This window comes from Chaetodon auriga, chromosome 1 (assembly GCF_051107435.1).
Source record: "Chaetodon auriga isolate fChaAug3 chromosome 1, fChaAug3.hap1, whole genome shotgun sequence".
In the NCBI taxonomy this organism is placed as follows: Eukaryota; Metazoa; Chordata; class Actinopteri; order Chaetodontiformes; family Chaetodontidae; genus Chaetodon; species Chaetodon auriga.
In genome coordinates this window covers 15,128,810-15,705,525 of record NC_135074.1, presented here as the reverse complement: position 1 = coordinate 15,705,525, position 576,716 = coordinate 15,128,810, and the positions used below count along the sequence as shown (strand labels likewise).

At 42.0% G+C, this 576,716-nt stretch overlaps 29 protein-coding genes and 1 pseudogene across 44 annotated transcripts in view; 15 read left to right on the top strand and 15 right to left on the bottom strand.

Moving 5' to 3' along the window:
• Nucleotides 1-156,022, bottom strand: part of LOC143318293 (CUB and sushi domain-containing protein 1) — a 375,208-nt gene extending 219,186 nt beyond the window's left edge. For both annotated transcript variants that reach the window (XM_076726460.1, XM_076726469.1), the window contains exons 1-3: nt 155,486-156,022; nt 65,183-65,399; nt 27,449-27,561 (exon numbers count right to left, since the gene is read on the bottom strand). In XM_076726460.1, the coding sequence (XP_076582575.1) occupies nt 27,449-27,561; nt 65,183-65,399; nt 155,486-155,621 (466 nt within the window). In that variant the 5' untranslated portion in view covers nt 155,622-156,022. The remainder of the gene's footprint in view (nt 1-27,448; nt 27,562-65,182; nt 65,400-155,485) is intronic.
• A 10,764-nt stretch (nt 156,023-166,786) lies between these two features.
• LOC143324290 (uncharacterized) lies at nt 166,787-169,109 on the top strand (annotated as a pseudogene).
• Nucleotides 169,110-210,436: 41,327 nt separating this feature from the next.
• ddx21 (DEAD (Asp-Glu-Ala-Asp) box helicase 21) lies at nt 210,437-218,254 on the bottom strand. Its single transcript, XM_076726445.1, has 16 exons — nt 218,103-218,254; nt 216,649-216,873; nt 216,373-216,507; nt 216,194-216,269; nt 215,835-216,013; nt 215,614-215,731; nt 215,229-215,414; nt 214,918-215,063; nt 214,405-214,554; nt 213,995-214,156; nt 213,592-213,711; nt 213,270-213,343; nt 212,854-213,013; nt 212,460-212,594; nt 211,724-211,768; nt 210,437-211,554 (listed from the first exon to the last, which is right to left on the bottom strand). Exons 1-16 carry the CDS (start codon nt 218,184-218,186, stop codon nt 211,297-211,299), a joined length of 2,253 nt encoding a protein of 750 aa, XP_076582560.1. The 5' UTR covers nt 218,187-218,254; the 3' UTR covers nt 210,437-211,296.
• A 436-nt stretch (nt 218,255-218,690) lies between these two features.
• Nucleotides 218,691-239,120, bottom strand: cnsta (consortin, connexin sorting protein a). 4 transcript variants are annotated; one of them, XM_076726414.1, is made up of 14 exons: nt 239,034-239,073; nt 236,419-236,438; nt 235,977-236,054; nt 235,252-235,650; nt 233,417-234,141; nt 231,300-231,330; nt 229,858-229,944; nt 229,236-229,317; nt 227,629-227,650; nt 227,385-227,451; nt 225,585-226,144; nt 224,517-224,696; nt 223,284-223,437; nt 218,691-223,155 (listed from the first exon to the last, which is right to left on the bottom strand). In XM_076726414.1, exons 3-14 carry the CDS (start codon nt 235,987-235,989, stop codon nt 222,947-222,949), a joined length of 2,529 nt encoding a protein of 842 aa, XP_076582529.1. In that variant the 5' UTR covers nt 235,990-236,054; nt 236,419-236,438; nt 239,034-239,073; the 3' UTR covers nt 218,691-222,946. The 4 variants fall into 4 exon arrangements, with proteins under 4 accessions (XP_076582529.1, XP_076582520.1, XP_076582548.1 ...); XM_076726405.1 differs by lacking the exon at nt 236,419-236,438 and having other exon boundaries at nt 239,034-239,120; XM_076726433.1 differs by lacking the exon at nt 239,034-239,073 and having other exon boundaries at nt 235,252-235,488; nt 235,610-235,645; nt 235,973-239,027.
• A 494-nt stretch (nt 239,121-239,614) lies between these two features.
• Nucleotides 239,615-244,178, bottom strand: tfb2m (transcription factor B2, mitochondrial). Its single transcript, XM_076726391.1, has 10 exons — nt 244,019-244,178; nt 243,089-243,454; nt 242,815-242,998; nt 242,481-242,572; nt 242,213-242,366; nt 241,591-241,739; nt 241,226-241,315; nt 241,025-241,063; nt 240,773-240,921; nt 239,615-240,572 (listed from the first exon to the last, which is right to left on the bottom strand). Exons 2-10 carry the CDS (start codon nt 243,374-243,376, stop codon nt 240,383-240,385), a joined length of 1,335 nt encoding a protein of 444 aa, XP_076582506.1. The 5' UTR covers nt 243,377-243,454; nt 244,019-244,178; the 3' UTR covers nt 239,615-240,382.
• Nucleotides 244,179-244,410: 232 nt separating this feature from the next.
• On the top strand, nt 244,411-258,565 carry LOC143318253 (saccharopine dehydrogenase-like oxidoreductase). 2 transcript variants are annotated; one of them, XM_076726369.1, is made up of 12 exons: nt 244,411-244,713; nt 251,364-251,476; nt 252,885-252,965; nt 253,580-253,709; nt 253,892-253,941; nt 254,042-254,172; nt 254,988-255,105; nt 255,615-255,734; nt 255,903-255,959; nt 256,076-256,187; nt 257,159-257,240; nt 257,443-258,565. In XM_076726369.1, the coding sequence occupies exons 1-12, from the start codon at nt 244,515-244,517 to the stop codon at nt 257,531-257,533; spliced, it is 1,284 nt and encodes a 427-aa protein (XP_076582484.1). In that variant the 5' UTR covers nt 244,411-244,514; the 3' UTR covers nt 257,534-258,565. The 2 variants fall into 2 exon arrangements, with proteins under 2 accessions (XP_076582484.1, XP_076582493.1); XM_076726378.1 differs by lacking the exon at nt 244,411-244,713 and adding an exon at nt 249,877-250,137.
• A 2,178-nt stretch (nt 258,566-260,743) lies between these two features.
• On the bottom strand, nt 260,744-268,627 carry gcfc2 (GC-rich sequence DNA-binding factor 2). The gene is made up of 18 exons (XM_076726357.1): nt 268,228-268,627; nt 267,603-267,704; nt 266,778-267,014; nt 265,537-265,785; nt 265,320-265,399; nt 264,888-265,048; nt 264,510-264,693; nt 264,056-264,179; nt 263,918-263,969; nt 263,621-263,718; nt 263,255-263,454; nt 263,033-263,177; nt 262,751-262,872; nt 262,531-262,607; nt 262,170-262,236; nt 261,896-262,042; nt 261,645-261,781; nt 260,744-261,312 (listed from the first exon to the last, which is right to left on the bottom strand). Exons 1-18 carry the CDS (start codon nt 268,538-268,540, stop codon nt 261,180-261,182), a joined length of 2,628 nt encoding a protein of 875 aa, XP_076582472.1. The 5' UTR covers nt 268,541-268,627; the 3' UTR covers nt 260,744-261,179.
• A 521-nt stretch (nt 268,628-269,148) lies between these two features.
• itsn2b (intersectin 2b) lies at nt 269,149-302,639 on the top strand. 4 transcript variants are annotated; one of them, XM_076726502.1, is made up of 41 exons: nt 269,252-269,390; nt 278,233-278,293; nt 279,124-279,216; nt 279,366-279,429; nt 279,529-279,716; nt 279,956-280,216; nt 280,714-280,819; nt 280,969-281,105; nt 282,780-282,843; nt 283,527-283,664; nt 284,505-284,593; nt 285,376-285,638; nt 285,737-285,886; nt 286,055-286,195; nt 286,384-286,471; nt 286,843-286,982; nt 287,945-288,025; nt 288,400-288,581; nt 288,750-289,570; nt 289,691-289,812; nt 289,960-290,217; nt 290,366-290,559; nt 291,805-291,860; nt 292,049-292,215; nt 292,386-292,416; nt 292,527-292,648; nt 293,120-293,216; nt 293,322-293,516; nt 296,318-296,439; nt 296,610-296,716; nt 296,844-297,027; nt 297,313-297,411; nt 297,541-297,624; nt 297,753-297,836; nt 297,987-298,049; nt 298,560-298,709; nt 298,884-299,002; nt 299,105-299,187; nt 299,280-299,363; nt 299,855-300,028; nt 300,935-302,639. In XM_076726502.1, exons 2-41 carry the CDS (start codon nt 278,287-278,289, stop codon nt 301,081-301,083), a joined length of 5,757 nt encoding a protein of 1,918 aa, XP_076582617.1. In that variant the 5' UTR covers nt 269,252-269,390; nt 278,233-278,286; the 3' UTR covers nt 301,084-302,639. The 4 variants fall into 4 exon arrangements, with proteins under 4 accessions (XP_076582635.1, XP_076582626.1, XP_076582617.1 ...); XM_076726492.1 differs by having other exon boundaries at nt 290,363-290,559; XM_076726520.1 differs by lacking the exon at nt 287,945-288,025 and having other exon boundaries at nt 269,149-269,390.
• A 6,906-nt stretch (nt 302,640-309,545) lies between these two features.
• eva1ab (eva-1 homolog A, regulator of programmed cell death b) lies at nt 309,546-319,277 on the top strand. 4 transcript variants are annotated; one of them, XM_076726344.1, is made up of 4 exons: nt 309,546-309,936; nt 316,641-316,804; nt 317,017-317,373; nt 318,250-319,277. In XM_076726344.1, the coding sequence occupies exons 2-4, from the start codon at nt 316,702-316,704 to the stop codon at nt 318,360-318,362; spliced, it is 573 nt and encodes a 190-aa protein (XP_076582459.1). In that variant the 5' UTR covers nt 309,546-309,936; nt 316,641-316,701; the 3' UTR covers nt 318,363-319,277. The 4 variants fall into 4 exon arrangements, with proteins under 4 accessions (XP_076582459.1, XP_076582441.1, XP_076582450.1 ...); XM_076726335.1 differs by lacking the exon at nt 309,546-309,936 and adding an exon at nt 310,077-310,243; XM_076726326.1 differs by lacking the exon at nt 318,250-319,277 and having other exon boundaries at nt 309,823-309,936; nt 317,017-317,635.
• Nucleotides 319,278-320,575: 1,298 nt separating this feature from the next.
• xkr5b (XK related 5b) lies at nt 320,576-332,460 on the top strand. Its single transcript, XM_076726303.1, has 13 exons — nt 320,576-320,792; nt 322,102-322,191; nt 322,318-322,423; nt 322,604-322,770; nt 324,566-324,699; nt 324,854-324,932; nt 325,141-325,310; nt 325,749-325,860; nt 326,716-326,883; nt 326,990-327,180; nt 327,345-327,428; nt 327,763-327,946; nt 328,070-332,460. The coding sequence occupies exons 1-13, from the start codon at nt 320,684-320,686 to the stop codon at nt 328,762-328,764; spliced, it is 2,289 nt and encodes a 762-aa protein (XP_076582418.1). The 5' UTR covers nt 320,576-320,683; the 3' UTR covers nt 328,765-332,460.
• Nucleotides 332,461-333,935: 1,475 nt separating this feature from the next.
• On the top strand, nt 333,936-341,020 carry ctsba (cathepsin Ba). Its single transcript, XM_076726290.1, has 11 exons — nt 333,936-334,263; nt 337,319-337,446; nt 337,561-337,646; nt 337,825-337,939; nt 338,076-338,191; nt 338,540-338,625; nt 338,799-338,945; nt 339,373-339,489; nt 339,611-339,739; nt 339,897-339,978; nt 340,208-341,020. The coding sequence occupies exons 2-10, from the start codon at nt 337,324-337,326 to the stop codon at nt 339,968-339,970; spliced, it is 993 nt and encodes a 330-aa protein (XP_076582405.1). The 5' UTR covers nt 333,936-334,263; nt 337,319-337,323; the 3' UTR covers nt 339,971-339,978; nt 340,208-341,020.
• A 664-nt stretch (nt 341,021-341,684) lies between these two features.
• On the top strand, nt 341,685-350,796 carry adpgk2 (ADP-dependent glucokinase 2). The gene is made up of 7 exons (XM_076726266.1): nt 341,685-341,951; nt 343,929-344,088; nt 345,527-345,717; nt 346,064-346,160; nt 346,249-346,385; nt 346,991-347,127; nt 347,911-350,796. The coding sequence occupies exons 1-7, from the start codon at nt 341,756-341,758 to the stop codon at nt 348,466-348,468; spliced, it is 1,476 nt and encodes a 491-aa protein (XP_076582381.1). The 5' UTR covers nt 341,685-341,755; the 3' UTR covers nt 348,469-350,796.
• Nucleotides 350,231-354,357, bottom strand: drc8 (dynein regulatory complex subunit 8). Its single transcript, XM_076726277.1, has 7 exons — nt 354,324-354,357; nt 354,013-354,097; nt 353,500-353,572; nt 353,057-353,133; nt 352,448-352,490; nt 352,139-352,205; nt 350,231-351,971 (listed from the first exon to the last, which is right to left on the bottom strand). The coding sequence occupies exons 1-7, from the start codon at nt 354,346-354,348 to the stop codon at nt 351,853-351,855; spliced, it is 489 nt and encodes a 162-aa protein (XP_076582392.1). The 5' UTR covers nt 354,349-354,357; the 3' UTR covers nt 350,231-351,852.
• Nucleotides 354,358-354,873: 516 nt separating this feature from the next.
• cgref1 (cell growth regulator with EF-hand domain 1) lies at nt 354,874-361,118 on the bottom strand. 3 transcript variants are annotated; one of them, XM_076726239.1, is made up of 7 exons: nt 360,763-361,118; nt 359,723-359,828; nt 359,220-359,294; nt 357,844-357,917; nt 357,379-357,503; nt 357,020-357,121; nt 354,874-356,340 (listed from the first exon to the last, which is right to left on the bottom strand). In XM_076726239.1, the coding sequence occupies exons 1-7, from the start codon at nt 360,770-360,772 to the stop codon at nt 356,065-356,067; spliced, it is 768 nt and encodes a 255-aa protein (XP_076582354.1). In that variant the 5' UTR covers nt 360,773-361,118; the 3' UTR covers nt 354,874-356,064. The 3 variants fall into 3 exon arrangements, with proteins under 3 accessions (XP_076582354.1, XP_076582362.1, XP_076582370.1); XM_076726247.1 differs by having other exon boundaries at nt 354,874-356,307; nt 360,763-360,881; XM_076726255.1 differs by having other exon boundaries at nt 354,874-356,304; nt 360,763-360,881.
• Nucleotides 361,119-373,590: 12,472 nt separating this feature from the next.
• Nucleotides 373,591-386,249, top strand: LOC143318167 (potassium channel subfamily K member 2-like). The gene is made up of 9 exons (XM_076726226.1): nt 373,591-373,633; nt 375,765-375,871; nt 376,007-376,119; nt 376,918-377,008; nt 377,549-377,666; nt 378,292-378,452; nt 380,438-380,624; nt 380,758-380,897; nt 383,021-386,249. Coding segments are annotated over exons 1-9 (1,257 nt in total). The 5' UTR covers nt 373,591-373,632; the 3' UTR covers nt 383,360-386,249.
• A 5,683-nt stretch (nt 386,250-391,932) lies between these two features.
• On the bottom strand, nt 391,933-409,692 carry cenpf (centromere protein F). Its single transcript, XM_076726200.1, has 38 exons — nt 409,625-409,692; nt 408,690-408,865; nt 408,406-408,531; nt 408,166-408,236; nt 407,829-407,968; nt 407,514-407,605; nt 407,125-407,398; nt 406,736-406,938; nt 406,491-406,616; nt 406,233-406,361; nt 405,619-405,741; nt 405,212-405,347; nt 404,976-405,105; nt 404,586-404,865; nt 404,043-404,249; nt 403,361-403,569; nt 402,913-403,042; nt 402,524-402,802; nt 401,802-402,389; nt 401,497-401,670; nt 400,433-401,325; nt 400,129-400,340; nt 399,912-400,044; nt 399,679-399,814; nt 399,310-399,418; nt 398,766-399,019; nt 398,573-398,681; nt 398,262-398,467; nt 397,870-398,088; nt 397,567-397,710; nt 397,259-397,448; nt 397,074-397,171; nt 396,882-396,923; nt 395,590-396,657; nt 395,167-395,296; nt 394,092-394,781; nt 393,863-393,984; nt 391,933-393,059 (listed from the first exon to the last, which is right to left on the bottom strand). Exons 2-38 carry the CDS (start codon nt 408,849-408,851, stop codon nt 392,886-392,888), a joined length of 8,508 nt encoding a protein of 2,835 aa, XP_076582315.1. The 5' UTR covers nt 408,852-408,865; nt 409,625-409,692; the 3' UTR covers nt 391,933-392,885.
• Nucleotides 409,693-410,164: 472 nt separating this feature from the next.
• smyd2a (SET and MYND domain containing 2a) lies at nt 410,165-422,074 on the bottom strand. The gene is made up of 12 exons (XM_076726186.1): nt 421,780-422,074; nt 420,206-420,269; nt 419,349-419,459; nt 418,499-418,559; nt 416,987-417,114; nt 416,091-416,158; nt 415,664-415,766; nt 415,411-415,521; nt 414,754-414,874; nt 414,395-414,569; nt 413,013-413,121; nt 410,165-412,840 (listed from the first exon to the last, which is right to left on the bottom strand). Exons 1-12 carry the CDS (start codon nt 421,950-421,952, stop codon nt 412,757-412,759), a joined length of 1,308 nt encoding a protein of 435 aa, XP_076582301.1. The 5' UTR covers nt 421,953-422,074; the 3' UTR covers nt 410,165-412,756.
• Nucleotides 422,075-422,732: 658 nt separating this feature from the next.
• galnt2 (UDP-N-acetyl-alpha-D-galactosamine:polypeptide N-acetylgalactosaminyltransferase 2) lies at nt 422,733-474,805 on the bottom strand. The gene is made up of 16 exons (XM_076726213.1): nt 474,307-474,805; nt 446,577-446,664; nt 442,289-442,442; nt 439,282-439,380; nt 439,104-439,171; nt 438,943-439,008; nt 438,657-438,778; nt 436,609-436,696; nt 434,981-435,068; nt 434,746-434,849; nt 433,195-433,321; nt 430,263-430,355; nt 429,430-429,513; nt 428,831-428,957; nt 427,699-427,818; nt 422,733-427,606 (listed from the first exon to the last, which is right to left on the bottom strand). Exons 1-16 carry the CDS (start codon nt 474,400-474,402, stop codon nt 427,451-427,453), a joined length of 1,680 nt encoding a protein of 559 aa, XP_076582328.1. The 5' UTR covers nt 474,403-474,805; the 3' UTR covers nt 422,733-427,450.
• Nucleotides 474,806-479,274: 4,469 nt separating this feature from the next.
• On the bottom strand, nt 479,275-494,280 carry urb2 (URB2 ribosome biogenesis homolog). Its single transcript, XM_076726172.1, has 12 exons — nt 494,254-494,280; nt 493,503-493,658; nt 493,067-493,243; nt 491,722-492,902; nt 491,440-491,578; nt 488,765-491,303; nt 488,245-488,405; nt 487,925-488,035; nt 486,155-486,397; nt 483,698-483,794; nt 482,669-482,802; nt 479,275-479,745 (listed from the first exon to the last, which is right to left on the bottom strand). The coding sequence occupies exons 2-12, from the start codon at nt 493,626-493,628 to the stop codon at nt 479,548-479,550; spliced, it is 5,106 nt and encodes a 1,701-aa protein (XP_076582287.1). The 5' UTR covers nt 493,629-493,658; nt 494,254-494,280; the 3' UTR covers nt 479,275-479,547.
• A 473-nt stretch (nt 494,281-494,753) lies between these two features.
• Nucleotides 494,754-506,102, top strand: abcb10 (ATP-binding cassette, sub-family B (MDR/TAP), member 10). Of its 2 annotated transcripts, XM_076726133.1 has the most exons (15): nt 494,754-495,702; nt 496,373-496,579; nt 497,247-497,449; nt 498,115-498,249; nt 498,652-498,798; nt 499,487-499,622; nt 499,749-499,844; nt 500,048-500,062; nt 500,413-500,622; nt 500,761-500,840; nt 500,933-501,113; nt 501,617-501,660; nt 503,039-503,073; nt 503,244-503,302; nt 503,427-506,102. In XM_076726133.1, the coding sequence occupies exons 1-15, from the start codon at nt 495,267-495,269 to the stop codon at nt 503,618-503,620; spliced, it is 2,178 nt and encodes a 725-aa protein (XP_076582248.1). In that variant the 5' UTR covers nt 494,754-495,266; the 3' UTR covers nt 503,621-506,102. The 2 variants fall into 2 exon arrangements, with proteins under 2 accessions (XP_076582248.1, XP_076582259.1); XM_076726144.1 differs by lacking the exon at nt 500,048-500,062.
• A 5,054-nt stretch (nt 506,103-511,156) lies between these two features.
• acta1b (actin alpha 1, skeletal muscle b) lies at nt 511,157-515,244 on the top strand. The gene is made up of 7 exons (XM_076726119.1): nt 511,157-511,212; nt 512,124-512,260; nt 512,860-513,184; nt 513,602-513,763; nt 514,175-514,366; nt 514,476-514,657; nt 514,816-515,244. The coding sequence occupies exons 2-7, from the start codon at nt 512,132-512,134 to the stop codon at nt 514,957-514,959; spliced, it is 1,134 nt and encodes a 377-aa protein (XP_076582234.1). The 5' UTR covers nt 511,157-511,212; nt 512,124-512,131; the 3' UTR covers nt 514,960-515,244.
• Nucleotides 515,245-516,518: 1,274 nt separating this feature from the next.
• Nucleotides 516,519-521,369, top strand: ccsapb (centriole, cilia and spindle-associated protein b). The gene is made up of 5 exons (XM_076726095.1): nt 516,519-516,614; nt 517,637-518,015; nt 518,111-518,227; nt 518,753-518,958; nt 519,039-521,369. Exons 2-5 carry the CDS (start codon nt 517,646-517,648, stop codon nt 519,219-519,221), a joined length of 876 nt encoding a protein of 291 aa, XP_076582210.1. The 5' UTR covers nt 516,519-516,614; nt 517,637-517,645; the 3' UTR covers nt 519,222-521,369.
• Nucleotides 521,370-521,475: 106 nt separating this feature from the next.
• Nucleotides 521,476-525,871, bottom strand: rab4a (RAB4a, member RAS oncogene family). The gene is made up of 8 exons (XM_076726107.1): nt 525,729-525,871; nt 525,123-525,203; nt 524,775-524,889; nt 524,413-524,475; nt 524,147-524,301; nt 523,828-523,923; nt 523,491-523,636; nt 521,476-523,284 (listed from the first exon to the last, which is right to left on the bottom strand). The coding sequence occupies exons 1-7, from the start codon at nt 525,742-525,744 to the stop codon at nt 523,521-523,523; spliced, it is 642 nt and encodes a 213-aa protein (XP_076582222.1). The 5' UTR covers nt 525,745-525,871; the 3' UTR covers nt 521,476-523,284; nt 523,491-523,520.
• A 321-nt stretch (nt 525,872-526,192) lies between these two features.
• Nucleotides 526,193-536,405, top strand: phf10 (PHD finger protein 10). Its single transcript, XM_076726084.1, has 12 exons — nt 526,193-526,329; nt 527,158-527,267; nt 527,719-527,849; nt 528,069-528,152; nt 528,362-528,486; nt 528,626-528,775; nt 528,969-529,078; nt 529,196-529,343; nt 529,781-529,933; nt 533,900-534,008; nt 534,826-535,014; nt 535,152-536,405. Exons 1-12 carry the CDS (start codon nt 526,258-526,260, stop codon nt 535,247-535,249), a joined length of 1,479 nt encoding a protein of 492 aa, XP_076582199.1. The 5' UTR covers nt 526,193-526,257; the 3' UTR covers nt 535,250-536,405.
• Nucleotides 536,406-536,922: 517 nt separating this feature from the next.
• On the top strand, nt 536,923-539,572 carry psmb1 (proteasome 20S subunit beta 1). Its single transcript, XM_076726071.1, has 6 exons — nt 536,923-537,108; nt 537,512-537,619; nt 537,992-538,073; nt 538,342-538,471; nt 538,786-538,892; nt 538,973-539,572. The coding sequence occupies exons 1-6, from the start codon at nt 537,008-537,010 to the stop codon at nt 539,156-539,158; spliced, it is 714 nt and encodes a 237-aa protein (XP_076582186.1). The 5' UTR covers nt 536,923-537,007; the 3' UTR covers nt 539,159-539,572.
• Nucleotides 539,573-541,016: 1,444 nt separating this feature from the next.
• psmc3 (proteasome 26S subunit, ATPase 3) lies at nt 541,017-542,861 on the bottom strand. Its single transcript, XM_076726058.1, has 2 exons — nt 541,897-542,861; nt 541,017-541,503 (listed from the first exon to the last, which is right to left on the bottom strand). The coding sequence occupies exons 1-2, from the start codon at nt 542,839-542,841 to the stop codon at nt 541,165-541,167; spliced, it is 1,284 nt and encodes a 427-aa protein (XP_076582173.1). The 5' UTR covers nt 542,842-542,861; the 3' UTR covers nt 541,017-541,164.
• Nucleotides 542,862-542,911: 50 nt separating this feature from the next.
• Nucleotides 542,912-549,693, top strand: tbp (TATA box binding protein). Its single transcript, XM_076726044.1, has 9 exons — nt 542,912-543,011; nt 543,515-543,760; nt 544,544-544,715; nt 544,916-545,093; nt 546,209-546,296; nt 546,461-546,552; nt 546,731-546,898; nt 547,105-547,199; nt 547,499-549,693. The coding sequence occupies exons 2-9, from the start codon at nt 543,710-543,712 to the stop codon at nt 547,576-547,578; spliced, it is 924 nt and encodes a 307-aa protein (XP_076582159.1). The 5' UTR covers nt 542,912-543,011; nt 543,515-543,709; the 3' UTR covers nt 547,579-549,693.
• On the bottom strand, nt 549,651-552,351 carry pdcd2 (programmed cell death 2). The gene is made up of 8 exons (XM_076726030.1): nt 552,031-552,351; nt 551,765-551,873; nt 551,540-551,596; nt 551,182-551,370; nt 550,871-551,026; nt 550,634-550,734; nt 550,432-550,545; nt 549,651-550,320 (listed from the first exon to the last, which is right to left on the bottom strand). The coding sequence occupies exons 1-8, from the start codon at nt 552,226-552,228 to the stop codon at nt 550,141-550,143; spliced, it is 1,104 nt and encodes a 367-aa protein (XP_076582145.1). The 5' UTR covers nt 552,229-552,351; the 3' UTR covers nt 549,651-550,140.
• Nucleotides 552,352-553,792: 1,441 nt separating this feature from the next.
• Nucleotides 553,793-562,012, top strand: rhoua (ras homolog family member Ua). The gene is made up of 4 exons (XM_076726157.1): nt 553,793-554,371; nt 554,807-554,865; nt 556,059-556,247; nt 556,978-562,012. The coding sequence occupies exons 1-4, from the start codon at nt 554,080-554,082 to the stop codon at nt 557,260-557,262; spliced, it is 825 nt and encodes a 274-aa protein (XP_076582272.1). The 5' UTR covers nt 553,793-554,079; the 3' UTR covers nt 557,263-562,012.
• Nucleotides 562,013-576,258: 14,246 nt separating this feature from the next.
• ppm1g (protein phosphatase, Mg2+/Mn2+ dependent, 1G) overlaps nt 576,259-576,716 on the bottom strand; it is a 9,086-nt gene continuing 8,628 nt past the window's right edge. For both annotated transcript variants that reach the window (XM_076726016.1, XM_076726006.1), the window contains exon 14: nt 576,259-576,716. This exon is cut by the window's right edge and continues 1,667 nt beyond it. The gene's annotated coding sequence lies outside the window, so the exon portion shown is untranslated.

The window sequence follows — 576,716 nt, the reverse complement described above, 5'->3', positions numbered from 1 at the left end:
GCAGGCTGTGACACGATCAGTGAAATAGATGCGAATGCAATTACCCACAAAATCATTGTTACACATCTTTCTGAAACACGACTGGTGTCCATTTTTGAAAAATACCAGTAGCAACGTTTTTTTAATGCCTTGCAAATGATGAATGTGCTTTTCTCTGCTATGATATTTCACGCTTTGTTTGAAAGAAAACAGGCGAAACAGCAAAAAACAGCAAGCGAGTAGGACATGCCATCTTGCTTTCCAGGTTAAGGGTAAGTGGTGCTGGTAGTATCTGACAAAATGCTCAAATATTCACAAATTCATATCTGCCTTTTAGCAACAATGTTAAGTATAGTGTTATAAAGGTTAACTACTTTCACTGCTGTGACTGTGTGCAGCTCTGGTGTGTTTAAGGATATGTCGCATTTTGACTGTAAAACATAGAAGAAAAGACTGCATTTCACATGTGTATCTAAAGTGACACGCCACGCATTTTACACTTGTAGTTCAGTTTACGACGGTCCACATCCAACGGCGCTGTCGTGTCTTCATGACGAGCAAAAGCACATCACAGCTGCACAGTGTGGGGAAAGAGCATGCTGTCACCACTTGTTGGCAGATTATTTGCCTGGGTGCAGATTTAAAACTTGATATGCAGTACCACCTTCATCCACACCTCAGCATTCAGTCATATTCTCCATCACATTTCCAGCCAGCACCGTCTAACGTCTACTTCTTTTTGTCAAGGTTTAATTTTGTACCGTTTTATTGCGAGTGTGGGCGCGCTCGCATTGGTCCGTCTCCCCGCTTTTTGTGGCTGTGATGACCTAATTTCTCCACACACTTTATTAAAGTTTCATCTTATCTTATCTTGTCCAGTCCGCTCCTGTGAAGGGTATAACACAATAAAGATGTTTAATTTTAATTTTCCCGGCGAGTGTGACCGGCGGACTCATGTATGACACATACACACTCTGTTGAAAGCCACCAGCAAAAAACATCCACAGATGTTTTTCAATTTCTGATCTGATCAAGCCCAGAGCGAGACACACATGCGCGCACACACACATACAAACACACACACACACACACACACACACACACACGTGGTGTTTTCATCACTTGTGGGGACATTACATAGACTTACATTCATTTCCTGGAGACTTACCCTAACCCTAACCATAACCATAACCACTACCTAAAATGTTATGATTTAACTTGTGGGGACCTGTCCCCACAAGTAAGGTGAGTCCCCACATGTGACAGATTTTTGCCCCCACAACATGAGTAATACATGGTCTCACACACACACACACACACACACACACACACACAGTCACACCTGCGAAATAACGGAGTGAAAGAACACCTTCTGTATTCATGAAAAATTTATAACGCTGCTCCTCTTCCAGCTCCACATGTCTGCGTGTTCCTGTGTGTGCGTGTTCATGTGTCATGCACACGGCTCAATCAGATCAATCTAAGTTGAAACAGAGGGAAGAGCTGAAGCGTGACAGTGTTTGTGTGGTTTTGTGTATGGCGGAGGATTTGGAGAAATCCCGGTGCTCTGTTCTTAATAAGAGCAACAGCATCTTTCTGTCTGCCAGAAGCTGCCTCCAGAACCCCAAATAATGGATAACTTTTTTTTCCACATTAATGTTCAAGGTCTGAACGGTAAGGCTGGCGGTGGACAACAACCAAACCAGGGAAGAAAACATGTAACACACAAAAATGGATGAGAGGACGACTGGCTTTGTGCTGCACCAAAGGAGTGTGTCCTTTATTCCACCGGTGTTCTGCTGGCTGCGGCTGATGTAATTGCTCTCCTGATGCTGACCGGAGTGACAGTTCTGCTCATTTGACCGCTCATACCAGAAGACCACCAAAAACAATTATCAGGTGTGTTTGATAACAACTGGGACGTCCCGCTTGAGGTCAGGCGCACAGGAGGGCAATTAAAGAGAGGCATGCTGACACTCACACAGCAGGAATACGATGAGGCTCCATAATTACCCCGCCGACACGCCGATCCGGAAAACTCATCACTTGTTACAGGTGTAAAGATACACTTTGCTGCCAAGCACACAATCCCACAGATTTAGCAGCCTTCTATTGATTCTGACTGCTTTTCTATTGTTGCATCATGTTCCTCTGAGACTTTTAGATTTTTTGGGTGAGAACTGGGGTATTCAGTCTTCATATTGAAACCCCATGTCATGTGCTTTATACACCATTTTGACAGGGAAACAAGACCGCTTCGATTGCAGAGTCAGTGGCCTAACATGAAGCCACCTTTAGGATTAGGCCTGTTAATTGCTGAATTTAAGAGAAAGACAACAGTAAAAATCATTTCACTCCAGCAGAATTTTGTTCTAAACTTAATCTTAATTTAATAGCAACCTTAAAAATAATTGGCTGAAATCATTTTCAGCCCGTTTTGATTTAAAAATCGGCTGAAATGTGCAGTCTGTCGCGGTCGTAAATATCTTTAGCATAGAGAATGTACCACTGGTCATAATGATTGTAACATTACCTGAAGCAAAACTAATAATAATTCTTGGAAACAAGAGTAAAGCTGGCATTGATTTTGTTTGCAGTCATTTTCATCTTGCTCCAGTTTGGTTTCTTATTGGCAATTTCTTCTTTAGAGACAGGAGATTGTACTGAAATGCATTTTTTTTCTTCCCTTTAAGGAAATAACTTTTGCTTTTTTAGACAAATGCTCCTTCTGCGCATTCTTGAGTGTAATTCTTGGAAGTCTGATGAATCTGGGCTCTGATTGAGCCCATTTTGCTGTACACAGCACTATTATTTTTTCAATTCAAATTTGTCACATTATCATCGTATTCTTTTCAGATTGATCCAGCAAACATGGAGAACACCACATCTGAGTGGAACTGAATCACAAATGAGCAGAACATGCAGACGCTTAAAGGAAAAATGTCTGAGGAGTTTTTCTCTAAAGTGGACAATATAACATAAAGAGATTTCCTAGCACACCTGACACACACACACACACACACACACACACACACACACACACACACACACACGTATTTGATCCTACAATGGCCTAGTTTAAACCCTCATACACAAACCTCTCTACAAATTCAAAGGCTTACTGTCTCTCCCTCTTTTTCAAGAACACATACTTAATATTCTTGTTGCCCTCTCTCACACTTTCTTTCCTTCTGCCTTTCACTCTCCTGTCTGTCTGTCTGTCTGTCTGTCTGTCTGTCCGTCTGTCTCTTTTACGCACACAGACTCTCTCTCTCTCACTCTCTCACTTACACATACACACACGCAAAGGTTTGCCCTGTCTTTCAGCTTAAGCAGAGATTGTCATGGAGTCATGCAAAGTTTCAAGTAAAGAACGTCAACCAAGCACGTCAGATTAACACAAGGCTGGCTCCACTAGATAGAGCACACACACACACACAGACACACATCAAACACGAACAGACACGCGCACACACATCAAACACGCATGCACATTCAGAAAGAAACACACACTTTGATTTGCTAAAACCCTGACTGACTGACACATCAGACGTGAGTGGATGGCAGAGGGAGAGAGGGAGAGAGAGAGAGAGAGAGAGAGAGAGGGAGAGAGAGGGAGGAAATGGGATAAACAGCTGGGTTCTCTAAGCTCAGAGAGTGAAAGTTCAGAGTAAAAATGTTCAATTTCGGAGAAAAAGAAATGAAACATGACTATACAGTAATTATGTAATATACCTGAGCTAATTCTACTCTGACTCAAAGACACAAGTGGGAATTCGTACATGCATGTTCGTAAATGGCAGCGATTTGCGGGGTTGTTGAGGTGAGAGAAAAATGCTGGTCCTTTGCTACCTTGCAACTCTGCAGGGTTTGAGAAGGAGAAGAGACCTTGAAACTCTTTCTTATGCAGTTCTGCCATTGAAAACTAGGAGTGCAAAGATCAAAGGTGGGCTGCTTTACATTTTGGACACTGACTCCGGTCTGACCCACACAGCAATCCAACAGCTTTCTAATACCAACACTTCCGCATGTATAAAACATCCAATTGTTTGCACAGGCGTGAAGAGTTTTTTTAAACAAAGAAGTGTGCATAAACGTCCCAGAATTAGTGCTGTAATGATCACTTGATGGAAAACACAGTTAGCATGAAGTGTTATGTAGAGTACAGCTTCACTTTGCGCTGATCGTTGTTCTACACAGCACTTGACCTCTTTCGCCCTCCGCTCCGTCTGTCGCTCTCTGAATATTAAAAAACTGACAGCATCGTGGCCATTAATATTAACACTCTCCATGCATATGAAATAACATTTGGTCATCATGGATTCAGCACTTCCTCTGAAAGGATACCGTGACTTGATGAACAGTGAGAATGTGTCTTATTCACCATGCATTTAGCCATATGAAGCAAAGGTCTCTACAATGACAGTTCATTAGCATCATCAGTTTCATTAGCATCATCAGTGAGTTGATGGTCGTCATTAACTGCAACCCAAGCTCTTTACTTTTGTCTCACCCCTCCTCTCTGTCCCTCGGTCTCGCTCTTCACCTGCCCTGCTTTTCGCAGAGTCGTGCAGTTAAATAATTGAAGTGGCGCAGGCGTCGAGTCTCGGTTAAAATAGAGCCGACGTTTGCAGTGGAGCACTTGATAGCTGACCTCTTCAACCTTCCAGATTCAAGTCTGGATAAATCCTCTGCACTGCTGTGCCACGCCGACGCTACCACACAGTCATTAATATTGCTACCAGCCATTTATGTCATAGCAGGTTGCCTGGTATTCATCAGGGTGGGAGACAATGGCATGAGATAGTGTTTCAACATTTTTATTTTTTTCTGCAAGCTAATTTTCCCATTCTATATCCTTACTCTTATGGTCTCATTTCTGTTCCGTCTCTCTTTCTCCCTGTCTCTCCCAGCCAGTCTCTTTCACACGCTGAAGAGAAATACAGTTGAACAAGTGAAGCACTGCTACAATCAAGTGTACAGACAAGAGCCAACAATGGCAGTGGAGTGGAAAGTAGCGATGAGCAGAGCTCTACTTGGCCTCTGCTGGCTGGTCTGTCTGGACTTTTAAACACTCCACACACGTGCTTCAAAGCTGCTGTTATGTAAAACTGCATACACATGAACAGCAAAGGGGAGGAATACAGTGTCATAATGTATACATACAGCGACTGAAATCACATCTGACGAATCAATGCCGGCTGCCTTTGAGGGTGCTGCTTATGAAGGACACCTGTAAGAACTAGACAAGCAGTTTTCAACCAAAGGAGTTGGGATTTTCTAATATCTGATTTTTTCTTTTCTTTTTTGTTTCTTTTTGTCACTTTGACAACGCATGATGTCAAACACCCTGACAACATGGCTTTAGTCTGGGGGGCTATGGGCCCAGAAGTTTGAGACTGAAAAATCTGAAACTTCTCTGGCCTTGATTTCACCTCTTGAAGCTGTGACACATATGGGGCTTGAGGCATTTTAAGCTCCTGGTGTGTGAATTTATTTGACTTCTTTAAGTTTAAACTCAGCTGTAAAGCAATAAAAGCTAAAGCTTTGCTTACTGGCTAAAATTGTATTTTGGCCTCAGTGGCTCCAGTGGCAAAACTCTTTTAGATAGACATCTCTGGTTTGCTGACTGCCTGGAATTGAATTTGTTGCATGAGCAGGCAGAAAACAACCAAGCGACTTCTGGCAATCTGCTGGTTTGGTTACCACATGCACAGATGCACACACCCACATGCACATGCACACACACACACACACACACACACACACACACACACACACACACACACGAGGCAGAATAATCCTTGACTGATTTCAGTTCTCACAGTGAAAGCTGTCAACACAGGCCACAACTCTACAACCTAACCGGCGGGAGAGTGTTAGGGAATTGTGTGTGTGTGTGTGTGTGTGTGTGTGTGTGTGTTTGCGCGCGCGTGAGCGAGAGAGAGCGAGAGAGAGAGAGAGAGAGAGAGAGAGAGAGAGAGAGAGAGAGAGTCTGTTGTGGTCAGTGATTTTGTTGCACTCCAGTTGTGGGGGGAATTTGACTGCTGATATGCTCATTGCAGCCGTGGGCAAGACAAGAGAAAGTGTGTGTGTGTCTGTGGGTGTGTGTGTGTGTGTGTGTGTGTGTGTGTGTGTGTGTGTATGTGCATGTGTGTGTGAATCATTGGTGGTGAGAGAAAGCGACATTTGGGTAGGCAGGAAGTGACCTGTATCTCAGACGGGAAGCGACACAACTGGTGACCACACACACACACACACACACACACACACACACACACACACAGACGCTGGGTTCTTGTCTCACAACTTGTTTCATAGTGAGTACATGCTTGGATGAACTACAGCAGAATGTCCAAAAACCAGAAAGAGACAGACGAAGAGAGAGAAACAGTAAATATCATCTTATGCTTTAACAGGATGTTCACAGTCTCTCGTTTGCTGTAGAGACATCTATGAAAAAGGTACATCTGAGACTGTATGACAAAAAATAATGTACTTACATACAGTGTTTACTTTATCTTGAAGGTGCAGTGTGTAGGATTTAGTGGGATCTTTGGGCAGAAATGTAATAGAATATTTATAATCATGCTTTTGTTGGTGTATAATAAGCTGAAAATAGGAGTTGTCGTTTCGTTCCATGTCTCTACAGCAGCCCAGATGAGACACGGGCTCTAGAGAGCACTTTTCACAGCTTTTGTTAGTTTCTTGCCACTGATGGACATGAGCTGTGAGGAGCTTGATCAAAGAGGGATTTTTCCATTTCAGTTCAAAATTGAAGAATTTTGTGCAAGAGATATATCTGTTTTTGTTTATTCATCTTGTGACCCCTCAAAATACAACAAGGAGCTGTGTGCAGCCTGCTGTTGTTTCTGATGGTAATTGTGGAATTGACCCTGAGGACTGCATGTAGACTGTTGAAAAAACATGCAGAAGCCCGTTTCAGGATGTGCATACGTGCTTGTGTGGGAACAAAACAAACAAACCAAACAAAAAAAAGACAAAAATTGGAATTGTAACTCTGTCTGTGTTGCACAGTACTGAGTGTAGGTCACCGTGTTTTGGCACTGCAGAGACCAACACACACTCACTGAAGTTACACACATAAAACGGAAGAAAATAGACTTGAAGCACGGAGATGCGCTTCAGACGTGTAGAAATACGCTTCAGGCTGCCGTTACATGCGACTGGAATGTGAGTCATTACACGGTCTGTGTACACAGCTGGACTGATTAAAATAAAAGTGAATGTGTTCTGTCAGACGTGCGACTGAAGAGCGCAGCTGAAAGACTTTCTGTGAAGGCACATCGTTAATGCGAACAAGAACCAGTAGGTCAAAAGAAATCATCCATGTCCTTGTTGAGCCATCTGTCACCTTTAGGTGGTTTTGATGGATCTTCTATTGGAGATGTCAGTACTGTCGTCTGGACTGTCTGCTTTATGAAACAGCTTCAGATTGAAATGAAGGAGACAGAGGGAGAGAGACACCAGGCAAGAGAGCGAAGGAGAAATACTTACGCATGTCTTTGCCGAATACTACCTTGTGTGTATGTGTGAGTGTGTTTTGATCAATGAGCAAGGCGTCCATGCAGTCAGCCTTGTTAATGTGTCTGACTAGGAATGACCCTTAAGGCGTGAGGAAGGACAGACGCATTGGGGGGGGTGGGGATGGGGGTGGGGGGGTGAGAGAGAGAGAGAGAGAGAGAGAGAGCGAGCAGTTTTTCTTCAGGGTGGCTTCATCCTTCCAGAAGAGCTTTTCTCCGACTTTAAACTAAAACTTGAAACTGCTGTGCCAACTGGCTTGTACCCGACCCCGAACAGCCATTTTTATGTTGTCAAACACTCTAATTCACCAGCTGTAGCGACAATTAACAATGCTGATCAAACACCTACTCTTGATGTGACTGGACAATAATACATAATCACATCTTACATCAAACAGTCACATTCAGCTTTCTACTTCAACAGAGGGATCATAGAGAGGTCTGGGACTATTTTCAGCCAGCAGCGTTACTGTTTTAACTTCTAAAACGTCTTTTCTAACACCGAGTACACCCTGACAGAGCGCTAGTCTAGCTCCTGTTCATTTATTCAGAGCATCACACCCCCGGCGCATTCTGGCCAAGGAGCAGAGTTCAAATTTCACTGTAGTGAATTCTATTAAGGTAATCAGATAAACTGGCTGGGAGGAGAGGTGCGACTCCTCAACAGTGAAAACGCCATGTCTGTCCACAGAGCGCGCAGCCGTGGGAGGGAATGTCAACTTTAAGCTTATAGTATCAAAAGATTGTTTTCGTCACATAACTGAAAAGTTCGTTCAGTGCCACTGGTTAAACACCCGCAAGAAACTGCGATAAGGAAATCTGATCTTAAAGAAACAGCTCAACATTTTGGGAAACATATTTATTTGAGTTCTTGCCAAGAATTAGAGGAAAAGGTTGATACCACTTGCACGGCTGTATAATAAATATCAGGCTAAAGCCAGGAGAGGTTAGCTTAGCTTAGCAAAAAGACCGCAAACAGGGAGAAACAGCTGGCCTACACCAAGCACCTCTGAAAGCAACAAGTTGTGTTTTGGTCACACATGCACACGCGCGCGCACACACACACGCACACACACATATACACACTGTATATATGAATGCGTGTATGACACACATATGAACCTTAATCTATTCAGGAGAATTATAAAGTGGGCCAGTTTCAAAAGGTTAAATGATGATACTGCTTATGGTTTTATAACTACATGCACAGAGATTTGGCACTAGAGATGCTAATAATACTTATAGAGGATGCCGGGCCAAAAATCCAGAAATTGCTCAATGTCCAACTCTGTCTGGAGCTGGCAGCGTTTGCCAAATCCATCCGTGTTATGGCTCCAGCTCTGATTGGTAAATGACAGGACACAGTGAGAGCTGGATGTGACTCCTGGCTGACTGGCTGGCTGGGTGTCCAAAGCTGCTCTAAAGGGGATTGTTCAAATGTAACAAGGGGATGATGGCTGGGGAAGCATTGTATTGCTTTTTTTTTTTTTTTTTTTTTTTTTGTGCTTTTTCTGAAAAGAGAAGCATACTGTCTATAATCTGTGTTAATGCCATGATCCAGGATTTATTTGGTAATTTAATAGAAAAGCTTCTGCAAATATTAGACTTTTTGAATTAAACTGATTTGGCATGACTAACACAAGTGATTGTTTTCTCCTTGATGCAGTCTAGAAGATGATTTCAGAAATTTAGTTTTATATAAATATGAGTGTTTCAAAACAAAGACATAAACAAGGTGGGAGTTTTTTAATCCTCTACTAACAAAACCCCTTCCAACGTCTTTGTTTTAGGTCCATACCACCTGTTTCACTGAAAAGTAGCACAAAATATGCTTTGTCCTAGACTGAACTCAGAGATGTTATGAAAATGACACATCTGTGTAAGAAAGGTTTAATATGGCACATCCTCAATTCATTAAATGCCACTGTCAGTACAGCAAAGTCAACTTTTGTTACAACATGTCAGCTTGTCATAATGCGCCATAACAGGAATGCCAGGTTTTAAAATTACAAAGACAAGGTTACGGCAACTTTTCAAAACTCATCTGTCCTTAATATCAGCTGCAGTGTAGAGAACGGCCCACTGGCAGTGACAGAGATAAAAATGCCCGCCTGGTAAATAGCAGAATTTGCTGACATTGAAAGGGCAACCTCCCAGCAGTACAAAAAAAATATCCAAAATCAAGTGTAATGCTGAGAAAGTTGACAACAGCACACTTAGATGTTAGAGGTTCGACAGCAGAGATTCAGTTATCTTCCACATCAGGACTACCTGCACTGACAGGGTTAGGGCAACTTCTCAGCGATGCAAAAATGATCCATCTTTATTTATTTTTTAACTCAGCTAATTTCAAACATACATTGTCTCATTACAAAAACTAACACGTCTTATGCCATAACATTTTATTTTGACATGGTGCGAGGCAGGGAGAGCTGCATGAGGCTGCTTACTTTATCTCATAATGTATGCATTTAAGTCCAGACTAAAATATCTAAACTCTAAGCTATTGAATGGACTGCTGTCAAGTTTGGTACAGCTGTGGTCAAGAATGAATACAAGTCACTCTGGTTGTTACCTGAATTTTCATCTGGCACGATCATTAGGTTAAATATTGAATGTGTCAAAAACTAAACACATGCCCATCAGCCTCAGTTCAGTACTATGTTTTAATAAGCAAATGTTGGCATGCTAAAAGAAAATTAAGATGGTGAACATGGTAAACATCACATTTTGAGTATGTTTGCATGCCTTGCATGCCGGTGTAGCTTCACAGAGTGAACATGGCTGTAGACTCTCACATTTTTAAAACACCATCCAAAGTGCAGGGTGTTTTTAAAACCCCAGTTTCTGTTTTATGCTTGTTTGGGTGTTTGGAATCATTTTTTGCCTTCCCATGTGGACAGAGATGTTTTAAAGACAAAAAATGTAGTTTTAAAGGGGGGTGGGGTCACGGCCTTAGTCTTGTTTTGATGTGTGTTTTGTACACTGACAGAATTGAAAATGTCACTGTCTATTGAACTGCATGTGGGACAAGTGATAAAACTTGAACCTAAGCTGTACTCACTTATTCCCAATTTCTGCCTCTGACATCAAATTCAAACAAAAAATCATGATGTATTTTCTTCCCTGTACATACCCCTATCAACAGTACAGTAAGTTATAGTACGTATGAGAAGAGGAGAAGAATGATTACAATAAGCCTGTGCAGCTGATCAAAGTAGTTGAAAAGGATTTAAAGTCTGAGGAGGGTCTACTTTATGCCCGTGTGTTGTATGTGATTTCATGTATGTTCACTTTATTAATGCTACATAAATACTCCAGATTAGTTTTGGTTACTCTTTTAAACGGCTCTGGTGTTTTCACCCTGAAACCTTCACATTGCAACCGAGGCAAGAGCATTAGCACAGTGGCTACTGTATGGTGTTAAAATATAAATATTCTGTAATTAGTGACTTCATAATTAAATAAAAGCTAATCCAGTTTCTCAGGGGTGGAGACGTGTTCTTACTCTGTATCTACCTACACACCCTACCTTCCCTCCTACCTTCGCACTGTACATGCAGTTCATGAGCTGAGTCATGATTTGTTAAAGTAAATAACCCATGGACTGACAGCATGAAGACAGACTGGTCATAAAGCAAGCCAGTTATCTTCACCCCATAAGACCCTCCCGTGAAAAGAAAGATGGAGGAGAGTGAAAGAGAGGATGAAGGAATAGAGTCATAGAAAGATGATGAGGTGCTTCTGGAAGGTAAAAGAACGAGCTGAAAGGCTGCAGGCGGACAGAAGTGGACCTTCTCTGCTCTATTCTTCTCACTCTCATTACCTCTCATGCGCAATCATGTGGCTATTATTAATCAGACGATGAGTGCAATTAAGCCATTTCCATGGCTCTAGAAAGCAAAGCCTCCTGCTACAACGAAAGACTACATGTGACGTGTGATTGTGGCAAAAATGAGAAAGAAATACAGTTGTTTCTGACACAGCAACATGAGCTACACAGAGTCCAGATAACACACACACATGTGATTATGATTGGTGTTTGAGCTGTGATCACAGTACCTAAATGGCCTGATTGGTGTGTGTTTGGCTGTGATCACATGCAACACTTTCTTCTTTTGTATTTGTACTTTTTCACTAACACACGCAGCAGGAGCTCAAAGGGCATAAGGTTGCCTTGCAGCTACAGCAGTACAGGCCAGCTAACCTGAAATAACAAAGTGGATAATATTGTTTGGGGGGAAAAAACAGAACAAAAAGAGCACAGAGGATTTTCGCGGTTGTTCGAGAGCTTCGTCATGATGGTGTCTATTTCAGGGCATTTCCCTCAATAACATAACGTACTAGAAGCTTAACAAGTACGACAGCACAACATTGAGCATCATTTAATACTCTATGTCTACAATGTGAAGCACATGGGTAGGAGATGTAGCTATGCCATAATCAAACTACCGAAAATACCTGAGAAAAGAAGCAGGTGTTAAGAGGTGTCAGTGACAGCCTTGATTAAAAAATTACATGCACAAACCACTGTGATTGTACTGTGATTAACACAAGAAGCTGGACCCGTGGAAATGCCATGCAGTGATTATGCTGCAAAATTAAGCTTTTCTTTGGAGTAAACATAATCACAGTACGATATCACTGCTGTCTGGTGAAACTCATGTTTCTCTTAAATGTCAGCTTTTGAGCAGTTTCAGAAAAACACCCTTCCTTTAACCTAGAAGACAGTGAAGTTTTGGCAAAATGCAAAAGGTTTTACACACCTGAGGGCCTGGAAATGTGTCTCAACTCATGGAGGAGAACGTAATCATTCTGTTCATTTGAAAGCACAACACCCCCCACCCACCCACCCAAAAAAACAAACAAACAAGATTTTAATTCGACAACAACAATATGCTAAGTACTTTGCATGAATTGCTCGAGACCAGTCAGATGATTACCGTGAGTGTGATCATGATGCGTCTCATTTTGTTCATGTACTCCACACATGATCCTGCACATATGCCGCTTTGTTTTTGAGGGTGCAGCCTCGCTGTTATTTCAGCAGTCATTACAGAGCATATCTCATTACTGAGAGTCCATATGGCCCCTGTCTGTCTCTTTCTTTACCTTTCTTCGCTCTCACTGCTTCTCTTTCCTGCTCTTTCTCTCTCTGCATGAGAATGTTAACAACTTGTGGCGGGCAGTTAAGGTGAGACAACATGATGTCTTGAGTCTGTATCTGTGTGTGTCTGCAGCTTGTCTGCAGTGTATACGTCTCAGTGTGCACCCCAGGGAGAGGTGTGTGTGTGTGTGTGTGTGTGTGTGTGTGTGTGTGTGCGTGTGCGCGCGTGTGTGTGTGCATTCGTGTGCGTGTGTGTGTATGTGTATGTTCTATTTTTAGGCACATCTCAAACAGAATGCATCTTGGGAAAAGGTATGAGTTCAGCCAAGTGAGCATGATTCTTCGAGTCAGTTCTCTCTCTTTTCCTCTTCCTCTTTTTACTATCATCTCTCTTTTCGTGTATTTCCCCTTCTCATTCATCGTCTCATCCCCTCTTCTTCCTCTCCTTAAGTCTCTTCTTTTGCTATTCCACAACTGTGACATTTATGAATACTACTACTTGTAAAAACACATATTTGATTTGTTATAGGCAGAATGAGTAGGATTTGTTGGTTGGTCACTACATTTTTATAGAATCCTGCTCTCACACCCTGCTGGCTGCCCACAGATTGACACCCACAAACATCCCAAACAGCAAAATAAAAAAAATATATATGCAAAGGACAGGGACTCTGCAGATACACACAACTCTGGTGATGACTGAGTGGGATTGTTTCTGTATGTCTCTATAAACCCTGCTCAAACTGCCTTAAAGTACTTGGTACTAGTAATGTCATCAAAACAAGTAATCACAGAAAACCAGTTACTACAACAACGTACCACTAACTAAACTCAAGTATAGCTGTCTATTTTTAACTGGAGAGTTTGGAATTAATGTGAAAATGACTTGAAAAGCCTCCTAGCATTTATTCTCTCTTTGGTATTCTCTGGATGCTCTCCATCTTTCACTGCAACCCCTCCTCTCCTCTCTTCTTTCTCTCTCGGCCAGAGAAGTGCTTGGTATTCTAGGGATTGTCTGCTCTTCTTTCCTCTCCAGTCTACTCTCCTGCTCTTCACTTTTTTTTCTCACTCCTCTTCTCTCCACTCTCTCTTCACCTCCCTTCTCTTGCTTCTTGATGCACCTTCCTTGTTTCTCTCTTCTGGTCCCCTCTTCCAGGTATTTACATCCTCTCCACTCTCCTGTCCTCATTTCTCTTTAAAATATTTTGGGGGGGCTTTTTTCTCTACTATTTCTGTCAGTGACTTGTCATTGGCCTGTGATTATTATTCTACCATGTGGGCATCACATATAACTACTAAAATCAAATTCAGGCTCACATACAAATAAGCGAAACGCACACACACACAAACACAGTTTGAGGTGGGCTCGCCCCAACACACAGAATAACTTCAAGGCCAACAGGCAAGATCTGGATTTGGACCACAAGAACAGGCGTACCATTTGGTTTGAACATTATCAAATATGAGAGAGAGACTGGAACTGTGACTGTGGAACGTGACCAGTGGTAATTGGGACAAAAATACCTGAAGAAAACATACAGAAAGTCTCCCGAAAAGGGCTGAAATTATCAGGGATGAAACTTTAAGGTCTAGGGTTTTTAGCTTTAATATTTATGGTAAATGTCTTTTTATTTATTTGATGGTTTTATTGTTTGTGTGCTGTGTTCAGTGTTGTCCTGTCTGTCCTGAACCATGAGTTCACCAAGGCCAGTTCCTAAAGGTGTGTTCACACACACACAGCAAATTTTTTGCCTCCCGTCATCCGTATGAATTTGACCGCTGGACCGTTTGTGTTTATTCACCCCTAACAGCCCATGTACCAACTGTACAGACGATAGCTGTAAGCTAGCTAACAACGGACACATCGACCATGTCAGTGCTCCTGTGTGTTTGTGTTCAGCTCAGCCTCTGACTGACCTCAAACTCACCAGAAACTCAAATCTTTCTGTTATCTCCCTCCAGTCCCTCTCTTTTCCTCTCATCTTTTCATTTATGAATCCCACTCACGAAGCCAGGCACACATGTTTTAAAACATTTTCAACTGGCGCATCACACATCAATTAGCACAACATTCACATGTCATTTTCAGCAGACTCTGACTTCCACTTGTATATTTCTTGAACAATGAAACCATGCTTTTTCCTGAACCTACACAACTAACATTTTTTAAATCTTGGGGATTAATTTGTGCAGATCGTCAATGAGGCCAATGCAGGTTTGCAGACACACACTGGGCATGAAGAAATCAAGTTTTCCTCTTTGTTTCTGTTCGACTATCTGCAGGATAAATAGTAGATGAAGTGGAAATAGAAGACCTGCGATCGGCTGGCGACCGGTTCAGAGTGTACCCCGCCTCTCGCCCATTGCTAGCTGGGATAGGCTCCAGCCCCCCGCAACCCCGAAATGGGATGCGCGGGTAAAGAAGATGAATGAATGAATGAATGGAAATAGAAGATGGTTAGTTCACTAGTTGGTACTACAACGGAAGTAAAATGTTATTCCTGTGTGGTAGGGATGAAACTGTCTTATAACTCATGCATGTATAGAGAGGCACAAGCACAAAAAACAAACATCAGAGTCCAACAAAAGCACAAAAAAGTTTGGACAGATGTCCAGTTCAGCTTCAGGTGAGAGCTGCATTTAATCTTAATAAAATATGCAGACTTTGAAATGTAGGATTCAGAAACCTCTCTGAACTCCACTCAGGATTCCATTCTGCAGGAAGGAGAACGTGCTATTTGGAACCTCATTTTAACATACTCACTTTTGCATTTTCCCGTGAGGCCGACATGACTTTGTAATTCGTACAACAATACAGTCATCACAGGCTGAAAATGATCACCACAGTTTTACCAGTACCACCAGCGTTGCTCTTTCATCACCATTTTCACAAAAGCTGGTTTTGAGGTTGAAAAGGAGAACTGCGCCCTTTCAAAATGTCTTCCTTTCTTCTGGAGGAGAACACAGCCTTTTAGTGAAATGCTCTATGTGTGTTCTCCTCGTACATCTTTGAGGAACTGTACTCCCCAAAACAGAGCAAGGCTTTCCTTAAAGAATGGAGCCGTACAATCATGTTCTCTGTGGCAATATACTCATTTGCCAGGTTTATTGGCTTTATTATTAGGTATACCCAGCTAAAATTAATGTGGTCTAATACAGTAAATCCTCCATGAAGGTTATACTGTTTAGTTTTTACTGAAACTTTAGAAAGATGCTGATTCAACTGTACGGTCATCTTGGATCCTGCAGGTTGTGGTGTTGTTGAATTGTATTGCATTATACAGAGAGGGTGTTTCTATTATTTATATCAATGAAGGCAGGCCAAATAACAGAACACCTCTCTGTATAATGCAATACAATCCAACAACACCACAAAATAACATCCTACAAAATGACCATACAGTTGAATCAACACCTCTCTAAAATATTAACATTACAACCTTCATGATGGGGGGTTTATTGCAGAACTGTTGTATTAGACTGCATTAGTTTTAGTTCGGTGTGTTTAATAAATATATAAAGTGTACTCACAATGCACAGAAATGGAGATTTTCACTAACTCGGAATCTAAATAATTCTTCATAATGATACTGAATGTGTATCTGGTGCTGGAAAAAAAAATCAGAAATGTAGCAGGTAACTATGTTTGTTTGTACGGGAAGTGCAGTTCTCTTTTCCCCTGCTGCCTCCACTCCTTAAAACAAGCCAAAAAACACACACAAAGAACAAGACAGAGCGGATGCCACTGCCAGTACTGCAGGATTCTGCTATAATGGCAGAAAATAACTGAACGTACTGCAGTTATAACAGCTGTTATTTACAGGATTGATATATTTCTGATTATGAAAAATTCATGCAACATGAACTCCTGGGAAGGGTAAATGTTGAAAAACATTTGGCGAAAAAAAAAGTACTTTTTGTCATTGTAGCAGTCAGTGGTCTGGATGTTGGCTTGTAAGCTTTATACCTTTTTCATGTCCAAACTTGATTTGTAGTCAAAATTACAAAGACTTGGGTTTTTTTAATGGATATTAAAAAGGCTATCACATCTAAATTACAGGTATTATACTTGATTGTAGGTAGAAAAGAAAATCTCTAGTGAATATCACTCATCTGTGACCCCCTATTTGGCCTTGACTGAGAGTTTCACTCATCTGTGACCCGTCCTTATAGGTCTTGACTCACACTTTGAAAAAAAAGTACTGTGACACAGGAAAAGTGTCTTTTGCCAAGACAGCGGAGTCTAAGTCACAAAAATCTTATAAATAGTGACTGGAACCATGTTACAAGCCACAACCAGAATTTGATCATAATAACCTGCCTCTTTGCTTTGGGTGGCACTGATGTGTTAAAGATTTAAGGTGTGAGACTGAACCAGAGGAGAAAAGTCAGACAGCGAAAGCCAGAGAGAATCTGAAAGCATGACTGAGAGTCAGAGAGAGCGTAGCTTAAATGACGGTTAGCGAGCAGTTTCTGTTTCGAAGATTTTCACACAGATTTTCTAAGCTCTGCTTATCATTGGAGAGAGACACACAGAGGATAAAACGGGTGCACAGAGAAATGAAAATGCTACAGAGATCTTTCGTATCACACAATCTCTTTCCTGAATCATCAACTTAAGTGTTTAATTGCAGGCATGTTATGTCACCTGTCTGAGTGGGACGCCCCCCCAGGATCAGTACTTCAGTGACATCAGTGGTGAACCTGCTTCAAACCTGAATGGTGGGCCGTGAATGAAACACACTGAGTGTTCAAACACTGGTTCTTTTGACAGATGTGGACTATGAAAGTGAGTGCTTCAGAGGTTGTGAACACAAGCATGAACCAGTTCCACCACTATAGACAAGTCTAATAACCTCCCAGAGACAAAGCTAATGTTGCATTTGGGTCAAGTATTTCATGACATCACCTTTGTCCAATAAATTGTAAATACCTCTGAAAGGCTGGGGAAAGTACAGGAACACCTGAGTTTAATATAAAAGTTCTGAAATTCCTTACCAGGTTAATGATATCCACCTCCATAAGTTCAAATTGCACACTGTGCCCTTTGGTCAACAAGATATTCAATCATTCATTCATTCATCTTCTTTACCCGTGCATCCCATTTCGGGGTTGCGGGGGGCTGGAGCCTATCCCAGCTAGCTAGCAATGGGCGAGAGGCGGGGTACACCCTGAACCGGTCGCCAGCCGATCGCAGGGCAACATACACAGACACACAGACAGACAACTCACACACTCACACTTACGGACAATTTAGAAACCAATTAACCTAACGAGCATGTTTTTGGTCTGTGGGAGGAAGCCGGAGTGCCCGGAGAGAACCCACGCATGCACGGGAAGAACATGCAAACTTCACACAGAAGTTTGCATGTTCGAACCAGCAACCTTCTTGCTGTGAGGCACGCGCACTACCTGCTGCGCCACCGTGCCGCCCCTCAACAAGATATTATTAAAGAATAAATATGGAATTTAAGCCTGGCGTGCATTGCTCACACACTGCAGTGGCCTAACCCTAACATACAGGGATAGATGACCACCAGAACATTAATACCAGGAAAACACTATATGGTCACATGATGTCTCGAGAAGTATTAACTTGAACATTTCCATCAAACGTCTCTCAAACACATTAAGAGAATCCTTTCAAATGCATTACTAATGTGCATTTTTACCACAAATGCATTGTAATGCAAAGGATAATCCCCTCGTCATATTAAAATACACATATTAAACTCTTGAAATATAGATGATAATAGTGGTTGACAACCTTTTCCTTATGTTTTTGGTAGTTATCAGTGTCAAAAATAAATCAGTTGGTTCCAGTCAATTTTGTGAAACACATATAAATTTCCTTTTGCACAAGAAGTGTTCTTGTAAAGCTAAACTGTGAAGCAGTTGCATATGTTCCCACTCCACCAACAAAAAAAGGGAAAAAGTAGAGATCAAGGCTTTCTTCTTAAGTCTGAATGGAGTAATAATTGCAAGGAGACATCCTTTCAACACTGGACACTGTGTGGAAAAGAACACCAATGGATGGCTCCATCTTGAATGAGAGCACAACAGGTACGTGTTAGACGATTGTAGGTTGTATATACGGCCAATTTTCACTTTGTAAATGTTATTTTATTCGTGTCGTCCCTCTCTCTCTGCCCCCTTTCCTGTTGTACCTTCAGTTGTTGCTATCATAAAGGTTAAAAAAAAGCCCCCCCAAAAAAATTAAAAAAAAGTTACACATTTTGGGAGTCCCTGGAAATTGATCACTCAGTTGTTTCAGTATGAGGTATTTTGGGCTTAGTCAGTGGTGCAGAACTTAAGACAGACTTTTCCAAGAACGGATTTTGTACAGAGGAAAAGCACAAAGGTTCCATGTCAGATTAGCTGCCTGAGTCCTCAGATAAGTCTGAGGTGTGAATGCCGATGTACACAGCTTTGGCAGGGACCGGTCATTGTGCACGCCAAACTCTGAGTATGGACCAACACGTTTAGCTGCTCAAATAGACACGTCCTGTAGCCAACAAAACAACACTGTGGATGTGCTAAATATTTCCCAGGTGTGCCTGTAAGCATTTATCTCACCTTCTGCGCTTAGTGACTGTGCTGAGAGTCCAGTTAGCCCAAAGAGACTGCAGATAGCACATAAAGGGTCCTAAGTTCAAACCACTTAGATGTCATATTGACTTTACTACATGGTGGGAAGTTGATTACACACTCACCACAACACTCACTGCAAGCATGTGTGTGTGTGTGTGAGAGAGAGAGAGAGAGAGAGAGAGAGAGAGAGAGAGAGAGAGAGAGAGAGAGTGCATTTCTTGGCTTTGACAACACACTCTGATGATGGTGGTATCACCCTTGAACACTCCTCTGCTACCACACCATGGGAGCATGCACACACACAAACACACACACACAGCAGGATAGTTGACATTGCCGCTTAGATCGATGTAGCTGACTACTGCTGGCGTCAGTAACAACAGCGTTATATGACACACTCCCACAGTGAAGAGCTTCCTATGGCGTTCCAGTCAATATGGGTTAATGGTGTAACGGACTGCTTCTCCCTTTCCTCTCTGTCTTCCACTCCTGCTCTTTCACTCTCTTTATCTCTCCAGCATACACACACACACACACACACACACACACACACACATAAATGCAAAAAAATATGTAGCAGCACCTGACTATCCCAGTCAACAAATCCACCAGTAGTCCTTCCTTCCTTTAATGATTTGTTGTGTTTGCTCTAAGAAGCTTCCCTGCTGAATCCATTGGCTTTGACTAAACTCGCCAACCTATTATTCTCAATGAAGGGCACACAGATACTGATAGGAGCAGGGGATAACAGGTCGATAGTGGGCTAAAATAGGCTATGCAATGGTAACGGAGAAATGCAGTAAATGTCAGTCATAATCATAATCATTGATATCCTGCTGCAAAAACACACTTTGCAGACAGGTAGGAAATGACATTTTCTATGTTTTATGTATTGTTTGTCTCAGTGAGTTGCAGAATCGTTTTCACTTAAGATATGAAAGGATATTGCACAGTTATATTTTTACCAAATCAAGTCTGCATACACAAAACACCTGAAATAAGAGCCTTTGTGTGTGTGTGTGTGTGTGTGTGTGTGTGTGTGTGTGTGTGTGTGTGTTTTCCTATGTGTTTTCATTTACATGTATGCATGCATGTGTGCTCTACTTTAAGACATCCTATTATATACATCAAAGCCATTTCCATAAACATAATATGTTTACACCAAGCCCATTAATTTCAGTCATCTCAACCGTTTCCACTTCAAACAGCTAATATCTTATATGTATATATAGCCTGTTTCATCAGTATACATGCAACGCATTTCCTCAATGAGCTAATCAAAAGGAAATCCAAATGAATTTATTTTCCTTTGGAATGACTGAGACTTGTTTACCTCTTAGTTTCACCCAGATAAATGGAGTCTGTGTTGCCCTTGCCAAATCAACAAGCTCAATAATTCTCTGACCTAATGAAAGCAGTTATTGTGAATCTATAAATGCTTAACAAAGAACACAGGCCTTTTCCTACATCAGCAGCTACAGTGTGCGTTCAGAGGAAACGTATGCTCGTAAAATTGGAGCTGATCGTTACTGTTTATTAAACTGCTCACATGGATTCAACAGTGGAATGATGAGCGTGATGTGTGATAACAAGTTTAGGAAACAACGAGGGGAAAAATGTCTTATGCAAGTCGACGCTGCTTGAATTTGTCCTGATAACTGAACCCCTTGAAGCTCTGTGTTGATTTTTCTTCATTGAGCAGGTTGGCCAACTGGATTTAACTTTGGAACCCTGTCGTTCAAACAGGCAAATTATAAAAGCCAAGACTTAAGTACAAAGTGCATCATGTGATGAAAAACGGATTTAGAGATGGGATGGAGCACACAGCTAGACATTACTTCAGGTTGTCATTTAAGACACAATAATTCAAAACATTAGAGGACAATCCACACAGAAAGTCCCTTGTCCATCTCATTGAACAGATGCTCCTCATCTAATGTAACAATCCACACAGAAGCCTCAGTAACACGCAGGGGGAGAGCCCATGAGCTTTTTTATGCTCAGTGTCTGAGATTAAGGCTTTCCCCACAGGGGGTCCTTTCAATCACAAAGGATCTCCAGCTCTCTACTGCAAATTGTTATTAAAGGTATCTGTAATGACTGATCAAGCCCTCCAGTTTGTCTTTCAGCTTTCTGAAAAATTTTGATTCTGCATACCCTTCACTATTACTATTTCAAAACTATTTTTGTCAGGTAAATTTCTGATGTCGCACAGCATGGTGAAGACAGTTTGACCTGTCAGCGTCCTGTCAGCTCCTCAGGAGCGGCTGCTGACAGGACAGCTGCTTCTGAGGACAGCAACGGACAAACATTCACTGGAGTCTGTGGACTGAGCAGATGGATGCTTACAAGGCATTCGTTGCTTTGGAATTTCCAGTAAGAGGCCTCAGTGCGGGAATAATATGTAAATTTAACCAACCAGCCAGCTAACCAGCCCACCAGCCAAGTAACTAAATACCTAACAAACCTATTAACAAAACTAAATGATTTATTCAGTGAGTGAATTTGTTATTAAAAGTACTACATAATGAATAAATACAACTATACAGTAATTACTTTAGTAGTGGCTAAATTGACCTTGTATCTATGATTAGCAATGTAGCTGTTCATCGTGATTTTATCAAAAACTTGAATTTAAAAATCACTCCTCCAAATACTATTTTTAGTCTGCCAACATCCCATAGTTTATATCCATATTATGTCACAACTCCCATCTACAGTTGTGCAATTTTCTGCAATGGCTATTTGCAGCCCTCTGAGATTCAGCAAGGCGAAACTCTGTGAAATAAAAGCACCACTAAGAAAACTATCTGGCTAGCGGCATCGGAAAAAACTCCAGATGAATAAATCTTTCTTATGTGTAACATCATGTCTAAGGACCCAAAATCCCCGAGCAGGAGGCTGCGATCTTTTTGCATCTCGTCCAATGGTTGGTGGCTACAGGGCTCTCGCCACAGTCTGTGCAAAGCCTTGCATCAAGTCAGCAAGATTTGGAAGCTCCTAGAAGTGTTCCTAATGGATTCTACACCAGTCTACACAGCAGAGAGGGGGAGAGAGGGAGCGGGGGAGAGACAGAGGGGGAGAGAGGGAGAGAGAGAGAGACACGGTGGAAATGCCAACACCAAAGGGGATGAACTTCCTGCAATTTTACAGATACACACACATTCAGGCACAGGCACTCATACATTACATGTTGTAATGCAGTGTAAAAGTGATACCCCATAATAACCCATACATGATGACATGGTGAGCATTGCCCTAACAACAAGAAATGAGAAAAACAAAAATACCCGTGACTTGCAACACATGCACTGGAACACACACACACACACACACCCACACACACACACACACACACACACACACACACACACACACACACACACACACACACACACAGGCCTGCCTCGATCTTCCCTCTTCTACATTATCACCTTCTTATCTTTATTCTCCCTCTACTGCTTTTCCTCAGTGGTTTCTATGTAATCTCCAACAGTCATGTATGCATGTGTGCACATATTTTGTCTTTTGTGTATGTGTGCACCTGTGTGTATGTGTGTGTGTGTGTCTGTGTTGTGCGTGTGCACTTGTGTTTAATGTGCAGAGTCCCTTTAAAGGGTTTCCAAGTCGTGTTTTTCACAGAAGTCCCTCAACTGGAGAGGAAACTCTGCAGCTAGCCTAGGGACTGAAAAACGCACACTTGGCCTCTTTCTCTCAAAGTAAGTGTGTGTGTGTGTGTGTGTGTGTGTGTGTGTGTGTGTGTGTGTGTGTGTGTGTGTGTGTGGGTGGGTGTGCTTGGAGAGAGTGGGTGTGAGAGGTTGAGACTTTGAAGATGATGTTTCAACTTTGTCTTAGCGTTAAAGGTGGTGCTGGGAGTCAATAATCTCACTTTCTCTCACTCTCTCTCTCTCTAACACAGACACACATGCAAACACACTGTTCAGCTGTTGCAGTGTATATTGTACAGAATCATCAACAGTTTATAATGAATAGGCTTTGTTAATTAGAGCAGTTCTGTTATATTTTCTGTCAAGATGTTAAATGAGAATTGTTAAAACATCTTTTCTCCTGAAAATAATTAGTTTTATGGTCATTTGTCGACTTAAGCAGCAGTTACCCATTAAAAATACATTAGTTAATGAAATGAGATGCACCAGTTCTTCATTTGGTACATATTTAATCTTCATCATCATGTAGTATTTATATTGTATTATATATCCAGAATAGTTTTCAACTATGAGATGTGTCATTAAGGTTGAACCTGTGAACCCAGTTAACATATACTCTATATTTTATACCATGACAGCCATAAGCCCCACAGCTGCACTGACACAAGTTTCCCAACTAGCCATATTAATTCATTAACGTGAGGTAAATCTGAGAAAAGCCAGCAAGGAGACCACCACTCAGAGCTGTTTCATGCCATTTTTTTTTTTTTTTTTATGTTCAGGACAGTCGTATCCACCGGGCTCCTTCTTTTTACAGGTAGCAGCACTTAACGAATGCTCAAGGGAAGTGCTGCTAGTGCTCCTTGTTGCTAAGCGACAATGGCAAACTCATTTGAGGCAAAGGCAATCTTTCACTAAAAGTTTTAATATTTATAACTTTTAGCATTTGGCGCCGTGACTGCTAAACACATGCTAAGCTCCCAGCTCCAGCAGGGCTGTTCACCAGGGCATCTTTTCCATCTGACAACCTCCACCATCATGGTGAGAGGGTCCGAGTGGACGCACGACTCCGGGCTCCATCTATACTGTCTCCAACAAATCCACAGCTATGGCTGCAGGTCTGACTCCTGACAATGCAGCTGTAAAAGCTCACTGACTGATTCCTGAACACAGACGCAACAGATTTGAAGACAAAAAGGACAACAAGAGGTCCTCCATCCGATGCATCTGAATACAAAACACAATCAAAACACCATCTCTCTCTTAGAAGATGAGTGGAGCACTTCAGATTCTTTCTTTTTAAGATGGTGATGGTGACGATACATCAGATGTTTGTCCTCTTGAATAATGTCGTGGTGGTGGAGACAACAAAGTAGAAATATAGACTGATACAAAACTCCTTCTCTGTGTATTTACCCCTTCCTCATCTTCCTCGCCAGCTGTGTCTACACCTCTCTCTCTCTATCTATCTATCTGTCTGTCTGTCTCTCTCTCTGCTTCAGGGGAAATTAATTGATCATTATCTTGTCTCACTGAGCTGGTTTGCAAACTTGCATTTTTATCAGCAAGGCTTTGCTTTCCACCACTTACAGCTTCATTTGACTCCCCTCCCTCTCTCTTTCTGTCTCTCCACACATCCCTCTCTCAGGCAACTGGGGTCTTATCAGTTAGCTATGTGTTCAGACTTATAGTTCAATTTGGTTTCCTTTAATAAAAGGATAGAACAGAGAAAGATTTGTTAACAGACCTGGCTATGTGAACAGAAAGAAGCTGACAGACAGATAGGGGGGACGGGTTGTTAAGGCCAATAAAAGAGACGGGGCCAAATAGATTCTTTGTTAGTGCGAATTACTTTAAATGAACAGGAGCAGAGAAATAGTAGGGGGGGAGGATGACAAGGAGGAAGAGAAAAAAGGTGTGGAGAGAAACAGAAAAGGTAACCATGGGGGGAGAACATGTAGAGATTTTCTAATGATTTTGAAATCATATTTTCTTCATTGCAAAACTGCTACATGTCTAAATCAGCTCACGTAGAGCTCGGTGAAGTGCTTTTATTACATCATCTGGAAATTAGTTTGCAGCATGAAGTCACAGCATTGACGGAGACAACAGCTGAAATACAAGGACCCAAACGTTAACAATAGTGACAGAAAAACATCAACAGTAAGCTACAGTAGGAAGCGCTTTTCAGGGGACGGTTTTAAACGCTGTAACAGAAGCAGACAACGTGTCTTCAGGGAAAAGTCCTTATCAAAAACAGCAATAAAAACACTAAAAGAGCTGAGATGTTTGTTCAGTTTGAAACAGGGAGAACAAAACTATGAACAACAGATTTCTTTGAAGATGACAGACACTGAGGGAACGTGTCACTTCAGTGATTAGTTGACAACAACATTGCTCGACTGAATGGAAATGTCCACCTCTGGGACCAGTGGAGAGAGCCCACGTGGACTCAGTCATGCACCCTGATGTGTTCACCATTATCTTGTCAAGTCTGTGAGGGCGCTGAAAGTAAACGTTTGCCTGTCGAACTCTGAGGATTATATCAAGCATTCAAAATTTGAATAGTGGATCTGCGTTGGATTCAGTCTGACTAATTGAAGTCACAGAGGTACATCTCATAGTGCTTAAAATCTTTTTTGCACTCCCTAAAATCTCTCAGAAATGGTCTGGCAATTTGAGATGTGCAACTGATTAATATCTGATCTCTATTACACATGCAATTACCTTTTCAATACACAATGACTTTGTCTTACAGGTGTCAAGGATATGGTGTGTCATTTGAGTGACACAATCCTTTGAACAATGCAACTAAATTGACTTTGTAGCAGGACCATAGTGCCACAGTGTCACAGTGTATCTTGCCTCTCATACTGTGGGACTACATCTATATTGAATTAAATCAGTGGTATACATCTATTTTTATTCACCGTTTCATCTTTCTTTCTTTCACCTTCTATTTGCCAGTATTGTCACCAATGTTCACTCTCTTATATTTGTTTTAGCTTTCAATAAACTGCAGTAACACAGGCGTAAAGATAAAGCAGACAGCTAACCAGTTTGCTGGAGCTTGCACATATCAGGACTGATCACATAACTGATGACAGATCTTACATACGCAACAAACCAAAGCATTTAATAAATAATGCCTTGTTTTGATATGTGAATGCTATTTTCCCTTTACACACACGCCGTCATTCAGCCCAACAAACACATACGTTGTCATTTAATACAGAAGCACACAGTCGAGGACATCAATGCAAAACAAAGCAACATAGACAAAAAATACATTAGCAGAAAGACCTGTCAGTTATACACACGCGTGCGCACACACACACACACACACACACACACACAGATACAATCACTCCTGAGGCAACAAATACACTTAAGGGTCCCCACAGAACAATGGAAACGAAAAAAACATAGAGACAAAGTACTTCCTGGAAAAAGGTTTAATGGCTGTCAGGTTTGCTTTCAACATAACAAACACACAATTGTCACACATCCAGCGATGTACACACGCAGCAATATACAGTATACACAGACAGAGTAAGATAAAGGTGAAACAAACAAGCACACAAGCATCCACGCTTACACACAAACACACACACAGACACACACACACACACACACACACACACACACACAGGGGAGTAAGTGTGTGTATCTGGTCTCTTGAGTTTGTCTTTGATATTTAGAGTTCATGATTCATAGATGAACTCTTATGCAAGCCTAATGGAACATTCTGTGTGTGTGTGTGTGTGTGTGTATCTTCAAAAGGTCAGGCTAAGCATTTGTGTCACATCTCAACAGGCACGCAGACATGAAAAAGTCTTGTATACCACGTTCATGCACATGTAAGACACACAGCGAAACAACAAGCAGCCAGGAAGCGAACACAACAAGCAGTGACGTGACCGTGGAGCTCTCAACGTAGAAATAAGCATCTCGAACAACAGCTCTGGGCTGCAAGTCAAGTCACCCACACACAGCTATTAACATGAACAGTTCATTACTTAAATCAGAGCAGGGCTCAGCCATTCAGTTTCACCCCGAGTCCAGAAAAACTGTCTGCATGTGTATCACTGCTCGTTCATTTTGATCAAAAGAAGAACAAATGCACACAAACACACACACACACACACACACACACACACACAGACACACAGTCCTTAAAAAACTAACTTCTTTGTCACTTCTGACCCCAAACAATCACCATCTGATCCACATGAGAGTGAAGAATGATGATTTAAAAAGTTAGGCGATGATACGATGCCTAGCCTGAATTATGTACCTTCTAATCAACCATGTCATCATCCTGTCGATTGGTTACTTTCTCATAAATTAAATATTATTTCTGAATGCAGTGCTTGTTGTGAAGACTTTATATGCTATGGTTTATGTCTATTATGTAGTTTATGTAAAGTTGACTATTATTCGCAAAACATTTTCCAAAACATTCCAGTCACAAACTTTGTCATCAGTATTGACTCACAATTTGTCAGTGTATCGTGGCCAGCATTCAGACATCACCATGCACACTCACACTGTCTTACCTTCGTATACAGCTTTGAAGCCCTGTGCACTGACGGCAAAGTCTGTGGTAAACCACAAGGCCAATATAGATCCACTGCTGACTATAGGCGAAGGCAGCATGAATCCTGACAACCTGAGAAACAGAAAGAAATGTTCTAAAAAAAAATACATCTCTGAAACACAGCAAGACAGTTTACTGTTGACGTCTGAAAGCAAACAATACGGCAACATCAAACCTGAGAGCTTGAAACACGGAAAAATAAATGTGACAAAAAATACAATTAGTGTGTTCAGTGTTGATCCTGCTGATGTTGTGGTTAAGACCCCCAGCCCTGAAGCCATGAAGACCCCTGCAGGAGGGCAAATCCCTCAAAGATCTTCTTGTTTGTGTTTTCCTGGCTCCTCAGGTTTCCTGCTGTCTACTTCACTGAATAAAAAGGAGAGTGAAGGGAGGGATTTTTCCCCTCTCTAAAAATGAGTTGGATGAATGTGATACATCATTGAGCTACAGTGCACAAGATCCACACTTCATGATAAGAAAATAAAAACATACAGAATGACAGGAAAAGCCAGGTGTTGTTTGACTGATACAGTGAGGTGAGCTCTTAATTACACGAGGCTGTGCTGAAACAGCCCCTCGAGACTGAAATGTGAGGTGACGGTTAAACGATTAGGGGAGGATTCGGAAGGAACAAATCACACAGAACGGAAAGAGCTGGCAATGAAAGAGGTGAACAGTGTATTGACTTGTCTAAATAATGCAGATGAAAACCGTTTATATAATGAAGAAACATTTATACAACAGAGAAACTAATATCAAATAATCAAATCATTTTGAAGGTGAGCTCAATAACTAAACTTCTGCACTTTTGACAGGGATGCAATCCACAAAGATGCATCTGTAGCTCCACAAAGTCTAACTAGCATAAATACAGTGGAGCTAAAGTTGTGTGCAGCACAAAGTGCAGCCAAAAAGAGGACAGCGTCCAGTTTGATGAACTCAGGACTGCATTTTTGCCATTTACCGATGATACAGTTCTAGTCAGACTATGAACTGCGGTACTTAACAGCTGGTTTTGCAGCCAAGGGTTAATGGTTAAGATGAAGATAATCACCTCCATGACTGTTCCCGCCCCAGATGATGCACTTCAGGTATTTTGGAGTCTTGACAGTAAAGCTCTCAATTTACCAGTTATGTCCCAATCCTTACTGGAGTTCCTGTTGAGCTCTGAGTTCAGTCAGAGGATGAGCTGAATAAAAACACACAGACACACTCCTATCCACATGGTTGGTGCATTCATCGCCAGCTAGCAAAAGTTTTTACAAAATAAAAATATGTGCTTGTGGAATTGAAACTGAATTGCCAACTTTTCAAGTAGGTATATAAACAACTATAAAGTGGTAATGTCCTGTTTCCGTGCATGTTAGACTCGTTATAGCTGTAGTACAGCTTAGCCCTGTCACCTTTTATTTGCTATTTTCGAGAGTAGTAGTTCTAGGTAAAAAGTGTCACTTCTGATGATCTTTTACAGGTGATGGGGCTCTGCTAGCTTCATTAAATCATGACCCCCAGTGCACACTGGGCCGGTTTGCAGCTGAGGGTGAATGGTTGGTACTGTATGAGGATTAGCTTCGCCAAATCTGAGGCCACAGTGCTCTGCTTGATATGGTGGATTGCCCCCTCTGGGTTGGGAGCAAGCTGAGACCCCGAAAGAAGGTAAAGTTCTCACGCTCCCAGCAGATCTACAGTGCAACGTAATCCTCACTCTAAAGCTGTTGGTGGTGAGAGTGAGAATGCACCTGCAATGGGCCAAAATACTTTCATTGGATGTCTGAGCTCTCTCAGGTATGTGAAGAGGAGCTCAGCTATGAGCAGAACCAGTGCTTCTCAGTATTGAAAAGAGCCAGTTGAGGTGATCTGGGAATCTGACTGGAATGGCCGTGGATGCCTACCCCATGTCCAACTGGGAGAAGACCTCGGGGCAGACCAAAAAGACCCTGGAGGGGTATATATTCAATCTGGCCTAGGAAAACACAGATATCCACCACGAAGAGCTGCAGAACGTGGTTGAGGAAAGGGATAACTTGTTTTTCCTACCTGACAAGCAGCAGCAACAATACGAACGGGCAGATATTGTTTTGATTTATTATATGCATAATTGTATATGTAAATTTCATTATGCCTCTGTTCAAGCGGAGCAGGAATTTAATGAGCATTTACTGACACAATTTTACTTTTGTCCATGAAAGCAAGCAAACTGAAGTGCTGAGTAGCCCTTGATATATTCAAATCAAGAGAACAAAGATTGGACAAGTTTGGACACAATCAGTTTTCCTTAGTTCACTATGTACAAACAATGAAAGGGGCTGTGGCCAAAGGGAAAATAAAGGGTGCAAAGGAGAGACATTAAAAAGGATTCAAGTGCGAAGGAAATCAAAGCAGTCTTGACAATGAGTCTGGTTTCTGTATTACTGGCACTCATTTTGCACAATTCACTTTTCATCATTTGAAAAGTCAGCCAGGGTCAACAGAGAGGTGGAGTGGGGAGACACAAAGGAGAGAATGAAAGTGAGGAAGTGGAAAAGAGGCAGACAAAAAAAAAGGTTTGGAGAAAGGGAAAGAAAGGTGGATGGACCAAAAAGAGAGTAAAAGAGTAAGTCATTTAATGACAGAGGACAGTGAAAACAGACAACGGTGAAAAATGAATTATTTTAATTCTCTGGCCTCAAAGCAAGGACACAAAGGACAGGCAAGAACAGATGAAAGGAGAGCATGAAAAGTGACAAACAGAAAGAGGGATGGAGGGAAGAGAGGAGACAGAGGAAATGGAGAAAGGACAGAACGGAGAGGGGCGTGAGGTGTGTGGTGAGATGAGACAAGAGGAGGAAAGAGAAGCGAAAAGGAGGAGAAAGGTTCTGCTTCTTATTACGTGTAAATGAGATTCTTACTTTGCTTTGCCACAGTTGTGTCTGGCACCTCAAATGTATTTTTTTGCTCAGGTCTATGCACTGAGCCAGTCATCAAACTTATTATTTGGGTTTTTAGATGTTTTTGAAACTAAGCTTTCAGGTCCCCGTGGCTAGACCAATCAAATGCCGTGCGCTGGTTATACGATTGAAGTGCGAGTCACGCTAATAGTTTCACAGTGAGCCAACTTAAGAAACCTGCAGTGAAATCTATGGTTGTTATTATTCATTACTCTACATAAAACTTTTAGATTTTCCTTCTGATTTTGCTTGTTTATAAATCCTAATCTTATTTGGCATAGTTCTACTACTATTCAATCACTGTACCTGTTAATTAGATAGCTTAGATACAAGTTTAAAGTACTGTCAAAACGGTGTACATTTGTGAGTTAGCAATTCATTTCATTCAGTACCTTTTTCTAGTTGAAGTGATTTCAGTTGTTGTTCTGTATAATTGCAAATCATTTTAGCTAATTATACACTCAGCTGCCGGTTTATTAGGTACACCTTGCTAAAACTAATGCAGCAAGGTGTTTCTGTTCTACCATCAAAACAAAATCAAATAGAAACACCTGTGACTATAATAACACCTCTCTGAAACAATTTCGACAAAGTCTGAAAGTTTTCACCTAAATGATGGTCGGGGTTGTTGCTGCACTGTTTTATTACACTGCAACCGAGTGCACGTTGTGTTCATGGATGTCATAGCACCACAAAGTCTCTGTTTATCTCTAAAGTCCTATTGGTTATCACATGACGAAGGCCAAAAGGTATGAAGTGACAGTTGTTGACTGCCATAATTTGATTCTGTGGATTGCATGTGACTGGCACTTTTTTTCATTGGTAGTGTGACCGTTGTCTGGTTTTTCAGGCTGTGTGCTGCATTTTCACAGCACCTTCTATTTTTCTCAAACAGTAAGAGAATTGCCTGGTCACAGGCTGTAATAAATCACCTTGGTGGCCCACAGGGGACAGCTGTTGCATTCTCACATGAATATTTCACCAGCAGACAAATAAAATGTGCATAAAGTGAAAATTGGTATAACTAATTATTAGGAGCACACTTTGCTGCTTCATTTTTAATTTCATGGGCATAAGAATGCCCAAAGGCATTTTTGCTTTGGGCCAAGGTTAATTTTTGACACTGGTCAGAGAGTTAGAGAGGGGATGGCTGGGATTCTGATTGATCAAAGAGGTAGTGAGCTACCCTGGCTGCTACTGAAATCTGCAGAGGTAAAACGGTTTGTGAGGGACTTTCAACAAGCTCTGGTATTGACCTGAGATAAATATGATGAATCTTTAGCTTAAATAATCGTACTTATAAATGATATATATATAGTGGAAAACCATGTCAGAGTACAATATTCCATATATAGGCATATTTAAAGTTAGAAATCATCCAAATGTATACCTGAAGCTAAATGGATAGTATAAAACTCATACACAAATGCTATCACTTTCAATTTTTCTGTATGTCTCTGGGAATAAAATGGTGCTGTGATTTGTGTCTCAAATGGAGGATTGACCGAGAGATAGATGAGAATTTATTCACACGTGCGCATGGGCACACACACACACACACACACACACACACACACACACACACACACACACACACACACGCACACACACACAGACTGTCAGTCAGTGAGTCAGTCAGTCAGTTAGTCAGTCAGGTAATGAGCAGTAATCGTCTAGCTGTCACTGTGCTGATGGGCCAACATGATTCTATATCCCTGTCTATTTCTCCGTCTGTCTGTCTGTCTGTCTGTCTGTCTGTCTGTCTCTCCTCCTCACTTCCCTGCTCTCTTTCCATCTCGCTCTCCCTCCCAATCACACTGATCCTGCGGCTGTTTGACATTTATGCAAAAATAAGCGAGCCGATTTAAGACTATGTGACCGTTTATCCAGTCGGTCAACTGTCCAACCAGTCAATCAGCTTATGTAATCAGACAGCCACTCAGAGGTTCCAGCCAGCCGGTCTTTACAGTCAACCGACCAACCAGCCAGCTTGCCTGTGTGCCTTTCTGTTGCTCCGTCCATCTGTCTGACTGCCCATCTGTATCTGCCTGTTTAACAGTCTATCTCTTGCTCGGCCTGCCAGTCTATCGCACTGCTGGCATGTCTGATGTTGACAGACTCTTATAATGCTGGGATTACTGTTTAGATTGGATGGCCGTACAGTAGGAAGGCATACCACAGTGCTGGAAAATGGCATCAGTGTATTGTCATTTCCATCACTTTAGTGTAAACAAGGTTGTTACTCTAAATAATGCATTTGATGCAGTTTGGCAGCATTTCAGATTTGTACCAAATGAAAAGGGAGAACCATCAAAATGTATGACCTGTATGACTCTCTATGGTATGATAACAAACATGTGTTTATTGTTTATATGCCACCACAGGTCTGCATAGGGTGTTATATTTTGAAGATTTACCGGCTTTCTATGCCTTTCCTGCCTGACTTCCTGTCTGTCTCGATTTGCTCTTAGCAGCTTGACACAGCTTCTGTCAAAAATAGTCTATGCATGCATTTTCAGCAGAGTAGAGCAAAGCCGCTTCTGATGTGCTTCCGTAGCGCACTTTGGCACACCTGGTGGAATCACAAGCATGGTCTGGAATGAATGTGATCAGCTCTGGAGGAATCTGCGGTTGACAATGCAGCCGCCCTCCTGTGGCACGATACTGTAAACTCATTCAACAGTAATATTCTCCCCTCCGTCCAACCACTGTATGTATGTATGTATGTATCAATGTCAATAGCAGGTGCCATTTTGTACTGTTTGCTGGCTGATTAAAATAGGGCCCAGATTCCAGATACAGCCTTATTATTGGGATTCACAGATGAAATTGTGAAGGAAAGTTGAATCTGTCTATTTGTCTATTCATTGTCAAATATAGTGTCAGTTTGCTTCACAACTCTGCTCATCTACTAATTTCAACAGAAGATATTTAAAGCAATCAAATTTGCTGTTGTCTTTCTTATCTGCAAATGTATACATCTATTCCAAAGCCTGATGACTTTTAGCATGTCCTTGCCTTCCATGTCTTCTGGTAAATTTGGCTTACAAGTGGTCCACCAAGCAGAAAATTTCAATAACTCAGCTCTTAAGAGTCAGTTTAGACAGCTTTCTGCAGCTCACTGTATTTCAGTCTGTCAACTCGTGTGGAATAGTTGATATATGAATGTAGAATATGTACAGCATTGATGTTTGAGGTGTAGGCTCTGACCTCATCGCTCCCAACAGGGAGGGAGTGGGAAACGACGATACTAATTTCCCCTCTGGCGAAAGATAGACTCTGAGCCTACAGTTGGATGCTGGGGTGCAAGTGGGGCTTTTGAAATACTACATGAACATCAGTAGTGGCGGTGACAGCAGTAGCAGCTAGTGACAGCATACAGTAGCTTTCAGGTGAGTGATGTGGCAGCAGGCATGAAGCAAAAGCGTGAGCGGAGCACCGGCGGCTTACGCACATGCCATGATTAAAAAGGTGCGATTGATATATGTTGCAGTGAGAGGCGTATGCCATGTGTGTGAAGCGGTGGACTTGAGTCGGCTGCCTGAACTAGCTCGCAGGCTTCTTTTTAGGTGGATGAAGAGGAAATAGCAGATGAACCAGTTTCACAAACATAAATGCATGCTTGGTAAGTTTCTTCATACTCTCCAGACTGCACACAAGAATAAAAGACCCCGCCATCAAATTTGCAATCACAGAGCCAGAAAGCATCCAGGTTGCCTGTGCAATCGAACCTGCTAAGACACAATCCATGAAAAATGCAACATTAAAGGGCCTGCAGAGGCTGCTGGTCTTCATGTCGGTGGTCTCATTTGTTTATGTTAAGTATACGACTGTCTCTAAATTTAAGTGGTATTGACCTATTGATGTTGATCTCTCCTCTCTTCGCTTTAAGGATTTATGTTGATATAGACCAGTGCTGACTGAATGTATTTTGAAACACTTGTTCTGTGGGTCTCATGCACTGTTTTCTAGCGATGGCTGTGACAACCTGTATCAATCACACCAAACAAGGCCAAATTAAGAGTGATGCTGGCAGTCTGGGGATTTTAACACCTCACAGGTAAAAAGACTGCCTATGAACAGGCAGTTGTCAGTTGATATCCACTGGCCAAAAGGGGAAATCCTGACAGGGGAAGTAAAGAACAGACTTATTCACTGACAATTATAATGTGCTTGACCTCCGACTGATCTGATATAGGCGGAACAACAGCTGGTTGTGATGACACTATCATATAGGTGTGCAATGACTTGGAAAGAAATAGACCAGACATCCACTGTCCATGTCAGCGTAAGACTTTCCAGTGACTCATTATATCCCAGGCTCCCAAAACCTAAAAATGACATTCTTTCATGGTTTGCTGTTTTCCTACAGGTGTGAGCAGTCAACCTTCCACTAAAGGTGTTACTGCAAAAAATATGAAGGAAAGCACTTTCAAACGCAATTCTGATGGTTTAAAGCTAGTTATGAGTCTCGCTAGATTTATTTGCAAAATTAATTCGAATTTCCCCAGAAAAACAGTCAGACATACTAAACCACCTGGGTTTCCCAGGTATTTGACTACTGTACCCAAAAAAATAATCAAATTCAGTTACTCTGCCTGCTGAAAGACCTTCACTGCACTGGGCTACCGTTGCAAAACGTGAATTTCACATAACACGGGCCCAGTAAAACCCATGACCATGAAAACCTTACGTCCATGACAAGTATAAATAAACCATTAAAAAATTATACAACATTGCCTTCAACTTACTTCTTCCCAGAAAAGCTGACTTTTTGAGAGATAACAACCATTTATATCTTTGGTTCTTCATATATCTACTGGCTCTGACATCTAGAAAAACAATCTGTCTCACACAAACCAGAGACATGCCCAATGTGGGCTCATAAAACAAATATTACAATTCTCCATCTTTCAGAGCATTGAGCTTCTTCCAACACCAGATACACCTCATACTTTTACAGTAGATGTATGTTTCTGGCTGAAACTATTTGTTTCAACCTGTCATTGTGGGAGTGTAATCCATTTTTTCAGTCTGGTCTGGTGGAACACTAGTCTATCAGTGACACAACACAGCTCAGAGTAAATGGATAGACAAGAAGCTCTTGTTGTGGAGAAGACAGAGACGAAGAGAGAAAGAAAAGATGGTGAGCGGATGATGGAAGAATTCTTGAAAAGAAGTGAATGTGCTGAAAACAACGCACCTAATTTTTTCAGTCGGAAGATTTTTGTGAACATTTAAAAGAGAAATGGCAGAAAACAGGATAAGGACATGGACAGTGTTATGTAAAGTAGATTTGTTTTAAATCATAGACCTAGTTGGCAGTGGTTCCTGTACAAACTGTAGACAATATGTTGGGAAAAATTGTGTGGTATAATCTGTAAACACTGGTGGTATAAATCTCTGGTTTCACAGGGCTCTGAATTTTTTTTGGAATTTGTGAAGCTGGATAGAGATACACTAAACATTCAGAGGTTCTTTTCTCTCTATGTGCTGCTGAAGTACAAAAAAGAAGAGAATGGCCTTAGGCAAGATGGGCATTTTTCCTTTTTTGGTTTCCCTCTGTGTTAACACTTAATACATATTATAACAGTGATTTGAAATCCTTGTAACTATAACTTAAAGCCATAGGCCTACTGGATGATTTTTTTATTTTTATTTTTTATTTTTTGTATGGGGTCAAAACTAAATCCAAAGAAGGTGGTGTTTTGGAGATATGAGATTTAAATCCAATACGAAAACAAAATAATGTGGTAAATGTCTCATTTTCCAACCACTTGTTAAGTGCAACGCTTTAAGAAGATGTTAAGTTGTATTTATGGTTAATTAGTTCTCTAGCTAATTGTAGACCCCTGGCTATGAAACAATTTGACTGTCTACCCAGGGCTAGCGTCTGTAGCCTTAAGCTAACTTTTTTAAACAACACTTTTAAAGACTCGATTCAAAAGTATTATTGAGATGTTTAATGTGGTTTCTTTCATCTGCTTTGAGGAGGAGAGGAGAGGAGGGGAGAGGAGACAGAGTTCCAGACTAATTTTTTTCACCAGAGTCCAGGAACATCCCCAGAAAACTATTTTAACCATCCTGAAGTGAATGTGAAACCGTCACAAAGTCAAAACGTTTCTTTACTTTGTTATTATCGTCTACAGTTAGTCACATAGTTTCTGTAAAGCTCTGTGTAAACTGTATGCACTTTTTGCTATCAAAGTACAAGCACCCGCAGTGTACTTCAGTCCAGTTATTTTCATCGTCAGACTCAAAGTACTTTTATCACCAAACTGTACTCAGCTGAAGTACTTCAGTACATCTATTTACTTTAAATTATTATGTTGTCACATTAAACTGTAGCTCACAATTTAATGCTTTGTGGTCCTCTGAACAGAAAGTCTCAGTTTCGCTGTGTGTATAGCTGTTAGCTGTGTTAGCTTTATTTACTTCATTAGCTGATAGCTCCGTTAGCACAATTAATTCTGTTAGCTTTTAGCTCAATTAGCCAAACACACTACAGGACTCTGGTGCAGCTAACAGCTAACAGCTAACTCTAGCTCTCCTGACGATTTCAACACAGGTATGTTGTTGACAACATAGTATTATCAGGGAAAAATGGGGTGTTTCCTCCATCAAGAGGGAGCTTACTGTGTCCTTTCGAATTTTAATGCATCAGAGATGCAGGACACCTACCTAATGTCACCCCAAACAAAATGAAAATCATAGAATGAACTGCAAAAACATGTCATAGTAACTACAATAAAAGCATGAGAAGACGCGCTCCTTTGTAGTTAGCACTTGGTACACTTACTTATACATACATATATACATATATACAAAAATCCCAGGACAACAGAACACTGTTACTCTCGAGCCCTGAGAGAGGAGCAGAAGTAGGAAGAAGAAGTAGGATTTTAAGAGAGATTTGTTTTCACAGGTTTGAGCACATTTCATGCAGACAAAAAGAGAGACAGACAGACAACAAGATCTAATTCTAAAGAGGAATTACAGTCCTTTTGCCTCTGGGAGTTCATGTTACCCACTGAGATACATAAACCTATCCACACACACACACACACACACACACACACACACACACACACACACACACACACACAAACAGGAAAAACACAGGAAGCGAGTACACAGGATCACACAGATCTACATGGCTGTACAGCTGCAGTGTTGTGAGGAGTTGAGTGCCTTGCTCAAGGGCACTCTGACAGTGGGTGGCATTTGATTTGTGCGATAAGAGGGTAAGAACCCCGCTGAGTCTCTGGTGTCCCCAAGCAACAACCTGCTGTGCAATCACCTTATATTTACACCGGGAACCCCACCCACCCCCACAGAGTCTGTCAAGCTGCCTGTCTATCAGAGCAGGATTGTCTACGGAGGTCTGTGTGTGTGTGTGTGTGTGTGTGTGTGTGTGTGTGTGTACACACATTTGCGTATTTTTCCACATGAAATCACTAAATTAACAGAGAAAATGTACTGTTTTTTAGTGCTGATCTGACTGCTTCGAAGCTCTTGCTGTTACCATGGTAATCAACGTCCAAGTCAAATGCTACAGGGTTGTTTGTTGTTTTGTTTTATTTTTGTTTTGATTTCAAGAGAAAGGACACATTGCATTGGATGCACTGAAAATGAGGCAAAAGACTGATGAAAAGCAAGAAATGAAGCTCCTCTATGGCGTTTAATCTGTTTCAAAAGACGCACACATGAAAAACAGGCACCTGCACGTGACACGAGCGTGCAGAACAGAGTCTGTGAGTGGAAAAGCATCCTCGCAGGGGAGTGTTTCTGCTCCGTGTGCACAAATCCAGGGGCTCCACCCTCCTTATGCGCTTGCTCAACACTCATCTAGATGACTTTGGAGAAGTTGGAGGCAGGGATGGAACAGACAGTAGCTGATGTCTCTCCTCCTGTCCTCGTCTCTCATTTGACTCATAGTTACAATATTAGCAAAGTACATCCGTAACCACTGACCGCAACTTTGAGGAAAGTAATGACAGCTTGTGCGCTCACCCCACCTCACCACCACCCCAAAGCTTCGAACTTGATGGCTAATTCTCCCTGAAGTGGACAGCCTTGTTATTTTTACGCTTATTGACATATCTACTTGCATCTTTTACAACAATCCCATTTGAAAGTGAAGCTTTTAAAAAGGAGGCATTTGGGGCTGGTTAAAAGGACAATGAGCTTTATATTGATGTGAGTTTCATTCAACACAATGCAAATGAGGGAATTAGGGGATGTCGTGTTTCATCTAAATGGCATTATTGTACTTCATTAATCATAAGCCTTGAATGGTATTCAGAAGAATGCAAAGCCAAGGTCAAAATAAATGTGGATATTGTACATCAACAATATGCTTCAAAATCTTGAAAATGGTTGCAAAATAAGCATTTGGTGTTTGTTGTGCTGACACTGTGATGAAGGTATATTTATTAAGACTGGAGCCTAAAAGAAAAAAGAAAAAAAGCCGTATTTCTTTTGCTTTGAACTTTCTTGTCAGGATTTCCAGTAGCTTTCCGTGATTTGCAGGATGCTAATTATCACAGGAAAGTATTATATACATCTCTTTCTCAATGACACATGGCTACAGTGTGAGCACACATCATACTTCTGCTGAATGAAATAAATGGTGCCTCAGTATCTTTCAGTCTCCTGACTTTGCAATTTGTACCAATTATTACAATTATATTGTAAAAATAGCCTGCATTAAAATTGCAAATTGCTTTGCAATTTTTGAGAAAAGTCAACTTAATTTTAGGTCACAATAGGTACAAAAAAGCTCCACAAAATCCCAGAGGGACCAATTTGTCTGAGCTGTGGTAAGGAACAGGAGCAGGGCGGCTGGATATTGTGAGTAGGCAGCTGGCACAGAGCCACATCTCACTGGGTCGTAGACCAGTGTTTTTCGATCTGTGAATCTGGCCCTAAACATGGGTCACTGGTTGCTTCAAGTGGGCCCTCACAAGATGATGTTTTATTGAATGGGGATCTCAGGTTGAAAGAATGAGGTTGCAAAAGGGGGTCCCATGTGATACTGTAAAAGCACTGATTTGCTCCTAGATGGCAAGATAAGGGAGTACATTTAGTCACTAGACCATAAAGAAAGCAGCGGTGTGTCTTATATGAAGCCGTGCGGTTGAGAAAGACATTTTGTCCAGTTACCACAACAGAAAACATGTCACTTGATCTAAAAGTCAGCTTTGTCCTTTACCTGCAGTGCAACATCTCTGTGCCTGGTTCCATGGCAAACACTACAAAAACTAAAAAGTGTAGAATTTCGACTAACCATGACCTGGAGGCATACAAGTTCAAGAGTGGCAACAGCGGTTTAACTGCTCTTTCTGCCTAGCAGCAGCAGCGTCAGCAAAGGTTTGTGGGTATCCAGACTGCTGGCTGTCAGCCAAGACTCGGCCCTTCAGACTAAAGCACTGTGTGTCTCTGTTTCTCACACAAACACAAACTCTTTGTGTGCTTTTGTTTTCAAGTCTATCGAGGCGTCATGCACGTCACACACTCACCACCTCCCGAACCTCATATTCTGTAGCGTTGCACTGTCGCAAACAACGAGATTACATAAGATGCATCTGTCAGTCAGCAGTGTCTGATTGCTAAATAACAGCACCCAGCAACAGTTTTTTTTTTCAAAAGTAATAGAAAATAACCTAAAAATCCCAATTAAGAAAAACGAAGTGTTTTCAGACAACAACACTCACCACAGAAAGATCTGAATGCACCAGCATGTGCTAACATTGTGTTGCCTTCACATCACCATTTCATAAGTTGCCACATAAAGACAAAAGACAACTAGGAGCCCAAAAAACATGCTACGAAAACATCTAACTGGATCAAATACAATATACGATATATGCACCGAATTAACCCCATTTCAGAAACTTTCAAGTTTGAGTTTTTGCTCAAGCCATACAGCATTTTATTAGCATGCCCTGGGGACCAGTGTTGACATCAGTCGTTGCAATAACATTGTCCCTGGTTCAAGTGCGGCCATAGACCTTTGTTGCATACCCTCTCTTGCTCTCCCATCATTTTCTGTCAGCTCTCTACTGTATGCTTTCTAATAAAGTCCAAAACAGAGAAACATCTACAGTCTCTGCATGTCTTGCACAAAGACTCCGTCTCTCTCACACTCCAGCTCACACAGAGTATTTACACAAATCACTGGTGCACAGTGGTAGAAAACTGAACTGAAAACTGGCCCAAAGCCTGACATTGGCTCTTTTCCATCAATAATGTGGGACATTTGGAACAAAAACAAACAAACAAACAAAAAAAAAGAAGCTAAAAGTTGTGAATGTGAGTTATGGATATGTGCCAAACACAGGGGCTCTTGGCAAATCTGCTTATCGGTTTGAAAAAAAAACAAAAAAACAAAACAAAACAAAAAAAATCAAGAGATGACGGTTCACAGACAAAATCAACACACTATTCAGTTCAGTACTTCTCAAAATGTGGTGAAAATTAGTGCCCTCATTCATTTAACTGAATCAATCTGCTGACACTGTACGAAGGCTCCAGTTTAAAACAAACAAAAAACACAGCATTGTCCAACAAAGATGTGGCTCAATGCTTGAAGCATCATCTGCTGTCACCTTGTAACAGGAACGGTGTCATTTTACCTCCCCACCATTATGACAGAGGATAAAATGACGGTTGCCAGGAAAACGATGAAAACCTCTGTCATAGTGCTGTAAACCGCTGTGCAGGGTTTTGCTGTGTGATGAGCTTTCAAACCCACGGATGTCTTCCTGAGTCCTCCCTTTCTATACTCTTTTTTGCAATGCATTTCACTGACCCACTGGTACCTGTAGCAGCAGGGCCAGACATCATCACAGCCCTGTGAATAGATCTAAAAATGAAAGGCCCTTGAAAATGACCTGCAACCTAAAACAGACCTAATCAGTCGGATGGAACTGAAACATGGCTTTCTTCAGCTTTTGGGAATTTTGGACTAAATACAGTCAGTTAGAAAAAAGCATCAACAAAGTGATATTTTGCTTTTCTTTTTTTTTGCTCTTTGTTTTCTCCTCTCTGTCTGTCCTCTTTTATTTTTCTTTCCTTCTGTCGCTCTGTGTCTCTACCTCCACCATGCTCTGTCTAGCTCTCTCATTTTGTAGCACAGCACAGTCGGGCCATAAGGAGCCATCCGTCAAAGGGCTTACAGGCGACCCAACCATTACTGTTACCATACTCACACACACACACACACACAAACAGCACATATAAAACACACATATAGCTGCTATACTTGCGATATATTGCCATATCCATCACGCACGCATGCACCCCCCCACACACACACACACAGACTGTAAGGTGCTTCAACCTTTACTCTACGCACACACCACTACATCAATTTCACACACTTAGCCTCACACAGACATTGGTCATAACTTGCCTCGACAGCCAAGTAGATAAAATGTACACACATGCATACACGCACACACATATACAGAATAACAATATACAGACAGCGAGAACATGGCTCAGGAGACGCAGGTTCTGACATAAGGAACATAAGGAACCCAGACATACACGCCACACAAACTGTGCAGCTTATAATAAAAATTAGGTAAGCGGCTGTGTTACTCACTTGAGACACACACACAGACATACACACACGGTAACTCAAAGGCAACAATTAAAATGGTACTAGTAAGAAGACATTGACGTATACGTAATGAGCGCCATGACTCGCTGTAGGGCTTGTGTGTATATTCATGTGATCTGTGTCTGTTCTGTGTGTACTTCTACACTACCTATGTACATATATTTATTCTTCCTGGTGTGTGTATGTGCACGTTTTGCGTGTTTGCATTGTTTTCTGAGTGTGTGCATTGTGTGTGTGTGTGCGCACGAGCATGTATGTGTGTGTGTGTTTGACCACATTGAAAAGCGTATAATCCGGCGCTATGGGCAATATCAACAGAGAAAACCACTGGGCTAAAGTAGGGCAAGCTTCCCTTTAAAACACACACATACATGCACACATACACAGATAGACGCGCACACAGCTAACACAAACACTGCATCACCAATCCACTGTGGGGGAGAAAAGCATTATTTGACAAACCATTAAAACTGATTCTCTATGCTTCTGAGAGACAGTGAGGGAGAGAGAGGAAGAAAAGGAGGGAAGGAGCGGATTAGAGAGAGGAAGCGAGAATTAGGAGACCACCCCACCCCCACCCCCCCATCCGCCTCCACTTCCTCCTCTCACTCTCCCTCTCTCTCTCCCTTCCCATCTCATTCCCCCCCCTGTCAGGTTTTGTTTAGAAGCTCATGACATGTGTCCTCTACATGTCTGTGTGTGTGTGTGTGTGTGTGTGTGTGTGTGTGTGTGTGTGTGTGTGTGTGTGTATGTGTGTGTGTGTGTGTGTGTGTGTGTGTGTCAGTGCTGTAACTGAAAGACTTCTGACAAGGTGTGAACATTAAAAGCTTTTACAGTCTCTTAGACCCATAGGCTGGAGAGAAGGGCACCTTCACACATACACACACACACGTACATATACACATACCTCATATCCAAACACATGCATATACACTCACATACACTGAAGTACACACACACATGAACACGTGTGCGCACACACACACAAATACAACACAGATGTATCAAAAGACCAATTACAGTGCGGCTCATCATCTAACCAAACTCAGCAGTCACACAGCTACACAGATGAGCACAAAGAGACGAATCAACGCCCATTTAGCTGGAATGAGACCACTTGAAGCTGACCGGTGGAACTTCAGTGAATGCCTCACTGAAGTGACTCTTACGTATGCACTCTGACTAGGATCATCTGTTCACTTACAAACTGACTCTTCAAGGCTGCCTGTTGTTTTTTGTTGCCTTGTTTTTCCACAGCTTAATGGGTGCTATTACTTTTCACCACCAACACTTCTTCTCACATGGCAACAGCAGAAGCACCAACTTGTGCTTTCCTGGTATCTGTTAAGGCTGGTGATCCTATATTCTTCCTGTTGTCAACAAATAGGAAAAATAAGCCACAACAAACAATGAATTGATCCTACGAAGAGGCCTCTGTAGCCAAGCCTGTTATATCTTATTCCTCAGTGCCAAAGATTTCAGCTGCTGTCCAAAAACTGTTAAAAACACGTCAGTGAGTGACACCACCGCACAATCAATCAATTTGCTTTGTTAATACAACCCCAATTCCAAAAACATACACATTTACAGACAACAGTTTTACAAGTGTTCCTGAGCTCATGTACTACCATCCTTTCTACAATCATGTGCTCACAAAGTGGTGAACCTCTCTCCATCCTTGCTTGAGGATGCCCCTTTCACTGAGGTAAAACATGAACATTAGGTCTTTGTACTGTATTCGGTTCAGTATATGTCAAAAGGATTAGCAAATTGTCACATTGTTAAAAAAACCTTCATCCTGGTGGAACTATTTTCTCCCTGATCATCTCCACAGTGAACCACAGTGACTTCTTCCCTCACTGTGGCTACAGTCTCCCTGTCCCCCATGCCTGACCTTGTCTCAACATCTTTTCTACAGCATCAGGAAATTAAACTGAAATGATTTAATTAGTAATTAGCAACAAAAGAAAAAAATAACCACAACTGATAATAGCCTAACAAAGGTTCAGAAATTTGGCTCCAATTATAACTCAGCATTCAGAACAGAGCTCTTAATCCTTAATTAGAGCAATGTTTACACCATTGCGTAATTGTTGCCTTTATACTTGCCTTTACAGTTGTATGCAGTCATTTATGTCATTTGCAGAGGAAAGCTCAGTTAATGTGTCTGCATGCAATCCTGCAGACTAGCATTATTGATTACATTCATACATCCCTGCAGATCCTCCCTTCACGTACAGTCAGCTGTGTTGCATTTAGCAATTTATTGTACTGCTGGTCAGAATTTGAAGGTTCAATGTAAGTGAAGACAGGGAGCAATAAAACAAAAAAGTTAAATTAACTGTGAAATAAAACATGCAGTTACTTGCTGAAATTCATTCTCTGGTGTATAAAACATGACTGACATGCGACAATCCCCCCACCCCCAAAACCCTTACTCATCCTTGTGTGATTGATTGCCACCCTTCTGTTGCGGCTGTAATCCATCACTGTGCTTTCCACAAAAAAAAAAAAAAAAAAGAGAGAGAGAGAGTGCAAAGCTGGACTGACAGGATTCCTGTGTCTTGTGGGGCTTTAAGTCCTTGTCACTGGAGACTTGGAGTGCTAAAGTCATTTGCATCTTAGGATATAAAGTAATTATTGTGTAATGTGTATTTTTGTAGCATGTTTTGCTTGTGCAGCAGTGTCAGGCAGCGGCAGACACAGGCTACTTTAAAGTCCCCCTCCACTCAAAAATGTGTTCTCCACTTGGATGTTTGCGCTTCACTGTGCAGAATGATGTGCAGAGTTTGACACAAGAAGGCTGTTTTCACATCCGTCTGCTGGAGGGGGAAAGCTTCTCAGAGTTCACTTTAAATCTGAGGTAAAGACGTGTTATGAGCAGGGTTTTGTGACATCACAACTAGCTTGGGAGCCAATCACGGTCCATTATGAAAGTGTGACACTGTCTTTATTTATTTATTAATTTTAGTTCTTCAATAGTTTGTTACTTATTGAAGTTGTCAGGTCCATTGAGATCCCGTACATTGTGTGTGTGTGTGTGTGTGTGTGTGTGTATATATATATACTAAAAAACTTGCAGCACACACGGCCAGAGTGGGCTTTTCAGTGAAGAAGGAGACATCTTGTGTCTAGTGGTTAAACTTTTGAAAGGAACAACATTTGCATATTTATAGAGTGTGGATTCTTCAATGAGGGCGAATAAGAAGATGTAATTTTGAATGTTTAATAAGGTAACTGAACTTTCATTTTAATACTGTATGCCTTGAAACATGTCTGGAGAGGATCACTCACAAGTAAGAGTTAATGTGAGTAATGGGTGGAGGTGGCTGAAGGCACAGATGGCGAAAGTCTGCCTGGAGTTTTTGTGCTAAAACAAAGACAGGGCAGCAAGGCGGCACCTGGCAAAGTACGCAATTGCTCATTTTTTATGTTATTGGGCTGAAAAAGGCTTACTTATTGCCCTTTTAAAGTATTCAAAGTAAACCAGTGCTAAAAATGACAAAATGCCAAAGACACAAAAGACTCCGGTAAAATGACTGTTTCTCAGGCTGTGACAATGGCTGCAATGAGAAATCTGCTCTGCTTGGAGTATAACAACGATTCAACATTAGTCAGTGTTACTGTGATTCAGGCGTTCAGACCTTAAAAATGACTCAGACAGTCAGATCCTACAGATCCTACGCACAGAGTGTCTAACATGTAACACCGGTAGATAACAGAACCAAGGAAAAAGCCCTGGCATGGAATCACACCTTTGAATATGAAAGATTAACCTGAAGCAAGCAATTAAGCCACCATCTATCAATCCATCCGTCTATCGTTACCCAGTGTGTGAATCTGTGTTTTTAGCAGCAGAAGCCACCGGATTATGTTATGTTCGGATTTGGTGACATTCTATCAGAAAAGCTATTAGGATTCATAAGATCAAACAGTCTTTTCCTGTTTTCTCTGCTCTCTGCAGCTCTTACATCTCCTAAAATCATCTGCACTTGCTTCACCTTCATTCGACTTCATGCATACCTGCTCCCCCTTAGTTTGTCTCGCCCCTTGTATTGTCTCTCCTGCCCTCTTCTCCTCCTCTCTGCATTCTCTATTCTTGTCCCACTCCTGTCAAACACTACCCTGCCATTTTTCTTTCTCCTCTCAGTCTTCTCTGACATTCGGCGGCATCCTTTTTTTTATGTATACATGAGCACAGGGACAGGTTGAGGCAGAGAGATGAAGGAGATAGAGAAAGAGAGATGCGGAGAAAGTGACGAATCATTTTTGGCAATCACCCAAAACAAGGGACAGGAAATGGCATATTCACACACACTTCTCTTGGGTTGAGTGAGAAGAGTGAAGTGATCATTTGTGTCTACACATTAAACGATTCTTGTCCGGCAGATGTGACCAGGCTCAAACACACAACTTTGCACTGACCTATGGGAGCTATCATTGGTGCTAGCAAGCTAATCTGCTATGTTTACTGCTGGCTGAGTCTTTATTCAAAGAATGTGACAATGACCACTGAAAATGATGACACTGATCTGTGAAAGCCATTTTTGGGCCCACACACTAGAGCTATAATACTGAAAAGAGGGGAAGTCACTTATATTGAAGGGATCACTGAGTGGGGTTTCCAAAATCTGATTAACTAGACGATTTGTTACATGAATATTCATGAAGGGTCTCAGTTTGGATGGATTTTTCTTATTTTCTCTCCCAATCATCATTCGCTAGCAAAGCACAACCTACTGACGCCTTCAGCTCTCTCTGGCCATCATGTGAGCCTTGCAGGTCATAATGGTAAATCCAGAGTCGGGTTCATCTGGCATCCAGTGAAATAAGATATTCCTCTTGTTCAAGATGCTGCCATTCTTTCAAGTCTATCTAGTGAATTAATAAACTAGTTAATCACACATCAAAGGCAAACCTGCAGGAGGAGAAGTCATCCTTATTTGGAAACCTTCCCTCTCTGTTGGCAAAGGCAAAATTACAAATCAAATTGCACAAATAGCAAAATTGTGTTGATGAGGATATTTGTATGAGTGGATGTCAAGGCTACTGACACAAGTGATAAATGCAAATCCAACATTTACACACCTTTACTCCATCCTAATCTTAATCCCAGTCTAAATCTAAATTTAAATACTTAACGTAAAATGTATGTACACGCTCAGTTATGAAGCAGTGTGCTCCAAAAGAAGATCAATCATGTAAAGCATGGTAATTAACTTGTCTCTTGACTTATCATTTAGTATATTCTGTCTTTATTTGTCCTATTTTGGGTCATTCTTGCTGTCAAAAAGACATGTTCTGTAAGAGCAAACATGCCGTAGGGACACTGAAGCTTGGCTAACTCAATAGTTAATAACTCACAATATCACAGTTTGAGACAAACTATAAGAAAGAGAAACAGATTTTCTCTTTACGTCACTATAATTGACAATATCCTCCTTCCATCAATCATTTCTCGTTGCCATTTCTCTACTGCCGTCTGCCCTTCATTTCAGTCTGCACTCACACACATACACTTGTGTTTTCATCACTTATGGGGACATTAGATAGACTTACATTCATATCCTGGAGACTTACTCTCACCATAAGCATAATCATTATTTGCCTAACCCTAACCCTCACCTTAACCCAAGTACCCATGTAAGGAAGGTGAGTCCCCACAGTGTGACTGTAAACAGATTTATGTCCCAACATGAGTAATACACACACACACCCACACATACAGGAAAAAAAATGATTCAGAAAAGTGCCTGAAGGGAATACTGATTTCTAGTTTATGAATATGGAAAAGTTTCTCATAATATTCTATATATGCCTGCCTATTCCTGCATGGCAGTACTGCAGGTGTGTGTGTGCGCGCATGTATGTGCATTTATGTGACACCTTGCCTTTTTTTTAAAAAAAGCCTCAGTGTTACTCTCTCTTTTCACCTCTTCATCTCTTCTCCTCTGTCATCTCTTCTGAATCCCCCAGTCTTCTTATTTTCATTCTCCTACTCACTTCTCCATTCCCCTTCCTGACTGGCCCAAATTTCTTTGAAATTTAAATCGGATTGAAACATAAACATTCGTTCTATAAACTCCAAAGTCAGTTCCATGATATGAATTTTGTGCTACCAGAGAGTAGACGAGGCAGAGAGAGAGAGAGAGAGAGAGAGAGAGAGAGAGAGAGAGAGAGAGAGAGAGCTGAATAGACGAAAAGCGTGGGGAAACTGTGATTCTAGGTGTGTCTTTGTGTGACATTCTGACGCTAATCTGTCAGCTGTCAATCACCCATCACAAGTCATCTCCAGTTGCTATAGCAATCTTGTGGTCCTGCACAGAAAGACAAACTCATTATAGATTCAAAGTCAGGCCAGGTGCTGTGCTGCAATTGGCCACAGGGCTAAAAATATGCAAAGCATGCTGACTCATTGGCTGATATGAGACTTAGTTCAGTTTTTGGGGAACTGGACTTTTTTTTTTTTATTTTTGCTTACACAAAGAGACAAATTCATGGATGCCTTTTCATGGCTCTGTGAGCAGTTTGAAGGTACGTCCACCGGTGAAATGAGTTCGCTCAGTTCATGGAAGTCAATATGAAGTCCGCTCAAAGGTAAATGCACTTTCTCCAGCACTGAGATTTTCCACAAACACAGGCAAAATCCTGACATTGGTATTTGCAGGGTATGTGTCTTTTTGTGGTGTTGTCGTTTTTAAGCTAATACTGTGTATATACTCTGCCAGCACAACAGGAACTTTGAGTGACTTAAGTGTACGTTTATTGGTCGAACACATGATCCAATGTTGCACCGAAAAAACATTGTTAAAAATCCATGCAAAATGTTAAGTGTGTAAACAACAGCTGATAATAGTGGCTTACTTTCAGGTTGAATGGTACGCAGAAGTGAAACTGTTATTCCAACCACCTGGTCTGATAAAGAGTAAATTCACCAAATTCAGTGCCTCATAATCACTAATTTTGCCAAAATGAGCGTATAAAGTTACACAGCTGTGTTTTACTACAGTGCCATGTGATTTTCTGTCAACTGTGGAGGCGCCTCTTGCACATGCTCTTATACACCGAGTTAAGTAGGCTTGGAATTGTTTGGGCGCCTTATGTGTTCCATGTGTATGTACCTCGTTACATTTTGCACACATACGGTCAAGATAGTAATGATCGAAAATCTCACAAATTGAGAGAGAAAAAGACCAATTTCAACACCTACTCACACCCATGTGTGGACACATACAACAGTACCAACCACAGAATTGAATGTTCCAATTATCCATAATACTGGCAGCCCACACAAGCAAATGTGGCATTTAAATACTCCCACCATACTGTCTTTCATGGTCCCCAAACATTCATAAATACGATACAATACAATATCTAAAAATTAAACCTTTATTGAAAACAAAAACTTGAAAGTCAAAGAATCAAAACTTTGTTCTCAAACATTTCTTTTTGTTTGTGCACCCTGTTGAGGGGGATAAAAGGAAGATCACTTGTGAGCATCATGCCAGATGGGTGAGAACTGGCTCATGTGAAACAAGACCTCCACTGAGCTGCTCTGAATGGAAGCCCTGAGGAGCCACATGATGAAAAGCTAAAGTTGAAACTACTAATATTATACAAGTAGTCTATTCTGAGATTGGAAGACAATATGCTGCACAGTTACATGCAGCCACAAGCACAAAAAAAAAAAAAAGGAAGAAAGTTTGACACGTCACAAAAAGAAAAGCAAGTGTATAGAATGAAATCAATAATGGATGAACTCCATTTAGCTGCTTCAGTTTCAGGGTCAGGGTATTGTGCATGCTGGCTCACTGTCATGACTTACTGGAACATTTCAACAGCACAGAGGCAAGATATTATGGCTTAACTTGCAGCCAGCCTACACACTGAACCTATTCACTGACCATCAACGCTGCACACAGCGACCCAGAAGTCCCATATTGACAGTGAGGCTACAGTTTTCACACATATTCCCAACTCTGAGCAAATGAAAGGTGACTTTCTGAAACGGGTTGGTTTAGGACCTCATTGCAGTACCACCAGAACATGGAAGTCACTTTCACTGACTATGATCTCAGGTGTGTCACAGATGGAGCTGCAGTACAAATCAATGTCCCATTGGGAACTATTGACAGTCTCTTGAAATGTTTGCTGAACTCAACATTCAACAGTTACTGACAGGCAGAGATGCAGGAAGTGCAGGTCGAAACACTGAGTCAGAGACTGAAAGCAGAGGTGTTTACCAGAGAACAGAAGATCAGGCGAAGTCAAAGGCAGGCAGGTCTGGTAATGAGAGATCAGTCCAAATATGAATGCTGGAGAGCACATGTACTTCTGGCGAAGAGTGAGTGTGGGGGGAGCAGCTTAAATACTGGACTGATTGGTCATGGGAATCAGGTGAGGATCAGGTGATGGGCAGGTGGGCGTGGCTGGCAGGGGAGTGCGGGAAATGATGAGAGGAAATGGCAGCAGGTAAGAGACTGAGAGCTACTGCAACACTTTCAGATGTACGGAGGGCTAACAAATGATCTAGTTTAGCAGAATCCAGTTTGCCTCTCTGGTCTTTTCACTGTAACACAGCTTATGTGAGCTTTCTGTTGGAAAAGTTAGTTTGAGAGCATGTGTGGGAAGTTTTAAAACACAACAGAGATGGTTTTTCTTCCACCATGGGACTTTAAACCCTCTATTATCTTCCATTGCTGAACTTGCTAGTTGTTTCTGTTGTTTTCGGAGTTCTCCCTCTAAAAACCTCTTTCCTTTCCTTCCCAGTAGCCCAGCCGCACTGGGTGCCAACACTTGTTTGTCTGCATGTTTATCTGTGTATGCTCAAACCACCGTATAAAAAAGAAACAAGAAAATGTTCCCAATCAGGGGGAAATCTGCTGGTAAAGAGACATATCTGGAGAGAGAAAATGATGGAGACAGAAACCGAGCAAATGACAGAAATGGAGACAACTGGTTGAAATATGGCAAGAGTTAAACTGAAAGTATGGTAGTGTTTTTTTCTCTGGTAAACCCACAGGCAGAAAAAGCTACAGTAAGGCAGAGGAGAGGTTCACAGGAGGGATGGATGTAAGGAAACAAACACGGTTCCATCTTATCATATTCTTTTCTGTCTCTCCTGTCAGCAACATATGAATAACACCGTCAACCATTTCCCTATTATAAATCCAGTGTTCCAGGAGAAAAATATCACAAACACCCTCTCTGCAAAGTTTTTAATGAATAAAAGAGTAAGGAACTAAAGAAAGCTTTAAAAATTGACCATGCTGAAAAGAAGCTTCCTTAGCCCACATTTTCATATTTGAAGAGTGCAAAAAAATCGTTCTCCATTTTAAGATGAAGTGAACTTTTGGTAGGCCATTTAGCTGGAAGTTTTTTAAGTGGGAAGCATGAAAAGAACTGTTTTTTTTTCCTGATGTATGAATAAAACGGAAAGCTAGAAAAGTGGAGAGCATCATTTGGTTTTCGCCTCTGAAATCAAAGTGCTTTCCTCTCTGTACTTTGATGTATCTGCAGAAAAAAAAGAGAAAAAAAACGATTCTTTTGGAGGCATTTCAAACTCTGGCTTTTTACCAGGCAGCCTTTCCACCTTGATGTGGCTGAAACAAACATTTTTTTTCTGTATTTTCAGGAAGTGTAGATTCCATATTACCACTCAGCAAACACCCAAAGGGAACAAAAACAACAGTAGATTTTCTGGATAAATGCCAGCTCAGATGTTCTACGTACAGATGACAGCCAGCCATTCAGCCAGCCGGTTAGTCAGTCAGTTACCCAGTGTGGAAAGGAGTGCCAGGGGCCTCATGTCTAAATGCCTATGCACATTACATCCTATGATGTATGATGTTTTAAAATGCAAAATTTAAATCAAGTGCTATGCCTAAGGGATAGAGCCAAAAAAGAGAGAGTTCGAAATGGCTGTTAGTATAGATCTGACTGTGTTCCTTGTAAACTCGTGTGTAAGTGTCACAATTTACACATATCTGAAGCATAATTCAGCCATGTCTAGTAGAAATATTGATAATGTGATCATCTAGTTATCCCTGCAAGTTGGCTGACTGCAGTACAGGTAAATCAGACTGCAGGCTACAAAACAGCAGCCACATGAATGTGACGATGAGGATGAAGACGATGGTTGTGATGAGCAGCAGAACTAATTAGCTTGTTTTGGATTTTAATGTACTTTTCTATTTAACATTCATTTTTGTTTATTTTCTACTTCAATGTACGGTTTTCTTTTTTTTTTTTACTCATTTGTTGGGATTTGCTTTCTATTTTGATTCTATCCTAACATTGCACAATTAGAGCATAGATGCAAGGCCAGCATGTGCATGTGCAAATCTGAATTAAATTAGAGGATTACTTGACATTTTTTGAACTTTGACAACAGCTGCGACATTAAAAATGAATGTGGTGACAGTCCATTAAAAGTAGTACTGTCAAAAAAAGTTAGGTCCAACAAACTGAAGAGCAGCATTGAAACATTTAACAGTCATTAATATTGACGTGCATTTCATGACAGAAAGTCACAGCGTGTGATTGTAATGAAGGAGTGGGGCTCATTATTTCTGGTTTCATTTCTTTTTATTAGAAGTGGGGGAAAAAAAAGATAACAATGTAAAAAAAATCCTGGTGAAAGGAAACAATATGATCACAGCATAGGTGAGGTGCACCAGAGTGTTTCTGTGACCGTGCAGCGCTAATTCCCAATCACACTAAAGCATTTTGACTGTCAGCGGCATTAAAGCTACAGCTAGAAAATATAACAAATATAAAAGAACCTACCTGAAACTCCTAGGGTCCACTAATACTTCTCCACAAAGCCTGATGGGCTTTTCTTTTTTGTTTATTTTGTGTTGTTTTCTGTCTGTGAGCTTTGGGTGGTCAGCAACAAGAACTACGCCTCATTGCAGGATCTTGTTTACCTTGTTTCAGCCTCTGTTTGCAGCACAAAAGACAGAAACACCTTTTGGGTGTGTGGAGACATGAAATCCAGCTAAAAGACCAACTTAGCAGAAGCTAAAACTCTTGTTTTTGCTGACCTCCGGTGGTGTAACCCTTCACCATGTACTTTAGCATCACTGCTGGGTGTTGGTGGTGGTCATTAGTGTGACCACAACCAGGATTTTAGGTAATGTGTTGTTCCTGCGCATTCGCGTTTGTCTGGAAGTCATTTCCTGCCAGCAGCACAACATCGTACGTGTAGAAGAAGCCGACACAGGGATGGCTGCATTGTATTTTCTAAAAGGGTGAACGACATCACGATGGGGGGTCAATACCCATGGCGAACTATTCATGAGTGCACATGTCATTTAGATTGCCTGATCCAGCAGTGCTGTGTTTTGAATTGTCATGTTGAATTGTTGTTGTTTTTCTTGTTTTGTGTATTTTGTTTGGGGTGAGATCTTTTTTGGGAACCCCTGGAGTTTTATTCTTTTTTGTTCTTTACTTTTTTTTTTTTTTTTTTTTTTTTAGTCTTTCTTGTCACCGTGTCTTTTAGTTACTTTTTTTTTTGGATGTTCTGTCACTGTGTAAACAAACTAAACAAGTAAGTCAGATAATTCACTGAAGTGAAACTTCGGTGACATGCAGCAATCTGGGTTCACTGTAAATTAAACTTTTACTGCAGATGTCTGGATGAATGTGACTGGAATTCGTGTTGGCAGCAGTATTACAGGCACGATCATACAAGATGTGTGTGTGTGTGTGTGTGTGTGTTTTTCACTCTCTCTCTCTTCCTCATATGGTGTCACTCTGCTCTACCCCGTCACTGTTTCTATCTCCTTGTCGACATGTAGCTTTCTCTTTCTATTGCTCCATCTCCTCTTATGAATCCCCTCGCCCCCTGCGGTGTCTCAGCAGTAACAGGTGTTCGCTGAGGCAGGAGGCCTGTGGATCTAAATGTTCTCATCAGTCCCACCGACCAGCCCAACAGCTGAACTCGGCATCAGTCCACAGCCTGCTTCACCGACCGTCACTCCTCTCGGTCACTTTCATTCTTGACAACAATACACATTCTTTTTCTTGCTGACAAAATACTCACAGCTTCTTTGGAATTGGGGGTATAAACTGGAGTTTGTAAAATCCTATAGTGGATACCGAAGGGTCACTGAGCTCACAACTGGCTTAGTTAAGGTTTTGATTGACTGAACTCCATATATTTTTAAGAGCCTCACCTGGCCACAACATGTCAGTAGAATGCCAGTCATAATGAAGTAAAAAACAAAAATAAAAACCAGTATATACGAGTAAAACGTTAAATATTCATTCTGAATAAAACTGAAGTGCTGAAACAATTAGCCGATTACTTGATGCCTGTCAGCGACAAGGGATCGATTAATGATTTAGCGCATTTGTTTTAATTTACTGGATTCAGCTTCAGGATTTTTTGCTTTTCTCTGTTTTTAATATTGTTGTAAATTCAACATATTTGGGTTTTGGACTGTTGATCACAGAAAAAAAGCAATTTGAAGACACCACCTTGGGAACACACTATGATAACCGTTTTTAACTATTGTCTAACTGACTTATTTCTGAGCTGTGTAACTGACTGATTGATCCTAAAAATAATGGAAAGATTACACAATTACAATAATCATTACCTGTGGCCCTATAAAACACCACAAAGCTTGCGAAAAACACAAACACCTTCTCCCCAACTGATAAACGGTGGTGCATATTCACTCACATTTAGGCATATTTTAGTACAAATGTGAATGTCAGGATCACACTGAGCATTGAGACAAACAGCAGAGAGGTGGATTATGCTACACAAGTAGTGTGGGAAGCTTCTATGTATGTCATTATTTTTTCCACTGCAACGCAGGTTGGAATTTATTGCAACTGCTGTGACTCCATGCTGATTGCAGCTGCTATCCTCCCAAAAGGAGAAAGCTACAGACTTTTTAAAGCCACTTTTAAAACCTACAGGATGGAGGGTGGTTGTAGAAGTCCCATAATCAAAACAAACGTCTTCAGTGGAGTATTCCCTAAAGTCTACAGGGACAAATACCAGTGGAGTTGTAGCTTTGCTCAATGCTGGACCAAACACAGGAAGAAGAGGGCGAGAAACAAAAAAATCTGAATGCTTATTTGGCAGAAATTGTGTATGTTCTTTTAGTTTCCATCTCCGTTCAACTCTTATCGTAATGTGAAAACTGCACTCAACTTTCTGATGTGCTGGTGACAAGTCGAAGCAGCTTAGAGAATTATCAGGAATACAATAAGACACAGACAGACGGACAGAACTACCAACCGCAGAGGGACTTAGTTCTACTAGCTTTAGCATCCTGTGAGTCCTCCTCTGGTCCTATGTCTCTTTCTCTGTATCCTTCTGTCTCTCTCTCCTTCCCTCCCCCAGCAGCCCTACCTTCTCTCTCTCTCCACTCGCTCCACTCCTCTCCTTCCTTCCCTAGCGGTAGTCCTGGATTAGTTCCATTGCCTGGTTATCTAGTGTTGGCCTATTTTTCTCAGAAAAGTGTGGCTTTTTTTTTACTCTGCAGTTACTGGGGGTAGTCTAAGTTTGTGTGGATGTATGTGTGTGTACATGTTTGTGTGTGTGTATTCACAAGATGCTGCCTGGAAATGTGCTTTTATAACAAGAGTTGTGATGGTTACTTAATGTGTATCTCATTAGATATTCCTTATTAGGCTCAATTGGAGTCAGTATCCAAACTCCACTGGGCTTTATTGTTAGTTGGACAGTTACACTATACTATGTATATAAAGATCTAGCGTAGCGGCTGTATGTCTAGAAATAGCCAGGAACCTTTGTATATCTGCATTAAGTCTGGTATGCAAAAAAACAACAGTAAACATATTACAGAATTACTAACAGGGAGTTTATACGTAACAATCATTATAAATTACCACATTTAATTAAGTTTCAAATTAAGAAACTCATAAGATCGCATCTACCTTGATAAAGTCATTCCTTCTCTAACTTTACATTTTCATTCTTTTTCACTTCAATTTGAGCAGCACATCAGCAGTAAATTTACACTGAGAGACAAGTACTGTGGACCTACCCTAAAAAATACTGTAGTGAAATATCTCAAAGGCCTGGTAACAGATTGACAATCCAAAACATGAACAAGCAGAACTGAGCTGAGAAGAGAGGAGCACAAAAGAGGGAGAGGAAGTGTAGAAGAGTGCAGCAGAGAACAGTGTGAACCTTGCCCTTTTGCCTCTTCATTTGGTCTTATTGTCTCTATTTACTCTCTGTATTGCTCTCTTCATTTTGCTCTGTCTCCATCGCTCTGCAACAAAGACACAATACTTCACCGATAACCTTTCTCTGCGCCCTCCTCCTCATTCTGTCATGTCAGGACAACAGAGCTCTCCTCTACTGCCTTCTCTACCCACATACTCAAACCAGCTGACAGATTGTTTTAGTTGATTGATTGCATGTTTTTTAATACATTTACCTAAAAAAATATCCATATATTAAATGTTTTGGGAGGTCACCTACATCACAGTGGAGGTCATGTATAACAATAATAAGGATGATGCAGGAGGGGCCAGGAAAAGACACTGTGAGGAAAATTGTGTCTGTACATGTGGGAATGGTTTGAAGAGATCCTCTGGCAGACTGGACAGGTGTCTCGGTGAGTGACTAGCATTGGCTATCGTTTGCTACCAGACCATTAAATCAGGAATTTCTGGTTGCACTGAGTTACCAAAAACATTCCATATATTCTTTCCAGCTGAATTTCTGCTGGTCTATGACTAATATCACTGCTGGCACTGGTGGAAGCAGAGGCTGCAGACGAGGACACATGTGTCCTGTAGCTGCTAACCCTTCTAAAATAATTTCATTAGTATGCATTTTAGTGCAGTTTGGGTCTCATCGCATGGTCTCAATGCCATCTCGGTGACTGTTTGCTGAACAATGAAAGTGGATTACCACTGTGGAAACACCACTTTTACCAAATACAGGTAAAAAACTATTGCTGCTGAACAGAAGCCAATATAATACTGTCTTTAGCAAAACATCTCTTCACACCTGAGACACATCCAAGACACATTATTGGAGACTTAGACAAGGTGATTCTTTAACTAAAACTCAGCGGATATGTCATATATTGCAGCAGCTCCATCCATGCTCTTACTCAGATTACCATAGCCCATAATGACATTGATAGAGCAATTGGCTGCTGTAAGCATTTTCCATAGTGGCTATGAAGCACATCACCAATGTAAGGGGAGGGGACAGTCCTCATTTAGCATGTTCTGTGATCCTTCAGTTAGCCTGAGCCTGAGTTAGTCAAATTCAGTTAACAGTCTTCTTAGGAAGATGTTCTCTCTTTGTGAGAGCCACAGCAGAGGTATTGTAACACAGACAGGCCTCTCTCGAACATCATGCCTCCTGACAATCAGCCGCAGTATTAAGGCAAGTGTGTTTGTGCTGGCATTAACGGTTTTGTGGTGTGTTATAAGGGTGCATCCATGTGTACATTTTTATGGCTGCATAGCTTTTCCTTAATTACTTTGATTAAATATAGCGATACTTAGTGCAATAATCACTGTATTTCATAATTAACTGTGTCATCTAATGCAGGTGCATGGTTGCACATGCATAAACATGCACACAATCAGAAGCTAATAGACAAGTGTGTGTAGCATCCCTTCGAGTGAACACACAGCTTAATTTGCAGACATGCACCTAATACACTCAAACCTATGTACGCACAGCAAACACACTGGAGCATGTCCTCAGAGGACTGAAATAATGATATAAGATGCATATTTCTACACATATGTAGTTCATTAGATACACTGAGCAAAACCTACTACAATGCAATACAACAGCGTTGCATTAAGAGTGCAAAAGTGTTGACAATCTTCTGTCCACCCCCACTGACATGAAAAGGGATTGAATGCTACTGTTGACTTCTGAAGAAAGACCTGTTAACAGTGCAACAATAAACCAATTTCTACAGCCACCATAAGTGCTACAACAATTGTGATGAAAATTAGCTCATCAAGTGGAAGTGGCAATTACTTTTCATTTATAAACTTAATGAACAGTTGAAATATGTTTTGGGCTCAAATCTTCCCTCTAACCAACAACAAACAAAGCAGTTTCTCTTGCATTGACATAAGCTTGTCTACATACAGTATGTCAGATACTCTGCCTCAGGAATTGAAGTTCATTGATATTGTTAGGAATTTATTAATCTATTTAGGAAGTAATGGGATGTTTCTGTGCTACTTTATTAGGGTGCAAATGCCTAGATGGTAGATGTACAAATGTTTTATTAAAAGGGATAAGTTTACAGTTTTAAAACCTATCCTTTAATGTAATCCTAGACATGGAAGAGTTCCACAAAAATATGTTGCTATTAGTTAAGTTAAAGCCCATATGTGCAGAATTTTAAAAGAAAAAGTTTGGTAACCACTTGATTGCATGCTCTTCTAAATAGATTTGATGGCAAGAAGTTTGTGATCTTCTGAGGAACTCATTAATCTTCTGGAGTCACATACAGGGTCACGTACAGAGTAATAAATCTCCCTACAGGGATAAAAAAAGTAACACTTAACTTGTGAAATTGCAGGTCCAAGTTCAGCCTGACAAACCACTTCTGCAAACAGCTCGTGTGCTACAGCCGCCGTGGTTACACGGTGAGCTGCTGACACAAGACCCACAGGGTACATGACAGTAAGAATGTCAATGGTTTGCCCGGTTATCCCCTCTGACCTGACTCCATTAAGGCTCTCTGTCTGGTTCTGAGAAACTAACTAAAGTATGACAAGTAGGTTCAGCAGCACCTCAAGACAGAACATCTTTTCTATCTGTAATAGTGGGAAGGCTGGACAAAAAGCTCTCCAAATTAAATGACAAAATGCATTATTTGTTCATGCCTCTAGAACGACATCTACAGTAAAAACATGTTCTCATCTTCTGATTGCTAGAAGCTGTGGTAAAAGTAAAGAAGGGACAGTAATAATACTGCAATTTAAAATACATACACTTTTACAGCTGCTAGTAAATTACCATAACATGTCCAGCAAACTTTTCACAGTGTATGCTTTTAGCAAACTTTCAGCTGCATGCCACTTACAGTGACCTTCCTGCTGAAAATTGCATCTAGCACGCCCTCCTAATGACCAGCAGCATGGCCCTGTACCTCCACCCAACCAATCGATGGGATTGTAGGAGGAGCAGAATTTGTCAGACGTTAAACAAGGTCGACTCCCACCACGGCATCCACTAAAACCCCACCAAGACAGCCATTTCTTACCTCTGACACCAGACAATAAAACTTCTTAACTTGAGTTCTACACCAAAATCCAACACTCCTTTTGATCACCATAATCCTGTCCAACCAATCACAATCTTTCCCAGTGGTACCTGGATGTGACATATGCTCAGACAGTATGATAGTGATAGAGGATTTTCAAAATGTAGAACAGTCAATCCTACTACCCTTAAGACTGCGTTAGACCAGAAACTGAGCAGAACATGACTCCATGACACTTGACACAAGCAAGACATCAGAATTTTTCTGCAATTAACTTTATGTGCCAGCGAGACCTGTCCATCATGAAAGTCACAAACTGGAAGTGATACAACACTACAAGTCTATCTTTTGAGTATCCACTCACATCCTGTAGGCTTGAATGATGGCTGTACAAAGTTTACTTTTCTGACTGATATATAACAGTGTTGGTGGTCGGCTAGAATTCAGGCAGCTGCAGTGGATTCCAATGGGGACAGGTTGTCACAGTGGAAAAAGTCTTAAAAAATTACAAAAAAAAAACAAAAAAACAAAAAAAAAAACAACTGTAAAGCAACAGTCAAGGACTTCAGGAAGTGTGGCTTTCTTATACACAATAAGACACAGGCAGAGAGCAAGCAGTGGCTGATGTATGAGAGAAGTTTTAAAGTATCAGAAATAAATATTTTCACAGTATTGACATCAGTCAACAGAGTGAGTGGGATGGAGTGGAGTTAATGCTGCTGACGCACAGCTGGGGCTGGTGAGAAGAGGCCACAGATGCCGGGTCAGCCTTTTTCTATATATGAGATTGCAGCATTCCCCACACACAAGGTCTGAAAATATATCCTGCCTCTTCTGTGGCCCTCTTTGTGAACAAAGAGAGGGCAATCACCTCCTTTTGGCTTCAATCCACTGTCTATGTGGCCAGCCTGATGGGGTCATATCGACAAGTCTTGCACCATTCAGCTAGAAGCGAAGAGGAGGAGAGAGTTTTAGGTCAGCTGACCACTGCCCTTGTGGAGCTCAGACTGAGAACAGGCAGCAGCAGGATAATTGGAATCAGCGCTTACATTTATGTGAAAAGCTAATACGTTAAAAACATACGTTCATAACAGGCAAATAGTGTGATTCAGTAGCTACCACAGCTAAGCTGGAGCTGGAGGAAGCCTTACAAGCGAGGTGAAGCTTAGCCTGCAGTGACACACACCAGGGAGACCCCAAAGGCACAATAGAAGTCTGGCGAGTGGTCTCATTTCAGCACTATGTTGCCTGTCCTCAGTAATGTCCACACCATTCAGAGAAGTGCTAACATCAACAGAGGAGCTGAGTTAAGAAGAGAGTGAGGCACACCTCCCTGCTTAGTCACTTGATCTCAGTGACATTGGGAATGGCTGCACTGTAAAAGCTCACTGCATTACAGCTCTTGAAACAACTAATGCACCACTATCCCACTGATGTTTTACATCAGAGAGTAGACAGAACAGTTGAAATACACCTTGTATGTTTGGCTGTCTACAATGAGGGTACAAATAACTCCAGGGCCGAGCCACCAAGTTCGCGAAGGGTTTTTGCCACTGCAGTTATCCACATCAACTTTTTCTCTTTAATCAATGGATTAGTAGTCCTGTAATAAGCTGACATCAGAATGGTTCAAAAGGACCGGGGACAGGTGAGCTGTACACTTGCCTGTCACCAAGCCAGAGTTGTAGTTTAGGACAGCACTGAAAATGTTTGGTGCAGCTGCCATTTCACCCTGTGTAGGGTCTGCTGACTGGACACTGGTGGTTTCAATATCCCAGCAGAAGCATGCTTCAGGCCAACAACTTCCAAGGTGCAGTCTATGACAAGCTAGCCTTGGTTATGCTGTCTGCTGCAGAGCATGGAGTAAGCCCTGTACTGTACGGTCAGATAGACACATTTTGAATTTCTCACCGCTTACTTGCCAATTGTTCTTGGTGAACGCATGAAAGCGATAAGCTAAACCAAGAAATCCTGGCAAGAAGCCATAACTATTTGTAAGAGAATCGTTGCATATTCTGTGAGGACATGCAGCTCGAATAACTTGTCTGATGTTAAACTGACCACCACAGAAGCAGCAAGTTGAATAAGGATGAATTCTGAAAATTGAAAGGCAGAAGAAAAAAAACAAGAAAAGAGGAAAAAAGGAAGAGGATCAATTAAAAGGAGAAGTTAAAAAAAATCTAAAGATCAGTTATAGTTTTTAATGTATTTGGGAATTTTAATTAGATTTTCCTATTTTATATATTTTATCACTTTCTTCTGATTCTTTTCAGTATACTTTGTAGCCATTCAAGCTCATTTCACAGACGTATTAGGACTTGACTTTTTCAAAGACATTTTGGAAATTAACACAGTAAAGGATCTATTTAATGTGTGTTTTGAAGCAGTCTCTTGAGGCAGTCTACCTTATGATACAATATATCACACCACAGTTCAGTGAAGCCAATCATAACGTAAGCCTTAAGTACAACTCTGTCTCCAGGAAAGTTGGGATGCTGTGCAAAACAGAATGAAGACAGAGTGCAATTATTTCTAATCAAACTGCGTTTACCAACAACGGTTTTACAAAGTGTCCCTGAGTCCATGTACTAATATCCTTTATATAATCATGTATTCACCAAGTGGTGAACGTTACTCCATCCTTTCTTGTGAACAGCTGAGCCTTTCAAGGATACCTCATTCATACCCAATCATGATACTATCACCTGTTACCAATGAACCTGTTTACCTGTGGAATGTTCCAAACAGGTTTTGGAACAACTTTTTTGCAAAATGGGGCTGTAAACTCCCTTCATCCAATTAGCTTGTTGTGGATCTTAAACAGGAGGAGAATGATCACAAACTACAATGTTGATAAAGCTCTCCCAGAGAGCTGCTACAATAACACCTACATTAATTAAATACGGGCTAATACAACCAGCATCTGTCCTACAAGACATTCACGCTGAAGTTTTTGGATTTTATTTAACACAAAATCCTGATGTGCTGTATTCTTACATCAAATTAATCTTTGAAAATCAAGAGTCAAAACAGTCTGAAACACTTGCCTCTGAATTTCCATAATGATTTTTCTAAAGAAATTCTGTTCTTACAGCTGCTAAAAAGCACACGGCCCATTTTATTTATGAATACTGCACTTACTTTCTTCCCTCTACACTGATTAAGCTCATCATTTGACACCGGCATCCTTATATATATAACTGTGTTTACTGCAGCCTTGACTTTGTAAAGAAGCAAACAACTAGAGACAAAAACCTGATGGCAAAACTTTGTGCTTAAAAAGAAGCTGTACTGGCTGTAAGCCTCCACACAAACACACCACTCAGGATAGTCTGTAGTCTACACTATTCTCCTCCAGCTAGTCAAATAAAAAAAAGTATTCTATTCAAACACTGACACATAATACAGCTATATAATGTTTTCAAGAAAAACCCACTGTTATCCCTAACAGCACCACCAACCTCAAACACTACTTGGTGCATTCCCAGCTCATCCCTCCTACACACATGCAGAGCACTATGAATAAGCTTCCTACAGTTTGCCCGCTCTGTAGATCTGTCCTCCCTGCAACAATATTACAGTCCTACAACTCACCGAATACTGATGCTGGCAATTCATCAATGACATTTTTTTCTGCACATTTGTGTTGATCAACAGGATAAATACAGATTCAAATGATCCACTAGATAGTGCTGTTTAACCCAGCCAGATTGGTTATATCTGGAGGCGCTGCCTTGTTCACAACAAAATCAAAATGCACATTCAAAATTGCAGTGAGGTTTTCCTCATCTGAGGAATGTAGATGTTACATTCAGGCCACCACAATGGTTAGTCTATGAATCAATTAGTCAGAAAGTGGGAAAAATTTGGTTAATTGATGGATTGATTTGAGTTCCAGCTTCTAAAATGGAAATGTTTTCCTGTGATTGTAGACTGACAGTCACACAAAATAAGACATTTAAAGACATCACCTTGGGATTTAAGAAACTGAGATGAGCATGTTTCACCATTTCTTGACATTATATAGACCAAATGATTCATCTTTTATTAAAGAATATAATGAAAAAGTATGAGTTGCAGCTCTGTATCTTTGATTTCTTTGGGTCATGTTTCTAATAAATGCGTAAAAAGCAAATGCTTCTGCTCTCCCTGTGAATTTCAGCTACAATGTAAAGAAAATTACTAAATATAAATTGTATTAACATGCAGCACAATGCAGTCTGAACTTGAAAATAATAGTAAAAACTGCATAGTGTGCAGCTAATGCTTCTTCTTTTCGAGGAGATTATAAAGTCAGTGAAAATCCTTTCAGTGAAAGAAGGATCCAATCCTTGCCTTTTCTTCCTCTGTAGCATCATTGTAGCTGTTATGCTAACTGCAACATTTTTTAATATGCAAGAATCAATTGTGCATTGTAAAAGATGAGAATAATTCTTCTTTTGGCGTATGCACAGACCTATAAGTACTTTCTTTTCTGATATTCTTTATTGTTACGTTGTCAGTCACACTCTTCCATTTGTGGGGAGGATGTCCCTGAACAGCTTCGACACTACCTGAGAATGACAACTCCGTTTGGAATGCACTACATCTAATACACAAACCAATTTATGTTCTGCTGTTGTTCCATCTGCACCTTAATGTTTGACAAAGCAAAGCTTTTGGAGACATAAAGGCTGCTCCACAGTTTATCAAAAGCTACTGTAGTCTAAATTAGAGTATTGAACGTTGCTATATTGCCTTGGGCTTATCAAGAAAAGAAATTTAACCTAATTTCTGTTGAAGATAAGACTAAATATTCCATGTTCTAAATTAAAATAATATATCCAACAGCACATCCCCTAATGTCAATTATATTCCAGTAGTGATAAAGCCATAATTCCAATGTATCGAGGCTAATATGAGAAATACATTTGACATATTATATGGTTAGAATACATTATACATAATACAAAAGAACACATACAGAAACAAGCAATCGATCAATCAATCTGCTTTATTTTAGCCAATCCATCAAACATACTCAGATTGGCCCTGATACGGATCCTTTGGAATGAGCTCGAGACATCCTTAATTTGGAGTTGACTTCTGCAGAGACACTGCAAGAGTTTTAAAACCTAATTATCAGGATTTCGCAGGGACTGATCATTACTCAGCCCTTTTCCCATCGTTACACTTGCCATTCAATATGTACCCCTACACAAAGTCAAAGCCATACGAGTGTTGTGCCCTAATAGGACACGACTAATATACAGTAGATCTTTGCATCTATGCCAATTTAAAGTAAGCAGCTATGCAGGGTAAATGCAAAGTAGGAATATCAATGCTTTCAAATGTAGAACTTAAATATATACTGTTTTTTTCAATATCAAACAAAAGTGGTGCCTTTTCACCAAAAAAATCACAGCAAAACTTCTTATCCAAACTTTACTAAGTACGCTGTGTTCCTGTGGATTGTGTTACTGATTAAGTTTTTAGAAGACAAGAAAACCGCCTTCCCAGCCATCGCAGTGTCAAAGTGTCTGCTTTGTCAAATTCCAATTTATTTTGTCCAACTGCTTTTGTCACTGTGGAAAAGAATGTACCATGCACCAAAATGGATGTCCTTTTTTGAACTATTTAGCCAATATGACAGAAAACCCACTCAAATTAAAGCTGACACTCACTGTTCTTTGACACTGTGTCATTTCCCATTTAGGGGAAATAAGTATTCAAAGAAATATGCTGCTGTCCAAATGTCAACTTTTTGTTCAGAGGAGGTAGATGAGCTGCATAAGAGGGCAGGCTACACTCAGACTGTGAGTCAGAGAGGTTTGGAGAGAGCGAGAGAGAAAAGAAAGAGTAACAGAGGAGCAGAAAAAAAGATCAGACTGAATGAGAGAATCATTTCTTACCTCATTTTTAAGTTGCCAGGTGACGGCTGTCCATCGTAAACTGACACAATGTCAAAGTCTTCCTCCAGCGCCAGTGTGACGAAGGTTAGCTGGATTCGGTTCCTCTCCCCTGTTATTATCAGCCAAGTACAGTTGGCGTAGTTGGGATAGCCGTGGGGGAAACCAGGCGACTCTATGGTACCATTCAGTCCTTGGACTACACCACCACAAGATTCAGCTGGGAGAGAGAGAGAGATGGTACAAAATCATATTAGAGCATTAGAATATCAAACTTGGATGCTGCATTGAGTTATATCATTTAGACGTAAGAGCGTGCCTTTCATTCCTGCCTCGCAGACTTCAGATTGCAAAGATAATGTCTTTGTCACTTTTAGCCTGTAGCCTTGTAACGTTTGTCAAGTTCTGTGCAGAGCTCAGGATAAGAAAATAAAGAGTGAAAGTAGATTCATTCGCTGTGATTAAAGTGAATCATGCATTTTTTTACAATATTTCCTCTAAAACCTTTAGAAATAATGCCATGGCTTGTGTATTTGAACTAAAGCACTGAGCACAGTTTAAATATGCGCTATATACCAAGCCAAGTGTCACAAGAGTTACAAGGCCCAGTCCTTACATGCATCTCCAACATAATGCAACACATGCCTCACAGCCTCCCATGACACTACAGCATATGGCATGTGAAGCTTTCATGCAAATCGCCTGAATATGACCACTTACTGCATATATTCAGATTTCATGTCTGTAACCCTTTAATCCTGACAGTGCTGGTGCTGCAATCTACTGATCTCAGACCAGAAATAGCCTCCCATTACGTGCACTCTTATGCACACTTAACTATGCACTGTACTATACTGTACGTTGCTGTTTTAACAGCATGTACCGTGTGATCCCATGGCTCACTCATTAGTAAACAAAGACAGAAATGCAGTGCTCATACATTAGACCATGCAGACTTGAGACCTTGTACAACCCTTACACTTTCAGCCCACCAATCACAATGAATTGAACATAGAGCTTATATATACATTAACTACATGGACCCCTACACAAAAATACATGCATACACACAATCAAAAACCCTATCCTGCTACTAAGCCAGCTCATAACAGCTATTTTTAACTAGCAAAGCACATTTCAACCTATTTTCAACATTTGGGGATATGCTGCACAGCACTCCATACAATCTCAATTCTTCAGTGTGTCACACAGAAGGTTATTGTTAAGTATTCCTTCAAAATCCACATGTACCTGCTGAACTAAACTATAATCATTTGTTTCAGCTTGTTTCACAGATTGAAAACCGTAACATAATATCCACCACCTTCAGTTTTTTCTCTGCTATTTGAGCAGTGCTTCCGGCACTCAGCATTCCCACTGCGAGTCAGTTGCTGTTGAACACTTGCATGTATGAGCACAGGAGGCAGAGCTGCACAGACACATGCACAGAAGAACAGACTATAGCTGGCTAAGTTGTGAAGAATTCATGAACAGCTTTTACGTGTGAAATTCAGTGAGAGAAAAAAGAGGCAGTAAATTAATAATAAAGCACCAGTAATAAAGCTGCCAGCAACAAAGCTGATGTGTAACAAATCGGGTGAGACCCAGACATGTAACTGTAGTGGACAAAAACACACAGAGTTAACCAAAGTCAGCCAGAACTACACGAAAGCAGGCCCAATGTTATAACTAGGGCCGGAACGGTTCGTGGATGATGTGGAAAAGACAAAGATGGTATGTTGGTGTTGCTGTTTGTCAGGTGTGTGAATGGAAACACATCCAACACATTTGACAGCATCACCCTCATGAAAAGAAACACCAACCACCAAAGCAGCTTTAATTAACAAGATCACCAGATCATGCAAAATGATAAACAAAAGGACGTTATGGAAGAAACAGAACAAACATTTAGTTTAGGTGCACCAAAGGCACCAAAGAAAATGAAAAAAAAAAAAAAATCAAGGTCTAAAGATCCTCCAAAACGGCATGCTACGTCTCAACCCTCTGTGTATCCTCTCCCCTGCTCTCCCCCTCTCCTCTTTTGTCATTTACAAACTCTCCTCTCCTCTCTCCTCCATCTTTCATCTTCTGCTGCCCTCTCCTCGAGAAACACTTGACACATTTTACTCCTAAAACTACTTGAATATACAGAGCACGTTGCACAGTATGTGTGTGTGTGTGTGTGTGTGTGTGTGTGTGTGTGTGTGTGTGTGTGTATGCGTGTGTGTGTGTGGCCAACATATAAGCCAGCAGTAATTGTTTCTCAGATAGCGATGGCTATTGATTTATTAACCTTATATCACTGAGAACACACTCTCTCTTTCACACACACAAACACGCACACACACTTCTATCACTTCAGGGGACATTACATAGGCTTACATTAATTTCCTGGAGATGTAGCCTAACCTGAACCACTACTTCCCAAACCCTAACCCTTACCCAGCCTTACCGTAACCTTAACCTGAGTCTTCACCGTAAAATTGAATGATTCACATTACAGGGACTTGTGTTTTGTCCCCATAAGGAAGCCAAGTCCCCACAATGTGAGTGTGTAAACAGATTTATGTCCCCACAGCGTGAGTAATTCACATCCACACACACACACACACACAGAAATGTGTTGTACACCCCAGAGACAACTATCTACTAGGTCACAAACCAGTCAACCAAATGCTAACAAAATATGTATGCGTCTGTTTGTGTGTGTGTTTTTGTTTTTTTCCAACAAAATGAGATCAGAACTTCCACACTGTGCAGATGTTTCTCTTTATCTGGAGTCACACAGGACTCACACACATATGGAAATACCTATACACAGGACCATAATGGATAAACTGGCAGCCACAGAGATGAGCACATGTATACACACACACACACACACACACACACACACACACACACGCACACACACACACACACACACACAGAAACTTCAAACCATCTGGAGTGTCCAGATTAATTTCAGATTGTTCTCTACTGTCTTTCCAACCCAGTTCACCTCTCCCCCTCAGCCGTCTTTATGTCTGTCTCTCATTCTGTCTCCAGTTGTCTCTCTTTTTCTCTACATGGTTTCTCCTGCTGACAGATCCCCCTCTGCCCCCTTTGAGCAGATGGGGTAAGTAGAATTAAGCAGATACTTGCATCAAGTTAGATACCATATTGTGGCGCCATACTTGGGGCATTTCAGTAAAAAGTACTTTGACTTGCCTCTTTGTTAATGTTGCATTGAGTTCTCCCCGCTCTGTTTTTTGTGCTTAGATTTTGTTAGTTTTGTGCAGCTTTTCTGCTAGAGAGACTGTCCAGTAACTGACAAGCATATGTTCAGTCCTTCCAACAGCTGTCCATGTGTGCAAGACAACAAACGCTGTCTCGTTGACAGAGGAGAAAAAGAGTCTAGATGTACTTAGGCACACTGGTGAGCTCAATGCTGATTTCAGCTTGCTAACATGCTGGCGTTGAACAGTTCTGATGTTTGCCATGATGATCAGCTTAATTTAGTATGCCGCCATGCTAACATTTGCTAATTAGTTTGGCAGGTACAGAAAAAAAGTATTGAACAAGTCAAAATGGCACTGGCCCAAGGTTGCAGAGATTCACCAAAGCTGTTCACAATTCATCAGACCAAAAATGGTTGTTGAGATATTTTCATCTGGACCACAGTGGTAGACCCTGATCCCTAACCCTAATCCAGCCCACAATGTCATCCCTAGGGCAACGGCAATAAAATCATTATAATGTCTGAAATACTTACAAAAACTTTAGTTTTATGGTAATATAAACACCTTCTGGGGACAATTTCGTGGATGCAAACATCAAACACCTGTGGAGGCTACCAGTCAGCTAATGAGAGGCGACCTTCATCATGTGCCTTGAAACACAAAGCACTGTTTTCAGCTGCCAGGCTCAAAACAGGTACTGTCTATTGTTTTAACTTGACAATGGGTTTGATTGGAAAGGGTTAGGCACATTCACACCTGTGTTATTCTGGTCTGTGGGCCTGTTTTATCATCGCCATGATAACAGATTTGAAATAGTGTAGCTATTCATAAAAACACAGCAGGAGTAATTATCTTTTTCCCCATGTTTTCCTCTCTCTCTCTGTATCCCTCCTCTTCACCCAGTATGTGCTTCTTCTAACTTCTCGTGTCTTTGAAGATCTAACAAATATATTTACTTATATTAGCTTTGATTTTTGTTTTTACTTTCTTCGCTTGATAGGGTGAAATGTGCTGACAGACCCATCGGCATTTAGCTGTATGTAAGAAAGAGAGAAAAGGGAAAATAATGAGAGTGAAAGTGTATGTTACATAAATTAGTCTGTGATACACTCTGTGTATAAGTAGCATGTTAAATAGCAGCTCCACACACATGCAGGTAAACGCATGCTGTCATGTGCACATGTGCGCTGTGCACTCAGATACAGACATGAAAACACACACAGTGTCGGTCTTGATTAAAACATAGGCTAAATCCTACAGGAATGTTTTGTTGGATTTATATCCCAAAGGTTTTGATGCTTTTCTCTTGTTATTTTCCATATGTCCCAGGTTAAAATACACATTGATACTTACACATTTTGCCCTCTAACAAGCTTTCCCAATAGCTGTGTGCCACATGCAACTCCATCCTCTGCCTCGTCCGCTCGGCAACAGAGAGAGAGAGAGAGTTCGATATTCTAATGCAGAAAAACAAATTATTCCTCAAGCATTTTTGCCCAAACAAAGTCTGCATTGTTCAGGGGAGGATTTGGCCGGTGCACAGATCTACATGGCAATCAGACAGATTGTTAAAGTTTAGGCACTGAGAAGTGGCAGGGAGGTGGAGGGATCTAGTCGAACCTGACCAGAAGGTCCCTGGCTCATAAATCAAGCGCTGGCCTCCTCTTTCCACGGCTTGCTGGGCCACAAATCAAATGCATCTTTCTAAGTTACGCTGTGTAGAACTATTGACTGCAGCAATTCAATACTGGCTATGAAAAAGTGCAGAGGAGAGGAAAGGAGGGGACAGAAATCTGTTGTCTATCTTTCTGGTATCCTTATTTACTTTCTGTCTTCGCCGCCTCCCCACCTCTTCTCATGTACCACCCCCTCCCTCTTTTTCATTATCTCAGTGTCACAATCATTGTGTCTCTCCCACATTATGTTTGTCTCTCTGCAACTGTCGATCTCTCTCCATCTTCTCCCTCTATCTCTTTCCCTCTTTAACCTCTTGTCCATCCTTGCTCTCTTTATAACACCAGTGTTATCTCCATCCATGTACGTCCCTCCATGCATGTCTTCCTTCCTCGGGCCTCTGTCATCACCTCCATCCTCCCATCCCTCCATCTACCTCTGTCCTGCTCTCTCATCCCTTCCTCCCTCTCCCTTCTCTCCTTCCCTCTTTCACCACAATTATCTCTGTATTAGAATCGTTGCATCTCTCTCTAAGTGTCATTACATCTCTTCCTCCTTTTTCGCTATTATTATCGCTATGTCATACTGTCTCTCTCCTGGTGTCATTATATCTATCTCTCTGTGTTTCCTCTCTTATCCTGCTAGAGTGTTAGGTTGTTTTTATTCCACCCACTCGCCTCCTATATTTATCACACAAAGAACAAATACCACAACCTCTCTCTGTCTGTCTTTCTCTCTATCGCCATTTCTCGCACTCCCTGTCAGCCCACTGTCAAACAGTTTAAGGAAATGGGAGTGCAGTTAGATTCAAGCGTTTAGGCCATTTAGCTGGTGCTCAGTGGGGATAAAAGCAGGTCTGTGGAAAATAATAAGAAAATCCATCTATGCAGTTAACTATGCTGAAAACAGTTTTGTAAAAGAGTGTGTTCTCCTGAGAAAGCAGGTACTATTAACACTTATTCACCAGCTTTTTCTTTTTTACAGCCATCATGACATTCACTCTGAATTGTTACAGGAAGTATGTGAATTGCATTTCCCTCAATGCAACTTGTTCCAAGAATTTTTATTGTAAATGAACGTGTCCAGAAAAGAAACTGATTTTGAAGGAAAATCCGGCTTAACTTACAAACTGGCCACAGTTTCACCCTTTGTGTGTTTGCTTTCCTGGCCTCAAATTATACTGTGCAAAGGTTGCTGGCCAGTAAACACAGTGTGAAAATCATTAAAGCGCAAACTAATAAACATTGAACAAACGGTGTTGAAAATTCTACCACGACTCTCGTTAAACCTCAATAAATTGATCAAAGAGCCCATTTGTTAAACACAAGACTAATATACAAGTACTTGTCCTATGTAAATTAGATGCACATTAAAATGAGTAAAACCAGTAAATTCAATATAAAGTAAAGGTGATGAGCTAAACGAATGGTGATGTAAGGGACATGACATGCCCAGTCACCGGTCACCATGACAACCATAGAGTGGAGCACAGACATGTATCATACCTCATGTGAGACACACACACACAGGCAAACACACAGAGACACACAGGGAGAATCAAGGCTACGTCTTGAGTAAATCCCAAACATTGTCAGCAAGGAATAGGGGTTGCTGTCTGAAGATAGCAGAGATAGGTAGGATGAATGGTGTATGTGCGTGTGTGTGTGTGTGTGTGTGTGTGTGTGTGTGTGTGTGTGTGTGTGTGTGTGTGTGTGTGTGTGTGTGTGTGTGTGTGTGTGTGTGTGTGCATGACAGAGAGAGAGAGAGAGAGAGAGAGAGAGAGAGAGAGAGAGAGAGAGAGAGAGAGACACGCTCAAAAAGAGAAGGAGACTGAATAGTGACATAGTGAGGAAAGCAGGGAGATGCACAGGAGAGAATTGCATGTGATTGCATGTGTACCTGTATTTGCATGTGCGTGTGTGCATGCATCATAGAACATTATCTTAATTTTTCATCATTCTCGCTTTAAAAAACAAACCAATTTACTTTCTGAGGGAAGCCACCACTTTACATCTGTAATCAATCGTTCTTCAACCTGCAGCCCAGCAGCTTTATGTTCTGAATGGAATTAATGGAGATGATTGTCAGGGATTCCAATCAAAGCGAAGCTCAGAGAGCAAATACACAACAAACTTATGAAAACAATAATTTGAGAGGACGTACTTGGGCTCACTACTGTTCTTGTTTCTGACTGAGATATCTCTGAAGCCAAACATAATACACCTTTCAAAATCTTTCACAAATGATTTCATGATTGATGGATTTTTCAGTGCAGATATTCCCATCTCCGCAGACCTCACAGGCATCGGCTGAAAATCTGCCATTCCATTATTTGTATTTGCCTCTACAGTCTCAGTAGAGCAGCCCAAACTGTTTGTTTGGTGGTTTGGGAGCTGCTGTCAGTCCGTCGATGCCAAAGCACTGGGGGCAGTTTTATGAAGTGATGGCAAATGCAAAGCATATCACTGCCATAACGACAGCTCATTACCAAATGTGTCTCCAGTCATGAAATGCAGTCTATAGTCTTGCAGATTGTCCATTTTAGGGTTGAATGGAAAATGCTTTTTTTTTAAATAGCAGCCGTTTCTAGGACAAGGAGGTGAGTGAGACGCTGCAGCTGTTCTGCTTCTGTGTGTTCACCAGCTAGCCACTAGCTTCCCGCAGGTGGAAATGACACTATGAACGGTAAGAGTGAAGCTAAGCTGCTGGATTTGAAACCAAAACAATGAGCTGCAAGATATGATAAAGCTTCATAGAGTTGAGGGGACCTGTAGAGCCCAGTGGTGATTGATTGTTATGAGAAAAACACTGATTATAGCTGCTTTAATCATCAACATAGCTATGACTTTTCACCGAAGGAAACTTCTGTGCATTCCCTTCAGAGTTGGAGTTAACTGCAGTTTAAACTGTCAAACTCTCCGGGCCTGAGTTTTCCTCGACACCGTGGAGCCGTGCCTCTGAGTCAATGAAGGGGAAACACAGATATACACAGAGCCATCTAAGTAGAAAAGATGTGACAATGAAAATCACTGATGCCCCACTAGCTTGCAGTGTTATTGCTGAAAAAGAGGCAGCGTGCTCAATATTTAACTTACCCGAGGGACAAGCTGAAAAACAAAAAAAGCTTATGAATTCTTTTGCATTCCCGAAAAGTCAACCTGTGAATGTGATACAGAGAGCAAAGAGTCAGCACACACACACACACACACACACACACACACACACACACACACACACACACACGGATATTCCTGCAGAAACACACAGTCCGATCTTCTGCGGTCAAGGCGAGGTAGGAATATCAAATCCATGAACTCAGCAATCTGCTGAACGTGTGTTTGAGCACAGCAAAGCAAAACGGGAGCTGAGAGAGAGCAACGGTAAGCAGCTCTGGATGCATGTTTGTGAGTGTGCTTGTGCTTGTGTGCATGGCCTTGGGTGGAGTTGGACTGTATGTGGCTAACTGTGCTATTTATGCTGAGATGTTGTAATACAAACTGCAGTGAGCGGTCAGGACAGGGTCACTCATTCATTGCGGACAAAACATACACATACACACACACACACACACACACACACACACACACACACACACACACACACACACACACACACACTCAAAGCACCTGAGAGTCCCCTCATTTTTCTTTGAAACGTTTTCTTCCATTTGCTATTTTCCCGCTTCCTCTCCCTCTTGGCTTCTCTGTCTCTAATTTTCTCCCCTTCTCAATAAAGATATTTTTGCCCGACTGTGAAAATCATTTGCTTGTTTCATCTGACAATAATGCTGTTTTTACTGCAAACGGAAAACAAATGAAAGCAGTCCTGTAGCCCAATTTATATGACAGGTAGCAGCGGTTACCTTTGGATTGTTTTTCTTTGTGAATATACCAAAATGCTGCTCTTTTTTCCTCTCTAATCCTTCACAGTTAACAGCTTTATTCTTTACAGACACCTTAATTGGCCTTGTCAAAGTTTTTGTTTTGGTTTGTTTTGTGATTTTATTGAGACCACGCCGAGCAGTTTCACATCAACGCATATTAAGCTATGCTTTGCTTACCGGTAATAATCCGACAGGGAGACATATAAGTCTCCAGGTACATGTCACAGTGCATACTTTAATGTCAAAAAAGAGCCGCTGATTTCAAACTCTGTCCAACAGTCCAACAGTTTAATGTTAAAAAACATGGATATATATTAAGAAATCATAAAATCCGCAGAGGTAGAAAAACATACAGTGTTTTAACTCGAGTAAATGGGCGATTTCATCAAAAGACACAGATGTTTTCCTTCAAGATGTTAAGCAATGCGGCATGTGGTTTTGTTTGTGCCCGCATGTGTTCTTGCATATTTATGTGCGTGTGTGTGTGTGTGTGCATGCAGAAAAAGAAAAGCCAAACTGTACCTTCACGAGCAATCACAGACTTACTCGTTGAGGTGTGTCTCTTATAATGTTGTGATTACTTCTATTCTGCCCCCGCTGTGAAAAGGATTCGCTTACCTTCCCACCCTTCTCGTTCATTCTCATGGTATTTTTTTTTCCCTTCAACAATGGAGCAACCGTTTTTTCCATGTGCATCTTTCAGTGTGTGATTTAGACTATTTATTTAGGCATGCATGTATTTCTTCTCAACTTGTTCATGACAAGTGGAGCAGGTCATGGTGAGATTATGGCAGCGTGAGCTCTGTCTGCCTGTTAACCTCCTGTAGCTGCAAGATATTTCAAACCTCATTTAAACCATAAAATTGATGTGAAATTTCCACAGTAAATTATTCTTTCCAGTCTAATTAAGATCTGGTAGCAGGCTTTCCTTTTTCTGCACTTCCATCCATCCTTCTTTCCATCCCTCTATTCCTTTTCTTATCTCGGGATATTCAATACGATTTAATTTTAGTGTTCACACATTCATTCGACAATAATCAGGACTTTGCAAGTGAATCTGGCTATACATGCTGTGTGTTTGTTGCGTTGGTACAGGTGTGAAATGTTTCCTCACATGATTCATTTGTTTAGTTGCTTTTAATTATTTTACTGAAACATGATCAAGGTCACTCCATCATGTTTTACAAGCACACTTTAATTACATAGCCACTGCATCACAAGATGTCAGCATATTAAGATGCATAATGAAGGCAGAAGGTGTTAAGCAGGTTATGATGATGCAGGTGATGCAGTGCCTTTACATTAAAAAAGCAAAAACCTCCAGAATTCACATAAAATTGGGCTGTTCTTACAACGTGCACAACTAAATTTGGGCCACTGCTGAGAGAAGCCTTCAGGATGAGAACATTATTGTTTAACTTGATGAGTTATACAGTGGCTGTTTTATGAGAGAAATTATTTGGTAAAATTAGGCCTTTAAGCCTGAGCTGTTACCATCTTAAACCACAGCACGTGGTTTTTAAACTGATGGCCAAAGATGGATTGAAGTAATTCACTTGTAAATAATTCAGCTTCCTTTCTCTGGTGAAATTAATTGGGTTCTGTCAATTCTGTGATTTACCTAATTAGTTATACCTGCAAGTATTTTACAGTTCTAACCAGTCTTTCACTGGAGCTAAGGAGGAGTTAGCAGCAGAGGAAAGTATATCCCTGAAAATTCACTTTGTCAGGGCTTCTCTGTGTACGTCTTTCTTCCTGTTTTTTCCTGTGTGCCTGTCTCTTGAGTTTATTAGTCCCTGTGGATTTTTTGTGTCTCCTGTGTATACGACAGAGGAAGAGACAAGAGGTGAGGGAGATGGAGAGAGACAGACAGAGATGCTCTGCTGGGCGATTTGTGTAATAACTGTATGTGTGTCACAGCGCACATTAAAATGCAAGCCCCGCGCCACCCACACACACACACACACACATGCATTTCCATCACTTCTGGCAACATTAAATAGACTTACATTAATTTCCTGGAATGTGAGAAATGAGTATTAAACGTACACACACACACACACACACACACAGCACCATAAGAGCTGCTGTCTCGTGATTGGGATTCCAAAAAGGTGCATAAGATGGTCAACCACAGGTATGAACAAATGGCTCTAAAGGTGAAAATAAGATCAAAAGAAGGATATTTCTCAGAATGACCTGTAACTTTTAATTGGCATAGACACATAATGAAGGAGAGAGGTGGAAATGCATACACACAATGAACAGGGAGACAGGTAAAGGGTGTGAAAGAGAGAGCAAGCAAGAGAGAGAGATAGAGCTCTTTGCATTTCTATATTTGCCCTTGGGGCTCTAATACTCTATGTGCTGCAGTATGCTTTGTTATTCATCTGTAAGGGCATTGATGTTTCACATAAGCTCGCTGGTTGTGCATGTGTGTACAATGAGCTTGCTTGTTGTGTGTGTGTGTGTGTGTGTGTGTGTGTGTGTGTGTTTGTGTGTACAAGAGAGACAGAGGCACACACACACAGAGAAGAAATGAAATAGAGAATGCATATGTTAAAATGGAAATGGCAAGGATGCGAGAAAAGAGGAAACAGGGTTAAAACTGCATGTGGAAAAACAGAGAGGGATGGAGGCACTGTGCGTTCTGTCACTGGAAGACACAGGAGACAAGCAGAGGCAGAGGGGAGCAGGAGGTCAGCAGGAGGGACAGGAAGAGTTAAGATTGGGAAAATACTGCAGATGTAGCAACACAGACAGACAAAATGAAGGGATGGGAGGGAGAGAAAGAAGAGCTGATGCATCCAAGAAAGGCTGACAGAGGGAATAAAGGACAACGTGATAACAGAGGAAAGTCTGCTTCATCCAGGCAGAGTGAAAGTTTTTCATCCTAACATCACTGTCTCTGTTATTCAAGTGAGAGCAAAAGGTTTTTAGAAAACAGTAAAAAAAAAAAAAAAAAAAAAGTTGAGGTAAAGAATGAGAGACAGAAAGTTGAAAGGTTTGGTCTAATATGAACACCCTTTACAAAAGTGACAGCTCTCTCAAAATAACCCACGCTGCATTACAGAGTTAAAGTATACCATGTGACTTATATGGATTAGCGGCTTCTTTCTTTGCTTGTCCAAATAGTAATTAGGAATATAAGATGTTGAGAGGACATGTGGGCCACTAGCCTACCATACTGTACATTATCATGAACAACAGTAATGAGGCATCACAGCCTGTAAATGAAACATCAAGCAAGAAGAGAAAAAACACTCTCAGTAATCCCTAAAGCACAATTGTGTCAATTAATTTACATGTAATTCTGTATATTGATAACTCAGTTAAGTGTATAGTTTTGTGATTCTAGGAGGCACATAATGTTCTGGCAGAAATATTCAATGTTGGAGGAATAGAAATGTGCAACTACATTTTCAGGGGTTTCACGCAGGATACTTGCTTGCAGTAATGAATATATGCTACTTCAAAGTTTGAAAACTGTGGCAAATTTCTTATCATAGCCAAATGTGTGCTACCATATTGGGGAAATGTATAATGTGTCACATATAAGGTACTGGCAGACATAATGTCACGCAGGAGCAGATTACTAACAGCAATCTTACACTGGTGCTGTGGTAAATTTGCTTGCTGCAAGTGGATAATTTCCTGCCTGCATGAGTTCAATAATGTCGTTGCTTGGAATGACATTACCGGAGCAACATTAGGGAGAGGGCACACCAGAGGACGATGTCAACACAAATTACGTGGGTCACTGTTGTCTGGTATCAAAAATTGAAATTATGACTCTGCCTGCTCAGACCACAGCTTAACTCAGAAAATGCATTGTTTTCGTGTATTTGAGGGTGTTATCAACAGCAGACTACAAGCACAAAGTGATTACTGCCGCTACCCTGTCATTTTCTCCTGTACACATGACATCTATTGCACGTCTGTCCATCCTGGGAGATGAACTCCTCCTCTGGCGCTCTTCCTGAGGTTTCTTCTATTGCTTTTCAAAGTTAAAAGGGTTTTTGTTGGGAGGGGTGGGGGTGGGGGGTTCCCTATTCAAACTGAGGGTCTAAGGTGCTTCACGTTGTATAGATTGCCAAGCTCCTTGAGGGAAATTGTGATTTGTGATATGGGGTTATATAAATGAAACTGATTTGACTTGACAATTCACAAAAGGGGATGTACCAGTCTATGTCATCTACAGCTGCTTGTATAATGTATGAGGGGCTTTCCTTTTCTGTTGATAAAATTCTCTAGCTATCTAAAGGCAGCAAAAAGAGGTATGTGTGCTTCATCTGCAGGCTATAATCTGAAGGATAGTGCGCATTTTCAAAGCAGCACACACTTCTCATCCTTGAAAAAAATCTTGCTGAACTAAGCGCCCAAACTGTTACACACCTGTTGCTTATTTGCGAGCAGTGTGTGTTTGTGCTTCGAGGCTCTGCACCTCCTGATAAAGCGTATCAGTTTCCTCATGGGAGAGTTCTGGGCACTTTTCTCCATTACAAAATGTCAGCGTGCGGTGGAAGCACACTGCTGTTAAATGGGATGAGAGGAGCTGATCTGATTGTTCATGATTGATACCAATAATTTATTCCGCCTAATCCAGCCTCTTGTACATTAGCGCTGCAGGTGCACGGTCGGAGCGCTACAGCCTCTGGTCATGAAATTACCAAAAATCTGTCAGTCACGGCCAAGTGCACTAGTGCAGAGAATTTGACTCGCAGAAATAAGGCCCCCCAAGGAAGTCGAAGGGGAGTCTGAAAGGAGGAGGAGAGGGAGTGAGAAATGGAATGAAAGTGGAACATGGAGAGAGAAGAGGGAGAAACTGTTGTCTCCTTTCAAAGGAAGGGGGGGTGGGGGTGGGGGTGGGGGGGGAACGCAAAGAGTGAAACCCCCTTTCCCATCTCACAGGAAGAAATGAAAACTTGTGTCATTACCAGGGAGGGTGCTTTTATTCTGGTGTTTCTATAGCAACAGTTTCTATGTGCCCATTTTACCGACCTGCAGAGTTATTATTATGCAACGTGTGGAAAAAAAAACACACACACACACAAATGCCAGAAACAATATGATTATTAGTAATCAGGCAGAGACAGACACCATTGTTTAACTCACTGCACTGCATACATATAGCACGGGCTGACACATAAGCACGCACGCACACACACACACATACACACTGGTGCATGGGACACGATTAACATGACATGATATGATGGGCCTCCTCGAAAAACAAGGTGAATAAGTCTTTAACAGGTCGCCCTAGAAATGAAGAGAAATGGCCTCTGGGTCTTAATTTGGACATGTAGCTCCCTATTCATGTGTTAGTAAATTTTCATTTCTGTCACTTAAGCTCTTCATCCCTGGGTCTTTGTGTCTCTGTGTGTCCAACTCTGTATCTGTACCTTTGTGTGTATCTGTTTGTGTATGTGTGTGTAGCTATATATCCTGTATGATCGTGGCACGTTGTCATTTTCAGGAAGACAGATTGATACGGAGAGACATTACCCAGAACCTAGAACATCCATCTTCTACACTCTGTGTGTGTGTGTGTGTGTGTGTGTGTGTGTGTGCCCCCACAGCTCTTTAACAAACCACGTCATATTCATGCATGATTTAGCGAAGGATTTTAAACATACACACATGCGCGCAGCATCATTAAACTCAGCGGATGGTGCTTTTTGCCTCCAGCACTTCCCATGACAACAGAATCCCATCAACACTCTCACCTAACCTTTTGTTGCTGCAGTAATCACCGATTAACAATCTGCTTGAAAGACAAGAAAAAGGTGAGCAGGGAGACAGAGAGAGAGTGATGGGGTGAGGAGGTGATAAAGGAAGGACAGGAAAATAAATAAGGAAATAAATAAATAAATACAGTACGTGAGAGGAGGGAGAGGAGACACACACACACACACACACACACATACGCTCAGTCACAGGTCAAATGCATCGCGCCTACTCAGCATAAATCGTTCTACATGACAGGCTATTGTAATTAGCCTATTATAGGGACAGTAATCATATTACCATGAAAGGGCTGCTATTGAGATTAAACAGAATACATTTAAGAGCTGCTACAAGGATCAAGGGATTGAGGCTCACACTATGGCTTTGACATTACGTTTTAATCAATAAACTCCAGCAAATCCAGAATCAAGAAATGTCAAATTGTCTCAAACTGCAAACTCGCAGCAGCCTCAAACAGCGATAGCAAAGAAAAAAAAGAATCAAGCAAAGTTGAAGCAGCCTGCTTCAGTCTTCCTGTGAGTTTGGTCTCAGAGGGGTCTGACTCCTGGGGAGCATGACATCCTGTCACCATCACCATCCTCAGCATTATGCATGAGCCTCTCTCTCTTTCCGTCTTCTATTTACATACACACACACACACACACACACACACACACACACACATTCGCAGAAACTCTGGCATGGGTGGATGTTATTTCCCACAGTTGAGTTTCCAGGCAACTTTATCTGAATGGTACAACAGTGCTAGAGCCCCACCCAAGAAAACAACTAAGAAAAACAAACCAAAAGTCAGAAGGGTCCTCTACACCAAAAGGTAAGCAAATTGTGACCTTAATATGTTGATGTATAGTCACAACTCTCTCCTATTTAGTGTTAGCAGGCATGAAAAGACACAATCAGTGACCGTAGAGGTTAGAGATGACTGAGAGCACAATTTTAATTCACTGGAGCGTGATGTGTATAACCGTGTGTACACAATTTATATGCTGCAGGTGACTGTAAACATTGTTAGCAACTGACTGAAACTCTTTGTCTGTGATGGATTCGCTCAGCTCAAAGACCGTCCGCAGCTGGAAACTGCAAGCTTTGCTCCATCAATAGTCCAAAAACAAAACAAGACCAAAAAAACCTTCATCAAACAACTCCTGCTGCTTATTATCAACCGCAGAAAGAGAAAATGAAACACTGTGGTTTTGGGAGCCGTCAGCTGACTGTCAGCACTGAAGCTAACAACAGCCCAATGAAGCGTATTCACTCCGCTCAGAACCATCAAAGCCCTGTCCTCATGGTAAAGTTTGACTCACTGTTGGTGACACCTGGTTGCATCAGTGTTTGGTTTATTAGTTGTCGATAAAACATGGATGTTTTGGAGTTGCTGGGATGCACTTTTTTTCCCCTGACATTTAACCCTGCTTCCAGGCGTTGAGCTGTGCTAGGCTAAACGTGTCCCTGACCTCGCCGTATCTCTCTACTGGTGATGAAATTGATATTGATTTTCTCTTCTGACCCTATATTTGACCGGAAACAAGCATCCATCTGTGTGTTCTTCAGTGGTCCTTACTCGAGACCCCCAAAGCCTTGCTTAGGGGCAGACTGGTGACCCTCACTCAGTCCGCAGCAACACTTTAGTTACAGTACCAAAACACACCAGGTGTCCATGTCCTTCCTTCACTTCTGTCTGTTAGTATTCAGTACATCAGACTGGTGTTAATGATGGCTGTACCTGCTTGTTACTGTCCAAGATGGCACATCAACATCACCTCCTTAACCACAGAGCAAGTTGGTGTTAACACACTGCATGTAAATGAAAATGCTTGAGATTATGTATATTTTGTATGTGTGTCAGGTGGCATAAACACAGCCAGAGGAGCAGAGTGACATGCACTGAATTCCAAAGAAGACCATTTAACTGATTATAGTTCTAGGAATATAAAGCCATTGTATTTCTTAATGATTATTGATAGTTGGGGGGGGGGGGGGGGGGGGGGAGCGCAGGCAGGGGGGGTAGAAGGAGGGAGGTGGAATGGATCCACGGAAGAAAGATTGGTACTTAGAGAAATGAAAAAAACTGATCATAGATGAGTAATGAACTGACGGATTTCTCATTAATGAGCGAAAGGACCAAGAGCGATGGATGCTTAGAAAGACAAGGAAAAGAGAGCTCTGAGGGGGTCACTTCATCCAAATTATCCCCATGATGTTTGTATCCGCAAGCAGTGGAACTCCTCAACCTGAATTTAAAGCCTGGTGAAACGTAATGAGTTAAAAGATGAAAAATATCTGTTCTTAGTTAATTTAATGCCTGTGAAAAAAGTTGTTTTATTATTGTAGTTATTAAAGCAACAGCAACAAAAGCATACAATCTGACAAATCTGAAATAAAGGGCAATCCTGCTCCACGAAAAATCCCATGAGAAAAGTTGAAAAGTCAGTCGAATAATGTCAGTAAGTCATACCTTAATGGTTGCTAATTATAAGCAATGTTTCAGAAGTTATTTCATGGTGCAACATTTCATTTGGCTTAATGAAAAAATCCCACATCTTGACATTTAAATTCTTCCTACACTCCCGCCTCCATGAAAATGGGAAAGAAATGGTCTTTTTAAAGTTTTAGAAGCCTTGAATTTTATCTCGTAATTGATTCAGGGGATTTAACCTCTATGTATAATTGATTCCGATATTTAATTTTCCTCAGGGAAATTAATTCATTTTTTTTACTGTGGTCAAATGAAAGAAAGCCTATCTCATCCAATCATACTGCAATGGCGTAATAATTGTAATACTGCTGTACTTGTGGGCCGTGTGTTGGAATAACATCGCTGTGGGAACTCTGTGGTGATTCCCACTGCGAAATTACATGACTGAGTTTCTCAGTGTTAATGTTTCCTTACTGTGTACTCTTTATTTGGATGCCCAATAGATGCTAACTCACCGTCAACATCTCCTCTAATAATCGGTCTTTGCTCAGTTGTTTGGCTTGAGGTCAGTGTTCAAAAGTGTTTTGGTTCATAATTATTTTCTTTAAGCTCTTGGAGTCCAAATAATGACAATTCCAATCTACTGTGCTGGAGCACAAACAGTGTTATTTAATGAAACAATCTGGGAAATTGTTTTTATCCTGTCACACTGCACATTAGAGAGGAACGTGTCAAAGAATTTTACAAAACACAAAAAAAGAGTATCTACAAGAGGTTCTTCACAGGTTCAGCTGAGCACATCTTAGCATTTCTTTGGACGCAGTAAATGGGAAGTGAAAAATAGCCTCAAGCTGTGTTTTGTTTGTTTATTCGGGGTTTCAGTACAGCCTGTAACTGTTTTAACTGTTCAGACAGGTGATTTATGGCAGTGTTCTTATTATTTTAGGTACTGTACTCAGTTTAGCAAGCTGTTTTGATGTTCTATTCTCCAAAAGAGGGGAAAAAAGACCAAAGCCCCAAGAGTAAAGGTCTGGCAGAAGAGCATCTAAGTTTGCTGAAGGAAAACAAACTTGCTTTTTATTGAGGTAAAAAGCAGTTATGTCTACCTCCCGGGCCACTACTGTGAAAGTTTTACCATTCACTAAGCACTGATACCTGCTTCTACTTTTTATTTGCTGCCTAGAAATCTTTATTGAGTCTTAAACAGAATTTAATAGTTCATCAAGATTGTTATTGCAGAGTCTCACAGCCAATCTGAGACCTTTAATAACATTTTAAATAATGCACATCAAAGCAGGTCTAATCATCTGTTATTAATGATACAACAAAGAATTAATTAATTCTCAATTAACAGCAGAAAACAAGAACATTTTGCTATACTGCTAAGGGACTAAAAAAATATATAAAATAGTTGCAAGTAATCAGTCATTTATTAAAGGATATAGTGCTATCATGCTAGGTCTTTTGGAGAATTTTATTCCAAGTGTAACAAACATGTTAATCCAGCTTGATCCCACGTTTGGTGCCAAAGCAGACTTTTTAATCCACTGCACTGCAGGGCATAAAACAGTACAGCCAAATATCAACATATTTGTCAGTGAAATTAAAATGAAAGACAACTTACTCTCCTGAAAAAGGTCCAAACTCGTTTTTATCTCTTCTTCCCAACTCGTGGCGGCTTACAGGTCTCAAACCTAACTTTAAAAACACGTGAGCGTATCTGTGCGTATTGATAATCTCACCCCAGGATCCTGCTGTTGCTGCTGCTGCTGCTCTATTGGCTGTGAGTTGTGAGCCTGCATTATGCTCAGCCACGCAGCCAGTCAGTCACACAGTGAGCAATTCCATCAACCAGCCGGCCAATCAGTCAACCAGCACTAAGTCTGTCAGCCAGTTATCTGGTCAGTTAGTCAACCGACCTCGGAGACAATCAGCCAGTGAACCAGTCAGTCAGTCTGACAGGAGGGCAGCCAATTAGCAAAACCTCCAGCAGGTCACTGGCTGGAGAAGATGGCCACCCAAGTATGGTAAATCGTGACCTTCAAACTGATATCTGAGAGAATTAACATGATTATATCGTGCTTTTGTGATAATAAATAGATCATTAGTCCATCATCCTGCTTGTTTGCCTTAATCCCAACATCCATCCTTCAGTGGTGAAACATAAAGCAAAACAGAAACACAACCACAGTCATCATTCACGTGTGTGTGTGTTTTCCAGGGATTGATATACAGGCAGCAGTGCAGACCAGGAGTCACTCCCGATAACAGCATAAAGAAAAGAGAGAGAAAGAAGGAGTGTCAGCATCAGTGTTTGTTTTATTTAGTTTGACAGCTTGTTGACAGCGCTGGCTTGTTTTTGATGCCGTCAGCCGATTATTCATTTAGAGCTGAATGCAGTTTGGACCACAAGGCTTATTAAATTATACACATTGAACAGAATTGTTTCAGCACCACAAAAACTGCTGAAACTGTACGGGTGTGTGAGACAGGAGTTAGTTTCAGCTTAAGCTCACAGTTATGGGAGGTGTGAGGGTGTATGCTACAGCTGCTGAGGACACCTTAAATCATAGATGGCCTCAACTGTTCTCACTGGCCTCGAAGAGCAGATTTACTATGCAGCCTGTCAAAAGTGCGACCCATTAAAATCCCAAATTGACTCCAGGAATTTCCGCTGCTAGTGTGAAGTGACAGAGAGAAAGTAAAGGGAATAACACGTTGTTTCTTTCTGTATTATGTGTAAAGCAGCAAGAGAAAAAGAAAAAAATGATTAGAATCCCGTGTTCACCGGTGGACTTGTTAGTATGAACTGACAAATGGTTTGGAGTACGGTGAGACCAAAGGAGTCCTTGATGCAGTGGGAGTGTCCTGACATGAGGTCACAGAGCGAGGAAGCACAAAGACTCTTTGTTGTCAGTGTCAGTTACCAAAATGGTTTCTATTGCGCTGTTGTTAAGTAACTCAGTCCACTAAAATAGTTAGTATAATAATAGAATAGAACAGACTAATAGAAAAGAATTATTTCATTTATTACACTATTACCTGAAATATTCTATTCATAAGACAAATTCCTCTGTGCAGGATCAAATATCTTCATATAAGGATTCAGATTTATTTTTCACTGTTTATTCAATATCTCTGTTCATAGCTGCCTTTAAGTCAAGTGATTTCTCTTTTGCAAACAAGCCACCACTTTTCCACCCCACTCATTGCTGTTCCATTTTGTGTCCAGTTAGACATCAAAGAGGCGAGTCCATGGGTGATTTGAGGAGAGATCAGACATGTCTGTAATAACAGCAGGAAAGGGAGGACTGGATAAGCACAGATTACAGCCAAACAACTGGATAAATGACTTCAGAAAAGCGCATTGGTGGATATCATGGAGATGATATGATGAAAGTGTTGTGTCGATAATGGGAGCCATAGGTTTTTCGTTGTTTGACTGTTTAAATCACAAAGATTTTCAATTCTATTCTAGAGAATGGGCCATAAACTCCAGGAAAAGACTGATGAAAGGAATTATAAATCGTATTGAGTTAGAAAAGTTAGTGGAACAGAGGCTCGCCCGGAGGTGACATCAGGACTCTCCATCAACTTAACTCAAAGTTTCTCTGTGTATTTTTAGGTGACTCAAAGGTACGATAAGCTTTGCTCTGGGACAAATATAACTGGCATGCGAGATGTTTATCATCAGTGTCTAGCCACATGACAGGAGCCTCTGTTTCATCACTGTCAACCCGGCCAAGTGATTGATAACGCCCTGAAAAAGGTCAAAACGCAAGCAAGGACGCTGAGAGGAAAGTCCACATGATTTCTGCCGTGCGTTTAGGATGTTCGAAAAGCAAACAGTCAAACTCTTACAGTAAATGAGCAGCTGAATACATTCAGTTCACTCCAACTTTCTAATCCCCGTGGAAGTGACTGATTTTAGGGCAAATCATGCTCAGACAACAAACCTGGCAAGACATATGAGAAGCAGAGAGTGAGGGAACGAGAGAGAGCGAGAACAGGGCATCAGTCCAAAGGGCAATTCAGCACAGCAGCCTAATACTGTGTTGTCCAGATGGTCTGTCCTTATTATGGGGTGTATATGTTTCCGTAATGAGCGTCACGACCATAAGTCCTGCTTGTGACCCAAAAATATTGAAGACGCTCTCCTCACCTGCAGATCAGGCGCTCCATCACACGCTCAGTATACTGTAGTTAATGTGCACCCTAAATTCTGCTTTTCCATCGGACCCTTGAGAAACGCCTCTTCTCTGTTTAAACAGAGCTTGTGCAAATTTGCTAAATAAAAAAAAATAAGGAAATCCCAAGACACCTGACTGTAAAATACTGTAAAAATAACCTGAATTGATGTGTAAGAAGCCAGCCTACCCTTCTTTTACCCTCTCTGCCTCTTCCTCTCAGCCTCCTCTCTTTCTGCCTCTCTTGCCTTCTCGTTACTGACATGCTGAATCCAAGTCTACTTCACTCTTATGTGAGCTGCACATGTAAGCTGCCCTCTGGCTATAATAAAGCCCTTAAACACTCAAGTGAATGTATGTATTTTCACTAGTGGTGGCTGCAGAAATGATAACATTTATTTATAACCTGACAATAAACACACACACACACACACACACACACACACACTAATGCCAGCTACTTGCATTCACACTCTCAGCCACTTACATCAAAGCCAAGCTACTGTCGTGCCATCACACTCTGCAAAGCGAGTTTCAGTGATTTAATTTAAGAGATGTACTGTATCTCAGATGATGGATGGTTTGAGAGGATATTTTAATTTGGTAGTGCACGTAGTTTCATAAGAGTTTAGAAACGGTCAGACTCCAAAATCTGCTCTGGGGACATATAGTCAAACTTTAAAAATGTCTTTCTCAAGCATCGCAAAATAATTGCTCCTAAAACACTTTGACACAAAGGAGACGTTGATCCAGGTTATATTACTCCACCTACCTTGGGGATTTTTGTTTATTGAGGTATTTTACCTGTTTGCAATTATTGATATTGAGCGGTATAAAAGAGCCAGAGTGCCAGTTGTCAAAGTGGATCCCCGAGGCAGCGACTGTAACACTGGAAGTTGATTGCCCTTGAACTCCAATCATCACAAATACAAATTGGAGACACTTTCTTTGCTCAGCACTTTAAGTATATAGGGATTTATCTTAGAGAGAGAAGGTGCAGATGCCACAAAGTGAATGTGTCAAATTGAGGAGAAATCAGTTAAGGAATACTTAATGTGGATAAGTCTAGAGTTGGGAGTCACGGGGGAGCCTCATGTGGTTTCCTGTACAAACTGAGACCCTTTAAGTTCTCTACTTTAGAAGAGTGAGGAGCCACATTGTAACAGTTAGTCTAAAGTAGGAGCGCAGGTCGCTGTGGGGAATCTAATCTCTCTCACACACACACACAAACATGTACATGTGTGAACACCGCTGAACAGCACACACAGAGGACAGAAACACTGGTGTGTGTGTGTGTGTGTGTGTGTGTGTGCGCGCGCGCACGTCTGCACATGTGCACATGGGGGGGGGGCAATCCAGTGTTATCCACCTAATTCAGTCTCCAGCAAGACTCCCCACACACTGGATTAGCCAGTGGGCTTTGTCAATACACTGTAGACAGGAAGGCAGGAAGAGACCAAGACTGTGACTATGAGGGTGTGTGTGCGTGTGTGTGTGAGAGAGAGAGAGAGAGAGAGTGTGTGTGTGTGAGAAGGATGAAGAGGGGGAGTTTGTGCGTGTGTGTGAGAGACAGAGAAGAGGTGAATATGGGAGAGGAAAGTTTGTATTGAGATTGCGTGTGTATGTCTGTTGCGCGTGTATGTGTGTGTGTGTGTGTGTGTTTGTATATGTGTGTGCTAGTTTTTGATTTCATTTGTATAATTTCATGGAGTCACTGCAGATAAATGCAACACTCAAAGGGACGTTGAGAAATGTCTGTAGATGTGCCAGTGTGTGTGTGTGTGTGTGTGTGTGTGTGTGTGTGTGCATGTGTCTGCGCATGTGCGTGGACTTTCCAGTCATTGTTTCTGAGAGCATTGCAACGCGTTGGGTGTAGGAGGGGTTGGAGAATAGTATGTTATTTATCAATATCTTCCATATGCTCGGAGCATTGACTAGACTCACTCTAAATTACTGAGCCAATATTCACTGTAAAACAGCAGACAAGCTCTCCAAATGACTGAATCATTTGCTCTACTCTAACTTACAGAAAGAGAGAAAAATAAGAGGAGGAAAAAAAGGAAAGGCAGAGGAGGACACATACTGTTTATTGTGGGGGAGGAGAGAGAGGGAGGAGGTAACGTAAATGAAACCTAGCTTCATGTATTTCCAGTCCTTCCCACCAACAATTGTGTTGGTGTTCCTCGCTGGTAAATGCCAGGTGAAATTGTATAAAATGCCATGCAGGCTTTTCTCGAGGTTTGCAGAAACACTGCGAGTATGGTGGATTTGCAACGGAAATGTGTTTTGGTTGTTTACATTTAAATGGTTACCTCTTCAAAAGCCCGTCTCATTTTGATGTGGAGATGTTACATAAAGTGCACTTTGCTTTCCAAACATCTTAAAGAGACTCTGCAACTGATCAGTATCAGCTGAAAGACAGTGTAGACGAGAAACACAAGAGAAAAAATAAAATAAAAGAGCAGAATGATAGGATAGGAGGTAATGGGGGTATGGGAGTGTGTTTGTTTGCATTTTCAAAAAGCTTTTCCTCGCATAAGTTTGTGTGGGCTTTAACTGAACAAAAGAAGAAAGTGTCTCCCCTCAAAAGTAGGACAAACTCCAACTTCAAATAGGTCCATAGTTACTTTCCAAATCCTGTTTAAAAACACAGCAATCAAGATTTTTTTTTAAGATGGAGATGTACTGTCACAGTGGTTTCTGAATGTTTCTGTTTGGCATTGAGGATACTGTTTGTCAGATTCATCACCTGCATCGCTGACACAACAGATGAGGCATAAAAAGGGTTCAACTTTCATTTTAAGTGTGTTTAAGGAGTGTGCAGGCCATAGTGTATTACTGAAAACTGTGACACAGCAAATACTGGCATCTGTTCATCTGGTCATTCATTCTGTGATCTGCTAGTTCCTGATTGAAATAATAATTTTGCCATTTTTTTAAAGACTTTTATTTATGTGGCTGCTTGTGTCATTAATAATATTGACTTCTTTTGTTGAAAAGGGGGATTTGCATCAGCAAATACTTTCAAAGGATACCCAGCTCTACGTACATGGAGACAGTCCTCTTAATATCATGTCGTGGGTGAGTTTAGTTACAGTTGTAACTCATAACTCAACACACTAGACACACACATGAATGTACCACTGTCCTCATTTACCCCTTTCAGAAGTCAGACTCATTAATATTTTTTCCAGAACGGTCTTTTGCAGACATTTAGGTCGCTGCTATCTCAGCCCTGGAAAGCACAAATACAAACTGTAGGACAGACACTGAGGAACCCCAGGGGTTCAGAGGATCCAGAAAGACACATCCAACAGAGGAAAATGTGAACTGTGGTTTGTGAAGACCCCCTATAGACACTGACATTTGTCACAAAAATGAATAGTAAAAATCACTCACTGACACTGCCATGCACCATATAGTCCATCACCTGAGCTGCATTAACTATGACCACTCCACGAAAGGTTTCAAAGGTCAGTAATAGTCTTATCAAGTTCTATTACAGGAACAAAACTTTTAAAATCTACTCCATGTGCACAACAGAGTGGTGATGAAACACACAGACGTCTAACAGCTAAATGCGGCCACACACACACACACGCACTCAGCCGAACATCTGTCCACCAGTACTGAAGTGGCAAAGGATGCTTGTTGACAAGGTGATTGATGCTACTGTTGTCATCTTCTGACTCTTCCTCTGTCTCTGTCTCTCTCTGTCGCAGCTTCCTAAACAGAACCATCAGCAATAATGAACACTGGTCCAGATGCCCAGTAAATTTCACAACAGTTGGCCTGTCAGTCCATCAGCTCCAAACCACACATGCACACACGTGAATACGCAGACGAGCCACGCACGTGCAAATTTAAATAATGGAAACATCACATGGAAGATGATTAAATCACTCATGAATAGGTAGGATAGCTGTTAGGTGACATAAAGCAGATGTTAAGAAAAGAGTGAGTGGTTTGTGAGGCATTTCTGGCTCTTACAGATTTTCAGAGATCTGGGGAATCAAGGAGATCAGTTTAACACCAAGTTTCAGCAGGATTTTGTGTCCCTACCCATCTAAAATGAGTTGTTTTTGACAACAAGATGACATTAATTAACGCAGTTCTGTGTCCTCTTGTGGCGAGCACAGTTCAGAAGATGCTTGAGGTCCCAAAAAATGGGATGAAATTGAAAAGGACGTGCAGTTTATCCTCCTCTTAAGTAAAAAACAGCATTTTTAAAAGGCTTTTTCAGAAACCCAATTATTACCTTCAACCCTGCTCTTTGTATTGTGGATTTGTTTAAGATCTACTTTTCACAAACAAAATAAACAAAGACAAAATAAACAAAGACAAGTATAAGACAATAATAAGACAAATCCCCTGATTTCCTTAAAAAGGAAAAATTAAAAAAAAAAAAAAAAAAAAAACACTTTTCCAAAATGTGACCAAAAGAACTTGAACTGTCAAGTCACAATTACAAAGGCATCTACCCACAAGACTGAATGCTAATTTGCAGCATTCATCCGTTTTAAGAGGCCTGACAATCGTCATGTTTTTCAAAGTGAAACGAGGCCTTGAAAAACATGACGATGGATTTCCAAACAAGATAAATGGTCAGTATCTGAATAGATGCAGAAATCTTGTGCAGATGACATTATTACCACAGGAGGTCTGAAGATTACTGCTTATTAACTCAGAACAGTTTGAACATCACATGCTGCATGTTGTGTGGTTTAAAGCTCTTACTGTATTTGCAGCTAAATATGTGGTCAGATACACAGCTAATTCATGCATTTACCAACTTGTGAACGCCCCATTCAGATTAAAAGAGCCATGTAACCAGGGCTGAGGCTTCACAAAAGACACACAGTCCACTCGAAATGGGTTTTCCCTTTTTTTCTGCACTCTGGGTGACGTTGTTTAATGTGTTACTGTGGTTACCACAGGGCCACAGTAAATCATTTTAGCATTTCAAGGAGTGAGTGACATTACCAGCGTGCACAGGCCCAATCAAATTGCTGACCTCTTCTGGTAATACTGATGCCCTCTGGAAATGGCTGAAACCCGGAAACTTATTTAATGGAGCAAAGCGAGCGGCCTGAAAAATCACAACAACGTATTCCAAACACGAGGCGGGTTAGCAGCAAAAAGACAGATGAAACACGGGAAGGGAAGGAAGTGAGAGTGAAAGAGAAAGTAAAAGAGAAAGGAGTAGCCATGTGGGAAAAGCTTTGATTATAATTGGAAGGATAATTAGAGAATAATGATAATGATAACAATAATGATACCATTTTGTTTGAGGCCAAGGCAATCAGCAGCATTAGCTTTAGCTTTTCTTTTTGCATTTGAGTGATTTCATTTCAATACTTCCTATCAGAGGCTAAATTCCTAATAATTTTGAGTGATTCAGTGATCTGTAACACATATAGATAATTGCCAGGAGAGCCTGAGCTTGGCACCACAGGAGGCGCTAATCACGAAGCCGTCGCAGATTGCTGTAGGTCTTTCTCAGCTAGTCACAGGAGACTTTCCACTCGTCATTTATTTGACAAATCTGCAAAATGGCTTCTTATCGAATCTCCCATAATTGTGATCTTGACACCACAGGGGGTGCTAAAGCATGCAGCACTTTTAAAATCCAGGGAGGAACAGTTTCTTTGTGACTCATAACATTCACAGATTCCAAACGCTGATGTGTGTGTGTACCTGCTTGTGTGTAGAGAAAGAGGGACGGAGGACTGAGAGACGAGAGGAGATGAGAGGGTCAAGAGAGGAGAGGAGGAGGTTTTTCCCAAAATGCCACGGGAATATTGTGCAGCTCTTATCTGCGGCAGTCACACAAACCTCACGCTGGAGCGAGGGGCTAATAGGTTGACTACCTGACTGAGCGTCTGAATGGGTGAGCGGCTTGCTGACTAGCATAGTGACTTCCCATCTATCCACCCGCCTCTCTCTCGCTGTCCCTCACTCTGTGTGTGTCTGTCTGGTTGTCAGGCCCATTAGCTCATTAGGCAGTGTGTGTGATTGGAATAAGAACGAAGTTAGCACAAATCTCTAGACTGTGACACACACACATACATACACCAATCTATTCTTTGTCTTCGCTTGCCCTTTCTGAGTCTTTTTACTGCCTGTTCTTCTTGTTGTCTGCTCTTCGTTCAGTCTTTCTCTCACTATGTCTCTGTCTTTCCCTCTGTCTTGCTATGTCCTTACAACAACCATTTAAATACCACCATTATGGCTAATAAAATCTATAATAAAGATCATGAAAGTGGACAAAGGCTATATTGAGATATTAAACATAGCATGAGGTGCACTATTTTATCCAGAGTGCCAGACTGCAGCAGCAGAGTACGACGTACAGATCACACTGGACAGATTCATGATCGGCGCTGTGTTGGAGAAAACTTCTATGAAGTCACTGTAATTTTCTCGCAGGGCAGAAATGCTCACACGAATCACATTAGGATGTTGTTCCTATAAGTGGATGCAGCTGGCAAAATTTGGGGCTCCAGCTTAATGCTAAGTAGGCATAAGTATCCAAATATACATTATGAACATCAGGCAACAGGCTACAATGCACCATGAATTTTTAAAAGGGCTGCAAATGACTATGAACAGCTGCCAGTAGGCATCATACTGAAAGCTGCACAGAGATGCTGCTCCTTTCCTTTCCTTCATGCATCAAAAAGTTACTTTCATTCGTGCGTGACAGTTGCTTAAGAAGTTATTATATTGATGGATTAATAGCCATAAATATTGTACAGAAGTAGTAGACAATGACAAGCAAAGCTGGATGCAGCCTGCAGCAGGTCCTTTTAAAGCTCAATTGAAAGCTCTGAGTTGATCTCTCCATGCAAACCAACAGGAACAGCTGGAGTCACTAAATTACTTTTTACCGTAGCATTACTCAGGCAGCTAGCCTCAATGCTGCGATTCAAAGGTCACTGTTCTGAAAACACTGACCAAGCAGTAATGTTCTGTGAGTAATGCTACCATTGTGCTGCCCTTGAGAGAGGGTGAAACATTTTGCATAATCTCACTGGAGAGCTACAAAGTGTGGAGTTCCAGTTTGGGGAGTAAGGTTACAAGTTTATCACTTTCAGGCCGGCTGACGTGTGAGCTGTGCACATGCTGGATGTCACCGTAGCAGATGCTGCCAACATGTTGCTTTGCACATGCTGTATGGGGTACAGTGGATACAGTCATACCTCTGCGAGCTGCCTCATCTCCCTCCTCCTCCTCCTTCTCTGTCTTCGTGACTTTGATTGCGGCTCCCTTTCCCTCTATTGCTCACTTTTCCTGTTTCCACCTCCCTACTCTGCATCTCTGTCGTATTTGACTCTGTCTTCTGTTTACATGTCTCTTGTCCTTCTGTCTTCCTGTGTCTCTCCCTCTCTCTCTCTCTCTGGCTATTGGTTCCTATGGTGACAGGTCTCTGGTGCGTTCTGTTCTGTTGCTATGGTAACTGACCTACAGTTGGAATCCTGCTCTCTGATCTTTGTGTCCCGTCATTAATGTGTGTATGTGTGTGTGTGTGTGTGTGTGTGTGTGTGTGTGTGTGGTGAGGCCTGTCACAATTATTACATAATCGCCTGATCGTGATTCTATGAACTTTTAATGAGGTCATCTTGCTGCGCCCCCTCTTCTGCTATTGTTTAACGACACCTGAGGGGAGAATTAGCGCCACCAACTGTTTATCTTGAAGCACTTGTAATATTTGCATATCGATGGTGGATTTTTCTTTTGATGATTTTCTGAAAATTCCCTAAAAACTTGCTGCAAACGGAAGGAGAATTAGGTGTGTTTCCCTCAAACGGTTGAGACAAATAAACTGTGCGGCTGAGCACAAGGTTCCAGTGCTCTGGTCTGGTTTCCAACAGCTCCTAAAGGTAATATCTGCTTCTTAGCTGCTCAGTACTTCACTTTTCCGCTGGTTGCTAACTTTGCCTGTCTGCTGTGGCTCCGGACAGGCAGTGCACAGTTTATCTATTGTTTCTTGATGAAAACCGCTGCTTACTGTGGCTCAGCAGTCAAGCTGTTACAAGGTTTGGCTGTAAAACCAAAACAATGAGCTGAAAGACACAAAAATACACCGTAGAACGGAGAGTAACTGCAATCCTCTGTGGGTCTGTCAGTACGAGTAACTGCGCTAACATGACACATATTCATTTGACCCATTGTTAGTTTAGCATCATGCTTCCTGCTTTCTTACAGTGCTGACGCTTTGCTACTTGTTCTTCGCTCTGCTTACGTTCTTTTGCTGATATTCTCGTTTTTTATGGGAGAAACTGTGGCCAGCGGGTCCTGAATATTTAGAAATCAGTGGGATTTTAATTCCTGAAAGACACAGTAGGTATAACCATATATTTCAACACTTTCATTATGTATTCAGTACTATACAAGCGTGATCAACCAGCAGCACCAGCCTTTTGTGATAGAAAACCTGGAACTGAGCTGAAGCCAGTTAGCAGCAACATGCAAAACTGCACTGTTTGAAACCAAAATCCACCGATTTGAAGTGAACATGGAGCTGAACGGACTGTGTGAGAATGACACCACTTTACTATGGATCCAAAACAGTGGCAAGCCTACTAAGAAACAGGAGGGCTGCCTGTCAGGCAGTAATTCTGCAAGTAGTAGTCGTCTCTGGAATGCTCTTGGTGCAAAGCCTAAGAATAAATCATTTCCCTGGGAAATGGGACGATGAGTGATAGCCAGAGCCAAGCACCCTGAGATTTGCGACGCCACTGGCTGGCCTGCACTACTATCCAGGCAGAGTGCCTGATCAACCCCGGTGCTTAGTAGGACACAGCCGTGGATAGCTGCGAAAGAGAGAACTAGCAACAAACCTCCCGAACCACCATGTGTACAACTTGAGCTTGACAGATTTGCACTGCTGCTGCTGCAAGACCCCAAAGCATGATTGTGATTTTGCTGTAAAAGAAGTAAAATACACTGCTTTCCCAAGGAGAATCCCCCATACTCTGGCTGCACAGCCAACAATGAAAAACATGATACTGTGAAACAATCAGACAATCAGACTCACTGAAACAAGACTTGACTGACCAATTGAACAGCTCCTTGACTACATCAGTGTTTATCAGCGGCCCTCTAACAGTCACAAGAGGAGTTGAGAGATTCAGCAGATTGCAGGCTCTGGACACTAGGCTTTCAACTGCATGCACCCTCCATTCAGTGCACTTGATTGACAATTTTGACTTTTGCTGGGACCGCAGGCATTTTATCATTTTTACAACAAGGGAGAGGTTCTCCTCTCTCTCCTCTTCTTCACCCCTCCAACTCGATCCAGTTGCTATCTTCAGTTGAATTCTTCTTGCAGACCTGTATTTTTAAGGATCTAAATACAGGAGAGACTATGCGATGGCTTTGCTGAACTGCTGTCTATCATTTGTATTGGCTTTGACTGACTGTAGTTATTGTTGGTTTTTTAATTTTCATGTTGACAAGCCCCAGGACAGCAGCACTGAAGAACTGTGTTGCATCCTGTATAACTAACGACTGACTCAGCATGTGACGAAGCCCACACACAGCATCTCCAAGGCTCTGAAGATTTCTGTGGTTGAAGTGACTGATGTCCCTGTGTTTTCTTGGAGATGACTGACTATCTCTGTGCACACAAATGTTCAATCAGAGGTATCCACAAAAGGGTGCATCGATGAAAACACCAGGGAATTATTCATTCAGGCCTTCTGTTTCAAACCTGGCCCCACTTGGGTCTCAGTCAGTGATCTTATAGATCATTTTATCATACATTGATGCAAAGGCAATCAAGAGCACCATGGAGAAATGCCATGTTGGTAAAAGTTGAAAAACAGAAAAGCTGAACGCAGGTGGCGAAAAACAAAACTCAAGGTTCATTATGAGACTCATCAAGAGAGACTGAGATATGCTGTGCAGTCCCTCTTCTTGGACATCTAAGCCAAAAACAATAAATATTTCCACACCTTTTCTTCAAATACTGAACACTTTCTTCTCTCAGGGTATTTCCCAAGAGACCTTAAAACTGCAGTTATAAAGCCACTCTTAAAAAAAGAATCTTTTTAATTCACTAATGAACAATTGTAGCTCCACATCAAACTCCCCATTTCAAAGTAAAATAATTGAAAAGGCACTTTTTCAACAACCGAGCACCTTCTTGGCCTTATACAGTTAATTTGCTGTTTTCCAGTCAGGAGTTCGACCACACCGCAGCACAGATTGCTCTTGTTAAGGTCTTGAATGTCACCCACTTGAACACAGACAGTGGAAGTTTCAGTCTTGGTTTTATTGGATCTCAGTGCTGCATTCGACAAGGTCAACCACAACACACAGTATTACGAAACAGTCTGGAAAACTGGATGGCTTTCTGGCACAGTGATAAACTGGTTTACATCCTAACTGCTGAACGGGGACTACTTTGTGTCAGTCGGTGATCTGAGCGTACAAAAATGACACGAGGATTTCCCTCTGTTCTCGGGCCTCTTATGTACAACATCTACATCCTTGCACTAGCTCACATTATGGGAAACAACAAATATATTTCCATAATTATGCAGATGACACAGAGATTTATATAATGATTTCACCAGGGGACAATGGTGCATTGAACAAATCAGTGATTGGTAATTGTTTTTGGAGTCAAAGACAAATGATTAAAAGTCTGTGCTCACCTCCAAACACTAATGGAAATGTAGACCTAAATTTCAAAAGCCATAATACAAAATAAGCCTGCTATTACCTGAAGAATATATCAGGAAATAGAGGACTAACATCTCAGCAGGATTTAGAAAAACCCGTCCTTGCAAAAATAATAATTTAATAATATGATTCAAACTGCAATCATAAATAAGCTTTTCCCTCAGGCCGTTTCTGACCTGCTGCTCCATTATGGACCAGACCTCTGGTCTGATTACTGTCCCCAACATCAAAACCACACAGAAGCAACACTCAGAAAATCTACTCATCCTCCGCAGTACTGGAGATGGAACAGTCTCTGACATTTACTGTATCTCATTATCTTATGGAAATGTGATATTTACATCTAATTTTGTTTATGTTGATGTTAGAAGTATAGTTGCTCTTGCCTATTGCTGTTGATTTTTTTAAGGGCATTAGTATGGGGGAATGTGAACCTGTTGGATTCTCCAACAATCAGCACCTGATCACTTAAAAGCACACCTGATGGCAGTCAAACACAGAGTGAATCTGATGAAGCAACATGCCAAACACATGGTTCGCTCCTTTTTTTATGTAATAGTGTGAATCCTAGCATCCCTGTCGGCACTGGCATATTGGTATTTTGGTTCACTGTGGTTTACCGTGCACCAGCTGGCACTCAGGAGAGAAGCACTGCTGGACATGAGGGATCTTCAGTTTCACTTCCATTTTAAGAAAACGTGAGATCTGCTCCAACTCTCACTTCTCCTAAATCAAGGCGTAATACTGATCACCAGCTTTTATCAAATGAAATTTCAGACTATTTATTCATATCTAGCACTGCGCTGCATTTCTTATTCCCCCCCCCTTTTTTTTTTTTTTTTACCATTTTTATTCTATTTTAGCCTTTTTTAAACTTTATTTTACGCTTTCCAATGCTTTTTAAAAGTGTCTTCTCATCTTCATGCCTTTTTAAAGCATTTTCAGTTGCCTTGTTGCTGAAATAAACGTGCACACAAACACAAAATCACCATATCACCATGCTTGAATGGTCTTAAAACATCTTTTAAAAGAATCTGCTGATGTCCAATCTGATTTCTGCCATGTTTAAGGTGCACTTCTGAATCAGGGCTCTCCTCTCTGTGGTGAGGTACCTTGAATGCCTTATTCTGCATACCCCGCTTCCACATATAAGCACACAGACATTTCTTCACAGAGCTCAGCGTTGGCAGCGATGCAACACCCCTGGAGGAATTTGGAATTCAGTGCCTTGTTCAAGGGCACTTTAGAATTGTTTTGCGAGCAGCCACCTTTCATTGCAGAATACATCGTCCTTTCACAAACTTTTCTTCAGAAGGGATGGAGCAGAGGGCTGGCAGTGAGTGCAGCATCACCAGACCAGTTTGTGATTCAGTGCCTTGTTCAAGGGCACGTTATAATAGGCAACCACCAACTGGCCCTATCACACAGAGACCAGTCCTTACTCAGCTGCTGTATCTTGAGGGTTGCCCTTTGTATCTATGAAGTGTGCAGTGCTGTATTAAAGCTCAACTCCATAGTAATGAAGTTATTCGGTTCACAGAACAGTCAGTGTATCTTGAAAGTAGTGATCTTGCTAAAATATCAAGGGATTAAAATAAAAGGGTGCAAGTGATTTCCCTAATTTCACAGCAATGAGCTTGCCATTTCTAAGCCCTTATTGGATCATCTCACATGATGAAGATGTTTGAATGCCACAGAACAGCTACTAAAATGGACCTTGTGGTGAGGTCCTTCAATCACCTGAATATCGTTCTGTGATGATTACCGTACCTGGATGTATACAGTTTAGACAAAGTACATTACATAATTTGTAAGTAAGCACCTTCAAGTTAGTAACAACTTCACCAATACTTCATCATGAAATCTGCCAGCATTTTGGCAAAGAGTCACATTTTTGAAACAGAAACGGGTCCATTTAGTAAGTTAACATGCGGTGAAGCAAAGGCAGGTGTTGATGATTGACTTCTCTCTTCTCTCTAGTTTAGTCCTCACTGACTCAGAAGTTAATTGGTTAACAAGGCACTGAGGGCTGTGGAGGCGGGGTTAATGTCTGATATGCTAATTATCACCATGGAAACACAGTCACAGCAGGAAGCAAGAAGGCAGTGACTAATGGCTCACTCATCTGATATTCCATTCAATTTCTTCCTCTCGTCTTTCTTTCTTTCCACAGTCTCTCTCATCTGAAATCCCACTCATCTCTCCGTGCTTCCATTCTTCCTGCTGTCGCTCATTTCTGCCCTCTGTCTCTCCTCGGCCACTCTTAGCCTCTCTCCTTCCTCCTCCTCTCTCTCTCTCGTGTGAGGACTACACAATGGCAATAACAACTGAAGTAACAGTGAGGCGAGCGCTGTGCTAAACAAACCTGGACAACACATAACAATGACACACGCAACAATAAATAATGTAGCAATTCAATCTCTAAGCAACCGCTAATCGCTCTCTCTCTTCCTCCATTACTTACGTGTATGACTCATGTGTTCAGACACATTTTCATGTCTCTGTCAACATGAAGTGACAAGAGCCTCACAGAGGACCCTTTAAAGTATTAATAACAACACACAGAATTTCTTCCCATGTCCCTGCATGTAACTGTATCTGCCCGCGTCTCCCTCCGACTTTCCCTGACTGTCTATGTGATGCATAGCTTTTTTTTGACGACTCTGTCAACATGAGAAGATAAGAGACCACTAGTTAATTACTAGTCTGTTAAACGCAGAGACGGGAGACACACCCTCTTCCATATCAAGAGGATTTTGAAAAAAAAAAAAAAGAAGAAGAAAAAACTACGAGACAGACAGTGTTTGATGTTGATGGCACACAATGCTCAACAAAGTCTTAATGAGCAGTGTAGATAACTTAGTTATTAACCGCGGATCCATCACGACAGATGAGGCTAATTGGGAAAATCACGCCAGCAGGGAACACACACTCTCTGCCTATTCCCTTCCATGTGTTTTAAGATTCACTATGAGCTAGTGGTGTTTTTGTTGGTCTGCTGCAATTCGTGGACTCCTGGCTCTCACGCCTGTCAACAGGCTGAGGAGCTATCATCAATTTTCCAAACTCCTGTGATATATTCATTATGTGACAGACGTGTTTGGCTGACATCCATTCTTATTGCCAGCTTACACAACGAACTTCCCTAGAAGGCAGAACAACAGGAGTAAAGCAGGGGACAGAGGTACAGGGACACAATTTAAGATACCTTCAAAGTGACAGGGTGAGCGAATTTGATATTGAATTTACTGATTGACGTTAGCTGTGTGATTCTAAATACATACAGCCATCTGACTACTCTGCAGGGTCGAGACAACCTCACTGTGAACAGCCACATCAAATCCATCAAACAGTCATGTGTTTTTCAACTCAGGAAGATTTCTAAAATTAAGGCATTTATGTCTACCAAGAACTCTGAAACAGTCATTCATGCTTTTATTTCATGGCGGCGTTTATTTCCACCCCCTTTTGTCTGTCTGCAGCACAAAGTCTCTCTCCTCTCCACAACTAATCCAAAAAGCAGCCACCAGGATTTTAACAGGTACCAGAAAACGGGACCACTTTCCTTTCATCTCTGCACTGGCTACCTGTTAGTTTTAGAGTAGATTTTGAAATTCTACTTAATGCTTTTAAAGGCCTGAACAGTTTGGCCCTGAGCTACATTTCTGACCTTTTAACTCCCCATGTACCATCACGGGCCCTGAGGTTCTCAAACGCTGCTCTCTTGGTGGTTCCTGAATCCAGACTGAATCCAAAAAACAAAGGTGACAGAGCGTTTGCCGTCGGGGCCCTCAGACTTTGAAACAACCTTCCAGAGGAGATCAGGATGGTTAAGTCTGTCTCTTTGTTTAAGTCTCTTAATATGCACTTTCATAGCCTAGCCTTCCTGTGATCTTCTGTCTTACCCTCCCACACTATTTGTGTTATTGTTTCAATTTTCAATTGTTATGTTTTGCTGCCATGTTTTATGTCTATTTGCTTTTTTGCCATTATTGTTTATCGAGGGTGCTAGTGTTCTTATTTTTTATGATTAGCATTTTAATGATTCCTATTGTTTGCATTTTTTATCCTGTAAAGCACTATGCAAAACTTATTTTTGAAAGGTGCTATATAAAAACAGTGTGTAATGATAGTTATTATTAGGATAATTATTGTTTTTACGAATGGTAAATTCCTTTATGTGTTTCTGACTGTGCTTCTCAGATGTTAAGCAGCACTTAAAAGCTCTGTTGATTCTTCTGTGTTGTTCTGCATTTTCAACTGCAGACAGATGGTCTCCTTCAGCTCTGTTATGGAGCAGATGTCGAGAGCAGCGGCAGTCACAGAGACAATGTGACCTACCTTTTGATCCACAGATGCCCCACACTGCACATGCCACTGCACTGACCTGTCAGAAGTCTTGTGGTTTGTACAAGGCCTGTGTTAAATTAACCCCTAACCAAGTTGAGAAGAAGAAATAGTGCATCAGAGTAGCAGCATGATCCAGGGAAGTTTGCAACTGACTGTGCAAAAAAGTCCCCAAAAAGGAAACAACCCAGAAAAGTTTCTTAATCAACATTTATGAATGAACCCAATTTTTTATGGCAACGCTGCCACTATGGCCACAGGAATGAGGACAAAGCAATTCAGGCTATGAGGGTATGTTGAGGAGGATGCTGGTATATCCTTGATTGCAGCTGCTGGAGGTCAAGTGTCCTCCAAGGAGCTCCACACAGCTTCTGAGTCAGCCTCATAGTCACAACAGGTTTTTGAAAGCTGGGCAGTTTCCTTCTCTGCCTGCTAGGTAATGAAGCACAGATACTGACAACATCAGTATTTGTGATATTTACAGTGTCAGATGTGCACATTGCATTGCGCACAATGTGCATAAACTGGGTCTGCACCAAACACTTTGGGTATAGTACCCTCAGAACCAGAACATAACCTGTACTTAAATACAACTAAACCATAGATCTGTTTTACATTTCCATTACAGACAGCACTCCTGAGTCCTGAGTGTGGGAAATCCTACATCAGAGCACAGAGGGCAAGGCGACTCTGGTTCCTTTGAATCCCTCCGACCAATCAGTGGTCTAGTGTTCCTAGTTGACTGTACAATTAACCTGGCGAGTTCACGTTTGGGGTTTCTTCCATACAGTCTCAAAAGAATCTAGCTAAAGAGATGCCACTCTATTTTACATTCTGTCGCAAAATGACCTTGAGCAAAGAAACAATATCTTTGGTATACTTGGCCAAAACGTCAGCCTGAGTGGTCAAATTAACCATGACAAAGGTTTATTTCAGTTCCATCAGGCTTATTACATTTTGGTAAACAACATGCACTGACAGTAAAGGAGAGGCAAAGAGGAATTCATCCAGATCCTGTCTGCATCAGAAAATCTGCAGCAGGCTTTGACATTTTAGTGGATGACGTGGACATCATCATGCTGCATGCAATATTGACTGTGGTCCTCCATCACTCAGTCTGTGTTTGGGCATCAGAGCAGAGCTTTGGTGAAAGGGACCATCAGCATTTCCATTCCTCCACCATCTGTCACTGCAAGAAAGACTGAAATCTCTAGCTCCATGTCTGTTGGAACAATGGTGCCCTCTGTCTGCTTTGGTTGTAAAGCAGTTTTATTCCTTTTGTGCCACAAAGCAATTCAACGGATTTCTGGATTGTTTGAGATATGTTTTGAACTATTAGCTCAAAATAATATAAAGACTCAAAGCAAAGACAGCTGGTCCAGTTGATGAGGATACTTCCAATATACACAAAAAGCACATGCATATTAAGCTCTATATGCACGCACGCACACACAACCATACACACACACACACACACACACACACACACACACACACACACACACACAGTTGGTCATAGAGCAGTACTTCTCAAGCCCAAAGGAGAAAAAAAGATTATTCTCTCTCTTTCTCCCTGTTCTTTCTCTGTTGTTCACTGGTTATCTTTCTCTTCTTTCCTTCAATCTTTGCCTCTCCTTCACTCACTCTCTCTCCTTCACTCACTCTCTCTCTTTCACTCACTCTCTCCTTCTCTCTCTCTCTGCCCTTGGCAATATCATGATAATAAAAGCTAAAGAATACCTTTGAGTTTCGACTCCCTCTATTTCTCTCTGCCCCCTTTGGCCTGCCATTATATCACACACCCACACACATGCACAGACACAAACACACGCACGCTGATACATACAGTATGCACACAAACACACACACACACACACACACACACACACACACACACACACACACACATACACACACACACACACATACACACACACACACAGACTAGTATATCAAGTTGTGACTGAATTACATTTTGACTGATAGTGCTCTTGAGGGCAAAGCAATGATAACTCACCTGCATGCGTGTGTGGGTGGGTGGGAGTGTACCTTTAGTTAGGTTGGTACAAGGTTGCAGGATTTACTTGTGTGTGTGTGCGCATGCATGTGTGTGTGTGTGTGCGTGTGTCCATTGCTCAGGGCTACAATAATGAAGGGGATTGCTAACCTGAAAGAGTTGGCCTTTACTGCAATGCTAAGGCTGCCAAGCTCTGCTAGCACAGCCAATACAGACTCAAATCTGACAGTGCAGAGATAAAGTTTACTTTGGTTCGCTCCGATTTTTCCTCCTCTCTCTCTCTCCCTCTCTCTCTCTCTCTCTCTCTCTCTCTCTCTCTCTCTCTAACACAGACACACGCATACACACAGACCTACCAGAAAGCAGGTATGAATGCATCTGGAAAATTTCAAACTGATCAGTATCAAACCTTCACAAGATGACCTTTAGAACAAATTCGTTGTGTTGTACATTGAGATACCCCATTACGTTTTTATTCCATGGAAAAAAGTGGTGTGTTACTTCAATTTCAGAGGACCACAAATCTAAATTCTATTGACCTATATCAGGTGTCTCCAGATATTATACATGCATGGTGATACAGCAAGATAACTACAGTGTCTACACATTATTTAGACAGTTCTAATATCTAATGCATTATTGAAAACATACAGCCAACTTCTGCTTATTTTTATGCGTTGTCAAAGCGAATCCTCAGCTTGAAACCCTTTGCAGACCTTAAGATGTATTGGTCTGCTAATACACACGATTGGACTACTTATTGTTACTACGTGAATGATGTAAAAGTATGATCCAGGCTCATCTTTTCCAGTTTTCACAGATTTCCACAAAAGAAAAAGTTAATTATTTAAAATGAGCAGATCACTTTAAACAGATTTTCCCAGATTTTGTGTCTCTAGTCATCCAAAAGATGTTGTGTTTCCTGCTCCAAGATGACAGTAAACAAGGTCTACTTGTGGTGAGCACCGCTCAGAATATGCTTTCAGTTAGTGCTTGAATTAAATCTGAGGCAGCAGCCAGCACAGCATGTACATGCAGCTTTTATGGGGAAGCTTTGTTTTGTCTGGTTTTATAAGACAAAGAACAAACTATTGTCTTATGTTTATAGAAGCAGATCATTTTCAGTAAACTCAAATGAAGAAAATAAAAATTTTATGTCTCAGCACTTTTTAATTTATAGCAGCATCTTTTTTGTGTAAAAGATGCTTTGTGGGTTTAAAAGAACACTTAAAAGTTTTTTTTCCCTTAAAAATATTGTTATGCTATACATCAGCAAACCTCTTTTAATTATCTGATGAGATTATTTAGGACAACTTTAAAAAGTCTAAGTTAAAAAAGAACAACTGCAGGATCTGAATAAACTCATTTCAAAGTATAAATTCATACATGTATTCATGTATGAATTTTGTATCCTGGCTGGTGAGTAAAAGTTTCTTAAGTCTTGTTCATGTGATGCTTAATTTTATTGATTTTTAGCTGTAAATGGTGTTGACTTACAGCCAGCAGTACACCCCGAGTCTCCCTACTTCAGTATCAACATGTTGTTTCAGGGACTTTTGTCTGTTTCAACAAATAAAATTCTAATGGTTTCATTGTAAATTCTTTTGTTTTTGGACCAAAATATGGCAACACTTAAAGATAATGGATCTACAGCCCAAAATCCGCCTTCAATGTGTCAAAACCATAACAGGCTGTGACTTTATGTCGAAGATTTATGGGACGGGTTCAGACTATTTTCCACTTCATCCCTGAACGGAGGCACCTCATCCATGAAAACTGCCTACAAGTGAGCAGACTGGCCCACGCCCCCTCTGAGTGGCCCGGTCAGCTCTCTGCACACCAGACCATTTACAGACACAAAATTTCAGAAGTGAGAGCAAAAGTCGAAGCTTTTATCCAGCAGCTGCACCTCAGACATGCCCGCCTCCTCTCAGGATTGTTTGGCCACAAAAAGAGGTAATCTTGCCCAAAACCTGCAGCACGTAAGTATATTCATTAAGAAAGAAGAAGCTATACACAGTATGTAGAGGGTCAACAATCAAAGGCATCCCCACTCTGTGCTGTGAGTACAGCCAGGTTCACACACGGCTCACACTAACAGAACGCAGAGACTGAAGTCCTTCAAAATTTAATTAGTGCTTAAGGATAAGTTGGTCAAGAAATGGCATTTTTATACTCCAATTCTAACTTTTTTCTTCAAAAATTCTAAATAAGAACAGCTGATTTCTTAAAATAAAAAAGAACAATACAACAGTGAGCCCCAAATGAGATTAATCATTTTCAAGTGCACAGTGTGCAGTTTACATATTGATGAGTACCAAGTCAAGTTACGATCCAGCTTCCAACACAAGGTCTCTCTACACTCCAAACACACACACACACGCACTTACTTGTGTGCGTTAATATGAGTGTCATTATGTCACAGTAAATCATTCTGTCACTAAGCCTCATATCTCCATTCCTTCAGATATACGGAGAGAGAGATTTAATTACCACACATAGATACAGCCACAGGTAGAAACATGGACCTAGATTTAATCATCTCTCTGTCTCTCATGCATGTGCAGGCACGCACACACGCACGCACGCGCGCACGCACACACACACACACACACACACACACACACACATCAAGGGAGTGGTGGACCTTAATTGCAGCAACATGACGTTGGACAGAAAATAAACAGCGACCCACACCTTAGGAGGTAGAGTGTGTACACAAACACACACATATACACACACACAAACAAACATGTTTTTGGGTATTGTACTACATACTGTATTCACGCAAAGGTTTTAAGTCTTTGCTGATCCTTTAATCCTGATCTCAACTCGGGCAAAGGCACCTGAAATTTATTGATTTCAGACAAAAGCATTAATGTCAAAGTAATAAAAGCTTTATTCCATGTGTGCTGTGTGTGCAAAGAGACATCAGCAACATGTATGCACACAAACACAAGCAAACACACGGTGTATAAACAGATCCGCACTGACACACGCCCACACTTGTGCCCTTTGCCATTTTCTTTTAACATTATAACAGCCGCTCTAAAGCATCCTCGACACAGCACATACAGACACGGGTGCAGGCTGGCCGCAGGACACGCTGTCCTAGAGTCCTTCAAATTTAATCATTTGTCTTGTTATTCAATGGCTAATTTTAAGCCAGCAGGAAACAAACACAGATGCACCAACACAGAGACTGTTGAGACATCACAAAGGAGTATGATTGATTGGAAAAATGATTAGCTGAAATTGATTTGAGAGTTAATAAAGTGGCTTCATCTCTGATGATTATTAGTGACTGTGACCTTTTGTTCTACTTCAATACAGAGTTTAAGTATGACCTTAAAACACGATAACAGCAGCATTGATTCTGAAACTTCAGCATGAACCAGTTTGATGTAGGGCAACAAACAACAAGGCTGATAATTGTAAGTTTGCTGATGCAAAGACGCAGCTAAAGCAAGTTCGACAGCACAATGTCATTCATCATTTAGGATTCTGTCACAGGTGTAATTCCCGGAATCAGGTGCTGTTCTGTTTGCGAAGCATGAATTCAGTTTAAATGCTGGTTACAATGGTGCAAAAACGAGATACCAACTTGTGGGATGTTTGGACAAACAAAGTCAATTTAGGGAACGAAAAGCGATGCCAAGTCTGTCCAGCCAATAGTATTTGTATTATTTGAGAGGCTGGAGCAGTCACACAGATCTGGAAGTCCAAAATCACTGTATTCTACCTAAAATGCACTTAATGTGAGTGATGCAAAACAGTGTAGGTAGTGATCTCCTGTGCATAGAAAATCATATGGTCAGCTGTGTCATCATTCACATGGTGCTCAACAAGCAGACAAGCGTTTACGTCTGCAGCTCTCATGTGGGATGTTTCGTCATGACGCGGTTGCGCTTCAGTGGACGTCTTTGACAGCACGTTAAATGTCGTCAAAGTGAGTGAATACGTTCAGTCTTCCTGGAGGATAATAGCTGCATCCACAGGGAACGATAGGAAATTGGTTTGATAAGCCTTAAAACGATTGAAACCGAATCCCACAGCAGCCTCAGAGACTAAATGTCAATCTAACTAAACTCAATGGGAGATTCAGAGGTGCCAAAGACATGATTTTTCCACCATTGAAACACTGAATAATGGAACTTCTTGTAAAAGAGCCGTGCTGTATCCATGCCCCCACATAAAATCCAGACACTTGTGGAATTATTGCCAAGGCTCACTGAAGGTGCTCTGGTGGCACGACATCCTATAAAAGCGCTTTATGCAGGAATTTCCTTTGTTTTAGTACTTACTTTATTAAAAGCAAGCGCTACAAGAGAACTGGTTGGCAGGTTTGTTGTTTTCTACACACATTTTTCCCCACAAACCACATCATTAAAAAGTCAGCTAAATTTGATCAAAGTTTAGTTAAAGTGCATGCAACAGGGTCATAATAAATATTGCACAGAGCTTGTTGTTTCCCCACTTATTCACTCCCTGAAATATATACTTAAACAAGAAGTGTAAGCGTTAACATCGGCACTAACAAGCCGAGTAGCTAGTACTCAGGTAAATTGCTATTTCTTCTCTTTAGATTGTGCCTGAAAACAGACAGTTCAAGGGAGCAGGAAAGAGAAAAATAAGGCAAATGAGCGCAGTGGTGGGCAGGAAACAAACTGTATTTTCTTTATAAAAGCGTCTGTTAGAGGAGGGAGGGTACATGAGGATATGTGCTAACAAGGGGAAAAGAGGGCAGGTGAGCTGATCTACGAGCTGAGCAGAGATGTGTGCTATCAGCATGGGCATCCTCCCCTCTCATAAGCCCTCAAAATCACCCTGAGCACTGAAATAGCGAGAAAGGCAAAGCCACAGAGAGAGAAAGACAAAGAGACAATCCTGTGTTCCAGTAATTAGTCTGTAGAAAGTGAGCTGGACTATAATTCGGTCAGTCAGATGGATGTCTGCCCTCCAGACATTAGGTTTAGCCATTATCTACACTCATCCCTCCGCTGTCCATCTATCCATCTCTCCCTCTCCACCACATTCATCCTTGTACCCTGTCCGACCATCCATCCATTCTCCCCCTTTTCCTCCCCTGTGTCCCCTCGCAACTCCTCCACACATTAGACCTTTCTCATCATTTATGCAGCTCTTCCATCCCTCTATCCACTCCTGACTGTCTACAGCACTGTCCTCCTCTCTGTCTCCAGACATCACATCTAACCATATTTTAAACTCATCCCTCCAGTCCTCTCTATCAACACATCAATCTCTTCCTGTCTCCTCTCCTCTCCTCTCCTGCAGATATTAGATCAAGTCCATTACCTGCACTACATACAGTACACTCACAGGAATCAGTTTATTTGTCACGGACAGGACATGTGCAGGAATCTGTCTCAGTGACACTGATGGAGAGACGTTCAGAAGTCACATTCAATAGGTAACTACAGGACGCACAACAGACAGCCTATCCATACTATCACTTAACAAGCACACAGTCACCATCAATGTGTGTTCAAGCTGCATGGCACACACGTCTGAATATAGAGCCGTCTTCTAGTCCTGTCCATTCATGTCTCTATCCCTGCTTTTTCTCTCTGCAACCTCTCCTCCCTCCAGACATTAGATGGAGCCCATTATCTATACTCATCGCTTCTCTCCTGCACGCATAACCATCCCTACCTCCCTGTCTCTGGTTATCCTCCTTCCAGACATTAGATTGAGCCCATTATCTGCACTCATTCCTCTACCCATGTCCTTCCACCCTTTCTACCCATCCATCCATCCCTCCATGCTCGCTTTGCCTCACTTTGCCTGTTGTCTCTCCCTCTCTTCTCGCCTCTCTGCACCTCTTCCCCCCTCTCTCTGCCGGATATTATGTCTAGCCATTATCTACACTCATCCCACTGCTCCAGTCCATCCATCTATCCTCTTTCACTTCCCTCTCCACCTCTACGTCTCTCACCTCCAAATAGAGTCACCTATCATCTGCACCAGTCCCTCCATCCATCCTTTTACTCACACATGCACAGTCAGCAGTGCAACAAGGGTATAACACAGTTTAAAAAGGTGGGAAATGTGTGGTCTCGAAAACAAGACATTAATTTAAACCTCAGATATTAGGTTTTGGGTTTTGTTTTGTTTTTTGGTTGGCAAAGGGATTAATTACTGCCTACTCTGTAAGACATTATTTTCACATATTTTATACAACACCAATTCCAAAAAAGTTGGGACACTGTAAAATGCAAATAAAAACAAAATGCAATCATTTGCAAAGTAACTCAGATTTTTATAAAGGGTTCCAAAGCCCATGAAGTAATATCCTTTATGCAGTCATGTGTTTCACAAAACGGTGAACCTTTTTTTCGTCTCTCCCCTTCTGTTAATCGTCACACACCCAAACAGATTTATCTTGTGACCATTTCGAGGGACTCGACCCCTAGGTTGAATTAGCTGACTGTGTGTGAATTAGTAGAAACTGCCTCCACCTCAACCGGGTATGACAGAAGAATGCTGAATACACACTGTTGCATCAGTATTAACAACCCCAATGTCATAAAATAACATCACTCACAGGGATGAAATTGACTTTTACTTTTAATACATTTTACTGTTAATACCTCTGTATTTTCACTTTCTGAAGATAATTCATGCAGGCCTTTTCCTTGCGATGGAGTATTTTTACATTGCTGTATTGGTACTTCAACTTAAGTAAAGGATGTGAATACTTCTTCCCCCACTGCGATATATACAGTAAGTTTTCAATGTACTTACTATTATGACTGCTGTGAATTAGGATTTGAATAACTAGCACACCAGTTATTCAAATCCTGGAAACTTCTAACTTTAAAGAGAAAGTCCTGGATTCATAATCTTCCTGAACAATAAATAACAATTTACTGCAAAATGCCCTCAAAGAATAACGGAAAAAGCACTGAAGAAAGATGTGAATAAGGACTGAGCAGATCATAGTTTTGCCTGTTCAACCTTATTTTGTTTCTCTGTGCTGACAGTTTTCAAAATTGAGCCATGTGTATCGGAGTGATCTTCTGACAGTTTTTGCTTTCATTTTATCTCAATGGGCTATGAAAATAATCTCACAGAGACTTCAAACTTGCTTGAGATAGGTAATCCATCATATTGAACAATCCAGTAGCTTTGTCTGTCAATGTGACATTACAGTTACATGACCTCTCCAATTTCAGTCAGTTTCTAAGCAGCAACAATTCCAAAGCAAGAAAAGACAAATCTGACATTATCCCTTTCATACCATCAGTGTTGTGCTTTGCAGCAGACATTGAACCGGTCACTGAAGCATTGCTGAATGCACCTTCAAGGAGTTTTCAAACAGTTCCTGCTTGCAACTGGATTACCATAAAATAAAAATGTAACTTTGACAAAATAAATAAATAAACAAAGGAGCTGTTCACTGTGATGGATTATGTATATTAAGCAACTTTCAAGTCTAAGTCAAGTTTAATTGCATCCCAAGATTAAATTAAACCAGTGGCTGCGTGAAAGTTTGGAAATCAATTTAAAAAGTTGTGGCATGTTTAGGGAAATAGATCAGTGTAATGTAAAATATACATAATTTGTAGTCAATGAGCTAAAACATGTATGTTAATGTTGTGGGTGGACCACTTGGTCCAATTACTTGTATACTGATTTAACAAGTGGTTCTGATGTTTGTTTTATTTGTACAGTCTCAATCTGTGAAGTAAGTAGGGGACTAGTGATAAATGGGTAGAGACAATGTTTAGCTATAAATACAAACGGAGGGCAGGTTGAGTCTTGATGGACTCATGCTTCACTGCAGCCCTCTGTTCATCTCTCCTTTACCCTCCTCCCCTCATTTGCTGCAGCATCGTCTTTGCTTCCCTCCATCACTGCCATGTATCTCCGGCTCTATTCCTTCCCTTCATCCTCCTCTCTCGACTCTGTCCTCTACTACTACTGTCCTCTCCTTCCTTCTCTTTTGACCCTGCTGTAGATCTCCACCTCATCCTTTCATTCTTCATGTCCATCAATCTTGCTGCCTGCCTCCTTTCTCTCCTTGTGTCTTTCATCCTCCTTTCTGCTGTCCTACATGCATCTGCTCCATTCTCCCCGCATTCACTCTGCCCTCATCCTTGAAGTCTATCCCTCTTTCCCCTTCCAGCCCCTTCCTGTTTTCCACTCCTCCCTCTCTTTTGTCTTCTCCTCTCCTCTCTCTCTTTTTCTCCTCCGGGTCTCCTCCGAGCTTGACGAGCCACCTCTCTGCTTGCTCTGCTCCTCTCCTCCTTATCTCATGTTCCCCATCCTCCTCCGCCACTAAGTCTCTCGTCGCTGCTATCGTTATCACCCCCCACCACCACCACCACCAACTCCCTTCGCAGGTTACTGTTAACAGTTTTGCTACAAGATTTTGGTCATATAAATCTGATTCATTTTCATGAAATATTTTAGATATTGTGATCACAATTTTATGATCATCATCTACTGACAATACTGAATGATCATAGTCATACATGTACACAGCAATACATACTTGTACCTACTAAGCAACAAAGTGGGTCACTGCCTTCCAAAATGACCGTATGAGCTTTATAAACATGATTCATATGAGAGTTTTCTGATCTGCCACTTCCAACACTAATGTTTGTTTAAATTTGGGCAACTGAACCTCGCTTAATGTTAGGAAAAGATCATGGTCACAGTGAGAAACCACAGAACACAAGATTTGCCAGATTGCCAACATCTCAGTTTTCCTTCTGAGAGAAAACAGTCATCTGTTGCACCACTGCTTGTCAAGAAAAACTTTTAAATATGTGTATATCTTGTAACTTCAACGCATTCTCACACCTAAACCATTGAATAGGTTGACTGCCAATGACAACCAAAACGACATACAGTATGACCATGGTAGAGAGCCAGCATTAGGCGTCCCAGACCATCATCATCACATAGTTAACGTTGTGAAAAGCTGCGGTTTTCCTAGGTATAGGCAACAAAACCACTTGGATAGGTTTAGAAAAAGATCACGGTTTGGGTTAAAAGTGTTACTGTTACATACGTTACATAACGAAGTACATTATGCAAAAAAAATGAGTCAACACTGACCTTTGGCTTCACAGTAGACATGAACATCGGCCTCCTGGGTGAAAGTCCTGTGTTTGTTTGACCCATTCGATCACCCCACCTCCTCCACATGCAGACTTGCTTGCTTTTTATACGATGTCACCTGGCTTCCTCCTTTGCTCCCATCATAATTACTAAAGTTAAATGTAAATATGTATTATAATAACCTCCTTGAACAGACAACCAAAACTAATCATATGCTCCCCACCATAACACCAACGTAAATAATCATATCGATCTTAATATCCATGCTAACATTGTTACCACTGTTCTGGAATCTGTTAAATGACAAAACTGGAAATAAACAGGAAGCTGACGTTTACATTAGGACACTTCCACAGAAATAAATGTGTGAATTGGTGGTGAGCTGCTGACTGTCCAGACAACACTCTTTATTAGTATTCGACTGCTCTAATGTGATTTGCATGGATGCAGCAGCCCCATACTCTCAGGCCCCTTGACGCTGTTTATCACGGTGCGCTTAGATTCATTATTAGGTGACAGTTTTAGAGCACATCATTGTATCCTCTGTGAGAAGAGAAAACATGGCCTCTTGTTTACTGACAAAGCCGCATCTCGCAAACTACATTTAAACATTTCATCACTTTTAAAATTCTGAATGATAGTACACTGTATTTAATCAAAGGAGATACGCAGCATGTGAAGACTGAAGTCGGACTGTCGCCTTGTTTTACGCAACCGACTGTCCTAATGTGGACACACTTTGCATGGTCACACATACTAGGTGGTTTCACTGTAATGAATTACTATATTATTTAACATAATCAAACACAACCTCTATAGTATGCTCTGTGTACTATAAATAAATAGACCACATGCTGGGCAGAGGTGTTGGAGGTGTGACTCTGTGTGTGTGAGTGCAATTGTGTGCATGCAGACATCTGCCATACTAAACATGCATGTTTGGTTTCCTGAAAGCAAGAAAGATCACAGAAGAGCGAGAAACATCATTGGTGCTTTCGATTTGCAGAAAGAGGTGAAGACTAACACTAGAATGATTGCAATCTGACATAGAGAAATCATTTCAAGTGCTCCTCATCAGCTTTCATAATGTTTCGCATTACAAAAAAGTTTTTTATGTAAATACTTTGCGGATGTTTCTCCTGTTCCACATGAGTTAAGTCTGTGGTAAAAGCTGAGCATCTAGTTAGTGGTATTGTTCTATTCCATTAAGTTACATCATACATGTAGTCTACTTTTTTTCCCTACAGTAGTATACACAGTGCCAGTGTTCCATAGTGTGTCTTTATCTGCGTGCATGTCTGGGTTGATACCATCCACCATCTTCAACCTGAACAGCAAAAAAGGAGGTATGGATAGAAGTATAGAAAGTTGATGGATGGAAGTTTTACCTGTTTTGATCTCTTCACTGTGGACAGACTGTATAATGATAAAAACTGATAGCTCGTGCAGCAAGACACATAAAGAAAGCTTTCTGGTGCCAGTGAACAGCTGGCTTTGCCCTTCAATTGCCAGGAAGAGCCCTTATGGAACAATATTTCCTTTTACTTTGTATCTGAATGCTCACTGGATTTTTATTTATTACATATTAGTAAGTAGGAGGCCTTGACGATCTTGCAAAGCAGAACACCTTGTCTCCTCTTCTTGAATTTCTCTGTGCGAATCTTCTCCTCTCACTGTCCCTCTGCTGCCTCAAGATCACCTGTCATATCTACTATCTGGTTCCCCTGGATACAATGGACATAAAGTTTCAGTGATAAGAGTTTTTTACTCATTGAGACAGAACTAAGTGCTTAGACGATGCAACATAAGTGATTAGGTGATTAGTGCTAACGTGTGTGTGTATGTGTGTGCATGTGTGTGTATGTGTGCGTGTGTGTGTGTGTGTGTGTGTGTGTGTGTGTGTGTGTGTGTTCCATCAAACTGATTCAGGATGGCAGATAGCAGCTGGCAGGACTGACTGTGATGAACACTCATGCACACACACACACGCGCGCGCACGCACACAAAAACACACACGGGTTGGGTTCCAGTGAACAAAAATGGTCTGCAGGAAGCAAATACCACATATCAACACAGTTAGTACAGTGCAAATCCATTTGGAGCTGATGTTATGGAGAATATGCTGTAAATAACAGATGCTATATTAGCTATTAGCCATTACTGTGTGAGAATTGTTCTTCAGCAGTGTCCATTATGAAACGCCATCTGTAAGCGTCATGAAAAAACAGGAATTATCTATTATATTAAGATGGTCACAGTACAAAGTGTTTCGTACTGTTGCTTGGGTCCCCTACGAAGACCCACAAACGAACTTCTGCATAACACAGTGGGCACATACAAAAAAAGCTCCCCCTTTCCAACCTACCAGGAAATTACCATAGATATACAGTATGAAAAATAAACATCAGATTGGACTTGGTATCAGAAGATCTATCGGGCCCCATGACCTCTTATGGCCTGTTAGGTAATCCATTTATGGAGACACCGCCAATAATATAATACTGATACTGAATGTCACTAAAATGCTCAATGCTTACTTGTAACAGCATGAATATACTTTTTTCTGGTTAGGTTTAGGCACTGGCAGATTTAGCTTAACTTTAGGGAAAGATCATGGCCTGCTTTAACACAGAAAAAGTCTGCAGTACATAAGTGTAGCGCTTCATTCATTCAAAAACGTTTCCTCTGAACATAATCCAGGCAGCGATTGCACATTCTATCACAACAGAATTGGGAAAACAATTTGGAAGTATAGAAAGGGAATTTTGAGGAGACAGGGTTCATGGTGAACCTTTGTTTCAGGCTTGACAGTGCCTATTTTCTCCAAAGCACAGAAAATGTTGAATGTAGAGCAAGTCAACACTACCTGCCTTGAATTGGGATACACAAACACATATTCACTTTTCTTTTCTTTTCTTTTCTCTTCTTTGTGATGTTGATGGAAACACAGTTGGCCTAGAGCAGCAGAGGCCAAACTTCTTCCCTCTGATGGTCTAGACTAAAACTTAACAGTGGGCCATAGGTCAAAAGCAAACACCTACTGTTTTGTGTTGTATAGTTAAGATGCAAGATGGTGCTAGGATCCCAAGTTCCTTTGACTGACTAACTTCCTGCGTGTCTCCTCCATACCAAAGTGCTCCAGGTTGATTGTCGTTTTGTTTTTTCAAGGGTGGGTATAGCTTGTATTGTCCTGTGGATTAACCTGGGAGCAAACATTCAGCACTGCGGTGCCAAATGTTGATGTTTACATTACACTTATTAGCTCGGCTCACAAAGATGAAACGCCACTAAAAGCGTAGATCGTCGCATAACAAAACGTTATTTATGTTCAGCTGTCTTACATGAAACTGTTAGCTCTGATTTAACAAGTGTTAGTCATGTTGCTCGTAGCCATTACTTTAAATCTATCACCATAGATTTAAAATAATAGCTAATGTTACACCATTTCCACCATTATCCATCTCAGCTCCTCCCGCCTGCAGACGTTTAACAAGACATTTTCCTGCCATTTTTTGCTCAATTCCTTGCATTTTTTACCCTTATGAACAACTTTTGATACTTGATAAAAGCAATACAGTCTGTATCTGAAGCTGATAAATGTATGTAAATGTGATGTTATTTAGCATCGTGTCAATATATTTCAAAGAGATAACATGTTTTTGAAGTTTACTGTTTTAAGACAAGTTGCTAAGTTGCAATTGAACAGGATATTATGTAGTGTCTGAAAAAGTGTTAACGACATCTTTGCTTCATTAAGTGTAGAGGTCCTGAGTCAGATTCAGACAAGTGCAAAACAATAATACTGATGATTAATTTCATGCTTTAATTTGGTAAATTTGCTTCTCATTTGGTCACACTAAACACCCACAGACAGGCCCACACACAAATTCTGTTTTCCACAGGCACTGCTTAATCATGTACATGCACGCACGCGCGCGCACACACACACACACACACACACACACACACACACACACACACACACACACACACACACACACACACACACACACACATAAAGGCAGGTTTGAGGCATAAGAGCCAAAACACGTTACCATGTTGCACTGGTTCTGCTTATGAATGACAACTTACAGTCATTATTCAAATAAGTGTAGCTGAGGTCAGAGATAGAAACAGAGGAGTGAAAATAGGCAGAGTGTGAGAGAAGGTGTGAACAAGGAAGAGAGGAGGAGTTTAGAGAACAGAGATGAAGTGGGCAGACAGGCAACAACATCGTCTTCGGTGTGTCTATTCAACCTGTTTATGTCAATAATCTTAAAAGTACATAGGTGTGTGTGTGTGTGTGTGTGTGTGTGTGTGTGTGTGTGTGTGTGGATTATGTGTGCATTCTCCTCTGATGGCAGCAGCTGGAGAGGAGACAAAGCCCTTTGAACCTCCTCAAGAACAAGCCTTTGAAATGGGTCTCTGATTTATCTTTAAACTCTTTCTTTCACTTCTTTTTCCCTCTGTGCTTTTCTGTCCCTCACATCCGCTGGTCTCCTGCCATACTGTTTCTATTTCTCTCTGTGTCTCTCTCTGTGGGTTGACAACCAGAGGGCTGTGCGAGAGCTTGATGAAATCTGGTGGTAAATAAATTAGAATGACTGATACTATTTAAAGTATTGATTCCACTGCTTTGCTCAGATTCATTTACAGTTACAAACTACAGGTTTTACCAGATCATCTTGGAAATATCTGCTATTAATACCATATTCAAAGGGGTAGCTCCACATTGTGAGAAAAACACTTACTTGCAAGAGCTAGACGAGGAGATCAATGCGACTGTCATGCCTGTCGATTAAATATGCCGCAACAGCAAAGAGTTGGTTAGCTTAGCTTAGCATAAAGACAGAAAGTGACTATGCCAAGCCAAGAAATAAACCGGCACATAACACCACAAATAGCTGTTTTTACACTGTTTTTTTTTTTCACAGACAAGATGCTGGTAGGTAGATTTTGACAAACATGAGAGTGGTATCAATCTCCTCATCCATCTGTCAGCAAGAAAGTGAAATAGTTATGTAATACTTCTGCAAGTGTTGGACGTCACCCTTAACTATCAATAATCAGTCAGTCAAATAACCAAATAAGCCAAATAACATCGCTGCCACAGGGCTTACCTGCTGCCATTTCCTTGTCATCTGTTCACCTGCTCAGCCGGTATTTTTTCCACCCTCACTCTCCTGACCAGCCACGCCCACCTGCCAACTCACCTGATCCTCATTCCAAATCAGCCCAGTATCTAAGATGTTCTCCCACACTCACTCAGAGGCAGATTACCTCTTGTTACCGAACCTTGTTTGCTCCACCAAACAAAACACCAAGAGACTTTGAATCCACCTAAAAGGACTGAACTGTGTGGCGACTTACTGTCTCTGCCAAGTCTGAGATTAAAGTTGTTAAAAGCTATCTTGTGTACTGATGGTACTGCATTTGGGTCCCAAACACACCCGTGACAAACGCCTGACAGTTTTGACTAAATAAGCTGGCTGCTTGATTATCATGACTTGGTTTCTAATTAGAGCGAGTCGCTAAATAAAACCTTTGAACTCTGGTAGTATTCTCAAAAATATAACATTAAGTCAATATCTCTGGAACAGATTGAAATCAGGCTGCATTTAGGGGAAGAAATGCTTCCTGCAATACAAAATGTGGGCAAAATCAGTCAATGTTTCCTCAACCCTCCACATGCAAGTCTTTTCTTTTCTGTGCATTCACAGCTTCCACTCAGCATGTGTTAGAACTGTCAGCTGCATAATGTTTGGAGAGCCCCAGTTGGGTTTTACTCTATTTATAGGGTTTTGTTCTGTTATGTCTCGCTGTACTCTACTTCTGCTGATGCAACAGCTAAACTATTTTCATCTAAGGTCATACTTCACTTTATGAGGGGCAATTAACCACACAGTTTGAAAGGCATGTAATGCATATGTTTTAACACAATCAGCATGATATATTGTATGTACAGTGTGTGCTGGAGGGGAGGAGAAAGAAAGCAACGGAGGATTGAAGGTAAGGATGAAAGAAATGGTAAAATATGCAGCAATAAAACGAAGAGTGTTCCTTTTTTTTTCTTAGAATGACGTGGAGATGAACTTCTGGCAAAGAGCCAGACAATCTCTGCCAGCTCTGTATCTCTACAGCTTCTCAGAGTGCTATAGTCAAGGTCAGAGAAAATGGGTGAACTCCCCCTTTAATACCAGGTACATTAGGGGGAATTAGAGCTAATACAAGGACGAGAACATTGGTTATCTCTCCTTTTCTCTCCGCTCCTCTTGTCCCCTATCTTTTCCTCCATTCTTGTGTCACTTCCTTTATTCTCATTCTTTTCTGTTCTTTGCCTCTCTAGTCTTCCACTTTAGTAGCCCCCATCTCTCTCACTCTCGCATGCAGGCACGCATACACACACACACACACACACACACACACACACACACACACACACACACGCACACACACACACACACACCTCTCTCTGGGTTTCTTTTGCAGTTCTATATGGATGACGGATGCACAGTATGCTCTTTCCTCAAAATGTGCATGCTTGTGTGTGTGTGTGTGTGTGTGTGTGTGTGTGTGTGTGTGTGTGTGTGTGTGTGTGTGTGCATGTATGTGTGAAGTTGCCAAGACAGTTAACAGCAGCAGACTAAGAATAGTTCTGTCTGCTCATCTCTCCATCTATCCCACTTTCTCCACTCAATGTTCTCCCACAGATTTGAATCTTTGACTCATTTTCACTCTGAACCCCCATGAGTTCATGTGAGGAAGTCAAAGTTTTCCTTTGAAAAGCAACTTGCAGGCTGTACAGTATATATGGCCTTCAAACTGCTCCATTCAGCAGTGCTCCTGAACACATGTGCATTCATATGCATTTGAATCGAATGCAACCTTGTGCTTTTGTGTGTACAGCCTTGGGCTATTTGTTAGTGAACAGTAAAGCTGAGCCTGCTGTCACACATTACAGCAATAAATACTCTCCTCTGCTACATGCAGCTACTCTGCAGAGTGTGTGTGTGTGTGTGTGTGTGTGTGTGTGTGTGTGTGTGTGTGTGTGTGCCTCAGTAGATGTTATCAAGGCTTCACACTAAATAAGTGTAGAAAAAATCAGGAGCACAACAAGAAAAGTCTCTTTCCCCTCCACTTACCTTTTCGCCTCTCCAATTTTCTCCTTCGCCCTATTCTCTTCCCTCCCTGTCTCCGTCTATGCTACAATCTGTCCATCTCCCTCTCTTCCTTCCTCTGTGTCTCCCCCTCTCTCTCCACGTCTCTCTATTTAAAACACACATGACACTGTGCCAGATTTTGATCCTTGATCTTGGAGCCTCTTGCGTATTTTTTCCTCATGCTTTTCCCCTTTTTATTCCAGCTTGAGAATCACATCTAATAAACACAAGCACACAGTCTCACACAGAGCAGGCACTTCATATACACACTGACTGCACTCTGTGTATGTGTGTGTAGATATAAGCGCATGCTTATAGTTCTTTTAATATTCTCTTTTATTCTCTCTGCTCTTCTTTCATGTCAAGAGGCTGTCAGTTTGTGCATCTATAAGTCTCTGTTTTTATCTGCCTGCACTGTTCTTCAACACCCCCCCTTCTGTGTCTCCATCTCTCATACCATTTTCCCAAAGCCTTTCTGTCTTTGACCGTTTCTTTTTCTCTCTCTATCAGTCTCTCCCTTGCCATGAGTGTATTCTCTCTCTGTTTATCAATCCTCACAATCACACTGCCCAACTATAATATACGGTAAAAGCCATTTGAAAAGTAAAAATCCATATAATAATGATATGCCATATCATGATATAAAAGGATTCATTTTGATGCTGTTAATATGTGAATAGATTACCAGTATTTGAAAGACTGAAACAAGAACACACATTTCTCTAGTGAAAAGAAAAGCCAAAGGATCAGCTCACCCAATAGTTCCCATTTAGCCCTGAATGGTATCTACCCATGCAAATAGTTTTTATTTACTGAAGATTTCATATATCTACTGTCGCCACCCCAATACAATGGAGGTCAATGGGATTTTCTTTGTGGTGCTCAAAATACTGAAAAATGACAAACTCAGCTACTGTGTGCCTGTCCAAGCACGATGTCCTGGTTACTCTAGATAATGTATAGACTTCGCTGTCAACTGTCTCATCGTGAAGAAGTAGTCCCCTGTAATAGTGCTGACAGTTTGATCAAGTCAAAATAATTTAGATAGCATATACATATGTCCTTAAGTGCTTTAAATGCGGTAAGCTCGTCCTGGACAACACACATTCACATTTATTTTGCCTGGTTGTTAACGCGATCCTTTTTATTTTTGTATAGACTGAATTTTCTTGACAATGTGACCAGTGAAATGTCATGAGTTGAACTGCTTGCCTCCTATTGCAAGGCTGAAAGAAACAAGACTGAAAGGCTGGAATCACCACCTGCCCTTTGAGGCAGTAATGTCTTTATAAAAACATACACTAGAGCTAGAGAAAGCTCATCTGAATGTGCAAATGTGTCACATTTGCCTTTTTTAATAAGGAAGTTTAGGCTGTCAGTTCTGGGCATGATAAAGGTAACTTTGTGGTGCTAATGGGATAGGAAGTAATGTTTAACAGTTTCCTGTGACTGAAAATATCCAAGGCCGTGAAGTCTACAGTACACTGTTCAGCCCGACTGAACATCTATCTTTCAGATCATGAGCTCTTTGTGTAACATGCCATTTTGTGAGCGAAAACAGACCTTGAGATTTTCCTAATGTTGTCAACAAAATCAAAATATTAAAGTATCCAATAAGATCTAATTAAAGCAGCTCTTTTCACCAGCAGCTTTCCACGTTTTGTTTGGTTACAAAATGAGTTATCAGACTTTTGAAAACACTGACACTGTGGAGATTGTTGGCACGACAGTCAAACACACAGGGGACAACAGAGGTCACAGTCACTTTCAGATGCCAGTGGTTCAAGGTCAGCACTGAGCTGTATTAATACACTTCTGTTTGGCCCCATGGTGGTCTGATAATCAGCCAAAATGTTTAAAAAGGGGTTTGAATTTCAGACACACTGATGAATGAGCGCATCTCCTGATGTGAAGCTTGCTGGTAATGGAGCATGGAGGAAATAATTAGCTTTCAGTGAGATTCTGACATGTGGAACAAACACCTTGACAATTACATGGTGGTAGCGGGGGACGTACAATACTGAGAGGCATCGACTTGTGATAGGATGCAGGCCTGAATTTTGAGTCAGCTTTCATGTATTTCATTTCAGCAAGTTCTACAACAGTTTTATTAATAGCACAGTTAATTCAGTGATGTCAAGAATATAAGCAAATAAGAGTTTGATGGTCAAATATTTGTCAAGGTGTATTATTTAAGTCAGAAAAGTGTAATACTTCACATTTAGCATTTACAATCACCCCCTGATTGGATTCATTTCAAAGGGGTTACAAAATTCAAATTACGGGTATTTAAATGCAATCACAATCATTTCAAATTCAAATGCAGCTCTACTGAGATTTTTTAGAGAAACCTTTTGAATTCATAGCTGGCATGCAGGGTTTGGTATGTTTTAATTGCACATTACAGCTCTAATGATAAAAAAGGAGACACGACAGTGCTGATAAATGAGATACTTATGCATTAATTATTGGGAATATGACTTGAGCAGGGATTTTTCTAGTATAGACTGATCAAAGAGCCAGGACAATGTAAGTCATGAATTTATACACACACACCTCAAATGAAACACACAAATACATACTGTAAATGCACATGCGTATATATACACGCACACAGCAGTGCTCACTGATACTGTAACAGCAGGATGCAGAATTGTGCAATTAATCACTTCTCATGCACACACACACACACGCGCGCGCACACAGACACACAGACAAACACACACACACACACACACACACACACACACACACACACAAAACACACATCCAGAGGAGCCGTGTGCATTTTAACAACTCCATTGTTACACTTCCACACTTGCATATTCCTCTGAGAATCACAGGGAAGGTTTCAGTTTCTCTCTCTTTCTCACACACACACACACACACACACACACACACACACACACACAGATTCAGAGAAACACTGGTTGTGGGTTGCAGAGTTTAAACAGAATGCAATTTAAGTGCTCGGAGCGTTACAATGGTTGGAACATGGTTCTTGAATAACATGCCACACTCTGAATCCTTGGAGAGTTACAGAATCTGCGTGTCTCTCTCAGGAAACCAAACTGTGACTCTAACTCCGATTTTAACTGAATTCCTTCATGTCAGGGTTAAATCATCCCTTTTTCTCAGTCAGTGTTCTTGTAAAGAAGCTTGACAGGCAACAAAAATTACAGGAGGAGGAAAGGAAAGTAGTAAAGGTCACAAGTCACATCTCTGAAGCATCAGTGATGTTAATCCTCCTCCTTCCCCCATCAACACAACATCCTTCCCTGCTGGATTTCTGCCTCCAGTCTCAACCTTCATCAGGGAGTTTAACAAAACTACTCCCATAGCGGTGGGTGATTTCATAATATGTATCATGAGAAGATAAAAATGTGTCCATGTAGCTACATAACTTATCACCAGGAAGCTGTGTCTTTATATTTCTGGATTTATTAGACGATTGCTGTGAATGTTGTCAATATTGGACTTCAAAGATAGGACACAAGTTTCAAAAAACAATGCTCACATGTCCATATGTATACTGACAGGGTTATTGGTAATGTAATTCTTCCTCCTGTCCATACAACATATATACATACGTATATATATGTGTGTGTGTACACAGCAGATATTAGTGATGTAACGATATCAAAAACTGACGGTACGATAATACCTAGATACAAAGTCCACGTTGCAAAATTTATTGCGATATTATTAAAAAAAAGAAAAATTATTTGCCTTTTATTAATAAATAAATGTATACAGCATTTTTTATTCATATAAAATGTATTTTTTAACTTAAAGTGCTTCTGCTTTCCTTCTTTCATACAATAAAAGTAGTGGGCCATGAGCTAAGCATGTGCAAAAAATCATGTTTGGCAACGAATGATTGGACCATGTTCAATCATAAATAAAAACAATGCAGCAGTCAGTTGCAGTCCCTTTGTAAAATAATTAAAAGAGCTGATCCATCAGGTGACCACATCAATGATCAGTTTATGCACAGGTTTAACAGTCTACCTGGTGGTCAGCTCAGCTGTGGTAGAGCTGCCGTGAAAAGCTGCTCCCACCTCACTTGACCAAGCAGACGGTGGGGCGGTGTACCTTCAAACGACAAGCGAGGTTTAAAGTGTGTGTAAAACACTTTATGTGTGGAGACAATCCCGCCTCTCTCACCACTACATCCACATTTCATGCATTGTCTGTAACGACAGCAATACCGTGATGATTGTTGTTGTTCTTCAAGTCAAGCTCCCACTCCAAAACAGCACATTTCAAAACCTCAGCTATGTTGAGTCTAGTGTGTGATTGGGAAAGAGGCTGTGTGTGTCGGACAAAACTTTTCATTTCCCATTCGCTGCTGCCACACATCAGCTCTAAAAGTCGATGGAGCATCCTCAGTCTCTTTCGTTATCAGCACATTCATCCGTCATTTTCTCGTTGGGTTTATTTTTAGCAGTGCTTGGCTTGCATGCAAAAGATGATGGAAGGCTGTCTGCTTGACTACTATGATCGTGCCCTCTGTTGTTCAGACAAAAACAATACAATTTTCGACAACGAGACATAGCAAACAACCATGTGAGATTTAGTGTACTCTCGTGGCAGTAAGAACACAAGAGTAGATCAACCCAGAACCAGCGGATCTAAGATTAATACATGACTGGGGTCCGGAAGGGAATTGGTGGCAAAACCAGGGGAGCCAAGCACCAGCTGCTGGTCGATAGAGCAGTCACCCAAGACTGCAAGACCAGACAAACCAACCCGTGCACGACCTGGATTGACTACAAGAAAGCCTATGACTCAACACCACACATATAGATCCTGGAGCACTTGGAATTGGACAACATCAACAGGACACTAAGAACCTTCATCAAGAACTCAGTGGGCCTGTGGAAAATAACTCTGGAGGCCAACTCAAAGTCACCATCAAGTGCAGCATATACCAAGGTGATGCACTATCACCACTGCTGTTCTGGATAGGCCCGAACCCGATAATGCAGAAGAGGAGGACCAACCACCATGGATGGACAAGCCCCTTCACGGCACATACCACCGCCAGATAGAGGAAGTGGCTGATACCAAAAAATCCTACCAGTGGCTGGCAAAGGCTGGACTGAAAGACAGCACAGAAGCACCAATCATGGCTGCACAAGAACAGCCCCTCAGTACAAGATCAATAGAGGCAGGGGTGTACCACACAAGATAGGACCCCAAGAGCAGACTGTGCAAAGCACTTAGTGGCAGGGTGTAAGATGCTGGCAGGAAAATGGAACGCACATGGAACGCCATAACTAAGTGGCAGGCATAGCGTACAGGAACATCTGTACTGAGTATAGGATGGAAGCCCCAAGGTCAAAATGGAAGACACCTCCTAAAGTGGTTGAGCATGGCTGATCCAAGATCCTGTGGGACTTCCAGATCTAGACTGACAAGATGGTGGTTGCTAACCAACTAGACATTGTGTTGATAGACAAACAACAGAAAGAAGGCAGTAGTGATTGACATAGTGATCCAGAGCGACAGCAACATCAAGAAGAAGGAACACAAGAAGCTCAAAAAAAAAAAACAAGGGGTGCAAAAGGAGCTAGAGAAGATGTGGGGAGTAAAGGCATCAGTGGTAGCAGTGGTAACTGAAAGCAGTGGGGGCAATGAACCACAAACTGGGAGAGTGGCTTCAGTAGATTCCAGGAACAACATCTGAAGTCTCTGTCCAGAAGAGTGCAGGAACAGCTAAGATAATGTGAGGAACCCCTCAAAACCCCCAGGCCTCTGGCCGAGGAAAAGACATCACCATATATATATATATAAATTATAAAAAGGTTGTTATTCATATTACCCTACATAATCACATAACAGATAATTATGTCTACAATGCAACTATACACAGTGTACTTAGCTCAGGAATATCACTTAATTACAAATGATGTCACTGTAAAAAAAGAAACATAAGAACAACTTTACGTTATGTGAACTCACTAAAACTCAGTAAAAAACACAGATATATCATACATTTCTACAGTTAGGCACAAATATCTAAAATGTGGTAAAATGTGAGTGCTGGCACCTCTTTTACATACATTTCAGCATCATCTGATAAACAGCAGATGCACACTACGAAGGGACAACAGTAAATCTGACAAAATTTGAGATTAATGTCTCAAAACAAGACTAATGGCCATTGAAAAACTCTATACTTTATTGTTTTCCTCTTATTTCCACATTCATTTTTCAACAATGGCTCCCGTGTTTATAACCCAGGGATCCAGTCAAGGTATAGAGGAACACTGGCTAAATTCCCAGAATATATTTAGAGAAACATAATGTTCTGAATAATTTCTCATCTGTTTCAGTTCAACCGCACCACGTTAGCATACAACCAGCACATCTCTCCATCTTTTCTCTCATCTGTATCAGACACTGCGCTGAGCTACTTTCAGGTCATAATGTGCTCTCTCTCACTCTCTCCTCTCTCACACACACTTACACACAGAAATAAATAGATAAAGTTTTACAGAATACAGACTCTTTATATTTGAGCTGCAACAGTCTGTCAAGTCACATAAAAGATTTTGATTTTGCACACGCACACGCACACATACGCTCACAATTTTTCCGTCTGTGACATAATGGCAGAAAATAACCAACACCAGCAGAAAATCTATGAAAAAAACTTTTTCTTCATCCTCTTCTGCCTCTCTCTCTGTCTCTATAATTGTGTCTCTATTGTCTGTTCTCTTCTCCCTCTCTCTGCCTTGCTATCTGTCCTTCCCTGATTCCTTGTCATTTTCTTCATCCATCCGTCTGTGCCACCCTCTTCCTCCTCACCCTGTCCCAGAGTGTTGAGTCACTCCTTTGGGGTGAGGCAGTGAGTGCAGAACAATCCCTCTGTCTCTGGCCTATCAGCTGTCCTTTGATAGAGCAGCGGTTATTGATTAAAATGTCTGAGAGCTCGGCCTTCTGGGGCCCGGAAGCTTTATTCAACCCTCTCCGTTTGCTCTTCACACTCACTCTTCCTCTCCATCCTCTCTCTCTCTGAGCTTTTCTCTTTGCCTAACCCCCCTCATTGCCTTTGACTTCCTCCACCCCCATTTCCTCTTTCTCTCACTTTTCTCATTTGCTTAAGGCAACAGTGCAGCCAAACCGGACCTGCCTGGCAAGTAATAAATGCTGCCATTCCCTCTTTCTGTCTGTCATTAAATGCGTGTGTGTGTGTGTGTGTGTGTGTGTGTGTGTGTGTGTGTGTGTCATGCTGCACTGCAATGTCTTTTAAATTAACTTATCATTAAATCCTCAATCAGCAGACTGTTTAGTGTTAAATATTAAGCACACAAATTACAATGTCAAGACTTTGAGATGAGCATATCTTGTGTTTGTAAATGCTTATTATACAGCTTGCTGCTGCTTGTTTGACTACTGGATCATGTGGCTGTACTGTTGACAATACTGTATTTTCAGTCAGCTTTTGTGAATGTTCATAATCCTCAGGTCACTTCTGATTAAGTGAGACAACAAGAAAATTAGAAATGGGTGCACAGGGGTGTGCACTATATCTGTGAAAGTGCTTGAATTAGAGAATATTGTCAGTGTTATACAATGTGTTATAATCAAGCAGCTGTATCTTTCAATTAAGCTTATTTAGATCATTTTGGCCAGATATACAGTATATAATACAATCAGTTGCCAGTTTATCAGGTACACCTAGATAAAACTAATGCAGTCTAATACAACAAAACACAGCAGTGCTGCAGCGCAGAGCCTACGGTTTATTCATCTGAATATGCCAGTGAAAATTAGAGTGTGTCAACGCGGAAAATTTTTTGGACACACCAGTGAGAGTGAGAGCTGTACAGCGGTGCAGTGGTTAGTACTGTCTCCTCACATCAAGAAGGTTCTGGGTTTGAACCTGCCGGCCAGCAATTCCTCCCAAAGTCCAAAGACATGCAGGTTAGGTTAATTGCCCATATGTGAAAATGTCTCTACATATCAGCCATGACTGACTGGCTCCAGCCCCTCTATGATAAGTGTGTACAGCTGATGGATGGACAGGCCAGTAAGAGTGACTCTGAATTCCATGTTGGGAAAGCTCCAACTCTAACTCTCTCTTTCTCAATGGGAAGGAGTAGCACGGTACAAAACATTCAGGTAGCAGCCTCTCACATTTAGCTGACGCTGACTGTTTTCGCTGCTTAAAATCCATCACCACATACTTCAAAACCTCTGGTGACGCTGCCATACCCTCACTACTCAACAGCAATAACTCTACTACAGTTTTCTCACTTCACACAATGATGCACCGATAACTGCCTGCAGCTGAAATAGGACAAAACAAAAGAAGTGGTCATTAGCACATCAAACACATCCCACACTCGACTGAACCCCACCTCCAACCATAGCAAGACAGTTGAACAGGTGGACGTTTTCAAATATCTTGGACTCATTTAAGACCCAGGCTACTGGTACCAACACCTCGCCTTCACTACAGACAGAGCTGGAGAAACTGTTTTTACCCTGTGTACTTTACTCATCCTGAATAACTGGACTAAAATGAAGAAACTGTCAGATTATCTCGACAGTATTGGACTACATGAAAATATAAATAACTGTCCAAAGGAAAATGAATACTGGTACTTGGAAAACATGGCAGAGTGAGACCTCTTACTTTCTCTGTGCTAAAGAGCAGCTAGCCCAGGTCTGACAGTCTGTAAGCAACATCATGTTTGCCATCAAAAACACTCTCTGGCTCAGCTCCAGGTTATCCATTCGCATAGTGGTGAGGAGAGAGGAAGCGCTGAGAATGATGCAGAGAACAGACTCACTGATGAGCAGATACAGGTCAGCAGCACTGATTAGCTAACATGCAGCACAAAGCTAGTTATCTGTGCAGATAAGCAGCTGGCCAAAAAAAAAAAAAAACAGTGAGCCCCGTCTCTGGATGTAATGTAATGTTTTTTCTGCATTCCTCTATGATGCGTAACATTAGACAGCCAATCACTAACATTATTAGATTTTGGTTTAGTGGCATTGATGAGATTTAATCCCTAGGTATTGAGATTTGGCACTGAATGACAAGGCTTTTTTTGATACTTGATTGGATCAGAGCAATGTCATCTGTCCTAAAAGCATCAAAGTTTGTTAACCAGTCCTAATTTAGACAATAAACCCAGTTTGGAGAACACACACTTCTACGCAGAAACGATCCCATCAAAGACTGCATGTCATCTGTAATCTCAGAGGACTGTCTGTTGCCCTCCACCTCCTGTTGTTGCTTTACAAAAGCATAATTCAACCAATCATGCTGTCCTACTCTCCCTGCATCTTTACCACAATGGCCATCTCCAACAACTCGAATTACCGTCTCGTGGTTGTATGCCTCCGCCAACCAGTCCAGTTGCAGTTTACCGATCACACTCATACAGATAGTGAAGATTTTGAAGGAGTTTAATAAAATGTAATGAGTGTTTTTTGTTTTTGTTTTTTTGTGAAATGGAAGTTATCATTATATTGACATGTATGATTGCAGCGAATAATGGCCACTCATTTTATCCTATCAGACATTTGTATGAAATTTTGTCTTAAGTATCATATAAATTCTTGAGTTATGGCCAAAAGCATGTTTGACAAGGTCACAATGACCTTTGACCACTGACCATCAAAATCTACTCAGTACATCCTTGAGTCCAAGTGAACGTTTGGACCAAATTTGAAGAAAGTCCCCCATATGTCTTTCCTGAGATATCACAGAACGTGACAAATGGATGGACAACTCGAAAACATAATGCCTTCGGCCACAGCTGTTGCTGGCGTAGAGACATAAAAACAAGCTTACCAGCATCATACACACTGCCTCCAAAATCATTTGCCTCCCACACCTAATCTCTCAGACATGAACCACAGAGCCACCGCACGCCTAGCACTCACAATAGCAAATGACACTGATCACCCCCTCAATCAACACTTCACATTACTACCATCTGGTCGGAGATACAGGACTTCGAAATGAAGAAGAGCTTGCTTCAGCAGGAGTATTGTCCCTTTTTGCGATCAGCAGCCTTCAACAAACTGCCTCTGTTTTGTGCTGAGAGACTGGGGGAGCATGGCTGTTTACATTTTATGTATTGTCTATATCTGTATGTTGCTACATACATGTGTGTGTTGTCTGGCTGGGAAGACATATCTCCCTCTGGGACAATAAATCTAGATAAAATGTAACATGACACATGTAGCCATTGACGGGTCATATCAGCTGTCTCTAATCAGTGTTAATTCTGTGAGTAACTTGATGGCAGGCCAAAATTAAACTTGTCTGCTGTGTGGTTGAAGTGCTCTCTCTACAGCTGGTGTCGGTACTCAGCCAAAGACCCTTTGTGAGGGAAAAACCTCCATTCTGCAACACCACTGGCAGCGCTGTAAAAATTCCAACAGTGATACGTCTTTCTCTTTAAAGCCAGCTGCCTTCTTCCCGTTAGGCCACCATTTATAGAATATCAATCATTTACAATGACCAACTGAATAGTTTTGTAGCAGAAGATTCTGTATTTTGGCAGCTGAAAGTAACAAGTGCCAAAATCAGTTGGTTAGACCTGTTACTTCAATGTGCGAGATACACATTTAATCAAATATGCAAATCCTCCATGGCTATGTAAATAGGTATTGGAGTACACTTAATTAGCAGATACCCAATATTGAAGAACTCAGACCAAAAAAGACTTTATTTGGATATCTGTTGATAGGTGTATCTAACAAACTCACACTTGTACGTATTTTCAAGAGCAACGATTACTAGGGCGCTTCTTCTTATTTTTAAAGACATTAGATCATTTCTAACAGAACTACCAGAATTCTGTATATATCCAGACAATAGCTAAAGAGTGGCATGTGGTGAGTCATGCAGACAGATTGTGTTGATATGCCTCCATTATAAGCTCTTGTATTTATAGCACACGGATCAGTAATGAACTTAAAGACACTGTAAGTTAGCTATGGGCTATGAATCCCTCTCTCGTCTTCTGGTTCAGGCTTTCTCTTCCTTCATTAGCTAAATGCTACCTCTTGAAGCAAAAGACGTGACAAAACAGGCAGATACCAAATGATCTTCTGTATAGAGAGAGACGGGTTAATAAATTAAGACACATGTAAGTGAGCTAAGATGTCTAATATGTTATGTTGCCAGGCAATGGGTTGAGGCATCTAGTAATTGAGGTGCACTGTGTTATATTTAAGCTAGTAGTAAATGGGCTGAGACACATACTAAAGTGCTGGCTAAATGCCCACTATTCCTCCCATGTTGAAAAAAGACATTAGGGAAAATGATTGCCATTCTGTTAAATGTGGATACAATGCAGCAATTACCTGCAGAATGGACAAAGACTCTTACAGAGGTGGACAAACATAAAAATACACACATGTATGCAGACACACAAACACATCAAAGTCATGTTAACCCATTCATGTCCATACAAGCCAGCAGACATATTTAAGCGAACAGACCCACGGTGAGCAAAGGGTGGTCTCACAGGTTTTCCCTCACTTTATGCAGATTTAGCAGCCATGACAACAGTTTGAATAATCTCTCCCAAACTACAGGAATGACAGGATTTCTGTCCATGCAGTATGATGATGGGTTTAAGAACTGATCTCTTGTCAGTATAATATTTCTGGTAATATCGATTCAGCTGCTGCCTGCCTGTATTTCTGGCTTGAAAAAGAGACATCCTCAGCAAATGAAAGCAGAGGTTGTTTTTTCATTCATTTTTTAGACTTCCATGTTTCTTAGACTTCTTCATTCTGCTGCGTTTGGTCTTGTTTCTGTCAAAGTCACTAATCAACTTCACTGTCTGTCTCTTTTGCTCTCTCTTTTCTTTGGCTGTCTGTCTAGGTCTTGCTCTGTTTTCTATGCTACAACATATATTTTCAAATAAATTTTTGTCACTGATTTGTGGGTTGTTGTGATTCGAACCAAGTCACCACATTGCTGAAAGACAGCTAAATGTGTTCCTCCTCTTCTTTCTCTGCTGGCCACCATGCAAAGACACACACAAACAAACACACACACAATCTCAAAGTAGCCCTCCTCTCCTCTTTGATAGTCTTGTTGCTATGTTGGCAATTAGTAGTTCATTATGCCGTGAAGCAGATCCTGATATATGACAGTGCAGTTCAGATTTTTCAGACCAACACTCTGTTGAGGTGACAATCATCAGAACAAAGCATTCAAAAGACAATATGGTTGCCAAATCAGGACACCACGCAATGCAACGGCGACCAAGTATACAGTTGAAGCTTTTGCATTTAAGGAGTACATACAGTGTCGACTTACTCAGTCAGCACCTACCACAGTATTGGTTCCTGCCATTAAAAATTGTAGTGGGTACAGGAACAAATTAGTTTTTATATCTGTTCAGTCTCCTCACAGGTCCCTCAATCTTCCACCGCAGGGAAAGAGCTGGTAGTCAGAGCGGAGACGGAGTGTGTTGTCTGACAGACTATTTTCTGGCCTGCCTAATGTCCTACTCATAAAAGCCCTGGATGGATGAGTTTAACTTGATACTCATGACCCCCTGAGCTGTTGGTAAAATACTAATGATTTGTGATTGAAGTTGCACGGTCACAAAGGACTGGCTCTGCATCTGTACAATGCCTTTCGCATACAGGATGCACATGCAAGATGGCTGCTTGTGTATTTCTTTATATAACCTAACCAAGCCTATAATGAAGAGCTATTCCTCATTTAGGACAGATGTTTTCTCTCAATTCAAGACACAGCTTTACATTTTACCAGTTTGAAAATCTATGGGCAGATAAATCAGTCACATAAAACCATGTACCAGCAGGCTTAATTAAACCAAACACAGACAACATTGAAGTTATTACATGAGGAATTGGTTGCGTTCGTTGTCGCGCCCCTTGTCTTCCTAACAGGTGAATGGATGGCTGCAGTGAATACCACAAAGGTAACTGCTACACATACGAGTTATTATAAAAACATTATCAGAATACAGTCCTGGACTGTCTTCAGGAATCCAAAACAAATCATTGTATTTTGAGATACTGTATGATAATAAAGCACACGTTTTTTAACTCGTTCCCACAGCATTAAGTGGGCCCATTTAAGTGAGTCAGAGGAATGACAATGTGAGCTTAAGTTCATCGCAAAAAAAAAGGCCTTTGATCACCTCACATCCTTGGACCAAACGCCACGTCTTTAGGCATGTCATTTGTCATGTCTACAACTCACCAGTGCATGGACATCACACTTCATATATACCACTATGCATTAGATCAAGATAGCCATGTCATCACACACTGTTCTCCTGTGGCTCAGGTTCAAAGGCTGTGCTACACCAAAAAGAACAAAACTGCTAAAGAACTCCAGGAGAAACATTTCATTTCATTGTCACTTCACGGTTTGGTTTGTTTTATACACTGATTTAACCAATTAAAGAGGTTTTCATTCCCAAAATGGTTGACAGAGATTTTGTCACAAATCTAAACATGGTAGCTAAATGTGGAGGTTATGTAAGATGAAGATGTAAAAGGTTCGTTTAATCATAATGTTTGCCAACAGCGACTTATCTCGATTTTGAGTTATGATGCAATATGACAGCTGCAAAAAGGATTTCAGTGTTCAGTATAAGTCAAAATCTTGCATCAATCTGTTCATGGGAAATGTAAGTGACTAGCTGAATTATGGAGTAGGGCATCAACACTTCGGTGACACCAGTCACTCGTACAGTCATGAGGCAAGACACACTCCACATACTGTATGTGTAAAATGCTACACTCTTCCAGGTCAGAGCCCATGGCACGACTGAGCATCCTCTTTTTAAATGACTACATATCACATAGCAACTGTGGTCATAAAGTTGTGATGGAACGATGCACAGGCGCCAAACAAACAGAAGATATTCCTTCAGTCATCACTATAGAGCAATGGATTTCAATCCATGTCATAACTGTATTAGTCCTATCATCTGTCCAAGCGCTTAGCTCTGCCTCAACAAGCATTATCACAATACATAATTTAGCATTCACCAGAGAGGGAAGGAGAGGAGAGAAGAGGACAGGAGAAGAGAAGAGAGAAGCATGAAATCAGATCACTAATCTTATGATGTGAGGATTCACCAGAAGTAGGCTAGCAACATGACACTCTTGCCAGCTGTATTAGCATCGCTTTACATCCAAGTGAGCTTTTTATCATGGTGCTGCTGTGGCCATACTGTGGAAAAACATCCTGGGCGCTGTCACAGTCACCTTTCATGATAGGATAACGGTCCTCTTGTTAGAAAAAAGGAATACACACAATTTCCTGTCTAAAATTGTAATCAGTTACTTAAACCATTCAATTAAGTACACTAATGTAATCTCTCAGATTGAATTACCCCCGTAATCAATTTACTCCATTACACTAAGGCAAAAATTTAAACTTACTTAAATTTGAATTATCATCACCTTCCAGAGTGGCAAAGCTCTTGCTCTCCTGTCTAAAACATCATCCTGTGTACTGCCACACTTAAATCCATTTACAAACAGAGGAGAGAGGCAATGTTGATTCTTTACTATTCAGAGCTGTACTTGCTTTCTCAACGAGTTGCTTGAAGGCCGTCATATGTTAATGTGCATATTAATCAAGTCAGCACACATTCAATGAGATTTTCTTAGATACACCAGAAAAGTAGCTTGATTTGTTGCTTGTCACTTTTCGCAATTAAGGGCAGTGAGCAAATGTGTTTAGAGTCAGTTAATCACCGACAAGGACGGCAAGTTGACTGTTTGAAGAGATCATGAAAATATATGACCTTATCACTTGGGCACAACACAAGACGGATAATATCTCCCTACTGAATGCCCATTGTTAACTTCCAAGGTATCTGGTATTATTATGCTAAAGCTATCATATACAAACCAGGAGGTGGACCCTTAATCCCACAGATATGGAGCAGCACATTTGTGAAACCACTACTGATGCTGTCATGCGTGGGCCCAGGAGATAGAACATGTCAGCTGCATAGCTATAACACTACATTCAGGTATAGCATCCTGGGTGGAACCCACTACCTAGCTGTTTGCTGTAAAAGTGAGGTCCTCAGAGGACAAATCACTTCACAGAGGGTGAAACAGTTTAAACTGAGTTACAGGTGACATCCTGGTCATGCAGTGGTGAGAACGACAGTGGACATCAGTCCTATGGATACCACAGACTCCTGTTGAACTTGTGCCTTGTGATTCCACCTCTTTTTTTCATTCTTCAGAGAACTTCTTCAACACCATTGAGGAGAGGCTGTCCGAAGGTGTCTGTATCCCCCACTTTTTATTGCACTGAATGTACTAAGGCATGCAAAAGAGACAGAACTGAGGAGGCAGTGACTGGGGAGGCGATATGATTCCCAGGTTGGAGACTGGCCAAGCGCGATGAACATGAGAAGACTTGCGTTAGTCAAGTGTTACCACTATAGCTATAGTGCTGATTGGCTGGTATTCACTGGATCTAACAGTTCCAGGACTGGCAACTGGATGTTAAGTCACACAGCATGTCAATCATTACTTCAAGATAAAAAAAAAAAAGAAGTGTTTAATGTGTTTATGCTCTTCTTGTTCTGTTTTCCTCTATGTTCTCCCAGTAGCAGTGAGTCATTACAGTAAAATGCTGCCAATACAAGCAGAGACATGACTAGACCAGACTTCATGAGAAAATGTTCAACTTATTAATACCTTACCTTACCCAACTACAGTGCATTTGAAATGCTGTTGAGCAAGGACTTCTGTGGTTAGCTCTTGTTTGTGCAGAAGTATATAAATGAAAGGACTGCTGAAAGGGTCTGCATGCACAAGGAATACTCTATACCGAAACAGGAAAGCAACTATCTCTGCAGCCATCGCTAAGAAAACAACACAAAGGAAACTGATATGTTGAAATATTCACAAGCTCTCACTGCCCATTAGGTTTAGCAGATAAGCTCAAGATCAATGCCATTCTAGGCAGCAAACGCCGTATGAATCTGGTGCGTGTGTAATTGTTTTGAATTATGCAACAGTGGTCATTTCTTGATTATGTCATTGGTGTTGTGAGTGCAGTGACTTTACAGCTCACAGATATGCTCTGTGAGTGACATACTGTATCTACTGGTGCATGTTTTCATGTAACTGACTGACTCATACTTTTAGAAAAGGAAGGCTTTGAATGCACTACTTGTAGTGGAGTATTTTCACAGCATGGTATTCCTACTTTTACTTAAGTAAAGGACCTCAATTAGTTCTTGAACACTGACAGTTGGATTCTGGGTAATAGTGCAGCTGGTCAGAGGTCTTCAACTCCTGTCTCATTGTAATATCTTGATGGAGTAGAAGAAAAAAGAGGAAACAAGTGGATGTGGATGACAACACTGGAGTCCACAGTTCTGTTCTGTGAGCCTTGCAGAGAGCAGACTCTCAGACCTGTCATATGTGCTGATGTTGCTTCTTCACCTTGACCCAGACGTGCCAAGTTTGAAAACCTGGTGTTGATTTACAACCTCAAAGACAATGAATGGAAAAAGATGCAAGAACTGACTGTGAGGATCTCTATGATGGATTTTCAAATGTATAGTTTCAGCAGTGCTGTTTTCATGGAAGATGATGCCTATTGCTACTGACCTTGATCTGGTGGGTCCAGACATGAAAATGTATACCAACATTATAATGAAAAAATTAATAAATAAAACCCAGCTTTGAGTCAGGTTTAATTTATTTCACTTAAGCTGAAATTAAGTGCATATTGCAGTAAGTATAGTGAGCAAGGATGCAAAAATGAAGAGGAAACAGAGGGGTGGCCTCCTGGGATATGACATTTAAGAACGAGAGCTGTGTTAACAACTGTATTAATCTTCTATTTTATGGTAAAATTTATTATCAGATGTATAAAATGCCAAATTCAGTGGAACAACTGGACTGAGAAAAGACCATAGAATATCTACTAATACTTCAGTTTTATATCCTTTCACACTGCAAGGAGGAGATAGTAACACAGTAGGTGGAGTTTGTGAGCTGGTCACTGATGGCCGCTCTGGTTTAAGGGTCCACTTACTGTATGTTTTGATGTTATGTTTACTATGACTCAGAGCTTTTTGGTATCATAGTATTTCCATGGTGTTATTTTCTCGGGTCATTTTCTCACAAAATTTGATAATTGAGGGACATTAGAGGTAAAAGGAGAGAAGAAATGGCATGCAACACAGATGCATGTTTCTGACTTGAAGTGTATTTTATCAGATGCACTCAAGCCCACTGGCTGTTGCTCAGACAGGCTAATGCAGGTTGATTGTGAGGAAATAAGTTACTAAAGTCCACTAAACTTTCTCGGAAGGGTTGTCAATGAGTATTTTAAGTTCAAATATATATTTGAATTGTAAAATAAAAGCAGATATTCAATTATGAAAATTAATATTTGATCATGGGAAAAAAAGGCAGCTGCACTGAAGGCACTGCATGACGGACAGGGGTCACAAAACCAGAGTTTCTGTTGTCCAGCTATTACTGTTTAGGTTTTTGTTTTTTTTTTAGGTTAATGAGAAAATCTGTTGACATATTTAAATCTCTCCAGTCATAATGTCCAGTGAATTCCCAAGACATGAAAATAAAATTGATTGAAAATTTTCCAGCTCTACACGCTGTTTTCCTCTGTGGTCCTCCATCTCTCTTGCTCCTCTCCTGATGAATTAAGTGTTTATTTCAGGCAAACCAGACTCGGTGGTGACTGCTGGAACAGTGAAAGATGAACAAAGGTTTTGGTAAGTTTCATTTGGTTTCTGGCGAGTTTGAATGAAATGTGTTTTACGATGATAAAATTACTGTTTCTGTAAATGGAGTCTGGCGGCTTTGATGAGAGTGATATAATGGCCGTTTCTGGCTAAACAAAAAACGATCTTACTCTTTAACAAAATGGTCTCTCTCAGTAGGGATCTTTTCCATAATGCTTTCAGACACTTATTGTAACAATCTAAGCTTGTCAGTGGCAAAAATAAACACTTTTAGTGGATGTGCATTGACAGTGAGCAAACGCCAGGAGGGATTACATTGTAGCCCGTTTCATGGCTGCTGGCTGCAGCGCTCTCACTCAGTACTGGAAAAACAGATAAGTGAAGAGGACATTTGTTTATTTTGTAACATTTAGGTATGTAGATCTTTTAAAAGACATATTTATGTTGAAATAACATACAAGTAGCATGTCTCTTGTTGTATATAATGCGAAAAAATAGATATTCGAATGGTTCGAACCCATGAGTTAGTTTTAGAAGGAATAATCAAACATCATTTTTGGCCAATTTTGAGAGCCTCACTTTGCAGAAATCTTGAGTGTTTCAAGCATTACCTGTAAAGAAAATTATTATTGCTATGATTTTGAAATTACAAAGTTACAGGATCGTACCGTGGAGGCAACATTGTACTGTATCATGTAATTCACAACAAATTCAAATTCTATAATTTTCTATTGGAAAGCAAGACGCCTAATCGCGGTCATCATTAACAGTGATTACATAGCATCCAATATGGAACAACATAGGTTTTTATGCAGTTTCATTTTAACAAGTCTGCAGATTACACATTTTGCATGACATTCTAGATAACCAATGATTTCCACATTCAACCATAAATAATGCTCCCATTAATATATCAGTCATGTTGACAGAGCAGACTGTGGATATAGAAAATAACCTGCTGAGCCAGGGTTTGCTGATTGATTCCCTTGTGAGCCAGTAAGGCTTACTGTATGTAACTGATGTATAAATCAGCCTGCGTACGCAAGTAATATATACAGTGTCTTTGCAGCTTCCATTTATTTCACAGAATTGTTATTTTCACTCATCTTTTACAACTATGGAAAGCAAAGTAGCGTTGACAGTGAGATCTGAACCAGAAACGCGTTTTCTCCAGCACAAAAAATGTACCTGTATTTTCTTTGGTATCTGAAGAATAGTTTGATATGCAGAAGGGGTTTTAAATAAAAAAAAATACTTGATGGTTTGGTTATGTTCAATATGAAAACAGGACTGATTAGAGGGAACTCTGTCTTAACGCAAATGATGGAAGTTATTGGAAAGTGGTATGATTTGTCCTTGTAAGTTTCAAAGGAGCAGTAAAGGAGTTTTGTCATCACTGTGAGGGGCCAGGCAACCAGTGGAGACTCCAGGAAGTCACCACGGCCAGCTGCTGTATTACAAGTGATAGCTGCAGAAAGCAACTCCCTGTAAAAACCACAATTTCAACTTGGTCAATACATTTCTGTTCACGTACGGGTTCAACAAAGAAGATGGAGCATGTTAATTAGTGAGCTTTTGAGGCGCTGGTCGGTGGACAGGGTAGTTGTTTCATACTGCTTACAATCTTTATGCTAAGCTGAGCTAACCATCCTCTGGCTACATGTGTAGCATGTAGCATGTGACTCTGGCAACAAAGCAAATAAGCGTATTTCCTAAAGCCTTTTTTATTTATACTTTTCTTAAGAGTCAAGTTATGGATTCAGTATATTCTGTTTCACAAAGGTTGTTAATATTATTATTCATTACATCACAAAATGTAAGCATGGTGGAAATGATGGCTCACACATAATGGCAGTGTGACAAGCTGCAGCACACATGATAAAAAGGTAAGTGAGGCCGATACAATGGGCAGCAGTGTTACTGTGTGCTGTTAGCCAGCTGTGTGATAAGCTTCAGTACTACACATGTATTTCTAATGTGTGAGGGGAATACTGAGATTAGGACGGGCAACATATTGGTTCAGACGATGTTAAAATATCACATCATATTACACTACATTATATTACATTACATTATACTGTATTACATTACCGAAACAGAATAATTTATACTTCATTTCTGTGGCTCACATGGTCGATAAAATAATAATACATTTAACTAAATTAGACTTCTGATGCGTAATTACAGCACCTTGTGGCATTATAATATGTGAAACAGTATCGATATATAAATCACAAACTTATAAATACGGTAATTGGATACCACAGATTAGGAAATATAAATTACGGCTTCAACATAACATTATATTAGATTACATTATGACACAATTATATGGTAACATAATATACATGGTAATCTAATGAGTGATATACTTTATACATATAAATTAGGTCATTAGGCGGTACTGTGGAGAGGTTGTTAGTGGATGAATAGAGTACCACAAAGGCAGGCTGGTTGGCTAGCTGAGTCACCATTGACTGCTGATCTACAAGCAATTATCCTTTTCCAATTTTCTGACTATAATTCTCAGGTAAAAGATCTATCCTCTAATTAGTGGCTGCTCCCAGTCAAAGGCACATTATTGCAGACAGCAGACAGAAACAGGGACAAAGTGGATCGATCAGACAGACAGACAGACATCTGCCAGCTGACTTATCTAATATGTTAAAAGAAAATTCCTCAAACACTTCCTTACTAAGGCTTCAGAAAGAGAAAAGATTCAGACAGAGAACAGACAACAGAACGACCCTTTTATGCAAGTAGAAAGTAGACAAAACAAAACGATTAGCAGAAAAGAAGCGAGAGGATGAGGAGGGAGTGGTTGGAGCAGGGGACAGAGTGAGATGAAAAAGGTAAATAGGCAGGAGAGGGAGGGGGTAGTTGGAGGGGAGATTGAGAAATAGAAGTCACACTTCAGGACACAGAGAGAGAGAGAGAGAGAGAGAGAGAGAGAGAGAGAGAGAGAGAGAGAGGAAGGAGGTGAAAAAGGACAACAGCTAAAAAGGATGAGGCAGTGAGAGAAAGATCCAGAGAGAGTAGAGGAGCAGGGGAGAACATTATATCAGATCTGAGTGGAGGAAGTCATTTAGTTAAATTTAGCCATCATTTAGAAAGCTCTTCATGTCCCCTAAACAGCTCCACACCAGCAGGCTACTGGATGCCACAAAATGCCTGCTAAAATCAAAATTAGGAGAGGAGAGGAGAGAAGAAAAGAGACAGAGAGGAGAGGAGAGGAGAGGAGAGGAGAGGAGAGGAGAGGAGGAGAAAGCTTGCTATGTGACACCTCTCTCTGTTCACTGTCTTAGTCAGTGCAGTGACGTCAGCTTTTTAACAGCATTGGTGTCAAATCTGGCCTCCCTCCTGTTTCTAGCGCCAGGAAGACAGCCTGAAAGAGATTATTAGACAGTAAATGTGGATTTCTCATGTTTATTTATGACACATTTTCCTTTTTGATCACTGTAGAGCGTAGTGCATCCTACAGAGGGTGGACACAATATCAAGAACACCTGTGCCATTTAATGCCAACGCTATGAAGCCTAAAATGTTCCATTCCTCTGTTAAATACTACTTGCCCTGCGTGCTCACCACTCTGCACTCCCACTTACAGAAAAAAATGGCTATATCAGAGCAACAAACAAAATGATGGAAATGATGGCAAAGCTTTTTTAACAGCAATTTACAGTGAATACGAGTAAGGGCATAAGGGTCAAAACCTAACAACACAGGCAACTGGTGTAACTCCATATTTCTGAGAGCCTGGCAACAACATTTGTACAATGCCAGTGTTCCTGGCTCATTTATACAAATGAAAAAGGGACAGCAGTAGTGTGATCTATTATATTATCTGAATCAACGAGGACAGCATGTCAGAAATGAAAAGAACCAAACTAATGTTGAGGGGGTTTTTTTATATGTTCTTTTAAAAAAAGCAAAAGGGCTCAACAGATATCTAAAGAGGCAAGTGTCTCCACACGGCGCCATTTAATTGAAAAACAACAGAAATATAACCACCATAGGAAGTACATTAACTTTTTAATCATTCACTTTTAACTGCATATGGAGGTGCATCAGGTTCATGATGAAATATTAATTAGAATACAGGGAAAACTGTAAGCTTTACAGCTCTTGATGCACAACATTAAGTACATTAAAGCCTAATGTGCAACATCAATGGAAAACTGTATTAATTTTTCCATCTAGATGCTATTTTCCGACCTTCTTGACTGGCACAAAGGAACTATACAGCATGTCTATTTCCAGTCTGAGTTTGTTTGCACCCAGTCAGACTATCCATCCGCCCAGCTCTGTAGAATCCTCCTCTCTGCTTCTAGATTCTTCTACACATTCTTAAATGATAAATAAATAAATCCAAAAACTCAAATTAAGAACTACAGCTACAATCTCACTCCACTGAAAAGGATTTAACTCTTCCAGAAAGTCTGCATATTGCATATACTAATTTGTTTTGCAATGCTGCCTGGATTTATAATCAGCAGTAATTGCTTTTGAGTGTAAGACATGCTACTTTTGTACCACATGCAAGTCACAGGGAGGTGGTGGACGTACAAAGAGCAGGACAGCAATAAATTGTGGGGACAACGGAAATATGTTGTTATTCTATGCTTTGCAGATGCATTCATTAACAATGTTTCCTCATTATGCCATACTGTATTGGCCCGAATAAAAACAATATTTTTGGGGGGAAATTATGTTAAGCAACGCTCGTACTTTATTTGAGGATTAGACGATTACACGTTCACAAATCCGATATCTTTTTGAGTGTAGAGAATAATGATGTAACAGCTGCTCCTACAGAGACGGCTGTCTTATGGATTGTTTAGAGGTTGTTTGTATCCTTAATGTTGCTGGGTCAGCAAATTACTTCAAGTCTGTTTATAACGAGTAAAGACTAAAAGTCTTTAGTTATCAGTTTAGTTAACAGCTCATGAACATGAGTTTGCTGCCATGGAAGAAATAAACTCCTGACGAATGAAAAGCAGGAAAAAGTCTGTGATGTGTTCTTCATCGCAGATGGAAACTCCACACTTGGCTTTGATCCCTCACATGTTGGATTTTCATGTCGGATTCGATTATTATCATTAAGCTGTGTATGTATATTGGTATCTTCTCATCTTCTTTATTTAAACTCTGTCTTCATATGCCAGCCTGTTCCTGTATGGGTGTCAGTTGATCCTGGGTACATAACTGTGCTGTAAGCTGCTTTGGCACTAGCAGTATGCAGTGCCATACTGCTGCAGCTAAAGCTAAGTCTTAGAGAGATAATGGCTTATTGTCTGCTTCCCCTCAACCATCAACAGATTAGAGGCATGTAGACACGCAGGCTCTCCCTCTCCCTTTCTCTTTATTTCTCTCCTTCTCCTCCCCTGGTTTTTTCTTCTCGCCCTTCTCCCTCTCCTCTCCCTCCACTCTTCTTATCTTATTTTTCTTCTCCATAAGCCGACTCACTCTCTCCCTCCTTTTACACCCACCCCACAGCCCATATCATTTTTAAACGTGTTCTCTCTATTTTCAGACATCATCTTCTTTCTCTTCACTGCCAGAAACACAAGAAAACTGCAGCGTCAGCCCAGGCCCCACCACCACCACCACCACCACCACCACACACTCACCCCACCTCACTCTCTCTCCCTGTGTCTCTCTATCTGTGGTACCAACCAGAAAGCTGTTTATAATACCAACAGTGGCTGATGTGGCCATCTGACATTTAGACAAACGATCTACGGAAGCAGCCGGGGAAATAGAGAAGGAAAAATGAGAGCAGAAAGGCATAAAGAACAAAACTGCAGACAAAAACAAGAAAGAGGGGAATATGATAGTGAAGCAGAGGTGCAGAAGATAGTCAGAGATACTGCGAGAGGAGAAACTGAGAGGAATATTGGCAGAAAAGCAAGAGAGATGCACAGGAAGAGGATAAAATGGAGCAAGAAAATAAAAGGGTGGTGAAGAGAGGAGGAGTGCTGAGGAGTAGACAGAGCAGAGGAAGTAGATAGAGGGCAGATGAGACTGTGACAGGAGAGTTATTTCAGTGGTCATATAGACATCTCAATGAAAATGCCAACAACCTAATCAAAGGACTCGAAAGGGCAGAGAGAGAACGAGAAAGAGACATCGAAGAAAAGTGGGGAGGAGAATGAGAAGGAGTGAGGTGGAAGATGTTGATGAGGGGGGAAGGACAGAAAGGGACAGAGGGAATGAAAGATGGAGAGACACGGAGAAAAGGGAGAGAGCTATAGAAGGGGAAGAAAAAAGGAAGAGGACTGAGAAGAAGTAAAAGATGGAGCATGGGAATGATGCATAACAAAATGCAGAGAACGGAATCAGAGTCATGGATGAAAAGAGGGGAAAAGACATGAGGCAAGAGAAAAAGGGCAGAGGGATGAAAGAGGAGAGATGAGTGGAGCGCCAAGGAAGGAAAATGGGGTGAGTGAGAAAGGAGAGAGAATTGCTTGCTTTTTGACATTCAAGAAGCACTACTTGAAACTCCTCATGGAAGCAGCTTATTGTCTAATGTGCTGAAGATGAGCTAAAGGGAGCTGATACTGTCTTCGCAGGCAAAATGTGGCAGAATTAGAACAAATTTGAGTCGAGAACATTGTTCAAAAAACCCTTAACTTGTCTGAAAAACATATTCAGACTAACACATGCTCACATCTCAGAGCAGAACATGAGACAGGTGGGAAGACAGACAGAAATGCTGTGTTATTTAGCCGTCATTTGTCAGACAGAAGTAAGCGATTGCCGTTGTTCAGATTTAATGGCCTGTAAAGGACACTGCAACATCAGTTTTCATACAGCTGTGTATGTGTGTTTGTGTATATGTTTGAGGAAAAAAAGATGGGCAATGTGTGTAGAAGTGTGTCTGTGTGTGTGTGTCTGTGTGTGTGTGTGTGTGTGTGTGTGTGTGTGTGTGTGTGTGTGTGTGTGTGTGAGAGAGAGAGAGAGAGAGAGAGTGTAGCTGATATTGCTACGGCTGGAGTCTTGGAGCCTTTTACAACCTTTCCTTTATTATTTCCTTATCACACTGCTTAAGGCCTTCCCTCCCTCCTCTTCTTTCCCTCTCCTCCCTCCACCATCTCCTCCTCCTCCTACTTAACCCCCTCCCCGCATCCCTCACTCACTCCTCCTTTACGACTCCTCACTATTTTTCTCAGTCTCTCCATCCATCTCTCTGCCTCTGCTCTCCAGCTGACAGGGAGATATTGCTCAGTTTACACATTGAGATGTCATGGTGGCATGAAAACCTCAGAGCTTCAGTTTTAAAACTTATTAATCTCTCTCTCTTTTTTTTTTACCTCAACTGATGAATTGTTCCAAATGTTTTCATTTCCCTATTTTATTTAATTGAGTTCAATACAATTCAATTTGATTTGATTTACTTTGATTTGATTGTACTGAATTTTGGGTGGATAAAATCCTGTTATTTCCCCCAAGGATGGCTCAAGGAAGCATTGGTAATAAAGCACATTGTGGTCTTTAATGGAAACAAATAAAACCTAAATTTAACAAGAAACAATTTAACAGCCATTATGTGCTCAGTACATTTCTCGGCCATTGGACTTTGGGAACTCATTCCAAACCCTTTTGCGGATTTTAAACACAGTTTAGAGGCATTGCTTTTCATCTATCTCTCCATCTGCTCTCTCTCTCCTCTCCTCCTTTCCTCGCCTGCTCTGCTATTACGAAGCTACCTTGTAAAAAGCCTTCAACAAATCAGCAACTGCCTCAGTCAGTCACTTAGCCAGCCTGTAACATAACCAATCAGCCAGCAAGTCAGTCAATCAACTTAACAACCAGTCCATCATTTAGTCAGTAAATAAAACTGACAGTCAGTCAGTCAGCCAGCCTGCTGGCCAGTTTCTCACCTCCTCCCTCCCTCTTCCTCTCCCACTGTCTTCCCTGTAGGGCTGTGCTGCAGTGGCACAGAGTACCACGGGACCTTTTCAGCGCCGCTCCTATGATGTTGGTTCCCACAAGCTAACATCTATTAACACTCTCCAAGTTGCTCCTCTGCCTCTTTCCAAATCTGTTTTCCATCCTCCCTTCCTCTGTCTCCTCTGTCTTCCTTGCTTTGTGCACAACAGGACCGTATTTTTTTACTTGTCCTTACAATGTAGGTTCAACACTGCTAGCGACCATTACCGATCATTAAAAATGGATGGAATAAGAACGATGCTACTGGAGCAACGATAGCCTGTGGCTAATCCATTTATACTCAGACGTACACACACACGCTCAGTTCAAAATGCATAAACACAAATTTACACACAAACATGCCGGCTGCTAATGTGGAAGCACATAAAAATCTTCAAAATACCATGCAGGCAAGTGCACACACACTCACACATACACACACACAGAGCTTCAACAATAACCACCCGCTCACTGACAGCCACATGTTTTATATGTTTGTACACCATGTTATGGTCTGTGCTCATTTGTGCATAGAAACTTCCAGACTTAAGAGAAATACACAGTTTAAATTCCTTCACATGGACACACTCATACAAGCAGATACACCCACTCATGCAGATGTGTGCAAACAAGCAAACACTAATACACATACATAAACAAAACTAACACATTCACTTTCAACTTGGAGCATTACATTAATATGACACACAGCTTGTACAGCTTTCGCATGGTTGCACTCAGAAAAGCTGCGTACACACACGATGCCTACATACAGTGACGTGCACACACACACACACACACACACACACACACACACTTTTAGCTTACGCATGGACATTTACACACAAAAGGGCACTCAAGCACAAAATAATCCCCTTACTACTTGCCCCCTAACACACATACAGATCTAACCCTAAGCATTTTTCTCTTGAAGGCAGAGAAAGAGAGAGAAAGGCAGAGACACTCGCAGACTGTTTATTCTTTAAAACCGTTCAGTTTCTGCAGACTTTTTAACTTCTTAAAGACACAGTGAAACAACAAAACTCACACTTTACAGAGCAGTGAACCCGTTAATGTGAGTGACAGCTGCATTAAAACACTGGACTACTCAGCAGACAAGTGGAGTACACATAATTTGACTAAAAACACAAGGAAAGAGAGAGGGTGATGGGAGGTGGTTGTCAATGAGAGAGGAACACAGAGACAGAGACACTAATAAACAATCTGAACCCTTTGCCAAGCAGGAGAGTAATTATTACTGTGGTTCTATGTATTTCTTTCTGCGTGTGTCTCACTGTCTCGCTCTCGCCCTTAAAATCACATTAATGGATGAAAGTAGCTTCTGCTGCTGCTGACTCGTCGCTTTGAAATGGAAATGTAACTCATTGGCTCCATATGTAGAGCGCACATACACACACACTCAGCATAGTACACGACATACATACACACATACAGTGTAGGTGTGCTGTAACAGTGTCTCTCCCACACACACACACACACACACACACACACACACACACACACACACACACACTGCCCTTAAACCATGGAACTAAGTGAGAGAAAGACTGAAATAACACTAATGTAACATTAACAGACACATTAGCCTGCTTAATGCTAGCCCGCTAGCCAGCCATTAGCCTACAGCTTATAGAAAATGTCATGCTAACAGAGAGGCAAAGCAGAAATAATAACATAGTTAAAGTGCTACATTAACAGATACATTAGTCGCTATGTTCCATGGACAGTCGCAGCAACCAACAGATACTCAGGTTTAAAGCCGCTGGGTGGTACAGCAGACGGACACTATCATACAGGATCTTTATTCAAGCTAAAAAATCTCCATCCTGCTTCAGTGTCTTTTAGCAAAACACTGAATCCCTACCAGCTCCTACCAGCTGACCCTGCACCCTCATCAGAAAGTGATTTTCTATACCTGGATCAGTAATTACCATATTACTTTCATCTGTGTTATTTTAGCTTGCTAGCCCTGGGATACGCCATATTAAGGTATAGTTTTACATTCAGACCGACAATGGCAACAAAGCAGCATCCTCATTCACTTCAATGAGACCAATGTGCTGACGAAGTGAGGCCACCACTGCAGAGGGCTCAAAAAAAAAAAAAAAAAAATTGGTCCAGAGAGAAGTTGCTGACATATGTACTGATCACGAGGATGATGTACTTAAGTGCATTTGAATGTGATGAGATGGCTTAGCTTAGAAAAACTGCTAACTACATACAAATCTTGTAACTGGACAAAACAATTTGAATCAGCAAAGCATTTCCACCTGAATTGTAAACCCCTTCCACAAAGCCTCCCTGTAGATCCCTGGACAGTGTTTATTTCTGACAAGCCTTCAACACTCACTGAGTTTCTCTAATGTAGCAAAAAAAAAAAAAAAGCATAAAATTGCCCTGAATATTTCTGCTTTGATAGATGTTTGCACAAGAGGTAACAGGTGTAGTTTGTTCACAAGGTTGGGAAGTTCTGAGAGGTACATCAAGTGATGTCTGGCACCTGAAATCTGAATTAATAGACGACAACTGATTTTTATGCAAACAGTGAACGGTCAATGTGCAGCACCACTTATGGAACCCATTAATGCTGCTACCAGAATGCACTGCACTGCCGTTAACATGGCAAACGAATGGAAAACGGTGGAAATGATGTACTGCACTGGAATTGGTAAAAATGTACCAAAGCTGTTGATGTTCTGAGTAATTTGTCAAATTAAATTTGGATATTGGTTTTCATGGATGTCTTGTAGCCACACCGACTGATCTTTCATTATGAACTCCAGTTGAGAGGTTCATTTCATGCTTATTTTTAGAGCTGGCAGGCTGAGTAATCCTGTGTTATGAAATAACCCTCAGCTCCCACCACAGCGAGGCGTCTGCACCACAAGGTACAGAAAAACAGCAACAAACTGCTGTGCCAAAGTGGCCGCATTAAAAGCTCTGTACCAGCCAAATCAAACTTTTAACCCATGATATAAATCAGAATTCTTTATGGCCTATACAGTAGCTCATCAGGCATATAGCTGGAGTTTTAACAGCATACAGGAGATCTTTATTTAGATGCTGGATGTAGCAGACAATGCTCACAGTAAAAAAGAGTAATGTAGTGGTCTCTATTAGTTGGGTTTAAGTATTTCAGAAAAAAACATTAGCATGATGGTTCAGAAAAAGAGCCTGACTATTAAACTAGACATGGCATTTACTCATGCTTACTAATGGGTGTTAAAACACAATTGGACCAGCAACGCAACAGCACTTTTATGATGCTCATAATTTCAAGCTCTGTCATGCTATTTCATATGATATATACATGCTCTTTAAATTCCCTTTTTCATGGCGTCTTTTCTGATCTCAGATGACAGATGGATGTAAGATTCTGCTGTGTGTGATGCAGTATTTACTGCAGGCATGAAATATTCCAGTCCAGTCATTAATATCATCAGATTTTAGAGCCCTGTTTGCTCATGCCTTTGGGTCAGCTCGGTGGATTTCCCTCCATATCTAAGGTATAAATTCAAGGTGGACAGGGTTATGATGTCATTACTTAATGCCAGACATTACTAGCTGAGCAGCACAAGATGGAAAAGTCATTCCTGATTAATCACGTCTGCTGGGGAATACATTTTCATTTTCTCTTTCACTTAGTCTCCCAGTGCAGAGCAGTGCCTCTCCTTCCTCTCTGTCCCAATGTCTCTTTAACACACTTGCTCTGATCTCTGCCTCTATCTCAATCTCTCTCTCTCGCTCTCTGTGTGTCTTCACACATATTCTCCTCAGCTCTCTCTGTCTCTCTAACTGCCCTCTCCCCCTGCATTAGTCTACCGTATGTAGGCCATGGCTCTTTCAAAAGTTCTACCATTTGAACACTATAAAGGCAGATTACTCGCTGGTTTTCAAGTCAGCATGGACGGCTGAAAAAGCCTTTCTCTTGACAGCATCACAAGCATAATGACCCATGTATATATGTACTCTGTGTGTCCTTTAATAGTTAGCTCTACTCTGTGCGACCAACAGTAGCACCGTTTCACTTCACGTGTTCTGCACATACATTCATATATATGTATCTAAATTTCAGAACTTGTGAAAATGGAAAAACAAGAGGTTCGTTGCTTCTCTCTATCTCTATCGTATCTCTCTTACGCACACATTCACACACTGCCTCTTTGCTCTCCATTGAACTGTGTACTCTGCAGTAGTTAACTGTATTGAAGTGTGTGTGTTCTCCAGTCTCACTGGACTACGAGGAGGACCCTCAAGTACCTGAAAATCATCAGCACTCAATGAGATGTCTCGCTCTTTCTGTTGCAGGTGTGCACGCAGACACGCATACAGAGTCTCCCTGGCGTTTTTCTCAAGCTCAGATTGTTTGAACTGTGTGTGGTCTTTGGTGTGACTGAGGGGATTCAATTATTACACAAACACCTGAAAACAATGAAGAAAATTTCTCTGTTTCTGTGTGTGTGTGTGTGTGTGTGTGTGTGTGTGTGTGTGTGTGTGTGTGTGTGTGCCTTTTAGTATGTCTCTCCCACGTAGAGGTGAAAGCTATAAGTGCTCCCATGCTTCTCATACAGAGGAAGCAGAAAATTATTAAAACACACACACACATGGAAACGAACACAAATGTGCGCACAGACACATGCCTCACTGAACTTAAAGTAAAAAGTGCATCATTAACACAAAAGCACAAGCAACAGAGAGACAACCGCAAATATGCACATGCACACACATGTGGTTCTACATATGCATGGGCAATGTGCTACACTCATGATAATTGAGACAAATCGCAACATCTGGTGAGTTACAATATCAATAACAATCAGAGCATGCCCGATTACTGAGTTTCGAAACAGATCCTATAATCACCTGATGTTTTTTGTTTTGAGACTGAGACCTTGATCTTTGTTGAATACAGGGTGAGCTGAAGTTCAACAAATTCTCAAACACTTGAAGTCCCCCAGTTTAGCATTTCTAAGCAGTACATTCACATTTAGTCAATGGTTTATAAGACACCATAATGTAGTTGTAAACAGATATAGAGACAGTTTCTAGTGTTTATTAATGTACAATATTTTTCAACAATTACAACGCCTCCTCCGAGCAAATATGTTTTATCATTACAACTTTTATTACTATATTGTTATTCATGATCTGTTTGTACAGCGGCCTCCACTATATGGGTGCCCACAGTTGGAGATATAGCTGTTAACAATACATGTTTAAAACCACATTATGCTGTTAGAAATCATTGTGCATGTGTTATAAAACCATATGCAGTCATTTTTATAAATAAAAAAACCACTTACTTAACCATTCACATAGCTTTCCGCCTTATCCCAAGGTCTTCCTCAATGAATGAAACTTACCTCACTAAGTAAAAGGATCTTAGTCATGAGATAACAGCAGTTCCATTCACTGAAGAGGGCCATAGAATATCGTCAAAATTTGCTGGAATAGTTAAGTAAGTGGTCCTTACATACTGTACAGCATGTGTCACCAAGATCAAGAAGAATACTCCCTGTTCAAATAATCTGTATACTTATAATCAGTGCCTGACTTATAAACTAATTTCTTTCTCTCACATTTCATTATGCTTTCTAAATTTTCACAAGTTTTATACACATGCTTCACACTTCTTCTGTACATCTAAACCCCTCCGTTTTGTGTACCTACAGTGAATTTGAATTGGCCGGATAGCTCTGTTTTAATTAGCCATCGTCTCATCGACAGGAACAGAGAGTGTGTGTGTGTGTGTGTGTGTGTGTGTGTGTGTGTGTGTGAGTGAGTGAGTTTGTCTCTTTCCCATGTGAGTGATATTAGTATGCCAGGCAGGAGGACAGACAGCTAGTTCCAATATCTTCTTGTTTGGCATTGATTCAATGTCAGCTAATTGTCACCGTGCGCATGTTGCACTTTGTGTGTGTGTGTGTGTGTGTGTGTGAGTGTGTGTGCTTTCAGGTTTTAATGTCCTCATCAGGGGCGTCACTAGGTTCTGAGGACAGGGGGGGCTTAGCCCCCTGGAGATGCACAGGATATGAATGAATGTAGTAGACATTAGGAAATCCAAAAAACAAATAACGAACAAGAACCGGGATATAACTTTCCCACTTTTGGACAGATTTAGTAGATACTCAATTGTTTTAGGCCACCATTAAATTTTAATGAAAACACATGCCGAATTTTTTTTTTTGATCACATTAAAACACCATCAACAAGAAAAACACAACAGATTTAACAGACATACTCTACTGCAACAACAAAAATAAACAATAAACTCAGGAAGTCTGTCAACAAAAAATACCTATAATCATTATTATATTATTAATTAGCCTATTATTATTACTATCATCATTATTCTTCTTCTGATTATTACTACTACTAGTAGTAGTAGTAGTACTAGTAGTAGGCTAGTATTAGCCTGCTTATTATTACTATTATTATCATTATTATTATCATCCACTCACGATAATGATAAATTAATCATAGTGGAATCAGCTCAACTCAGTAACCCGCAGTGTGCATCCATAATGTGAGAGAAACACAACTGATGCTGTGCCCCCAAAGGCTGAAGAGAGCGCAGGGCACACTTGACACTACAACCAGGACCATGATATTAGCTACTGGCTAGCTAATTAGCATATGCAGTGTTCCTTTATGGCTGGAATCTACCTCTTGGCCGCAAAACAACAGAGGTAAAAGACGTGAGCCGAGATCGCCTATACGTCTTTTTTTTCATTTAATTTATTTATATTTTTTCTTTTCTTGTAAAATGGGAAATGCTTGGTTCATGGTTCAATCTGCTGTTAACTGTGGGCTGGAGCTAACTAATTGCTACCAGCAGTGATGAATACTTACTTTTTTGAAAAACCTTCGTATATCCATTCTTCTCCTACTGCTGCTCTAGTCAATAGTTGGCTCTGTGTGCTGCAAAGGTAGGTACACACGCTGCAACGCGCTGCAGGGAAAACATGGACTGGATTCTCAGTGATGTGGGCGTACTCTACACGGCCAAGTGGAATGGACTGGGTAATGGCGCAGTGAAGGGGCTCTCTACCTTACACCATGAAATAAAGGGAAATGGACAGATTTATGATTATAAATTAATGACAGGTAATGTGAATATTTATTTTAACTCCTATTCTTGCCCTATTATATAAAATTTGTCAGAGATTTTTTTTGTAAAAAAAAAAAAAAAAATCAATAAAAAAAAAAAATCAATAAAAAATATCAAATTATTTAGGGGGGCTTAAGAACATTTTAGGGGGGCTGAAGCCCCCCTAAAATAGGCCTAATGACGCCACTGGTCCTCATAAGGATAAAAACATTAAAAAGCGTTGAAAAACATGGGCATTCAATCAGTCCTCAATTTGACGAGGGAATGAAAATAAGTCACCAGGATGTCCTATATGTGTGTGTGTGTGTGTGTGTGTGTGTGTGTGTGTATTTCCCTGAATGAATAAGTGAGTGAGTATGTGAGTATGTGTGTGTGTGTGTGTGTGTGTGTGTGTGTGTGTGTGTGTGTGATTAAACAAGTCCTTCATAGGCCCGTGGGAGTCTAAAATGAAGTTCTCAGACATGTTATTCTCGACCATGCGTGCGCATGTGCGTGTGTACGTGCCAAAAATGTCTTTTGTATAGTCCCCTGTAGAGTGTAGTTAACAATATATCAATTATGTAAGCACTCGCTGGGGTTTATGGGAATTATCTTCACAGTTGGACATTTGGACTTTTCTTGGCTGAAACAACCTGTTGATGAATGGGCTGAATTTATTTTTTCTCTCTGTCTCAGCTTTTGATACAGAGGCACAGTCTGCCGGTAAATATATGTAATGATTGTAAATACAGCAGGAGGACAGACCACAATTGTTACATGGGCATCCAATGATTTTTAAATTAGTACCTGGTTGGGTATTTAATTGTGAATTACACTCTTTACATACAGGGTAAATTTTGTTAAGATCCAGCCTCTGATTATTCTTCTTCTTCTTTTTCTAATTATTATAATCATTATGTCCTTACTTCAAGTGGTATTGCAGAAACAATTAATTTGGTGATTATCAAAAGAATTCCTAATGTCATCGTCACAGGAATGGATAAAGATTTTAGCTAACTTTTTGCTAAATTATTGATAAATAATGAAAACTAATTACCAGCACCGTAAAAATCTCACTTAATAAAACCTTTTCCTCCATCTTACTGCGGCCTGTGTTGTTTATTTGCACTTCAGTTCATGTCTGAAGTTACCTGACTTTTTATGACATTTTTAAGTGACATTTTCAGACAATCAATAATTAGTTGTGTGTTGGAATTTAAAGTGCGACATCACATTTAAATGGCTGCCAACCATCTGGGGTTTGAGGTTTGACGAAATAAATTATTGCCACCCTCCGTCTGTCTTTCCAGATGTCTTTCTGCCCTTTAATTTTCTCTTACTCTGTCTTTCTGTGTGTTTAACTCTCTCACTAAAGTGGCTGCTAGTATGCCGTACATCACACTGTAATAATGTGACATGGAAAGGCTTACTATGGTCAGTTTTTTAAACACTTTCTTGGTTTAAGACAGAATCTAATATAGAATCTGCAGCATACTGATGCCATAAAACTGCTTATGATTGTGAAAAAAAAATCAGTCTGAAAAAATGCAGATTTTAAAGTTGATAAAAATGTAGGAAACACACACAAAAACACAGGCACACACATCCACGCACAGACTGGAATGAAAAATACATTGCGGATGATAAGAAGCAGTTGGTTCAATCACAAACAGCTTAAATGCACCATCATCATATTCATCAACATACACAATTTACCCACAATCACGCTTACACTCAAATACCTTGTTTTCCAGGTTGACAGCCTGCATGTGTGGCAGGGGAATACAGATAAAGACAACACCACCAAACATGCAATATAAATGCACAGTGTGGAACAGGCAGAGATAGATAGATCAGTGTGAAGGGAAAAGCATGGGCACCGCTCAAGAACAAAATACCCTTACAACATACAATTATCAGGACTTTAACACTGTTAGAACCCATTTCTTCTTCATTGCAGAGGGGGGGAAATCTGACAGATGTGTGCATGTGTGTGTGAGAGGAGAGACTGAGAGTGAAACACAGAGGGACAAGCACTGAGAAAGAGAGGGAGGAGAAGTGCACACAGAGAAGCTATTGATAAACAGAGTAAGAGTAACTCTTCCACCAAGCGAGGAGAATGTTAACGCTTTCTTCTCTATCCGTCTATCCATCAATCGAAAACACAAGGGACCTCCATGGTCACAAAACCTCCACCAACACAAACCTGCTGGGCTGCAGACACACAGCATCAACCCCCTGTCATACTATCAAACTCTCCACAGCCACTGACACAACTGCTACTCTGTGTGTGTGAGTGTGTGTGTGTGTGTGTGTGTGTGACTCTACAAAATCATGTTATACTATGAGCATGGGATTTCCTCTCTACATGCCCTCCAGATGAAATTTCACCCCATCTCTGTCTCTGTCTGAGTCTCTCTGCTCATTCTGCAGACAGCAACACAGGTTATTGAGTTAGCTGCTCAGATTTGCCTTCTACCAAACCAGATTTTTAACTGTTTCAGCTGTTTCAGGTGTGGTCACCCCAACGCTGTCCTGGATAAACTGCATGAAATCTGGTTGAGGTGATTTGTGATTTATTTTGAACTTGGTAGATTTAATTTGATGAAAATATCTGCACAGCATTGAGGCTGGAAACGAGAATACCTCCACTGTTCCCCAGATGTAATATTATGTACAAGTTGGGCACCGCACTATTTCTCTCACGCACACACACAATAACCCACAGTGCGTGCACATAGGCTCGCTCTCTTTTTCAATCTCCCTGTCGCTATCTCAAAACACGCACGCACAGAAGGACACACGCACGCCATTCCGAGCGGCGAGCACGCGCGCACACACGTAACTCCCTCTCTCTCCCCGTCACACACACACACACACACACACACACACACCAGCGCCGTCCGCAGCAACGAAACGGCACGAATTCCCACCTTTCTTTTCCTCTTACTCTCGCGTGCGCGCTCACACGCAAACATAGCAACCTGCGACTATTCTGATCCCCTCCAACTCACGCGCTCGCACGCACTTATGTGCGCATACAAGCGCGCGGCCACGCATGCAAACACACAGACAAAATCGAAAACCTCCAAAACTCACCCTTGGACGAGGAGAAATCCCCGAAGAGAAGCCCCAGCAGAAGGAGAAGCGGGAGGTCGCGTCTCAGCCTGCCCGTAGTCTTCACATTCAGCCTCCTCCTCATCAGCAGGATCTCCGGCGTTCCTAAATCCGTCATTTTGTTGTTAAATAAATCCAAGCTGGCTTAATTTTAAAGCCTTCTCCCCCACCTTGCCGCTCTGCTTGGCTGAAGGAAGCGGAGGGGGGTAAAAGAGGACGGCCGCCCCCCTCCTCCTTTTTCTTTCGTTTTTATACAAAAAAAAGAAAACAAAAAAAAAAAAAGAATTATACCCGTAGATCAATCACGAAAACCCCAAACACACATGTCCATGTTAACATTTGGACAGGGTAACCGGTGACGGGTTGACGGTCTGAGATCGGGCAACACGCTGCTGGTGTGAGCAGTCATAGCAGAGACCGGAGGACCGGAGGAGAGGGACAGAGAGATGAAGAGATTCAGTGAAGGAGAGCAGAGAGATGGTCGGTAGGTCCGCACAGCATGGCGAGCGAGCGACGACTGAGGGAGAGAGGGGGAGAGAGGGAGAGAGAGAGCGCATGGGAGAGAGAGGCAGACGCAAAGTGAGAGAGAGCTTAGTCGAGAAGTAAAAGAGAGGGAGGAAAAGTGGCGGATAGTGGAGGAGGAGAGGGAGGGAGGAAGCAAAGGGAATAGGGAGGAAAGAGTGGGGAAGAGGGAGGAAAGGAAAGGGATGAGAGGAAGGAAGGAGTGAGGAAAGACGGACAAGAAAAGGGGATTTCAGAGCAAAAAGAATGCGATAGAAGGAGAAAGAAAGGAAAAACTGAAAAGAGGAGGGAGGGAAGACAGGTTTAAGAAAGATATACAAAGAGGGATGAAGGATGGATGGATGAAAGGAAAAGGGAGTGATAAAAGACAGGTATTTCAGGAAATGGGGTGAAAGAAGAGAAGAAGAAAAGAGGGACAGGAAAAAGGAGGAAAGATTTGGAAAAGGGGTGGAAGAGAGAAGTAAGAAAATGGAGAAAGGGGAGACAAAAAAAACAGGGCTGAAGGGAATGAGGGGATGGAATGGATTCAGAAAAGAAAGAAAAGGAGAGGAAGGGAGGGTGAGAAAAGGGATGGAATGATGGGGAGCAAAGACAGATTTCAGGGAGGAGAGGGGACCTAAAAAAGGGTGAAATGAGCAAGATGAAAAGATCAATTTCAGGAAAGACATGAGAGAAGGAAAGTGAGTAAGGGGGAATAAGAGAGGAAAAGGGAAAACAGGGAAGAGCGAAGAGAGAGGGAGGGAGGAGGACAGAAAGGAGGCGATAGAGTCATAAGTGATGGAGAGGAAATGGATAAATGAGAAAACAAGAAGCAGGAGGGGAAAAGGCTGAAGAAGAATGTGAAGAAGCTAAATGAAAAAGTGGCAGGCTGAAGAAAAAAGAAGTAAGGAAGGTGGATGTAAAGGCTACAGAGAAAGGAAAGAAGAGAGGCGACCAACAGAAGTGAGGAAGTGAGGTCGAACTAAAAAGGACAACAGAAAACACTGGATGGAAAGAAAAAAGAAAGGGGAAGAAAAGAGCTGCATGGCAGAGGAAAGGAGATGATACTGTTGGTCTCAGTCAGTGCCATATAGACAGACAGACAGACAGACACACACACACACACACACACACACACACACACACACACACACACACACACACAAAATACACCTTCAAGTACATTTCCAGGGTTCATGATTTCACATGAGGTCACATGATACTAAACACAAAAAAATCACCACTCCCAGTACAACATAAACACCACTCTGATTCTCTCATCTCTTTGTGTGTGTGTGGTGTTGGGGTATGCACCCTAAATGGAGTCACTTATTGATCCCTGGTCCCTGGTGGCATGTGCAGAGGATCACGCTAACAAGATTACAACGCTACCAACCCAACGTGGAGACTTAGCCCTCTGAGCCACCGAGACGACCAACAGCAGCAGCAACGCTTGCAGCCAAATGCAAATTACGTGTCACTCCAAATATGGCCCATCACAGCATTTCACAGCAGGTGTCACCCACTACTTCCACACAATGAAAAGAAAAGCTTGTGAGTGGGTTCCCAAACTATAGACAGTATAGAGATTTTGGAGATGATGATTTGCCACTTGTTGCCATCTTCACAGTTATCTGAGCCAGTCAAGCAAACATCATTCTAATGTATCTTTCCTTTAGTGTTAATAAATAAAAGACACAGAAAACACATGTATCTTAGCACTGTTATAATCACGGATTCCTTATGGGATCCGTGATCCTTTTTTAAGATAGCCTCTAGTGGCCATTAGTGATACTGCATCTAAAGGCATCTCACAGTCCAGGCTGCTTGGCCCAAGTGGATACAAGTCAGCCTGTTAACCCATAAATTAGTCTACTAACATCTCTCTAGATAGCTCTGTATTGCATTTGCGTACCGGAATAATCAGAATACAGTCATGCTGCTAGCTGATGAATTCGGGCTAATCCTCATTTTGCCTCAGACCCTCTAACAGCCCCCCTGGGTCCTTCCACCACATGTTACAGGATTTATAGGCTACAGCAGCTTGATTTTGCTTTAGTTTTCATAATAGATTTGTTGCTAATCTCCCACCATGTTAATCCACACTGATTCTGTTCCACTTGGCAACTTCCTTCCTCCTTCTACAGATAGTTAACCATCCCAACTTTGGTATCACAGCCTGTGTGTGCTTGCGTGTATACGTGCGCCAGTGTGTGCATGCGCCACATGGGTTTATACAGTATGTGTGTGCCCGGGTGTTATGCTGCGTGTTAGTACAAGTGTGTGTCGTGTGTGTTTCAGTGAGTGGCTGTGTGTGTGTGGGTTGAGCCATTTCACAGCATTACTGTGAGTCATCCATCAAGCTGGTAGCTCTCTGTGCATTGGGCTAGTTTAGTCATTTTATATATATTTATAAAAACATTTTTTACATCTACTGGTGGGAGTCTTCATAGCAGCATACGCTCCTAAAAAGACTGTCGTCTTCAACCTAGACAAGAGGGTCGTTTGACATAACACACATCTGCTGCTGCTCTTGTACAGATAGGGAGGCAAGGAGAGAGGATGGGAGGCAGACAGATGGACAGATACTGTAGCAGGTAGACAAACAGGAAGAGAGAGAGAAAGAGCGAGAGAGAGGAGAGGGAGAGAGAAAGAAAGAGGAGGGGCAGAGAGAGAGAGAGAGAAGGAGGGAGAGAGAGAGAGAAGAAGGGGGGAGATAGATAGATAGATAGATAGATAGATAGATAGATAGATAGCTAGACAGACAGACAGATAGATAGATAGATAGATAGATAGATAGATAGATAGATAGATAGATTCTAAAAACATTAGTCATCCAAACACAGTCTGTAAGCCAGCCAGAGAGAAAGAGGGGGAGCATCCATTCAGTACCATGGACAGCTTCGAGAGCTCAGTGTGGTCAGGCTGCCATCTACTGGTCAGAAATAGAATGCAGGACAAAGATCACTTCAGAGAGGATGGAAAAAGAAAGACGGAGAGCAGGAGTGTGATAGTGTAGGGTGAAGCTTAAGTTATGAACATTGCCGATAATGAATCAGAAGAGAATGAATCGGAGTAAAAAATGATTTAACGTTATTTTCCTTTGGAATTGGTGATGTGCATCATGTCTTTGTCCAAAGGAATCACTGTGTGAATAAATTTGAATGTGGCAGTCTTCAGATTATTGTTGAGAAATTCTCCCATTTGGCCGTGAAGCTCAACCAAGCAAAATTTGGCAGAGTGGATCATCAGTGATCTCTGAGGATTTACTGGACAAGCAGCAGCTCAGCAATAGGAAACTGTCCTCATTCACATCTGTGGCAGAAATGACAAGCACAGCAAATGCATCCATGGTTTATACCGTAGCTTGAGGCTGGGCTCTGATGTGTGTACTACTCTGAAGAACACCTCTCAAGAAGTGTAAAGGAGCAATTTCATTGAGTAAAAGCTATTATACCCTTGATGACGGCCTTTGCTGTAATTATGTGGTGACAACAGTAATGTGGTTAGGCATGGGGAGCAGCCAAGAACAGTCCTGCTATACTATCAGATGAAACGAGCAAGAGTTGGAGATCGTACTTTGGATCTGTGCTGCTGTAGAGGTAAAAGATAAAGTCACTAAGGAAACCACACACACGTGCACATTGATATCAATGTGCATGTGTGTGTAAATATGTATATCAATGTGCACGTGTGTGTGTGTCCTGAGAACTAATGAAACAACTTTATTGTGAACAGACAAAAGATAAGAAAAGGAGGCGCTCTCATTCGCCCTCTATTTGCAAGGACCTGCTAACCTTACAGCAGAGAGTGCAGGGGGACACATAAATTGCAATCCAGTGTCTGCACTGACATTAATTGAAAACAGAAGACACTCTTCGAGAAATCAAGGCCTACCTCTGTAGATGTATGTGTTTGCTTTGTTGTTTTTGACCTCATTATGCAAAAACTGAAAGCACATCCAGGCCTAAACTATATTCTTCTTTAATGATTCCTTTGAGAAAAAAAGATCGGTTGCTTTCCTAATGGTGTTTGCAACTTTTTCATATGATTTGTGCCAGTTTTTTGACGGTGTATTCATCTTCTTAAATGGAAAACTTTCTTGCACCTGGAGATTACATAAAGATTTACATCAGATGTCAAAAGTAGCACCTTTATTCAACCCTTGAAAGAAGTAAATATAGAAAGGTATTATATTCTCAGCATTATTTAAGATAACAGGTTCACACTTTCACTCATCATAGAGACCAACAATTACACAGGAATGACAGGGATGAAAATAATTATATCACAACAAAGTACTAAAATTTTAGCATCCAAATTACAGGTGGCTAAATTGGTAATGTGGTAATTGCTGAGTAAAATACACACACCGGAGACATGTTACCTTTAACTATGTTGTGATCATTAATTGTTATCTGAAGCAACATGAAAGCTGCTTATTATGGTAATGGAAGCATAAGTGGTTAATTGCAGCCTGCAATTCAAGGGGTGAGCAATAATCAATCAAAGACATGTTTTTTCCAACAGTCATTTTCTGCAGTGTCCAAAGTTTCCAAAGGCAGAGAGGCTGCATTTCCACTGGAGACCTCTGCTGTCTCCTCTTCTCCTTTTCAGGGAAAAGAACCACTGTTATGTGTCTCCAACAGCTTTAAAGTTTAGCATGTTTTTCGAGCTCAGACCACTGAGGGTTAGAAGTTAAAATATTTCAACTCTTAGTGAAACAGCATTCTGCTTCAAATGGGTTTTCAATAGTCTCTGAGCAACAGCAGGAGCCACAATCAGCACTTGGCCGAACATCTGTTTAGGGCTAGTGGAAGATTCACGAGTAACTGAAGATGAGTCAATAATTGCTGTTTATCCCACATTTCTTTTGCATTTTTGTCCACATTACACCAGAATGAGAGTCAGAATCCGCAAAGCATAAGGTTTCAACCATTCAGACGTTTTCCCAGTGGAGAAATAGGGTTGTAAATTTCATTCAAAATCTCATAGAATTAACATATAGGGATCATATTGCAGTTAAACACATGGTCACTTCATGTCACATTCAAGTTACTTTATTGCAGACTTGCACAGCAACACCCTGACTTCATTTCTATCGTGACGTCCGTTCAGGCATAACATGCAGCCTAAAGTTAATCTCAAGAAAATTTTTCAAAATATTGTCAGAAATGTTAACTTTCTGAGTAGACGTATGCCAGCACCCAGCTTCATTCAGCAAAATAATGGAGGGAAGACAAACTGCACCACTAACTGTAACTGAGTTCTCTGATTCCTCTGTGGAACCTCTGTATCCTCACTGCGCTGCATAATTATAACCTATGATAAACTGGTCATGGGTGACATCTTTAGCCCGCATCCAAGCTCCATCTCTCCCTCTTCATCCCCTTGCAGTCCCCATGCATTTGTTCCACGTTGTTGACTGTGTATTTGCTGTGGCTGCTTTGACCGGCAGTATGCTGGTGTTCACGTTTGTTTTGGGCTAGCACGGAAGTCCACATGGGAGTCCACGCAGACCCTCGCAGACATGGGTGGACGATGATATTTATGTCACATGGACCAAAGTGAACCCTCACAGACATGGAAACTATGAAATGGCCTTAAGGCTGAAAACACTCCAGAGCAAGGATGTCTGTCCACTTACTAAGTTATAGTACAGGGTCTGACGAAGAGTACTTGTGTTTTATAAGTGAAGAAGTGCAAAAGTAAGCAAATGCTTTACAGTGAAGTAGTGAACTACTATTATCTGCTCACAACAATAACAACAATACTGTGGGTTCAAGTCCAGGCTGTACCCATTGTGAACAGGTCTGGTGGACCTAAATAACAAAAGCAGTATTACAGTATGTTGTCTGGGTACCAGGTTCAAAAACCTTTTCTTACTGTGTTTGAATCACCAAGAGAAGTAGCAGACTACACTATAACTTACTAAGCCAGGGTCAATGAAGGACAGCCCTAATTGACTCAACTTGAGTCCCCACAGGTCAAGAAAACCAGCACGTTTTAATGAGCACAGGTCTCAAGGTGAGCCACTCTATTTATTCAACTTGACAGAAAAAGTTTTAAGTAGTCTCATTCGTATGAGAACAGAATGTTGAACTACTTTTTTGTGCTGTACCATACCCAAGTTGTCTTCCAGTGTCTTCACATACAAATACAAGGCCCTCTGTCTGGAGGTGTGTGTATGCAAGTCTATATGTGTGTTTGTCTCATTGTGAACTAATAGAGAACACACCTGTTCTCCTAAGAGAGCTCAAAGTCAAACATGATGCCTTTTAGAGAAAATGACAGAAGAGGGGAGAGAAAACAAAAGACAGGGTGGCAACGAGACAAAAACAGACACAGAATCAGGAAAGAGTCAGGAAAGTGAAAAAGACAAGAGACAGAATTAGAGACAAGGATGAAATAGGATTTTACACTACGACGTGAGAAGAAAGTAAGGAAAGATGCGGTTGGACAAGACAGAGACGAGCAAGACAAGGGAAGGTTAGAGTAGAGGAAGAAGAAAAGGCAGCAGAGGAATTGTGGAAGAAATCAAAGAGGAAAGAAAGAGGGCAAGAGGGAGGAGAAAAGGAGTGTAGAAGATATGTGAAGAAGATGAGGAGAATAGAAAATAAGTCCCTGGTGATTCCAGCAAGTTCTTTACAAAAACATCTGGCTTCCTGATTAAAACTTCAGCTCTCAGTCTCTTTTACTTTCCCTTCTTCTCTCCAGCAATAAAATGAGCCCATAGTGACTTCTCAACCTTGGAGACACCTGCTGATTTTAAATACGACATAAACTCTTTAATTAGCTGAAGGAAAGAATTACTATACCAGGTTTGAACTCCTAGCGCATATTTGGCACTCCCTGTCTAATCACTGTTGCCCTAGAGGTTTTGTACCATCAGGGTTTATAGGCTTGAAAGCTCTAATATTTAATGTCTTAGTTTTAACTGACTGAAAATGATGGCTAGGCATCATTACTTGCATCTTGAGAAAATCGTGATGTCAATCAATTTAATCGCTACAAAAAAACATACTTCCATTAAGAGTTAAAATGCGACATTTACGCAACATCAGTGGAAGAAGAACAGCTCACAACTCACATTATTGACTTGTTCATGCATTACTCCAAACTGCACTAGCCTCATAGTCACACCAATTATATAGGCTTATTTAGCTATTTTTGCTGGTTAACAAATAAAACTAGATGTAACTGCCAGTGATGGATGCTTTGCAGCCATTTTGCCAAAGGTCTGATCGCATTTTTGTGGTTCTTTTCACCAAGCAATATCGTAGCTCTCCGAAAGCCAGACTTACATGACATGAAGACGACATAAAGGGTTACAAGAAAGACAGACAAGAGTCAAAAAAGCAAAAAATGATTAAGGAAGCATTGAGAGATTGCAGTATGGTGGGAAGAGGAGAGAAGAGGAGGGGAGGATATAAAAGGTTAAGTGTAATGGCTCAGATGCAACAGTGAATATGAAATAGGTCAGAGAAGGGGAAGCAGGACACAGGGAGGTTTAGATCAGAGCATATTAAAAAGGAAGAGGAGGAGAGGAATAAACACTAAATTTGTCAACATGTAGAAGTTCCTCCCAAAGCAAGAGACCAAACCCTCTTGATGATGAGAGCAAGAGACGAACACTTAACTGGTTCCACTGAGAATGAATGAGAGACCCACTTTAAAGCAAGCAAAAAAACAGTATTCACTGCAAACTATTCGACTTGACCGACCGCTCTGCTGATGAAGGACAGCAGCGAGACGTTGTGGTGGCATTCGTTGAAAGGACCTTTATTTCCTCTGTCTTTCTGACACTATTGTAGTGAAACTTGAGTTCATATGGACACTTGTGCGCTGACTATTATGACTCACTGCCTACAGCCTGTACTTTATGGTGGTTGCAATAACATGCAAGTACTCTTCAGTCACACACACCAGAGAGATCTACTTCCCACAACACCCAATGATCTATGTCACACCCACACAGGCTAAAAACAAGAGAAATGCTTTTTTTTTCTTTTTTCTTTTTTTTCTTTTTTTTTTAAGACAGACAATAGTCCCATAAACTGTTCCATTTTTCTAATCTAATGACTATTTGAAAATTTGAAAATCATGACCCATCCCTACTTTATAGATGGCACGGAAGCATCCAGAGAGTTTGAGGTTACACTGGCACATTTTCTGGTTCTGAGCCATTTGCACCATCAGTGGGGAGAAAATGGAAAATAGGTGTGGAAAAGCAGGAGAGAAGAACTTGTGAATTAGGATGCCACTGAGTTACTGAGGGAGGGAGTGAGGCGGAAAGGGAGTGGGGGTGGAGAGAGTAAACAGATTGGGAGGAGGTGGTGATGATAATGATGAAAGCTGTGTGAGCGTGAGGGCTGGTGGGAGGGAGAGAAGTACTGTAAAGAGGAAAGGGATGCAGGGGAGTGGGGGGACGTGGTAATGATGATGGTAAGGGATGATGAGATGTGGTTAAATGAGAAATGACTTGCGAGACAAGGAGGGAAGGAGAGGGAGCAATGAGCACTTTCCACAAAGACAAGCTTAAGCACAGAGGAGGAGAGTAGAGAAGGTACTCCACAAAAGAGAAGAGGATAGTGGAGGAATGGAAGGAGGGAGATGGAGGAGGGGAGCTGAGCGAAAGAGGAGTTCAGGGTAGACGATGTGTATGAGCACACACAACGTGCTATTGACTGAAGGCTTTCCCCGTTAATTGCATATTCTCTATGATTGCACTGTGAATTGAGGCGCTGAATGAGAATTACTTTCTCTCACTCTTCTCTTTCCTTCAGACAGAGAAGGAGGCAGAAACAAGTGTAAGTGAGACATGAATGGAAAGAGGCAAGGAGACAGAGCACAAAGAGACAGAGACAAAAATGTTTTTCCAAAAAAAAAAGTATTTTTTAGCAAGAGACATGACTGTGTGGTAATATGGAAAAGAAAGAAAGAAAGAAAGAAAGAAAGAAAGGAATACACCGTTCACATTCATCCTCCAAGATACAAAAAAGACTCTGGCCCCCGAAAAATTATGTTTATAGTAGTACATAGTGGAATTTGCTTTTCCAAATAAGATTTTGAGGAAACCTAGCTTCTGCCCAGATTCTGCTCATTGGCAATGTTTTTTCAATTCCAGGAAGAGTGGCGTTCCTATTCCGCAGAGAGGGAGCATGCAGGAGGTCGGACACAGCTGTCTGCATCTTATGTTTCAGCACTTAGGTTTAAGCTGCTAAAACACTTATGTAAGGTTGGGGAAAAAATGTGATTTTGGTTAAATAATAAAAAAAAAAAGTCAATACAGAGTTGTTTAAGGTGGAATGCAATAACCTTTCCAATGTTTAACCAAAGCCACTTTTCTTGACCATACCCAAGTGCTTTGACTTGCTGAAACAAAACAACATAAATTTTATTTCGGCAGCGAACAGGCTGCAAATATATCACTGCTTTCTTGTTAGACCTAATCGTAGTATTTAGGAGGCAGGGCTAGAAATTACTCTTTGATAGTGAGAATGAGTCAGTTTCAGCTATCAGCTAACTCGATGGTGGAATAGCATTGTCCTCTTTTGAAGTTATTTCATCATAAACTGAAAGAATTGAAAAGTTGAAATTCTGATCATCTGACAGGCTCGTGGCAACAGAGAAATGATCAGGTGATCGACAGAATCATGAGGATCTTCATTTCATTCATCATTTCATTCGATCCATCCAACAGTTTTTTGGACTTTTCAAGATGGACCAAAGTGGTGGACCAACAGTCTGACATTGCCATCCCTAGGGTATGAAGCAACATGGCTAAAACTAAAAGCAGACCTTTTGAAGCCAACCCTGAATCTGTATCCTCAGTACTTTTTGTTTTGCTACTCACTGCAACACTAATATCTTAAGTTGAAGTTTCTACTAAAGTAGAAAATATCACAGCAAACCGGCTCTCTAACATATGCAAAGAAAAGAATTGTTTATATCCCCTACAAAGATGTCTGGTTGATTTGAATATTCTGCAGTCATTAAAAATACATTTCAGAAACAGAAAGAAAACAGTTTTGTAATTCAAGCCCTTTTTTGGGGGGGGGGGGATTTGAATAAAACAAGCTATATTATGGTGATGAAAAGATAAGTTGTGGGGTATAAAATGTACTGCATGGTTTAAGGGCAGGTATTACCTCTGCACAGTACATATGATTTTGGTTAACTATGTATGACATATTAAACGGAGAAATTACATTCATGTTTGCTGTTTGCAAGACTTGATTCAGTTTATTGTATCCATTCTGAGTAGAGTTCTGTGTCTGAAGACAGGGAGCAGTCAAGGAAAGAGTGGACAGATTAACAGTGTCCCTGTGTTCCCTCTGATAAGGGAAACAAATCATACTGTGATTAACTGTGTGCACAGAATGCTGAAGATACCACTTGTGATCAACGTATCTTTTGTACAGGTCTGAAAGGATCCTGGCATCCCGAGGGAAATGATAATTCACAAGTCATCAGTAGTAACACACTGACAGGAGCGATTAATATCCTGCTCTTCATGTATGTCAAGACAGTTTGCATGCTTATAAGGTGAAGCAAATAGCATTGAGTAGTTCTACAGACCAAAGACCAATTCCAGTTTATTTTCCAATTAGACAAAATACACAAAGCTTAACAGTAGGGTCATTTTGTGTATAGTTATATACTGCTTTATGTCCTGTGTAATAAAGTGTCTTGCCCTGTGTAAAGTGCATTTACAACAGCTATAAACTGCAATTATACATGACCTCTGTAAAAATTAAACCACAGCATAGCAATGGGACCATGATTTCAGAGGAGGGTATGGGGGTGCAGGGGTGTTGGACTAAGTCTGCCAAGTCAGGTCAAAATACAGACCACCATACAAACTATTACAGATAACCATCTGTGTGCATGTGTGGTATGACAACAGCGTAAAGGAACAAAACAAAAAATGAGACCTAGTACGAGATCTTGGATTTTCAATAGAGTAAATCAGTATTGCTGACAAGAAGTCTAGTTTAGTGAGGGGAGATGTGGTGATTTGCTATCAAGCAAAACATCTAACCTTGTTAAACATGATGTTTGAGTCAAGAAAAAAATTATTTCAAGTTTAGTATACAAAAACGATGGAATGTTTGCAACAGTATCTCAGGAAAGCATACCAAATGCGTATTAATAAAAGGACATTTGTATAATGTATGCATTGTGAATAAGTACAATGAAGTATGTAAAAACAGAGGCCAAAGTCAAGCATGAAAGCATTCATTCCGTATGGGAATTGTAGAACGTGCTGTATGCTTAGGTTGCCTTATTACCAGCTGCAACAGCATAGCCGATAGGGTTGTCAACATTTAACCACTGAGAATATTTTTGACTGGTTGCGCAAGTCAATCTATGGGTCAAACTGCATACAGTGCACATACATACGGTGTGTTGCACATGATGAGGCCATCATCCAGTTTCCGTTGAGTTTGAATGAAGCTTGTTTGATGATAAAATTATTGTTTCTGTGAATGGAGTCTGGTGGCATTGGCGGAGCGACTCTCTTCTCTTCAGGTTGAGAGTCACTTCTGGGTCTGTAACATCCAACTGGCATCGGCTAGAAAAGGGCATCATAACAGGCTGCACCATCTCTGTTACCTTTTTCGCACTGGGCATGAAAATGGTTGTCAAACGTGCAGGGGTGGAGTGTAGAAGTCTCAAGACTACGTCTGGTGAGAGACAACCTTAAATCAGAGCCTTCATGGATGATCTCAATATAATGACACCATCAGTACTAATCACATGGGCAAGGACCTGCTTCAAACCCAGAAAGTATAGGTCAATGGAGCTGAAGAAGGTGTGAGTGGTGGACAAGTTCCACTTCACTCTATCTGGTGTGATCTTTCCATCCATCACTGAGCAGCCATTGAAGAGAGGGGAAAATCTTTGACGTCAGACTTAAAGACTCTGCTTTCATTAAAAAGCCCATTGACAACCTCAAAGAATAGTTCATGAAGGTGGACAATTGAGGCCAACCAGGAAGATTCAAATCCTGGGTTTACCAACATGCCATCCTGCCCAGAATCCTGTGGCCTCTGCTGGTGTATGAGGTCCCTATGTCAACTGTTAAGTCAATGGAGAGGAACATCAGCAGCTACCTTCGGAGATGGCTCAGTCTTGCCCAGAGCAGTAAGTAAGTATTATAGCACTGCATGGCAACAGCAACATATTGCAGCTTCCCTTTCAGTGTTCTGAAAGAGGAGTTTTTGGTGTCACGGACGAGAGAGGCGCTTCAGTACAGAGACCAAAGGGACGGGGCAGCAGTGGCCATCGAGGTTAGGACAGGCAGGAAGTGGAAAGCATCAGATGCACTGCAGGTGGCGGAGTCTTGGCTGAGCCAGGGAAAGCTAATGGGGGACACGGCCACAGGCCGAGCTGAACTCGGTTGCTTGCCCAGGAGCCAAATCTGTAAAGCAATGCACAAAGTGCAGGAGTGGAGGAAGAAAGAGCAAGCAGGATGGTAGGTCTGAGACAGTAAGGAGCATGGACAAAGTGGGAATCTGTCAAGCAGCGAAGGGTCACCTGGGATAACATTCTGCGGACAGACTACTACAGGGTCCGTTCCTTGATGCAGGTGGTGTACAATGGCCTACCAAGTCCTGAAAACCTCCTTATCTGGGGCAAGAGCGAAACACCATCCTGTGCCCTCTGCTCTGGGAGAGGATCTCTCAAACACATCCCCAGCAGCTGCCCGAAGGCCCTGGCAGAAGGCTGCTATTGCAGGAGACATGATCAGGTTCTGAAAGGAGCTGCAGAGACAGTCGCGTCAGCCATCAGCACCAGGAAAAACCACTGTCTAATGTCCCAACAACATTTAGATATAATGCCCAGATATGATGATCTTTTCCAACACTACAAAGCAGGTGATCATGTTGGAGCCCACTGTACTCTGGGAGGAGTGCATGAAGCACATGAGCACAACTGTGCCAAGCACCAGGAGCTCATACAGCAACGTTGGAGACAGGGCTGGAAGACCTCCTGCGAACCTATTGAGGTAGGATGCCAGGGCTTTGCAGGTCGGTCACTGTGCAAAGCCTTGACCAAACTGGGGCTAGTGGGACTGGCAAAGAGGGAGGCCCCATAGTCAACTGCTGCTGGGATGCAAGCCAGGAACTGATCACCCCAGCTGGGTCGCCCACGCTAGAGTGTCTGATGTTGAAAGACCCGAAACACTTGATGACCTTAGGTTACATCACTGATGATGCATCCCAGCACATCCTCAGGATGTATTTCTAAAGTGAACACAGGCATTTCAGAGTTTATCACACACACACACACACACACACACACACACACACAGAATCAATCACACAGAATCAATCACACAACTTAAACAAAACAATGTCTCCTCAACAGCTCAGAGAAAGGATTAGATTTCAACATACAGACAGAGTAACAGATCAACTTCTTATCCGTAACCTATGCTTTGAAGACACTTAAAAAGAAATCTCAGCCAGAGTTTAGAGGGTTTGACCTTGCAGTTGAAGTGTATGAAAGTCAATCAAACAGTATGTGACCCAGCAGTAAAAGCTATCTGAAAATATTTGACCCTGGTTAAACAGTATCTGACCAAAGTCCAGGTGTGTGTGCTGTTCTGTCTCCGCATGTTTCAGTCAATCAGGATCATGACTCTCCCTCTTTCATATGCCTGCAAGAACACACACAGACACACACACACAACATTGTTCAAAGTTCATACAGGTGCACACAAACGTGCACTGATAAGCTTGTATACACACTTCTGACATGTCAGCCACTGACACACACACACACACACACACACACACACACACACACACACACACACACACACACACACACACTTGTCTCTCAGATCAATTTCAATTCTTCGGTTAGGGAACAAGTCAGCAGACAGCCTTTCATCTCTTCAGCCTCTCCCACTCTTCTTCTACACTGCCCACTTCTCTCTATTGATCTCTGTCACTCTCTTGTTGTCTTGGTTTCCGTCTCCCTCTCTCACTCTTCCTCCATCCTGTCTTTCAGTATTCCTCATTTTGTCTGTTTTCTGTCCATCTCTCATTCTTCCTCTTCATCGTGGTTTCTCTTGCTACCCTATATCTGTCCTTTCTGTTTGTTTTCTCTCTAGGTGCCTCTAACTGTCTGTAATACCCACCCATCCCCAGCCCCAACATACACACATCTCATTAAATGAAGTTAATTTCCAATCCATGAAAAGCTATTGACCCTCTGTGGAGGTTGCACACATTGTCAAGTTGTATTGAACTGGGCATATCTGTATGCCTGTCTGAATGTCTCTTTCACTCCATTTGCACCTGGTATTAAAATGGGATCTAGATCTGGATGCATTCAGATAATAAATGGTCCGATCTTGCCTCTGCATTTACATCTGTTTTTTTAAATTATTCTTGTTATCCTCATTAAGATAAGTTCTCTGTCCTCCAGAGCAAACTCAGCACACAAGGTGCTGGCAAATTTGGCCTAGACTCCCTTCAAAAATCATGGAGCATTGTGAGTTATTTAGTTCAGGTAAACAAAAACTTTGTGAAATGCCATCTATAACAAATTCTTATTTATTTGTAGCAGCTTGTAGGCTGCTCTGTGACTAGACAAATTATATGCCTTGTTAACTGGAGATCAGCTGCACAGATGAGGGCAGCACACACCATCACACACAGTTATTTCTTACTGTATATCATTCATTTCATACCTGTATTGCTTTCATTTTCACAGTTCTGCTGAATAACACATCTTTTGGCGCTTTCATGGCACAGAAATAGACGTATAATCGCTAATTAAACGCGTGTATCTGTATTAATGTTATGTTGTCTACTGATACCAGCATGTTAAATGGATTGCATTTACACATACCTCAGATTTGAACACAATGCAGGTCAGGCTACCTCCAGATGTAGTCAGGCAGACCCCATCACACTGCACCTTGCACATGTTTTTTTCCTCATTCAGATAACTTCTCTAAATTCAGATTGCACTTTAATGGCAGATGTAAATGGGGTCATTGATCATCAGTCTACCTGTCTTGCAGCATGTCTCCCTGACATATGTGTGCATTTCAAGAGAGTTTATTCCTAATGATTGAAGTGGAATATATTTACCTAAGCGTGGTAATCCCGACTCTTTTGGCATAATATTTGGCGATAAGCTGTCACTGCTGTGATGTTTGTGCTCTGCAAATCCTTTAGATCACCTGTTACACAGAATGGGTATTGTACAGTAATGTTGTTTTCTGTTTATTTTCAGTTGATCTTGTTCAAATTTCTGTGGTTGCTCATGCTAACTACAACTTCTTCTTTTTCTCTGAATGTCATAAACAAAACCCTCAAATAAGAATCTAATGTTTCGGAGGAAGGGACTGTCAGAGTCTGTCAGGCCTCCTTTAATGAACACAGACCTTCATATAAAAGTGACACAACATCTGAACGTGGAATGAAAGACATATCAGTTGCTTGAAGTCATTCTCAAAAAATAATAACTCTGAATGGCCATGCTTTGTTTTTGGAAGATAAGGAAATGCAGCCAAAGACGTGTGTTTGTGGAAGTGTGTGCACATGCATGTGTCTATGACTGACACAGTGAGACAGAGACAGAGAGAAGTGACAAGAGAGAATAACTAAGAAAAGCTCTGACGGAAACACTGATGGAAAGAGAGTTATGGTAATGTGCTGCTGACCCTTTGAAAGACTTGTTGATGAGACACTGAAACGAAAAACAAAACTCTGGTATGTGGTGACGCTTTCAGCTTCGATAATATCACTATCAAAGGTTGCTGGAGTAATTAACAGTTATCTTTCTGCCTACACACTCTGCTAACACTGCAATCAGAAGCAAACTAACATCAACCAAATACTGTGACACAATGCAACAAGGAGCAGGGTTCGACATTAAACACGGGCCACAAAAAATAACTCTGTGGCCCCCAAATATCCTGCATAGGTGGCCCTGTGTGGCCACCAGTTTCTGTCAGGTCTCTCTTAAGAATGAGACGGCACACCTCAATGAAATTACTGGTTTGAGTAAAGGTTAAATTATGTTACAATTCCACAAACAGACTGATTCACTCGCACCTTTCAGTTCAACATTCTATGAAAACAGGGAACAGCACTCATCGCCCGCCAGCTCCCGACATGTGAAGGCTGCTGAAGTATGTCTTTACCGAGCCTCGTCAAACTGCCAACGCTATCCTTAGAGAAGAGCCAGAAACACGTATGTATGAGGCAGAGGCATGGCACTGAAATCCAGCATTCAACAGGGCCCGGGGATAAATTATTTAAGACGGTAGTAGTATTGATAAGGTCTGACATTGCCATTTCTTTTTTCTGTAATTTTTAACGTTTATGTATAATTTATTGTCACGCTGCAGCATCTCCTGTGTTCTCTGTGTCAGGGCTGAGCTCCTCCAACTGTGCTCATTACTGTAAGTGCAATAAAACCTTTGTGAGTGAAAAGCCAATCAATACACCTGTTCAACAAGCAAAAACGTGTAGATAAACAATATTTCAATCTGCTCTGAAGTCCGAAATCTCTCATCATCGCCACTAATGCTTTACACAAGCACAACGCGCTAGCTCAGCTAATAGCGAATTGTTACAAAGCAGTCAGTTTGTTTATCTGTAAAAAAAAAGTTGTGCGTATGTAGTCGAACTGTTTGGCATAGTTTTCCACATACCTTAAAATCTAGCAAATACTGCTGGCTGAGACAAAGCAGCCCCTTCTCCCTCTACCAACACTACCTGCAAGCAATGATTCACATCAGCAGAGGGAGGAGAACAGAAGACAGGATGAATGACTGATGCAGACTGATGTCTTCTTCCTTCTTTCTAAACTTCAATACACATTAAGAAATTACTGTGTGCAACGGTGTGTGTTGCACTCATCTGGTCACAGTATCTGTAGCCTACACGCCACTACTGCAACACGCAGAGACAAACTGACAATAGTTTTTAGGCAAAGAACGGAATAGCTTCATGTATTACATTAGCAAATTTTATGAGAGGACAAATAATTAAGAATTTGTCACAGACAGCATTACCCTAACTTACAAAGCTCCTTGATTTTTGAAGGGGATTTGCAACGCTGCTGCAGTGAAGGAGATGGAACTGTGGCTGATATTAAAAAGAAGTGGTCTGACCTGAAACTACCAGGAATGTGCATACATAACCACAGCATTAAAATTAAACACTAAAAATAATGACTGGAGGTCTACTAAATCCTCACACCTTTAATTGATAATCCTATCACACTGTTCATAAATCTAATGCAAAGTTCACCACAGGCTTGGGCACATGTGTGCCCCTAAACCAAAGTCTAGACTTTGCTTAGAGATAAGATCATTTCCACGTCAAAGCAAGGCTTTAAAAATTACTACCTGTACGAGGTTTTCTTCTTAAGTCATACATCAGATCAAAGTTGATAAATGGGGCCGTGGTGTAAATGGTGTGTGAGTCTCTGCGCTAAGATAATGTAATTTTGAGAAAAACATCACCAGCTGAATTCAACACGTGACTAAATAACAAAGAATTGAAACAGCTGTGCATGTTTTTCATTATTCTAGCATTGTAATTCAAACACAATATATTCAGCTTGATCGTTTTTACAAAGAAATGTTCCTGCAACCCTTGGCTAAAATACAACTTGCAGGGCTGGATGAGGAGACCTGGGTCACAAAGGAACTGAAAACAGTCTTTTAGTAGATTAAAAAGTATAATCTAACATGGGTCAATACACTATCATAGTGATCAATATGAGACACAGCAAACTAACCACCACAATCATGTTCCTATCTGATCTTGTCCTATTCATTAGAAAGCAATTTACACTCTTATATGAATCGGCAAGAGGTCACTAGTGTAATGATGCACAAGGTCATACAAAGTGGCTTTCAGTGGGAAGAGACGTGTTTTCATAATATGGAAAAGAGGAGTCTCCAAGGCATTTGTGAGAAGGTTTGTAATACTATATTGAATTTTTTACAGGCTCCAACTGAGCTGAGTGGAAAGAAATAATCAGGATCAGAGTTTGTGTTTGTGTGTTAGCAGTGGTCGGGTTACAGGAGGTTGGAAGCACATGAAGCCAGCAGGCTGACATGGAGGGAGTTGACATTCACTTGAATGAATCCTCCACAGGCAGCAAAACAGTTGAAAAACAAAATAATCGAAATAATCACTGAATCTTCTTTTCATGGATTTTTTGATGAGATAACCCTAACCCTAATCCACAGCAATCCCCCTTTACTCGAAAGTATTTCAAAACATCAGGTCTGTCGTTTTCTCTGTGTATCTTTCATATGCCCTCAACTAACCATCAAACATTTAGAAAGGGCTTGTTAAGGTCCCTGCTGGGTTGGACTTAATGGCCGTGTGCATGAAGTATGACAGCCTTCTAAATTAAACAATTTCTTCAAAGCAGTTCAGCCCCAGAGTTAACGATGTGCCTAAACATGACTGGTGTGTCTCTGCCTTCACGGCACAAAAGCTCTACATTTGATACCGTAAACGACCATTTAAACAATATTATCACCTCTGTATTGAATGAGATGCTGCTTAAAAGTACGTACATTTGCCAAGAAATTATAACCACAATATATGTGGCCTTAGCTATGTGACTTTTTTCTGCTTTCCCTCACACCATGGCCTAAACACAGTCAACACATGATGTCTAGTTCAGACGTTGGAGGAAAAGGAGGGCTGAGAGTTTACCCAGTTGGCATTTCCTCACAGATATTAAAACTAATCTTAACACTTTGTCTATGAAAAGTGAGAGAAATGCATTGGTGGTGAATAAACTAGGGTCAGTGTGTGGGATTCAGTGGCATCTAACAGTGAGGTTGTAGACTACAACTAACCAAATACCTCTTGACTCACCCCTCCCTTGCCAAGCGTGTAGGAGAACCTACGGTGGCCATGAAACTTGCAAAAGGCACTCCTCTAGAGCCAGTTTAAAATCTCTGGCACTGAATGTGACAAAACATTGGCATTGACTGTATTTCAGGTTTTTGCAGAATTGTCCAGTGTCAATGTTGTTGTCTGTCAATAGTTAGAAATTTAATATGTAATGAGTGTTGTATGTCACCGTCCGGAGGTTCACTGGTAGCTCCAACTCCTATATCTGTGCCTCTCCAACACAGATAACAAAGCTCAGTTGGCAACAAAGTTAATGAAAAGTAATGGCGCACAGCACAGATATTTACAGGCACTTCAATATCTTTTTAAACCAGTCTCATTTTGGCACATGTACAAGTCACACTGTCCCCCCCCCCCTTTTTTTCTTCTCCCTACTTCCTCTATATCCCCCAATCTCAAATGTGTACATAATATTTAAAAATAAATCACTAAAATAATACATATAATCTAAGATAATAAAAAGCCACCCTTTGAATGTTGACTGAGTCATGATTGGATGCTGCGGCTCCATGACTTAGATGAAGCTCAAACAACGAAATCAAATGTTGTAAATTAATCTTTGCAGACACTCTGCCGCTCTCATTTTCTCCATCTCCCCCCCCCCCTCCCCACTTCCTCTCTCTCCCTCCTGGTGGTTAAGGCATATATGTTGAGAGATGGTGAAATATGCTATGTTGTTTTATGTGTGTATGTTTTATGATGGGGAGGATTGCTCCACTCATACGTATTAACGTATGCTGAGACATAAATTTTAACCCTCACTTCATGGTCCCAGGTAAGGATGTTCTCAAAGATTACATGATCCCATTTAAAGTTGTTGTTTGTAGACTCATAAGAAAAACAGTGTATCCAGTTGGTTAGAGTTTTATATTCATGATGCAGATTTTTATGAAAAGGCTCATTTTAAAATGTCACGTTTAAATGCCACAGTTGGATTTAATATCAAAATACCAAGTGTTACTGACGAAACAGATGACTGTAGAAAAAATCTGCTTCAGCACGATACTCGTCTCATTTGGATTGAGAAGTTTTACTCTGTTTCTTGAAGCTCTGTGATCAATTCTGCTTCAATGCACTCAGTCCTTCTGGATCTTATTTAATATACATTTTATATTGTAACTCATCTGTAGTCGGTTCCATCGTCATTCAGATTTCATTTATTGTAATTCTCTCTGTCTTACCAAGCTCTGTTTGCTCACTGCTAACTTGCTTTATTGTGTTAAACTTTGCTCTATTTTTACTGCTTCACTCTGCTGCACTAAATGTATTGGTTAATAACCTTCCAATGTTGGCTAGTCTGACAATTTTCTTGATTCAGTGATCAAGAAAATCTGTAGTGGAAAATGCCCCAGATGGCATATTACCACAACGTGTTTTGTCCAACCAAGTCACAAAAATATATATAGGTATTCAGTTTACGGTCATAATAGTCTAGGAAACCAGCAAATATGAATATTTGAGAAGCTGGAACCAGAGAATTTTGGGAATTTTGCTTTAAAAAAATCAGTCGCATTTCAATTTCAATTCCCTAATATGTTGTTTGCTTAATGTATTACTTGCCAAAGTATTACTAGTTTGTAATTTGTCAGCAATTCTGTATATCATATCAGGTCAACAGTCAAGTAAAGCTAGATAAGCACATTCACCACCAGCAGTTTTGTTGTTTGTAAAAGCACAGCAAGTTTGTTAGAGCTAAGTTTACTGTTGACCTTGGAAAGAAACAAAAACCAAATATCTAAATTCAAGGACGATTTAGTAGGTGTTCTTGAGCTCTCACTCATACGGAATCTTCCCCAGCAGATGGAGTTTTGAGAGAAAGCTTGTGATTAGTGAAATGTTTCAAGGCAGCAAAAGCAACACTCAGTGTATTTGTTCATTAATAAAATTCCATGCAAGCAAGCCTACAGGGGGTACGCAGTGGACATCTAGCATCCTATCACCTCCACTTGGACCCCCAGGAAGAGACCAACTCCCCCGCTGAGTGAGACAGAGGACAGTGGGAGTTGCAGTGGAGACAATGGGACAGGAAATTACAAGTGAGACAGAGAAAAATGGGGGTAGGCTGAGGACAGAAATACAGAGAGAGAACAGCAGAAGAGAGTGGAGGAGAAGTAGGAAGGTAAATTGACTTTGAGGAGGTTAAACTCTGAGTCTATGCCCAGAAGAGAATGATTATGATAAGGAGAAGAAAGGAGAGAGAGGAGACACATATTTCATTAAGGAATGAGGGAGGCATAGGGGAGGGGTGAACGGTGCCATTTTTCTCTTTCTTTTTTTTTTTTACCTGTGTTGTTAGACAAGCTAATTAGGTTAGCAGCTAATTAGCTTGTTTTGATTCACTAAGTCACCTTGACCCAAGCTTTGACCTATTGGCTACTAACTGAATAGACACACACTGTCAGGCAGACAAACAAAGACACACACACAAAGACAAACAATACAGGCTTACACAGACATGCACACACACACACACACACACACCATTGGGATTGCTGTATAAGTAGCTAGCAGACAGTTATATTGGATTTGTTTGGGAGGTCAGGACCAATGAAATTAATCAAGTTCTCTGCCACAAGTACAGAAACTCTCTGACTGTCTGTCTGTCTGTCTGCATGCCTCTCTGTATACACATCTCTCTCTCTCTCTTAAGGCCTGTCTCTCTGTTTATTAGTCTAATGTCCTTTACCTGTCTCATTCTCTCTCTCTCTCTAACACACACACACACAAACACACACACAGAGGCTTTCCAGGTGTTGCATTACTGTAGTAACAAGTTTATAACACCCAAAGTGTAATCAAATCATGTCTTAGTGTAACTGAAATCAGGTTACACATTATTTTAATTGGACGGCACAGATTGAATTACACTGAAAGAGAGTTAGCAGACCACAGCTAAATTATTTTACGTCTATCCCAGAAAAGTCAGAGGAGGGGAGGCAACAAGTGGAGAGGTGGTGAGAAATATCAGAGTATCATGGAGTAACATTCTTTCCCCATTTTTGTATCCTTCATTACCTTAAGACAGTGGTCAGAAAAGAGGTCTTTTCTAAGACTGGGCCATCTAATAATATCTACAATGAGTCAACCATAGCGAGATCCAACAATTAGTCAATTAATTGATTAACTGATAGACCGAAAATTAACAGGCAAATATGATAATCAATTCACTGTTTGAGTCGTTTGTCAAGAAAAAATACCCAACATTCTCTAGTTACAACATCTCCTAATTGAGGACATGTTGTTTTTTTGTGTGTGTTTAATAGTACTGTAAACTGCATATCTTTGGGTTTTGGACTGTTGGTCAATCTTCTGAAATTTTAGAGACCAAACAGTTAGTCAAGAAAATAATGGCCCGAGTTATCTTGAGTTTCCCCTCGTGGGACAAATAAAGGAATATTGAATCAATTATGAAATATTGAATTAATTTAGTTATATAGACCACGTTCACTTCTATAAACAAGAAAATGAATCTCTCAATAAGATTTGAATTTCCCAAAACCAAATGGCACACAGTGAATCTGGGGATTTTGGGGCTCGTAGGGGTCTGGGTTCCAGGGGCGGTTGTTGGTAATCCACCCTGTAAGAAATGTCGCCATACTATTTCTACCGTAGTATCTTTCTCTTTCATACATTGAGGCACATATACACACTTTACGAGTACAATCACAGTCTCCTGCTGCTGACCACTGCACAGCACTGGTTTTGGAAAGGTAAGGTTTTTGTCCGGGTTATAAACCTCAACCTTGAGAATATAAGGTCAAGCCTCTTATCACTCACAACTTCACCAGCTGAAAAAATAAGAAAGCTGGGGATGACATTTTTAGAAAGGCCATTCGGTTTACCATTTCACAGAACAAGTCTGTTTACAGGCTGACTGTAGCAGATTCCAATCCTGAACATTTTGGTGCCTCCAATCATTAAGGCACAGAGCTGCATCAGCTGCCACACAAAATACTAACATGAGAGGGAATGAGTCTGACATTTGTAAAACTGAAAGTGACACATGCATACACTCACTCATCACACCCTCGCCCTTTTTCCCCTTTTTATGTCCTGTCACACATATACACACAAACAAACAGAATGTAAATTTTCACAAAATGATCTGCTCTTGTCTGGTTTTCATTTCACAGTTTGTAACATATGCAATGTAATGGCACATGCTGTAAAAATGGAGGCTAGCTTGACAATTCAGAGGAACAGCAAAGATGAAGATGTCAGGGTTGTTGAGTACAGGGTTTTGTGTGTGTGTGTGTGTGTGTGTGTGAGAGAGAGAGAGAGAGAGAGAGAGAGAGAGAGAGAGAGAGAGAAAGCTGGGGACTGATGCTTTTCACCACTGAACTAAAGCAGATCATTACATAGCTTCATAGCAGCATGAACAAAAAAAACAACCAAAAACTAAAAATACGGATGGGCAAAACACAGCAGTATTTTACAGGGAAAATGGCAGAAAATGTCTGAAACTAATCGAGCAGCTCTGACGGAGTATACCAGCGCCTTGAAGCCATGCTCAGACAGACAACAGCACTGCATGAAAAAAGAAGCCTCCTCACTCACTTCAATGGGACTGCTTTGACCAGGCAGGGGAGCTGGTACAGAGAGCTCCAGGGAAAAACACGTTGTCCAGTGAAAAAAACTGGCTCAACTTTTGCTGCAACCCAATGCATCATCTGGCAAAGCGATATGGTAGCCATTCAAATACAAACAAGCACAGATTCCAAGTATATTACTTTGCAATCTACATCGCACAGTTTATCTCGCAATCTGTGCAAAAGACGATAATCGGAGTGCCACCATGATCAAGAGTTTGCAGAGATGTAACATCCTGCCTGATAGCATTGTAAGCCACTGCACAATGTTTTTGTTTTTCTAATAAGCTTTCAAAGCTAATGACTTAAAGTGGACTTCCTGGATCCTGGGGCTATGACTTATATTGTTCACAAAAAGTATGTAATAATATCGAGATGATGGCAATATTCTGATGTGTTGACATAATGACATCATACAGTTGCACACAGCAACAACAAGCATGGCTGACAGTGAAAGTGACATTGGCTCCAGCACCACAGTGAGAGAGAGAGAGACGCACAGCTGCAAAACTAATCAATCAACTTGTATGTTCTTGAAAGTAATAATAAAATATCTTTCAGCATTTGTCATATTGTCAAGACCATCGCTATAGCAGAAATACCCTGAAATATCATGAATTATTTGAGAGTCATATCGCACACCCCTACCGGATCCTATGTCTCACCAGTACTTCAAACAACTCGCCTTCACCATCTCAAGCCGTTGTGTTGTTTTAATGCGTAACTGTTTTCAGTGTGAACACCCACTAATCCACCAGGACCCCACATAAGAACTGTTTGAAGAAGCAGAAATGAAAAGGGAAGGTCATTCACAATCATTTACAATGCCTCACATATTTCCTTACATGGTGTGGTTATTACAAGTATGGCAGATTACCATGACCCCATCTATTCCTGTTATTTACCTATGACCAGAACATTTGGTTGTACTCTTGGGTGTCCTGTTACCAGTTCAATATCCTGTTGCAAAGGTCATCGTGACTTTCCAAAAATTGTTGGGGGGTACTGCACTAACAAATTCTACCACACTCTCTGAAGCCAGTGAGTTCAAGCTCACTAGAGATCATTCAGGTGATTGGCAGGTAACAACAGTAAAGGTGCTCTGGCCCACAGAGTGACGGACCCTGCGGTGCCCCTGGTGGCTAGTCCGACCACTTACCTATTGATTAAGTTGACTTTTTCACAGAAGGATTCAGTTGTTTGTAAATTGCCCCCTCATGGTGCTAATTTCCAACCCTTATTATAGGCCTGGCCAAGTATCGGAGCCGATATTCAGTATTTTTACAGTTATCAGGATTTTATTTTTTATTTTTTCATTCGACTGCCAGCAAAATAAATTAACTTACAATGTCTTCTTTTGGCTCTGATGCAAGCGCCTCTGTCTGTAGTCACAACCCAGAGGTCTTACTCAATGTCTCGCCCACTGCACATCTGTTTGGTTACACGTCACAAGCAATAGCCTATCAATACTGAAGGCTACTGTGCCACAGAAAGACAAAGAGATTGGTTTGTTAAAAGTGGAGGCAGCCAATATTGCTAAAGTTGCAATAAACAACACAATCTTATGATCTGTTTCTATTACAACAACCATGCCCAGCTCCCCAGTCACACCACCGAAAACGAAAAGCCCCAGCCTTGCTTTATTTTAAATGAGTCATTCTTCCGCCAGAGTCCCAGAATAATACACTCTGTTACAGTGACAGAGGCTACAGTGAACTATAACAACCCTAGTTAAAGCAGAAAAGCACTATTATCAAAATACATTTAAACCACCTAAAGTAAAAATGCAGAGTGGCCCCTTTTAGAATAATGTATATTCCTGAATTCTTAATAGTGAAGCATTAATGTGTTCATCACTTAATGCTGCAGCTGTTGAAGCTGGAGCTCATTTTAATTACTGTGTATAATGCTGGGTAGCTTCATCTATAACAATAATCTTCAGTAATTGAATTTTTTCTAACTCACTTCTTTAAATTGTATTAAGGCTTAAAGTTACACATAATTATGGACATGGCAACTTTGAGTGACAGCTAGCAACAACGTTTAAAACAACCAGGCTTCATTCAGCCCGCTCCAGCTCCACCTCTTTGCCCAAGACAGGAACAGCCAGAGCGACTGTCACTGAGCTTCACAATGGCTCTTCAGCAACCTATGGCTGACGTCACAGAGACTACATCCATGCTTTATACAGCCTATGGATGGCTTCCTACCTGGCTTTGGCAAGAATTGTGCTCTCATACCATCACAAGATTTATGGTTCATTGATCTGATATAGTTATCATGGTTACCCTATGATTGACGGTGATACACAGATGGTTCATCCAATCATCTGCCAAGTATTTTTGTGAAAGTGCCTGCCCTCTTCCAAACACTTTCCATAGACAACTTCCCAGATGGTTCTGTGTGACAAACCATCTGGCACGTCAGGTTAATTCCTGACTGTAGCTGGTCTGGGTACCTAAAAATATTGAAATTGCAGCAAAATGATCCTTAATCTATTATTATGAAAGCCTCCTATTGGAAAACCATTTCTGAGCTTTCTCAGTGTTCACTCACAGCATCACTGTCTCTAATCTGTTCTGAAAAAAAGGTGCATGCTGTAATTTTGGTCCAAAGAAGACTAGCCCGCTCAGAGTGGTGCAACCTAAAGCACAGTCACAGTCTTTGGTCTGGTTTATTTAGCTGTGGCAAAAGCATCCACTACCACCACACAAAAACCACACAAAGCCTTTTTATGTATGATTTATATATGTTACACTTGCCTTTTCAGTTTGATCATAAATTCTTCAGGAGAAGTGAAATTTCGTAAAAAAAAAAAAAAAGAAGAAAAAAAAGACACTCTTCCCCCTGCCAGTCCCTACAGGTACACCCCCCACTGACAAAGTTCTTCCTCAAAATCCCACTTAGTTTTTAACTGCATCACAGGTGAACCATATGCCTCTGGCCTCAGAAATACCAGACATAGTCACCATGCCCTGTGTGATCTCTGCGGTTGACTGCACTTTGCACCTGTGCCATTGCTTCCCAAAAATATCACAAAAGACCTTGACCGGACTTACCCTTAAGCCATATGTCATCCGTCTGTCATCTGCATCATCCAGTCATCGTCATCGTTCATCGTGTCTTCATCACTTCACAATGACTTCTTATCTTGGAGAGTAAAAATGGAAGAAAAACCGGGATGAAGTCTGTTATAGAGTGAATGCTCACTGTTAGCCGTGGAGTCCTAATGTTAAATAATATCTTTTGTTAGTTTAATCTATTTTTTGAAGCTGGAGAAACTGGTTTTATTTGCACACTTTACTCAACCTGGATAACTGGACAACAAAAAAAGAAACCGATGGAATATCTGCGCAGTATTCAACAATATAAAGAATATAAATAACGGTCAAAAGGAATATTAATACTGGTACTGGGAAATCATGGCAGAGTGAGATCTCTTACTATGTCTGTGCTAAAGAACAGCTAGGCCGGGTCTGAATGAATTACTATCTTAATAACCCTAACCCTTAATAAGCCTAAAGCCCAGAATAAGGCATTAATACTGCTAAATATGCTACTTAAATACATGCGAATAAGTAACAACTTAGTGGTGAATATGAGTACCTTAATATCATGTGTTACCCAAATTGGATATGTTACAATATTGCACTGTGAAACATCTATTGTAAATCTGGTTACAATCACTTCCATCTGGTTTCTTTGTGAGCTCTCATTGCTTAAATAAATTGGATCATGAGTCTGAAACCTGTCATCGTACATCTAGCCTTACAGAGGTGCTGTGCCCAAGAAACAATACTCTTGAGTGGACATCTGTGCCTTTGCACGGTGAATGGTCTCCTGTCTCACCATCAGCTACAAACCCCTATTGTGTGGTTGCTGTGTCTGGCAGGGAGGCCAGCCTTTGAATAGTGGACCTGTGCCCTATCCGATACATCATTCTCTGACACCTCATTGTGCTTTTCTGTGAGAATCATTATGACAGATGAGATCATTTGCAAATAAAAGTGCCGTATCAGGTGACTGCAAGTGGTCAGAAATGAATTATGTGATACACAGAGGTCCTCAAATAATTAAAGCTGCAACAGAGCACAAACGTCCCCTACATTCAGTCCTTCCACATTTCATCATCTGACTACTGCAGCTGATACAGTACTCTTACAGTAGAAGTATATTTGCTTTTGACTTGATTTCTATGTAAATATTCTATCCAAACAGACTTGTTTTTGTCAGTAAAGAACATATAAACATACATTTAAGATTTAGGCCAAAAATATGTGAATTTGGATGCACTCCGGTGAAGTACAAGGTAGAATGATGTGAACATATGGTATGATGCCTTTGTTCCTGTATCACTGCCTAATGAAATACACACACACACACACACACACACACACACACACACACACACACACATACCAGACGTGGTTATCTGAAGCCAGAAGCTTGTAAACTGTGATTCAACTTTCAGCCTGGATGAACAAGAGAGGCATTTCCATCTGATTTCACTCTTTCATTCTGTCACTCTTTCAGCCTCCCATTCCTTTTTGCCCTCCACTCTTAATTTGTTTTGCTACCCTATCTCCCTCTTGCACAGCCTCTTTGTCTCTCAAACACCTTTTCCACTAACCCAAGTCCATACTTTTCTCCCTCACTTGCTTTCAATTAGTCCTCTTGTCCATTTCTTATCACCTGCCCTTAATTCCTTCGTCCTTTCAATTCTTGCTTCCTTTTTAATTTTCCCCATTTGATTTTCCCTGTTTGCTGGTACAACTCCTTTCTCTCATCTCTCTCCCTTTGCCTCATTATCTCTCTTTCTCTCCTTCTCATCTGTCAGTCTATCTCGCTACCTTCCTCCCTCTGTTTTTCATTCCTCTCTGCTTTTGTCCACCTCCCAGTCTTGATTTACTATGCGCACATCATTGCTCTGTCATCCAGACATCCATTTCTTCATTCCTTCTTTTGTTAATTCTCTGCTGAGTAAGTTTGGTTTTCTAAAATAAAGCAAACCCCGAGTGGAATTAAAAAAAATTGAAAAGTCCTTTTCTTTAATCCAATATTGCTGCCAGCTAGCACAGTGGCTCGATGGTTATCTCTGTCACCTGACTCACCTCAAAGCGAGAGGGTCCAGGGACCTTTCTTTTTGGAGTTTCCATGTTCTCTGCATGAGTCTCCCTGCAGGTGGTCTACTTTCTTTCAAGAGTCTAAGAACATGGAGCTTAGTGTGGGTGAACTGTACAGTCTTCATTGTGTGAATGTGGTTATCATCTAAATATATGTGTGACGTAGTGACCAGTCCTGTACCACTTTCCCAATGCATCTTTGCATTGATGTCTGCCTTCTTTGGCACTGCGTAGTTCATGTGGGTCATAGAAAATGGATGAATGGATAGATACTGCTTCCTAAGCTTTGTGGTTACATGCATTACTACACATCAGCATTTGATTATGCAGGTGTACCTATAAAGAATGTGGTAATTCAGTGTATAGTCACGTTGTGTGATTGGATTAACCACCTCGTGAAAAGTCGACAAGACTTTTCTCATAATTTGTTATAAACCCTTGAATATTGCAAGCATTTGCAGCAGTTGTAGATTTCTAAAAGCGGAATAATCAAGTACTCAGTACACACCATCAGCGATCAGCTGTCAATGTCAGCTGACTGGGACAAAAAAAATATCTTGTGGTGTCAGTGGCACAGCCATTTTGGAATTTGGACAGTTTTGTAGTTTGCACTTAGCTTAAAGAATACCAGCTGTCTTTATAGGTTTGAATTACTGCTTTTGCCTGTCAGTGTGGTCTCTGCTTTAGAGCACAGTGTCATTCAGTTGAAAGAAAACCACAAGTACAGCTGAAGATAGCAAGGAAAATGCTGAGAAAAGTCCAGAACTAAATGATAAAGAAAATGACATCCTACAGTCAGCACTTACAAGTAGTTGTTTTTTTTTACGTGACTGCAGCAGGTAACTGGTGCAGTGACGAAAGTCAGAGTTTAATTGTTTGCTTATGAAACTGACAAAGACAAACTGAGTTAAGTAACGGTCAAAGAAAACAAAGGGAAAGGGAAGGGAAAACTGTGTTCTTGGTGTATTTCTATGACTTCAATGGAAGTATGAAAAGTTGTGGAATAACAGGAAAAGCGAGACAGTGGGCAACCAATGCATTTATAGTACAATGAAAACTGACATGTGACATTTCTTTACTCTGGTAATGATTCTGTATTATGTCACATAAAATCAAAATCTGTTGACCTCTGTAACATATTGTGCTGACTATCTGTAGTCTCATAACACATCTTGAGATTGTTCCACATAATTCTTCATTTTCTGGGAGTTAGGAGTGTGACAGCCAACCAACCAAAACCATCAAAGTGAAACAACTCGTTTTTTCCACCACAGTGCACACCGATCTCGTATTATTCTGATACAGACATAATTTTTTCAAAATGTTTCATTATTTCATGGAATTTCATTTTTCTCTGGGAAAATAAATGTTCTGACTCTCGCTATGACTGATTTGATCTGAGTTTGACTGACATCAAAGTAATGAAATCTTTATGGGAAAAGGGTTTGGGGGGTCTTTTTGAACAAAATGTACCTACCTCCTAAATTGAAATGAAAATGAATTTACCCAATTTCATTTACCTTGTTGCGTATTTGTCACAAAGACAAAGGAGAGAAAGAGATAAAGAGCAATACCGGAAGATACCAAGAACAAGAAGAGATCAGGATGTGGAACATGAATAACCTATTTGTGCACATCACAAGTCCAACAATGTCATTCATCAAAATTCTTCTCAAACAGCACACAACTTCATTTCAGCGTATACTGGAAACAAAAGCCTGATTTCAACCACAAAGTCAGGTAGAGAGAAGGAAAGACAGACAGACACAGAGGTGAGCGAACAAGAAAACAAAGCAGAACAAAGAAGCTGATGCCATCTGGCTTGTTGTTCTTCATTACAGCTGTTACAAACACAAGCACACCCTCTGAGCACACCCTCACCTCCAGCATCTCTCTCTGCAGGACATCAACAATATTTTAATGTGATTCTGCCCTGAGGTGAACAGAAAGTGGGATGTGTCACTTTGGGATTTGATAGAATTGCAAATGAAAGTGAGAGTAGACAGAAAAAGGCCAGGGCTGTGTTCAGAGCCTGTTCATGACTCGATCAGTCGAGTTCACTGTAGACACAGTGTAGTGCTGGGCGGTATGACCAAAAATGTATATCACGGTATTTTTCAAAATTGTAACGGTTTCACGGTATATGATGGGGGGGGGGGGGTTTTCATCTGGAAGACAAATGTTTTAACACAGGTATGTCCAGGCGCATCTGGAGTACCGTTATCTCATCCAAGCATACGGTGAAACTCCTCTGTTGAAAACAGTTTTTCAGCCTTTTATTCTGCTTGCTATTGTTCTTATCTCTCAGAAAAGGACTAAATGCAAATAAAACAGTAAAATAACACTGTGGGCTGCTCAGCAGAGTCCTCTGTGAGCGCTCTGCCCATGTGTAAACGTGACAGAGCGGCGAAACTAACTGCATACTTACACCAGTCAATAGCTCAGTGACCCACTGGTCTATTTTGATGATCGACACCTCTATCAACCAGTAAGAGTCAAGAGATTCGAGGGGCAGTGTCCACATTCACCATAGTAACACCAATGACGATCCAGGAGGAAGTAACCCCAGAGATAGTATATCGCATGAAGAGCGCTCCTTTCACTCTAGAAACCCCCTCCTCTTTATGTAAACAACCAGGATCTTCATGATTGATCTCAAACCAACGCACAAGTATTTTCTGCTCGGTATTTCATACCTGGGATCCACTGTCTTGATCATCTGCCTGAAGCCTTCTTTTCCTGCAGTGTTAAGCGGGGCCATGTCTTCGGCTAGGTGGATAGTGATAGAGTTTGTAATCTCGATCCATTGTTTTCTTTTTCTGTCGTAGGGAGTCCCTCTAGTAAACGCGCCTTGAATTGACATTTTGGCTAAATTTTTCTTTTGCTTTTTCCTTGTTACCTGCTGATGTGGAGGGCGCTGATCTTAACTTCATACATTCTTGATATTCCAAGACATGCTTGTGGCTAAGGTGGTGGAGCAAATTGCTCGTGTTGCCGCCTCCAGCAACAACTTCCCAACAACACTTGCTCTTTTTTTTAAACCAAAAAAACAACAGACATGGCTCCTCTTTTTGGCACAAGTTCTTCTGTTTCATCATGGTCTACTAGTTCTGCAGCTTCGATTTCAGAACTTTCAATGTCTATCCCATCCATCTTCACTGTAACATAACACCAGAGCACTACAGTTTGCCCTCACCACGCCCCACACCGTGCATGTTTAGAAGCGCAACATTGAAAACGGTCCCATCTGAAACAGTGTCGTGCAGCGCCAAAGGGTTGGAATCAGCCAATGTGGAGTTGCCCTTATCATTTAAAAAGTACTTGAAGAGCGATACTGTTTGGTAGAGGAGTTGCCATGGAATAATATGAAACTATTTGACAAGAGAAGCTGTAGTTCCCTGTGAGCTCCTTTATTATCAGCATTTCTTCCAGAAGCTTGATCGCAATAACAATAACTAACCCACACACACACACACACACACACACACACACACACATACAGTTCTCCTTTTAGAAGCCATGGGGTGGATAATTGTTTAATCGTACCACAGTATGAAAAGAACAATGTAAAAGTACATAGTAAATCTCAGTGTTATGTAACACTACTTCCATCCATCCTTCAATGAAGGATACACACAGTTTCCATCTTTCTACCATGTTAGCCTTATTTCAGTCTATCTCCTCCCTTCTTTTCCTTCCAAGGTCTTTCATTTAATGTGAAATATTTTTCTTTCTGTCCAAGCTCTCCTGCATTTCCCTTTTGTTTGATCAGCAAGAAAACATGTCCACTGTTCAGAACTACATCTGTTACATAGCAGCAGGTCTGCCCTTAATCTATGCCATTAACTTTAACATTAGGCACTTCTCACTACATGTTACCAGGATCACATTTTGCCATGATCTCACACAAACACACACACACACACACACACACACACACACACACACACACACACACACACACACCCAGACTAACATCTCATCACTAAGTGTAACATGTGGTTCCTATTCGGCCAACATGACGCAACTTTTAGCTTTTTCCTCATTCTTATTATGTCACAGGAATCATTTTGTGATAACATTTTCAACACACACGTACATTAAGTGCATACAAGAAATTTCTCTCACCAGACGCGCTGTGCCGATCCTTGTATGGAAATCATTCATTTGCTGTAATCTCATTGCATGAAATTCTACTCCCGAGCCTGCAACCTATATCAAATACATTGCACAGAAGCATTCTGTAATGAAGATTTCACAGCACCTCTTCATTGCTATTCTATTATTAGGATTGTGCCAATTATATTCTGTCAATCTGTCAGTTTCTCTCCTATATTTTGGATTTTATGTGCTTCAAGTAACAAGTGTCATGTTAAGTGAAGGAAAGCCATGCCAGATCAAAGGCATTTCTTTTTTTAAAGCACGCTGGCCTGATCCTCATTTTGTTTCAGACAACATACAGCCACATCTGCAGAATGCGGTTCTAAAACACTTTGATGAATTTGATGTTTCTGAACATTTACCCTAATAGCACTCATCCTTTTTTCAGGTGCTGTTGAGCACAACTTCTTTGTGTCCTATAGTAATGTGTCTATATATAGTTGCTCTGAAATTGTTTTGGCAGGCTTCAGACATCAAACTGTATATTGTTCCATTTTCAGTGAGAGATGGTTGTTGTGTACATCAACTGAAAGGTCAGAAACAAAACTGGATTAAACAGTTCAAACTATTTTTGTACAAACCAGATGTGGAGGGATGCAAAATCTCACCTTGCAATTAGTGGTACAGTTTTTAAGAACAGTTCTACTGCATGTGACTTGCCTTTAAATTAGTCACAGGGGTGGCCAATGGATGCATCAACAGTGTGTGTGTGTGTGTGTGTGTGTGTGTGTGTGTGTGTGTGTGTGTGTGTGTGTGTGTGTGCGCGCGTGCACACATTTGACTGGAGGGGGCCTTATCTCAATTGATTCTGACCTAAATATATTCTTCCTGCACAATCAGAGCAGATCACTGCCCTCAGGCCTGTGTAGAGCTCTTGATGGCCATACTTCTCAAAATCTCTGTTTCTTTATTTTTCCTTAATGTAGCAATCAGCAAAATTCCCTTTCACATTCATCCTGTTCAGTGGCATTACAATTGTCTTTGGAATCTGAATGCATCTGCTGAAACTTTTGGAAGCTAAATGTTTTTCTCAAGTACACATCAATGGTAGTTTCAAAGTTAGAATCTCTGAGTGCTGAAGGGAAGAAAGCAGAGTTCAAAGCAAACTCACAACAAAACAGCAACGAACCCTGGTATGTCCATGTATAAGGTTCTTAGGGATAATGTACCAAATTATTGCCTGATATTAGTTACACATCAAACAGAAACAGAGCAATGTGGACATTCAACTCAGGTCCTCTGTCTCACTTCCTTTCAAATGTACTACAAGTCTTAAATGAAACAGAATTTTAGCCTTGTTTGGTCTACTGACTGCTGAGAAAAATATCGAGGTGCCCTAAGCTTGTTGGAGAGCTGCAGAAAGTTAAGAGATGGTACAACAAAAAAAAAGTTTAATGTCTACAATTTCACTCTGGACAGGTATTGTACAGCCAGCCAGTGAGAGCTTGAGCCCTGCACAGGTCTTATATAAGGGGGACTCAACCATACACACCAGAAACAATAAGCTGAAAGTGGCTTACAGCTATATATAGCTGCAGAATAGCCAGTGACAGCGGCTGAGAAGCAGTACCAGAAACCCTTTCACATTAAACAGAGCCACTGGATTCTTAGTTAAAATTAAAATTCAAAGTTAATTAAACAGTAATATCTTAAAGAGAATTAATATCATAGTGGTTCCCACCAGATATCCCCTGCCAATCTTGGGAGTTTAGTTTCATTTCAACATTTCATTCACAACTCTACTCCTCCCCTGCCATTGTACAGGCTCCGAGCAGCCAATTGAGAGTGTCACCATAACCTCTCCATGTGTATCTACAGCGGGTAGTTATTCTCAACACACAGTCCATATGGCTACTAATTATAGTTTGGCATTGAACATTTGAGTGTCTAAATCAGAGCCAGGGATGGGTACCTTGCTGCTGACCTTTCTGTAGATCTGAGAGGCATCAGCTGTGAATAGCAGTAACAATGCCCTCGGTGACATTACCATTGTGATGTGAAAAACATTTCACAGATCATGGAGCAGGACTGTCGAGCTGGGATCACTGCTACTGAGAAATGACAGACACCAAACTCTTGTCTGACACAACTTCTTGTGGTCTGCAAAGCCATGCCAACTCCCTTTTACGAACAATGAGAGATATTTTTAGGAATGTTTTAGCTTGCAAATTATCTAGCTTCTCCAAATGAAACCCATAAAATCTGCTCTCTCTCCTGCCTGGCTCTCTGGTTGCTGTGTGTTATTATTGCAGGACTGTTCTCAAACTCATCCACCTGAAGGTGGGGGGAGATACCACCACCATGTTGACCATATGGCCAGCTTATTATGCACTGGCAGAGCATCTTAATGAGAGTCCACAACCTGACAGAGACATTCTTTTGAATGCACACACACACACACACACACACACACACACACTCACACACACACACACACACACACACACACACACACACATTAATATGCAGGCACATGGCTTCATAGGTGCAAACACAGACTAGTGTAAATGTACACACACCCATTAAGACACACCTGAAGTGAGTACATACACAAAAAAAAACTCTTGGGCATTGTCTGTTTCCTTTCACACACACTTCTAAAAACTGAAAAATCATTCAAGCATGGGCATAGGCAAAAAACACAGCTCTGTACTGACACCCAGTGGTAACTGTCAAACACTAAAGCTGCTTTGGCCAACAAGGTCAGCAAATGACACAAACTGATGAAAGCTTTGTGCTGTTTTTGTGTTGGAACAATTGCTAATGCTTTTGACATACAGCCAAAATTATGTGTTACATGTGAGAATAGTAAATAGCCCAGAAAAAGAATACAAAACCTGACCATGTTTACAAACGGTGACATCACCGTTTGTAAACATTCTGGAATTTCCCCTCACGGGACAAATATAAAAGGAAATATTGAATTGAATCACACTATGGCAAGCTTGCACATTTACAGTGAGTATGGACCCACTGCAGTTATGTTAGATTATAATATGACAACAGAGTTCTGGTTCCCGAGATGCTGGATGAGCTTTAGATCAGATGTAAGCTTTACAGTCAGACTGAGATTAGAGAGGAGACAAAACCTGGCATTTCATGCTTCTGTTGGTTGATATGAAACTATTTCATATCAATCCATTCACTCTACTGGACATCTTGGAGTCATACATAATAATGGAATTATGTCAAAAGCCATTTCTGGTATATAAGTCCATTTTATTTATATAGCCCAATATCACAACTCACAAAGCTGCCTCAAAAGGTTTTATGATCTGTGCAGCATATGACACTCTCTATCCATAGACCCTCTGATGTAGTTGCACAATAAAAAGGTGGCAGCATATATATGAGACCCCCAAAAACAACACCAGTGCATCTTCTCCACAGTATTTTCATTGCTCAAGGTTATCTTCAGTACAGAACACAAAGCTTAGAGTTGACCTAAGTTAATTAGAAAGAGAGAGAGTGAGAGTGTGTGTGTGAGAGAGAGAGAGAGAGAGAGAGAGAGAGAGAGAGAGAGAGAGAGAGAGAGAGAGAGAGTGCACAAATGTGTGTGTGCGCATGCAAAGTGAGATAAAAGCTGCCGTGTGAATTACTGGAAACAGGCTGGAGTCGAGGTTTGTATGCTTCTCAGTGTAAATTCTCCTTGTACTTTTTTATTGCCCCTCCATAAAAACTTGATAGATAACTTGATATTTTTTTTGTGTCACTATCAACCGTCACACACATTCAAACACACACACACATACAGAAATCACTTGACTTACTCATGTTATCTTTCAATATCTGTCAAGCTCACATACTTTCGAGTCTGGATTGCTTTCATAAACTATGATCATCAGAATACGACACTCTCTACCTTTTGTGACCTCCTTTCCTCTTCCCCCTCCCCTCCCCTCTCTCTCTCTGTCTCTCTCTCTCTCTCTCTCTCACACACACACACACACACACACACACACACACACGATCTATACAGGTGTCTCTTTCATAAGATAATGATACACAAACAGATGAACAAAGGACAAGCTATGATTTGACGTGTTGGTGTTTGACTTGAAAATATATATATTACATTGCATTGTATACAGAAAAAATGACTAATTTCAGCTCCCTGTTGTAACATTTTTCCTCTTTGATATACAGACTCTAGATAGGCCACCATATGGAGTGCAGCAGTCAAGCAATAGGGAGGAAAGAAAAGACAGGGAAGATGCAGGTATAAACTAATGAACAGTATGCATGGCCTTCTGAAGGTCATCACATTTCATATCTGCTGTATTTAAGGTGGTGACTGATGTCACACATGAGAAACATATGTGACATGAGATTAATCTAAATACATATCACATTTCTGTGGACGGCAGCCCACTGAGCCAAGTTACCACCGTTTGATCTTAATTAGACAGCCTGTTCAAATACATATGGGGGGGGGACTTGTTCAGCAAAATAGGTTCTGTACTGTGGAGGCATGATAGCTCTGTAGAAATAACCTGTGGAAATATTCCTAAAAAATAAACTTACCTTTAGGGGTGTAATGCAATGCTACAATCTATATATGTTTATGTCAAAATGATAACATAATAAAAAACTGTTTTGTATTTGAACCCCACTTTTAAAAAAAGACAAAAGCAGGTCTACACTGGGTCGAAATAAAAGCTGTAAAATTATTAATGATCCAGGTGGAAATTAAAAGTAAAATAGAAGTAGAAATGGAAAAGGAAGGGTTTTTTTACTGAGGAAAAGTCACAACTGCATTACACCATATTGCAGGGTGTGCAGGGAGGAGGAGGTGTGTAAAGTTTGTCTCAAGTGTGATAAAGTTAATAATAAAAAATGGCCATATTAGCTCACTGGGTCATAATGCGCAATTGTAGAAAAATAAGTAAATATGTTTATGTAATGGATGGAAGCACAGATGAAAATTAAGTGGTATGTACTTTTGCTTGTCATTTTTACTCTACTGTTAAGTCGCACAAAGGGCTTGGCTTCAATTACTGATTGAATTTAGATTTACTATCACTGAAGACGAAGAAAAGCTTGACGCTCTTTCTCACATAAGTTGGGTCAAGAGACTGTTATGTATTCTTGCTGGATTAATGACTTGAAAGATTCATCAGTTATCAGAATTGGAAGTCAAAGAATGACAGTGAGTGAATTTACAGTGCAGGTTATCATTTAACCAACTAAGTTACAGAGGTTAAATTTGCCATATCTGCGTCTGATTGACTGTTTTAGTGACACAGACCATGCAGCTTTAAACAGGGCACTTACTCCACTTCCTGTCCATAGACACACAATCAAAGTTTACTGACTGCTTCATCATTGTTAGGTTAATTGTTAGCAAGACACTGGTAATGGATATTATGAGATACCATAAAGTACTGTATTACCACATTTCTATTTGGAATAATTTACAGGACGAGGAAACCGTTGATTTCCCTCGTGCAGTGCTGCACCTCTCTTTATTGCTGTGGCTAATATCCTTCCTGCAGACAATGACTGCTGTTAGGGGAGTGCTGCTCCATTTGAAATGTTAAATACATACATGAGCTTTAATCACATTCTCCTTACTGCTCCATCTCCAAACCTTCTCTGGAGTCAAAAGAATTAGGTTGTGTCTGGATTGTTTTTTTTTTTGTTTTTTTTTTTTTAATACACTTCATTTATGTTCTGTGTAGCGTGGATCAACACAGATGCTGATGAACATTTGGTATCTGTTGTAATTAAAACAATTAACCCTCCGTGACATTGTTGTCCACATGGCCTCTGAGTCAAGGAACAGGCCTGCAAGATTCACAGATGATGAACACGGGGGGGCAAAGCCAGTTTATTAATTCATGACCTGTTTTGACGGAGTGTTCCCGGCACCGATTTGCAACTGACCCCTTTAAGACCCAGTATTCCATGATCTGGACTCATACAAGGAAAAAGAAGACCACAGAAGACTATAGCCAGTCGAAGCAAAACTTTCTGCAGTTTGTGCCTCATCTGAACTTCAGGTCAGTCTATTGACTTCAAAGCTCTTCAGCCTCATCCCTGGAGATTAGGCTGCTGATCTCTTCACCCACAGACCAGCTCACTTCCACCCCACAGAGATCAGATGAATCCCAAGCCACACCAAGCATGCTGAAGACTTCGAGCTAACCTGAGAGGAAGAAACCTTCTTCGAGGCCTCTGCTCCGGTCTGCTCAATGTCTTCAGAAGTGTAACAAATTCTATCAAAGCTGCCACAAGTAGGTGTGCTGTGAAGAGGTTACCACCCTGCCACCTGTTGAGAGACAGCCAACTAATGCCGCAGTTGCCATGTGTGATCCAAGATGCCCCAAAATATCTGAGAGCTCCAGGAAGCTCCAGCAGGTCAAGCTACTTATTGGGACCAGACACACCCAAGAATGCCGAGAGCAGTCCACTTAAGAGGCAGCATTGCTTCCCCTCTCCTCCCTCAACAGCAACCTCTTCCTCAGGCCGTCTAGCGAAACAGTACTTATTCTGTGATATTGGACTGATGCTATAGATTAATAGGAATATGTAAAAAGCATTATAACAAAAATTAGGATTTCCCATCTATCAATATAAATATGATATCTAATTACTTGAGATAATTTCATTTGGCTTCCCATCCCTCTCAGCTGCTGAACAGTGCCTTAATCCTTATTTTAATGTTTGGTCTTAACGATTTTATCCTCTTGTTCTTTTGTGTTGCCACTAAAAGATGCATCTGATTAAGATATCATGCTTGATATGATCTGATGGTACTCATTCACAAATCTGGTATGCTGCTTCATTCTAGACTGCAGTCATTGAATCATCTATTCGTTAATTTGGTATCATTTTATTCTTTGTTTTTATTGATGGTAGTATTTAGCTTATAAATGGACACATTTATTTGTTCATTCATTTAAGATAAGATAGATAAGATAGACTTTATTGATCCCAGACTGGGGAAATTTAGTCATTACAGCCAGCAAGTATTTCGAAGAGCAAGCACAGTGGCATAAAGAGGTCAAAATAAAAAAGTATACAGGGTACAGAATAGAAAAACAACTATGTATATGTACATTTGTACAGATTATATAAAAAAAAATTACAGGCATATATGTATAGTTAGCAGTTATTTTGTGTAGTGTTTAATTTGCAGTAATTGTGTGTAATTTGTGGTAATAAACCTTTAATTTATAAAGAACCTGGTTATGAAGCATTATGGTCACTGAATACGTGTCAAAACTAAATTAATTAATTGACTTTCAATTTTTACCATGTGTCAAGTGGTGTCTGAAAATACTAATGCAAATAATCTTGCATACGACTGTATCAGTCAGCATATTTATGCGTGTATGCTCAAGGACCTCTCATGGTTGCGGTGATTTACAGTTTCTGAAAAACCTATTGTACTGACTGCTCTGTTTAACAATATATGGCCAATGAGTGCTGACTCCTTACTCCTCTAGACGGCCAGTAAGGGCCACAAGTAATCAACAGCTACTTCAGTTTGAAATCTTGTTTGAACTCTTCACACCCACCCCTCTCCCTCTGATACTCAGCCATCTCGCTTTACGGCAGTAAACTAGCACATTCAGTAAACTACACAGCAAAGTGTTTCCTCTGAGTTTCACATAGATACAAACTCCTGTAATCAGCAATAATTCAATGTTTCTCACAGGTGTTCTGCCATCTTGCTCAAGTGAGTTAGGGTTGACTCCGGCCTCAGCACAAAGGATAACTGTGATGATAGCTAAAGCCATTCAGTGTATGTGTTTTCATGTGTGTCTCGGTGATAGATGGGATCCACTGCAGCTGGAACAAATAGGTGCTGAGAAGGAAAATAAGAGACAATGTTTCCAGCTGGCCCAGTACCTGGTGGCTGTTGCTGTGTCAAGCAGTGCCATTATCTCTAAGTAGGATTATTGATCTGTGTGTCTGTCTGTCTTTCCATCAGTCCATCTATTCATACAGCTATTCATCTATTTATCTTTGGTGTTGAGGCACAGAGGGAGAAGCATCACTATAGGGTCCCTGGCACTAAATGTGAGGCCTCAAGCTAAATATCTCATTTTGATTCAGATTTGATTTTTGATGTTCATAGTGGAAACACCACCAAAAGTGACTTTAATCACCTTTGATAAAAGTGTACATATGCCTTCTCTCCCACAAAACAACTCAGAAAAGCTTACATATATGCCTCCATCACAACTAAGTCCATTTACTGTTGTCTTTTTGTTTTTGTTCTACACAAGAAAGCTTTTCAAAAAAAATTATTCCAATTTTATTTTTGATGTCTGTATGTGTGATGCAATACATAAAGCATAATTTTGCATGAAAGTCCTTTGATTTGATTTGATTTGATTTGATTTGATTTGATTTGATTTGATTTGATTAATTGTCCATCAAACAGTGTTGTCAGTTGCGTGATTTCTTTGTTTTATGAAGTTGGCGTTTTTGTAGGCGCTGCTTATTTCCTTCTTTTGGTCAGTCACAGTGTCGGCTGGTGCATATTTTCTTCTCTTTGAGAGGAAAATATGCACACAGTATATCAAAGCAGCAGAATAGGACCTTGTTCAAACTGTGTATGTCTCTTACTGGCATCAGTGTTGGAAGTTATTCCATAATGAAACAACATGTTGAAAGCATCTACCTTCTGTATTGTGATGTATTTCCGAGTGATGGATGGACGGGACATAACGTTACGCGGAATTTGATTTGAACCGATCTTCTGGAAACAGCATCATCAGAAATATCTCACCAACTGTTACATACTGTTGTCAGTGTATATGACCTGCATATGACATGAGTCTTAAACACCAAAAACACATTATTTATATGAAAATTTAAATTCAAAATTAATTTTTGGTCCAGTGATTGTAATTCAAACTTTTTTTTCCATCAAGAACTTCAACACTTGACACAAAAATGTGTGTCTTATCTGTCTCTGCCTGCCTGTCCACAAAGAAGCATAAACACTATTTCTATCTTCTTCTATGTATTTTAGGCCAGGGCTTAGAATACTTGATCCCTTTGTACCAAACTCCCTCTTTGCAGATGTTATTTTCATCTTGTCTCTATCAATCTTCAACTCTGCATGTGCACATGTATTTGCATTTTCTGCCAGTCTGCTTCTGCCTCTATTCCCTTTCAATTTCTCATCTTCCTCCTTTCAATACTTCATTGCCTTCGTCTTTCTCTCTCTTTCTTGATGATGAATCACAGGACTATGCTCAAATATAAAACAATGCTTTCCCTAAATATCACTGTCTGTTTCCCTATGTTTTCAAAGAAAACTGATTTTAGTTCAACCTGTTGAACTGTGAGGGTAAATGAGGACAATAAAGCAATGAGATGTCTTAAGTAGTAAGTCGTCCGCACAAATACCTGGAAGCAGGGAGGGGTTGCCTTGAAACCCCAGTCTTCTGTTTATTTACAGTATATGCAAGTGCGGCTACACACAGGACAGTACTGCACTAAAAACAAATGACAGCGTCAAATGCACTCTTTTACGGTCTCTCTATAAAAGACAGAGAGATCTTGACCATAGTACGCCAATGGGTCAATCAGCTGTATTTCTTGTATGACAGGTGTTCAAATAAGTTAGCATCTTGAATAAATTGAAATTCATGCTTCTTGCAGTTTTCAAAATCACTGCACACTGGAAACATCTACATTCAGCAAACCACATACATAGGAAAAGCAACAAGTAGTTTGACTTCCTGATTGTTAAGCCAATCCTTGAAAAAAAGTGCATTTATAAAACCACCACAGTGTCAGTATGGTTTAAAAAAATGATGAATGTGAGTCCCAGTTAACTGTGATGCTTATATTTGATGCTTTCACCCACTTGCAGTCCGTAGAAATATTGTCTGCAAATGTAACGGTGTGCACCCTTGTATCGTGTCCAGATTAGCCATTGAGTGTTTGGTGTCTCTTGACACCTCAACCCTGGTGCTCATAGTTATGCCTCAGTTTGATGTACTGACTGATCTCTTCACCAACGGAGGAGCCTGTACTGCATCTGTCATTCTGCAGATAAAATACAGACTACAGAGTGAAACATGGAAAATCCTTTTCCCAATCTACCTTCTCATTCTCACAGTTGCCGGTAACTTTCTTAAAAATTTACTTTCAATCTGCAACACTGTCTGTCTGCCTCTCTCTTTTATGACTAATACCATCCTAAACAAGTATGCACTCAAAAAGTAGATCTCCATCATCAATTCAAAATTCACAGGCTCAAGATTAAGGCTGGGGAAAAAAAACATTTATTTGATGCATTGCAATTCTGTCTTGAAAGATCATGGCTTCATGCAGAAAAGTCAATAATCAGACATTTTAAACCCAATTCTGGACATTTTATCACCAATTTTCTAAGATGGTTCATTGTACGGCTGTACATTCCTTATGACTGAACATAATGGATGGTGAAACATAACAAACATAAACATGCGTCGTGTTCACTTTCTAAACCCAACCAAGTAGATTTGGTGCTTAAATCTGTGACCAAAAACTGATAATAATATGTCATCGAAGTCAGCATTGACCTTTGGTTTCAAATGGGACTCGAATCCTTGTCTCTCGGTTAAAGTCCTGTGTCTGACCCAGCCATCAACCACACCTCCACCCTATGCAGACATTGTAGCTCTTTATACTACGTCATCTGGAGACAGGAGTAAACAGTCAAATAGCTGCCATGTGACTATTTTCACGTAGGTGCACATAGATAAAAAAGAAATCGTGGAAAGAAATCAAACTTTTTGATGCATGAAGATGCATCAAAGTGAATGTAGCATCAAGATTCTTCAATTATCATTTCATAATCGCATCATAGCACTCACTTTCCGCCCCCTATAGATGGTGCTGCTGAGTGTCACAGTTCTTTACACCATGAACAACAAAACACTGCTTCACTGATTAACAAAAACATAGAAAATGTACCTTTCAAAGTCTGTCAGCTCAAAGGAGCTCATTTGTTTAATACCCATGCTGAAATGTCTTCGCAAATTAGAAATAGGAAGCGGGTGAAGCAGAAAGAGAATGCTGTGATGCTCTTCCTCCTACAGAACATATGCAATAATAATGGATGTCATACCGATTGTTATGCTCAGTTTCAGTTTGTGTCTTCAGGTTGTGACTAAACAGAGGTGTCTCTCTAATTATTTGTCATGTCAGCTCTTTCACTTTCTTTCCATTGTTCAGTTGTGTTTTTCCATGCAATTTCTGGCTCTGTAAATCTGCCACCCTAATTATGACAACTGTCTCAGACAAATGATTTAAGATTTACCATCTGTCATAACAACAATGACGCGTTCTGATTTGAGTACTCAAACACAAGCTGTATGTAGGTTGCAAGCTCCAGGTTCCATGTTGGAGAAAAACACCTCGACAGCTCACATTGTTTGGAAAAGGTGTTTGAGTACTGACAAACTTTTAGCTGGAATGTGAATGCAGCCTAATGGGAGGGAAGGATGTCAACATCCAGTGTATACAGAAAGTTTTCAGACACTTTTAAGTTTTCCACATCTTATCATGTTTCAGGCTCATCTTAAAATGGATTCAGTTATTTTTTGCTCATCAACCTACACACAATACTCCACATTGAAAAAGCAAAAGCGGCCAGCCCACCCATGGTTCCCGCCCATCTCCACCTTCTCATCTAGTGGTGGCTTTGTGCTTTCCATGTCGTCCGATACACACTTTGAAACAAAAATAAGGAAAATGTGCATCAGGAGTTGGTCTTAAAGTTATCAGACACTCTTAATAGAGTGGAGTCTGAGCATGTTCTGTCTGAAAGTAAGCTGGAGGAGTAATAGTCAATAAGATATTAATAACAGTACAGTAGCACATAAGCAGTTGATTTGGTTAAAAAATAGTAATAATGTGTTGTTCTTGAAATAATATGTGAAACGTTTGCAGCAATAGCTTAGCTATTTCAGTTTTCTTTTCGTTAACATTGCTTTTCTATACCAACATATCCATGAAGTAAAATGTAGATGTCAATGTTTTTAGCTTTGCTTGTCAATGATTATGTTAATGAAGGCATATCAATAAAAAAGTAATCATCCTGGAACATTATTTCATGATCTCAGTGAATCAAAATTTGCAAAATGGAGCTACTGAATTGATTTGACCCATTTCGTTCAAACGCCAAAACATATGTGTGCTTGCATCTCTGTGTGTGTAAGGTGAACAACACTTCTAGAACAAGCTAATCGAATGCTACTTGAAGCTTGTTGTTGATACTAAAACACATCTGGGGGAAGTCACCAAGTCAATGGGTCTGAGTCTTTACTGTTTGTGCAAATGAGTCAGGTTCTTTGTGCTTGTGGCATGAATTCTGTACAGTTTGTTTTCATTTATCCATTAGAAATCAGTCTGTATTGGAGCGAGCCTACTGAGGGAACTACTCCAGAAAAAGAAAGGCCAAAGACAAAAGACAAACAGAAAATGACATGTATGTACATTCCTCTTGTGATTGGTGTGTTGTTTACTCTGATCACTGTCAAGCCACTCGCAGCCCCTGTGTTCCTGAAGTGCACATGCCATGACATTAGAGAAAGTGAAGGAAAAGATTTCCTCCAACTAAGTATGAGATAAAAAGTCATTTCAATCCAAACTGTGCTCTAAACAAGTTTGAGGTAACCCTCAAAATAAGGACTTTGTTTATTTCATGTGTAGCTCTTTTGCTTTCCTATGTTTTACGTCAACCTATTGAGGATATATATTACAATTAGAGCCAAATACTACATTTGGAAAGGTAGGTCAAAATCAATATTTGAGAGTTTAAAAATGAAAAAAAAATTGACAATGCAGCACGCTCACCAATATTACCTTTTCGTTAACACTTAAGATAAACATTTAGGATAAATTCTGGTGAACAGGACATTTCACATTTGAAAAATAATTTGTAAGTCATGTCTGGTGGACCAACTACGGTATTTCTGACATACATCTAGTTTTGTTTGGAATGGGAATGTCAATGAGCAATAAACCATGGGACATTTTAGATCTTTCTGGAGCCTTGACATGACTGACAAAATTTCTGTCCATTTTGTAAGCACACTCAAACATTTCGATACTTTTTCCCCACTAACATTACAGGCACTAAAGTTGACATGTTATTAATATTTCTTATGATGAAAACTTCAGAAAAGACAGAAAAAAGACAGAAAAGCTAAAGACTGACATATTTTTGAATGTCTGTCAGTACTGCTGTAACTCCTGCATAAAGTAATCACCATTACTGTCATTTTGTGTTGAGAAACAGAGCCTCTCTGATTGATGTTCCTGTTGTCTTTTGCTATTCTACTCGTTATCTAGTTTCTGCCAATGTTATATCACAGGTACGTACACACACACAAACACACACGAACGTTTGTACTTCTATCCTTGTGAGGATCCTCTTATCTAGGTCCTTACCCTAACCTTAACCATCACAAATAAATGTCTAATCCTTACCTAGTTCTAACCTGACCCTTAAAAGGTATAATCTGTAGAAACTGGCCACCTGTCAAAGGTTGCTCCGAACAAACACGGGGCAGCAGAGTAACCACTAACTGCTGCTTTTTGCTGTAGCTACTGTTGGCTGTAGCTACAAGCTGCACCTAGTCAGCTCGTAGCCCTATTAGGTGACTGGACTGTGCCCTGACTGAGAGCCCAGAGCACTGGGAGACTGTTGGTGAGAACACAGCAGGCTGAGGCAGAAGAGCCGTGAACCAGGAGAGCAGCGAGAGGAAGGTCATCCACCATCAGTGTGGAAAAGCAGCGTCTAGAGCCAGAATATGTTCTCAGAGAATATCTAACTCTGAGAACCAAACCACACATTGCACCTTTGAAATCAAGTCTTAACCTTCAAACAGCCCTTTGAAGTTGAGAGCAAGCCGAAATCTCCTCACTTTCCAAACATGTCTTCACACTGTTGATTAAAAACTTGTCCTCGCCATGGAGCAATTACAACTACACACACAGACAAACACTAGGGGTGCGTGGTATACTGGTTTCGTCAACGGGGTCACGACCTGCCACAACATGGATTTTGCAATATTGTCAATGTTGAAAGTAACATTACAAGCAATGCACACCAATTTCTCTGTTGTTGGCTGCAAGAACCAATGCAAAAAGTCTTCATCTACTCCCACTGTCCAAGGAAGTCGAGGACCCAGTGGATTAACTTGATGGAAACGTCTCCACAGCTACAACTGGAAAACTCTTAGGCCATATGTGTGCACTAACCATTGTCATCATTACTTAAAACTGCTTTGAGGGCCAGTACAAAGGAGGATTTGCTTCAAAACTGAAGCTCAAGAATGGATCAATACTGACTTCACACTTAGAAACTATAAATTTTGCCTTTTTTTTGTTGCTTTACTGTTTGGTGGTTAATCTGTTGAATTTTCCGTGTGCATGTTCCATGGCTAATGTGGCTAGTTACTTCTACTGTAGACCCACACACTGGAGTAGTGTTGGAGTATTTAATATTGAGGGACAGTCAAGATAAACTGTGGAATCATTAGGCCTCACTTGAAGCCAATTAAATAACCAGAGTAGTCGGCGTTGCGTCGTCTGACATAGCCAGACCTAACAATATCTCCACACTTCATACTGCAATGCAAGCTTGGCTGGTTTTGTTGGCACAGGAAAGCTTCCTCTGCTGCGTGCCGCATCAGTATGTGGGTCTGTTGGTGCCACATGTACATGTACTTGATAGACATGTCACATGGTGCACTGACTTTAGTTGTAATCCTACCCCTCAACTAACTCTTGACTTTGACAGCTTCACAGCAAACTCACAGACTGACCTTGAAAACTAAGCAGAAATCTAACTTTCAGATACTGGAAGTTTAATTCAGTGACACAGAATTAATACCAAAGATTTTAAAATACTGAATATTTTCCTCCCACCATGAGCAGGGAAATGTTGCATTAATACATTCCTGCTTTTATGGAGGATTATAATGACATCTCCTGCTGTTCTTGGTATTACTGTTCTTCTATTTGTTCATTTTCATTTTCCCATATTTTTTCTACTTGTGTTTCATCTTGGTGTCTCTCTGTTTGCAGGCTGTACACTCTGATCCATGTGGTGCCCTGTCACAGCACAGAAAAACACTACAAACAGAGAGAAGATGTAAGTAACAACAGTCGCACATATAGACACATAAAACTGCTGGGAATTAATTGGAATCGTTGTCAGGTACAAGACTTGCAGAGACTTGATTATTTTAAGTCACTATGTCACTTGGGCCCCCCAACATAACACTGTGAATGAAAGAGAATCAAATTGGCAACAGACTTGTCATCTTGAAAACAGAACAAGTAATGTAGAATTAACAAGAGCAGCTATGCACAAATCTCAACCTGACTATCAAATACCAAATCATAATGACAGCTAGCACAGACACACAAACATCATGACACTGCAGTAAAGTGGCTTTTGCGTCAAAACCAAAAACACAAAGCTGCCACGCAAATGCTCTATGGTCTCTGAAAGGAATCACATACATTATGGTGTATAGAATCTAAATTAAAATAAGAGTTTTAATATAGGAAATTGTGTCAATAAAAGGCATTCAAAAACATTTAATCATTACAAAAAATATAGAAAGCACAATAATGGGATTCAAAAAGAAAGCATATACAGTATAGTGTGAGGTGTCAGTATGAGGAAAAAAACATAAGGCAGCCAAGAGGCACATACCCTCTTAAAAACAGGCACTGAGTATGAACATGTCTACATTGTGTATTTGAGGTACTGTACTGAGCTTTTTCAAGACAACCAAATTGTTTCCATAAAATTACAATCATGCAAGTATTATATAGATACATGACTTACATGTTTATTCATACGTATTACTTTCACATGAACACTGAGGCTGAAATGCTTATCTAGCTGCAAACAGATCAGTCTTGAGTAGCATCTGAATAATGACAGACCAACTCTGGCAGTGTGCCACCTAGAAAATTAAATGAGCAGCAGGAGAGCTGAAGTTGGCATGAAGTTGGATATTCGACGGATATTCACTCATGGTTGCTGTTTTTTTTTTCAATAGCTTCCATGTCTTGTGATTTAATGACTCAAAATCCATATCAGACATTAGTACTACACTGGACAAATAAGACACACCTCATCATTGTGTATTTCCAAGCTATTTTATCAGGAATTTCTGAAAAAGAATCCATGCTGTACACTTACTTTCAAATGCCAGCATGTTAAGATGAGTGACAGTCGTATGAAAGATTCTCCCTTTCTGTGCCTCAGCACACTGCACATTTGATGAATGCAAGGCTGCCCACAGGTTATCCAAAAAAAGTATGCCAACATCAATGGATAAAAAAATATGTTCTAAAGTCGTGCACTTTGGTGAAGTTACACACCATAAAAATCAAAAACGATTTAGACTTGCAAAATATCTACGGAGAGAAAAGATTGCCAAAGCTGTATCTAATGGTGTCAGCAATTATTATTACCCTAGATTGAGAGAAATGCCTGTCACAGAGTTAATGGCTGGTAACAGAACATGAGGCCTCACCAAAGATGTTCTGAAGAAAGTAAGTGTGCACAGCTCCATAATGTCGTGTTGCTTGAACTCATGTTGACACAAAAAGTGATCAAAGAGAGTAGCAGCCATCCATCATCCAAAGGCTATCTTCAGCACCTACAGATATATCCTTTTGCTGTGCATTTACACACAGACACTGGAATAAAGATTTTAGCTGAACACTGAACATCACCCGTCACCCTCTACCTTGATGCTACAGATGGTATGGTACAGGAAATCCCTGATCAAAATAAACAAGTATTATATTATGCTCTAGTTTTGCCAGGCATGGGAAAGGATAAGCCTTGCCTGTCACAGAAATGATCTCCAACAGGCATTCTATTCCAGCCATTTCCCACTGGCTCGTGGAATTTAAGAGGAAGCTGTCTTACACAGCAAAAAGACAAATAGCTCAGTTTGAGACAAATTATAGTTGGGCTTTGTTTAACAGTGTGCTTATAGCATTGAACAAGGACAACATTACAGTGTACCTTTCCAGGGTTTGAAATAGTGTCTGGACAAACTGAACTGATTCCCAGCTTCACTGTGCTGCATCTGTGCTCGGCCCATATCATGAAGGCGGCCTCACAAGCATTTGGCAAAAAAAATGGAGATAGTATCCCGCAGGCCCTTACAGTTTTTTATCATGTATGTGTCCTTTTTGATGCAGGGGAGTACAATGACTTAGTTAAAAAGAGTAAAACATACCTTGACAAATGCGTATTACAAACACAGCACATGAAGATGATAGAAAGTGGGCATGTAATGGGAGAGGAGGAAAACACTAGTTTGAGAACTGCCAAGAGCATTGTTGGAAAGTCACCTTTCACACGTGTTTTTCAAATCAGACAGGACCAGGCAGAGTGTGACATCCTGTCAGAAGATGCGGCTGACACAGAAAACCATTACCACTGTGCTGGTGTCATTGAGGTGCTGCTGAATAACTATATGGGGATGTTCCCATTGTGGAGTGGTTTGCTGCTTGGGGATCTGTCACAGCATGGAAAAAGCTGTGAAAGAAGAGACAAAACAGACAAAACTGGGGATACCAACTGCCATGTAGAGCTCTGGTTTGGCTTGGTGAAAAACTACATCCTGCAGAGGAAGAAGCGCCTGCAACCAGTGGAGTTTGTTTCTAAAATGTTTGGCTCCATAGAAGGGACTGAACACATTGAGCAACATATTCTGCCAATGCAGATTCTGAATATAAACGTTCCAACATTCAGTTCAAGCAGACCAGATGATGACCACGAAGAACAGTGGAATAACAGAGACAGTGCTGCTGGTCAGTACAAGATGAAGTCCACCAAAAACACTACCAAAACCCAAAAGTCCACATGCCAAAAAAGTTAACACAAGACAAGTGGATCAGGAGCAACAGGATAAAGATGCACAGATAAGTGTCATTTTGTCTGTGAGGCACTCTGTGTGTAAACAGTTCTTCAGAATTTGAATAGAAACAGATTGTGATGACAGTGAGAGGTGGTTCCATGCCCAGTGTGTGCAAATGGACATGACAGCATTGGAAAAGGCCAAAAAAGGAAACTGGAAATATCCCGTTTGTAAATAAAGTGACTTTAAAATGGAGTGTGTCTTGTTTGTCTAGAGTAGTAAAACAATCATGCATTGGTTTGGAGTGGCTAGGTCACATGATATGGAAGCTACTGGAAGAAAAAAAAAAATAATGCTGATTTTTCCATAAAAATATTAATATGAAATAAGAGAGGCATTAAAATACACCATGATGGGGTGTGTCTTATTTGTCCAGTGTCTGACTAATATCTTTTATGGATTTTGGAAGCTATTCTAAAACTGACCCGGAGTAAATTTCCGACTTCACCGCTCAATGCATGACAGCTGGCTTAATATACATGCACTATTCCTCAGCAAGGTAGTTATCAAAGCTAATTACTCATCATATCGCACAAATTAAAAGACAAGGAAGCGTGATAACAATCAACAAGCAACTACCAGATTCATGCGTTGGCTACCAACGGTCAAAAATAACACACAGCAAAACCCTGTGACCCATTCGCTGATCATTTACAATAAGGAACGCAACAGAGTGAGAGGGGGGGCTGTGTTTGACTCACCGAAGTTACCGCCGACACCACCGCCGTCCTCCGTTGTGACAAAGCGTTAGATAACCGCGTCACCTATCTTCAAACTGTGCCTACTGCTTGTCCAATGCGTTTTCAGTTTCCAGGTGTTAGCCAGGCGCAGGTCCAGTCGGGGAGTAATAGTATATTCCTCTTTTTTGGCGGTTAGATTGTAACTGACGCTAGCTAACGTTAGCTAGCTAAACAACTTAGCCTCGAAAAAAAAAAAAAAACGTTATCTGATGTCATTAGCTCTGCTGGAAAACTTGTTTACTCCCCAGTTTGTTTCAGTTGAACAACCTCGCTAATTTTCCAGGGTTTAATTTATTAATAGTAATTTAGTTTAATAATTTTATAGTAAAAGAGGCCACAGTCGTTTCCCTTCCCAAATTTTTCACAGTCTTGACCGCTTACTTTGCCGGTGTAATGAAGTTACCAAGCAACGTCGACTTGACCTGTGTTCGCATCAGCGCAATACCACCTGTCACCACACGAGCTGATTGAGAGTTACCATATTTGGACTCTAGGGGGAGCTGTGTCCCCGACAGAAGACATCATTGTTTATATGTTAAAATCTTTGACCAGAAACTGAAGCTAGGACCATAAATATAAACATTAATAATCCCTAGTAATACACTGTGCAATGGTGATTCAAGTCTACTATGCACAGTGCACTATTGATGACACAATAGCCACAGCAAAATGATTACAACAAAGAAAAGGGTAGATCATTTTTTAACAGGATGACAATAGTAGCTTGCATATTAGGATACACCTGGTTTCTCTAGACATCTGTGAGATTTTACTGACGACTGATTTACAGTTCGGCTGCTACCTAATTGTGGGTGATGTGAATTTGGGTGTCAGCTGTTGAAATCCACCTATGACTAACATGGAGTTCTCCGTCCAAGCACATCAAAAATGTTAATTATTTTATGTCACGCAGTGGTGGAAGAAGCTCAGATTCTGATTATGTTCTTTATTCGGATCCACATTAGCCTGGCATTACCAGCCAGCAGGTCTCTTACCATTAAAGGGCTGGCATTCAAATACTTCTTTTTCCAGCTTTCACAATGCATTTAAATGAGGCACATTCAATGAACAAACAGCAGAGGGTAGCCTGTATGCCAGTCTTTATAGACAGGCCATGTCTTAATCTTGATGTCACAGAAAATCAAGTAGTCCTCAGATATTCTGCAGCAGCTGTTTTGCCTCTCAGCTTGTGAGATTTGACTATTATCCAGTTGGGGAGGCAAAATGGAACAAGGGAAATCAGTTAGAACAGAGCCACCAGGCTTTGTTTGACAATATCAAATGAGGAATTATTAAGATGTGAGCTCAGGTTTTCACACAGTGGGATATCAGGTAGGGGTGCCTTTAATGACTCAGTGTTTTATTTGTATGCATTAACTTTTTAGACTTGTCTTTATTTTATTTGATGTCTGGTTGAATACATCAGGTCCACAGTTTGAGTGTCCTTATCCAAACTGACAGTCTAAGATAGAGGGTATTATACATTGTCCAGATTAGATTAATTTAGGAGGCTTGAAACTTTTTGCTTGTGTGTCTGCATCAAAATCCTTTTTGATGAGTCTGAATGAAGATGGAAGCAAATTATTTTAATTTGCTAAAAAATACCTGAATGAAGGTGAGAAGGTGTACCCCGCTTGTCGCCCTATGTCAGCTGGGATCGGCTCCAGTCTCTCAGGACCAGTGTTGCCAGACAACTTTTCAATATGTCATAATAACAAAACAAGTCAAGTGTTCACAAGTGTGCTAAAATTCAGATTGGAGACTGTATCATACACTGCAACTATAAAACTATTTTTCATTTCTGCCCCCTTCTTTAAAGACAATGAAAAACAAGTGATCAGTTGTGCTGTGTAACTGGATGTGCTCACATAACTAAGCAATAAAATTTCTGAACACATTTTAAATGCTGTAATTTTGAATGTAGTTAAAAACAGGCCAACTCACGGTAAACCAGAACAAATCACCCAGTCTGACAACACCGGCCTGACCCTGCAAAGGATAAGCAGTTATAGCTGGATGGATGTGTTGCTCTCATTGCCAGTCCTTCAAAGATTAAGTGCAATATTTGCACATGAAATAATGTGAGGAAAACTTTAAACAATTATTCAACCTATGCTCTAGTTTCTACTGTAATTTACTCTGTGTTGCCTCTTTGATATTGTATAAAGATGGTATCGGCATAATTGTTTACCATTTATGTTATACCACTTGTAACAAAACACATCAATCTTCAACTTTCTTCTTTGATTCAGGTAAACTGCCTGGAAAACCACTGATTTGATTAAGATAAATGTCAAAAATAAAGTCTTTTATGTATGAGCTGCATTTAAACACATCTAAATTAAGCTGACAAGATCTGACTCACTATCAGCAGCTCATATCCATCAAAGAATATTCTCTGTCTTTTGACTGGAAATGGTTTTCTATTGTTTATTCAAGTCTATGATCAAAAGGGAAAAGAAAAAATGGCGGAGCAGGGAGCAGACAACATTGTAAGTTTCATTCACTTTTTAATCATTGAAACTTTTTATACTAACTGTAACCACAGCTTATATTTGTATCATTTCTGTACATAATGCAGGGATATGTTGGGATAACGCTACACTTTTTTCCCTGGTTTGTACGGGTGGAGTCAGAGAAGCTGAGTGCACTGCAGCCAGCACCCCTGTACTGCAGGGGGTTTAGTGAGGAGGGTAAATGAAGAGAGGGTAGTGGGACCTCTTGTGACCTTATTATAATTCATTCTCTGTGCAGTAGTTTCTCCTCAGTCTGCTGTGCTCTCCTGGCAGTCCCAGCTTAACAACATATAATTTTATAGATTAACTAAATTTATTGGTTCACGGTCTTATGACTATCTTCTTTAAGGCCCTCTGGAGTGAAAAGTGTCAGGTTCCAAAAAGCTGTTAACTTTGAAAATTACACTTGTACTAATACAGTATATATGCTTATTTCACACCCCTTTAAAAAGACAAAACACAACCTGAATTGACCTTTTTTTAATGAATAAGTCATTTCATTCAAATGAATGGAAGAAGTAGACACAGTTATTAAATAGAGGCAATTGCAAAGCAATCATCCAATATATATATTTGGGGAGAGCGTATAAGCTGAGGGTAAGGCAGCAACCCAACACTGAGCACAACACTAAAGGTTAACACCCATTTTATCACTGTTCTCTACAGCACAGTGCATGGTACCACACACTCACAGTCATCTGGTGTGATCATCAAAAGTAGTGTGTTGACAAGTCGTTAGGTCAGACTTGTGGACAAAGGCTCAGGTTTGACTGCTGTCACCGTTCCCCAAACACCAAGTATAAAAAGAGCAACACCTGACCTCAGTGGAAGACGCATTCAGGCTTTCATTTCATATCATCACATAATGCTGAACATTTACTGTGAGGGTGATTAGGCTGTGTTTTAAACCCTATGCCACTCAAGATAATGAAGCTGGTAAGAACATGTCATTTCATGAGATTCAACTAGGTGTCTGTCACCTAAAAGATGCACACATTATCACATGGTCATTAAAAAAATGGCTGCCAACGGTACAGTGTTAATATACCGTACACAGAAAATATGATCTGACTGCGTGGCAATAAATCTGATTCATCAGATAACATGGGATGTTCACTTTGTTTTCAGGAAGTGGAAACTGGTGATTTTAAGTATGTAATGAATATCTGAAAGCTTTGAATGGAGATTGTTGGAGAACTCCACCAGCCATACATGATCTCTCTTGCTGACAGCCAATAAAAATCAGCGGGGGCCCGAACGAGGGTCAGTCTAGTCTCATTGGTCATTGGTCAAAGGTGTGCACCAGGTCTCCACAGGTCGGCTCTTCAGTAATCAAACGCTTGGCTGAAGCTGCGTTTGTGGCCTCCTCTGTTGTTGCCAGAGCCACCGCCGCTCCGGAAGCTGTTACCACGGCCACCGCTTCCGCCAAAATTACGCCTCCCACCTCTGAACCCTCCTCTTCTGTCACCGCGGTTACCACCGCCAAAGCCTCGGTCGCCACGGTTACTGAACTGCTTCTCCTCCAGCTCCGGGAGCTCTGTGGCTACAGTCAGCTGCCAACGGCGGCCATCCTTCCAGTTCTCCTGTTTAGGGGTCATGAGAGGTGAAAAAGGACATTAGCAGGACAAGCAGAGTCTGTCAACTACTACAAGAGATGCTGTCAAAATATTTACTTTTCATTCTCACTCTTTTCATCTTGAGGAGAATATAAACAGTGTTGAACAGATGGGGAGTTTACACTGTTGTTCTCACCTGAATCTCCTTGACTTTGTCAACTGGGACATCAAAACAAACTCCCTGTGACAGACACAAAAAGGGTGAGATGGTGAGTGTTTCTGTGGCGAGAGGAGTCACTCCGTGTACCTGCTGTGCTAACAGGCATGGTCACACCTGCAGAAACGTTTCACACGTTTACTTCTTGCTAATAGAGGTTTTGCTGTTTCCTTGCTGTTAATTTCTACATCTTTACTGATTCGTCTTCATTGTTAGTTTTATTATATCATACATTATTTTATCGATTTAAATGTTTTTTATTTAAACACACTTTAAGTGTTAACGTTCAGCGCACAGAGCTGGATTTGAAGCACTGGTTCTTATCTCATTTTTATTAACCACCAGGTTTCCCCATTTACTTTTTCATTTGCCAAGTGTATTACTTTCATGTATGACTGTGGGGACACCGTGGGGGGCATTTTTGACAAGTCAGTACTGAGTGCGATCAAACCAGAGCACTCATTGGCTATGATCTGGACCCAATTTTTTGCAGCCAACATCCATGCTCAATTTTATTCGCGCATACACCAAATCAAACATGCTGCTAACAGAATAGAGATCACAACCTTCAGCTAATGAAAATAGAATCTGACAAGCTGAAGCTCAAAACATCCCACAGTGGCTCTAATATTAAAATACAATGTGATGTAAAATAGAAAAACATGTGTCCTCAAAGCATACAGTATTTAACATGCACGTTTGTTTGTGTACATACTGTTCTGCCTTTGAGGAAGGTCATCCTGTGAATGTGGTTCTCGATCTGTTCTCCAAGCTGTTCTTTGATGGTTCTCCAGGCGTAACCCAGATTGTGCATCTCCTGAGAACACACCAACTGCACAGTGGTGTAACCCTGCAGAAACACACAGAAACAAGTTAGGTTGAGAATGTAACGGTCAGGTGGGCATGTGTGTGTCCAAGGCCTGTTACAGTTTGAATCATGCTGCAGTTGTTGTGTAACCTTGGTAGGCTGAAGGGTAGAGCTGCTAGTGTTTCACTAACAGTTTTGTTATTCAGTAGTATATTCAGATCTTTTGTTCTGTGTGAATATATCTGCGTGTATAAGTGTGTTATGTGTCGGTTGTTTGTGACAACAAAAAAAACAAACTCACAGCATCAGAGTTGAGCAGTGACCTCTGCTCGAGACTTGTGGCTCCAGAAATATGAGCCAGGGCAGCAGCTAGTGCATCAACTGCTCCTCTTTCCTCAATCAGCTTCTCAGCTGACGCTCTGAAGTACCCGATAGCTGTGAATGGAACAGAGTCCAGAAACCTGGACACAATAAAGACAAAGTCAGAACAATGTGACTGTTTTCTGTCACCAAATTTGTTTCTTGGCTTCTTGGGGCCACTGTTACGTAATGTCAGTGAACACACCAGGCCAATACGTTCCCAAGTAATGATCATAGTCCTCATCATTAACCAAATGATGAGGCTGCCGGAGGCCAAGGTTTCAAATAGCCATCAATGACAGCAGTTTCATACTTCCAAAACACAATATATACAGTTTGACTTGTCTCTCACTCTACCTGACAGCATCTTTGCTTGATGACTTGATGATATCATTGGCAGTGGGAACCCCAACTCGTCTGAATGTGATGCCCTGAAAGAATCCCACACAAAATGTATTTAGTTTGATTCTCAATATAGAAACATCTGAACTAAGTAGTAAAATGCAATTTTACACACTGTTTCTGACAAGAGGGAACTGTCCATTTCCGTCCCATGTGTAGCACAGAAGTGACTGAAGGCATCGTTTTATATTTTCACACTGCTGCTCGAACAACTTAACATGTCGTTCTCTGCTCCTCTGTGGTTTTCTACTTTGACTGAATTTAAAGGGAGACGTACTGCTTTGTTTTCTACATAGCGCAGCTGGTCCTCTTCTTTCCTCTGGTAGAAACAGATGCAGACTCCGGTCCTGCCTGCTCGGCCTGTACGCCCTGAGCGGTGGATGTATGACTCCACATCCTGACACCAAACACAGAGACAGAAACATTTTCAGAGAAAGGTGACAGGCGCTTATGGGTCGTAATTTATTCTATACGGTTACTAAGAAAGTGTGCAGTTATTATTCATCTTATGAGTTTTTTCCAATTTTCAATGCAACAACTGAGTGGAATCTGCACCTTAACATCAGAACATATTTACGAATGTAAATTATCACGTCTACAAAGCAAAGAAATGGCACATCCAATACATGCAATGATACACTCGTGTTAGAAAATACTTGATTACTGGCAGCACATCATACCTTGGGTGGAGAACACTGGATCACCAGATCAACTTCAGGGATGTCTAGCCCACGAGCTGCAACGTTGGTGGCAACCAGAACCTCAAAAGCTCCGTTCCTGAAGCCCTTCAGTGTCAGCTCTCTCTGTTTCTGAGGAATATCACCATGGAGGGACTGGGCACTCTGAAAACACACAAAAATAAACAAAATGAGAAACGAACGCCAGAGAATTGCCAACACTCCATTTCTAATGATATCGATATGGCGGAACTGACACATCAAAGTGCTAAAAGCTAAGCCAAAGTTCCAGCTAATGAATGAATCTGTCACAACTCCCAAATTATTCTTCTCACATTATGTGATAGACAAAAGTCAGTTGATCATGCTACAAATCGTCAAGTGTGTGTATGCGTCTGTAAGTGTGTGTCTACCTGCTTGATGGACGCGTTCATGGAGAGTTCGTTGGCCTCTTTCTTTGTCTCACAGAACACGATGGTTCTGCCGTGGCTGCCGCTGTAAACCTGGATCACGTCGCCGAGCACGGCTGCACGCTGTGACCAGTGGCACGTGATGGCCAGATGCTACAGAGGAAGAGAGAGAGGGAGAGCAGGAGGGAGGGCGAGAGAGGGAGAGAGAGACATTTTCATTAATCCAGCTGGCAGACTTAAACTTGTACTTCATTACGATTCCACTGGTGTTGACGATGATAAATACACCAATTTTTACTGCAAATGAACTTGCTGGGCTGTCTTGATGGAGATATATGTGAGCATATTTTACAGTCTCGGGGACTTTAACTGTCTGTGCTTACAGGCAACTTTGAGAAACCGAGGCCTAAGAGCTAAAACTGCTGTAATGCTTGTGAGATTGCACCCATCACACACCCTTCACCTCTTTGACCTCTGCTAACACGCACACACTCACGAACACAAACACACACTTACTTCCACAGTTGTTGCAGCTTTCTGTGTTTTCTTGCCAATCAGGTCAATGTGTTTGCACCCTGGCTTCATGTATTTCTTGGCCACCTCGTAGACCCAAGGGGGGCAGGTAGCCGAAAACAGAAGAGTCTGTGGGTTGGAGCCGTTTTCTGGAGAGGAGCAGAAACGTTTTGTTTTACATACATAACCACACTACACCGAACATACAACCCTGACTACCAAGTAAGTAGTTCCAACACTCTACACACTGAAGACAATACACACACACCTTTGTATTCTATGCATGAGGACAAACACACGCAGATTTACTTTACCTTTCCCATACGATGATGCCAAAATCTCTTCAACCTGTTCTGCAAAGCCCATGTCCAACATTTGGTCCACTTCATCCAGAACAACATGTTTCAGTTTAGAGAGGTCCAGTTTATGGTTCTGGATGTGGTCTTTGATGCGACCAGGGGTTCCAACCAAAATATCAATGCCATTACGAATAGCATCGACTAAACAGGAGGAGGAGAGTGAAGAAGAGTTAGTGTTAATATAAATATGGAAAGTTTGCTGTTAAAACAGGGGACAGAAAATAAGCTGTAAAAAGACATTCAAATCTGACAAGAACTTTCTAACAACATTAAGTATAAAGAAGCCATCACTATACATAAATTGACTCTTTTAATGATTTTCCACAAGAATAAGACTTACTCTGTGGGTTGTACGAACTTCCACCATAGAAACAGGTGATAGAGAGTCTCTTGATAATGTCTTTGAAGTCCTTAGCCACCTGGATAGCTAACTCTCTGGTTGGCGTTAACACCAGGACCTACAGACAGATGGAGAAGAGACTCAGTCACACACAAACATACTCAGAGAGCAACTGATATTGGGACTCTATTTTCAGCTAATGGTGGTGTCTGTGTAAGCACCTTGGGAGCCCGGCCTCTGGTGAACTCTATTGACTCCTTCTGGAGCTTCTCCACTAAAGGGATGGCAAAGGAGAAAGTCTTTCCTGTTCCTGTTCGGGCTTGGGCAATTACATCCTCTCCATCATATACAGGATTAAATGCCTTCACTTGAATGTCAAACAGGTAAGAGACTCCCCGAGCTGAGAAAGTGGCAGAGAAAGAGAGGTGACAGAGGGTGAGGAGAGGGTAGAACGTGTGGTGACAGGACAGAAAAAAAAAAAAAAACGGTCCATGGCAATTTGTTATTCAGCGCACACCAAAAACACACATCTGCTCGAGCCACAGAGGTACACGATAAAGTCTGTAAATATGGTGTTTACCTTTTAGTTTGTTGATGGTGACTTGGGAGATCCTGAAGTTGGAGAAGGCCCCTTCCCTCTGCTCCGGTGTCTCCTCCTGAACAAACAAACAGAGTCGGTCTGTGTGACTGTTACCTCACACTGCAGCTGACTGTTCATGTCTCTCTCAGAACAGTACACTATGAGCCTTCCAGTCCTACCGTTTCTTTATCGCTGTCGCTGGCTGACTCTTCACTTGACGGGGACGGTGTCTGGGTGGGCGTCTGCACGGGGGTGTTCGGGGTGGAATGTCCATTGGCTGCTCCCTCTGCTTTGTTTTGCTTCATCTTTTTTTTCTACACCGCAAAATAAAAGTGCAGACAGTGTTATACAGGGAGCAGAGAGAATGGATTTATGTTTCACCATTTGAACAACTCAATGAATAATAAATACAGTTTGAGATAAATTCAAATTCAAACTAACAACACCGCTCTCACCTCTGTGTCTCCGTCCTTGTTCTTCTTCGTTTTTTGCTTTGGTGTTTCAACACCATTACTGTTACCGTTCATGTCTGTGGCCTCAGGTACGTGTTCGTCCACTTGGTCCGCTGCCAGTTTGTCTTTTTTCTTTTTCTTCTTTGGTGCTGGAGGTTCACAGTCAGGTTCCTCCTGTTCCTCCAACTGCTTCTTCTTCTTCAGCTTCTTGCCCTCATTGGTCTTATTCTTTATTGGTTTTTTTTAAAAACAGAAACAATAAAAGCAAAGAGGTTTTATTTAAACCAAACAATGCGCAGAGATTCAAAGTTCAACGTCAGTGAGTCATTTCTAATTCATGCTTTCATTTCATTGTACTACAATTTCACTGACAAACATCTTTTAATTTTGCATGTCTGGTATAATATACTGTGGTGAAAGAACACATTTTATCTGTCACATATTATCTGAAAAATTGCAGCACATTTCTGAATTGAATCCAAATGATTTTGGGTTTATGAGTAAAGCACTGTCAATTCAACATCACATAATGATTTAGTGATTATTATAATTACGATTGAATGACTCTGGAATTAGTTCATCAGTGAAACACTAACAGAACTGTGTATGCTTCGATGTACATTTTGGTTATTAAGTACAAATATTATTTCGTATGAACTAACAGTTTTCCACATTTCTTTGTAAAAAACAAGCACCTACATTCCTAGAGAGGGTCTTACTTTCTATCAGATCCTAATCATATTTTTTGTGTCCACATGAAGTGTACTGCTCATACCACCTTCTAAAACCCCTTTAGTCATTTTTGGACTGTTGCTCCAATTTAATTTGGCTTTAGAGACTTCTTATACATACTTCTCATATCTATTGACACTCTATAGAGTGTACAGTAAACCAAAATAAATATCAGGTAAGCGGTAACCCTCATTCACGACCTCTGAAATTGGAAGTTTGAATGAAGCGAAATAGTGTATTTTCCTGTTGAGCATGTTGTTTCCTATCCTGAAACAGCTGAGGACCTCAGCTGTATAGCACGTCATCACGTCGCGCCCACAGCGCAGATAACACAGATGTGTGAGCAGCATGCTTCAAACCTCCACACTGTGAACCCGTAAATCCACGTGATGTACACATCGGCTCACTCACACGCGGGCGTGCCACGTGACCTTCCAGCTCGATTAAATGGCTACGTTGACAATGTTGCTAACATTACCTTAGCAGTGGATCACATTCGCTTTTTTAATTCACATCACTGTCGTCACATATCTCTGTGTAAAGGCTATGTGACTACTCGTGTCGCTACATAAACCTAGCTTAGCTTAGCTTGGCTTCCGAGCAGTTAGCTGTCCGGTTAGCACGCTCAGCCACGTGTTGTCAAACACGAAGCAGCCAGGCAGGACGACACATTAGCAACACGGTTTATTTAGTCTGTTTAGAGCGACAAGACCCACTCTGCCCACCTTTAGAGGTTTACCCTCCGCGACAGTGTCCACAGCTTCCTCCATGACTTGATCTTCCTTTTCAAAGATGATTTTTGTCGGCATTTCTCCTCCTAGGTGGAAACCCTCTGCGTAGACACACAGGCTAACCTACGGGCACGCGGACGGAAAGGAACGCGCAACGCTGCGCGAGGACGGGTGTTCACGAGCCAGACATAGAAATAGAAGTGATAGATAGATAAGATAGACAGACAGACAGACAGGCCATTAGCTCGCACAAGCAAGAACATTAAATACCTCCAGACGCTACTGTCCACCGTAGATTACTGTGAATTCTACCCTCAAAGGAAGAACTTAAAGACAAGCTGTGATTTTTATAATGAAATCTTTTTTTTTATTATTTCACATAAATGAATTCTACTGCGCCTCAACGCAATAATTACTGCAAAAACAAAGTGTCGTGCAATAAAGAGTGTGTGACAGAAGGACTGAGAAAAGCTCAACCAAACGAGGTTAAAAAGCAGAAATTCCACCGGCCTGTCAACACAATGGAAAACATATGAAATGTGAAAACAGATAACAATGGTCACCTGCCGGCAGATGGCGCAGTGTGTCCTGTTCTGTGAGGCGATGTTTACAGTTTGAGAGCGCTTACCTGCGTGACAGGTGAGAAGCCGTTTGATGATCTCTTTCCACAAAATGCAGTCACACAGTTGCTACAATAAGTTTACTTAAAATCCACCTGAAATTCAACTGCATGTTTTTTTCTGCTTCAGCATACATGTCCTTATGTCAGCTGAGGTCAGTAACTGAACTTGATGTTTTTACATAACCTTTTTAACTTTACTGTAAAAAGCCATATCCATTACTTCGTTTTGCTCCTTAAACCATGTTCACTGAAACTTTCAAAAGCTTACCCAAATGATTAATCCAAATGAACAAGGTAGTTCCAGCATTTCTTCCTCTGATGTCAGGCTCACAATTCTCCTAAGATTCCTCCATTTTCATGCAGTTTAAGTAAAAGCAAATTAAAATAAAAGTCAGTACCAGAATACTTAACTTGATTTCAATTTATCTAAATCGCTGAAGCTACTACGGCAATAAAAGTGTCTCTGTGGTACAATGATAATATCCTGTCATTTTAAATTAAAGTCTTAAATTTGAGTACTGAATCAGTCACGAATACAAACATCCTCTCTCATCCTCAAAGTGCAGAGCTGGGAATGAGCCATTGTCTTTGAAGACAAGCTTTGTGCTTGTCTCTTATATGTCTGGCCTTCCCTTATTTTAATAATTTCTCACCAAGATTCAAACATTTGTCATGATCAGTCCCATTATGCATGCTGCTTTCCAGGAGAGGACGAATCTCCAAAAATATGACTGTAAAGGGATTTTTTTATGCTCGGTCCAAAGACATCTTTGCTTCTACAGATTGCAATTTGGCAACGATCCCTCTTGTTAAAGGGTCCATTTTCTCTCAACACAAAGACTTTCCTTCAGTCAATATGAACAGTAAATTCTAATGAAGTTGAAATATTTTCACTTAAAGCTGTCATCTTAATATTAAGTGCAACCTTTAGCGGTCAATAATAAAGCACTGTGAGTAGTCTACAGTAGGTGACTAGCAGCATTAGAGGAAGACCCAACAAACACTTGGTTTACAGTTCACTTGACATGGAAAGAGACTGCAGGACTTTTGTGACCATAGTCCTTTTAAGTTTTAGTCTATTCATTATGTCCTCCACATGTTGTTGTCAGTGAAGCAGCTGTACACAAGCGCCTTTTACACTAAAGGCCTTACAGACGGCCCACTTCAACTCATCTTGCACCAGTAGATTTTTAAGCTCTGCCAATTGAAACTGGGAAAGTTTTTACATCAGCTTCAAAATCTGAAAATACCAAGTTTGGCTCTTTAACGTAACACTGGTCAGCCTTGTCACCGAAGAGACAGAATGGAGGCTCACAAACAACTTTTTTCAAAGGCTTTAACACGAGACAGAACAGGAAAGAGGTGTTTTTAACAAGAAAAAATAAAAACCTCTTCTCATTACAATCTGTAAGAACAAAGTGGAAGAGTTCATCAGACAATTCATAAAATGCCGTTCATCAGTTACTGATCCACACACACAAAAAACATGACTTCTCATTCATTCATTTCTAATGTTCTATTAAAACCCAGTTGGTTAAAACACGTGAAAATATATCTTGTGCTGACAGATGGGAGAAACATGAAGCTTTTAACAATCCTGTGTGAAGACGATGATGAGAGCGGCAGCACAAACTCGCCAATTTCAGATCATCTTCAGGAACTGATGAAGGAAAATGAAGGAAAATAAACCACATTTCATCATGACCCAGATGGAGTCATAAAAAAAGAAAATCAATCCTCTGTCAAAACCTCCTTAAGAACAAATGGTGATTTAAGAGATGAAAAACCTGCCTGATGTACGCAGACAACAATCAAGTGAAGAAAACAAACAAAAAGAAGAAGCATCTCTTTTTCCTCAACAACCTGCACTTGACATCCCTCGCATCATAAATAATTCAAATCATCCAGAAGATTAAATAAGAGGTTTTCTGAGTGATCGTCATCTGAACCAGCCAGACGACATGTGCAAATAAACACAAGAATCAATCTACAATTACTTCTGTCCTGGGAAAACCTCATATCTCAAACAAATGTTCAGGATTTTGTGAGTGACACACGATGAGAGACAGATAATATGGGTTTATCTTAATTTGTTCTAAATGCATAGATGAGACTCTTGGATCTCTCCTCGTTCATAGATGTTTTTTTTCTTCTTTATATCATGACAATTAAGACCTTTGTGAGATATGTGGTTTTTCTAGGGCATTTCTTATGGCATCATCCACTTCTACAGCAAATTAAAAGAAACAAAATGAACACTGCAACATGTCGAAATGAAACATAAAAACAACCGAAGCCTGCCCAGAGAAACTGTGAGATTAAGGACTAAACTGATCCCAGAAGACAAACATTCACTTTCAAAGGATGAGAAGTGAGAGTTAAAACACTGGTGTGAGAGGAAAGGCTGAGTTTCATGGACAAGGTGGAAGCCGTTTCCCAAAACACATTCGATGCATTTCACAAAAAAGGCAAATGTTAAGCAGACACGTCTTGAAGAAGGCCAAAAATTGCACAAAATTATTTAGGAAAAAACTGACTGGAAACATTGACAATCGCACCCTGATGGCCAGAATCTGTAAGAACAGCAAACGCACAGGCAGGCAGAGCTGAACTGACACAGTGCTTCACATGATCCCACCAACAAGGCCCACATGCTAAAGTACACTGAGTAACTGTATTCAGCATTCATTCAACAAATCTTATTGAGCAGTGTTTTTAGACAGACCAGTGCCGAGTCTGTTCTGTTCAAATCATCTGCGTAACTAAAGTTTACTGGCATGTACTTTTCACACTGACCCTGAAAACAGTGGATATGGATATTGTTTGTTTCTTCTTTAAATCAAAGCCAGCATTTAGTCTAGAACCAACACAATAATGCAATGAAGAAATATTGCAATGTACTAAAAAAAAAAAAAAAAAAAAAAAAAAAGTACCAGTCTTATGTGCAACATGTCACACATTCATATGACAATACATACAGAGGTGCACTGTGTGGCTTTACATGTTGCATATGCTACACAAAGCTGAATCTAGCTCATTAAAACCCATAAACGGATAGTTTGGACTTAAGTCTCCAGTGGCAGCCAAACACCAAATGTGTGCAGGGGGGAAAAAGTACACATGGAGTACAACTATGCAGCTGATGTTCTCCAGCAACTGCTCGTTGCAAATGCAATGTTAAGATCACAGTTGTTGCATGCAGTGAAAGTGTGTAATTTTCCCCCATGGGACACATTTGATGTCCCTGTTGTCCAGTAGCAGCTCAGCGTTGATAAATACCAAAATAACCGTTTCAGTCTTTTTTCTGAACACATATAAATGCCCCGCAGATGACACAAAGCCAACGTTAAACTGCAAATATTCATTCAAAGGTTGATTAAGACATGATTAAGACATAATGATTCCATTCCAATTAGTAGACTATAGAAGAGCTTGCTCATTTTAAAATTTCATCTGTGATTTAAAAAAAAGTCAACAATAAAAGCAACACTAGTGGTTGCAGCAGATTGTAAAATGCCCACCGGGGCGCTTCCCATTTGTGCAGTGTGTATGGAGAGCACCTCTGTGCCCCCCCAGTTAACAAACTATACATCATATATACTTTTTTACATCTCAGTGGGTCACAGATGACTTTGTTCTTTTTCTTAACTGAGGGAACTGAGTCTTTGAGTCCAGTGTGAGTTAGTGAAAGTTTGTATCCAGCCATGATTGATTTATCTACCAGTGACTTTAGAAGCTGAGCGTCACTAGCTGACAGTCAACTAGGTTCAATAGGACTCCTAATTCACATAAACCTATGTTGTGAATTCATAACATATTTAATGTGGTCAGGGTTGAGAGGGGTGTAGGTCAGTTCTTCCTCTTCTGTTATGAAGTCTCCATCCTCCAGTTATCCTCCTCCTCTCTCCTCTGCTTTGCCTTTCATGTGTTGTAAAGGGACATCTGACCTACGACTTTTTAATCTCAGTCAACCCTGGGATTGTATTCAAAGAGCATTAAAAATGCAGTAGAGCAGGCTTTCAAATGCCAAATGCATCTGATAGAATCGTTTAGCCAATTAGGCAGCATAATAGCCACTTGCTCCACATGGGGACAGAGGCTGTAGCAGCTGCCAGGCACCATTAGCTCAGAAAACAGTAAGTAGCAGGAACTGCTGGAACCTACAGTGAAAACCAGTAAGGCCAGTGGTTCCACAACGTTTACAAACTGTTTGCTGCTATGACCCATGGCTGAACCAGTGTTGAATGTGAGATATCCCGCGCTGTATCTGCCCAACGTAGAAGTCCGCATTTCTGGAGAAGTCCTGACAGACTGATGAGTGGGAGTCACCCAGAGCACAGTACAGGGCAGTGCCACCCACACTGATCACTACTGTGACCAGACAAAGCAGGAAGAGAAGGAGGCAGGAGTCCCCACCGCCAACATCTACAGAGAAAGGGAGGCACAGGGGGAGATACGGAGTGTTGGAGGAGAGTTAGAAAGCAGCAGATTAATAATATTCACGTGTAGCAAGGCAATTCACTGTTTACGGCCAGATAAACACACAAACTAACCATGCTCATAGCCATCATCAGGGACTCTGAAGTGCACACGTCTTCTGGCGGGGGGTCTGTCAGGTCGGGGTTCTGAGCTGGCAGACACACTCTCACTGTCCACACAAACACTCCGCTTCTTCAATATGGAGACCAAGCCTGAGGCGGGAGATGTCTGACAAGCAGAAAAACAAAACGAAGCACAGATGCATATATTAACATAAAAATGATTTCTATTTCCACTTAGGATCTTCATACTATAATAACATTGTGCATGAGGATGAACTTGTCTTACAAAGGGCCTTCTTCACCAGTTATGTCCACTAGATGTCAGTACATCACTCAATCAGCAGTAATGAACTTAGAACCCATGAAAGAAGCCCCCCTCCCACAGATTTACAGTCATACAGTACAAGACACTGCTTTCCTGTGAGAGAAGTTATGCACATTATACCCTGAACGTTCATCCGCGGCTCAATGCAAAAGTGTTTAAAAAATATATGACTGCAAATGAACTTTGGCCAAGTGGTGGTAAAAAAAAAAACAGAGCTTCCAATAAGATAAGATTCAGTCAAGTACCATCTCTACCACTGCTTTCACACTGTCTCCATGGCTGCTCTACATCCTGTAGTATCTGATAAAAGGAGGTCACTCCTCTTGTTACCATTGTGGCTCAGTTCTAGCTGTCTGCTCCATCTACTAGGTGTCTCTCTGCATCTACCTGTGTTATTTTTGCCGCTCCCTGTTCTTCTCTTGCAAGTAAGTCAGTAATCAGCACTTGAGTCTAAAGGCAAGTAACGACATAACCTATGTTGAATAAATATAATATAAAAGCTTTTTTCTCAATACACTGGACACAGATACAAAACCAAATTCAGATAGCCATCCACTCTGAACTAATTATATCAGATAAGATGCTGACAAATGCATGACACACTGCATGACATTTCCAGTTCTCCTACCTTTCTCTCAATGTCTAATTCTCTCAGTGTAAAAGAGTTAAATATAAAATTGTATATCTGTAAAACAAATCCATTGCCTGGGTATCATGGTAATGGATATGTAATACCATTAGGGCTCAACAGAGCTCTGTTCCAGCCATTATGAAAGGGCCTAAATGGGCACATACAGAAATCTGAAAATAGTTGTCAACTCGCCAATCATCAACAAAAAGCCATGAATAATAAAAACAAATCAAACATCAGTTGCTTTTCCTTATGCACAGAAAGCATGATGACACAATGATGTACACACCTCTTCAACAGTGATGAGTTTAGCCATGTCATCCAGTGAGGCAGCTTCTCTGATGATGTCAGCCTGCTCTACTTCATAGTCATACTCCTCCTCTTCCTCCTCCTCACCCTGCTCCTGCAGCTTCATATGAACCTCATGAGGAAGGTGGACCTCCTGGTAGTGGCAGGTTTCAGCACTCTCCTGCAGTGATCATGGAACACATTCATAACTATCTCACATATCAATAGCTCTACCCTCTGGACTGCTATCACTCAATTCTGGTTAAAGTCATTAAAAATGTATATAAATTAGAGTCCGCTGTCCTCAGGAATTAATAATCTCAAATAGAGGAAGTGGTCTGTTTTATATTTCCAGCAATAGCAACAATGATTTGTCAGGATAAATAGAGGAACTGAGTAATTACCATGAGCTGCAATCACCGCCATGACTTAAAAAAACGAGCAGCTCAAACCTCATCAACAGAAGAAAACACCTATGATACTGGCCCTGGTACTAGGGACACAGATTAACTGGTAAGTCATTTCAGGGACAGAGTGGAAAATGACTGCAAAAACAAACTACGAACAAACAGATTCATAGCGAAATGACACACCTTATATTTGCTTCAATTTGTTTTTCTAAATATATTTGGTAAAACTATCTTCAAAGCTAAATTCAGAGTACTTTAAACCTGTAGCGCGGTACATTTGTTTCACCCTTCTGGCAGTGAGAGCAGTTACACAAACACTGTTGATGTGCCTATGACGTGTTAGGCTTCGCCGTGTTCCCAGTGGCTGTAGCCTACTCCATCAAAACGGTTGCTCCACTCTTCAGCTCGGGTAAACAAATCATTGGTGGTTGATGTACTGCACATCACTACTAGAGCGTCAACACTGGACTGTTGCCACAGACACCAGATTTAAAAACTCTGGTAAAGTTGAGAAATACAGAGATTTACCGAGCAGTGATTGAGGCTTAATCAGCATTGTGTGAGCTCATTTGACAAGGGGTTTGAATGTAACACAGGTTCATTTATATGTAAAAGTGCCGCACTCCAGGTTCAAGCATCCAACGAATTCTGATGTATACCTGGGTCTCCTCATGTAGCTTCTCCTCAGCCAGGGCTTCCTGGTGCAGCTGTTGTAGCTCCACCTCTGCCCCACTGACCAAAGTCTCCACTGGGAGAGCTTTCTGAAAAAAAGGCAAGTCTCCTTTCTTCTGCTTCTCCTCCTCTTCATCCTCTCCCTCTTCTTCCATCTCCAAAGCCTCAGCTGCCTCCTCCACGTCCCTCTCCTCTTCTTCCCTTTTTGCCCCCTTTTCCTGTGCTAGACCTAAATCTCCTCCCTGCAGCTCTGCGGGCTTGGACTGATCCATTTCTCCAGCTGTAGAGGGGTGCAGTTCATTTCCTACGACTGGAATGGTGTATCCTCCCCCTCCTTCCGCCTCTCTTCCCTCTCTGTCACTGCCCTGCCTGTCAGTCAGCTGAGATCCATGGAAACCTTCCCTCCCCTCTAATTCCCTGCCTGGGTCTTCCCTGTCCTTTGCTGAGATCTCAGGGGAACTGAGCCCATCAGCTAAATTAATGGAGGGTATGACTGGATAGCTGCCCAGAGAACGGGAAGAGTCTTCAGCTCGGTCAACCTGATGGGCTGCATGAAAAAGAGACGGAGATCGGGATTAATGTCACTAGAATCATAATAAATGCTCTACAATGACAGTGATTTGTTTTACTATATGCAGGGAGAACTACTCTAAAATACAAACCCAAGGTCCTCCACAGACAGACATGAAACCTCTTAAAATTCATCTTTTCAACACAGTGTAGTTGTTGCTCTCTACAACTGGAAAAAAACACACCAATCTCTCCTGTGTATAAAAGTTTTTGCAAGCTGATATAATCACAGAGTATACTGAAGCATGTAAAAGCTGTTTGAGTGCTGCTGCATTGACAGAAGATGTTCATTCTGTCTTTTAAGGTGAGACTCCTGACTGCACTGACCCTTACGCAGCACCACCAGTCGATCTGAGAACAAAATCCTTATCCTTGCAGTCCATCACATCACTCTACTCAACATTAACATGCTCCAAAGCTACTGAGTGCATGCGTTTCACACCTTGTACCACTTTAACTCCCCTGTGGTTCAACCATTACCAAAGGACCAAACCACAGTATGAAATAAAAATATCACGTATATATCACACACAACTTTGCAGTAATGTCAGTAAAACATTTCACTAAGGACATGAAATTTGTCAGAACATTCAAATTCTCATGACTTCAATAGCAGCTTTTGGCAACATATCATTGGTTTTGTATGTCTTCCTAAAAATCAAATATGAATCACATATAACCAACCACTCTACAACACATTTCATAACATGAGCGTGAAAGCTCACTGTTGACTTATGGCTGTGTGATATCCCAAATTCTAAATACCAAAACCTCATATCTAGATATAGGTCATTTCATATCCAGACAAAAATACACATCACGATAAAGCAATTTTTTTTTTGTAAATAAATAGTTTTGTCTTCATACAAATTTCCTGCCTCCATCCATGCTGTGTGAAAGAACGCAAATTGTCAAATAATGGCAAATATTGCTGTAAAGATTGTGATTTGCAACACACAATATACTATAGAGCATCATATAAAACTATGAATGTATGTCCGTAATATTGCATTGAAGTGGACCTTGAGTTCAAACATTTCTACCTTTCAAGAAACCACTGGTTTATGTATTTCAATATGGTATGAAATCTTCCAGCTTGGTTGGCGGCACTGTTAAGTACTTGTGTCTTGTAGTTGATGGTCTAAAACGCGCAAAAAACAACCATCAGTATTCACACACACTGACAAATACACCCACTCTGTCACCTATTCGCTCACCTGAGGTGCATGGAGGCAGCGCACCACCTTCTTCTAATGGAGTCTTCAAAAGGTCCAGAGATGCACACTGTACACACACAAATAAATAAATAAACATGGTGATACACTATATTTACATACACTGCCCAGTTTAGTAATGTGCATGCTTTGATATCTAAGCCATGGATACACGCACACTTAAATTAACACTATGCACACTTAATAGATATTTTACAGGAGTCACTTAAAATGCAAAATGTCTTACCACAGCATCTTTAGCTCTTGGTCTATGAACAGAAGAGAGAAAGGGAGGCAGAGTGAGATGGTGAGAGTATTGAAGGTCCGTTCTCGGTTTTAGTAAATGAAGACATGAAAGATGGTTGACCCTCCTCTACTCTCCTGATCTAATATTAGCCCAAACACATTTCCCTGGCTATTACAACGTTTGTGTGTGTGTGTGTGTGTGTGTGTGTGTGTGTGTGTGTGTGTGTGCGTGCACGGGCGGGAGTTAAGCGAAGTGAAACCCAAGTAGTGTGATGGCTCAAATGTCTGAAAGTGCAGCAGCAGCAGCAGCAGAGGGCCATATGTTTAAACTATCACTGCAGTGCTCACCACACACAAAGATATCCAGTACATACATGCAGAGTCACACAAACAGACACACGCACACATGCTTCACCTGCCTGGGAGCATAGAGAAAGTGCAGGTGTGTATAGTGTGAATGGGTGTGTGTCTGGCAGGTATCGGACACTGAGGACTTCCTATTAAATATTGAAAAATGCCAAGGTGGGCTTCACCTGACTAATTTGTTACACTTGCATGGGCACACACCACAACAGACACACGTCACACACTCCTCACCAAACGACGCAACCACATACACACACAAACACTAACTCTGTATTACAAAGCACAACAGATAACAGTAACATGTAACTCTGCACACAGCTGATTATCGTATTGTAAAATCAACATTTTCTAGAATATTGCAACTGTTTAGAGAAAGAATAAAAAGTAAAAACAAAACAAAAACGACCATGCTCAAGTGAAAGAATTCATTCCTTTAATTCCAATACTACTTTATTTACTCTTATTTGTTTAAGTCACAAAGAAGCAGAGTTATGAGTATGTCTTGAACACAAGTTGCTAAGTGGAGTGACTGTGTGCAGCATCTCAGAGTGGAACTGTCAAATTTGTTCACCATCATAGTTTTGTATAAAACCCTTGAACTCTTGCATGTACTTAGAAACTAGTTTGCTCATTAACAAGTCATAACCTTGACCTAAAACACGTATCTTGCTAGCTGGAGTAAATGGAAGTTGTATTTTCAAACTTTTGATGGAGCGGGGCTAACTGATTCCCACCTCTTCTGATATAAGCCAAACGCCTCCCAAACCTATTTCTGCAATAACACTGTTATTGGTATTCTTGTCTGACTCTAGTTGAAACAGTAACAAATTATATTTCCAAAAACGTTGGACTGATTTCTGGTTGAAAATACCCTCAAACTACAACTCTGATTCAAAAAAAGTTGGGACGCTGTGTAAAATTAAAAAATAAGCTGCATGACTGCATGAGCTGCGTTTATTGCAAATAGTTGTGTGACATGTTCCTGAGCCGATGCATTAATATTCTTTAACAATCATGTGTTCACAAAGTGGTGAACCTCGTTCCATCCTTGCTCGTGAACGACTGAGCCTTTCCAGGATGCCCCTTTCATACCCAATCATGATACTCTCACCTGTTACCAATCAACCTGTTTACCTGTGGACTGTTCCAAACAGGTGTTTTTGAATACAAAAAAAATGGACTTGCAAAGAAGACACACACGGATGCATGCATGAACACACACACGCACACATGCAGACTGACCGACTGTGCGTCTGGCAGATGTGTTTAAGAGTGTCCAGATGTTGGGTTGCCAGGTTGGGGGAAGTCCCTCTACATTGACTCTCTAACAGAAGTGGAGAGACACAGACAGATACAGATAACTACAAGGTTACAACCATGAGGACGTCTCTAAGAGCTGAGTTCTACTGTAAGCAACACAAACATAAATCTGGGTTTAATCTGGGTGAATAATCCTAAATGTTTTCTGATGGAATCCGTATGTATAGTCTTGTACTCCATAGCCATTCATATGGGCACATACTATGAGGAGGATGATATTCAGTGATATGTTAAGTAACCCGGGTGTGTAGTCTGCCTAAAATTCTTAACTGAACTGCATTGACACATTTTATTCTTTGCATATGAATATCACTGATTCCTTGATATATGACTCCTACTTCTGTAGCTTCTATTTTTAGAGACGCTCAAAAGCTGATTCAGAGTTTAAACCCTGCTGCTTCAGACAGTATACGGAGAAAGAGAAAGAACACGTTCAACATATTAAATCTACATTATTACATTAAGTATTTTGTTACACAGACAAAAACGTGCACTACGTTTGTGTATGCATGCATCTGATGTGTGGTGTGTGTGCATGTTTTACCCCACTGCTCTTGTAGTGCGTTCAGGTTGTCCAATACTCTCTGGTGATAGAGTCTCTCTAGTTGGATGCACCATAATGCCCGCTGGTCTGAACATCACACGTTAAGAAACACAAATACACACTGTTCACGAACCACTGCAGCCGACAGAGGTAAAGAAAGTCAGACTGAAAAAAAAAAAAAAAAAAAAAATAGGCACACAAACAGAGACAGACAGAGGAAACAGAGTGAGGCCAGAGGAGATCCAGGATTCAGTGTCTCATGTTTATGGATATAAGCAGCCAACAGACAATCCTTCTTTGATTTGGTTCAATGCTTTCTCTCTTTCGCTCTCTCTCTCTCTAACTAACCCTCTATACATGCTTGACATAGCTAAGCTAGCTTTCCCTACTCTTTAACCCTTTCATTTCTTCCCTCCCACTGTGTCTCTTCGTTTGGATTGAACCTCTGTCAAAAAATCCATTTCTGTCTCAAGCTCAGTGTCCTGTCTTTCTTCTTCCCTTCTATGCATCCCCATCCCGTCGTCCTACTCTGCTTCATACTTTGTCTTTATTGACTGTAAGGGTTTGAGTGCATTTGTATGAGGGTGTCTCTTCCTGCAAGTGTGTCTACAAAGTATTCAGGTTGTGTGTATGTGCTGTGCAGTGACAACCAACGCTTCAGTCTCAGAACAGAAGGTTCTTTGGGTGAGGTTGCGGGTTTATATGATGAACCATCAGTGATCATAATGATACAAAGGACTTTTTGACTTGTAAACAGCTAAAAAGTTCAGCTGATTAGCATGATTTTATTTCACTAAATGGGATCTTTGTATTATCAAGTGTTGATAATCATTATTTACTCACAAATTCTGTAAAGGATGAAATCTTTGCTCACCTGACAAGTGTAGTGTTTTGGCAGCATACATTAGTTTTACTTCCTGTCATGTCACAAAGGTTTGAGTTTTAATCTGTCTATATTCCCTCTGTGTGTGCCTTCTTTCTCTCAGCCTCTGGACATTCTGCATAAGCCAACACAGCTATTGCTGCTTTTCCTCTCTCTGATTCACCTTCTATAATTACCCCTCTTCATGACTGTCTTATCTTGCTTCCTTTTCTCTTTCTGTTCAGTGTTTGTTCTTATCCCCTTCTCTTCTCACACTCTTTCTCTCACTGTCTTTTTAATCTCACTGTGTGTAAAGTAAGCGAGGCACCAAGTAATCCACTTTAACTTTACAATGACAAGTTCATCCAAAGTCTTAAGATTTAAGTTCAGCATGTCAAATAATACAGATTTAAAACACAGTAGTGATTCAAGAAGAAATAAAGACATAAATAAAAACACATGTATGGACAAACACGCAAGCAGCAAGGTAAGCATGCAGGAGATACATGTATGACCTGCTTATAAATTATAAAAAAAGCTGCACCCCACCACCCAGCCCCTATAGACATGATAAGGATACAGTCTTCATGGAGGACAAAGGCCTCAGCAATCTGCAGGAAAAGAGAGAGAGAGAGAGAGAGAGAGAGAGAGAGAGAGATTACAATTTTTAATCAAGTACATGCTTTTTTCAAGCTTTTATCTCATCAGTTACGTGCAGAATGTACCAGGGAAACCGGTTGAATAGGGATTTGTAACCAGACTAAAACTAATCATCGTGTTGGCTCCTGAACACGGCAAAGATCCAAAATGTGATCTGACCAATACAATAAACAGGTACAAAATCCACATATGTGGAACACAGAACCACTACACAGAGCTGTGACTGTACTCCTACCGCTGCACTGACTTCTACAATCATTAACTGTGACAGCAAAAAACAGAAACTGATCTCAGAACCAAATTAAATAGTTAAGCGGGTCAGCAAGAGTGAAAAAGAGAGTGAGAGAGTGAGAGTGAAAAGCAAGACAGAAAAACAAGAGACCATGGTAGACACTCTACCTTTCTTCAGCAAGTGTCGCTTTCAAACTGCTCAGCTGATCACAGAACAAGAGAAGTGTGTGTGAGTGTGTGTGTGTGGGTGTTTGTGAGAGAGAGAGAGAGAGAGAGAGAGAGAGAGAGAGGAAAGGCGGGCACAAAAGGTTCTTGCATTTCTAATGAAGTGAGGGGCGTGACGGCTGAATGACCTCTACAGGTAACTGTACTGAAGCTGAATATAATGCAAATCTTGCAATTTTTCTGGCCATGGTTTCAATAAAGTCTGAACAATTTGTCCGTTTTCTGTTGGTTCTCCAACAATTCATATTTATGCTAATTGGGCTGCCTTCCAAAGCTCTCTTCTCTCTCTCTCTCTAAAAACCAGTGTGCAGTTTATTTTTTCATTAGGGTAGCGTACTGTTTTATCTTGCTTTGATTAGTAGCAACCACTGGACATGTTAAGTTACTGTAAGTTCCTAAATCATTCCAAGACACATCTAAAATTTCAAAGAGTTCCACATTGTGGAAATGCCCATGAGTGGCCTGCAGGAACCTTCACAATGCAGCAGGGCTGCAGCAGCATATGGCTTCACAGATACCATGGTATGAAAACTGACATTATCACATCGTGCACATTTAACTGTATGAGTATTATTAAAACAATATTTCATGGCTCTGATGACATAATATTTTGTGAGATTAAAACAAAGCCTTTGTTCAATCACAAAAAAGCCTTCTGTTGTCATCCTTTTAGGGGTCATTGTAACTAATAATGAATAATAATTGTATAGTACCATATAACACTGCAACACCACCATATTTTCAGAGACAGTCATCATTCCTTGATGTCTCAGACGGTGGCAACTCTACAATGCAGTCCAAAAGGACCAAGCAAATAGAGTCCAAATGCATTTTCCAACAACAAAAAACTTTTGCAACATTTACACTGTCGACATGACCTTTCATTTTATGACTTTTCAGTCAAGTTAGTTAGTCATGTCATGTCCCAGTGTCACACTTTGGACTTATAACAAGAGGCTGTGCTTTGCATGTTGCTTAAAGCTATGTTTACTGCCATAGTGCTAATTTGATTAAAGGTAGAAACTTTGTTCCATACACTGCCAACGCCTTGATTCAGTAATTAAGATATTACATTTGACTTGTGAGTTTCCATAACAGTCCCCTCAATCAACTCACACACACACACACCTGTTTGCCTGGCAGTAAGCATAGCTCAGGTGTGCCTGGTGACATTTGTAAATCAAACTGACAGAAACATTCACACACCCCATTACATACTTGTCCAGTCATGCAGGTCTGTGTGTGAGAGAGTAACAAGCAGAGATAGACTGAGAGTGTATGCTTTCCGTTTAATGTGGTTTATGTGCATACTTGTGTGCACGTCTGCATTTGTGTGTGTATAGACACTGACGACACCCATGCCTCAGGGTACAAAGTGCCATTCCGATTATGGGGTTGAGTGGATAACAGTCATTTAATCACTAGTGTGAGAGCAAGAGTGTAAATAGCCTAAAATGACAGAAGTACAGCAAGAACGTCTTTTAAGAAACCATTTAAGAGAAGAGTGTCTTACAAATCACTGACTGCTGATGCACAGTTCTCAGTATCTGACTTAATCCAGAAATAAGACCAATATATTACCTGGTGAAGGTAATGTGGAAGGTGAGTGTCATCTCCTCTTTGTGCCAATTGCTCTAGAGACTCCAGCAGAACAGGGTTTGGGATAGGCTTTATGGCGCAGGTGGAGACAGAGAAACAAGTGGGCACTGGAGCGGAGATAATTTGTTCCCAAATTGAGATTTGAGGTCCTGTGGTGGAAGTGGATTCTGTACCAGTAGTCGTAGGCCCTGTGGTAAAGACGAGGGGTCCTGTTGTTGCACTCATAGGAGAGGAAGCAATGGAAGTATTGAGCCTTGTGGTGCAAGCAGTTACTGTAAAAGTCTCTGCAGTTGAGGTGATGGGTGCTGTATATGAAGTGGCAAACCCTCTGCCACACGTGAGCCCATGGTCTTCTCTGGATGAGGTAAGATGTTCTGCAGTGAAGTTAGTATTTTTTGCTATCCAGTCTGTAGCTTCTGTGATACGTGCAGGCCCAGGTGGGCTGGTAGGCCTGGCATCTGAGGTCATAGCTAGTGCAGCAGAATCTATAGGCCCCGTGGTGAATGGGGGTCCCAGTGTAATGGAACCTGAGTTGGAGGCAACTGATTCATTGTTGGAGGTATGAGACTCCACTTTGACATCTCTCTGGCTCAGTGTCATTTGACAGATGGGATATGCAGTTTCTGAACTGACCACTGGAATGACAGGGGATGTAGGCTCTGGACTGGTCCCAGGGCTGAAAGGATATGGACCCTCCAACAGACTGCCTACAGAGGGGAAGAAAGACAGTGACAAACAGAAAGAGAAATAAGTGAAAGACAGAATAACCAGGGCATAGAGAAGGTGCTGAAACAAGGTGATTCACCAACATCCTGAGAACACAGGTGCATAACAGATTGTGAGAGTTAAGCACTGTCTCAATACAATACTGATTTGGGACAAAATTCAGATTTGACCAGTTGAAAAGAATCAACCACCTTGACTTATTAGTACCATAGGACTTGTTTAAGTACAAGTGAATTAAGGAAGGATTGTAATCCATAAACAAACGTACTGCTTCAGATTTTTGACAGTCACTCATCCTTTTATCCTTTTCTTTATTCCCCCCCGAAACACAATTTCAGTTTCTCTCTCTCACTCTACACATAGCCTCCTTACAATTTATTTGTCCTGTTTCAGTCTCACGATCTGTCAGTCATGTGATCGTTATGACATGACTACTCCGAGTCAGCCTGGCCTCAATCCAAAATGATGACCACTTAGAAACATACAAAAGGCATTACAACAGTGAGTAAGACAGACCCTGACCTTCACTAGACGGTTGCTTCTTGATCACAGTTAAGCAGTGAAAGCCAATACTCAATGACTCATAGCAAGAGTCTATCTTAAAACAAAGTTGCTAGATTAATATTCAGTGCATATTTCTCTGGATATTACTGGTCTTCCATAGTTAAAAGCACCTAATCTTGCACTGTCAGACATAATATTTCCACACCACATTTGCTGGTGTTTAATCTTGGCTCCAACATAAGATGCTTTGATCATATTAAAGAGTACACTGTCGGCTGTTGTTTGTAGCTTTAATTTGCACAAATATGGCCCAAGTGCCAAATGAATACTAATGTGGATGTGAGAAAACATAATCCTGTCCCAGAACATAAGCCATAAGAACTTCATAAGGTAATATGTTCTCAGCTGTCTGTTAGCTTGTTGTTTTGTTCTACTGCCCCCAAATGGCTGAAAAAAAGTACTACTTAGATCCAAAAAATTAAGAACAGCAATGGTGTGTGATCAGCAAAAATTAAACAGCACTGGTGTGTGAAACTGTACGTCCAAGTGTGTATATAATATGATTTTCATGTGTGTGTGTTCCCTACCGGTTTCTGAATAGGAGGAATCGGTCATGGGAGTGCCGGGAGACTGACAGCGGATTAGAGAACTTGAACCCTCTGATACTTCCTCTTCTTCTTCCTTCATCACCTCATCAATGTCTTCTTCCTCATCCTCTTCTCTCCCTCCTCTTGTGTATCCCTCCTCTTCCCGTCCTTCCTCCATGTCCCTTCCATTGTTGCTGAGAGAGGCTTTTTGGATGAGCCCACGCCCACCTGTGTCTTCTTTTTGTGAAGGAGAGAGGCTTTGAGTCTGTGTGAGCGTGTTTGTCTCGTTGAGATTTCGAGTTTGGGCAGTGAGAGGCTCAGGGGTGTGTAGGTTATCACAGTGGTCAACCCCACCCACCTGAATTTGGGACATCCCTCTGTCCTCCCTCTCAAACTGACCTGGAGATAAAATAAAGGATCAGTTGTAAGTAAAATAATATTGATGATGTAAGAAACCTAAACAACATCTGAAGTTCCTATACAGTATGAATGTCAGTTGATTTTAACTCCATAATTACAGGTCAGCTGTAACTTAAGGCAAAGCAGCCACAGTACAGAAAATAAACTGCACTCAACCACCCTAATTCTCTATAGCCTTTAGATGACATTATTTTGACTGTGGATCACATCCAATTAATATCCATGTGGTGGTTTTGTGGTTGTTGCACTTACGTTTGTTGATATTATATTTCCACGTTACGCTTTTGTGAAATTTAAACACTCACCACCATGATCCATCTGGCACCACCCTCACAATGCTTGACCTTTCAGCCTGAAGGTCAGTGACAAACCTTTCTTCAAGCCTGTAGAGATTAGGAGAACGAGACAAAACACAGGCCACTATGAATGACAGAAAATATGAGAAACATGGATAAGGACAGACTCCACTCAGAGGCGACAGTGAGAGTGAGAGAGGGAGAGATACAAAACAAGTTCAGCATCATTCCTGAGTTCTCAAATAAACCCTCGGGCTTAAAGAGATTTTAAAAAAGGCTTGAGAGTGCAACGGTCCTGCCAACGTCTTGTGCTGCAGCAGAATATGTAGACAATTTAAAAACATTTCACTAACTCTTAAGATACAAACTGGATGAGGTGTAACAAAGAAAAGAAACAGAACAAACAACTGAAAACTCTGTCCAAGTCCTAGGCCTGTCAGAAACCACTTACCAGAGTATCCTGCAATTTGTCTGTAAATAAAAACACCAGTCAACACCTCCTTTCCCACAAGCAGAAAGCTCAAAGAGCAATTCAAATGTCAAATTATTAGGATTTAAATTGAACATTTCAATGAGAACAGCTTTTGCAAAACCAACATTAGGTACAGAGAGAAAGACAGAGCAAAGAAGAGAGAGAGAGAGAGAGAGAAACACTAAGATATTTATTTGCTATGGTGGTGTTAATTTATTGTGGAAGGATTTATGACATGGGGGAGAGCGGGGAGCGTGAGAATTTACAACGTGAACTGAGTAGAATAGAAAATACACTGAGATACAATAAATAGTAGGCAGACATAATACTATACAACACAATACAATGCGAAACAGCAACACACAACAAAATACATCCTAAAATGAAAATAGTGTTAAGAGTCCAAGCTTTAAAAAGATATTATTTGTTGCTAGGCAGCTACACTGGATTGTGCAATTATACAAACTGGTAAATGAGTGTACATTGCAAATCAGGATTGTGCAATAGCACGCTTTTTAATTTTACTGCCTTATGTTTGAAGTTGACTCAGCAACAAACTGAGTATCAACACTGACAGACCAGTGTCAACACACGCACTCTGGTGTGTGACACAACAGTTACTAGGGGCACATACTGTAAAACTAGCATTAAAGCTAGCATAAAACTGGCATTGAAACAATTTTGAGTTTTCCAGACTCTTGTACAAAGCACTACCAACTTTCAACAAATGCACATGGAACAGACATTCCATTATCAAACTGAAAATTGATAATACCTTAAAGTGTCTCCCACAAACACACAAATGACTGCTCTAAGGCTTTGCTCTAAGTTTGTCCCCTATCCTCGGCTACAATATGCATGACTGTATCCTACGCTGACAGTCTGTTTAACATCCAAAAATGTTTCACTAATTTTGGTAATATCTTTACCCAAAATCTCCACAAATACACACATCCAGGCTAATGAAAGCCTATCTCAGAGGAATAAGGCTGTCCTAGTTTCCTGCAGCACCAAGCTAATTGTTCTTCCTATAACCCTGTTTGGCCCCTTAGCCTGTAAGACTTCACAACATCTAAAAAGAAAGTCAGGAAAACTTTGGGTCTCTGTGTCCATATTCTTATTAAAAGTCGAATTCACAATTGTACAAGCATCACAAAGAAATACCGTGGAAGATAAGGCCATAAACAAATCAGAACTGAGGACTGCTGTCTCCAAAGGGAGGTACAAACCTATGGGATGACACCTGCCTTTAGGTGGCATGAGCTTTATATATGTTAATAAGACACAACACCTTCTGGGACATGTGTATACCCCAATGGACAGACATTTAACATGGCTTTGAGCTACAAATAGAACTGAATACAAGATGAGAGACTGGTTTGGAGTCTAATTACTCCAAGTTCTGAATGTCCCTCTGGAAGATAAAACAGACCATGACAAACAACTGTGACATTAAGGCTTATGCAACAACAACCTCAGATTACTCATGGTGTCCCTGTACCTGTCATATGTCTTTCTTCTTATATCTATCTACAGTACCCTTTAGTGCCCCTCTCCCAAAGAGCCATCTGTCCATACAACCATCCATCCTCTCCTCTTTTTGTCTGTGTCCTTCTCCACAGGGGACCATAAATAATAAAAGACATAGGAAGGGACAAACGGAGGGAATTCAGCCAATAGGATCTGTGGGAGGCCAGCGTGAGGACTAGAACAGCCAGAAGAGCTAACGTTACAGAGAGGAACATTGCCTTTTATTAAAAAAAAAAAAAAAAAAAAAAAAGTTCAATCAACTGACACTGACTATCAGGTTTTGTTCACATAATAAATTAGCTAAACTCAGGAAAAATGTAGAGAGTTAGCAAATGAAACGTAAAATATTTGCAGTGACTGCAACCTGGTCATTCAAAGAGGTGGGGCACTGCTGTTGCTAGTCAGCAACTTAGGCTAACAACCAGAGATGTGTAACCAAGCTAGCTGGAAGTTTGACTACGCGTTGTGTCCATAGCGTCATGTATTTATCGTTAGCTAATGTTAGATAAATTGATGAACTCTAGTAAACACATGCTCGTGACAGGCAGTGACATAAAACACACACGCACAATGACAGCAGACAGGGACTGTCATAGCTGACACTAGTTTCTGTCAACGTTATGGTTAGTATCAAGTCGACTAATTAACCTAGTTATTATAGGTTTGCTTAAAAAAAAGCTAGCTAGCATAATGTTAACAGTTAAAACATTAAACGGGAGATTAGCTTGGTCGCTATCGTTACGTTTCTTGACAGTCTTCTACCTTTTCATCAAGTTGGTGGAAAACGTCTGAGTAAAACTAATGGCTATTATCAAAACTAGCTTTGCTAAATTGCACTACCTAGCATTTCAGCGATAAATGGGTTAGCGGTAACATACGTAACATTACAGTTAATGGAATGCTGCTGCTAGCTAAGGTGAGCTAGCGATTATAGACACATCTGGGCACCACACCGCGGACAAAACCTTCGAAATAAACATCAAACCCTTTACATTAAAGCACTGGCTTTCAGATTGTTAGACTTTTACAGCTGCTGCGACACAAAACAGTCAAATAGTACTTACGGCTGATAAGGTTGCCTGAATGGTAGGAGCTCGGGCATCAGACACTTTGCGTGGATGTTGTTGTAATGACTGTAGGTGTCACCGACACCAACAGTCGAGCTGTCATCAGGCCTTTAGAGAGAAGCCACTGGCGCATGATGCACTGTCGCCATCTTCTGTTTCTCCACTGTCAGTACGTGGATTTCTTTCCACTGGGGCGTTTCTCAGCAATACTGCAAATTGACTCCAGTGCTTTTTTCAAGATTACCTATTTTCACTTATGGCGTTGGCAAAGCCAGCTGTTCACAGTGCTTTGGGAATAAATATTGAGAGTTGAGATACTAGAGGCCCCTGTCGAGTGTGGACCCCTCCAAGCTCACCTTTGAATCCAAAACCCATCCTTAAGAGAGGGACACTGTCAGATCTAAAGACCTAAATGGTCTTTACAATAAGATAATTTATTTCAGAGATAAATTTTTCTGCAGATGCATCAGTATTTTGCATGTTCAGTCTGGCCAAAACACAAAGACTCATCCAAATAAGAGCACTGAGGGTACACTTACTAAAACAGGGTGGAAATCAATTTCTCCCCCACACTAAATACCAAAATTCTGATTTAATCAGTTGTTTATAAATTATCTTAGCTACACAGCTTACACCTTTCATAAAACAAGACATTTCAGACGTTTAGACCAGTTTATGCACTCACAGTGAATATACAAAAACATACAAGCCAGGACACTATACAGTAAAAAAAACCTTTCTCCCTTGAAGATGTTCAACAAGACACATGCAGGGCTGTGTTCTGTGACACAGCTGTCACAGTATACTGCATCAGCAAAACTGCAGTCGTACCAGCCAGTCATTGCAGTACATGTACACTTCTGAATTATGACATAATTTATATGCCCTGGTGCATCCATGACACTTCGTCATCTCAATTCAGGGATTTTTCTTTCTTTTTTCTTTTGTTATAAGTAATCATGATATCTTTATTAAGCAACAATTTTGAATCGTTTCATTGCAGAAAAACCCAGGTTTTCACCAAGTGGCAAGCAAACAAATCTTAAATGAGGGCCAAAAAGGAACCACTTCTGCTACTGAGTATTTGTCTTAAATTTTAACTCCTCCCAGTTCAGGACAACACTCCCTATGGCTCAGGTAACATAAATGTCATTTATTCGGCTTTTACATTCGACCATTTGTTGTGTTACTGTATGTATGAACAGATCTTCTGTGTGTCCTAAATCCATTAGAGCACACATTATTATTACTTACATTAAATTAGAATTATATTATACATATTTGGTTTTGTTGACTTTTATATTTAATTTCTAAAAATCTATACACATGACCTGTATGTCTATATTTTAGGCCCAACCCTCCCGCTGTGTGTTCTCCAGAATCTCCTCATAAAGCCAGCTCTGTGTGAACTCCTGACTCTTGTCCATCAGCTGGAACAGTCGAAGATACTCCTCTGGATACACATGGCCCGTCAGTATGTCCTCCTGCATGCCCATTTCCGATAACAGCTTACTCCCACTGTCTGGAGACCAGAGACTATAAGGGGAAAAAATACAGAGGGGACACAATAAACAAGATGAAACTAAGGTCAGGAGATGTAACTGCTGGAACAACTTATAATACCATTATCATGTGGATGCACTCGGTGTGTCTAAGCCTTCCACTAACAGCACTTCTTTGATCCTACATGTGCAATGTGTTGGCAGTCTCAGTAACTTTGTGAGGGCACTACTTACTTTAGTCTGTCAATGAGCTTGGCCTTCCTCTTTGCCAGACACTGTTTGACCATCATGAGCAGAGTTGAAGAATTAGAAGGGGTGAGGCCTGCGGAGAACAGGTCGGCCCGTGGGCGCAGGCGTACCAGGCACAGGTTGTCATTGGGGATCTGAGGGAAGAAAGAGGCAGAGGCAGAGGATGAGGGGAGATGTTATATTAAACCAATAGTACCAACTTCACATTGCTGTTATTGAGTCTGCTCTCTTCCTTACGCTGCTCTTAGAAGACATCACAAATGACTCCCAGGGCTCCTGCAGAGAAAAAATGAAGAACGTGACAACTAGGACACTCTTTCCATCAGAGTCTTTGGAAGTTTTAATGGTGTGATAAAACAAAACATTGAAACATCTTTTCTTTTCTCTGTTTTTGTTGATTGCAATACATTTGCATGATCACCCTCCCTCATTCTGTACCTTGTGTAGTAATTCGATATCACAGGCCATCTGCCAGAGGACACTGAAGGCTCTGTAGTGCATCATTTCTCCTGGACATGACACCATTTTCTGATGGGAGGAACAGATTATCATTTTGTTATCAGACACAAGTCTTCCTTAGCATCAACTTGTGATTGTGCTGCCAGCATGCATGCAATGTTCAGGGCAGGGTACACTGTGCAGCAGTAACTAAGGATAGATCTGAGCTTGTTTAAAGCTCTGTGAGAATGGGTGTAACCTTCTCCATACTCATGCACACACACACACACAGGTTATCTGCGATCAATAGATTAACTACTTTCTACAGATCGAATGCACTGGTCAAAATGCTCTTGCTCTTTTACCAGGTATTCTTTTTCGCTCATGAAGATGTTGAGCTCTATTCTTCCATATCTGTAGACAGACAGCCGTTCAAACAAAGCGTAAACCATCTTCAGCAGAAATCCACGCTCATTACGCTGGGGCAGGATACCCACCACCTTCACTGGGACGTCTGGAAAGACACGGACACACACGCAAATACATTACCAAACACACACTTGAGAGGGATGGTACACTACACAAAGCACAATTCAGTGCAATGTGTTCCTTCAGTCATGAAAGATACAAATCAAGTAACCACACTGATGAAATGTGATTTTATCTTCCTGAGACATTACTGATTCTAAGAAAGTCTAAATGATTGAAAGCTGTTTTTAAAAAAGTTCCACCAATCAAATTCTTTTCAGTAAACATGTTCAAAGTTAGGATTGATTGCTTTGCTAAATGTTAGGATAATACTAACTGTATGAAGGAGGTGGGATTTGCCAAAGAGGCTCAACTAAAGGAACAAAACCCCCTTTATCTGTTTGTGTGTGTGTGTGTGTGTGTGTGTGTGTGTGTGTGTGTGAGAGAGAGAGAGAATAGGCAACACAGCTGTGTCTTAGGATTGTGGGAGTGTATGTCTTTTTTTTTTCTTTCCCTCACCATCAGTCCAGCTAGCCTCTGATATTCCCAGGTCTGTGAACAGTTTGTCAGTAAACATGACAGGAGGTTTAAGGCTTCCACTGCCAATGGGGTCTAGTTTAAAGTAGTCACAGTGAACCACTTCCAGCTGACCGTCAAGGCGACCTTCCAACTCCTACAACATGAAAACACAATATATTTAACTGTTACCCAAAGGGAAAAAAAGATTTATTGAAATAACCACTGATAATTAACATGAGTGAGGTTAAAGATGTGATGTCTGTGTTACCTGTAGCTCCTGTAAGAAGGATTTATCCCCTTCAAGAGCTACAACTCTCTGAGCTCCAGCATTTAGCAGTGTCCTCGTCAACACCCCAGGACCTAATAAAGACATCCAATTAATTTACTGTTGTTTCATGAACAGGAACATACAAAATACCAATTATAAAAACACACACTAGTCTTTATGACAACCCAGTCACAAAAATAATTGTTTAGTTTGCCAATGCTTGTGCCACATTAGATGAAAGTAACACACCAAAACACCTCTCTGCAGAAACAAAATTATACATAAAGTCTGCATCTGTGCTTTTCTTTGACTTAAACATTGTACAAATACATACCTGGGTTACATTCGAAGATAACAGTTTTAGCATCCTCAGGGCCCAGATGCTGTGTTACCAGTTTAGCTAGGTCTGGATCCACTATGAAGCGTCTTCTTTTTTTACAAGCCTGAGCTCGCCGTACATTCTCCTCTACCTCACCGAGATCCAGGAAGTCATACAGGCACAAAGGACGACGCTGGCCCTGGAGAAGGACAGAAGTGCACATAGAGTGAAGACAATCAACAACATATGTGAAAAAGCTCAGTATAAGATATACAAGATAACTGTCTACCTGTACAGCCACAGCAGACAGGTTCCTGTGTGTGAGAGCTGAGGAGGGGGATGTCCTCTCTGCACAGGGCTGTTGGGAGCTTGGACCAAGCACGAGCCGACCGGAACCCGAAGACAGAGAGTCTAAGCTGTAGGCCCTGCTATGAAGCACAGGAACCCCAGGGCCACAGAGGCCAGAGGGAGCCACAGGGGCTAACAATGCCTTCCGCAAACAGGATCTACTTCTGATGGTCCGGCAGCAAGCAGAGCGCATCACCAGCTGCACCACTCTATAAATCTGCGTGGACATGGTGGGACCAGTGGGCCTGTAACTACACAGAAAGAAGACGGGAGGGGGACTGGTGGACCTTTTTCAAGAGGCCAGTGCCTAGAGGGAATGGGGAGGAGAAAGGACAAGGGAGATGAATAACAGACAGTTAAGTTACATGAGCTTACATTTGAAGATGTGTTACTGTTCTTAGATGACACCTGAACAACTTAATGGAGTCCAACAATTCTGACTCGTACACTGCTACAGTAGCTAACTCGGTGTTTAACTAACGCACCTAAAGGGTCGAAAAAGTGGATAGCATTATAAATGACAAACTTTAAATGATCTATGTGATTATCATCTTTTTAACACACACGTGCCAAAATACGTACAAGATGTTCTCCTCGTGTGTGAGGAGGTAAACATCTAATGGCTTTCCTTGATCGGTCTCACTGGAGAGGTTATCACTGTCCTTCACCTTGCGAGTTCACGCACATTGGTCATCAGATCGATGACCACGCAAAAAATAGCCTTACAGGTAATCTGTTAACACGAAGGCGTTGGACAGTTTGATGATACTGAAAATATCATAGGTGTTCGCCGACTAGCTAGCCATACGCTAAAATGTCTTACAACTAACATGCATTTAACGTAATTTCATCGGGAGAAATACCGAAATACCTTGTTGCAGATTATCTCGACGTTATATATCCAAATCTGACTACATCAGTTTTTTAAAGGTGTCTCGTTTCCGCTGGTAAAACTGCGTGACATTGAGCACCCCGCATCCCGACCCCGACATGTTTTGCAACTCGTGGTATCGCGGGCGCATCTGATTAACGTCATTGACAGACGACTACTCCGAGGACCAATCAGTAGCCGGAGGAAGTTGTCACGCTTACACGTGAAAGTACAAATAAGAAATTTTGTGTAGATCACGCATTACTAGAAAATTAAAAGTTAAATTGCACAAAAATTCGCACGTAACGGAACACACTTGCATACATTTGTTTATGTAGCTAAAAACTACCACTGTTGTCAATATGTTAGCATAATGTTGCTACGGAAGTAGACAAGACAGTGCTGTCAACAGAGCGCACAGTACTGCTCTCCCCTGTCAGTCGGTCTGAGAGGTGAAGGTGTGGTAGTCAGCTCCCCCAGTCTGTTCGTTGTCACTATGGCGCATGTTGAAACAACCTCAAGCAGGCCGTACCACCTGGTTATCTTTGGAGCCTCTGGGTTCACGGGACAATTTGTGGTGGAAGAAGTGGCCCGGACTCTGTCCGAGGGTCCGAAAGGGAGCCTGAAGTGGGCCGTGGCCGGCAGGAGCAAGCAGAAGCTAGAAAAAGTTCTGGAGCAGGCCGCCAGAGTTCTCAGTATGTATCTGAATAATCCCATTAGTTGTTCCTGCTGAAGCAGATTGTTTCTCAAACAATGAGTTCAGCTGAAATAGTGTCAAATGCAAGTCTGTTGTAGCTGATGAGCTGCATGTTTTTTCCATGAATTAAACGTTGCGTTTCTTAGGCAAAGGGAAATGGCGAAATTGCTCAACGTTATCACTGACTCGGAATGACTTGCTGAAACGGAGCAGGGAAGGGTTGATATTTCTACTTGATAACTTGCTGTTAATGATTAATCAGTCGAACTTTAAGTCAGCATATTGTGAAAATAGCTGATAGTGTCTAGAAGTGACAGTCCTTCAACAGGGCTAGCTTCTCAAATAATGAGTTCAGCAGAAGTAATGTCAAATGCAAGTCTGTTGTAGCTGATGAGCTGCACGTTTTTCCTTGAATTCAACGTTGTGTTTCTTAGGCAAAGGGAAATGGCTCAACGTTTGTCTGTGAAGATCCTCATTCATCCAGGTCATAGTACTTCTAAGTGCTTTATGAAGGCAACTGGACTTGCTTGAGGTTGTAGAGGATATTTCACCTCTCATCCAAGAGGCTTCTTCAGTTCTAACTGACTGAGGGGTCTCAGGCATTTATCCTCTTGCAGGATCATTCCCATCTTGGGGATCATTGAGGTCACCATGACTCGTGACCCTAACGACTCACGTTATGGCCAGGTGGGTTAACAACTCACATGTGACCTCAACAACTGAGGAAGCCTCTTGGATGAGAAGCAAAATGTCTTCTAGAACCTCAAGCAAGTTCAGTTGACTTCATAAAGCACTTGGACACTCAGCATTATCACTGACTCGGGATGACTTGCTGAAACTGAGAGCAGGGAAGGGTTGATATTTCTACTTGACCCTGTAAATGATTAGTTAGTTGAACTTTAGGTCAGCATATTTTGTCATGATCAGTTTTGTTTTAGCAGTGATAATTACTCCAAAGACAGAAATGAGAGATGCAACTAATTTTTACTTTCATTATCCATAATATTTTTTTTGATCAATTTATTGATTTATCTATTGAAATTTTCCCTTTTGAGAAACTGTATCCAGCAAACTTGTCACCTTCTGCTAGATAAACAACTTAAATGATTGATCAATTATGAAAACACTTTGTGGTTAATTTTCTGCTGACTGACGAATAGACTGATTAACCATTTCAGCTCTGAGATAAATAGAAATATAATTCACCTTAATAACTCTAACATATATGTACTGAATATATTATGCATGTTTGTAATTTCATAGATTGACCATTTGTATCTGTGCAACACTCCAAACATGAAACATTACATCCATCACGAGATTAAGACCAAGGAGCTATCCTGCTGTCATGACAGTAAAGTTGAGTGTCCAGAGGATTCAATAGTTATTCTGTTGCCCCCTCCTCTTCGGCTCTTTGTGCACAACAGCTGGTGCAACATACCTGCTCACTGTGCAATGAGCATCCATGACAGCACAACACACTTGCGTTCAATTGTTTAGGTACCTAAAAACTACCACTGCTGTTAAGTTGCTGCAGAAGTAGACAAAGCAGTGCTGTCAAACATGCACACAGTCCTGCTCTCCCCTGTCATTCAGTCTGTAAAACCTCAAGCAAATCCAGTTGTCTTTGTAAGGCACTTGGTAACTCGTTAATACTGACTCAGGGTGACTTGCTGAAACTGAGAGCAGGGAAGGGTTGATATTTTTACTTGACAGTGTAAATGTCAAGCTTTTAGTCAGTATATTTCATCATGATCAGCTTTGTTTGAACAGTGATGGTTGTTGGCTATTTGCCATAGAAGTGGGCAAGGCAGCGCTGTCAAAAGAGCCCGCAGACCTGCTCTCCCGTCAGTCGGTCTGAGAAGTGAAGTTGTGCCATTCATCTCCTCCAGTCTGTTCGCTGTCACCATGGTGCATGTAGAAACAACCTCAAGCAGGCCGTACCACCTGGTTATCTTCGGAGCTTCTGGGTTCACGGGACAGTATTTGGTCGAGGAAGTGGCTCAGGCTGTATCCAAGGGTCCGCAAGGGAGCCTGAAGTGGGCCGTGGCAGGCAGGAGCAAGCTGAAGCTAGAAAAAGTTCTGGAGCAGGCTGCCAGAGTTCTCTGTATGTATCGGAACGATCCCATTCATTACTCATACTGAAGCAGATTGTTTCTAGAAGTGACAGTCCTGCAACAGGGGTAGCTTCTCAAATAATGAGTTCAGTAGAAGTAATGTCGAACGCAAGTGTGTTGTAGCTGATGAGCTGCACGTTTTTCCATGAATTCAACTTTGTGTTTCTTAGGCAAAGGGAAATGGCTCAACGTTTGTCTGTGAAGATCCTCAATCATCCAGGTCATAGTACTTCTAAGTGTTTTATGAAGGCAACTGGACTTGCTTGAGGTTGTAGAGGATATTTCACCTCTCATCCAAGAGGCTTCTTCAGTTCTAACTGATTGAGGGGTCGCAGGCATTTATCCTCTTGTAGGATCATTCCCATCTTGGGCATCATTGAGGTCACCATGACTCGTGACCCTCTTGGATGAGAAGCAAAATGTCTTCTAGAGCCTCAAGCAAGTTCAGTTGACTTCATAAAGCACTTAGAAACTGTGTTATCACTGACTCTGGGTGACTTGCTGAAACTGAGAGCAGGGAAGGGTTGATATTTCTACTTGACACTGTAAATGATTAATCAGTCGAACTTTCAGTCAACATATTTTGTCGTGATCAGCATTGTTTTAGCAATGATAATTACTGCAAAGACAGAAATGAGGGATGCAACTAATTATTACTTTCATTATCCATAATATTTTTTGATCAATTTATTGATTTATCTATTGAAATTTTCCCTTTTGAAAAACTGTATCCAGCAAACTTGTTACCTTCTGCCAGATAAACAACTTAATTACAATTACAACAACAATTTGTCATTTGGCAGACGCCTTTATCCCAAGCAACGTATATATGAAACTTTCATACATCACAAGTAAGGTTCTAGATAGGAGAGAACAATAAGAGTAAGTGCCCTAATGCAACATTCTGGTCCAACTGGACATAGGTGCTACGAGACAGTGCTACAAAATAATGCATCGAGTCAACAGAGAGGTTTTTTTTGTTTATTTGTTTTTTTTTTTTAGGAAAGAAGGTGTTCAGTAAAGAGCTTGGTCTTTAGTGTTTTTCTAAACATCCAGAGGTACTCTGCAGAACGAATGGAGTTTGGTAACTCGTTCCACCACCGGGGAACCACGGAAGAAAAGAGTCTAGCTAGAAATTTAGGGCCTTTTGGAGGTGGCAACACCAGGCGCCATTCCTTGGCAGAGCGTAGTGAGTTGGAGGGAGAATAAACCTGAATGAGGGAGTTCAGGTAGGCCGGAGTGGTTTTGGTGGCAATTTTGTAGGAAAGCATCAAGGACTTTACTTGATGCGGGCAGCAACTGGGAGCCAGTGGAGGGATATGAACAGCGGAGTGACGTGCTCGTTTGGGCTGGTTAAAGACCAGGCGAGCCACTGCATTCTGGATCATCTGCAAAGGTTTTAACGAGCCTGCTGGGAGCCCTGCCAGTAAGGAATTACTGAGACAGTGGGGTCATCTGGTGGGAACGAAAGGAGGAGTTGGGTATCGTCAGCATATGAATGGTACGAGAACCCATGTGAGCAGATGATTGCACCAAGTGCAGTGGTGCATATTGAAAAGAGAAGGGGTCCAAGCACGGACCCTTGAGGTACCCCTGTGGACAAGCAGTGGGATTTAGACACTTCTCCCCTCCAAGATACTGCAAAGGATCTTCCTGAGAAGTAGGACTCAAACCAGCGGAGGGCAAATCCTGAAAAGCAGAGCTCAGCGAGTGTGGAGAGGAGGATTTGGTGGTTAACCGTGTCAAAGGCAGCCGAGCAGCAACAGTAGAACAGAGAATTGACCAGTAGCCCTGACTTAAGTAATTGATCAATTATGAAAATACTTAACAAATAATTTTCTGGTGATTGATGAATAGATTGACAAATCTTTCATCTTGAAAATAAATAGAAATGTAATTCACTGTAATTACTGTAACAAATATTTACTGAATATATTATGCATGTTGGTAATTTCGTAGATTGACCATTTGTATCTGTGCAACATGACTTTAAACATGAAAAATTCTGTCCATCGCTAGATTAAGACCAAGGAGCTATCCTGCTGTCATGACAGTAATGTGAGTGTCCAGGGGATTCAATAGTTATTCTGTTGCCCCCTCATCTTCGGCTCTTTGTGCACAACAGCTGGTGCAACATACCTGCTCACTGTGCAATGAGCATCCATGACAGCACAACACACTTGCGTTCAATTGTTTAGGTACCTAAAAACTACCACTGCTGTTAAGTTGCTACAGAAATAGACAAAGCAGTGCTGTCAAACATGCACACAGTCCTGCTCTCCCCTGTCATTTGGTCTGAGAAACCTCAAGCAAATCCAGTTGTCTTTGTAAAGTACTTGGAAACTCGTTAATACTGACTCAGGGTGACTTGCTGAAATTGAGAGCAGGGAAGGGTTGATATTTCTACTTGGCACTGCAAATGATTCATTAATCAAACTATAAGTCGGTATATTTCATCATGATCAGCTTTGTTTGAACAGTGATGGTTGTAGGCTATTTGCCGTAGAAGTGGGCAAGGCAGCGCTGTCAAAAGAGCCCGCAGACCTGCTCTCCCGTCAGTCGGTCTGAGAGGTGAAGGTGTGCCATTCAGCTCCTCCAGTCTGTTCACTGTTACCATGGTGCGTGTTGAAACAACCTCAAGCAGGCCGTACCACCTGGTTGTCTTCGGAGCTTCTGGACCACCATGACTCGTGACCCTAACAACTCATGTTATGGCCAGGTGGGTCAACAACTCACATGTGACCTCAACAACTGAGAGAGCCTCTTGGATGAGAAGCAAAATGTCTTCTAGAGCCTCAAGCAAGTTCACTTGACTTCATAAAGCACTTAGAAACTCAGCGTTATTACTGACTTGGGATGACTTGCTGAAACTGAGAGCAGGGAAGGGTTGATATTTCTACTTGACACTGTAAATGATTAATCAATCAAACTACAAGTCAGTATATGTCATCATGATCAGCAACCAACAGTGATGGTTGTTGGCTATTTGCCATGGAAGTGGGCAAGGCAGTGCTGTCAAAAGAGCACGCAGTCCTGCTCTCCCCTATGTGTCAGTCTGAGAGGTGAAGTCGTGGCATTCAGCTCCTCCAGTCTGTTCGCTGTCACCATGGTGCGTGTAGAAACAACCTCAAGCAGGCCGTACCACCTGGTTATCTTTGGAGCCTCTGGGTTCACGGGGCAGCATTTGGTGGAGGAAGTGGCCCGGACTGTATCCAAGTGTCCGCAAGGGAGCCTGAAGTGGGCCGTGGCAGGCAGGAGCAAGCAGAAGCTAGAAAAAGTTCTGGAGCAGGCCGCCAGAGTTCTCTGTATGTATCGGAACGATCCCATTAGTTGTTCCTGCTGAAGCAGATTGTTTCTGCAACAATGAGTTCAGCTGAAATAGTGCCAAATGCAAGTCTGTTGTAGCTGATGAGCTGCATGTTTTTTCATGAATTAAACTTTGCGTTTCTTAGGCAAAGGGAAATGGCAAAATTGCTCAACGTTATCACTGACTCGGAATTACTTGCTGAAACTGAGAGACGGGAATGCTTGATATTTCTACTTGATAACTTACTGTAAATGAGTAATCAGTCGAACTTTCAGTCAGCATATTTTGTCACGATCAGTTTTGTTTTAACAGTGATAATTACTCCAAAGACAGAAATGAGGGATGCAACTAATTATTACTTCCATTATCCATAATATTTTTTTTTGATCAATTTATTGATTTAACTATTACAATTTAATTTAGCCTTTTGAGAAACTGTATCCAGCAAACTTGTTGCCTTCTGCTAGATAAACAACTCAGATTTTTGATCAATTATGAAAACACTTTTCAGTTAATTTTCTGCTGATTGATGAATAGACTGACTAACCATTGCAGCTTTAAGATAAATGGAAATATGATTCACCTTAATAACTCTAACAAATATGTACTGTGTATATTATCCATGTTGGTAATTTCATAGATTGACCATTTGTATCTGTGCAACACTCCAAACATAAAACATTACATCCATCACTAGATTAAGACCAAGGAGCTATCCTGCTGTCATGACAGTAAAGTTGAGTGTCCAGAGGATTCAGTAGTTATTCTGTTGCCCCCTCCTCTTCGGCTCTCTCTTTAGGCAGTGTACAACGGCTGGTGGAACATACCTGCTCACTGTGTGATGAGCATCCATGACAGCACACATGTTTGTTGCTTCAGTCATTCAGCGAACACTGAAACTGAATTCTGTCTGTTTAAACAGAAATATGTCCCTTCTCCCACAGGCCCCAAACAGTTACAGTGGCACATTTAAAATCAGCTTGTATAGTTTTTGTAAGTTTTGGGTCACTCTGCATGTCTTGTGTTGTGTTCCTCCTCCTCCTCTGTCATTTACAATATATGCATTTGCACACAGGTATACAGTAGTTATATATTCATATACACCTGCAAAACATGATTTTTTTTTTTGAGCTAGGAAGACTGATCTCTGAAAACTGTATCAAAAACACTTGGTTCAAAATATACTATAACACCTATGCTTACTGTGTGTGCGTGTGTGTGCAGGTAAGCCTGAGCTGAGGACAGAGGTGGACATAATCGTGGCAGATGTAGGATCACCAGACTCCCTGGCAGCCATGTGCAAACAGGCAGTGATTGTTCTCAACTGTGTGGGGCCTGTAAGTAGACGATTGCATAGAAATGTGTGCTCTTCTGTTCATTTTTCTGTAACACACAGAACTTACTCTCACATGACACAAACTCATTTTTCCTCACATCCTCTCACAACATTGGAATTTTGGTTTCTCCCTTTGGCATCAGTGTAGGTCAACTTAACTCCGGCTATCTCTTCTCTGCCTCTCTCTTTCTCTGTTTGCTTTCTCTCTTCACGCACACACAGAGCAGCCTTCATTTACACAATGAAGGCTGCTGACTTACAGCACACAATAAGTGTTATTGTGTTTAAGTCAGAATGGAAAGTAGGTTTCCACCACTGCTTTGCACGCTTTGCATTATTCAGGTTCTTGCACTGCAGTTACCACTACTGCTGCACACAGTAACACTTTGCCAGCTTGGTTAGTAGTCTGGCCTGTTAAACCACTCGTCTTTTGAGGATTGTTTTGAAAGTTGCTCTGTGTAGTACAACTTGAGTTTACTGACAATCAACTAAATGAAGATTTGTTTTAAAGACCACAAACAGAAAGCCAACCGCAAAGAAGTATGTGACTAAAGCTTGGTTTAGGCTTCGGCGTCGCGGCGACGCCGTACCTACGGCGTACACCCTACGCCGTCACTGAGCATTCGTAGTTCTGCGTCGAGGGAACGCGTTGCTCCGCAATTCACCGCCAAGCCGCTAGGGGGGTGCGGCTGTGTCTTTGTATGATTTCGGGGGGCTCTTGCTGCCCCGAAGAGGAGTTGTAGAGGTGGTCGTACTTGCGTACCTCCTTGATAATTCTTTCTTCAGCTTGGTCCAGTTTTTCTTGTAGCTCTCACCACAGAAACTTTGAAAATGGCGGTGTTGTTGTGCTGCGACCATAGGGCTGCGACTGAACCGAAAATTACGTTCTGAACGGACCAATCACAGTCCTCGACGTTCACGTCACTACGCGTCGACGCGACGCGTAGTCAGGATTTTTTGGAGGTGCGCGTCAGGCTACGGCGTAGGGTCCGCGTAGGGGTCTGCGTCGACGGCGTAGGTACGGCGTCGCCGCGACGCAGAAGCCTAAACCAAGCTTTACATGTAATATTGAATATGTATCTATAAAACACGACACACGACGCAGCACAATGATCGAGTTTCACAAGATTCACCTTGAGAGCTGAATTGTGCAGCTGCAGTGTGCATCATCAAACACTTGAGCAGTGTTTCTGCGTGGAAACCAGTGAGGGATCGTGTCTTGTTGCTGCAGTAACAACACTGGGGGGGCCTGTGCAAATCAAGATCGGATCTATGTTGGGGGGGCATGTGACCATTGATATCAGAGGTTGGGATGGGGTGAGAACTATAGTTGTTGGGGAATTAGGAGAGAAAGGAGGAAAAACTGAAAGAGTGCATTAAATAATTTGTGTGTGTGTTTGTGTGTATAGTACAGGTTCTTTGGCGAGCCAGTGGTCAAAGCCTCTGTGGAGAATGGAGCCCACCATATTGACATCAGTGGAGAGCCTCAGGTATGTCTGCACCCACTGCTGCATTTCTTTATCATAGTGTGTGCTATTAATCAGCATATTCATTATGTCAGAGCATTAAAGGGCAGTACTGGATTTTTCCTCATCCTTTTGGTGTGACCTAAATCTTACACCAAGAACAATAGATTCTTTTGAAATCAATAACTGAATTTAAGAAACGCTAACACAGTTTGCCTCTCTACACTATTCATTTTGCATAATATCTCTGACTTTAATGAAATTGCTAAGTAAGAATTGTAATCATCTTTCTCCTCCTGCATGTTGTCAGGGGACATTGCATGGATGTTGTCGTCCAGATGTCTTGGCATTTGGCTTTGCTGTTGTTTGTGTTTGGATTAAATGGGAGTCGTGCTGACTTTTGTGGTGCGGCCTGTTAGACAAAATGGTCTCTCTTGGCTTATTGACAGCAGTTTTCTCTCACAGTCAGATCCCGGTGTGTGTAATGCAGCATGACTCACTGAAACAAACTCTGTACCTTGATAACCTGACATTAGGTTTATGTGTGTTTTATGGTTTATGCTCATTGTTGATAAAGTGTGTGTGCGTGTGCATGTGCGTGTACGTGTGCGTGTGTGTTTCTGTCTGGCTGTATCAAGTTTCTTGAAGGCATTCAGTTAAACTACCACAGCCAGGCAGCTGACAAAGGTGTGTACATCATAGGGAGCTGTGGATTTGACTCCATACCTGCAGACCTGGGAGTCCTCTTCACCAGGGACCAGTTCAAGGGTATGCACACACTGACCTGCACACGTATTTATACACACAAACACACAGAAGCATTAAGAATTAACGCCTCCTCTGATGCTGATATGCAGTGGTACATTCACGCTCCTTCTGTTGCTGTTAATGAATTATTCAGTGTCATATTAGCCTCTGTTAAATCATGATGTGTGTGTTTTCATCCACAGGTACGCTGACAGCAGTGGAGAGCTTCTTGACTCTTGGTGCAGGATCTGAGGTAAGTAGCTATATTACCTATCAGTCCATTCATTCATGTCCCTTTTTCCTCCATATTTTCTCCCTTTTTACGTGTGTCTCTCTCTGTCTTCCTCCATCAGGGTGGATGTCTCCATGATGGCACCTGGCAGTCGGCAGTCTACGGTTTATCAGACCAACACACGCTCCAGACTCTCAGGAGGAAATTTAATTACAAACCTCTCCCTACTGTCGGCCCAAAGCTTAAACGCAGGTATATAGAGGAGTAATCCCTTTTAGCTTTTTTTCAAAATGAATCATATTCTTTACTTTTCCTCGATAGCACTCACAGAGCCAGTTTGTCAGACTCAGTAAATCAGTATCATACAGTATGTTTACTCTTAAACTTCAGAGTATCCTGTCTTTAAAGGATAAGCTCACAATTGTTCAAGTCTTTCTTAAAACCACAGCAGCACAGAAACACTGTCCTGAGGGAAAAAACCCAATAGCAATAAGAAATGTTTTCTTAAGATCTCTTAAATGCACTTGTTAAAGAGACAGTTGAAAGACAAACATCTACATAAGCTTATGAGGAAACGACCCTACTTCTCTTGAGTTATTACCTCAGTAAACATTTTCTTAACGAGTCTATGTCTCAGTCATCTTCTTCAATACAGCATGATTTTTATTTTGTAAATTATGGTCCCATTTACAGTAAAATAGATGATAAAGCAGGGTTTTGCTTCAGCGTATGGCAACCTTGTGATTGACAAGTCACTACCGTGGCGTGTCCTTGGGTCCTCAGTCAGATCCAATCAGAATAGAGGAAGAGCAAAGCGTATCCTCCCTATCTCCTCCCTCTTGTCCAAATATGATCACGCCAAACTTACCGACGGCCACAATGCCATAAATCACAGTCCACAAGCCAAAGGGTGACATCACAGTGGGTTTACTCTTGGTAAAATCCCACAATCCTTGAGTACACACTAAAGCACACACTACAGTTTGCCCCACCTGTTTTCGCGTCATTGAAAATGTGTTTTCTCAGCATTTGTTTCTTTGTGTGTGTGTGTGTGTGTGCATTTATAGGGGAGCCTTGTTCTTCAGCAATGAGATCCAGCAGTATTCAGTGCCTTTCATGGGCTCTGATGCCGCCGTTGTGAAGAGAAGTCAGCGCTTCCTGATGGAGGAACAGAAGGCCACCCCAGTCAGTCTTTAATTTAGTTTGCCGTTCTTTCTTCACATCCTGTCTTTACTCACACTTTTCCTTGTGTGATTTTTCCTCTTATTCACCTGAAAATGTATTCTTAGTGAGTTTTCTTGTCAAGAATGATCATGGAGACCCTCGTCTGTCTCAGATATGATCTTATGATTGAAGGTTTCTTGGGCAAAGCTGATTTTGATCTTGGCTACGTTAGTCAAGATTTTTTTAAGATGTTTGTGTGGAAGGACTGGAAATTGTGACAAACCATGAAAAATAACTGCACACTGCTTTCATTACAAAGTGTTGTTTCATATCTGTTGGACAGACAGTGTCTGTGACTTTGTTTTCTGATCATACGTCCTTATTACTTTCACTGTTGACAGTAAGAGTCTTTAAGAGTCCTCATGATGTACAGGAACACGCCTCAGCAGCCTTGTTTTCAGGTTAAGATGTGTATTACTGCCTGTGCTGTGTTTGCAGAGTGTTAAATAATCTGTTATTGTTACCTTTAGGTTCAGTATGGAGCGTATGCAGGAGTAGGAGGTCTCTGGAACGTTATCAAGCTGTTGATTGCCGGCATGATGTTCTTTTTCTTAGCCAAGTTCAGTTTTGGACGCAACCTGCTCATCAAGGTAAACACAGCATGCAAGACACTTGACATCATGCAATTTACATGTCACAACTGACTGTAATTGAATATTCTGCCTATTATTGAAACAGAGAGGTCAAAGTACACATACTGCGTGCTGGGAAATGTTCTGCTGCTTATGTCGGTCTGTTGTTTGTACCCACCTTCTCAGTACCCAGAGTTCTTCTCCTTTGGACTCTTCTCCAAGGATGGACCAAGTAGAGAGCAGGTGAAGTGCTGACAACAGAAAATATATCTGGGTTTTCTTTCAGAAATAAAAGAAAAGGAAAATGAGAAGCTGCTCCTTTTTTATATTGGCTTTGTGTTTGCCCATGTGTGTATTAGATGGAGGCTGCATCCTTCCAGTTTGCCTTCTATGGAGAGGGCTACACAGAGGGACAGGACCCGTCCAAGGGAAAACCGAACGCCAAGATCCGCACACTGGTTCGGGGACCAGGTAACTGGAAATTAAAAATCCTAGTATAATAGTCAGTTTTGTCTTTGATTTAACAAAAAGTGAAAACAAAGATGCCTTCCTAAAGTAGTGGCTTTAGGAGAGTAGTTGTCCGTCCATCCCTTTCTCATCAATGCAATGTCTCTGGAACGCCTTGAGGGAATGTCTAAAAGAGCCTCTGAGTGAGGACAGCACGTTTCTCACTGCAAATTATTCACTGGAATCACACATGTCAATGTAGTGAGAACTTCCATTTCCCCACTTTTATCAGTTTCCTTCAAAGTCTTCACGACACATATTACTGAGTCTGGACAGACATGGATATAAACTAGAAGTTGACTGGTTGGCGGAGGCAGACAACCGCAAGGCGGTAATTCAAGTTTAGCAGTGTTGTGGCAAATGGAATCTGTTAATCTGTCTTTTTAGGGAGAGGTGAATAGCAATAAAATACTCAGGCACAATATCTGTCTTTGTCTCTCATTCCAAAGGATTGTTTTTACTTGCAAATGAACTTCCATGTACATCCAGAGAAGGTGCATATGAGACTAAAGAGAGTTCAGTTACATTGCAGCTTGTACTTGAATAATTGGAAATCACTCTTTATTACAAACAGGCGCCTGTTTATCAGCAAGGTCAGACCACTCCAGTCGCTCCATAGTGCTGTTTCTCATAAGACTCTTTTCTGTACCATCCAGTTGATTTGCAAATTGGATACTTTTACACAGAGAGAAGCCTAATACTTCTCCACTACTTCATACATATACGTAAGCACATGAGCATTTTAAGACAATTCCCATAACAGCAGCGTGCATAAAACATAGCTGTGGAGTAAGGGGACCAAAAACTTTGTTCCTTGTGTTAAATGCTGAATTGTTTTGTCTAGGCTGGGTACTGAGGCAGATGAGCCCAGGTAGCCAGTCAGGCCTGTTCAGCTCCTCCCTTGATGCGTCTGTTGCGTCTCTGTTATTTTTCAGAGTGTGCATATGTGGCCACGCCCATTGCCATGGTACAGGTTGCTCTAACAATCCTCAACGAGTCCACAGACATGCCCAAGATGTGAGTAGTCATGCTGTGTTTTTTTAATCATAATTTAAGATGTTTCATGTCTGTGAATACACAAACCAGAAGAATGATTTCTATTTGTACGGTATAGTGGTTTAACATTCATAAATTCCACAAATGTCATTTGATCCTGAGACGTGGGTATGAAATGAATTTTGGTTTGAATTGAATTCGGATTTTTGTCCTTTTTCTCCAGGGGTGGAGTATATACTCCAGCAGCCGCCTTTGCCAAAACCACACTGATCGATCGCCTCAACAAACACGGCATTCACTTCTCTGTCGTCTAGTTTGGCCCCTTCTTGGATGTCATTTCTCCAGGTTTTTCTCAGCACTTACTAAATATGCATAATAACAACTGAGAAGTTTCCAACTTCAGAAGAGAACCTAATTGCAAGAGCCTTGACTAAATATGGAGTCCATGTTCAGATTAAGTTCTAACGCCTCTTTTGTACTTTTGGCATTAATCCTTTTCTTTCGATCAAAAAAGTCTCCCTTTGACTCCAGTGTACTGTTTACCCTCTGCTTGCAATACAAAAATTACATCTGCGGCAGCGTTTTCAAGCCAAGGACAGGAAAAGTGTGTTTAACATGACTGTCCACTAACATGATTGTTGCTAATGTAAGAAGAATTTTGGCCAGAATTCGGTTCAGTTCATATTGTGGAACAGGCATTAAAGAAAATCATGTTATTTGCGTTTATATTGGATTGTTGACCGTTGTAAGAGAAAAAGAAAAAGGACTTGAAAATACCGCCAGCTGTAACAGTGTAGGAAAGTCAACTTCTACAGCCTTTATTAGTGTTGTCCTTGTAATATGCAGTAGCCAAAAATGCACAAAGACATTACACGTGAAGTGGCACTAACATGGTAGATGTCCGTGCGTTGTTCTGGTTGAGTGGAATAAACCTGCTGCGTGCGTGTGTGTGCACGTACATGCTTGTCTTTCCTGGCCAGGCCTGTCAACTAAAACTCCTGATTTCTTTGTTTTTGCCAGTTTAATGGTTGAACTATCACTAAATCCTTCTTTTTTCTTGAGTCTTTGCTTTTTGTCGCTGAACGTTGCAACAATTCGCCAAACCCAACGGTTGCTTTTGAGCCTTGTCGGGAAATGCTTAAAGTTGTTTTGTGCACAAAACGGCATGAGCTCCTGTATGAAACTGAACGGATCCTCTTGGCGTGTGTGAAAAGTGAGGGTTTTCTTTGTAAATCTGTTTCTTTTTGAGCATTATGTGCATGTGATGAGCCATGCCTTGGGGTTTTTTTGGAGGGGGTGTTGTGCTTTGTATGGGCCTCATAAATAAATCCAGCTCTGCTAATGGAAATGCGTCTTGTGTCTTTTTCACAGAGTTTTACAGTCACAACGGCATATTGTGAAAATTAACCACTTATTTTAATTCACAAGGTTAGTTGTGATCCACTACACAACCTGTAGTTGCAAGAAAATCTAAGAGCTTTAGCTTCATTTGCACAGGAAGTGTCTTGTTTTATATTTTCTAAAAACTTTTCTTCTAAAAACAGACATGTTAGTGGCACAATATAAAACACACTGATGTCATTTTTCTAGTATAAATAATAGAGGTTAGTTATAAAGTTAGAAAAATGGCAAATAAGCAATGAATGGCATTTTGAGCTTTGTGAAATCTGAGTGTCCACACCTCTTGCAAATTTTTCTGTTTATACACCCTTTTATTCTTTCCACTGACACAGTCTTCATCCAAATCAATCTATTTGCATGCCAACCACATTATTATTTGATATGAGGACAATTTGTGTCACGAGTGCTCAGCTAGAAAGGACGGGGAACAGGTGTTGCTGAGACATTTCAAGCGTTTTCACACCCAAGATTCACAAGGTGAAGTTCTTCCAGCTGCTTCCAAAATCTGTGACCGCAGTGGACGCTGGAGGCTCTACACCAACCTGAGGAACCACTGGGAAAATGCCCACGACTCAACTGAACGATTCTCATTTCAACATTTCAGCGACATGTTCATTCATCCAAGATCACTCCGGTGCTAGTTTTTCTGTTATCACCATCACCCTACTTAGTAACTTTGTGGTGGGCGTCCCAGCAAATGCATGGGTGGTTTGGCTCATTGGAACCAGAGAGCTGCTGGCTTCAGAAATCTATCTCCTAAACCTGGCTGTTTGTGAATTACTTTACTGTTTGGGACTGCCAGCACAGCTGTACTGTCTGTACAGCTTTGAACATCTCAGTCCTGGCTTTGTTTCTCTGTTGTCGACACATTGGTTACTGGTGTGGATCGGCCGGCCCATGTTACAGAGCTGTATCTGTGTGCAGCATTACATTGCAGTGGTCCATCCTTTGATCTTCATCAGGTAAATGTTTGAACTGATTTTCTACAGTGTAAAAATCAGGCCTGTGAAAAGAAGTAATATTTACTGAACAACACTGTGCTGTGTTCCATCCCCAGGTTCAAGGCCCTGAAGGTCACGGTGGCACAGTGTGCTCTGGTTTGGTGTGCCTTCTCCTTGGCTGCTTTTCATGTGTCGATAATGCCAAAAGACAAAATCAATCAGGCTGTATTGACCTGGTTTGTTCCCACACTGTGCACGCTTTTGTTCTGCTGCTTCTCAGTTTTGTTTTCTCTGAAGCGGCCTGCTCCAGGAGAGAAGGAGGGGGAGCAGAGGAAAAGAGGAGACAAGAAGAAGGAAAAGGCCTTTAACATCATTTTGATTCACCTGCTATGTTTTTCAGTCAATTATCTGCCAGCACTGGTAGTTCAGGTTTTGCACAGACAAATTTATTTTTCAGCTGTAGCTTTGGATGTGATTACAAGTCTGGGAGTTGTCTGTGGGCTCATCCAACCCTTACTTTACCTGCACAGGGCTGGGAAGCTACCCTGTCTCAAGAGAGCATTGACCTGAAGGTTAAATGGGCAGAAACAACGTTTGATGACATGTTTCTGCAAGAAATCCTGTTACGGCTTCATTCTTGACTTTGTATTGGTGATGGAAATATCTATTTAGGGCTAAACGCAGTTGAACACAAGCCTCAATCCATGTAACTGGAAATGTTTGTGTGTGTTTATGGTGCATGTAGTGGAGGCAAGCAACCAGCACAGGTGGCCCCTGTGATAATTTGCCTCGTGGGTAATGGGTAGTAAAATTATTTTGTTGTCATTTGCCACTGTATGGTAATAGACTGCTGACATGGAAAAGAATCCTATAATCAAAATGATGATTCATGATAAGCCAAGCTGAGTTTTAGACGCTTTTGTGTAAACTGTGTACATAAAAAATTAGCTTGATGTAGTTAGTCAAAGCAGAATCTTTACACCTGCAGAGAATATGGATTTCATCCTACAGTGAAGGACTGTTTTAATGGGACGGGATACATGTACATTGTATGTAAGAGGTGTCTGATATCTTTGTGGCTGTGCCATACCTTCGTATTTGTCCAGCTCAACATTTGTGCATGCCTGAATAAATAAACAACCTTTGACCTGACAGGAAACAGAATCTAAAAACTCTTGATATATTAACAAAGTTCAAATATTTATTCATAAAAATACAGTTATCTCCTGTACAAAACAGACAGCAAATTGTTCAATTAAAAGCAGCCGGAAGGTTAATTCCTTTCCCCACAATATTTCAGTTTCCTGGAAGTAACTTGGACCATTCGTTTCCATATACTTTATTCACCACCTCACACCCACTATTATATATGTATTCATTGATTTCATTCTGTATTTTGGTCAAAGTGCTGGTCTCACTAGCAGTGGCTGTCCACCAGAAGACGGCATCATTAACCTCATGGCTCTCGGATTGTTTCCTTCCCGAATGTGAGCCAGTTAAGCTACTTTACACACCAGGCAGAGCCCACTCAGCTCCTCTCCTGCTGTACAATATCCTTGACAATTGCTTTCAAAATGACAGTGTTTGCTGTTTGATTCCAGTCCACAACATTTGATGTTCATAGTGTTTCTTGGTTCAACAGCTGGTGAGAGTAGATGGCATCTTCATAGTGGTATTTATCTGCTAGAGCCATGATGGAGTCATTGCACCTGATTCTGCTCAAAATCTGCAGCACTTCAACCACAGCAGACCTGCAGTAGACAAGAACACACAAGACTGGATTAGAAAATGAGTCATGCTGTTGTTGTAAATGTATGAAGAAAAGTCATATCTGCACGAACCTATAAAAACAAGCTTGTACATCATCAAGTAACCACAAACATGCAGTCTCTTCAATAAATAAAAGTGTCAAAATGAAGACTTTCAATTTAAAATGCAATAAAAAAAATAAATCAATTTATTTGGAAGTTTTTTATCTGTTCAAATTTAGACGTGGTCTTTTTATCCCATTTCATTGGGACTAACCTGACAGCACAGCAATTCCAAAATCTCTTTCTGTCTTACGGACACACGTTTTTATTACCTCGTGTTTGGGTCTTCGGGATGCTGCTCTTTGCAGATGGTATGAACTTTCTGAACGAGGTGGGTTTTGAAGTTCTGGAGCTGAGGCAAACAGACAGTTTCTCCTTTGAACCAAGAGAGCGGCAGACTATCTGCTATCTGGAGAAAGAGAGAGAGACAGCAGTGTGAGGTTAATTAAGAGAAACAACCAGACCATGATCAAGACCAAGTGCACACACACGCATTCCACATTAAAATGATAAATGCAAACACCTTTCTGCAGGCATGGACGGCACTGTTATGCAGCGTCTGACTGCACAGGGTGATCATCAGATATCGGTTCAGCAGTTTGTCCAACATCAGTTCCTTCAACTCAGACTCGGGAAGCAGCGAATCCCATTTCCCCATGTTCCCTAACAGCTGATAAAAAGACATAACAACTCTGATTAACAAACAGCAGCCTGGAAAAATGTATCTCCTCACTTGCAAAGACTGAGATCATAGAAACAAATGTGTTTTTAAAAAAGCCTTTATTTGAGAGCAGTACTTTTATGGCCGCCCAGAACTGCTGATCCCTGAAGCGACACTGAGGGGACGACTGGTCTTCTAGGAACCTGGACAGAAAACAAAGTATTGTGATTGGCCTGATTGCTATATAATACACGTCAAAGGTTACTGATTGACAGTTTTATCTCATCACTGAGCAGAGACTTATATGAGTCTGTACTGTATGTTGGGCAAGGCATAATGAAGGAAGAACATGTACAAGAGCTCGAGCTAATGGTCAGACAAATCATTATTTGTGACACAAGGATGACGCTGAGGTGACATCACACCTGATTTCTCCTTGTCAGTCACTCAGATAATCACTTTATGTTTAAAATGAAAGAGGCAAGAAAAGAACTGACTTTTTGGGGTACAGAGGGATGAAGACATCTTCATCTGCACAGCTCCTCAGTCGGCCGATCACCGCCTCTATTAATATCTGCATGGGACATAAATAGACAACGCAAACACAAACGTGTTCATATACTGCATATTCATATATATTGTAGGTTAACGTTGTCTTTCATATCATGACTTATTGTTAGTGGAATGATTTCTGGGTTGGCATGTAAGTTTCTTTACCTTGACCGGTTTACTCTGCTCTCCTTCAAAGATGGAATAGTCCTCCTTCAGTCTGTGGCAAACATCAGACAGACAGACTGACTGATGGCAGGACATGGGGTCCCACACCAGGTCCACATAGGCTGAACAAAGACAGAGCAAAACAGACAGGAGTTGCAGGAGTAGGCAGTTAAAGAGATGAGACAGACAAAGAACATTTTGAGAGAGGGCAGCGCATGCTTGTGTGTGTGTGTGTGTGTGTGTGTGTGTGTGTGTGTGTGTATGTGTGTGTGTGTGTGTTACCTGTTATCTTGGGTAGGACAGTCTTTTCTATGACATTAGACAGTGTCTGTCTGTCTGTGTGCTCCAGCTCCTCATGGCCATGACCGTGGCAAAACGTCTCCACTGCTGTGAACCACGGGAGGTTTTCAAAGTCCCCACTATCACCCTGAAACACACACAAATTACTTTGGACCCAAAATGTCATGTATGTATAAGCTAGTCCGGGCTTGTATTCACATGTACCTTTAGTGGGTTCCATGCCAGCAGCTGATGTCTTATGACAGGGTTCAACAATTTGGGCAGACACAGAGAGATGTAGGCACTGTGGTAAGAGTCGGAGTAAGACCCTCTCCATTCTTCAAAGCGGGACAGAATCTTCTTAACTTCGCTGAACTCGTCCTGGACATCAGAAAACACTGCCTGGGACCTCAAGAGGATATCAGCTGGAGAGGGGAGCAGAGAGGGAAGTGAAAAAAGCAACAAAGGCATCAGAGTACAGACTTCTATTACAGCCTGACAATTCTTTACACTGTTAACGCTGCACTGTTAAACTAAAGTACTGGTCTACAGTATGAAGCTTTTAGCTGAACAGATTTAATTCCACCTCACCTGTTTTCCTCTGCAGCTGCTCCTCCTCCTCTGCTGAAAGCTGTGTGTCTTCAGGTATATCGAAGTCTTGCTCAGTTTTAACAACAGTGTCTGCCTCGCTGCAATGTGTCGAACAAATACACAAATATCTATAAATAAGAGTAGAGTGGCACAATTTTTCAGACCTTGTACATCCTTTTTTAACACTTTTGCACTGAATTTGGTTAAATTCTTTTTGTAAGCATTTCTTATATACTACTGCAACAAGCTGTTTATGGATAGAGTATATTTGATATACTCAACCAAAGACGAACTCACCCTTGAGTTTCCGTTCCATTGCCTGAGTTTCCACTCTGCTCATCTATGGAATCTAAAAAAGTGAGATGTATTTTGAGACTTACTGTACATTTACACTTTGATCACGAATGCACCAACAGACACACAGATGTTACTCACAGCTGAGCTGCTGCAGGCTATCAGCCTGCTCCTTGATCCTCTGTCTTCTCTGCGCCAACAGCACCTCCATCTGGTCAGACAGCAGAGTGTGCAACTCCAGTTCCAGTGAGTTGATCTCAACAACCTGCCAAAAGGGTTTATTTATCCTCAGTCATCAAATTATCAAAGTTTATCCTCAGAAGGGGGAGTTTTTCTGCAGCTCCCAGTTTTGATCCCTTTGCCCAGAAGTAGGGCCAAACCTGTTTCAAGCTGTCGTTCGACAAACAGACAGCTCTGAGATCAGACAGAATCACATGTGTTAAACCATTCACCATCATTTAAAAAGATATAAAAGGCTCATTATAAGGTAACAAAACACGATTCTTATTTTCAGGTAATTATACATCAATGAAAACAACACCGTTTATTTATAGTTAACAAGGAGATTGACTGAACAGATTTACTCATTTCTGACCTTCTCCCGTAGACACTCCACCAGGTTGTGGACATAGAGGGTCATGGCCCTGTAAAACTTCAGCTGGCTCTCTGAGGAACTTTCCTCCAGAGTCTCTGCTGAGGTTTTAGCACTCTCCACATCGCCCTCCATCCTCCGCAGCTCTGCCTGCTGTGCTCTGTGCACCTCCTTCAGAGAGTCTAGTCTAGAGAAAAAAATATTAGAGAGAGTTGTGAAGTGAGGAACAGACAAAAACACCAGAAAAATGTATGCGGAAATATTGTTTAGTACAATATCAAGGCTTATCAGACCAATATTTAATTCATGAATGTTTTCACTATTACGTCAAATTGATGATGTGATGCCACATTAAGACTACTAAAGCAAGAAGAAACTTACTTTCCAGCAATCCTCTTCTTGACCATTGAAACACTGATGGGAGGAAGAGTCTTTGGGATTCTGACCCCTGCTGATCTCTTCTTTTGTTTTCGCCTGTCTTGCTTGCTGCAACTGCTGCTGCTGTAACTGCTGTAGCGGCTTGATTCACTGCCAGATGGGCTCTGAGGAGAAGAAAAGAGAAGGATAAAAGATGTCAAAGCTGCAGAACAGAGGGGAGTATTGATGGAAGGCCCAAGTCTTCAGAAAAGGAGACTATTCTGCCATTTGAGAGTGGCCCGTTTTGCAGTTTTGTGCTACATGGGACGCGAGATCCATACAGAAAGAACGAGACCCAGAGAAATCATACAAGAAAGAAAGCCGAAAAAACAGAAACAAACAAACAAACAAATAAATAAATAAATGGGAAAAGGAGTAAGAAGGATCTCTTCCTACCTGTTCTCCTGGACGTGTCTTGACTCCCTTCCCAATTTGTGTCTCCTCCCAAAGCTCCTGCTCTTCTCCATCACTCCCTCCTAGATTACACACACACACACACACACACACACACACACACACACACACACACACACACAAATGGTCCACCTCACATTCCCACAATTTGGTGCAAAACCTCTTCAGCCCATCTCCCCTTTCTGCCTCCCTCTCATACCAAGTTTCTCCGCAATCCTTTCCCTGATGCTCTTCAATCGTGGGGCAAACTCAATTCTTCTCTCATGGTCATCTGGCTCATCATCATCATCATCAATTCTGTCTTCATCATCGTCCCTGCTGTAGTGATCTGGAGTACTACCAGCGGAGCTCCGGCCATCTCTATCCAGGGGAATGAACTCTTTTTGGGCTCGGATGGCCTGACGCCTCTTTCTGGCTGCCTGGATCTCTTCAGCATTTGGGATAACAACTGTAGAGACAAATTGACAGACACATTAATGCAAGTATACATAAGGATGCATTGAGATTTATGTCCCACAATGTGAGTAACACATGGGCATGCACCCCCACACGCACCAATAGTAATAGTACACACAATAAATACCAATTATTATATGCAATACTGGCAGCAAGTCCATAGCAACAGACAGTTGACTTCTTAACATGGCTGGAAATGCCGACATAAACATCTATGTTACTGTATATATTTTTCTCACTAGTAGTGACGACAGATGATTCTGAAATTGTTCCTATCTGGTATTCAATGATAAAAACACACTGCAATTATACCCTGAAAAGAATGTCTGATAATGCCTCATTTATCTCAATGATAAAGCCAAGTTGTACGTACGCTGTGTGTGTATGTATGTACGAACCTGAAGCCTCCATAATGAATGTTGATTTTGTCTGTTCTCTAAAACTTTAAACCTGCACAGACCAATAACCATATGCAGATTTAAAACACCCAAATGCACACATTTATGCGACCTTTGAAAGTTGCTAAGTATCAATCCAAAAGTATCACAAATTTTAACCAATTTTTGAGAAAATCGACGAAAGAAAATGCACATGAATTATTGCTTCAATCCACTATCGTTTTGTGATTATTAGAGGTTTGATCATCAAGATAAGGAGCGGGTGGCGCCAACTCTCTGGTCAGAAGATAAAAGACTGCCACTTGAACCGCAAATGGTGATTAAAAAAACGTTGAAAACACGATGAAAATCTGTAAGTTGTGTTTGTTTGTTTGTTGTGTTAATGTGAGGAAGGTTACATTAGAGCTCTGTGAAGCAATGAGGAGACGTTTTAATCTGTGAAACAGCTTCTTTTTCTCTCAGGGTGGAACAGCTCTTTTAATACGATACTTCAAAATGAGCATAAAAATACATGGTGATGGAAACAACTCTACCTTTTCTCCCTGACACACACACACATACAGTGGACACCCACAGAAACACATACCTGGTTTAATAGCAGAGTGGCTGGAGTCTGAAGTCGAGCTGACTGAGGGAGACCTGACACCAACTTCATCATTGTCACTGTCACTGTCACCATCACCGTCTCCCCCATCCTCATCATCATCCTCATCATCATCATCATCATCATCATCATCATCATGGTGCAGAGCATGTGGTGAAGCCTGACTGCCATAATCTTGCCTGAAAGAACCAGATGGTGGGACATGTCCACCTGCTGGGGCTTGGAGAGAGCAGAGGGAGACATGCAATACTAAAAATGATGACACTGGCAAATTTGATCACATTATGAGAAAATCCTTCATCCTAAACCATTTTCAACATGATAGAATTTTGTATAAGTACTTTCTTGAGACCAAAGTACCTCTACACGAGAATCTTCTGTCTTTGCTGACATACTGATGCTTTACCCCTTTTCCATAAATACTTTACTAATTATACTACAACCAACTATTTCATCAGGATGTACAATCAGCTGTCAGTTTATTGGATGCACTGATGTTGTTGGAACCACAAACTACAGACTCAGAGATGTAAGATGACATTAAGGTTGAATCGACACCTCTCTAAAACCGTTTCAACAAAAACTGAACCTTAGCATATCCTTCATGAAGCAGGATTCCCTGCAGGGCTGTTGTATCAGACTGTATTAGAGTTAGTTCTGTGTACTTAATAAGCTGTCACCTGACATGTGTTAAGTGCACACGCATCGAATGCGAAGATTTGTGCATGCAATGCGACATCTATCATAGTGACCTGCTGGTGTGGAAGGGTCATGAGTGTTTCTAATATGAACCAGTTGGGTACCAACCTGTGCTGTGGGTGGTCTTGGCAGAGGAAGTCTTCTTCTTACTAACTTGGAACAGCACAGCTTTATCTGAGGACTTCTTCACTTTAAATGCTGGCCCCTCAGCTATGACAGGAAAAAGAAAACCAAAGATCCATGAGCAAAATCTTAACTTTGACAAAGGGCCACCCCTTTTAACACAGTCACTCATATAGCAGACACAGGACCCAACTACATTGATGGCATATTTTAGTTGTTCACATTGCCTAAAAAAAATTTAAATCAATAAAAAATACTTACAAAAAAGTAAAACTGACATGCAGTGAACCGGAAGTGAACATGAAGGGACTCTTGGTGCTGGGCATGTTGACACTGTCCGGTTAAATCAAATCTTACTAACAATTCTGATCAAATATATTCTGTCATAATCTACATTATTTTACGCCCAATATAAAACATTAAAAAATCCTCGTCCCTGCCAGTCATTTCAGATTCATCTCATTTCTCCTTTTGCTCTTGCGTTGCTCTAACGTCAACTGTCGTTGAGAACGTTAACCCAACGTTAGCTAAACTGGGTTTGACTGGATCTACCATTGAAAATACTGACGACAAAACACCATAGTTATACTCAATAGTTATACTTAGTTACATTCTTTGTCGTCTGAGAAACTGAGGACGGAGTTTGTTGTCTTCTTAATCCCATCCCTGTCGTTCTTTCTCTCGTCTGACACTGCCAACGTCTCCCCGTCTTCTCCGTCACTGTTGTCCGGCTTGGGAGAATTCGCTTCCCGCTTGGAACTGCAAGAGATGCCGCGGCCCTGGGCCAGACTGAACGGCTTATTTACCACAACTGGACCTTTCTCATTTTCCTCTCCATCTCCGTGGTTCTTCTGCTCGTCCTCGTCCTCACTAGAGTTTGCTTTTCTCTGCCGAAAGTTCCTCCGGGGCTTTTTATTGAACATTTTGCTCCACTTGCATAGAAATAGCTGGCACCTGAGTTGTAAACTTGAAGCAAATCGCGCTAACTTACGTTACGTCAAAAATCGTTTGACGATGTCGTAAATGTAACGTAAAGCAGCCGCAAGGCACTAGCGTCTATGTAGTCAGCAATGGGGTGTGTAGGGGCTAACCAAAAAAAGTAAACTTTCCATTCATTTTACATTCCTCAGCTTTTTTAACGGCATTATCACTTAAAACAATTTCACATATGGTAGTGAACTGTAAAGTAGGCCCTACTATTTACCAGTCAGGTCACCTGTTCTACTAAATTAAGCGTAATACTCAGAAGAAATTAATAATGTCTTTTGGCTCAGGTTATTTTATGTGGTAAAATGTCAGCTAAAATTAAGTTAGCTGAGCAATATTTGTGCTTATCTCGACACAACGTTAAAGCATTCGCTGGACAACTGAAGTCAACGTAGAAACTTCACACGAGAGAAAAATGACTGCATATCTAATACTACCATCTTCCTCATCTTTCTCCAACCAGCTATCCCATCAATTGTCCCCCTGCTCCGTCTGTTCGACTTGTATTCCTCCCTGTCTCCCTCCTCCCTCTCGGCGGACTGTCGGACGTTAACAGCCACCGCTCACTTGTCGTCAGCCATGTTGTTGGTGTGACACACAGAGCTGTCAGCAACAGGTTCTCTGAGCAACAACGCTGTGAAACTTGAACATTTCTACAACAAACAGTGCTCTTTCTGGATAATAAACCTCCACGGTGTGTCCGGGAAACCGTCCCGAAGTGGTGGATGATAACTTCGGGCCCCTCAGACGCTCGGAAGTTGATGTTTTTTGGCCGCGGTGAGAGAGGTACGTAAGCGAAACTGCTTATCTAAGCATGAGTGTAAGTTTGATATTGCTATGGTAATGGTTTTATAGATGGCTTTTAGCTTTCACATAAGCTCTACGACTATGTATACGTCCGCCTGTCAATGTTTGTATATATGTTTGATTCAGGCACGGAAAAGAAAAGTGTTTTTGAAGGGAGGGAGATGCTTCTCTGCGGGTCTCGGCTCCCAACAACCTGGGATGGGTGTTTAGGTTAGCTAGCTAAGTTATGATTTCATCAGAAGCTGGTCATGATCCACGTGTGGACACGGGATGTTTATCGGTAACATTACTCCTGTTAGGCGGCCGAATAGGTGGAAAGTGAAGTTGTAAAGGCAGATTTGCAGGAAAGTCTCCTAAATTCCTCTCGCTTCAAACTAGTTATGCAGGTTGCCGCAGGCAGCTCTCAGGCTGGCTGCTGACAAGTGATCAGAGAATGTTACTCTATCAGTGGATCTCACAGACACTCAGGTTAGTTTGACGTTGTGGGTTATGGAAATCTTTGCTCCTGAACTGAGCAGCACTGCTCAGTTATGTCTTTATTTAGAAGTTTGGGCCTATTTTTGTTTGTCCCAGACCGGATCTCTTGTTCAGACATTAGTCCTATGTGACATAATTAGAGCCACCAGTAAAATAAGTATCGCTTCCAACATCACTGACAGCTTATCCACAGTATTCATTTATTTTGCCAGTACTTGAGAACTAATCATTTAAAAATGCAGATTTATTTGTTTGTTTCATTATTTGGATGAACACAAATCACTTTGTATCCTGTCAAGTGCAGCAGCACAAAATCAATGCACTATTAACATCATTAAGTGTGATGTTAATGTCTATTCCAATGCAGATTTGATGGCTGAGCGGCCATTGCCTGATACTGATAAGATGAACTGACTGAGATGTTGAACCTTTGCAGCAAAGCTTTGGACCACAGAGCTTTTTGAGTATTTGTGTGACCATGGAGCAATTTATATCAGAGGATTTGCTTGGAAAAAAAGTTTGGGTGAGGGATGCACAGAGCAGGATAATCACTCAGTATGAAGGGCCTGATGTGAGCTATGTGTTGAAGAGTCTGCCACAGGATGGGGAGTATCAGCTGTTCTGTTTAGAGAAGATGATGCCACCAGTATTCAGGCCAGCAAAATGTCATGAGTGGCTTCAGTGGTGTTAATATGCTTATATTTATGTGAATGTTTGGTTGATAAGTAAGTGTGGTTATGTATCATTTCTCTGACACAGTTTAACACATTCACAGTAATGCACATAGCTTATAGAGAGAATGAAGGCCAGGCAAGCTCCTTTTTTCTGTCACTGCCACTAATGGAACAGGCTCTTTGGTCTAGCCATCTGTCTTTACCTCTTTGTAGTTTTAATGCTGGACATGGGCATCTTTGCTGTCTTCCACATACTGTAATTACGTTATTAAAAGGACATTGCCCTTCAACCGATCGGTCTGGTTTGACCTCCATGTTCGCAAACTTCTGCCAGGGTGAAGCATCCTCAAAGCAAAACAATTAATGCCTGCCAGCTGCAGGAGTGCTGCATAGTTGAACTGCACTTCAGACCTTTCTGCAGAGGGAAAGGTCAGGGTTGCTGCTTATGTTATTAATTATACAATATTAACATCACCGGCATGGTTATCAGAAGCTGAATTGCTGAATCACAGTCGTGCTACTTGAGATCATCACTACTGTTACAAATGTGACCATAAGACTGGACAGGCCTATTATTGGGCATTATTTAGCAGATGTTTGAAGGTTTAACCTCTGACCTCCTCCACCTTAATATCCTCTTCATTAAAACTACAATAAAAATGACAAAGAGAAAACACATACACCAATATACACACAACACTAGAGATATCCTGCTTTAACTCTAGTTCATACTGTAAGATATCAATGTATCAAAGTACTTTCTCCAGTCGTGACATATTTTCCTGATAAATGGGCAAATCAGGGTGGGTCAAAGCAGACTAAAGGAGGGAGAGGCATGCCTTGCCTCTTATGAAAACAAAACTCAGCAGTGCAAACAGTATTAATCAAACTCAATCTGAAACACCCCAAAAGGCTCTTGCAGCACTTTCTGAATGTGTGAACACCAGTGGTGGGTGGTGAGTTGCTGATGAAATATCAAGGCCAGCTGAAGTCTTGGCTCTATGGTGGGAACGAGCTGGAAAGGAATAAAAAAACATAACAACAGAGGAGAGGAGAATGAGCGATGAAGGAGCCGGATAGCCAAAGGAGCATGGGTATTTTTATTGTATACCGAAACAAACACAGACAGAGAGCGAGCAACAGAGTCATCGGGGAGAAAGAGAGTCGTGGATGGAGTTGATGTCATTGGTGTGAGGTCAGCGAGCGAGGCGGCTGAAAATCAATCATTTCATAGAAACACAAACAGCACTTTGTTTCAGAGTGGGGATGAGGACAGGTCACGGTCACACAACTGGTAGAGTATAGATTTTGGGGCAGACATAGATATATAATGGCACATGGAGAGACGGAGAGACAGACAGACTGACAGAGAGAGAGGAAAAAAAAAAACACTGTTATGGAATGAGGAAGTGGACGGATAAAGAGAGGAGGAAAGGTTCATCTGTCCTCAGTTTCAGGACACACTAACATAAGGGACAAACAGACACAGACCGATGCACCCGGAGTGAGAGGAAAGAGTAAGACACGCGTGGTTCAGAGCTGCTCCTATAGCAGCTTAGGTCAGGGACAGACAGGCTATTTATCCAACAGTTTTCTGTGTGTTGTATATACTAAAGGAGAGACAGAAGTGTCCCAGTCTCTCAGCAAGGACCAAAGCAGAACTGAAGCAGGTGAGGTCTGACAGACATAGCCAAGACAAAACCACACTCTGCAGAAGTGTGGTGTTTCTATTGCCACCACACTCCAGTCAAGCATTAATTCGGGTCATGTTGACCTTGAAAAATAGTTCAGTGTAATCATTTTTCAGTCCAAAAACAATTTGCAAGCTGTAGAAGTTTGCAGATTTCCACTGGTTTTAACTTTAACTGCCCAGACCAACAGGCCTCCTTCACAGAAGGTATTTGACTTGACAGAGCAAGAAGACCACAGGTGTAATTCATTATGTAATCAGGGCTGCAATCTGTTTGGTTTTAATAGCTTCAGAGTCATGCCACTGTGTATGCTGGCTCACTGAGGAGACTTCATATGTAAAGGTAAAGGGAACAGAGTCCTCATTAACAGTCTTAATTACTGCAATGGCCAATGTAGGCCTTGATTTGCTGTGTCAGGCAGGCATATCTAAGTGTGCTCTTAGACCCCGTTTACACTTAGGGAAAATGCATATGTTTTCATGCGGTTTGGCCTCTCGTTTCCACACAAACAGAGTTTTTTTTCACGTTTTAGGTTCCGAAACATCACAACGTCATGTGAGCGACCTATGTTTACACTCGCGCCCATAGGTTTGATGGCTCTCGACAGCGTATTTATCCGGGTTCATGTAAACTACAACATTTTTGAAAACGATGTTGTGTACACGATATTTTTGAAAGCGGAGGGGCTAAAATAACTGTTTTCCAAAATACCCTGCTACGTGTAAATGTAACCTTAAATTATGCTGCTGAGATCTGCAGTGACTCAATCTGCTTGACAACTTTTCCATTTTGAGAACAAATTCATACAGGCTGTTGTGTGTACACACAGACTGAAGTACAGTAAATGCAACCTCTCTCTGTGAATAGTTAGTAGACTGTTGGCTACTCGTCAGTCACTTCTCTGTACAATATCTCCTGCAGCTGGTCTAACAGTCTTTTAGCTGTTCTGTGCACCTTGACCGTAAAGTGCCATTTACACCTGGTATTTTGGACTGTCGGTCATCATCGTCCATAGCGTCCATAATTTCCAACCCTACTGCATAACAACATCTGATCCACAACCCTTTGTATTTACATCTGATATTAATAATCATTCTTAATATCTAAATTCTTTAGGTGTGAGTGTGAGTGTGAATGGTTGTCTGTCTCTATATGTTGCCCTGCAATCAACTGGCGATCGGTTCAGGGTGTACCCCGCCTCTCGCCCGTTGACAGCTGGGATAGGCTCCAGCCCCCCCCCCCCCCCACAACCCTGAAAGGGATAGTCGGTATAGAAGATGAATGAATGAATGAATGAATTATCTAAATTCTGCCCATGTGTGTGATAAGATGCTTAATATGCAAATTAATTAGACGAAGCTGGCTGTCTTGTTAACAAACATGATGCGTCCCAGGTGAAGGAAGCCACAGTCATCATTCATTGTCAAATCACTTTTTGCAAGGGAAGACTCGATACCCACTACTACTATTGTGGCTTTTTTCACTGGCCTTGTTTAAGCTTGCAGGAAGAGGCAGAGTTTGGTGACCTTTCAGCTTGCTTGGTGGATTTTTTTTTTTTTCTGAAGAATGTAGTCATACTGCACAGATTGCATTTACTCCTGGCTGAGATCACATCACAATGTGGTCACAATGCTTTTTGCTTGCATTAACACTGTACAGTAACATGTTTTTTCCTTATCCAGAATCCAGATACAGATGGCGTGTTAATGTCAAATGGAGTATTAGGTTCTATTTTCCCGGAAGTCTTTTCTAATGTCATTAAAACATATTGTACCAGGCAGATGAGGAAGTCGGACAAAAGCACACTGGCTCCCAATAGCAACCAATGAACACCATTTAGTAGACCGATGAGATCTTTGTGAGGCATTGCTAAGTAAACACCACAGAACAAACAAGTATACAGATGCGAACACAGTCACCACTCGGTTGGTTGCCTTCTGCATCATTAAGAATCCATACACTCCCAGACTGGACCAATCAGAGGAATAACAAAATGTCAAGGTATCATTACAGTCGTGATATCTCTTCAGATCTCTGTGATGATCCAGTGTGGTGGGCATTATTGCGACTGTTTGTTTAACTGTTGTTGACAGACAGCTGTTTGTAAGTAAATACTCTTATTTCCACATGCAGGACTGCGACTAATGATTATTGTCATTATCGATGAATCTGCTGATTATTTTAACAATCGATCGATGAGCTGTTTAGTCTAGAAAATGTCAAAAAATTGAAAAAAGTTTCCCAGAGCCCAAAGTGACATAATCAAGTAGATTCTTTTGTCCAACCAACGAAACAATCCCCCCAAAAAAGTATCGAAAGTTAAAGTTAGAAAAATTGCCTAACCCATTTGACGGCCATGCAAAGCTGAATGTAAAAAATAAAAACGCGTTGTCTGTAAATGCATCACTTATACCTCCATCTGTGATGACTGAAACGCTATCAAAACAGTGCATCTGGATTTCACTCTCAGTCGCTCTCCTGCAGCTGTGTATCCATTTTCCAACCTCCTTTTTAGTGATTCGGCATCACAGGAGAAAATTTACAAAATGCAGTTGTGCTTTTGTTGTAGTTTGTTTTGGGGGTAGGCGCAGCCTCCAGAAGGGATTTGCATGAGGTTTGCAAAGCTGAGTCTACCACTGAAGTCAATCACTTGTGCCAGCCAGTAATTCAGTCAGTCAGTTGGTCAAACAGCTGTCCATATCAGACTCCTCTGTCTCTCTGGAAACAGTAAACCTTAAATCTGACAACCCACTGCTATCTTTCTAGCCTGACCAGTACAGAATAGCTGATGCTGTAGTCAGATGTTAGTTTATGGCTCTTGTGCTATTGGCAAATAGGTATGTTGGACAATATGCAAAAACATTGCTCAAAACAGTATTAGAACCAGATAAAGCAGATTGTCTAGCAAACTGCGGTGTTTACAATAAAGTGCAATATGCAAAAATGTATTGTACATGCTGTAGTTTGTCAAAAACTCCACTCTTTACACATCTGTATGATATAATATCTGAGTTGTCAGGTTGCTGTTAAGATTAACAAGTTTATTATTAAACTACAAAAAAGAGTTAATAGTTTACTCTTTGATGACCAAATGTGGTGGATCCTTGTCGAAAATGTGTCTTTATGTATAGTGCATTGTGGTAACATTGTTATTGCAATACAGAGAAGTGCCTTAGGCCAAATAAAGTGATTCTACCAAAGTGAGCTCAGAATAAAGGAGAATAAGGCAGAAACTGGGTGAGAGTCTCTGGGAGAGCGACAGATGGCAGGCAGATTAGTCCTCCCTCGCTGTTCTTTGCCTTTGTCAAAGCATTGACCAGGCCTCTTTATCTCATTCATGTTCTCTTTCACTCAGCTCGTATCAGCTGACAAGTCAGCCATTGGTCATTTGGCTTCCTAAAAATCACTCGTCAATCTGTAATTCTTCTACTGCTCCTGTTCCAACCCCAGTCCTAAACCTCGATTCATGTTTTCTGGGACACCAAAGCTGTCCCTCTGCCAAGATCCACGATCGCTTCCTGTCAACTGACGTTGGACGAGGAAATGCTTGTGTCTGTGGGTTACCGGGCAGGAAGTGTTGTGTAGAAAGATTGGAATTTCTCTCCTCCTTTTCCTCCTCCGACTACATCATGTGAGTCTGACTGGCCGATGGGAGAGAGATAGTCATGGAGGAAGCAGGTGCTCAGCACGTCAGTAAAGCAGTGAATATGAATTCTTCAAATTTAGTCCTCATCGAACATGCGGCCTTCTGTTGACCTGACCTGCACTGCGACCCCCTGAAACAAAAGTTCACGCTGTTCATCCCACAGCGAGAAACTGTTTTATATTTAAACAAGGCAGTTTTGTGGCGGCTGTGTTTCAGGTGGATCCGTGCTGCAGTCACACATGAGACCTAATAATATGCTGGCAAACACAGCGTGATGCAAGTTACTGGTCTTTTGTCAACAAGCAGTCCTCGTATGGTACATTTAGCCTGTGGACACGTAATGGAGTGCATTTACATAGATTTCCCCCCTCCGTCCCAAGCAACATTAAGACAGCTACAGAAAATTTGGTCTAATTCTGTGCAAAAAGTAATTATCAGCAAAGTTCTCAAACTGACTCGCCAGCTGGCACCTTACCACACTGCAACACACCACGCTCTGGATTTGTAGTCGGCTGGTAAAAGTTGTCAAAGAAATGGAAAAACATGGACACACTTATGTCTCCACCTGTGCACTAAATGTATTCACTCAAACCCCCTACATAAAACAGGTTTACGCAACCACAGCTCCATTTCCACTGTGGCTTTGCATGTGCATGACTCAACAAGAATGTGCTTAAAGCATGATGAAACAGACTTTGACAAAGACGTGGTCGTGAGTGACAGAAGACTGGCTGGAAGTCATGGAGACTGCAGAGTTGCTTGCATGACACTGGTTGGTGTGTCCACCACTTTGGTCCAGACTGAAATGTCTCAACAACTGTCAGATGGATTGGGACAAAATTTAATACAGATGTTGTGATTGGATTAATTGCCATGGCATTCGTCAGACACATTCCAGTTCCCCTCAGCATGAATTGTAGTTGCTTTGGTGATCTTTCCATCTAGCGCCATCATCAGGACAAAATGTTCAATGTCCAATATTTTGTTTTTTGACCATATACCTATGAAACTAATGAATTAGCTCAGCCTTGGTGTTACTTTGTGTGTAAAGCTAATCAGCAAATGTTAGCATGTTAGCATACAAAAATAAAATGGTGAACATGGTAAACATTGTAACTGCTTAGCATCATCACGTTAGCATTGGCATTGTGAGCATGTTAACCTGCTGACATTAGTATTTAGCTGAAAGTGTTAGTGTCGTATGTTACAGTATGAAGTTGGAAAGCTCAAAATCTTTATAATGAATGATAATTTAAATAACCCTTTTAAAATCTTTTATTCTTTGAGGCAACCCATGGTACATGAATGCAGGTGACGTTTTATCTCTTGTCACACATGCCTGTAGTAAAAAAAATTTAAAGCAAAATACTGTTGTGAAGTTGTGAAGTAAAAGCACCAGTTCGAGGACACACAGTGTGTTACAGTCTACCAGTTAACAGTTAACCAGCAGAAGATCACTGTGTCTCTCTTGTCCATGATAACCCACTGGCAGTGTTTGCAGTGGGCTAAAGGGTGAACATGAATGCAGCGTCTGAAGAGAATACCATCTGCCCATCAAACAGCTGCATGAAGAACTGATGTCTGCTTAACACCAGGACACTACAGGTCTTTTGTCCAGTCAGTGACCAGCCTCTGTAAGCTGCCACCAGAGCCTCTGGTCCAACACAGCACTTAGCACTGGGTTAACAGTATATGGACAGAGAGTGTAAATGTGCTTTTATAAAGGTTTATCAGTGTAGCTTGTGTGCTGTTGCTGTCTGGCCACTACAGAGTCCGTGTGGATAGTATTGGAACGTGTCCGAGTAGTTTAAAAGCTTTGGAACGTGGCCACACTGAAGAGAACAGGAGGAGCCCTGTTTGACTCTGCTGACTGACCAAAATATCATCCCTCTCCCTCTCCCTCACTCTCTCTTTCTTTCTCTCTCTCTCTCTCTCTCTCTCTCTCTCTCTTTCTCTCTCTCTCTCTCTCTCTCTTTCTCTCTCTCTCTCGCTCCCCCTCTCTCTCGCTCTCCCTGTCTCTCTCTTTCTCTCTCTCTTGCTCTCTCTCTTTCTCTCTCCCTCTCCCCCCTCTCTCCCTCCCTCTCTCTCTCTTTCTCTCTCCCTCCCTCTCTATTTCTCTCTCCCTCCCCTCCCTCTCTCTCTCTCCCCCTCTCTCTTTCTCTCTCTCTCTCTCTCCCCCTCTCTCTTCCTCTTTCCCTCCCCTCCTCTCTCTTTCTCTCCCTCTCTCCCTCTCTCTCTCTCTCTCTCCCTCTCTCTCTCCTCTCAGTAGCACTACTGTCCTGTCTTAGCTGCAGTATTGACTGATGACTGGGCCGTGACTGTGTGTTTTGCAGATGGCTGTGAGCAGTAGCTGAGGACACCACCGGGAGTTCCCCCTCTCTGCAAATATGAATGGTAAGACCGCTGCAGTTTGTGTGTGAGGGGTTGTGTAAAGGAGGGGAGAGGAGGACCAGAAGTGGGCGTATGTGTGTGTGTTGGGTGTAATGTAATAATTTCTCTCTAGTTGTTTCTTATTGTGTTTGAGTGATGTCCTTCTCTGGACCATCTTGCATTCACTCCTATTTAGTTCCATTTTTTCCATATTTTGATACCAGCCTTATTTATAGTGTCGGTCAGAGGACTGAAGTTACAGGAACTGTGAATCTGTTTTGTTATGAAGTCAACTGTCCATGTGGAGCAAACACTAATGTGTAGTAAGCCTTAACTGAGTAAATACCAGTGTTGTTCTGCCATCCTGTCTGAACAAAGTGACATAGCTTCACTGGCAACACTGCGCTTTATTATCATTTTGTCAATATCAGTGCATTCCCATCTCCTGACTGCCACAGAAGCTGGCCTCTGATTGTCTCTCATCTCATTTGCATGTGCGTGCGTGCGTGCGTGCGTGCGTGTGTGCGTGTGCCCGTCTTCCTTCCTGTTTGTTTGTAACTTATGAAATGGTTCCTCACTTTTTTTGTACGCGTGCTTGTGTGTGTGTGTGCTTGTTTACCTACTTACTTAAGATGTAGTTGTTGCCTGTGTGTAAAATACATTTATGTGATTTATTTAAACATTTCAAGGAGCAGGTTTGCTGAGTCAACCCCAGAAATCCCACAAAAGATCAGAGATTAATTTCGCAAAGTGCTTCTGCTTCGTAGAATTCATCTAAAAATGGCTGTGTCCTATGACTGATGCTTCACACTGTCTTTTACATTTCTCTGTCCCTGTCTTCTTTTTCTCCTCAGGTGGTCCAAGCATATGGGCGATCTCTCCAGAGGAGAGGAACAAACATGACCAGAAGTTCGACACCCTCTCCCCATCAATGGGCTATGTTTCGGGTACACACACAAGCAGGCCCTTCATGTCACAGACTGTTGCATCACGCCCACAGTGATTTCCCTGCACATTCATCATGCAAACATGACGTGTCCTTCAACCGCTACTATCTGAATTATCTTTTGCGTTTCTGTTTCTTCCCTTTCTGTAGGGGAGCAGGCAAGGAAGTTTTTCCTTCAGTCAGGCCTGCCTGCCTCAGTGTTGGCTGAGATATGGTAAGAAACACTCACACTTTGGAGTGATGGACATACTCACTGAAATCTGCTTTTCAGTATCTTAGTATTGATGACTCTCTGTTTCCTTCCGTCTCTCAGGGCTCTGGCTGATATGAATAAAGATGGGAAGATGGACAGGTTGGAGTTTTCCATTGCTATGAAGCTCATAAAGCTAAAGCTCCAGGGTACATCGCTTCCCTTAGCACTGCCAATCATCATGAAGCAGCCTCCCGTGCCTGCCCCCACCCTCAATAACCCCACCTCATCTATGGCCAAGCCAGCCTACGGTACGTGCTTAATATTATATACTGTTTGTGAATGTTTATTAGTTAATGTGAAAATATGTCATAGCTTTAAACACAAAAACGACACCAAAGATGTGTATTAAGAGATGTAAGTGTGATTAAAAAAAATGCCTCATTTGGGGATTGTTAACTATTGACAACCTTATTTAAAGTGTGCCTGACTTGATTGTCTCTATATGTGCATAAACTGTGTTCCTGTTGTGTGTGTTTGTGTGTTCCAGGTATGGGTGCTGTCCCTAACATGTCCATGATGCCTGGGACAAACCTTGCCATGTTGACCCCTATCTCCATGGCAACTCCTGGACTCTCACCTCTGACACCAATGGCAGGCCTCACCCCTTTGGTTACTACAACAACAGGCCTGAGCCCTCTAATAGCCTCCACCCCCAACAGGCCCCTGATGCCCACTGTGGGAAACACCACCATGCCAAACGGCACCATGGGAATTCTCCAACCAGTCCCAGCTGGAGCTCTGGCCACTGGTACAGGCGACTTTCATTGCTCCTTTGGGAAGAAAAAGTCATCAAATCTAAATGCATTAATTAGATTATCACTTGCAGGATGATTGTTTTCTCTTTCTTATAGCATGACAGCTGTTGTCTTCCTCTGAGAGTAAATAATGCATATGCTTGCAGCAGAGTGCAGATGATGAAATATTTCTGTAGTTTTGGGAGAAAAAGAGGGAAAATGAAAGAATCTTTGCCTGGTTTTGCACAGTCAGGCCTCTCTGTCTTATCTCCATACAAATAGCCTGCTTGTCCTTGACAAGGTTACAGCAGTGGCTGAATGACAGTATATTACTGAACCACGACAGGACTCCCCTCCCCTTTCTGAAAACTGTAGAAAAGGACAAAGTCTGTATGTTTTGGGGTGGAGGGGCAACATCATGATTTTATGGTTTGTAGCACTGTCATCACAATGTTGCAGAGAAGTACAGGAGAGTATGTAATGGATGTGTATGTATGCTTTATGTTGTCAGGCATACCTTTCTCGGCATCCTCCTACTCCTCTCCACTAGGACTCTCCTCCGGCGCTCCTTCTGGTATGAACAAGGCCTCATCGCTGCTGGACCTGGGATCTATCAGGTAACAAACACACAGAAATTTGGAAGCACTAAGCAATTTCCCCTTTTCACAACCAGTTGCCTCATTTATCTTGTCAGTCTCTTATGAAGTGCAAAAACACGCTGATGTTCCTGAAGTTTAGTGCGTTCAGCCTGCTGTTTGTCTTTCAGCTCCACTTCCTCATCACCCTCTGTGATGTCCCCAATGGTTGCTGGTCCCAGTGACTGGGCTGTACCGTATGCCACCAGGCTCAAATACAGACAGCAGTTCAACAGCTTGGATAAACAGATGACTGGATACCTCACTGGTATGATGTGTTTGTCTATGTGTTTGTATGTGATTGGTGTATAGGTCATAAAAAAACCATACCAAACTATGCGTGAAATGCAGGCGTGGATGTCCATGAACAACAGCCACTGACGATTTCATAACGGTTGTCTCCCTCTTTCTTTCTGTGTGTGTCAAGTCTGTGCTAACTCTAAGGAAGTGGTGGCTTTGGGTGTGTTCAGACACTGGGGCAGTTTCTGCATACACATACACACACACACACACACACACACACACACACACACACATTCAGCCAAGTATTCGTTTGACTTTTCATTCTGTTACTGTAAGCCTTGTTGGACCTGTTCTCTTAAAATAGTCGTGATACAATCAAACAACAATGCACACACACACACACACACACACACACACACACACACACACACACGCACACTTCAGCCAGAGACTTCGCACATTATGTGTGGTCTACAACATTAAATAAATAACAATCCGATTCCAAAAAAAGTTAGGACGCTGTGTGAAACATAAATAAAACAGAATGTGGTAATTTTATAGTCTTTTTCTGGCCAAAGTCAATATATTTAATGTTTGACCTCATCAGCTTCATTGATTTTTAATAAATATCTGCTTATTCTGAATCCGATGCAGCAGCATGTTTCAAACAAGTTGGGACAGGAGCAACATAAGACTGGGAAAGGAGTGGAATGCTCCAAAAACACCTGTTTGGAACATTCCACAGGTAAACAGGTTGACTGGTAACAGGTGATAGTAGCACGATTGGGTATGAAAGGGGCATCCTGGAAAGACTCAGTCACTCACAAGCAAGGATGGAGAGAGGTTCACCACTTTGTGAACACATGATTTCATAAAGGATATTACTACATGGGCTCAGGAACACTTCATAAAACTGTCATTGGTAAAGTTTTGGTTTTTTTTAATATTCATTTACGCTTTACACAGCATCACAGCTCTTTTGGAATCAGGGTTGTACATGAATGTCTCTTTCCAGTTTTTGGAGCTCTAGCCTAAGATTATGGTATACAGCTCCACACACCTTACACATTGTAGACAATAGAGTGTGAACCTGACCCGGCGGGGTTGGCTTTGAACAATAGTTTAAAAATGAGGTATGAGTTTAGGTCTTGGCATGCTGCTTTCCAGTTCTTTTATTGATAATGTAGTGTAAAAATGAAGGACCTACTGTCAGTGTTTGGCTATGTCTGTCCAGTGCTGGGGTTTGTTATTGTGAATCCACCACATTGGCAGTTTCAGGCAGCAAATAGCCTATTCATGTAGCCTAGCTAAGGATGGAGCACAGCCAACAAGATTTGGCAACAGGTGAATTTAAGACTAGACAGTGCAGATGTAATAATGAAGCAGCTGATTGCTTCAGCTTACATTACATGCATCGTGTTCGGGTCGGGCTCGGTTTCTACTCTCTTGGACTCCGGTTGGGTTCGGACAGAAAAATTCCGTCTGCTAAAATGTACAAAATGTCAACAAAACCTGAAGTCAGTCTTGGAAACCAGCTATGGAGATGCACAAGACTGCCCTTTTTGTTTACCTGGCACATTTTAGTTTAATGAACACATCAACGCATACTGTACTATTTGTTACTCTCATACTTCCTCTCCACCACACCCACATTTCTGTTCTATACATGTGTTCTGACGCTTGTTGCTCTTGTTGCCAGGTCAGCAGGTGAGAGGTGCCATGGCAACCACGATGCTGACTCAGACACAGCTGGCTTCCATCTGGTGAGAAGATTTGTGTGTTTGTATTGTATGCCTGTGTGTCTGTACATGTCCTGTGATGCCGCAGTGTTGTGTTCAAGAGCCAAGTCAGGTTTGGCAGCACAAGTCAGAAACTTCATTCCACTGCAGCTGGTATGACAATAGGCCAACTGTTTGTTACGGGATTCGTTTTTTTGCAAAGTGAGGCTGCTCTTACTGTGATTTGTTTGTTTTAACCCCAAAGCTGCTTATTGTATGTAAGAGAACCTGAATAGCTGGATCTTAAGGACTGCTTCAGTATGTTAATATATGATAGTCTAGACATAGATAGCTCCTTGTGTGAACACCAGCAATACACGTGCACCTTTACACAGTATGGAATATAACACAGGCTGTGTTAGGTTGCAACTAATGATTGTTTTCAGTGAATAAAGGTGTACTAATCATATGGTCCCTATAACTGGACATGTACACAAGTAGCTGAGAAGTTTATTAGCTACCCTAACCTATCATATTCAATAGTTAAACTTTGACAAAAACAGCTGATCAGCAGACAGTTATAATCATATTGCAAACTTTGATTCTCTAATGTTGCAAAATATTTTGTAGTTGTTTTAAGGTACCTCCCTATCCTGGATGTAATTCTGCTGTGTTTAAAGGTAATATCATCAGCATGTTTGTACCTCCAATTTGTGCCCGTCCTGCAGGAATTTAGCTGATGTGGATAAGGACGGCAAGCTAAAAGCTGAGGAGTTTATTCTGGCGATGCATCTCGTGGACATGGCAAAGACTGGACAACCGCTGCCGCTAACACTGCCCAGTGAGCTGGTACCACCCTCACACAGGTCAGTGGACGCATCTGACTCAATTTATCCTGTACAGGTGATATATAGTATCAGTGAAAAGCTTAGACAAGCCACATCAAATGTTGCATTGAGCAAAAAAAACGTGTAAACAAAGCAAAATTAGTTTTATATTTTAGATTCTTCAAAGTCGCCACGTTTTGCCTTCATGACAGCTTTGCACACTGTTGGCTATCTCTGAAGCAGCTTCATGAGGTAGTCACCTGGTATCGTTTTCAGATGCCAGGCATGCCTTGTCAAAAGTTAATTAGTGGAATCTCTTGCCTTCTTAATGCATTGGAGACCATCGGTTGGGTTGTGCAGAGGTAGTGTTGGACAGCCCATCATTACTTTAAGAAATGAAGGTCAGTCAATCCGGAATATTTCAAGAACTCTGAATGTATCTTCAAGTGTAGTCACAAAAACCATCAAATGCTATGATGAAAGTGGCTTTCGTGAGGACAGGAAGACCAAGAGTTATCTCTGCTGCAGAGAAGTTCATTACACTTACCACCCTCAGAAATCAGCAATTAACGGCACCTCAGATTAGAGCCCACATTAATGCTTCAGACCCAGTTGAGGTGGTTTGGGATGAGTAGGCCGCAGAGTAACAGAGAAGCAGCATGTTTTGCTTTGGGCACTATATAATTCCATGTCTTCAGTATTAATCTACAATGTACAAAATAATGAAGAAAAGCCATTAAATGAGGTGTGTCCAACCTTTTGACTGGTACTTTAAGTATTTAGATTTACGTGCATACGGTAAACATGGACTACAGTAATGTGAGTGTTTATTTGATATTTTAGTTATGTGAATTGTGCATTGTTGTTGCTGTTCTCCAGGTCTGCAGTGAATGGATCCAGCCCTTCTCCATATGCAGCTCTGACTGATGACTGTGACATAGAACCGCCACAGAAAGCCAAACCCGCATGTCAGTACTCACACTACTCACCTTAAACACAGAGTGTAGCCTTGTTTAGCTGCAGCATTATGTTCTGCCTTGTTCTCTGCATTCTGTATTATATAATGTGGAATCAGTACCATGTAACTGAAGATCAGTCATCGCAGTCAGTGGCTATGAATCATGTCTGTGCAGCTGACATGGCTGTTAGACACTGACAAGTAATCTAATGTAATTTCATAAACACACATATATTGTTGTGACGTACACTTCCAGCAGCCTAAACTGGAGCCAGTCAAGAGCAGTCCAGTGACTCTACATAGTGCAGGGCAGCACACGTTGGTGTTGGATTTGTACACAGTATCGTCTTACACACAGTCACAAGCAAGTGGCAGCAGCTAGAATTAAAGGTTATATCAGGTGTTTTTTAATATTAGGTTCACATCTAAATGCTATTTTAAAACTCCTAAACATCAATTATAATCTTAAAATCATGTCTATCATTATTTCTCAGTGACAGTTAGTTTTAAATGTGTACTTGTTTAATGTATGCACTGCTCATTATTATCCTTTTAAAACACAAAAGTTAATCAGTAATTAGACAAAAAAGTCATCAGTGTTTTCACAGTATTTTCTTAATAGATAAATCTGACCAACATTTTCTTAAAAAGTATATGACGTTTGAAATTAAGATAAGTCCTTGAAGTTCTTTTTTTCATTCAGGCAATGTAAATACTTGGCAGCGCACTCCCAATCAACATAAAAATTTACACCAAGACTGACTTCAAAACTTTTGATTTGTCTGTGTTCAGATTCGTTTGAGGATAGATTCAAAGCTAACCTGGAGCGAGGGAACGCAGAGCTGGAGAAAAGACGATTGGCTCTGCAGGAGGCGGAGAGGAGGGAGCAGGAGCGGCGTGCTCAGAAGGAGAGAGAGGAGCGAGAGAGGAAAGAGAAGGAGGCTCGGGAGGCTGAGGAGAGGAGGAAGAGAGAGGAGGAGAGGAGGCTGGAGAGACAGAGGGAGCTGGAGAGGCAGAGAGAAGAAGAGAGACAGAAGGAGATTGAGAGAAAAGAGGTGAGGATGGAAAATGTGTCTGCATATCTGAATTTTTGCTACAGGAGCAGCAGAGATTTGTGTCTTTACACTTCATTGTCCTGTGTTGGTTATTCCAGGCTGCACAACGGGAGCTTGAGCGCCAGAGGAAGGAGGAGTGGGAGAGGAGGCGGCGAGGAGAACTCCAGATAAAGAGGGAGCAGGAGCAGGATGACATCATCAGACTGAAGGCTAAGAAAAGGAGTCTGGAGATGGAGCTGGAGGCTGTGGTGAGCAGCAAAGAAACAAAATAGTTTATTTCCCTGAAGCATGCACTACATACTGTAGTCATGCACTGTTTGCCTCTGTGCAGCTGGGTGTCATCATCATGCACACATGAAGGAGAGTTAATAAAGTGTCTCTCATTCTCTCTCTCTGTCTCTGTCTCTCTACCTCAGGGTAACAAACACCGTCAGATCTCAGACCGGCTGCGTGACTTTCAAAACAAGAAGAAGCTTCAAAAGACAGAGCTGGATCTGACCAATCAAAGGATAGAGACACGCCAGCAGGACATTAACAACCTGCAGAAACAGCTAGAGGTGTGTGTGTGTGTGTGTGTGTGTGTGTGTGTGTGTGTGTCTGTGTCTGTGTGTCTGTGTGTCTGTGTCTGTGTGTGTGTGAGACCGTTATCCATTGTTATAACAGTTTTGTGTTATCTGTGATTTGTGTGTCTGATCAATATTTTGACTCGTCTCTTGTTGCCTCTGTTGCATTTCTCATTGGTCAGGAGTTTCAAAGGAAGTTGTCCCAGCTGACTCCAGAGCAGAAGAGATTGACTGAGAAACTGAAAAACATGGCTCTGAATAACCTGCCTGGTTAGTATTGATGGAAGAATTGACACAGCTCAGGAACAACAACATATTATGGATGGAGAAATAGACTATTGGATGGATGCTTGATAAAAGAACACAGCGCATTGATGAACAAATTGAGTAGTTAACAGTAAAACTCAAACACAGTAAATTCAGAATCTGTACTGTGTATTAACAGAGAAATGGAAATACTAACTAAACGAAAAGCATAAAAGTGTCCTTATTACTAATGCATGCTGTCTGTGCAAAACAGTGTTAGAAATATATAAATGAGAATGTAATTATACACATTTTCACTTTGTAAACTTTCTTCCGGTTGTCTTAGTGCTCTTGGGAAGATTTCAGCTTGTTAACTGTATTTCATCTGTTTGTAGTGTCGACCATGTCCACCCTGAAGGTGGGCGTCACAGAGAAAAAAGGGACATGTATGAAACTGCGAGAGCAGCTGGAAGCTCTGGAGAAGGAGACGGCTGCCAAACTGGCTGACATGGACCAGTACAACAAGGATATGCAGGTCAGAACTGAATACAACAGTAATACCAGTAGAATAGCTTCACATGGCATCAGTTCAACAGTTGAACGTTCAGATTGAGCCTGTTTTGATCCAGGAATAACATGACTCAGTGAAACTTGCAGAAACCACTCTCTCTTTCATTACATTGGGAGCTGCCCAGTAAATCCACTATCTCTCTTAAGTTTTGACTTGAGTGGTTTGCAGAGGAGCACTGTCAGTAGTTGTGAGAGATGGACTTTAAGTCATTTACTTTGTTCAACCTGATTGTTCCAGCCAGTTTAGAGATTCCCCAAATCCACCTCTCTGCTGGTTCCTGCTGCCTTACACCTCTATATTAGCAGGTGTTTATTCAGCCTTTAGCTTGTTTGCTCAATCATTGTCATCTCTAGCAGCCCGACTTATTCTTTGGTACTCTTAAATAGGATAAATTAGTTCATTAAAACTATCATGCAAGACATGAACGTGGGATTTTTAAGTGACATAAAATGAACAAGGAGTGGGAGAAAAGTGAAGCTTTAATGCAGAGGTGGATGTATTTTTGCATCTTTATCCTGTTGCTTTCCTTACGAACTACAATGATCACATCTTTATATCTGGTTTGCCTAATAATTTTACAGTAATTATATCTAACAGGTTTGTGTTTTACATAAAGTTTTTGGAGTGCACACTGCCTGTTTATGTGTTTTACTTAAGACTGCAGCTTGGCCCTTGACGCCTGTTTTCTCTCCTCTGATCATTCCTGTCCATCATAACCTTCTTTATTGCCTTCTGATACTGATTTCATTCCTTTATCGTCTTTAATTTTTATTGCTCTCTTCTGCACGTCTCTTCCCTTCTTCTCTTTTGGAAATGATCTTTTCTTTTTTCCCTTGCTCGATTTCTTTCCTCTTTTCTCTCCTCTGTTCTTCTTTCCTTTCTCTTCCCTCTCACCCATCTCTTATCCCTTGTCCCCAACTTTACAGTATATGGGTGCTGAGGACTCTATGCTTCAGGCTGTGTTCAGTCTGCTGGCCTGCCTCCGTAACCTCTTCTACCTACTAAAGGTTTTTGCTTTAGGTCTCTTAGTTGTTCTTGTCTTTTTTGTCTTTTACATCCTCTGCTCTTTTCTGTTGGTCATTATTCTGCTTATATTTCTCCATCACATCTTGTGCCTGTGCTGTTTTATCTTCTCACCTCCTACAAGTTGTTCATTGTTAAGGCACTTGTGTGCATGCTCGGTGTTTGTGCATGATGCGTGTCTTTTCAGAGCTTTGTCAGCCCATTATGTCTATCTAGTTAACTCATTCTTTAATTCAGTCATATATCATTCATTCTGCTGATGAAGGTATGTTTTTGTGTGTGTGTGTGTGTGTGTGTGTGTGTGTGTGTGTGTGTGTGTGTGTGTGTGTTTGTGTGTGTGTGTGTTGGTGCACATCAGGAACTGAGAGAAAGCCAGAGAAAACAGCAGGCAGCACTAGAGAAACTACGGAGCATCAAAGAGGACAAACGGCGTGAGCTGATTCAAAGGAAGGGGCAGGAAGAGGAGAAGAGGAGGAGGGAAGAGGAGAGGAAACGACAGGAGGAGGAGAGGAGACGGAGGGAGGAGGAGGAAGCTCAGAGGTATTTTGCTTTCATGCAAATTTATTTTCAGATTTAAGTCTCGTGTAAAAGCAAAAAATTTGATTTCTCAACCTGCTCTAAAAACTTGCATTCAGACTTAAATTTCAAAAAGTCTTTTTCATCTTGAAATACAAACTTTTAAAATAATGTTTGCTTCCTACTCACAAGGCGTATTAAGATGGAAAAAGAGCGTCAGTGGCAGGAGAAGCTTAAGAGGGATGAAGAGGAGCGTCAGAGGAAACTACAGGAGGAGAGAGAGGCCAAAAAGAGGGAGGAGGAGGAGAAAGAGAGACAAGCTCTCATCCAGGCTGCCAAGGAGGAAGCTGAACGAGAGCTCAGAGCAAAGGAGGAGGCAGAGCGGAAGAAAAGAGAGGCAGAGGAGAGGAAGAGAAGAGAAGAGGAGGAGAGGCAGAAGCAAGCCGAGAGACGGAGGCAGGAGGAGGAGAGGAGAAAGCTAGAGCAGGAGAGGAGGCAACTAGAGGAAGAGAGAAGGAAACTGGAGGAAGAGAGGAGGAAAGAGGAGAAAAGACGGAAAGAAGAGGAGGAGCGACGCAGGAGGGAGGAAGAGAGGAAGAGGCTGGAAGAGGAGCGGAGAGAGGAGGAGCGTAGAAGAGAGAGGGAGGAGGAGGAGAGGAGGAGACAGAGGGCAGCCGAGGCTGCCGTCCGAGATGCAGAGGAGAGGAGAAAGCGAGAGGAGGAGGAGAGAAGGAAGAGAGAGGAGGAGGAGAGGAGAAAGAGGGATGAGGAGAGGAGGAAGCTTCAGCAACAGCAGGAGGAGGAGAGGAGGAAGAGGGAGGGTGAAAGGAAGAGGGCGGAAGAGGAGAGGAAGAGAAAGGAGGAGGAAGAGGAGAGGAGGAAAGCTGAGGAGGAGAGAAAGAGGAAGGAGGAGGCATCTCGTCAGCAGCAGCAGCAGCAGCAGCCAAGTGGAGCGAAGGTGGATATTCAGGAGAAACTGACAGCTCTGCTGAGAGGACTGGAGGAGAGGAAAGGTGAGGTGCGCACGCACACACACACACACACACACACACACACACACACACACACACACTTCCTGTCTCCAGTGGTGACTAAAACATAATCAACATAATGACCCTGATGTGATGCTTTAGGTGGGCAACCCAGAGCCACACACCACAGGAAGTCCGCGGCTCTCACTTCCTTCAAAGCGCTCTACCCGTTCACTGCACGGAACAACGAAGAGCTCAGCTTCAACGCAGATGACATCATCGAGGTAAGATTGAAAGTCATGTCTCGTTAGGGCTCAACAAAAGGTACAGCTGCAACAGAAGTTTCACACTAGTTGTTCTTGCTCAAATGTGTCTTTCTTCTTCCTCTTTTACTTTTGTCCTTCTCAAACTTTGCTATCTCCTACTGTCAGGTTGATGAGACGACGGAGCGGGAGGAGGGTTGGCTGTATGGCAGCAAGCAGGGGAAGATGGGCTGGTTCCCAGAGAGCTATGTCGAGAGGGCGGCCCCGTCAGATGCAGCTAATAAAACTGTAGCTGCTGCTGCTCCTAAAATGCCGCTCCAGTCACAGCTTTCCAGTGCCCTCGAGGCTGCCATGGCAGCAGGGACAAAGTCTGCCTTCACACCAACACACTCTCCAAACCCTGCACCCTCTGAGACACAAGGACAGGTGAGAGGTTTACAGAGTGTGAGACCATATACAGCAGCTTCTTTTACTGCTGTACCAACTACTACCACTGTAAGATCATTGCTTGGACATACAAACGCTCAAATACTCACTGCACCGGCTTTTTCTCTCTCTGTGTCTTTGTCAGCAGGTGGTGGGTAACCTGTTGGCCCAGGCCTTGTGTTCATGGACAGCAAAGACAGACAACCATCTGAACTTCAACAAGGATGACGTCATTCAGGTGTTGGAGCAGCAGGAGAACTGGTGGCTCGGAGAGCTCAACGGTGAACAAGGCTGGTTCCCCAAGACATATGTGACACTGCTGGGAGAAGAAGAAAGTTCAGAGTAAGTCTGCGCACGTATTTGTTCGCCACAAATAAATGCATGAGAGGACAGCCGCTTTGTCTCTGTTAAAATAGCATAACATGTGAAGTGAAAGGTGTATGTTGTTATTGCAGTTTGTCCTGCTGAGTTGGCTCGCAATTTGTGTCAGATATGGCACTCTTCACAATTCAGTAAAATCGGAACGCACAGACATGATACAGTATTTTTGTATTCAGTGTGACATATATTGTTATCTCCTATGTCCATCGCAAAAAACTTCCATGAATCTATTTAAAAATCACAGGAAAAAAGCTGCTCATAGTGACTCCTGACTATCAAACTAATGTGACAATTGTCTGTATACCCAGAGGTGCAATGCAATTAGGAACTCATGAATTGATTAATTCGGCATACTTTTAACGTTGCTATTTTGCCAAATGTCAACAAATATGAGCTGAAAACAATGGGCTCAAGTTGTAGCCCACAGCAAACTCACTGACTCCATGCAAACATTATACTTCCTGTTGAGAAGGAGTGGAGTCGAGGGATTGGGGGACTCGAGCCCCTGAAGCAGAACAGCATTGCCTCACAGGTCGTCGTATTTCTTGTAGGAACATAAAATTCAGTTGCCTGAAGCACATACCTGTCCACTTTCCACACCAACATATTTTGTGGCTCTTGGGTTGCTTTTTTCTATCTTGGGGTAAATCAGTGAAAACATGCGTCAGTCATATGATAATGTTTATCTGTCAGTGAGCGTGAAGGTGCGGCCACTGTTTCAGTATGTCAGGTATTTAGGCTGCAGAAATGTCTTCTTCCCTTCTCTGTGATGAGGAATCTGCTTGTGTTGTTGGTGTCACACGGTTACAAATCGCACTGCAGCGAAACCTTACATATACAGTAAGATTCCAGCTGACGTTGCTCCCGGCTGTTGTGGTGAAGAGGAATGTGAAGCGCTTGGTTTACCAGTCAGTCAAGTGCATGCTCCAAGCTTCACCCCTGATCATAAGATTTGGCTCATGACCAGACAAAGGGAACTGCAGGAGCCCAGAGTGAAGCCCATGTTCCTTTTTATTGAAAAGAGCCAGTTAAAGTGGTTTAGGCCTTTCAGTATCATAACTCCTGATATTCCTACCAAGAACGCCTTGCTCTCCCCAGGATGAGCTGGAGGGCATGCCTGGGGAAAAACGTTTTGCTACTTGATAAATGATTGAATGGATGGAATGCATCAATAAGTATTGTACTGTGTTTTTTCTGCTTTTACAGCTTGAAGAGCTCCCCTCTTGATGCTTCAGAGGCTAGCGACGGCCTGCAGCTTGAAGGTACAGTAATATTTTTGTTAATATTTGATCTTCATCCATTACATCAACCATGCTTTCATATGTTGCTGTTGTCAAGTTCTTATTTTAACATTTTATTATTACTTTCAGGTTTGTTTAAGGTGCCTGTTCATCTATGTCTACCGGGAGTTAAGCTACTGTTCTTTGTGCTCATGTGTTCTTTTCCTTAGAATATGTGGCGTTGTACACCTACGAGTCTCCGGAGCGTGGTGATCTGACGTTTAGAGAGGGAGATGTGATCTTGGTGAGCAAGAAAGAGGGCGAATGGTGGAACGGCTCTATAGGCGACCGCACAGGCCTTTTCCCCAGCAACTACGTCAAACCTAAAGACACCGATGTAAGAATACTCAACATATACTGACATACAGGAAAACTCAATCCAGGCATGATGTTGGATTGCATTATGCTTCCAGGCATTTCTGCTGTTTTCTTCTCTCCCTGTATTTTGGTGCAGTGCTTCTACAGTGTACACTTTGTAATCATGATGTAATTGCATTTTTTTTTTAGACATCAAGCACGTCTGGAAAGAAGAAGCCAGGTAAGTTCACCGTCTTACCTCTCATTCTCTGACTCTCACATAAGAAAACATTGTCTGCTTTTGCGTTTTGCTGCAATTTAAGGTTGGAGTTGTTTCTTTTGTGTGCACAGAGATTGCCCAGGTGCTTAGGGCCCACTCCTCTGCCAGCCCTGAACAGCTGAATCTAGAAAATGGCCAGCTTATCCTTATCCTCAGCAAGAACGCCTCTGGCTGGTGGCTTGGAGAACTACAGGTCAGTGTTCATCTCCTGTTCACAGTGGTTTTTCGGTGGTTTGTCAGTGCTGTCGATAACCACAGATGCTCTGTGCTCTCGCCCGTCAAGATGCTTTTGTTTGATTGATGTTACATTTCAACTAGCCATCCAGTAGATGGCAGTATGTGACAGGAAAATAAACATACTCACTGGTTGAACGTGAGACAGTTTACACTTTAAAGTTCTTATCAGGGATTGTTGATGATACACACACTCGTTATCCAAAGAGGATTTTGTGATGGACCTGCAGGAAGAATGAACATGTAGAGGAACGTCTAAGAAAGTGACCCATCATATTTATTTTCTGACCCATTATGGACCCCCAGCTTGGAAATCACTGCACCGCTGGAGAAGTGTGTGTTCAAGGATTTGGAGATAATTGATGGCCCACGTCCCTGATGTCTGATTATAACCTCATTATCCACCTTTGTCTGTGTTTTCTGACTCTAGGCTCGTGGTAAAAAGCGTCAGAAGGGCTGGTTCCCTGCCTCTCATGTCAAAATATTGGGCTCCAACAGCGGCAAGTCTACACCAGCGCCCCAACCAGGTAACACAAACACGCGCGCTTCTGAAAGTCAGGTGAAGGCTTGAAGTGAAGTGACAAAATAATAGAGTAAAAGTACCTGACAAACTCCCTCCTCTTCTCTCTCAGTCTGTCAGGTCATAGCCATATACGACTACACAGCTGCCAACGGGGATGAGATGAGCTTCTCCAAAGGTCAGCTGATCAACGTTTTAGACAAGAATGACCCTGATTGGTGGAAAGGAGAGCTCAACGGTGCCACCGGTCTCTTCCCCACCAATTACGTTAAGTTGACCACAGCGGACTGTGACCCCAGCCAGCAGTGTAAGTAAATCCCTGAACCATCATATCATGACTATTCATGAGATGAAATATGCATGTGAAATAACAGAGATGCTCTTCCTCCATGTCGCTTCAAGTCACTATAACTAACTCACAACTCATCAGACTCCTTTGTTCATCTATGCAACCCCCATATGCCAGCATTGATGTTTTCATCCACCCATCTCTTCATCAGTATATCCTCTCTTCTCACTGACTATTTCACCTTTTCCCCTGTTTTTTCCACTTCCTCCCTCCCCAATCTGTACTCCTCTTTCCTGCTCTCTCTCTCTCCATCTCTCCTCCTCGGCTTCTGTCTCTTTCTCCTTCTAGGGTGGTAGAAAGTCCTCTTCCTCCTCCTCCACCTCCTCTTCCTCTCCTACTCCTGACTTCAGAGAGACCCACTATTGCACACTGCTCTGAAGGGGCACAGTGTGTGGACTTTCTACTAACTTCACCCACTGAAATAATGTTCGGGTGTGTGTGTGTGTGTGTGAGAGAGAGAGAGTGTAACAGAGAGCCACAGAGAGTGAAGAGCTGTATGTGTGAAAGATGAAGGTCCTGTGTTGCCTGTGAATGAATCAGGGCCTGAAACAACATTCTTGTGACTCTCAGTGCTGATTCTGTGAATTGTTAAAGCCTTGGTGCCTTTTCTGATTTCCTCGGTCCTCGTTTTGATTGTGAGTGCAGAATCTTCAGGTCACTGATGGGAAAATGCATCCGGAGCAGAGCGATAGTGGGTCTCTCTGTGACTTGTCCCTCTTCTTTCCTGATTTTTCCCTTTTATACAGGCTGCATCACCCATTTCCCTTCACCAGTTTCCCTTTTCTTTCTTTTTCCCTTTTTATTCATATTTTTTCTGTTCTTGCTCTCCAGTTTTGAGAGTTCCGCTCACACAGAGCCCACTATTAGTCTCTGTCTCTCCTCAGAGATGTGTCTGTATTCAGACATAATGTGCAACCCTGTGGATATTTTGAGATAAAATGGGCACTTGTCTTAAAAATGCTTGAAACAAGGCATGAAGTGGCAATATGACTTTCTAACTTGATCAAAGAAATATGCTCAGGAAAAAGGTAATAGATATGTTTAGGATTGAGTTAGAAACCTGAGCGGAGAGCATGCTAAAAATAAAACTTTTATTCAGTCTCTACTAAACATGGTTTAGTAGATGTAGCATTAAAATTCCTACCCTGTGCTTTCATCTTTTGTGAACTTTATTAAATATAACCATTTTGCAGTGCATTTCATGCCTTTGAAAAGCTTCTGTGGTGCTGAACTTTAACACAAAACGGTACAAGCAGAAACACACAGATTGTCCTCTATGTTTAAAAGCCATAATTGGGTCAGCTGCCATCACTGACATAAGGAACATAAGAGGGTTCAAAGGGAGATGAAGCGACTCTTCACCATATGGCTAACTGTTTCAAAGCCACTGACAGACAGAAACTTTGCCTCCAGGGGTGATGTTACAAACTGCTGCTGCACCCTATAGCAACTGAGTGCTGTTTCGCTGCTGCTCTGGATGTTTTTATTTGTGCAGAAAGCGAATGCACGTCTGCTCATGAAATGCAATGAAGAAGCAAGTTGCTGCTAAAGCTCTAAGCACTTTTTTTCTTTCTTTTAATTCAACTGACCTGGCTCCATTTGCCACAAACCTCCCTCACATCTGTGGAATCAGTAAAATTATGTGAACCACACTGACAGAAAGCCAGTTTGTTGCCATTGGAGCCGTTAGCACAACTGATTTGACAACATATATTGAGAACATTTGTGGTACAAGATGATGTAACTATTTTTGAAGAACTGTCTTGGTATATTTTCTGATTCTGAAGTTAAACATAAAAAAATAAAGATTGGTTTGAGATGTTAAGTGTTTTGTTATTGTTAAATGATATATTAGTCTGCATCGGTAAAGGGTTTGTGTGTGGGCGTGTGTGTGTGCGTGTGTTGTATGCATTGTTTATGTTGTCAACACAATACACCTGATTAAGATGGACAGATATATGGTGTGTTTAGACACGACTGCGGTAATATCAGGTATCTGATCTGGAATTTCTCTACATTTTCATGGCTTATTTCAGTGACAGAGGTCACTGAAAACTGGAAAAACAAAGCTTTTTCCACTCTGGACATGCGTCAAGGGGTGAGAAAGAGTGAAAGAATCTCCCTTCCTGTTTTGGTACAAACAGATTTAGTCAGGGAATAGTTTTAGTCTGATACCGGCAACGAGAAGATAACAGCACAGCGGGAGAAAGAGACAAATACGACAGGAAAGACAATCAGACTTTGAGTAAACGCTGAAGAAGACAGACAGCAGGATAAAATCCTTAGACAGAAGCGGAGTCATAGAGATGACTTTACAGAGCACATTTCACTTTCTAAACCTTTGGGATGACACAGATGATCAGGGAGAAGGAAGAAAGGCAGTTAGGAAGCAACAGTCAGCTAATATGGGACCCTCACAATGGGCTAATGGATATCCTGCATCAGGTAAGTTTGTGTGTGAGTGTGTGTGCTGCTCTAGACCATAGTCTCCCTGCTTCCCTTACCATCTCTCCTTCGCCTTTTGTCGCCCGATTTTCTGAAAGCTTCACTAATGTGCGCATAGACTTGAGAAATTATTCACAGAAGCAGCACGTTCTTTTGTTTTCACCTGAACATCCAGCAGGAGGCAGTACGTGCAGTGCTAAGGTGTTGCTGTGCTTCAAGTAGTGGTTTGGTTTTTGTTGAAGTGGCCACACTGATCGAATTTATCTGGAGAAGTAATAGAAGCCTTCCACTCGTGTGTTCCTCCTCTCAAACAGGGTGTGCCGACCTGAACAGCCTGGACACGCTGAGCCCCCAGGAGAAGAAGAGACAGGGTTACATCCACGAGCTGGTACAGACTGAGGACAGATACGTGGAGGACCTGCAGATAGTTCTGGAGGTACTGGACACTTCCTGCTGAATAGCTCATGTATAGATATTCATACAGGATGCAGTAAATGAACCAGGCTCAGTCACATGCTGTGGCAAAACGGTCATTATTTTATGAGAATGAGATGTGTCTTCCCATCCAACATCTTTATTCCTGTGTGTGTGTGTGTGTGTGTGCAGGTTTTCCATAAGCCTATGTCAGAGTCAGGCCGGATGAAGGATACAGAGATGACCATGATCTTCGTCAACTGGAAAGAACTGCTGGCCTGCAACACTAAACTTCTCAAGTAAATATCACAGAGTGACAGAGATCAAGAGGGGGCAGCTCATTGCAAGTGCAGCTGTTCTAATGTTGTGTCTTTGTGGAAATGCAGAGCTGCCTGTGTTTTCATATGTACATTCATGTGTGTGCAGGGCGCTGCGTGTCCGTAAGAAGATGGGCGGGGAGAACATGCCGGTGCAGATAATCGGAGATATCCTGGCCTCGGAGCTGTCCCACATGCAGCCCTACATCCGCTTCTGCTCCTGCCAGATCAACGGAGCCGCACTGCTCCAGACTCGCATCGACAACGATCCGGACTTCAAGAACTTCCTCAAGGTAGGAAAGAGAGGACAGTGAGGAAGGAGTGAGCAATGACAGGAACAGAGTGACAGAAGAACAGTGGATAGGACAGCTTAATCTGCTATGCTAATTCTAGTTTTACTGCATGTTGTCTCCATCAGTTGTTTTCTGTGCTCCTTGTCCTTAAATATGTAATTTACAGAAGTTTGATAACTTATAATCAGTCTTCATTCAGTATTTCAGATACCATGCAGACACATGCATGGCAGTGAAAACAAGGTTCTTAATGTATTTATTAACACTGTCTGTTCTTCCTGCCAGAAAATTGCCACAGACTACAGGTGTAAAGGCATGCCGCTCTCCAGCTTCCTGCTGAAACCCATGCAGAGGATCACACGCTACCCACTTCACATCAAAAATGTAGGCCAGCCTGTTCATGAGCGTGTCAGTGTTTGAACTGCTCATTCAGTGGTTCAAATACTAAAAAAAAAAAGTGTGTCTTGCCTGTGTGCGTGTAATTTCCGTCTGTGTGTATTTGTGTGTGTTTAGATCCTGGAGTGCACCGCAGAGGGCCATGCTGACCGAGGTCCTCTGAAAGAGGCTCTGGAGACAGCTGAAGAGCTTTGTCAGCAGGTTTGTTCCTTCACTGATCCTCTCATTTATGACCTCACTCATTACTTTTATTCGATTTTGAGGTTCTTATTTACTCTCCTCTGTGGAAACGAGGCTTGTCGTTAAGTTTGAATAATTGTGTTGACTAGGTAAACGAGGGTGTGAGAGAGAAGGAGAACTCTGACAGACTGGAATGGATTCAGAACCACGTACAGTGTGATGGCGCTGCAGAGGTATGAAGCTCACTAATTAATGAACGAATGAAGTTCATCATTTATAGATTGAGTTAGTATTAACGTGATTACCTTAAAAGTTAGCATCAAAAGAGAATTTTCCATGATAATATGTAAAGAACATATTTTTAAGTTGCTGTTTTTCAACAGAATCTGGTCTTCAACTCTCTCACCAACTGTCTGGGCCCCAGGAAGCTGCTCCACAGCGGCAAGGTAAATAAAACTGTAGCATGTCTGAAGCTGTGGAAACCAGAGTCAGAGAAGCGCTCTGGTCGGTCTTTGCGTTCTAAAAAAATTAACATTTTTTCATTTTCACTGTATGAATATTTTAAAATCTTGAATGTTAAGGAGAGCAGACAGTCTGGGGAGTGCAGGGAGATGAAATGTGAAACATGTCGCCTTACAAGCCTCAGACCACAGAGTAAAACTTCTCCAGCAGCGGTCAGTGAGCTGCTTCATCCGAGCAGAAAGCCGACAGAGGGAGTTCAGGCTGAGATGATACAGCACCATGAATAATATTATTATGTAAACTTAGACGTTTGTTTTTTGGCTGGAGATTAAAATTATTACTGCTGCTGAACAGTCGACTATAGTAGCGCCGTCATCACTGACCAATGAAAATGAAGGGGAAACCATTTACAGATTTACATGAGTGGAAATGCCTTGCAAGTACTGTTAAATTATTGTTGATTAGAAATATGATGGTTACTTGTTTCTCCTCAGATGTACAAGGTAAAGAGCAACAAGGAACTCTGGGCTTTCCTCTTCAACGACTTTCTGCTTTTGACTCACGCGAGTAAACAGTTCACCTCGTCCGGGCCTGATAAACTGTTCAGCAACAAGAACCATGTTCAGCTCAAGATGTACAAGCCGGTAAGACACACACACACACACACACACACACACACACTTGATTTAAGTTTGAATGTCTTATTTAGAGGCAGCTTGACACTCTGTGTCTCAAATTTTTGTAAACTATGCCTTTTCCTTGTCGTCAGTCACTTTAGATGATGTGTTTGACAGTGTGTAAACTTTCACTTCCTGTAGCCTGTGCTGCTCAATGAAGTTCTGGTGAAGCTCCCAGATCCTTCCAGCGACGAGCCCGTCTTCCACATCTCACACATCGACAGAGTCTACATACTCAGGACAGACAACATCAATGAACGGTAGCTGTGCCCACACACACACACACACACACACACGCACACACACACAGATTTAGTGTGTGTGGCGGCCTTTATAATTACTGTGTGCGGTTGTGTTTTCAGGACAGCGTGGGTTCAGAAGATCAAGGCTGCGTCTGAAGAATTTATTGAAACGGAAAAGAAGAAAAGGGAAAAGGCCTATCAAGGTTTGTCTTTGCACTCACACAGACACACTGATGGCAACCGATGTGATGACCTCAGCATTAATCAAGCTGTGTTTCTGTGTGTGTGCGCGCAGCGCGGTCTGTGAAGGGAAGTGGAATCGGCAGACTCCTGGTCACCATCTTGGAGGCCACTGAGCTCAAGGCGTGCAAATCCAACGGTGAGCGTGGATACACTCATGTTACAGGATGCTCATACAGTGCAGTGGTCTACGAAACGCACCATGAACTTCAAGTTGGTGTGGTGGAATCCAGCTTTGAATTCCTGCTGCATGCGACATGCACTGGAGCAGGGATACATAATGAGACCAAGATAAAGCCACATTTAATTGTGATGCTCTGTCGTCCCTTTTTTCATCAGATTACTTTCAGTCAGAGGCATCTCTCTGTCCTCTGTTCGAGTTCCACTTGTCATAATGCAGAATTTCCATGCTGTTTCATGTTTTGTCTAATTTTACGCTGTCTGACTTGCTTAATCTTTCTTTCTTTTCTTCTTTTTCTCTACTCGCCTCCCTTCCCCTTACTTCTCTTTTGTGTTGCTCTTCTATCATCTGCTGTTCCCCTCTTCTGTTCCATCTCATCTCCTTTCCTCTACCTGATCTCACATCCTCCACCCATCCATCTGCTCACCTGCCTTCATGTTGTCTTGCAGGTAAAAGTAACCCCTACTGTGAAGTGACCATGGGAGCTCAGATCTTCACGTCCAGAACACTCAACGACACTCTGAACCCCAAGTGGAACTTCAACTGTCAGTTTCACATTAAAGACCTTTACCAGGACGTCCTCTGCATCACCATCTTCGAAAGAGACCAGTTTTCACCTGATGGTCAGTCACATTTCTTCCTTTGTCTTCTCTGCCTTCACTCCTTCATGAACCCCCACTGATTTCTCTGTAATGCTGTGAAATGAAGTGAGAAAAATTAAATTGAAATGAAATAAGCTACTCAGATTGCCACATTACAAGAGATTATTTTGTGTGTGTGCTTAAATTAACTCCAATACGGTATTTTTGTGCTTAAAGTGTGTAAGATGTGGCCAGTATTTTAGTTTAAAACGTTATCAGCAGAACTCTGCTGATGGCAGACCATCCTCTCGCTGCTCTCCCGGTCACAGCTCTTCTGCCCTCGCCTGCTGTGTCATTATCATCCTCAGAGTCAGAGTCCTGGTCAGAGCCGCTGTAAATCATATCGCAGCATACTGCTGGCCTCTGTCAGTCACGGACGCTGTGTTTAGTCCTGATCTGGCCGTGTTCACGGGGAGGCTGCTGATTCTGGTTCCACTGCCCACAGTGCAAACACTAACAATCCGGCGGTGCACTGAGCTCTTGGTCGGTGCAGACTCCAGTTAACTAATAGGACCACTAGCTGCACAGCTGATTGAGCTAAGTGGCTAACTACAGCTAACTACAGCCGCAGATAGCTACAGCAAAGAGTATATAGAGCAGTAATTAGTGGTTACTCTGGGGGTATGCTGCCCCCTGAACTTTGACAAGTGGCCAATTCTTACACTCTCAACCTTTAACCTAAATTACAAATTGTGGGAAAAAAAAAAAATCTTAATATGGAAAAACCTTAATCTTTGTGTCACTGCAGCCCCTCACATACCCAACACCACACGCAGGCTGGCATCAGTTCATCTGTACTCTCTCTGACATGCATTTGTTCCCAGTACTTGTCCATCATCACTCTGAGCTCTTTTAAAATGTTCCTCTTTATTTCTTCTCTTATGTCAGACTTTCTGGGTCGGACAGAGGTTCCCGTGGCCACCATCAAGAAAGAGTTTGAAAACAAGGGAGCGGTGACACGTCGTCTTCTGCTGCACGAGGTTCCTACGGGGGAAGTGTGGGTCCGCCTCGACCTGCAGCTCTATGGCAACAAATAGCCTTCAGTGAAGGATTTTTCCCTCCTGCAGAGAAACCAAATATGAAAAGCTGCTTTTTGTCGCCTAAACAAACTCCGATTTACCCCCCCCCACATTCCTAATATGGAATAAGATATCAAACAAGACACACTTGAACTGTTTCACACATCATGCCTTAATATCTGAATATCAGCCAGCATTAATAATACCTCTTCTGATGTCATCTGAAACTTCCAGTAGGGATTAGGGCCTTTTTGACACCGTCTGGACCCTCCAAAAGGAGATCTTGTTTTGTTTTCTGGTTCATGACCTGAGATCGAGAAATAGAAAGGGTTTCGTGACTGGTGCAGCGGTTTGCATGAAGCTAAATCTGAGTCCTCTGCTGTAACAATTTGTAACCTTCAGAGGAAGGTAGAGCTGGACAAAGAGTGTTTTGAAGCAAATAACCACAGTACTATTAATATAGCAATACAGCTTTTATTCTGAAGGTTCTTATCTACTCTACAATACCAGACCCTCATGTCTCTGTATCTGTTACAACAGTCGGTTTTTAAATATTTAGTGATTGAGACGCACTTTGCCAAGTCTGGTCAACCGAGGCCGTTTAATGTGTAGTGCGGTAAGTTGAGGTAACATGTATTTTTCTCTTAACTTACATGATGTGTACTGTATATGTTGAAGATATTTTTTCAGAGGAGGTCATGACCAATGGTTTTCAAGGGACTGTGTGATCTGTATTATGTCGTCTTCTCACAGTGACATTGAGCGCATCATAAGCAGCAGATGATGGACAGCGACACAGACTCTGTCGAGACAAGTTTTTTTTGTCAGTAGCTCTGGTCTGGAGTCAGTTTACTACTGTAGATCTCAGGATATCTTGTCCTGGTTTGAGTCTGTGTTTATCTGTGTGTGTGTGTGTTTGTGTGTGTGTGTGTGTGTGTGTGTTTTTTTAGAGTGTAGAAGTAGAGTAACATACGGATATCGTCAGCCTAGGGCTCTTGATGCTGCAACTTTTAACTCGTTACTTCTGGCCTTAATGCAAGTCGTCTATTTTGTCTTTTAAAATCTATCGGTTCTTTGGGATGATGCTGGTCTTCATGGTGGTCTCGGGGTTGATTTGTTATCTTTTTCTTTCGTGTGCAAAATCAGCCAAGGCCAAGTAGTTTGAGTGCTAAGTGACGTAGGTGAAAAAATGACACAGGTATTAAGCTGAGCTGCATTGATGAACGTTTCCTTCTGCACCAGCTGAGTCAGCTGATCTGATCCCGGCTTCCTCTTCAGTGTGGGGGATTTTGAGAACGTCGATATTTTGAGGCAACACAGATTGGCAGCTTGTCAGCAATAGTAAACAGTATTTGCTCTCTTGTATTTTTGCTCTTTACACTTTTACCCTGCCAGTGAGATTTTTAAGTGTCATTCTCCAGTCTCCACCTCACTGACAGCAACGTTGTCCTTCTCTGTGGCCTCAAAATGTTGCCCTTTCTTAAACATCCACCATGAAAAATGTTACCACAAAAAAGCTCTTTATTTATGTTTTTGGTGTCTTCTTCTGCCTTATTTTTACTCTTGTCATTGTTTTTTTTCTAACTCTGAGCGGATCTGAACTAAAAAGTGTTGTATTTATTTCCTAATTTATGCGTGTTTGACTATCCAAAGGTTTGGAGCGGCTTTGCTTGCTGTGTCATCTTGGATAATCAGTTGGTATCCACTGGGTTTATTTTGTGTGTGATGTTGAATATTAAAAATATGTTCATGGGACTACATGTTCACGCTGTTTTGAAAGGCAATTTAACATATTAGATGTTTGAGTTTTACTGTAAGTAGACTGGGCCACTAGTCATTCTGTTAGGCCTGCTGTTTCGTGCTCTTGTAATCTGTTACTTTGTCTTATTCAATCAACAGAATTCTCTTTTTAAGTGTTAGTTTTATTTGTTTGTTTGTTTTTGAATTTGTGGAAAATGTGCAAATAGACTGGACTACCTTCCTCGTCTGTGCAGGGGTGGTTAAAGTTTGTCTTTTATTTACTTTGTATTTTCCACAGCCTTCTGCGTTTGACTGCTGCTGTGCTAACTGAGATGATGGCCTCTCTAACCCAAACTGTCTGATCAGACTGGAGTCTCTAACCTGCTGTTTGTACTCACTTTGGCCTCCATGTGGCGCTCTCTGAATCAGGGTTTCTTAAGTCAAATTAAAGACATTAAAAGTGAACAAACTGTCAAATTATTGGCTGAAAAGAAAATTTGACATTGAACACTGGTAACTTGAAGTGCTTAACGTCCTGCAGCAGGATTTAACGTGACAGCTGATAATCTGAACATTAACTTCATGAAATTTCTTTAAAAAACTGTAAAACTGCTCAAAACACACTATTTCAGCCTTTGTATATAATAGCTCCATCCCACCATGACCGACAGAAGACAGACATTTGCTACTATTGTCAGGTGTGATATTTTGTGTGCAGTAAATTTGCAGTCATCATCATGCAAACATGTTCAAAAGTTGCCTTCAGCAAGGAGAAATTCAGTCAGCATACATTGTGGGGGAGGACAGAGGGTTTATTTCACCACATTATAAGCATACATTTTGTTTTGTCCAGTGTGTCGTATAGTTGATAATAATAGTCATTATTTAATTAACTGTAGTCACTATGATATTCCTCCCTGCCAGCAACATCTGTGGCTGGACGTATTATGATTTTGGGCTGTCCGTTCTTTCGTCCGCCTGCACATACATACGTCCCATTCTCGCAACAGGTGAGGAACACCTTGAGGGAATTTCTTCAAATTTAGCAGAAACTTGCACACAAACATGAACAGATTAGATTTTGCGGGTCAAAGGTCACTGTGACCACACAAAACACATTTTATACACTAATTAGGGCAAAATTTCTAAAAACAAAATGATGAGGTGATGATATTTAATATCCAAAAGTTCAAAGTTCAGCTTCGCTGTGACATCATAATGTTCTACAAAAGTACTTTTCTGGCCATTATCCAAACCCAAAACTCAGGAACATGAAGGCAAGTTGTGTCTGTATTTCACATTTGGTCTGATACTGAGTTGGTGACTCTAATCTTGGGTGTCCACCTTCAGACTGTGCTGACTGTTAAGATTTTCTGTGGTGCTGGGTTGAGGATGTGGGGTGAAGCATCCACGTTTTAGAATTTGTCGCTTCTTTGCAGCAACATCCATATTTGAAGCAACATAAGCTCATTGGTTTTGCTTATATTGAGCTTCAGGTGATTGTTGTTGCTCCATCTGATGAGGCTCTCAGTCCTCTGTACTCGTCTGTGAAAACAGTCTCCGAGTGAAGACAGTATGTCTCTCACTGGAATTTTACACGTCAGTATAATGATAACTTCCATTTCACCAAAAAATGCACTTAATACCTCAACGGTTGCACTTTCAAGGGCATTTTGATGATATAAAAATCTGAAAGAAAAACATCATATTTCATCATGATTTTATTTAGTTTTTCTCTGGTTTTGGTTGGTGTCCAGGCAGTCAGTGAAGTTCAGCGTGGACTTGTCAGTGCGCACCAATAGACCTCATTAAGTCCTTCTTCACCCTCCACTGGCTCCGGGTCCACAGGAGCAACAGTCATTACGTAACCACGCCGAGCGGCTCTGCGAGAGGCTGCAGCAACACACAGCTGCGTAACTGAGACGACCGAGTCAGCTGAACTCAACCTTCTGTAACAGAGCGCCGTAGTGGCAGGAGTGGATTTAATGTAGTGGGATTGTGGTGATTTAGAGGTGGTAAAGGTAACTAATTCTTTTTCACTGTCTCAGGCTTACATGAACCATACTACAACAAGAAATCACTTCAAAGTTTTTAATTTTACACATTTTGAAATTATTGTTTCAAATTTTAATCTTCAGTGATATCGGACAGTTATGTAAAATAGACATTTTCATTTCCATTCCACATGCAAACAAATTACAAATATATAATATAAAATGTCACATAGCTGTGCAAGAATAAACTATAAAAAGTATATTTTTGACCAATACCATTTCACTGTAACTACACTGCTAAGAGGATGCATGTGACCCGAATGTCATAATATCTAAAAACACAATTTCATTTTGTCCAGTGAGTGGAAAGAGAAAACAGGACATGTACAGAGAAGGAAACGGACAGCTTTAAAAAAAAATCTGCTGTGTTGTCTGTGTGTCCATGTAGTCATTGTGAAGGTCGCGTATGCCTTGGAGTATTTACTGTATGTATGTGTGCAGACAGTCTCTCGTCCCTCAGGAGACAACATACAGGTTTGAAGGACAAACTGTGGACAAACAAGCGTATGCAGTAAAGTGAACTGAATTTGGAGCTAAAATACTGAAAATCTTCTCACATGCAAAAGCTGTCACAACCAGATATTTAGAAATAATTGCTATCCATGAATAGGAGAAAAAAAATGCCTTTTCAGATGTTAAATTGACTGATTTGAGGAGACGCTGCTGGATCCACTCTATGGTCTTATTTTGATCATGATCAGGGTATACAAAGTAAATCCTGTCAAGGTACATAAACTGAATCCACGAGGATAGAGTTATTAGCTGAAACTGTAAAACAGGCCTCACCTCCAAAATCAGCCCTGCGGCAGAGTGGGAGCGTTGATTGGCTGTCAAACCATACCATCATCTCAGTGATCCTAAAGCTGCTACGATCAATACTTTCATATAAGCAATGGGTCACATGACCACGACTCCACACTTCTCCTCTGCTCCGTGAAACTTTATAGCATCTTTCAGCTCACTGATTGTCACTAAAAAATAAAGCTCTGATAAACCCAGTGTACACAACTTGCCAGACAGATACAGTAAACAGCTAGTAGGTGAAGAAAGTGGAACATTTAGGAATGAAAAGGCCAGGTGTCCCCTCACCTGGACAATAACTACCAACTAAAAGCAATGCGTACTTTTTTCCTTACTGCCAATTTGAGTTAGATTTTGTGTTTCTCTTTTAATATTTTATTCATGTATTTTTTTTTATAGCTTCCATGTAAAAATAAGTCATGACTCATAGATCTTCGTCCTATAGGATTTTTCCTTACAAATAAATGTACAGGAAGTGTAGGAGCAGACAGAAGATTGAAATAGCGAAATGGTAAAACAGCAGAGGGGTGGAACAGGTCGAGAGAGCGAGTGAGTGAGATAAAGTATAAAAGAAAAGTGCAGTTAAGCAGAAGAATGAGTAGTTTAGAGGCAGAAGGAGAGAAAACAGAGGCAGAGGGGAATAAACACATATGGAGACAGAGAGAGAGAGAGAGAGTGGCATTTGTATGGAGGATGAGTCTGAGAGGCCCTCAGTTCCACTTGACTCAGTCATGGGAATGATTTGATTATCGCCACATGAACAGCTGTCTTATGTAACACACACACACACACACACACACACACACGCACACATACAAAGGAAGAACTCAAAAATAATGAGGGGTCTGTGTTCTGGCCAAAAACCTACACTGAGCAAAGGTGGCCTGTAGCAAGAGAGAGGCCGGGAGTAAAAGAGGGAGTCCATATCAAAGAAAACCCAGACAGGGTCAGCCAAGTCTCTTTCTATTGTCAAAAAAAAAAAAAAAAAAAAAAAAAGCTCTCTGGTTTCTTCATGTAGCAGCTGATGCAAGTGATGTTCAGGGTATAAACCAAATAGTCCCTATGAAGCTCCATTAAGTTGAATGCAGTTGCAGCTTCAGGTGATAATTCTCTGTCGGTTCATCACTATGAGCGACCTCTTTCACGTTCATTGGTTATTACAAATACATCCATTATTGCCACTTTCAAGATACGTGGCTTCAGGTCTTCAACTCGGAGAGTTTTGAGCAATTTCTTTTCACGGGATGTGCTGACAATAAGAAAAATATTGAATAATTCCAGTATTATGCTAGATATAAACAAAGAAAATACATGAAGCAGAGAACTCTGGGATATTTGTAGCTCTGCCTGAATAGAAATATTGGAGATACTGGAGAGCATGTTTAGATCAATGAATAAATGTATGTGAGGATACAGGACTGTGAGCCTGACGTGGTTGTCTGCGGGACACTCTGACAGCACTCAGCAGCTCCTTCAGGCTGCTTCGCCTGCGGTGTGTGAAGGAGAGATACTGCAGGTCTGTCCTTCCTGTTGCTGCCACACTTTACAACTCACCTCCCAGAAGACCACAAGTCCACACACCGAAAATGACAAATTCTCTCATGTTCAATAGCAGTGTATTTTAATCTGTGCAATACGATGTTGTTGAAGTGTTTTGCTATTGTTTTGCTTATTATATTGTTAACCTATTCATCATATCCTGCTTTTTTTAACGATGCTTCGTACTATTACACTATCCCCTTTTGCTGCTGTTACACTGCCAACTTTAGGATTGCCTTATCTTATCTTAAATATGAATACTTTCATCTGTAATGAAGCTGACCCTGTTTTATTTGCTGATGGACTTGAACTGAGGCAAGACTGCCCACACTCAAGGTTCAGGTGATGAATAATGAAATGAAGTGCGAGTGAACACCGAGCTGTTATGCAGGCCCAGCCTTGCCACCCAGCTTCTGAAACTCACAACTCAAGTCCCTTGCTGTTTCGGAGATGACTGACAACAATTCCTCTCTACTGCAGAAGGTTGACAGTGTTAATATTTCATCACCCTGAGCAGGAGGTGCAGAAATGGATGTGTTATGGATGGTAAGTGATGTATGTGTTGGGTAGTCTGTATGTAGAGCAAAGTTTTCTTTATTTATCTGTCATGATGATTGTATTGGGTTTTATCATATTGAGAAGTATATTCAGACTCCTCATGGACAAAAATATCAGAAAGACCTTCAATGTGGTCGAGACAGAGAGTAGGATTAGTGAAGATGATGAGGGTGAAGAGAGGTGTGGAGGCCAGAAAATATAGATGGCTGTTCTCTACCTTTGTCTTCTACCCAGAGCATAATAAAGACCTTAACAATCATGAAGGAATTACTGTAATTTTTTTGTAATGTTCTCTCACTGCAGTAATTATGCAATCTGTTGAGGGTAGAGCCCTAAAATGTGCTGAGATTTCAGATTGACCAAAGCACACCCAGTATCACACTTTGATCTTTGAGTAATATTAAATATTGTTCATTAACGACTACTCCAGTAACCTCTACAGGGGCATGTGTGTAGTTGTTGATTCAGTCAATTGTACCGAAGTTTGAATGGGTATGAGAGGGCAAAGGGGGACCCCTGAGACTGTGTCTCAGTAACTATAGGAGGGGTTGGCACACTTGGTTCCCGCACGACATTCCCATCATCCTCAGCTTTGGTTTGTGTCACTAATTAAACTACGAGTGGCAAAGAGTGTCAGCATTAACTTAAAGCAAGTACAGGGCTGCTGGTGTGGCTGTAGAGTCTTAGTACTGTTCATCTAAAGCACAGGGATCAGATTTGTGTTGTATGAACTCTGCAGTGTTGTGCTGCTGCTAGTGAGATGTAAGAACTCCTTTACAAACCAAGGCTGTCTGAAAAAAGCAAACCCCAGTTAGTTCACCCAGTTGCTTTCAAGCTAGCAGGGCTGAAAGCACTAATACATATTCTACCTAAAAGCAAAGTTTAGCAGACAGTTTTAAGTACACCTTTGCATGGTGTTTTTTTTTCCCCATTCACTGTACCTGTTGAGAGCTGCTGCCCTGGATAACAGTCAGGCCTGAAACCTGGAGGGTTTCTCAGCCTTTTCCTGTTGCATAACATCAGCACAAAAATAACCTGCCGAGATGACAGGTTGGCTTATAAAACTTTCATAAACATTAACTGATATAAAGTTATTTTTACAAAATTGTTGATTTAGCTCCAAAGCATCATTCCCATACTTCCATAAAATTCAGGCAAGCACGCGCACATTTATAAGGTCTAAGCACAAAAACAGCAACAGTGGGCGTGTGATCATCTGTCTATGTGTGTGAACATGCAGCAAGAAGGTGAATTCCCAAACAGCTGAAGAAAATCTTGTAGCAATACTCTCTGATTCACTGTCACCTATGTCTGTTCAAATGGTGTATACACTGTACATCTTACATTTTTATCTTGTGCGTGTCTTGGTGACTCTATTCTGTGGTTTTTCTTATTTGTTGTGTGTAAAGGACTTTGTAACACTGGTCTTAAAAAATGCAGCACAAACAAACTTCATCATCATTACTACCATATGTGTATCACATGTTGACACCATTTCATGTGTGATAAAGTCACATGATATGGGCACCTGTGATTTTCAGATATTTCATATTTAAAATGTAAGACATGGCATGTGAACACATCAGTTGCACATGTGAGAGAAATATGTGAAATGTGTGGAATAATTATATGTGAAATATCATTTAATCATACCATCATGTGGTAAATGTAGTATTTTCGCATGTGAATTGTAAGGCATGCGGTTTGCTTTCCTGTCACGCTGGTCCTCCCTCTCTCCTCTCTTTACTCCTTTCTCTCTCCTCCCGCTGTTGAGTGCTCTGCATGAGAGAAAGAGAGAGCAATCAGGAAGGCAGAGGCAGCGAATCTGCATTTACAACTATGTGCACGTGTGACTGTGTGTGTGTGTTGTTGTTGGTGAGTGAGTGAGAGAGAGGGAGAGAGGGATGCAGACGTTTGGTGGAGAAAGAAGAGAGGGATTTAGCCGACCTGTCGGGGGGCTTTTATGTCACATTTCTGCCCCGAGGACCTGACCTCTGTTTCTCTGTCTAGAAAATAACTGGGAAGAACTGAAATGGAATATCGGAAAACTCCTTTCTGTGACACAGTCAGAGCAACATCCCTCCTGCTGCGCCCGCATCAGAACAGAAGAAGGACTGAAGGGAAGAATGACAGAATTTTTTAATTTGTATCTACTTAAGAAGGTGAAGAGGAGACAAAGGTTTGTATCCTTTGGCCTGTCTGACAACTGGGGGAGGACACAGAAGATTTACACATATAATTATACTGTTAGTGTTTTATTTGAGGGAACGGCAAAGAGCAGAGAGGAGATAATAGGAGAGGAAAGGGGAGGAGAGAGCAGAGACAAGAGTACAGAGCGGAGAGAGGAGAGGACCAGAGCAGAGAGGAGAGAGGAAGGAGAGGGGAAGAAGAGGAGGCAAGAGAGGAGGAGAGGAAAGGTGGAGTGAAGAAGAGGGGTGGAGAGAGGAGTAAACGCACTCCAGATGGAATCGTACCATGAGTGAAATGTAAGTAGGGGCAATGTTTTTACTTGTGCATGTGGGGAGAAGTGCACATGATGGTGGTGCTGCTGAGTTGTAGTCACTAATGGTATGAGGTGTAGTATGTTGTAATGAGCCTCCACACACCACTCCGTCTCCCTCTCGACTGTCTTTACTTTCTCTTGCTGTGTCCGTCTCTTATTTTGTCTGTGTGCATACTGTTTCTCTGCCTCCCTCTGTCTCTCTGCTCTCTCTGCAGGTCAGGTTAGATAGTAACGGTGCAGCAGCTGAGGGAAAGGCCAGTGTCACTTTGCATTACCATTACACACACACACACACACACACACACACACACACACACACACACACACAGGGAGAAATACGCTTAAAGTGTGATGACTTTATGTGGATGATGTGTGTGAAGGGTGCTCTCCTCTGTGTGTGTGTGTGTGTGTGTGTGTGTGTGTGTGTGTGTGTGTGTGTGTCTAGTGGTGGTGTGCAGCCTAAGCTATGCTGAAACAGGCGTACAACCATACAGACCTCTTAACCACATGGAGAAAAACAAAGGGCTATTGTGCAATATGAGTTTGACCAGACTGCTCAGACACAGAGAGGAAAATTGAAAGGAAGACGGTTGTCTGTGAAAGAAGGAGGAAGGAAAGTTACCTTACTCTTGCTGCTGGCATGCATGAATGTTTTTAAACTGTCTGAAGTGCCCTGAGGCAATAAACCTGAGGCATTCAGTGCTTCATGTAGTTTAAACCATGTTTAAAAGAAATGTTTGACATTTTGGAAAATACACTCATTCACTTTCTTGCCTTGACTTAGATGAGGGGATTGATACTGCTCCAACACCTGTATTGTGAATTTGAAACTACAGCCAGCAGCTGCTTAGTGTAGCTTAGCATAAAGACTGGAAACAGGGGGAAACAGGTAGCCTGGCTAAAGGGAACATAATCCACCTACTATCACCTCCAGAGTTGCCAATTTCTTAGTGCTAATAAGACAACCCAGAAACTACACCCTCAAAAATGCCCAAATACTACTACTACTACTACTACTACTACTACTACTACTAATAATAATAATAATAATAATAATAATAAAAATAGAGCACAATTCATGCATAAAATGCAACACAAAGTGCTTAACATAAAAGCAAATAATGTCACATGTGATAAAACAATAAAAACAAGGAGAAAAACACAAAAATAAAAAATAAAATAAAGTAGAATTAAAACAGTTGTAGGCTATAGGATTTAATGCAGCACTGCTGTACTGGACTGCATTAGTTTTAAATTGGTATACCGAATAAACTGGCAAACGAATTAATCTTATTTATTTAATCTGTGAAAAAAAAACCCTGACTATTCCCCAGCCATGAGTGCTACATAGTGGAGATTCAAGGAAGTTAGCGCTCTGTGTGAAGAGATAGTTTGGCAACATGAGCCTGTAAACCATCAGACTGTCCTTTAACACATCTGTTCTTGCAGAGAGTGTTAACTGCGAGCTTTAAAGGTCATTAATGGATTTAATTGGCCAAATTTGCCATACAGACATGAGAGTGGACAATATTGTTTTAGATAGATAGACGAGGTGGCTGCAGGCCAAGTGTCTCAAACTAACATCATTATGTAACTGTGATGTTCAGCTGCCTGACAGTAAATAATGGCAGGAGTTTTTCACTACATTTTAGGCCTACCAGTCGTGCCCTGGATCGCAGCCTGTGACAGTCTTTTTTTATTTCCATGTCTTCTCTGCTCGTACTTGTTCATAAATGTTGTATAGCTACAGTCCCTTCATGAAACGCAGCAATCAAAGCAGGTTTTATTTACAAAAAAAAAGAAAAAAGATTCCTCAAACGCTAAATGAAAAAGCAGGCTATTAATATATTAACTCTGAATTATTTGTGATGACGTGATGACATGTTTTTTGCTGAAACAAACAATAACCCAAACTGTCAAATCCAAGAGACAGAAAGAGAGAGCAAGCAGGAGAACTGGAGAGAGAAGGGCAGCGATGTCCTGCAGCATTTACACATAACATCACAAAATGACCCTGACAGTAAGTGGATTTAGAATTGCTTGGAGGTTGTGTTATGTTTGGTTGTGTTATGTTGCACTGCAATGTCATGCGATCTGTTGTCCTGTTGTTTCCTCTTGCACTTGCTGTGCTGATGCATTGCTTTATAACATAATAACAGGCCTGAGGTGTGTTTTTATGCTAATGCACATGTGAGGATGACACAAAAATGCATTTCACTGGGCACATATTTTCAGAACTTTGACAGATGAGATGCAGATTCAGTCTTCATTGTGTCATCTCGGTTTTTACTCACAGGTCAAGGGTGCTGCACCTTCTGTTTCAGAGTTTTTGGTGCAGAAAACATCAAAAATTAGGTCAGTTTGAGCTTCTCTGAGAGCATCATCCATTTTTTATCTGTTCAAGTTTAAACTTCGGCCATGTCTTTCCTGCTTCCCAGCATGAGAGTACAACACGGAGGTTTCCTTATTCTTCTGCACAGTTTTAAACTTAAAAGCTTAACGCTACTCTTTTTTTTTTAAAGATTGTATTTTCAAGATATGACACATTTGCAGTTGTTTGTTGTCTGGTCTGTGTTCACAAAGTAATAAAGGCCCGTTTGCAGTCATTAATAACGGTCAGAGCACATTCACGTGTAATGAGATGCGTTTAAAGCTGTCAGCTGGGGAAATCATAACACGTTCATGAAATTAAAAAGGCTCTACAAAAAGAGAAAATCAAAGTCTGTGTCCTTTTTACCCTGCTCCACTCTGCGTTTGTTCTTTCCTAACAGGATTAGCACTCACAACTACAGAGTTTAATTTTATTTGGAAGAAGAGATTAAAAAGTTTTGCACGAGAACGTTATGAAATGTTAGTGAAGAATGTCATGTTGTCACTTGTAATACAAGTCTTGCCGTGGGGCTTCACAAATTTTGTGTGTAATTATAGAGTCGTGCTTCAAGCACAGCTCATAGATTTGAAATGTCACTCAAATGTGCAGATATTGCCTGACTCAAATGCTACAATTTTTCAGATAAAGAGAATAAAAGTAATTTAGGACACATATTTTCATTTATCTTTGAAAATGTTTAAAGGGGGTTGTAAATATATGCAGGATTTGAGTGCTGGTGAACCCATTAAGTGGTGATAATATATTCGCTCTTGCTCTGTCAGCTCTTATCTTACACTATTACACAAAATTGCAACTGCAGTGAGTGATAGCTGCTGGTTTGCATTAACCTCAGTGAGAGGAGGGGGCTTTTCATTGGTAGACGGGCTGATGACGCCAGTAGACGCCAAGTTTATTCCCAACCTTTCTGGCTTGTAACCACTTAAAATGAAACAAAATCCACTTTGATATTTTAGTGATTAGTGTGATTAGTAAGTAAGCAAAAAAAATGTGTTTATGTAGTGCTTTACACAGACACAAGTCACAAAGTGCTTTACTTTATTTAGGGCATTAAATATCCAGAAAGCTGTGAGATGCTTAAAATCCTGATTTTGTTAAAGCGTATAGATAAAAACAAGCATGACTCAGAAGTGTAGCACAGGATATGGCTTAAAAAGTCAATAAAAATCAATCCACAACAAAGCTTCTGGTAAACTCACACGTGATAACAGGAACAGTTCAAGAAAAGACAGATGTTGATGTCACATTGTTTCATTTGAATGCTTTTTCGAGTTATGAAGAGATAAAACTACCAAATATTTGGCAGAACAAACAGACATATGCTTCCACTTTTTTCCTAATTTGTCAATCACCTTGTGACCTCTAAGATCTATTGTGTGAAGAGGTCCTGAACCATTAGTCTTCACTAATAAGATATCAACAACCAACCATCAAGCAAGACTCTTCAAAATATGAAAACTACATATCAACACATATTAAAACTTTAAAACTGGAGCACAAAGAAACTCTCAGATAAGCGCTCCATTCATAAGTTAAAAAAAACAAAAAGAGGATCAGGCCTTTCTCATTAAAGACTGTGGAGCCCGTAATGTGAGCAGATCCGATTAGAAAGAAGTTAAGAAAGAAAAGCAGACACAGTGGAGTCCCCCCCCACCTCCTTTCAGAGGATGAAGAATCCTCCTGGATCCTCTCCAGGACTTCAGCTCCGTTAGGCTCTATAAACCCATTTCCTCTCTGGATCTCTCTCTACCTTCACACAGTCTGCACATGTGGAGTTAAAGTACATTTAGTGTAGGAGTCGTCAATACGTAACACACTGAGGGTATAATCCTGAGTGTGTATGGGGGAGTTCCAGTCTGGGTGTTGGGTGACATGTCTAGACACAATGCAGTATAAAACTATTTGTCTCTTGCTCTACTCTACATTTAACCTGGGTGTTGCACACTGTGTTCTTGTCCCTGAAACAGACACAGACGCACATCCAGGCCCACTGCAAATCTTTGCATATTGTGTCATTTGGCTAAATGAGAGCTGGTCAAGATGGCCGAAAATACATATCTTGATATTTTAAGCCTTGATTGCGACCTTTTTCTAAACAGAATAGTCATGGATCCAAACTCCCGGCTAACTCTGTAATTTAAGGGTGTTTATGTCCACATCTAATGAACCCTCTTCAAATTTTAGCCCATTTCACACTGACCACAAGAGTTAAAGGCCTACAAGTCTTACACTGCAAGGACACAGCAGTTCAAGCTGAAAGTCTTTCCCCTCATGGACAATTTCGTTTGAAATCAACACGCTGCAGTCAGCCAAAAACAATAAAAACAAATCAGAGTCAGGGTGATTTTTTTTGAGCCCACAAGAGACATTTACAGTAACTGAGCTTTAAAATGTTTCAACGTGGGTAAAAGCAACAAGGCAGAACTCTAAACCTTAAACAGCAGTGTTTGTTTGGCTTTAAGACTTTGCTCAGTCCAATCCAGGTCCATGACACCAGCCTGTATTTGACAGCAACATCACATCTGTAATGTCCCCCTGTGTGTGTGTGTGTGTGTGTGTGTGTGTGTGTGTGTGTGTGTGTGTGTGTGTGTGTGTGTGTGTCCCCACCAGCAAGGTCAGCGACGTCTTGATTTGTGTAACTTTATTTACGGCCTACAAAAAGTTGGCTGATGGCTGTTTGTTGCCACCTAGTGGTTGAGTTTGAAATTAGACTGATGACCAACTTTTTACCTTCATGAGAATCATTTGCACTAATCAAAAAGTGTCTGACCCTCTTCTAAATCCTTTATATTGTATAAGACGAATAGTGATAGAGTACTGCTCATACCTGCATACCCCAATGAATTACATCAGGCACACACACACAATGCAAACTACAGCTGCTTTTAAGACTATAAAGTGTTCAAATCTTATGTAAATTGCACAAGAATGATTCTATGTGTAGACTGCTATGTGCATATTAGCACAATCCAGAGGAGATATGCAGGCATGCCAGATACATACAAGTGAGTTGTTGCACTTTGCTGCCAAAGAATCAGTCTTGCAAAATGCTCTCCTCTTGTGTCAGACAGTCATCTGTGTCCATTTCAGTTTTTTTACATCTCATTTTGCAATCTCCTTCTGTCCCTTTCATTTTCATTTCCCTCTATTTACAGACACCTTCCTCAAATTAATCTTTTGTAATGTTCCTCTGCTCGTGTTATACTACAAAACCTTTGAGTGCATCATAGATAGAGTTCATCACAGTGTGTATTTTTGTGTGAATCCTTTGCTAATTACTTTGAGTGTTCGTGTGATCTTAAATCTAAATATTGGCCCCTTAGTTTGTCTGCGGTATGAATACCTCATGGTTGTCTTTTCTTCTAAACCCTGCAGGCTAACAGCTCAGACATGTTTACAACAAGGGGAGAAATGCGTAGTGATGTATAGATTAAAGGTTAAGGCGTCAAAGTTTCCAAAGTACTCTATAATTAACTCATCTCTTCGCCATACAAGACATGTCTCAATTATAGATAAATAGAAATGATTGGTGATACACCTTCCACATATCTCTTAAATCACACTTCTGACTGTGAGTCCTAAATCACAGAAGCCTCCAGAGAGTTACAGGATTACTATTATTTCCTTAAAGAGGATACATTTTTTTCATATAATTGGTGATAACTACAATAAGGTAAGTTGCTGTAACTCAATGTGAAGGCGGATCATTGTTTTCATGCTGTCATGGTGTTTTATGCTTTGGGTGGAAGTCTACAGGTAGACAGGGAGTGAGATTCATGCAGACATGCTTTTAGATTCTCTGCGTGTATGTACCTGTTAGCAATTTAACTTTAAGGATGATTTAGAAATAAAAAATGCCACTTTGTCCTTATTCTCCCTCTCACCCTTCTCCTCTTCTTTCTGCCCCTTCACCCTCCTCCCTCCCTTTCTCTTTCTTTCTTGTTTCTAACCCTCCGACACCTCTCCTCCACCCCTGAAACCTACAATCCAGGGGAGTCATGCTGTATGAGCTCCACTGACCTCTGCAGGATAATACAATAAGCTGTGACATCATGAGCGCTCCAGCGACAGGAAGCCCAGACATGGAGGTGAAGGTGGTCTCACAGGAGATGGCACTGCTTAGTAACATCCTGGCAGCTTACACCTTCATTGCAGGTGCGTCCAATCAGAAAATTGGCCATCACACTGAAGTCAACATCACAATTTTGAGTTTGCTAGGATTCACAGAGAGGAGGATGCAGCTGCAGTCCAGTTATATTTAACTATGTTCAACATTTGAGTTCAGTGAAAACTTTACATTGTTCCTCTCTCTCTCTCTCTCTCTCTCTCTCTCTCTCTCTCTCTCTCTCTCTCTCTCTCTCTCTCAGACCAGCCAGAGAGGACAGCACTCGTATTTCTCGGCGGTGTCTGCGTCGGCCTTCTTGTCACACTCTGCGCCATCGTCTTCCAGATCCACTGTCGAGCAGACTGCCACTACGGCAACAGTAACCACCCTCACCACCGCCACAGGACCGGGCATCATCACCGTCGCCACCGCAGCTGTCCCCACCATCAGCCCACTGACAGCAACCCAGACAGCACTGCTGTCGTTACCGCTGCGGGCACCGGGCCTGCCGGGGACAGCGAATCAGAGGAGTGGGATGACACGTCTGACCTGTCGGCACGGAGACGCAGACGCTTTGAGAGAGCTCTGCTTCACGCCACCATGTTCACGTCAGCTGAGGGTATCTCACACACAGACACACGCCATGTGAGGACACATGACTCGTATCAGGACCAAGGTCTATATGATAGAGATAAAATCCAAACTCTGAAACAACCATCATTTTGTCTCATGAAGGGCACACTTGTCTTCATTTAGGAGGCAAATATTGTACTTTTATTCCACTACATTTACTTGACACAGTTACTTGTTCAAGATTAATGCATCAACTAATCATGCTGAAATGTAATGTTTGTTTATAGTGTGCCATTGCTTCTTTTATATAAATTAGATGTTAATACTTCTTTGACTGCTGGCCAGTGCAATCAGTGTCCACACTTACTGCTTGGGCTGCGCATATGTTACAGATAGTTGATTATGTCCTGGGGTATTGTTGTTATCTTTAGTGCAAATGGATTAGAAAACAGTAGACAAGCCAAGCTGAGAACAGCTACACATATATACATATATACATATAAACATATATATGAGTAAAATACAACATTTAAAATCTAAATCTTCCAAATGTTTGTATGGATATTTAAAAGGTGAGGTTGATTCACGGTGAGAGGCAGCATCACAGGCATCACAGTTTTTATTTTCATGGTTTTTAGTTTTGCCTTTAATGTTTTGGTGTACTTTAATATACACACACACTACTGTCAGACACACATACTTTGATATAGAGAATCTTCTCAGCAGTGATGTGAAATTTGATGATAATGCGAATGGACAATGTGTGGGAGTGTTTCAACCCCTTTGTGTGTGTGTGTGTGTGTGTGTGTGTGTGTGTGTGTGTGTGTGTGTATGTGTGTGTGTGTGTGTGTGTGTGTGTATGTGTGTGTGTGTGTGTGTGTGTGTGTGTGTGTGTGTGTGTGTGTTGGTGTTCCTGTATCAGAGCTGGACCGGGCCCAGCGGCTAGAAGAGCGCGAAAGGATTCTCCGAGAGATCTGGATGAACGGCCAACCAGACATCAGCACAGTCACTCAGAGCCTGAACAGATATTACTGACACATAATCAAACACGCAGACAGTCAGAGGGACATGAAAAAAGACAGACAAACAGGTGGACAAAAGGTGAAAGAATGGATAAACGGAAGGAAAAACACTGGATGAAATGACCATAAAACATCAGCTGTGGACTGCTGTCTGTACTGCACCAAAGAGACTCTTACAGATCAAAGTGGGACTGACAGCTCCGCCTGCAGCCGTCCCCTCCGCTGTGTAAACAAGGAAAACATATGAAATGTGATGGCTCAGTCCTCCAATACAAGATGACACCAAAGCGTTTGGAAGAAGAATATCTCGTGCTCCAAAATGCCAACAAGTAACACAATGCACCTACAGAGTGCACGCACTTCAATACATAACTGCTGGTATTAGGTTGCTTTTGGTGAAAACTCCACCGTGGATTTTATAACTTTTCAAATTTCTAGCAGGTGCTTTTTGAAAATATTGTACAGGGGAGGAAAATGGAGATGAGTGTATGGGTTCAAATATTGGTGATACTGTATTGTTGCACTTTTCTCACCTTTTTTTCTGTTTGTAAAGCTGATACAATCAAGTGGTGAGAACTGAAACCTAAATTAAAGGTAACAGAAACCACACAGAGGAATGAAATGTGGAGAGCCATTCGATGCCAAAATAGATTTACTGGTGCTTCTACTGCTATAATTCTGCATCCTCAGATAAAGTGAATGCACACTCATTAGAAGGGCAAAAAATGGCTGTGGCGGTTGATGAAATATGTTTAACCTGATAAGTCTGTTGGTTGCATCTGCAGGCTGGAAACTTATCAGCTATTGTTGCACATTAGGACAGCAGGTCATCATGTCTGACAGGATCATGCTGCCTTTCTGTATTTGGCTCATGTGCTAATGAGCTGAAAAAAATGAATAAAGTTTTTTGTCTTCTGTACATACAGTATTATTGAGTAATGTGTATTATTAATGTGAAATATAGTGGCTCACATTTCCTCAACTGTTTTGGGGTGTCTTTGAGGAAGTTGTACATGTATCTCACCCAGTGTGAGGAGAGCTTATGGACTGCGGTGGGAGGCCAGAACAGACAGACCAGACAACGATGTTGTTGGCACACAGCATTAACAATGAATGTCAAATTTTACCAAATGTAACCAAGCAATAGCGAGGGGTCTATGGTCCAGGTCAGTGGTATTCACAGAATCTGTCAAAGTTGAGGAAAAAAATCTACCCTAAACCCAAGGAAATGTCTACAGCAGGCAGGGAACTGGTGTTAATGGTCATGGGCAGGTCCTACAGCACCTGTAAGGCCCAGGAGCCAGACAGCAACAGGACAAGGCTTGTGGTAAATAAGGCAAAACAGAGCATGAGGTCAGTACCAAAAACAGAGAGAGTACTGTGGAGCAGGAGGGCAAGGAAGAGAGCAACATGAACGTCCATGGTGGGCAGGACACTGGGGTTTAGGCAGCCATAGTGCAGCCACTGGTGGACAAGGTACCATGTCTGAGGGCACAGACAATTTACGTCTGTCACAAGTTAGTTTTTCTACTCACACTTGCCCTCATTCATCACATGCCATCCATAAAATAATATATAACCAAATGCTGCTACAACCCTCACCTCTGAGCGACAGTGGCCCTGCAGGAAGAACAAAACATCACTTGGGAGTATGATGAGGAGTCCCAGCAACAGCGGCCACACGACCGACCCCCACTGACATTTAAGTCACACTGACCGGTCATGGAAAGCAATGAAAGCAATGCATCAGCACAGACTCAAACTTATCCAGCACATTATAGAACTGGAGGTTGGGCTGTTTGTTACAGTGAGGAACTGTGCCAATAGTTTTGCACCCGGTAGGTGGTCCTGCCAAGCAGGCATTATGAATCATTTGACCCAGACTCCCCCTGGTGTCCATAAGGAGCTTGTGCTCCCATACCATACCTCATTATTTACAAGAGGACGGCAAATTTGCTTTATCAACTTTCGTATTTCCCTAAAAAATAAGTCTGTTCTCTTTAATCTTCAGGGTCTTACTGCGGTCCTGTTAGACTGCTCTGCGGCAGCATGTCACCTGTCCAATAAAAGACACTCAAATGTGTGTCCGAACTCGACCTCTGAATGCTTCTAATGTCGGATTAATATTGGCCTCGTGTCTCTCAGGTGTCTGTCTGGGGCTGTCTCATCCACTACCAGCGCTATCGCTTTAACGGGACGGGCGGTGACGTCGGGACGGGGACACGGAGCAGAGAGAGGGGGCTGCAGCAGCTGGACACACTCCCGCCCGGAACCAGAGCAGACACACAAGCTGTTATCACTGCGAAATCCCAGAGTCCGGCTCCTCAATCCGCGATGAGAGACTACTCAGCGACTCCCAGCAATGGAGGCGCCTGCATGCCGTGCTGCCAAGTTTGCATCTTCGCCTTTACCGCATTTCTCATCATTGCAGAGAGGACGGCACGTGAGTCCTACCTGGGACACACACACACACACACACACACACACGCACGGTCACACACCTCGCACACAAATAATCAAACCAAGCGTTGTGTCACTAATGGTGTGTCAGTCGATTATAATGTGATGGTATGTGCCCACGCGCATCCCTGTTGTGTGTTATTTGACTTTATTGGCGTGCGCGTGCACGCGTGCGTGCCTTTTTGGTCATAGTGAATGGATGTATAGTCAGTGCGGGAGGGCGCCAGAGGCTGGAACAGAGATGCCCGCATGTTCTGGATGAGACAGATGGCTTCAGATGTTATATAGTGTTTAAAATCTACTATAATCCAACATGTAAAGTTGCTCTTTTGTCTTCACTTCAGCGGCTGTCTCCCGTCGTGTTGTCATGAATAATAAAATCAGAGCAGACTCTGCAGTCAGCCCTGGTGCGCCTCTTTCCTATTTTTATACGCTGCATGTTATGAAATCCTGTATGCAGCAAAACTGCAGACTCATGCAGGAGTTTTCCACCTTTCAAACGGCATCGTTCAAGCTTCCGTGAGATCTTTCGTGCTCAAAAACAAAGCGGAGCCATGTTGTCATATTTCAGCGCCCTTTTTCTTGGAGGTGCATGAATGGACGAGGGGATGGGCGTACCCCAGGATGGGGCCTAGTCTGCCCGGACAGCCCGCCTGTTTGGCAGCTAAAGCTTCAGATTACATGTGTGGAGGGATGGAGGAGGGCAGAGCTGCAGGGCTCAGGCAGGCCAATGTGATGAGAAGAGTGTCTGTAAGTGAGGAGAGGAAGCAGCACTCGAGTTGTCAATAAACCTGAGATGGGATGCAGAACAGAGGTCATATGTAAAAGAGTGGGCACTCACAAGATACTAAAAAATAAATGCTTCACGTTCTGGCAGTTAGCCATTGATCAGATGCTGTTGTCCTGATGCAAACACTATTGTAAGCACTACAACATACAGTGTCTGTTATATTGTAAATATACAATATCTGTTTTATGGTCGGACAATTTTGTGTACAGGTGAGGTTTGTCCAAATATGTAGAGCAGGATTTACCAGTTAATTCGTGAATTTTTGTGTTTCAGACTGTATTACAATTTTCCGTAGCATCACATGCAGACTCAGCTGACAGCAACATCCTGATCACAAATAACGGAACTGAAGTGTATCTGACCCATTGTCATTCATTTCATCCTTTCATGTGGTTGGATTACTGATTTTGTATTGTAGCAATCCAGTCAGGTCAGTAGATTTAAGCGTTTTTTTGTGTTTATTTGACTGTGTACATGTGTGTTTTTACCCTTCTTCCCTCAGTGATCTACTGCTTTGTGTACTACCTGTGGGTGGGTCACAACTACTGCTATGGCTATCTTGCTGGCTTCACTGCACTGTTCCTGCTGCCAGGTGAGACAACAGCAAGATGCAGACAGACAGACAGCTGGATAGATAGATAGATAGATAGATAGATAGATAGATAGATAGATAGATAGATAGATATTTGGTTTATATTTGTTTCTTTCTGTTTCCCAGGTTGGGGTCCTCAGTGGCTCAGTTATCTGTGGTACCTGTCAGATGGACGCATCCGCAGGAAGTCTCTCACCTGGACACACATACTGCACCTCGGTCTTTTCAAACGGTGGGCCAATGTTATGTGTGTGCGACGAGGATAGTTAATAGTAAAAGTCTGACGAAATGAACATTTGTTTATGTGTGATGATTGTGATGATAATGATGTTTATGATGACATTTCCTTTCGATCTCTGTTTCTCTCTCTTTCAATCCATCTCCCACTCTGCCTCCCCTCTGGTCTTCACAGGCTGTGGGAGTGCATGACTCTGCCAGATGAGGATGTGTATGGCGAGATCATGCAGCAGGCTGATGCATCTGCCTTACGTCTGTTTGAGGCCTTGGTGGTCACCCTCCCCCAGACGCTGCTGCAGACCTATGTGCTCATCTGCACTGATATAGGAATCAAGTCTCCAGGTACAGAGACATATAGGAAATGTAGGCAGAGTGGTTGCAAAGGGGAGTAAGATCTGAATACGTACGTATAATTTGTGTGTATGGTAGTGAAAGTATGTAAGTATGTGTTGTCTGTCAAAAACCAGCAGTGCATGAAGCAACAACTTTCAAGACAGGAAGTTACCAAACAGTTTCATATGAAGAACTTTCAAAACAGACCTAACTGTGGCCCAGTAGACCGTGACTGCAGAGAACTCCATGAGAGACCTGCAGAGCCTAATGATAACAATATGAATTTAAAAGTGCTAAAATCCATATTTGTATTTACCAACAATGTGAAAACAACGTAGCAATGTGAAAGGTGTCGTTTATAGGCTCATCACTGTATAAAGCTCTGCAAAGCCGAGGGGAGCTGCTGAGCTTCATAGTGAGTTTAAAATGATCGTTTTGCTGTCTGGCTCAGAACTTTACAGTTTTGATTCACTCTCACTGTGCTCATAGTGTTTTCATTTAGTGTCAGACAGATGTAGTTAGAGACTAGCTGGTGAACATAGTGCAGCATTTAGCAGCCAGATATTTTCCTCAGGGGTTGGCAGTGTTGGGTGGAGTATCTTTAAATCAAGTAAAAGTACAATTACTCCCATAAAAATTGCTGAAGTAAAAGTAAAAAGTACCATTTGAGAAACCCACTCAAGTAAAAGTATAAAAATGCTTGGTCATTAAACTACTCAAAGTACATGTTACTTTGTGCTTTAAAATTGTTTTATTGTGTCAAGTCTCAAGTGTTGGAGCTAGAGTCCAAGTTAAGTCTCTTTCTGGAATAATAAATGTTATATTCACTGTGCAGAAATAGAAAAACCCGCTGTGAAACATGGTTATTTCTATGGAATTTATTTTGCTTTGCATGTTGATTAGGCATACAAGTTAACTTTGTGTAAATCAGCTCCCACATATCCACCTCATCCCTTGTACATAAAATGTACACCACACAGAATCAATTATACATTAGTGCACTGTTGGACAATGCAATAATGGCCCTAATGGTCTGTATTGTTTCACTGCAGAACAACTCAGTACTTCAAGTCAACTGTGCTAATATCTTTTACCATGTCTGTGATATTCTAGCAGAAGCGAGTTGTGCTTTCAGCATAGGCAGATCAAATGTGAAAATACACTGTGTGTTATACAATGAGGATCAAATAACTGTTTAATGTGAAAAGTGTCAGTCTTATTGACAACGCTGCGGAGAATTAACACCAACTCTGCAGTGTCCTTCAGTGCTACAGAACAGAACACTGTTTTGGTTGAGTTTCATTACTCTTATAAGTGTTATATCCAGATGCATCAGACAGTTAGGTCCGATAAACCCACTGCTCTGCCAGCACCAAACACCAAAGTTAATGACTAGCCGATGAATGTAGTGCCAGATATTTCCCCCAGGAGATGGTGGAGACCAAAACAGAGCTGAAAGAGATTAAATATTGGACTTACATTCATCAGGTGGTCAGAAACACGCCTCCAAATGATAATGTTGCTCTGTGTCTGCTCGATGTGAGCAGCTGTTAGCTAACCTGCTCGCCATAACAGCTTTATAAGGTGGAATTTCAGATGTTTTGTTTTCAGCTTGCTCTGCTGCCCCCAACTGGCCCAAAAAGAGTAGTGCACCTTCAAATCTAACCAATTTCCCTATCTATTTTCCATCTGTTTTCAACGTGCATCTGCAGCAGACTTCTGCAGTAAATTATATATATAGCATTACAGTGTATCATAGTGTTCACATTTATTTTCCTCTCTCTGCCTGCGCTCTCCCCTCCAGCCTCAGTGTGTTTTGCGGTGTGTTTGTTGTCTCTGGCCTGGGCCTTGGTCCTCTATGCCAGAACCTGTTCACTCATCAGACCAGGACACCTACAAATGACTCCCGCTGCCATTCTGTGTCGACTGCTGTGGAGGGTGGGCATATTTAAACAACCTTATAACAGCAAATATGAGCATACAAATAACAGCATCAGTATAACGCAGGGCATATTTACATGCCTGTGTTTGATATGTCATGAGTGCTGTTTTGGCTTTGTTTGAGTGACAGGTCTATTTTCTCGGCCTGCAGGTCAGTATGTTGGGATCGCGATTTGCTGTCCTCATGCTCTTCACACGCATCTTCAAACAATGGATTCTAGGAGTCATTGGTAAGTCTGGATGCCGAGGCTTCATCTCAAAGCTCATGTTTGTTGAAGCTGACAAACAGTCCATTCTCAGCCAAACACATTTAACTATTGTTGGATGAGAACGCCCTGGTCAATTTTGTGTGATATAGTGTGTTTACGTATGTATTTAAGATTGAATGTTTAATTGGCTGTGTGTGTGTGTGTGTGTGTGTGTGTGTGTGTGTGTCAGGTGTGCACTGGCTGGGGGCAACTTTCTGGATGGTGTCTCAGCAGACTGACATCATTCGTTCAACTAATCGATGGAGAATCTTCAACCTCGTTCTGGGAGCCATTCACATCTTCCTTTTCCTCAACGTGAAGTACGGTCAATCCAGATGCCGCATGGCTGGTTTCTACCTGGTATGAATGTGTCTCTTTGGTCAATTTCGAAAAACTGTTTTTGGTAAAACAAGTTATGAGGTGAAAGAAAATTGATATTTGTTGTCTCACAGTACACAATACAAACATGTTTGTAGTGTGTTTCAGACTGAGTGTGATTGAATCAGGTGCATTGTAGCTGTGTAAGGCCTAGCACTGATAATTTAAGTTTAGGGGCTCTCACTTCATGCCAAAAACATACACCTGTGATATTGCAATGTGATTTGGATTTGTCCAAACACAAAATGGCATATCTGAGCTGTTGATACTGCAACAGCTGAGCCAATCTAATCTCTAAGACAATAGTTAGTCAGATGTACAGTAAGCTGGATAAAAAAAAAACTACAAGACATAAATTCAAATGTGAGAAAAATATTGATCGGTAACCACCCTCTTCTGTTTCTGTTTGTTCTTCCTCAGGTTATGTTCTTAGAGAATGCGCTTCTTCTTCTGGCCTCCTCCTGGTTGTTTACCATGGTGTCATGGGACACTGTGGGAATTCCAGCTGCAGTGTTCTGTAGCTTCCTCATCGGTGAGACACGCAGCAACGCTCTGTAAAACAGCTTAGAGCTAAATGTCAGTGTGGGCATCCTAACATGCTCACACTGGCAATGCTAACATGCTGATGTTAAGTAGTTGCTTACCATGTACACCATGTAAATTAAATGCGCTAACAATTACTAATTAGCCCTAAACACAAAGTCAAAGATGCTCTACAACAAAGATGATGCATTACAAGCTGCGTCAGTGGTATGAAATGTTACATACTCTCTGTCTCTTAAATGGGCACGGCCGCCTCTAACCCCCGTCCCAAGAAGCATTTTTTACACTAATGCATTTCTAATAGACTTCTGCCTGTCTGTGTCAAAGCGATACAACACTAGATACAGTACACATTTAATGTTTGTCTGCTCCAGATCTCATGAGAATGTGTTGCTGAGACAGAGACAGGTCTCGAACCAAGTTAATTTTCTCCTGACTTGTCTGTCTGAAAAATGCCATTTTAGCGTCAGAATGTTCTGAAGATATGCAGCTTGTGAAAAACGGGTCCAATATTTCCTTCTGTAGCTATGGGGTCAAAAAATTTGTCATAATCTGTTTGCTCAGGATTCAGGACCTACGCAAGTCTCTTAAAGGGACAAGTCAGTGGTGACAGTCAAGTGACACAGATACAGGAAATAACTCAATATAATAAACTATCGATGCATGTTTATGCATTTTTGTGCATTCTCTCTTAACTATTAGGTATAATTTGTGTTCTAAGTCTGTAGAGTCATTTTCTTCTTTTCTTTTGAGATCTATAACCCTTTACTCACACTTGCACAGCCTTATTTCATGATTTCATGTCCTCCCTGTTTCTCTTCTATTTACCTGTTCCTCTCTCCAGGAGTGATCGCGTTGGTGTTGTACTATCGTTTCCTCCACCCTAAATCCTTTGAGATTTTCCAGAGTATTCGCCACAGAGGGATAGGTGGAGCCTGCATGGAGCGTGGATCTACACTGTCACTGGAGGAGAAAGTCACACCCACTTTCCATCACCATGCAACACTGTCTGGTCTGTTAGAGATCTATCCATCTATCTATCTATCTATCTATCTATCTATCTATCTATCTATCTATCTATCAGTGATTATAATCGCTACGGTCGTTAATCTTATCAGGAGGTGGAACCCTCATGGATCTCCCTATCCAATGGGAGGGCTGGAAACATCACCACTGGCTGCTGATTCGCTTGGCCATGAAGACAGGAGATGTAACTAGGATCTGGTCGTCGTATGGCGAGGGGGGACTGGCTGGACTGATGGGGCTGTCTGAAGAAGTTCACTCCCCTGATGACTTCCATATCCCTCGGGTCTGTTGCATTCCTTTTGTTGAGCATCCTGCTTAGAATATCTGTTGTATGAATTTCATTGACTGTCTATTCACTAAGCCTGTCCTCCATAGCATGTAGCCTAAGTGTGATATTTTAAAGATTATCTAAAGGTGTTTCTCATTGTTTCTGCTGTGATTTGTCAGATTCCACCTGTTCAACCGCAGGTTCCTCAGACCTTGCAAGCGGCTCCTCAACCAGCTCCACCACCAGCGACCCAGGCTCCACAGGCAAGATCTTTGTTTATTGATCATTTAATTGGGTAATTCAAACAAAGAATACAGTAAATTTGTACTTAAAGCCACTTTTCATGGGATTTGAAAATGGAGCCGAATGAGCTGAACCAGTTTTCACCCTCCTTAGCTAATTTTCTCCCGACAAAAAAAGCTGCTATTATAATCGCTAGTCATCAAATTCTACACAGTGACTTCAAGATTCTTGTAGCATAATGAAGTGAGATTCATTAGGACAGCATGTTGCGACCCACGAATATCTGAAGGCTACTAAAGAGGCGTATCTGCACAGAAAACATGTAGTTTGCTCAGCCGTCTGTCTGGTCTCCAGGTGAGAGAGGTGGTGCAGCCACCAAAGCCAGCTCCATCCACTGTAGTAGCCAGGCCGGTGAGAAAAGCTCCCCCCACGACGATCCAGGACATGAGAAGGTTTCCAGAGATCATCCCAGTCCAGGAAGTCATTCTTGAGGAGACTGCAGAAGAGGATTCCAGCGCTCCAGCATCAGAGGACAAAGGTTGGATGAATTCTGAGCCCTGCTGGTGCACATACTTAATTATTGTATGGTCCTCCCTGTAGGTGATGTGTACTCGTTTAAAAACACTCTGCCTCTCAATTCAATGTGATTTCATTTTTCAAGGTGATGAGGAGTTTCAGAGCGCTGTTTATGGCTCGCCAACACTTTCATCTCCTCGGCAACCAGGAAGCCTCCACCACATCGACAGCAATGCGGGGACTCTGACCGAAGCCTCGTCCTCTGTGGGTTCCCTGGACATCAAGACTCCCGGCTGGTCACCTGAGCGGCGTTCGCCTCTCCTGATTAGTTCCCCGGAGAAAAAAACAGGGATGCCTGGAGAGTCCAGTACCACTCTGTACTTCAGCGCGGATGCACAGTCTCCCTCTAGTGGGAGCTATCTTGGGTGGGGCTCCGAGTTGTCACCCATCTCCACCTACAGAAGTCCCTACCGTATTAGGGAGGCTCGTTTTGTCACATCCACCCCGCGACTGGAGCCTCGAGCTGGAGCTGAAAGTCCAGGCCCGGCCCCCGTCATTGTCATCCCTGCCACTCCTGGTACAACACCAGGTGGAACCCCCAGTGCTGCAAGCCCTGCTGCTTCTACCCCTGCAGCTTCAACACCCGTGGCTTCAACACCTGCGGCTTCAACACCCGCGGCTTCAACACCCGCTGCTTCAACTCCTGGTGCTTCGACTCCTGGCGCTTCAACTCCTGGTGCTACCACACCCGGTGCTCAGATCATTCCTATCACTCCAGTCATCTCCCACGCTCGCAAACAGATGGTCCAGTTTGTGGACAGTCGAGAGAGGGCGGTGTAAGGAGGTTGGGGGTGAAGGGGAAGGGAGATCATGGGTGGGCACTGATGTCTTTTTCAATTTAGCAGTTACGGCTATACAAAAAAATTCATGCATTAAATAAGTTGGGGTTGGCGTCGTCGGGAGTTAGGGGACATTTTCAGCTCAGCTCATTGAATCAGCCATGGAGGGACATAAAGTGTAAATTATTATTCATGTTTGTCTCCTGACGTGCAGATACATGGCTTAAATTAGCAGAAAATGGGGATTCTTTGGTAGTCACAGTGGCAAAACATTTGCCAACCATTGCAATTCTTAATGGCGGTACCTCTGGCCTTGCTATACGTTCCAATTAACACATGTTCATGGGTGGGAGGGCAGTGAATGACCAGGACCTTGATGCTGCAGTAGCAACTCGTGATTGGTTAGAGCATCTGCAAAGAGGAGGGTGTAATAGGGAGGACCTCCTTGCATGCTACTGTGAAGCTCAGGGAACCATCTGGCAGATTCATGTGGTTCGGCAATAGTCTGCATCCTTCAAGACCACTAGAGGAGCTGGCAGTAACAAACACAGCTGTGCAAGATAATCGGCCATTGCAAATTAGAGGGTGGGTGTGGGCATTGTGTATTTTTCAAGTTCTTTAAAACCTTTTGATGAAAAACATTCACTATACACTACAGATCAGCATTTACTGAAGATTGGATCTGGCTTACTCATCCTAAGAAAACACAGATAAACATTAACAGGTGCTAATGAATGTGAGGAATCACTTTCATTCATTTAGAAATAAATCCTTAGACTTGATAGTTTTTAATCATTGGAAACTAACTGCAGAAAACCAAAAGCAGTTAAGTCTTGCATACTCAGGCTGTGTAGTCAACTGAGGTTACCTCCAGCGAAATTTAGGAGCAAACTAATTCTTAAATATTTGAGAATTACTAAACTGTATTTGAAATGATAAAGCAGAAACAACCATCAATCAAGACAAAGTTATTTGAATGCTGCGTGGAGCTCACTGAAACAGAATTTTCTAGATGAACCAGGTAATTAAACTAGTTTACAATAATCAAACACATGATGATGTTGACTATCCCGTCCAGCTTTCAGGAAGCCACTCATTGATCCAATCAGTCAGTTCCTCACTGTGTGTACACTTCAGTACATGGTTAGTGTTTACACACATTGCTGACACATACAAACACAGAATTCCTATTTACAATCGGTAAAATGGTCAAATCTGAGAATCTATATTTTCATTCAGCTATCTTAGATGCAAATGACAAAAAGCAAAGGCTTGAAGGAAGAACATTTTATAGATTTTCTGCTCTGCTTTCCTTTGCTAATTGTAACTGCAGTCATGTCAGTCGTTCAGCACTTTACAGCAGAAACGGTACAGCTAGAGTTTATTGTTAGCCAGTGGCTGTAGCATGATATTCTGTGGACTACACTATGATTATAACATGTGTATTTAGGGAAATTAAGCAATATAGAATATTGAGTGAACAGATGTTTGATATCAAAACATATAATTTGTATGTTTGTTATGACTTAGTTTATGGCCTGCAGAAGTGCTTTAAATCTCTAAATTAATATAGAAATAATCTAACAAAGTCTCCAGAATTGGAATTACAAACAAGGGACAAAGTGAAACTGGTGAATTTAGTAACAAAGAAAAGATACAGAACAACAACGCGATGCTTTCTGCAGGACATAATTAATGAGTGTGTCTCTATAAAGAGGAGGTAACTTTTATGAACACCTCTTACAATCGCATTTTGTTTCTTTTTTTTAATTACTGAAAGAAGCGAAGTGTCTGAATGATAGTAAGATATGATGTACGATATATGATAATGTGGCAGCAGTGTTTTGGATTGCTGACATCCATTTACTTACATTGGTTTTATTGAAGAGCACACAGCGAGTGAGCTGTGAGTGAAGCTTAAAGGCACACGTAGAAACCATGTACCTGCCTTGTGAAGGAAGCTAAACATGTACTTGTAAAGTACCTTGTCATCGGTTATCTATGTAGTAGCTGCTATTTTAAAATTGGCAATATGAAGGCTTGTGTTCCTTCCTGTAGAGGAAAATGATGGTATTTAGTTTTGTGTTCAATAAGGAAAAACTTCCTCAGATGTGGACAATCCATCACAATAACCATGAAGCCTACAACTGGTTTTCCTTAAAATCTATTTTCATACTGCACAGACACATTACATCCTCCTGAAATAAATAGAAATGTCCACTCGAGAATAATGCTTCACAGACCTTGTTAACTTGATTTGAAGTGTAAGCGTATGAATACGTTTGTATTTTAAAAATGTCATACAGTGCAACACTAGTTTGCAAACTGGTGACAGCATTAGTTGAATCACTGGGGGAAATCTAATTTTGACGTAGTGTTAAATGAATATATCTAACTCTAAACGGAGATTATTATATTCTCCTGTAAAGACCACTCCTCACAGTGTGTTGTCCTTCAGCGTATCCATTATTTGAACCTCCTACCTCAGTAAAACTGAATTTCCTTCTGACAAAACTGATTTTTTTTTCCTTGTCACAGTGAGAAAATGTAACATCTATTTGAACACTCTGAGCCTTTGTTTGGCAGCATAGAACCTTTAGGATAATGTAGCTTCCATAAGAAGGGAAACGAGGTAAGGGGCAGAGGTTTAGGAAGAGAAACGTTGCATAAATTTCTGGAGATGATAATGTGCTGCTGTGAGTTTCAATTTTGGTCAATGCCAGTATGATGTTATGAATTTTATTTATTTCGACATGTGAAATCTTTAATAATATCAGTCTTCCATGTTTGTTTGTCTTCTAATTTTCTGTTTTTCTTTAATTATCCTATTTTATCTTATTTTACTTTCTTTCTTTCTAAACAACTATAATAAGTAGGTCTATATCAATAACAAGCAGTTGAATGGTTGAGCTGCTCGTGTTCGGTGATAAAACATGGGCAGCGCTGTGAGAATATAAACTGATTTACGCAACAAAGTTGAGAGAAACACATGCGTTATCAAACGGTGTCAAACTGTTATCTACATCCGTGCTGATAGATAAAGGAGTCACTGCATGTTACTTGTTCATAAAGACATCCAGAGAATTGTATCTATTCCTTTAGAGAAAGAAAGCACTTAACTGCACACATTATCGCACATGGTCGAATGTATGTGTACGCAACAGCAATAAGCCAGCTAATAAAATGTATCTTAGTGCACTTATTAGAAAATATCCACACGCTTTAGACGATGCCTTGGCTTGACTATCATGAATCAGCGCTTTGCCTTGTAGAAAGACAGCTTCCGCTCGTCTCCTGTATGTGTGTGTGTGTGTGTGTGTTGCTTTATTTTAACCATATGCTTTGCTTCATGTACCTGGTGCGTATGATAACCTTTGCTTGTGTTTCTAATTTGACTCACTTTGTATTTTTTAAATGTTCTTTTGTATTTGGTCACATTTACTGTAATGAAACGTGTGGACAGCAGTGTTTCAAGGTTTTCGTGCTGAAGTTTCACACGTGAAATTGTTCTAGTTTTCGTTGACGGACTGGCATTAGCTTGCTGATTGAGCGTGACGTCATGTCACCGGACGGCCTCCATTTATCAACATGCATCACCTCATCTCTGCAAGGATTTCCACAGAGCTGCTGTGGTTGGTGGTAGTGAATCATTAACTGTGCTATTGATGTGACAAAATAAAGTCATAAACCATGATCAAAGTTCAGAGTCCTGTGTCCTATTTTCTTGATTTCTGTGATACATTTCCCATCAATGACATTTAGATATATTCAGACACAGGTAGAAAAGCATGATCGCAGTGTAAATGATACAGTACAAATACACATTATACATAAACTGAGCGTAGTGACAGCGCAACGGCAGCTCCAGTACAATGTTGCAGTGAACATACTATACTGTTTACATGATCACAGGGCTGGATTAACCTGCCAGGGGGGCCCCAGACACCAACCACCATTCCTCCAACTCTTCTGTATATTGTATGCAGTATTCCCATGTTGGCACACTGCAGTTCATGACCCCATGTTTGCTGTGCAGAATTTTATTAAACACAAATTCTAAAAAGAGTTTACACCATGTCAGCGAAAGATTAGCTGAAAAAATAAAGGTCTTTTTTAACTTGATTTTGGGACAAAAGATTAGATAATAAAGTAGAACTCACCTTAAGGCTCTTATTGTGTTACGTGACTTCGTAATTCAATTCAATACAACCTTATTTATACCCTGCAGGGAATATAATATGCAGCACTTCTCCACCCAGGTCGACAAATACGCCTACATTAAATGGGACAGGATGGAAAAAAACACTGTTAGTCACAAAGCTAAAGACACTTAAGTCTTATCTTATATTCCTTAATAAATATAAATATGCAAAAAAAAAAAAATGCTAAAAACAACTAAATTATACAAAACCATTAAGAAAGGCATGAAGAATGGAGAAGACAGACAGCAAAGTTGTATTATGGTAAAATGAAATGCCTCATGGTGACGGCCTGCAGGATGCTACTCATGGTTTAACTTTATCAAGTTGAATAAAATCTTAATGAATTAAAAGAAGAATGTGAGTTTGGTTAATCTGGCTGGTTAAATAAAAAAGTGTTTCTGCTCACTTACACTTTAAAATGTGGACCTAGTGCAACTAGTGGTAAATCAGTAAAATGGGGTAGTGTGCTGTGATTACAATATTTGTCCTATCTCATCATTTTGAAAGTCAGATGACAGACTTAGAAAAGGAAGAGAAAGCAGCTGGACTGTCAGCATGTTTTCTGTGGTGAGTGATCCACAGCATTATACAGCATGCAAGCCAAAGAAAACCACACTGTCACCCTCATCAGTTACAAATCATAAGTTACTTATTAATTAAAAAACAATTTGACAGAACAGTGACAAAACACCACCAGAAAACCACATGAAAAGGTCCTCAGCATTGTGCTTCATGTCACTGAGAACATTTATTTCATGCTTCAAAAGACATTTTAAGCCATTGAAAAAAACAACAGACACAGACAGACAACAATAACAATATAGGTAAAAACTGGTAATAGCAAGAAGAAAAAGTAAAATAGGAACAGAATATGTGCAATTAATCCATAGATTGTATTTGAGGGTAAAGTCGTGACAGACAGGGTGGGTTTCAGCACCACCTAGCGGTCAGATTGAGGTAGTGCAGACCTACTGCGTTGCACCAAACTCTCATCTTTAAATGTGTTTTCACCAGTCAGACCATGGCTCACGTCATTAATAGCGTGAAGGAGAACATTTCTGACCTGAAACCCAGGACGAAACCCACAGACCGGAACAGAAAAGAACGCGTTGTTGCTGACGGATCACATGATCTGCATTCATGTGACTGACTCACGTGCTTCCAGGAATATATGAAAGACGAGGACGGTGTCACAGTCATACACTCTGTTGACCACTGACGAGCGGTCTGGAGAGGAGGAACCTGGAGCTGAAGACTCAAGTTCACACCATCAGCTGACAGAAGAGCTACAGGAGACGGTGAGTGATTTATCTCTGTTGCTTTGTCCGTTTTTAAGCGGCTTCAGCTTCGTCCGCTGCGGCTTGTTGACACGATGAGATAGCCGTTAAGCTAGCTGTTGACGCCTAACGTGAACTAATACAGTCGCTACATAAGTCGATAAAATTGTGTGTTCAGGTAATATTTTACACTGCTTTGACACAAAGAGCAGGTTTAAGTCCTCGTTGTCGCAGTTATTTGTTTTCATCGCTCAATTGATAGTTGTTGTTTTCGACTGCATGACGTATTTCCGCTTTATGGTCAGAGGTTACCAGATAAACTTTTGAAACCAGGGTCTAATTTATGAGTTATCTCATTATTAATGCTCAGGGTACGTGGAAGTGATCAATACAGTCTGATGCAGGCAGCGTCTCGTTAAAAGAAAGCACCGAACTTAAAACCCGAAGTTGAAATGAACATGAAACGTAACCCTGAGCCGTGAGGCGCGTTGATACAGCGGAGAAATTGAAAGAGAAACCTCCGTCCCCTGCTTCAGCCAGAGGAAGGAGGGGGACTGAGACTTCTTTTATTGAGTTATAAACATATCTGTGACACAGAGAGGATCAGAATGAACTGGAATTGATTGATCTCAGGATAAAATGACTGTATACTTCACTGCAACAGTTTCCAGTCCACAATGTTTTCGAGCACAACTTTTAACCATTGAGCAAATCAAGGTGACAGGAATGAGGAAATGAGTCGTTTCTGTCAGTAGACAAAGAACAAACCAACCAGATTTACAGTGCAGGATTACAGACGTTAACTAGATTTATCAGACTGTATGTACATATGTGCAGGTGATGAGATGTGTGTGATAGTTCTCATACTCGAGGATATGTAGATAGGGAAATGCTGTGCTTTTTAAAGTGTCTTGGCATTCTTCCAGGTCTTTTCATAACATGGAACTGAACAAACATTATAGAATACAGCTACAGTGTTAAGAAACAAAGCCTGATTCATGTACTCTGGACATTACTACATAGTCTCTCTCTTCAGAGGTACTTATCGATTCTGCTCAGTGTTTTCCTGTGTAGTGTAGATGTGTGCAGTGTACTAATAAAGCAGTTGGAGAGGAGAGCCTTCTCTCTGTGGCTTTAGCAGTGACTCACCAATTTCTGTCTTGATCTTAAACCTCCCACCAAGGGGAAAGAAATTTCGCAACCCCTTCGCCTTTAGATGCTCTTTAGAAATGCGTTGGTCAGCATAAGAAATAAACTGTCATCAAGCTGTGCTGACTTCAGACATGTGACATTTTGGAGATGGAAGAGTTCTGCCAAAGAAAGGCCTCACAGCCTTTCACTGTGACTCAGCAAGCTGATGTAGCCTTGTGAGTCTTGTTTTTACAGCTGTGTTGAAAGAAATTGACGTGAGACTGAAAACTGAAGGGAAGTCAGTGGAGCAGATCAGCAGGTTGAGAGTTCACTCCTCCAAATCACATCTAAATCATTGCTTCAATAACAGACAGACAAACAGTCACTACCAACAGTAGCCGGACCCATTGAATCCTCTTAACAACCAACCTGTAAACATAACCTTGTGGCTCAAAATACACCTCTCATGCCCAGCCAAGGAAATCACTACTGTCCTTCTCTTACTTTCCACAGAATATGATATATAGAAACTTTTGAAAACCTGGTTTAGATTTCAGAAAAAGCAAGGTGAGTGAGTGGAGTGTATCATGTTGCGCTTCAGTGTGATGTCAGGGAACAGATCTCATTCTGTAAAGGGGAATTTTCTATCCTTTGTCCTGTCTGTGTGCCTTTTGCTCACAATATTTTATTGGCCTCAGTCATGTGATATCAAACCAGTTTCACTGGAAGTCTCGTTTCTAAGCCTCTTGAACAGACCTGAGGTGTTTCATTGGATTCTCTTCTGCTTTTTCTGTTCGAAAACCAGACATGCCTGAACAGGTGTTCTAGTTTTACCTCACAAGACTGGCTCTTGTTCTTGAGAGATAATCTATGTGGCTGTGTGCCAGTGTGAGCACTGAGGGTCTGCAAGTCCAGGAAGTTCTTACATAAGTCCATGTCCAATTGTTTTGGCCACAGTCTGATTCCAATTGAGTGTTTTCTAATCGTGCTCAGTCGACATGTCTGCCTGTGTGTCTCTGTGACACGTTGTTCTCCACTCCTGCTGTTCAGGCCTTAGACTGACGTCATGGTTTGAAAGTGCATGGTAGTTCATCCTATCGTATTTATAAAGAAGCACAGTGTCTGCATTGATATTGATTTTGCTGGCATCCTGCTTACCCTGAGTGCACTCATGCCTCTATTTAATAGGCTACATTATGATCTCTAATGGATCCTTGTTAGTGCATTTCACATCTGATACCATATGAGAGGGAACTTGGACCATTTGGTGCATACATCTTATCTAAAAACCTGAGGAGAGTGCGTACAGTTACATTGTGGGTGGACGAGGTACTATGAGGACGTATGAGTCTTTAGGCTTTTTAAGTGAGAACTGAAACCCAGTCTCATTATGATTAGGTAAAACAACACTGACAGTTGTCTACAAAAGCAAGCAAACTACCCTTTCATCTAAAGACCTTTTCTTGTGTTTGCACGTAGATTTAATTCCAAGGAATTTGTTGAAACACTTGACTGTTTATTGTATTTGCATGCCGAGTGTTTAACCACTGGAGAGGTCTTTGACTAGCATGACTGAGGATAAGAGGGTTTTCCCTGCTCTCTCTGTACACTCTGTGTGCCTGCTCCACTTGTAGATGCAACTAGAGTAACGTTCAGTCAGCTGTGAACAAGTTTTTCCAACCTAGACTATTGTATTTACAGTCACTTGGGGTTAAGTGCTACACATGTGTTCTTGTAGCTTTCTTTGTGAGACACCCTTCATCTCTGATAGTTAAAGAACATCAAAATGAAAGTTTTGGCTGGAATTGAAAGGGGCAGATTTAGGGCTACGTAATCATGCTGAGGTGCAGAGATTGAATCAGAATGTATGCAACTACCAGAACTCAAGTGTTACTTCTAATGTGAATAACAAATAAACTTGTCCTCTTCATATTGCCTTTTTCAGGCAAAATGTGGCGTGCAGCCTTCCTGTTACTGGCTGCCAGCTTGACTGTGAGCCTGGCCAGACCCCGCCTCAAACCACTGTCCAGTGAGATGGTCAACTACATCAATAAGTTCAACACTACCTGGAAGGTGAGGGTTTGTTTTTTTTTTTGCTTTTTTTTTTTGTTTTGACTTGTTTTATCTGACCTTGGACTCTGGCGTCAGTGATTAAAAGCAGCTATAATTGACTCTCCCCTCCTTCAGGCTGCTCACAACTTCCATGATGTTGACTACAGTTATGTACAGAGACTCTGCGGTACGATGCTGAAGGGACCTAAACTGCCAGTCATGTGAGTTTGTACACGCACTGTGTACATTTCTATGTACATAGAAGAAGCAGCAGTGGTATCAGTGTCACGGAGCAAAACTCTGTATCCAACCTGCTCACTACAAAATGGAAAAGTACACCTGCTTAAGTTGTTGTAGTAGCCTACAGTCATACTTGACTGTATAACTGTTCCCCTGCAGGGTTCAGTATGCTGGGGACCTGAATCTGCCTAAGGAATTTGACTCCAGAGAGCAATGGCCCAACTGTCCCACTCTGAAGGAGATAAGAGACCAGGGTTCCTGTGGTTCCTGTTGGGTAAGATTTAAAAACTCACTTTTCAAATGATATTAATAATATTATTGCAAAATGATTGTTTTTTTGCTGAAGAAACAAATTATCTAGTTTTGTTTGATTGTGAGTTTTCATTGTGGTTGGTAATGTGCCCCAACAGGCATTTGGTGCTGCAGAAGCCATCTCCGACCGTGTGTGCATCCACAGCAATGCCAAGGTCAACGTGGAGATCTCCTCCGAGGATCTGCTGACCTGCTGCGACAGCTGTGGCATGGGGTGAGATGCAGTAATGTGTGAAAAATCTTTACTTGTTCTGATCTTTCCAACTGATGATTGCATTGACCTACTGTATGTGGACCATAATCTTGAGCTCAGTAGCAAAGAAGGAAAAAATTAATCAACTCAACACAAGCTCACCAGTGAATGATCTGCTATGAAGAGAGCAGTCTGATATTATCCAGGAATATGCAGAACAGGTAACTGTGCCAGAACTGTGCTTATTAAGGATGTTGGGTACCAGCCATGACTTTGTCAGTAATTAAAATATTTGGCTAGGCCATGAGGCAGGGAGTGCTCAGTGTTTGTCTCCAAAGGCGGAAACATTTTGACATTTCTACTTTTCAGATGTAATGGTGGCTACCCTTCAGCTGCCTGGGACTTCTGGACCAAAGAGGGACTGGTGTCTGGAGGCCTCTATGACTCCCACATCGGTGAGTTATGTGGGCAAGAGACTCTTAAAGTGGTGTGTGTGTGTGTGTGTGTGTGTGTGTGTGTGTGTGTGTGTGTGTGTGTGTATGTGTATGTGTATGTGTGTGTGTGTGTGTGTGTGTGTGTGTGTGTGTGTGTGGCGTCTACAATTCAAACATGATCTTTGTGTCTGCAGGTTGTCGCCCCTACACCATCCCCCCCTGTGAGCACCATGTGAATGGCAGCAGACCCTCCTGCAGTGGGGAGGGTGGAGACACACCCCAGTGCATTTTCTCGTGTGAAGCTGGATACACACCCAGCTACAGAGAGGACAAGCACTTTGGTACGTAAGGCAGAAGAAAAAAGTTTGAACCTCCATAAATAAGGGAGGAATTAGGGTTAAGCGTGCTAACATTACCTGTGCATATTCGAATAGTCACCAGGATTTAAAAGAGAAATAAAATCTAACATTTGAACTGTATTTTCCTTCTCGCCCTGTGATTTTCCAGGAAAGATGTTCCTTGCTTTAGTTTGTCATATGAATAGTAAACAGTTAGCTGAAACATGACTTTGTTGTCTTCAAATATATGAGACCACAGTGCATACATACATAAATGTTTATTTCGCTCTTGTATGTGCCATAAGCAATATGTTTGGTCCTAAAATGAGCTGAACCCTAAACTTGGTGAACACAGCTGTGTATATATAAGCATGCACGCACACACACACAAACACACAGTACAGGATCCTAACTCAAAAGTGTGTTGCAGGTAAAACGTCTTACACCGTGCTGTCAGACGAGGAGCAGATTCAGTCTGAGATATACAAGAACGGGCCGGTAGAGGGAGCCTTTACTGTCTACGAAGACTTTCTGCTATACAAGTCTGGTAAAAGCACAGGCACCATTGTTGTTTCTGATGTTCTCTCATACGTTCGAAAGCAACCTCTTGCTCACCCTCTTCCTTTATTTTGTTCCTTGCCTTTCTTTTTTCCTTTTTTTTGTCTCAGGTGTGTATCAGCATGTGTCTGGGTCGGGTGTGGGTGGCCACGCCATTAAGATCCTGGGCTGGGGCGAGGAGAATGGTGTTCCCTACTGGCTGTGTGCCAACTCCTGGAACACTGACTGGGGTGACAACGGTGAGCAGAGGCACACATTTTACTGCTTTTAATGAACATTCCTACAACAATAGTCACTCTGAATTCCAAAGAGTAGCCCACTTTCCATATGTTCTCATGCTTGAGACATGGAGATTTCTATGTGTAAACTGTCCTGTGGTCTGTTTCTGGTCCTCAGGATTCTTTAAATTCTTGCGTGGATCAGATCACTGTGGTATTGAGTCTGAGATTGTGGCAGGGATTCCCAAATAAAGTCTAAGGTAAGAGACAACAAGAGAACATGCAATGGAAATATAAAGTACTTCTCTCAAACGTGTCTGTGTGCCTGCACAGCTGCAACCTCCCTAATGTTATGTTACAAACCAGCCTGGCATGCATGGATTTGTATTTTTGATCCTTTACCACCCCAGTAGCTCCCGTTTTAAGTCTTCTGTGAAAGAGTAAATTGATGTGGCTTGAAGTCTGTGCCTTTCTCTTCATCTCTTGCAGGTTTTGAGCTGCAGTGTCCATCATATAGTCACTAGAGGGCGACACACTCCACTTGCCTGCTCTGGAACTGCAACAACTCTCAGCTGCTTTTAGTCCTTGTAGTTAAAGCCCACTGTTAACCTTGCACACGCTGCATGTGGTTTTCTTCTGACACCAGACGACAGAAGAGAAGAAACAGAGAAAACTTAATAGCAACCTTCTCGTCATTTAGGTGGATTAGCAGATGACAACTATGTGCCTGATTACAAATCACCGTTGTTGAATTTAAGGAGGGGTTTTTATTTTTTTTGTGAAAGAAGTGCTGTGAGGTCTCGCACATTCACTTCTTAAAGCAATCACAAGGTTGTACAGGAGGAAAATGTCTTTTAAGAATTTCATTTTATCTCAGGTGATTTGATGCCGACTGTCTCTGTTGCAGAATTGAACTTGTCCCCCTGTTGTCACATTTTTTTCTGCACTAATGCAAAGTGTGGACCATCTTAGAGCGATGCAGCACATGATAGAAAGAAATTGCAGGACTCTGCTGAATGGAGCAGATAATGTATTTTGTTTGATTTTTAATGATCACAGCTGTCAGAGATTTTTTTTTGTTTTGTTTTTATCCAACATTATTTCTCAGTGCCACAAATGCCACTCCATAATGTAAGGATGTACCCTTGTAACTGGTGGCTGTAAGTGTTTTTAAACTTTGAGTATTGGTAGAGAAATTGAACTTTTTTTAAAAAATATGGTTGAAATGGAATCTTTTTATTGTCTGCCTGTATCAATCAAAATATTGGCACATGAATTGAATAAAACAATATTTGATTCCCAGTATGGTGTTGTTGCTCTTGAATATGCATGCTGACTTAAATCAGCTTGCAACATCTTTAATGACTGATTTGAGCCTGATGGGATTGGCTCACCAAGAAAATGTAGTTCAAGATGAATGGATCAGACCACCTATTCTGACTGGTAAGTGATAAACGTTGTAGGTTAATGCAGCATTAAGACGCCAACTTAAAGTAATCGGATGGAATTTTGTGACATTCATTCTAAAGTTGTAACCAAATTTGTTTGTAACAAGATTAACTGGAAAGATTGTTTCTACCATCTAGACAGGCGGTACTGACAATGGGGAAATGGGTAAAAGTTAACATGTTCTCGAAGATACGATACGCTTTCTAAGCATAGCCACTTCCGTCTTGGTGTCAGCAAAATAAACACTCCCCCTTGATAGTAGCGTAAAAGTTGTTCGTTTAGTAACCAGGCGTCCACCCATTATCCAACAAGGAGAGCGGGTCTTCAGTAAAAACCGGAAGTGCAAAGAGAAGCCTCATATGCGAAAGTAGTTGTTTACAGAGCGTTAAACACGGGGTGGTGGTGTTTTGAATGAATTGCTAAAAACAGGAATCTCCTCAGCGTCCGCTCAGTTAAGGCACATCCGGGACATTCCGGCTCTCAAAACAAACATCCAACCAACGCACCGTTCTGTACTGGTCGCGCGGGCGGAAAGTGCCTGCTCATTACTCACAGTGTGAGCCTCCGTGGGTAGCTAACCAGCCAACGATGGAAGGGGGAGGCAGGGTCTCTTGGATGAAATATGGGCCTGTGGTGTCCCTGATTGTGGTTCTTTTGGCCGTGTGGTTCCGGTCACCCCAGAATGAAGGACTGGACGACCGGCTGGACACCGTTTTGTCCTCTCTGCTCCGGGCTGAACGCAAAGTCGGGGTGAATAACGTCGCCAGACCGAAAGTGGCCGTTGGTAAGTGCAAGTGGAATGAGCTAACATAGCTAACAGTATTTAGCCTGACCTAATCACAGGGGCTTACGGAGTTTCTGGGTTAATAATCGATTAGGTTCGAAATGAGTGGCACCCGTAAAAGCTGGAACTGCTTCAGATATACTAACGTTAAATTAATTGTTAACAAAACAGGCAAATAAAAGTTGATTGCTAACCATATGCACTATAACCTGAGTGGTCTTAAATTGATGCAACGTTTATCGAGATCAATCGAAACTTAAATGTGCTATTGGAAATGATAAAATAAATAAATAAATACTGGGAAAACTGACCGACCAAGTGAAAGCAAGGACATCTAAGCCAATGTTAACTTAAGTTGAAGGCAGACCCAATACAGCGGAGTGTAGTTTGACCAAGAGCATCAGTGGTGTGATCATAGATGATCTGCTCAGTCAGATCTTAGTCCAGATCAGCGTTTTCTGACCAGCTGCAAGTTTGTTCAGAACAGGGACCCTCCGTCAACCCTGGCTGTCATTTCAGTGGAGCTCCTCACTGCAGGCCTGAATGGAAATATGAGCAAGACGGCCAGTATTTGTACCATGAATGTGGACGAACTTGTCAACTTACCATGTTAAGTGATGTCTGCCGTACGTCACTAGTAAAAGATTATAGCCGAGGTACGACATCTCTTGTACAAACTAGTACACACGTTAAATAGTGAAATTAGATGGTGAATTCAGGGATGCACTAACCACTGCTGCTGTATTTAAAATAGATATACACGCAGGTGTCAGGCCCTGGCTATGGTTTTCGTATGTTGACAGCAAGTTAACAGCTCCCTAGTCTCATACGTGCACCTTTAAACAAAGGCCTGCTCTGAGTGAAAAGTATGGCTGGCAGTTTGTGCTCTCTGTCTTGCATTGGAGCAAAGGGCCCAAGTGGATTTATCATGGTTGAAGGGTGGAGTTCCTCACCTGAAGACAACAAACTTCACAGGGGTTTGGACAAACAACATAATAAGCATGACTGACCTGTGCCTTTACTGTCTTGATCTAATCCTAACATCTTGTCCTTTGAACAGACAATCAAACACACAGTGGAAGTGATATCTGTCCACCCTTTACCCAGTTCAGCAACAGGCTCAGCCATGCAGTCAGACCTGCTACGTTATAATTATACAGAACTGGGTATCATAACATCACATGTCAGCCCACTCACATGATATCACATAGATAGATAGATACTTTATTCATCTCAAAGGGAAACTACATATTTAATCTAAGCCTAATGTAGTGCTGTGAGGTGTCTCAGGTGGTGAATTTGCATTACACACTACAACACAATGACAAGTTCTAGCTTGTTGACTTTCAACCAAAAGCACAATAAATATGCACCTCTGGTGCTGACTACATGACAACAAATATAGGTGGGTCATTTTTTTCCTTCATTTACAGCAAATAGTCGTGTGCAGATTGCCATCTAAGAGCAGTGAAAAGCAATTGCAAAAAACAAAGTCACCTGAAGTGAAGCTACTGTCAGTTAAATACTCAGAGCTAATTCAAATGTAACATCTCCCACTTATGCCTTTTTGGTTTCTCTCGTGTACACAGGAAGGTTATCTGGAGCTGTGACGCAGCATGTTGGCTTTTGTTCGGACTTGACAGAAAATGTTTGTAGATGGAAGCTATGGATTGATGATGTTTGATTCAGCAGCATTGTGTCAGATCATTGGAGCGGCCACGGTGGCAGACAGATGTTCTCTATGCTGAGTGTGCTAAAGCTGCACACTGCCATTAACTTGCTCTTTGCTCTAGTTGTTCTATCAGGTTTGACTACCATGTCTACAAGAAAATGTGTGATATATAATCTTCTCCCGCCTTCTTTCCCCTGCAGGCCTTCTCTTTATCATCTCCATCTCATTGGCCAGTGGCCAGAGATTTTAAGATATATCACATATTTATCTGTCTTTCTTTCTCTGTCCGTCTCCCTCATCCACAGGTTTTGGGGGTTGTGTTGACCTCATAGTAGACGGGATATCGTTGCTAAATAAGATTGGCCTCCTTCACACAGACCAGCCCCTACATCATAACTACATAGAAAATGAAGTGCAGCTGGCCCAGAGCTTTGCCTACTTCTTTGCACCGGGAGCTGCTGCAGAGTAAGTGCAGTGTGTGTGTGTGTGTGTGTGTGTGTGTGTGTGTGTGTGTGTGTGTGTGTGTGTGTGTGTGTGTGTGTTTGTGTGTGTGTTTTTGTGTGTGTGTGGTTTCCACAGCATCCCCAGTTTTTTGAAGTTTGGGTTATAGTTGTGGTCTAGTTCAAGGAATTTATCTTAAATTCACAGTATGGTGATATATGTACACTGAACAAGTGCAGTCACAAATATTTGAATACTTTGCTCTTCTCTGCTGTGACTGGTTAGCTGAGTTTTCCTGTTTATACACTACGTGTGTCTAAGTGTGTATGTGTGCGTGTGTGAAGTTGGATAGGAGGCAACGCTTTAAAGCCGTGGCTCTGTTACACCCCTCAGGCGGCTGTTTCTCCTGACTCATTCCCTCGCCTCACATGCTCTTTTACAAGCATGCTCACATTTAACCATGAATGCATTGGGCTTTATTCTTAAGATACATCCAAATAAATACAACCACACACTATATCTTCCTTCCACTGGCCATCTATTCTTCACACAGAATAGGCCACTGCCCACCCTTTGGGCAGTGTCTGTATGTTTCTGCGTTTGTTGCTGTTGATGTTAATCAGTTAGTATCTGGTTTTTACGCTGCTGAGCTCATCTCCCCTCCCTTCCAATTCTGTGGTGACTGCTCCTGTTCTGGATGTGGTGCTTGCGAGCCCTTGTTCATTGTCTGGAACTAACACCCAAAGCCAAAGCCAACAGGGCTTCATTGTGCACAGAAAGGTCAGGGGAAAAATGTGTGAGAGAGTGAAGAAGAACGAGTGTTTAAAAATCTCAATTAGATACAGAAGCCAGGTTTTTTTCAGTGCTTCTCTGTTAGTTATTTCTCTTGCCTTTCTTGCCTGGTTTCTGGTGAAGTTTGGCATTGTAAACCCATAATGTATGCCAGATGATGGCTGAACTTGTGTAGGCAAAGTCTAAGACCATAATTCTGAAGCACTTAAGCCAAAGAAATGAGCTAAGTGATATGTGTGAAGAACAGAAGATTGGGAGTGTCTGCCACGTGCAAACTGGGTCACACTGTATGTGTGATGGGTTTGTTTTGCTCAGTGTGCTTTGCTTGTATTTCTGTTTCTCTTCAGTCACTGTCAGCTAACTTGCAGCACCGGTTTGTCCATATTTTAAAATGAATTGATATCTGCAGCTATACGTTTGTGTGTGTGTGTGTGTATGTATGAGGGAGTGAATGAGAACTTGAATCTATAGGATGAACCAGAACCAGGCTAACACATATTTAAACAGAACATTTCATACACAATGACAGTTCAAAATGCTGCACAAATTGTATGAAAGAACTACAAGGTGAGACAGAGAAGACGTGTGGAGGAAATGATGTTGGTGCTTTCAAGTTCTTGACATTAAGTTTTAGCCTTTTTTGACAGTTTTTTTTTTCTTGGTCCTGCAGGCGTTTTGTGCTCAATGACACCCTGTTCAGTGAGCTGATTGAAGCCTCCCGTGACTTACCTGGAAACAGATGGGCAGTAGGCGGCAATGCCCCGGTAATGGCTGGTCGCATGGCCACCGAGGGATGTGATGTGTTGCTCGGGGGAAGTTTCAGCTCTGATTTTACCGATGTCCTGTCCCAGCACATCACAGGTACACACACACACACACACACACACACACACACACACACACACAAACAAACAAACACACGCTCATACACCATTATTATCTTCCAGAATCTGTCTAACTTGTCACTTTAACTTGAGTCAGATTCTTTGTATGTGCGCTCATACTTGGCCAATAAAGCCAATTCTGCTTCAGATTTTTTACTTCACATGATGCTTTTCCTGTATCCCTGAATTCCCTTCTCCCCCTCCTTTTTTCATGGCCTCCTACTCTTTTTTTAATTTGTTCCTCTGTCCTTTCTACTCTCTTGTTTTCCCTTCCTCTTCTTCATTTCCAAACCCCTGAACCTCACCTACCTCTGTTTTTCCAGTGGCAGGTAACATCGTGGAAGAGCCAGACATTCACCTGATCCTGGAGTATTCATCTGGCGCTAAATGGGGGCACTATACCTCACGTAGAGCCAACAGGTATGTAATAGTTGAGCATTTGGCCGATGTTTTGAGAATTCTGAGGGAAGCTGACCTTGTTGGACTTGCTTGTGTTTGTGCTCTGCAGGTATATCATCCACAGCGATGACCATAACCCCTACCTGGACTCTATGGATGATTTTGCTGAGAAACTCAAAGACTACAATCCAGACCTGCTGGTGGTGGGTGGGCTGCAAATGATGGATAACTTCCCCTTCCAGTCAGGTAAGATGACCTTTTTTTGTTGTTGTTGCTGATTTTGGACATCCAGCAGTATTGTCTGCTGCTTTGTGTTGCACAAATGGGATAGTATGGAACATTTGATAATTCTCCTGAATTCTTCACTCAAGCCTGTGAGGGTTTGCTAAAATAGAAAGTTTTAATTGAACTTGATACAATTCTAGAAATTATACAATTATTAGTAAGAATTTCACTTTATGGTAAAGGAACTAGTCTATTCTGAGCTGCACTTAAAGGTCTTAGAGAGTAAGTCTGATTTCAAACTTAGAACCTCTAATTTCATGTTTCTTCATGTTTTGGTTAGTCTGTTGAATTTGGCATTAGCACGTTCTGCGGCTAATGTGGCTAGTAGCATCTACTGTAGACCCACACGCTGGAGTCGTGTTGGACTATTTGATATTGAGGGACAATCAAGATAAACTGTGGGATCTTTGGCATCCTTCCCTCTCTTCCCTGTTCCCCACTTTCTCATTACTCTATCTACTTTGTCTCATCTGTCGTCTTTGTTTCCATTACTCTTAACTACGTCTGGCTACCCTTTGTCTGAATTTCTTGTCCTCTCCTGCCATCTATTCCTTTCATCGTTCCAGGTGAGCGGGAGGCTCTCTTCTCCCGCCTGGCCGACCTCCTGTCCTCCTCGTCTCCACAGATCGGGGTCCATTTTGAGATGGCCAGTTTTGTAGAGGAGAGTATAATGGAAGACCTACTTCACTATGTCATCCCCCATGTATGTATGACTGAACAACTAAATTAATCAAAGCATTAATTCACACACACACAAAAAAAAAAATGTTGATCCCAGAACAGCTGAATGAAGTAGGAAGAGGAACAAGCTCTGACTGGTCTGACAAGTAATACCAGGCAGTTGGAAACGTGATTTGCTTAGTTAAATGTTAAAACAAAATGGAAACTGTATTTGCATTCCTGTATTTGCGTGTTTATGTATTCCAGTATGTTTAGTGTCTTGCTCGCTAGTGTCGTGATGTATTTTTCTGACATGTGGTAAGACTTTAATAACAAGAGTGTGAAAACATATCTGCCAAGCCTGTGTAATAGGAATACACTCTGGACAGTCCAATAACTACTTTAAACATAATGATTATTTCGTACTAAATGTTATCCTTTGGGCCTATTTTATTTCTAGGTATTAATAATTCTGAAGTATTGTCTGCGCAGCTGGATACAGCTGCTATGCCGTCGTAGAACTCTTCTGAAAACACACATGATAATTGTAATGTTGCATTGGTTTCCTTCATTGTAATCAACAGAGCAAGTGTAGTTTTTTCCTCTCTGCTCTTCAAAATAACACCGTCAGTCAACACAGTAGTGCACACCGGACTGTGACGTCCACCTGACACTTTTAACGATCAGAATAAACTACACTTGCCATGTTGATCACAACTAAAGAATATGTCACTGGATACAACGTATGGCTGTTTTTTCCAAGAGGCACCGTTCAGTTAAAGGCAGGTCCAGACTTTAATCACTCATCCTGATTCTGCTTCCTCAGGCGGACTCTTTAGGGATGAATGAACAGGAGCTTCCCAACCTGCTCAGTCTACTTAAAGGCTCCAACATCACAGTGTTGTCGGACCCAAACCCTCGTGTAGCCACTGTCCTCGACCAGATGAGGGAAGTCTATCGCATCCTGAACCAGCGCTACAAGGATGCTAATGCAGAGAGCGGCGCGGATGGCGTTAAGGTTAAGCCACTGACTCGTCTCCACGTCCACACGCTGGCCTTTCAGGCCATGATCGTGACACGTGGCTCCCAGTGGAAGAACACCATGTCAGCCACCGCCAAGGCCTCCCTCACAGCTAACCGCCATGTCTGTGGCTCCAATGACATTGACCCCAGCAAGGCGAGACTCATCATGGATGACTCCTTCTCTGTTAGCCGGCAGGAGGGCAGCCAGCGTATCCCTCTGCAGGAGACTAGGCCTGTCAGCTGCTGGGATGAGGAGGACTACGAGATCTGTGTAGCTCCGGTGCTGGTGTGCACTGAGGTTTACCAAACTGCAGGTGGGGGGGACAACATCTCAGCCGCCGGCTTGGTGCTGCAGATCTAGAGGAGGACACCATACGCTCTATCTGTGTGTAGTGCTAACTGGGTGTTGGGAAACAATGTGACTCTTCTAGGTGTGATGCAAAGTGGCTGTTGTGGCAAACGCTGATACTGATTGTGAAATATATCCGGCTGACGCTGTCATGCTTGCAGCTCAATGCCCAGGACAGGTGGACCATAAGGAAAACTGATTGTTATCATTTGTAGGAGTCAGATGATGGCATGCAGTGGTTATTAATCAGGTTAGACCAACAGGCCTCAGTTTTTGTTTTTTTGAGGTAGATGCAGTGAAAAACCAGTCAACAAAAAAATTGCTTGAATTGAATAAGGTCTATCTTAACCAGACTTTCCATGTGTGTATGTGTGTATGTAAATCTTTGATGGAGACACTGCCCTACTATGTCGGTAGCCCATCATCTGACTACTGTCCTCTTGTACTTCTCCAAGGCCTTACAAGACTTCAGTCAGGATGAGATAAAGAGGGATGAGGTTTGGGTAAAGTCCATAAACACACCAGGTTGTTTTAATAGAGCCACACTGGGTAGCCTGTGGCCTGGTGTTTTTCAATTGTGGAAGTTTTGACGAAACTGCGTTTTCTGCTTCTTTTTCAGATAAATTCTCTCTTCTTTTTTTAACCTGTGGCTCCACTATGCAACAGTGTTATACACAGAGCTGTGTAACTACTGAAATAGCTGAATCTTCTGTTTCTTGGAGGCATGTTTTGTAGGCGCTGTCACCTACTTCACATCTCCAAGTTGAACCAGTAAACGGGCCTTTGAGCTCTCCTGCCTTGCAGCAAATGTCAGCTCACATCTGACCCCTTACCCACGTCTTCCCTCTCCTATCTCATTCTCAAAGGCAAAGAAAGATTTAAAGTAGAAAGCTGTGAGGTGATCGCCTCCTGTTCTTCCTAATATATGTGAAAAATGTGATTTGGTGTGGTTGATTGGTTGTAAGATTTTCATTCCTCTGTGTGTCAGTTGCAGTGCAATAATGCAAAATGATGTTAAGAGACCACTGTTGGTAGCTGGATATGATGTCAAAACTTTCCTCTCTACCTCTGTCTTCTTTTTGTTTCACCTTTTTCCTCCTCATTGCCCTTTTTCTTCCATGTGGCACACTTTTCTAGAATCTGTCATGTTTCTCCCTTGTTCCTTCCACTCTTCTTGTGTGTGTGTTTATGGCTCTGCAAGGACCAAATAACCAGTGTGGACTGCCGCTGATGAAAGTGATGCAATGGTGAAGTTACTGGCAGCTAGTTGTCACATTGTCACGTGGTATCGGCTGCATACAGTGGAACACAGTCTCTAGTTTTAGATGTTTTTAAGAAAGAGGGGGCTAGCAACATGACAGTTTAAGTTTGGTTTGAAGCTATGGTGTTATTCACCATGAAACCCCTAAACCTGTGGGCTCCTCAGAAAATGGAATATGTTTGTCTTTATCCTGTGGAAGGATAATTTCTTTAACTTTTCACTCCCACGTATATGTCAAAGCCACTACTTTCTGAATTTCCTTTTCTCAAAATAACTCAAAGTGAAAAATGGCCTCTAAATGGTCCTCCACTCCCATTTCACTCTATTCAGGGTTTTGTTTGTGACTGGACTTAAATGGGACTGATCCCCAACTCTGCTGTGTTTCTTATTATGTACAAGCCAAACATTCCACCACAGACCCTGCTTCAGTTTTTTTTTTTTCCCAATCAGAACGAAGCATGTTTGACAAGAACATCTCAACACACGAGCAGATTGTTTTTCTTTCTTTTTCTTCCACAATTGAATTTCTTTATTACTTATGTAAAGCTGCTTGTTACAGCCCCTTTTTAGAGAGGAACACATTTATTCATGTTACAATGCAACAAGTACGAGGTTAAGAGACAAAGAAGACCCTAAAGGTGAAGAGATCCCTTTAAATCTTTTCTCTGTCTGTCAAGACTGTGCTGATTTGATGCTGTTTGATTATGCTGAAGGTAAATGAGCCTTATTCTTTCTTGACTTTTGGTGTTTAGTGAAAAGGGAATGTTTAATACAGACGTTTTCTATTACTGTAGGCTTATGTTTTATTCTCTGATGTCCTCGTCTTGCACAGTTATTGGAAACCAAAACTAAGGAGACATTGTTTTTACTGTGAAATGAAATCATTCAAAGCAGACCTTCGGCATGCATTCATGGATTCAGATGGAGAACTGTTTGTGTTTGCAGCCATATCATCTGCTTATCTAAGCTACAAATAAGTCATGTCATCCCTGTTCCAAAGCTGTGTTTAACTGTTTCATGCATGTGTAACTATTCAATGCAGAATCACCGAAGATAAAATGCTACGCTGATAAAGCCAATCCCAGCTTTGCTTATTTCCTCATACTCAGGGTCTACTGAACTCAAGAATTCTTTGAGACACTTGTGAGGAGTATTATGGGATCGTCACATCATGGCTTCCTTATCATAATTCATAATTCACCATTCTTCCAGCAATTAGCACATTTCATTTGGTGGCACTTCATATAGGTAATGCTCCTCATCCTCACTGCATTATGAATTCCTGCTTTTCCCTTGTTGTCCATTGGCTGCACACACAGTCTAACCCTCAGTCAAATGAATGACCAGATTACCTAATACATGCCGATATCATCACTGGGCCTAGATATAATCAATGAACAAGGAATTTTCTAAAGTATAGAGCTGTTACAGAGAAAATCTGATATGAGGGATCATAAATGTAACCTGCAGCTGCTCTCACAGCCTGATCTGCTCAGTTTTCTCCCTCATCTGGAGTACACAGGGATAACAAACATTTTCCATGAAAAGCAGGCCATGTTTCTGAGGTTAGGGTAGCAGCAAGCTCCCATTCTGAAATACACCTTAGATCTCTCAAACACACAAATACATTTGAGTACCTTCTCTCTCCGCATTGTCTCAAGCTGTTGAGTTTTTGCGTTAAATTTAAGAAAACATATCAAGTCAAAAATGAAAAGAGAAGATTCAGAAGAGTCACATTCAAGTGCAAAATTACAACTACAGCACTCCAGTTGATTCATACAGCACAATTTCATTTTATGCAGGGGGGGGAAACATCTCTGCCATGTCAGACTTGGAAATAAGGAGAGGTTTGGTACAATATATAACTGCATGGGAGCATAAAACCTACAAGATAATGGACTTCTAAATGATGGTTCTCTTGCATTGATACATTTCCCCAAATCTGCCCCCCTCTCCCAACTCTGGAAACAAAGTCAGGATTGAGCTGTGCACATTTCTTAGTTATATCAGAACTACAAGCCCACCTTAAGAAAATGTGGACATGAACACAAATGGCAAACATACACAGAGTTGTGTGTTTGTAATATTTCTCAAAGATACGCTCACACACACACACACACACACTGTGACACCGTCTACATGTCAGGGTCAATGGTCAGCTGGCTGATTACATCTTTGTAGTAGATGAGGTTGTTATCATGGTCAGTGAGTGCTGTCAGCATCTCATCCATCTCCTCCTGAGAGAAGAGCTCACCTGGTTTAAACACAAACACAATATGGCCATGGTTAAAAAAAACAGTCCCCACATTATGTTTAGTGGAGGTAAAGGGTTAGATATGTTAGATGCACAAAGCATGACATAATCTGCGTTTCTCTACACAAACAGTATTCGTACCACACAAAGTCAAAACTGAAATTTACCTTCCTGTGTCATGTACTTTGTCAGCTCCTCAGGCTCCAGGTATCCTTTCTTTTCTTTATCCAAAACCTGCAAACACACCGTTACTGCCTTCAGGCTTGAACAAATGTTGGTGACTGACCTCGTGATGTTAGTGTTACTCTGCTGACTGTATGATGTTCTCAGAGGCTCAAACTCCTACTTGATTGAGACACAGTGCAGTCGCTGCAGCTGACAATCTGCAGTTACCAGATGAAACTGTGAGACTCTGACGCCTGCTAACCTGTTTACAGCCCCTAAACTACAGCACTGGAGAGTATGACTGGTCTCACCTCAAAGGCCTGAAGCAGAAGGTCCTCAGGGATGGGAGGGAACCTAACACACACAAGCGCGCACACACACACACACACACACACACGCACACACACACACACACCATTGCTATACTTCACCATGTACGGTGTGGAAGTACTCCCTTATAGTATTGACATTATGACAGACTCTGCTGTGCTCATTTTATTAAGACGATCCAAAGATTGTCACTGGTTTAAAATGAAGCTGAAATATTGTCAGAGGTAGACGAGATCAAGATGAATCTGTGTATTATAGGGAGCACGCTTAAGAACCCATTTAGCAGCTCTCAGCACAGAAAAGCACACATTTAAAGGAAAGTGGCATGTATTATTTAAAGAAGTCACATGTTTGGTATTTTCTAGGTGGTGAAAAAAACATCACCTGAAAGATTAATGATCAAAAAAAACAGACCTTTACACCACACATCTATTCTACAGTAGCTACGTTAGTATATTTACCAAATATAAAAGCAACCTGAAAACTCGTACCAGTGACAGTCATTCAGTTGCTCTTGTAGAAAGACATGCTGTATTATAAATCATTTAACACGAGCACCTATTTATTTATTCAGCTGGCAACTGTCTTACTTGCACTCCAGAAGCACTTTAGCCATGGCTGGCAAGAACTTGTCCAAATGGATATATCCTGTGTGGTCCTCCTCCACCTGGTTGAATAGGACAAAGAACGTGGATATTGGTTCTTGAACAAGCTCTGAATTTTCTAACAAACCTCACCGCTGCTTATAAGGTCACCCCAACACACATATATTTTAAGAACAATCTGTGTGCATAACATATTTCAGGCATATACTGTCACTTATTCTTAATTTTGTGCTCCAGCACATTAACAATAAATGCAATACTTAAGAAAACAAGATGACACTTTAAATGACGTGATATCGCAATACCATTATTTATTATATTTCACCAGAAGACATAGTAGACACACCAAAGGAAAGCCTCAGATGATTTCTTAATTTCCTTTATTCGTCCAAAATATGAGCAAAAACTTAAATAAACACTGTTCTGACCTGTGCTATGAAGTCATGTAGGTCTCTCTGAGTGGGAAAGCAGCCCAGGGAATAGATGATGGTGCCAATCTCCCTAGAAAACAAACCTCATGTTAGATCACACTATTTAAGTACATGTAAAGACTGTGTGTGATGCTGCTGATCTCCCTGACAGACGCATTAAGGCCCCCTCTGTCAAACTTCCTGCTCACCATCACTGCCAGTATAACATGTTTTTACTCACAGACACAAATCTACAGGACCAGATGGGTGTTTCCCTCAAACTTCTCATTTACTGTATTTACTCTGTATAATTAACTCTCTATACCACTGTCTAAACACAGTCTTTCATGGTGTGAGATCACAAGGTTCAAACCCAGCACATGGAGAAGATACGGTGGAGTACATTCATGAAGCAAGTATATTCAGACTCCACAGATGTGCTGTATATGGAGGCTAACTCACATGTTTCATTGAAGAGCCTGCACGTGCATGTGTTTTTGCATGACATCCATCTGCTTTAAGAAAACTCACCGCACATCCACCGTGTTGTTGGACTCATAGTCAAAGGCTTCGAAAGCTGCTTTGATCTTCTTGTGGACATCCGAAACGATGGCCTCTGACGGACAGAGAGGATAGGAGAGCCAGGAGAAGAGCCAAGAGTTAGTGACTGAACAATAACTCCAAGTAAACAACTTTCAACCACTGAACCATAATTTGAAAGGAATTATGGCGCCCTGAGGCTTTCAGTACGCTCAATCTGCGTCTTTTATTGTTGTCTGAACATGAGAATTCAAACTTGAAGATAGACAGTGTGTATCTTAGCTAGGCTAAGTCATACGAACCTACGCTTCGCTTGCTCTCCGCCATGCTTGCCCGGTTGTTATTTTGTCGCCTAGCAACCGGCTAGCTTTTCAGGGAGTAGCTAGTTGGTTAGCTAACTAAGCTAGCTGATGACAGGAAGAGTAACAGACTACAAATACACAAAGCTTTATCTAATAAAGCCAACCACACTTTCAAATACTGGAACATCTATCTTTGCACTCAACAGTATTCTGTATACTGTACTTTTTTTACGATTAACTTTTTTTAAATACAGTTCTATTCTGCCAACACAATATTGTCGTCCACACGTACAGGCCTGTTTACTACCGTTTCATGACAAACATCTCTTGCATTATTAGTTGTTGTTTTTTTTTTGTTTTTTTTTAAAGAAAATCCTTTACTCACCCAATGCACAGAATTAATTCATAAAAATCAGTCATTCTGTTTTTCTTCTCTTTGTTTTTCCTATTTGACACACTGTATGTATGTATTCTGTTTGGGCCTTTTAAACTGAATTCTGACAAATTCATCAAATCTTAGAAACAGGAGACAGAAAGAAAGTGAGAAGGATAAAGTCATGTTTGCTTTATTTTCTCCAGCTGTATAAATAAGACAAGACTTTATTGATCCCACACCTGGGAAATTAAGTGGTTACAGCCAGCAAGTATTACCAAAAGCAAAAACAGTGGGCCAGAAGGGTCAAGATACAAAGTATACAGGATGCATAAATGTTTAAAAGGGGTAAACAAAAACAAAACAAAAAAAAAAAGCAGCAAATACTCTAAACACATTTCAAGTTTGCAGAGAAAGGCTGGATTTAATATTAAATTACATCAAATGTTATTTCAGTGGGGCCTTCCTGACCTTCATGATGAAGATGAATACTGGTGGTAGATGGCTGCAACTCATAAAGCACTTACTAAGAGCACCGCACTTTTCTAGAATTTCACAGTTCCAACTCATTCAGGCACATTAAAAACCTCACAAAAAAGAATGCTCATGGGATCATACACAGAGAAAAAGTAAGACTTCATGTTATCCATTAAATCATATAAGTCATTGTGTAGGCTGAGGGGATTTTCAAGGAAGACCAAACTGAATTTCAGGACACACCAGTGTGCCTTATCACACAAGCTAAACTGAGTTGTCTGTGAATGAGACCAGTTTAACTACATAACAGTCCAAACGCACTCCTGGTGCAGCAAATCCTAGAATGGGTCAGACACAGTAAGGCCAATCAGTGTGTACATGACACATCAGTCTCTACATACTGTAGAAAACCTCAAATACATTCAAAATATGCTATTTTTCTTGGTATGATGGAAAAAGGTAAATAAATACAATTAAAGAAAATGAAATATTCCAAAGTTGCCAATCTCTATTGATGATGGCTTACAAATACGGATAATATTGCATTTAGATTTCAAGACGTTTGTCTCTTTTACAGGTCTAGAAATCTTTGCATTCATAATTAAGACCAATAAGTAACCATAATTAAAAAAGTACTCCAATAAAGTGACAGGAATAAATCTTTTAACAGATTCATCTTTTCATTTACTAGCCATCTTCATGTTAAATACTCCACTGTAATGGATGTAGAATTTCAGGATTCAAATCAAGAGAGAGACCTTTAGTGGGAATGATGAAGAGGAAGAGGTCGTCTCAGTTGAGGGCATTATTTTCACTCTATCATCAGTCTTTTGCTGGCTTGACTTAAGAGCACAGAATGACAGTGTGGACAGAAGCAGCATGTGAGTGCATTCATATCTCCGGTTGGCCCTGATGAACAGTGGCTTTGTGGTTCTGCCCTTGTTCTGCTGCTGGGGCTTCTAGGTTTTGTTGTCCATGCTGTTCTTCTACTTTCTTTATGACTTCCTCTTCTTCTGCCTGCATTTCCTGTTGAGGTTGCTCTTCATCTTGAGGTGGCAACTTGTCATGAGCCTCCTCTCTCTGCTCTGCTGCTCCTGCCTTCTCCTCATCAGTACTGGGCTTTGCCACCTCCTGCTCCTGGTGAGGTGCTTCGTTGTTTTTGGAGTCCTGTGGATGAAAAAGTAAGGTAATGTTACTTTTACCACAAATGAAGCAGAGAAAAAAAATAGGTACAGCTCAGTAAACCAAAACAAAATACATACTTGAAATTGAAACCTACCTCAATCAACATGTTGATATGTTATAAAACATCAAAACTAATCTTATCATCATGAAATGGTTTTCAGTATTATAACATCCTTTTTATATGTATTTAATGACAAAAGCAAGATACAGACAAAACTCTTGAAGCTCAAGGCATGCTTACTAGGTGTTTCTTTTCATATCATATATTTGATACATTTACACTAGTTTTTAGACACTTGGAAAAGCTGGTAAGGGGACCTTGAGTTGGGTCTGCTTTGTCAAATACTATTTCCAAGGTTACAAATTACCATTTCTGTTTAAAATAAAAAATGAATTTTTTTGTATTTCATTTCCTAAATACACTGTATTATTTGTTGGTTATACATTGTTGCAGGCATCCAGAAAATTCCCAACAGTAACACCATCACAGAATATACAATCTCACTGCCTAGCACATGTGTGATTGTAGACTGTGTGATAACTGTTTACTGCGAATTTTCTGCATAATTGAATCCATTGTATTTTGTCTGTTGTGGCTTAAAGTCAATTGTTACACTTCATAGGAAAGAGCTGAGAGCGTGTTTGTGTGAATGTACAGTACCTGCGTGTGAGGTAATGGAGGAGACAGCAACTCTGATGGGGCCAACAGACCATCCTGGTTTAGATCCTGAGTCTGGAGTAAAAAATCTACCATAGACACCACCTACACACACACACACACACACACACACACACACACACATACAATAAAAACTCTAAACTTTAACAATTTATGTTATAGGGACTTACATTTTGTCCCCATAAGAACGATGAGTCCCCACAATGTGACTTTATAATCAGATGTATATCCCCACAACAATGGTAACAGACGTAATGTACATACACACATGCACCAGGTCAGATAAACAGGTTAAACAGACCCAAAGACAAAGGCATGTCAAACACACAGCCACTCCTCACCAGCTCATTGGCCTGTGCTCCAGGTGTATGATGGGAGTTATAGTCTGAGAGTAGCTTCATCATCTCCAAGCCATCCAGGAGCCCACTGCGATCGTAGTCATAAAGACGAAACAGGAAGAATACCTCTGACACAAAGTGGGAGAAGACTGACATGTTTAGTACCAAACACACTTGATGCACTGCTGTAATACAGGATGTACAGAATGAAACTCCCTGACTGTAAACACACAAACACAACAGCTGTTGCTCTGGTCATTGGATGTAAAGAATTCAGGTTCTTTGCACAGCTTAAAATAATGTCAAGTCATAGGAAAGTACTTTATTAGAACCTGAGACATTGCTCAAGATTTCAGTAAACAGCTGTCTGAAAAAAATTAGAGGTTTTATGTTTGGTAGTGATGACTGAAGAGGCAGACCTACGTCAGGACTTAATTGAGTGTTAAACCAGTAGGAGGAGATGTCTACCTTGCTCCCATGTGCTGATTTCAGGTCCTCCTTGGCCATCCTTCAGACTAGACTGAATGTAACTTTGCAGCAACCTGCATTGCACACAGTACAGAGGACATTTCAACTGAGGAGTCAGATTTGCTTGCAGATACAATCAGACTGGCTGATAATTATCTCTGTTCTATCTTTCTTTATGTACCAGAGACTCTTAAACAGGCTGACTTATACTGTAGCCACTGTAGTGATTCTGTATCATTTTCAGCCACAAGAGGGCAGGATTGGAGGCTACTGAATATAAATCCCACCATATGACTCCACTTACCAGGAGGAGGTGCCACCTCATCAAAAAGCATTGTGTTGAAGGGAGGGTTATTCATGTATTTGTTCATTATCTCTGTTTCCTAATTGTTTTAGAAGACTATAACCTATCACATCTTACATGAAGAAAATGGAAAGAAGTCATACTTTTGGGGAACAGTGATGCTTAGTGACACTTGCTGACCAAAGTTTGTAACAGGAGCTTTTTAGTTCAGGCTATAAATTAAGTAGTGCTCACATTCATGGGAACATGGTTGAAATACTGCAACTCTCATTTTACAAAAGAAAAATTTGTACCCGAAAATACCCTTTGTTTCCATCCAGACAGCATCTGTGCCTCCTGTGTGGCCTAGGTGAACATGCATCTTTCATCTAGGGAGGTGCAGATACTATCAACTGCTTTTCTACACAGCTGACAAACACTGTCTAGTCATACGCTCAGCAGGCAAGAAACCACTATGATAGAGTAGTATATCTTATCAGCCAGTGGAAAGAAGCTAAAGCCACAAAGTAACCAACAGCACACTCAATGGCACTAAGTCCACAAAAACAAACCTGTAATTTATTATGGGCCACTTCATACTAATACAGCTGTGTCAGTAACAGATGGAAGCTGAGATAAAAACGGTCAGGCATCATATATCTGCAATATGTGTGAGGATAATGTATATTTTCTCTATCCCCATAATGAAAAAAAAACAGTATTGCAATACCAGTGTCATAATGACACTGCTCATATCTTATCAGTGTATGGTGTAGTTCACATCATTAGCACAACACAGCAGCCAAAGTCCACAGAAAGACCAGACTGCTTAGTCCACTAAAACGCACCGCAGGCTGAACAAATTTGGATGTGGTTTGCATGTTTATGGTTTTAGTAGTGACTACTAAGTCATACAGTAGTGCAAAACAATGCATGGCAGTAAATATCTTCATTCTATGTAAAATTTATTTATCATCCTCTCAGAAAAAGATGAGATTTCAAGCTTTCTACTTAGAGACTTTGTCAAGAGCACATTCATGGCTTAAAATGAACCGGATGTGTAACAGCAGCACATCGACCATGTGTCCCTCACCTGCGGTCCTCCTCTCCAGAGCCAAAGGGATTGGCTAGTGTTACTGAAGGGGGGCGGGCATCTTGGGTGTCCTCACTGAGAGATAAAAAATTTAAACATGGGAACTTTAAAAAAAAAACAAAAAAAACAACTTTTTTTCATTATTTCCAATTAAGCACACAAAGATATAAAAATCTGAGTGACTCATTTCTTTTCTCTAATAATTTAACACAACATGGGGGAAATAATCTTCAATTTGCTGGCAATGACAAGAAAACTGTATCCTCCTTGCATGTGGCATACTTTCAAAAGGTGTGCTTCAAATATCCAGTGTTAGGTAAATGTTGTGATGTTGAAGACCATGACGTGTTCATTGTACAAATTGATATTTTATGGCAATAAAATGTATTAATTATGACAAAATAAATATTGCACCACATTTATTGGAAAGACTAAAAATGTTTATAATTTGGAATGTGCAGAAAAAAAGAGAGGGAAACTGTGGAGTGGGGAGGTGGGGTTACCTTTGCGTCCCAGGTAGACCTGGTGCAGCCAGGCACAGGTGTATGAGTAGGAACAGGGACAGGACACACGGGGCCAACCTGCCCAGGTGAGACTCCATGAATGCACCTACAAGCACACAGCCATGTTAGGGCCTCACATCACATCTGGACCGACTTTATTAGTCATAGGACATCATCATGAATTCATCTGGTCAAAGGTCACAGATTTACTAACAGAATATGCAAAATATGGCATATTCACAGGTGATGGTTTCATGATGCTGTACAACCTTGAATTTCCACATGGCTTCACACGACAATCTGCCCAAAGACACCTGCATACTCATAAACTATACAAGTTATTTGTGTTATTAGCTGTCAAATGGCCAACCTACAGGTAACACCTCCTACCTACAGACAAAAAACAATAATTGTATAAATATACCATTGCCGCAATCCTGCAGCCTTTAAAAGTTCCACATATGGTGGAGCTTATGGTCCATTATGGCAGAATCAATTCAAAACTGTATATCTGTTTTTAGCTCAGCATAGTCCGTCCACACTGTCCAAAGAAATCAGTGAATATGTTCATGTGTCTTCAGTGTTAGATGCAGATGTTACATATGTAGATGCATTAAAATGCTGCTGGTTCGGGATGTGTACGTTACGCTGCTCATTGCACTGATAAACTAGCCATATCACCGCAGCTTACTCCTGCGGGGCAGCGGCGATGCTAACATCGAGGCTCACACAGCCACGCATGACCCACGGCTGACACCGACTCACTGCAGCATTATTACAACCCGCACACTGATTATTTCTGATTAATTCATCCTGTCCACCCAGTTTGACATTCCAGGCCTGAATTAAAACAAAAACACATGACATATGGCATACGGTAGCTAGTCGCATCGTAAAACAGTAGCCTAGCATGTCTAGAGATGTAGATTAAATATTTAAGTGTGAGTAACATGCAAACCGAAAGCCTCGCGGAGGTCTACAGCCGAATAAATACAGTCTGCTACGCTTTACGTCTCTACTCAGAGTGACAACGAGCCTACCTGTCTGCATAGCTGATGTGTGGACAGTAAAAAAGAGGCTTTAATTCTGGCAGGTTTCGGTTTACAGGTTCATATCCTGAGAGGAGGACACCTCCGCCCCGCCTCGTGCCTCCCGCTCTGCTCTGCACTGCGCAACGGCGGCTGCACGCGCGCTCCCTGGCTGCCACGGAGACCGGATTGTTTTGGTCAATGACAGGGTCCACGTGGAAGAACGGGGCCGCCGTCGTGTCAGTGAGTTTGCGCAGGCAGCGTCTCTTTGTGCTCCTCTCTCCGTTTTATATTTCACGCCACGTCGTCACCGACAGTCAGATTCCTCGAGTACGGGACAGCTGGGACGGGCAGTCAAAATCTTCTTTTCCAGGATGGCGACAGAGGCTTGTGACACGTATTTAATGCTCAGTCGCGGTATGATCAGGGGCCATAATTTCAGGAGATATATTATGACATGAAGTCAAACAACTTCTTCACACAGGCTGCCGAACATCTAGCACTTGACACACTCTAGTGTTTACACATTATATAGTATTCATGAAGCTACCTCCTACATTCTTTTTTTTATTATTGCTATTTCCTACAAGTACATGTGTAAAAGTATCTCACTCATTGCACTCAGGCTTTTGGTAAAGCTCTACAGTTACATGTTTTTTGCCTTTTGTCTGATGTTTTATTGTTCCTCATACGCTGGAGCTGAGAGAAACCATTTCATTCAACTCTTTTTTCTCTAGCTGGAATGACAAACGAGACACTATGTTCTGAGCCTTGAACCACAATTTTGTACACTATTTCATAACAAATTATTTTAGTTAAAAATGAAATATGTTTGCTCAATTTACCATAAGAGCACATTAAACGGTCCTGTATGCACTCCTGGTATTTGACCACAAGATGTCCCAGTAGCTCTTTATTTCAATTGGTTCCTCCAAGGCAGCCTAGTACAGAAATAATATTCTCATGTGAGAATTATAATGAAGCATATTAAGATGAAAATGTGATGATTATATCAAAAATGAACAGCAAATGATGACACATTTTTTACAAAGTCATATTATTAAGAGTGAGGCCAGGTGTAGTGCTCTGGCAAGTGACACATTGTAATCTATCTAATTACTGCATGATGATACATTTATGACATATTTTGGATCAGGCCTCAATAACCTCATGGTTTCTTTAAAGTTCATTAGTCAGTTATTATCACTAACAGTCAATAATAATAGCTCAACTGAACAAATTGTTTGTAGATATATTGACATTGTACTGATGGCTGAGATTCAACGAATCCCACTTCAATATGTGGACAGCTGCAAATGTCCCAGCAATCAAGACTGATATCATCAGTGCTAGAGCACACACACACACACACACACACACACACACACACACACACACACACACACACACACACACACACAGGTCAAGGTAAGTTGGCCAGTATGATGTGCTGAGCGTGCAGTCTTCATTGGTCTCAAGGGGAAAGTTTTTCTTGAATGCGTTCATGCTGCTGTCTCCAAACACTGAAACAGCAGAACATTTCCTACCATTTTGTAAATGGCAGAAGGATTTTGTCGGACACATGTTTATTTTCTGTTCTTCTTCAAACTTAAGTGCATCTTAAATACACAGATACGACATGTAGAGCCATAAAAAAGCCAATATATATAATTTCTGAAATGTATGATTAGATTCAAAGTACTGTAAATATGGTATGTAAGTACTTAAAATAATAGTTGGTAAACTAACATTTTTATAGCATTATAACAATACTTGGTTTGTAATTTTGATTTTTTTTTCTTTGCTACAAAAATAAGAGATGAACACTCAGGGCCAAGTCTGATTTATTTAACATAACAAACATTTTCAGAACTGCGTGCAATCCAGACGAAAAATTCAAACTCATTGTGCTGCTAAGATGTTTTTTTTTTTTAAAGAACCTCTACTACGAAAATAATAACATTTTCTCATACATTTTCTCTAAGTGTACAGTAGCTTTATACATAGTGAAATTAAAATAAAGATATTATAATAAGATATTAAGGCTTGGCCTTAATAACAAAGACATTACATCTATTAAAATGGCTGGATTTTGAGCTTAACAATAGTAGACCCTCTCCCCCCACCCCCACTATTCCCTCATTCACATCTTCAGTTTTGTTCCCCTATCCTCTCACTACCTCGCTCTCATTGGTTGTCTCTTTTTTATCTGTTTCCCATCTGGCTTTCTCCCTCATGTCTCTGTCCCTCCCACCCTCTGAAGCAGTGCCAGACTTTACCCTCAATTTGCTAAAAATAGATAAACTCTATTGAGATGTCAACACAGCAGCATGTGAACACACACACACACACACACACACACACACACACACACACACACACACATATACACACACACACACACACACACACACGTGTTGTGTTTTTATCACTTGTGGGGACATTACAGAGACTTACATTCATTTCCTGGAGCCTAACCCTAACCCTAACCACTATTTGCCTATTCCTAATCCTATACCTAACCTCACCTTACCGAACCCGTAACCCTATCCTCGACCTCGACCTTGATTTTGATCTGAACCACACCTGTAAAGCTTTATGACTGCATCTTGCACACAAATCTTCATGCACTGGTACATATTTCTTGTATTTTTGACATTGAATTTAGTTCCATTCATTGTGGACAACCTAACAGTAACCTTAAACAAAGCCAATTTATTTCTAACCCTAGATTAACCTAACCTCAATTAACCAGGCCATCAGAAATGATGTTTTCCCTCATTAGGACTGGGCTTTGGTCCCCATGAGGACTAAGGGTCCTGACAAGGTTGGAGTTTAAAGTGGAAAAGATCCTAAAGAGGTAACAAGAGGCAACTATAGACAATGGAACTGTCTTTGGTCATTACAATAGAGTGTCCTGAAATCCTCACGACTACTCTGACCATGGTCTCACAGCAGTGATGGTTCCTCAGGATACATGAAAAGGGTTGTTGGCCATTCAATATTCATATTTTTGCTAAACAACTGTTCATTTATACAAAAGTGAAAGAGTTTTCAAAGCATTTTAAGCTGTGATTCATGACAGCTGGAGAAAGTTCTGTGTCCTGTCTTCTTCAGTCACAGGTTGTGCTTCTATGTTTACTGTATTTAAGACTCCTCAGCAGTGGGGTTCAGCTCAGTCTTTACCAGCTCACTTCACTGTCCTGCCATGTTTATCATCTTAAATAGCGTTACAGTTATTTATTTTCATTTCATGTTGAAATTTCCTCCCATACTTACAGAACTGAGTGGCAGTGATATCCCGCACTGACAAACTCCTCACACATGCATAGAGGTGAAACATTTGGCCTCTGAAGCGTGTTCGCATCATTCTGCACACATGAGAAATTCAGAAAATCAGTCAAAAATGAGTGGAACCTCTGCTGATGGAAAGAAAGAAAGGTCAGACACAAACAAATGCACTCTCACACAAAAGCTGTTGCCCACATATTAATAAAGGTCAAGCTGGGAAGTGTTTAGCTGCACTGGAAACTCTGACACCAGGACCTGTGAGTGGGAAAGACCACTCACACCTTCATGACCACAACTAAAGTCACAGTCATATAATCACACAAATACACTCAAACATCTCCATGCGTGACTCACTGTGTGGCTTGGCACTGTAGCAGATCCCTATTTCACAGCTGGTTGGTACACAAACATCCTACTGACACTCACTTACAGGAATGGAGATTACGATGTAATTGTTAACAGGTGTTGCTGCCTAGTATCTGTGTGTGTGTGTGTGTGTGTGACTTAGAAAACACTTTTCATTCTCATGCACAGCAGGCAAACACAGAGAAACGGAGACATGATACAGAAAATTGGACCATCAGACAGCGATGTTGTTCTTACAGATCACACCACAGAATGCGCTGTTATTGTTAACATGAGACTCCTGCTGCCCTCACTGTGCGTGTGTGTGTGTGTGTGTGTGTGTGTGTGTGTGTGTGTGTGTGTGTGTGTGTATAATTAGCCTGACGGTGCTGTGGGATGATGTGGCTTCCAGTCATAGATGCTGGCCGTGAAGCATTCAGTACTTCTGATCCAAAGAAGCTGATTTTTAACAAGAATTTTTGTCTTTGCAATTACAGCAGTTAATGAGAGCAAGGGACACATTTTACACACTTTTTTTGAATGATAAAATAATGATAACTGGTTTGTAATAGATCTGAAGCATGGGAAACTGTAAATGGTTTAACAGCATAGAGGTGGAAAAGTTTAAAAGCTTTACTTCCAAGAATCTGGATCTGAACTGAACAAATTCTTCCAAAAGATTGCTCCACATTTGGTGTTGCTCCAAGGAACAAAGATCGCACTCAGCAAACGTCAGCTTTCCAGACTAATTTATCAATATCAATACTTTTCTTTTCATCTACTGAAGTATTTCCCATAGATTTCAATGCAGAACTATACAAACTATTGAAACACTCACCTTTAAGATGGGAGCTGCCATCTATGCCCCAGTACTGAACAGACTTTTATCTTTCCTTTCATTTGATTGAAAATCAAGGTAAGCTAATCACTGCTCCTCCTGGTGGACAGATAAAGCATTGCAACTGGTTTCTGTACTGGATCATCGAGGTGGGAAAACAAATTTCAGCCAAGGACACAGCAGCCCAGCTGGCAATTTTAGATGGCTATAGGATGTAAATCGTGTTATGCAGTACACCTCTATCTACAGTTATCTGCGTTTATTGTTTCTCCACTCATGTATTCAGGTTTTTCCTTTAAAGGTCAAAGTCACCCACACAGGTATTTTCCATTATTGTCCAGGCTAACGGGTGGAGTTATACTTTTTCCACAAACTTTGGCTGTATTAAAAACTGCCTACTACATACCACATTCATATTCATATACATGCTGTATGTAGTACATACTGCATGCTATTTATCATAGTAGTATGCAGTATGAAACTGTTAAATCAAATCTGCTGGGCCAGGCTTAGCCGGTTTCTGGTTTTGGAAAGCAAAAGCTCACAATAACACCGCTAATGGCAAACAGCCACTACTGTGTACCATCACCTTTCGTTGTAAAAAAAGGGATATTATAAACGTGGACTTTCATGAAGTTTCGAATACAGCTATTATGACACGTCACTATAGGAAAAGTACAGGTGTAAATAATCAAATTATGGCTGAATTCCATTTAGCAGCTTGAAGTTCAGGGACGCTGTCTTGGCTTACTGGGAAACTTGAACAGAACAGAGCCGTTAATGTGATTAGTTTTTATCTGAAGCTGTGAAAAGGGCTGATCTCTAATAAACCAGGAATTATGTCCAACTTGAACAGGACTTACAGAAAACAGTGCGTACACTCCCACACAGTCCTGAGTACACATCTAATCAGCCAACCTAAGCGAGAACATCTGTGTGGGTGTCACCAGTCTGTGTACTGCACCATAGAGTCCCCTTATCTCTGCTCTCTCTCCTCCAAACAAATCTGTTGTTGTCTCTAACCTCTTCTGCTGCACCAACCAGATGAAGGTGAATCCTGTGCCTTTTTTTTATCCATGCTGCTCTATTTTTAACACACTTTTTTCTGTCGTGAGGTCTACTTTGATCATCGTTCCTGTCAATGCAGATGTGCAACACTGCATTTTCTAAGCCTCTCCTGCCCTAATATATCTCCTCACTGTTCTCTCTACCCTGCTCCTCTTCCTGGACCCTCTCTTTTTTTTCTTTTTTTTTACTACAACACTCAACTTCCCTTGCTTGAAGCTGAATTTATTCATTGAGAATCTTTTTTTTCTTTTTCCTTTGTCATGTTTTATTGTTTACAAAACTACACATCACAAACTCACCTGGAGGATGGAGGATGGAGAAACATATTTTGTTTATTACAAAAACAAAAAAAAATGTCATTTTGATGCACATTATTCTTTATACAGAGCTTCTCATAGTGTCTTTGTGGTGGATTTAATCTATGAAAGTCTACAAAACAATGATTCTCAGAACATGCAGGAGTCTTTCCATATCTCTTTGATGATGTCCAGCCAGTGTCTTGGAGTAGGGGAGGCCCTCTTTGCACCATGTCCTTGTGATTTCCTTCTTGGTCACTGCTCATAGAACTCTAATGAGATATCTGTCCTCATGTTGAATATTTTCTTGTAGGTTACCTAAATGTAGCACAACACATGTCTTGGATAGTTCATACCCTCATATCATTGTCAACTCTAATCATACATCATCCCAATACTTGCTCATTTTCAGACATTCCCAGCAAAGATGTGTGTCATTTCTCTCCACACAGTCCACAGCAGGACTGTGGTGTAGCTAAAAATCTACTTTTAGTCTTTACAGTAATGAAGAATCTGACTCTGTTTTTCCAACAGAATTCTTTCCACGTTCTGGAGCTGGTGGTTGTTTGTTGTATCTTACATATATTATACTAGTCATCTATTGATATTTCCATCTTGAGTTCTGTTTCCCATTCAAGTCTAATATACAGTGTAGAGATTCCTCTGCTCATCACTAAGCCATGATAAAAACCTGAGGTCACTGTACAAGCAGTGTTCTTGTTTGCATTACACATGTCACAATCAGATGTTATCTCTTTCTTGAAATAGCCTCTGATTTGGAGATATCTAAAAAGATCTTGGGTCTCAAAACATATTCATGAAGCAGCAATGTTGGAGATTTTGGAGAAGCCATGAAGTAATTGACCGTTTTCCGTACCTGCTGGTTTCCTCAGTCAGAATGTTGGTATGTCACAAAATATCACTTGGAGAGCTGAAAACTGGACAGACACATAGATTGGAAGATTGGAAGGGATACTGAACGTTACATATACTATATTAGCCTATATACTGCACACAGACCAGGCGACAACCTCACAAATGCAGCAGCGTCATGTAAAATATTTTTGGGAGTACAGAATGTACTCCTTTCTAAAATTGGACAAAATTACTTGCTATTTACTACATATTGTATTTTCCAATGGCTGTTCCCACTTCCCAGCACCATGTCACGCAACTGCATGGCTCTGTTTGTCTTTAGCATAGCCCAAGTGCATTCACATGCATACTCACACCAGCATGTACACTGGCGGACGCATAACCCCCCCCCCCCCCCCCCCCCCCCCCCCCAACACACACACACACATTCAGTTATGTAACAAGGATTAAGTTCCACTATTTCGTGGCCCCAGCAGTCAAAACTATGTGAGCTATTTTTAACCCTGGACCCCAATATAATATCAACAGACGCTTACCATAATAATAGCAACATTTACGGTCATTGCTGCTCTTGTGGACATTGATATTCACTGCATGGGCCTCCCATCACATTAACAGCCATTGTCACTTCATTGGCATGTCTGAGACCGCAACTCAAAGCATTGCTGTTGCATCTGGAACTATTTTAAGCCCACCACTGAGACTGTTTTCACCTCTTGCAGCTTGTTGTTAAGCCATATTAATCAATCAATACAGTCCTGTTGAAGAGTAGAAGGTGTTGTGAAGTGGAGCGCTGCTGACCTTAGTGCCACAGACACTTGCTAGGTGATCGAAAGTAAGGATGTCACAAGATGGCACAGAAAACATGTTAAAAACACCTCACTGTAGATTCAGATTGATTATAGAGGGACAAAGTGTATAGGTCCAAGGGGCCAAGTGTTCCATGTTCCCTGCAACCTACACACACACATACACACACACAGAGTCTGGTTACCATTGCCAGCTTCACCCTTACTTTAACCTGACCTTAACCCAAGTCTTCACCCTACAATTGAATGATTTATGTTATGGGGAATTGCATTTGCTTCCCAATAGGAAGGCAAGTGCCCACAATGTGTAAACAGATTAATGTCCTCACAATATCACACACACAGTTTGTTTGAAATGGTTGCTGTCACATTCCACAAGCTAATTCCTCTGTGGCGCAGGTCATTACCACTGGAAACCCAGAGGAAGCGCTAATTCTGTTACAATGGCTTCACACACACACACGCACACACACACACGCACACACACACACACACACACACACACACACACACACACACACACACACACACACACACACACACAGAGTCATTGTTGCAGTTTCTCCCTGAGTCAGACTCACACAGGGAGGATGTTTCTCTTGCACACTGGCAACTCATACTGTACTTGTGCACACACTTGCTCTCTCTCTCCTTCTCTCTCTCTCTCATACACACACACACACACACACATGCACGCACACACCCACCCACACACACACACACACACACACACACACACACACACAGAGGGAAAGAGGGAAGTTCCGCTTTCGCTTCAGGGGTGCCTAATTACAGGCCTATGTCTCACCAGGACATGATGTCCTGAGGACCCAGGGTCATTTCCCCACAGGCACCTGAGGGGGCAGCTTGAAAGAGCAACTTTACTGCTTAAATACCCTGACAGTATATATGTCCATATGGATATACACAGTACATGTATGTGCACACATTTGCTGTACAGTCACACACACACACACACACACACACACACACACACACATAAATGTAATCCCCCACAAATAAAACCACTCGTACATACAAAGTCACGTACAGATGCACTAACAGGATTTGGCAAATGTGCAGAAGTTATTGTGGTAATTGAAATGGTCAAGTGAATGTCAGAAAACGTCAGGATGGATCACATTTGTTTTCCATATCAAAGTGAAGTTGCAGTTTTACTCTTTGCATCCCATGTGGTTATCTTCCTACTTCAGGTCTGTGTACAGCTTTTTGTCTAATAATCATACCTCTTTAACACCTCTCTCTATTTTCCTCCTCAGTGTCCCTCTACTCCTGTTTGTTGAGGCAGATATTGCCATAAAACAGAATTTAAACATCTGAAAAACAACAAACGTGAGGGTACAGCAAATGAGCTCACTTGACAAAGCTTTATATGAACTTATACTACTCAACGAGAAGGCTATTAGTACGAATCAGAATCTACTTCATGACTGAAAGATATAAGTCAACTTTTCCAACTGACAGTGTTTTATTTTAGACAGCGTAAAGATAGATCCTGTGTCTCTGCATGAATGAGACACTGGCTGACATATGAGTATAAATACAGCTGTACACAATTAAAACATCTAACATAAGTTAGCTATTATTTTTTCTCTGTCATTTCATAATTAAATGTCTGCACGATACCTCGAGATTCCCCCAAATTGTTAAACTAACAACATTTAATTCTTTCAACGCCATCTTGTTTTCAAATCAGCGGAGCACAAATTCAAGACAAAGAAGAGTTTTTATTGGTTTCATTCCATCGCAGGAGATTATTTGCATTTGTATTGTTTTTAGCCTGCAGACAGACTGCAGAAAACTAATAACAAACGATGGCAAAATAAGCTGAAATGAGGGTTCTATTTTAGCCACTGCTATGCAAATTGACTGTGACTAAGTATCAGCATCATTGATTATCATACACCAGACTGACTGCTATCATTAAGCAATCAATTTCTAAATTAGCAGCATGAGACAGGACTGACAGACATACACACACCCAGGCACGTAAAACACAACTGAAATAATATTTCTATCAAGCGTTAGTCGCCAGCATTGTTTCACTCGGAGGACCACCCTGTGTGGAGAAGACATAGAGATTAACTGAAGAAAACATGGAAATATGTCCAGACTAGATTCATTTGATATTTTCAGATAAACAATTTGAAGACTAAAAATATGAGACAGTGGAGTCATTCAATCAGTGAGATTACATGAGCAATTTAAGTGTCAGGACATGCAAAGGACTCATGGGCAGGTGAGGCAGAATATGGTTATAATTGAATAAATGAAGTACTTGAACATTGTGTGTTTAGTTGCACTTATGATTTGATTTTTAGTATATAAGAATTTCTGTGTATAGGAATTGGTAAAGATCACAATCTATTGTGGATATATTTTGCCACTTGAGTGGCAATTAGTGCATTTTCTGATCTCTGATCTCTGACAGTGATGTTCACTGTGATGGATTACACAACTCAAGAGTTGTGAGATCTGAAACATGCACTCAAAGTGGCAAACTGTACATCTTCAGAGTGTTTTAATGAATGAAGCAGTGGTAGAAGAAGTACTCAGAGAACAGGGACAAATCTCAGTTAGTCATCTGGTCTGTATGTCTGCCTACGCTAAGCAGCAGGTGTGTGACAAATTTAGACATGTGAGGCGAGACCTTGACTCTCATTATGGTCTCTCCTGAACACACGCATGCGCGCGCGCACACACACACACACACACACACACACACACACACACACACACACACACACACACACACAGAAGTGCAGTGCACATATAAAATCAAGCATGTCAAAGCACAGCAGAGTGTGCACTAACAGAGGGCGCTGACATGCAACACAAATCATACCTGCCCCACACACACACAGATACACATTCACACAAACTGCATGTGCATGTTAGTGAGCGTGCCACTTACAATGACATATCAGCTAACCCACACACGCTCAGTCAGACACACAAAGCCAGTATCTATCTTTAGCTGTATAAATAGGCGTGTAATTAATGTTTAGATGTTGAAGTCATGAGGTGGAAACACGAACATTTAAACTGCTATTAAGTTCTCATCAGGGGCTGAGAGACAGAGCGAGAGAAGAGGGAGACGAATGGAGAGAGTGGGAGAGAGCAAGACTAGTGGAGCGTGAGAGACAGATGATATGAACTTTTTTCAGTAAATATGGAAATTTGAAAGATGAGCCCAGAAAGCAGCTGAGGATACTGTGCCTAAAAAAACAAATGGAACAAATTAGATTGCCAGACAGAATACAAGTCACACTTTACACAGAAGTACAAAACACTGAGTCGTTTTGGGAACGTGTCACCGAAATGCAAAAACTGAAATATATGCTGAGACATGCATCGAGGAGAATGACATTAAAAGCACTTCTATGAAATGCTTCATTCTTCTATTGAACACCATGTACGTTTCTATTTCAGTCCTCCCTCCACACCTGCAGGGCCTTAATTAGTCTGTGAACAGCAGACTGTGATTCATTGATTTGATTAATCAACAACACACACACACACACACACACACACACACACACACACACACACACTCACACACACACACACACACACTCACACACACACACACACACTCACACACACACACACACGCACACAAACTCACACACACACACACACACACACACACACACACACACACACACACACACACACACACACCTCAGTAAGTTGAAGACTTTGGTTTCCATCAGAGTGCCAAACTGGAGACAGGTCCTCCAACAGCTGCCACTTGTAGGTGTTGAAACTTAGTTTGGGACAGAATACTTTCATTTATCGTCTCCATTTAAGTGACATGACACGACGAGCCTACCTCTGCATATTTAATCACTTCATTGGGTTAAGACACCTGTTGTTCATCCCAGTTCAATCTCCCCTCCCTGCTGTCTCCTCTGCAGAAACTGTTCTACAGCAGAAACAAGCAATAATGTGTGAGACTAATTAGCGTCTGAGCTGAACTATTGAGAGGTTGACTGATGAAATGTTTGGCTGTTTTTCACTCAGTTGTGTTTATGCCTCTTTCAAACACCCAAACACACCATCTTATTCATGAATAAGCTTATTCTTCTCTTCTCTTTTCTTCTCTTCTTTTTTCTTCTTTCTTAGGTCCAAACAGACTGTAGCAAGGAAAAATAATTGGAATTGTGCAGATGCAGAAAATAATGAAGTCATCCTATTTCTTTGTTCTATATAAAGGAATATTTCATTTGTGACATTTTAGTCTACATCATCCACCCATACCAGACATCTTCCAAACAGCTTTGTGCTTTGGGACAGTGGACAGTTTAAGACAAAGTTCTGCAATACACAAATTTGGATATTTTTCCCCAAAAATTGGATGTTTTTTACCTCTTTTGCACTCCAGCAGTTATCTGGATAAAACAGTCATGGGCAACCTGTGACAGAGGTCAAGTTCAACTACTTAAAAAGCTTCACAAGCAAAAAAAAAAAGTTGGACAGCACAGATCTGTAAAGGACTGAAACCACAGCAGATCCACCTGCGCCTCCATAAGATACTGAAAACCTCTGCTCCCCTCTTTCTCTCACTTTTTAACTTCACTCTTATTCTTTTCCCTCTGTCACTCTCTTTCTTCCCCCTCCTCTCTCACACCTGCCTGACATCCAGCTCCTGCCCATCAAGGTTTGCTGTCAGAATCCCTCAGATTGATTCTCTCACATCACTCTGAGGATGGGTTTGCCCCGCAGTCATCTGGTCTGACGTGTGTGGGGGTAACATGGAAGAGGGGTACACCTCTGGCCAAATGGTCACTTCAATACTCCTTCTTACCTCCAGTGAATTAACACAAAGTAAAATCACTACGCATTTAGGTGGGGACCACTGAAACTTCGTGAATTACCTCTCTTGGTTCCGCTTCCCCCAGTTTGGAATCCACTGTGAATCCCTGTGACCGGCACCTCCACCCACTCCCTCTTCTCCCCACCCCTTTCCTCCTCCTTCATCTCGGTGTTATCCCACCGCTCCGCCGGTGCGCTCAAAAGCGGGAGCGCAGACGGAGCAGAGTGGATGCCAGAGAGCTGACAGAGGAGGAGGAGGTGAAAGAGACAAGGACCGGAGGAAGCTCTTTGCAGTGACATGCGGATGCAGTAAAACGAACAAGTGAAGCGCAGCATCAGTGTCCGATCAGCGGTGAAAGTTGAGGAGCGGAGCAGAAGAAAGACGGAGCGCCTGTTCGTCCCCCCGCTTCAGCACCGCAGGGAGGAGACACGCAGAGGAGGAAAGATTCCCCTAAACGCAGTGAGAGCGTCGGATGAGGAGAAGAGGAGAGCGGAGGGCATCGGATAGGCAACAACAAGGAGTGAGTACACAGATGGAGAAGTGAAACTCATTCACTGTGTGCGCAAGTTTCAGAAAACCGCTGCTCACACTTCAACCCGCCTGCGCTGTTAAACAACACGTTAAGATGTTTTCATGCAATATTTAAAGTCCTTATTCAAGTGAGAATAGCATGTAGTCTTGAAGCTCATGCAAGTTGTTCCACAAGTCTTAACTTCTCTGAGAGGAGATGGAGGTGTGTGCGTGTGTGTGTGTGTGTGTGTGTGTGTGTGTGTGTGTGTGTGTGTGTGTGTGTGCGTGCGTGTTTGTGAGAGTGTGTGTATGTAAGAGATTATCTTTGACTCCAGCAGCTCTGCTTCCTGCACAGTGCACTCACTGCATGTTTAATCCATTAAATATTTATTCAGCTAAAATATTTCAGCCTGTCAAACAACCATCAAAATGTTTATCAAAAGCATCTGAACATGTGCAGTTGTTTAATTCTGATACCTCTAATGGAAAAAAAAAATGTCTAAAAGTCAGCATCCATGTTACTTGAAAACCAAAACTGTCCCATAATTTTTTTTATTAAATAACGACAAACTCCAGGAACTGAGAAGCTGAGCACAGTCTGAAAGGGATGTTTGAGACTATAGACCACTGAGATGTGTATCGTGAAAAAGAGACTCTTTCATTCGCCAGCACATACTGGTCAAACCTTTATCTTGAGGGTAATCAGCTTGAGTGCTTTTGACCTCTTTTTCATTCTCATCCTAATAAAAGTTTGTACATCCAGGATAAAGACTGAATTTTTTAAAGAAGCATCACTTCTGAGTGATCCTAATGAGACTCCTCCTCCTCCTCGCCCTGCTGCTCTTTCCTCTCTCCTCCTCCATTCATCCCCCTCTCCAGACATCGCACACACCCACAGAAGGACACACACATTCATACTGTGCAATAGGCAGGGGGTGGGGCTGGGTCACCCCCCACACACACACACACCCACACACACCAATAATCTAATTGGCCACCTTTAGTGCCCCACCCGCCAGACTCTAATGTGATATCACTGGGGAAGTTAGCTTGTCTTCATTACTTAATAAAAAAATAAGTAGCTCATTTATTAATTCTTGTCCATGGTCAGTATTTTCAGCTGTTATGTAACTCTTATTGGCTCAATAGTTATTATTTTATTAAAGGATGAAGGATATCTGAAATCTGTCTGATTGTTGTGGAGTACCTGATGTGATCTGCCGCAGTCGGTCCTAACACTGTAAGAACAGTGATGTCCAGGAGTAAATAGCAAGCGTATCCAAAGTTATCTGCCAGCTACCACAACACTATTTGGATGATGCCATGGTATGTTTCCTTATTTTGAAAGTACTGTGATTGTATCTGACAGTGTTTGGCCTGTGCTATCTGTCATTGTCTCATTATGTCTGCTATTCAAGTACAACTCTTATTTGTGATTTTAGGATTACTGAAAGCCAACATAAGGGAAATATAAAGGTACTGCACAATTATTATCAATATACCTCATATCACAGTATATTGTCCAGCACTAATACCTTCTCTCTCCTCTCTGTACTCACCGTCATTTCAATCTGATTTCAGTTGAACAAACTTTATTGGCAAGGATGTGTAAAACAATATTCCAAAAACAATTCAGTGCCTGAAAGAGAAACAGTCAACATTTAAGCTAACTGGAGAAACTGAGGTCATTTATTGTGACATACTATTGTCGTCTCCACTAAAATGTATAAAAAAAAAGCCCATTCATAAACTACAAAAACTCCGTATCTCAACACATCCATCCCTTTATGTTAAAGATGCACATGGGTTTAATGCCTTTCTCTTTCCTCTTGCTTTCAACAAAGCTTTTATTCTTAGCTTCTTGCTCTATCTGTGTATAAAAGCACACACATATTTAACACCCAAGTGTTGCAGCATGAATGAAAGTAAATGCCTGAGGACTAAATGCTGGTGCTTGATTCATGCTTTCACCAGTGTTAGCATTTAAAGACCCTTTAAAGGCCTTTTTTGGTGATTTATTTATAAGGACTTCTAAAATTAACAGCTAAATGTGTTTGAACAGAATAGGAGAGCAGAGACGGGGAGGGGGGGAAGTGTGGGAAAAACCAATCTCAATGCCATTTTCTCATTTCCCCTGACAGTGGCAGCTCCAGACTTATTGGACCCTAAATCCGCCACTCACAACACCAAGCCCCGCCTCTCCTTCTCCACAAAGCCAATCACACTGACTCCTCGGGAGGAGAGTGAGGTGAGAGAATAAAGGCAGAAGGCCAGATTTTAAAAGTACTTTGTGTTTGTAACGTCCTTTTGGCATTATTATATTGATTATTTGAGGAGAGCTCCTGTGCATATGTGGGTTGATTGATCAGTTGAAGTGTTGTAGGTGGTTGCCACAGTGATGAAATGGAAGACAGTGACAGCCATCTTTCTTTTGGTGGTTCTGTACCTGGTGATGGGGGCAGCAGTCTTCAGATCCCTGGAGCAGCCTCACGAGAGGTAGGCAGGTTATACTTTTATACCTACCTGTATGTCTGCCTCACTGCCATCCAGCCATGTATCCACCCTATTTATATCCATCCATTGATTTACCCATCATACTGTTCGTGACATTCAGTCTACTGGCTGTAAATTGCTCACGCCTTTCAAGTGTTTCTTCTTCCACTGGAAACAGCATTACTGACCATTTTTGAATCTTTCTTTTATTGTGAAAATATTGAGAACTCATTTAGGTTACCAACTTTTTTAATGTACACAATGATGCATGTGTAAATACTGCTGACAGTCATAGAATATTAATTCTACATCAACTGTTTAGGACTCTCTGGTAAATAACTGTATTGAGTCAAACAGCATCTATAAGACAGGGGCTATGATGTTGCAACTGGTAATGATTAATCTGAGTGGATCACTATAGCGTGGAGTCCCCCAGGGGTCAATAATTGGGCATTTTTTATTCACTCTCCACATGCTTTAGATAAAATTGCGCAGGACAACAAGATTTCTTTCCACAGCTGCACCAAAGACATCCAGGCTCACTTAGCTCTTTCATCAAATGACTCAGGGTTTCTAATAGTAAATTAAAGACATGACTGAGACTGAGATTAATTAATCCCACCATACAGGAAAAATCTAATAAACTCCAATGAACTGCACATGAACTTCTAATGAACTCCACTAGACAAGTGCAGTAGAAGTCCTGAGCACATTAGTCCTATTCTGAAATGTTCACACTGGCTTCACTTAGAGAGAAGTGCTGCTCATCCTCACCTACTTCCCCTGCTTTCTCTCTTGCAGTGCCCAGCGTTTGGCCATCCTGTCCCAGAAGCTGGAGTTCCTGTCCAGACACTCCTGTGTGAACCAGAGCCAGCTGGAGGAGCTGGTTAAGGTGAGACTTACGTCATAAAGGATAGAGATTTAAGTGATGAATGTATTGCACACAGTTGAAACTGAGCACAGCCGCAGTGGTTTCAGCACCACAGACAGCTCCGACCGCTTCACAGGAGGAGGAGATGTGGAGCCGCAGAGAGCTTATTTCTGTTCTTGTTAGTCCAGTCCGGCTCCCAATTCTGAACTGTTTAACCCCACTGGGGCTCTTAAATTCTCCTTAATGCATTCTCTTTGACAGCTCCAGAGTTCTGCTTCACCCACAGTCACCTCAAGTTTTATATATTTCCATCTTTAATTCATTAGATGGGCAAGCACACAAACACACTTCTCTGCCTGCACCGCTACAGGAAACACATGGCTGAAAAGCACCCGCTTGATAAATGTTTCATCATGTTATTATTTACAGCAGCAAGAAAGTAGAAAGAAACACATGTTGTTTTTTTTTTAACCAGAATTTGAAAGTGTCCAGTGGTCACGCTTTGATAACTGCTCAAACACAAATTTAAACACAACTCTCTCTACCTCATTTTCTGTCCAGCAAGTTGTATCTGCGATTCGTTCAGGAGTAAACCCTGCAGGGACACTGACCAACCACAGCAGCCTGTGGGACCTGAGCTCCGCCTTCTTCTTTGCTGGGACTGTTATCACAACCATTGGTAGGACACACACACACACACACACACACACACACACACACACACACACCACCTGTGTCCGTCAGTGGTTCAGACTGATCAAAGAACTCCCACATGTAGTTTTTATGGTGTGAAGTGTATTTGTCTGATGTGTCATCCACATTAATATGTATCAGGGTATGATTTCACATCCTTTGAATGCCTTTTCAAGTATGTGAATGCGTCATGTATGCATTTAGGTGCACATTCCTCTCAGTGAAACTGTTATAACCAGTTTTGCAACATGACTTCCTGCTGTGAGAAGTGGAGAGGTCATTGATTCTATATCTGCTTCCTGGATATAATCAAAGTAGTACTCAGCGCTGTCTCCATGGCCATAAACCACTGTGTGTGCGTGCATGTGTGTCTATGTGTGTGTGTGTGCACTCCAGTCTTTCACTCTTGATCTCTCGCACACTCTTATTCTTACTCACCTACTACTTGTAGGAACAACAGGAAAAAAAATCATGTAAGACACCTGCAAACATATGTAGACAAACAGTGATGAATCTCACCTGTTGCTTGTCTTCTATCTGATCATCTGATCACGTGGCTCAGCGTGAAATAATAATACATTTCTCAGTATCTTTCTTTCTGTTCTCTGCAGGTTTTGGGAACATCTCTCCCCACACAGAAGGTGGAAGGATCTTCTGTATTGTCTACGCGTTGCTGGGGATACCTCTGTTCGGCTTCCTTTTGGCTGGTGTAGGAGATCAGCTGGGCACCATATTTGGAAAGGGCATTGCTAGAGTGGAGAAAATGTTTGTGGTGAGTGTGCAATAACATACACAAACATGGCTGCTGTATTTCAGAGGAGAATTCACTCAAGTTTATGTTCTGCCGGAGGCAAGTCTGTATAGACTGCCCTGAATAATTTACATCAGAGCACTCTCCACAATTTCCTCACCCACACCAGCTCTTTTAGATCATATTTACAAAGGCTAATGTGATTTAACTAGCATGCTTTGCACTGATTTCACCAAAATGTGTCAAGTGGGTGATATGTTCTAAACTCTGTAATTATTTTTTGTGAGACAACATTGATATCTGGAAAATCAGTTGAGCTGAACAGTTTATACTTCAGGTCGACTCCGGACCTCAGAGACGTGTCCTTCTCCTGGCTTGAAGCTTTTATTACAAAGACCTTGCAGTGCTGTGGTTCCATGTGGCACGAGTTGCCCCAGTGGGAATTAAAACCCAAAGGACAATGTTTTCAGGGACATGATCACCTTTGCTTTTAACCCTCTGTGTCATTGATCCTCTGTATGCATGGCCTTTTAAACAGTAAAGGATCTGACTGTCTTCAGACAGAGCTGGTTTAGAAACCATGACGTGTCAGAGGCCATACAAATGCAGCAGAGAGCTTGAAGTATGTGTGTGTGCGATGTGTATGTAAATGGGCCATGTGCCTGCACTCTTAAGATGCAGTGTGAACAAAACCTTTGACCTGAATTTACATTTTGATGAATAATTCTCCAGCTGTGAGATACACTGAGAGGCTGTCTGTGCATAAGAGTTTGATTTAAGCCTTAAACTGCTAATGATTGCTAGTTTTGATTTAAAGCTAAATTCAGGTGTAAAGCTACACAGCAGGTTGGCCTTTAATCAGCTTACTCTAGAGCTCAAACTGACAACATGAAGTCTCTCATTCTGTGCTAAAACTTATTACAATGTTTAAACTATCTGAATTTTAGTTAAAGACTGTATTCCTATAATAAGGGGGTCCAGCTGATTATGAGGCCGTCCACATGATTTTATTATTAAAAATGCATGAATGAGCCTGCAGATCCCAATAAAAGAAACAAAGCTCACACAGTTTGTGAAACTGTGAGAAATCTGAATGTGTAACTTAAATGATTTGCTCCCTCTGCTGCTCTCAGGGCACCCGAGGGGCTCCTTAATGAATATTTTGATTGAGGCTGAGGACAGAGGACAAGAGTTCATTGTGCTAGGTGTGTTTGTAAAAGCCTCATTGCTCTGTGCCCAGATTGTGTAAGCCTGCAGTGTTATCCTCAGTGAATACTGTGACTGTCTTTTCTTTTCTACTGCACCCAGGGGACCAATTTCTGTAATAATGCCATTACTGCTTACAGCATCTGGCTGTTCTACCATTTCACTTCAAAAGCAGTGTGCTGTGTCTGTTACTGTTGGTCCAACACTTTGATCCATATTTAAATATCTCAACAATTGGATGGATTGCCAAGACCTTTTGTACAATCATGGTTTCCAGATGATGAATCCTGCTGACTTTAGTGATACTGACTTTTCTTCATGCACCACCATGAGTGTGACATTTGGTTTTGACTGAAATGTGGATGGGTCCAACTCAGGTTGAATTGTAATAACCTGGGTGGTAACCTCTGACTTTTCCTCATCAGGAGAATCTTGTTTGTCCATTTCTTTGATATATGACCAAATACCTGCAGAACTCATAGTATTCCCATCATTCTCAGCTATACCTAGTATCTAGTGCTAATTAGCATGATAACATGCTAAACTAGGATGGTAAACATGGTAAACATTACAACTGCTAAACACTGGTAGTTAGCATTCGCACCTGGACATGAAAGATGTGCATGTGTTTTGTACATTGATAGCATTGTCACTGTGTGCATGGTAGCATTCTGATGTTAGCATTTAGTGCAATCTGTGCCTCTGCCAGCATGACTGTAGACTCAATTCTTATTAAGCATCAGCATTAATCTTATTAAGCTTAGTCTTATTATTTGCTTCTGTCTCTCTCTGTCCTGCAGCACTGGGACATCAGTCAGACAAAGATCCGTGTCATCTCCACCCTGCTGTTTGTGCTGTTTGGCTGCCTGCTGTTTGTGGCACTTCCAGCAGCCATCTTTAAACACATTGAGGGTTGGTCTGCGCTGGAGTCCCTTTACTTTGTCGTCATCACCCTGACTACCATAGGATTTGGAGATTTTGTTGCAGGTAAAGACACAAGCCAGTGATTGAATACCAACACCTCTGCATCATGCCTGTATATCTCGTCAGCTGGGCTGTTTTGGATTATACTGTATTCATCACAGTGGTTGTCTCTGTCTGCCTGTGTCCCTGTGTCTAGGTGGTTCAGAAATAGAGTACTTAGATTACTATAAACCAGTTGTATGGTTCTGGATCCTGGTGGGACTAGCCTACTTTGCTGCCATCCTCAGCATGATAGGAGACTGGCTCAGAGTTATCTCCAAGAGGACGAAAGAAGAGGTATGAGACTGCTGGTTTCATTCACTCTTTCATTCATGTCTTTCTCCTTTCTGTCACTTTTTTCTTTTTCTCTCTACATACCTGTTTATCTGTCAGTGTTTCTACCTTCTACAGCATCTCTTTGCCTCCTTCTGTCTTACTTCTCTCTTTCAGCCCAGTGACTCACAGGTTATTCATACTACTTGGTTACAGTGCCGTGTTCCCGCCTCAACTTTTGCCCTCTGCTTAACTTCATTTCAATGATAAGACTGTTTTCTAATCCAATCGACTGTCTGCCGTCCGCCCGTATACTTAGACACAGTCCTAGGCCATTACTGTGAGCATCTCCAGAGAGAGACAGAAAGAAGTGATTTGCATAACGTGTGATGATGTGTCCTTATCAGAAAATGTATCTTAAGCTGTCTGCACTCTAAATGCAATAGACGCCGTCTAAGCAAATAAAAATCTGTGAGTTTTCAGCAATTGAAGAGCCTGGACGTTCATATCAAGAATAACACAGTCGGGACTTCCGTCGTAATTAGAGATTATTGACGTTTGACTTTTGATGATAGGTGAGAGTGAATAAAGATTTCTATTTTAGCCAGTTCATATTCTCATATGAGGGTTTCAGGGACAAAGCTGTGTATCTTGGACAAGAACACAATAATATGACAAGATGCACCCACTAGTTGAACATGATTAGTTGAATGATTCTGGTTTGCAAACTTGACTGTTGAGTGATGATATAAGATTTGTTGTGCATATATGTGTGTGCATGTGTGTGTGTGTAAGTAATACTCCCCATGGGTTCTCATGCTGAAGTCCTGCTGTGATGCACCATAATCTTACTGGCATTTATATGTGTGTGTGTGTGTGTGTGTGTGTGTGTGTGTTTGTGTGTGTGTGTGTGTGTGTGTGTGCGCGCATGTGTGTGTCATTATCATCAGGCTCTGTAACACAGAACTAAAGGCAGCATTTGAGGTGTGTGTGATTGATAACAGACTGGCTTTAAGGCTTCTCCAGTCTGCTTTTAATGACAGATTAGGACAAAACTGAAGCATGCTAGTGTCCTATCAATGCACATAAACATCCTAATTGAACAGAATTCTCCATGGTCTGAACGAAACCAGCAGCAACACCACAAGACCTGACTATATTCATTAGAGGTAATTAGCCTGTCAGGCCGCTAAGTGATACTGCATACAGTACAGAACATACCGTTTGCTCTCACTGTGGTGATGGAACTCTAATGTTACTTGTACTTGGAAATCAGAGGCAAAACACTTTTTATAACGAAAGACCTTTTACAGTCTGATTCACAGACCTATCCACACAAGCAAAGGGCTAAACAGTGTTTTGCTGCACTTGTATTAAGGTATTTCATGGCCTCATGTCGCTTGCAGCAGCACACATAATGAATGTGTCTGCTGTAACACCAGGCTCTGTTCCACCAGAAATATGCATATTATTGCTATTTTCCTGTTTTAAAGTGTACTCAGCTGTGTGTGTGTGTGTGTGTGTGTGTGTGTGTGTGTGTGCGTCACCCCAGTTGATTCATCTGATTCTGTGCAGTCCCATGTAGTTGCAGACACATTGTTTTAATGTAATTGAGTTGACTTCCTGGTCAGCGACATCGTCACTCTCTGTCTCACTGTTTCTCTCTTGCTCTGTATTTTCTCTTTTAAAGACTAAACATGAAACACACAAGTGTGTTATAAACACTGACCCCTTTAAGTGAAGTTCTTATCGTTCAATCATTTATACATTGTAGTCATGGCATTTATCAGCTTGTAGGAGAAAAAAAAGCTTTGAGTCCTCTGCATGCTGATTTTCATGTTGTGCTGAACTGATTGGAAACTAAAAGCTGCCCAGACGGTGGCTGGAAAATGTTCCACAGTAATGCACAGTATGGCACACCACTGTTGTTAACAGCTGTCCACCCACAAAGCCACTAAACTGGTTCTTTAAAGGTGATTTCTAAATGCTGTTCCACATGTTCTCCTCTGCTCTATTCTTCCTCTTCTTTATTTCTTTCTATTTGATTTCACTGTCTGTATCATATCACTCACACTGTCATGTGTCACCATCCATGAGTATCCCTCCATACTTTCTACTTACTTCGCTCTCTGTCTCTCTTTTTCCAGGTAGGAGAGATCAGAGCTCATGCTGCAGAGTGGACGGCTAACGTCTCAGCGGAGTTCAAGGAAACTCGGCGACGCGTGAGTGTCGAGATCTACGATAAGTTCCAACGTGCCGCCTCGATCAAGCGCAAACTGTCTTCTGAGCTGGGATTTAGCCCTGCCCCTGAGCTCACTCTGCCCAAGAGGACCGTGTTGGTCAACTTCAACGATGAACGGGACAGGAACGAGAGGGAGGCCGGGCTGCAGGGCCTGACCACACCTCTGACTCGAAACGGCGGTTTGTTCATGAACGGTTTGGACCCGGAGAGAGGAGATATCTCAGTCATCGAACACCTCAAGTAGACAGAGGACGTCAACAGCCTTTCAAGATCTTTCCAAGTTGTCCTAATTGGTGGCCCCAGTGCTGAAAGCAGGCACAGATCAAGTAATAATGAGAATGTGGTTCGTTGAGACCCCAGCAGGGACATCTTTACAGAGAGCTTCAGTGGATTTTTCACAATGGGACACTCTTCCCTCACTTCACCCCCCACATCCCAGCCTGCCAGTGAAACAAAGAGGAAAAAGAAGAACATTCAAAACAATACTGGGTGTGTGTCAACTAAATTTCAGATCTTGGAATAAGGCAAAGTTGCCCATTGATGGCGATTTGGAATCAACAAGTTACAGGACAAAAGAAATTGCCAACACACTGTATCTATAAAATTACTGGATTTGGTGACCTAATATCTAAAAGTGTGAAGAATGTCCACGAGGCCCGCTATGTTTGAAACACGCCAATATTTTATATTTCAACAATTTCAGATACATTTTTAATACACACATTTACAACTTATGAACAATTTTGTTTTTTAGGTTGTTGTTTTGGCCAGTTGACAGTTTCGAGGCAGACAGAAAACATGGAGAGAGAACAAACTGTGGCCGGCACAGTTATGTGTTATGTGGCTTTAACACTATTTTTAAGAGGGACGTTTGCCACCTGAATGCAGAATGACGCTGACAATCACAGCAGACTGTTAACAATAAATGAGGATGTTACTCTTATGGTGGGATGTAATGATATCAGATTAGCTACAGAGGATGATGCCTGAACTACACAGATGGTGAACTCTGATGGGTAGAGGCAGATTTTGTGCTACATGACTGCAGAATGTAGAGATGTTGATGTTGTGGGAAGGTGGGATATGAACTACAGATGAGATGGAGCAGTGTGATATATCGAACTACAAAAATGGAGGTCTTTGACGTTGATCAAGCTACACACTCTGAGCACAGAGAATCTCTAGACTGAGCTCATATTAGAGCTCATGTTTATCTGATTTCCCAACTGGGAGAAGGATGGATGCGGCTCAAAGTGGCCAAAGTGTGTCTTTCTGATTCTGGATGTATTTTTAAAGGAAATTATAAGGAGATTTGTGAAACCATTGCTGTGCCTTAAACTTTTACTTTGCTAAGCCAAGGCCAAGCACAACACACTGTGAGGTGGACAACTGATTGAACCTGCTATTCATATTTATGTGCATCTGGCCCAGTTTTCTTTACTACAACTGAGCAACATGAGGTGTTTCATATCCAGCCCAGTAAAGCCAAATCAATTGTTCACACTTCTGCTGTTTGCTGGCCTGGATCTTCATGTTGCCATGCTGTGTTTTCTGTAAGAATATAATTGATATGGCTCAGTGGATTAAGTAAGTAGACTGTTGCAGGTTTGACAGTTTGAGCTGTTTTAGCGACAGGAAGCAAAAAATGTTCTGTGGTGGTCACATGTGAATGATGCAGTGTCCCTTTGAGCCACTGAAATGTTGATTTCTGTGCACATTTTAATCATTAATGAGCACCCTATAGGCCTGTGATAAATTTTGTCACTGTTATTCCAGCAAATGTTTCAGTTTACTTTGTGCTGACCAACCCAAAGCTGCTATAATTCACAGTGAACTGCATTTGTGAGTGGTGCTGCCTTAGTGTCCAAAAACATTTCCTTAAACTACAAGCAAGTGTATCTGATTTCTCTCTGTCATTGTCAGCTGTCATACCTGTAATGTGCAGGAGAACATTGAATCTCTGGTTTAATCACTTCATTGTGGACATGCATGAGCTGAAGGATAAGAGAAAAAACGTTTACATTGTTGAGACATGATGGTTTGATGGGAAGAAAAACAGATTTGCACATTGACAGGTCACCAAAGTTTCAGTGTTAACGTACAATAATAAATTCAGTTTTAATGCCCAGCTTTCACACACACACACACACACACACACACACACACACACACACACACACACACACACACACACACACACACACACACATAATGAGGGTTTTCTTCCACGTGTGTACACCTGCCGTTGAAAATGCACTTTGATTTAACAGCCTTTAACCGGAACAACATGCTTTAGCTTCTGCAGCTAACCAGTCCATCCAAAGAGAAGGCTTTGATTTTGTTATGTGGCATTAACGACAACTACGCGGTTTAACACACAAACTTTTCTCTCTAACAATCCAAGTAAGAGAACTTATCACCCACATAAACAAGGAGTGTGACACCAAATTATATCTGATGTCTAGTGTAGGCTGACAACAAAGTAATGAATGATGTGACAAAGAAGAGTAGGAGCACGTCTGTGGTGCAGCTTGTAGTTTTGTGCCAATGATAAACTGAATCCAGCAGGCAAAAATCCTAATGAGAATGAGAAAAGTTGTAATCAGAGTCCAGGACAATTCTAATTACTTGATCTTTTTTCAGTCCTAATTGACTTTTATCTGTGAGAAATGATTTTTTTGATTCTACTAGACGTCCTGACGAGTGTTGAAGAAGCCCACTGGACATCCTAATTGAACTAATAGAGAGTTGGTATATAGATGTTTTGACTTTTAGTGGTCTGTATGGTTCAGTACTAACACTGAATGGAAGCAGTAGTGGCAGCACGCTGTCGTGGCTGCTTGGTCTGTTTTTGCCTTCTCTGTGTTATTCAGTTTGTAAGCGAACATAACGCGTTGTTACACAGTGGTCTGACTTAGCTGTGCTAAAATAAAACTAACTCCAAGTCATTTTCTGCTAATGCGATAGGTTTGTTCATGCTTTTTTCAATGATGATCATGTATTTTTCTAAGCTGTATGTTTGTAGAGTGTTTCTACACTAGTGTGAGTCTGGGAGAGCACATTGTAATAATAATGTCTGTAGAGCTTATCTAAACAACAACGTAACAAAGATTTTTGTATAATATATGACTTGAAAATATACCAGATTTCAATTATTTCTCTGTTTGCTGTGTTATTCAAAGTACTCAATCTTTGCTGTGTATCCAGAACATGTGTCCTGTGATCAGTCGTTTAGTTATAGAATAACTGCTGCTGTCCTCACAGAATATCCCACACAACGAACAAAGATAGATCCTAAACAAATTCTTAAAGTCAAAAGTTGGATTATACGTCAGCAGGTCTCTGAAGAGAGTTCACTTGGTGTGTAATGCTGGATTTTCTGACTGGATTGAGTTGAGTCAGTTACAGAAACACCAGGCTGAACAGCAGCGTTTCACTGCTCTGTCCTGTCTGGTTAATGTTTCCAATCCAAGTCCAAATCCATTATTACTGCTGGTTGTGGTCAGATGTGTACTGTCACACCTGTAACCACGCCCCAACAGTGAGGTCATGGTGTACTGACACATCGTGGAGTACATGTCAACTTCACTGCAGCAGTGAGTAGTTAAAACTCTGGAAGTAAAAAAAAAAATCCTGCTGTTGTTAACCTGCAAAAAAAACAACATGAAGTTAGTTGTTGTAGTTTTGGGACTGATTTGGCTCACAGTCAGCAGCTGGAGCTGCAGCAGTGGCTGTGACACAAGCCTCGCGGAGGCAGTTCAGATACTTTAAAACCCATTATTGCTGCAATTTACATAAATAAATCCTGCAAATCTGAACACACAGACATAATGCACATGTTTTCAGTGTGATTTACACACACCTCTGTTGCAAATGAACATCCATGAACTTCCCTGAGAGTCAATGTGTTTTTAAGTTTTCTTTCGTTTCGAAGTGCTCCAGTGATAGTTGTCTGTAAAAACACAGGAACGTTACAAAGAGATCTGCTAATAGCTAATTCAGTGTACTTTTAATATTACCAGTTTGCCATAATGTAAACAAATTAGGCCATTTGTAACCCAAGTTGTAGCCCACAGCTAACTCACTAACTTCATGGCAAAAGGATCCTCAGCCTCTCACTGGGAGTGATGAGGTTCGACAGGGACACTCAAATCTCGGGCAATATTTTAAAAGGAAGATCCTTTTAGGTTTTCCTCTGTGTTTGTCTGTGTGTCTGTGTGACTGCTGTGAGGTTATGGGGCTCAGCAGGAAAAAAGGTTTTAGCAACATTTGAATTAAATTGTCATGATAGTTGACAATCTGATCAAACCACACCCACACAATCCTGATGAAGCAGCTTTAAATTCTCAACAAATAATAACTGAAGATGTTTTTTCAAACTTCCTGATACAGTGATGAATATTTAAAGTTACAGAGAAATATTCTGTAACATTTAATCAGATTTACAGAGGTTTTCAGTTTTAAAGTTTCTCCCAGACATGTACTAACCAACTCATTCCTAATACCGCCAGACATAACTGGGCTTTATTAAACACTTGGAAGCACATTAATCAGTATCTTGTCGTCTTTCACACAGTTCACAGCTGGTGAACCCCTGAGTAATTATTCGTGTTTAAACTTCCTGGAGGATAGAGTGGTCTGATGAGTGTGACTGGCCAGTGGCAGCAGGTCTTATGATGCGTGAGGTAAAGTTATCAAAGCAGGAAGTAGCCTACAGACCAGAATCAACAGCACACAGTCAGACAGATACAGTACACTGGCTCATTTCACCATGATATCTTCTCCATTGTAGGAGCCCATCAAACCAGCCAAGGTTGAGAGAACCAGGAGTAATGTGTGAACCACAGGACTGGTTACGGTTTCATTAAAATCACTTCCACAAGAGTAAACCGGTTGCTGGTAAAGATCAATGTAAAAACTTACTGTAAAGTCCCCATTCACGTTAAAGTGTGTTGTTCTTTTTGCTATTTCACATTTACCATGACTGTGCAGAATGATATACGTGCAGAATCTGACACCTATGACACCAATGATTATTCAAAGCAGTATTTTTATATGTCTTACAGGATAGTTTCCTTAAATAGACTAATAGACTAATTTGCTTTCTTCAGGAGAGTTAGATGAAAAGATTGATACTACTCTTATGGAAATATACACTTACAACCAGTGGGACAGCAGAGATTTCAGGGGTTTACTGCAAGAAATAGTCCAACATACAGTATAACCTCACATAAAACTGTAAATCCTGAGTGCAGTGTCCCTTTTTGCAGGTGCAGGCTTCTACACACATGTAGTCTAGAATACATGTGAAAGCTTTTGCATCTTCTCCATTCATTCGACTCCTGCTGAATTGAGTACTTTGTCCTTCCACTGGTCTTTAATGTGGGCTTTTGGGAGGTTGGGCCACTGAGCCACATGTTCAGTATCAGAGGTCACAATAAACATGGGCAGTTTTAATGTTTACAACATTACTGTCTCTCTAAAATTAATGACAGTGAGGTCAGTGCAAATTCCACTGTAATTTGGCAATCTTAAAGTCTCAACAGACAAAACCAGTGCAATCTAAATGTGTGTATAAAAAGCTCACACAGAGCTTCATGGAGGGGAGCGCTGGTATAGCGTCAACCTTTCTGTATCCTTGGTCAACAGAGTCTTTGAAAGTCATTTCCCCGAGGGAAGTTAATGTTTCTAAACACTGTAAGTCCAGAGGTCAGATGGGCTGAAGCGTCCAGCGGCTTTTATGTTGATATTATTTTTAGTTCTTTAATTCTTTGCTGGAAAGGTGCCGTGTGCTGTAAAAAGCCTGGGGACACTGGTTATTAAGAATAGCTCCTTCTGTGTGTGTGTGTGTGTAATTGAACACTGTGTCTCCATATGAGAGGAGGTGGTGAGTGCAGCGAGGCTGTGAAAGCCCAGCATACAGAAGCATCCGTGTGAAGTCAAGCCAAAACGGTCATGTGATCAGGCAGGTTTGTACTCTAAAAAGATGCTTTTGTAGGAATTATTCTTCAGTGTAGCCATTTATCAACTGTTCAGTCTGACATCCTCCCTCATCTCTCCTCTCTCCAGTGGTTTCCAGCCTTCCTCCCTCAGACACTCAGACATATTGGCATGTCGGCCCTACTGCAGCCACACAGACACACCTTCAACAGGACATGTGCTTCATTTAACCTGCCACAGATGCCAGGTGTCCATGTGCCTTTAAGCATGCCAACCCGCCACATGCTCACTTAGAAGGTCCAGTGTGTAGGATTTATGTGGATTTATTGGCAGAAATAGAATATAATATTTATGTTCTCATAAGTGTATAATTATCTGAAAATAAGAATCAGTGTGTTTTCGTTGCCTCTTTATATCTACAGAGGGAGCGGGTACTCTTTCACAGAATCCATCATGTTTCTGCATTAGTTGCATGAAGTCTTGTAGAACTCTGGAGGAGATTTGTCAAGTCTGAGAAAATGGTCATCCCATTTGAGTGACCACATGTTGCATGGAGTTTGAACAATTTTACCAGGTATGGAGGGTCTAACAAAAGATAAAGTCAAGTTGCATTGTGGACAATTTTGGAACTTGAGACATACCAGGTAATAAAAACCAGTGTTCATGTCTCTCATAAGTCCTTCAGCTTCATGGAGATGCAATGCTTAATGGTTTGAGAGACACACCTGTGCCAAGTCAAATAATGATAAGAATAAAGGCAGGATGTCAGCAGCAATATAAAATACTGTGCTCTCGATCCAAAAAATCTCAGTAGTCTCGTAGTGTGCTCAGTTGTCTCCCCGCCTACCTGATGAAAGCCGCTAAACTGGTTTTTCACAACCTGGCAAACCAGATTTCTTACTGATGGATAATAATTGCCGCTTATGCCTTTTATAAAGGTTGATTGGAAAGTGGTGATGCATTGCTCCCAGTTTAAAAAAAAAAAAACAGCTACATGTTATATTATGACAGATTATGTAATCTAGTTTATAAAGTAACTCAAATGCAGCACCATCAGTTCGGCTCCTCGTTCCGTCTCTTTCTCCTCCGTCCTGTTCATACAAACTGGTCGACACTTCCTGTCGGTGACTCTCCTCTGGCCCTGAGAACTGATGCTTACATAGTGTTGCCCGGTGAAGAATGGGACAAATCATGCATACAGCAGGGGGATTGACAGTCAGTCAGTCCGTCCGTTTTAAAGACAGACACACACACACATGCATACACAAACACGCACTCTCCAGTCTGAGTGCCAGTGATAACATAGCTCAGTGGACCCATCTCCTCATTTCCCGTGTCCTCTTCCACAGTTAGTTCTGGCACTGCAGCTTCCGCTAACAGCTCCAGCCAGAGAGATCAGAGCAGGACTGTATCCGCTCTGAGGTGTGTGACTGTGTCGTCTGCTCGCTGTTCCCATAACCCAGCATGCCCTGCTGCCCCCTCACCCACTGCCCGGCAGAGAGACCAGAATATGAGGGTGAGTGAGCAAACTGTCTGACCCGTGATGCTCCACCAAGAAGCTGATTGACATCTACTGTGTTCTTTCTTAATTTGTCCTTAATAGAAAGAGGTCAAAAGGTCGGCACACATCAATACATAAAATTCCAACATCTATACGCCAGAAGAGAAGATCAATACTATTGATCCAAGGCAGTGCTCGTCAGACACGTTGTGAAGGTTCGCCCACAGAAATCCCACTAATCGCTTCTGACATGTCACGTCAGCCACAGTTCTCCCATGTGTTCGTTTTGTCACACTCAGCATGAAGGACATATAATGATATAAGCTGTGAGATGCTGATGAGTAATTTGCTGTGTTCAATTAAAAGGTAAAGACCAGGCGTCACCCAACATCCCAGTTGTTCTGTGCAGTGAGTAAACATCTGAGTCTATTAGAAAAGGGACAAGAATGAGATGATGCGTGCTGTCGGCTATCTGTGCGTGTACATTTTTGAAATTGAAATGTAGCATTGGCACTTACATTACAGATCTGTGTCTCTAAAGGTGCAAAGTTGTTCAGTAGCTGATGCAGAAATCCTCACAGCAGCCCGTCACTGATCACCTTAATGCTGCAGACGGCCTAATGAAGCCAAACAGAATCACCATATGATTACCAAACTCCATTGTGAGGAAATTAGTTTGTTTCCCACAGATTACACAATGCCTCTTTGTGTCCTTTATGAGCAAATCCTAATTAGGTGTGCTTTGAAATTTGGTGTCTGAAAAGAGCTGCATGACTGAAAAGGCAGAGCTGCAGTTGTTTCCCCACCAGCACCACCTTTTGGTGATTTTATGTGCTTTAACCAGATGGATGGAAGGAGCTCACTGAGGTGTGATGTCCCACACAGCATGAAGTAAGCAAAGGTGGTCCAGCAATGAAAACACTGTCATAATAAGTTTGCAATTAATCAAATTGTCAGTTTACAGCACAATACCTCTCAGTGTGAAGGAACAGTGGACATTAAATAACACAGCTCATGTCTAAGTGAATACTCTGGGAAAGGAGTGTTATTTTTTTCACTTCATCCTCAGCTAACAAATGTGGGACCAGTCATGCTTCATGAATAAAATGTTTCCATTCTCAACTTATCTCAAGGAAAGAGAGTCATCCCTTATCAGTGGAGCAAACTGGTTTGTATGCAGTGTATATCCTGCTCTACCAGCCCTGCACACATGCTGGACAGCTTCTCTCCATGTGGCTCAGCTTCTCCACCCTGTGGCTGCAGAGTGTACAGCTGCACACCTTCTGCGCTTACACTGAAATGACTGTTCAAAGGTTATCATCAAAAAATAGTTTCAAAGGCAGAACAGTGTATGTGACAAAGAGACCACACTAGTTACGAAGCAGTTAAAAAAGATTTAGTAAAAAAGGGCAATTTGAAGTATTGGGCATCATAACTATTTACAATGAGCAATAACATTGATCTACACTTAAATGAAAACCAAATCGACCAATCACATACAGACCTGCTTTGAGCATTTGTTGCAAAGACCAGTAAGAAATAAAAAAAGTTAAAACAAAACTTAACTACTGTTTGTTTTCTTGACTTCAACTATAAAAATATCTACAAAACATGAAACAGAGCAGAAAATCTATAAAATCTTAGCTGCCATTAGCAATCAGGTGATGTGTTAGAAGGATGAATAGACGATGAAGCATACTACCGTACATTTAGTCTGCTATGTACAAAGTTCAAGAGAACAAGAACAGTACAAAATAAAGTACATCCAGTGAGTCAGTGGTAAAGACACCGTGAAACTGTTACAAAGTGAAGAGATGAAGACAGAGGGACAAACAGAGGCATCGCAAAGTAATGATAGTTTCATTACGATCTAAAAAACCTGGGAAGAATCCATATCCAACATTTCAAAGAGGCAGATATTCATTAAAAATCACTTAAAGCAGAGCATAATGAAAAGCAGTGCAATGAGGAAAATCAGCACTTGGACAGGTAGCCGCTCCTTTTTACCTGCCTCATCATAATGATTTCTTGTATCCTCTTCAGGATACCACCAGAGAAAGAAGAGGAGACAGAGCAAAGAGACACAGACACGTGCACACACATGTGCATGCACACATGCATACCTGGAACCCCCCCCCCATCCCCAAAATGAAAGAAAGAAAAGGTGCATCTTAAGTGTTAAACGCTTTTAGGACGAATGCTGCTCTTAATAAAAATGTGACTTTACAGTTAAATGCGTCGGAGTGTTAAAATTTTCTTTATCAGTGAGTGTGCATGTGAATATTTCTACAAATGAACCACGAGGACGTGTGTGAACGCACACATCGATCTACTGAACGTGACAGTTGTCTCCTTGTTGCGTTCCTTCTCTTAAAACTTGTTTCTCTTTCTGCTCTGGCGTCTTGTGTAAACTCAGCAAATGACGCGCAGGTTTCTCCTCTCCACTCGGGGAGAGACATTTCCTGTTGGAGGCGTCTGCGGAGGGACTCTGGAGGGGTAAAACCTGAGGAGGAAGAGCGAGATAAGACAGATGACAAGATGAAGAGAGGATGAGCAAAAGAGGAAAAACACAGCAAAGTATGAAGTGGGACGTGTGGGAATGAAAGAAATCAAGTTCATTTGTCACAAAAAGCAACACTTGAGTGAAAGTGAACAAGTCAGAGTGACTCGAACAGGTGACTGTGAGACATTCCTTCCTCTTGACTTCTCTGACCTGAAACCTCTACATCCTCTAAATCAGCGCTGGTTCACTTCAGCTGACCTGACCCAATCACACGCCAACCTGGACTGACTAAATGGTGGAAGGGGCCCGTGTGTCCTGCAGACACATTAGGGGCCCAGCAGCAACCTAAACCAATACAGACACACTGACCTAGAAAGTTGGCGGAAATCATGAACTCTTCAACTCTGGTTAGCCGCCTCCAGAGTTTCCTTCAGATGCCAACAGGTGAGCTCAAAGATACTATATCACTGCCTTTGAGGTGACGCTGCATGGACATTTTGAGCCAGTATATAAATAAAGATAATTTTCCAGAGACACACTACTGTCACAGAGACACTGGCTGCCATCCAGTCATCTCTGTTCTCCTTCTCTGCCTGGAGTCAGACCCATTCTTCACAGCACTCTGCTTTATACTGTGTAATGAGGATATTGTACGGTGCAGCGGCATGAATCGCTGTTCTGAAGAGCTCGCCATTTGTGTTTTGTGTTGACATGTGGGTGTACCTAATAAAATGGCCTTTGAGTGTACGTTCATTTTGTGTCGCTGGCCGTTAGGGAGAGGGGAGGAGTGTGTAGCTGCTCACCTTGCCGTCAGTTGCAGACGTGGGAACAGTGTGTCTGGCAGCCAGCCGAGGACTGCAGCGCTTCACTGTGGTTCTCCTCATGATGAATGGACTGGCCTCCCCCAGAGGAATATCAGCAAACCCTGTGAGAGCACATGTAATTACTCCATGCCTCAAGCTCATGGAGGTCTGTAGCAAACTAAGAGCAAAAAGCTGGAGGGTCCACAGTCACACAGTATTCATCACGTACCTCTCTGCACCAGCTCAGGAAGTCCCTCTGGTCTGAACTCATCTTCCTGCTCAGGTCTTGCTCTGGGTGTAGTCACTGCACTGGCTTTGATTTTCTTCGTCAGGTTGTGCAGGGCCTCCTGGGCGCTGTCTTTATCACAGAGGTCACGGTGACCCCGTTTCCCTGACCCCTGAGGAGACCTCTGAGGCGTTGAAAGAGCCACGTTCTCAATGTCATCCAGTTTGTCTCTCTGATGTCTGGAGGCAGACTTCCTGGCTGAGCGTCGGCGGTGAGGGCTGTCAGTGCTGCTGGAGTGGACGTTAGCTTCGTTAGCACGTAGGCTAGCAGTGAGCTGCTCCAGCCGTGTTGTCAGTGCTTCGTTGGTCTCTTCCAGTTTGTGGACCTGAATCATCAGGCTGCAGTATTTCTCCATGCTCTCATCTGCCTCTCTGCTTTTCTCCTCGAGAAGTTTGTTGAGTTCCTCCAGCTCGCTCTTCATCTCCTCCAGCTCTCCATTTCTCTCTTCCAGTTCCTTCTTCCTTTCATCGAGGGCAGCCTTAAGTCCCTCCACCTCTTTGGTGTTTTCTTCTGCCTCTGTCCTCTTCTGCTGTAGGGCAGTCTTCAGGTCTTCCATTTCCTTCTTTCTCTCCTCTGCCTCCACCTTCAGCTGGTTCTCCTCAGTCTGCACCTCCTCGCTGCTCTTGCCTTCACCTGTAACAAGAATGTTGACAAAATGATTCAGCTGCATTTCATACAGATTTAATATCCGTGTTTTCAGATCATAACGTGCGTCTGTCATCCTAAAATATTCCTGGAACAATCCTGGAAATATTTTAATATGGTATATTCCCTGTGAGAGTTAACCATCATGATTATTGACAATGGGCAAACCTGAACTTCTTTCTAATGAGTCCTTGCTCTGCGTGTGTCCACTTTGTAACAAATGTTGAATTTATTATGCTTAATATTTTTCAAGTCATTTTGGTATATGCCCCAACCTTTTTTCACCACAGACCGGGGGTGGGTGGGGACACAGATGGATGGACAGACACAATACGGGTGCAGGGGAATCACTTCAATGTAAAATTGTTCACACCTGAGCTGTGTAACATCACTTGCTTCTCCTGTTCCAGCTGTTTGCAGGTCTTCATCCACAGACTCATCTTGCTCAGAGCAGAGTCTCTCTCTTTAGACAGACGAGCCGTTTGAGATGTGAGCTCTGACACCTGAAATGGGTGGAACATGAAGTGGGACACTTTAGCCATGCAGAAGTGAAAGAAAAGTAGATATCATTCACTTATATCTGCCTCACATATCAGGTCATTTCAAACTTCATCTTCATCTTTTTTTGATACGTGCTTAGCACACAACTCCAGTTTAAAGGATAACACCAGTGCAGTCGTGTTTTACATTTCCTATCAAACACTCAGTCTCAGTCTCAGTGCACCCACTGTAGAGACTGATTCTGGCAAAGAAACTGTTGGATTGAAGCTTTTTACAGGATTGAAAGTTCGTGTACCTGCTCATTGAGCTTTGCGACAGACAGTTTGCATGTTTCCAGCTCCTTCTCCGTAGAGGCCACTGCAGACTGAAGTCTCTCTTGTTCTTGTGCGAGTTTGTCTTTCTCCTCTTCTGCTCTTTGCTTCTCTTGTTCGAGTGAAGAAAGAGCTGAAGACAAGTTATTTTTCTCTCCTTCAACCAAAGAAAGGGAAGACAGCAATTCTTCTTTTTCAGCCTCTAACTTCTGTCTCTCCTCCTCTATTCTTTCCTTCTCTTTCTGAGATGAAAAGAGAGTTTGTTGCAGGTCGTGTTTCTCCTTTTCTGTCGAGGAGAGGCTACACTGAAGCTTCCCTCTCTCATCAGCTAACACTGCCCTCTCTTGCTCCAATCTGCCTTTCTCTCCTTCTACAGATGCAAGAGTGCAGAGCAGATTATCTCTCTCTTGTTCCGCTGAAAGCAGGGTCGAGTGCAGGTTCTCTCTCTCCTCCGCCAGCCGCCCCTCTCCTTCTTTCTTTTCTTTCTCTCTCTCTTCCTCTTTAGCTTTTAGGAGTCTTTTAAGCTCTTTCATTTCCTCTTCCAAAGCTTCAATACTGGTCCTCAGGTTCTTTCTCTCCTTCTCCCACTCCTCTCCCTGACAGCGGAGCATCTCTCCTTCTGTCTGCCATTCTTCCAGAGAAGACTGCAGACATGTTTTCTCTTTCTCCATCTCTACCAGCAAAGACTGCATCCTCTCTTTGTCCCACTCAGTTTCTGCACTCTTTTGTTCGAGGGAGATCTCTCTCTGGCGGGAGGCTTGCAGCTGCGCCTGGAGGTCACCCACTTGTCTCGTTTGCTTCTCGGCCTCCTCTCTCATTCCTTTCTCCAGCTCTTCTACCCTGTTTCTCTGTCTTTCCTCCTCCTCTCTTCTATCCTCCTCTGCCTTCTCCAGCCCTCTCTCCAGCTCCTCCTTAGCAGCCTTCAGTTCCTCTATCTCTCTGTTTTTTGTCTCCAGCTCTCTCTCCATGCGTTCTTTCTCAGATCTCAGACTGTCCAGCGTGGCAGACAGCTGTGATAGTTTGTTACTGAGCTCTCTCTTCTCCTCCTCCACCTAAGGATTAGGAGGAGTATTGAAGATGGACCACAGCATAGAGTTTGGGAAAGGAGACAAGCCAAATGTGGAGGAGAAAATCAGGATAAAGAGGAAAGGAAGAGCATGAGACAAAGGAAGAAAAGGAGAGGAGAAAACTGATTAATAGATTGCTTCATGTAAAGTTTCATGAGCAGAACATAAAGAAAATACATCACAGATGCACAGCAAAGATTAATAGGCACCTTTTTCCTTTCCTCCTCCAGATCAGCTTTGGTTGTTTCAGCCTGCAGAAGAGAACGAAACACGGTGAGCAAATGTTGACACTATACCAAACCACCTAACATGAACTGAATCCAGGAAAACAATAAGTAGCAATGGTAAAAACATATCTGTTTTTTTTTTTTTTTGACATGTGCACAATTACAACTGAATACCTGCATCACGGCTTCCTCCAGACTTTGCTCTACGTCTTCCCGCTCTCGCTCCAGAGCATCAATGCGATCTTGCAGTGAGTCAGACTTTCTCTGGGCAGCTAAAGAGGTAAAGAGTCATATTTAGGCCGACACTCGACTCACAAAGCGCAAAATCTTGCGTAATTTCAAAGGATGTTAGTGGTCACCTTTGAGGAGCTCTCCCATCTTCTTTTTCTTCCTCTCGTCCGACTCGATGCGGACCTGGAGCTTTTCAATACCAGTCTTCATCTGCTGGACCTCACCTTGAGTGGAGTTCAGGCGAGAGGCAATCTCACCTTTTTCCAGCAGAGAGGCCTCTAGAGACTGTGAGAGACGGCTCACTTCTCCCTCCAATGCCTTGAGGGAAAACACAAAACCAGTTCAACTCTTTTCACCTAACACAATATAGAGCACTTACTATGAAACCAGAGTCCTCTGAGGAAACTCTGCCACAGTTACTTATATCCCCCCTCACTTGTATCTTGCCGACCATGGACTCAGTGTTCTGATTGGCCGAGGTGTGGTCTTCAGTGATCTTGTCAAGCTGCCCGATAAGCTCCTCTCTCTCTCCACTCTGTTGGGATATTGCCTGCTCCAGCGCCTTAATCTGCTCCAGCAGCTTCAGTGGAGAAGAGAACAGATGAGTAGCAACAAAACAAGGTGACAGACTCGTGTTCATTTCTTTATACCATCAATGTAAGTGAACGCTAAATAAAAGCTTCTCTTGATCTGCATCAAGTATTTGCTTTGACGCAAAGGGCTGTGCTCATGTACAAACCTGCTGCCTCTCAGTCTTCAGTTTCTCCATGCTGCTTTGCAGGGCTTCATACTCCTTCCTCCCTGCTCTGATGTCGTCCTCCAGGATGGAAATTAGGTTTCTGGTGTCACAGTTAGTCTTCTCCAGATTGTGAACTTTCTCTCTCCATAGGCCCAAAGACTGGCTCAGGTCATCTCGCTCCTCAGTGCAGGACACGAGTTCAGATCTCAGCTGGGCAGTCTGGAAAAAACAGTGAGTTTTAGAATAACTGTGCCACACTGTCAGCTTCATGTTCAGTTATGTCTTGCTGTGCTGTCAGTTTTGCACAAAGACAAACTGAAAAGCTTGAGTCTATGTATTGCTTTTCCTGACACATGCACATTTAGCTCACAGGCTTTTGACGGACTGCTGACCTCTGTCATGAGTGTTTCGATCTGCACCTCCATGCCTGAGCCTGTCCTTCTCTGGGTCTCTATCTCAACCTTCAGTTTCGTCTTCTCCTCCTGCAAGGTCTCCAGCTCAGACTCCATGCCCAGAATGTGCTGCTCCAGGTTGGATTTCTCAGAGCGAACCCTCTTCAGCTCACTCTCCTGCTGAAGAAATTTCTCATCCCATCCACCTACGGAACCAAGAGAAATATCGACTCATTATCCACATACAACATAGTGCAAACCTTAAAGCCTGTATATTCCTTCATAAAACACGCTGCATGCTTGCTATTTACCTTTGGTCATCTCTAGCCCTTCCAGCATCTCCATAACATCAGCCAGCTGGCATTTAGATGTTTGCAGCTGCAGAGTTAATGTGTCCCTCTCCTCCGACAGCTGAGCGATCTAAAAACGATCAGAGAGTATTAGTAGTAGAAAAATGGCATTGATTATTTAGGCAGTATTTAGCATTCTGCATTTTCCCCCTACTTGGTCAGCAATGCCTTTCTTCTCCTCCAAAGCGATGTTCAGCTTATGTGCTGCACCATGTGCCTCCTCCTCTGCTGCATGAAGTTTCCTCTCCAAGCTTTGAACTTGAACTTCCAGTTCAGAGGTCAACTCCATTCTCAGTGTGAGGTCAGACGTCAGCTGGTCAAAGTCTGCGCGCAGGGTGTGGAGTTCATTTTCTTGTTTCGCAATCACTTCCTTGTAGTGGTCAAGGCCGTCTTGTACGTGGGACGACTCTGTTGGTGATAGACAGACCGAATATATACAAGTTATTTTGAACATCATTGATCAGATTAATAATTCAGAGTGTGAATCAGAATGAGTCCCCAGAAGTATAAAACAGGGTAGAACACTTATATTGGCCTAAGCAACAGCTTGTAGCTTTAATCTTTAATTAAAGTAAGAAAAAAAATGTTACAATTAACAAAAGTAAATGATTAAAGTATTTTTTACAGAAAATGTTGAAATCTGAGTCTCAAGTGGGAGCTCAGTGTGAAATGGTCATAAGCAGCATTTAATTACCCACCAGAGGATTCTAATTGTCTGGTCTCAGCCAGGGAGGGAGATGGTGGAGAAGGCTCATGGATTTCAGATTTATTTTCAAGGACATCTCTGGGACAACTGTGTTCAGGGACCTGCGAGACAGAAGACAAAATGAAACGTCAAACACACCCAAGATTATTCTCTTTATAATATGAAAACATAGTCAGTAACAACGTACTCAAAGAGAAATAGGATTGATTTTCTTAATAGCAAACTGGTGAACAATTTGAGGCAGAGACAGCAAAACTTCAAACTTGCTGTTAGATTCACAAATGTAACTTTTCAAGAACTGCTGTCATGTTAAACCCAGACAGCATCATGACAAATACACATTTCAATAATTGTTGTGTACCTGGTCGAAGGTTTGCTGTTGATGGTGCTGCGGCTCTTCATCGCCCCTCATCTCCTCTGCATCAGCCACACACGCCTCCCTCTCCTCCTCCAGCTGCTCCTGGATCATCTCCTGCTCAGTGACCAGCTCTGTCTCACTACAAGGGTTGAGGGAGATCAAATGTATTTATCTCTTAATGAAACACAGAGGTAAGGCAACACACACAAAAGCATATCAATTGTGTATTTTTGTACCTGAAAGCCTCGTCAGGCTGCTGGGAAAGTTCATCAGGTTCAGACACCGCATGGCTCTGCGGTTCTTTTACTGGAAGGGACTCTGTGTCTATATAAAGTGCGGGCTCTGCATCAGTCTGTCCTGCTGCTTCAGCTGAGGACATCGTCACAGATAATTCAATATAAGTGTACTCAAATCAAAGTAGCAGCAGTGTCTCATGAAAAACTTTACACTCACCACCAGTTTCTGTCTCGTCAGACTCCATGGAGTTGATTTCGTGTCCCGGGTTCTGGCTTCCCTGCGCTTCTGAGAGCTGCTGTATGAGGCTGTGTTGTTGGCCCACCTGCTCCAGCAGTGAATCGTACTGCTGCTTCAACACAGCCATTTTCTTCTGTAAGCCTGTCAGCTGCTGATGCAGCTCTGCCTGCTCCGCCTCAAACTGCTGGCTCCTGTAAGATAATACGAAAGTCATGTTAATGGTACAAAGATTGTCAATAAAACATTTCCTTTCCTTTGAGGTGAACAGAAAGATGGACCATACCTCTCTCTGTTCTCCTCCTCAGTCCTCTTGTCTCTCATCTGGAGCTGCTCCTTCAGCCTCAGGAGCTCCTGCTCTGAGGCCAAGAGGGAGTGCTGGATGCACTCATTCTCCTCTTGAAGTGAAGCCACCTCACCTTCATGCCTCTCTATCCTTTCTTGCAACAGCAGCCTCTCCTCAGTCCCTTGAGTGACACTAGACTGTAGTCTGATGTTCTCCTCAGTCAGCTGATTGTAGCGAACTTCCAGCTGAAGCTTTTCCTCAATGACTCGATTCAAGTCGGTGACAGAGTTATTTTTCTCTGAGGTTAGCTCACTTAGTTTAGCCTCGAGTTGGATTTTGTCCTGGTTTATCAGATTGAGAGTAAGATCCAGTTGGGCCTTCTCCTCAATGACCTGTCTAAGGGTGGTTTCAGCTTCCTGTTTCTCTACAATCATTTGATCAACCCTCTGCTGTTCTTCAGTTAACTGCTGAATGTTGCTCTGCAGTTGCTCGTTCTCCTCAGCCATCTTGTCTAGACTGGCTTTTAGCTGCTTCTTCTCTGCATTTATTTGTTTGATTTCAGTTTCTACTCGCTCTTTGTCATCTGTTAACTGTTTCAAAGTCGTGTCAAGGTTGTTTCTCTCCTGTTGTAACTGGTTAAGATGATTGTCTTTGTCTTCAATTATCAGCCTGAACGTTGTCTCTGACTTGGTATTTTCCTCTGTGCTTTGACTGAGTTCAGACTCTAAAGTAGCGACGCGCTCCTCTAGCTGGCTTCGTTTGGCAGCATCCTCTTCCAGGCGAGTTATTTCACAGCTCCTGTCCATCAGCTCCTCCCTAGCTGTGACATACTGTGTCTCCAGCATGGAGTTCTGAGACTGGACCTCCTCTAGGCGGGTTTCCAAGACAGAGACCTGAAAATGTTAGATATTATATTTGATCCAGTTAGGGATGTTTTCTTTCCCGTGGAGCAATTTAAATTTTAGACAATTAAATAAATCAGGCAGTTACAAGTCATGTTTTGACGTCAAGTCCAGCACCGTAGCACATTATGTGTATGTATACGTGTAAGATAGTGGCTCTACCTGGGCTTTGCTGTCCTCCAGCCTGGCCTCCATGTCAGACATCTGAGTCTGGTTCTGCACTAGCTGAGCCTCCAGTGACTCGATGGTTCCCTTCAGCTCCTCCACCTGACTGTCAAAAGAGCTCATGACCGTCTCGTTGTCCTCCAGGTCCATTTGCAGCATCTCTAGCTGCACCTTAATGTGAAAAATTAAAGCAATACAGCCAATCATTAAAATAACTGTTTATCCTGAGCCAAGCAAGACTAATAAAATATAGCACTGTTTCCACTGCCCAAAACATGACTGAGCACACATGAGTAACCAACCTTGATTTTGTTCATGGCGACCATCTTCTCCTTTAGGAGATCTGATGTTTTGGCCTGCTCCGCCTCTGCTTTATTTAGCTTCTCTTTCAGACTCTTTATCGTGTTGTCTCTGTCCTCTAAGCCGCGTGAAGCAGCCGACAGAGTCGTCTTCATCGTCTTGATCTCCTCCCGTCGCGAACCGGATTCTGCTTTAGCAGCAGTTACTGACAGCTTTGCGGTTTCAAGTTGCTCTTTAAGGCGCTTCTCTTTGTTACGGACATTTTCAATCTCCAAAGCATGACTCTCTGACTCTTTGCTCATCTTCTCTGTGAGCTCTTTGACTTCTCTCTCCAAAGTAAAGATCAGATTGGTTTTCTCGGTCAGCGTGTTCTCCAAGTTGGACTTGATTTCAATAGTGGAGGAGTGATTCCTCTCAAGAGCCTCCAGACACTTCTTAAGGTCAGCATGGGACTGGTTGATCATGTCCAGCTCATTCTTCAGCACTGGAAGCTTCTCTGCAGCATCTTTGCTTGAAGTTAGCTCTTCTTCTAATGAAGATATCTGCTCCAGAAGGCTGCTGATCTTCTCAGTCTGAGTCTGCTGGACAGTCTTAATAAAAGACAGATTTTGTAAGGAGTACATATGAGGAAATATGCACAATTAATGAATGAAATGAAATGAATAATGACAGTACTAAATATTTTTTTTTAAAAAAGTACAAAATATAGCATATAATGATATACCTCAGCCTCTTTCTTTGCCATTTCAGCTGCATTTTCCAGCTCAGCCTGTTGTTTCTCCAGAGACAAAATCTGAGCTTCAGCCTCTCTGAGCTGCTTCTCCGTCTCCACTGTTGTGCTCTGCAGATCCTTCAGCTCCTCCTCTAACTGTTTGAGCTCTTCTGATTTTTTATCATTCATCTTTTTGTATCCCTCTTCATTGTCCGACAGGGTCTTAATTTGTTTCTGCAGCTCAGCTCCCACTTGCTCCTGGACCTTCAGGAATTGATCCATGGAACTGACCTGAAATGTCCACAAAGTTGCATCAATTCCAAAAGACATGACAGAAAGTGTAAAAGACTATTAAATAACTAAAAAAGAAATGTTATCGTTAATCTGCTCTAAAAACAGACCTTGTTTTTGGTGAGCAGCAGGTCTTGCTGAGCCTCCTCCAACTGCAGCTTGAGCTGCTCAGTCTCTTCAACCTTTGCTGAAACCCTCTCCTCACACTGCTTCAGCAGGGCTGCCTTCTCCTCTGCCAACCTGGTAGAGTTTAGACACCAAACACAGAAAACATGCATGTTAAAAGCAAGCTACCCTTATTGTTTGGGGACACTGTTCATATCGTACTTAAATCACAAGGAACTAAGACATTGCCAAGTATTTTCTTGTAGCTGTATGCATTAACCTCTTAAACCTGCAATTTCATGTTGCACTGAGTAGAGGCAGCACCTCTCAGACAAAGTCTCAACAAAACTGAAATTTAGAAAGTTTATAAAGGTAGGATGTATTGTAGTGCTGTTGTAAAGGGGAAAGAGTTCAGACAAAATTCTGAACTTAACAACAACACAAAGCTGTCACCTGGCACTTTGCTCCTCCTGCTGTGCAGTGGCCTGAGCGAGGCACTCTCTGACGTGGATGATCTCTGCTCGGCCCAACTCTACCAGCTGGTCTTTGGAGCGAGCCAGATCGCAGGCTGCCTGGTGCTCGTTCTGCAGCTCTGCGTTGGTCCTCTCAGCCTGCTCTGCTCGAGTCGACTCCTTTTGCAACTGCAGCTCCAGATCTTTGACCTGTTCACATTAAAGAGTAAGTATTAGGCCAAACTGGGAATACAGTCAGGCGGTGGCTAATGGTTATATTGCTTTAGGGGCACTTAAGTTTGGAAATGTTATTGGGTATCCTGCTGCCAAGACTGAAATCTGAATAAAGGTAGAATTCAAAGATGCAGAGAGGACATTAGTCAGCTACATAATTCCATCACAAAACACATTCAACATTTTAAAAATGTAATCATTTTTTAATCTAGAAATAAATGTTGTATGGGGTTATCGGTCATACATCATAGAGCCTTACACAAGTCAAGTAATCCATTTTCAGTGGAGACCTCCAGCTGTGTAAAACTTTTGTCAAGAATTATTACTTAGCAAGCTCAAAGTAGCTCATTGTGCTTGCTCATGAACCTTGCAGGATGTCTTGGGGATCATCTTGTACCTTGGGACGACACAATTTAATGCAGAAAACAAACAACAATCCAGTAGATCACCTGTGCTTCAAGCTGAGACACTTGCACAGCAACGTTCTCCAGGTCTTTGGCATGTTTCTGTCCAGCCTCGGAGAACTCAGACTGCAGCTGCTTGTACTGATGCTCCCTCTCCTCCAGCTCTGTGCTCTTCATGAGGAGTTCTCCTTTCAACGAATCGATGTGAGCAGACAGACTGGCCTTGTCTCCCTCTACACTCATGAGCTGCTTCTACAATAGTGAGTAGAAATGTATTGATGCTGAGAGATAACAATTTAAAGATTACTGATGCCACTTGCATTTAAGAGACCAATCACTGCAATAATGTTTTTTAATGATTTGGTGTGAAACAATGGTCTTTCAAACTTCTAAACTGATAATTCAAAGCCAACCCAAAATTGAACAGGGTGTGGGGTGTACAGCTAAACAAACTTTCAAAACATGTGTCTGTGTTCTAAATATGATTGAACTATTTGTATGCTGGCTTTTCAATTTGGATAACCTGTGTGTTATATCTTTCCTAATCAATAATGTGAAGTGAATACATTGGGAACCACAGCAACTCACCTTAAGTTCATCAGCAGCCTCATTCAGCGAGGTGAGACTGGTCTCCAACTTGATAATTTTGTCAGTGAGGTCTTTTTGCACAGCCTCAGTTTCATTGATCAGCGTCTCCTTTTCTTTCTTCCACTCCAGCAGAGCCTGATGTTCTTGTTTCAGCTCCTTGCACTCGTTCTGACTCGCAGTGAGATTGGACTTCAGCTCTTGGCTTTCTTTCTCCAGGACTGTCAGCCTGTTGGTTAACTTTTCTGTCTCCTGCCTCTGTTTCTGCAGTTCATTCTGAGATCTACAGTGTAAAAAAAATATTTAGAATGAGTGGAGAACAAGTCACAGATATAGTATACTCTTTCACAAAGTGTGACTGAACTTCTTCTCCTTTACAGTAAATGTGTGTACCTGTCATTTTTGGTCTCTGCATCAGAAAGTGTCTTCTTCATGTTCTCCAGGTCCCTTGCTGAAGCCTGAGTCTGCTGCTCCAGTTTAGACTGAAGTCTCTTCAGCTCCTCCGCCTGCCCTTCTGACTTTGCTGAAGATAAAAAAAGACAAACAAGTTAAGAACTGAGATACCTTCGGATGATTCTCTAAAACAACTGCTACCATCTGCCATTGTCATTCCTCCTACTAATACCTACCTTTGAGGTCATCTAGTAATCCCTGGCTGCGTTTCAGGCTCTGGTCTGTGCTCTTCTTCTCTTCCTCCAGCTGACTCAGACGCCTGCTGCTCTGGTCCAACTGAACAGTTGTACTGTTCTTCTCTCTCTGCAGCTCCTGGAGGGAGGAAAGTGTGGAGAGAACATGAGTGGTAGCAAGAGATGATTACAGGGATGGGGGAATCATGGAGAACATGAGAAAAAAAAGGGTGTCAGTGTTGGGACACTTTGTGGCTACGAAAGGTCCAGTGTGTAGGATTTAGTGGTGCAGATGCAGACTGCAACCAACTGAATGCCACTTGCCAAGATAAAAGATATAAGAGCACACTTGCTAGTAAGTTGTCAATTCACAGTTACAGTTAGAGGATAATCTACTAAAAGCGCCTCACCTCCATCTTCTTGCGGAGGTCCTGCTCTTTGGTCTGGCTGGCCTGGAGGCTCTGCTCTGATCTGAGCAGTTTCTGTTTCTGCTCCTCCACCTCCTTCTGCACCTGACTCCTCTGGATGGACATCTGGAAAGGAGCAAGAGGAGAAAAGAGTTAAGAAGAAAGGGAGAAGTACAAATAAGGGCAGAAATCTGCCCTTGGACATCACATATAAGGTCCCTGAACACTTCAATGGACAAAAGTTGGTGCAAACAGCTGGATTTATTCATTTGTTTTTTCATTTCAACATCTTTCATCAAATGTGATCTGCAAAATAAAAGGCTGTGTTTCAGGCATTCTCATTTGGAATAATTGCATGCAAACTGAAATAGTTGTACTGCATTAGTAAGAATCTTCAAAGTGAAGTAAAGGACAGGAGTGGAACAAGCCTTAATGGTATCAGAGTTCGGTACCCAGCCCTAATGCTGACAGTAACATCACCAATAAGGTAGCCAACAATATATCTACATAATGACGAAGAACGAACTAGAAGCATATGTTCTTTTGAAGTTGATAGCTGTGAGGACAGACTGAATCAGAGCAGATTAAGGAGGGGCAGAGCAGAGCAGAGATGTTACCTTCTCCATGTCAGCCTGCAGTACACTGTAGTCCTTTTTGGACTGTTGGATCTCTTGTGTTAGCTTGGTTCTAGTCTGGTTTAGTTGCTGTTCCAGAGCTTGGTGGGAACTCTGCAGCTGGGCTAGCTCCTACACAAAATATAACAGGGACAAAATCTTCGATTAAAAATTCAGGAAAATGCATTTTCATTTATAATGTTGGATAAAACCTAAAATATTATAAAGGTCTAATGATATCATGACCGTGGGTTGTTGTACCTTTTGACTGTCTCTCTCTTGGTCCTTGAGTTTCTGCTCCAGGGCTCGTCTGCAGCTCTCAGCGTTGTGCCTCTGACAGCTCATCTCCTCTGTGACTTGTTTCAGCTTCTGCTCCACTGATGAACACTAAGAATTACAAGTAGAATCTTTGTCATGCCTTCTGCTGTTTTTACCCACCTTTCTTATTATAAATGAATGCAGAAATAGAACAAAAACAATAAACCCTACAGTGATAAAGTCTCTACCTTGGCCTCAACCTGTTGGTGTCTGTCTGTGGTCTGACTCAGCTCGTGTCTGGTCTTGGCCAGGTCTCTGTCCCGCTCAGTCAGCTCTTTGCGGGCCTGGTTCAGTTGGGTTTGCAGTTCCTGCAGCTTGGAGGCCTGGCTACGAATTTCCTTCTCGTGAGTGGAGAGATTTCTCTCCAACTCTGACACACGGCCACGTAGCTCTGATTAAAAAACAGTAAAAATTAAAGCCCTGTTGCTGGACATGACTGGGATATCTGACTCAAAAGGAACCAAATACATTTTTCAAAGGTAGTGGCTGCACAAAATAAAAGGCCCCTTAGTATTTAACAGAAAAGACACCAAAAACCATACTACATATTAATTCTGAGACAAATTTCAAAGACCACCTTGGTTGATGGTCTTGAGCTGCTCCATCTGCTGGGAGGATCCAATGGGACTCTGCATTACTATGGAAGAGCTCATCCGCTGGCTGGGTTTAATAGGCGTCTCTTCGTGGGCGTCCCACAGGGATGCCCCCCGCCTCTTAAGAGGCGTTTCCTTTATATCCTGAGACTGGCGGCTGTGGGTCTGATCTTGCTGCTGCCATGGGAATATGGAAGATCCTGCCTGGCGGGCAGCAATGTCCTTGTGGCTTACAGTGACTGAGGACTGATTCAACAGCTAAAAGAGAAGAGATAAGTTGACATCACCTGCTACAAAGAAACAAACCCTCCAAATAAACATAATTAATTTATATATGAATTTATTACTTTACCATATAATATAATATACTTACTTTGACCTGTAGGACTTTGAGTTCAGTCTCCAGCCTTTTTCTTTCTTCTACCTCCTGGCTGTATTTCTCCTGAAGCTCCTCTAGTTTGTTATCTAAGGAACACAAATACCATGTTAGGATAAACTGACAAACTCATCCAGAGTCACCCAGATACATATCTTTGACACATACAAATATCACTAAAATCTGCAATAATACCGGCCTGACAGGTAAGAATATACTGTAAGTGGAAACCAATAAGTGATGTAATAAATAAATAAACAAACAACAACAACATGAACTTGAGACCCAGAGGATTAGTACAAACTGAAATACCATGCTGTCTGTAGGCCAGGACAGGAGCTGGGGTAGAGAAACTTTTCTGTGGAGTTGTGTAGGGCTGAAGATCAGAGGAGGAGGAGGAGGATAATGAGGAAGAGCCAGCAGGCTGAGAACGATCCAGTTCATTTTTGTACCTGAGCAGACAGAAAGACAACAAAGCTGCCATTCAAAGGTGAGGATTTCAGTGCTTTCCAGCAGGTCAAATGGTTTATATCTATTCATGTTCTGCATGACTTACTCATTATTTGATTATACAAGTCACAGCAGCTGCATTTGTAAATCCACCTTATCCACTTAGATAAATGTGCATGTCAAGAGACACCGAACTCACTTCTTCAGCTCTTGTTCCAGTCGCTCTATAGTCTTCCTGCAGGAGTTGAGCTGGCCCTCCAGATAGCTCACCTGGGTTTAGGAAAAGATCTAGTCAAGATCATTGAAGGCTCAGATTTCACATTTAATTACCATAAACTGGGCCGCATCCCCCCCCATTATCAGTGAACCAATAACTTTGTTATGAATGAGTGTCAAATTAAATAGCAATTCCCTGCACATTCTCACGTCAGGAACCGACCTGCTGCTCTTTGACTCCGAGGTCATGGGTGACCTTTTGACGGGCTTTCTCCAGAGAGTCGCACGACTCTACTAAAGACTGGTTCTCTCTTTTCAAAGCAGAGGTCTCAGTACGTTCACTGTCCGCCTGAGGAAAGAGAAACATGCAGAATTCATTCACGTGTATTTCTATAGTTTTATTTTATGTATAATCTAGCAGAATTTCCACAAGTGATTCGATACAGTTCTATTTATTTCGACTTATTCAGTTTTCAATCCATTCATCCGTTCCTCTTGAACACTGACCTTCTGTTTCTGCTTTTGCAGGGCAGCTTCTAATGAGTCCAGCTGAAACTGTTTCTGGGTCCTCTCCTTCTTCAGTTTGTCCAGCTGGCCCTCCATCTCCTGGATCTTCTGCAGGGCTTTCCCTGGAAGTCCATCCTTCCACTCCTCCACCGCCCAGCTCATGGTTTAAAACCTGACTAAACAAACATCAACTGACTTGAAGGGCAAAAACAATCCTGATCTGCAAACTTAATGATTAGCAAATGACGTTCGGGTAACTAACTTCTGTAACGTAACTGTAAAAATTAACCATTTTTTACCCTCGCTTTTCTTACAGTTGTTATAATGCCACATAAATTGACGTATTATTAAACACAAGTCAGCGTTGGCTAATTACTTAATGGCAACACAAAAACTAAAATGCCACCAATGCTTGCTTACTTGGCCTGACGTTAATGTGATGATAACGTTAAAGTAGTAACGTAGACGCAGCGTTAAACATTGAGATTAGCTAACGTTACTTTAATAAATGAGTTACACCTTCACGTTTTTACTAAAGTGGGGGGCATCGTCAAAGCGTTAGCTACTACTAGCTAGCTGCGTTAACGTTACAGTTATCGTTAATCGTAGCTAACGTATGATTAAGTGATGTTACCGCGTGGGTTTCCATGTTATTTAGAGAACCAACAGTAGCTACACATACATGCATCGGATATATTAATGTTTATTTTGAGTGGGACGTACACGTTACGTAAGCAGCATAACGCTACAGTTTCTGCTGCACTTAACGTTAACCTAGCTGTGTTGAACATGGTTTGAGCAAACGTTAATTTTGATTTTAAGCAAAATCGACAAATCAACGGCTGGAAATTATAAAACGTGTTGTCAAATGACACGCATCCATAACTTAAGGCTAAATATTATGGCTGTAAAAGTTCAAAAATAGCTCCACTTACTTTGGGCGCGATCCGTCTTAATCTCGCACACACACACTGTTTGGGATGTTCTCGTTAGAAAATTCAAATTCCACGAGAGGAAACAACTGTTCACTCAGCTCCACGCCCATTGGCTCCTTCTTGTGACGTCAGTCATTCGACGCACCCAGTTGGTTAGAGTCCTTTCCTATCTCAACAGTGCCGCCTGTGGTGTGACTTTGTAACTTCTCTCAAAAGGATGTCAGGATGTCCACCACAGTCAGATATTCATTGATAGTTTTCATAGTTTTCTGATACTACAGGATGCGATCAGAGTTAAACAAACTTTAAGGTCAGACGACAAGCTCGCGAGCCATGTATGAGACTGTATTCCACAACGGAACTAAGCTATTTAAGATCCTTACCTTAAAGATTTTCAAGAATTGCACAGCAGATTGAGGAAAAGGGTTATCTCTCTCTCATGTCTCTCGGACCCTGTTTTGTTATACTGTATGCAATAAACTAAACGACGCATACTATAACTGTAAATATAAATGTCAAATAAAAACAAAAAAAAGTAAATATAGTAAAGCAAGGGCCATACTGTCATTTATTGAGTTCCACTGACATGGTACAGAAAGAATCAGAGGCTCAGATTTTAGTTTTGCATTCCAATAAAACAACATTCATGCCTGATAAAGTAACAGTTAATTACAGAAACAGCAGGCAACATGATCTGGGTGTCCTTTCACCTGGTTTTATACGTGCAAAATGAGTATGGATTTTACTGTTTTAACACTTGTGCCACAGGTTTTATCTCTCATGACATCACAGAAAAGAAGAAACTAATCATATGTATTTCCTTAGCATCTTGCCAGAAACTAAATGGAGTGCTCAAATCTGGCAGAGGGTTTAGATATTATTTGGTTTGTACAAACCAGCCTACAGAACCTCTTTTCATTGTGTCTTTCCTTTGCAGAGACATAGACAAAAAATAAACATGTGGAACACAGTTGCTGATTGGTGCTTTTGATTACCTGTGCAAAGCTGTAAGGCAGGCACCTTCTACATGCATTTTTGCAGGTGACAAACAGTCACCTATGCAGGAGTTGCTACAAATATGACCACAAGCAATTCATTACAATGGGCTATTTCTAACCCCTGGTAACCCACATTCATGTGGTGCATAAAATTGCATCCATAGTAAAGAAGAGGGAGAAGCTACAGGCATTTAAAAGCATACAAGATTGTGTGATCTGTGTGACAACAGCAGGCAGGCCAACTGTCCAGTCACTGAGACTGATAAAAATGAAACAAGATGTGCTTGCAGATTTGCTTTTTGACATCGTTCTGTCACAAAATTTTTACAAAATTTTAGTGCAACAAGAACCCTTTTATAAGGCCCAGGTGATGATCTTTGCATTTCCTTAATGTCCTAGTTTTTAAAGCCGCCATTAAAGCCTTTCACACAACATGCTTACTCCTAAAATTAAAAACAGAAAAACAGGAACTCCAGTCGTCTTTAACAAGGTATTTCGATATAATGATTTAGTCAAATCTGCAGCCTAGAGAGAGAAACTGCAGTTTTACAACCTGTAACTGCTCCTCCCCTCCTGCTCATGACTCAGGGTCATTCAAAACCACTGCACACAGGCAACACATCCAGCATTTATGACAACCTACTGTCCCACTGACACGCATTTTGAGTTATGAGCACCCATTTCTTCTGAAGGTAATGCTTCCTTAAAAAGTTGCCATGCTGAAAAAATGTGTTATATGATTCCGCTCAGTCTATTATGCTTACTTGAGTTCAAAAATGAACTTTGCACTGAAGCAGAGATTAAAGGGAGATGCATTTATGCTTGTTGACTATAAAATTAAACGTGCCTGAAGAGGATGTTATCCCCCCTTATTATTATGTGTACATCTAATGATATTCTACCAAGTTATACCGTATGTTAATATTCTGCCCATCGATGTTAAGGTGATTTCATTCCCAGGGTTATGAATTTGGATTCATGATGCTTCTGAGAAAACATTAAAAAGGTACAATAATCTATCTCTTGACAAAAGCTACGGTGTTGCGCCTTTTTTCCTGAGAGCAAAGGGGCTCTGATCCAGGATCATTGGTTAGGTCATAGTGCCAGTGTCTCCACTCTGACTTAAGAGGCAAAGAGGTCTCAGATCAGCACCCCTGTTTAAGGATAAACTGTGAATAGACAAATATAGCTGGTTCCTTGTCAGATAAACCCGTGGCCCTTTTGGTCAACAAGCCTCATATGAAACACACAACATAAACAATAAAGCATGCAACACTTTTTTCTGGTTCTTCAAAACAAGCGGAACATACTGTAAGACAAGCCAATCAGGGATAGCTGTTTGCATTCTCGTCTATGTTGCTACAGAGTACCTGATGCATGGTCAGTGATCTTTTTTTTTCACAGTTTAAACAAGAATCAATGGAGCCAGAAACTCTTGCTGAATATTTGACAGAATTAAAATGTATTGGCTGTGAATAAACAGTAATGCCCTCTGTAACAACGACTCTCCTGTTTGTACAGATGTCCAAATAATTGAACAACTGCGCTGGAGCAAAGCTGTGCAGCGTAAACTGCTGCCAAAGATATAAATAATGGTACAAAATGGTCTGTTGATGGGTCTACAGAACACTGAATGAGTTCAGACTCACAAGGAAAGAAAAACTGGACAGATTTTCACATCAGAAAATGACGCTTACGGAGCTGTCACATGAAAGCTTTGTTTCTTCCGAAAGGCAGCTTTAAAGGCAGTATTAAAGTTTTTAGATCTCCTTTTGTGAATTACAGAGTGGGTTTAATGGGCTTCAGCACACAGAAAAGAACATTTTCAAATGAAGTTTAAGGTTTGAACTGTGAGAATTTCAGACGCTTTTTTCATTCTAAACCTTTTAACACTAATTTGGTGTTTCGAACTGAAGTAGCTGCAGATACAAAATGTGGTCATCCTCAGCCAGAATATGTTGATGGTTGACATGAAAAACGAAACCCTACCAAAAGAGAGGCAAGAAAAACAGAGTGGAAAACGGAGAGGTATTAGATGCATGGCATGCAGTAGTGATGTGAATTCTGTTGCTTTAAGAGAGGGTCCTCAATCCAGTGCCTCCCTTTAATCCTTTCTCCTGCTGCTGCACCTCCTTCACTTCTGCTCCTCAATTTCTCGTTTGACTTCCGCTACATAATGGTGATCTTTCCCATGAGCCACCTCCATGATGGCAACTGCCTGAAAAAAGAGGAAAAAAACATGATTTTAAAATCATTTAAAAGACGCATTGTAAATGTATGTAGTGTTGCCTTTTACAGCTCCTCTGCTCCCTCTTCCCTCTCTTTGGAGGCCTCAGTACCTTCATTTTCACCTATTCATATACCAACTGACCAGATGTCCTTAAATGTACCTTCTTCAAAGCTTTGACTCCTTGCGACTTCTTCTCCAACCCCAAGTACAGACGTCCCAGTTTCAGATACATAGACGCCACATTTAGAGAGTAGGCTGGGTAGTGAACACTGTAGAGAAAATATAATTTATACATAAAGCTAAGCTGTGAATACGGGAGGAAACAAGATCAAATCTATAATTAAAGATACATTTGGATTTGTTATTGTGCTACAAAAGTTTAAAACATATCAAGCTGGGAGAGCACTGCAGAAACACATAAAAGCCATAGAAGATGTTGCATACCACGGAGGAAAATATGTTTACCATTATCAAGTACAAATACAACACGTGTTGTTGTGTATATATTGTAGGTAGGACAAAGAACACTTCATGGGAAAATTAAGATTAGCAAATAATGAGCTCGTAGTCGCCTACAATGCTTCAAATATGGATGCTGCTACAAAGAAGCTACAAACCGTAAAACATGGATGCCTCAAGCACACCTTCAACCCTTGAGTTACGGCCAAAAATGTTTTTTTTTGTGGTCACAGTGACCTTTGATCATCAGAATCAGTTCATCCTTGAGCCTAAGTAAAAGTTTGTGTCAAATGTGAAGAAATTCCCTCAAAGCATTTCTATAGGTCTTCTGTATGCACATCACAGACAGACAGACAGACAGGCAGATAACCCAAAAACATAATGCCTCTGGCCACAGTTGTTACCGTGATGGAGGCGTAACAAATCATTAAAAAGGAGACAACTTTTTAACTCCCTCTAGCATTTCCAAGTGGCATTATTGTCGGTGCCACTGTCGCACAGACAAACAGAAAGAAGCATCTTCACCGCAGAGGTGAAGTGAAATTGTCATGATTTTATATGGAGTCAGAAGATGTTGCTACTATTGAGTATTGCTTCCCGCAAACCAATAACAGCAGAGGTTGGCACCAGGATGGATGGGGGAGTAGAATAAATGATGAGAGAAAGCATGAGTTTCATCTACAGTGAAGACATGAAAGCAGACAGAAACAATGCCAGCCAGACTGGATCGCAAGTTAGCCTTCAGTTTCCCTGGAGAAGTGACAGCAATAAACACCAATGGTGTCATTATTCTGCAGCCATTACATTATGCAATCACTTAATTTATAGTGACAAGTTAAAGCAAAGCCCCTCTGTGCCAGTTTAAAGAGACTAAATTAGGAATTAAAATCCCAATTCTAACACGTCTTGAAAAACTCACAGAGGTCTGAAGAAAACAAAACCGTGTTCAATGGAAGCAATCATCAAAACACTCCCTCCAGAAAATGGTCCTCTGCTTACTTTCCTGTTCTATTGCATACAAGTTAACCCATCTGTTGCAAGTGCATGGATGCCTCCCCGCAGACCCCTTACAGATCAGTTTACCTGTATGGCTGAATAATCTTCTCTCCGTAGCTCATAGCTCCGTCCCAGTCCTGCATGTAGAGACAGACGCCCATGGCCTGATACATCATGTGCAGCATGTAGACGTTGGTGTCTGCAAATATAGCTCCCATCTTCTCTTGGCTGAGCTCACACATCTCCAGCAGCTCACTGGGGGGTGCCAGAGAGTCAAGGAATAATGACACAAACAATGCAGGGAAAGAAGAGGAGGGAGGGAAGTGAAAGGTTGTCCGTAACAGAGAAAGAAGACAAATGGACAGGCTGAGAGGGGAAAGACTTCAGATGAGGGAAAACAAAAGATTGGAAAAAGAAATGCAGTTACGCCCAGAGGAAGAGGATATTCTTGTAGTGTTTGGCTCTCCTGAACTCCTCGATGACATTTTTGGCGTAACGGACCATGGATCGGATTTCCTCTGGCTCTGGTGGAGAACTCAGCTTCCTGATCTCCATTTTCGCTTTATCCTAGAAAGAGATGGAAAGAAATTAGCATACAGCTGGAAACTGATACACCAACATACGGTCACACACAGACTTTCAACAGTAACACCAACCATGTCCCAGTCTCATACTACTGTGCACGCTAATTTGGAACAGTAAGTAATGTGTTTACATTGGCAGAGTGACGACATTAAAAGTCCTCAAATACGTCAGTATGCATTGCACACTAAATCTGCTTGATGTCTGAGCATGGCCTTAATTTATTGTTCCACAATGCAATACACAATGGCAGCTACTCACAGCTGGAAATAATTGCTGAGGCAGCTCCTGGAAGATCTCAGAAGATGTCAAAAAGATCAAATTTTCAGAAAAAAATGTTGATTTCTTATTGATTCCAAACGTGAAACTATCAGCAGGTTTCCAAAGTAAAAATGATATGTCTGCTATCATTCCCTGCCAAAGCATGATATGCTATAAAGACTGGGGAATGACTGAATATGAATAATGAAAACAAAACTTAATGAAGGTCTGTGAGCTTCAGAAAGATAAATGAGTGGTACCTTAGACCTGGAGGTGCACTCAGTACACTGGCATGTGAAGAAGTAGGAATCTAACAACCTCTCTTTCCTGTCCTCTGTTGGATAGAGCAGGTCTATGTAACTGTTGAAGATCTACAGAGAGAGGGGGGGAGATGAAAGATGAAAAAAAAAAAAAAAAAAAAAATCAAATCATGGTCCCTTTGCATCAATCAAGACAGACATCTTTGTTTCTTCACGACTGTAAGAAGCATCTCTGTGGCCAGTGTTAACGTACCTCGTCTCCAGGGTTTATCTCTTGGACAGCTCTGACCTCAGCCACTGTGCCTTTATAGGTCACTATGACATTAGGACTACAGCTGTGATTCATCAGTGCTACGCTAGAAGGAAGAAACAGAGAATCGTGAAATCACAAAATCATGATAAAATCTGTGTGATGTTGGGGCTATATGATAGTTTATGAATACACCACAAAGACTATTAAAAAGAGAGACATATAGTAAAATAATGAAACAAATCAGGAGCAGCTGAGATATACACAGACTGAAAAAAGCAATGAGGAGGGTTAGTGTGAATCTATTATTGCTTTATTTAATATGTAACATGTTGTCAAATACTAACCTTTGCAATTTTATCAATGGGATCAGTGAAATACACTGATCAATGGATGGACTGTTGATGATGTGCTGACATGGACTACTTACTCAGGGAAAACAGCTGATCCTAGGTGGGAGAGCTCCTCATCCTCAATGGTGAAACCATTACAGTTAACCTGGAGAAAGTAAAAACACAGGAGAGAGAAGGAGGGACAGAGCAAGAAAGAAAGAAGGGAAGACACAAACAAACAGGTGGAGACAGAACAGCAGGGTGAGTAATATGATAACACCACTTGCATCACCCTCTACTCGTTTGTGTTGTAACACCCCTCCGCAGAGGAGGAGGACATCCGGTAGCAGGAGATTAAATGTAGCTGTGTGATCAGGAAAGGCTGTTGGCGTAGCGTGGAGAGAAAGGAGACAGCAGCACTGACAGACCGATCGAATTAAAGAGCTAAACGCTGTCGAGTTACACAGACAGGACCAGTGGGTGTGTGTGTGGCACAGATCCTGGCTTCACCTCAACATGTGCTCCAGTGTGTGTGCGAATTTGCTAACAACTGCAGGGACAGCTGGGGATGAAAAGATGTGTAAACATAAGCATTAAGCATGTACGGGCAGGAATAGTAGAGTACACATGAAAACATACTATGTTTTCACATTGTGTGTCTAAAGCATTTGTGTATGTATGTCGCAACCCAGCATGTCCTTCCACAGACCAAAAGAGGTCAACACCTGTCTATGTGTCAGCCACAGCCTCTGATGCTCTCCCGACCAATCACACAACAGCAATAAACACACCCAACATTCTTGATCCTTTTAGGAACGGGAGGTTTTGAATCAGCAGACTTCTTAGAAACAGAGTGTGAGAAACTAAAATGGTCGTGGTTGTGTATAGTTTTCTTCTCCAGAGAACCTACATGGTACCAAATGAGTATAAACAAAGCACAGAGAGAAACCTGGAACATCCAATGATCCAAAGAAACAAAGACATTTGTTTTTACCTGTGCAAAGAGCTCAGTGAGAGCCTGTTCACTGGGGAGGTCACTGATGTGTCTGGAGTAGAAGTGATGCAGCGCTGCGATGTCCGCCTGGTTCATCTCCTCCTTCTCACTGTCCATCTTATCTAAATCTGGAAAAGGCAATCAAAGGAAATTAAATAAAGCAGACCATCATAAGGAGACCACCTTGTATATTAAACATTATGTGTTCATTAGATCCTGTTCTTTGTTACTGAGGTGCTCTTGAGCACAACACTGAAGCCCCACAACTCTGAAAATGAACCTCCTCTATTGCCATCACTGGAGAAAAGGGATGAATTAAAAGTTAAGTGTTAAAAATAATAGAGATGTTTCAATACGATTCGTCCTTTTTAATACCTGAACTTGCATATCGGCTGACGATATTTGAATAACTCTAAAAAAGAAGGGATAACATATAAAATTGACTATGCATCCAAAATGCTGTCTGCACATGTTTCTTTTTTATTTGTTGTCACTATCATTATAATCTCTCGAATGGCTCCTTAACAGAACCAGAATAACACATATTCAAATACTATTAGAGTTACTGTGAGTAAAGTCCAGGATGTGCCGTTGCCACAGGCCACGTGTCACCGTCAGTCACACAAACTCACACCGACACACGGGCTGGTGGCAGCAGGCAGCAGCTGGCCTCTGATTTGCTTTGTGTGCATGAGACAGGTGTGAAGGTTAATTTTGTGACAATCCTCTGATGACACATCTGAGCCTGTAACAACAGTTCACACTAAATGATAATACCAAATGGAGCAGGGAAAACAGACCGTGGGCGTTTAGATGGAAAACAGTCTTGTTTTTGTGCGTCTTGACAAATACACTGTTTTATCAACTTGCAGTGCATAATTGAGATTACTGAAAGCATCTTGATGAGTTTTCAGGGCCTGATCTTTGTATAATCTAAATACCACAGTTCAGTTAGACCTTATGCAAAAAGGCACGATAGAAACAAAACAGAAAATGCTCCAATAATGATTTAAATCTTTTTGTTGTAGTTATGGGTTGATATAAAGTATACAGAGAACATATGTTAACACGTTCTCAGTGCAATTGCAGTCTCTCAGAGAAGAGGCTTGAGTACTTTGCTCAAGGGCACAGTGGCAGCACTTTTTAAAGGAGGGGAGAGAACATGAAATTACAGCACCCAGAAGCTTGGGATTTAAGTCCCAAAGCTCTGCAGACTTGGAGTGAATGAAAGAGACAGAACCAGGACTGGAGGCTACAGCAGAGGATATTAATAGACACACTGCTACAACTGCAGAGACACAGAAAGATCACACGTGCACGCGCACACACAGACACACACAGACACTGCACCATGTAACTACAAGTGCACACAAATGTAACTAAACATACAGCCTCATGTATTCTTACACACGCCCTCTCTCACACACGCCCTCTCTCTCTCACACACACACACACACACACACACACACACACACACACACACACACACACACACACACACACACGACTTACGGGACTCAAACTCTTTGAAGAGCAGCAGCCTTTCTGAAGGGGTTCGTTCTGTTGTAACTCTCTGCAAGATGAAGCACATTCGAGACACATGAGATCATGCAAAATAAAATACAAAATAACCTAATTTTCCATTCTTAATGTATTGCTTTATTACACCAAATTGCTTTGTTTATGTCCAGTTAAGAAATAATTAAAACACAAACTCAATTATTACATTATTATTAAAACAATAAAGCAGCTGCTAAGCACAACTGGGCGACAGCAACACTGGCTACAGGAACTTTGGTGTTCAATGGGGACCAAAGCTTTAAACTCAACACAGTTACGTTAACCTTAGAAGAGCACTATTTGCGTCACCTTCATCTTTTTTATTAGATGGCTCATAACGCTGGTTTGAACAGCAATACATGTATAGCAAAGACATGACACCCACAATACTTGATACTATGACACTACTCATGCAAAGGTATGCAAAAGAAACTGAGATGAGTTAAGTCACTGCATCGCTGCTCCAGCAGCTCACAGCTGGTTTATTGCATGAAATATGGTCAAACTCAAACTGTTTATCAAGCACCCACGTATTTTATTTGACTCTTTATCCTCATTTGACTCTTTATCCTCTTCAAAGTTTGTTTAAAGGTTATTACAGGTTACATTAACACATGGCTCCTTCCAGCCATGCTTTCCTGCATTTTTATACATTTCAAGTCTTGTACACGGCATTGATTATAAACTGAGGAGGATGATGTAATTTGTCTTCACCTGTGTTTAATTCAGATCTTCTGTAATATTATCTATATTCTCTCTTTTTGCTCACTTCTTCTCTTGCTTTCTACTCCTACGTCTTTACCTGTTTCATGATGAGTCTAGCGACCAGTCTGACGGTCTCTGATGGACACCAGTTTTCCCCATAGGCACACATAGCTACACACTCCAGCTTGTGCATGGGCCAATCACCTCTCTGCATAAATGTGCACAGACACACACAGACAGAGAGAGAGAAAGACAGAAATAACAACAGTTAGCAACCCTCCAATTTTACAGTGAGGACATTCAACAGGACAACACATTAAGAAACATCATCAACACACAAATAGAGAGAGAATTATATGTAGTGGACAATAAAAGATTTGCATCACAAAACACACACACACAAGAAGGCTCCTCAGTGTTTCTGCAGAGTGTTTTATGCCATGAAATCAAAACTAGACAGAGGCAAAGGGAGGACAGACTGAATCGTCATAGCAACAGCAATGTGAGCGTGTGCGCTTGCTGGGTGCTGCCTGCGTGCAGCTCTGCCGAGGTGGTTCTCATGTGTGTCCCAAGGTGGGTCATAAGGCCAATAAAATACACTGCTTTCCCCTGTATTTACTCTGTGATGGCACCAGGGAAGCAAAATGCTCAAAACAACACATATGGATGCACACAAAGGGCTGCACTGTTACTGACAACGACAATCAAATGGCTTCATCTCTGCCTGTGTTCACTGTCTTTGTCCTTCTACTTAAAAAGACAGCAAGAATAAGAGCAAAACAAATGGAGACTAAAACAGGACAGCATGTCTTTTGAAATAAAAATTACTGTTTGTGTTTGCAGTAAAATCGATTCATGGTCAGCTCCTTTGTTCACCGTAATTGTGCAAAGTGTAATATATATAAAGCACGAGCCCTCCATGAAAAAGCACAAGAGGAAGCCGAGAGCTCTCACCTGACAGTCGACATTGCAGTAGTAGGCTTGCTTGCATTTGCCACACTTAAAAAGGTCTTCTTTCCTGTAAGGACATGAAGACACATCATGTTACTCTGCTACAGCTGTGATAAGTGGACTAGTGTGACATTTTGTTCAGAGGGACACAATTGTGTTCACCTACATGAACTAACAGTGTGTGCCTTCATCCGTGGAGACATCTTTACCTGATGCTTGTCAGTCGGTTGACGTGGGATTAAATGAAAACTTTTTGACTGACTCAGTTCTTATCCCACATTTAGATACTTGGTATTTTCCTTGTTAAACTGATGGTGAATGAGGCGGTCCTTGCAGGATTGTTTTAGCCCTGTGGCAAAAAGTGCGACACACAGACGCATAACACATCATCTCAAACTCCAACAGTGAGTAAGTTAGTTGGCAAAACTTTGATTTTATTTATAGTTGCTTCATATGTATTACAATAAGAAGCTCCAATTCAATTTCTTGCAATTTCTACACGTATTTCCAGTGCATTTCCAATGATCACTATACCAGCAAGAGACACAACCTCGTCCTCCCACGTCAACGCACACATGCTCCCCTGGCCTTCTCATCTCTTAGCTCCTCCTCTCTTGGGACACATGGACAACTATATTTAGCGCCCTAACCTTTTACTGATCTACAAACCCTAACAGCAGCTCCAGTAGGAGGCATGTGTGTGAATGAAAGTGAGTGGGTGAGTGTGTGAGAGGGAGACAGAGTTGATTTAACTCTAAAGTGCCTCACAAAGAGTATCATCAGATCTCAACAAGACAAGCAGGCAACCTGGAGGGTCAAACGTTAAAAAGGACGAGCACATGGCAGTTTAACCCCTCAGTATGCCTACACACACCCACACATGTCAATAATGTTGTAGGCAGGCCTTTTTAACCACTTCACATTCAAGCATGAGCTGAAAACTACCAGCAAATGACTCAAAATCATGTTATAATCCCCCTCTAATCGCAAATCAGTCAAACCTGACCTGAATATAATAAAAACAGACTCTGACACTGTGAAGGCTGCATGTTTCCTTTCTACTGCTTGACTTCTAGCAGGATTTGGAGTAATCAACAGAGGCTGTCTTTGCTTGTGATGGTGTGAGCACAAATGTCCCACCAAGTACACAAAGACAGGGCTGAAAGTAACCCAGTATCCTACCTGTAAGCATGAGTAGCCTATTGAAGACTATGTCCTCCTACATTAAGAGGCTTAACACTATAAGAAGGCAGGCTTTAAAACCCGCCAGTCAGCTTGTTGTACGTGAATGTTGGTTTCCATGTTAGACTGTCCTCACTCTGCAGTGCTATAAACAAATGCTGCAGAGTCAGGTGAGCTGCCTCCCCGCGCTGACCCATTTAAGTCTGCACCAGCTCGGTACAGAGGTTGTCCGGAGGTCTACAAGCTAGCCTAGCTAAGTCATGAGGTTACCCCGCGCTCAACTGGACACAGCACGAGCTTTGTTCGGTTTTAGTCCAGGCTAAAGGAAAACGACAGCCTGAAGCTAACAGTCACGGAGGTGTTTCTTCGGTTGTTTCAGAGGAGTAAGACGCTACCTGGTGAAGCAGTGCTCACAGTGCGCTCCCCTTTCATTCACTGTCAACACGTAGGAGTAGGCAGGGCAGGCGAACACCAGCTCCCCCACCGCGAAGTGCCCCACCGCCCGCAAGCCCCTGCCTTTGCCCGGGCTCAGGAACCTCTCCGTGCCCTCTATCCCTTCGTTCTTCATGGTTTCTTCTGTTTACGGTTCTTCGGCCAGATACTGCCGACCACCACCTGTGTCTGACTGAGTGCTCTGATCCGCTTCTGCCAGAGCTGCTTCTTCCTCGCCCGGTCCTCTGCGTCCCCGGTGAGCCTCTCATCGCCCCCTGCTGGACAGGCGACGACACGGCGCATAAATTCATGCATGTGCTGATGGGCTGCTGCTTGCTGTCCCAGCTTTTTGTCTCCGTTTCTCAGATTGTGTCCTGTGTCTTCTCCAGTGTAGTGTTAATATATGTTTTAATTGACTGTGCTGATTCCCAGTAACCCACCTCTCTCTCTCTGTTATCCATTTGCATTCTTCTTTTGAGGCTTAGTTTATGACAAGCAGCTGTGTGATCAGCAGGGGCTGAGATTAGTCACTACAGGAAACTTGTACAGTGTATTCTGTGGTTATTAGGACCACAGTATTCTGCCATATATATAATAAATTAATTAAAGGGCTATCAGGAATTCAATCATAATGCTGCGCAAAATGCTGCCCTATAACACAGCAACACAGTGTTTTACTGTTGGACGGAGGAAGTTCCTTCTTTAAACATTTAAGTTTTTAAAAATTCATGTTTAGCTGCCACATTGTCCGTCCTAATCCAGATCCACTGTTGCATAACTGTGAAAACTGCAGCTGACAAAAACAGAAACATCAATATACTCTATATCTGGACGTGTTTGTGTTGGTGCTTATGGACCTGCTGTGAGTTTGCACCATCAGCTGCTGTGGCAGACCAAAATACTTGACACTGTTCAGTTTATATATATAAATGCATTTATTTAAGTTAATCATTTCTCCTCATTCAAAGTTGAATTTCTGCAGTATCTATAAAACAGGAAACAGTTAGAAGCGCTGTACAGTCTGACAACAAAACTAGGAACCGCGGCTGAGTACACTGTGTATATATGTACATACTGTACACACACTGATGTAGGTATATACAAAAATATACACTTTTACACATGTGACCCCCTCGTGCCTTATCACCCACCAGTCATTCCATGAAACCACATTATTACCCCGTTAGTTCATGTCCTTCCCTGTGACACATCTTTTATCGGTCATTACTGGTTGATGAGACTTGTACAGTATAGTGTCTTATGTGCATGTTAAGCCCCTCTTGTGCCCTGACTCACACACACTCGTAGCAAATGATGGAGAAGCTTAAGCAGTCCTGAGCTGGATGTCTCAGCGGGGCTTTTCACATATCAGAGAGGGCTCTTCTTCTGTTAATCCTAAGAGAGGATTTGAGGTGGTCTGATGGGGAAAGACATCCCTCTTGTTAGGACAAATCATGACACAACTCGTGTCTCCGTTTAAGGGAAAAGCTGAGAGAACACAAAGCTTGACCTTTACGCGCCCCCTCTTGTGAAACTCTAGCCAATAAACCCGTTGATCCTTTCCCCCAAAAAAACACAGTGAGTATGAACGAAGTCTGGCTCACTGGGGAAGACGCTCTTGTTCACTGTCAGGTGATCAGTTACACGTCAGTCTGCAACATTGACATTACTCTTCCTCTCTTTGGAATGATGATTTTAGCCAATTCCAAAATCTAACACACACTTCCTCAATAGACATTTTGCAGACAAACATAAAGACATCAGACAAGTGTGTCCATGACAAAACTGACACCAGATCAGCAGCTAAGAGCTGTCTTCCCCTCGGCGTGTCCTATAGGTAGAACTGAGACTGGGAAGATCAATGAGACACATAACATACTGTAGGCGAATGTGCGCATGTGAGTTCTCTGCGACTCATTCTGTATTTCAATAGACTTTTACCTCTTCTCATCCTCCTTCATCCACAGACAATAAGAAGGGAACTTTGGCACATTGTGCTAAAGATGTAAACATTTCATCATCCAATCAAAATGAGGCGCTGCACTACTTAATTATTACATTTTCTCTGCGAACAACATTAAAAATAATAAAAAATAAAATAGCAATCTTTTCATCTTCACGAGAATAAGACAAGTTGAAAAAGAAAAGGCTTCAAACGACACGCGTGAGCTGCTGGAGCAGACAGTTCTGCCGTGGTCAGTCAGGGGTGTGCAGTTTGGTTCTCATGTCTGCTCAGTTTCCACTGCCAGGCTGTTTTAGTAGGACTGAATCAACAGTTTAGAAACAAAGGAAAGAACCAAAGACAAAGAAAATGTGATTAAGAACAACAGTCTGAAATTCTCCAGTGGTGCATTGTGCAGCAGAGTTTTACTACCTTGAGCCTCCTCTTCTTTCCTTTTCTGGTTCGCTTCTTGTTGTCTACAAGAAGTGTGACCATAGGGGGCGCTACACTCCACTAAAAACATGTTGCCCTCACTGATGAGGACAAAGGGCCACATACCTCCTGGTTTGAAGGTCTCCATGTCCCTCAGTGCACAACGCTGAAGTATCAAAATTTGATGACAAATGTTAATTCTTGAGAACTGCTTTGCTCATGTCGCACAGTGTGATGTCATGATCACAAAATTAGGAGGCGATAGCATTTGTGTTTCTACCCCCATTACCAGATCAAGACCTGGCACACTTTCTATCACACATTCGAAGAAGTTGAAGAGGAATAATTAATAAAAAATGATAGTACCTGCACCAAACTTATGAGAAGAAATCACAAACTTCAGACCAGAACCAAAAACACGACGCGTGGAAAGACGGCAGCATTCCCCAAACGCAGGAAAAATACATCACCTGTCATAACATCGTGTATTCCACCAAAGGCTCAGAGTTGACTGCAGATATGTCTGGATGCACAATTGAGGAACATTAATCACAACTTAAATTCCAATCAGCTCTCCGGCATTACAATTATCGATTTGCAACATTCATAAGAAATTAAGACGACTGAAAACGTTTCAGATTTTTTTTGCAGAATGGCAAAAAAACCCCCCAACTTTTCTCCAGTATTCATCAGTGAAATCCACCTCCTGATTAGCATGAACTCCAACTGAAACCTTAAACCAGATTTGGGCCCTTGAGTCTGGTCACCATGGCAACCCAAAACTCCCTCACAGCGAGGCCTCGTACCCGCAGGATCCAGAGCCTCGCAGCACAATGCGGCAGCCTATCAAGTCACAGGATAGGCTTTTAAACCAGCTGCTGTTTCAGCTGACCTTCTCCACTCACTCTGCTTGAATGCATAAGACAAAGGCAAACATCAGGAACAAAATGGCAGAAAAGAAGCAGAAGTGATGGAACAGAGGATGGGAAAGTGTCAGACAACAGACCAAACATGACCAACTGTCTTTGTCAGTTTCAGTGACTCAGCAAAACAAAAACAAGACGAAAGATCTACGAATTTAAAAGTGAGGGTGTGAACGTGTGAGATAAAAACTGATATGCAACATTAAAGAACACTCGAGGCTGCAGCTTCGTCCGAGAATAAACGAGGAAACAGGAAATGAGATCTTATGGGCCATTTCTGCTGTACAGCATATCTGCTCAAAGATGTTTTGTGTTAATGTCGTTGCCTGGAAGCTGCCAAGTGATGAGTCGCTCCAAAATTTAATCAAAACCAATTTCCCCAAACTGCACCATCATTACTCATCAGCGACTAACAGAACAGAGGATCAGAGCAGTTAAGATGAACCCATGTTGAAGCCCGGGAGACTGGTGTTGCACAACAAACAGGCTCGTGTGCTGGACACGGGAGTCGATCAGGCAACAGAAAACACAGCAGTGGCACGGTGACAGCGAAATGTCCTCAGAAGAAGAAAGCAGCTCGCCAAAATAAACAAGTGTCCTCGTATGTATTTCGTATCAGCAGAAACTGAGTGTGTGCAATGAGAAAAAAAGTGCTCACCTCCAGCAGAAGCAGAGTGAGTACAAACAGTAAAACCTTGTTTACTGCAGTTTCAAACTCCTCAACAGATGGCTCATCAAACGGGCACAATGAAGAGAAAAAGAGATGGAAAGGAACTACTGACGAGGTGGATCTGTGGGAGTTTGTTGGAGACGCACGCAGAACACATGTGCACGCACATTTCACATGGTTTGACTACTTCAGTCCTGTCCTTTTCGCATGACATCTGTTCTCAGGCTGCACTAAGCAAGGTTTTACTGCGCTGACTAACACAGGGATGTCAAGCGTTTAATGTTAGCCACATATGAGCCCTACGGTTCCCTCCTACTGCCGTGCAAGAGCAGGCCGGGGTATGTTAAGTATAGAAGCAAACTTCTTGATCACATCTAATATGATCCATTTGCAGCCAGCATCTGTTAACTCCAGAGAGAAAGCTGCAGCATTGAATCCAGTAACCTTCCCACAGTGTTAATACAGACACAGGCAGAGGACATGAGGAAGATGGATAAACTGAACCGCAGCAAGAGCATGAGAAGAAAAACTCGCTCCTCTTGAATTCCTGAAACACGAAACTTCCATTTGAAATTTGGTTGCATTTTTTTTTTTTTTTTTTTGACAAAAGTAAACAAGAAAAAGACAGATTGTTTTGTGTGTGTATCGTTTCTTTAGAGACATAATGGTGTCGAAGTGAAGGTGCCGTAGCAGCCAGTGCCACAGCCTGAAGACAAACAGTAAATCCTGAGGGTGGGCTTCAAGACACTTCCTGGTTTCAGGAAGCGTACATCCGGCCAAACCAGTGTCAGGCCCCATCCAAAGTAGGGAAGCTCCTCCTTGAACCCCCCTCCCCCCCCTCCCCCCCCTCCCCTCCCCTCCCCTCCCCAGAGACACAATCTGTAGGAAAAGCTGTATAGAAAACACAAGCAGAACAGCACAGCTTCCTTCTGACCACCTTGCTTCTCTTTTCTCTGTTCATCCTGTAAACCAATGAGAGGAAAACGAGAGGAAAAGCTCGCGGAGAGTCCATTTCCTCCCTTCACATCACTCTATACCCAAACCTCACGGAAAACCACGACCTCGGTGTGGCAAAAACATAGAGAGAGCACCGGAGGGGAGCGACAACATCGACTCATTCGAGAATTAAAAAAAAAAAAAAGCTCCTGCGACCCTCCGTGGAGAATTAACAGCAAGAAATAAAAAATATTAATAGGAAAATAAAATAATTACAAAGTAAAAATGTCAAAGAGTTCTAGTTTCACCAGCATTAAAGAAAGCAAAAGAAAGAGAAAGAATTCACTCGTCATTTGCATCTGGAACCATCAATGAAAAAACACTGAGGTATGTAGTTAGGATGGAAAGCCTCTTCATCGCTTTTCTCCTCATCATGATCATCACTGTCACCACCCATCCACCAAATACAGTCAGTTTCCTGTTCACTCTGTTACAATCTACAAGCCTCTCCCCCACTGGGGGGTGGTTCTGTGTGTTTTTGAGGAGGGGTGAGGCGGGGGAGAGGTGTATAGACGTGACTGGCTGCACCTCTGAGGAGGAGCGAGAAGGATCCATTAATCCATCAAGTTTTGTCTTTCTCCTTGGGTCCATTTCCATCTCTTTATATGGGTCTCAGAGTCTGTTGGCGTCTCTATTTAATATCCAACTCCTCCCAGGGTCTGTAGCGCCCCCTATGATTGTAAATTGAGGGTGAACTTCCACTGCTGGTTGAGGCTCGGGCTGCAGACCTCCACAGTGAGTCCGCCCATCCTGGCGCTGCGGCTGTCCAGACAGAGGTTACTGCCCACATGACGAAGCTTTGAGTTGGACTCAATCTGCTCCCATTTCTGGCGACACAGAGCAATGTCACGACATAAACGTAATGTACAGAAATGTTGCAAATGTGCTTTGAGGCTCATTTTAATTGACCAAACGTTACCTGTCTGCTGTCGTTCTCTCGACAGCCTTGTAGTTTGATGAGTGAGCCGGCCGTTCTGTCCACCACAGTCAGACACAAGTCCATGTGTTTGACGGACTTATCCTTGGTCAGGGCCCACTCCTTCAGGAAATCAGACATAAAAACATTAGTATAAGCACCCCCACACCTCTGCAGGCCCACATACTGGGGTTAGGGATGTTCTGAGCAAGCAATCTTTTTATGAGGTTGAATTTCATAACACAATACAGCTACGCAGTAAACACTTATTTCTACAGGCCAGATTCCAAAAAAGTCGGGACTAAATAAAAACTGATTAAAATCATCTGCAAATGAACTGAGTTTATCAACAGCTGTTCTATAAAGTGTTCCTGAGCCAATTCAGTAATATCCTTTATATAATCATGTGTTCACAAAGTGGCGAACCTCGCTCCATCATCCATCCAAGCAAAAAAGCTTTTATGTCCACTTACTTACTTATAATGAGATTAAAAGGTTACAATAAACAAATGACTGGCATTAGATCAGGCTTGAAATGTCAAACTCAGCTCTCTTTCCATAAACAAATAAAAAGAATTACGGTTCTGTGCTGATTTAACAAACAAGAGCAGCAATAGATAAGAGCGGTGGGGTTGACTGACTTCACTTCAGCCTCTCTGTCAAATTAGCCTCCACAGCAGAACTGACACCCACAGGAAGAATCATTAGTGTCCATCAAGACATGCTCCCTCAAAACGTGACACTTGAAGAGCTGTATTGTCAATTACATGTTGAATTTAACACAGCGTCTTTGTGAGTCAGCGCTGCAGCTCATTTCCAGCTAGAAAAAAAAATGAAAAAGTGCTGATGCAGCAGATGTGTAAAGCCACTGGTCTTTAACTCTAAGTGACACGCCAGAAAGACCACTACACCTGTCATTCTATTTTAGGAATAGACTATTTGGGAAACTGCACACACACATGCATAAACACTGCACTATACACCCTCTGCATTCCAAGTGAACAATGTTAAAATGCTGATGTTTAGTAGTTGAATCCTTTAACATACCCCCTCTCACCACCAGTGCCACCGAGGTGTGTTTAGAGTAAGGATTCGATAAGCTGACCTGTGTGTGTCGTCGTTGTTGTAACGCTACCTGGTTTCCCCCAGCGTTGTGGCATTCATAGACGCCCACCACCCCGTCAGCAAAATGACCCAGGGTGTCCAGACAGTTTCCTCCCTGCTGCAAAGCTCCAAACGCTATGTCCTGGTGATCTGGGACTCTGAGCACACACAAACACATGACATGTTGAATTGTGCGTCAAATGCATCACGCATGCATGCTGTTTTATTAAACAGCTGAAAGTAGCTCTAAAGAGGGTGGAAAGATGGTGAGAAATAGAGAGAGCCACCTGGTGTACACCTGAATTTGTATCTGTTACATTTGTACATTATTAATCTCTTTCATGTAAGTGACAAATTGCACACCAGCTCAAATTCAACATGGTGTTCGAGTCATAATTGGTCGCATGGGTTAGTCATTAGAGAGTCTTATTAGAGCATAAAGCATTAGACTGCAGCACACAGTCATAATGCTACTGCTGGCAGAGCTGCGACCTCCTGCAAACCAAGTCCTCTCAATACTGCAACTGCAACTCACTTTTCCTACATGTAATTGAATTCTTATTACATAATATTATACATTGTCATACCGTGTACCCTATCATACGCCATAAAACGCTCTCATTTTCTTACCGCAGCTCAGGGTAGACGTTCTCCAGGTACCATTTGAATGGCTTGCAGCCTAATCTCTTCTTCATCTCCAAACGACTCTGGATACTGAGAGAGAGAGAGAGAGAGATGGTGGCACACCAAGAGAATTAGAGGTTTGATCACTTGTGGTTTTCAAAACGCTTCCAGACACTGATTGAATTACAGCTCTCCTGCTCTGCCAGTCTGAAAGGGCGGACAGTAGAGGCCTAGGGCGCGTCTGAGGCTGCATCCTGTGGGGGAAAATAACAACTTCGGGTGGCACTGGAGGGAGATGTCGAGAGTGCTCCCAGTAGGTCACGTAACATGCATTTTTATCTTAGTCTCACTACAATGCATGAACGTGAGAGCGCTTATCGTTGTGCGGCCTGTTCTGAGAAAGAGTGACCATACAGGGATATTGGCCTTTTCCTCACCAAAGGCACAAGGATTCATAATGGGAACCATGACTGTCAATCATCCAGCAGACATCGCCACCCCTACAGCCCTAAAAGCTCTAAAACTAGCCTGTTTAATCTCCATCGACCCCTGTTTCATGAAGCCGTGTCATTTGTGTCCATCAAAGCAGTCGCAGTCCAACACTAATCTCTTCAGCATGTACTTTTGATCAGCGCATATCAGGCCCTGACTTCTTGCTCTCTTTTAAGCCACATTAACTGCCTCATGTCACATATATAAAGAGATTTCTTTTACAGCTGACACACTGCTAATTGGCAATCCAATTAATACGCCCATTCATGTGGCTGCCTTTGTAATTTTATGATGGAGCTACATCATGCTGTCTAGCTCCTGCAGGGCTCATTCGTCGTCGTACTCACTTTCCATAGGGGACGTTTCTCGCCGAGGGGACGGCAGCGTAGTAAAAGTTTTTATACTCATCCATCCAGACCTCTGCTGCCCTCCTTGTGTTCCTGAGAGAGAGGTGAGAGAAGAAAAATGAGGGAAAGGTGAGAGACAGGGAAAAATGGGGAGAGGTGTGATGGAAGTCAGGCAAAATGAGACATGAAACAGGGTGAATGGGTTTGCTTGTGTGTGTGTGTGTGTGTGTGTGTGTGTGTGTGCATCGTGACTGAGACAAATGGCACCCAAACAGACAAAACACTCTCTCTCCTGCTCTCGCTCGGCCGTTTTTTCATCTCTACAGCCATAAGAGGGCAGAGTTCCACTGTTTAAACAGGCAAATATGAACATGTTTACTTTTCCAGTTGCTGCTTTCATTGGTCAACAGTGTGTGTGTGTGTATGTGTGTGAGTGTGTGAGTGTGTGTATGTGTGTGAGAGAGAGAGAGAGAGAGAGAGAGAGAGAGAGAGAGAGAGAGAGAGAGAGCTTGTGTGACCAAACAAAGCAAAGTGTTGACATTTTGTTGAATTTCCATTTTTCTGATGATGTCACGCTGTACTGTCAGACTGTGAGTCAGCTGGAGTCGAGCTCAACCGGCTCATATCACACATCTACAGCAGAGCTTTTCTAAGTCTGACATTTGTGATCGGAAAGACACAAAAGAAGGTCTTCTGATTAATCAAACAGGTTAAAATACATCCTGCTCTAAACAGGCACAGAACAGGTATGTGCAAATGTGTACAGAAAGCTGCTTCACTGCTTTTGTCTGGGACATATGAGCCTTTTTGTATTTTATAGAAAATGTAAATTCTTACAAACAAGCCAGTGGGGAGACAGCGTGTTGGTGCTCAAACCGGGGGGAAATGACACATCAACACAGTGAACTTCAGTTACAGTGAATGTGTACCAGTGAGGATGTGTTTTGCCTTAGTGAAGCTTCTGCTGCTCTATTTCCTAACATTTCCAAATGCAGCACCCGTTTGCTGGCCCATCAAGTGTTAGAAATGAGCTTCAGTTCTGTACAAGAGTGCGACACTGAAACTGTCAACACTGGCATCTGAAGATCAGGAAGTCAAAGATCAGATGTTGGAGGTCACTATGACTATTTTCAATGAAAAACCAGCTCGTCTTCGGCATTTCATCCTGATCCACCTGCACACCAAAACAGTGAGAACGCACACTACCAGGGACTTCATATGAGGTCTGTTGGGGCTTTTCTTTACGTTGGTCCCGTCTCCACGTAACTGATATACGTAAGTTGGATATTTGGGAAATGCAGCTCCCAGAACAATTATGAAGTCATCCAAGCAGACAAACAGGTGCTGTCTGTTGGCTCCCCAGGGTCACCAGCAGCAGACACACTGAGGGTGTCTGGGGCTTTATTCACACCGTGAGTCTCCATTGTTGAGGCTGAAACATGAGAACACCACTGCACCTATCAATTAATAAATGATATCTTGAATTGTTGCAAAGGGTTATGCAACTACTTCTGAGACTGTTGAGCTTTATGTAACTGACAAAAACATATCGGGAATGTGGTCCACTGGAGGCCCCTCAGCTGAGTCACCTTCAGAGTCGGCACGTTATAATAAGCTCTGAAACTGATTGATCTGATGTTGAAGATCACACAGATCCACGGGAGTCTTTTCCTTCTGGCCTCATCCTGCTCAGGGTGCCTTTATGCTTTCTAAATATTGTTAAGGTGGCTGTGCCCTTTGGGCAGTGGCTGCAGCGTAGGTCATAAACCCCAGCCCCTCCATGTTAGCAGGTGTATGGGCATTTCTGCATCTTCCATCTTTATTTCAAGTCACTGGTCACAGCCATCAAGAAACATGTAGACGTTTTCATCTGCAGCAGGCAGACTGGATTTGCCACTGAAGGCATCACACTTAACACTCAGTATCTGAGAATGGCTGTTTCAGTGATGAGCTGATTCCAGAGATAATCACATGTTGGTCTATTATGCCCTCCAGAGAAACCACAGGCACTTTAAATTCCCTGTCATCAGCTTGTTGAAGTTCTTAATCAGGGCCATGCGGGTGTGTTGGGCTCGCTTCCAGCAGTGGTTACTTCTGGTTGGAGACTGTTTCAAAGAAGAGATCCATATCTTTCCATGCATCATGTTTCCCATCACTGATGATCAAAGCTCCACAGGGCGGCAGACACATGCAGAAACAGCCCTTCTATATTTTATAAGAGCATTCTTTCTAAATCTGTAGACAATTTTGCCCGTGATTACTTTTTAATTGTTTTTTAATTGTTAGTGCTTGGTTTTAATTATCCAACACTGGTTCAATTCTCAAAGCTGTGGTAAACTCAATAATGTATGTCCCACTGTTTAAAACAGCACTTGATACAAGGAGCAAGGGTGCCAAAATCAGAAATAATTACTTTACTATTAATATAAAGAGAAAAAAAGAAAGGATGGCAATATATCCCAAAAATAAATATACAGACACTAATTTAGCATATTAAATGTCTCATCAAGGGTTATGCTTATCATAATATTGTGGTCACTGTTCTGGAGCTTTGATCATATACATGATCTTCATCAGCAGATGAAGTTCTAGATGTTTAATGTACTTCTTTAAAGGAACAGTTTGACATTTTGTGAAAACTGCTGATTCACTTTGACGTGGACTAGAGGAGCTGGGGATCGAATCAGCAACCCTCCGAAGACCCGCTTCACAGCGGTCCAATAACAACGTACACGCAAAGTGCAATCATGACTTAATGGCTCATTGAAGAGAAGTTCAAGATATCCAGTGCACACTGAACAAAAGCTATGAGTGCGACATGTGTGAATGGGAAATGTTACTCTTCTGTAATTAAGTGGATAAATGTGATGGATGGAGCCTGGGCGGTTCATGAGTGCTCAACTTTTTAATTGTGTGTGTGTGTGTGTTTTACCGTGCAAACACAGTCCCACTGCCCCCTGGGAAGGTGTATGGGTGCTGCTTTCTGAAGACGTGGCCAACTCTGCTGCAGGGGATGATCTCAAGACTGCCCCCACACTGCCACACACGAAATGAGATCTCTGAAACCCACACACACACACGCATGCACACAGGTCATAAGACTTGTCCTTTTCCCACATTTGTTCCAGCAAACTGTTTCTGTAAAAATGTCACACTTAATTAAGAAGGGTTGTGCTGAAGTCAGCTGATGACATCTGCGCCTCATGAATGTTTTCCCTGAGTTGATATTGTCAGGTTCATTCTCCGATCCTGTCTGCATTTGCATAAGTGTTGTTGAAATGAGCACACAAGCAAACTAATATCTAAAGTGTCAATCGGGTTCTGAATCATCGCGCCGCCTCGAAAGAAGCATGAATTATTCCGTTTATTCTCAACGATTTCCCAACTGAATTCAGACAAACACAACAGGGAGGCACAGCTGTTATCATATCATTGTACTGTTTGCAAATGATCTCCATTGTGCACGTTATGGTTATTTTCCTTCAATACGGACTAGAATCATTATCACATTAACACTGTCATTCTCTGAGATCAGCTGTAGTCTGGAAGACTCTGCTCGGATATGACCAGAAAACTACTGAGAGATTCTCTCTTCTTCACCACGTTCTTGGCGTAGAAACCTTGGATGAGCTCAGGAGTTGATCACAGCGTCAAACGCATCATCAGTGCCACTTAAGCATCACATCTTGAGAGACAGTACAGATTTTATAAGTCAAATTGTGTTGTATTTTCAGCCAAAAGCACAGTATTTATGATGGGAAGAAATTACAAATGTGACCTTGTTGAAGCCTTAAACACATAGTGTGACATCCTGGGGAAATATGCTTATTTGTTTTCCTGCCAAGAGCGAGGTGAGAAGATCGACACTGCCCATTTTTATACATTAACTACAAAGCTGCCAGCAGTTGGTTAGCTTAGCTTAGCATAAAGACTGGAATCAGAAGGGAGCAGCTAGCCTGACCCTGTAAAAAAACATAATTTATTACTAAAACTAACTTTTGTTTGGATTAAACACATGAGACGTAACATGTCAATTATTGATCTTAGGAAATAGAGACATGAGATCTACGGCATCAATCTAAAGTAACTCTCACAAGAAAAAGAACAAGTGCATTTCCCAAAATGTTGAAGAATTGCTTTAGCGCTTCGGGTGAACTGCTGACACGTCCGTCACCTTCAGAGGCTGATCGTTGGGGAGTGAGGCAGCCAGCGTGCAAAACATCACAGCAGCAAAGTGTATTGATGGTAAAATCTGACAGTACTTTTGTTTTCTTTCTCTACCTGCCACTTCACTTTCCACTCGTAATCACACTCCATTTTCAATTTCGCTTCTTTCACTCCCCAAGACTTTCTTTCCCTCTGACATCCATTATGGTGTCACATGTCATCTCCTAACCGCCATCATCTGTCTGCTGTGATTCTTCTGACTTCATGCTCCACTGTGACTCCACTGAATCTGCATGTGCACTGTAGAAGCACTCACCCAGGTTTTCTCCTCCCCACACATCCATCATCATGTCGTACTTTCCCAGCTGCTCAAAGTATTCCTTATCCATGACAAATAGACCTCCTGCTATCATCGGAGTCCTGCAGGGGCAGAGAGAGAAAGAGGGCAGGAGGATGGAAAAGAGTGAGATTAGTAGTTGGTGTGCTGGTCGTGTGTGATCACTGGGGTGGATGCATGAGTGATTTTGTCTGTCTGAGAGTGTCTGTCTTACTTTATTGGGGCGATTGGGTTGCCTTGTCTGGCTCGTCTCTGATCCAGAGTCATGTAATCCCATTTGAACACCAAATTCCAGTCAAAACCTACCGATACAAACACACACACACACACAGACACACAGACACACAGACACACAGACACACAGACACACAGACACACACACACACACACACACACACACACACACACACACACACACACAGGATGAAGCAACAACACCATTACAACACCATTATGAACATTAGTCTGGATTAAGTAGCAGTCTGGTCATATAATTCGATTTGGCAGGTTCAGATTAGTCGACTGGATACGTCTGCTGCTGAGTTCACGTGTGCGTGTGTGTGTGTGTATGTGTGTGTGTGTTCATGTGTCTGGAGAGAATTACCCTCCTAAACCTGACAATGCATGTATCAACAACCCTGAAGATGGGACAATATATTTAATGTTTTACCTCATCAACTTCATTGATTTTTGTAAATATCTGTTTATTCTGAATTCGATGCAGCAACATGTTTCAAACCAGTTGGGACAGGAGCAACTAAAGGCTGTCTGGAACATTCCACAGGTAAACAGGTTGATTGGTAACAGGTGATAGTATCATGATTGGGTATGAAAGGGGCATCCTGGAAAGACTCAGTCGTTACAAGCAAGGATGGAACGAGGTTCACCACTTTGTGAACACATGATTTCATAAAAGATGACTGCGTGGGCTCAGGAGCACTTTGTAAAACTGATGTCAGTAAACAGCTCATTTGATTCAGTATCCCAGCTTTGGAATTAGCATTGTAGTTGTGTCCCAATTTCACAATAAATATTAAGCCTTGACAACATCAGATGAGACAGTATAAGACACTCATCTCAGTGGAAAAATACTCAGTATACACAGTAAATTCATGTACTTTTGTAATAACAGCAAATGATAATAGTCGTGTAAACAGATGTCAGTCAAACTGAATTGGAAACACTACATCTCTGCCAACAGCTGAGGGAAATGTCCGGCTCTTCAGCTGCTACATGCTCCACTACGTTCACCAGCTAGTTGCGTCTGCCTGCTGCGTGGTGCTCAGCAGGTCGAGTACAGTCAGCTTTTAGAGCTTTGTCACTGAAAAACATTTCCTCCATTGGTAACATGAAAATGCTGACTATGGAAGATTTGAAGATCATTATTTCTTTCTCCATTGACTAGCTTCTCCATCTCAGCTGTGCATTGTGTTGTGGGACAATAGTGTCAATCAGCACCACACTCAACAAACAAGCATATTTACCATGTATGCTAACATCCTGACTATTGGACTGCACTTAATGTAGTCACTCTCTCTAAGAATGCTCTACATCCTCCACAATGCAGTCAGAAGACACGGTTTATGTAAGGTAAGGCGTTAGACTAAACATGCCGGTCTTGTGTGGGAGAAATAGCAACAGAGGCCTTAAGTGAAAACTGTTGTTGAAGCAGAGCGCTGAATGCCAAACAATGAGTATTACTGCTGCTAGTAACACAACAGCATTGTCACTGCACTGTTAAGAAAAAGCCTCTAAAAGCCTTTCAAAATGTCGCAAACCCACAGCCTCGTCGGGAACCACGCAGAACAAGTGTCCATGTACCTCTCTATTTGTGTACTGTACCTCCTTTCAGATCGGCCGAGGCTCCTACGTACTGGAAGTTGTCCATGTTGATGACGTCGATGATGGGAGAAACGACTCTCGTCTTGTCCTGAGAGGGAAGGACACGGACAATTTCATTCACCAGGACGACAAACTCATTAGTAAGTCTGAGCTGCAAATCCCGTCAAGCACGAGGAGAACAATAAGAAAAGCAGCAGACGACTTTGAGAAGTAAATAGTGTCCTCAACAGATTCATATGTTTAGTGTATCTTCTATATTTAGTTTATCGCTGTGTTTACAAAGCTCTGCCTCCTCCACGCCAAATCAAACCCTGCGCAGGAACCCACACAGCCACATCACGCTGCAGTTTAAAGGAGGGATTTCCGAATGACATCAACAGAAACAAACTTCCCGTACTGATCGAGTTAGTTTACGTTGGGTTGAGACATTCTGATATGACACACGAGGGTTTCACCCACGAAGTGGAAGTACAGCAAAGGAAAGAAAGTCAATTCCTTTAACAGCAAAATGTTTTCGATTTGGCATCGCGGCGTGTATTAACTTGGGAATGACAAACCAGCACGTTTGGGAGGATCAAATGCGGAATCAGACCATTTTCACTCATATCAGATGAATATTTAAAGAGCGACCTCCATTTTTACACACAGTGTCCCACTTCACTCTGAGATCACATTTAATCAAGAAGTTCCCTCTCAAGTCATTGCGAGCAGCCTTCACTTTAAATATCAGCACACATGGAGGTCAGTTTCTGCGTGTTCTGTTGAAGGACTGGCCTTTTGCAGCTCGCCGTGGTTAGAAAAGGAGGAAACAAGAACCGATCTGTACACCTGGTGTCTTGGATGGAAAACTGACTGTCAAAAAATGTTCTGTCTTACTGTACATACTTACTGACAACATGTAATTCTACAGAAGGAGTAATTTTTTTAGATTAAAAAAACCTTTCTGCAGGTGTAAAAATGTGCAAAGAGTACAAACACTGCTGTTATGGAAGTCCTGTCATGTGCTCATGATTGTGAACAAGACAATGACTGACTGCCAGCTGCAGGGGTGCTGCTTTGTAGCTGACCTCAAATAAATCCCCCCGCAGATATGAATAACATTAGCACTACTGTGAAGCAATTTTGAGCACAATGTTTTACATTTTTGAAGACCTCCTGCGATGAAACTCAGGGTTTTAACCTTGTTAACATGCATATATTGTGTTTTTTTATATGCAACAGGTAATATGATACGGGTAATAAGCAGGCAATGCTATGCAGTGTTTCTGCTTTGACACTGTGGAGGACTGAAATAAATGTCACTGTTCACTGATTCAGACAGCCAGGGTGTCACACGTAAGGAAGCAGTCCCGTCAACTGGTGGAGGCTACGGTGAAACCAGGGGTATCCGAGGGGAAACCAGGTGTAGCTACGCATCAATATTTACACGCTAAGTTTCAGAATTTTCAAAAAGCAGAGACGTGTTCTGTTTCCAGTCACAAAGATGAAAAGGAGACATGGTGAGCCTTCATGTATTACCACACAGAGCCGGACTGCAGCCTGCACTCATCTTTCCCAGAGTTCTGTTTGCCACAAAACTTAGATTGTTCCATCCATTTATCTCATGGGAAAACTTCTTAATACGAATTTAGATAAAAGATGAATTTCTAGGAGTTTAATTGATGCCTGGAGAGGAACTTTAAAACACTGCCATAGACTGTTCGGGAACCTTCCACCCTGAAACATTATTAGTTATTGGCTTTTCTGGGACATTTTGTAGTCGGGTTTAAAACTCTTTAAAGCACACTTACAGTGAAGTTAAGATCTGACTTTGTCCAACTATAAAACACACAAACCCTCCTGAGGGAGACAGAGTACATCCACTTCAGGCCACTGACCTCTGAGCCAGTTTAAGTGTCTCTTAACATCACAACCCAAAAAAGTTCACTGTCCTTTCATTGTTATTCTGGCTGGACTTGTCCATCTTCGACTTTGTATGCTCTGTGCGTATGTGTGTTTGTGTGCGTGCGTGCCTGTGTTTGTGTGTGTGTGTGTGTGTGTGTGTGTACCTCGGCCACTCTCTCCAGCAGCGGCTCTAGCCAGTGGTCATTACATTCACAGTGAGAGTCCAAGAAGGTGAGGACTGGTGCTGTGGCAGCGTCTGCACCACGAACCCTTGAACGCATCAGTCCTGAGAGAAACATCAGTTACAAAAAAAAAAAAAAAAAAAAATCAAAAAACACATTTTGCTGCCAAACAGAATGACTTCAACCCTGCCGCACCATAAACATGCCAAAAATGATTGCACTGGGATGAAAAGGCTAGAAAACTTTCCTCTCCTCTTCTTCTAATTACCTTCTCTGCGGTCGTTTCTCAACACACGCACTTTTTCTATCTTCCCCAGCAGCGCTCCGTCCTCCGCTGAAACACACACAAAGCAGGTGCCACACAATGACACACACACACATCACATTCACACCGTCGTCTTATTAGGTTTGCTTCTGTTCATTACTCACGATTATCACTGTAGTCGTCAACCAGAATGATCTCTTTGACCAAGTGAGGAGGGCTTTTCTTCAGGACGCTAAACAGAGAGAGAATTCATAGGAAGATAAAAAGCATGTAGAAAAAAAAAATCTAAATAGAGAGGTTGTTGTGGTAAGTCAACAGCACACACACACACCATTAACCTACCTGACCACGGTGCGCAGCAGAGCGGAGCGAGCTTCATTGTGGAAGGTGATGACGACGCTGGAGGCCGGTAGGTCCGACTTCCATTGTTTATGCCTGCAGCTACACACACAAGAAACCACACAAATTAGGAGTAAAAAGACAGAAGAAGTACAAAACGACAGAAACATAAATGCCTGCATGTGTACAAATGCACTGGAGCACAAACACTCCTACACACATAAGCGCACAGCTGAACGTGTGAGCAAAGCTGCGAGCTGGAACCGCTCCCTGAACAGATTCTGAATACATGAACACAATGACTAGGATTCAGGACACACCGGCTCTGAGACACACACACACACACACACACACACACACACACGCGCACACACGCACACACGCACACACGCACACACGCACACACGCACGGTATGGTCTGCTGAAGCCGGGATTGACAGTGGGTTTTACGGACCGTGGGGCAAAAATCCCATGAGATCATGTATGTGTGTGTGTGTGTGTGTGTGTGTGTGTGTGTGTGTGTGCGTGTGTGTGTGCGCGTGTGTGTGTCCAACAGAGACAAATCCTCACCCTGACTTGAAAGTGAGAAACATGGGTGATAGGACACTAGATGAGACGAGCAGCCAAGGCGAGGATAAAGAGGAGAAATGGGGCATTTATCATTGTGGGGCAGCCTTTTCCCACCTAAAACTACAAGCAATCCGTTAAATCCTTTTGTAACACCCTGTACACTCTGTATACTGTATACAGCCATAACATGAGCAGATGTGTATGTGTGTGTACTGTATGTACACACGTGTGCATACAAAGAATCCAAAATGAACCTTTATGTATAATTTAAAAGACTGCAGACAAAGAGGTATTCTTAACAGGCTTAAGCACGCACCAGATGCTCTGTTTAAAAAGTACAGCACATCTTGAATGCACAGTCCACGGGGTCACTGAACTGTCTGTGTGCATGATGTGTGCGCTGCTTTTGTCCCTGCACCGCGTCTGTCGGAGCAGCATCAGCTTTAAAAGGCTGGAAACAGTCGATATGCAGCTGCATCAATCTTGACTTGACCTGCACATTTCTTGTACTGGCAAAAAAAAAGCCCTAATTGCTGTGTGTGTGTGTGTGTGTGTGTGTGTGTCATATAGCTGAATAAACCTACAAGTTCTTTTGATCTTGTGTAGAAAGGCCTGATGAAGCTGTCCTGGCCTGAAAAACCTCCAACTATGCTCTTTTTAGTGAACAACCTTCACAATCAGCGCCGCTGCATGCTGTGCAAATGACACATCACTGCCAGATCAATAGGAGACACACTGCTACTCTTTCAGTGGGCTAATGGCTCCGGCTGTCTAAGTTATGTCAATACATCAGTGAGGCCACACCACTGCCTGTATAAGAACAGGCTTTGGATCGCACGGCTAAAACCACTGACTGAGCACGGTGACTTACTCACTAACTTATAAATCACTGGGCCTCATGCGAGACCATGTTTGTATTCTTTTTCATCCTAAACCTCTTAACTGAACAAAGTTGATGTAAATCGCTCATTTCAGCCTGATGAATAGGACCTGTTCATGAGGAGGCATGCGTTAGCGGGATTTGGTCATTAGCATAATCAATGTCTGGCAAAACTACTATTTACAAGAGACCGCTCTGTTTGCGGGCATGTTTCATTCACAAAAGATGTTAACAAACAGTAAAAAGAAGAATATAATTGAGCTATGTTTTCTATTTTGGGATCATATTTAAACTCAAACTCCTTAAACGGCTCATACTTAAGAACAAATCTGTCTGTGTGAGAGCTTCTTGTATGAGACTCATTGTGTTTGTTATAAAGACTATAAAACCACATTCAGCATCACTTCGAAAGTGTTAACAAATGCATTAAAATGTACCCGAAACTAAGAATAGCAGTGAAACTGCTGCTGCTCTTCCTCCTGTTAAAACACTCAAATGATTGCCATTTCTTTGCCAATAAGACAAAAAATGATTTTTCCATAATGTTCTCTCCTCTCTTCAGAGCAGGCTGAGGCACGGCCAGGAAACAAAAGCAAACTGCAGCGAGGATGTGTTCCTCGTACTCAGGGTATGAAATAAATAACTCTCTGTTCTCTGAGAACAGGTTCAGGGTGTTTCGGAGCTTCCTGGTTGGCTCAACAGGTGAGACAACAATCTTTCACTTGAAACCAGCGAAACAGTAACACCACCACAGGAGTCGGACCAGAGTCAGACACGCTGACTCACAGCCAATTCATGGCACAAAATGAGCATGTTACATCAAGATGATTTTAGTGCCATGTGCAAAAAAGCAAAGTATTGTTTGAGGCTTTAATGTTTACAACTTCGACATTCAAATCTTATCTGATCCGTGTGAACCCTTGAAACGCTGTCCGTTGCTTAGCTGTGGGCTCCGTTGTGGAAACATTTGCCCAGAATGAACTTTACCTCAATGCTTTATTCAAGAAAGCAGAGCGGAGTGACAACACGGCTCCAGACTCTGCTCAGGGAAACACTGCCAACTTCAGGGAGCTTTCAAGCTAAATAATGTTAACTTAAATTCTACAAGGAGCGAGACAGCGTCAAGGATTAAAATATCTAATAAAAGGGATCCAGCAGACACTGTGCCACAATTTATTTTTGTCTCTTCACCCACTGAACAAGCAGAACAATCGGCAGCCATTAGCTGAGGTTCATGTTATGAATGGAGCAGACGGTGACAGTGTGTGTCTGCTCTGCTGCTGCTTCCTGGTTTCATCTGATAGACCACAATAGAGGGAGTTTCCAAGAGATCTTATCCGGTTCTTGCACCAATTAGTCAAATAGACAGACAACAAAGGACAGCATGTACACACAGAACCCCTGCAATTACGCATGCAAACCGTGACGGTTAAGGCGGCAGAATTGTGGCCCAGTCACATCAGCTGATGTGTGTGTGTGTGTGTGTGTGTGTGTGTGTGTGTGTGTGTGTGTGTGTGCGTTAATGATGTTAACACTCTCTGCAATAGTACAGATACATACTGGTCATGTCTTGTGTCAGGCACGGCTCGGTCCATACGGAGCTTGTCGCTCTCCACCTGGTTGAACTTGTTCCTGGCATACGGATCCTGACCTGGTCGGACCACTGTGGCACCAACGTACAGATCCTGGTCGAAATCCTGCCAGCGCACCTTACCTGCACACACACAAACACACACACACACACACACACACACATATATAAAGCACACAGCAATAAAGGTCGATAGAAGTTGGAAGGATACACTATTCTGGTGCTTTCTTGCTTCTGTTATTCACCACATCTGTGGTTAAACTGAGATGACGGCTGGAAAGATGGAGCAAAGGACTGATTTCTAAATCTTTTTAATCTGTGTTGTTAAATACAGCAGGGGGCATCTTATGACGTGGATAAAGAGCAAGCAGAGGAAAAAATGAATTCTCACTCCATGTTTCAACTTTCAGATAAACACTAAACTATCAGAGAACAGCATACTGTGTGTCCAGGTTTTAATGAGAAGCAGATTCTCAATGCGACTCTCTGGTGAAATACGTGTTAAATAAACACGGCGTATCCAAAAATAAAAGCCGCCACCGCAGACGAAGTTTAAATCTTCACAAAAGGCTGAAAATGTGTCTCAGGAATGAATGGGATTATACATGAGTGGGAATATGAAATGCAGGCAGCAGTCTGGCTGATGCAAGAATCCTTCACGACTGACAGGAAGGAAACTTTGCAGCGTCAAGCTGCTGCTTGACAAGGCGGCAACATGGCACTGAGGAAAGCTGACATGAGATTTATGCTGCTCATATGCGAAACTGTGCAGAACAGAATTCAAACAACAAACACAGACAAGGCGAGACTATTTTAGCAAAGCCAGAAAACACAAAAGAACATTCATTATGCATGGCACCGCGCAGGAAAAAAAACATTCCCACTGAATTTACTTAGTTACTGTGGCCTGAAATACAAGTTTGGAAAATATGATATTAAACATTATCTAACACACACACACACACACACACACACACACACACACACACACACACACAGAGCACACTGTGTCTGTCTGACCAGATTACTGAGATCATTGCTCACTAAACAGAGAAAGTTGTCATGTTTAATTTCACAGTTTATCACTGACTGCTGAGACACAGACACACACGAATAATAATACAACTAATTAGCCGGGTGCAGCTGCTATGCTAATGACTTGTGTTAAGCATATGGCAGCGTGAGATTACACTATCTCAGTATGGATGAGTATGTTCGTGGCAGACAGACAGACAGACAGACAGACAGACAGACAGACACTGAGCCTGACGAGGAAGAAGGAGCCAGCTATTGTGTGTGTGTGTGTGTGTGTGTGTGTGTGTGTGTGTGTCTGCCCTGACAGCATGTGAAAGTGTCTGGCATGCTAATTAGTTAAAGCTCGAAAATGATGTGCCTGCGACTGTATAACGGCGCCTCAGAGCCTCAGAGCTGCATGTGCCAGAGTGTGTGATGTCCTTGCTGATATCTCTGTTTAGTGGCAGCAAGTAATTAATGTTGCGAACTTAATGTTTCAACTCCTCACTTTGCACGACTTTCGCTCACACTTTGAAAAATCTCTCTTTTGCGGTCTCTCTTTCAGTCCGCCTGTTTTCCTCAAAGCAGATTTAACAGGCCGCTCTCTCGCTGGGATTTACTCATTCACTTGACATTTTTCCGATAATCTCTCGGGCCATTTCAGCAGGTGCACTCATTGTGACCGAGCTGGTGCTCTGCTGCTTCTGGCTCTGTGCTGGTGAAAGGTGCAGCCCGTTGATTTGAACGCTTTTCCCTCTCGTCACTGAGCTGTTTCCACCCACAGCTGCTGCTGACTGGTTGTTTTGGTTTGTTGCAACATTTTCTGGAAACCCCTTGATGCTGTCGTGTTTCCAACTGATGGTAACTGGCAGGCAGGACTCGCACTCAGAACCGTTCCCTCGATCTGTACTGAACCATGAAGCCTCCGCCTACCGGCTCAATGCGCACACGCATGCACACACACACACACACACACACACACACTTCTTATTTGATGCACTCCCCAAAAATGATCCAAACAAAACCTTCAAGGGGAACTTAAACCTGGATTGCAAGACTTTAACACATAAATGTAAAATACTTAGAAATGAACCCTCACACAACACTGATTAAACCTGTCACCGCCAGATAAATCTCTCTGTGCTTCACAGTGTGCAGGAGTTTTTAAATCTGACGGCTGTGGCGACATTCCCGCGCTGGTGCTCCAGTAGTGCTGCATTTCATGTCACCCAGCAAAGATGGGTTTGCCAGAGCTGAAAGGGGAAGCGACTACAGCTACTGTACAGTAACTAGCAGCAGGATGGAGCCAGAAGGGGGAGACAGATTTCCCGTACTGCCGGTACACCAGACTGATGCTCAGTCGACATGCACGCGGGTATTTTTCAAAATCCTCTTCCGGGGTGAACGTGTTGACGGGGACGACAGGAGTTTTTGCCTCGTGATGTGCCGTTATCTCTTTTGCAATGGTGGAAATGGCCAAAATATTGCTGGCGCTAACCTTGCTTCTCACATGGACTTCTTACATGTTAACACATAAATTTATATTTACTCTTCCACTATCGGGAGCAACACAGGCATCAGAATGCGCCTCAGAGGCATATGGTAAATAATCCGAGCTGGTCGGCCCTCTAATAGCAGGCAGCCCACTGGTAATATTTTTTTCAGGCTTCTGATGGCCAACGTAGCTTTAGGGTCATATCACCACCTGTTGTTTGGCATGCTCTTGACAGGGCTTCAATTATGTTTTTGCATTTTCATATGGACAGAGACTCAGAAACTCAGCTTTCAAAAACAACCTTGTGTGTGTGGACTAGGCCTGAAAAGCAGCGTCTTCCACCCAGCTTTATTGTGTGCTTTGTTGAACTTGCAACCCCACCCAACAGCGATAGCTGGGGGTCCTGGAGTAAACTTCTATATCAAGGCAGCAAAGTGAGAAGTTTTTCAAATCGTGCAGTTACCCTTTAAAAATGGACGCGCTTCAATTTAACGATAATACAGACAAAATAATCAGAACAAAACATGAACTCAGTCAATCGATTAGTCATTTGACAGAAAGTTAATCAGCATACATTTTGATTATTGTTTCATCTTTCACTGTCCACTTTCTCAGATGTGAGGACTTGCTGCCATTTTCTGTTTTGTATCATTCAAAGCAAAATATCTTTGGGCTGGTTGGACAAAACAAGCTATCTGAAGATGTCAGTCTGGGCTTTAAGGGGCCATCCCCTTCATCTCTCCATCTCCCTTTTCCTCTTTCTTTTTCACCACCTCTTTCCTCTTCTTCTGTCTCCTCTTCTAGTGAGCGTTTGCATTTGTCTGTGTGTGTGTGTGTGTGTGTGTGTGTTGCGGCTGATGTTGTGATACGTCGCCGTCGTAATCGTGTAAAGTCACCCTGAAGTTGAAATGCCCCCACTTCAACATTCAAATTGGATTCCATTTCCACTGCTGGATCAGATAAGAGAGTGTGTGTTCAGCTTTAGCAGGTCACGGGCTTGTGAAGGAGGGGCGGCTGAGGATGAGAGCTGCATGAGAAATGGCTGCTCAGAAACTCCTTGTGCTGTGACTTTTCAGCTCGGCTCTACGCTGCTGGACTCTGAAAAAAATGTGGTCCTTGTGTCTCAGAGTCTGGGTGGAGACGCATAGCTGGGTTTGCGGCGAGATTAAAATGGATCCCTGAATTATTTTGGATAAATTTGCAGCTCCAGCATTTGAAGATTGTGTCAAGCTGCAGGCTGTATTGAATTGTCTGCTCTTCCTCTGTGGTTATTCAAACATGGTAAGGTTAAGGAGGCTGAGGATGTTCATGTTCTGCTGGTAATAAAACTCGAAAACTATGCCACTGTGTTACCACATTTTAAAATGGTTTTGGTTGTGGGAGCATGATGTGGAATACTTTCTGGATGTATGACTGCGGTGTGCAGTGTCTGCCATGCACATGCTGCACAGCTGGGATGTATTTGTCCTGCCGTTTCCTTTAGTACAATCACAACCACGAACAACGAGGGGCTGAACTCTCTCCAGATCCTCAGGCAGATCCTGGTCAAATATCCTGGCTTTAAATATGATGAAAAGATGTACCTGATAGCTTAGTTTTTTTGTTTGTTGAGACAAAACAAGGTTCCCTGCTTTCAAACACTCAGTTCAGTGTATTTATTAATAGGATCCACTCCCAGCATCATCATACAGTCATGTCATTTAGACAGAGTACGGTTGGAGTGCATGATGGGTAGTGAAGTGTCCTACCTGGCGGCAGAGTCTCCAGGCTGTGAGACTTGTCATCCGAGTTGTGAGATTTGCTCCGACTGGACGAGTCGCTGGAGCCCCAATCATCCTGAAACGAAGCAAATAAACAATTAGACGCGTCTCACACACACACACACACACGCAACCATGGATACACACAGTTTAATCTGGATGCAAGTAAACAGGAGAGGAAACAGGAGAGCGGCTGAGAGATATCAAAGTCAGGGGAGAGGAGTCTGTCAAATTGTCACAGTGTAAAATATCAGGACCTTAGTGGAATCAACTAGTCTTGATTTAATGTAAATACAGTACGTTAAAACACTTTTTTTTTGTAGTTTGAAGAAAAATATGATGGAAACTTGCTGTGCCTCTTTTTTGAGCGCTTCATTCAGCGAGACCATAAAGTGATGACAGTCATAAGCAGTCCACTCAGGCTGAGTCCATTTAAACAACAGGATGTCCAGCAAGCGTGATTCTATCGGCCCAAGATCAATGCTGTCTTCTAGCAAAGCACCCGATGAATACACGCTCCCTCCCGTTCAATCATCAATAATTGACTTCATCAGTGCACTGACAGCCGCAGCACAGTGATGTCGATGCTCTCACCATTTACACAAATGGACAAATGACCGAGCCGTCCCTCCTTTGTGTCCATCTGTGTTACTGTTGAAGCCCACTGAATCAATACACTGGCAGGCACAGCAATTAGCACCGTTCATTCCCTGTCCAGACCTCTGCCATTGACTTTAGAAAACTATTGTCCAACTGTCTTATTTGCTCTGCAGTCCCCGTTCACCTTCAGCCTCGCCAAAACGCTGTATTGATCTGTTTTCTTCCGTGCCTCCGGACAACCAATGACAGTGTGACATTAGAGACAACCGCAAACAGGATTTAACAGTTTATTTCTACACCTGAGACAAGTGGTAAAGGGTGGAAAGAAAAAGGGATTTTCACACTCTTTTTCTGTGTATTCTGCTTTTTAGGCCTTTGCAGTTCTTGCAGCAAAATAACTGCTGTTGTTTTCTTTGACTCTCGCCCATCATTTCGCTGTGTGCCAGCCTTTCCATTCATCTCCTGCGGACAGTGAGTCAATCTGTTCTAAACGGACTGACTGACTGAAAGAAGATTAAACCATCGAACACCCACAACTACTGTAAAAAAAAAAAAAAAACCCTACATAAAATCAATTTCTATAAGTGTTCATGACAGCTGTGTGCACAGTCAGATGGTAATGCTCAGTGTGGGATGAAAACCAAAGCTGGCAGTATACTCGCAGCAGAAATGCATTTTGACAGGTTCTGAGGGGAAAACAGGACACATTTTCAGGTGAAGTAAAGTTCCAAATTGGCTTCAGACTTTTGCTCCGTCGGGCTGTTTTGTCTCACTGACATTTTATGGCCAACTCTTCAAACTAAAACGTTTCATGGCTCCGCGTTTCGAGCGTGCAAAATCTTCCACCTCTAGGGCTGATCAAGTGGAGATTAGAAACCTCAGGAACATCTTCGCCTCTTCAATCTCCAGATTTTTTCACCGTTTTTGAGTGTCAGTTAACATGCAGGGAGTAGACTCACATTTGCGTGCGCCGACTTCTTTCACAGTGGTGTGATTCTGTCAAATTTAGCGGGCTGTTGTAAGTACACCACCACCGTAATGTGACAGACACCAAATCAGAAAACCGCATCAGCTGAAATGCGCATTTCTGTCTCTCAGATCAGGCCGATCATGTCTGACATGTCCGATGTTCAGCTGCCTCTCCGCACGCCCGGATGCCTCACGGTCCACAGGTTAGGGCCTCTTCAGAGACATCTAGAAACAGTGTAGTGGAAGCTCTGCACCTCATGAGAAAAGGTCCCCCCCGAAGCACCTGTGCTCATGTGCAGCATCATGTGCAACAACAAAGTAAACACGAGCGAGCGCAAAAAGACACACACACGCATGCGTACTGTGCGCCTTCCCACGGGGCTTTGTACCCGAGGCCTGCAGCTCTGAGGAGAACAGGCAGTAAAAATTCATCATGCGACTTTTCAATGAGGACAAAGTTAAGTAAATATACGACCCGGACGTTAACCCCATGGAACAAACAAGACGTCACGTCCTACCCACCTCTCATGTGTCACAGCCGTAAAGCACAGGCATCGTTTATAACACTAACGATGGCGCCGGCCGTGTAGGTGTGTCAGGTGGGCTCACCAGCATGCACCACAGGCCGTTTTCACAGACCCACAGGTGTTCCTAATAATACATACAGATGCTCGGTCACAGGAAGTGTGTGACGCAGCATGAACAACACCAGGATCCTGACACGGAGGCAGCCAAAAGCAATTCAGCCATTCATTTGATGCTTAATACCTGAGCCTTCACACCTGTGACGTGTCACCATGTCTTAGGCCTACCTTAGCAGCACTTAAATGCAATGCTGCTTTTTAATGTCTCTCGTCTTTGACAAGTCCTCGGTGTCTTTTTGAAGCATCTGAATTCAGCAGTAAAGTTTAAGTTAATAGTAAAGCCATAATATTATCAGACTGTGTGAAAAAACCCTGAATTTAGTTCCTTCGTACCCGTCTGCTGACAGGCTACCAACAGTGTTTTGATAGGTATGATAGCTTGAGCAGCTGCTCTCAATTTGCAGTCCCTTTATACAAAGACCATTTCAATGACAGACAGCTGGCTGAACAAGCAACTTTACCCACAAGGATATTGCTGACAGCCTGTTGAATATCCACTCATTTAGTGCTGAGCGTTGAGAGACTATCAAAATAAAGTGACGCCCTGTTTTCCTGTGAGGAAATGCACCACTTTCTCTTCTGCTTTTTCTTGACTGCTCAGATTTACGACATCATTTCCTAATACATTAAAAGCGTCCATATTCTCCTGGGGAATTAAACTCTGTTTCAAGTCCCACGCCTTGGTTTGCTTGCATTCAACTCGCTCATGAGGAGCTGATGCTGGGAACAGATCAAAAAGTAATTCTACCTGATGTGCTTGTAAATGCCAAATACTTGTTTCATGACTGCAGTTCTGGGTTCACCAGGTCCACTTTCACTTGTTTTGCTGCAGACATTCATCGTTTCACTTTTTGTTGACATAGTGAGAAGAACAAGGTGACGGAAGGGCAAATACGAGGAAGCGAAAGGCGGACAGAAAGCAGAAATGGGGAGCAAAAGAAGAGTGAATTGCAGGAATGTAATGAGAACAGTGATCAAGATGCATCAGTGCAGCCTGTGAAACACCGGCGGTGATTTATGGGAATTGTAGTCCATTACAGATCGCACCGAGACAGAAAGCATTAGGAGATTATGAGAACAATGCATTGCTTTAAAGACCAGTACGCATGATTTATCAACAAATGATTGCTATAAATATGACTTATCAGTGATTGGAACATGATTTAAAAGGGCGAGGAGAGAGCAGATGTTGGGAGAGCTATTCTTTACAACTCACATCACATGAATGGCTTTGAAAAGCTCTTAGTGAAAATAGCCCCAGCCTGTATCTGCCTCTCCTCCAAACAAAAATGTGATTGATTCACGCTGGGCACACGTATAAAAGCAAACACATACACCTCAGTGTAGCAGCTCCAGCCAAAGATATTGGACACGGAATAAAAGCAGTGTTTAGAGTGACCGTTAACTCCTGAACAACCAGTTTTTCCCTCCATGTAGGGACCAGGTCAGTGATGTTTAGAGGAGTAGCTTTGGGAACTCTCTCATTTGCTTCTTTACAGTGTGTTCGATGACCACTCTCATGTCCGGATGGTACATAAGAAGCTGCAGCCAGTGGTCGCTTAGCTTAGCTTAGTGTAAAGACTGGAAACAGCAAGCCAAGCACTGTCCAATGAAAACAACAGGAAAATCTACCTCATAGCACATCTAAAGCTGATGAATTTACACGTTAAATACTGTTTGCTGATGCTGTACAAAACCTGAAGTGTAAAAATGACCTGTGTGAGCTAAGCTAAGTTAGCAACTCCTGGCGATAAACGTCATTTACTGCACAGGCATGGGAGGGTTATCAATGTTCTCCTTTAATGCTAGGCAAGAAATTGAATGAGCTTATTTCCCAAAATGTCAAAATACTCCTTTAGAAGCCGACAGGGTGACGTTAGGACTTCAGTTTTATCATCTTATACTAAAACTATCACCAGACAGTTTCCAATTATTGTTTAACTTTACCTTCTGGGGAATAGTTTTTCTTCTATTTTGACACGTCTGCCCTCTTTAGTCCTTCCCTGACGGCATCTTTCTCCTCCGTTCATCTCTCCCTCCATCTTTCTGTCTTTGACATCTTTTTGTCTCTCACTTCATCTTTCTCTCCTCTGCTGTCATTCTGGCAGCAGTTTTCTTCTGGTCTGCCATCTGACAGATGGTCATGACACACAAAAAGGCAAAGAGACACACACACACACACACACACACACACACACACACACGCACACACACACACACAGACACACACACACACACACACAGACACACACACACACAGACACAAAGACACACACAGAGACACACAGAGACACACAGAGACACACAGACACAGACACAGACACACACACACACACACACACACACACACACACACACACACACACACACACACACAGAGCTCATTCAGAGCACGACATTTGATTTGTCACTGTGGTGTAAAGTCAGTTCCTGTCCGGCTCTCTGAGCTGAAGAAAATCTCATAAACGCTCCGCTGAGAGAAGATAAGATAAATTAAATTCACGATACTCCACACTGGTCATATCACCTTTTAACATTCTTTATAAAGGCACGTAAATATGTGCGTGAGGTAAAGCTCCTCTTTGTGCTGTTTGGTTATCTTTCAGACTTGTTTAATCAGGCTTTTCAGGATTTCTCTCCCGCGGCAGTTGGTTTGTTGTCCTGGTTCGAGCCACCTTTCAACAACTCTTGCGGGTGTCCGTGCGCCTGCGGTGAGGTGTTTATCTCCGTGCTTTGTTGGTTTATGCAGGGCGCCATCAAGCATCTGACTGCACATGGTGCGACAAAGACTTCGTATTCATTAAGAAAGAAGGACAATTTTGGTCGTTTTTTGCGTCACGCTGCTACCACAGGGCGGCAGGAAATTAAAAGGGTCGGTGAGAAAATAACACCTGACAGGTTATGAGCAGCAATTTCACAATATGACAAAGTACAGGCTGTGTGTCAAAGCACCTGAAGTCATCTAACTACGAACACACGCCGAGGCTGTCAGAGCCAATTTCAACGCTCAGATTCCAGTCGGATGTCAAAAGAGCAGTGGAAGGAATTTCAGCTTAAATCTGCCTGTTGCACGCGTCAAAAGCAAATGTCTGCCTTCCGTGCTACAGCTGAGCGTGCTGAACGCATCTCTGGCTCTCCACGTCGTGACTTCGCATGAACTCTGAAGAGAACTGAGAGCTCCTCTTCACTCCTCCTCCGAGCAGTGTCCAAAACATATTTAAATTCCCGTCAGTGAAAAGGGAAAAAACACAAATCTTTCAAGAGTGTACACGAGGGGAAAAAGCCACATTAACCAGCCAGAATTAAAATGTCTATTTTTAGTCAATTCAGAGTCAAATTTTTGGAGCAATTAGCAGGAACGATCCACTCTGCCAACTGGAAGATGTACACAGGACACAACAGAGCTCCCACACCTGCTTCTCAGATAATGGGATGGACTTTAAGCCCTCGACAGATCAGACACAGTATGTGTGCGTGTGTGTGTGTTAACATGTGTCAGTTCATATTTGTCTATGTGGGGGTTTGTGAGCTGACATGCATTAGTGTGTCAGTCTGGTTACACGCATGGTTATCCGTCTGCAAGTGAGTGTGTGTGTGTGTGTGTGTGTGTGTGTGTTTGATCCAGTCTTGGTCGAGCCTCTAATAGTCAGAGTATAATCCACAGTAATCTGATCACATCCACTGATAGAAGCCAAGAGTTCACCAACACACACAAACAGAGCACCCCCAGGCAGTGTTTGCTCATACACAGGGATGAAGCCAAACACGAATGCAGATAAAAATGAATGAGAAACGGATGTCATGCCCCCCCCCCCGAAACACACATAATTACTGTACATAGAAGCGTGTGTGAAAAGAAAAGAACAGCTTTACTGATGCAGCAAAACACACGTTAACATGGGACTATTTCCTCTGCAGTCAATTCAAACTCGAGCCAAAACTGGTTTGGATTTCACAGCGGAGATCCAGATTAAACCATGTTTCTGATAAAACAAGCACTGCCAACGCTCCAATTTGCTCTGTAACCTTAATTCATCACAAAATCCCTCCAAGAGACAACGGTACGGCGCATCAGGCATCAAGAGCAGCAGGAAGAGGAGTTCACATCCCACAGTGATGGCCAGCAGCACACAGTGAACAATACACCACACTGCTGAGCGTCGTCAGGACTGAAAACCAAGCTGAGATTTAATTTGTTGCTCTGTTTTCTATTATGCTGTTATATCTGGTATTGGTTGTACGCCAAGAGACGGCTGAAATTACCTTGAAAATGGGCCTGAGCTCCGCTTCTGTTTTTCAATTGGGAAAAGTGAACAAAATGTAATTAGCCCATTAAACTAATTTACCCCTAAACAAGACTAAGAGTCTACAGCCACGCTAGCAGCTCTGTGAGGCTATACTTAGCCACAGGAGCGCTTTGAGCTAAATGCTAACATCAGCATGCTAACATGCACACAGTGACAATGGTTTACCATGTTCACGTTAGAGTAGTGTTAGCATAATAAGATAAGACTTTATTGATCCCACGCAAATTAAGTCGTTACAGCCAGCAAGTATTACAGAAAGCAAGAACAGTGGCACAAGATAAAAAAGTGTACAGGATACAGAATAGGATGTACAATATGTACAGATTAGAAAACTAATAAATACCATAAAAATCCTACTGCCATAGAAAGTACTATTGGGAATATTCTTATGAGGACAAACAGCTGCCGGCATGCCCAAAAATGCACCAGAAAAGAAATAAATGGATACAAAGATGCACTGTACTTTATACCTGCTAGTTAAATTAAGAGTTCACTTTAATCATCACTACGACCCCCCTGCCTTGCCAGATAAACATCACAAACGCAGCGTCGGGAACGACTGACTGACACCTGAAGCCCGGTGCCAGCCTGCTTTTAACTTTTTCACACTTGACCTGGAAATGAACTCACCGCGGTCACAACCTCAAGAACGAAAACCGGAGAAAACCAATAAATAACCACAGAAGCAAAGAAAGGAGGAAGAACAGAGAGATGCTCAATTTAAATCACGTGGGCAGATTTCACTCTTACTCATGCTCATAATATTTTCTCCGCGGGGGAATTCCTCATACAAAACCTCTGTGTATTCACCAAATTCAGACTTTGAAGTTCTCATAGTTTACAGAGCAGGCCTGTGTACATGTGAATGAGTACGTGTCACACGGCCAATCACGAGAGACAAAGAGCGCTGTGTTTATGGGAAGGCAACTGACAACTTGGAAAACAAAAATTAGGTTGCAAACCACCATCTCGGTGACCAGTACAATCCCTCCACCCTCCCAGTATACCAGCAGGGAAACAAAACTGGGGTCATGTATGTATTTTGTACGTCTTCATTTGAGGGACTGGCTGCGCTCACACTGGGACGGTGTTAACATCCCTGATTCAGGCTCCCTGCAGTGATGCTGTCCTCTCCCGTTCACACTGAAAGCTGTTTATCCAACACCAGGAAGAATCTAGAACAAGTCACATTTTCTTCCTCATCTTTAATCACAGCACTGTGTCCTCGGTCCACACGCACGCACGCACGCACGCACGCACGCACGCACGCACGCACGCACGCACGCACGCACGCACGCACTATTTTCTGGCAGTAGTTCAACATGAAAGCAGAGAAAGAAGCTTGTTGCTGAGAGCAACTCTTAAAAAACAGCCATGACTGGGATGTCATTACGCACAGGGGGAGAGCGAGGCGTGATGAGCAAAGAGGATGCAGACGGAGGATTTTGGCATTTGCGGCCTTTTTGTTTTGCTTTCCAGCGGCACAGTGTTGAGGTCCAGCCTGCTGAAACGAACTGTTTTTGTGCCTCTGGAGCAGCAGACACTGAGATAAAACTGCTAAATTACATATGACTGAACTTTCACTTGCGAACACCCCCCTCCTTCCAACTGCTCCTAACTTCATTTCACTTTAATGCATCTCATCTCCCTTCTCCTCCTTTGTCATGTGGCGGCATCTCCTCCCGTCTCCTACCTCATTTCTCCCCCTCCGCTGATCAGCCCTCATCTCATACTTTGTACTCTCCTCCTCCTCCTTCTTCTGCCTCAGTCACGAACTTAACATTTTGAATGTTAGTCGGTTATTTTCTCAGCCCTGCATTACCCGAGCTCCTCCCTGCTCACCGTCTACAGCAGAGCTGGAGAGGAAAAATAATGAACAATCCGTCACCGTGTTAAAAAAAAATGATGCCTGGAAATGTCACAGCATAACGTGCCGAAGTGAACGCCGCACAAATATTACAACCTCGTTTAACCACACGGTCCGATTGCTCAAAGGACTTCAAGTTAGACCATGATGCTTTGGGTTGAAGGCGCTTTTAAAGACTCTGCTTGAACTTCTACGTTTTGAATTTATCAAACCGCTCTGACTAAATACTGCTGAAGGGAAATGTTTCCGTGGAACATTTTGCACATGGCTGATTACACTCTCGCCATAGCTGTTTGGCAGACAGGCGAGAACATCTTTGAGAGAGAGAGAGAGAGAGAGAGAGAGAGAGAGAGAGTGAGAGAGAGAGAGAGGGAGAGAGAGAGAGAGAGAGAGAGAGAGAGAGAGAGAGAGAGAGAGAGAGAGAGAGAGAGTGAGTGAGTGAGAGAGAGAGAGAGAGAGAGAGAGAGAGAGAGAGAGAGAGAAATTGGAAAAGGACAACAGAGACAAGAATGCAGAGCAAAAGGATGCAACACTCAGCCAATGGGAGGGTTATCCACATCTGTTAAGTAGCCACAGAATTAAAGGGACCATATGATCCTTCATCTGACATCGTTAGTCTTCATGTCTGTCTTTGTAAATGTACATTCACAGGTCCCCTGGTGTCTGAAAGCCAAGTCAAGATTTCAGAAAATGCCAAGACCAGGAAATAGTCCAACTAAACACCCGAACTCCCAATGATATCACAGCAACGTTACTCTCCGTCGTGGCACATTTAATGACTTCTTTTCTGTGTTACTTGCGGCTGATTCCTCCAGAAGAAACAAATTAACCATTACAATGCAGCTGACTGGGTGTCTGGGATGTCATTGTTTTAGGAAATGCATGTGTGGCTTCTTCAGAGAATCGTGAGGATTCTCTGATTCACAAAAGAGCCTATTAATAGAAAATAATCAACTGTTACTCCATAATCTGCTCCTCTTTGTGGGATGAACCGGCGCGTTTGTCTCCAAACATATTTCTGCACATGCAAATCAAATGCACATCACTGAGACGAGTCATCAAGCAGTGATTAAGCCGTCTCGTAACTTAGCAGGCAGCCTGTTTATTTCAGTATAATGAAATTTGTACCATTAAAAATACATAATTTAAAATTCATGCAAACAGCGTGAAGGAGCACACACAGAGCGAGGACAGGTAGAGAGAATAAATGTACCAGGCGTTCAGCAGCAGAGTGAGGCTGGAAGCTGTTCAACCTCCCCTGAACAAGGAACAGTACTGCTCTCTGTCTGTCTGTCTCTCAGACATTTAATAAGGCATGACAGAGGGGGAAAGTTATCCAAAACATCACAGAAGTATCAGAAGTGTGTCAGACACTCTCCCTCTCTGTCACACACACACACACACACACACACACACACACACACACACATACATACACATATGCATGCCTGCTGATGCATGGCTGGAGGGAATGCCTGCTCTGCTTCAAAGGAGCTCATTAGACTGTGTATAACTTTAAAATAATGTCACTCCATAATGAAACCTCTGTACAAGAGAGCAAGAGGAGAGAGAGGGAGAGACAGAACAACAAAAGGGGGGAGGGAGGGAGGGAGGGAGGGAGGGAGAGCTGTTTGTAAAATCCACAAGACTTCAACCCTGAAGCCCCTTCAACTTCACTTGGTTGAGAATTCAGACTGCACTGAGCAAACTGTGACAAGTCTCACCAGGGTGTGTGTGTGTGTGTGTGTGTGTGTGTGAGAAAGAGAGGGAGAAACTGAGAGAGACTTGGGGGGTGTAGACGGCTCAATGGAGCAATTGTGTGTGCTGGCCCCCTTCCCAAAACCCCATCTGCATCCCACACACACACACACACACACACACACACACACACACACTTGTACAGAAAAACACATGCAAAAAGAGATGCACACACACAAACACACATTCCCATATACACACAAGATCCAAATTATCTCCAGTTCCTGGGATTTAGTTCAACACCTGCTGAGGTGGGTGACGTCTCAATCAGCCCTAATGAAGATGTCCAATAAGCCTGTGAATGCTTTCGACCTACACAAAGGTTGTTTGCTGTAAGATACACAGTTCTGCATCTTACAGAGCTTCATCTAACAGAGAACGATAAGAAGAACAAAATGCTGCTCAGAAAACATCCACAGAGTGGAACAAATTTTCAGATTTTCCAGGGGGGGGGGGGGGGGGACTCCAGTTTTAAGCATTTGTGCTGCCTGCTGCAGGGATTCTCCACAGCTGCAGCTGGACTTCTGGATACTGTTCCACCTAATGAGAGAGGGGTCGTGGACATACGTGATTGGACGATGAACGGAACATGTGACTCTAAAATGACTGCCGTACCTGCCTGAGCTCCCATGTCGCTCCATTAATCACTTGTCACAGCAATTTAGTTGAAAATAATTAATGTGATTAGAGCCGTGAGTACACATTATTTTCATTACCCACTAGGCCGTCAGTTGTTTTTTGATGAATTGTTTTAGTCTTCAAAATGTCAGAAAACAATGAAATATTCCCCTCGTTCTTTCCCAGAATGCAGAGTGATGTCTTCAAATTGCTGTTGTCTAAAACCCAAAGACGTCCAAAACGACAGAAAACAGAAGAAGCTACAAATGTGAGAAACATTTGCAATGCTGGAGAGTTTGCATTCACTGGAGGTCGGTCTGGAGAGAGTGTGGGAAGAAGAAAATACTGTGAGCACCAAGTGCACCGAGCTTTATGCCTGGTTAAGCAGCGTTTAATAATGATGGCTGACCACAATCTAGATTCCTGAATCAATGCATCCCGACATCATCGCATTGCACAACATAACAACTTTCTATGGAATATTTTTCACCATATTTAGGCATAAATGTTACCCAAACTTGCTAAAGTATCAGTATGGGTAGGGCACATTCTTGCCTGTTGCCCATCAGTGGCGTCCATTCAGCGGTAAAATGAGCAGCAAGTCTCCCAAACACGTATTCCGTAAAGGTCGGCCTGCTTGTCTCTCATCTGTCTCCCGGCCTGTCAGTGATGCTTCAACAGACACAATAAACAGAGCTCCGGTTCATGGTGTCATGGTGTCTGTTACATCTATTGTTGAAGCGTGTGCGTGCACACACACAGACACACACACAAGTCTTTTCATGTTGAGTGAGAAGGGTCAGAGACAGGACCTTTTGTGTTTCTGTCCAGGACTGCAGGAGGACATGAAAGAGCGTCAACAGGCGGGAGATAAAAAGTGAGAAAGAATACAGGCCAGAAAGCTGGAGAGTACAGTTTATTCACAGTTGTTGGCAGAAGCAACGAAGAGAACCGGAGAACTGTGGGGGTGAGAAACAAGGGGGAAAGGAAAAGCGACGAGACATCGGGCGTCAAGGTTGCTATATGTACGAAGTGCTGACTGAGCAGGACACAAGGGAGACAAATCACGCATTACGGGGTCAAAAGCGAACCATCACCAGTCCAAAAACAAACCTTTCAATTTCAATCTCGAAAATATTTGTAAAAATGTCAGCTTTCCACGTGGCGGGGATGATTATTCAGCACTGCGAAAGCTACTTATTCCCCGCTGCTCATCGGCAGGAGTTTGAGAATTAATTTGAACAAATGACTCCTGATAATGGGCAAGTTCAGACTCCATTTTCAGAGAAGAGGCGAAGCGCTGCTGGAGACGCCAAAAGAGGGAGTGCAAAACAAGACGAGGAGAGAGGAGCGGGAGAGAAAGGTTTGGGTGAAAGATGAAGCGGGGAGGGAGATGGAGTGAAGTGCTGAATCATCCGAGTGTGTCAGCAGAGGGAAAAAGTAGGCCAGGGTGGTGAGGTGCAAGGGCGGGGATGTTAAAATCCCCAATTCAGTCGTACAAACTCTTTCATCAACCACTTGCTTCCTCTCTTTTCTTTCCATACACTCCCCCCTCTTCCTCCCTGCCTTCTTTGATGCCCCCCTCCTCCCCCTCCTTCTCCCTGCTAACAGTAAATGATTGTCCCTCCTCGACCACAGCGGTGGTCTGTGATTACCACCACCGAAAAGGTTCCCTCTAGCTTTCTGCATGTTGGGCAGTGCTTTCATTATATTGTTTATTACTTGATTGGGATTTGTGAAAAGTGCAGCTCCTGGTGTTCAGCTCTGAGAAAAAATGGGCAGAAAGATCAAAGCCGCATACGGCTTTGGCAAGATTTGGAAGGATTAACAGTAAGACCCCCCCAAACGACGCTGAGGTCATCAATGTTACAGTACTGAAATCGCAATGCAGCACATGTTACCTCATACCATAGGAGTGTGTGTGTGTGTGTGTGTGTGTGTGTTTGTGTTTGGTTGGAACAGGAAGGAGCTTTAAGTCTATAAATATTTTCTTTCCCATACAAGGAGAAAAGTTTTCTGTAAGCCAACAGGAGAAGGTGTGTTTTTTTCATAAAGAGGTATCATGTATGGATGTGAGCAGCAGTAGTGGATAATGTGTATGTTGCTAAGTGTGTGTGTGTGTGTGTGTGTGTGTGTGTGTGTGTGTGTGTGTGTGCGCGCGCATTAAGGCTGAACCAAGGCCAAGATTTCTACAGTCTATGAAATTCCTCTACATGTCCATGTTGTCGTGTACATACATAGAAATAAACATGTTACCGTTTGTCTAGACTGAAAAAAAAACCCTCTTGGTGCACGTATTCCTCATTGTTCACACACCAGTTATTAAATGAAGCGCACACACAAGAGCTTGATTCCCCACTCCCACAGTTTTGTGTTAATGGATGTCGACACATTCCTGTTTGGACACAAAGCAGACTGGTTCTGTCCTCAGGCTGGCACCAATAACATCCTCTGAAAGGACCAGAATAGCCTTTCTGTCATTACACACTGTTATTACACAATGCTATGGATCGAGCTCCTGATGACGTAGGCAAGACAAATCCGATGGGTGTTACTCCAACATTAAATGTACGGTGATGTAATCTCACAAATCTTACAACTGTTGAAACTGGCTGTCTGATGTCCTGAAGAGATCGAAACATGAAATCAAAGAAAATTACACAGAAGTCTGTCTGTCGTCTCCCTCCAACGACACACGAAGACACATGCTGATCAAAGAAAGCTACAAAAACACTGAAAACTACAATTCCCATGATGCAACTCAAACCCATCTTCCATTTGACCCTTCCAGTCTGGTAAACACCCATGTCTGTCCAGCTTTCTGCTCCCACATTGTAGTCTCACAGTCTAAGCTGTGATGACATCACCATGACATCACCAGGCTGAGTCGTCCTAACCAGGATCAGTAAACTGAATGTTTGATGGACTGTCTCTTCAAAGTCTGCAGCGCAAACAATCCAGAGGCACTCACATCCCATAGTCTTCATTTCTAAATAACCAGTTTCTGTGCTGCATTAACATATGTGGTCGCACTGGGTCCCTGCTGATGTGTATGCACGTGGTCGTGTTTCTGAGCGTGTGCGTATCAACACTGAGAGGACTAAACGCAGCAGGATCAGGACACCTTCACGGCTTGTGTTACCTTAAAATTCAAGAATATGTTCAACAGGCTGAAGTTACAGAAGGGGAGCAGATGTTAGACTTTTAACAAAGGCTAATTACACACTCGTCCTGTAACTTTTCTGGCACACAAAGCTTTTTTTTTTTTTTTTTTCCTGTAATGGGATACAGACCCTGTGAAACAAATTGCTGCTCTCATCATGCATCTCCCTCTGAGTTATGACCTATAGTTTCAGTAACCAGACAGTGACATATTACAGAGCTTAATCAAGTCATTTTTAAGAACTGCTCTGACAGCTAACAGGTGTGCATGGTTTTAGGATGTGTTGCTCACAGTTGGAGTGAGACTGCTTCATATTTCAGATGAAAAGTAAAGGCTGCTGATGCGGCACCACACGAACATTACAGTGCAACCGCAACACAGCTGGTATGCTAAGAAAGGTCTGAGATAATGCATCTCCTGTTCACTTATGAGGTTATCAAAGAGGCAGTCTGAGGTATGTCGTTCAGTTTACTGACGTAACATAAGAGCTCTGTCCGAATTCTCAGCTGTGCGGACGCTTGCAGACATGCAGAGATGAGGAAACGGACTTCTTGCAATGAGGAAAGTATCATTTAGGTCAAACTGTGATATCCTGCTGGTGACAACTGTTACAAGCTTCCTTTTTAGTCAACAGTGACCTGACTTCTCTTTATCTACAGAGGTCCGTCCAGCAGAGTCTGGACATACTTAATCACATTTTGTCTTCTCGGGTCATGTTTTTTCTTGATCATATCATTGATCATTTTGTGCACACTGTGAAGCTGAATTAAGTGAAATCATGCCACAGTGTGTCACAACAAATCAAAGCAGCAATGCACTCGATGCAAAACTGAAATCAGCATGTTGGTACAGGCTAACTGGCTGGTTTTAGGACCATAATGCTGCACTGCATTGCCTTGCATGGCCTCAGTGTTCCCTTATTCAGTAGCTGAACTGATTAAAATTTCAACACAAGTTTGCTCTCCACCTCTTATACACCATCACCTGCAACTGGTCACCGCTGTATTCTGAATGTGTCCTTTGGGCCACATGTTTGTGCTTAATTTCCCTTGTCCACGCCATCTTTTCTCATACCCTCATTTGCAAGAAGGATGTAAACTAACCGAAGCTGTGAGAGGACGCCATGCAGTGACTGTACAGGAGGGGTCTGTCCACAATCTGCTCCCAGAGTTCAGCTATGAGCTGCAAGACATTTACTTTCAGGCCCACTTTCCACCTGCAGAGCAATAACTAAGTTTGATTTCATTTCTAGCATGCTGCTGTTTTAGTGGGCTGTGAGAACAGAGAGAGAGCTCAGCAATCTGCCAACAACAGAAACAGGAGAGACATCAGTCCAGAATACAAATTCTCTGTTGCCACAATTCATCTCGATCCTGCATTATGCTTTTCATTTAGCTGTGTACGTACATTTTAAGCAGTCAGCTGACATGAGCCACACACACACACACACACACACACACACACACACACACACACACACACACACACACACACACACACACACACACACACACAGCCACCTTGGCTTGCTGTTTATAGATCCCTGAGCTGCTGCACTTATGCACAGTTGGATCAATTATTCACAGGCAGGGTGGGACGGTCAACTCTGACCTGTGAGGACATCACACGCTCTGCGGCTGTGACGTCGTTAATGGGGGGGAAGCAGAAGGAGGAGTGACAGTGGAGTGGAGGCTGAGAGGTGAGACGGGCTGTGTCGGGAACAGACGAAGCTGACAGGCAGGAGACTGCGCGGGTACGATTAAACAGCTCGTGCGTCCACAAACAGAGAGGGTGATACAAATTAACAGCCCAGAGGTCTAACAGGGAGCATACCGTCCACAGCACAAGTACTCCAACTCCTTGCAAAGGCTTGCCTCAGGCAGCCATACCTGTGCCTGGATGTTAGCGTCAGAGTTGGCCTCGTCTCCAACATGACGTTAGACTCCAGAGCATAATAACATGCAGCAGAGAGAGCGTGAAACAACCCATTTCAAACCAACCCAAGCTAAGGTGTTACATTGTTTTTGCTATTCTTAGCCCCGTCTTGACAGGGTCAGACACAATCATATCTACCCCTGAAAACACAGATAAATCAAACCCACCTTTTAAGGCAGAAACGCACAGAGGCACAGAAAAAGGCCTGCTGGAGAGCTCTGGATTTTCTGAAACTCCCCTTTTGTGGTTGGTTTCTAAAGCTGTATGTTAGGGCCCAAAGTGGCTCTGTACATGACAGGAATTTTGTGTTTTCATAATTGGCTCCCAGGGTGACTGACTGAATATCTGTCCTACTTCAAAAGAACAAACAAACTAACTAAAAAAAATCTAAGATAAACAGTGTGAGGAGAAAGAGAGCATGCATGAGAACAGACAAAAATGGGGTTTTGCAAGACAGGAACACAAAGAAAGCAAATTACCACGGGGAGAAAGGAAAGATAGAAGGACGAGAGAGGGTGGGAGAGGCAGAGCGGTGTGAGTGAATTACCATATGGCCTGTTGAAGAGAAACAGGGGAGTTTAACATCATCATGCACTGAAATATAGCCTGAGTCAGAGGACCATGCATCCCTAAACATACTCGGACACACACACACACACAAACACACACAAGATCCTATTTGGACAACTGACCGTTCATTATGCTGTCTCCTCCTCGATTCTTGCTGGCTAAAATAAAAAACTGCAGCAGATTTCATCAGCTGCAACTCGCTGATTAAACGATATGCTATTGTCATTTTTTTCAACACAAGCAGCCAATGCAATGCATCATGACATGATCTTTGGCCTTAGACGTAACGCTGGGTCGGGTTACTACTGTAGGTGATCCGCTCATTAGCCACACATGCTAACATGGTAGCTAATGAAAAGCAGGTAAACACACAGTTAAATCCATTGCTTACAGTTCTGTTGTTGTGGAGGGGAGGGCTTTGCCAAGAGTCAGTTCATACATTTACAGGAAACCTGAACACCTGAGCATGGTTTTTTTCTTTTTTTCTTTTTTTAAACAAATGATACCTCTGCAGGAAAGAAGGGAGGCTATAATCTGCTTCAGTGTTTGCCACTAAGCTATATAAAAAAACAAGTGTTTGCTGTGCTGGCAGTGCCAGTATTCCTGACTGGAGCTGATGGGTACAGCAGCTTATTTGGAGTAACAAAGAATTTCCTACCATAAATCATTTTACATGAACCTGTACAATTACAACTGGCACAGGCTGTACAGTCCTGAGGCAGCAGAACGGGTCTGGAGCTACACATAAACCTCTGCTGATGGGAACCTTGGCCTGACTTTATATTCAAATGGAGGGCTTGTGTTTGAGCAGAGCTCCACTTTACAATCATGTTAAATGTATATATGCACGCGTCTATTTTTACAGAACCACCATCCAAGGCTTCTGTCACCAGAGGAATATGCCGTACAGTCACAGTCTGTTTTTAACACCAGAGGAGCTTTGTGGTCTCAGGAGTCTTTTTTTTCTTCTTCTTCTTTTAGTAAATGATGTGATTTTCAGGCTTTTTCCTTCAGAATCTCAACCACTTGGACAGATGACTCCTATTCATGCTGCATACTAACTTTTTACTGCTTTTTCTAGCCATCCAGATCAGACACGGCAACTGAAATTGAAGGGATGAGCGGAAAGAAAATGTTTCTGTCTGGCCAACACTGTGCATAAACTGCTCTCTTTAGTTTCCAGTGACGGGTCATTCGACAGCCAAACAGCCTGCCATTCACTCTTATTGTTCCTTATTTTAAACTAGAGGCAGATAGAGCCAAGTCAGCACCTCTGCTTCCTGAAACCCATTCCAACCATAAAAAGACACTCTACAAGCTTCTTCTTTAGTAGTGCTGACCAATAATATCACAACCTTTACAGTGGACTTCGGACCATTTTTTTTATGGGTCTATAGGTGGTGTGTTCATTATGAGTATGACAGCAGTGTGTGGAGTCATGACGGTGTAGAGGTCATGAGTCGGTCATTCAAGTAGGCCCATGTAGAGCTTAAACTAAATAACATTAATCACTCAAATCTACATGTTAAAGAAATGTGTTTTTCGACATTAAGTATTGTAATTCCGTGACCTATTTACCTCACTTCCTGCAGTTTCACATTTCCTACATCTCCCAGAGTTCTTGAAGGCAACTTCAGGAGGGGCCTGCCAGAGAATCTGCTGGCTGCAGTGATTGTGACAGCTGTTCCAGTGGAGGAAAACCACTGGTTGCACTTACATAAAACATGTCTTATGACTGCTACGCACTCTAGTCTATTGAGGCTAGCGTCAGTGGAGAAGCTGGCTGCATCTGCATCTGCTCCCCTCTGTGACACTGTTGAGGAAGCCCTGCTGGTTCATGCTCAGAGGCTGACAGCAGACCCTGAAGTCAGAGGATGTTGAGCATTGCCAAACCAAGATTAAAGAGCAAGAAGACAATAATAACAATATGGACAGATTAAACCATGGGAATCAATTGTGGAAACATCTGAAAGACAAAGTGCATCACTAATAGCTGCTTTTCATCAACACCGTGTGCGTGTTTTGGTGGATTTCTCTTACAGGATGACATTTTTACAGAGTAGCTGAAAACAAATGCTGCTTCATTATTGAATGGCCATGATGTAATGCAGGGTGAGAAATTAACACCTCCCACCAGACCAGTGTTGAAAAATCTATCTACCCACCACTTTGGCAGATGGCCAAACATTATTTGGACTCTTCTTCCATTTTAAAAATCAGTTACAGTACTTAGGCTGCCGAGTCTCAACACAGAGGGCCCTTTGCTGCGCTGCTGGTGAATCTGCCCTACATACAACACATCTAATGGGCTGGGCCTCGTCCAGACCTTCTCTCAGTGCTTACCTATTGATTGATTGGGGATCAGGCATGACTGGGCAATAGTTGATGAATCACGTTGTGATGGAAGAACACTTAAAGCAGAGTACAGAAAGATCTGCACTTCATTCAAGGTTGAGGCTGATGAGTAATGTCAGCATCAGGTTTATTCAACCCAAATGTGACAGATCCACACACGTCTCCTGTGAATGTTTGGGGCTGAAGATGAGGTGGGTGGCCAGGATGCCTGTTTGCATGTTCCTCAATCCGCCCTGCATTATGCTTGTTTTGAAAGTCGGCAGCGACAAACAGCTGAGAGCGGGGCAGATGGAAGATCCAGACAGAGATTTTGTATCCTTCAAAGAAAAAAAAAAAAAGAAAAGGAAAAACCTGCTTTGCAGACTGTTCGTCTCTTATTTGCTTGGAATCTTAAATATGTCACAGATAAACAGACGAAGCCATTTCAACTTCAGATCATAGCACGCGCAACTATGTTTACTCTTGAATAGGCAATCACAGGCGGAGCTGAACACTTCTCCTGATTCTCACACACTGGCACAGCTTCTCTGAATCATCTGGTACAATGAAAGTGCAGCACTTTGTCCTTCAGGTGGCGGAAAATCAAAACAGCATTCAAATGGTGACACTTGGTCTTTCACTATGGCGACCTCAAAAAAAAAAAAAAAAAAAAGCACCAAGCTTGCATCTGAAGCAATAGATTTTTCTGCAAAGTCAGATCAATTCAGATTATTCTCTTTCTTTTCATAACTTGAGTCAGGCAGAAAACAGAGAGCATCATTTCCAGTGAAACACCACACAGGCTAATAGGAGTAACAGGAAGTGCACTGACTAAATGTCATGGGTGGCTGCTGCAATCATACTTGTAATACTTGCTGTGCATTTTGTGATTTGAATGTGCCTCCCACAGATAGGGCACAGGCAAAGCATGAGGGCCACCTGTGCTCCCTATCAGGCCTATTTGAATAGTTTGGCCCGATAACAGGACGCAGGATTACTGCTGACCTGACGTCAACATCAGTGCTACCACAGCTTGCCTCTCGGTGACAAATTGCATGAAAGAGAGTTGCTGTTTCCTCTTGATGCCTGAACACAAAACAGATCTTTGAAAAGCTCTCGTCTCAGCGCTGGTCCCACAAACAATGGATATCCTCGTCCCTTTCAACTTTTCCATGAATGCTCGTCGCCCGCCAGTGAAGAAAATCATCAGAAGAAGAAAATAACGCAGTTTTGAGCATTCTCAGATGCAACATGCTGTTGTGTTTAATCCGAAGGGGCCTACCAGTGACAGAGAGGGGTGGATACGAAGAAAGATAGAGTAAATGAAGGAAATAAAAACCACATCACAGGATGGAGTGAAAGTGTTTGCAGGAGAAGAACTTGTAATACTTGCTGTGCAAGTCTGACATCAACAGATATAAACAGTGCCTACTTTTGTGGTGTTATTCGTTAAACTGTGTGTCTTCTCTCTTGGCGTTGCCTCGGTCTTTATCTCCTGGTATCCACACAGCTGTCTGTCTGCTCGCTGCAGCCACTCAGTCACTGGGTTTCCAGGCTGGCAGGTCAGGATTAACTCCTTCTGACTGCTGGAAATAAAAGCTGCCAAATGCGACACAACCCACCGTTCTCCTGCTCTGGAGTCAGTCACTCTCGCTTTTTCCCCGTCTCATCATTCTTTCTTCATTTTTTGCAGGGTTTCATTCACACTAAGTGGTTTAACTCACCGTTTGCCTTCAGGTTAAAGTGAAAACTGTCCCTGACAGATTTTATGAGCTGTAGCTAGCTAGCTAATTAAGCTAATGTTAGTTCCACGTGTTGGTTGGAATCACTGCCTCCGGCTGGTTTTTTAATGTTTCCAGCTGACTTGTATTCATCCAAAATCCTGTAAAATCGTTGTTAATGTGCATTTAACGGTTGTACATGTGATATAATACTAACATACCGAGGCTGTAAAACCAGGCTGTTATTTCGTTCCAACATAAGCCTGTTAAACTTAGCTTAGTTTACATACTCGGACAAACAAGATAAAGGCTAGATTTATCATATTTTTAAACACTATGCTACAAGGCTCTCAGGATGAGGACTAATGCTATCTCAGATAACGAGTTTGGCTGGGGATGCTGGACTGTAAACCTCCTTAAATCCAATAAAGGGCAGGACAGAGCAGCTAATGTTAGCCTCCACTGATATAGCATCCAGGACCAGTTTCCACACAGTGGGGAAAATAAACGGTGAATGTTCTCTCATGAACAGGCTCTCCTTTAACATAACCACAAAACAATGCCATATGAAGCACTCCCAGGCCCTGTTGGTAGCTGGCCAAACATGCTAACAAATGAATCCATCCCTTACACTTTGGCTCTGAGTTTGTGGTTTTGGAGAAGCTAACTCTCCAAGCTCTTTAAATGCGGAGCGTCGCTCGTGTTACAGCTCCATGCACAAAGCTCCAACATGTGTAGAAATCCATTGACAGGACTGCTGCTTAGTTACGGTTGCTAAGCCATGATTGGGTAATATCTGCTCAGGGGAGGGTTTTAGTGAACGCCACATCTACTGGGAAAGCCTGGAAGGGAAAGCACGACTTGGATGAAACAGTTAGCGAACACTGTCTCTCCGCTGGGACTCCCAACTATAAAGTTGTGTAACTCTAATGCGAGTGTGACGCAGACGATAAATACTTAAAAGACAGTGACTTCTTCTTTGGTATCTCTATTAACACTGAATGACTACAGCATCCGTCAGAAGTGATCATTACTTAAAGAAACAGGCTCACACACAGTCAATACTTCAAACAAAAACTGAATGTCTGAGAGGGATTCGGAGCTCAGGGGTGCCCAGCTTAATTCAAGACTTTAATCGATTCAGTGTTTGCTCTATGGAACTGCATTTAGTTAGTTAGCAATAATGGATCTGCTCCCTGGCTGAAATTACATTGTATTCTGGCATTACAAACATATCGAACGGCTGGGGCCTCGAGTGGTTTTGAAGCCACAGGTCTTTTGACTAGATGACTGTATCGTAGTTACACAGCAGCAGGAACTCTAATATATGCAATCAGTATTATGAGTAAAGCAGTGTATGTGTGTATATATGCATATGTCGTAAAGACTTGACTGGAAAGATGACAAATGCACTGCTGGGTCCGTGTGAGCTGACAGCGATGATGTGCCGACAGAGTGTTGAGGAGCAGGGGCCAGCATCCACCTCCTTCTACGTACTACCCAGCAAACAAAAGGCCAAAGGTAAAACACACTCTAACTGATGCCAACATCATCCGCACTGAGAGTGCGATTTGCAAGTGGTCCATTTCTTGAACATTTTCTACTTCAAAACAGCAAAACGCTCAGAGCCACTGTAGTCACACAATGAAAGACAGATGTATTGATATAACCGAAGTTTGAGACACGCGTACGGACAGGCAGAAGCTGAACGCCTACAGCTGCAGATAACAGAGACTGTGACATTCACTCAAGAGTTCTGGACCAGCCAACGTTAAACACCCTCGGAGTCCCTGCTGATCCGATTCATGCGCGCTCTTCTCCTCTCCACAGTTCGCTTGCAGAAAAGCACCAAACTCACTTCTGAATCCTCTTTCACCAACTAGAAACTAATCCAAACCTCTGGCTAATCACAACACACTGAGGAATACTTGCAATTCAACGCTGTGATCCACCTTTGGGTGAGAGCTGAGCTCCATTCCAACAGTGGACAATGTGTGCATGAGTCAATCTGGCATGACTGTGTTTACCTCATGTGTAAGTGATTCATCCTTCCCCCTGCCCCAAGTCCTTGTCAAAGTAAATACAGCTCGCAGTAACTGAGGGACATTAGTGCGTTACATTTGTGCTGATCAAAGTAACTTTATTGGTCTCCCCGGGGAGAAATTTGCAGTGGATAACGGGAAATTGCTGCGTCAGTTACACTATGCAACAGAGACATACAAACACAGAATATATAAAAAAGTCAGTAAACGTACCGTGTACATAACCAATTAGGCTCAACAGAAAAAATGAGCAGTGCAAAAATTGCTGTCCATGGACTTATGCAAAAGAGCAATTATACCACCTTCTACCATACATGCCTTGCAGACACTCATTCATATTTCAATCCTAAATAAATATACATTCATTGTTCCATTTACTTCAATCCTAGATAAATATACATTCAATGCTCCATTTACACCCATACATACAATCAACCATGACAATATATTCCCTCATACGTTCATTCATACGTACATGCATCCCTTTGTCCATACAACACTGCCCTTGCATTCAATCCTAAATAGAAAATACATACATTGTTCCATTTCTACCCATGCATTCAGCCATTCAGTCCTTCCTTTCTACATTCGTATACATACAGTATGTTCACCATTTCTCATTGATGAACTTAATTGAGAGAGGTATGAACGAATGTTTATACCTGTTGTGTTTGCACAGTGGAAACCTATACCTCCTTCCTGAATTCATCAGTATGTATTCGGAAGACAAAGGATGCGAGGTGTCAGGCAGAATAGTCTTAGCCTGTCTTACTGTTACCTGATCAAAGAGCTCCTGCGGGTTGAGAGGTGGTGGTGATCAACATTTCTATAAGAGGGAAATGTGACACAGTTTGAGCTGACTGTCAATGCCACACAACTCATCTTAGGGAAAAAAAAAATCACTTTTCACCACTTTAATCCAACTAGCATCCATCTGTGGCTTTACTCAAACAGCTGATAACGTCCTTAATAAAGTCAGTGTTTGTTGGTTTTTCCTATGGTTTGGTGCCACCCTCCTCTATCTGCCACTTAGCTCCCCTCTCACACCACTGATTAGCAGGAGAGTAGACTCAACAGTGGGATGTTGGTTTGTCACAAGCCGGCAGGAAAAACCCTCTGAGGTCTGTCCAACAAGGAAGACTTTAATGAGGCATCCTGGTGCGCCAGCAGGCTCGTGTTTGTAACATTATCCTCCTGTGTACAACAATGCACTAACAGATACCGTACAGGTCTGTGCTGAGTGTAGCTGCTGGGTGTCTCCCAAAGTTTCCTGTCATACTAGATTGTGTATGGAAGAAGGAGGAAGGTGGAAACTGCACTTTCAACCCATAAACTACACCCTGCCGGAAAACATGTTTCACATGTGTCATAAAACTGCAGAAAGATGCCAAGAGGCAGATGATACTCCCGTTTTTCTAAGAAACTATGGGCCTTTGTTCTAAAGATTGAGAGTGATAATATTTTTCTAAATTGTCCATATTTCTAGGATTTGTAAAGAATTATAATACAATTGATTGAGCTCATCCAATATTCCTCAGTTGCAGAATCACCAAAATGAGGCAGATGAACCTCGCGTATCTCAGCTCAAGTCTCAGCTTTTACACAATCAGTCGGTGTGATTCAGGCCTGCAAAGGAGGCTCAGCATCACCGTGTACCCTCATAAAAGACAAACTGTCACTGCAGCTCTAAATTTATGATCGGAGATATGAGGCATATTCTGTTCAAAGGTTTGCTCTTGACCCCTGGAGACCAAAAAAAAGCTTCCAAGGAATTTGTCAGAAATGTCAATGTTTGTGACATTTTGCACAGGACACGGTGATCGCTTACAGGCACAAATGCTGTGTTCAAAAAGTGCCTTTAAGTCAGCATACAGGATCTAACAAGAGGGACACTTCTGAAAAATAGGGTGCTTTTGAGCTGATAATAGTCGAAATACGGCTTTGATCTGCAGAGTGACAGTATGATGGGTGCATGACAAAGCTGGAGAAGTGAGTTGAACTAATTCTTCTGGCAGACACACTTTCTTCAGATTATTCAGACGTGGGCATTCGAGTTAGCTGCCATGATAGTGTGAGCTGTGCTCCGGCTGGCAGGCACGGAGCTGCTGGGCTCTGAATTCACCACAGTGCCTCCAAGCAGCGATGACACAACAACATGTAGCTTTGTGTGGTGTAACGTTGGATGCAGGCGATACCTGTGAACAGCAAGAGGGGGTTGAGGGAGTCCTGGCTGAAACGTGTGCTGCGTGTGAATAACCTCTGTTTCTGTCAGCTGCTTGGAAATTTTCTGGGCTGCACTAAATGCTCTATAGACATCTGCAAGTCACCATTATCTCTCTGTTTAATGAATGAATGAGTGTACAAATGTGTGAATCACACTTTGAGCATAACTCCCAATGAGGAGTGTTTGTCCATATTTAGAAATCTACCACACCTGTTACGCAATTAAATTCACAACCTTTCCAGTTCGTCTACTTTTTTCCAATAGAAGAAAAAAGATGGAAAGGTAAATGAACAGCACAGAACCAGTAAGGTACTTTTAATAGCATAATGAGGAGTTGATGGCAAGGACACCAGTACTGAAACTCGATAATATAATGGCATTAATTAAGGAATACTCCAAACATTCTACAGTTCCAGCTTCTCAATTAGGAAGATTTGCTGTTTTTACATTGGATTTTAGAATACCTTCTGGTTTTGGACAGGGATTTTAAGACATATCTTCCAGCTCTGGGAACTCATTTAGGAGCATTTAAGTAAAAATAAACTTTGACATTTCTGAAGAAGCAAGAAGCTACAAATGAAAAAAATTGAATTTCCTTTACATTTAAGGGATGCACCAATCACCAGAAAGTGTTTAGAAACTGTTGGTTGTAATTTCATCTTTGGTCCCTCTGTGCAGAAAATTTAGTCCATTTATGTAAAATATACTAAACTACACCTACAATGCTCATGACAGCAGTAAAAAGCGATTAAATGATGGGAAACAACACTTCGCCTATGCAGCAGCACACTTGTTTAAACAGGTTACACCTCTGTGAAAGACACCAGCCAGGCGCAGCTGATCATACAGGATCCATATTAATGCCAGCTGCCATCTAACTCCACAGAAAGTTGCTTATCGTACGAGTGTCACTTTGACCCCCTTAACAGCCTCAAATATACGCACAGACACACACACACACAGACACACACACACACACACACACACACACACACACACACACACACACACACACACACTGCATGAGAGAGAGAGCTATCAGCCTAATGGAAAAGTAAAAGGGCTGCTTTGGTTGACTGGAGCAAAGCAAACACAGAGAGACAGATAGGACAAGACAAGAGACAGGTGGAATACACACAGGGCGTTCACACACATAAACACACACACACACACACACACACACGCACGCGCACACACACACACACACACACACACACACACACACACACACGCTACCAAATCCAGAGGGGTGATGGAGGCAGTGTACTGTGCACACAACCACCCACGCAGAGCTCTTCAGCAGGATACACTGGCCCACATTAACACAGGCAGACACACACACACACACACACACACAGGCAGAGACACGCACACACAAACACAGTAAGCTCAAACTGGATGCTCCCCCAGCACAAAAGATGACTGTGTTCAGTCTCTCTCCCTCTCACACACACATAGAATATAGATGTGAGCACAATGGCAACATGTCTTCGTCCACATGTGAACACCTGGAGGATATTTAACTTACATTTCACACTTGACATACTGCTGCATGTACAGGCCTGGCACATCATACTGGAATCCATGCCTCCACACACACACACACACACACACCAAGGCAATCTGACCAGTTAGTAGTAGCAGCAGTTTCAGAAGTTGCTGTAAAGCCACTACATGACTCACACAGGAAGAATAAGTACAAAGTGAGGGAAATTAAAGTGACTTACATACAATCAGCAGTGTATTTGTTACTCCTATCCCTAATCTAATCTAGTGCAAAAGCCCTGCTATAACTCCAACAGTCACAAAGATTATGATGTTCAGTCATTGTTGAAACTGTTCTGGAGAGGTGTTGATTCGACTGTGGTCACTGTGTCGTTTGCAGTGCTGTTGAGCTGTATTGAGTTGTACTGAGAGGTGTTACAAATAGCCTGCAACCATCGTTTGATGAATCTACCAGGACATTTCTCGATTGATTGTGTGGTTTATGAAACCAAATCATAAAATAGTGAAAAATGGCCACGAGCTCCTTGAGTCTGAGGAGGCGTCTTCATATGTCGGTTCAAAACCCAAAGACATTCAGTTTCCTATCATTTAATAAAAGTAAAAGCAGCAAATCCACACATCTGAGAGGCTGGAGCCGCCAGATGTTTGGCAATCCACTCATCAAATGTTTCTAATAATTAGTCCACACTCACTGACATGAATGGGCAAAAAAAACCACGAAGTTAAATCTCTGTGACAAACTGAACATCATAGCAGGACGGATGCTGTAGACTGCATCAGTTCAGATTACTGCACCTAAAATCAGCAGACAGGACATGTGGACACCTCAGGAGTCACGTTTAAGTGAATCGAGGTTGTTCCCACAAGACCAGAAAAAAATGAATGTTTAAAGCCGCCTTAAAAATAAAAGCAGCATGTGTAGCGGTGCTTTAACCCGGCGTTAATCTGCACACTTCCTGATCTCTGCTCATTTCTCGGAGCAGCAGCTTGTGCTGACGTGCTCTACAGGCTAACCCCCCACCCCCGGCCCTGTGAGCCAGGCCAGCAGCCTAATATTAATAACAACCACTCTGCATGCTTTCGCCTTTATTCTGCTCTCACATTAACCGGCTCCGCCACGTTAAAGTGCTTAACATGCTGCCCGGCGTGGACGTGCTCCGCTCCCACTGCCACGGGAAGGCAATCGCCGGCACAGCGGGAGGTCTGTGCACGCCGACCGGCCAGCCCCGCTACCCCGCTGCCCTTGTCCACACTCATCTCCACCAAATCAATGCCTGCCCACTGATACTAGCAGGCCCTTTATCACATTCCCCTCAGCATCGGTGCGGCCGCTAAACAGAACCCCCGAACAGAGGCACAGCAGCGCCAAATCACGCCGCTCCATCTTCGCTTTGTGCTTGAGGAAAACATCCAGACGGACCGTGTAGGCAGAAAAGGCAGTCGGTGAGAGCAAACCCTACCTTTCGACTCAGCGCTGTCCCCGAATAGAAGTAGTAGGCAATCCCCAGCACCCACAGCACGGCAAAACATAACAATATCCTCGATTTCCTCCGCATGGCTGCCTCGTTTTTCCGTCCGCCTGTCGGTGTGTTTCGTGGGTCCGCTCCGGTCTGGTCTGCGTGTCGCGGCTCGTACCGGTCGACTGTGTCCGTGCAGGGCGCTTCGCCGTGCGGCTTCGGCAGGCTTCGTCAGTCGGTCAGGGGAAGCGGAGCGAGCAGGAAGCAGCGCAGCCAGCCAACATCAGCGGGGTTAGAGGGCAAAGGCTAGCCGACTCTAATCCAATCAAACACCGGCTCGGGGAGCCCTGGAGGAGGGCCTGTGCTGGCAGCGAGTCGAGCCGTGCCGTGCGGGTCCGTGCTAAAGCCGAGTAAAGGGGGTGGGGACAGTCCCTGTGGGAAAAGATTGTTGTAAAATTTCAGTTATGTGGCTCTGGGAGCTGCGAGAGAGGATCTGTGATCATCATGCCTCCTGACTCCTCTCTGCTGTGGGGCTGCATGTGCGCTGAGGAGGCGCTGGGGGCGCTAGAGACACTTTAAACCGGGTTAAACTGGAGAAACTAAGCGCTTTCTCTTTCTCTTCTCTGGTTCTGAACCAGGCTGGTAAAAGTAAGGACACAAGCTGAACGGTTTGGAGGACTATCAGCTTTATCTAATGTTCTCCTTCTTTTTCCCTTTTCGTTCCGTTCCGCTCTTTTCCTTTCCTTTTTGTCTCCTTCCTTCTTCCCTTGGCCCCTTCCTTCCGTCCTACTTTTGTTCCTTCCTTGATTCGTCCCTTGGTGCCTTCACTTGCTCCTTCCTTCTTTCCTCTTCGGGTTCCTTCCTTCCTTTGTTCCTTCCTTCCACCCCCCGTATTCCTTCGTCCCTTGGCTCCTTCCCTTTTTTCCTTCCATCCTTCATGCCTTCCTTCTTTTCTTCCTTCACATGTTCCTTCCTTCCTTCCTTCCTTCCTTCCTTCCTTCCTTCAGTCATCCTCTGCTGTCCTAGGCCTCTGACCCCAAAAGAAACTTCTGATGAAATTCGGCCGATTATTTTAATTGAAAATGAATTCAGTTCATAAAGAGAAATTCCCATTTACTCTTTCATTTTTCTCCCTAAAATAATCTGATTCCCACCCAGAACAATCTGAGAAAAAGAATAGTTAGTTGACACAGATTTCTGTCTACATCAAGGTCCTATATATGAATAAATAAACATTAAAAAGAAAAAAACTATGATTTGGGCATATTGTATTTTATGCATTTTATCACACCATCCTTATCAAAAAATGGGGTCATGGCAGTTTCCCTGTTTAGATTTCCATGTTCCTGAGCATCTGAAGGGTTTCTCATCCATTTTGCTTTAAGGTTGAGACTGAAAGTTCACTTTGACCTTGGAAACAGTTTGCTGACAGAACAATCACACCTCAAGGTTCATTTAGTATCTTTTGCTTTTGCACTACAGACAAAACAAACAGACTGAAGACATCACCCTGGGGTTCAGGAAACTGAGATGAGCATTTTTCACTATTTAAATGAATAATCAATGACACTGATCTTTAGTTGAAGCCTTAAGAAAGTTGCTGTCATCACAATGCATACAAAACATTAAGAACAGTTAATGTGTTGTACGAAAGTGAATGAAAGATTCTTCTTCTTCTTCTTCTTCTTCTTCTTCTTCTTCTTATTATTATTACTATTATTATTATTATTATTATTATTATTATTATTATTATTATTATTATTATTATAGACTTTCTTAAAAAGGCTCAGAAAATATGGCTTCAAACCAAACAGCTCTCCAAAACATCAACAAGTCATCACCAAAAGTGCAACAATCAAATCAAAGTGAGAAAAAAAAACAAACAAACATTATTAGGTATTAATTATAAAACTGCTTCAGTGGAAGTGCGTGGGTGTGGATTGATCAGATTTGACTGACACTTGTGCTGCAACATGAGCAAACAACCCCACATTCAACATTCAAATGCTGCCAAATCGTAACTGACGCTGGAAATGATTGACATCACCCTTTTCCCATCCACTTCAAACCAGTGACAAAACAAAAATAGAGAAAATGTCTTACATCAAATATGCAAATGGTTGTAACTTTGGCAGAAAAGCGTGTGTCTATGTAGGACCCCATTACCCAGTTTGAAGCAGGTGGATAAAAAAAGACTTCAGGGCCTTTAAAGCTGCAGAAAATGAAACATTCGGTGTCAGATTAGCTGACGGGTCATTTTTGAGAATTTCTAAATGTTCAGTCGGACATTTTGGAGCAAGTCAATCTGACATTGTTGAACCACTTGAAAGCAGAGTTCAAATAGGTGTTTGCATGGCCTGTGGCACTCGGATCAGCGCTCTCTGAGATAGATCTCAGCCGTAACACCTTCAGCTAAACTAAAAGGTCTAGTTCAGGTTCAGCGTGCTGGTTCAATCTGCCTCTGACATTTTCCATTTTCACGGTGACAAAATGCGATTTTGAGTGGAGAGCAAAATGCCCCAAAGTCCAAGTGAAAAATGCTATGAATTCACACTTTGTGCTGAGCCTCCAAAGAGTGTCCCGGCAGTATTACACACACATTTATTCATTGCTGCTCCCCCCGCGGTGGTCTGAAGAGAGCCTCGGTGTGTTTATGTTACCTACTGTCGTGTTAGAGCATAGATGGATGGAAGGAAGTCAAACTGCAGTTAGAGAGAGAAGTGGAGGAGCAAGAGGCCGAGAAACAGATGCTGAGCAGATTTAGCAGCACAGGGGTGAAAGATGTTTTTATCTTTTGCCCTTTTCCTCGGACGTCCTGAGTAACTGTTGTGGGGGTCTCAAATTACCCCTGAAGAGGCTCAGTTTGCCTTTCAAGACCTCTTCCAGAAATAGAGAGGAGAGACAACAAGTCTTGGCTGTGAGCTTGGCAACCATCTTCACTTATGTCAGACCTGTAAAAAGTTACTCTAAACAAGATTAACGTGCTTGTATTTCATTGTCATCTGTTTTTATAAATCCTTTGAATAATTAAGGCCAGGAATAAATCAAGGCTAATATCATCACGACTGAAAAGGGGCTTCCAGACGAAGGTAACACTCACAAAAGACTTCCATCTTTAAAATGTCCTCCTCAGTGAAGTCTCTTTGATTTATAACCTCCTTATCTGTTTTTTTTGTCATGTCTGTCTAACAGGTGTGGGTCTGCTGTCACTATATAAATATGAAGCATGCACACATTATACTTTAGGAGACACTCAAGAAAGGAAACCTGATCACGTGATCTATGACTAAGACAAAGAGCCAGTGAAATACAGGCCGAGCAACTTCATTTCAATGAGCCGTTGCAGGGAGTATTGTGAGAAACTTATCCAGCTGGAAGAACTGCTGCCAAGAAAAAGGATGTTTTCCCTCAGTCTACAGCACGGACTGATGGGTCCAAAATATTTCAGCGCTGACTGTTGTTCTGCTTTCTACAATCAATGAATATTGAACAGATTCGAGTGTGCTGATGCATTTTCTATGTGATACTTAGAGTCAGTCTTTATCTGGTGAGCAGTGCTCTTTATATACTGTTTATGGACAGTTAGTCACATACCACTGGATAACGCTACTCATGCACCGGCACTAATAAATGCAAAAACAGCTCTTTAAATATTGATTTAAAGTCAGGGACGAGTAGTTTTGGTAAACTTGGTGATAAATCTGCGAAACAAGCCTCAATTTTCTGTAGAAACCGGCAAAGGAGTGTGAGAGGTCAACGTTTGGATGCATTTCTGAGAGCTGTGCTAGAAGAGCCCAGAGGACACGTTCAAGCCGTTTCCTGTTTGAACTGTAGACCGAAGTCCTCATTTGTGAAGCTTTTACTGAGGCAAAAGGCTCTTTGAGGGACCATTGTTCTAAAAACTATTTTCCATTTTCCAGCTTTGCTTTGATTCCCTTGTTTTGTAGAATGATCATTTTTCCATTTGCAAACATTTGCATAAACCTTGAGGCAAAACATTGTCACCTGTAAAAGGAGTTTTAAGCCAGTCTGATCAAACCCTTTATTACCAAAATATAGAATATATTGTACATGCAGGCACAGTGGAGGGTCCAATTTATTCATTTCAATATTTTCTACTGCGCTGCATTTATCTGAAAGATACATCTACTAATGAGACTGAGGGAAAAAGAGTTTTCAATGAAGGTCCCCAAACCTTTCAAAATGCAAATGAATCAGCATTAATGGAATCGAGGATTAAAAAAAGCAAACCCTGAAAATCTAAACATGTTAAATGTGGACTTCTATTTTTAGGACCGTCAGTGCATCCAAACCTCTGTGGTTTCTTAAAGGGCTTGACTTGATCATGGCTTTTCTTCGCATTAATATTTACAATGTCGGTTTAAACAATCAGTTTACAGCATGAAACCACTGAGCTGTCACTTCGTGCATCAGCGACTCAGTCCATCCACTGGAAGCAAAATTAAACCACTGTCAGGTCAGTTACACGACGCAACCAGCTACTGGAGCCAGAGGTGTAACACAAGGACACATTTACAGTGAGCTTTGGACTTTGCTATTAGTGATTAGGAGAGCCCTCCACTCATCAGGCAAACAGTTTCTTTCAATAACTGGACCTGAACCTTTTTTTTTTGAATAAAACACATACAGTAGATCCAGAAAGTTACATTTACTGTCCTGTTGCAGAAACTAAAGGACAAAACACCCACAGAAATGTTGGAGCTCCTCTTGAAATCAATAGCTTCAAGTTGTGGTAATAAGAACAATAGCATCTCCATTAAAGTCTAAGAGACTCCATGAATCCAAGTTTCATTTCCTCTCTGTTTTACACTGACGCCTACCCACGACATTATTTTATCATTCATTTGTGTCTTGTTTGGTGTTTCACAAAGTGTGACACGGGCATGGTGGACGAACAGATGGACAGACAGAGAAAGATATAAAAAAAAACTAGTGTCCACAAAATGACACAAATTAAACAGACTACTTTATATTTCAGTTTATCTGTGTGAAATCATTACATTTTCTTAAAAAACAGCTATATAAAAAAGTCAGTTGACACAAATATCCTTATTTTTTTCAGCAATTCAATGAATTGATAATCATATCTCAGCTGTTACGTCTGATTTCCCATCGAACAGCAGAAATTACATATAAACACAATCTTTACTTTTATTCAAAACACACTCAAACTTAATTAAATTGAAACCTAAACCAAAGGTTGACTGTGCTTGCTGTGGCAGGTCAAACTGTGTACTTGTCCTCCCCTTGCCTCTGTGCTTTGTGGTAGTGGGTGTAGCTGCTGTACAGTTCATTGAACACCTCTCTGACTCCCAGCTGCAGTCCAGCCATCAGAAACTTAATATCCTGCTCCATACACAGGTCCAGAATCTGATAGATCCCCTCTGTCAGATGCAGCTTAATGTCTGGTCGCAGAGTAACCTGGAGAGGCAAAGGAGATGTTAGGAGAAAAGATGGGAATTTAAAATAAGGCAAAAAGAAATTTGGATGAATCTGGGCTCAACCGATGTTCGTATCTATTTGATCAACCATTCCTTTGTTTCACTGGTTGAAATTCCAGAAACACACTAAGTCCCACCAGGCAGCGATGATCCTTCATACCACTCTTTCTTGGTTTATTAATGGCAACATGATACTGAGTGACTGTACACAGCCTGAGGGCCAGCCTGAAGCAAACATATCAAGCTACAAATGATGTGCCACATTAGTTGAAAGCTCATTTATGTGTCACATCCAGCTTCATAACCATAAGCTTCAGTCAGCCTGAGTGGCATCAAAGCACTTGACAGCATCAGCTATCCTGGCAAAACGAATGTTAATGCAAATGTTAAGAGCAGGACTACAAAGAGACGACACCGATATCAATTTATTACTCCTGTTTGAGTGGGAACAGCAAATATTCAAAGAGACAAGTGGAGATGATGGGTGGTTCTTAAGAAATGGTCCTTAAAGCTGGATTTGAATCCTCAGGCGTATCAGAAAAACAAAGTTCTCTAAAGGGGATAAATTCATTCTCATGATGTTATTGTGCCTATTTTCAGCCTATTGTACTGTAGGCGTGTTTCTCTTTTTGTTTTTCCAAAAACTTTCCAGAAATTGGGGAAAAGCAATATGAAGTTTTACAGCATGTTTTAGATGAAGTATGTAGTATTCAGCTAAATTTTAAGCAACTCTTTAAATAGGAATTGTGTAAAATCATAAGCCGCTGCACACACAGGATCAGTCTCGTATCACATGTGCAGCCCGCACTACTGCCAACACCGTCTGAGCCACAGGACTGCAGGCCTTCAGCCAAACCTTGATTATTTGACTGGAGTGAATATACTTACGATATTTCAGCGAGGCGGCAGATAGTAGCCTAAAGTAAACTACACAGGTTATAAGTTGAACTAAATCTATAACTAGTTTTTGCTCGGTAGCTGTTAGCGTGAGGGATGCAGGCTGATTGAGCGTGCCAACTCAAGAGTTTTAATTAATCTATTTCCATTCATTCTTGTTAAACAAGTCCACTCAATTAAAATTCAATTCACCTAAACTATTGATTTGTTCATATCTATTAGGAGGCTTTTCAATTATGTCTGCTTATCATGCGGTAAAAGGTTTGCTCACATTTGCCGATGACCTGGTAAATACAGGCTGACTGAATAACCCTTATATTCTTATATTTCTCATAAATTCCCATCAGTCCCTGGAAGTTTCCACCTTGAATATTGCCGGTATTTTGCAACCCTACTCTGAACTGAACTGAAAACTTAGTGGACAGCATCATTTTTAAACCAGGTTGAAGTTCAGGTCTGAAACTCAATGCAGAATATTGTCGAGTGACCCTGATCGATGTGATCATCACACCTCTGCCTGTGTGACAGCAGCGAACAACCAACACGACACCAAGGTTCGCTCGCCTCCTCCAACAACACACAATGTGCAGGCGCACACACACGTGAGGAACACAACGGAGAAACAAAACCTTTTGTGCTCAGTGAACCCTGCACGACCAGTCAGGAGAAAATTCAATAGCGTCTATCCATTCATGCCGGTTACATTATACCCGCACAGGCACACAGGTGCTGCACACCACGACCTGATGACTGGTGCGGTTGGCTGCATCTCAGCCCTCAGACTTACATCATGATGAAGACTGTGAAGATGATGGCAGCTACAGCTCGTGACTGTACCTGACTGTGAATAACTAGCTCCCTTAATTACAGGCTTCGCATTATGACGGAAACAGCTCATTATGGGTTTTCTGCAAACTAAGCCAACCTATCAAAAGTCACTTATTTCCTGTCTGTCAGCCCTGGAAGAGCGACCCTTTCTCTGTTGCTCTTCCTGAGCTTTCTGTCCTCCAAATATTTTTTCCTAATACATAACATTGTTTTTACTTTATTGAAGGCTTGTGTACCTAAACTTTATATCTGCTGCTGTATCAATTTGCAACCTCAAGTGAACTTGTGAAATCCATTCAACTAAAACTAAATGATTATGTTTAAATGAAGGTGCAGACGCAGAGTTTACACATCAAAGTCTGTTTACAGATCTCGTGGAGCAGTGGAGTGGGCTGCTCTTTATAGAGTTTTCAATAGAAGAGCAAGTCCAACTTGTTCAATATCAAGTAGAAGTGCCCAAATTAATGGACTCCACCCGCACTGTACTTTTCTAACTGTAGCTCTGCTCTAGTTCAGCAACACCTGGCTGCTGCATGGAAAGTTCAGTTCAGGCGAAGAGCCATTAGAAACAGCTAAATTACCTGTGACTTACAAAAGAGGTCCATCTCTTTGAAAAGCCACATTAAAAGCACAATATAAATCCAATGTTAGGATCATTAGGTGACTCACACAGAGCTCAAAGAATCCGAAACACCTCTTTCTCAATATTGCTGTCTTCCTGTCTGTCTGTCTGTCTGTCTGTCTGTCTGTCTGTCTGTCTGTCTGTCTGGACTTTCATGTCTTCCTTTCAATGTGCGACTCTGCTGGAAACTGCTGAGTCAGGTTGGCGTCATGTTAAATACAGTCTGGGAGCAGAGAGGAGCTGCGTTCACAAACCAGACGTGACTCACTGCTTGGAGGGAACATCCAGCCTAAAACTTCATTCCAGTACAGTAATCCTGGACCTGTTCACTCAGATTTGTGAACATTTACAATCTGGCCAATGGAAATACTCCCCATCTCTGCTTTTGAGCGTCAGTGTCTCCGTTACTCTGCTCAGCTGAATCTCGCCAGCTCGACACGCGCCGCCAGACAAACTAGGCTGGATCAAAGGATCAGCTGAGATCCTGCTGCCGTATTCATACGTGTGTGTGTGTGTGTGTGTGTGTGTGTGTGTGTGTGTGTGTGTGTGTGTGTACCTTCTGCAGTTCTGTGACATACTGAGCCACCATGAAGGCCGACAGCGTGGTGAAGCTCTCAGCTGTAGCAGCAATGTGAGAGTACATCCTCTCTATCAATCTGGAGCTCTGGAGATACACGTCACTGTCTGGACCTTTAAAAATGATGATGGTGATGTTTAGTCATTAACCTGTTTACATGTGACAAATCCAGTTTGTTTATTTCGACATCATTCCCAGGTATACTGACGGCATAACAGGCAAGACTTAGGGATTTAGATGCGGTTGCCACTGGACTTTCTGCACTTCAATTGCACTATTAAGGTTTTAAATGTTTGTTTATAAGACAAGGTAATGAATCAGCTTGGAAGTCTTAAAGAATATTAGGTTAGTAGAGGAGCAGAGAACAGGATGGACATCCAGAAAAGAGCACACTGAAAATTACAGATACTTCTACATCTTGCTGTAAGAGCAGACCTATTGGCTTGTCAATGATCATTTCTTTGTGGACTAAGTGGAAATCACTGCAACACAGACATGTGTTTCCGTTGGATTTAGACTGTAAACACTGTGAACCTTCCCTGTCTTAACATTACCTTTGGAAGGTGACTGCTGTTGAGTAATTATCAGTGCTTACCAGTTCCAGTACCGCCCAGGAACAGGAAATTTTCCTCTTTAAAATGTTAATGCAGCATCAAACTGACTTTCAAGTTAATGAATGGTGTAGGGCTCCGTGCAATATTCTTGGTGTATATGTAGATGTGTGTGTGATACTGTAGTGTGACTGTAAATGTGTGCTACGTCACTGAGTTCTCTCTACGCACAAGACAAACTTCTCCCACGGGACACTTCAAATGGTGCTACCAGAGAGCAGTTTGTTACCCATCTGCCTTCTTTGCTACATTTCAAGGACAGACGGGCACACTATGAACAGTATGTTATATTTTGACAAACATGTCAGATCAACTGAATTCTTGACAATGTTTCTCTCCAAACCATTATGTTTTTCTCCATGTTAATAATAAGTTTTGTCTGTGTCCGATCTGTTACCTGTGTCTCCATCTCCTCTCTGCCGACCCTCCTGCATGATGGATGCCACCAGACGATGGAAGACATTCAAGAATGACGGAGCTGCGTTCAACATCACCTGGGCACACAAGTAAGAATACAGTCCCAAAATGTTTACACAGTTAAACATTTGTCAGGTTAGGATATCCACTTATATGAAGGGATGGGATATTTATCAAAGGGACTTCATGGTAAATTACTTTAACATGGATCCTGGTCTGCAAGACCTACTGATGGTCCAGTCTCCCCATATACTGTCGATCGTTTAGGTGGATGAGAGTGGAGTTTACACCCTTACAATCAGAGGATTGTTAAAAAAACAACAGCTACAATAAACCCCACACCAAACATATAGGTTAAATTACAGGAAAACACATAGAAAATGGAGCACAAGGCATCGACTGTGGTAAAATGTTTTTTTTTTTCTAAGTTTAATTAGGTAATTAAAAGTTTTAGGACGTTAGAAGTTGAACAGAAAGACCTTTTTAATTTTGGATAAAACCAGTCCTGCATTATTCATCTACCACATCATTTTCACTGCTTGACTCATAACAGAGCAGCCATAAACTTGCAGTCCAAAAAATGACTTGAGGTAAAAGTTGGATTCCCACAAGAGCTACGTTTGCATTTCTGTCCATACCTCTCTCTGTTCTCTATTCAAGGCCTGCAGTGGACAGGCGGATTGAAGGGAGGGAGAATACAAACGAGGAGGAGGTGATGTCACCAGCTCTGGTTGGAGCTCAGTAATGGTTTCCATCGACTTAAACCCACTCCATGCCAACCGACATTGCGTGCCAGCTCCCCTACCTCTCCTCTCCACCTCCCTCCTCCGTCCTATCACACCTCCTTTCTCCAGCTCACTCCCTGCTTTTGTTTCGCCCTGAAACTTCCCTCATGCATCGCATTCAAATCACATCTGAAGTGTCTTGTTCTCCGTCTACTGCTTCTTCTGTCATCGCTTTATTACTTCTTTTTTTCATTCCCTCTCTTCTTCTACAAATGAGCACCCTCCCTCCCCCCTCTGTCGGTCTCCTTTACTGCTGTGTTTTGTCCCCACAAACATCTGATATCAGTTAGCCGGTTCTTGCCCTGTTTTATTCAGTGCAGCGGCCCCGTTTCGGTCGTACTACGTCATTGTTATGTCGCAAAAAAACTGTCAACATTTCAGAGAGCGAGAAACTGAAAAATTATCACATTAACACCATTGATACGAAAGCGGCTGAACTAAACAAAAGTGGAATGTGGATGTAAAAGTTTCAAACTTCTCGTAAAGTGTCTTTCCGGAGAGAAGAATGCTTTCTGACTCTCGGGGTGCCATGCAAGCACTTCCAGTAAAAGCTAAAAAACTGGGCATTCTGAGGTTTTCGTGCAGCTGCAGCATGACTCTGGTGAGCTGCAATATCCTTTTGTTTAAAGCAACATTCCTCTGGGGCATCCTGTGGGCTCAGCAGCACAGTTTAAGGCACATTTCGCATTTTCGTTAAATCACAGACTCACAGCCGCAGCCTTGACCGTTAACGTCCTTCATTACCCAGGAGCATAGGTTTGGATCATAAGTGGGGGGAGGGTGGGGGAAAAGTTAATGTTAGTTAAATTCCTTGTGCTTTCCACCATAATGTTCCTATACCAAAAAGAAGCCACAGAAATTGCTTCATCATAATGCACTGACCTCATTTCCTTTAAAGACCTGATAAGAACTATTATGTTATATAACAAATGTTGAGAAAGACCCTTTAAACTCAATAAATAATGTTTTATTTCTATCGTTACTACAAAGAGTCTTTTATTGCTTTATCTTTGATTGATGGACTGCTTTACACAGGAGGGTGTGCCTGTTGTTTCAGCTACTCGCAGTAACATTAAGGGGTTGGACATAATATAATAAAATCAGTATGACACAGTATAATTTAACAGCACCACAAACTGCATTCTCCAAAATGACCCTGCAGTTGAATAAACACCTCTCTGAAATCGTTTCAGCACAAACTGAGCTTTCTAACCATGATGAAAGGAGGATTTATTCCATGAGTGTTGGATTAGACTGCATTAGTTTTAGCTCTGTGTTCCTAATAATATATGACATAATTCTTTGACACAGCCACTCTGTCCTCTCTAATACACTCGTGGTTACATGGCGGATATATTCAGTTTTTTCCCCACACACATTTGTGCTTGAAGTGTTCAATGTGTTTATACCTCTCCCATTTGCCCTGCTCTGTTTTTCTTCCTTTGAATATATTCCCACGTCTCCCACAAATAAAACCCCTGATTTTAATCTAATCTAATCTTTCAAATCTCTCTGCATCACCTTGAAACCTCTGACAGTATTGTAACCCGGGTAAATCACTACTTCCTTTTCCATTCATCTCCATGTTTACTACCTCACCCATTCACTCCCTCTCCCCACCCACACCCACCCACCCATCTGCCTCCTCATACCTGAGGATGACACTGGATGATGGCAAACAACGCCTCATGAACAGCCAGGAACGCCGACTGGTAGACGAGTGGGGTCAAGCGGTCGAGGGGCACCAACTGGAGCGCTCCGAGGGCCAAGATCACATGATGAGGGTTGGAGATGAGCCCCTCCCCCTGGCGCAGCACTGATGTCATTGACATCACCGTAGGAACGGTAAAGGGGAGGGTCAGAGAGACGTTCTGACTGGACGATCTTACTAAGAACTGTAATGGAGAAAGGTGCCCACACAGAGAGCTGGAGGTGAGTGACAACACCAACAGACATCTTCACTCGTCACACTACAACAACCACAAGTGTTACTAATAATATTAACAATGGCTCTCTTCTGTTCAAGTGTCAGCCATGACGGTGTGACAGGGAGCCAGCATGCACAGAAAGTGAAGCAGTTCAATGCAATTCACCCATCTTTAATGTCGTTATTTACACCTGTGCTTTTCCTTTTGTAACATTTCAAAATGTCTTCTGTGAAAGAGTGATTATGCACTCTATTGAATATAACTCAGCTTTGTCCAACTCCATATTAATTGAAAACATGCTTTTCAAGAGCTGCATGTTGCAAAAAAAAAAAAAAAAAAACTTTTCCAAATATTGCACTGCTTTTAAAACAGTCATATTTTACAGGCATTAAATGTCAGACTTTTAAATGGGCGAGAGCAGGGTGGAGTAAATATGGAAACAACAGATCGGACAGATGACACACATATGGACAAAATGAGTGTGGGTAAAAGAGACAGTTATAATGTTTAAGTACTGTGTTTGTGTTTGTTTGTGTGTGTGTATGTGTGTGTGTGTGTGCAGTATGGTTAAGCAGACTGCTGTGTTGTCTGTCTGCTCCACCCAACAGGCCTGATGAAAAACACATTGACCAAAAGTGCTTCAGTGGAAATTACAATGAACAGGCATTCCAACGGAAATCAGCAGACCATGATTGTCATTTGGCTGCTGAGTCACTCAAGACAGCCGTCACATATATTTCCAGCACACTGTTATTATAATTATTACTGATGTTGGGCCAGAGAACATACTGTAAAATACTCTTGACACACTGTCACTGGCTTGTCTTAACATGTTTGAGCAACTTATACAGAGAATTCTTGCTTCATGGATTTCCTTTCATCTACACATGGACAGAAATGTAATCACAAGATTAGCAAAATGTAATGACAGCTATTTTAGTGGCACTAAGGATTACTTCTATCCTGCAAGTGCACTACTGAGTCAATTTAATCCATTCTCTCTGCCCCAAACGCACAGCTGGCTTCAGAACAATATCTGCCAGCGTATCCTCATTCTGGTGATTTTAAACTAGGTGCTGTCTAAATTTGGTGGTAATGGCTTCTTTGTGAAAATGACATCTGGACAACACATCACACACCTGCTCTGATCATTTTAGCTTAAGCAGCTCCTTCTATCAGGAAGCAATCGTAAAACAGAATTTCCTCCTCACCCTCGGGTGCTGTCACCAATCTTGCAGTTTGGATTTGGACATTTTCAATATCCCTTTCAAACATTTTAAAGATTCTGCAAAGGTCTGATGACTAGTTTAATACCGGTTACAAAATGACTGGATTGACGCAAACAACTCCTAATCGTAAAACCAAATTCATAAACCTTGGCTCAGGTGCATGCCCACATGTGTATGTAGGCGTGCGTGTGTGTGTGTGTGTGTGTGTGTGTGTGTGTGTGTGTGTGTGTGTGTGTGTGTGTGTGTGTGTGTGTGTGTTTCTCACCACCATAGCAGATATAATCTGTGGTGCAGTGAGCCACAGAGCTTTAGAGCAGGGCTCAGGTAACTGACAGCAGAACAGCAGCTTAATGATGATTACTGCAGATAGCACCTCCTGGAGAACAGTGAAAGAGGAGCTAGAGTGAGAGGACAGTTCATTTGCTAGATACTTAATGTCACAGCAAATTTGACTGCTCGTGAAAATTACAAAAACTAAAATAATAAACCTGAAAAAATGAAATTAGACAAAATAACAACATTTTTTTTGACTTCTAAACATGAAAAAACAAGAGTTCACATTATTAGGATTGATCTGGGCCTCACCCTGTAGCTTCCTGCCTTCAGGTGGCCGGTGTCCAGTCCTTCTCTGATCATCATCAGCAGCAGGTTGAGCTGGCCTGTAGTACTTTTCTCCACTAGGTGGCGCAGCAGCTCCTGCACAGCTGGCTCCAGCTCACAAATTTCATTTGAGGACAGCCAAGAAGCTGAAAGCAGAGTGAACATGTGTTACGCTCAGGACGACGATGCGTAACTGAAATACAAAAGAACACCTCTGCCACAAATTCTACCAACACAAAGACAACAATGTTCAGTTTTGATTGACACTGAGTCAGCAAAATATTAGAAACACATTTCAATATACAGTTTAAAGCTGACCTGTGACCAAACTTTTAAGTCCAATACTAAAGTAAGTGAGACTTTTATTCGTCAAATTGTCTAAAACAGCTGGCATGGAATAAAACAAAGACAGTTTAAACTTATGTCATGTGCATAATGCTGAGGCGTGTACTAATTTCACAGGCAAATGATGTTTGTTCTTCACATACTGTCTGCTTTCATGTACCTGTCAGCAGTCTGTGCACATTCTGCAGTATCTGCATGTACAGCTCATCCGGCTCCTTTCCTTCTTTATTCTCTCCTTGCTCCACCTCCTTCCCCCCTCCCGTCTTCTTCACTGCTTTGTAGAAAGCTGACAGGAAATGGAGAGAGGAAACCAGGAAGTCCATGGGCCTGTGGGCAGAGCTTATTTCTTTGAGGATCTGCTGGCAGATGCCCTGATACAGGCTCATATGCCTCAGCTTGGAGTCATTCTGGTTCTTCTCTTCCTCCACGGAGAGTGAGGACAGTTCACTGTGCAGCATGACAGTGACAACTTCAACCACAAAGGCTTGACCAAGAAAGCTGGCGGGCTGGATGGCAGACTGACTGGCAGTCTGGGGCTTCAGGACAGACTCAACAGCTGGTCCCAGTGAAGCAGTCATTCTTGTGAGCATCTGTACTAAAGTTTGATCCATTGGTTTACTTCTTCCCAGGTTAGAGGACATTGCTTTGGAGAAAGAGGTCAGCGATGCCAGCAGGAGATGAACACACAGAATGGACGCTCCTGGATCTGCTTTACCTGATGCTGAAGCTGGTGCCACACTTTGCCTGCTTGCCATTTCCTTACTGGTGAGAAAGGAGGCGAACTGGTCCAGGTTGAGTCGAACGCTGCTGTTTCTGATTATAATCAACTGAACTGAGCACCTGATGAAGTCCTGCACCGCTTTGATTAAATCCAACCAATCGGGGCTGCGTGTGGCTCGAAATCTTCCACTGTTGCTATGCCAGAGGAGAGAAGACACGACAGTCTGCAGCAGAGTGCCACCATGGATGAGCTTCAAAACACTTTGGAAGTTTCTACCCTCCAGGAGACAAGTCAGAATTCTGAGCAGTTTCACCTGGAGTACAGCGCCATCTCCAGATTCAGGAGACTCCGCAGCCATCTGGTCTGACTGACCGGAGGCGGAGGTGAGCATGAAGAGGAGAAGGAGGAAAATAGAGGAGAGATCCTCAGAGTTCATCCCATCTGTGTTTAGGTGTGTTAAGACTTGGAGTAAATTCAACAGTTCCTTGCTCTGTGTGTCAGTCAGCAAAACAGCCACCTCTCCAGTCTGTGAGGATGCCAATATATCCTCAATTATGGTCTCCTTTTCCACAAGTGTGGGCAGAGGCTGCCTGGCATCCCTCTCCAAAGGGTTCATTCCAATTCCTTTTTCCTGAAACTTCAGGAGCGTGGGACAAACCTTGGGTACATGTGCTGCATTGAGGACTCCAATCATGCTCCGTGCGAGGGAACGAACTGTAGCAGAGAACAGTGAAGGCAACTCGGCAAGAATGGGGCTCTGGAGAAGCTGTGAAGATATGAGGCAGACAGTCAGAGAGCTGGGTGGCGGGTCTTTTCCTCCATCTGTCTGTCTGCTGAGGAGTGAACCCACAAGTGCATCTGCTATACAACCCACATCTTCTCTGCTCAGATAGGGAGCGATCAAAGGCAAATTGGATGTGATGTGATACCAGTGTGCTACAGGGTAGGAGCAGGCGTTCACGCTCCCTATCTGCCCGTCCCACACCTGCTTCCCATCCAGACTCACCGCAAACTCTGATTTAGCTGCAATAAACTGGGCGGCCCTGTTTAGCAGTGTGGCAGCACTGGATTCAGAAAGTAAGGGGGTGTCTAACAAAATCTTCTTTGTCTGTTGCAAAGTGAGGAGTTTGAGCAGCAAACAGCTCATGGGGCTGCAGGATGGTTGCACTGCTGGAAAGATCTCACCAGAGATGAGACTTTCTATTTGGGTTAGCGCTGGAGCACAGTCTTCCGTCTCACTCACAGCTGTTGTCTGGGCTGAGTCGAGAGCTGTGTATTTGCTGCAATGGATATAGAAGAGTGTGTCGACTTCCACACAGGTGTACCGGAGGAGGAGAGTGGCCTCCTGGGTCTTTTGTTCCCACAGCGCTGCCATTTGAGACCGTGAGAGCTGCTCTGGCTCTCTGTGGTCCACATTCTTTTTGCCTTTCCTTGGGGTCCTCTGAACTGAACTTATATTTGTTTTTACAGCCTTCTTTGTGGTTGTCAACAGATGTAATAGGTCCTTGACTACCTGTTGCATCTCTGCCATCAGGACCTGACTCTGCCTAACTACGGGAAGAGGAGAAGCATTGTCTAGAGTCTTCAGACTAAACAAAATGACATGAAGCAGCTGGCTGAGGGAGAATAGCTTCAGAGATGCATCCTCTTTCTCTTGGTCCACCTTTATTTCTTTATTCATCCCTTTATCATCTCGTCCCCCATCAATCTCCATCTTCTCTGCACCTCTTTCCTCCTTCACCAGGTCAGGTAGTATATACCTCCTGATGCTCTCCAACACTGATGAGCAGATCTCTAGGACTTGGGAAGGTGGAGTGTCCAGAAGACAGGTCGTGAGCGAGGCGGAGATGCCCTCAGACAGCAGAGGAGGTCGGAGGTGGTCCAGGGCCGGCTGACAGATCACAGACAGGAGATCGGAAAAGAGGCGAGGCAGCTGACGAAGCTTAGTGTAGGTCTGGAGGAGACTGCACACCATGAGCTGTTTGGGAAACAAACATTTTGTCTCAGTTAATCTCTTTTTCATTTTACTATTCGAGGGTAGTGTCTAATTCTGGGACAGTATTTCATGTTGATTTTTTGGTGAAATACAAACTAAGTTAAGATTAAATCAAGACCTGTCTGGCCCGTTGCACTCGTGCTTCCATGCACTCCGAATCAACCCAGGCCGAGGATAACAGCTGGTCCAGGTCTGGTTCAAGAATCAGATGGTTGAGATTCAACAGAACTTTTAAACAGCGGTACCATGCTGGGATGCTGAAAGACAAGAGAGGAAAAGTTTCCACTGTATGACAAACAAATTAGACAAAAAACATGACTTAATTTTATTTGAATGTGAAAAACCATTAATAGACAATGAAAAATACATCAAGGGGAGTGTGTGTTTTGTGTTTTTTTACCTTGGCTGGGCTTGGTTGAAGAGCATTTGTCCCAGGGCTCTGTAAAACTTGAGCTGGACCTCTCCATGCCTGATCCTGTCTGCTGCTACATTGTAAATATCAGCAGACAGAGTCTGGCTTAGCAGGGACTCCACAGCCAGCAGAGCCAGGCTCCAGCTCTCTGGGGTGCAGAGGGAGGCTGGGGGACACTTAAGGCCAGGGGACTCAGAGACTGGCTGGTTGGCTTTGGCAGGTGAGGGTGAGTGTCCATCAAGACCCACATCCAAGGTGGGGATCAACCTGGTAAGGAAATAGAAACACAGCATCCTGTGCACTTCCTCGCTCTCTCCTTTGCCTTTTCCGTAGCTTTCCAGAAAGAACTTGAACAGCAGACACAACGTGTTGGACTTCACAGTGTAGTGTAAGGTCGGCTCACAGTAGCCCTGAGTGCTCAGTTTGGAAAGTATCCCACTGACTGGCTTCATTGGGCCTTTCGCCCCTGCAGAACCTCGTTTCCCAGAGTCCTCTTTAGATGGAAGGAGCTCCTCCTTGTAGGAGGTCAGATACTCAGAGGGAAAGAGAGCCAGCTGAAGGATGGAGTCTATCTTTATGCGGATGTCTCTGCATAGCTGCTGACGAAGACCCAGATGTGTGTGAGAAGATGCAAATTCTCCAGAGGTCAGCAGGTGTCTGAGTAGTACTAACGTCTGGATCAGCTGGTTGGTCACCAAAGTAAAGACTCTGTTAGGATTGGCTTGTTGTCGCTGAACTGACAAATAACATGACAGCACCTGAAGCAATACGTCAAATAAATTAGCTGACTGGAGGTTTTCCTTTGGCTTGGGAGGGGATTTATTAGCATCTAATTCTGGCAGACCTGGAGGACTTTCGGTGATCGGCTCAATTTGGGAACTGTCCAAATTGCTAATAAGCTGAGTTTGAAGACACTCTGTCATCACCTCATCTTGACATGTGACAGATTCAGCCATTAGGGGTTCTGTGAGTAATGGCTGTTGTAGCTCACAGCAGGCCAGAGAGCAGAGCTTAGCCAGGAGATCGACCATGAGTTCATACTTGGTGGTGAAAACAGATGAGAGCGCAGGAGAAGAGAGGAGGCCCTGACACACACTCAGTATGGTGGACACACACACCAGTGACTTGGAGCCAACACGCGCACACTCCTGGAGACGCTCAAGCAGAAGCTGGAGGTAAACAGAGAAAAAGGTGTCAGTAAGAGCTTCATATATCAGTGTCAATGCACCCTCTTTCTAGAGTATGAACAGCCAAAATATTAGTCCAACATGTGATACAGCAGCAGACAATCACAAAAACAATTTAAATAAATCAGTGTTGCACGACAGCACACCTGTGCCATGTTGAGCCTCAGGCTGACGGTCTTGCCCTGCTTGAGAAGAGAGTGGAGCTTCCTGCTGTGAAGCAGATCATCAAGGTAACACCACAGTCCCTCCAAAACATGGTGAGAAAACTCCACCTTCTGACTGTACCAGCCTGTCAGGGCGTGAGTGCACCAGTCCAACAACACCTGCAGCGGAAATAGGTCAAGAATTAAGTCAAGAGTTAAGCTATTAAATTCATTTAAACAGTCAATCTTTTCTTCTGTGAGATTTTTCATTAGATTGTCAAATGGACAATGAATGAATCCAAATGAATCAAAAGTGAAAAAGCACTTAACAAATGAGAGAGTAAATCTGTAACCACACCACCACATTAAGACAGGCAAAAAGCGTTCATTATCCTTCAATGAAGACACAAACGCTGTGTGTGGCAACCTCAGTTGTTACCTGTTCTTTGTTGGGCAGCAGGCACTGAGTGGAGATCCAGGCAAAACGTGCCAGCTTCAGCTTGTCCTCCCATGGAGTCTGAGGACTCTTCAGTTTCAGATGGATACCTGAGTAGATGGCAGCCATCGCTGCAGTCTGTGCTACTGCTGCACAGACCTAAAGAGGAGGGACAACAGAGGAGCAAAGGTGAGAACACCTTAATATCATCTATATATACTGATGAGTATTCAGTCCATTTAACAGTGATAAACTATACCAGCATTGAAACTGGTACTTTACATCAAAATGCACGTGCAAACATCCACTCACCCAGGACAGTAAAGAATTCACATTTACCACAAAGACATAAACCACAGACAGCAACTAAGCCAGAGGAAATAGAAAAGTTTTGTATTTTCAATGTCAACACAAGTATGACAGATGGCAATTCATCAGCACCAAAGCTAAGTAACCAAAGCACCCACACAACTGGTGGAACTTGGAAGCGACGCAGAGTCTGGAGCAGGTGTGATGAGCAAATTATTTTTCATTGTCAAATCTGTTTCAAGTCTGTCTGATGTCCTCAGTGTACAAGGCTTTAACAAACCGGCATGCTTTCATGCTAACGACAGCTAGCTAACGTAACCTGGCATAGTCTAGCTAAAGTCAAATGACGCTACTACTGAGGCTGCTTCTCGTCTGCACGCAGGCAGCTTGTTTACTTTTTCAGAATATAACATACAGTTGTATAAACGTAGCTTATCACACTCACGACGTTTGAACGTGCACGTGTCCGCTGTTTTCAGAGGTGGACGAACTTTCAACTTTCACCCTGTCTGCCAGGCAAAAGCAATAGAAAGTCGATCTGATTTATCGGCCAACGGCTGGCTCCGCGATCAGGCAAATATTCGCTTTTCACCTCCACTTTGCACATAACCTGATAGAAACTGCATTTAATTGAGGTTCATCAGATGATTATGTATTCATTTAATTTCAAAATCAATGAAAACTCAGCTTGCTGAGAAAACTGTTGAGAAAATATTTGAACTAATATCCAATGTTAAATTATTCTTAAACAACACATGTATGTTTGTGTGAACTAAATAAAAAAGTTGCCGTTTTGTTCTTTTGGTAAAAATTTGTTAATACATTTCGTTTTGCAACCTTTCAAAACTCATTCACAAAACACTTACGGCAAGGTATTAATGATCTGGGCTTGCTTGGTTATGCCTGTGAAACTTTGCATATATCGTCAGCCATTGAATTCCCCAGTCTAGGAGGAGGAAGAGGAGGAGGAATCGTATGTACATGCGTACGAAACCAGGGTCACCTTTCCTGTTTTTACCCTTTTAGACTCTTTCCAGGGAAATTAGGTTCATGTGTCAGAGCGGAGTTGGTGTTAGTCGGTCGTCGGCAGCTCGTGTCTCCACTTCATCCGTCTGCTAACCAAATGTCCAGCGACAGATGACTGTGACAGGAGGGTTTTGGTAGCTGTTCAGTGATAAGAGATAACTGGGTGAAGGCGGCTGTCAGGCGCAGATAAAACGGACAATAACGGTCTAAACTCGACAATGAAGCGGGAAGAAGCTCTGCAACAGCTCGGTTATGGATACAGTGCGTTGACCTAACAGCTGGGGGACCGAAGCTCTTCTCCGACTGGACTTGCTTAACAAGAAACACCTCAACACAATCAATCACTGAATCTAAGGGAGGGGGACACACTATATTTCTTCAACCTCTTGTCAAATTTATCTCGTATCTTTTCAATAGCTGACAACCAGGACGATGCGGCTTTTAATTCGCATGTCAAGATGTACTCATGGTGGGCATTTGCACAAACTCAAGCTGGCGCAGCCGAGGATGTTATGGCTGGAGCCCCGTCTCACCCTCTCATCCGCCCACCGGAGGAAGAGACAGTCGACCGGGATCAAGCCGTCAGTCCAGCCATCACCTGCTTTCCCCCTCTCCTCACCCAGACCCTTCATGTCTGGCCTGCCGTGCAGCCCCCTCAGATGTCTCCCTGCACTGTGTTCACACGCACGGACGCTCACGCACACACCTGTTGCCTTCGCCAGCTCTTCAGCAGCCTCCACACCAACACCAGCCGGATCAGTGAAGACCCAGACCGACTCGGAGGGAGGCCGGACTCCCAACAAGGTCCCCATGGAGGATGCTCAGAGGATTTTGCGGCTTGCTCACCCGGAGAGGTGGAGACTTGCAGGTAAATTTGTGGCCTTTAGGTCCTTCTCCTGATAAGGGAATCGGGAAAGGTGCCAAATTGTCTAAAGGGTTTGACTTTGCTGGTAATGATACAGTTGTCACATTTATTGTCGTTTTTTTTCCCATTGTAGGAGAAAGTGGAGAGCATACACACACTGAGTGAAAGCGCTTTAAGCTTTATTGCACTGACAAAAGGCAAATGTTTGTCTGATGAAACCCCTGTAAGGTTTAAATGCTGCAAAAAAGCTTTTAGAGCCTAATACCAGTTTGCAGATACTCTTCATTTTCTCCCTCATTGCATGTGTTATCTTGCATCTCGTCTAAATAGGGGGATGGGCGCACAGCTACCTTTCTAACTACAGGTGGATGATTTTGATTTCATGTAAACAGGAAAAAAAAAGCCCTTTATAAATCTTATTTCCGCTTGTTCCAGTTGGTCACATATGTTACAACAGTTTTTTCCTTTTTTAAGAAAGTTCAAAATGACATGAGAGAGGAGATAAAAGTTCAAACTCAATGAAAAGAAAAGCTCATTGTACTGTACCATGTGTGGGCTTTGTAGCGCTCTCAAGCATCTGGCCCCTATGTTTTAACAGTGGCTGTGAATTACTATCATTTGTTTAAAGTGTATGTTTTGCTTTGATTCTGAACTTTTCCTTTATCCACTGCAGCTGCTGTAGGCTTCCTAACGGTCTCCAGTGCAGTAACTATGTCAGCTCCGTTCCTCCTGGGTAAAGTGATTGACACCATTTACAACAGTGGAACAAACACAGAGACAATGACAGCCTCCCTGACATCATTGTCTATCATTCTGGCTGGTATGTTCCTGTGTGGTGCGGCTGCCAATGCTGCCAGAGTCTACCTCATTCAGACCTCAGGTGAGACGAGGATGGGTTTTAATACTCTACAGGGGCACATGAAGAGGCACAGACACAAAATTCAGACAAATGATTAGAAAAGTATACAACTGTCTGCATCAAAGAGCAGGATGTGAGGAATATGCTTGCATGTGTCCTCCAGGCTGTTTGTATTCTTGTCGTGAGTAAGTTGAGGAGGTCAACATGAAGCCTTAGATGTGAAGCAAGAGCCTGGAGATTGTTAGTTTAGATTAGCATAAATACAGGAAGCAGGAGACAGTTCCAACATGTACCTACCAGCACCTCGACAGCTTTAACATGATGTATTCTGTTTGTTTAATACGTACAAAAGTGGAAATGCTGTAATGATTTCTTGGCGTGCCCAGCAGCCTGGTGCAGTGACTTCCTGGCAACCTTTCAGTGACCACATCTCTATTTGTGTATGGATTAAACACACAAGATACTAAATATTAATTAATGATCTTTAGAGATGCAGGGGGGTGGATTGTTGAACTTTGGACAAAGTCAGGCTAGCTTTTTTTCAACCCGTTGATTAACCATTTACTACAATATGCCAGAGACAAATACCAATGACAAGATAACGGGGCCTAAAGTCATGTTTTCAAAGATGTCATGAAATATGTGCAACTGTCAGCATTTGTTCACGTCTTGTCTCTTCTCTTTGCAGGCCAAAAGATTGTTCGTAATCTCCGTGCCTCCCTCTTCTCCTCCATCCTCAGACAGGAAGTGGCATTTTTTGACAGGAATAGCACCGGCGAGCTTATCAACCGTCTCTCTGCTGACACGGCCGTGGTGGGCCGCTCCATCACTGACAACCTGTCAGACGGGCTGAGAGCTGTCGTACAGGCAGCTGCTGGTGTCAGTATGATGGTGAGTACGACCCTCAGAGTGGTCCACTGTGGTTGGTAGGGATGGTCTTTTATGATACATTTGTGCTGTGAAGTAAATGTGGTAGGTTTTGTATTGTTGGTGTGTCTGAAATACTTTTGAATTGAACAGAATTATTGCAAACTGAGGCTGGATGCCTCTGAAGCTAAATAAATCCCTGTATCTTCCGTAGCTTAACCAGCCAGCCTGACTTTTAGATACACTACAGTCATTTAACAGCAAAGTCAGCCGCGTGCATAGTGTTGTGCTGTTTAGTACAAGGAAGTATTTGAGACTTTTTTTTTTGTTCCTTTTGTCTGCATCTTTCCATTCTGTGCTGTTGGTATGTGAGCTGAGAGTTTGGGAGGACTGTTGTGAAACAGGTTCAACAAAACAAAACAAGGAAAAGTGTGTGCATGTGAAGACGGTCACTTATATGCAGTTTTGACCAACAGGTGGTTGAACTGCTGCTCATTTGCTGAGCTTTTAATCCAAATCATGCTCATCTGACTGTATTCTGTCTCCACTTTTTTACGTATTAATGGTCGTGGACGAGTTCGCCAACAGGTCCATTAACTGACGCCTTGACTTCGTTCACATAACAGATTTTTTTTTCTACAGGAAAGTTAACTGCTGTTTTCTCTCTCTCTCTCTCTCCCCTCTGCCAGTTCTACGTGTCCCCCACTCTTGCAAGCTTTGTGTTGCTGATTGTTCCTCCTGTGACTGTTCTTGCTGCGGTCTATGGCAGATACCTTCGCACCATCTCTAAACGCACACAGGACGCACTTGCGCAAGCCACACAGGTACAGCAGAGAAGTATTGATTAGGTTTTGTAATCACATTTTTCGTGTTAAATGTTGCCAGATGTTCAGGCACAGAGAATATTAAGGCCTTTTTTGAGGATGTGGTAATTAAAAACAAGGAAGCTGGCTGTGACAAAATGTGATTGCTAATTTTTGTGTCAATAAATCCAGTGTTTTTGCCCTTTTTATATGATTTCAGTGAAGCTTTATACTGTAATCAGCCGTTCATGTCATTGGTTAGTAAAGCCACACTGTTTGTCTGCCGTCTGTTTCTCTGTGTACCTGATATAAAAGCTTAACTGCCTGCAGCAGCTTAATTAAATTTGCGGAGTAAATTTCCTGTTTTGATAGTCTGACTTCTGATTTTAGATAAAGCACTAATTAAACTGTTTGTGTGTGTAGTTGGCAGAGGAGCGTATCAGCAACTTGCGGACAGTGAGGGCTTTTGGTAAAGAGATGTTCGAAGTCGACGCGTACAAACAGTTGACAGACCAGGTCTTCAGTCTGGCCAGGCAGGAGGCTTTACTGCGAGCTGGCTTCTTCGGAATGGTAAGTGCAAATCTGTGTGCAAGTCAGTTTTATTTATGTAGCCCAGCATCACAAGTGCGTGCATGTGAGTCCTGTCAGTGATGCAAATCCACACTTGGGAAATGAGGTGTTGCACAGAGGCTTCTGCTTTTTTGCCGACGTCTTTCTGGTTTGTCACAATACCACAGCACCTGGCATGTCTGTATATGAAGGATGTTTCGCCATAAAACAGTATTATCAAATCTTCCATATAAGGTCGGAGAATAAAAAGCTTAAAGCAGCGCTGACACAACCCTGTGACACAACTTGCTAAGCCTCACAGCTCTGAAACAGGTCTCTCTCTTCCTATTTAGCATGTGGACATCTGTATGTTAAATTGTTCTTAAGGTAGGATGAAATGAGGCTTTAATTGTCCACGCTTATTTATATCATAGGGCTATTGTATTGGACTACATTTAGCTGAATGTCTCTAACTGGCAGCTCAGTCTTCGGATGAAAAACAAGGTCTAACTTGAACCAATCATTATTGAAAATATTGTCCTTCTCCCTGCATCTCTTCCCCTCAGCTCAGTCAACTGTTGTTGCAGCTGCTGAGACAGGCGGTAAACAGTATAATCAATGCTGTGTCAGGAAGTAGCACTGCCAGATGTTGTAGTAATCAAATTACCTGGTGTATGTGTGTGTGTGCGTGTGTGTGTGTGTGTTTCAGACTGGTCTCAGTGGTAACATCATGATCCTGTCAGTGCTGTACAAGGGAGGCCTTCTGATGGCCAACCAGCACATGACTGTGGGAGAGCTCTCATCATTCCTCTTGTACACCTTCTGGGTGGGCTTCAGCATTACAGGTAACACACACATACAGACGTACAGGTCATGTGCACGTCTCCATTTGTAGGAATTCCCTGATCTGTACTGTTTACCTCTGTGTGTATGACGGCTTGTGGCTTGGTGTTTTTGTGTTTGATGTGCAGGTTTGAGTTCATTCTACTCTGAGCTAATGAAGGGATTTGGAGCAGGAACCAGACTGTGGGAGCTGATGGACAGAAAGCCTGAGTTTCCTCTAAATGGTCAGTAGGCAAACACACACACACACACACACACAGCTCACATGATGCACTCACCCAACTACATCAACGAGTATCCATTTTTGTCCTGTAAAACTATCAACAAGTTATTATTCATTTATTCTGTGTGTCCTGAAAATAGTAATATTCTGAATAGAACTGTTCAAGTAAGATATTTCTTTTTCTTTGATCATTACTGCTTACAGAAAAGTGGATGATGGGTAAATTTCACATCTACCATCTTAACCCTTCTCTGTTTAACTGTTTATTCACTGTCTTGCTTGAAAAATGTGAAGATTTTATTTGCTATTACAAAACAGGCGTAGGTAGAAAGTATCCAACACCTCTTGCTTTTTAATTTAGACCTTCCCTTTATTTTGCTTCTCAGTCAATAAATGCTATGTACATTTTAACAAGAAGTAAAATAATCTGGTACTTTTTTTTTTTTTGCTTCATTTCCTTCTTCATTTATTTAATTACTCATCATTTGACTCTCAGATTGTATTACTGTATTAAACCAACCAAACAAGTTAAACTAAACAGTTGTTCCTCTTCCTCTGCTCCTCCACAGAGGGTCTGGTGCTTCCTCCAGAGCAGCTGAAGGGCCAGCTGGAGTTTCGTGATATATCCTTTGCCTACCCAACGCGTAAGGAGGCTCCTGTTTTCCAGAACCTCAGTCTGTTGGTCCCAGCCGGTACCATCATGGCTGTCGTGGGTCCCAGTGGGTCTGGAAAATCAACCCTGGTGTCACTGCTGCTCAGGCTGTACGACACCGATGCTGGTGAGAGCGCGTTTCTTCTGTCTTCTCCCTCAGCGAAATACACCAACCACTGCTTAGTCATTGGGCACTTCTGACGATGAGAAACTTAAAGACTGTCAGATGGTTGTTTTACCTCTGGGAATGGCCTTCTTTCTCCAGGCATCATCACCATAGATGGTCGCGACATCAGAGATCTGAATCCCAATTGGCTCAGGAGTCACACTGGGACTGTCAGCCAGGTAATAAATTCATCCTCAACTTGTTTATGTTGAGTGAAGATGGTCTCTGTTTGTCTCACCCTCCCCCTCTCCTCTCCTCACCTCTCTCCCAGGAGCCCGTGCTGTTTTCTTGCTCTATAAGAGATAATATAGCGTACGGTGCAGTGGACCCAGACGCTGTGACCACAGAGGACATCTACAGGGCAGCCAGAGTGGCCAACGCCTATAATTTCATCAAGGCTTTTCCTAAGGGCTTTGACACTGTAGTGGGGGAGAAAGGAGTGCTGTTGTCAGGTGAGACACAGAAGTATGTAAACATGTACTCGATGCAAGAAAGCTTGTGTCGCCAACAGGCTGTTTTCCATCCGTATGTTCAATGTTGGGAGGAATCCTCGTTTATTCCTTTTAAGTTACCTCATTAAAATTCAAATTCATGATATACTTAGTAATGTAAATTTTAATTCTCTCTTAATAACACTTTCATATTTTTAGACCTAACTTAACATTCAAGACATTTTGAAAGACAGTACTCTCTGTTTCTTTTTTTGTCCTATTGTAACTTTGACTCTTGAGGTATTCTCAGAAGTAATTCTCTGACTTTCTATAGTGTTTGTATTTAGTGTAATTTTTTTGTCACAGTGGAATTATGGCAATTTTTTTCTACTCCGAACATGAAGAGCTTTAAAAACTATTCTGTCGACCGCTGTCATGGTCCCGTGCTTACAGCCGATGCATCGGGCCTGTTCAGATGAAGCCTTTGTGAGTCTATATGATGAAGCTGTGTGTTTGCTTCTCAGGTGGTCAGAAGCAAAGGATAGCCATCGCCAGAGCTCTGCTTAAGGTGAGTGCAACAGCATGCTCATTTTAATGTTTCAGAATAAAGCACAACTCTGGTCGCAGCTGTCATCTGCTCGTAACGTTTGTTATCCATTAATCAGGTCATAGGGACAGGAAGTGGGTGCTCTTGTCGTCGTCGGTGTCTAATTATTCTGTTCTACAAAAATAGCTTGAAATGACCTGTGGAACCAGGGTCCACACCAGGCCCAGGGAACTTTTTCAAGGCTCAGTTTGGTTGGGGTCACTGGTGATTGGGCAATACCTGAGAGGCTTATTAGGCATTTGCATTTGGGGGTCGGGGGGAGTCAGGGGGCAGCAATTGTAACAGGACTGGCTTGACCCCCCCCGTCCCCCTTGGTAGCCCCCTGGCATACTAAATTATTGAACGCATATATCACACTAACCTCTGCACTGAATAGAACCGCTTCTCTTTGGCGAGCCGTCTGATGTCGATGTAGTGACGATGACGATGCTCCTCCCAGCTGGTTTTCCAGGTTTTCCAGTGTTGAGCAGAACTGAGTCAGTTTTGAAAAGAGCTGCTGTCAGTTGTGCGTGTTTGCTTTGTAGCTCAATGATTTCATGTTGTAGGTTGTCATGCAGATCAGCTGACCCCCCACATTAAACATCGAAGCAAATATGTTCAGTTCCTTTTGTTGACTCTTCACGTCCTGAATCCTCTCTCCAAACGCCTGAAGGAGGCTTCACACTCAGCAGCAGATTCAGATGTCAGAGTAGGCTTTAGTTCTTGCAGATTAGGAAAATGTGCAGTGTTTCCTCTTTCCAGTTGTCACCTGCCACAGCTTTCATTTCACTTCAGATAATTTATATTTGAGAGCAGAGAGCTGAGAAGCTGCTGGAACTCGCTCCTTCACAAAGTCTCCTTCTTAATGAGCTTTTAGTTTCTCATTAGCTCGCTCACCACAAAAGCCTGAAAAGCTGTGAAAGCTGCCTGATGGGCATCCAAAGAGTGTTAACTTTATCCACACACGTTTGTCCTGGCAGCTCATTCAGCCAAATGTGATTGCAGCTGCAATGACTGTTGAGTTTGGTCCCACACAAACTAACTTCAGCAGCAAAAGTTTGTCCATTTCTCTTGAAAAGTTAGACACTCCGCATCTACTTGCATGTTGTTGACAGGTGCTGTGATGCATTGATGTGATATCAGCTGGTCAGCATGTGTTGCTTTCAATGACCGCTTGGAAGAACATGTTAGTCTTCTGTTTTGTGTTGTTTTCTTTATTACTGAAGAAGTAATCGCTTTTTGTATTTATGAATTGCCTCTCAGGGCAGATCAAACGGTCTCAGTTTAAGTATACAGCCTGTTGGTCATCAGCATATTCAGATGAGAGAGCAGATGTCATGTTTGTTTTCTCCCTCCACAGAATCCTAAGATCCTGCTTTTAGACGAGGCTACCAGGTGAGAAGGACTGAAATGTGATAAATGAATTGTTTCAGAAAGCAAAACTACTTAACTTGCAGCCCTGCAGATAGAAATTATGATGATAGTACTGCCTTCAAAAACTGTATTCTTTTGTGCTGGTAGAGACACATCTTAGGTCAAAATCCTAAACAGCCATCTTTCCACAGTGCTTTGGATTCTGAGAACGAGTTCCTGGTCCAGGAAGCCTTGGAGCGTCTGATGGAGGGTAAACCTCTCTGTCTTTGTCTTTGAAGCTGCATCCATTTATGAAGAATTGTTGTTTTGGTTTTCACTCCTGGGAGTCTTTGTTTCTCCTGTTTTATTTCCTGCCCTTTTCGCCCAATCACCAGGGAGGACGGTCGTGATCATCGCTCACCGTCTATCCACCATCCAGAATGCGAACGCTGTCGCTGTGCTGGACCAGCGGCGTGTAGCCGAGTGCGGCCAGCACACAGAGCTGCTAGGCAACAGGCAAGGACTGTTCAGAAAACTGATGGAGAAGCAGGCGTTTCTACAAGAAGAGCAGAAACAGGCACTTCGCTGAGAGGATGAGGAAGAGGGTGAAATCGTCAGGTGAGGTCAGAGGCTGGAAAAAACCTGGCTTTGCTCCCGGTGGGTGCACAGGGCAGAGGGGAAAAAAAAGATATTGTCTGGAATAGCTAGAGATAGATAAAAGGTGAAGGAAAGCAGAACTTTGTACAGGACTACAGATGAACTTTAGAGAGAGAGGGGATCGGAAAGCTAACAGGAAATGTAACGGGAGTGTTGTTTCACTGCTGACAGGAAACACACAGAGTGATCCACGGTGAAGGCCTGAGAACTGAAACATGGATCAGACAGTTCTTAGAGATGCTTGATTTTGAAAATATCTATTTCTACACTGACAGACGAGGACAGAATAAGAGGCTGAGAGTGACAGGACACATGAAGCTCATAGACAACATTTGTTAAATCACTGTTGCTACCATAGGTTTGGGAAAATTCTGTATTAAACAGTTCAGGCGTACGGGAGAAATGTGACCGTATGAATCTGGCGTGACAGACCTCTTTCATCCCCTGCTATGGGACTGTAGTCTGATATCACTTCATGATTTTCATAGCCAAACCAAAAACAGTCCAGGATGATGTATACAGAACAGCTAAATATATATTTGTTTATGAATTTGTGTCTATTTATTATTGAGTTTTTAAACTTGAAGCTAAACATGAGAGCCTTTTTATAGTCATTTTAGAGCTTGAACAAGCCAAATGAAGCAGCTATTGTGTTGTCTACACTGTGTTGTGAAACAGGACTGAACACTGTTCACATATCTAAGGAAGGATGTAGAGTAATGTATGCACATTTGTCATGAACCATATTCATGATTGAAGTCACAGCTGAGGTGCTACGCATCTAAAAAGCATGACTTCACTCTCTAGTTTTCCTTGCTTTGGGTCACCTTTGTGTCTAACAAAATAAAATGTGCAGAGTTGCTTGAGGCCTGTTGAACGGCTTCTTTTCTGGCCGATGTTCTGCTGTTCTCGGGTATGAAGAGAACAGGAGACGTGTCATCGTGAGTCTGTGATTCCCTCGTCGTTTTCTCTCCAAAATGTCACACATTGCAAATCAGTATGTAATCTATCAGCTGTTAATATTCTTTTTAAAAAACAGAAACTGACATTATGACTTAACTGTGTGCAACATTTGGGACTGCATACTCTTCACTGCTGTGTCTGTCAGTCTGTGACATGACTGCCCCCCCCCCCCCAATGCTGTGTGCACTGGTAAGTGTTTATATGATATGCACTTGGCCTGCATTAAATTCTATATAAACAGCTCTCATAAAGCCACTTACATGTTAGCCACAGAGCTGGGGAGTCAGCTAAATATATAGCTGACCTGGAGAGCCAGACGAAGAGGTAATGGCTCTCCTCAGTAAATATTTGGATGGTAAATGTTAACCTTACTGCTCAGGGGGAGTCTAGACAAGTTTGTTAAGCCAGACATGCAAATGCCCTTAGCATGAATCCAGCACAGCTGTAAAGTCCGGGAGAAACTACTAAACTCATCCATATTTGCTCAGATCAGTTTTGACTGTGTGTTATTTAAAGTGCATTTCACATTGTTTTACAACAAGGAATCATTTTATGTATGGTTAGACAGGCTCGATGAACTACAAACTGTGGTTACATGATGTTTGCCGTGGGTCAGACGTTTGGCAGGTATCTGACAAATAAACTATACTGGACATCTGTGTACAAATATTTACAGATGATCAAATCAGTCTCTAATTGATTAAGTCAAAACTACATTCCTGCATTTCTGTTGCTCTAAAACAGAAGTCAGACAGTAGGTGGAGGAGCTCCCTGTCACATGAATTACATCTAATTATTGCCTTTGACTGAACTGACAAAACTGCAAGCTCGTGTGCTTTTCTCTGAGGTTTAGGCTCGATTTTCTTTTTATTTGTGTTTCAGTTGTTCTAAATGGGGTTAGAAACTTGAATCAATGTGAATGTAACTTTGTTTACGATTTGAAGTCAATGATGTGTAGACACGATACACTTCAACAGAAATGAAAAGGACTCGGTCTTGATCATATTTTAATGAGGGGCAGTGTCAGGATTAACTAATGCAACACTGATCGTAGGGAAAAGGTTGTTTGAATAGCCGACTAATGTTGTCTGTGTAATCATGTTCTACTTATATACATTTTGGGGTTTTATATATATTTATTACAGAGTATAGACTGAATGGCAGCAGAATATTTGCTCTGTTCTGTTCATTACGAGCTGATGTATCATGGACAGTTTATCTTCAATGTTGTCTTTTTGTTGTTGTTGTTTTCTTGTTATTTCACCCAAAAGGGAAGTGGTTTGTACTTCACTCACTACAAATTTCATTTCTTCACACCATCTTCACTTCAAAGTTACCTGCCGTGATCACCAAACCCTGCCCAATCAGATGAAATGTAAGGAATATAACAAATCACATAAGACTGCTGGAAGTTTCTTTTTTAACCTATATGGAATAAATTTTTAATTATTTTTGTGGTTGGTAAATTATTATACTTCTATATAAAGGTAAATAAAGTGAGATAATTGGTTTTGTTTGTGGGTTTTGTTTGGGTGCTCGGCCTGTTTCGGGACATACACTGAATTAAATCAGAATGGGTTTAAATGGCTAAAAAAAAAAATGTGGATTTTCTTTTTGTGTGTTTGTGTGTTTGTTTGTTTTTTGACAGGTTGAAATTGTATTCCGTTGTTTAAAGGAGTTGGATAGACCCTAACCATAATCTAATCTTTGTAAAATCTGTAAGACAGTTTCAATAATACTTTTAATATAATATTGTATCCTTAAATAAGTGGTGAAACAACCAAACTTAAATCACCATTGGCCTGCAATGCTACTAAAAGTGATGGGGAGAAGACACACACTCACTCCCATCTGTATTACTGTGGATTATATTTAACAGCTTGTGCCAGATCTTACTCACTCATTCAGCTAAACAGATGACATTTTTTACAACACATAAACTTTTCTTTACAAGCTACTTCACGAGTAACTGTGTGTGTTTCCGTCAGGCTGTCAGTAGGTGGAGCTGCTGCTTCACTTTCTGAGCTGCTGCCAGGCTCAGACGTGTTCACTGTAAGTCAGTGGGATCGGTGTTCATCCAGTCCATCATACCTAAATAAAACTTGATGGTAGTGATCGGAGTAATGCGTGTTCAGCTGTTGGTAGGTTGTGTTGACAGTGTGCTGAGCTAGACTCCACACATTGTCCCATCCGCTGGCACATACAGACAGATCCAGGCAAAGCAGTCGATGAATGCAGTGGTTTGAGTCATTCTCCCTTGTAAGTGCATGTTGCACTTGTGGGGCAGGTTAAGAGTCTAAGATCAATCAAGTACACATCACCCGGTTTAGATGTTTAAAATCATGTTCAGCTGTGTGATTGGTGTGATAGACGAGTGGTTACAGGTGCAAGAGACAAAGCCGTGCTGTAAAACACCACTGAAATGTTTTATGAATTATCCTCTCCCTTTACACATGTTCATTCTGGACTTGTTGACAGGATATGATGAAGATAAGTTTAAGGACTTTTCATCTAAGCTGTAAACCTTTGAGCTGGTGTTCTCCTTTAAAACTAACGCCTCCATCAGAGGCAGCAGTTGTGCTCTTGTTCTACAGAGGACGGCTCAGCTGGCTCATGCAGCTGACCAGGTGCCGCTCAGCCCTGCGTAGGTTTCCAATTCCAACTCCATGTGCTGCAGCTCCCCTCACTGTTCTCTGTATCTACCCTGGGCTATTTGAGGAACTACTGGAACTGACATTCTGACCCTTTTCGGCCTTACACAACAAAGCGATGGGATGGGATGGGAAAGCCTTGTTTGTTCATGAGACAGGACAAAAAATATAAAAAGTAACTCAGTCCAAAATGCATCTATTTAGAAAAAGATTTTGATCAATCATGCGACACCGCCATGATTGGGTGGATGCAGAGGTTTATCAGTGGACAGTCTTTGGCCTTGTAAAGCAGATGTAGCATAATTTAAAGTAAATTTAACGGCTGCTTCACAGGCACAATAACATATTATGTTTTCTGTCAACAGTCTCATTGATCAGGAGTTATTCTCCCAGTTGTTATTCTCTGTAGTAAAACAGCTTCAGCCCACCTCTTCCTCTCCTTGTCAGCCATGAAGCAGAAACCAAAACCAAACACCTACGGCTACTGCAAATTAAATGAATGGCTTTTTTTTTTTTTTTTTTTTTTTTTTCTGTAGGAGATGTTTGGATTGTCTTTGAACATGAGTGGCCAAGAGGCATGCTGTCTAACACCTCTCATTTCACTCTGTCTTGTTTATCCTCATTAAGAGCATTACAGAGCAGCATTAGAAAGCAGTGCACAGTCAGCACGGACCTGGTTTATGCAGCACATTATGAAGAGAATGAAGCTAAACAGAAAGAGTAAATGTGTCCTGAAGCTTCATGGGGTCAAATCACACAGCTCGCCAAATCATATGTTCACATTTTTTGTCTTAAAACAAAATAAAAAAAGTCAGTGTACATTTGGACACCTGACACATTAAAGACAAAGCTGAAAAAATAAGAGCCTAAGCACTTTTACCTGTCAATTTACAAAATCCTCAGCAGTATCAGTATCCTCAGACTTTCTTCACTGTTACACCTGAGGAGCTAATTAATATCTCCAACAAGACTCCTGTCTGCTCTTACTTTAAAAAAAAGTCTACTGTACATGCTGCAGAGGAGCCACAGTTGCTGAGCACTTAAAAAGGTAGGCGACTCGTGTACAGCGAGTGTATTGGGTCCAGCGACTGAATGCCGAGGCTTGTGCTATTCTTACTTCCTCTGACACTCTCACCCTCTGTGCTCTCATGAGGGTGAGAGAGAGACATGACTGAAATAAAAATCCAACTGAATAGGCAGCAAGGTACCATGACAACTGAGCATGCTGTTATAAAAAAGAATAAAAATCCATTTGTCTACTACTTCTCTCCCTTTAATGTCACTGGCTAAAACACTGTCATGTGATCACTACAACACTCAGTTTAAAAAAAAATCTACTTCAAAACAAAAAAAAAAATACTCTCCTTGTCCAAAGTCTCTCCTCAGCTGGCTCGGTTTCATATCTCTGACAAACTGAACTCATGTTTTCTGCCACCTGCTGCTCTCGCCCTTTCACCTCCCTCTTTCTCCTCCCCTTCCCCAAGTAGACTGTCCAGGAGACTCCCTCGGCTCGCCTCCCCCTCGGCCCCTCTGACCTCCCCTCCTCTCCCTCTTCGACAACTGCCAGCCCCTTTACATTTTAGGCGTTTCACGGGCCCTCTGATTCCAAAACAGCTCACAACAAGTGCATAAAAGTAGCTCTACCTTGCTCTGCAGCCCCTCCGCCCCCTGACCTCCTCGCACAACACACACACACACACACACGCCCCTTCATGCACACACTCTGCACCCATGCAGCCCCCCTCATTTTCACTGGATCTCCCTCTAGACTTCGAAGATTTTCCTCCCTCCCTCTTCTTACCCTGTTTTTCTTGACATATTAATGAAGCATTGAGGATTCCCCCTCGCGGCTTGCATCGCTTCAGTGTTCAATTCATGTATTTCCAGTGCAGAAACAGTATTCTGTGGAAACTCACATGGTCAATTAATGCAGCCTTATGTTACTGCTCAACCAACTGATTAAAATAAGTAGAGGAGGCATAAAAATCCAGCTGGCTCATTCACTTTTGTCTTCCTCTTGTCCTTTTCCATAAACTTGTGTGTTCATGCCTAGTGAATATTCTCTGTATCTACTTGTAATCCATACTGAAGCTTTCTGTCACTGCTATAATGAGAACCCAGGTCATGAACTATATGTTAACAATTCTCTGCTGCCACATGAAGCCAGCTTTAGGTTATGTTTGAGAGCACGATGTATGCAAGTCACTTGTTTGTACCAACAGTTTTGACTCGCCCTTTTTTAAATCAGTATTTCTTCAATATCTGTTTTTTCCTTTTGGGAATAAAAAGTTACATTTTCCCACATCTTTTGTAACGTGCATTTCATAATGCCAATGCAGATTGATTTTGTCTCAACCTCTTCTTTATGCAACATTAGTTTCTTTCCTCCTCATTCAGTGCCATTAGAATTTTTTAGATTGTATGTGTCTCATCTGAGTGTTGGCTCTTTTAATTGACCAAATCAAGCCTGTTTTATCTCTCTACCTCTTTAGATGTATCTCTGCATTTTTCTGTACATTTCTCCCTATCCCTATACCATTCCTTTACTCCCATTGAGTTTATTATAAGCTCCTTGGCACCTCCTCTTCTGGTCTCTTATACCACAATCTCAAACATCCATGTGCATGCATGTACACACACTGAGTTTCTGTCTGTTTCTCTCTCCTACATGCACACATGCACACATGGACACATGCACATGTGCAGAAGTACATTAGCTCCCTCCCTCCAGTAGAGTTATAATTAATCCAACTGCTCCAGTGACAGAGCTGAGTAGCCCCTACAGATAAGGTTTCAGCTGTTGGCTGTTTCAGTGGTTCTCTCCTTATTTATTCAAAAAGATTCAGACAGATCTGTGTGCATATCAGGCCATGTGGTCTGCAGAAGAGCAGAATGAATTAAACTGATTGTGAATGTGTGTATGAAAAAAGAAAAATCTTCTGTTGGGTGTATAAGTGTTGCATAATTAAGAAACTGGATTCCAGCTGGCAAAGAACAGGATCGTCTGTGCATAATCACCAGTAATCTTTATAATGAGTCATTTTTATCATCACATGTTATACATTCATAAGGCTGAAGATGGAGAGAAAATGCAAAAAGGCTTCCAGTTTTCTACTCATGACTCATTTTTATGCAGGCTGGGGTCAATCAGGCTACAGCATTTAATGCAATCAATTACAAATAGTCTGTTTCGAATTTCACTACTGAATTGTTGTGAGTGAAATGATGAAGCACACAGATCGAACTGTTTACACAGAGAATGGTCTTCCTCAGCCTTTATCAAATAATTTTGTGTTTTCTTGTATCGATCAATCATCATAATGTGTATTGAACACTTAATTGGCACTTTCGGGCTGCATCACTCTTCCTGGTTGACCTGTCACTCAGTAGTTTGGGCCCTGGCTTTCTCTGTGGTCTAAATCTGTTCAGATGATGGCAGCATTTTCCCATTTTAAGGCTGGATGATACCTACTAGCAGCAAATCTATAACCCTGGTTGGCGTCTCCCCCAGAAAACCCCCAGTGGCCCGCGCGCTCCTTATACGGCCCTCGAGGTGGGATCGCGACGCTCGATGGGAGGTCAAAGCGACAGTTCCATATATGGCGCGCGCTCTCTCCTGGTCGGGCGCGCGCAGCGTCACTCCTGATCCTCTCCTGGATCCTGATGGATGGAGCTCCCTCTTTCCTTAAGCGAGGCGCGCCTCCTTGCTGCGCCCCTCCCTCCTCCCACTCCTCATCCTCGGCCTGTCAGCGTCCTAATATGGCAGAGGGCCGGGATGGGGGCCAGTGCTGAGGTTTGTGAATGGTGGAGGCTCAGTATATAAGGTGGACAGGCAGCACAGAGGACTGTAGCTGGTTCAGCAGCAGCACTGGTTGGGTCATTCTCTCCGAGCCGCAGACACTCCCTTAAGGTAAGACCCTATAGGACCGGCCACTCCTGAAGCCGCACACCCAGGTTGGGACATCAGACTAGGCCGTAACCAGAACAACACTGGAGCATCTGCTGGAGCAGAAGTTAGGCAGGACAGCCAGGGACAGGATGCCTAGGACCAGATACTACTGGAAGGAACATGGGCAATTCTTTTGGAGGATAGACTGTAGGAGCCCTGAAACTTAAGGAGAAGGAAACAATTTGTAAATAATAGGCTGAGATAGCATAGAAATTCAGTGCTGGACATGAGAAGCTCTTATCTGAACTATCAGGTCTGAGGATTGTGGATAGATACACGGGTAGATAGAAAAAGCAGAGCAGACTGACTTCAGCATCTTCAGAAGAGTAACGCTGAATCCTGAAGGTGCTGATGCAGCAAGACGCAATGCGCCTTCAGATCAGTTAAAACCAGGATAGTTTACCTGAGAAAGGTGATAATGTGTCAAAGAGAGAGTGCTTGTAGATTTACCTGAATATTAGAACACCTTAGGTGTTTAATTTTGCGCAGGTTTACGCGCACCAAATTAGAATAACATAAAGATCAATTAGTCGAGACTCGTCAAATTTAGATATCTGAAGAGAATAAGTCGTTTAGTTCTATATTTTTCACTTTCAATGTGATTTTTTAGGTTTATGCAGGCTTATACGCCATGCGTAATGGCCTGGTGTCAGTGTGCCATGTATGCATTTAGCGCAAGACATGGCCCTGATCGTGCTCCAGTAAACAGTGAAATAATTTTAGTCCTTTAATCTCCACAATTAAGTGTGAGCTTTCAAGAAACAAACGCCTGAGACAAAATATTCTTTTGGACGTCATTTCTGTCACATTCAGTTTGTATCGCCGTGTGAATTTTGTGATCTGAACTTTTTTTCCCTGCTCCTCTCTTACAGAAGCCATCATGTGTGACGACGATGAGACTACCGCCCTTGTGTGCGACAACGGCTCCGGTCTTGTGAAGGCTGGCTTCGCCGGAGACGATGCCCCCAGGGCCGTGTTCCCCTCCATCGTCGGCCGCCCCCGTCACCAGGTAAACAGCAGAGAAAATCCTCATACAATATAAAAAGAGGCGAATTGGAAAACAGGATTGTAGTTACTGAAAACGAAAGTTCTCAATTACAGTAATAATCACACCTCAGCCAATTAATTTTCAAATACAGAGAAATACATTTTACACAAATTTGACAACAAAACTGCCCATTTGTTCAGGCAGGTGTACAATATTTTGGCTGAGGCATCCCATTGGAGTGAAAAACGTATTTAACTGAGATTTTAATAATTTAGTTTATATCATATTTAATGTTTTTGTGCGATTAGATGGTGGTAGGTTAGCTGGTAACAGTGTGGCACTGTGTATCTTGAGCCATGTAATTTTGGCTCCTTTTACCAGCAGCAATGTGGCCTTTAGCTCTTTGATACTAAATTAGTCACAGAAGAACTGACAGTCACACAATTGCTCTGTGTCCGTCTCTCTCTGACCCACACTGTCATTTGGCACATTCGCGCAATGATCAACATGCCTTTGGCACCACACACTAAAGACTTTAATCTGGCCAGAAGAAGGTCATACCTCTGTTTGGATTATTTGACATAACCTTTCTATTATCTTGCCCTATCCTCCCCCTTCAGGGTGTCATGGTCGGTATGGGTCAGAAGGACTCCTACGTCGGCGACGAGGCCCAGAGCAAGAGGGGTATCCTGACTCTGAAGTACCCCATTGAGCACGGTATCATCACCAACTGGGACGACATGGAGAAGATCTGGCACCACACCTTCTACAACGAGCTGAGAGTGGCCCCCGAGGAGCACCCCACCCTGCTCACTGAGGCCCCCCTGAACCCCAAGGCCAACAGAGAGAAGATGACCCAGATCATGTTTGAGACCTTCAACGTCCCAGCCATGTATGTGGCCATCCAGGCTGTGCTGTCCCTGTACGCTTCCGGCCGTACCACTGGTAAGCTGACAACATCAAACAGCTGCGGCTCGCAGCACAGATGCAACCTCCTAAATATACATACAAAGAGAGAGAGAGAGAGAGAGAGAGAGAGAGAGAGAGAGAGAGAGAGAGAGAGATACAAATAGACAGACGCCTTGTTAAATAAACTTATGTAACAACCACAACACATAATAATCATTTGTTGATGCGCCGATCCCATTGTAGCGATTTTGCGCACAACATTTACGCACAGTCGACCAGCCTTTCTGGGACTGTTTACGTTATTTCATGGCTCGTGTGATATATACATTCAGTGTGTATTTGTAAATCTTCCTCCATGCACCCTCTTTAGCCACACATTAGCGCACAAAATTGAAATGTTTCAGGTATTTTGACACCTGGACTTTACCAAACTCCCGCCTTGCCTCTGTTCAGGTATTGTGCTGGATGCTGGTGATGGTGTGACCCACAACGTCCCAGTCTATGAGGGTTACGCCCTGCCCCACGCCATCATGCGTCTGGACCTGGCTGGTCGCGATCTTACCGACTACCTGATGAAGATCCTGACTGAGCGTGGCTACTCCTTCGTTACCACCGGTGAGGAACTTGCTCCAATAGCAAAGCACCTGAAAGAAAAAAGCAAACCATCCGCCACCCGCCACTTTTTAGGCCGACACTTTATAGCAAAATAGAACATAAATTATCATCATAACTTCATATTTTCTTTTACCGGCAGTTTGGGGAAAAATATGCTACAAATAACAACTAAATCTGACAGCAATCTTACGAACAACAACGACAACATTTAATGACAGTTTTGCGCAAAGACAAAGGCTAAAAAGTGTGTCATTTAATATCGTAAACAGACATTTTTCAGACATTTCAGACGTTTCTGTAACTTCGTGTAACTTTCGTAGTTCAGCCTACTGACTTAGTTTTGCCATTACGCACTGCGTTCTCGGCTGTTTGCCACTCTGAATAATATCTAATCAACTTGTCCCCCCGCAGCCGAGCGTGAGATCGTGCGTGACATCAAGGAGAAGCTGTGCTATGTGGCTCTGGACTTCGAGAACGAGATGGCCACCGCTGCCTCCTCCTCTTCCCTGGAGAAGAGCTACGAGCTTCCCGACGGTCAGGTCATCACCATCGGTAACGAGAGGTTCCGTTGCCCCGAGACCCTCTTCCAGCCTTCCTTCATCGGTACGTCAGATAATCCCTCATTCTGTTTCATTAACGAACAGCATTGGAAATATTGTGCCAACCTGGATACCCCTCCTCCTTTTAACACTCGTCCCTCTCACTTGACTAGGTATGGAGTCTGCTGGCATCCATGAGACCGCCTACAACAGCATCATGAAGTGCGACATTGACATCCGTAAGGATCTGTACGCCAACAATGTGCTCTCCGGTGGTACCACCATGTACCCTGGTATTGCTGACCGTATGCAGAAGGAGATCACTGCTCTGGCCCCCAGCACCATGAAGATCAAGGTACATGATATGACAACAAATGCATTACAATTTATCCCAAACTGGAAAGGTTTTACGCATGAATTGATAATTACGCACAATAATCTACTGAACAAATGATATGAGAACTAAGCCCTGGCACTTTATTGATCGGCTTTCTCCCCCTCCTTCTCCTCCAGATCATTGCCCCTCCCGAGAGGAAGTACTCCGTCTGGATCGGTGGCTCTATCCTGGCTTCCCTGTCCACCTTCCAGCAGATGTGGATCTCCAAGCAGGAGTACGACGAGGCCGGCCCCAGCATTGTCCACAGGAAGTGCTTCTAAATCCTCTATCTTCTCCTTCATCTCCATCATTTACACCACCAGCTATCTGGAGATCAAGCGAGAAGGAGGATCAACCTCTGCGGCACAGCAACACTCTGCTGTCAATGGACTTTCTGTCTGCGCTGTTGACATTTATATGCATTTTGTTATCCTTTCAAAATGTGCATATTTTATAGCGGTCTGTTGTCTGTGTTGCACGGAGAGAGGCTGTGAAAGACCATCACTGAACCATGCATCCATCCAAAAAAACTTTAATAAAAAAAATAACAACAACATGTTGCCCAACACATGTGAATGTAAGTGTATATACATATTGATAATTTATTAAAGTCCATTATTTGGTATTTCTGATCCTGGCTGGTTTTTCTATTAGAGGGAGGGTAGAGAGAGAATATATATATATAAAAAAACAGCTTTAGTGGAAATTGCAGTGGAAATACTGGGAAGTTGATGATTTGAAGCGTTTTAAAGGTGAAAATCACACATTTCCCTCCATAGCCATACAAATGCAATTCCATCGTGAAATTCAATATTTAGGAATCCAGCTTGGAAACAAAAAACGTAAACTAAACCATTAGAACTATTAAAGCCAGGAGAGGCTTGTCTCAGCTATTAGACAAAGCTACTGTATGACACACACTGCCGCTATCCCCCAAACCAATCAGCTGATCAGGTGGAAGGGGAAGCTCATAAAGGTCGATGGGGGCGTTTTCACGGCACCCTGTATAATGGATGGGTGAGAGACAGGTTGTCTCTCTCTGTCCCATGTGCTGATGGTTGACGGCTGCTGGGTGACAGAGGTAGTGAAAGGCACGCCACCAAGCTCCGACAGTCGGAGTTTGACTTGCCAGGAATGTGCCCGGGCAGCAGCAGGAGCTCCGCTTTAGACCGAGTGGATCAGTAGCATGGGACACCCGACACCCGGCTCTGAATCCCGTTGAGCTGCCTGCCCTGCGCGACCATACGCGCAGCCCCGACCCCCCAGACCATCTTTAGACAAAACCAGACCCCGCGGGGCATCTCCGCAGTCCTACCTTATATGCATAGAAGCTCATCAGGTTGTGTGGGTGTGGAGTTAGGGTCCGAGCTTAGTGAGACAAAGGGGCGTGCTGGGCTCGTCTCAGGCGCGCACCACCCTGTGCCCACATCATTGACACCACCCCACTGACCTGCTATGTGACCTAAAATAAGACAGCTTCACCTTTTTTTTTTTTTTTTTTTTTTTAACCACGCTTTCTCAACCTCTCGTGCACAGTTAGGACTTCAAAAGACAAACTTAAGAGTATATGTGAATATTCAGCTGCAATTAGTGACAGAGTAAAGCTCTTCAGCATAATTTAAGACGCAACAAGTTTCTCAATTAATCTCGTTGAATCCGTGCATAGTGGCTAAACACAATAAAACAAATAGTCTTTTCATTCTATGTCACCATCCGATAGAGACCATTACCAGACAAATGGCTCATAACCACTTTGACCGCATTCCTGACATCACTGCCGGGACCACCTGTTGCGGGTGTGTTCAGGTTTTTTTTTGTTTTGTTTTTTTTAAGAAAACGTCTTGAAGCGGGCGGAGCTAAGAGACGCAGCCTGTGATTACAGCAGTACCGAGGACGCCATCTGTCCTGCTCTGCTTCCGTGAAATCCGACTCCAGTGTAAGTATATTTACCGTACATAAAATTAGACTCTTACAGCCCTGGATTTCTGCTGTCAGGCCTCTGACTGTCGTAGATGAGAGTCGATGGATTGTCAGTGAGATTTTAGGCTGCGTTTAAGGTGATATGTGCGAGCGCTGACAGGTGATTATACGTACTCCGTATTACCGTATGTTCAAAACACATCTATAAATAACACAGGGACATTTGTTACGATGATTTGAAATGGAGCAACGAGCTACTGATTAATCAATACATTTGTATTTGTTACAATGCAATAGCCTAACATGATACAGTCCGTGATGACAATTTAATACAAGATTTTTTTTATCGATGGGATACAAAAATATCATATTCCAGCAATAAGGAAATATGATTGCAATGATTTGTAGGGAAATTGGTTTTGAAGGCTGGAGAGTTTTCATACATACAGTGATTGCAGCTGACCTTTAATTTGGAGTATTCAACAGTCGCTTACATCGCTGGAGCCAATCAGAGGATGGAATGGCAGTTGCGTCATCACGTTCAAGAGATTTCTGCAGTTGGCTTTGTAACGGTCGATCAAATTCTCATTCGCCATTTTTTACAGTAAAACGCCGACGGAGTTTGCGGCGCAGGTGTAGTGTGTGATTCCCTAAAAACTAGACTTTTATCTTCAGCCCCGGCCCTGAGCGAGGCAAGCGAGCCATGGATGTCAGGAACCAATCCGTGCACGGGCAGAGGAGGAAGAGGGCGGGTTCTTTGACCCGGTGAAGCCTCGAGCTGCTCTACCATTGGTTTTAACTGTCTTTACATTATGGTTTAAATGTCTGGCGGTGTGACCAAACGTGAACGAACAGCGCGTGAGGAAAAACGTCGCAGCTTGTGTTTTGGACGCCTTTGTTTAAGCTTCTAAGAGTGTTTTTGCAACGTACTACATATTTCATATCTCACAGAGCTGTTGTGCGTGTGTAACAACGCTAGCCTTTGATAGAGTTCGAGTTTTTCAGCTGTGTGGTTCGTTGTTGGATTTCACTTCAAAGAGCGACAAGATGGTGACCAAGAGGATCCGCTCGGAGTACATGAAGAAATTCAAAGACCCCAAATGGGAGACGTACACCAAGTGTTACGAGGAGATGCTGAGGTACAGGCTGACCCGCAGGCTGCTGGAGCACACACACAACCCCTGGTTCTGGAGTGGCTCCGACACTGATTCAGACTCTGGGGGAAGAAGCCCCCTTCCTCCCAGTAAGAACCAGGTGCGCGCTGAGACCAGCAGGGACCGGACAGAGGCCGAGCTGGAGCAGTGTGAGGGGGCGAGGATGGACAGAACCACGGCGGCTGTACCCAGGCTTCCCCTTCAAGAGGAAGAAGAGGAGGAGGAGGAGGAGAATGTGTCAGCTCGACAGTCTGCAGCCAATGGTAAAAAAAAAATGAGTCATGAATGTGATTGAAACACTGGAGAACACTTTGGCGTGCATGTACCTTGATCTTCTGTACCATATGATGACATCCAGGCTCACAGCGTGAAGGTGCCAGAGAGACAAGAGCACCACAGGAGGAGAGAGAGGAGCAGAGAGCCAGCAGCAGAGCCAGCAGACAGCGAACAGCCCCGCACAGGGAGCACGACAGAGGTAATTCAAAGATGGAGTCAGAATGAAGAAATAAATGTCAAAGAGAGGCTGAAGTCTTGAGGTCCATGCTGGTGTGAGTCGAAGGGAAGAACAATGAGGGAATGTCATTTAGCTGAAGCTCTTGTGTGACTGCTTGTGTTCAGACAGCATTTAATATTTGAGACGTTTGGTTTCTTTTGTTAAATGAAAAGCAGATTTTGCAGAAAAACATGTTTATATAACTCCATATTTGGATATAAAAATCTTTGTAGTATTGGTATTGAAACTTATCAGCACTAGTGTCATAGCAATTCAAATGATACTTAGCCTGAGCAAAGAGAGTTTCAAGTTAGGAGTCCTGCACATTGATGAATAAATGCAGCATCAAGGCAAAATTTCTTTCTCCAAGAAAGTTACTGTATGTACATTTTTATCTATTGCCATTATCAGTCAGAATGATTCTTTAACAGCCCACAGACTTGACCCTCCATCTAAACCTTCTCTGCTGTTGGTGTTTTAGCGCTGCTTTGTCTTTTCTGTTTGTAGAGAAGGACATGGGTGGACCACAGCAGAGTAAACTCCCCAAATCCTCAAAACAATCCCAGCGGGTCAGGCCTGCTCCGACACAGCAGCCCAGGGAGGACAGTAAGGACAGCAGACATCCTTTTGCTCTGTACGGTTCAGGAGAGAAGGACGCGGACATTGCAGGCAGGAAGACACACAATGTTGGCCCGGCAGCTTCCACGAACGAGGTCATCTTTCTGTCTGTCGCTCTGTAGATCTGTCTGTGGCAAGCTGAAGAAACTGACAGCGATCTTCATTTTCCTTGTAGATCCATGAGTCGGCTCTACGTGCAAAGACCAGGCGGGAGGTGGAGCGTCTGATCCAGACCCAGAGGACGGAGCGCCGGAGAGCCAAGTCTGCCGATCTGGACAAAGCCAGGAGGCTGGTTCAACCGGAGTTCAACCCCTGGCTCACTGAGTACATGCGCTGCTTCTCTGCTCGCTCCCGATAAGACACACACACACACAGCAGAGCCTCTTACATCAAGGTGATTCTAGAAATACAAAAATTAAGCCATTATTACCCTTCACCCCTGAACTTTAAATACTCACAGAGGTAGAAGAGAGCACAGGGCTCGATATGGGACGCATTCAGGATGTAAACTGACAAAACCTTGAACTTTGAAATTCACAATGTGGCTTAGTGTTTTTTATATAAATCAATTTTGATATATACAAGAAGAGACATTTTGCAGGGTAGAGGTGACTCTCGAAAGAAATCATTCGAAAGTACATTTGAAATGAATGGATACGTCTATTGTAGACAGATATTCTGATGACAGTGAAGAGTGTAAAATGCAGCCATACTTTGATGCACTCCCTTTAACCACAGGCGACATGAAATGCGCCCGTATTCTTCATACAGGGATCAAAGCGCCATGAACTCTCACAGGGGTACATGGCAGCGTGTCTGAGGAGATTCAGCTGCCTTTATAGAACAAAAACTTAGAGATAAAATGTGAGACCACTTTCGTGAAGAATGTACATACACTTATTATACACGTGTAGACAAACCCAAACAGACAGAATGTGCATTGTGTTCAGATAATTACAGTTTTTCTCAGACTTTTGCAGCTTTTAATGTGGATAGGCATTTTTCTTTCAAGTATTCAGTGACATACAAAATTATATCTCTTTAAGACTTTTGCAGCTTTTCAGATCACTTAAACCTGCTCTTGTGGATTGAACGGTTTGTCTAACGATTCATGGGCTGATCCCCACTGACTGAGGAAAAAATAGCCACTCACAGTCAAACTGTGTGCAGAGACACAGCTGTGTGATGCAACAGTTGCATTTTCTCATGAGCTCATCAACACTTCAATTAGTTTCCTAACAACACGTGTGTTTGTTGTTTCACGTCTGTGTGCAGTGATCAATCGACCTGGTGCTATCGCAGTGTGAAAATAGATGCGTCCGACTTTTAAAGCCATTGGATGACTGTGAACAGTGTGTTTCTGTTATGCATTCACTGGTCAAATGTTTATTGTTGAGGCCAAATGTTTTGATCATTATCGTCCCTGATTATGCTTTAGAACCAAAAGTGACACCATAACAACGATGGACATTAAGCTGATGCCTGAGTTACCTTCAGTCAGAAATAAATGAGCACATATTACATGACTGCTCACTGGTTGAAGCAGCATACGCTCTAAAGCATAGCCAAATCAAACAGCACTTTGAGCCGTTTGTACAGAATAATGACTGTAATACCTGGAATTAATCCATATGTTAAATCTGTATATTTGTTTGTATGTTTATGTCTTTCCACTGCATTGGGTTTCATCATGGTACCCGTCCCTCCTTGTGTCAGCAATGGTGATGAAGTCAGACTTCAGGTTTTTTTCTTCTCTTAACACCCAAAATTATTGATGTGAATATTGTGTGGAACAGAGGGTGGGATGATAGGATGCTGCCTGTGTTTACATTTGGACAGTTGATATTTTTCTAAATATTTGTTTGGTTGTTGCAGCTCTGAGTTCAGTATTACGTCACTTGCTTTTGTATTAATTTAGTTTTTCAGTGTTTTTAAGATATACTGCAATATAGTCCCAGGAACAGATGTGACATTTTGTGCAATATTATACTTTAGATATTTAAAAGTTAGATGTGGTGAACTTTGACAATCTCAGAAAGCAGGACTGGAGCAAGATAGCTCAATTCTAACTCTGCATTAGTTAATTCATGAGACCAAACTTCATGGTTAAGATCCTCTTTATACTGTAGAAACATCTCCTGTTTGGTGAGGAGTTCCTACGATTTTTCTAGATTTACTAGGTAATGTATAGCAGAGATCCACCAAGCTTAAATACTCCTGGGATGGTGTCATCCCACTTACAGATTTGCGTCACGGGTGATGTAGAAGAAATAGAGGTTATGACCAACAAGGCACCAGAAGTACTGAACTTTTTGAACTTTCTGAATTGAGTTGATCTAATTTACTGATGAGATAAAGGATGTAACAATTAAAAATACTGTTAAATTCCATGATACTTTACATTTTAGGCTTTTACTGTGTGTACGTATTTTATATGGTTTGAGGAAAAGACTGTTGCGGTTAAGTGATGTGGTGCAAAGCTTTTAATAAATCAATTTTCCACCTGTTTGTTCACCATCATCCGTCCATGTCTACCAAATGACCTCTGACATCACTAACGTAATGGACCATGTCCAAAAATGTGGATTAAACAAACGCACACACCAAGAAACTGCTGCTATATTTGTAGTACTTTTTATTTTAAAAACATATGCTTTTATCATACACAATAAATTAAAATCCATGATATTCATAATGACGAGAAAAACTGATGTACATAAATAAAAACAAAGGACTTGATGACAAACACAAGACAGCAAACTGACGTGGAGCAGCCAAAGCTACTATCAGATCAAATCCAATGTGAAGTAGTTCTGCAGGGTGAAGTGTGCTTGATTTAAAAGTTTTATGACTCGTTTTCAAGGGGCAACGATGTAAAAAACATTAAAAAACAGAAACATGTTGTATTGCTTAAATACAGCAATGCAAAACACACACCTCTAAACCTTCAAACAATTCCCAAAATGTAAGTGTTTTTTGTCGAAAGCTTTATGTGGCTGAGCTGTTTCAAAGCTCAAAGCAGGGGACAGAAAGTATCTTTGGAAACATAAAAACCAAGCACACATCAGATAGTTTCACACCGCTGCTAAAACTTCAAATGCATTCAGTTCATATGACCCCACAGCTGGCAGTGAGGCATTCATGTAAACAGGCAACATTTATAAAGGAGACATTAGTCATAACTGGGATGCTTTGGATAAAGAAGTGTGTCACACTGTCAGATAAGTCATTGACCTGAATGCTGAATGAGCCACTGTAACTTTAAAGATGACTGGTAACGTTCACTCTCCGTGTGATTGAAATTAACAGGAAGTCAAATGTGTGTTAAGGACATTTCAGGCTGCCCCCGTCTGCTTTTGTCAATCTATGATCTTGAACAATGATAAAACAGCATTTTTCCACATTAACACGTTAGTCCGTAACGTACTCCACATCAGCTTGTCCCATGTACAAATAAACATAATCCCTGCAAACAGTACTGCTCATCTATACCGCTTACAAGTTGCCAGTGTATTGTAGCTTAACATGATAATAATACAGTGGAGCATGAACAGATGCTGGATATGATTTCTACTTTAATATAATATCTCTTCATAATGAAATACTCTGATATTCTGTTTGAGAAAACATGCGTCAACCGTTATATACAGAAACACTGTACAGTGTGTAAGATGCTGTCGGGGGGGATAGGGGAGCGATTGAGAAAGACAGACAGGCAGGGAGACAGGTCAGCAGCGAGAATGATGGGATGTAAACAATGGAAAGGATGGGGGAAAGGAGGGTAGGTCAGCTCATGGAGTATCATTTAGCATCAGTGCTGCCTGGGTGCATGTTACGGAGAGAGAAAGTGTGTGAGTGAGGAGTGAAACAGGCACACGGGGAGTGCAAAATGTCAGTAGACCAACAGGCAATCAAAGGAGGTGGGTGGAGAAGGAGAAGTACTGTAGTGAGTGATGGTTTTAACACGTTTTATTTTGTCTGTTCAACTCAAAGACTCAAAAGTAAGGAAGAAAGTTTCCCCACTCGTCCTCTAAGTGGTCCAGATGGGAGAAAGATGGGGACAGTGATGAGAAAACAAACATGTACTGAACTGAGCAGGTGTGAGGCCAGGTGAGCAGACAGAGGAGAGGAGGAGAAGGTACATACACGTCAGTAATTCACATCCTGATTGGAGGGCTGGGGAGGGTTTGGTCCAATAGTGGAGCAGAATGTTGAAGGGTGGGCGGTCTCTGGTTACCGAGGAGATGCTCAGAGTTCTGTGAGGGGGGCAGGGGAGGCATGACCAGGAAGTCTTTTGGGCTCTCTGCAGGTGTAGCCGTGACAAGGAAGGTTCAAAAGGTTGAAGGTTCTGAGCGAAGGTCGAAGGACAGAGAGTCACCAGCAGAGCAACCTGACCGGCCCCCCGCACCCCTCAAACCTGTCTGAAACACACACACACACACAAGGAGAGAAATAAAAGAAAACATAGATGTAAGCAGCAATGTCAAATCACCTCCTAAACTCTGTCCCTCGTAAGGTGAAAGAGGGCTCCAGAGAAATCGTATTCTGTGGCATCAAACGGCAAACAAACATCACCATCTCATGATGCACACACAGTCCAAACACACAGGCGCTCTGGCCCCCTCACCTTGTCTGTGCACGTTACAGGGCGCATCCACTAGCAGCCACACTCCTGGGTGCCCTGAGGCTGAGCGCGGCGAGGAGAGCGAAGCTGTCGTAACGCCGCGTCGCCGTACTGGATGCCTGAACCCATCCTCTCTGGATCCAGCTCCCCTGAGAAGGAGAGACCACATGAGTAGAGAGACAGAGAATTGAGAGGGTGGGGTTCATGTTGTTTCTGAATGTAACTCCTTCTCTATGAGAGCTGCTGCAGCGCGGGCTCTGGAGTCATACCTAAGCCTGTCGGGATAAGACGGGATTTGGAGTCGTGGATGTGGGTTATAGGTGAGGATGGTAGTTCCTACCTGACTCTATCTTGTTGAGGATTTTCCGAGCGCACTGGACAAAGGCCTCTTCGACGTTCTCCCCCGTCAGAGCGCTGGTCTCCAGGAACATCAGCTCTGTCTCACACACACGGCTTCAGTTGCAGACGCTTGTAATACGCAGAATTTCAATTCTTTGTAGTCTTAACAATAGAATCATTTTTAAAAAGTTGCTCCTCAATACTAGGCCAGTGCCTGGAGCTCCCTTCTAGTCAAGTAAATAAGTTCATCTAGCTATTGTTTGAGGTTTTGAGGGAAATTATCAAAGAATCCCACAGACTGATCCTGATCCTGATCTTACCGTTCTCCTGAGCAAAGCGTGAAGCCTCCAGGAACGTGACCTCCCTGTCAGCATCCAGGTCCTTCTTGTTTCCACACAGGATGATGACGATGTTCTGACTGGCGAGCATCCTGGCATCGCTCAACCACGTGGTCAGAGCGTTGTATGTCTCTCGACTGCAGCGTGTGGAGACACGGAGAGAGAGGCAGAGTGACACTTTAGAAAGGAGAGGGAAGCACTTGACATCAAGATAAGCTGAAATCATGTTCTGTGATTGGCTGATTTACCTGGTGATATCATAGACCAGCAGGGCTCCTGCTGCTCCTCTGTAGTAACTCCTGGTCACAGACCTGAGACACACATGAACAAACTCATATGTTAGCAGTCAGATATTGTCTGGTAACTTACATCCACCAGAAAAAGCACAGCCCACTAACCAATTCACAATTCTTCCCAATCCTCAAAATAATACACAACAAAATTAACTGTAACCGTTCAACTGAAGACATCCACAAAATTTGACTGATCCCTGTATAACCACTGTTGGTTGAGAAAAAAAATCAAATCAAACACACATATATCTATATATGTATGAATAGCTCTCCAGTAACTGTACCTCTAGAGCTGTGATGGTGGGATGCCAGCCTACCTGAACCGTTCTTGTCCCGCAGTGTCCCAAATCTGCAGTTTGACCATTTTGTTGACCACATTGATGATCTTAGAGCCAAACTCCACTCCAATTGTGTGGTTGGATTCATCCTTAACTGGGAAACAGAATAAAATATGGCGTTTTGCCATTATTATTAAACAATAGTAGATAGTATTGGCCTGCAGTGCATCTTTTCAGGTAGAAAGTGCACTGCACAAGACAATGAATATCGCCAACTGCACTTTACATAGTTCTACTTATTCTAGCACTTTTAGATAACACTACATTGGTGCACTGACATGAGAGGTCAGATCAGCTGTGTGTGTGCCTTGCGTCTGTCTGACTTACATCTCTTCTCTATGAACTGGTGCAGCAGGCAGGATTTGCCTGTTCCAGCGTTCCCAATTACCAGGAATTTAAACAGGAAATCTGAGGTGGGAAGACAAAAATAATAGAACACAAGTAACCACACTGACACTGACATATGTCGAAGGTGGTGAGACTGTACAGCCAATAATAAGAATCAGAATATAAAATGGTGAAGCTACATCATTCCACCCATCACACCATGGTGATCACCTGAAGCTGAATCCCCTACAGTCCTCCTGTTGTGTCTACTTTACAGGACATGCAGCTCAGATCTTCATCATCCCCAGCCCTGTGCCCAGGTGTCAGCTTCCTCACCGTTCCGCTAACCTCTGTGGGGATTTCTAACCTTACAAGCTCGACACACTTTGTCTTCACAGCCACGCTAAACTCTCCCGTATTACCTCTGTGGTGTTCCTTACGCTGACATGGCATTTCTAAGGCCAGCAGCCTTCAGCAGCGGCTCGGTTAGCCTGTCAGCTATCTATTTACGATGAGAAAAAGCTCCCTCGACACACCTGCCCCATCCCGTGCCTGTGGCTACATGAAGATGTTAGCATTGGGGACGTGTCAAAACAGCCTTCTTACCGTATGACTCCGACATCGCCAGGGTGGCGTTTAGACAGAAATAATGAAGGAAGGAGAAATAGAAGTTGACAAATGGATAGCTAGCTAAGTAAAGGAAAATAGTCCTGTTGGTTTCCGCGGATTCCAGCTGATTTTCCCCTCTGACTTCCCGTACGGGGTGTGTATTTTCAAAATAAGAGCTACCTCAACGGGCAGATCGTTGTAATACCTTAAAATGCCGCATGGTGGTGCTGATTGACCAGAGGTGAGACCGACTTCTTTCAATATATCTCAAACTCGTCCAAGGTTTGTGATAAGCATACCTTGAATTGAATTCTAAATTGCCAACGAGTATAATTCGTGTGTATTGAATTAAATAACAATCACGATTGTAAATGTAGCGAGATAACAACCCATTCCCAACCTGCACTCCAGCCCAGAAGGTGGCGATTACGTACCTGAATGTTTGCCAATCACTACAAAACCTTTCACGAAGAAGAAAGCGAAGAATTGGCTAGTGAGCTAGCCTAGCTGCAGGTTTTAGTGAAATATGGCTGCTGTGCTCCCCGTTAGACCGCCTTGCGATAGCAACCCCGCCACTCCTGGAGCACAATCCATTAAGGTGACATTTGTATTCCGCAGAAAACACGAATAATAATCAGCTTTCTTCACGGAGCCCTGAAAGGTTGCTTGCTCAGCTAACGGCTAGTTAGGTATCTAACGGCTATCTCCGTCCATGAATGACAACTATTAGCGGCGTTAGCATCACCCAATTGTTTTCAATTGACGATTGTGTGTCGTGTTTACAAACATTTAGGATTATTTTAGATCCTCATAAGAGACGACTTCAAATTCTGTACTTAAAACGCTGAGTGGTGTGACGGCGGCAACGTTAACCTTTTTTCTGTGCCTTTCTTCTCCTGTTGCCACCAACTGTTATGTTAAATATGATTCAATAAATTCATACTGGGGTTAAAAAAAATGAGGCAATTATCTGTGCTGGCTGAGAAGTGATGTTGAGGTGTGAGGATGTCCAGAAATGTGCACAGTTTGTCTGAGCATGAGCGCGTCTTACAGGTAGTACAAGTACAATGTTTTATAAATAGCTGTTGTGATTATTGCCTAATGCAAGATGAGTTCGTGGCTGTTCTTTGATTCCTGATTCTTTCATTGCTCTGTCTCACACAGCTGCCTAGAATGTGTGTAAATGTATGCATCTGTAACAGACACTACCAAGGGTATACTATGGTGCTGTCGATTGGTTGTGTGTTAATTATTGAGGAAAAGAGAGCTGTGCTTGAATGGCTTGTAGGTACTAAGGATAAAGATGTTTAAGAAACACTAAGCCATAGTTTAAAGAAGAAATACTGCCATGTGTCTGCTTAAGGAGGTGCAGTGCCTGGTGATGTTATTATTTATTGTGTTTTGTGGTTGTTGTTTTCCTCTGCAGGAGGATGTAATAGAAGAGGAGTCCAATGATGGCAGCCAGCTTCCAAAAAGAAGGAGAATGGGTTCAGGGGACAGCTCTCGAAGCTGCGACACCTCAAGTCAAGACCTTGGGTAGGTTGGCTCGATATGTGACGTGGAGCAATAAATTGACATTGCTGGGACTTTTTTCAACAAACTCTCAGAAGTACAACTACATCAGCAAGTGCAAGGTGTTTATGTGTTGAAGACATCATGGCTGTGTGTGTAAATGAAAAAGCTACATCTGTTTGTGGTTGAATATTGTAAACTAGGAGCATTGCCCCAATTTGAGAGTAGTTTCCATCAGACCCACTTACCTGTGTTTGTGCTGCATATGGATGCTTAGACTCTTATCAGTGATAAAAATGTGCTTAAATTGTAAAACACAGAAATCACAAAAAAAAGGGAAAACATGGAATTCAGGAAAAAAAATCTAACTGAATCTGGTAAAAATGAAAACACATTTCACAGGGCCCTACTCATAAAGAAATCTTTTGAAGAGTTTTTATCCTACGCTGCTGTTGTCCCTCCACCGCCCTTCCAGGCCGACATATTTCCCAGCAGAGAACCTGACAGAGTACAAGTGGCCTCCAGATGACACAGGAGAGTACTACATGCTACAGGAGCAGGTCAGCGAGTATCTGGGAGTCACATCTTTCAAGAGGAAGTACCCTGGTAAGACTGAAGTAAAAATCTAAAACAGTACTTTACCTGTCAAAGTATTCAAGGAAACAGTGGTACTCTTTTTCTGTAAAATACTATTGATTCCATACTATGATAGTATTGATTTACCAATCCAGAATGATAAGGTAATGAATTACAATAATATATGCATAGGCACTGAGAAAGTTGAATGAGGCTGACCACTGATGTTGTTTCTATGTCACTCTGTAGATATGGAGAGAAGAGACTTGTCCCACAAAGAGAAGCTTTACCTGCGTGAACAGAACGTCATCACTGAGACACAGTGTACTCTGGGTAGGAAACACACTTCAGACACTCCTCGAGCAGTTTGAGGTGTTTCACTACTACAACAAAATCTTAACAGTCTCTCAGCTCGATGCATTTATTGTTTTGTGCCTTGTTTGTAAGATTTACTCTGTAAATAGCATTTGATTGCATAAGTCACCTGTGTGCTTGACGTTGGCAAAGTGTGCACTGAGTGTCTCTTGTATGTGTGTTTTCAGGTCTGACAGCTCTGCGGAGCGATGAGGTGATAGATCTGATGATAAAGGAGTATCCCACCAAGCACTCTGAGTATTCAGTCATACTGCAGGAGAGAGAGCGACAGAGAATAGCTAAAGAGTACTCTGTAAGTGTCCTACGTAAAGAAATATCCTGGGGTTGATGATTACGGTGGCTTTTTATATTATAGTAATGCATTCAGTGAAGGCTCTCGACATACATGTTTGAACATATCTCTGACAGTGTTTGTCTGTCGTCTTTCATAGCAAATGCAGCAGCAGAACCCTCAGAAGGTGGAGGCCAGCAAAGTTCCTGAATACATAAAGAAGGCAGCTAAAAAAGCTGCTGAGTTCAACAGTAACTTCAACAGGGAGCGTATGGAAGAGAGGAGAGCTTACTTTGACCTGCAGACACATGTAAGTCCAATGTGGGAAAACAGAGGATTTACTTATTGATATTCAGCAGGGATTCAGAAAAGAGCTTTATGCATCGTTAGCCATTTTTATGCTGGAACTTTTTTTTTTTTTTTTTTTTTTTTTTTTTTTTTTTACATGTGCTTATGTATTATTGTGTTATATTGTGTTTTGTGTGTTTTGTGTATTTTCTCAGATTATCCAGGTGCCCCAGGGCAGGTTCAAGGTGCTGGCTCCAGAGCTGACAAGGACGGGGCCCTACCCTGTGGCTCTCATACCAGGACAGTTCCAAGACTACTACAAAAGGTACATGACACACTTCAATAAATGAACTTCTGTTCTTTGGATAGGCTTTCAGCCTGTATTCTCTGTTGCTGCACTGAATGTTTTGGCCCTGATCCATCATTGTGTGGTGCATGACAGGTACTCTCCCAATGAGCTGCGGTACTTGCCCTTGAACACAGCTCTGTTTGAGCCTCCACTGGATCCAGAGCTCCCTGCGCTGGACTCAGAACCTGACTCGGACGATGCTGAGGACGGCAAGGAAGACAAAAAGAACAAGAACTCATCTGTAAGACATGAAGTTGTGCCACTCTAGTAGCCTGGATCTGTCAGATCATACATCCATCTTGGATTAGTCATGCAGATTAGAGTGCGGCTGGGGCCACATATTTCTGTCCAACCTGAGTCCAAGAGAGTAGTAACTAAGCCTGAACCTTACAGGCATTCTGCTTTCTAATGTCCTAACCTGACCCCAGCCTGATGCAGTTAATGTATGCTGCAGCACTGAGCCCAGCCATCCCGACAGGTCCCAACAGGCTCCGTTTGGGTATCCACTCTCTTAATAGAGATGCTTAATGGTAGAAGTCTACTTTGCAACTATGCAAGCAATTACGTGATAGATTCAAGGTCCCATATCAGATCATTTTCCTTTACTAATCTTGACTCAGATGTCTGCATGGAAATGCATTATTGTGCTTCACTCTTTGCTCTCCTGTTCCTCTAAAGGACAGTTCTTCAGGCAACGCGTCAGACGTGGAGAGCCAGGAGGGAGGAGGTGGACAGGGCCACAAGTCCAAGGGCAAAGACAGGACATCCACGCCGGGCAAAGACAGCAGCCATCGCCATTCTGCCTCCCACAAAGCCACCCCAGGGTACAAGGTAGAGGACAAAACCACCTGAACTCTTCTCCAACAACAGCAGCAGCACTTTTCTACCCCCTCCTCCTCTTTCTACTACTACCACTCCCTTACTCCATCCATCCCGCCACCCTTCCCTAGCTTTCTTCACTTTGTTCTCCGGCTTCTACAGATTGTCAGCTGGGACAACCTGATTCACTCACACACACACACACACACACACACACACACACACACACATACATATATGCACACACACACACACAGAGCCACAGTTACACACTGTGGGGTCCTGTCTTCAGTTTTTGTTTTTATGATATCGACATGGCTTTTTTTCCCCCTCTTCGTACCAGACTGTGAGCAATAAGAACATTTTAAAGGAACAGTTCATGTGTTTCTTTTTCACTGCACTTTCACCTTTTTTGGGTTTTCAGTGAAAGTTGAACTTTAAAAGTTTTTTTTTCCCCTTTGAATGTCTTCAATATACCTCTTGTCTGTCCTCACTTGTCAAAAAAAAAAAGATACTTCCAAGACAAGTTAGTGGATGTTTTGGCTGCTAGTTTTCCTTTTTCATTTTTGAAAATAAGTCTTTTTCTTATACCGATATAGAAAATATAAACCACGTACAGTTTGTGGTTGCTTTTAAAAAAAATGATCGATGTTAACACTAGAGATTTTAACATTTATATCTGAAGTGTAGAATGCACTTAACGTTAATGTTTTAAGCGTGTATTGGTATAATAATATGCTTTGTTTATACACCATGTGATGTACTGTTAAAATGTTAGTAAGTATCAGACAGCTGTATGACGTGGGGTTTACCTGTCCCTGCGTCACCGTGGAGAGATGAGGACTTGCTGACCTTGTTCACACTGTTGCTGAGCTGAGCTAGAAGTAGTCTGTGTACTGTTTGCCTGGGTTTGGACTCTGCTTGAACGAGCCCCTTATCAGCTCATCTTTCCTTAACACCCAGTCGTGGCATGTCTCTGGGACTCCTTTTAAATAAACCCCTTGAATTTCATCTAATTGTTCAAGGGACTGTCGATGGGAAAATATAATTTCAGTGAACCACATGTTCCCTGAAGCACACTTTACTAGCCACATTGGTTTTTCTTTGATTTTTCCAGTTCTCAACCTTGCAGGAGAAAATTTCCACCACCTCAAAATATGCTGGTTAATGAGAGTATATTGGACCTGGGTGAGTCCAGTTGAGTTCAGCTCAGCTTTGTGGTGTGGGCATGGTCCTTTTCTAGTGTCTGTTTGAAACGGTTTCAGTGTGTTTAAGTTTGATTTAATTTAACTTGGCTTTTATTCATCAGTCATTTGGCGTATGCTGTTTCAGCCTATAGATACGGCATGTCGGCAGCCAGAATTCACTTGAATTATTCAGCATCATAATATCCCTGTGCCGTACAAAAGGACCTTGATATGTAATAGCTTTCATGACCCATAATTTTGTAACTCTGGTAAATCAGACAAAGTGAAATGCCCCGTAGAGTTGAACTGTGCCAGTGCACTTTTCAGTGGTAGATTTTTTCATCTATTTTTCCACTTTTCAGAAACTCCCAGTAGATGAAAGGTTGAATGAATTCTAATGACTTGTATGTCTCCATGAAAGACACCATGTGAGACAGTAGAACTTTGAGTCAGTGATGCAGCCGCTAGCTGATTAACGTTACTTCGCTCTGGTCTGGCTACCGTCTCCATTGTGTGCAGTGGTTAACATGACCTCGTGACTGACAGTGTGGTATTTCCCAGACAGCTCAATAATAAAAGCCAATAATGAAAAATAAAGTTGGACTTAGATTAATTGCCTCTGCGGAAGAATTTTGTTAATGATGTGATACATGTTGGATGTTACATACATGTTAAATCTATCTAATATTTAACTCACCGTTGACTGAACATGTTCTGGTCAATGATTCCAGAAAATGAAAGTTGTCAGCAGCCTTTTTGTAGCTTATACATATACTATATGGAGATAGAAATACTGGATTCACTGTGTGATGCTGTATGCAGTGGCATACAGTAATATGGCTTTAATTACATCAACATCAACTGCAGCAAATTATACTGATCAGTATTTTTGCCCTGGATATTGCTCCTCACTGGACAATGTGCAGTTCTGGTTTGATTCTCAGAGGGAGTTTTTATGATTTAGTATGTCAGATAGTTCACTTTCACTATCTTAGCACTTATTTTCTTTCTAGAAATGTCTTGACAGCAGAGACATAATCACTGACATATCATTAATAGTAAAAACAAGGTGTTTATACTGTCCATGATCCACTGATCTAAAATCTGTGGACTCCGCTGTGGATGAGTGTGTGGTCAGCCACGATAAACTTCCGGCTTAAATGTGTCTCTGTATGTATGCTTCAATTAGACATAATGTTTAGAGCTATATGACACCATACAAAACAAAAAAGTACAGATTATATAAAAGTAAACATGAGCACCTTTTCTTTTATGTACATAAAACACAGCATTTCTTGTGTTGAGCAAATTCAGTTAATTTAGAATAAAACTCATTCAAACTAGCTGGATTCGACCTCATGAGTTGCTTATTTTGGATTTTTCTGTGAGGACGTTTTCACTGAAGAGATGGTTGGACTATGCGGGCATCCAGCAGACTTACTGGACTTAATGACTTCATGTCAGCGTTTCATGTGGCCACAGTTCCATTTGTATGTTGCACAAGAGTCAGTTCACAAAAGCAATAGGAGCGATCCTTCGACTAATGATTTCAGTAATGTAGCAAGGCCTAAGGCATATGTTTGCATATGCATAGGGAGTATGTACAGTTGGAAAATGCACACAGGGGGCTGCGTCCAGCTCCTCCTTTTTCCTGTTTCCCCCTTCTGCTGCTGTTTTGCTGTTAGTTTAGTTCTTTTGTGTCTAGTCTTGGATTTCCATCATCACCAAACTGTGTCCTTTATTGACCCATAGTTTTGTACCTATGGCTGTTTAGTCTAAGCTGTGCATTTCCTGTCAGGGGACATTTTAATGAAGGATGTCACTATCTTGAGGCATTACTGGACATGATGTGGATCCAGCAAAAAGCCCATGAATAACAGGAAAACAAAGTGATTTTTACACATATTTTGTTAACTTTGCTGTGTCCAAAGGACTGCTGTAAAATGAAACTCACCTTATTTTATGCTCTTAAGGGGACAGTTCACCCCAAAATCATAAATAATTTTTTTTCCTCTTGTCTGTGGTGCTATTTAGCCAACTAGATTGTTCTGGAGTTCTGGAGATATCAGCTGTAGAGGTGTCTCCTTTCTGTCAGAGATGATAGAACTAGGTGCCACTCAGCTTGTGTGGCTCAAAGCGCCAAAAACATTATGTCACCTTCCAGAAATCAGGACTCGGTTTTTCAAGATAATCCTCAGACCTTGCTGTGAGCAGTTTCATGTAGGAACTATTTTCTGTCTCTGTGCCATCCTGATTTAAATGTCCCCAAGTCTCCTTATGTCTCTGCTCTGATGATGTAGAGCTTTTCTTATGAAACAGCACTGCACGTTCCTTAACGTCAGTCTGCTCAAGCAAGCCACCAGAGAAAATAAATCTGTAGATTACAGATTCCACATGATTGCAAGCGAGTCTGTTAGACACTATACACCTTTCGTGTATCTGTACTCTGCGACATATTTTTTTTTCTTGGTAATTTGTACGCTGTTGCAGTTTATTGTGAAGAATTCAGGCTCTGTTATGTAGCAAACAGAACTTACAAACAAGAACTAGGTTGGTTTAAAACTGTTAAACTTAGTTGGATGGCAGCTTTGATGCCAGGTGATTACATTTATATCCAATGTGTATAAACCAGTTGACATGTAATTCCCCCAAATGTAGAGAAGGCCTTTGTTAGTCAAGATGAAGTGCTGTTTTTGTTTCTTCTCCAAGCATTACACATTTTGTTGAACTACTATATTGTCCATGACTGCAGGATACCCGTGGTTTTTATAGCATTATTCTGCCCTTGCAGCCTAAGGTCATTCCCAATGCTATATGTGGCATTTGCCAGAAGGGTAAAGAGGCCAACAAGAAGGGCAAGCCAGAGGCTCTCATTCACTGCTCCCAATGTGATAACAGCGGTAAGTTCGCACTGTTGATTTTAAAGGACACTTCCCTGTTTTTAGACTTTGTTTCAGCACTTTTAATACCAAGTGTATTTGTTTTGATGTAAATTATGCTCCCCAGAATAAAATTATGAATAGAAGCAGTAATCATAAATTGCTCTGCCTCTTATTCATTTAACATCAGTGGTACATAACATTAACAGATGAATGAAGTGATTGTCATTGACTGATGAATCTTGTCTAGCATCAATAAGAGGAAATGTTCAGCTGTCCATTGTACCATTTCATTGTGTATAAGTAAGCGTTTCAAGAAAGTGTGTTTACTGCCTTGTTTCAATGCTGTGTGGGTGTTTCCATTTGAACAGTACAGCTTGTGTAGTTTCATGGTTTGAGATGGTCCTGATTAGTATCAGTGGGTATCTCTAGATGCTGGTCGACTGCATCTTTGTTTTTATATTATTCCTGACAATACATTGATGCTGATTTTAGGATAGGTGTGAGTAGATTCTAGTTATTTCTTTTTAATGGTGATGTGCTAGTTGATAAAAGTCCATCCTTTGCTAGTGAGAGCTTTTCTGTTGAAGCCCTCTGAAGTAATAGGATGTTGAATTTATGTGTGTGTAGATGGGTGGGCCCGTTCACATTCTGTCTATATTTGTGTGTTTTGCGTTTTTGTCTGACGTGCTTCCTTATGTGTGTCTGTATGCATGCGTCATGGACTTATTTCTATGTGTGTGTGTGTGTGTGTGTTGGGGGGGGGGGGGCTGCATGTCTCTGACTCTACGTATGCATGCTTGCTCCTGTGCATGTGTCTTCGTGTCCATAAACTTAGGCCACCCGTCCTGCTTGGACATGAGCGAAGAGCTGGTGTGTGTGATCCAGACGTACCGCTGGCAGTGCATGGAGTGTAAGACCTGCACTGTGTGCCAGCAGCCCCACCATGAGGACGAGATGATGTTCTGCGACAAATGTGACCGAGGATATCACACATTCTGTGTGGGCATGGACTCCATTCCCACTGGTGAGTGTATGGACACACTGACATGCACTATGTGTAGTAGGCAGATACAACCACTCAACACTGACCTGCCTGCTTTTTAAAATGTGGGTTTGTATTTTTGTTTGCCTCCTTTTAATTCATCCTGTCTGTCTCTTCAGGCCTTTGGGTGTGTGAGGTCTGCGACAAAGATTTCACCACACCCAAGAAGAAGGGAGGAGCCAAAACACCTAAGAAGTCCAAGTCAGCGAAAAAATGATCAGCAGCATTAAGCACAGTAGCTTGGCCAAATTCTACTCAAATGCACAAATCTAATTTGTTCAACCACTTGCAGAAGCTGTAAAATGTTTAAAATCTCAGATCACTGTGACACCCCCCCCCCACCAAAAAAAAGTGCCGCCCTCCTACCAAATACTAACAAGCCAAACACAAGATCTTAACTTGCTGTTTCTTTTTATTCGTTGATTGTCTTTGGATTCACGGACTAACTCTAGAAAACACATCTTTTCTGTGAAAGCTTGATGACATCAGTAAGGCGGGCCTATAATCTGAATCATAATCAGTGGACAAACTGTGATGATACCTCAAATGTACACACTCACAAAGCTCAGATCAGATGTTAACTTTAGCATAGCATCTCTGTTCTGTCATTTTAGAGACTGATCATACATCATACACACATAAAGTGAACAGCTACGCTGCAGATTCAGTCCATCCAAATGTAGTGCACTAATTCCTGTTACCTGCTAACCACTAACAGCAAACAGATGAATTTTGTCGTTACTGTCTCCGAACATTTCTGCAGTGGTTGGCTGTTTGCTGGGGAATTGTTTCAGTTCAACAAATGGTGCTTTTGATTTTGTACTACTGGAACAATCAATGTTAACAAAAGCTCACCGATGTTTTTTTTTTTTTCATTCAGTTTCAACATTTTTGTATGTTTTTGTATCTTCTAAACTATAGTTGGTATTTTTAGCTGGCATTTATTTAATGAGGCAGGCCAGTAAAGAGCAATCTTATTTAAACAAAGTTTGTCTTGAATAATGACATGGTGCTTGTGATCCTGTGTAATGAATTGTAATGGACGCTGGCCTCATGGCTGCAGGAGCTTTCAGGTATTTATGTGTAGGTCTGGATTACTGAAACAAGTGTCTGACTTTAAATGTATTAAGTTTGTTGTTAACCCTCCACTGTTAATTATTAGACCACTCACTGTAATTACATTTAAATGAGACATCCATCAGTTATGATTAGTCAGCTGATATTTTTGCAGTCAGTTTGTAATACATTTTTGTTATTTTTTTAAATGATTTTGTCTATTTTCTATTGTACTTCAGGAAGCAAGTTGTTAAAGAATATCTGTTGCTGTCACAGTCACTGAATTGAGTGTTTTTTTTGTCAATAAAAGCTACTTTAAAAAGACTCAGATTTATGTTTTAGTGGTTGTGTCCCATGTTAAATTTATTATTAAAGGCAAAAATAATCTTTGGTTCACTGAAAAGGTAGATGTAGATTGCCCACGCATTATGAATATATATCTCAAAGTAATTTTTATACTTACATTTTATTTATTAGACAAACAGTTTCACATACACAGCCACCACTTCAACAAATGCTGCTGTGTTTGAGCCTTTAATGGTCCTTGAATGTATGAGTGAACAATTTATTTCTTCCACCCAGTCGTGGTTAGCGTCTTTTAGTCTAACTGCAATTCTGGATTATGCGGTTATTTGGCTTTTGATATATTTATATATTCTGCATTTTTAATAGAAACAATTCAGAAAGAAGGACACACTTGTAGATAGTGAAATGTGAGATAAAATCTTTGAAACACTGGTCGAACTGTTCCACCTTGATGGCTCCTGCTGTACATCAAACAACCTATGGGGGCGCTGTCGCACATAGTACAACTGAACTTACGGATGCTACGACAGTAAAAGAAAAGGCTGCCATATTGCAGTGATACAGCGAGTTTACCGGACTGGATTTTTAATACCGCTGGTATTCTGGAAGAAATATGCTTTCTGCTCATGCTTTTGGAGACCCCGGGAAGATGAAAGAGTATCATTACACCGGCCCAGTGGAGCACCGGTTCTCACCATACGCTTTCAATGGAGGGTAGGTGTGATTTTTCAACTGCTGGCTAGTTCGCCTGCTTGTTCGCTAGCTAACGTTTACATCTTATTGGACTGTGCTAACTAGCTAACCAGATTAGCAAACGGTATGCCATCTGCAACCAAACAAAGATTAAGTTAATGAAAAGTGAGTGAACAGAGCAGTATTTCTTTGTCAAGAACTGTAAACATTCTCAGTCTATCTTAATGTGTGAATTAAGTCAGCATTATAAGCCACAAACTTGAAAGGGAAAGATAATTTAATGGCACAGTTTCAGTTTCTAATCAGTAGCTTAGGTTAGCTTCCGTTAGCAAGTGTTTGGGGACAACAGCATATTCTCTTCTTTGGTGCAGTGGTTTATAAGATAAATGAACTAGCTTGTATTGTTTTTGTCTTTCTATTTCAGAACCGTACTAGCTGTCGCCGGGGAAGACTTTGCCATCGTAGCCTCAGACACCAGGCTGAGTGAAGGCTACTCAATCCACAGCCGGGATTCACCAAAGTGCTACAAGCTGTAAGTGTGCAGAGTCACTGTCAACGAAGGAAGGAAGGAAGGAAGGAGCAGAGCTGATCGGCAGTATTAAGACACCATGTGAACTCCTGTCAATCTATAGTTGGTCCCTTTAACATGCTCCATCATAGTTCTGTGTAAATTCATTAAAAACCATTATAAGGTACGTTTGGAGTGGAACCACTGAAGTTACTTCAGCTATGGCCTGATACTCTTAAGCTGGGGCTGTATTTGGTTCCTGCTTGGAACTCAATGTCTAGCTGCAGTGACCCTCAGCAAAGCTGTTTTAATTACATGTCATTATCACATAAATCTTCAAGGCCAAATGAAGAATATGCTGCTCTGACCACTGATTTTTGTGCCTTCCACTTACAGGACAGACACAACCGTCATTGGCTGCAGCGGTTTCCATGGCGACTGCCTGACTCTGACTAAAATCATCGACGCCAGACTAAAGGTGTGTTGGTGTAACTGTTTTTTTGTTTCATTCTTTCTTTAGTGTCATTCCTAAAATGATCTAACTCTGCTAACTGTCCTGCCTGTTCATCGTATTCATTTCTTAGACAGAGCCGACATGAGGCTGATATTCTAATGTGTCTTGTTATTTTTCCTCTCCTTAAAGTTTTACTGCATTGCATTCTGCACCCCTACTAGACCAACAAAGGCTGTCATGGGCTACTTAACTGCTGTTAACACTTGAACTAATGGTCCTTCCCCTCTCTCAGATGTACAAACACTCAAACAATAAGACAATGACCAGTGGAGCCATCGCAGCCATGTTGTCCACCATCCTGTATGGCAGGAGGTTCTTCCCCTACTACGTCTACAACATCATAGGAGGACTGGATGAAGAGGGTGAGTACTTCAATGCTGCCAATATTGTGAGGACTAAATGTTTTAAGTACATGTGTCACTTTTGTATGTGTACATATGCACTTGATTGTGTAAGTTAAAAAGCTGCATATTCATATTTAGGCTGTAGGTGTGTTTCTTGTCTATGATGAATGCAGGGGGCAGGGTGTGTTGTGTGGGTTGTTGCATATATTGTGCTTCATTGTATCACACAGTAAGGTATTTTTGTTATATCTAAGCTGGAAATTGTACAAAGCTTTGGTTATGTTCTCGTTTATAACAATTTTTATTTGCAATATTTCATGTCTGTAATACAGGCAAGGGAGCAGTGTACAGTTTTGACCCAGTGGGCTCCTACCAGAGAGACACCTACAAGGCTGGAGGATCAGCAAGTGCCATGCTACAACCACTGCTAGACAACCAGGTAAATAACAAGCTGTTGTCAGGTATGCACATTTGCTGACAGTGCATGAGGTACACTCATGTCTGTCTCTCCTTCCACAGATTGGTTTCAAGAACATGGAGGGTGTGCAGCAAGTTCCTCTGACTCTGGACAAAGCGGTTCAGCTGGTCAAAGATGTGTTCATCTCAGCCGCAGAGAGAGACGTCTACACCGGAGATGCCCTTCGGATCTGTGTCGTCACTAAGGAGGGCATCAATGAGCAGACCGTACCACTGAGGAAAGACTGAGGGGGGAAATATTCCCCTTTCTCTGCTTTCCTCTCTGCTCTGTTTTTCCCATATTCACCCTGTTGGTTTGGCCGCTTAACATAATGTTTCTGAAAATAGGAGTGCTGATCCAGTTGATGTGTTGATGCTTTAACTGGGGAGCAGATATTCCATTTTTTTATATGCACTCACAGTTTACATCCATTGACATCAACACTTTTCTTCTGCTTTCCACAAGTATCCCCTTCAGTTTATGCTTTTATTACAGCCTTGGATTTGTGGTCTAGCAACCTGATTGCGGATCAGCACTCCTGTTCAGAGAAAGAAGGAACTGTCGTCATCCCATCCTTCCTACACTCTTCCTCATTATGTTTTGGGAGGATGCATACTCTGCTGTTCTTTTTACATTCTTAATAAATGTAAACAATTGAAAAATGGGTCTTGTTCATTTCATGTCCCTCATACATGGATACTCCATCTCAGATAGCTTATGCTGCTCACAGCAGTTAGTGGGTAGTTTTCTTGAATTGTAGTAGTAATTGTTTTGGCATATTAAAGTATTACCGCAGAATAAGGTAACCATTGAAAGTATGCTGTTTTCTGAGATGTAAAAGTAATGGAGGAGTTCTGGCTTGTATATCTGCAACTTTGCATATAAAGCTTTAGCACATCATGTCACGTTTGGAGATCATATAGGTCAGGTGGACAGGTATATTTTACAGTTATGACTGAAAGACTCAACTGTTTTTGAGTGGTACCCTCTGTGGTGTTTAGCATTTCCAGGTCCTACATGAAAATCACTTGTTCACATGTTCGAGCCTCCACAGTGAAAACAGTTTCTGATGAAAGTGATCAACTGAGGTTTTTGTGATAAACTGGTTTTCAGACAACATTTTCACACCTTCAGTCAAAATGACAAAAAGGAGGACGAACAGTTTTTGTTAAAGTCAGCTGCTTGGTATTAACTTTCTAGACAAAGTAAGGACTGCCAGGCTCAGAGCCCTGACAACATTTATACAATCATGATTCCAAGAAAGTTAAGATGCTGTGTTTCAGAAACAGAAACAGAATGTTTCAAAAGTACAAAGTCAATATATTTAATGTTCTACCTCATCAGCTTGATCATATGCATAAAGGATATTACTACATGGGCTCAGGAACACAATCAGTAAACACAATTCAGTTGCAAATGACTGAATTCTGTTTTTATTACGTTTTACAGACTCCCAGTTTTTTTTTTTTTTTTTTGGAATTGTGGTTGTGTGTGAGGAGAGGAGGGTCATTTTTTCTTTGCATTATTTTAATGTGAGACTGGTGCAGTTACTTTACCTTTTTAACCATTCACAGCAAATGTATGAAAGATTCCCCAAAATGCACTGCTATAGACTAAACATTATATATAGACTACATTTTGGCCTGTCATAGAGAAAACACAGCTGCAAGTACTAACATTATGATAAGTAGTAGGCATACAGATCTCAGACACAGTCAGCGTCTCTAACAGGGCTGCGGTACTGGCACACTTGAATGGAATGCAGCCAATTTGAATTCCATTAATGAGCCCCATTATTTTCCTGCTGTGATGTCTGTTATGAAAAGGTTTTGTGCATTGTGTTGTAGGCTGACCCGTGGTAATGTCACACTGTCTGTGCTCAGGGGTGACTGATAAACATCAACATATATCCAACCAATTTTATAGTCACATGTTGGTTAATTTTCTGGTATTGTGTTAATTTGCTTGCTCACACAAAATACATGCTTTCAAGTAGGAAACTACATTGTACTAACTAACACTGGGCTCCTTCTCTGGTTCATAATTTGACATCTGTGAGATTATCATTCACCACCTGCGACAATAAAAACACAGACTCTTATCAATGCTGAGCAGGAAGAAACACAACATTTAGTTATGCCATTTTATTTTTATTTTTTTTGTAAATCAGCAACAGCAACAAGTGTTTACTCAACAAGTGTTTCAATAATCAAAGACTCTCTCTCACACACAAAGACAGACACAGGCAGTGTCCTCAGGCATAGTACTGAAGGTTAGCCTTCTTCTTGGCTTGGACCTCCAGGATTCCCTCCATGTAATCTTCATGGTTCAGCTCTGTGGCCCCGCGGCGCAGCGCGATCATACCGGCCTCCACACACACAGCTTTGCACTGGGCTCCGTTGAAGTCATCGGTGCAGCGAGCCAGCTCCTCGTAGTTGACGTCGGGGCTGACGTTCATCTTGCGGGAGTGGATCTGCATGATGCGAGCTCTGGCCTCTTCGTTCGGCATGGGGAACTCGATCTTTCTGTCCAGACGGCCCGAACGGAGCAGTGCGGGGTCAAGGATGTCCACTCTGTTGGTGGCAGCAATCACCTAAAAAAATAAACATTGTAGTTACACTGTAGTCATCACGCTGTGAAGCAATGCCACTGTGATCATTAAAAAGACAAGGAAGTTTGTATGCATATCCATGACATTTTCTGATGAGTAGTTTGTTCTGTGTGGCCACATTTCACATTTAAATTCTCTGTACTTCATTTCAGTACTTTCTGCTGACTTTGTGTGCCATTCCCTGCATAAAGAACATCAGCACATGAGAACAGCAGACCTCATCCAAAGGCTTTGGCACCTGGACAGATCTTTTTAAATAAATCTTACTTACTGTACAGAACCTGAACGTTTTTGGAGTATTTAGTTTTTTTTTTCTGTAAATTGTATATGAACATATAAGGTGTTTAAACAGCTTTTTGGGGACAGCAGCTTTACCTTGACCTGCATGTTGGGCTGAAATCCATCCAGCTGGTTGAGCAGCTCCAGCATGGTCCTCTGAACTTCTCTGTCTCCTGCTTTCTCGCTGTCAAACCTCTTGGTTCCGATGGCGTCCAGCTCATCGATGAAGATGATGGACGGGGCTTTCTCTTTGGCCAGGGCGAAGGCGTCTCTCACCAGCTTGGCTCCATCTCCAATGAACATCTGGACCAGCTGTGGACCGGCCAGCTTCAGGAAGGTGGCCTTGGTCTGAGCGGCGCAGGCCCTGGCCAGGAGGGTCTTCCCAGTGCCAGGTGGTCCGTACATCAGGACCCCTTTGGGTGGCTGGATGCCCAGGTTCTCAAACTTCTCCTTGTGGTTCATGGGCAGGACGATGGCCTCAACCAGCTCCTGGATCTGCTTGTCCAGACCTCCAATGTCACTGTACTGCTCTGTGGGGCGCTCATCCACCTCCATGGCCTTGACTCTGGAGTCGTACTCGGTGGGTAAGGTCTCCAGGATCAGGTAGGAGTCTTTGTTGACACCTACCAGATCGCCGGGCTTCAACTTCTCGGCGTCCACCAGCCCGATCACGGGCAGGAAATAGGTCTGTCGAGTGGAAGTCTTAATGACGGCGCATTTTCCTTTCCTTTGGGAGTCCAGATCCACATTAGCCCCATCCTCCTCTTGGTCGTTGGGGTCCACATCCAGCAGCTCGATCACATTAGACACCAGGTACGGCAGGGTTTTGTTCACCTTTATCTTCTCCGTGTTTTCTTTGATTTTATCCTTCATAGCCTGCAGCTCGTGGGTCACCCGCAGCACCTCGCTCTTCATTATCTTTATCTCGCTGTCCAGGAGACGAGTTCGCTGAACTATCTCCTCTGTGGACATTTTTAATACTTCTTCACCGATTCCATCTTCCACCTCGTCCCAAACTGATTTGTCACTCAGCGACGCCATTTTTGCTCTAACTGCGGTGAACTGTGACACGGCGGAAAATGAAGAGTATATATCCGGAAGTAGCTGCTGACGCTCATGTGAGCGCCGAGGCACAACCGACAGACGATGAAACGGACGTGAAGCCGAATTAATTTTGTTGGTGTGCGGATTTGAATTGCGACAGCGTGAGTGTAAGTTCACATGTAATGTACTGCTGTGCACTGCTAACTGTCGAATTCATTTGCACCTCTTTTTAGCACACAGTCACTGCTCTTACAGCGGCTCGTTTAGTGTTACGGCTTCATGTTAGCTAGCATAGTGTTGCTAATATTAGCACTGCAGCTAACTTTAGCTAACGGCAGCTAGTGTGTTTATGTCACTTCACGGAGGCTGTCGAGACATCTCTCTGGAACACTACTCCCGTGTGGATAAAGTTGCCACGCGCATTTTGCAGAACTTTCTAAACTCTTTAAAGGACACATAATGCACCGCGGACGAAATGAATGAGCAAACTCCCGTAACGACATTTAAATGTGGTGGTTAGCAGGCAGTGAATGTGTTCGCGCCACTGCTGCAGCTGCTCGGATTCATGTCACTATCAAGTCCTCCACCTAAAGTTTGAGGATGCACGGTGATGAATACATAGGAGTGATGAAATGTTTGACTAATCCTTGGTTCTGTCTACCTTTTCAAGGAGGATATAGCTACCAGAGAGAAGAATCAGGAACAGGGTGTTTCTGCAGAGTCCAGTCTTCTGTGGTTGTGGTGTCTTTCTGCTGTCATACAGATCCAGGACGCACAGCTTTGAGGTCCCTGCTGTGTGAAGCTTTCTAGCCTATGTTACTTCCTGCTCTTTGGTGGCAGTGAACTAACGTGAGGAGCTAAAGAGATGGACCAAAACAACAGTATACCAGCCTTCCAGGGGCTGGCCTCCCCTCAGGTAACACTGGTTTCAAATATTTCAGAGTTAAGGAATTTAAAAATGACCAGCGTTAGCTCCCAGCTTGCCCTCACCACGTCACACTCCTATCTCACTGTAGCTGCCCAGCATGCCCACATCTTGCTGAGGCTTCAAAGTACCATCTTGATCCTGCTTCACACAAGCTCCCATCCTGCAGCTTCGGCATTATGGCTTGTGTCTATTTATTGACAACATTTACTACGGATACTGGAGGAGGTGTGACAATCGCTCAGAACAGAGAAATGGGCTTTGGGGAGTAACCTTGTCACTGGGGACCAGCAGTTGTGTCTGCTGGAGCTGCCAGATGCGAGCTGCAAGTGCAGTGAGGCACAGCTCCAAAATTTGCAAGTTTACAATTTGCAGTGATGGGGCGGCTGTGGCTCAGGAGGTAGAGCAGTCATCTGCCAATCAGGAGGTCGGTGGATCGATCCCTCCTTGGGCAAATTCATATACGTTGCTTTGATAAAAGCATCTCCCAAATGACTAATTGTAATTGCAGCGAGCTCTCAGCTTGCAGCAGATGATTGCACCCCAACGGAAAACTATTTTTGGATTTTCCATTTCTTTTCTTGAAATGCTTGAAATTAGAAACCCAAGTTTGCAGTCTGCTCCTAATTTACAGTGCAGAGTGCTACTGTTAGCTGAAACAGAATTCAAAACACCAGTTGACAAGAGAACTGGTGTTTTAGATTTGTGTTTTATTTATGTAAAGATCAGTCTAGACGCTCACTTCATGTTTTTTGGTGTTGTGTCCTTCTGTAGGGCGCCATGACCCCAGGCATGCCAATCTTCAGTCCCATGATGCCGTATGGCTCAGGGCTGACACCACAGCCCGTCCAGAACACCAACAGTTTGTCAATACTGGAGGAACAGCAGAGGCAACAACAACAACAACAGCAGCAACAGCAACAACAGGCACAGCAGGCAAACACAGGTACAAGGCCCACTGTCATCTGCGTATCTACTCTTTCCCAGCATTATGAATTAGTGTCTTTGCCATTTATTATGAGAAATGAAACGTAATATTTATCATCCATGTTTGAGTCATAGTGGAAGTTTACCATCAAAAAAAAAGAAAACCTGAACCCAGTGTGAATTTTAAAAAAAAAACCCAAAGCTTTTTTTGCTGTTCAGGCCTTCCTGGAACGTCGGGGCAGACCCCTCAACTTTTCCATTCCCAGGCAGTAGCAGGCTCGACCACCACAGCGCTGCCAGGGAATACTCCGCTCTACACCACGCCGCTGACCCCCATGACCCCTATCACACCAGCCACACCAGCTTCAGAGAGCTCTGGAATCGTACCACAGCTACAGTATGTTTCATATCCAATCTAAAGACAGTCAAAGTATCAGTTTCTATCACTTGTACTGGCACTCTTGGAAATTGTCTAGCTACTACACACACTTAAAAGTTATCTTTCTACTAGATACTCTTGCATAGAAATACATGCAATGGCCAACATTGTGCACAAGGTCAGTTAGAATTTATTTAGACCACAAACATAAATATAGCTTCACATTACATCTTCGATACTGCCTTATGGGTCAGACTACAAAATGTTTTTGTCACCTGTCAGAGTGAGTGATCACAGTGCCATAAACTCTTGCAGTGTCTTTGTTGAGTCACTTGCAAGACTATTTTTGTGTGACCCCGACCAATCACAGCACCCCTTATTTCACCATCACGCAGAGGTCCAGATGTCATCAGCAAGACGGGTGAAGCAACTGTGAATCGTGGCGACAGAATGTTGTGTGTGATGCTGGCGGTCTTGTTTACCGATAAAAAAGAAAAAACAGCTGTGGATGCGCTACAACATTAAAATCCAATGCCAGAGGCTTTGTAAACTTCAGCCCATTCGGTCATTATTTATACATCTACTGGGTAGCATCTGGATAACAATTAGGACAGGTACAGCGAGTTTCACATATAGTAATTTTATTTCCAAAGTTAGTTATTCTTTGAGGAGCTGGCTCGGCTTTTCTCTTTCGCTGTCCCACCTGACAGCAGCAGCCTCAGCATCCCGGCTGCACCTGATTGGTCAATACTCACGAACACATCCTGGGACATGTCACACTAGACGTGTCGAGGCAAAAAAATTTTGACATGCTCAACTTTTTCGTCTGGGTGTTGTTGGACCTCCCAGAAGCCACACGGCAGGTCATTTAACATCCATTATTGTTCATGATCGGCCACAACGCTGGTAATTCATCGGTCGCAACAAAATCGTCTCAGTCAGGCTTGATTTGTGTATTCAGGTGTCCTGATGTCATCTTTGCTTAGTCATACTTTTTTTTCTACCAAAACTAACTATTTTGCCATTTTTCCCACTCAGTTTACCTCGATTCGGCTCTACCAGCTGAACAGTTTTCCTTTACGTCTCTTACTCAGTTCTTGTCTTTGTTCTTTTCTTATTTTTCCTGCTATTAGAAACATAGTATCTACAGTAAATCTGGGCTGTAAACTGGACTTGAAGACCATCGCTTTAAGGGCCAGGAATGCAGAATACAACCCAAAGGTGAGACACACACTACTGTCATCTGTTACACACCAACATTTCCTTTTATGTACAAGAAATGCCAAAACCAAATGGGTAAAATGTTGCCATAAAATATTCAGGATACATTTATAGGGAAGCAGGGCTGACTCTAATCATATTCCTGCTCTCTCATTGTCTTGTAGCGTTTTGCTGCGGTCATCATGAGAATACGAGAACCCAGGACCACTGCTCTCATCTTCAGCTCTGGAAAGATGGTCTGCACTGGAGCCAAGAGGTCAGAATACAGTTTATTTACTGACATCATGCACAAAAGGTCATAATAAAAAGCCAGATTTGTCTCTAGTAGGGATGCTACGGTTGCCTTGACTTCCAATAAAATGTTCTCTTCTGTCCTCTCCTCAATTTTCTTCTTTTCCTGTAATCTGCCTCTCGTGGACTCACCCTCTGTCTAGTGAGGAGCAGTCGAGGTTAGCTGCCAGAAAATACGCCCGTGTGGTGCAGAAGCTCGGCTTTCCTGCAAAGTTCCTGGACTTCAAGATTCAGAACATGGTGGGAAGCTGCGACGTGAAGTTCCCCATTCGGCTGGAGGGATTGGTCCTCACACATCAACAGTTTAGCAGGTAAAGACACTCATTTCTGCTGTTTTCAAACCACCAGCAGATGATTGCTGCATTGTGAGAATTTCAGGTTTGTGGCCAAGAGTTGTGACAGAGTGCAGAGGACAGATGTGATTTATTGTTGTGGACGTGCATAGCTGTAATCAGACTGAGTCCTCCCATACTTCACATGGGACAGTGATTAAAATAAAGTGATTTGTGTGTTTCAGCTATGAACCGGAGCTGTTTCCAGGACTGATTTACCGAATGATCAAACCCAGAATCGTCCTGCTCATCTTTGTCTCTGGGAAAGTTGTGCTCACAGGTAAAACATGCTCTTCTGCTCATGGCTTCACTTCACTCATTTTTAGCTGTGATCAGAAGTTGCAGGAGGAGAAGTTGATGGTTACTTTGATTGAGCTTCTCATGGTTGTAACCACCGTTCTGCTGCTCTTTCTGAAGTCACAGAAAGCACTAATAGTTTCTTGTTGCTTATCATTCATGCTAACGTATCAGAGTATTAGAAATTGATCTGATTTCTCAAAAACCGTCATTGCTGTGGCCGTTTTTTTTTTTTTTCAGTGAAGCTCATTGTAGTTAATGATATCTGTGTTTGTTTCGAAGGTGCCAAGGTGAGAGCAGAGATCTACGAAGCGTTTGAAAACATCTACCCCATTCTGAAAGGCTTCCGCAAGACAACGTAGAACCTGCAGCTCCTTCTTTTACCAACACCCCGACTCTTTTCACTCTGATTATTATCTTTTTTTTTTTTTTTTTTCTTTCTTACACAAAGCGTCATCTGTATGTTGACCTCTACAAGTGGACTGCTGTAAGGGCTGTTTTACAGGGATGTGAGTCGTCTCCAGTGCTTCAGACTTTTTGAAAAACAGGATTTTCAGAGGTTTTTTTTTTGTTGTTGTTGTTGCTGCTGTGTTTTGATCACACGTGGTGGTATATTTTTACAAGCAGACATCTCCATTTATTCAGAACCTTTTCTCTGTTTTTGCCCCGTTATTCTCGGCTTTTTCTGTCGTCCTGATCACGTCCCTGACTGTACATAGGACTGTAAAGAAATGTAAAAAATCGCTGATTAGAAGAGAAGCAGTCCGGCTAGGACTGTTTTTTGTTTTTACTTTAAATACTTTTAAGTAGTTTTGTACGTTGCAGTTTTATTAATCGTCCGCTCGGTCCCCAGGTTGTATCAAGGTGCGTTGAAGTCTGTCGGCCCTACATTCCCATTAACAGTGTTTGCTAAGTTTTATTTTGTGACACTGTTTATGCCAGACCAAACCAGGCTTCTGTTTGACAGTTTTATCCAATACATTTAAATCAGAAATGCTGCAAGTGGACATGAGATGTAGTGCAGTCCAGCCTGTGAAGTGAAGTTTGGATACTGTAGAATTTTGACAGACTAAATCGATCCTGCTGCTGAAGTTGTCATCAAGTTGTTGGTTCGTGCTTCAAGGTTTGTGTCACTTGGTTTGGGTTCCTGATACATTTCTAGTTAAAAATCAACCGGAAACAAAACGTGAAGACACTCGGCCTCATCTTTTACTCACATAAATTCACGTCCTGCGTCTTCACTCACACTAAAGCACGTCATGATGGCAGATCAATTTCTCCTCATGGTGCCATGTCTATGTATAGTTTTAAAGTTTTGATATGTATTTTTTTGGCCATTTAAAACTCTATTTAAAGGTTTTCTTCTGAAGGATTATTTTTGAGCGTCGGCACGTGAATCTGTCTTGTCTGCACTGTTTGCTCAGTCACACCAAAAAACGAGTTGAAATTTTGGGCACTTCTTGGTGTGTTTGTGCGTCTAAGGCAACTTCGACCGTCAGTTTCACCACATGTGCGTCTGTCTGTCACATGATATCTGCATGGACCGCAGAATGGCAGAGGAGATGATTCTGTGCTCAGCAGCGGCCAAGCAGGAGATGAGCAAAATGTCACATCCAGAATCAGTTCTTCTGAAACTGTTAGTGTGTTGCGCTGTGCGTTAATAAAAGTGTACATACAGGCTCTGCTGTTAAAGCTGCTTCTTTCACTACAGTAAGATTGTGGCACAGTCTTCAAAAAAAGCACCTTTGTCGTTCTGTGACCACAGTGTGATGCTTTCGCCGTCCTAAGAAGTGCCTCCACAATTTTTGAATACTGAGAGCAAAAGTTAAGAAATTCTTGTAAAAGACGTATACTCTGTAAAGTGAAGCAGAAGTTTAAACAAAGTAAAATGTAAACTGGGCTGATATATAAATGGCTGACTTTTATTGAACTTGTGTAGAGACAAAATCTACCCAGTAAATAGATTTAAGAAAGACAGTGGTGTGATGCTGACGGTTACCCATCATTCACTGCAACATTTACCACTCGTCACATCAAATTTGAAGGTAAAGATCATGAATTCAGAATCATGTCTGTGAGGCTCAAACCCAGTGACTTTAGTCAAAATGCAGCCTTCACTGAGACTTCAACTTATAATAGAAAAAACAAATCTTTCCCTTTTCTGTGTAAGATGTTCAATTCATATGCAATAAAATGCTCCTTTGCTCAGTTCAGTACACTCTGGGGAATTGCTGCCACAGCCTTATATGCTAATATACGTCTAACAGATATTGCTCACAACAGAGGTATGTTATTTGGCCAGTTTGTGGACTTAATACATTGAAAAGTGACATAGTCTCTTCAGACAACCTGATAGTTTACATGGGCATAGATACCTTTTTCTTGTAGCAGACACCTGATCTTTTGGTGATGTATGCAACCTTGAATTTAACCTATGCGAGTCAAATAAAATCTCAGTGGGAGAAAAAAAAAGAAAAGATCAGAGTTGATATTTTATGATCTGCAAATGTAGTATTTTAATTTGGCTTTACGTGTCGACCACTGAAACACTTGTTCAGACAGCTTTGCTAAAAACTTTGCTGTGTGATACTAAGGCACAAAGTCATTTTATCTGACTTGTTGACTATTGGCTCCAATAGACCTACTGTGCATAACCCACTAAACACATCGGTCAGATATAACATGAATTGTTCTTAAGAGCAAGACTGTAAATGTAAAACAGAAAAGGTTTGAAAGTGTCAGGAAACCATGAACAGTGAGCTGTCAGCGGGCTGCTTCCTGAACTCCTTTTCATCACCTCCACACTTCATAGATACATTTAATGAACTCACAGACACCCAGACGAATACATTTACAACCATTCCTCATTAAAAAAAACCTGGTTCAAATACAGACACTGAAGATCTGCCATGAAAAAACCCTCTTTACGTAGGTTTGATCTTTGTGTGCTGATCTGGGCTGAAGTCCTGTTTCCAAATGAACTCTGTGCTGTACTGGTCGTCATGGTTACAGCTGGAAGAGCATGTGTAGACGGCCAGCGTCCCCCAGTCAATGCTGGCTCCTGTCGAGTCCACACACAGACTGTTTAACAGCTGGGGCATTACCTAAAGACACACACACACACAAAGGAAACGTCAGCGCTGAGATGACAGAATTAAGACCTGAGTAAGTCTTTAAGAAGTCAGATTACTGAGAATTTAACAGCTGGTGACTACCTGAAACTCAAAGGTCCTCTTGGCGCCACAGGTGCATGATGGGATATCCTGATCTGAGGGGATGTGCTGAGATGAGACCCACAAGGGAGAGCCCCCTCGACTGTAGCGCAGCACCTGAACACAAGGAAACACTGTGAGATGGACACAGACTCTGACTGTGTTCAGTCTTCTCCAGGTGTGTGCATATATATGAATTTTTAACCTGGTGCGGTTCTGGTGCGATCCTCTTTTTAAACCGCTGGAACACTTTGTTGTCTTCAGTCTCATGCAGAGCCATCTCCTCCAGGTCCGTCTCTGCCAGGGCTGAACAGACAATACAAGGTCAGGATAAGGGTTCACAAAGATTTGCCAATTAAACGATCAAAGTAAAAAATACGTATTTTAGGATTTGTTCCATTGAATACATGTGACTTGCTGTCAGACATAACTGAACGCTTACTGTCTGCCAAGGAGGGACAATCTACACCCCCTTCCTCTTCTTCTGCAGCCTCCTTTGTGTCTTTCTCTTCCTCCTTCTCGTCCTCCTCCTCCTCAGGCTCAGTGACCAGCTCAAACTCAGGGAAGAGGAAGGGAGAGGTCGTCACAGTGGACGCTTCTGTACAGACAGACAGAAAAGAGACACAGCAGAGACATGAAGTCTTCCTCATGGCGGGAACTGACAGAAGCTCTGCTGCTCTAACTCGAGCTGGAATAAGAGGGGGAACACACACACACACACACACACACACACACACACACACACACACACACCTTGGCTGCAGCACTCCCTCTTGTGTGCGTGCTTCCAGTGGAGCGTCTGGTGGTGTTTCCCGCAGTAGCTTACAGCGTGACAGCGGGAGCAGGCTTTGTTGCCGGTGCAACCGCACACCCAACACAGTTTAACCCCGGAGACGGGCAGTACACTCTGGTCCGGTTCAGGCTCGCTGGGAGGTTCATCCTCTGAGGAAGAAAAAGACTTTCACGTTTCTTGCAATCAGGGTTGTATTGCTGCTTAGCCTATATCTGCTCTCTTAACATGTAGACATATTGAGGAATGACCCCTCTCAGCACTTGAAACTGTGCGGTGATGATTTCTGCTTTGACTGACATGCTGGCAGGACACACAAACCTGCTGGAGGGTCGTACGGGTAGAACTCATTCCTTCTTGGTAGCTGACTTCTGAAAACTGGAAGGAAAGCGAAAACACAATCAGTCAGAAAACTGCCAGAGAGGCGAGGATGTGGGGAAGGGAGGAGAATAACAGACAGCAGAGCAAAGACTAAAGATTGATTTCTGCTTTACCGTAACAACAAACATGACACACGACAGAGATTAAAGCAACACTAATGGTTACCTTTCACACAGCGGCTGTCGTTACATGTGTAGCAGTCCTGGGTTTTGCAGCAGAACAGGAAGAGCGTTCGGTGAAAACTTGTGTCCTGACCAGAAACTGGTGCGTACACCTGGAAGGAAGATGGAGAAAGTAACTCCACTGGAGAGTTCAGGTAGAGTTCAGAGCAGCTCGGGTGAGTCTGAAGCTGACACTTAAGTTCTTAATATAGTTTTATAATGAGTTTTATAAGGCCGCAGTATACTCCCTCCCTTCTCCGAGACACTAACCTGCAGCAGGAAGGCCATAGGCAGGCCGCATATCTCACACTCCAGCCCGGGCAGAGAGGGCAGGCCTCTCTGGCTGAGCCACGCCGGTTTCCCCCCGACTTTACTGGGGAACTGCGGGGACAGAAGCCGCCAGGGCTCCGCTTCCTCCAGGAAACCCAGAACCACCTCCGCCGAGGACATGTTTGTGCCGCTGGACATGTCAGAGAGGAGGTTATGTGTCTGTCTGGTGGACACTATGTCAGAGACTGTCCAGGTGAAGCGAAAACCCTGTTCATGCTGTCAAAACACAACACATGAAGCGTGGGTGCAGCCCCGAAAAGCATCCGCGAGGAAACATTAAGCAGCCGTTATTTGTTCCGCCTTCCTCGAAGCTCTCACTGCAGATATATTGTGGTAGTCCACACACCATGAAGACTCATCTAGATCCACATGATGTATGAGTAAATGTGACATTTAGTGGCTTGTCTGAAACCACGAGAGCCATATAGAATTAGCGTGGCTTAACTTTTCATTATTAAATGTCATGTATCTTTTTCCATCTGTCCACTAGATGGCGATGCGCTGTCAATCGTAGACTTGGACTCGTTGGCAGACTCGAATGGCGTGAAAATAGTCGTCTGTGCTACCCAGACTGCATTGACAACAGGTATATGTGTCACCCAGTTTCATTTTAAACATTGTACCACGTGGCTGCTATGGACAGTCTATTGTACATTGTGTTGATAGTTGCAGATTTGTGTGAGTGGTCATGGAGAAGATGTTTTATTGATTTGTATCCAGAAGTCAGGGTTGGGAAGTGTTGTTGTGCCAAATTGGGGTCTATCTACATTTGTGCTATTGATATTTAGTGATTTTATGGGTTGTCCACCAGGCTTTCAGGGTGGAGGAGATTGTGTTGGTCTTGCATGTAGCCACAGGCACCATCCTCACAACCACAGTATGAACGTATTTTTGCCTCAGTTATTGGTACTTGAAGTCAGCTTGAACCAATGAAACGCAGAGAAGGACACAAATCCTGCCCTGCCAGAAGTTGCCACGGTGAAGGAGGAAAACATCTGGGTCAGCACAGAGATGGAGAAGGGGGACCAGAACAGCTCATGGAGCTCCTCAGAGACTGCTGCTCCTTTTACTGGTAACAGCACCACAGGTGGAGGACCAGGAGCCATCAGGTTTTACTGTCACAAAGTGTCTCGTCTTTGAGCCGTGTGTCTGTGGACCCAGCGCTTTACTCCAGCTGAGGAGGAGGCCAGCAGAAAGGCTTCACTGCCCTCTTGTGATGAAAGGATATTCCATTCATCCAGCTCTATATAATATAATATAATATAATATAATATAATATAATATAATATAATATAATATAATATAATATAATACACTGTGTTATTACTACTTTCACGTTAGAATCTGAGTATTTGCTGCCTGTGTAGATAGAAATAACAGAATATGGATACAACAAAAAAGTAAGAAATGTGGAAATTGTTTAATATCCACTTGACAAAACTTAAGGAAAGTTATGAAACTTTACATGAGGCGAAAATTTTAGTTTAGCAGAATATTTACCACTCAGTTAAATAAACATTTGGGTCTAATCTTAAATTTTGGATTTGTTTTAATGCTGCTGTTTGAAATTATGAGAAATAAATTATTGTTATCGTCATAGTCTCTCTCTCTCTCTCTCTCTCTCTCTCTCTCTCACACACACACACACACGCGCGCGCGCGCGCGCGCGCGCGCCGTGATGTCATTTGGAGGGGAGTTTGGGACGGGTCTGTCTGTCCATTGGACGGCTGGCTGGACACAGACTGAACTGAATCCGCGCTCTTTCAATCGGACTTTAATTCATATTGTAATGACCGCTGACTCTTATCATGGAGACGGACTCTTTTTGGAGCTGTGTGATGGAGAGAACAAGTTCAAACCTTTTGTCATTTAAACATGGAAACTAAAGGGAAGCAGCAGCTGACAGGCCGGCAGATAACGGAAGAATGGACGATGTGAAAACTGGCCCAAACCAGGACTGAGTCTCCTGCCCGGGTCGCCCCCGGCTCCATGTCGCCCTCCTCTCCCTGCCAGATGCCTCCGCGGGGCGAAGGAGGCTACAAGCCAGCACCGGTGTCCCCTGCTCCGCCCGTCCCACCGAGGAGGGTCCGGAGCCGGGACAGGGGCTCCGGCAGGACGCGGCGGTCCGGGGCAGGGTCAGCGGGAGCCGGAGCCGCGGAGAGGCGGGTGAAGTGTGTGCTGGTGGGAGACGGAGCTGTGGGGAAAACCAGCCTGGTGGTCAGCTACACCACCAACGGGTATCCCACCGAGTACGTCCCGACCGCGTTTGACAACTTCTCAGGTAAAGGATGGAGGACAGCACCTGGATCAATACAGCCGTGTTTCTGATCAGGTTTGACACAGAGCTGCAGAGAAATACACCAGAGCTTCACCTACTATTAATGACTTTTCCATGGATTGGTCCCTCTTTCACTCTCTAACATGTCAAATGTAATGTGACGTTTCAGTTGAGCTTAATAGTTTATTTGATGTAACCAACAACTAACACATTTGAAGTTGTGAAAATGTTTGATTTTTGAGCAAATCCTCAGTGATCAGATCGATTAATGTCCTGGCGATCAGCTGATCGACCCGCTGACTCATCTGCCACTACTTTAAAATAGTTAAATAGTCACCAGTGTGTGTCGTCAGATTGTGTAAGAACAGAACTGGCTGTATGTGTTTTTCAGTCAAGTTGTGTGTGTGTGTGTGTGTGTGTGTGTGTGTGTGTGTGTAGCGGTGGTATCAGTGGACGGGCAGCCTGTCAAACTACAACTGTGTGACACCGCAGGACAGGTCAGTGATGTCAACACAAACACACACACACACACACACACACACACACACACACACACACACACACACAGAGAGAGAGAGAGAAAGAGAGAGAGGGAGAGAGCCGCAGTATTTCCTGTTGTTTTATTTGTGCTTGAAACAATGGGGAAGTGATGGACAGAGAAAATCTTCTTTCTTTCTTTCTTTCTTTCTTTCTTTCTAAACAGTGTACTGAAACACAACTTGTTTTTGTGGGATTTTTCTCTTTATTTTATAATTGACAGTGTGGAGCTAGACAGTTGGGGGAGAAAGTGGTCTGACATGTAGCAAAGGTCCCTGGCTGGAATCAAAGTGGGATGCTGTGGTTGCATGGTGTCCTCCCCCTACCAACAAAGCTTTTTTTAATTTGAAACTAAAATAAACTTAACAAACATACTGTTTTGTCATAGCATCTCAAACCTGTCACTACAAAGCATGACAGTTCTCATATGAACTTTTGCTGCTCCATCCTCATCTCTTTGCTTGTCTCCACTTTATTTAACAGAAGAGGGAGAATCTGTTTTTAGCAACATGGTGTGCATTAAGTTTGAAACTCTGGGGGCAGGTTTCATAGATAATTTGTACACAGATTAAGCCCTGAACTAAACATGTCTTACAATGGATCTCTCAGTTAAATTTAGTTCCAGGAAACCGTCTGCTGGGTCTTTCCTAAGAACAATTGTCAGGCACACAGGAAGTGGTGCATTTTACATCTTCTGTTTGCAGCAGCTGTTTGTCTGAAATGAATACAAGGAAAACTGTCTGACCGAGCCTCAACTGGTGAGACAGAGCTAATGTTTACCTTGAAACAAGCAATAAGTAATCCGTTAAAACAAATAAAACACAAACAGAATTTAAAAGGATAAATCACTGCAGCTGTCAGGTGTGTACGGCACCCACTCTCTGTGTGTGGAGGAACAGCTGTTTCTCTGCATCAGCGTGCTCTCAGATATGAGGACAGGATGAACGGGAGGATCACAGGCTGAGGAAGGATAGAGTGGGAGATCAAGGAGGAACTAGACATGTCCTCATAGTTAATCATTTGTCATTAAAAACAGGATTGAAAGGATGTGATACCTCAGCAAAAGTATTATTGTGCTGGTTGGTAAATCAAAGCTTGTGCTTCACACTTCAAACTGGTGAACTCTGTCTTTTCTCTCTCCCGACCTCTCCAGGATGAGTTTGACAAACTGCGGCCTCTGTGTTACACCAGCGCAGATGTGTTCCTGCTGTGCTTCAGTGTCGTCAGTCCCGCCTCCTTCCAGAATGTTCCTGAGAAGTGGGTCTCAGAGATCCGGAGACACGCTCCCGTCGCTCCCCTTGTCCTCGTTGGGACGCAGTGCGACCTGCGAGAAGACGTCAAGGTGGAGGACATGTACTCTCTGCAGCACACATACATGAATGCCTGTCTGTGGGATTCTAACGCTTGAGTGTTATTTGTGACCATTCGGATCATCACGTGAACAGGATGACTGGCGGCATCGTTAGAGTTGCAGGAAGGGTAGAAATCAAAGTTTTACCGTGCAGTCAAAAACAAAGCTGCTGCACAAACATGCAAAGGCTTCCAGGGTTTCCTCCACCGAGAGTCAGAAAAACTTCACACATGCAGCATCACTTGAGGGTTAGCAGGAACTAACATCAGCATCCTCTCATCTTGGAAATACTCAAAACAATGCCTTCATTTTGACATACATTAAAATCACCGCTGTTACTAATAACATTAATGACGGCTCTGTTCCATTCAAGTTCACCCTTATTGATATAGTGCTTTGAACACAGTGTTTGTGTTCTTATGCCTATTGTTTTGCCAAAAATATCAATGTTTTGCCAGTTTTATGATCTTGAACTATGTTTTCTTGTGTATTTGACCATGAGGTTGATTTTCTCTATATAGAAGGAAATTTCAGTTGTTTATGTGAAAATCTGCAGACACTTGGAAGATACAAAACATTTGTAGGATGCTCACAGGAGCAAATGCTTAAATAATTTTGATGGAAGAAAATACTGTTGTAATACTGTGTTTCCTGTCTCTGTGGCTGATAAATCAGAAATTCGATAAAAGCGTATTAACTTAGTGCTGCCTCGTCCCTTTAGGTTCTCATTGACCTGGCTAAGTACCGGGAGCGACCAGTGGACCCAGCAGATGCCCGGGACTGTGCGATGGAGATTGGAGCTGTGGCCTACGTGGAGTGCTCTTCACTGACCCAAAAGAATTTGAAAGAAGTGTTTGACACGGCCATACTGGCCAGCCTGCAGAACTGCAGCTCCCATAAGCACCCGAGAGGGAAACAGAAACGATGGAAAAAGCAAAGGCAAACACCGGACAAGATGAGGAGTCTGTCCAAGTCATGGTGGAGAAGGTACTGCTGTGTGGCCTAGAGCAGATCTGTGATCAGTCTAGATATCTAAGACTGATCCTCTGTTGACTTATCCTGGTCTGGAGTCAGCTGGGTTTGGGTTCTGCCTGGACTGGGCTTACAGTTTGGGTTTCTCTTCCATGAATGATGAGCAGGGCCTCAATCGGACTGTGGCTGGGAACCAAAGTACGGCCGTCATGGATCTAAAATGCTTTCCTTTTTTATTTTTGCTCAGAGAGAAGTTTTGGTTTTTATCATGGATGAGATTTACTGCTGAGTCCAGTCTGGCTCCAGCAGAACCTGCTGTGAAAATACAGCAGTTCTGAATCTTAGCCTGCCTCCAGTATGAGCCCTCTGCAGGACCAGGTCCTCCTGCCTCCCCTGGACGTAAAACTGTTGTGGGACTAGCAGAAGACCCTGTCCATGTTATGGTGGAGGTGATAGTGTTGTTTATGATGACATGATGATAACGGTGCAGATTTAAACAAGAACAGAGACTTTGATTGTCTCGTCTGGGTTTAAGACATATGTGTGTTTAGTCTGGTGTTCTGGTGAAACCATTACAGAGTATGGATTTATGTTGCCTTGATATGTGGACCGGAGGAAAGCTTGAGTCTCTGCAGACTCTACTTGTTACTGTAAGTGACTTCAGTGAAAACTGCATCTGAACTCAGTCCTTTTCCTTTTGGTTTCCATGGGATGATTAGAACCCAGACTTTGTCCTTTTCACAAGAGAAACAAAGAAGGCGTTTTGGATTTTGTGACCCAGACATGATCACCAGACATAATTTAAATCAGAACTGAGTCGAACAAATCCAACCCTGTGATTAATTTTAGAGCTTCTTTTTATAACTGGGATCATTATTGTTCTAATGACAGAGCTTACTTTATTAAGCAACCAATGATTTTATCCTGGTCACATGCACAGTGTACTGCGGTGCAGCCTATAAATCTAATCTGAAGCCTGGATCATGCTTAACTTTTATTTTAGTCCCCATCTGAACTATTTTTTGGAATTAGGTCTGGCTCGGTTTTTACTGTGGTTTTCTTCATGTCCTGCTACTGTTGGGTCCAGAATGAAGCCAGACAGTGAATAAGCTTCAGACTCATATCATGTCTTATGTGGAGGAGAACTAATGCCAGTGTCTTTTTTCCCTTGTGTGGCCAAAAAATACATTATTATCTTAATCAAAAATGACACTTTCTTATTTTTCCCTTCAGCAAGATATCCAAAAATAATGGGAAAATGATACCTACCATATATCTCAGTAGCAAAAGATGCTGAACAATGAAGGAAGACTGTGTGAATATCTATAAAAACAAAGCATTGTTCTGTTCCGGTGGACTGCAGAGTGGCACTCGGCCTTAATTGGGCATGTGGATATTTTGTAGTTTTAATATTCTTCCTCATTTTCATCACATTGTTCCACAAGCCACAACTTTGAAGAAGAGGCAGAGAAAGATTCAGTCTAAATCTGAAAATACAGGGATGTTCATCCTGTCAGCCAGTAACTTGCATCTGCAGGCACAAGTTGCACTTGCAAGGCAGACAAATGCAACCTGTCAATTTCAGATACTGATTCTGCTTGGTTTCAGACATTTGTACTGCTTAATGCATGTTTGATTTATCTTTCCAGACACTTCAACAGCCTTAAGTGTGAGCACTTCACAGAATTAGATCGACCAAGTGCTCTTTGCGTGCATTTAAATGTACAAAATGGACTCAGCTGTTTGTTTGTGTAGGTTTGCAGCAAGAAAGTAACTCAGTAAAAAACGGAAAGAAAGAAACAAACATGGGTTTATCTCTTAGCTTTTCAATGTGATTGTGTATCTAAGACTGTGAATTTGATATATTCAGTGAAATCTTCTCTTAGTAGTTATGAATTATAGTTTGATTCATCATGTTTGTCACACTGCATTTGTTCCCTTCACCCTCTATTTCTATTTCAAGCACTGATCATCAGCCTGTTCTCCCTCCAGTAGATTAAGTTGTGTATGTTGCAAAGCAGAAATAAAAAGCCAAACTACACAAACTGTGCGGCTGTCAAACACTCAACTGCCACACCTTCCTTTGTACATTGTAGTTACTCAAACAAGAGCAAAACCCAATAATTTACAGCTATTTCTCTATAGTGGATCTGAATGCCTCTTTGTGTTTGAGTCACTGCAGCAAAAAGGAAAAAGGGTGCAACCAGTGTGCAGTCTGTGATGGATTAAATCTGCCATTATTTAGTGCGTGTGCAACATAATCGTTCATACTGATCAGACGTAAACACAAAATTGATTTTCACTCTTGCATTTTGTAAACTATGACCTCAACCGCTGTCCTGGCCAAGTTAGACCTGTCTCACTCGTTATCTGAAAGTTATAGACAAGGTTAAAATGTCAGGGTTAATGTCCTCACAGTGTTCACTGTTTAACTCTGTCTCACAACAACATTTCATTTGACAAACAACACGTTCTGCTGCTTTTGTTTTGTTCCCAGTAATTCACACCAGCTTTAGTAAATCCTGGCCATGTGAAAACCCCTTTAATTTTTATGTTTTTTTTCCCTAATCTATTGTCCTCAAGAGCTGGCAAGCATTATGTTTTGCTAGTGTGAGGTTGAAAGTCAGTTTTCTACTGGTGTGACATGGTCTGAGCTGTGGTGTGCCTTGTAATTCGGCGAATCATAATTCTTTTTAAATTGAACTGTACTGTGACATGAAACAAAACGTTCACAGTTTGGCATTCACACAGTGTTTCTCTGTCTGCCACAACTTGCACAATCATAGTAGAGGATTTGTACCATCCTATAGATTTCTGTGGAATATTAATATTCGCAATACGCATTTATCCAATTAATAAAATGCTCTCTTTTAAACGTTTCTATTATGCACTACCATTTGTCTCAAGGCGCTGAACACAACTACAGCGTGATATGCTGCAAAGATGTCCATGTGTAAAAAAAAAAAAAAAAAAAAAAAGTGACCTGCTGACTTTCCTACAATCTGGCTACAAGATGTATACGCATAAATGCATATGCAGTGTTGTTCTCTCCGAAGAATCTGAGAGCTTCATCTAAAATGTATCTTAACTCATGCTGAGTTCGGGCCCGAGTGTAAATCTGTGACCCCTGATTTGAAGACTGTGCGTTACTGAAGCTGTTTGGTAGTTTCCTGCTGAAGATGTTACAAATGCGATTGAATGGCTTCACTGTGTCGATGTTTTAGCTGCTCAAAAAATGCATTGTTTCATGCTGCAGAAAAGGCATAATAAGTTGCTTGTCTTGCTGTTTGTGTGCAGTCTTGGCTGATGGTGGATTCAAGTAGGGTAAAGGTCAGGCAGACCTTTATGAAAGCTGGCATTTCCTCTGTCAGGTCACTTACATTTATGGAAAGCGTAGCAGGTTTCTCACCACAGTGGTTTTGTTTGCGTGCAGCGTGCATTTATGCTGCGATAAACTATTCCTGTTTAAATGTAATAAAACAGCAAGAATTAATCATTTATGTAAGAAAACAACAACGACAACATTTCTGGCCAGAATTGAGGATGACTCCATTTTTGTTTTGGGTCTCCTTTCTTTGTACGGCCTGTAATAATTTAAGCAATATGCTATGATCCTTTAAAACAACATCTAACTTTTCCTTAACAGCCTCCACTCAGGCCATGAGTGATATGTGCATAAACATAGTTTAACAGTAACACAAGCAGAGAGGAGCCAGCTGACTCAGTGATGTTATATACAGCAAGTCAGCAAACATAAGCCAACAGAAGCTAATGGTCATACCAGACCAAGTAAGGCGGGTGCAGCAAAACTCGTGACTGCACCGAATTAGACTTTTAAATTCAACTTTTCATGTGTAAAACCCAGATTGTGTCTTTTCTTCTTTCCAAAATTATGTAGTCCCGCTTAATGTTTTAACTGCTTTTCAGATGCCAGAATGGGCTGGTTGATCCACAGCAGTGTATGTCCTGTGTGACCGATGAATGGCGCTGTAATGTTGAACAGATGGGTCTCTGAAAGTGAACTATAGTGTTGAAAGACAGTCAGGGAAGAGGCATGATGGTGACCAGCGTTGTGCTGTAAAGTCAGTGTTTAGTTGAAGGTTAGACAGAAATGATCGGGACAGGTGCAATGTGTGGATGTGTACTTAGATTTTTGCTACTAGACAATGTGAGCATCACTTTGTGAGGTATGAAAGAGATTCATTTTGGTGTTGGAACAAGGTTTTCAAATAGTCAAAAGTCGAATATAACACAGTCGTACAGCTAATTACCTTCACAGATGACGTGACTAAATGAGTGACTTAAATACAGGAAGTCAGTCAGAAACTGTTTCTGTACGTGAATGGCCTCAGATTACTGTGAGCAAATCAGCTGTCATTTTAGTCCTGACTGAAAATACCCTCACGTTCCTAATTGTTGAATGCACAAGAACATCCCATAAGGTTCAGCGAGTTTAAACAAAAGCGGGCGCCCGGGGAGACGGACAGAGTGGTTCACTCTTGTGATTTGATTGTTTTATTGAGGCCTATACCCACTAAAGCACACCTGCTCACTCACATGGGACACCAGCTGAGAACTTGTCTTAGGAAAACCAGCGCACTCAGCCTGTGGGACACATCGCTGTGCTTTTTATTTCCCCTGCATGTAAAAACAGTGTAACAGAGCGCTCGCTGCTGCGGTCTGCTCATGCCGAATCGTCTGTTTAACCGAGGACGTCCGTCACAGAAAGATGTGTTTGTACAGAAGTTTTATACCCTGAGAAATAAAGAATATTTGGTATAATACATGGTGTGTTTTGTTGATTTTGGGGCTCGGTGGTGGGATTGGGAATGTAGGTGTTTAAATATTTACTCCTTGGCATATGTGACCTCTGACCTCTGCCACACCACGAGAGCCCACAGCCTGGACAAGAGGATATGTTTTCGTAAAGTATACATGTAGATAGAGCTTGCCTGAAGCATATTTGTATATTTCTATGTCTGTTCACCAGCATGATTTCATGAATTTGCCCAGGAAGAGAACTTAAATAACAGTCAGTAGCATGACGCAGATGAAACAGGCCCTCAGCACATGGTTCCTGTTGGCTCCAAACTGAATGTGTTTTTTCATCTTGTTGTGGCTGAAGTGATGTTTTGGAATTGGACAGCACGCTTTGTGATAACCAAGTGCAACAACCATGCTGTGCTCAGCTGATGCACATCAGGAGAGAGGGGATAAGATGTGAGCGATGTTTGGGGGCATGGAGACACACACACACACACACACACACAAAACAGAGTCTCTCTCTCTCTCACACACACACACACACACACACACACACACACACACACACACACACACACACACACACACACACAGATGCCCACAGAAAGTCATCCAACTTCAGACTGGATCATTGTAAACAGGCTCTCCGCTTCCAGGCCCTCATGGTTATGCAAGAGCTTTATTTTGAAGGCTGTCATGTGACATTTGGTTAGTGGCATGTCTCTGCTCTTGGAGACAGTGTGTGTGTGTGTGTGTGTGTGTGTGTCTGTGTGTCTGTGTGTGTCTGTGTTTGTGTGTGTGTGTGGGGAGCATGCCCTGACTTAACTCTGCCTGGGAAACAAGCCACTTTGCTCTACCTGACAACACAGAGTTTGTACATAATGAGAAGGCTGACTTTGCTGTGGCTCTATCAGCTGTTCTGTCAGTTCAGCGGGGCCAGGTCCCATTTACTCATACTATTCAGCTGCTATTCTCCTCTGTGAGTGGGATGCAAATTATAGCTTAGTTTTCAAAATATAATAATCATGAAGTGGAAATCTGTGACAATAATACTGGAAAGAATGTAAATGGTAGGCAACATTTTTTTCTGTTTTCTGAGTCTCCAGTCAGCAGATTGTCAGTTTTGATCTGCGAGCCAAACCTCACAAGTGCTGTAAAGTAAGTATTTAATCAAATCAAAGTGCAATAAAATGTCCCCTGAAATCTGCCTATAATTCCAATCAGCCCTATTAATGCATAACATAGATGAACACCTCACAAACATTTAGAAACTGAGCTGCTGTTATCACTGCTGGAAATGCGTAACACATGTAAACACATGTAATACCAATATGAAAGTTGAAATGTAGTTTTCTGCCTGCATCGTCATGTGGAATGATTTCTCTCTTTTAATGAGTTTTCACCTTGTCATAATATCTTGTTCAAGTTTTGTACTTGTACAGAATGACATGCATGGCCACAACCCGTGTTTGGCTGTACATCAGCTGCTTTCAGTCATTTCTGGATTTATAATTGTGAAAATAAACCGTTGGTTAATCTAATAATGTCCAAAAATGTTGCATTATCCAGCAATTTAATATGTTGCAGTTTGATTAAACACGTGGAGAAACAAGGTACCAACAAACAACTAACATACAGTACATTAATGTTTATTTTCTTATTGTGAAATATCGCAGTCACATGTGGACACAAACTGCTGCCAATACCCAAGGCAATGGTCTCAGACTCAGCTCCAGCCCATTTTCTAATTTTATAGCCTCTCTGTGTCCCAATGTCTGTGTGTGTGTGTGTGTGTGTGTGTGTGTGTGTGTGTGTGTGTGTGTGTGTGTCCCTTTATTACTCATGTTGTTGGGACATAACTCTGTCTGCACAGTCACATTGTGGGGACTCGCCATACATACCCATTATGTAAATCATTAAATGTCGGGGTGAAGACTGAGTTTAAGATTAGAGTAAAGTTAGGTTTAGATTAAGTTTAGGGTAAGGTTTAGGGTTAGGCAAGTAGTGGTTATGGTTATGGTAAGTCTCCAGGAAATGAATGTAAGTCAATGTAATGTCCCTAAAAGTGACGAAAACCAAATGTGTGTGTGTGTGTGTGTGTGTGTGTGTGTGTGTGTGTGTGTGTGTGTGTGTGTGTGTTACATAACATAAAGTGGGGCCAGAGTGACATCAGTGCTGACTCTTAATGAGCAGAGCTGAAATACAATCTCTACTTTCCCAGCAAGCTATAAACCTAATCAATGTGTGTGTAGACAGCTGCTGAGTGTGTGTGTGTGTTTTTTTTTTTTTCAAAAAAGAGACAGCAGTTAAGACAAAGCGAAGAAAGAGAAGGTTAAAATCGGTGACAGCCGGGAAGCAGGAGAGAGAAAACACTGACAGATAAATTCGATTCGACTGTCCTTTAGATTGACTCATTCAATATGTGGAGACGACTGAACCATAACCACTGTACAGCATGCTGAACTCCAACCTTAATTGTAATGAGCACCTATTTACTAATTACTCACTATGACGTTTCACTTTAGGGAGCACTACAATGGTCAGTGATAGTCACATAAGATTGAAGTAATGAAAGTTGACGTAATCTATCTGCACCCTCAGCGCTGGATGCAATTAAATCCTGCACACTGGTTCCTTAAATTATGGAGCCTTTAAGGTCACAAAACACTCTTTATTGCTTTTTATGCATGCACAACGTACTAGTATGTGGAGCAAGATAAAAAAAATTGTGACATTTTAATTTTGTATTGGGAAAATGTACAACTGTATCATTCTTGTACAGGTACGTGACAAACTCCAGCAGAGCTCCACACAACTAAAACCAGAGCGAGCCGAACCAGCAGCATAGAGAGGTGGGAGGGGAGTCCTGAAAATGTGACTGTGTGAACAGACTTTTGCGCCCACGGTGTGGTTAATGCAGGTTCACAGTGTACAGACACGGCAGACTAACACACACTCCTGGAATCTGAAACTGCTGCCTGAATGTGCTTTATCTCCGTCCGTTCAACTCTTGCTCTCATGCAAACACACTTCTTCCTTCCTTTCCTTATCACTCAGCTTCTTTCTCTGTGTTTTCCTGTCACACTCTGTCCTTGCCGCTCTCTGCCTGCTCTCCATCTCTACAGGTTGCCTGCTGATGAAATGTGTGTGTTGTAATTGTGGCTGTTTATGTGTTTCCATGTGTGTTCAGAGTTCACAGTGTGCCATGTGGCATCCACACAGTTGAGAAACAGTGTGACACATTCAGCTTATACCCCTGCAGGTCCCTCTCCCCCCTCCCCCTCCCCCTCCCGGCCACATGCATCTCTCCTGTGAACTGTTAACAGCAGCTGACCACCGCGTTTACATAAGCACGTTGCTGCAGAGAACGCCACATACATCACGGTCAAATCACAGATGCGCTGCGCTTTCGTATCCCGACCACATCGCTGTGCATGTGAATACACACGATATGTCAAATCTCTGTGGAATATGTGCTAAGCAGAGTAAGGTACGGATTTCCAACATTTCTCAGATAATGTGGACACCTCCCAGCAGCTATATTTGGGTTTCTGGAAATAACTGAAATAACTCCACATGGACAACATGTCAAAAACAATCTAACCACCTAAATCAGTTTGATGCTTCTGTTAATTTCAGTCACTTTTCTCTCATGAACACCAGTCACAAACTGAGAGAAAGTAATATTTCTAATTTGTATTTGTATTTAGATTTTGTATTTTATTGCACTGAACAAGGAAGTATTTAGCGTTAGAAAGGGAACAGTTCCACATCATTACAAGCAGGTGATAATATATATCATGCTTTCGCTCAAATTAGTGGATAGACCTGCAAATGCACACAGGTGTTTTAACGCAGTCTGACTGATTAGACCTCTGCATCTCGGCCGTGCTATGGTGAGGAAGGTTACTGGGCTTTCTGTGCCAGTCATAATAATAAAGGTGAAAAGTATCCAGCTCAAACTGATGCGAACAGGAGAGTGAGGTGATATCAGTCAATCAGAGAAGTAAGTGAAATCACCTGTGTGGATATACCAGGTGTGCAGGGCCTTTAAATGGGAGTTTATGAACCAAACAGTTGATGACTAATTGAAATAGTAAGCTCCCTTCTCTTTTTTTGAAGTTTGGATTGCTGTGTTGTTGTTGCGGAGCAAGCAATGAGGCAAGGGAAATGACTTTTATAGAGCGCAGTTGGAAGTATTGTGAGGACATCATCAGTCCTTGTTTGTCCAGTCTGAGTCTGACTGATGAGTCAGCAGATGTACTGAGCCCTGCAACTTTTAGATGCAGCTTCAGCTCTCTTACTGGTCTGTACTGCACTGAGATTTCATGCTAATGAAATCTTTTGAGTTGCTTCACTCTTTAATGAATTTCCCCTCCAAAATGTCCTTGTAACTGTTGATATTTCCCAGAAGGCAAACATTTGCTGCTGGAGTGAACAGAGCTGAGAGATTTGATCCGGTTGCTGGGCAGCCTTAGTTTGGAAAATGTCTCAATTTATCAAGAATTCATGGCAAATGAGTCCTGATTAAGAGAACTAGACAGCTTTGTGTAAAAGATGACGTTAGACATCTGAAGTCTGAGTAGTTTGATTTTAGCCGTAGACAAAGTGTATCTCTGTGAAAGCAGCCCTGGGCTACACTGACCGATCTTTTCATGGCGTAGCAGGAAAAACACAGGTGTTGCTAATAACATTAATGACTGCGCCGGTCAGTTAAGTGTTCCAGTGAGCCGTGACCGTGAGCCCGCCTGCATGCACAATAGCAGGAACCTGGAATTGGCTCACCTACATGAAATATGGCCACCATTAAAGTTATTAGTTACTTTTCCTACCACGACGTGTCAGAACATCTACAGTGAAAAAGGTCTATTGACGAATACGTCTTGATGACTAAGGTGAGTAATGAGACACAAAGCATGTTCATTTTAATCCATAGAGGCTGGATTTTTATGTGGTTTTCAACAAGGTCAGACTTTAAGCCTCACTGCAACACACTGGCTGCGCACATGTTGAATAAATGTGCAAATGTTCAATGATTGAATTAGCTAGCTGAGTTAGCTATATACTATATCATATCTAATGTTACACTTTTCTCTCTGTATATATATCTTACAGTGAATGAGTGAGCTGTTAATACAAAATTAAACTTGATTTTCATTAAATCATCTTTCCTGTAACGCTAGATCACAGATATGGCACTGAAAAGCACTGAAAGACACAGGAGAGTTAAAACCAGACCACTCAGGGAATATAGACCATCTAACGCAGAGTATAGACAGTAGACCATCTCAACTGAGGCTGACTGAATAAGCTGCACCTCTGTTGTTCAGAGCTGAGGTGGGAAACTGAGTAGTTTGCACATCTAGAGGTTGGTATGTATCACACAAAGAAGAATCAGATGAAACATAAGAGGAAGGAGGAGGATGGAGCAGCTTTCATGACACATATCATGGTTGCCTTTTTTAAATGTAAAAATTTTACATTTTAAGTTTATCGTTGTTGTCTGTTGCAATATTTACATTTTTGAAAATTCCATCCAATGGACATTGGTTTGAATCGTTGTATAAACACACACACACACACACACACACACACGGAGAGAGAGAGACACAAAAGCACACTTCTGGGAAACAGGGATTAGTAACTGATACTGAGAGGTGGGAGAAAGCAGCCTCCCTCTGCGGCCTCTTAAACCAGATGTAACCAGCTGGCACACACAAACACACACACACACACACACACACACACACACACACACACACACACACACACACACAGCTCCCAGTGACCAGGCTTGTGGCCAGAACTTTTGTCCTTTTCTCAGCTGTGTGAGCTTACAACACATAATGGAGAGAGAGAGAGAGAGAGAGAGAGAGAGAGAGAGAGAGCGGCACCTACTTTCAGCTGTGCAGAGTTCAAAGACGCTGCTTCAATGCGTCTCTGTAGCCAATGAATCTCTCCGTGGTAGAGGACAACAGCTCCTTGAAGGTCTTTAACTGTTCGACTTTTGTACCATTTCAGGTTGGATGGTTTCATGAAATTGAATCTTTATCTGCACATTAAAATAAAAATAGTAAATGTTGCACATAAACTACAATACGTCTCAGATACAGAGAAGATGTGGAAAGAAGGACGACACGTGTGAATATGTTTGTGTGTTACTTGTAGGGTGTGCATGTCTGTCTAAGCCAAACAGACAGTGGGGGAGAGAGTGGGTGTGTGATGTTGAAGTAGTAACTTCAGGGAGTCAAGTTCATCAGATCAGCTCTATGAGTCATGGGAATTTGGTCCTAAGAGTCAGAGGGAGGATGATTCTTCACAGATTCTACGTTTCTGCAGAAACAGAGATTATTGTAGATATAAAACCTGAGTTTTTTTTTTTTTTTCAAACATTTTACCTTAAAATTTAACAAGCTTTTCTGTAGTCACTCAAAAATGGGCTACAGAGCTGCTATCATGGCTGCAGACCCCTTGTTGAAGATCCAATGCTGATGATCAAACAGTACAAAGAGTAAGCAAAAGCTCTAAACTTGCTTTAAAAAGCTGTACCTGAAAGAAATTTGTTTTTCTGGAATATAAGTGTCCAGAACAACTCAAATTTTAATGCTCAGCAGCAGGTGTGTGTGTGTGTGTGTTTGAGCCTGGCCGATAACGGCATATCAGTACATCAACTCCTGTACTTTTCCTCTTAAATGATGATCAATAGTGGGTTCAGTCATGAGATATTGGGCGTCTGTTCATATGATCTGTACCACATAAAGACCTCAGGTCTTCTGTTGCTGCTGCTTCTGGGACGGGGGTTTCCAACCCAGTCACAAGATGATTCAGCTGTGGGGAGCAGGACTTTTTCAATCACAAGATCATTTAAGAATGGGCCAAAATATCTAATTCTAGCTTTTTTTCCCCCTTAAGTTTCTCTTAATGACTGCAGTTAGTGTTGTAAGGCGTATTCTTGTTTCAGAGTCTTATCAGTTTTGATAACTGCGTCCCACATTGGATGAAGCTCTGGTTGAACATATGACCTTTGATCACAGCAGGAAGAATGGTCTCCCTCTGCACGAATGCACGAGACAGCTGAACAACAGCTCTTTCACTGACAGAAAGCAGACATGTAGGTAACAGGAAGCATTTCCAGCAGCATGAACACACTGCAATGAAACCTCACACTGAATGTTCTCAGTGTGGAATCTCACACTGCGACTCCAGAGTAATGTTCATGTTAGGTGATGTTATACTTAAAGTTTTAACCGGCACACTCTGATACTCAACCAATGTGTTGTATAAAGGGCCACTGTGTAGGATTCAGGGGGTTCTATTGGCAGAAATGGGATGATATTCATAATTATGTTTTCATTGGTATATAATCACCTGAAAATAAGGATTTTTGTGTTTTCATTACCTTAGAATGAGCTTGTTATATCTACAGAGGGAGAGGGTCCTCTTCCATGGTGTCCGCCATGTTTCTACAGTAGCCCAGAGCAGACAAACCAAACACTGGCTCTAGGTGGCGCCTCACGCGTTTTTGGCGAGTTTCACAGCCGCCGTAGCTTCTCCTGTTTGGAGGAGGAGGCGTGAGGCGGGGTTTATTCAGTTGTTTGAAATCTGCAACCTCAGCACTAGGGTGGCTCAGGAGGTAGAGTGGTCATTCACCGATCAGGAGGTCGGTGGTTTGATCCCTGGACTCGGCAGTCCACATGCCAAAGTAACCTTGGGCAAGATACTTAAAAACCCCAAAACTGTTTCTGCCCAATGCTGTGCCATCGGTGTGTGAATTCATATGTACGTCACTTTGGATAAAAGCGTCGGCCAAATAACTGCACACAATGCATGCACACTGGGGACATTTATTGCAGCAGCATTATTTTACATTATTTCATTCTAGTGATCATTATAGGTTGAACATCCAACAATGTTAGAGAAGGGATAGTTTGAGCGATGGGACTGTCCTGTGGGTGTGGTGGTTTGGGAAATTCAGTTATTTTTTGTGTTCTGTGGAGAGGTGTGGGGCTTTGTTTCCTGTGCTTCCTTTTTTGGCAGAGGCTGGGCGTGGTTCTCCAGGTGGCTGGGAGCTCCAACACAGCTGGGACTCATCACAATCAAGCACAGCATAAAGACTGTGGACTGCAGAGGACTGGTTGCCAGACTGTGTCTGCTGCTTAGTGGTATTGCTGCCTGTTTACTTGCACTACCTGCGAGTATATGTGTATATTTAGCTTTTGTCCCATAGCGTCAGTCACCAGTGCCTGATCTCCTGTATCTTTCTCCTTTTGTTGCTCAGTGAGTTCTCCTGCATTGATCTCCAGCTCCAGTGTCTCTGCCACCACACTGCCCAGACTCTTGCCTCCACCTGCCTCAAGCCTCGAGCCCTCAACCATCACCAGCTTGCTTCACCTGTGCCTCCCCCAACATGTGCTCTCAACACAAGTACTCACACCACCTGAGCTCAGAGTGCTCCAGCATATCTCTGAGCTGCTCTCCACCTCAGTTCCTTGTACCTCACCTGCTGTTCCCAGGACTCCCCAGCTACTAGGTTCCTGCATACCTGGAGTCTCCTTTCATTATCCATTCAAATAAACTCCTATTTTACCCTTACTCCCAGTCTGTGTCTGCTATTGAGTCAAAATAAAAGCTCTGGCAGCGTCACTCTTTCAAAATCAATGGAAAGTCTGACTGAAAGAAAATACCATCAAGAGTTCTAGTGAAAAACTATTTTCTCTCCTAAAAACAAATTCTTACAACAAAATGCCAAATCTTACCTTTAAATGATAATTCAACCAAAGTGCATTTTCTCACTATGACATACCCCTAAAAATCTTAAAGGTGGCCATTGAAAGGCCTCCTCCTCCTTCCAAAAGTGATCAGTTTTCATTGCTGAAAACTTATCAAACGTTCTGCAGAAACTTCTCAGACCATGTCTGAACCATTGTTCATTTATTCACTGTTCATAAGTCAATTATTTCCTTCAGTCATGTTTTTGCTCAGTCCTTAAACAAGGCTGTGTGTGTTGGTTTAACGCACCATAGAATCTGTCTGCTTCCTGCTTTTTAAAACGTTTCTGCATGACACTTATAATTCACTGGAACTATCAGGGGTGGAGCACAGATGCTGTTTTTGTAAGTTGGCACAACCAGAGATTATTTATGAATCACAGCTTCCCACCCCTTCACTGTGTAAAGGATATTACTGTAAAATCAAGGCATGTTTCTCTGTGCACAGCTGACAGTAGCCTGTTGGTAAAGGAAGCATCACTGTACTTTACAGTTCCAATGAGAACAAGTACTTGACTGAGAAAGTAGAGATGAAGGAAGAAAGCTGAAAAAACAGAGGAGAAAGATAAAAATCCATTTGGTGGTAAAAAAAAATGTCGGGGAGAGTCAGACAGGAGGTGAATCTGTGGCTGAGAAAGAATGAAAGTGAGGAAATGTTGGGTGATGTCAGAGCAGCAGTATGTCTGCTGATCAGACAGCTGCTTGTTTCCACTTCTCTCTTATCTCTGACCGCACCCTGTGTGTGTGTGTGTGTGTGTGTGTGTGTTTAAATACTGTACATACTGATGTCCTGATATGAATCAATCAGTTCCAGCATGCACACTATGCTTGTGTGTGTGTGTGTGTGTGTGTGTGTGTGTGTGTGTGTGTGTGTGTGCACAGGTGTGTTTGTGAGTGATCAGCAGGGTCTGAGCTTCAGGTCTTGGAATGTGCTGCCCTGATGAACCCTGGTGTCGATGACTAAATGTTTATATTTAGCGCATATTTGTACCTACAAACAAGCACGGTGCTCAGCTACAGATGTGTACTTGAACGTACACTCTATGTGTCTGCATGTGTGTTTACGTGTGTGTGTACTACCATAAAACCTCAAACTAAATGTTATCTATTGCATGCCAATCTGGATGATCTGCCTCTGCTACTCTACTTCATATTTCAGTTTCACTTACAGATAAAAAGTATTTTGCATTGTCCATCTCACAGTTTCCACTTTTCTTCTACTACTTTGATTTGCAATTAATGGATCTTTATACAATATTATTTATCTGATTTTAAGGATGTTTTTAACAGTTGTTGATACTGTAACTGACCGTTTGCAATTCAGCTCCTCTTTTGTTTAGGCCTGAAGCTGATGTATAAAGATTTTATTTTTTATTGTTGTGAATTTGACGTCTGATTGGCGTCTGACAAAACAATGTGATGGATTTTTCTATATATTTCAAATAAAAAGTCTGAAATGGATTGCATTATACCTAATGCACGCTACTTGTGTTTGCACCACAGTGACGAAACTTGCTGCTAAAATAATCAGGAGGGGGGCATTTTTCTGTGGATCCTCTCCAACAGTGAGATCAGTGTTGGAGTCTAGAATCAGATGAATCATGGTGAGATTTGTCAAAGGATGAGACACAAGGACAGATAGAGAGAAAAGGAGAGACGACAAAGTAATCAGCAAGGAAGGAAATAGAAAGGAAATGAGGAAAATGTCAGAGGACAAAGAGGAGGGATTTAATAGTAAAAGAAGGGAATGAAGAAGAGAGGAAGTGGAGTGAGGAGGTGACAGGAAGTGACAGTGGGTGGAGAAGAAACATGGGGAGAGGAGCACAAGAGAGGCAAGAGAGGTGAAAGGGAAGAGAGGAAAAGAAAAAGGATGTCGGGGGTTTTCCTGTTTTTCTGCAGCTTCTCAGTTTATCCAGCATGCTTAGCTTGATGCTGATGAATTACACATGAAGACGCACACACACACACACACACACACACACACACACACACACACACACACACACACACACACACACTGAGGATGTGTCTGGAACTGACACACTGGTACATCCTGCCAGCAATAGAACAGCTGACTGTGACATCTTCATATATCAGGTGTGTGTGTGTGTGTGTGTGTGTGTGTGTGTGAGTGCGTGTGCGTGTGTGCCAGTAATATGGGGTTAAAAAGGCCGTGCTGATGCTCGGAGCGCCTGGCAATGTGTGTCCATAACGGGATTTGTGAGGACCAATTTGAATTCTAACCTTGTAAGTGAGGACAAGTTTCAAAAGTGAGCCTGAGGGTTGAGTTTAGAAACATAGTTGTGATGGTTAAACCGGCATTATTTTTGGCTGACACAGCAACACAACACTGACAGAATACCACCTTATGAAACTGATACGGCTCACGTGTTAGCTGTAGTTGATTATTTACGCATCAAGGTGACGTGGAGCAACAGCAGCGTTCAGGAGTGATGTTTTCTGTGTCCAGCTGTTGACATTAAGTCCAGTGTTCCCTCCTTCAGCTCTGTGTTTGGTCTTTGCTCCTGAGGCAAACATTTGCCTCTTCAGTCGCTGAATGCTCCACTGTGCCCATCAGCCAGCTGTGTCTGTCTGTCATTTGGTGCTGATCAGGTGGTGTGCAGCGCATTCATCAAAGCTTTTTCACTGAAAACAGCTACGAGGGCGAAGAGAGTAAACTTAAGTGGTGAAGTTGTGGGCTGGAAAACAAAATGAAAAACAATGAGTCGAACAATGCTAAAGATCTCCACAGAGCTACGAAGAACTGTCGAGTCGGGTGATAATTGTGTGTAGGTTCATCACTACCAGCCACCTCTTTCACACACACACACACACACACACACACACACACACACACACACACACACTCATTTCATTCGTTGTTTACGTAAAAATATATCTGTGGTTGTGGAGTTGGGGCTACTGAAGAAATAAATATATGTCATTAAATATTTTCTCTTTCGTTCCATCATTATAGAGAAAATACTAATTGTTCTGTCCAAAAACTAAGCTCATATAACATCATGCTATTTTAACTTGTGGAGTCTTTTCATAGTAATTCTATACTACTGAAAACAATAACAACATTAGTAAGAGGAGTGCAGATTAGAGTTGAAAAAGACCTTACAGTTAACTATTTTGGTCACAGCAAGTATCTAAACTGCAGTACAGTGACCACTGGAATGTGTGTGTGTGTGTGTGTGTGTGTGTGTGTGTGTGTGTGTGTGTGTGTGTGTGAACTCTGAGCAAAGTGAGGGCAACGAGGCCAACGAGTTTTAGGAGTAAGAGCAGGAGATCGAAAAAGATCTTGATGAATACTTACAGTGTCTAACTACAACCTGCTATTGTGGTCCAGCTTTCTATATAAGACCTGTTGGCTGGAAGACACACACATGCACAAATACGAGCATGCCTGCGCGCGCACACACACATGCACGCACACACATGCACACAAAGTTCTTTATGTACCATTGCAGGCCAGGGCTAGTTGGACTCCTGTGGTTCTCTTCCACAGCCATCAGTCAAGTTTAAGAGTCTGGAGACAGAAGTAACTCCCCACAGTTCAACGCACACACACAGCTGGACAAGGCCACCATTGAGCTCCATAGTAGTAGCCTTTTAGATTTTTTTTTTTTTTTTTTTATAGTTACTGCAGGGAAAGATCGGCCTGGAACAGCCACCTACAGTAGCCTCAGTGTGTGAGAAACAGCCAACCAACAGCTGATTTCCAATGGCTGAAAAGGCTCTTGCAGCCATGATTCGTGTGTTTGTCGACTGGTGAAGAAGGAATCATGCTTCTTATTTTTTGGATAGCGGTCTGGCCAAGAACAAGAGAGAGCCGAGCGGTTTAAATCTTACTCAACTTACATCCAAGGACAAAGTAGTCTCGTTCACACAGATTCACACACAAACCCAAGTGTGTTTTGGCTTGTATTGCTGTCTCCACTAGCACGAGCACGAACACCCAGACTAACAAACCTTGCACGCACTCCCCGTGTCCACACACACCACCGAAGGCGCTGATCTACAGGCGAGAAAGAAAAAACATCCGTCCTGTTAAGGACAGCTACAACATGTGTGTGTTCTGGTGTGTGCGTGTGTGAGAGATGACATTTTTAGATTCCAAGGACAGGGTGTGTTTCCTCTCTTGCTTTCAATTGTTCCTGCAGCAACAGTGATCCGCTGGGAGCAGAGCAACCACCAGGACAGTGCACCAGCAGCCAATGGCAGGACAGGACAGAGAGGCCCCGAGGCTGATGGGAACTAAAGTCTGTCCTCTTTTGCTTCATAGTTTCTATGGAGATTTAAAGTATACGCACTGCGTCTTCATGAAAGGGACTGTGATCATGGGCCATGAAGGCCGAACAGTGCTCAGGTTTTTATTTGTCTCAGCCCACTGATCAGCTCGTCCTCACCGACTGAAGGTGTGTGTGAGTCGGTGGGATCAGGAGCTTTACTCTCTGTTGGGATAAAACCCGACAGACTCTTTGTCCTTTATGGCTCGTGGTTACCTTCCTGCTTAAAAGGATCTTAAACCATCAACAGGACTGGGCCAAATGTCTTTGCTGCCACCTGCAGGAACGTCTGTCCACAACCTGCTGAACAAACAGCTCATTTCATGCTCATTTCAAACAAAAAATAAAAGTGTGTGTGCAGCAAAGCGCCACCAACTGTGGCTTTGATTGTTTGATTGTGAAGTGTTTTGAGAACTATGTGACAGGTTGTCATGAAATTTGATGCACACACTATTGACCTCTCTCTGGATTGTCATCTCTTTGGAGACCCCCTTAATATTTTCAGCTGATTTGTCATATATGTTGTGACGTTCCCATCAGGCTCAGCTGGACTTTGTTTATTGCTAATTAGCTAATATTTGCATGCTTGTACATAAAGGTGAACCTGGTAAGCATCATACTGAACATTAACATATTGGAGTGGTCACAGTGAGCATGTTAGCATGCTGATGTAAGCATTTAGCTCAGCTGAGCCTGAGTACAGCCTCAGAGAGCTGCATTAGATCCTATGATTGAACAAAGCGTGAATCACTCATTTATAAACTTGCCTTTGGCCATATATTCATTAGACTTCCCCCCGCCCCCCTTTGGCTGGTGGTGAGACACCACAGCAGCTAATACATTTTCACAAAATAGCACAAATTATACCTGTATCATTCATATGAGTCCATGGAGTCCAGTGACATCACAGTACTGAATCCTTTAGAAGTGAAAAAACATCTGTGTGGGTCTGCACATTCATTTCATCTGATCGGTTTCTTGTCCTCGTCTACTCTCACACACGATCTCACGCTCATATACATGTGCACAAATAGAAAACCTGACTTTATCGTGAACGTTTAAAGAAGCCACTCCCTGACTCCCCATTTTAACATTCATATTTCACTGTCTTAAATGTTTTGCTCCATGCACAGAATTTCACATTAACAGACTTCTGCAAAGCCGACGCAGCAGTGGATGTTCTCAAAGAAACACACAGGAATACACAGTTTTCTCATTATTTAAAAAAATGTATTTGTATGTACTTACATACTGGTGTCAAAACAGTATGCACCAAAAATGTCACATTGACTCACAATTACAAAGAAAAAGTTTTTTCTTTTTCTTCAATTACAAGTATTGAAAAAACTATGTACAGAAAAAGAGCATGGTGACGAGACAGTACACTAGAAACAAACTTACAGTCACACAATATGGTTTAAATGCGGCTTCTGCAAATAAGGACAAAAAGATCTTCTGAACAGTTAAACTGTCTTGGTGCTCTGAGCTTGAAATTGTATTTCCACTCAAACAAACCAACATCTTGTGCATCCTCTGTGCAGTCCAGCGTCAGGGTGTTTTCATAGTGTGCTCACACAGGACTTCTTTCAACAACAACTTGCCAGAAAGCTGGTTCATCAGAAATGGAAAAAACAAAAAAACATTTAAGTGGAAACACTTTT

What these genes read in the sequence shown, in the direction of transcription:
- ddx21 (XM_076726445.1), bottom strand. Translation starts at nt 218,186, where the DNA reads ATGCCGACAAAAATCATCTTTGAAAAGGAAGATCAAGTCATGGAGGAA. An exon ending in TCCAGTGTTCTCCACCCAAG is followed by an intron (nt 213,712 to 213,994) that starts GTATGATGTGCT and finishes GTTTGGTGTCAG; the next exon opens with GATGTGGAGTCATACATCCA. An exon ending in CCTTCCTCAAAGGCAGAACA is followed by an intron (nt 211,769 to 212,459) that starts GTATGTACACAA and finishes TGTCTGTCACAG; the next exon opens with GGAGTTTGTTTTGATGTCCC.
- cnsta (XM_076726405.1), bottom strand. An exon ending in TTCCACATTACCTTCACCAG is followed by an intron (nt 231,331 to 233,416) that starts GTAATATATTGG and finishes CTTTTCCTGCAG; the next exon opens with ATTGCTGAGGCCTTTGTCCT. An exon ending in CAAGAGCTAAAGATGCTGTG is followed by an intron (nt 227,452 to 227,628) that starts GTAAGACATTTT and finishes GTGTGTGTACAG; the next exon opens with TGTGCATCTCTGGACCTTTT.
- tfb2m (XM_076726391.1), bottom strand. Translation starts at nt 243,376, where the DNA reads ATGTCCACGCAGATTTATAGAGTGGTGCAGCTGGTGATGCGCTCTGCT. An exon ending in TGAGCGAAAAAGAATACCTG is followed by an intron (nt 241,316 to 241,590) that starts GTAAAAGAGCAA and finishes TCCTCCCATCAG; the next exon opens with AAAATGGTGTCATGTCCAGG. An exon ending in TGATGTCTTCTAAGAGCAGC is followed by an intron (nt 240,922 to 241,024) that starts GTAAGGAAGAGA and finishes TTCTTCCCTCAG; the next exon opens with ATCCCCAATGACAACCTGTG.
- LOC143318253 (XM_076726369.1), top strand. Translation starts at nt 244,515, where the DNA reads ATGGCGCATGTTGAAACAACCTCAAGCAGGCCGTACCACCTGGTTATC. An exon ending in ACATCAGTGGAGAGCCTCAG is followed by an intron (nt 252,966 to 253,579) that starts GTATGTCTGCAC and finishes GGCTGTATCAAG; the next exon opens with TTTCTTGAAGGCATTCAGTT. An exon ending in CTCTTGGTGCAGGATCTGAG is followed by an intron (nt 253,942 to 254,041) that starts GTAAGTAGCTAT and finishes TTCCTCCATCAG; the next exon opens with GGTGGATGTCTCCATGATGG.
- gcfc2 (XM_076726357.1), bottom strand. Translation starts at nt 268,540, where the DNA reads ATGTTCAATAAAAAGCCCCGGAGGAACTTTCGGCAGAGAAAAGCAAAC. An exon ending in AAGAAGAGGATTGCTGGAAA is followed by an intron (nt 264,694 to 264,887) that starts GTAAGTTTCTTC and finishes TTTTTTCTCTAG; the next exon opens with ACTAGACTCTCTGAAGGAGG. An exon ending in TGGAGTGTCTACGGGAGAAG is followed by an intron (nt 264,180 to 264,509) that starts GTCAGAAATGAG and finishes CCCTTTTGGCAG; the next exon opens with GTTGTTGAGATCAACTCACT.
- itsn2b (XM_076726492.1), top strand. An exon ending in ACACAGCTGGCTTCCATCTG is followed by an intron (nt 282,844 to 283,526) that starts GTGAGAAGATTT and finishes CCCGTCCTGCAG; the next exon opens with GAATTTAGCTGATGTGGATA. An exon ending in AGCTGCTCCACAGCGGCAAG is followed by an intron (nt 298,050 to 298,559) that starts GTAAATAAAACT and finishes GTTTCTCCTCAG; the next exon opens with ATGTACAAGGTAAAGAGCAA.
- eva1ab (XM_076726326.1), top strand. Translation starts at nt 316,702, where the DNA reads ATGAGCGCTCCAGCGACAGGAAGCCCAGACATGGAGGTGAAGGTGGTC. An exon ending in AGCTTACACCTTCATTGCAG is followed by an intron (nt 316,805 to 317,016) that starts GTGCGTCCAATC and finishes TCTCTCTCTCAG; the next exon opens with ACCAGCCAGAGAGGACAGCA.
- xkr5b (XM_076726303.1), top strand. Translation starts at nt 320,684, where the DNA reads ATGAGAGACTACTCAGCGACTCCCAGCAATGGAGGCGCCTGCATGCCG. An exon ending in CAGCGACCCAGGCTCCACAG is followed by an intron (nt 327,429 to 327,762) that starts GCAAGATCTTTG and finishes TCTGGTCTCCAG; the next exon opens with GTGAGAGAGGTGGTGCAGCC. An exon ending in TCCAGCATCAGAGGACAAAG is followed by an intron (nt 327,947 to 328,069) that starts GTTGGATGAATT and finishes TCATTTTTCAAG; the next exon opens with GTGATGAGGAGTTTCAGAGC.
- ctsba (XM_076726290.1), top strand. Translation starts at nt 337,324, where the DNA reads ATGTGGCGTGCAGCCTTCCTGTTACTGGCTGCCAGCTTGACTGTGAGC. An exon ending in CCTCTATGACTCCCACATCG is followed by an intron (nt 338,626 to 338,798) that starts GTGAGTTATGTG and finishes TTGTGTCTGCAG; the next exon opens with GTTGTCGCCCCTACACCATC. An exon ending in CACTGACTGGGGTGACAACG is followed by an intron (nt 339,740 to 339,896) that starts GTGAGCAGAGGC and finishes TCTGGTCCTCAG; the next exon opens with GATTCTTTAAATTCTTGCGT.
- adpgk2 (XM_076726266.1), top strand. Translation starts at nt 341,756, where the DNA reads ATGGAAGGGGGAGGCAGGGTCTCTTGGATGAAATATGGGCCTGTGGTG. An exon ending in CCTGTCCCAGCACATCACAG is followed by an intron (nt 345,718 to 346,063) that starts GTACACACACAC and finishes CTGTTTTTCCAG; the next exon opens with TGGCAGGTAACATCGTGGAA. An exon ending in TAACTTCCCCTTCCAGTCAG is followed by an intron (nt 346,386 to 346,990) that starts GTAAGATGACCT and finishes TCATCGTTCCAG; the next exon opens with GTGAGCGGGAGGCTCTCTTC.
- drc8 (XM_076726277.1), bottom strand. Translation starts at nt 354,348, where the DNA reads ATGGCGGAGAGCAAGCGAAGCGTAG. An exon ending in TACATGACTTCATAGCACAG is followed by an intron (nt 353,134 to 353,499) that starts GTCAGAACAGTG and finishes CTATTCAACCAG; the next exon opens with GTGGAGGAGGACCACACAGG. An exon ending in TTCTGCTTCAGGCCTTTGAG is followed by an intron (nt 352,206 to 352,447) that starts GTGAGACCAGTC and finishes GTGTGTTTGCAG; the next exon opens with GTTTTGGATAAAGAAAAGAA.
- cgref1 (XM_076726239.1), bottom strand. An exon ending in AATCAGCACATGGGAGCAAG is followed by an intron (nt 357,504 to 357,843) that starts GTAGACATCTCC and finishes ACTTTGTGTCAG; the next exon opens with AGGTATTCTTCCTGTTTCGT. An exon ending in CTCCATTACCTCACACGCAG is followed by an intron (nt 356,341 to 357,019) that starts GTACTGTACATT and finishes TTTCATCCACAG; the next exon opens with GACTCCAAAAACAACGAAGC.
- LOC143318167 (XM_076726226.1), top strand. An exon ending in CTCCTCGGGAGGAGAGTGAG is followed by an intron (nt 375,872 to 376,006) that starts GTGAGAGAATAA and finishes GAAGTGTTGTAG; the next exon opens with GTGGTTGCCACAGTGATGAA. An exon ending in GACTGTTATCACAACCATTG is followed by an intron (nt 377,667 to 378,291) that starts GTAGGACACACA and finishes TGTTCTCTGCAG; the next exon opens with GTTTTGGGAACATCTCTCCC.
- cenpf (XM_076726200.1), bottom strand. Translation starts at nt 408,851, where the DNA reads ATGAGCTGGGCGGTGGAGGAGTGGAAGGATGGACTTCCAGGGAAAGCC. An exon ending in CCTGGCCTACAGACAGCATG is followed by an intron (nt 407,606 to 407,828) that starts GTATTTCAGTTT and finishes TGTGTTCCTTAG; the next exon opens with ATAACAAACTAGAGGAGCTT. An exon ending in AGTGATGTTACACAGCTCAG is followed by an intron (nt 394,782 to 395,166) that starts GTGTGAACAATT and finishes TTCTTGTTACAG; the next exon opens with GTGAAGGCAAGAGCAGCGAG.
- smyd2a (XM_076726186.1), bottom strand. Translation starts at nt 421,952, where the DNA reads ATGAAGAACGAAGGGATAGAGGGCACGGAGAGGTTCCTGAGCCCGGGC. An exon ending in TGTGAGCACTGCTTCACCAG is followed by an intron (nt 420,270 to 421,779) that starts GTAGCGTCTTAC and finishes ATGTCCTTACAG; the next exon opens with GAAAGAAGACCTTTTTAAGT. An exon ending in CTTCAAAGAGTTTGAGTCCC is followed by an intron (nt 417,115 to 418,498) that starts GTAAGTCGTGTG and finishes TGCCTTTTCCAG; the next exon opens with ATTTAGATAAGATGGACAGT.
- galnt2 (XM_076726213.1), bottom strand. Translation starts at nt 474,402, where the DNA reads ATGCGGAGGAAATCGAGGATATTGTTATGTTTTGCCGTGCTGTGGGTG. An exon ending in AACCCAATCGCCCCAATAAA is followed by an intron (nt 434,850 to 434,980) that starts GTAAGACAGACA and finishes CTGCCCCTGCAG; the next exon opens with GACTCCGATGATAGCAGGAG. An exon ending in AACGTCTACCCTGAGCTGCG is followed by an intron (nt 428,958 to 429,429) that starts GTAAGAAAATGA and finishes GTGTGTGCTCAG; the next exon opens with AGTCCCAGATCACCAGGACA.
- urb2 (XM_076726172.1), bottom strand. Translation starts at nt 493,628, where the DNA reads ATGGCTGCCATCTACTCAGGTATCCATCTGAAACTGAAGAGTCCTCAG. An exon ending in TCATCCAGTGTCATCCTCAG is followed by an intron (nt 483,795 to 486,154) that starts GTATGAGGAGGC and finishes TTGTGTGCCCAG; the next exon opens with GTGATGTTGAACGCAGCTCC. An exon ending in ATGTCACAGAACTGCAGAAG is followed by an intron (nt 479,746 to 482,668) that starts GTACACACACAC and finishes TTGCCTCTCCAG; the next exon opens with GTTACTCTGCGACCAGACAT.
- abcb10 (XM_076726133.1), top strand. Translation starts at nt 495,267, where the DNA reads ATGCGGCTTTTAATTCGCATGTCAAGATGTACTCATGGTGGGCATTTG. An exon ending in GAAAGGAGTGCTGTTGTCAG is followed by an intron (nt 501,114 to 501,616) that starts GTGAGACACAGA and finishes TTTGCTTCTCAG; the next exon opens with GTGGTCAGAAGCAAAGGATA. An exon ending in CTTGGAGCGTCTGATGGAGG is followed by an intron (nt 503,303 to 503,426) that starts GTAAACCTCTCT and finishes CCCAATCACCAG; the next exon opens with GGAGGACGGTCGTGATCATC.
- acta1b (XM_076726119.1), top strand. Translation starts at nt 512,132, where the DNA reads ATGTGTGACGACGATGAGACTACCGCCCTTGTGTGCGACAACGGCTCC. An exon ending in CGCTTCCGGCCGTACCACTG is followed by an intron (nt 513,185 to 513,601) that starts GTAAGCTGACAA and finishes GCCTCTGTTCAG; the next exon opens with GTATTGTGCTGGATGCTGGT. An exon ending in CTTCCAGCCTTCCTTCATCG is followed by an intron (nt 514,367 to 514,475) that starts GTACGTCAGATA and finishes TCACTTGACTAG; the next exon opens with GTATGGAGTCTGCTGGCATC.
- ccsapb (XM_076726095.1), top strand. Translation starts at nt 517,646, where the DNA reads ATGGTGACCAAGAGGATCCGCTCGGAGTACATGAAGAAATTCAAAGAC. An exon ending in TCGACAGTCTGCAGCCAATG is followed by an intron (nt 518,016 to 518,110) that starts GTAAAAAAAAAA and finishes GATGACATCCAG; the next exon opens with GCTCACAGCGTGAAGGTGCC. An exon ending in CGGCAGCTTCCACGAACGAG is followed by an intron (nt 518,959 to 519,038) that starts GTCATCTTTCTG and finishes TTTTCCTTGTAG; the next exon opens with ATCCATGAGTCGGCTCTACG.
- rab4a (XM_076726107.1), bottom strand. An exon ending in ACGCTTTGCTCAGGAGAACG is followed by an intron (nt 523,924 to 524,146) that starts GTAAGATCAGGA and finishes TGTGTGAGACAG; the next exon opens with AGCTGATGTTCCTGGAGACC. An exon ending in CCTCAACAAGATAGAGTCAG is followed by an intron (nt 523,637 to 523,827) that starts GTAGGAACTACC and finishes TCTCCTTCTCAG; the next exon opens with GGGAGCTGGATCCAGAGAGG.
- phf10 (XM_076726084.1), top strand. Translation starts at nt 526,258, where the DNA reads ATGGCTGCTGTGCTCCCCGTTAGACCGCCTTGCGATAGCAACCCCGCC. An exon ending in CTGGAGCACAATCCATTAAG is followed by an intron (nt 526,330 to 527,157) that starts GTGACATTTGTA and finishes TTTCCTCTGCAG; the next exon opens with GAGGATGTAATAGAAGAGGA. An exon ending in GAATAGCTAAAGAGTACTCT is followed by an intron (nt 528,487 to 528,625) that starts GTAAGTGTCCTA and finishes CGTCTTTCATAG; the next exon opens with CAAATGCAGCAGCAGAACCC.
- psmb1 (XM_076726071.1), top strand. Translation starts at nt 537,008, where the DNA reads ATGCTTTCTGCTCATGCTTTTGGAGACCCCGGGAAGATGAAAGAGTAT. An exon ending in AGGAGGACTGGATGAAGAGG is followed by an intron (nt 538,472 to 538,785) that starts GTGAGTACTTCA and finishes TCTGTAATACAG; the next exon opens with GCAAGGGAGCAGTGTACAGT. An exon ending in AACCACTGCTAGACAACCAG is followed by an intron (nt 538,893 to 538,972) that starts GTAAATAACAAG and finishes CTCCTTCCACAG; the next exon opens with ATTGGTTTCAAGAACATGGA.
- psmc3 (XM_076726058.1), bottom strand. Translation starts at nt 542,841, where the DNA reads ATGGCGTCGCTGAGTGACAAATCAGTTTGGGACGAGGTGGAAGATGGA. An exon ending in AGCCCAACATGCAGGTCAAG is followed by an intron (nt 541,504 to 541,896) that starts GTAAAGCTGCTG and finishes TTATTTTTTTAG; the next exon opens with GTGATTGCTGCCACCAACAG.
- tbp (XM_076726044.1), top strand. Translation starts at nt 543,710, where the DNA reads ATGGACCAAAACAACAGTATACCAGCCTTCCAGGGGCTGGCCTCCCCT. An exon ending in GGAATCGTACCACAGCTACA is followed by an intron (nt 545,094 to 546,208) that starts GTATGTTTCATA and finishes TCCTGCTATTAG; the next exon opens with AAACATAGTATCTACAGTAA. An exon ending in ACACATCAACAGTTTAGCAG is followed by an intron (nt 546,899 to 547,104) that starts GTAAAGACACTC and finishes TGTGTGTTTCAG; the next exon opens with CTATGAACCGGAGCTGTTTC.
- pdcd2 (XM_076726030.1), bottom strand. Translation starts at nt 552,228, where the DNA reads ATGTCCAGCGGCACAAACATGTCCTCGGCGGAGGTGGTTCTGGGTTTC. An exon ending in GAGGGAGTGCTGCAGCCAAG is followed by an intron (nt 551,027 to 551,181) that starts GTGTGTGTGTGT and finishes CTGTCTGTACAG; the next exon opens with AAGCGTCCACTGTGACGACC. An exon ending in AGAGGACCTTTGAGTTTCAG is followed by an intron (nt 550,321 to 550,431) that starts GTAGTCACCAGC and finishes GTGTGTCTTTAG; the next exon opens with GTAATGCCCCAGCTGTTAAA.
- rhoua (XM_076726157.1), top strand. Translation starts at nt 554,080, where the DNA reads ATGTCGCCCTCCTCTCCCTGCCAGATGCCTCCGCGGGGCGAAGGAGGC. An exon ending in TGTGTGACACCGCAGGACAG is followed by an intron (nt 554,866 to 556,058) that starts GTCAGTGATGTC and finishes CGACCTCTCCAG; the next exon opens with GATGAGTTTGACAAACTGCG. An exon ending in ACCTGCGAGAAGACGTCAAG is followed by an intron (nt 556,248 to 556,977) that starts GTGGAGGACATG and finishes TCGTCCCTTTAG; the next exon opens with GTTCTCATTGACCTGGCTAA.